The sequence below is a fragment of the Bufo gargarizans genome, chromosome 2 (genome assembly GCF_014858855.1).
Source record: "Bufo gargarizans isolate SCDJY-AF-19 chromosome 2, ASM1485885v1, whole genome shotgun sequence".
In the NCBI taxonomy this organism is placed as follows: Eukaryota; Metazoa; Chordata; class Amphibia; order Anura; family Bufonidae; genus Bufo; species Bufo gargarizans.
Window position 1 is genome coordinate 316,644,800 of NC_058081.1, and position 576,716 is coordinate 317,221,515.

At 43.8% G+C, this 576,716-nt stretch overlaps 1 protein-coding gene across 3 annotated transcripts; it reads right to left on the bottom strand.

The window, feature by feature from the left end:
* Positions 1-104,751: 104,751 nt before the first annotated feature.
* On the bottom strand, positions 104,752-472,797 carry LOC122928036 (solute carrier family 23 member 2-like). Of its 3 annotated transcripts, XM_044280499.1 has the most exons (12): positions 472,713-472,797; positions 418,039-418,185; positions 392,042-392,199; positions 374,625-374,787; positions 361,641-361,822; positions 356,278-356,395; positions 341,992-342,148; positions 219,659-219,912; positions 203,549-203,713; positions 194,572-194,680; positions 137,206-137,301; positions 104,752-105,328 (listed from the first exon to the last, which is right to left on the bottom strand). In XM_044280499.1, exons 1-12 carry the CDS (start codon positions 472,734-472,736, stop codon positions 105,153-105,155), a joined length of 1,749 nt encoding a protein of 582 aa, XP_044136434.1. In that variant the 5' UTR covers positions 472,737-472,797; the 3' UTR covers positions 104,752-105,152. The 3 variants fall into 3 exon arrangements, with proteins under 3 accessions (XP_044136434.1, XP_044136436.1, XP_044136435.1); XM_044280500.1 differs by lacking the exons at positions 104,752-105,328; positions 137,206-137,301 and adding an exon at positions 167,719-168,166; XM_044280501.1 differs by lacking the exons at positions 392,042-392,199; positions 472,713-472,797 and having other exon boundaries at positions 418,039-418,164.
* Between the last annotated feature and the right edge of the window lie 103,919 nt (positions 472,798-576,716).

Genomic DNA, 576,716 nt, shown 5'->3' on the forward strand with positions numbered 1-576,716 from the left:
TCCTTGCTAGTCTGGTATATGTGAGGGTGGGGGTTCACGGTCCCGCTACACGGGGTGTCCCATCCCCTTTTACCTTGTGCCTTCATGTTATTGTATACTTATTATTTTTTGTCCTAATAAGCTACATATATTTTATATGAGTGTTCTCTTATTTTTAAATTGGGTTATTGGTCTTTCTTCTCTAGTTGGGTTCTGATTTCTGAAGTGCAACAGTGTTGAATAAATGCTTGACACAGAACAATATGCCAGTATATGCAGAACAATGAGAGGCTTGAAACTGCCACTTGGACATAGACGGAAGTATAATGGCACTATGTTAATGCTTGCTTCAGAACAATACACCATTTTTTTTGTGCCAGTATACACTATTGGATACTATGCAAAACAATGAGTAATTTGAAAAACAAATATTCAGTTGGACACAAACTGAAGTAAAATGGCACTGTATAAATGCGTGATGCAGAACAGATGCACTAGTTTTGGTGGCACTATACAAATACACTATTAGATAATATGCAAAACAATTAGTTACTTGGAAAAAAATTGTTACAGTATAAATGTGATGTAGAACAATGTGTCTAGCACACTATGAGCAACAGGAGCATTTATTTAATTAAAGTTAACTGAAAAATCTTTGGAAAAAAAAATTTGCATTGGGACACAGAGTATAATGACACAGTATACATGTGACGGAACAATATGTCAATTTTTGGTGACACTATATATATGCAAAACAATCAGTGACATCATGTGTGTATCAGCAAGCAGTGGCAAACCATTAGCACTAGGGTTGATCTAGCATTGTAGAACTGGAAAACTAGAACTAGAAAAAGCACAGTGTTGTGGCCATAATTGAAGTGATTGGAGGCAGCAGGTGCTGAGTTGATGAAAGCAGACATGATATTGATTTAACAGCAAGATTGAAATCTACTGCCAACATCCATGTTACACAATCCAACATAACCTAATAGTGTCATTTCAAAATACCAAATGTTTTCAGTCTTTTCAGTAGAATTTGCTACAAACTATGAATGGACTTTGGCAAGAAATGTAATTTATTAAAAGTTTCGCTGTTAGGATGTTTTAGTCCAAACTTTCACAACCAGCAGGATATCAAATGAGCAATAATAGTCACTACTACTACAAAATTACATAAGTCTCTAATGAAAGGGAGCAGCGAAATATTGATAGCAGATTTGGTTACTAAATAAATCGATTCTACACAAATCAAATTTGCTTCGAATTTCCCAATAGCTTTAGTTGACAGCGAATTCAAATTTTGTGGGATTCATCCCATACAAATTGCTGAAAATGACAGCTGCCATTTTATTGATCAGGAGGCAGAGACGATGAAGAAGGATTACATGGCCTTGGGCAGTGTCACGAGGGTGTCAAGAGCCACGTCTGACTCCGTTATACCCGGGGTCAGGAAGTCGCAGCGGGTGTCTGCGCGCTCTATGTCTAAAGATCATGCTGCTTCTTAATGATAGCTTTCTGTGTTTGCCTTGCAATCCTTTTTGTCTCACTCAGGGATCCATAGCTTCTCCTCCTCAGCTGTTTCTTGTCTGACACTCCCAACCTCCTTATATTCTCCTCTCCCACTTCTCTGGTTGCCAGATATAGAGCTTCCTGCCTGGACTTCTATACTGACCCACTGGAGCTGTGAATCCTGGTTGTTGTTCCAGAGTGTTACCCTCCGGATCCCTGTTGGGCTTTTTGTTGTCTTCTGTTGTCGCCCACCTGGGATTATATGTTGTCTGTATTGCCTGTCCTCCCCTTGGTGTTTTCCTTTAGAGTTAGTGGTCCGGACTAGTGTTCCCACCGCCCTAGTCACTATCTAGGGCTCATCTTAGGGAAAGCCAAGGTTTTCGGCACGCAATCGGCGTACGGGTGAGGAACCCGTCTAGGGACGTCAGGGCAGTCAGGTGCCAGCCTCAAGGTGAGATAGGGGTCACCACCTTTCCCTCTCCCTCGGACAGAGCCTCCCCTTTTCCCTCCCTTTGTGTCACGTATGTGATAGGCACGCCGGTCGTGATAGGCAGTGGCTGAGACTGCTGGTTTGCCCATAATGCATTGCAGATATAAGCCAATCATGAGGGTCTATAAGTGATGACTAGTGGATTAATCATATCCACTATAAAACATCCCAACTAAGCATAGGAAAACCAGTTTGGACCTAACAGAGTTCAGTACGAACTTTGATATGTTTAAGATGGCAGACAAAACCAAATCTTTCCGGGTTAATTTTGGATGAATCCACTAAAACAGCATGTAGCGCCATATTAGTGCACATCGGCAGAAAAAAACACTAGTAAGGAAGAAGAAGGGTTCTCACATGACCCTGAGAGGAATTGGGGAGAGGACTTGTCCTGATTGGCTCCCAGGCTGACAGATAGCCTGAATGAGGCAATGAGTGCTGAAGCAGGCAGGGAGGTGCCCTAGCAGAACGAGCATAATGCCTATCTGTGCTGGTCTGTGAGAGAGGGTGATTAGGTGTTATAGTGTTTGACTAGTGATGCCCTGAACTATTCGCTGGCAAACAGTTCCCGGCGAACATCGCTTGTTCGCGTTCGCCGCGGTGGGCGAACATATGCAATGTTCGGTCCGCCCCCTAAACATCATCATTGAGCAAACTTTGACCCTGTACCTCACAGCCAGCAGATACATTCCAGCCAATCAGCAGCAGACCCTCCCTCACAGACCCTCCCACCTCCTGGACAGCATCCATTTTAGATTCATTCGGAAGCTGCATTCTTAGTGAGAGGAGGGAGAGTGTAGCTGCTGATGATTCAATAGGGAAAGCTAGGGCAGTGTTCTGTGTCCACAGACTCATCTGCTGTAAGGACAGCATCCTGACAGCACCCCAAAGAGCCCTTTTTAGGGCTGGTACATCAGTCTGCTTTATATATATATATATATTTGTGGGAGGAGCTAAGCGAGGAACAGAATAGGCATGCCTATGGACTGTCCTAACCCAACTGGCTGGAGTGTTCCCGGCACCAGTGACGAGGTAAGGCCTGAATAAGTGGGCCACCTAGGAGGAGAGTATAAGAAAATGGGACGGGAGGGAGGGGCAACAAACGGGCGCCCTCCTGCTTGTAGGAGGGGGTCTAAATAGGGTGAGTACGCTCCTCCCACAATCACAGGCTGCAAGCAGCCTTCAACATATATATTTATATACACACATTTCAGTTGCCTGCCCGTGTGTAAGAGGCTGCAGGCTCGGTCACAGATAGTACTGTGTGCACACCATTCATACAGGGTGTCACAGACAATACCTTGCAGAAAAAAAAATGCAATTTATATTATTTCTCTGTGATATAATCGCATTTGCAAGCCAGTGAGTGACTGTGTGGCCCACAGACAGTACTCTGTGCACACCATTTATACAGGGTGTCACAGACAATACCTTGCAAATAAAAATAATTCAATTTATATTATTTCTCTGTGATATAATCGCATTTGCAAGCCACTGAGTGACTGTGTGGCCCACAGGCAGTACTGTGTGCACACCATCCATACAGGGTGTCACAGACAATACCTTACAGATAAAAATAATTAAATTTATATTATTTATCTGTGATATAATCGCATTTGCAAGCCAGTGAGTGACTGTGTGGCCCACAGACAGTACTGTCTGCACACCATCCATACATGGTGTCACAGACAATACCTTGCAGATAAAAAAAAAACAATTTATATAATATAAATTGTTTTTTTTTTATCTGCAAGGTATTGTCTGTGACACCATGTATGGATGGTGTGCACACAGTACTGTCTGTGGGCCACACAGTCACTCACTGGCTTGCAAATGCGATTATATCACAGAGAAATAATATAAATTGAATTATTTTTATCTGCAAGGTATTGTCTGTCACACCCTGTATGGATGGTGTGCACACAGTACTGTCTGTGGGCCACACAGTCACTTACTGGCTTGTAATTGCAATTATATCACAGAGAAATAATATTATTATATATTTTTTTTATCTGCAAGGTATTGTCTTTGACACCATGTATGGATGGTGTGCACAGAGTACTGTCTGCGGGCCACACAGTCACTCACTGGCTAGCAACTGTGATTATATCACAGATAAAAATTATTCAATTTCTATTATTTATCTGCAAGGTATTGTCTGTGACAACCTGTATGAATGGTGTGCACACAGTATTGTCTGTGGGCCACACAGTCACTCACTGGCTTGAAACAGCGATTATATCACAGAGAAATAATATAAATTATGGGGTGTCACAGACAATACCTTGCAGATAAAAATAATTCAATTTATATTATTTCTCTGTGATATAATCGCAGTTGCAAGCCACTGTGTTTCAGGCCCACACAGACTGTACTGTGCCCATTGCCCTTTACTTATATAGGGTGGCACAGTACCTTGCACACAAAGTACCACTTATCTAAAAAAAAATGACAGGCAGAGGCAGGCAACCCGCATGGGCCGTCGTGGTCGTGGTGCTGTGAATTCCACTGGCCCTGGAATAATGTTCACCCAACCCAAAAAATTCTTAGAAAATAGTTGACTGGCTTACATAGGACGCCCAATCTTCAACAGCTTCCGCTAAGAACCTTGACGCACCATCCTCCTCCAGCTCAGCTTTGGTCACCTGCTCTCAAGTTACCACTCTCCCGCCCGCCACCACCACTACCACTACAGCCACCACAGCCGCTTCATTTGATCCCTCAGAAGAGTTATTTACACATCAGTTGGATGAAATTAGTGATGCGCAACCATTATTGCCATAGGATGTAGATAACAGGGATATGTCTCAGTCAGGCAGCATTACACACATGGACGTACAGTGTGATGATGATGATGTTGTACCTGCTGCTTCCTTTGCTGAGGTGTCAGATACAAATGAAGTGGTTGATGATGACGATGTGTCCGTGGATGCCACGTGGGTGCCTGCTCGAAAGAAGAAGAAGAGGGGGAAAGTTATGAAGGGGAGACAGAGAGAAGGAGGAGACAAGTTGGAAGAAGGGGGAGGTCGTCACACGGAGCTAGTGGCACAGTCAGACAGCATGTTTTGGCACCCGTGGTCAGCCAGACAGCACGCCAATCAATGCATGCTGTTGCCACCACCAGAATGCCGTCATTGCAAAGCTTAGCAGTGTGGCATTTATTTGTGTGTCTGCCTCTGATAACAGCAATGCCATTTGCAACCTGTGCCAAAAGAAACTGAGTCGTGGGAAGTCCAACACCCACCTCGGTACAACTGCTTTGCGAAGGCACATGATCTCACATCACAAACGCCAATGGGATCAACACATGAGTACAAGCAGCACACAAACTCAAAGCCACCATCCTCTTCCTGGTCCAGCCAATGTCACAGAGTCACCCCCTTGCCCGGCGTCTGACAGCTGGCTTGACGGAACTCTTAGCCCGCCAACTTTTACCATACCAGCTGGTGGAGTCTGAGGCTTTCCAAAAATTTGTCGCTATTGGGACACCACAGTGGAAGGTACCCGGCCGAATTTTTTTTTCAAAAAAGCCAATCCCAAACCTCTACTCGGTGATTGAAAAGGAAGTCATGGCATCTCTGGCATACAGTGTTGGGGCAATGGTCCCTCTGACCACTGATACCTGGTCTGCAAAGCGCGGTCAGGGCAGGTATATCACGTACACTGCGCATTGGGTCAACCTGCTGATGGCTGCCAAGCATGGAATGTGTGGCTCTGCAGCAGAGTTGGTGACACCGCCACGACATGCAGGCAGGCCTACTGCCACCTCCTCTACTCCTCCTACTCCATCCTCTTCGATAACCTCCTCGGCTGAGTCCTCTTCTGCTGTGGCGTCTGGCTGCACATCATCTGAATCCGCCCCGCTCCCCAGGGGCTATTCTACATCCCAGATACGACAGTGTCACGCTGTCTTGGGGTTGACTTGCCTGAAAGCAGAGAGCCACACTGGACCAGCACTCCTGTCCACCCTGAACGCACAGGTGGATCAATGGCTGACCCCGCACCAACTGGAGATCGGCAAAGTGGTGTGTGACAATGGAAGCAATTTGTTGGCGGCATTGAATTTGGGCAAGTTGTCACATGTGCCGTGCATGGCACATGTGTTGAATCTCATCGTACAACGCTTTGTGTCTAAGTACCCATGCTTACAGGATGTCCTCAAGCAGACCAGGAAGGTGTATGGCCATTTCAGGCATTCCTAAACTGGCCATGGCACACTTTTCAGACATTCAGCGGCGAAACAACATGCCAATGAGGCGCTTGATTTGCGACAGCCTGAAACATTGGAATTCAACACTCCTAATGTTCGACCGCCTGCTCCAACAATAAAAAGCCATCAATGAGTATTTGTATGACCGGGGTGCTAGGACAGCCTCTGCGTAGCTGGGAATTTTTTTGCCACGTTACTGGACGCTCATGCGCAATGCCTGTAAGCTTATGCGTCCTTTTGAGGAGGTGACAAACCTAGTCAGTCGCACCGAAGGCACCATCAGTGACTTCGTCCCATTTGTTTTCTTCCTGGAGCGTGCCCTGCAAAGAGTGCTGGATCAGGCTGTAGATGAGCGTGAAGACGAAGAGGAAGAGTTGTGGTTACCATTACCACCAGAAACAGCCTTATCATCACTTGCCGGACCTGCGGCAACGCTGCAAAAGGAGTATGAAAAAGAGGAGTCAGAGGAGGAATGTGGCATTGAGGAGGAGGAAGACCAACCACAGCAGGCATCCCAGGGTGCTCGTTGTTGTCACCTATCTGGGACCCGTGGTGTTGTACGTGGCTGGGGGGAAGAACAGACCATCAATGACATCAGTGAGGACGAGGAACGGGAAATGAGTAGCTCGGCATCTAACCTTGTGCAAATGGGGTCTTTCATGCTGTCATGTCTGTTGAGAGACCCTCGTATAAAAAGGATGAAGGAGAACGACCTGTACTGGGTGGCCATGCTACTAGACCCCCGGTATAAGCAGAAAGTGGCTGAAATGTTACCAAATTACCAACTGTCAGAAAGGATGCAGCAGTTCAAAACCAAACTAAAAAATATGCTTTGCACAGCTTATAAGGGGGATGTCACAGCACAACGGGAATCTAACTGGGGAAGAGGTGAAAGTAATCCTCCTCCTACCACGACCACGGCGCCAAGGACAGGACGCTTTACAGATGTGTTGTTGATGGAGGACATGCAGAGCTTTTTCAGTCCTACACATCGCCACAGTCCTTCGGGATCCAGCCTTAGAGAACGACTCGACCGACAGGTGGAAGACTACCTTGCCTTAACTGCAGATATCGACACTCTGAGGAGCGATGAACCCCTTGACTACTGGGTGTGTAGGCTTGACCTGTGGCCTGAGCTATCCCAGTTTGCGATAGAACTTCTGGCCTGCCCCGCTTCAAGTGTCCTGTCAGAAAGGACCTTCAGTGCAGCAGGAGGCATTGTCACTGACAAAAGAAGTCGCCTGGGTCAAAAAAGTGTTGATTACCTCACCTTCATTAAGATGAATGAGGCATGGATCCCGAAGGGACTGACAGTGGGGGATACGTTTGACTAACAAAAGGCCTGATGACATGCCTTGGCCTCAAAATGGTCCCCACACTGCTGTATTTAATGTCTGCATACCGTATGACTTTCGTGAATTTTCCGCCACAAACTAGGGTTTAAGCCGCAATGTTTTAGTCACCTTTCTGCCTGGAAAACATCAATACGGCAGCTGCAACAATATCATTATTTTTCAGGCATGTGTACATGCCTAATTTTTCTGGCCTCTGCTGCTGCACTGTGGCTGCAAAAACAAAACAAAAAAAAGGCACATACAAGTGTCAATTCCACTTCGTGATCGTTACCTTGTTGTGGTGAAGGGGCTTGCGTATCACAATAAAGCGATCTTCACCTCTATGAGTGTGTTGGCAATGTTGCCACACCCCAGATGATAAGGTCGTTGCCTCATTATAATCAGACCAAAAGCGATCGGCTGGATAATTTTTCATAGAAAAAACTTTAATTTAAATTGTTTTAAAGTTGTATGGGTTTTTAATACATAAAATGAAAACAATCATAATAAAGTCTCTTAATAGTTTATTAGAAATAATGCAGACAATTTAAAAAATCCCCATCAATTCCAATACAAAGCAAGTACAAAGCTCAGAACTAAATTATTTCAGGATGTCGTAATGGTTCGTTAATTCGACAATGGTTAATCAATTTGACACACGTCCCCGGATAAGGGACGTAACAGGGATTAAACTGATAGGAATAGTACTAGTTAAGACACCACTCATATAGGGTCAGGGTGTCACAGCACATTGCTCCGTGCACGCGCAGTGCCCCAACTTCGGAGTAAAAGGACCGACCAAGCTGCTTTTTCCATCTCCCGGTTCCTAAAATCAATTCAGTTTGGTGTATCAGAGTTTGGTCTGTCACTGTGAAGACAGTCGAAGGTACCCGGCCTAAATTTTTTTTCACAAAAGCCAATCCCTGATATGGGACGTAACAGGGATTAAACTGATGAGAAGAGAACTACAGAAAATACCACTCATATCGGGTGTGACAGTAAATTGCACGGCGCAGACCAAGTGACCGTGGATTCAAACAAAGGGGAGGGAGCCAGCGTTTTTTTTTTTACCATCTCCCCGTTCAAATAATCAATTTAATTCACCTTTCGGGGACCCTTGGTGTTGTACGTGGCCGGGTGGAGGAAGAAACCTTCAATGACATCAATGGGACATGGCTAGCTTGGTATCCAACCTTGTGCAAATGGGGAGTTTGCGGTTGGGCAAATGGACTGTTTGCAGTTGTTTGCGGTGCATTAAAAGGGGAGTTTGGTCTGTCAATGTCTGTGAAGCGAGCGTAACCCTTACACTACCTGATCGATACAACATCATACCTGATCGTATACACACACTGGATGTTTTAAACCACGTTGTTTAAAAAAAAATAGGATTGTTAGGTGATTTATGCCCTTTATGAATTAAAATCCAACTCTGCGTCAACTATGTAATTTTCAATGGGAGTTTTGCCATGGACCCCCTTCCGGCATGCCACAGTCCAGGTGTTAGTCCCCTTGAAACAACTTTTCCATCACTACTGTGGCTAGAAAGAGTCCCTATGGGTTTTAAAATTCACCTGCCTATTGAAGTCAATGGTGGTTTGCCCGTTCGCGAACATTTCCCAAAATTTGCATTCACTCTTCGCGAACGAAAATTTTATGTTCGCGAGATCTCTATGTTTGACACAAAAATCAATCAGAGAGTCAGAAATCAATCGATCAAGCTTATTGCCAGGAAGAGTAAAGGGAAAGGTTAGGATTCCAAAGAAGAATTGTGTGTGTTGTGTACAATACAATAAATAGATGCAGGGCAGTTGACAGACAGGGAAAGAGTAGACAGGACTAGTGTTGGGTGTGAATATTCGAATTGCAAATATTAATCGCGAATATTGACACTTTAAGAATTCGGAAAATTTTTGAATATAGTGATATATATTCGTATTTTCGAATATTCTAGATTTTTTTTCGTCTGAACCCATGATCCCTCCCTGCTTCTTGCTTGTGGGCCAATGAGAAGGCTACAATGTCTTTGTCTGAGCTTATCCCCAGATCCCACATGCACTCTTGGGAAGTTGTTGCTTTTTCCACACATGGGTCCGTTACTATGCCTTATTTTCGGATTCTTATGTCTTGTGGCTTCTATTACCCTATCTGCTTTCCTATGTGTGGCTTTTTCTGCAATTTATATACCCTTATGTGTTTACTCCTCAGCTTTCTCTAGGGTTGTTTTTGTTCCTCACTGAAGATTTCCCCCTTCCTTGCTGCTGTTTTTATATATTTTTTTATACAAGTTATAAGTAATGTACAACTAAATAAGACTCTTTCATGTTTATACATGCATGTGTTTGGTGCTGTTTTTTGGAGTGTTTGTCTGAGCTTAGCAACATCCCTAGCAACCAATAGGAAAGTTGCCTACCCCTTACTATATAAGAACCTCCCCAGCAGCCATTTTCTACAGTTTTTAAAGTTCTGAGAGAGACAGCAGTGTCATTGCTGTGCTCTGTGCTTTCCACTCATTACATTAGATAGATAGATAGATAGTGTGTGTATATATATATATATATATATATATATATATATTACAGGTAGTTAGTGGGAGATAGTCAGTGTAGGTTAGATTGATCTGTAGTGTAGCTGATAGGTTCCAGTGCAGGGTGTTAGGCAGTGTAATAGGTTCTGCTGCCCATACATATGTGCTACAGACATAGTGATGTAATGTCACAACAATACAACAATACTTAGTGCACCAATCAGTAATATGTATTCACACCTGCTAAAATGTGAAATTTCACGTATTGCGCCAATATATTTGCATCATTAGTGCTAATTCGCGCAATCGTGAATATAGTGGAACACTCTAACTGCATATAAAGCCATTTTTATGTTCTGCCATGCCAACCATTTTCTCCAGTCTCAAGAAACTTCTAGCAGCTTGGAAAATGTAGCAAAAGTGACCCACGCCTGTATTGCACGCTCATTGCTGCGAATATTACATTGCCGATTTTCGCAATCAAGAAAATAATCGTGACTTCTCAAATTTGCGAATATATGATGAATATTCTTCAAAATATTTGAGAACTATCATGAATTTGAATATTGCCCCTGCTGCTCATCACTAGACATGACCTGTGGCTCCGCCTGCTATCAGAAGTGCAGATGCAGCTACCTGCAAGCAAATACTTTCCTTTTGTTCAACATTTTTCACAGAAATTATTTTTTTGTGGGGTACAATATAATTAATATATATATGTGTATATATATATATATATATATATATATTTGTGGTCATGGCTACGGCCAAGAGGTATCCGAAGAACCCTAGGGAGAAAACAACGGGAACAACCTAACCCAGCTAGGCGTGTCTTAGCTGACCTGACTAAATGGCTTGTTGTGTGCCCTAAGCCATGATCGTGGGTAGGCCTATAAGTGGGCATACCCTGTGGAAATGAGAAGATAAGGGAGGGAGGGTGGGGCACCTGAAAACACACACCTGTGAGTGAGGGTGTGGCTCGTATATAAAGAGCCTCCGCCCCTCCCACAAATGCAGGCTGACTAATCAGCCTTACCAACTTGTGGTCATGGCTACGGCCAAGAGGTATCCGAAGAACCCTAGGGAGAAAACAACGGGAACAACCTAACCCAGCTATGCGTGTCTTAGCTGACCTGACTAAATGGCTTGTTGTGTGCCCTAAGCCATGATCGTGGGTAGGCCTATAAGTGGGCAAAAACCAAGCCAAGTAGGGTAGAAAAGGAATTTGAATGGCAACTGATCCCCAAGCCAACTGCAAGGCATCCAGGATCTAGAGCGAAAGTTCGGGGTGTGTGAGGCAAGACCAGTAGGAAACCTACAACCCATCTTGTGGATGACAAGGCCAGAGACATGATGCTCAATATTGCGGATACTGCACCAAATCGGAATGGAGGACCGAGAATACATTGTGAAATGGATCATAAAAACCAACTGAAACTTGTAAAGTTTGGTTCTAGTGCGAGTACTGGCAATGCCCTAGCGTCAGGAGATCGTGGGACCAAAGCCTAACTGCCTAGACTATGCAGGAATGAGGGCCAAAAAGAACCATGTAGATAGGAAGAGAATCCTTGAATAGTTACCCAGACAACAGCTATCCGCGCGTTGTTCTACTGTGCGCCCCTGAGAATTGTTTTTACGCTTGAGACGTGAAGACCGACCTACTATCTGAATCTTCTACCGTGAGAAAATGCTGGACCTTGTCCAAAATCCGATTCAACGTGGTTGTAGGGAGTCGGAGGTTAGTGGGGCAAGAAGCTATGAAGCCATAATATACAAGATTCTGTCTATGCCCTCCCATGCGTGAGGGAATGCAATGCAATGAAGCTACTGGCGAAAATGAATTCCTGGTCGTGGTAAAAAGGCAAAGACTTTGCGCGGGGACCTGGTTGACAAGATATGATCGACTACGATCAGAGACTGAAATGCTAGAGCGAATTGCCCTACTTGTTCTTCCTCTGGCAGGACCTGAACGAAAGCATGAACAATTAAAGAAAGACGAAATATCTGCGTAAGACATGACAATAATGCTGTGGGGCGAACCGGACCAGTTTGCGGTCAAAACATAAAATGAGCGATCAACATGGATTATTAGGAAATTAGGGAAGCAGGTATGTATGCGATACATAGGGGCCAAATCAGCTTAGATGCACAGATGGACAACCAACCAGGCAATCAGCCCAGCAGGTTTGAAAACAGTCGTCGGGCCCCCGAAGCCATGGGGCCGAAGCAGGTCGTCGGGCCCCCGAAGCCATGGGGCCGAAGCAGGTCGTCGGGCTCCCGAAGCCATGGGGCCGAAGCAGGTCGTCGGGCCCCCGAAGCCATGGGGCCGAAGCAGGTCGTCGGGCCCCCGAAGCCATGGGGCCGAAGCAGGTCGTCGGGCCCCCGAAGCCATGGGGCCGAAGCAGGTCGTCGGGCCCCCAAAGCCATGGGGCCGAAGCAGTCGTCGGGCCCCCGAAGCCATGGATCAACATGGAGTGATCAACATGGATTATTAGGAAATTAGGGAAGCAGGTATGTGTGTGATACATAGGGGCCAAATCAGCTTAGATGCACAGATGGACAACCAACCAGGCAATCAGCCCAGCAGGTTTGAAAACAGTCGTCGGGCCCCCGAAGCCATGGGGCCAAAGCAGGTCGTCGGGCCCCCGAAGCCATGGGGCCGAAGCAGGTCGTCGGGCCCCCGAAGCCATGGGGCCGAAGCAGGTCGTCGGGCCCCCGAAGCCATGGGGCCGAAGCAGGTCGTCGGGCCCCCGAAGCCATGGGGCCGAAGCAGGTCGTCGGGCCCCCGAAGCCATGGGGCCGAAGCAGTCGTCGGGCCCCCGAAGCCATAGATCAACATGGAGCGATCAACATGGATTATTAGGAAATTAGGGAAGCAGGTATGTGTGTGATACATAGGGGCCAAATCAGCCTAGATGCCCAGATGGACAACCAACCAGGCAATCAGCCCAGCAGGTTTGAAAACAGTCGTCGGGCCCCCGGAGCCATGGGGCCGAAGCAGTCGTCGGGCCCCCGAAGCCATGGGGATTTTTATTTTATTTTTTTAAGAATTATAACTATGAAAAGTGACATGAATAAGGTGCACGTGAATTAAACCATGAGCCTGACCGATGTGGCAGGCGATACCCAAGATAAACTACGTGGCCTGAATAACATGCAAGGCGAAATATCGTTAGGAACGAGACCTGACCGATGTGGAAGGTGACCCCAATAGTTCAACTGCATGACCTGAAAAGACGAAGGGAAACGTGACAGAAAATGGAGATAATAACGGACATTAACTAAAATTAATAACATAAGCTGGCAAGCAGGTAAAGATATGAGTCATTCAAAAGCATAGCTGCACAGGTGGACAGGCAACCATTGGTCAGACCCCTGAAGCCATGGGGCTGAAGCAACCACCAGGGGCCCATGGGGCCGGGCAGCCGCCGGGATTCGAACCTTAGAATTAAGGACGGCTGGGGAAAAGATTGGGCCTTAACCCAACGGGTTTAGTAAGCAACTGGGACTCGATAACCTAGAAAGACAAAGACATGGACTCGCATAACCACCAACAGAAACCTGGGACACTAACCAGCCTACAACCATGTCGTACCCTTAACAAACAAAACATGAAAAGCGGTCAAGGGGCCCCCGGAGCCATGAGGCCGGATCGGTCATAGGGCCCCCGAAGCCAGACGGATGATGTTGCGGTGACGATAAGTAATTAAAACGTAAGCCGGACCTGATGGCATATGAAGCGACTTGAATGATTGGATTGGCTAGAAGGTAGCCTAAGGAACATGACTGCCAACAGGCGTTAAAAATATAGACATTAGTAATCCGAAGCACGTGCATACATAAAACACTAACCACCGCGAACCATAAACGTAAACATGAAATGCCTGGGTCATTGCAAGTTCGCTAAGAGAAGTCTCTTATCGTGACAAACAAATGAACAGCTTGTGAAAACATAGCAGGAAACGTACTCCTATCGGCCCACTGACCTCCGCTGAGGAGCTGTTTGGTGAACTGGGGCAGGAGACCAATCTGAGTGAATACGAACCAGAAGTAAAAGGAGACCAGTCTGAGTGATCATGAACCAGGATTAAACAGAAAGTAGGCCTATGGAATGTAACAGACCACCGAGGAAGGGAACGTAAGCCTGGAAAGAACGCAGTTATGTTTGTCAGGAGAGAGGTACCAGAGCGGTGGGTGCAGACTGCCCCGGTGAGATTGAGCAAAACCATGATGTAGCAATAAACAGGAGAATGCAGCTTTGAGTGGGAGCAGAGTACAACACATGATGTAACAACAAATGGGTGAATGCAGCTTTGGATGTGAGTGGTACCTAAAAACATGGTATAGGCGCAGTTCTGAGTATGGGTAGCGCATGAAAAGCATGGTATAAAGCAGACGTATAAATGCAACCTGAAAGTGAGCAGAGTATTGACGTGATGCGAAAGCAGACATGTGGACGCAGCTCTAGTAGTGAAAGGAGTATAGGACAAGATGTGAAAAGCAGACATGCGGACACAGCTTTGGATGTGAACGGAATATTAACTTGATATGACCGCAGACATGGAAAGCGGCTTTGGTGAGTGGGGTATACAACCTGGTGTAGCAGTAGAAGTGTGAACACAACTTTGGGTATAAGCAGAGCATGAAAATTGGTATAAACGCAGCTCTGGTTGTGAGTGGAGCAAGGTGGGAATACCTGGGTGGTGCTTCCAGAGCATGAAAACGGAGTAACAGTAGCAGCTATGGCTGTAAGCCGAGTATACAACATGTAATAACAGGCATGTAATACGGATCCGGCTGTCGGCTGGGGACGGAATGAGATGTAACAGCCAACAGGTGAGCGCAGCTTGAATGTGAGACCAATCTGAGTGAATACGAACCAAGAGTAGAAAAGTGCAGTACAGTGAAGACGTGCGGATGCAGCATAAGACATGAAATAAAATCCGAAAGTGTAAATGCCGCTCAGGATAACAGCAGAGCATGAAAGTATGAGATTGTGGATAAGCTCTGCCTGTATATTTATGTTTAAATTGTACTGGAGCTGTCATTTGGCATTCCGGCCACTAGAGGCCGCTGTTTTGCAGCACAGTTAGCATGCTTCTGGGTGAACCAGGAAGTAATGATCTGACATGGTGGAAGGATTGTGCTGTGAGGGGCTGAATCCGATTCCATCCTGGCTTGCAGATGTCCGGCAGTGAATGGATACTCAAAGGAACGAGAGTATCTGCTGTTCCCTGTCTGGATCCAGCACTTTGAAAGAGAGGTTGTCCTAGGAAGACCAGTTCCAGTGTATGGACAGAAAACCTTAGCATCAAGCAAGGCCGCACGGTTGCTGAGAGCTTGGTGGCCATCCCGGGTAAGCGGCATCCTAGGGCCCAGAACGGACGCAGGTAAGTACACCTGATTACCAATTGTACTTCACTGTTTGGCGCCTAAAGTAACAGAGACTAGCCTAGGCCTTGTATGCGCTAGTTAGATAGGGTTATAGCTTTGTTAGGCCTTACTGTACTGGACTGCAGCGCAGTAATTGATTTGCAGGCTCTGCTGCGTCTGCCACCCGTTAGGTGTGTCCTCTATAGCGGCACAGTACGACTTGTAGGCTCTGCTGTGTACGCCAGAAGGCTAGGCCTGTCCCTCGGACAGGGACGGTGACTGTGGGCCTGGGGTATTACTTATACTGTTGGTACTTGTGTTAATACTGTTTCCAAAGTAAAGTTTATATTCTTGCATATAAAGCTGGTGTCAGTGTTGCTTCCATGTCTGTGACTTTGCTGTATCCTGGGGAGCCCACCCCGGTACACGGCTTACGAAAGTGAAATACATGAAGTTTAAAGATGGTGGTAGCGGGGGGAGGGGGGGGAGACACATGGCAAGGAACAGCTACAGCAAAAGGCCTAAACAATAAACGCTGCGTCCGATCTCCAAACATGACGTCAGGTGCAGCCCGGGTAACTCTTACTTCAGCCGGATTGCTGTAAAGAAACTTTTCATACGAGACGAACGAAGCAAAGTGAAACTTGTAAGATTTATAGGAACCAACTCTTATACCAACAAACAAAAATGAAAAGCAAATGGAAGTATTTAGGCCCAAACGAGCAAACCTGAGGTAGCAGATTCTGAGGCGAAGCCTCCCGTTCGCTAGCAAAGTCGGATCCGACCGGCCTGGAGAGACGGCCCCGGCCCAACCTACTTGCGTAATATGGCGCGTGCATGCTATGGTAGCAGAGAGCAAAATAACAAGCTCCATGCTGCAAAGAAAGAATCCTACCACCAGAGAAGCTAGTGTGCTAATGGCACCTGAAAACACACACCTGTGAGTGAGGGTGTGGCTCGTATATGAAGAGCCTCCGCCCCTCCCACAAATGCAGGCTGACTAATCAGCCTTACCAACATATATATATATATATATACATATACAGTACAGACCAAATGTTTGGACACACCTTCTCATTCAAAGAGTTTTCTTTATTTTAATGACTATAAAAATTGTAGATTCACACTGAAGGCATCAAAACTATTAATTAACACATGTGGAATTATATACATAACAAAAAAAGTGGTAAACAACTGGGAATATGTCATATTCTAGGTTCTTCAAAGTAGCCACCTTTTGCTTTGATTACTGCTTTGCACACTCTTGGCATTCTCCTGATGAGCTTCAAGAGGTAGTCACCTGAAATGGTTTTCACTTCACAGGTGTCCCCTGTCAGGTTTAATAAGTGGCATTCCTTGCCTTATAAATGGGGTTGGGACCATCAGTTGCGTTGTGGAGAAGTCAGGTGGATACACAGCTGATAGTCCTACTGAATAGACTGTTAGAATTTGTATTATGGCAAGAAAAAAGCAGCTAAGTAAAGAGAAACAAGTGGCCATCATTACTTTAAGAAATGAAGGTCGGTCAGTCCGAAAAATTGGGAAAACTTTGAAAGTGTCCCCAAGTGCAGTCACAAAAACCATCAAGCACTACAAAGAAACTGGCTCACATGCGGACCGCCCCAGGAAAGGAAGACCAAGAGTCACCTCTGCTGTGGAGGATAAGTTCATCCGAGTCACCAGCCTCAGAAATCGCAGGATAACAGTAGCTAAGATTAGAGACCAGGTCAATGCCACACAGAGTTCTAGCAGCAGACACATCTCTAGAACAACTGTTAAAAGGAGACTGTGTGAATCAGGCCTTCATGGTAGAATATCTGCTAGGAATCCACTGCTAAGGACAGGCAACAAGCAGAAGAGACTTGTTTGGGCTAAAGAACACAAGGAATGGACATTAGATCAGTGGAAATCTGTGCTTTGGTCTGATGAGTCCAAATTTGAGATCTTTGGTTCCAACCACCGTGTCTTTGTGCGACGCAGAAAAGGTGAACGGATGGACTCTACATGCCTGGTTCCCACCGTGAAGCATGGAGGAGGAGGTGTGATGGTGTGGGGGTGCTTTGCTGGTGACACTGTTGGGGATTTATTCAAAATTGAAGGCATACTGAACCAGCATGGCTACCACAGCATCTTGCAGCGGCATGCTATTCTATCCGGTTTGCGTTTAGTTTGACCATCATTTATTTTTCAACAGGACAATGACCCCAAACACACCTCCAGGCTGTGTAAGGGCTATTTGACCATGAAGGAGAGTGATGGGGTGCTGCGCCAGATGACTTGGCCTCCACAGTCACTGGACCTGAACCCAATCGAGATGGTTTGGGGTGAGCTGGACCGCAGAGTGAAGGCAAAAGGGCCAACAAGTGCTAAGCATCTCTGGGAACTCCGTCAAGACTGTTGGAAGACCATTTCAGGTGACTACCTCTTGAAGCTCATCAAGAGAATGCCAAGAGTGTGCGAAGCAGTAATCAAAGCAAAAGGTGGCTACTTTGAAGAACCTAGAATATGACATATTTTCAGGTGTTTCACACTTTTTTGTTATGTATATAATTCCACATGTGTTAATTCATAATTTTGATGCCTTTAGTGTGAATCTACAATTTTCATAGTCATGAAAATAAAGAAAACTCTTTGAGAAGGCGTGTCCAAACTTTTGGTCTGTACTGTGTATATATACCGTATATACACTACTAAATATTTGGCTTGTGGGTGAAATTTCAGGATGAACCTAAAATGCACTCTAACCTTTACAGGTGAACTTAATGTGACCCTCTCTAAACTTTTGAATGCACTTGTCCAACTGTTCAGTGTTTCAGTACTTTTTGCACAACTTGCTCTTCTCTAACAAGAAGCTTAACGGCTAAAGTCACAGCAGGCATCTGATCCATGGATCGCCCAATAAATTTCCTGGTTCAATTAGAATCGGTATTTAAACAGTCCTCCTCATCATGCTGTTCACATTTTGGAGTGGCAGTCACTGTTAAAGGGGTGGACTGCTGTGGAGGTCACTATTAAGGGAGAGGGGTATTGTAGATGTCACTGTTATGAAGGACACTGTGGATATATTTTAACCTCACACAAACATTAAATTAAATAGTTATCCTGCTAGTATCTTATATCTCCAGCTAGCCAAAATGGAGCTTGCAGCTTAACCCACATTCTAACTGTCATTCACAATCACATGACTCTTATTATCCAATAGAAGCTAGCAGGTCCTTCAGTCTTGACATACACAGTTACAACAGGTTTCCTACAACTCAACCATTTTTCTTCACTGTCAGAGGTAACTGTTAAGGGGGCGATGTGCTATAGATGTCACATTTTAAGGGGGCTGGGCCATGGAAATCTTATATTAAAGGGAAAAGGTTGCTGTGGAGGTCTTACATTAAGGGGTCATGGAGTAGTGTGGGGGGGTCTCTCTTAAAGGGGAGGAGCTCTTTGCAGTTCAGTGTAAAGCGGGTGGACCACTGAGGGTGGAATGCTGTGGAGATCAATGTTAACCCCTTCACGACCGCAATCTGCATATATACGTGATAGCTGCACATACCCCGTGCAGCTACCACGTATATAAAGGTTCTGGCAGCTCTTTAATCCAAGCGCTGCAAAGCGCTTGAATTAAAGCTTCTGCCCCTGCCCTGTATGCTGTCACGGACAGCATACAGTGCAGTAATGCTGGCAAGGGACCAATCAGAGTGGCCCCTTGCCGGCAATCGATCTGATTGGTTAGTCTGTGCAGACTAACCAATCAGATCGCGGCAGTGTTAAAATGCCGGTTTCAGTCTCTGATCTGCACTCTGCAGATCAGAGCCTGAAATCGGTAGTGTCCTGAAGCCCCCGATCTGTGCCCCCTTGAAGCCCCCGATCTGTGCTCCTTGTTCTTGATCTGCCCCCGATGCGGTCTGCCCCTTCTGCCCCGATCTGTGCCCCCTTCTTGTCAATATTCTTATGCTGACCCCCCCCCCCCGATGCGGTCCGCCCCCTCCTGCCCCCATCTGTAAGTAAAATGCTGTCCCCCTATCCCCGTTTCCAGCGCTGCCCCCTTTCCGCTGTCCCCTGCCCCCGATGCGGTCCCCCTTGTCTGTGAGATGGCGGCGGCTCCATTCCTGAGCCGCCGCCATCAGCAGCATGTGTCAGCTCTATGCTGACACTGCTGTAACCCCATAGATGCCGCAGTAGCGGCATCCATGAGGTTAATAGAGGGAGGGGGCTCCCTCTCTCTCAACCATCAGGGCTGCTGCGATCGCAGCGCCCGATGGTTGCCATGGCAACCGGATGCTTTGCAAAGGCGTCCGGTTGCCATGGTATAGGCATCCAGTGCTGCCACCTACAGGCATCTGATTGTATTATACTTTGCAATACAAGAGCATTGCAAAGTATAGTACAACCATCAGCCCCACTGGATCTTCAAGATCCAAGAGGGAACTGATAAAAAAAAAAGTGAAAATAATAAAAGTTAAAATAAATAAATAAAAATGTAAAAAATAAATTTCTTTCTCCTGTAAAAAAAACACAAAAAAAACACACATATTAGGTTTTACCGCGTCCGTAACGACCATCTCTATAAATATATCACATACTCAACCCCGTTCAATAAACACCATAAAAAATAAAAAATTAAAACGGTGTAAAAAAATAAGCCATTTTTGTCACCTTACATCACAAAAAGTGCAACACCAAGCGATCAAAAAAGGCGAATATACCCCAAAATAGTACCAATCAAACCGTTACCTCATCCCGCCAAAAATAAGCCCATATTTAAGACAATTGCCCAAAAAATAAAAAAGCTATGGCTCTCAGACTATGGAGACACTAAAACATAATTTTTTTGGTTTAATGCTATTATTGTGTAAAACTTACATTATTGTGTAAAACTTAAATAAATAAGAAAAAGTATACATATTAGGTATTGCCACGTCCGTAACGATCTGCTCTATAAAACTGTCACATGACCTAACCCCTCAGATGAACGCTGTAAAAAAAAAAAAAAAAAAACTGTTCCAAAACAGCCAATTTTTTGGCCACCTTGTCCCATAAAGTGTAATAATGAATGATCAAAAAATCCTATGTACCCAAAAATGGTACCAATAAAAACCTCAACTCTTTCTGCAAAAAATTAGCCCCTGCACAAGACGATCGGTAGAAAAATAAAAAACATATGGCGTTCAGAAAACCAATCCAGCAAAATCTGCCTTCCAAAAACAATACCGTGTTCCTTTCCTTCTGCGCCCTGCCGTGCGCCCGTACATCAGTTTACGACCACATGTGGGGTGTGTCTGTAAACCGCAGAATCAGAGTAATAAATATTGAGTTTTGTTTGGCTGTTAACCCTTAATGTGTTAAAGAAAAAAATGTAATAAAATAGAAAATCTGCTAAAAAAGTGACATTTAGAAATTTCATCTCCATTTTCCTTTAATTCTTGTGGAACACCTAAAGGGTTAATAACGTTTGTAAAATTGGTTTTAAGTAACTTGAGGGGTGTAGTTTCTACAATGGGGTCATTTATGGGGGGTTTCCACTATGTAAGCCCCACAAAGTGACTTCAGACCTGAACTGGTCCCTAAAAAGTGGGTTTTGGAAATTTTCTTAAAAATTTTAAGAATTGCTTCTAAACTTCTAAGCCTTGTAATGTCCTAAAAATTTAAAATAACATTTCCAAAATGATGCCAACATAAAGTAGACATGTGAGGAATGTTATGTAATACATTTTTTATGAGGTATCACTTTCTGTTTTAGAAGCAGAGAAATTGAAATTTAGAAAATTTGATTTTTTCCAAAAAAAGGAGATATATATTGACTCAAATTTATGACTGTCATGAAGTACAATGTGTCACGAGAAAACAATCTCAGAATGGCGTGGATAAGTAAAAGTGTTCCAAAGCTATTACCACTTAAAGTGACACATGTCAGATTTGTAAATTTTGACCTGGACACTGGGGCATCAATGACCTTTGGTCATGAAAGGATTAAGGGGGCGGTCTACTGTGCAGGTCAATGTTAAGGTGTCAGAGCCCTGTGGAGGTCACTGTTAAGGGGTAGATCTCTGTGGAGGGTCACTGTAAAGGGTCCAGGCCACTGTGAAGGTCAGTGTTAAGGTTGTGGGGTGCTGCAGAGGTCATTGTTCAGGGGATGGGTGCTGTGGAGGTCACAGGTAAGGTGGTGGGGTACTGTGGAGGTCAATGCTAAGGGGCGTGGTGCTGTAGAGGTCACTGTTAAGGAAGCATAGGGGATAATGAGATCCGCACACCCTATTGGGTAATGGGTGCCCACGGAGGACGAAGGATCGTCACGTAGTACAATGAAGAAATTCGTGGCACACCACAGTAGTTTTGATGCAATTTAATTATAGGTTGATGTTTTACATCATTTCATATATTCATATATTCACATATATAATTGATACATCCGGATAGAAGCAAATCAAACTTGCATAGCATGTCCCAACGTTTCGGCCATATGTCTGGCCTTTGTCAAGGGATCTGAAGTTGTTAGCTGTGGAGAATCATCCGGTCGATGATTCTCCATTATATATGTGAATATATGAATATATGAAATGATGTAAAACATCAACCTATAATTAAATTGCATCAAAACTACTGTGGTGTGCCACGAATTTCTTCATTGTACTGTTAAGGAAGCAGACTCTGTGAAGGTCACTGTTAAGGGGATGGATCACTGTGCAGGTCACCGTTTGGGGACTGGGAACTGTAGAGGTTACTTTTAAGGGGGCAACTCATTTTGGGGTAACTGCTAAGAGGGCAGGCCACTCTGTAAGTCAGTGTAAAGGGGGCAGGGCACTGTGGAGATCACAATTAAGTGGGCAGGGTTCTGTGAAGTGGGCAGGCCACTGTTAAGGGGTGGTGTACTTTTGAGGTCACTGTTAAGTGGCTGAGGTGCTGTGGATTTCATTATTATGGCGGTAAGCTACTATGTAGGTCAATGTTAAAGGAAATCTCATAAAAAATAGAGGAAAAAAGCGGCAATCACCGAATCTTCACAAGTCGTAGCTTTATTTCAGGTTAAGACACCCGTGGATGTTCGGGTTCGCCGGGTTCGACCGAACTTCGGGTCAAAGTTTGGGTCCCAAACTTGACCTGAACTCGAACACAAACCCAAACCCCATAGAAGTCAATGGGGACCCGAACTTTGGCGCACTAAAATGGCTGTAAAATAGTCATAGTAAGGGCTAGAGGGCTGCAAAAGGAAGCAAAATGGGTAAGAGAAGGACAATTGCCAAAAAAAATGACTTAGAATATAAAAATATAAAAAAATTATAATCTTGAACTAGAAGGTAGTGGTCGAAGTGGAGTAGGGGGTTGAGGAGGCGGTAGACGTGGTCGTGTAAGTGTAAGGCCCCAAAACTTTGGGAAATGAAACAAAGAACGCAAAGAGAAAGTGCACTGGAGTATAACATTGGCTGGGTGCGGCTGGTATATTTGTCTATTTAGCAAAAGGTACGGACAAGTCATGTGGAATCCATGCTGTGGAATCCGGCTGCGCTTGTCTGTGATCACCCCAGCTCGCCGTGCTAAACGCACGTTCGGACAATACACTAGCCGCAGGGCAGGCCAGCACCTCCAAGGCGTAAAAGGCAAACTCAGGCCATGTGCCCAATCTGAAGACCCATCTGTTGAATGGGGCAGACCCATCAGTCAGCTCGTGTAGGTGTGTGCACACGTACTGTTCCACCATGTTGATGAAATGCTGCATTCTGCTAAGACGTTCCGTATTAGCTGGTGGTGCTGTTTGTCATGACGTGCTTACAAAGCTTTTCCAAATTTCGACCATGCTAACCCTCCCTTCTGAGGTGCTGGTGGTGCCCCAGGTGCGGTGGAGACTTCTTCTTCCTCCTCTGTCTTTGTCTTGTGCTTCCACTGAGCCCCCACTGTCAGGTAGGAATGTCATCAGCAGCGCGTCTACCAGCATGCACTTGTACTCGCGCATCTTCCAATCACGCTCCAGTGATGGAATTAAGGACGGCATGTTCTCCCTGTAGCGGAGATCCAGCAGGGTGGCCACCCAGTAAACAGCACTGGTTAGAACGTGGGCAACTTGGCATTCGTTGCGCAGGCACTGCAGCATGTAGTCTCTCATGTGTGCCAGGCTGCCCAGAGGAAAGGAAATGCTGTCCTCTGTGGGAAGTGTATCGTCTGTGTCCTCTGTATCCCCACAGCCATGCTCAAGTGATGCCCATGAGCTGCTTTGGGTGTCACCCTGCTGTGAATACGGTTCCTCCTCCTCATTATCCTCCCACTCCTCATCCTCTAGTACTGTGTCCTGGCTGGAACTCACTGTCTGAGCCACTTGTGAATGACTTGGCTGATAACCATGGAAATGATCCCTCTTCCTCCTGTGCCACATCCTCTTCCATCATCGTCCAAAGCGTTTTTTCAAAGAGACATAGAAGTGGGTTAGTAAGGCGGACACACTCATTCATGGTGAAGTGCTGCTGTTCCACAGTGCGTGTTGCAGCTGAAATTCCACTACTGTCGCATGCTGCTGCTCGCACATTCCCTCCAGCATATGCAAGGTGGAGTTCCACCTTGTGGATACGTCACATATGAGGCGGTGAGCGGGAAGGCTGAAGTTAAACTGCAGCGCAGACAGGTGAGCAGCAGCAGGGTGAGAACACCGAAGGCGCGCACAGATGGACCGCACTTTCTGCAGCAGCTCTTACATATCGGGGCAATTTTTCAGGAACCTCTACACCACCAAATTCAGCTCATGAACCAGGCAAGGGATGCATCAAACCAGCTAGGCCCAGAGCTGCTACGAGATTTCTTCCATTATCGCACACCACCAGGCCGAGCTTGAGGCTCAGTGGCACACACCACTTATCGGTCTGTTGTTCCATTATTCTCCACAGCCTGCTGTCCTTTCCCCTGGCTTTGCTGAAGTTGGTGGTGAAGGTGTTACGCTGACCGGATGAGGAGGTGGTAGAGGAGGAAGCGGAGTAGGAGGAGGAAGCAACAGGTCCTGCAATCCTCGATGGCGGAAGGACATGAACCAAACAGCTATCTGCCTCAGGCCCAGCCATCACTGCATTTACCCAGTGTGCTGTTAGGGAGATATAATGTCCCTGTTTGTTCTTACTGGTCCACGTATTAGTTGTTATGTGAACCTTGCCACAGATGGCGTTGCACAGTGCACACCTGATTTTGTCCGCTACTCGGTTGTGCAGGGCAGAGATGGCTCGCCTGGAAAATTAGTGGCGGTTGGGAACTGTGGAACAGCCACCGCCATAAGGTTTTTAAAAGTCTCTGTCTCCACCAGATGGAATTACAGTATTTCAAAGGCCAGGAATTTTGAAAAGCTGGCATTCAGGGCCAGTGATCGCTGGTGGGTAAGGAGGTACTTCCTTTTTCTTTCCAGTGTTTGAGAGATGGACAGCTGAACGCTTCCATGGGACAGTAAGGAGATGCTTAGTGATGATGGTGGTGTTACTGCCACATCCTGTGTTTGCGGGGTGGCAGGTGCCACTGTCACTCCAAAGGGGGAGGAAGAGACCGATACTGCAGCAGAAGAGGCAGCAGGAGGAGCCTGAGATCTTTTGTGGTTTCTGAGGTGTGTACTCCACTACAGCTCAGTGGCTGATCATGTAGGTGGTGCTCAGGTTTAGAACATTTATGCCTCGCTTCAGGCTCAGATTACACAGCGTGCAAACCACTTACGTTTTGTCATCAACATATTGTCCGAAGAACTGCCATTTCAGTTAACTTTTTGGAGCTGGCTTTGTTGTTCTCAATCCCTGGGCAGTAGCAAGCGTACTGGCTGGGAAACAGCTACTCTGCTTTTGCACCCTGCTCTCTCTTTTGCTGTGTGGCTGGCGCTATGCGACCACCACCTCTTCCTCCAAATCTTATCAAACTCCACATGATCTTCCACCCACACTTCACCCCTGCCTCCTTGCCAGTCTGCACACTGCAGAAAGCCACAGCAGTTGGCACCTATGTTTCGTCATGATCAAAGACGTGCTGCAGTGGTCCTCCCAAGTCCACATCCTGAAACATAAGTGGTTGGGTACCAGTGCACCTATTCTCTACCACTTCTGGGGCAGGGCTAGGTGGATGGCCCACGGAAAACCTGCCAGCAGAGTCATCAAAAAGCATATAAGACTGCTGAGTGACTTGGGACTTAGACTGCTTGGCTGATTTGCAAGGGTGTGAGGTCAAAGACAGATGCCCATGGGCTGCAGGTGCAAACAAGCTTTCAGCAGGGGATCGGGTGGGAGACAATGTGAAGGAACTGGAGGTACTGTCAGCCACCCAATCTACTACCGCCTCTACTTGTTCTGGCCTCACCATTCGTACACCGGTATTTGGGCCTACAAAATAATAATGAACATTCTGTCACCTACTTGCACCTAAGAAAGTGTTTCATTTGGGTGTGTAGCTGGCACAAATCAACCATGTGCTCTCCCTGCAACAGGTGCTCCACCAACACCAGCAGCACCATGACCAGAGCCACATCCCTTATTTGATGCTCTCCTCATTCTTTGAGGCCACCCTCTGATCTAATAGACGGATTAACTGTATTAATTTCCCTGTCACGGATGCAATGCAGGTGTACCTCACTCAAAAAATGGGTATATGTGACCCACCAAACTGACAGATTAAGTGTATTAATTTCCCTGTCACGTATGCAGTGCAGGTGTACCTCACATCAAAAATGGGTATATGTCACCCACCGAACTAGCAGACATATTAACTATTATATTTTTGCGTCAGGGGTACAGAGATGGTGTACTGCACCCACAAATAAATCGTGTAGGTCCCCCACAGAAATAACAGCCAGATTAATCATATTTCTGTGTGAGGGGTGTAAAGATGGTGCATTGCACCCACAAAAGATCGCTATAGGTCACCCACAGAATTAACAGCCAGATTCATTATTATATGTGTGTGTCAGTGGCGCAAAGCTGGTATATTGCACCCACAAAAAAAATCACTATAGGTCACCCACAGAACAAATAGCCAGATGAGATCCCTAACACTCTCCCTCACTTCAGCTGCCTGCTTCCTGTCCCTGCACTACTCAGAGCGGATGAGCAGCGCTACACATGATCCAGCTTGTACAGAGGCTGCGTCACATGATGCACCGGCCAATCACAGCCATGTCATTACTAGGCATGGCTGTGATGGCTTGCAAGTGCCCACAGCTTAAAAGAAGAGTTGAGCGAACACCTGGATGTTCGGGTTCGAGAAGTTCGGCCGAACTTCCAGAAAATGTTCGGGTTCGGGATCCGAACCCGATCCGAACTTCGTCCCGAACCCGAACCCCATTGAAGTCAATGGGGACCTGAACTTTTTGGCACTAAAAAGGCTGTAAAACAGCCCAGGAAAGGGCTAGAGGGCTGCAAAAGGCAGCAACATGTAGGTAAATCCCATGCAAACAAATGTGGATAGGGAAATTAATAAAATAAAAATAAAATAAATAAAAATTAACCAATATCAATTGGAGAGAGGTCCCACAGCAGAGAATCTGGCTTCACGTCACCCACCACTGGAACAGTCAATTCTCAGATATTTAGGCCCCGGCACCCAGGCAGAGGAGAGAGGTCCCGTAACAGAGAATCTGGCTTCATGTCAGCAGAGAATCAGTCTGCATGTCATAGCAGAGAATCAGGCTTCACGTCAGCCACCACTGCAACAGTCCATTGTCATAAATTTAGGCCCAGCACCCAGGCAGAGGAGAGAGGTCCCGTAACAGAGAATCTGGCTTCATGTCAGCAGAGAATCAGTCTTCATATCATAGCAGAGAATCAGGCTTCACGTCACCCAACATTGGAACAGTCCATTGGCATATATTTAGGCCCCGGCACCCAGACAGAGGAGAGGTTCATTCAAATTTGGGTAGCCTCGCAATATAATGGTAAAATGAAAATAAAAATAGGATTGAATGAGGAAGTGCCCTGGAGTACAATAATATATGGTTAAGGGGAGGTAGTTAATGTCTAATCTGGACAAGGGAGGGACAGGTCCTGTGGGATCCATGCCTGGTTCATTTTTATGAACGTCAGCTTGTCCACATTGGCTGTAGACAGGCGGCTGCGTTTGTCTGTAATGACACCCCCTGCCGTGCTGAATACACGTTCAGACAAAACGCTGGCCGCCGGGCAGGCCAGCACCTCCAAGGCATAAAAGGCTAGCTCTGGCCACGTGGACAATTTAGAGACCCAGAAGTTGAATGGGGCCGAACCATCAGTCAGTACGTGGAGGGGTGTGCACACGTACTGTTCCACCATGTTAGTGAAATGTTGCCTCCTGCTAACACGTTGCGTATCAGGTGGTGGTGCAGTTAGCTGTGGCGTGTTGACAAAACTTTTCCACATCTCTGCCATGCTAACCCTGCCCTCAGAGGAGCTGGCCGTGACACAGCTGCCTTGGCGACCTCTTGCTCCTCCTCTACCTTGGCCTTGGGCTTCCACTTGTTCCCCTGTGACATTTGGGAATTCTCTCAGTAGCGCGTCTACCAACGTGCGCTTGTACTCGCGCATCTTCCTATCACGCTCCAGTGCAGGAAGTAAGGTGGGCACATTGTCTTTGTAGCGTGGATCCAGCAGGGTGGCAACCCAGTAGTCCGCACACGTTAAAATGTGGGCAACTCAGCTGTCGTTGCGCAGGCACTGCAGCATGTAGTCGCTCATGTGTGCCAGGCTGCCCAGGGGTAAGGACAAGCTGTCCTCTGTGGGAGGCGTATCGTCATCGTCCTGCCTTTCCCCCCAGCCACGCACCAGTGATGGACCCGAGCTGCGTTGGGTGCCACCCCGCTGTGACCATGCTTCATCCTCATCCTCCTCCACCTCCTCCTCATCCTCGTCCTCCTCGTCCTCCAGTAGTGGGCCCTGGCTGGCCACATTTGTACCTGGCCTCTGCTGTTGCCAAAAACCTCCCTCTGAGTCACTTCGAAGAGACTGGCCTGAAAGTGCTAAAAATGACCCCTCTTCCTCCTCCTCCTCCTCCTCCTCCTGGGCCACCTCCTCTTCCATCATCGCCCTAAGTGTTTTCTCAAGGAGACATAGAAGTGGTATTGTAACGCTGATAACGGCGTCATCGCCACTGGCCATGTTGGTGGAGTTACTCGAAACAGCGCAACAGGGCACACAGGTCTCGCATGGAGGCCCAGTCATTGGTGGTGAAGTGGTGCTGTTCTGTAGTGCGACTGACCCGTGCGTGCTGCAGCTGAAACTCCACTATGGCCTGCTGCTGCTCGCACAGTCTGTCCAGCATGTGCAAGGTGGAGTTCCACCTGGTGGGCACGTCGCATATGAGGCGGTGAGCGGGAAGGCCGAAGTTACGCTGTAGCGCAGACAGGCGAGCAGCAGCAGGATGTGAACGCCGGAAGCGCGAACAGACGGCCCGCACTTTATGCAGCAGCTGACATGTCGGGGTAGTTGTGAATGAACTTCTGCACCACCAAATTCAGCACATGCGCCAAGCAAGGGATGTGCGTCAAACTGGCTAGTCCCAGAGCTGCAACGAGATTTCGCCCATTATCACACACCACCAGGCCGGGCTTGAGGCTCACCGGCAGCAACCACTCGTCGGTCTGTTGTTCTATACCCTGCCACAACTCCTGTGCGGTGTGGGGCCTGTCCCCCAAACATATGAGTTTCAGAATGGCCTGCTGACGTTTACCCCGGGCTGTGCTGAAGTTGGTGGTAAAGGTGTGTGGCTGACTAGATGAGCAGGTGGAAGAAGAGGAGGAGGAAGTCAAGTAGGAGGAGGTGGCAACAGGAGGCAAAGAATGTTGCCCTGCGATCCTTGGCGGCGGAAGGACGTGCGCCAAACAGCTCTCCGCCTGGGGCCCAGCTGCCACTACATTTACCCAGTGTGCAGTTAGGGAGATATAGCGTCCCTGGCCGTGCTTACTGGTCCACGTATCTGTGGTTAGGTGGACCTTGCCACAGATGGCGTTGCGCAGTGCACACTTGATTTTATCGGATACTTGGTTGTGCAGGGAAGGCACGGCTCTCTTGGAGAAGTAGTGCCGGCTGGGAACAACATACTGTGGGACAGCAAGCGACATGAGCTGTTTGAAGCTGTCTGTGTCCACCAGCCTAAATGACAGCATTTCATAGGCCAGTAGTTTAGAAATGCTGGCATTCAGGGCCAGGGATCGAGGGTGGCTAGGTGGGAATTTACGCTTTCTCTCAAATGTTTGTGAGATGGAGAGCTGAACGCTGCCGTGTGACATGGTTGAGATGCTTGGTGACGGAGGTGGTGGTGGTGTTGGTGGTACATCCCCTATTTGCTGGGCGGCAGGTGCCAACGTTCCTCCAGAGGCAGAGGAAGAGGCCGAGGCGGCAGCAGCAGAAGAGGCCGAGGCGGCAGCAGCAGAAGAGGTAGCAGGGGGAGCCTGAGTGACTTCCTTGGTTTTAAGGTGTTTACTCCACTGCAGTTCATGCTTTGCATGCAGGTGCCTGGTCATGCAGGTTGTGCTCAGGTTCAGAACATTAATGCCTCGCTTCAGGCTCTGATGGCACAGCGTGCAAACCACTCGGGTCTTGTCGTCAGCACATTGTTTGAAGAAGAGCCATGCCACGGAACTCCTTGAAGCTGCCTTTGGGGTGCTCGGTCCCAGATGGCGGCGGTCAGTAGCAGGCGGAGTCTCTTGGCGGCGGGTGTTCTGCTTTTGCCCACTGCTCCCTCTTTTGCTACGCTGTTGGCTCGGTCTCACCACTGCCTCTTCCTCCAAACTGTGAAAGTCAGTGGCACGACCTTCATTCCATGTGGGGTCTAGGACCTCATCGTCCCCTGCATCGTCTTCAACCCAGTCTTGATCCCTGACCTCCTGTTCAGTCTGCACACTGCAGAAAGACGCAGCAGTTGGCACCTGTGTTTCGTCATCATCAGAGACATGTTGAGGTGGTATTCCCATGTCCTCATCATCAGGAAACATAAGTGGTTGTGCGTCAGTGCATTCTATGTCTTTCACCGCTGGTGAAGGGCTAGGTGGATGCCCTTGGGAAACCCTGCCAGCAGAGTCTTCAAACAGCATAAGAGACTGCTGCATAACTTGAGGCTGAGACAGTTTCCCTGGTATGCATGGGGGTGATGTGACAGACTGATGGGCTTGGTTTTCAGGCGCCATCTGTGCGCTTTCTGCAGAAGACTGGGTGGGAGATAATGTGAACGTGCTGGATCCACTGTCGGCCACCCAATTGACTAATGCCTGTACCTGCTCAGGCCTTACCATCCTTAGAACGGCATTGGGCCCCACCATATATCGCTGTAAATTCTGGCGGCTACTGGGACCTGAGGTAGTTGGTACACTAGGACGTGTGGATGTGGCAGAACGGCCACGTCCTCTCCCAGCACCAGAGGGTCCACTAACACCACCACGACCATGTCCACGTCCGCGTCCCTTACTAGATGTTTTCCTCATTGTTATCGTTCACCACAACAACAAAAATATTATTTGGCCCAATGTATTGTATTCAAATTCAGCTGAATATAAATTTGAGGCCTAGTATTTAGGCGCTGGGTGACCGGTATAGATTTACTGACAGAATTAGACTTGGAAATGCACAGTAGCGTGTGTGTGAAGTTATTCTGAATGACCCTATGTGCACCTTGAATATTATATACCCTTTTAGGGATAGATTTCAAATAGCTCTGATATAGCAGAAACCACTAAATTATGAAATTGCTAAATTGGGAATTGTTTTTCAACCCAGAACAAAAAATGTGCTTTGACGGACACTAAATAACTTGCCCAGCCAGAACAGTACAGCGGTAACGACAGATTTAGCGGGATATAAATTTGAGGCCTAGTATTTAGGCGCTGGGTGACCGGTATGGATTTACTGACAGAATTAGACTTGGAAATGCACAGTAGCGTGTGTGTGAAGTTATTCTGAATGACCCTATGTGCACCTTGAATATTATATTCCCTTTTAGGGATAGATTTCAAATAGCTCTGATACAGCAGAAACCACTAAATTATGAAATTGCTAAATTGGGAATTGTATTTCAACCCAGAACAAAAAATGTGCTTTGACGGACACTAAATAACTTGCCCAGCCAGAACAGTACAGCGGTAAAGACAGATTTAGCGGGATATAAATTTGAGGCCTAGTATTTAGGCGCTGGGTGACCGGTATGGATTTACTGACAGAATTAGACAGGGATATGGCCAAAAAATAACCACACTATTGCTGGTTAAATGCACTTGGTGTGACAGCTTGACCAACCACACTACTGAGGGTTAAATGCACTTGGTGACAGGCGCAGCTTGCCCCTGATGTAGTATATGCCCAAAAAATGAACAGACTATTGCTGGTTAAATGCACTTGGTGTGACAGCTGGATGGGCCCGTGGCTGGATTGGTAAAGGGCAGAGAGCTCCAGTCCGACTCAGACGCCAGCAAGGTGGAGGTGGAGTACTGGTTTGGGCTGGTATCAAAGATGAGCTTGTGGGGCCTTTTCGGGTTGAGGATGGAGTCAAGCTCAACTCCCAGTCCTACTGCCAGTTTCTGGAAGACACCTTCTTCAAGCAGTGGTACAGAAAGAAGTCTGCATCCTTCAAGAAAAACATGATTTTCATGCAGGACAATGCTCCATCACACGCGTCCAAGTACTCTACAGCGTGGCTGGCAAGAAAGGGTATAAAAGAAGAAAATCTAATGACATGGCCTTCTTGTTCACCTGATCTGAACCCCATTGAGAACCTGTGGTCCATCATCAAATGTGAGATTTACAAGGAGGGAAAACAGTACACCTCTCTGAACAGTGTCTGGGAGGCTGTGGTTGCTGCTGCACGCAATGTTGATGGTGAACAGATCAAAACACTGACAGAATCCATGGATGGCAGGCTTTTGAGTGTCCTTGCAAAGAAAGGTGGCTATATTGGTCACTGATTTGTTTTTTGTTTTGTTTTTGAATGTCAGAAATGTATATTTGTGAATGTTGAGATGTTATATTGGTTTCACTGGTAAAAATAAAAAATTGAAATGGGTATATATTTGTTTTTTGTTAAGTTGCCTAATAATTATGCACAGTAATAGTCACCTGCACACACAGATATCCCCCTAAAATAGCTAAAACTAAAAACAAACTAAAAACTACTTCCAAAAATATTCAGCTTTGATATTGAGTTTTTTGGGTTCATTGAGAACATGGTTGTTGTTCAATAATAAAATGAATCCTCAAAAATACAACTTGCCTAATAATTCTGCACTCCCTGTATGTCTTCACAGCCCACTGGGTAACTATGGTTCTCGCCCAGGCACACCAGCAACTTGGCCAGATAATGGCAATGCCACCTCTGCATTTTAATGCTGATATTTCTGCACCAATGTCCTCCTCTGCCTCCTCATCCTCCACCTTGCCCTCCCCCTCCCCTGTAGGCACAGTTCACAGTGGTCCTCCAGCATATCACCTACGCAAAGCTAGGCATTGTCATACGGTTCTGCAACTGTTTAGCCTTGGTTAACAGTGCCACACTGGGGAGGAACAGCTCCATGTCATCATCCCACTGCTGCTACTGCTGCTGCCACTTTTCCCACTCTGTCATGGGGCCACTACTTGAAGCTTGGGACACCGCACTGTTAAGTTCATGGAGATAAATAAGACCTGACAGTAACAGTGTAAAATGGTATCCAGTTTATTAGACAGAAATACAAATACACATGATTAAAAGCATAAATGAAGTAAAAAAACACAAAAAAAACACATCAGAAATGGGTAACCATAACCACAATTACTTCACCAAATGACTGGCCACTGGCCTAAGTACCCCAGATAAGGATGTATAACATATCAAAAAATAACACTGGGGAATATGTGGTAGGATAGAATAACAATGTACTATATGAGGGAAATCCAATATAATCCTCAAACAATGCTATAGAGTCAGGCTACATAGAAAAATAATTAAATTTAAGGTCCCACCCACAGAACTCACCAGTATGTATGGTCAGAAGAAATGAACTCAAAATAGTCAGAGAATGAGTCAGCCTTGGATTGTGGTTATTGTTACCCATTTCTGATGTTCTTTACCTAATTTATGCTTTTAATCATGTGTCTTTGATTTTCTGACTAATTAACTTGATGCTGTTTTGATATATTGTACTGGGCATTGTTTTTTCTTGTTCCCTTTGGAAGCATTTTGTAGGTTTTAGTATGTGTATAGACATGCCCTTGTCATTATCTGTTTGAGGCTATATGTTGTTCTTTGATAATTGATTATAGAGGCTCACCCACATACAGGTAGGGATAGGTGCCCTAGTCGGATTTGACACACCCAGTCAAAAATGAATTATGTAGAACAGTAGATAAAGAGCGACAGGCACTCATTGTATTAAATGTATTGTGCATTGTAAATGTATTAAAAACTTTCAATAGTAAAAACATTCAATAGTAATTACAGTACACCTATGTTGTTCATGCAGCGGAAATCAGTCAAGGTGTTCTTACACCATAGGTTGGAATCATGGACTTGGTTTCTATTGTTCAAACCAACAGCAATGTAGTCCACATAAAAATAATCCCGTATGTAAGATATACACAATTGATTCCTGTTTGCAAGAGGTAGCTTAGTGTCAGCCAGAGGATAAGCTTTCAACCAGATAGATATGGAATAATTAGGGCTATGATACACTTGCAGTCAACCATGTGCCGATGCTCCTTAAAATGGGTCAATATATACAGTTGCAAGAAAAAGTATGTGAACCCTTTGGAATTATATGGATTTCTGCACAAATTGGTCATACAATGTGATCTGATCTTCATCTAAGTCACAACAATAGACAATCAAAGTCTGCTTAACCTAATAACACACAAATAATTAAATGTTTCCATGTTTTTATTGAACACACCATGTAAACATTCACAGTGCAGGTGTAAAAAGTATGTGAACCCTTTGATTTAATAACTGGTTGAACCTCCTTTGGCAGCAATAACTTCAACCAAGCGTTTTTCTGTAGTTGCAGATCAGACGTGCACAGCGGTCAGGAGTAATTCTTGACCATTCCTCTTTACAGAACTGTTTCAGTTCAGCAATATTCTTGGGATGTCTGGTGTGAATCCCTTTCTTGAGGTCATGCCACAGCATCTCAATCTGGTTGAGGTCAGAACTCTGACTGCGTATTTTCTTCTGTTTAAGCTATTCTGTTGTTGATTTACTTCTATGCTTTGGGTCGTTGTCCTGTTGCAACATCCACCTTCAGTTGAGCTTCAGCTGGTGGACAGATGGCCTTAAAGGGAACCTGTCACCGGGATTTTGTGTATAGAGCTGAGGACATAGGTTGCTGGATGGCCACTAGCATAACCACAATACCCAGTCCCCATAGCTCTGTGTGCTTTTATTGCTGGGATGAGTCCTGTATGTGAGATGAGTCAGGGACAGGACTCATCTCAGAGTAATTTGCATATGTATCAAATCGTTTTTTTTCCACAATAAAAGCACACAGAGCTATAGGGATTGGGTATTGTGGATGTGCTAGCGGCCATCTAGCAACCCCTGTCCTCGGCTCTATACACAAAATCCCGGTGACAGGTTCCCTTTAAGTTCTCCTGCAAAATGTCTTGATAAGGGGGGGGCGGAGCTAGCGCCTGAACTGAATGGAAGCGTCCGGTTAGAGCTCCTGCTTTCAACCTGCTGAGGGAACGGCTATCTTTGGCACAGAGATCTTAAAATGGTCAAGTACGGTGGCCAGAAACAAGGTGACCTAGCTGCACAAGCTAAACCTTCGTCTGCAGTTTCGGACATGACGAAATACCTGAAAAAGCAGCAAGCAGCCAGCCCGGCCAAAGAAACCAAGATGGCCGCGGCTCCCGGCAGCGCTCCACGAGGCCGCACTTCAAGCCTTTCTGAAGGTGAGGAAGACACGGGAGAAGAGGGTGAGTCCCGCAACCTCCCGGTCTCACGGCGCTTTATTAAGCAGGCTTTAGAGGAGGCAATGCACCCTATAATCTCGAAATTACAGGAGGTGGCTCAGGACATTCAACAGATAGGCCACAGAGTGGATGCGCTAGAAACTGCGCATGCAGCGACGCTCGATCACAGCGCTGCGGTCACTAACTGGCTATCTACCTGTCAGTTTCACATTAACCAGCTGTATTCCTCCCTGGAAGACCAGGAGAACAGAGGAAGGCGTAATAACCTCCGGTTTAGAGGGATCCCGGAGACGGTCTCCACCTCAGACATCCCAAACGCCATTACAAAAATAGTCACTTCCTTACTAGGAGAATTTGATCCAGCCATGCTAGTAATCGAAAGGGCACACAGAGCTTTACGCCCTCGTCCAAAGGACACTGATCCCCCTAGAGACGTAATATGTTGTTTCCTGAACTACCAGGATAAAGAAGCAATACTAAAAGCTGCCAGAATTGCACCATCGATTCTCCTGGAGGAGTCACAGATACAGATATACCAGGACTTATCACCTTCTACCCTGCAAAAAAGGCGATTTTTAAGACCTCTTACGACTTTGCTTAAAGAGAGAAAGATCCTCTTTAACCCCCTCTTGGATACGTCTTCGAAAAAGTCAGCACTTCCCTCTAGGGCAATCAAGGCTACTCTGGCTAGAATGTTCAAACTTGGTTTAATTGATGTGTGGAGATGCCTTAATCCTAACAGTATTGACTATTCCTTTTTTTCTGCAGCCAACAACTCATATAGCAGAATTGATTATGTATTAATCTCTAAAGAACATCTGCAACTTTGCTCTTCGGCGAAGATAGGGTCCATGACGCTGTCAGACCATTCACCAGTCTTCTGCTCCATCCGCCCTTCACAAGGTTTGGGTAAGAAATCTGGTTGGAGGTTCAACGAGTCCATCTTGGATAATGCCACACATAAAAATAAAATATTGTCTCTTTTAAAAGAATACTTCCAAATTAACCATACTTCTGACACTTCCCCGAATACCCTATGGGATGCCCACAAAGCTTATATAAGAGGACAATTGATAAGTCTTTGCTCTTATCTGAAGAAAGAGTCCGACAAAAAAATAGACTCCCTTCTCTCCAAGATTAATAATCTAGAGAAGACTCACAGAATTTCTTTACTGCAACTCCACTTATCTGAACTTCTTTTACTTAAAACAGAGCTAAAAAAGTAACTAAATGAGCGTTCTGCGAAGTTCTTCTTAAGCTCACAGCAAAAGTTTTTTTGCTCATGGCGACAAAGCAACAAAGTTTCAAATGCAAAGAATTAAACGTAGAAAATTGAACAGCTTTATACATAAAATTACCTCTCCAACAGGTTCAATGTTGCTCAAAACGGAAGAAATAGCAGAACAGTTTAAGCTGTACTACGAATCCCTGTATAACCTTCCCCCTTCCCACCTTCCTAATCCAGGACTGGATAGGGAACAAAATATCTCTTCCTTCCTTAGCTCACTTCATCTTCCTACTCTTACGGAAAACCAGCATGACCAGTTGGCTGCTCCGTTTACAGTAGCGGACATTCAGGAAGCACTTAATACCTCTCCAGTCGGGAAAAGCCCCGGCCCAGATGGTTTACCTCTGTCCTATTATAAAGCTTATTCCGATATTTTGTTTCCCTACTTACTCCCAATATGCAATAATGCTCTACATAACTCCCCTGTGTCATCCGATATGTCCAGAGCTACAATAACAATTATTCCCAAACCAGGCAAGGATCACTCAATTTGCTCAAACTATCGTCCTATATCTTTGCTTAACACTGACCTTAAACTACTGGCTAAAATGTTGGCTACCAGACTACAAAAATTACTCCCCTCCCTAATTCATCCAGACCAAGTCGGATTTGTTAAGGGAAGAGAAGGTAAGGATAATGTTATGAAAGTTCTAAATGCCTTGTACTTCTCCTCTTTCAAAAAAATACCTATAGTCCTCCTAGGTACCGATGCCGAGAAGGCGTTTGACAGAATAGACTGGTTATATATTAGTCTTACACTGTCAGAACTATTGGGTATGAATAAAGTCCCTAATTATAAGGCCTATATAAGAGTATGGACATGAGCCTAAGGGACAACCATTTTGTCTTATTTTAAGGCAGAGTGAATTCAGGATTTTTTTTTTACTCTGAAATTGCTAACCTAAGGTTTACAATATATACCAAAGTGTTTACCTAGGTCTGTTTTGTGAGAAGAAGATGTCCCAAGGCCTAGATAAGACAATGTATTTGAGTTCTGATGATTTTAGTGAATAGAAAGACTCTAATCTTTCTTTGTGGTTTTTATATTAATCAATATAGGAGTAGATTGATTTTATATTATCAATTTTAATAGGTGTGCTGAATATATAGTATATATATAAGAGTATAGTCCTTATAGATATATTCAGTTTTAAGATTAGAAACGAGGTATAAACTCCTCTGTCATGTTTAGAATCTGTCTCAGTGTAACACACAAATTAATTATTTCTTTCCTTGAATGGAGAAATGTGGACACAGGTGATCATGAACAAACCCTGTCTCCTCCAAGAACAATGAATTGAGATAGCCCTATTTATCTTGATTTAATTAAGTCTGGTCAAAAGACTTAAGGATACACAAGGTAGTTGACCAAGTATAAAACTCATTGTCTCTTCAAGATCTTCTCAAGGTTTTGTCTGAAACCTTAGATAACATTTATTGCTATTATATAAATAAGAGAAATAAGTGAGTGCTTCGATTTTTGTATGGAATACTAGTGCCATCTAGTGTTAGGGTAACAAAGATCTAGGGTATATTTTTCCCTAGAGGGAGGTTCTATTAATTATAAAGTGAGGTCACTAGTTAATGATAAAACTTGGCCAAGCCCTTTCTAAGATAGGATAAAAAGATGGTATGGGCTGACAGAAGGGATGGCTCTCTCTCTCTGAACATCATCAAAAGACCAGATCCAACCCTGACCACCTTGCCAGTCATTGGAGGCAGCCATCTTAGAACCATTGAAACTGATTTCTGCTAGCTGACATTTTGGTATAGTATAACCTTACCTATATTTTATAGGATAATTAATTAATATAATACATATCTATAGATATATTCAATTAACCATACTTTGTGTATAGTATCTGTTTTGGAATAAGATTGGGGTGTACCTGCAGCATCATCCTGAAAATTAATCCAATACAGGGAGATTGAAAATATACTAGTGAAAACACGGTATTATCTCCAAGGAACTGAATTCAGTTCTAGACCAGTATGGTTGATAATATATATATATATATATATTTATATAGATAAAAGATAAACCAGATTTGGGTTTAATCGAACATTTGTCGGCTGAGAGAAATCAAGTATTAAATTGATTTTAAATATAAGTGAGGGGTATTATTATAAGAAGGCATAATTGTGTATATATATATATATATATATATATATATATATATATATATATATATATGTTCTCAATTATTTTTGTCTTTACCACTATTTTGCATATCACTGATTGAATTTTATTACTGCCAATTTTATTATATATATTATTTTGCACTATAAATTGTATTAATAAATTACATATATATTTTGTCTGTAACTGGGTTTTGTCTTCAATTCAACGCAGATCACGAGCTTGTTTTAGCTTGATATTTATGATAATAAGTTAGAATCTCCTTTATTACCGATTTTAATTTATTCACATAAATCATATAGACTGTCAATCGGAGACAGCATAAATATTCCGACATTAATCTGGAGGTCCCTACCGAGATCTGCTTGTAATAGAAACAAAATTTTGGGGTGCAAAATATATATTTGATAAAGTTATTGTGGTACTTGTAGTGCAACAAGTAAAAATATGTCTGATAACAATGGCGAGGCTAGCCAAGGCATGCAGGCTGCTGCTACAGTGGTAAAGACTGATATGCATGATAGAAAGACTCAATAATTAATTGAATATATTGTGTTGGGTCATATGCATGACAGGTTGGATATTAACCACTTCAGCCCCGCTAGGTGAAACCCCCTTCATGACCAGGCCACTTTTTACACTTCGGCACTACACTCCTTTCACCGTTTATCGCTCGGTCATGCAACTTACCACCCAAATGAATTTTACCTCCTTTTCTTCTCACTAATAGAGCTTTCATTTGGTGGTATTTTATTGCTGCTGACATTTTTACTTTTTTTGTTATTAATCAAAATGTAACGATGTTTTTGCAAAAAAATGACATTTTTCACTTTCAGCTGTGAAATTTTGCAAAAAAAACGACATCCATATATAAATTTTTCTCTAAATTTATAGTTCTACATGTCTTTGATAAAAAAAAAATGTTTGGGCAAAAAAAAAAAATGGTTTGGGTAAAAGTTATAGCATTTACAAACTATGGTACAAAAATGTGAATTTCCGCTTTTTGAAACGGCTCTGATTTTCTGAGCACCTGTCATGTTTCCTGAGGTTCTACAATGCCCAGACAGTAGAAAACCCCACAAATGACCCCATTTCGGAAAGTAGACACCCTAAGGTATTCGCTGATGGGCATAGTGAGTTCATAGAACTTTTTATTTTTTGTCACAAGTTAGCGGAAAATGATGATGATTTTTATTTTTTATTTTTTTCTTACAAAGTCTCATATTGCACTAACTTGCGACAAAAAATAAAAAATTCTAGGAACTCACCATGCCCCTCACAGAATACGTTGGGGTGTCTTCTTTCCAAAATGGGGTCACTTGTGGGGTAGTTATACTGCCCTGGCAATTTAGGGGCCCAAATGTGTGAGAAGAACTTTGCAATCAAAATGTGTAAGAAATGACCGGTGAAATCCGAAAGGTGCACTTTGGAATATGCGCCCCTTTGCCCACCTTGGCAGCAAAAAAGTGTCACACATGTGGTATCGCCGTACTCAGGAGAAGTTGGGGAATGTGTTTTGGGGTGTCATTTTACATATACCCATGCTGGGTGAGAGAAATATCTTGGCAAAAGACAACTTTTCCCATTTTTTTATACAAAGTTGGCATTTGACCAAGATATTTTTCTCACCCAGCATGGGTATATGTAAAATGACACCCCAAAACACATTCCCCAACTTCTCCTGAGTACGGCGATACCACATGTGTGACACTTTATTGCAGCCTAGGTGGGCAAAGGGGCTCATATTCCAAAGTGCACCTTTCGGATTTCACCGGTCATTTTTTACAGATTTTGATTGCAAAGTACTTCTCACACATATGGGCCCCTAAATTGCCAGGGCAGTATAACTACGCCACAAGTGACCCCATTTTGGAAAGAAGACACCCCAAGGTATTCCGTGAGGGGCACTGCGAGTTCCTAGAATTTTTTATTTTTTGTCACAAGTTAGCGGAAAATGTTGATTTTTTTTTTTTCTCTTTTTTCCTTACAAAGTCTCATATTCCACTAACTTGCGACAAAAAATAAAAAATTCTAGGAACTCGCCATGCCCCTCACGGAATACCTTGGGGTGTCTTCTTTCCAAAATGGGGTCACTTGTGGCGTAGTTATACTGCCCTGGCAATTTAGGGGCCCATATGTGTGAGAAGTACTTTGCAATCAAAATCTGTAAAAAATGACCGGTGAAATCCGAAAGGTGCACTTTGGAATATGCGCCCCTTTGCCCACCTTGGCATCAAAAAAGTGTCACACATCTGGTATCGCCGTACTCAGGAGAAGTTGGGGAATGTGTTTTGGGGTGTCATTTTACATATACCCATGCTGGGTGAGAGAAATATCTTGGCAAACGACAACTTTTCCCATTTTTTTATACAAAGTTGGCATTTGACCAAGATATTTTTCTCACCCAGCATGGGTATATGTAAAATGACACCCCAAAACACATTCCCCAACTTCTCCTGAGTACGGCGATACCAGATGTGTCACACTTTTTTGCTGCCAAGGTGGGCAAAGGGGCACATATTCCAAAGTGCACCTTTCGGATTTTGCAGGCCATTTTTTACACATTTTGATTGCAAAGTTCTTCTCACACATATGGGCCCCTAAATTGCCAGGGCAGTATAACTACGCCACAAGTGACCCCATTTTGGAAAGAAGACACCCTAAGGTATTCCGTGAGGGCACTGCGAGTTCCTAGAATTTTTTTTTTTTGTCACAAGTTAGCGGAAAATGATGATGTTTTTTTTTTTTTTTTTTCCTTACAAAGTCTCATATTCCACTAACTTGCGACAAAAAATAAAAAATTCGAGGAACTCACCATGCCCCTCACAGAATACCTTGGGGTGTCTTCTTTCCAAAATGGGGTCACTTGTGGGGTAGTTATACTGCCCTGGCAATTTAGGGGCACATATGTGTGAGAAGTACTTTGCAATCAAAATGTGTAAAAAATGGCCTGCAAAATCCGAAAGGTGCACTTTGGAATATGTGCCCCTTTGCCCACCTTGGCATAAAAAAAGTGTCACACATCTGGTATCGCCGTACTCAGGAGAAGTTGGGGAATGTGTTTTGGGGTGCCATTTTACATATACCCATGCTGGGTGAGAGAAATATGTTGGCAAAAGACAACTTTTCCCATTTTTTTTATACAAAGTTGGCATTTGACCAAGATATTTATCTCACCCAGCATGGGTATATGTAAAATGACACCCCAAAACACATTCCCCAACTTCTTCTGAGTACGGCGATACCAGATGTGTCACACTTTTTTGCAGCCTAGATGCGCAAAGGTGCCCACATTCCTTTTAGGAGGGCATTTTTAGACATTTGGATCCCAGACTTCTTCTCACGCTTTAGGGCCCCTAAAAAGCCAGGGCAGTATAAATACCCCACATTTGACCCCACTTTGGAAAGAAGACATCCCAAGGTATCCAATGAGGGGCCTGGCAAGTTCATAGAAATTTTATTTTTTTCGCATAAGTTAGCGGAAATTGATTTTTTTTTTGTTTTTTCTCACAAAGTCTCACTTTCCGCTAACTTAGGACAAAAATTTCAATCTTTCATGGACTCAATATGCCCCTCAGCAAATACCTTGGGGTGTCTTCTTTCCAAAATGGGGTCAGTTGTGGGGTGTTTGTACTGCCCTGGCATTTGAGGGTCTCCGCAATCATTACATGTATGGCCAGCATTAGGAGTTTCTGCTATCCTTCTTATATTGAGCATACAGGTAATGAGATTTTTTTTTTCCGTTCAGCCTCTGGGCTGAAAGAAAAAAATGAACGGCACAGATTTCTTCATTCGCATCGATCAATGTGGATGAAAAAAGCTCTGCCAAAAAAAAAAAATGGAGGGGAAAGGCGTCTGCCAGGACATAGGAGCTCCGCCCTACATCCATACCCACTTAGCTCGTATGCCCTGCAAACCAGATTTCTCCATTCGCATCAATCGATGTGGATGAATAAATCATTGCCGGGATTTTTTTTTTATATATATATATATATATATATATATATACAAAGTGCTTGCCAAAGCATAGGAACGCCGCCTCCTCCTCAGCTCGTATGCCTCGGCAAACGTATCTGTCACTGCAGAGGAGAAAATCCCGTCTTGCAGCGCCGCATACACCGACTTGCGTGTAATCTGACAGCAGCGCAATGCTTCTGTCAGAATGCACATCGGTGCTGCAGCTAGTAGATCGGTTGGTCCACCTGGAAGGTAAAAAAAAAAAAAAAAAAAAAAAAAGAAAAAACCAGGCCACAACGCAATAATTTTATTAACTTTGGAACAGAACATGTAACTTTAACTTTTGGAACTAAACATTAACCTGTTTGCTTACCTGTTTTTTTTTTTTTTTTTTTTTTTGTTTTTTTTTACCTTTATAGAACAAACCTCTCCTTCCCCATGGGTCAATGTTCAAAGCGCAAATCGCCCAAAGATGTGGCAAAGTGCGTTATGCACTTTGTCCCATGTGAAAGGAGACGTTTGCAGCAGCTGTGAGTGAATGGGCCCTAATAGCCCTGTGTGCCTATCCTGGTGAGATGATCCCTATGCTAGGTGTACCTGTGTGTGGTACTTTCGGAAACACTCCGCTAAGCATAGGGCAGGGTGGTCGGGACAGTCAGGACAGAAATAGCGGGTGTCACGCCTTATTCCACTCCTGCTACAGACACGACATTTTTTTCGGGGTGGCGGTCGGTTTGAGGTACCAGCAACGACACTGGGGAAGTGTCGCTCGTGTAGACGGCTAACTACACTGGTGGATGGGGCCACGGAACCTCCTGGATACAGGAGGTTCGCGATGATCTCTTCCTGAAATTTGAGGAAGGATCCAGTTCTCCCAGCCTTACTGTAGAGAACAAAACTATTGTACAGAGCCAATTGAATTAAATATACAGACACCTTCTTATACCAGCGTCTGGTGCGTCGGGAAACTAAATACGGAGCCAACATCTGGTCATTGAAGTCGACCCCTCCCATGTGGAGGTTATAGTCGTGGACTGAGAGGGGCTTTTCAATGACACGGGTTGCTCGCTCAATTTGTATTGTCGTGTCTGCGTGAATGGAGGAGAGCATGTAAACGTCACGCTTGTCTCTCCATTTCACCGCGAGCAGTTCTTCGTTACACAGTGCGGCCCTCTGCCCCCTTGCAAGACGGGTGCTAACGAGCCGTTGGGGGAAGCCCGCGCGACTAGTTCGCGCGGTACCACAGGCGCCAATCCGTTCTAGAAACAAATGCCTAAAGAGGGCCACACTTGTGTAGAAATTGTCCACATAAAGATGGTACCCCTTGCCGAATAAGGGTGACACCAAGTCCCAAACTGTCTTCCCACTGCTCCCCAGGTAGTCAGGGCAACCGACCGGCTCCAGGGTCTGATCTTTTCCCTCATAGACCCGAAATTTGTGGGTATAGCCTGTGGCCCTTTCACAGAGCTTATACAATTTGACCCCATACCGGGCGCGCTTGCTTGGGATGTATTGTTTGAAGCCAAGGCGCCCGGTAAAATGTATCAGGGAATCGTCTATGCAGATGTTTTGCTCAGGGGTATACAAATCTGCAAATTTCAGGTTGAAATGGTCTATGAGGGGCCGAATTTTGTGGAGCCGGTCAAAAGCAGGGTGGCCCCTGGGACGGGAGGCGGAGTTGTCACTAAAGTGCAGGAAACGCAGGATGACCTCAAATCGTGTCCTGGACATAGCAGCAGAGAACATGGGCATGTGATGAATCGGGTTCGTGGACCAATATGACCGCAATTCATGCTTTTTTGTCAGGCCCATGTTGAGGAGGAGGCCCAGAAAAGTTTTAAATTCGGAAACTTGGACTGGTTTCCACCGGAAAGGCTGGGCATAAAAGCTTCCCGGGTTAGCGGTGATAAATTGTGTGGCATACCTGTTTGTCTCTGCCACGACTAAGTCTAAAAGCTCCGCAGTCAAGAACAGCTCAAAAAATCCCAGGGCCGAATCGATCTGAGCTGTCTCAACCCGAACTCCAGACTGGGCGGTGAAAGGGAAAACTACGGGTGCGGCTGAAGTTGGGGACTGCCAATCAGGGTTTGCCAGCACCTCTGGGATTCTAGGGGCTCTACGGGCACGTCTTTGCGGTGGCTGCGACGGGGTCACTACTGCACGTGCCACCGTACCAGCTTCAACTGCCCTTCTGGTGCTCGCTACTTCACCAGGTTGTACGGCAGTGCTGGTACTAGGTCCAGGAAGGGCTGGGCTGCTGGTGTATGCCTCACCACGTAATCCGACAGCACCAGCCCCACTCTGCTGCTCTTGAAGCGGATCCTGCGCAACCTGCGGTCTAGCGACACGGGGCCGGGTACGCCTGGTGCTATCAGAGACCTCAGCCTCCTCGTCCGAACTTTGGGTCAGAGAGCCACTGCTTTCTACAGGTTCGTATTCTGACCCGCTGGATTCATCAGATGAGGGTTCCCACTCCTCATCCGACTGGGTCAGAAGCCTGTAGGCCTCTTCAGAAGAATACCCCCTGTTAGACATGTGGGCAACTAAATTTCGGGGTATTCCCTGAGACTACCCAAGAAAAAAAAAGCAAGCCTGTCTTACAAATGGGAGGCTAGCGAAGTACCGGAGGCTGCTGCGGTTGATAAAAAATATCAAAACTGATTTTTTTATCGCCGCAGTGCGTGTAAAGTGAATGTGCAGCGATCAAAAAAAAAATTTTTTTTTGTCACTGCGGTGGGGCGGGCGTGGGTGTACGCACGTGTGGGCGACCGATCAGGCCTGATCGGGCAAACACTGCGTTTTGGGTGGAGGGAGAACTAAAGTGACACTAGTACAATTATAGATCTGACCGTGATCAGTTTTGATCACTTCCAGATACTATAAAAGTACAAATGCTGATTAGCGATACGCTAATCAGCGAATAACGGACTGCGGTGCGGTGGGCTGGGCGCTAACCGATCCCTAAACTACCTAACCAAGGGGCCTAAACTATACTGAAACCTAACGGTCAATACCAGTGAAAAAAAAAAGTGACAGTTTGCACTGATCACTTTTTTCCTTTCACTAGTGATTGACAGGGGCGATCAAAGGGGTGATCAAAGGGTTAATTGGGGTGATCTGGGGGCTAAGTGTGGTGTAGTGGGTACTCACAGTGATGTGTGCTCCTCTGCTCCTCTGCTGGAACCAACCGACCAAAAGAAGGAGCAGAGGAGCACAGCAGCCATATAACCCCATCATATTTACTAATATGTGGGGTTAAATGGCTGCTGATTGGATTTTTTAAAAATCAGCAGCCTGCCAGCCAATGATCGTGGCCGGCAGGCTGCTGACGAAATACTTTGCTTCGAAATGCCGGCCCGCGATGCGCATGCGCGGGCCGGCTGTGACGTAATCTCGCGTCTCGTGAGAAGACGCGCCGATGCGTCCAGGAGGAACAAATCAACCACCTCCCGGACGCATCAGTGCGTACAGCGGTCGGGAGGTGGTTAAGAGAGAGTTAAAGGATTGGAGGGTTGAATTGGAAAAGAGAGCTGTAGAATATGCAGATGATGTCTGGTCTGATAAATCCCGGTTTGCTGATTATCTCTGTCACATTTCCCAAGCTAAACATAAGAAAGATAAGGATTCATTAATCCTTCAATCTTGGCCTGAATTTGTATATTTAGTTATTGAAATAGCAAAGCAATTAGAAAAAGCAAAATATAAAAATGTTGAACAGGCATATAAAATTGATAAATTTCAAAAAGATTTATCTGAAATGGAAAATAAGGCGGCCATGGTTTCTGGTGAATTAGCACAATGGTCTGCTAAATTATCAGAATATAATGACAGCGACAGTCAACAGCAAGAGGTTATTAGGACTCTGGAATGGAAATTAAGTCAGGCTACTAATGAATTGTCTAAATGTCAATTGTCTATGGTGGATCTAGATGAAGAATGTAAAAAATTGTATGAGGACAATAGAAATTTACAAACAGAGTTAGATAACCAGGATCTTGACCCTCTTCAATTCAGACAGCCTAAGGATTCTAATAGAGTGAAGGTAAAATATTCCAGGGGGGAATCAGATGCAGAAAGTAGATATGACAACCCCTTTAATGGAGAAGAGTTAATGGCTCTGAGAGAACATTCTCTTCCTAAATTAAGACCGATTTCACCTCCTAGGTCCTCTAAAAGTTCAGTACAGAGATCGTAGCAACCCATGATAGACACTACTAAAGTGATCAAGTTTCTCAAGGAAACTGTGGGTCAATTTGCAAAAAAGGGATCACCCTCCATAATAAGTCATTTGGAAATATATGAGGAGGCCATGAAAACTTTACATTTAGAAAAGGACATACAGAAACTTGAATTTATTACCTGGTTATTCGAACCAAAACACCGGTATTTCTTTAATTCCCTTAGAGATATGGGTAGGGATTCTTGGTCAGATGTGGTCGCAGAAATAAAAACTGAATTTGGTCCCTATAAGTCCGCTACTGCTGCAAGGAGGGCCTTATTTACCCTGAATCAAAGTCCCAGGGAATTTTTTGTCAGTCCTCAAAAATGCCTATAGTTTACCCGAAAAAGATCCCAATTTTGAAGGTAGTGAATTTATCCAGTTATTTTATGACGCTTTGCCCAATAAAATAAAATTTATTTTGGCCAGGGATTACCATGCCAGAAAGACTCTGGATTGGTTACTCACTGAGAGTACAACTCTGTACGCTGCAATACAAAATTGTGATGAGTCTCCTGATAGAAAATTTAAAAGAGCGAGTGAGGAAATAGCAGAAACTCACATAAAAAGAGATCAGGGAAAATTTGAAAGCCCTAAAAGAAGTTATGCTGATGTGTTAAAAACTCCTAGACCTTCCCAGCCAAATAAGATTCAGCCTAGGCCAGATGGGAATAAGGGTCCAAATGTTGCTGAAAATAACCCAAACCACCAGAAGGAGTTTAGAAATAGACGGTTCCCTCCTTTTCAAAGATATCAAAATAATTATTATAGGGGATATCAACGTAGGCCAGAAAGGGCTCAAAGTGGTTCTGAGTCAGATGGTTCTGGGAGATCACAATCATATCGGTACCAAAATCAATCTCCCAAAGATTATGGGAGAAAGAGAAGTAACCTATATGATCGAATGGATCAAATCCAAGATCAGTTTGGTATGTTAATGCAACGGATGGAGGAATTGTCTAAAACAATCACTGCTAACCCTAAAAATCCTTTTTTAGGGGTAACCCCTCCTGTAGAGAATCCTCCCCAAATATAAAGGGGGAGAAGCAGGTGAGTATGTCAAATGTTGCAGAGGTTGATGACTTAAATGTATGTAAAGTGGAGCAATCTAACATAATTGTCCTTCCCTTTAAAAGGAATTTAACCCTTACAAAGCCACATGGCAAGGGGGAGGGGAAACCTGTTTGTTCTGTCTTACAGCACACAAAGTCTTCAGCTGCACAGAAGAAGACATGCGATCCTGCTCATAAAAGGAAGGAGGAGGAGTTGAGGACAAGTCTAACTGCTGAGCAGGAAAACCATTTCAATAATCATGCCAAATATCTTTGTCCCATACAGGAAATAGAAAATAGATATTATATGAAAGTTGAATTATTTGATAATTTCTCGCCAATAATAGCCTTGATAGATACAGGTAGCCAAGCAACTTTATTATCTTTAAAGTACTTCTAACAATTGCAGGATGTATCTTCTAACAGGTATAAGTTAAAAAGTTTTAATGCTAACCTGGTAAGTGTCTCAGGCAATGCCCTCAAGGTTTTAGGTAAAGCTTGGCTGGATTTTAAAGTAGGAAACAAAGTAATTAGCCATCCTACATTGATCGTGGATATGCCCATTGATAGATTAATTAGTGGCATTGATTTCCTGAAAAGATTAAGTCCAGTTATTGATTTTGTTAATAAGGTGATATGGTCTCAAGTGAGGATGCCCATTAATTATGAACAATCACAATCCTATCACAATAGGCGTAACTGCCATGTGATAGAGGAAAGGCCGGATTCCATTGAGGTACATTTCCGAAATAGCCAAGTCCCTGATGTCTCTTTCCTGCAAACTACTCCAAATTCCACTATAGGTGAACAGGAAGATAACACCATATGTGTGTCTCCTGAACGAGTAAAAGATGTTTGTTTGGAAGGGGATGTTCTTACAATCCACGTACACCCAGAAACTACTGACCCTATTGGGTTTAATGGTCACGAACAATTCCTAGTGGGAATGGAAAAGGTGGATGATGAGATGTTCTTCCCAGTACAGGTGAATGACTTAGGAAGAACTAAGAGGGCTAAATTGGATTTGCGCCATGAAAACAGTTATATTAGTAGGGATCTACTAAATCAAGTGGCCAATTCTAAAGTGATTCGATATCCAAATCCACAAGATAATTGGATACATGACTTAGATAATGATTCTGATGATCATAATATAATTGCAAAATGTATATTAACCATTTCTATTGCAGGAAAATCGGCTACTCATTTATTCCTGGTGCTTGATGAACCCAGATATCCTATGTACATTGGCAACGATATTTTACATAGTTTTGCTATCCATGTGGATATAGTAAATTCCACATTGTGGACAAGATTAAAAGGGAATCCTGATGGTTTTATGGATGAATATGAAGCACTCAAGTCATCCCAGATACTGCCTTATGCAGTCAGTGTATTAGTGCCACGAGATATAATCATCCCTCCAGGTACTAATAATTTCCTGTTACCCATTCAGGTGTCAAAAGGCCAAAAATTAAAGAATGGTGATGTATTGATATGCCTATCAAACAGAATGCAACAATTAGGTATTTCAGTAAATCATACCCCTATGGTGAATTTACAAACCTTTAAAACCCAAATAATTGTGAATAATGGTATGCCAAATGAAGTTCATTTGTCTAAAGACACTATCATTGGTATGGCATTAGATTCAGATTATTATACTTTTGGGTTTCAGAATATAATTATTGGCCTAATACCTGAATCGTATCTAACAGAAGAACAATTGGTTGAACAAACATTTTATTCTTCTCCTGAAGGATTGTTCACCATTAGTTCAGTATATCCTTTTAATCTTGAAGAAGGTACCTGTAAGGTAGAGGAATCCTCTCTTACCTTTGATCATACAATCAATGAGCAGGAAGCCCAGGAATATCATGAGTTTGCTGAAAAAGCAGGTAAGTCAAATCATGACCTCACTGACAGGTTGGAGGAAACCTATGAAATAGGTCAACCAGAAGTTTTTCCAGGGTTTATGGAAATGGTCCAGCAACAAATCTCATTAGCTGATGGATGCTCCAATGACCCAGAGCGACAACAACTAAAGGAAGTTCTCTTAGAATTCAAGGATATCTTTGCTAAAGATTCCTTTGATTGTGGTCTGACTGACATACACATTGCCAGGATCCAGACTGATCCTGAGGCACCTCCCGTTTATATCAAGCAATATCGTCTTCCACTAGCTTGTTACGACTCGCTAGCGGAAATAATCCAAAATCTCAAGGAGAGAGGTATTATAAGACCAGTGCACAGTTCTTATAACAACCCTATTCTTGGAATTCTTAAACCGAATGGTCAATGGCGTTTATGTGCTGATCTTCGTCAGCTAAATAAACGTGTATATATGTCCGGCTGGCCCGTGCCATATATAGACCAATGCTTGGTACAAATGCAAGGCGCTAGGATCTTTACTACCTTAGATTGCGCTCAGGGATATTGGACCATCAAAGTGAGCCCTGAAGATCAATACAAATTAGCCTTTACTTTTGGTAAAGAACAGTTTGCCTGGACTAGACTACCGTTTGGGTACATAAATTCAGGTCATGAATTTGCTGTATTTTTACATAAGGCTATGCCTGATGCCACAGAAAGAGGAAATTTAACTTATGTAGATGACATTTTGATGAAAAGTACTTCATTTGACCAGCATATTCAAGAAATTAGGCATGTACTGAATCAGTTGAAAGAGGCAGGTGTGAAAATTTATTTACAGAAAGCCCAGTGGTGTCGAACTAAGGTAAATTTCCTTGGACATGAGGTTACCTGTGAAGGCCTGAATCCCCAGAAGAAAAAGGTGGAGGCTGTTATGAAATCTAAAACGCCTACCAACATTAGTGAATTAAGATCATTTCTGGGTATGATGAATTACTCCCGTAAATTCATTGATAACTATGCGGAGATTAGTAAACCATTGCTGACATTGTTAAAGAAAGGTGTACCCTGGACATGGGGGGAGGATCAGGAACAAGCTATGTCTGAGCTTAAAAAGAGACTCACCCAAGCCCCATGTCTAGCTTATCCAGAGGGGGGTAAACCCTTTTATCTGGAAACTGGTTTTACAAATCTTAGTATTAGTGCTGTCCTATGCCAAAAACAGGATAAATTGCATAAAGTTATAGCTTATGCAAGTAAATCACTGTCACCAGTAGAAATAAAGTTTAGCAACTGTGAAAAAGCTTTACTAGCCACAGTCTGGGCGCTTCAAAACTTTAGAAGTTTTGTACAGGGTGAGAAAATCATTGTTGAAACGGCCCATCAACCCCTACAATATCTACAGAGTGATAAAATTAGGGATGGTAACTTGTCTAACAGCAGGATCACTGCTTGGACCTTGTCTTTACAAGGATGGCCGTTGGAAGTTCAGTATAAGCAAAATAAAAAGTGTCCAGTAGCCCAAGGACTTGCTGAACTGCATAATTGCGCTGCTAATTCTCAAACGGAAGAACTGATAGATGATTTTCTAGAGGAACAAAAATCTTCCCCTTACAAAGTGTATGAAGACGACTATTGCTCTCTACTCCCCTGTGCGTACATAGATGGTTGTGCTTACCATACCATTGTAGGGGATGAAAGAAAACTAGTGGCAGGAATTGGTATTACGTGGATAGATGGGTGCCCGAGTATTTCAATAGGTTATAGTATTGGTGCTAAGAGTAGCCAGGTAGCCGAATTAGCAGCTGTCTACCAAACCGTTAAAATTGCTATAGAGCACAATATAAAGGAATTCGTCATAGTTACCGATTCAAATTATGTGCGGAACAGTTTTGTAGAATATATGCCCACATGGAAGAGGAGTCATATGTTACGGTCCAATAACAAACCAGTGAAACACGCCAAGTTGTTTTGTGCCATAGATGAGCTAGTCCGACATAATGATCTAACCATTTATTGGAAAAAGACTAAAGGTCATTCCAAAACCCAAAATAAAGATAAAGAGGGTAATGACCTAGCTGACAAACTAGCCAAACAAGGAGCCATAAATGGTGATCATGTGAATATAGATCATCTACTAGAGATGATTCCCATTGACGCTATCACTAGACAACAGGCTAAGGCCCAAACTGAAAATAGTATAGTTCAATGGAGCCAAGAATCTTCTAGTGAGGATCTGATCAAAAGCCAGAAGGAAGATGTTATATTGAGAATCTTCTATAAACATATTGAGGATCCTAATAATAATCCCATATCAGAGGATAATTTTACCCAAAAAGAAGACCTCCGATTACTTATGAAATCCAAATCCCAATTTAGTATTCAGGATGGGTTATTAATGAGAACCTCTAAAAATGGTATTCAGCAGTGGGTAGTTCCTACTACATTTAGAGGTTTAATGTTACAGCATGCCCATGATGCACCTACAGCTGGTCATCGTGGAGAAAAGATTACATATGAGTCACTACGTGATTATGCCTACTGGCCTCATATGTTAAAGGATGTCCAGAGTTATTGTCAAGGTTGTTTGGTATGTGCGCAATTTCAACCACAAGGTCCTAAACATCGTGCTCCACTTCAGAAGAAAGTTTTTTCATTACCATGGTCTGACATCCAAATCGATTTTATTGGTCCTGTTACCCGGTCATCCCGAGGAAATAAATACATGTTAACCGTCACTTGTGTGTTTACAAAATGGGTAGAGTGTCTACCGGCCCGCAATAACACAGCCGAGACCTGTGCATTTTTATTGATTAACCATGTATTTTCCAGATTTGGGTTACCGTTAAGGATTGATTCAGATCGTGGATCACACTTTGTAAGTGAGGTAATGGCGAAGATGTGGAAGATGTTGGGTGTGAAGAGAAAATTACACATTGCTTATCGTCCAACATCTAGTGGATCCGTTGAGCGCTATAACCAGTCTATTGTCAACATCCTTAAGAAATATGTTAAGGAGTCGGGTAAAGACTGGGATATAAGGTTACCATTAGTACTCATGGCCATTAGAGCTACTCCAAGTACGGCTACCCAGATGTCACCTTTTGAGCTGATGACAGGAAGAAGAATGGTACTTCCTCAACATCTGTTGTATCGCACATCGGATCATAACCTGATCAATGCAGCCACGACACATCAGTATGCGGAGGACCTTCGTAAGTATCTTCAACACGCGTTTGCTTTCGCGCAGAAGAATATTGAGAAAGCCGCCGTAAGTAACAAAACTTATTATGACTTGAAAACGACCAAAAAGGAATATGAGGTAGGAGATAGAGTGTATCTCTATAACTTTGCCCGGGATCGGGTAAAAGAAAGAAAATGTCTCCCATCATGGAAAGGTCCGTATGATGTAATTGATAAAATATCACCTGTAGTTTATAAGGTGAAAATTAATACCAAAGATGGTTTCATCGAGAAATGGGTCCATGTAAATCAATTGCGAGTATGTCATCCAAGATCAGAACTAAGAATCATAGAAGATGACGCTGAATAAGAGAATGAATAAGGATGCGTTAATCTAATTTCTCTCAGTTCACAGATGTTCCAATTCTGGGGTTTCCATATAAAGCATTTTACGTAGCAACGCTAGGGAAACTGTATATCTCAAAAGAAAAAAAAAAAATAATATATATATATATATATATATATATATATATATATACTGTATTCATACTTTCATTTTCCTTTATAGAAAAAGGATGGGCGGAACCAGACGTGATTCCTGGCGATGATGATGACAACAAAGATACAGATATCGTGCAGATGGTGTTGATTCAAGAGGTCCAATTAAAGACGGAACTAATCATCAACCCGAATCTACAGTCGTGTTTCAGATGTCCCAGGATTGTGAATGATGGCTAAGAAGATTATATTTCAAGAATCTTTGCGAAACTGGATCCAAGGACATTCATTGGATGAAGATACCGGATATCACCATTTTAGCTTGGGAAAGGAACCAAATTGGTACATTATGCATGAGAACAAAGTCACAGCAATAATGGCATGATTGGTGCCAAGTTTTGCATTTTTCTCACATGCTAAAACCATTGGACACAGGATCTCTGTGATAATATACTTTTCCAGGATTGACGTTATGATGCGATAAAAGACTCAGATACAATATTGATGAACATGAAAATTCTTCCGACATTATCCCAGTTAGGTCTTAAGGGGATCCTTGACTAACGTGGGAAGAAGGGGGGGGATTTGTCAGAACTATTGGGTATGAATAAAGTCCCTAATTATAAGGCCTATATAAGAGTATGGACATGAGCCTAAGGGACAACCATTTTGTCTTATTTTAAGGCAGAGTGAATTCAGGATTTTTTTTTTACTCTGAAATTGCTAACCTAAGGTTTACAATATATACCAAAGTGTTTACCTAGGTCTGTTTTGTGAGAAGAAGATGTCCCAAGGCCTAGATAAGACAATGTATTTGAGTTCTGATGATTTTAGTGAATAGAAAGACTCTAATCTTTCTTTGTGGTTTTTATATTAATCAATATAGGAGTAGATTGATTTTATATTATCAATTTTAATAGGTGTGCTGAATATATAGTATATATATAAGAGTATAGTCCTTATAGATATATTCAGTTTTAAGATTAGAAACGAGGTATAAACTCCTCTGTCATGTTTAGAATCTGTCTCAGTGTAACACACAAATTAATTATTTCTTTCCTTGAATGGAGAAATGTGGACACAGGTGATCATGAACAAACCCTGTCTCCTCCAAGAACAATGAATTGAGATAGCCCTATTTATCTTGATTTAATTAAGTCTGGTCAAAAGACTTAAGGATACACAAGGTAGTAGACCAAGTATAAAACTCATTGTCTCTTCAAGATCTTCTCAAGGTTTTGTCTGAAACCTTAGATAACATTTATTGCTATTATATAAATAAGAGAAATAAGTGAGTGCTTCGATTTTTGTATGGAATACTAGTGCCATCTAGTGTTAGGGTAACAAAGATCTAGGGTATATTTTTCCCTAGAGGGAGGTTCTATTAATTATAAAGTGAGGTCACTAGTTAATGATAAAACTTGGCCAAGCCCTTTCTAAGAGAGGATAAAAAGATGGTATGGGCTGACAGAAAGGATCGCTCTCTCTCTCTGAACATCATCAAAAGACCAGATCCAACCCTGACCACCTTGCCAGTCATTGGAGGCAGCCATCTTAGAACCATTGAAACTGATTTCTGCTAGCTGACATTTTGGTATAGTATAACCTTACCTATATTTTATAGGATAATTAATTAATATAATACATATCTATAGATATATTCAATTAACCATACTTTGTGTATAGTATCTGTTTTGGAATAAGATTGGGGTGTACCTGCAGCATCATCCTGAAAATTAATCCAATACAGGGAGATTGAAAATATACTAGTGAAAACACGGTATTATCTCCAAGGAACTGAATTCAGTTCTAGACCAGTATGGTTGATAATATATATTTATATAGATAAAAGATAAACCAGATTTGGGTTTAATCGGACATTTGTCGGCTGAGAGAAATCAAGTATTAAATTGATTTTAAATATAAGTGAGGGGTATTATTATAAGAAGGCATAATTGTTGTATATATATATATATATATATATATATATATATATATATGTTCTCAATTATTTTTGTCTTTACCACTATTTTGCATATCATTGATTGAATTTTATTACTGCCAATTTTATTATATATATTATTTTGCACTATAAATTGTATTAATAAATTACATATATATTTTGTCTGTAACTGGGTTTTGTCTTCAATTCAACGCAGATCACGAGCTTGTTTTAGCTTGATATTTATGATAATAAGTTTGAATCTCCTTTATTACCGATTTTAATTTATTCACATAAATCATATAGACTGTCAATCGGAGACAGCATAAATATTCCGACAACACTTGCCAAATTCAATATTCCTGTTCAATTCTCGAATGCAATCAGGGCTATGTATCACTCCTCCTCGGCATCGGTACTAGTCAATGATACCCTATCTTCCTGCTTCAGTATAAGGAATGGCACGAGACAGGGCTGCCCCCTTTCCCCGCTCATTTTCGTATTGGTTATGGAGACGCTTTTACAATCCCTGAGGCAGCAAACGGATATTATAGGACTCAGAGTGGGAGAGCAAGAAATCAAGTTGGCTGCATTCGCTGATGATCTCTTGATCTGCACAACCAATCCGAAAAAGTCTCTTCCTGCTATTCTATCATTGTTGGATTTATTTGGGTCACTCTCCAATTTTAAAGTAAACCCTGCCAAATCACAACTTATTCACAGTGGCTTCCCTCCCTCAACAATTAGGACTCTCAAGATCCAATCTCCCTTTGACTGGTCCACACAATTGTTGACGTATCTAGGAGTGAAAATCTCCCCTAACACTAAAGACCTATACAAACTGAATTTTATTCCACTTTTACGGTCGGTTATTGACCAGATGGACTCGTTGGACCTCCCTTTCCTGTCTTGGTTTGGCAGGAAAAACATGGTATCAGCCTTGATTCTACCCAAATTGACCTATGTCATGCAGGCTTTGCCTATCAAAATTCCGAAATCCTTCTTTAACAGATTTAACAAAGCAGTACGCAATTTTATTTGGAAGGGGCGTCGGCCTAGAATTGCATTGGACACTCTCACCAAACCAAAGAAGCTAGAAGGGATCAATCTCCCAGATCCTGAAATATACATGAAGGCCATACATCTAGCCAGAGTGGTTGATTGGATTAGAGCTCCCCCCCCATAAATTTTGGGTTCAGATGGAAAGTAGTTTTCTCCCCTCCACTCCCAGAGCTGTTTTGCTTGCCGGAAAACCCTTTCCCCTTTCTCATCAAATCCAAAATCCCATGATAAGATGTTCATTAAGCAGTTTGGGAATGGTTCTCCTCTCATAGCAGAATGCTTACTACGCCTTCTTCACTTCTGACTTTGGGAGATGTCATCGAATTAGCACCCTTAGATTTAAAGGAGACTTGTAACCCGGTGATTAGGCAGTCTAACTTACTCATCTCGGATATCATAAAAGAGAACGTTAATTTTCCTCCTCTTCCACTCCTTTTCAGCAGCCTGAAAGAGTCTATGTCTCTTTCATTTATACACAAATTTATTGTGTCTGAAGTGTCTTCGACTAAGAACCTTCCTCAGGTGCCACCTCTGTCCCCTTGGTTTGATGAGCTAATCGGATCTAAACAAGCGCCTACTAGACTAATTTCATTCCTATATAAAAAGATTAAGTCCCCGGTGTCTGATGTTAAACCAGCAATAGTGAGAGTCTGGGAAAAAGATCTCAATCGCTCCCTGACCCCCACTGAAATTAAGGTTATGTTTTCTGTTCCTCATAAAATTTCGAGGTGCGTCCGTGTCCAGGAAAATGGGTATAAAATTATGATGCGGTGGTACAAAACTCCAGAAAATATTGTGCAATATTTCTCTAACGTTTCCGACTCCTGCTGGAGATGCAAATTCCTCCAAAGGCACTTTTTACCACATATGGTGGGATTACCCAATTATTCAAACATGGTGGAATTCTATAATAATTAAATGTAATAAAATTTGTGGCACTTCTTTAGTATGCTCTCCAGAACTGACCCTTCTTGGTTTGGGGCTGGATGGGATCCACAAGAAAGTCAGGTCCTTATTACTTATCCTTTTAGCCGCAGCTAGAATTTTAGTTGCTGCCGCTTGGCTTTCCACGGAGGCCCCGGAAGAAGCTAGATGGACACATAAAATAGACCAATTGTATAGACTGGAGGAACTCTCCCATTGGGAAACCCGCACTAGAAGTACTTTCCTGGACATGTGGGCTCCTTGGAAGGTATTTAGGGCCCTCCCTTGATACTTATTTTCCTAGCTTCCTTTTCCCCCTACTACCTTCTCACCCTCTCTCTTATGTATAGGACATAGAATTGACTTATTACCATAATCTGTTGCTGCATCATGTGAGCTATAATTTATACCTAGCCTGATTTATACCATTTGTTTTACTGTTTACTCAATTTCCCTTTCCCTTTTATGTAAATTTATGGCACTGTTACTTGAATGGAAATGTTATGCTGTGCTGGTATGACTTAATACCGTGTATTTTCATTTTTGTACTTTTATATTGGCACTGTCTTACTACCATTGTAGTATGTTTATTATTATTTGAAAAACAATAAAAATTGTTAATACAAAAGAAAAAAAATGTCTTGATAAACTTGGGAATTCATAGTAATTCTTAGCATATGCCAGAGTATTTTGTAAGTCTTTAGCTGACACTTTAGGATTCTTCTTCACCTCATTGAGCAGTCTGCTGTGCTCTTGCAGTCATCTTTACAGGACCGCCACTCCTAGGGAGAGTAGCAGCAGTGCTGCACTTTCTCCATTTATAGACAATTTGTCTTACCGTGGACTGATGAACAGCAAGGCTTTTAGAGATACTTTCATAACCCTTTCCAGCTTTATGCAAGTCAACAATTCTTAATCGTATGTCTTCTGAGAGCTCTTTTGTGCGAGGCATCATTCACATCAGGCAATGCTTCTTGTGAAAAGCTGGTGAGTGTGTTTTTATAGGGCAGGGCATCTGTAACCAACACCTCCAATCTTATCTCATTGATTGGACTCCAGTTGGCTGACAGCTCACTCCAATTAGTTCTTGGAGATGTCATTAGTCTAGGGGTTCACATACTTTTTCCACCTGCACTGTGAATGTTTACATGGTGTGTTCAATAAAAACATGGTAACATTTAATTCTGTGTGTGTTACTAGTTTAAGCAGAATGTGATTGTCTATTGTGACTTAGATGGAGATGAGATCACAAGAGTACACCTTGACTATTGACTAGGGTTGAGCGAACCCGAACTGTAAAGTTTGGGTTTGTACCGAATTTTTGGATTTTTGGACCCTGAACTCAAACATTTCAGTAAAAGTTCGGTGTTCGGCGCTTTCTTGGAGCTTTTTGAAAGGCTGCAGAGCAGCCAATCAACAAGCGTTTAACTGTCTGACCTTAGAAGCCATCACAGCCATGCATAATGGCATGGCTGTGATTGGCCAGTGTAGCATGTGACCCAGCCTCTATATAAGTTGGAGTCATGTAGCGCTGCACGTCATTCTGCTGTGCTTCGTGTAGGGAGAGGATGCTGCTGGTGATTTCAGGGAGATAATAGGACTGAATCTTTTCTCAAAACCTGAATCTAACTCAGCGATCTACATACATTGTGTTTTGTGGGTGCAGGGCACAATTTTGTTATCCTGCCCTGAGCCCAGTGACCGAAAAAATAAAATAAACTTTTATAAGTCAGTTAGGTGGGCGGCGGCGGGGGCCATTTTATGCAAGCTCAGTGCACTAGCACTGCATCTGAGCTTTGGCAATTTACAACATCTGGTGCATTTGTAGGCTTAGTCAGTGTGCAATTTAAGCTAGAAATACAGTAATAATTTTCTCGGTTTTTAAAAACACACTTTTTTTGCCAAAAAGCACTATTTTCCTGGTCTTGATCTGCAAGTGTTAAATTCAAGTTTAATATATACAGCTTTCATATTCTGCTACCAAAAAACAAACACTTTTTTGGCAATATACAACATCTGGATTAGTCAGTGTGAAATTTAAGCTAGAAATACAGCCATAATTTTCTAGATTTTTAAAACACATTATTTTGCCAGATTCCACTACTTTTCCGGCCTTGCAGCATCAGCACGTGTTAAATTACAGTGTTATATACTGCTGTCAAATTCAGTTATTAAACAAACACCCGTTTGGGCAAAAAAAAAATAGTTGGCAGCCTTTGCTGCAGATGTCATTGTGAGATACCCCCTTTACATACTGTCTTTCTATTCAGTTATTTGAAATAAAACCATTTTGGGCGCAATTCTTTGATAGCGTACTATTGTGGATCAGGGCGTGTAAGATACACCCTTTAAATACAGGGGTTCTATTCAGGTATTTGAAATACAGCCATTTTGGGCCAACAAATTTAATTGCGGCCTAGTGTGGATCAGGGCGTGTGAGATACACCCTGTATATACAGGGGTTATATTCAGATATTTGAAATGCAGCCATTTGGTGTACGAATCTTTAATTGCAGCCTAGTGTGGGTCAGGCCGTGTGAGATACAACCTGTATATGCAGGGCTTATATTCTTCTATTAATAAAACACCCTTTTTGGGGCAAAATACACAATATTTCAGGCCTTGCAGCACCTTGACGTTTGAAATTCTAGGGTTATATACTGCTGTAATTTCTAAATTATTAAACAAACACCCATTTGGGCAAAAAAAGTTTATTTGGCAGCCTTTGCTGCATATGTCATTGTGAGATACACCCCTTATATATTTGGGTTATATTCCTATATTTGAAATACCGCCATTTGGTGCACAAATCTTTAATTGAGGCCTAGTCTGGTTCAGGCCGTGTGAGATACACCCTTTAAATACAGGGATTTGATTCAGGTATTTGAAATACAGCCATTTTGGGCAAACACATTTTATTGAGGCCTAGTCTGTTTCAGGACGTGTCTGGCGCATGTGCTAAATTGTGTGGTGCAGAGATTCCTTAAAAATTACCCTGATATGTCAGAGCTGCTGCATAAAGTGTGGGCCATCTGTGCACGCTTTCGGTGTTCTCACCCTGCTGCTGCTCGCCTATCAGCGCTGCAGCGTAACTTCGGCCTTCCCGCTCACAGCCTCATATGTGACGTGCCCACAAGGTAGAACTCCACCTTGCACATGCTGGCCAGACTGTGTGAGCAGCAGCAGGCGATAGTGGAGTTTCAGCTGCAGCACGCACGGGTGAGTCACTCGGCGGAACAGTACCACTTCACCACCAATGACTGGGCCTCCATGCGAGACCTGTGTTCCTTGTTGCGCTGTTTTAAGTACTCCACCAACATGGCCAGTGCCAATAACACCGTTCTCAGCGTTACTATCCCACTTCTATGACTTTGTGAAAAAACGCTGCTGGCGATGATGGAAGAGGATGTGGCACAGGAGGAGGAGGAGGAAGAGGGATCATTTCATAGGGTTTCCGGCCAGTCATTCCCAAGTGGCTCTGAGGGTGGGTTCCTGCACCCACAAACGCCAGGTACAAAATTGTCCAGTAAGGGCACAGTTATGGAGGATGACAAGGTGGAGGAAGAAGAGATGGAGGAGGAGGAACCATATTCACAGCAGGGTGGCACCCAGACCAGCTCATGGCCATCACTGGTGCATGGCTGGGGGGATACAGAGGACACAGACAATACACCTTCCACAGAGGACAGCTTTTCGTTGCCTCTGGGTAGCCTGGCACACATGAGCGATTACATGCTGCAGTGTCTCTGCAATGATCACCGAGTTGCCCACATTCTAACTTGTGCTGATTACTGGGTGGCCACGCTGCTGGATCCCCGTTACAAGGACAACCTGCCGTCCTTAATTCCGTCACTGGAGCATGATCGTAAGATGCGCGAGTACAAGCGCACGCTGGTAGACGCGCTGCTTGTGCAATTCAAACCTGACAGCGGGGGCACAGTGGAAGCACAAAGCAGAGGACGAGAAAAGGTCGCCAATGCAGCTTGGGCACCGCCAGCACCTCAGAAGGCAGGGTTAACATGGCCGAAAAATGGAAAAGCTTTGTCGGCACGCCGCAACAAACAGCACCACCAGCTGATATGGAACGTCTGAGCAGGATGCAGCTTTTCACCAACATGGTGGAGCAGTATGTGTGCACACGCCTACCCGTACTGAATGACGGGTCTGCCCCATTCAACTTCTGGGTTTCCAAATTGGGCACATGGCCTGAGCTTGCCCTTTACGCCTTGTTGGTGCTGGCCTGCCCTGCAGCCAGTGTATTATCTGAATGTGTGTTTAGCATGGCAGCGGGCGTCATCACAGACAAGCGTAGCCGCCTGTCCACAGCCAATGTGGACAAGCTCACGTTTATAAAAATGAACCAGGCATGGATCTCACAGGACTTGTGCAGAATAGACGTGTATACCGGCACTAACCAGCCATTGTTATACTGCAGCGCAACTGCTTATTCTTGTATTTTGGATATTTCACACTCTTTTTGGAGCGTACCCTAATTTAAAAAATAAAATTAAAACCAAAAACCCTTGTTGGCTACCTCGTTCTCCTCCACCGCCGCTTCCACCTACACCGCTACGTCCACCGCCTCCTCAAACTCCTACTCCATATGAAACTCCACCTCATGAATCAATTTTTTTTTTATTTGTACGTATTTTATTTTATGTCATTACACTACTTTGTCAGTTACATTTTCAGGTGAAATTCACCAATTTTTGGGTGTATAGTACCACTGCTATACCTAGTAGACAGTTTAAAAAAAAATATTTACATTTTTGGGTGAAATTCACCAATTTTTGTGTATATAGTACCACTGCTATACCTAGTAGACCCGTAAAAATAAAAAATCTAATTGTCAGATACATTTTCTGGTGAAATTCACCAATTTAGTGCATGATATACTATTGCTATACCTAGTAGACAGGTTAAATAATAAAAAAAAATTGTCATTTACATTTTCTGTTGAAATTCACCAATTTTTGGGTGTGAAGTACCACTGCTCTACCTAGTAGACAGGTAAAAAAAAAATCAATAATTTGTTTGTTACATTTTTGGGTGAAATTCACCAATTCTTGGGTGTGATGTACCACTGCTAAACCTAGTAGACCGATAAAAGATAAAATAAAAAAATTGGCAGTTACATTTTCAGGTGAAATTCAGCAATTTTTTGGTGTGATTTAAAACTGCTATACCTATTAGACAAGTAAAAAAATAATATAACATTTGTCAGTTACATTTTAGGGTTAAATTCACCAAATTTTGGGTGTAAAATACCCCTCCTCCTCCTAGTTGACAGTTTAATCAATTTCAATAATTTTTATTTTACATTTTCGAGTGACAATAAACAATATTTTTCCGTCACAGACCCCTGCTCTACAAAGTAGACAGGTTAATAAATTTCTGTAATTTTTCTGTTACATTCTTGGGTTGACATTATTTAATTTTAGATGTGAATAAACCCCTGCTGTGCATAGGTGACAGGGAATACAATTTCTGAAATGCTTCTTTAATTGATGCACGCCACCTCTTTTGATTCAATGCTTAAACTTAAACAAGTTGTCCCACATTTCCGCTATACTCTTTTGGCCAAAATTTGCACCTCAATAGCTTTTCCCACATTTCCACTTGACTCTTTTGGCCCACATTTGGGCTTCTGTAATTTGTCCCACATTTGCGCCTCAATAGCTATCACGATCCGCGTAACCGTCACATACGTGACACGGAGGGAGGAAAAGAGGGAGGCCCTGCCCTAGTGAGAGGGAAGGTGGTGACCCCTGACTCACCTTGCGGCTGGCGCCTGGCTGCCCTGTCGTCCCTAGACGGGTTCCTCACCCGTACGCCGATCACGTGCCTAAAACCCTGGCTTTCCCTAGAATGAGCCCTAGATAGTGAACAGGGCGGTGGGAACACTAGTCCGCACCACTAGCTCTAAAGGAAAACACCAAGGGGAGGACAGACAATACAAACTAAACATATTATCCCAGGTGGGCAACAACAGGAGACAACAAAAGCCCAACAGGGATCCGGAGGGTAGCACTCTGGAACAACAACCAGATTCTCAGCTCCAGTGGGTCAGCATAGATGTCCAGGCAGGAAGCTCTATAACTGGCAACAAGAGAAGTGTGAGAGGAGAATATAAGGAGTTTGGGAGTGGCAGACAAGAAACAGCTGAGGAGGAGAAGCTACGGATCCCTGAGTGAGACAAAAAGGATAGCAAGGCAAACACAGAAAACAAACATTAAGAAACACCGTGATATTTAGACATAGAGCGCGCAGCCACCCGCTGCGACTTCCTGACCCCGGGTATAACGGAGTCAGACGTGGCTCTTGACACCCTCGTGACAATAGCTTTTCCCACATTTCTGCTCGATCCCAATTTTTTAAAATAAATTTATCTCCTTTAAATTTGGTCTCATTCTCTCACGCTCCCTCTCCGGCGTGGAACCCTGATTCGCTGATAACCGTGATCAACATGGTAGGCTCAGAAAAGAACATTGAAATTTGATAGAGAAGATATCCAAATGGATGGTGGATGTCACTGAGGCACCTCTACATAGGTGACAGGACATAAATAAAAAAAATCATCAATTACATTATCAGGTGAAATTTTTTTAAATTTTGCCGGATTGAAACCTCTGCTCTGCATAGTTGACAGGGAATAAAATTTCCGGCGTGGAACCCCGATTCCCCGCCACCCGTGATCACCATGGTAAGCACAGAAAAGAACATTGAAAGTTGATAGAGCAAATATCAAATTGGATCGTGAACATTACAGGGACGTACGACATGGTGGGGCAGTAAGTTTGCACACTCCTACCCAAACTAACTGCCCTTTAGCTCTTGGAGGTGCTGGCCTGCCCTGCAGCCAGTGTATTGTCTGAACGTGTGTTTAGCACAACTGGAGGGTTATATTTCCCAATGTTTTGGGGTGTACCCTAATTTTAAAAATACATTTTGAACCAAAAAGCAGTGTAGGCTACCTCCTCTTCCTCCGCCGCCGCTTCCACCTACACTGCCACATTCACCGCCTTCTCAACCGTCTACTCCATATGGACCTCGTCCTCCTAGATCAAGATTATTAATTTTTATTTGTATGTATTTTATGTTATTTAAAGTCATTTCCCTATCCACATGTCCCTATTCCCTATCCAGATGTCCCGAACTATTCGCCGGCGAACATCGCTTGCTCGCGTTCGCCGCGGCGGGCGAACATATGCGATGTTCTGTCCGCCCCCTATACGTCATTATTGAGCAAACTTTGACCCTGTACCCTAGTCAGCAGACACATTCCAGCCAATCGGCAGCATACCCACCCTCCCAGACCCTCCCAACTCCTATCAAAAAGCAAGGACATCATCCATCTTAGATTCATTCGGAAGCTGCAGCGTTAGTGAGAGCAGGGACAGTGCAGCTGCTGCTGATTTAATAGGGAAATCGATAGCTAGGCCAGTGTATTCAGTGTCCACTCCAGTCCTGAAAAACTCATCTGATCTGCTGTAAGGACAGCGTCCTGACAGCACCCCAAAAATCCCTTTTAGTACATCAGTCTGCTTTTTTTTCTCTGTAATCTAATTGCAGTTGCCTGCCAGCGTGTGTGTGAGGCCCACAGAGTGTACTGTGCCCACTACTGCCAGTGCCCAGTGCCACCACTCATATCTGGTGTCACAGTAGCTTGCACGCATAGTACAACTAATCGAAAAAAATAATGACAGGCAGAGGCAGGCCACCCCGCAGGGGCAGTCGTAGTCGTGGGGCTGTGATTTCCTTTGGCCCTAGAATAATGCCCAGTGTTCAGAGGCCACGTACCCTGAACTCGAAAAGTTCTGAGGACATAGTTGACTAGCTAACACAGGACACCCAATCTTCTACAGCTTCCGCTCTGAACCTTGACGCACCATCCTCCTCCAGCTCAGCTTCAGGCACCTCTCAAGTTACCACTTGCCCGCCTGCCACCACTACCAACACTAGCACCACAGCTGCTTCACTTGATCGGTCTGAGGAGTTATTTACACATCAGTTGGAAGAAATGAGTGATGCACAACCATTATTGCCAGAGGATGTAGATAACAGGGATATGTCTCAGTTAGGCAGCATTACACACATGGACGTACGGTGTGATGATGATGATGTTGTACCCGCTGCTGTTTCCTTTGCTGAGTTGTCAGATACAAGTGAAGCGGTTGATGATGACCATGTGTCCGTGGATGTCACGTGGGTGCCCACTTGAAGAGAAAAAGAACAGGGGAAAAGTTCAGATGGGGAGACAGAGAGGAGGAGGAGGAGGAGGAGACGAGTTGGAAGCAGGGGAAGGTCGTCGCAAGGAGCTAGTGGCACAGTCAGACAGCATGTATCGGCACCCGTGGTCAGCCAGACAGCACACCAATCAACGCATGCTGTTGCCACCACCAGAATGCCGTCATTGCAAAGCTCAGCAGTGTGGCATTTTTTGTGTGTGTCTGCCTCTGATAACAGCAATGCCATTTGCAACCTGTGCCAAAAGAAACTGAGTCGTGGGAAGTCCAACACCCACCTCGGTACAACTGCTTTGCAAAGGCACATGATCTCACATCACAAACGCCAATGGGATCAACACATGAGTACAAGCAGCACACAAACTCAAAGCCACCATCCTCCTCCTGGTCCAGCAATTTCAGCCACGTAAACCACTGCTGTCCTCCTTGCCCCCTCTCAATCACCCGCCACTCCGCCTCTCACCTTCAGCAGTTTCATTTCATCTGCCCACAGTCAGGTGACTGTCAAGGAAATGTTTGAGCGTAAGAAGCCAATGTCACAGAGTCACCCCCTTGCCTGGCGTCTGACAGCTGGCTTGACGGAACTCTTAGCCCGCCAGCTTTTACCATACCAGCTGGTGGAGTCTGAGGCCTTCAAAAAATTTGTCGCTATTGGGACACCACAGTGGAAGGTACCCGGACACATTTTTTTTTCAAAAAAGGCAATCCCAAACCTCTACTCAGTTATTGAAAAGGAAGTCATGGCATCTCTGGCATACAGTGTTGGGGCAAGGGTCCATCTGACCACTGATACCTGGTCTGCAAAGCACGGTCAGGACAGGTATATCACGTACACTGCGCACTGGGTAAACCTGCTGACAGCTGCCAAGCATGGAATGCTTGGCTCTGCAGAGGAGTTGGTGACACCGCCACGACTTGCAGGCAGACCTGCTGCCACCTCCTCTACTCCTCCCACTCCATCCTCTTCGCAAACCTCCTCGGCTGAGTCCTTTTCTGATGCTGTGTCTTGCTCCACATCAACTGCACCCTTGCTCCCCAGGGGCTATTCCACATCCCGGATAGGACAGTGTCACGTTGTCTTGGGGTTGACTTGCCTAAAAAGCAGAGAGTCACACCGGACCAGCACTCCTGTCCGCCCTGAACGCACAGGTGGATCAGTGGCTGACTCCGCACCAACTGGAGATCGGCAAAGTGGTGTGTGACAATGGAAGCAATTTGTTGGCGGCATTGAATTTGGGCAAGTTGACACATGTGCCGTGTATGGCACATGTGTTAAATCTGATCGTACAACGCTTTGTGCATAAGTACCCAGGCTTACAGGACGTCCTCAAGCAGGCCAGGAAGGTGTGTGGCCATTTCAGGTGTTCCTACACGGCCATGACGCACTTTTCAGATATTCAGCGGTGAAACAACATGCCAGTGAGGCGCTTGATTTGCGACAGCCCGACACGTTTGAATTCAACACTCCTAACGTTTGACCGCCTGCTCCAACAATAAAAAGCAGTCAACGAGTATTTGTATGACTGGGGTGCTAGGACAGGCACTGCGGAGCTGTGTATTTTTTTGCCACATTACTGGACGCTCATGCGCAATGCCTGTAGGCTCATGCCTCCTTTTGAGGAGGTGACAAATCTAGTCAGTCTCACTGAAGGCACCATCAGTGACATCATCCCATTTGTTTTCTGCCCTGAGAAGAGTGCTGGATAAGGCCGTAGATGAGCGTGAAGAGGAAGAGTTGTGGTCACCATCACCACCAGAAACAGCCTTATCAGCATCGCTTGCTGGACCTACGGCAACGCTGGAAGAGGAGTCTGAGGAAGAGGAGTCAGAGGAGGAATGTGGCTTTGAGGAGGAGGAGGAGGAGGAGGAGGAGGAAGACCAATCACAGCAGGCATCCCAGGGTGCTCATTGTCACCTATCTGGTACCCGTGGTGTTGTACGTGGCTGGGGGGGAAGAACAGACCTTCAATGAGATCAGTGAGGAGGAGGAAGGGGACATGAGTAGCTCGGCATCCAACCTTGTGGAAATGGGGTCTTTCATGCTGTCATGCCTGTTGAGGGACCCTCGTATAAAAAGGCTGAAGGAGAGCGACCTGTACTGGGTGGCCACACTACTAGACCCCCAGTATAAGCAGAAAGTGCCTGAAATGTTACCGAATTACCGGAAGTCGGAAAGGATGCAGAAGTTCCAAAACAAGTTAAAAAGTATGCTTTACACAGCGTATAAAGGTGATGTCACAGCACAACGGGAATCTAACAGGGGAAGAGGTGAAAGTAATCCTCCTCCTACCACGACCACGCCAGCAAGGACAGGGCGCTTTACAGACGCGTTGTTGATGGAGGACATGCAGAGCTTTAAGTCCTACGCATCGCCACAGCCCTTCGGGGTCCACCCTCAGAGAACGACTCGACCGACAGGTAGCAGACTACCTTGCCTTAACTGCAGATATCAACACTCTGAGGAGCGATGAACCCCTTGACTACTGGGTGTGCAGGCTTGACCTGTGGCCTGAGCTATCCCAATTTGCGATAGAACTTCTGACCTGCCCCGCTTCAAGTGTCCTGTCAGAAAGGACCTTCAGCGCAGCAGGAGGTATTGTCACTGAGAAGAGAAGTCGTCTAGGTCAAAAAAGTCTAGATTACCTCACCTTTATCAAGATGAATGAGGCATGTATCCCGAAGGGACTGACAGTGGGGGATGCATTTGACTAAAAAAGCCTGATGAGATGCCTTGGGCTATAAAATGGTCCACACGCTGCTGTATTTAATCTCTGCATGCCGGATGACTTGCGTGACTTCTCCGCCACCAACTAGGGTTCAAGCTGCAATGTTTTAGTGCACTTTCTGCCTGGAAAACAAATTTTTCTGGCCGCTGCTACAGTACCAAATTTTTCAGGCATGTGTACATGCCACATTTTTTCTGTCCTCTGGTGCTGCACTGTGGCTGTAAAAACAAAACAAAAAAAAGGCACATACATGTGTCAATTCCCCTTCGTGATCGTTACCTTGTTGTGATGAAGAGGCTTGCGTATCACAATGAAGCGATCACCTCTATGAGTGTGTTGGCAATGGCAATGTTGGCACACCCCAGATGAGATAAGGTCGTTGCTTCATTGTGAACAGACCAAAAGCTGGATAATTTTGCATAGAAAAAACATTAATTTTCTTTGTGATCATCTAAGGTGATCATTAAAGCCTAATAGGCCAACAATGGGCCCACACTGCAGAATCATTGTTGTCTGGGTCACTTAACTGTCACTGAACTACCTCAGCACGACCATAGGCTTTGTAAAACCGCCATCGACTGCAATCTCCCAAACGTGCGCACGAGCACAGTCATCACTACACCAAGATTGACGCATAGAGGAATAACATTTATGTCATGAGTGTGTCAACTATTGACAGCTTTTTGCGGTAGTTTAAACTCTATTCCATATACATCCCCTGATAGGAATAGTACTACTTAACATACCACTCATATCGGGTAGCACAGTACATTGCATGGCGCACGCGCAGTGCCCCAAATTGGAAGTAAGAGGACCAACCAAGCATCTTTTTCTATCTCCCGGTTCTTAAAATCTATTCCATTCACCGTCCCCTGATAGGGGACGTAACAGGGATTAAACTGATATGTTAAGTAGTACTATTCCTATCACTCATATCGGTTAGCACAGTACATTGCTCGGCGCACGCACAGTGCCCCAAATTGGAAGTAAGAGGACCGACCAAGCATCTTTTTCCATCTCCCGGTTCCTAAAATCTATTCCATACACCACACCGGCCCCTGATAGGGTACAAAATAGAGATTAAACTGGTAAGAACAGATTGTTTTAATAAAAAATAAAAAAAGAGGACAGCCTCTGCGGAGCTGGTTTTTTTTTGGGCCGCGTTACTGAACGCTCATGCACAATGGCTATAGGCTCATGCGTCCTTTTTCGGAGGTAACAAATCTGGTCAGTCATACCCAAGGCAACATCATCAACCTCATCCCATATGCGTTTTTGTCTGGAGCGTGCCCTGCGAAGAGTGCTGGATCAGGCCGTAGATAAGCATGAAGAGGAAGAGTTGTGGTCACCATCACCACCAGAAGCAGCCGTCGATTGCTGGACCTGCGGCAACGCAGAGAGAGGAGTCTGAAGAAGAGGAGTCAGAGGAGAAAGGTGGCTTTGAGGAGGTGGAAGACCAACCACAGCAGGCGTCCCAGGGGGCTTGTTGTCACCTTTCAGGGACCCTTGGTGTTGTACGTGGCTGGATGGAGGAAGAGACCTTCAATGACGTCAGTGAGGACAAGGAATGGGACATGGCTAGCTTGGTATCCAACCTTGTGCAAATGGGGAGTTTGTGGTTGTGCAAATGGACTGTTTGCGGTGCGTTAAACTGAGAGTTTGGTCTGTCATAGTTTGGTCTGTCACTGTGAAGCGGGCATAACCCTTACACTACCTGATCGATGTAACATCATACCTGATGTTTTAAAGCACGTTATTCCAAACAATTTAGGAATGTTAAGTGACTTATGCTCTTTATGGATTAAAACCCGACTCTGCCTCAACTACGTAATTTTCCATGGGAGTTTTGCCATGGATCCCCCTCCGGCATGCCACAGTCCAGGTGTTAGTCCCCTTGAAACAACTTTTCATTCACTATTGTGGCCAGAAAGAGTCTTTGTGGGTTTTAAAATTCGCCTGCCTATTGAAGTCTATGGCGGTTCGCCCGTTCGCGAACATTTGCCATGCTCTTAACTACATTTTGATGCCATTTGCAGCCCTCTAGCTCTTTCCATGACATTTTTACAGCCATTTTAGTGCTCAAAAGTTCGGGGCCCCATTGACTTCAATAGGTTTCGGGGTCGAGTTCGGGTTCGAACTTGAACTTTTCTCAAGTTCAGCTGAACCCGTCGAACCCGAACATCCAGGTGTCTGCTCAACTCTACTATTGACAAGTCAAAATGTTCAATCTGGTGGTTGGGGACTAATGTGCCTGTTCAGTTGTGGCACAGTCCCCTTCAATAGATTGCTCTGTGTGCATATAACACATGTACCTTTATGTCTTCATAAAAAATGTCATTCGGTGCCGCTGCTGTATTGCGTCCCGTGCAGCAGTAGGTACCTGGTTGTGTGTTACTGCCTTCCTGGAGACCGCTCCTGCTGAATTGGTTTACCTCCCGGCTGCGCTGAATACACTTGTCCAGTAGTAGTGACTGGCATCCCACGTGATCAGGGTTGGCGTCCCACATGTTTGAGCTGGTCTCCGGTGCGGTCTGATCCTCAATGGGAGGGGGAGGTTCGTTTGTTTCTTATCCCTCAGGGTAAAGGTTCTACTTTCCGTAGGGCCCTCTTCTATTTCATATCTATGGATATCAGGTCATGGGTTTTGGAGTGTATAGGTATCAGTCTTTTTTAACCATACGCGTTTCGGATTGTCAACTCACTCCTTCCTCAGTGGTTTTGACCTGTCAATAGTCAAGGTGTAATATATATATATATATATATATATATATATATATATATATATATATATATATAGTGACCCATTCTAAGGAGCATCGGCACATGGTTGACTGGAAGTGTATCATAGCCCTTATTATTCCATATCTATCTGGTTGAAAGCTTATCCTCTGGCTGACACTAAGCTACCTCTTACAAAGGGGAATCAATTGTGAATATCTTACATACAGGATTATTTCTATGTGCACTACATTGCTGTTTGAACAATAGAAACCACATCCATGATTACAACCTATGGTGTAAGAACACCTTGACTGAATTGCGCTGCAGGAACAACATACAGTAGGTGTACTGTAAATACTATTGAATGTTTTTACTATTGAATATTTTTAATACATCACTATTAATTGAATTTTAATTTAATTGATTGTGATTGTGCCATTGATGTGCTTTTTTCTGTATTTTTTCATTTATAGTTATATCTAGTCCTAGTGTAATGGTCACGTCCACACACACACAGGGGGAAGGATAGTGACCACTGCGCTCCACCCTCACCCCTGGCCCTGCCTACTTGCCTCACGAGTCCTGAGGACAGGGGACAACCGGACGACAGTCCCTTACTTAGGATATGTGCAAAGATGGCAGACAAGACAAAATACAGAACATGAACGGATAGGTTCAGAACCAAGAGAGCTACGCAGTACAAAGGGTTAAGCAAAGAATGGTCAGGAGATGCCGGGGTCAAATACCAGGAGAGTAGAGAAGTACCAGAGGAGTCCGCAAAGAGTAGTCAGGTGGGAGCCGAGGTCACAATACCAGGAGGGATGCGCAGTACAGGAGGAGCAGGCAAAGGATCGTCAGGGAACAGGATCAGGTGAATATTTAGTAGTCCAACAAATAGCCAGGAACCTAGAATTAACAGGCAACCTGTGGCCAGCAGGCTGCCTGTATTTATAGTGAGGTCTGAGGGTCATGTGATCCTCAGACCTCACATGACCGACAGACAGACTAGTCAAGCGCCGAGTGATCAGCTCTGCACTCAAGGCACTCCTAGGAGCAGGGAGCCTCCCAGCTAGCAAAGCCGCCCTGGGAACGAGGCCAAACACAGATCCTTGCTCCCGAAGCTAAGCAGCAGGTCTGCGGCTGATGGGAGACCGAGTGCACCTTTGGCGCCCCGTGACACCTAGGAGATTTTTAGATGATCCCACATAATAAATGTACAATTGTTTATATCCAAACCTCTCAGTGTGGTTTCAGAAGTTGAGTGCCTATCGCTCTTTATCTACTGTTCTATATATGTTGTTCTTGTTGACGGTAACGGTGACCTGTAATACTGACTCACAGTAAACCTACAGCTAACAGATGGGATTAAAAACCATGTTTTTGGAATTGGTGACCCTCTACCCATCTTGGCTTCTGAGAGACACTGCCACTCTGAGAAGCTTTTTTTATACCCAATCATGTTGCCAATTGACCTAATTACTCTTAATTGGTCTTCCAGCTCTTCGTTATGCTCAAATTTATTTTTTCCATCCTCTTATTGCTACTTGTCACAACTTTTTTGGGATTTGTTGACACCGTGAAAATTTGAATCAACGTATTTTTCCTTTAAAATGATACATTTACTCGGATTAAATGTTTGATCTGTCATCTACGTTCTATTGCAAATAAAATATTGACATTTGCCATCTCTACATCATTGCATTCAGTTTTTATTTACAATTTGTTTAGTGTCCCAACTTTTTTGGAATCCGGTTTGTATAAATGGTAGAAAGTATAAATCTGAAGGTGTCGGCCCTTTAAAAAGTAATGAGGGGGGAGTTGCAGAGAGCGACGAGGAGAATTATTAAATGTTTTTTTCTCCACTGTATTTACTAAGGAAAATAACTGTGAGATGAAATGCAGAATGTAAAAGTAAATTCCCTATTAAAAGTGCCCTGTCTGACCCAGGAAGAAGTACAACAGCGACTTAAAAAGATTATAATAGACAAATCGCCAGGACCGGATGGCATACACCCCCGTATCCTAAAAGATTTAAGTAATGTCATAGCCAGACACTTATTTATGATATTTAAGGACTCTATACTGACAGTTACTGTTCCACAGGATTGGCTCATAGCGAATGTGGTGAAAATATTTAAAAAGGGTCCAAAAACAGAGCCTGGAAACTATAGGCCGGTAAGTTTAACATCTGCTGTGGGTAAACTGAAGGATTTCTAAGAGATGCTATCTTGGAGAGCCTCAATGAAAATAAGCAAATAACGTCATATCAGCATGGCTTCGTGAGGGATCGGTCATGCCAAACTAATTTAACCAGTTTCTATGAGGAGGTAAGTTCTAGAATTGACAGCGGCGAATCAATGGATGTCGTATATATCTGGACTACTCCAAAGCATTTGACACTGTACCGCATAAAAGGTTAGTATATAAAATCAGAATGTTTGAACTGGGGGAAAATATCTGTATTTGGGTAAGTAACTGGTTCAGTGATAGAAAACAGAGGGTGGTTACTAATGGTACACACTCAGCTTGGGTAACTGTCACTAGTGGGGTACCTCAGGGGTCAGTATTGGGCCCTATTCTCTTCAATATATTTATTAATGATCTTTTAGAAGGCTTGCATAGTAAAATATAAATTTTTGAAGATGACCCTAAACTGTGTAAAGTAATTGACACAGAAGAGGACAGTATACTACTACAGATGGATCTGGATAGATTGGAGGCTTAGGCAGATAAGTGGCAGATGCAGTTTAACACTGGCAAATGCAAGGTTATGCACATGGGAAGGAATAATGCAAGTCACCCGTACATACTAAATGGTAAAACACTCAGTAACACTGACATGGAAAAGGATATAGGAATTTTAGTGAACAGCAAACTAAGCTGTAGAAACCAGTGTCGGGCAGCTTCTGCCAAGGCCAATAAGATAATGGGTTGCATCAAAAGGGACATAGATGCCCGTGATGAGAACATAGTCCTACCACTTTACAAATCGCTAGTCAGACCACACATGGAGTACTGTGTACAGTTCTGGGCTCCAGTGAACAAGGCAGACATAGCAGAGCTGGAGAGGGTCCAGAGGAGGGCAACTAAAGTAATAACTGGAATGGGGGGGACTACAGTACCCTGAAAGATTATCAACATTAGGGTTATTCACTTTAGAAAAAAGACGACTGAGGGGAGATCTAATACGATGTATAAATATATTAGGGGTCAGTACAGAGATGAAATTTGGGTAAAATTTGCTTCTACCTCACAGTTTTTTTTAAGTTTTTTTTGCCTTCCTCTGGATCATCTTGCAGAATGTATAGGCCATACTGGATAGACAGATGTTTTTTTTTGGCCTTATAAACTATGCTACTATGTTATTAGTGCTGCCTCCATTTCTTTATTTTGTTCCACTATTGAGCCATTTGGACACATCTACTGCAGAAGCATGCAACGTTTTTTATTTTATTTACTGAAGTGTTCTGTATGATTTTTTATTTGTTTAACAGAAGGGATTAGCTACAAATCTTATAATAAATTACATCTGTAATATTCAAGGCACAGTACCTACGGAACAGATTGCCTATAAATGTGGGTGCACTAGAACATAATGCACACAGCGATACACTCTCCATGCAGTTTAAGTTTCAAGCCTTCACACTGAGATTGGGCCACCAAGCGGAATGAATATGATTAGGCAGAGTGGCCTGAGTATACCTTATTTATCACAGCTTGTGACAAATTAATTTATAACTAAACATATTTCTTGCTGAAGTTTAGCAAATCAGCCCAAACTTCTCTCGTTTCTAATCCTCAGGTCATTGTGTTGTTCACCTTGAGATCGTACCATACACTAATGTATTTACATTCTCCTGTAAAATGTTTTGATATGACATGGTGTCATGCCCAAAAGAAGAAAATCTGTTTCATACTATTATTCTACCTCCAAGCTGGGATCAGCTTTTTTTGTGTTTGTGTTCCTCATTATGTTCCCCCAAACATAATGTTAATTTGCACTAAAAAATAACACTTTTTTTTACTCATGCATAGAACATTTTTCCAGAAGTACCAAGGGGTTTAAAAAAAAAAAAAATTACATGGTTGGCTGCTTTTGGAAAGTAGCTTTCTTCCTGGTATCCTTCCAATCAAGAACAGAGGACATGAAGGATGGATGAGACTGGGAGAACAGGGAAGGAAAGGACTGCCGCTACACATGCCTCAGTGCTTGTGATAATAGGTTCCTATAATTAGGCTATGTGATAGAAGGTCATCAGAAGTGTAGATATGGGGTTAATAGGGAAATGGAACAATTCTAGTGAGCAAAATACATTTGTCAATAATGTCTTACTGCATTATTGATCATACATACATAGAAATCAACGAGAGGAGAACCAGCAATAATTACATCTGGACTCACAAGGTTACATCCTGCAAAACTGGGTTTCCGGTAAGTAAAGGGCGCACACACTGAAGGCACATGGGAAGAGAGCGAGATGGGCGCAAAGCCAATACTTCAATATTGTTAAGTACTCATGTATCATTACATAACACTTGTTTGAACTGAGATTGAGCCAGAATTGTGATAAAAAAAGAGTGACCTACCGAGAATTTGTCCATAACCTATCAGGAATTTGTCCATTAGGGTATGTTGTCCATTTGCCTCTGGTGGGCCACAGCTTGTAAGGGGGCCTGTCGGGCATGATCCCCTGCTCTAGCACCTCAGTTGGTATGCATTTATGATAACTCCTTACAAAATATTTACTGTCTCCTCTAAATTATAGTAAGTAAATTATTAGTATTCTCTTTTTCTGGTACGTTATGCAGTAACATTACTTTTTGTGTTCTCTTCGCACCAATATGGTTGTAGGTCATTAGAATTTTCTGACGTATATCTTCTTCATGTACATGTACTAATGGATAGCCATTTTATATCATACGTCAGCTATTGGCCATTCTAGCTCCTTTTTATACAGTAAAAAGCTTTTTTGGCACACCTGCTGAACATTTTCCCAAAATGATATAAATGCGACCTTGCAGCTAGTAGATCACATTTAGTTTCCGGTGGAAGGGGAGGTTGTGTACATGATAATCAATTTGATTTCATAATATATGTCAGGTAGATAGATTTATGATGAAGTTAAAAAAACTCTTCAAAAATAATTTTTCTATGAAATAGGTTAATGTAAATTGGAATGTTCACAGATGAAAGTGTCTTTTATATCAAATTTCCGATGTCCGCTTGCTGTTATGTTGTTTTATGGTTCCCTCTGGCAAAAAAGTATATTAATCTGAATGCTGAAGGATTTATAGTGTGAGATGAAGTAACTTATTCTGAGATGCACTGATATGGAAATACTATACTTCATCAAACATTTATCTTATTTTCTCTGAAGCTACAGGAGTAAAAAAAAATAAAACTCCATGCACACAACACTCAACAGTTGTCAATAAACAATATATCTCTAAGTCGTACTCCACTGTCAAGTTATTAACAATCTATTTTGGCTATGCCTTTGTTATATCTCAGTCAGAAAAAGTAAGGGCACAACAAATGATGGAAGCCATTACAGCTTCCATAGGGTGTGCTATATGGCATTTCTGGACTCTAGAATTTAAAATTTGCATATAAATAGGCATTTTCCCGTGTTCACAAAGAGATGTGTCTAACCCCTGGAAATTACAGATTTTATTGCTGGAGGTAAGTTGCATCTGGCTATTCATTTCTCATGCATCCAGTTGCTCCAAAACACTGCTGACAATTGAAATTTATGGATGATCTTGTAGAATCTGGATGAGCCAGAGTAAGAAAAAGGGGGTCAGCCAGCACATCCCAATGCGCAGGTGTGCGCTGCCATGACTAGAAACACAAAGAAAAAACCACAATGCAGTATCACTCTGCAAACCAAATAAAGTACAATAATGCCATAGTTCTATAAAATGTTCTGGTGCTAATGCTACGCTTATTTTGTAAATTTGAGATTCTTGGCAAATACATTTTGTACTAAATTATTTGGGCCCGTCTGCCACACGTCAAGGCGATCTCTGTAAGGCAGGAACTAACACTAAATGCTACCTGTTATGTGCCATAACAGCCACCATAAAATTCCACATGCATGCTGGGTATACTCTGCGTTTTATAATTGTTGGCTGTTGCATTGTGTTTTTTTCTTTGAGCCAGAGTAAGAGTCACTTTTTGTCGCCAGTTCTTCTCTTTGGCACATGGACTGGAGTTTTAAATAAGGATAGAAAAGAATAAATGAATCGCACATCCACTACTAATGCTATGATCTCATCCCTGCGTTCCTGCAGGAGACAGCACTGAATAGCGCATGTGTACTACCTCCATGCTACATTCTAAATGAGGCATTTGTGTACATTTTGATCAAAAGGCAATAAGCCCACTCACCACGCCAAGGTTGCCTCTATGAGTAGGTCCTAACCTAAAATTGGCGTGGCGCTGCACGGCGACCACCAACGCTGTGGCGCCATCCCGGCCGGCGGCGGGACCCAGTGGCCAAACAGCACCCTGGACTGAACTGGAGTCCTGTGTTGGGGATCCAGTGACCCACTATTTGATGTTTCTGTTCTCTAATAGACTTCTTAGAGCAACAATAGATAATCTGCTCCATTATTGTATAATTATGCAATTTTTTATAGAAGCATAACAGGTATACAGAGGGAGAAAATTGCTATTTAAAAAAAATGGAATTTAGATTGCTTTGGGGAAGTATTGGAAGTAATGGAGACTAGTTGTACAATTAGAAATTTAGCTACAATTGTGAAAATAATATGCAAAGAGTCAGTGCCCACTTCCAATAGGTGGCATTAGCAAGATGGTTCTCTTTCTTTAGGAGATAACTCTTTGCAGATTTAGATAATAGAATTTTGTAGCAGTTTGTATTTTCATTTCACCCATCTAAATTGGTGACAGTACAATGTATACATTGGCCTCTTTCCTCTACTCCAACAGATAATGTCGGGGAAGAGCTGGATTTATTCAATTGCTTTAAATTTTATCGGCAAATCCTTTTGTTCTTTATGAAAGTAGAGTCTATTGACAATGTAATATTTTAGTATTCATTTTGACTTGCATATGCCATTACTATCAGTAATTTATGCTTCTATTAAACATTAACAAAACAACTTTATGTAATTAGACTTTTTCATCAGCAGAAAAACTTTTTGTTCATACTGATGTTATGGTATATGTTTTTAATGATCTGTGATGCATAGGCTGAGGATTTATGATCCCTAATTCATAAAGATTTATAACTATAACTTAGCTGAATGTTTGTTCGGCGAACAGGTATCTTCCCCTCAGCCAAGCATATGTAGTGAATGGGAAGAGAGAAGAAAACCATTGTCAGACACTCCTGGCTACAACTTATTTCCTTAAGAACAAAAGGATCAGGCAACATGCTTCATCCGTATCTCCTCTGACATAAGCATTCAGGAGATTCAGAAGGACTTTGTACACATTAGATGGTTGACTGTACCCACCGTAATAAGCAGGATTGGATAACATAGCTCAAATATGAACAGTTTTAAACTATATTTTAACAGATCTGTTAGGATTCATTGTAACCTATTAATTTCCTGTTGCTTTTATAGAACCCAAATCATGTATAGTGCTGTACAGTTCTTCTTCCCACTGGGGCTCCAATTTCTCTGTCTCACAGAAACAAAAACTGGGCTAATTTCAAGCCAACTGACCTATCTTTTTTTTTCTTCTAGAAATACTATACAAATGGTATGTAGTGGAGTTTTGGAATAATCAGGTCCAATTGCTGGCATCAGTAGTATCATTGTTAGTTGACAGTAGTATTACAGCCCCAATATACCTTAGGCTATTGTTGGTCGAACCTGCCATTTTTAGGCGACAGTGCAATGTGTATGGTGGCCTCTTCACTCTTTCCCAACGGATCATGTTGAAAGAGAAAAGGATCCACCATCTATACTTTAACACCCAATCCTTTTCTTCTTCCAGAGGTTTCTTTTCTCACAACACTGAAAACAGGGTATTCATGATTAGGACCTAGCCTGGGTAAGGTTATTTAACAAATTTATTTACAAATGCCTAAACAGATGATGAAAGCTATCTTGACCCAGGTTAAAATTAATACTTCACTTTTATTATTGCATAAGCTAAAATCTAAATGTGAGCAAGTGCAGTTTTTAATTTTTATTAACAAACCAAAAATATTAACCCCTTAAGGACACAGGACGTACCGGTACGCCCTATTTCCTGAGTCCTTAAGGACACAGGACGTACCTGTACGTCCTGACTTAAAATCGTGATTCCGGTGCCGCGGGGGTTAATCGGAACGGGATGCCGGCTGAAATCATTCAGCCGGCATCCCGTAACAACGCAGGGGGGGGGGGTCATTTGACCCCCCCGTATCGGCGATCGCAGAAAATCGCAGGTCAATTCAGACCTGCGGTTTTCTGAGTTTCCGGTCCATTCGGGTGTCCTGTGACCCGATGAACCGGAAAAAGACTGCGATCGGTGGCATAATTATACACCACCAATCGCAGTCCGAAGATTTGGAGAGACGGTGCTGGCCCTGGTGCTGAACACTGCTGTCCAGGGTGCTGATTGGTGCAGGGGAGAGAGGCGCGAGATTCAAACTTCCTGCGCTCCTCTCTCCCCTCCTCTTCCTGTCCAGCACCCTGACCGTGCAGCATCGTCCAGCACCAGCTCCTGTATCCCCCTAATCGGCATCCATCACCCTCCTGCACCCATCGCCACCCAGGTAGGTTAGGGTTAGTGAGGGAGAGGCACCGTTAGGCAGGGAAAGAAGGGAAAAGTAAGCTAGGAAAAAAAAAAAGTACTTTTATTCCAAACTTCCATCTATCCATCTATCAGACCCCAGAAGGCAGGGAAAGAAGGGAAAAGTAAGTTAGGGGGAAAAAAAAAGTAGTTTTATTCCAAACTTCCATCTATCCATCTATCAGACCCCAGACCCCCCACTGCCACTTGCCCCCCCCCCCACCAGCCTGTGGCCCACCCTAGTACAAGCCGCCCTGGGGTTCGTACTGGTTTCCCGGCCCACCAAATAAGTCCACCGGAGCCCCCTGCCGATGAACTTAGTTGGTATCCCCCAGTGGACTTTGAGCCTGAGAGTCTGGATTTTGCTGGCAATCCTGGAATCTAGATTCCCACAGTGGGGTTTACTGAAATAGACTATTTTTATTTTTTTCAGTAACCCACTGGTGAATTTGATGGTGGAGCAGACGAATCTGTATGCCCAACAGTTCGTCGCTCAAAACCCAGGCTCATTTTTGGCTAGACCCGGTGGCTGGACGCCGGTCAGTGCAGCCGAAATGAGGACATTTTGGGGCCTCGTGCTGCATATGGGTCTAGTCCAAAAATGCAGTGTCAGGCAATACTGGAGTGGGGACATCCTGTACCAGACCCCACTGTACAGTATGGTCATGACACGCCCCCGGTTTGAGGCCATCCGGAAATGTCTGCATTATTCAGATAATGCAGCATGTCCACCCCGAGGTGATCCTGCCTATGACCGGCTGTATAAGATACGGCCGGTCATCGATCACTTTGGGGCCAAATTCATGGAGGCCTACGTACCTGGAAGGGAGGTCGCGGTTGATGAGTCTCTCGTTGCGTTCAAGGGGAGACTCAGTTTCCGCCAATATATTCCCACAAAGCGGGCGAGGTATGGCGTGAAGCTATACAAAATTTGTGAGAGTACCTCAGGGTACACTTACAAATTTCGTGTGTACGAGGGGCGAGATTCCCGTATTCAACCCCCAGAATGTCCCCCCACTCTGGGTGTTAGCGGGAAACTCGTGTGGGACCTTATGTACCCACTGCTGGATAATGGTTACCACTTGTACGTGGATAACTTTTATACCAGCATTCCCTTGTTCAGGTCCCTTGCCGCCAGATCCACGTTCGCTTGTGGGACCGTGCGGAAAAATCAACGCGGCCTCCCTGCCTACCCCCTCCAGGTACCTATCCCCAGGGGTGAGACCCGTGCACCAGTGGAAACCTGTTGCTGGTCAGGTATAAGGACAAGAGGGATGTCCTTATGCTGTCCACAATCCACGGTAACAGCACCACCCCAGTCTCTGTGCGAGGTACCGCGGCAACGGTCCTCAAGCCCGATTGTATCGTCGACTACAATCGGTATATGGGAGGAGTTGATCTCTCTGATCAAGTTCTCACGCCATATAACGCCATGCGCAAAACCCAGGCATGGTACAAAAAAGTTGCGGTCTTCTTGGTGCAGGTTGCCATGTACAACTCTTTTGTACTATCCCGAAGCGCTGGCAGCACAGGGACATTCCTCCAATTCTATGAGACAGTCCTCAAGGCCCTGATCTTTTCGGACCGGGAAAGAGCAGGCCGGAGTACCTCGGGAACTGGAGGCGCCCGGATCGTCCCTGGCCAACACTTTCCAGGTGTGGTCCCCCATACTGGAAAAAGGGACGAACCCCAAAAAAGTGCAGAGTGTGTCGCAAGAGGGGGATACGGAAGGACACCACCACTCAATGTGACACGTGCCCCTCTGCGTTATGGATTGCTTCAGGGAGTATCACACGTCCATGGAGTACTAAATTTTTATAATCCCCAACAGTCCACTAGAGAACATAAAACACTATGGCTCTCAGACTTTGGAGACACGGAAACAATTTTTCTTTCACCAAAAATTTTTAGTTTTAGTGCAGGCATCCTCAAACTGCGGCCCTCCAGATGTTGTAAAACTATAACTCCCAGCATGCCCAGACAACCTACAGTCATCAGCAGGGCATGGTGGGAATTGTAGTTTTACAACATCTGGAGGGCCGCAGTTTTAGGATGCCTGCTTAGTGTCTCCAAAGTCTGAGAGCCATACATATTGGGCATCGTCGCGTGCGTAAAAGTCGTCGCTATAAAAATAACTTTTGACCAAATGCCTCAGATGAACGGTGTTAAAAATATAAAATAAAAATTTCCATTTGAATCCATTTTGCCGGTAATAAAGCAAGGGTTAACAGCCAAACAAAACTAAATATTTATTGCCCCGATTCTGTAGTTTGCAGAAACACCCCATATGTGGTCGTAAATGGCTATATAGCCGCACGGCAGGGCATAGAACGAAGGGAACTCCATACGGTTTCTGGAAGGCAGATTTTGATGGACAATTTTTTTTTTTACACCATGTCCCATTAGAAGCCCCCCCTGATGTAGCCTAGACTAGAAACTCCAAAAAAGTGACCCCATCTAAGAAACTACACCCCTCAAGGTATTCAAAAGTTACTTTACAAACTATGTTAACCCTTTAGGTGTTCCACAAAACTAAATAGCGAATGTAGAAACAATTTTAGAATTTAATTTTTTGTTACATTGCCTCAAAAAAGAGTAATATAGAGCAACCAAAAATCTAATTTACCCCAAAAATAGTCCCAAAACAACAACCACCTTATCCCGTATTTTCCTAGATGGGGTCACTTTTATGGAGTTTCTACTCTAGGGGTGCATCAGAGGGCTTGAAAGGGTACATGGTGTAAATAAACCAGTCCAGCAAAATCTGCCTTCCGAAAACCATATGACGTTCCCCTTCTTCTATGTCCTGCTGTTTAGCCAAATAGTAGTTTACGACCACGTATGGGGTGTTTCTGCAAACTACAGAATCAGGGCAACCCATTTTGAGTTTTGTTTGGCTGTTAACCCATTTTTTCCAGTAATAAAGTAAGGGTTAAAATGGAAAACTTTCCAAAAAATAGAAATTTCAAAATTGTTTCTCCATCTGCCATTAACTTTTGTGGAACACCTAAAGGGTTAACAAAGTTTGTAAACCCAGTTTTGAATACCTAGGGGTGTACTTTCTTAGATGGAGTCACTTTTTTGAAATTTCTATTCTAGGGGTGCAACAGGGGGCTTCAAATGGGACATGGTATAAACAAAACCAGTCCTACAAAATCTGCCTTCCAAAACCCATATGGTTTTCCCCTCCTTCTATGTGCTACCGTTCGGCCAAACAGTAGTTTACGACCACATATGGGGTGTTTTTGCAAACTACAGAATCAGGGCAATCCATATTGAGTTTTGTTTGGCAGTTAACCCCTGTTTTACTCCTGGAAATAATTGATTATATTGGAAAATTTTCCAAAAAATAGAAATTTCTAAATTGTTTCTCCATCTGCCATTAACTCTTGTGGAACACCTAAAGGGTTAACAAAGTTTGTAAACCCAGTTTTGAATACCTTGAGGGATGTACTTTCTTAGATAGAGTCACTTTTTAAAAATTTTTATTCTAGGGGTGCAACAGGGGGTTTCAAATGGGACATGGTATAAACAAAACCAGTCCTGCAAAATCTGCCTTCCAAAACCCATATGGTGTTCCCCTCCTTCTATGTGCTACCGTTTGGCCAAACAGTAGTTTACGACCACATATGGGGTGTTTCTGCAAACTACAGAATCAGGGCAACCCATTTTGAGTGTTGTTTGGCAGTTAACCCTTGTTTTACTCCTGGAAAAAATTGATTATATTGGAAAATTTTCCAAAAAATAGAAATTTAAAAATTGTTTCTCCATCTGCCATTAACTCTTGTGGAAGACCTAAAGGGTTAATAAAGTTTGAAAAAACTGTTTTGAATACCTTGAGGGGTGTAGTTTCTAGAATGGCGTCATTTTTGGGAGGTTTCTTTTTTTTTTTCCTTTATTATTTTTTAATTATCATACAAAAAATACATACCAATATTCCATTTACAATACTGTAAGATCCAAAAGTCCGTCAGTTCTAGTTTTTTTAACCGTGGTTAAATATAATTTCATACAAGTACCGATAATTATATACATATTGGCTAAATCAAATAGAGGTCTCACTACCTAGGAAGAAAGCAGGGCCCATCCGGCATCAAGAGCTCCACCAATGCAGATAGAGAAAGACATCTTATTTAATATTGTTATCTCTGTACGGGGAGGGAACAGAGGCCCGCAGCCCGGGCGGCCCGCCAAGCAGCGAAGACACACCCCATACGGCCTCCCTCAAACATAAGTAAGTACCACCGACAGGATCAGCACTCGTGTGGCGAATCATCTGGTGCTCACGTACACCGTACGGGGCAAGCTCACAGCGATCTTTAATCGCACACTTCCATAAAGCCGAAGGAAAACAGGCGGGGGTCCAGCAGTCTTCTATCACAGTGGAATAAAACCCACTCACGTGTTTTACTGCCTCATCCCCATATAGTTAAGTTAAATATTGATGCCCTGTTTAAGCATAACTCGCATGAGTTTACCACGATGTCTCATAGAGGGAGAGCTCGAGTCAAATGTCGCTCAGCAATCTCCAACAATTGAGGAGAAGAGCAAAACCAGCAAGCACTGTCTTATTAAGAGAGCAGAGCCCAACACCGACTCCAGTTCATTAAAAGAAGACAGATGGTAGGACCCAGCCCACACATGTGTCGGATCACTGCCCGTAGTTAAAACTCATGTCAAAACAGAAAAAGCCGCATCCCGGGTCGCCCCCGATGCCCGGGCCCCCCAAGATCCCGAGCCCTGAACCCTCATCCATGTATTACTCAGCATTTTAGATAGGTCAAAGATTAACCGATATCTGATGCCGGTGGGTCCTGCCAACCTCCAACGTTTCTAGAGATACTCAATGCTCCATTATGACTTCACATTCTACACTAATACATTGCAAAAAGAAGCCGTACTAATTGGATCTTCCCCGGAACCCCCCCCCACCATCCCCCCACCCGCCCCCACCTTGCAGACCAAAAAATAAATAAAAAATAAAATTCCTAATTAGTTAATCGTATCCCAATCTTTCCACAGTTTATTCCACTTTAAGTAGGATCCTCTTTGTTTGTACAAGATCTTCTCGTAGCTTTTCACCTTCTCAACCAAGCCCAACCAATTATTACAGTCTGGGGCGGAGGAGCAAAACCATGCTCTAGAGATGAGAAGCCTAGCCAGAAACATCACCTTAATCAACAATCGACCATTTGTGGGTTGGTAATTGACCTCCGATAGGTCTCCCAGAACCCATATCCTGGGAGTAAAGGGAACAGCAATGTTGAGTTTACGAGCCAGATTGGTTTGAACCGATCTCCAGTACCTGCTCACCATTGGGCAGTCCCAAAACAGATGTAAATGATCTGCCTCGGATTCACCACAGCGTGGGCAGTCAGAAGAGGTTCTAAGTCCTCTCCTATATAGGTGTCACATATATTTTGTGCAAAATATTAAATTGTACCACAATGTGGTTAAAATTATGCGAAACCAATTTTAAACTTTCCCCTATATTGTCCCAGTTTGGAGAGCCCGTCTCTGAAAGCAAAGATGACCAGGCTCTCTGTCCTGGTGAAAAAACCTCCGAAAAAAACTTTTTCATAAAGTGTCTATAACAGTGAGATACTTTAATTCTCGTGACAATTTTCTTACAAATTAAATCATGTAAAAATTCAGGAATATCTATAGTAAGAAGATAGCGATTCGCAGTGCTAGAAAGTGCTGACCTTAATTGAAAGTATGCATACCAAGCCACTTCACCTAAATTTGCCCCTTGCTTTAATTCCGCAAGGGGCAAAATGTGTCCACCACTGACCACTTGATGCAGGTACTGAACATTCTTGGTCCTCCAATACTGGCTGCAACTCAAATCATTTAAATTCAAAAGCTTTGGATTATGCCATAATGGAGTGCAAATAAGTGATGCCCCAGCTCCACACCAGTTCCTTATATTTCGCCAAGACTTTATAGCCATTCTGCAGAAAAGTGTGTAGCCATTTAGTACATTTGATAAATAGTCAGACTCAAGTACTTTAAAAAAATCCGCGAAGCCTGAATCTTTCACCACCCTACTGCAGAACTGGCTATTTTCCCACTCATTAAACAAGCAGAGTTGAGAGGCCACAAAATAACCCCTAAAATAGGGGAGGTTAAGACCTCCCCGATTGTAGGGCATAGAAAAATAAAGTACCTTCAATCTCACACGCTTCCTCCCCCATATTAGATCATTAAGCATTCGCTCTATCAATCTGAAATACTTATCTACAATCCATACAGGCGAATTGCGCAAAATATAAAGAACCTGGGGCAGCACTACCATTTTTATTAATGAGATTCTGTCCGCTCTCGCTGGCAGGATTTTTTGCCATATCTTAATTTTAGTCCTCAGCTTTATCAACAGAGGAAGCAGATTAAGTTGTAGATATTCCTGGGGTTTGGCAGAAACTGTTATCCCCAGGTACTTTATTGAATCTGAGATCGTTAACTGGTTATCCCGTTCGCCCCGCAGTTCGTCTATAGGGAGAAGGACGGTCTTCTCCCAGTTGATCTCCAGACCGGAAGGACCGGAAAAGAGACCAACCAGGTCCATTATACGAGGAAGAGTAGTGTCTGTTTGATGCATAAAAATCTAAATATCGTCTGCATAAAGTGATACTCGATCATTATTCCCCATTGTGCCAAAACCAGCCACCCTCGGATCCTGCCTAATACAGGCCGCTAAGGGTTCAATGTAGATATTGAATAGCAGGGGAGAGAGAGGACAGCCTTGACGGGTACCTCTTCCTAATATAAAGCTCTCTGTTGTCATATCATTAATCCTTATCCTAGCAGCTGGGGAATTATATAGGAGCTGTACCATCGCCAAGAATCTTGGGCCGAAGCCCATTTTTTTCATCACCTCCCAGAGAAAGGTCCACTCCACCCTGTCGAAGGCTTTAACGGCATCCAACGACAGGATGGAGCGGGCACCACTCCCCGGGGACTGAATATTCATAAATAGCCTATGTAGGTTGTGATGGGTGCCCCTCTTTGGCATAAAACCATTTTGATCTGAGTGGATAATAGTGGATATAACCCGCGAGAGCCTCCTAGCCAAAATTTTTGATAATAACTTAACATCAGTATTTAATAAAGAAATTGGTCTATAGGAGCTCATTTCTGCCGGGTCTTTATCCTTTTTCGGAATTAAAACAATAAGAGCCTCCATCATGGAGCATGGTAAACCCCCTCCCTGTATTGCTTGGGAAAACACCTCTAGCAGCTGGGGGAGAATTGTCTCACCATACTTACGATAAACTTCATATGGAAGACCATCCGGTCCTGGCGATGAGCTCCCCGAGATAGACCCCAGAGCCTCCTTCAGCTCAGAGAGAGACAACTCCTCTTCCAAAAATTCTATTTGGGCTTCATTCAAGGTAGAAAGTGGAGTCCTCTCCAGGAACCGCATCGCCAGCTCGGATGACATACCGGGAGGGGATCTATATATCTGAGCAAAATATTGTAAGATGGTATCCCTGATCCCCTCTGGATTTGTTATGGTTTCCCCCTCTAAGTTACGGATTAAAGTGATAGATTGATTTTTCCTATCTTGTTGTGAAATTATTCTTGCTAGGAGCTTACCAGGGCGTCCGGACTCCGAAAAATATTTAAGCCCCTTAAAAAATACTCTATGATTTGCTTTCTCTACCAAGTACTTCTCCAAGCTACAGCTAGCCTTCTGCATCTCTTCCCTGTTGTATTCCGTGGTTTGGCTGGTAAAACGCTCAGTTGTAGATACAGCGATCTTAACCAGTTCCTCCTCTTTTTCCCTAAATGTTCTCCTTGCTGCAGCAATCTCACTTATAAAGACCCCTCTTATATATGCTTTCAGGGCATCCCATACTATGTTGATGTTAGCAGAGGGAAAATTCACCTCCCAAAAGGAGGATATCAGTAGTTTAATAGACTGAGGATTCTCCAAAATGGTAAGCCAATATGGGTTTAACTTGAATCCTAGCCCCCTTCTATCCTTATTCTCCCCCGTGCGAACCTCAACCAGTACGGGTGAGTGGTCCGAAACGGTTCTTACTCCGTATCGAATCTTACTAATATTGCTCAAGTTACTCTCATTGGTGAGTGCTAGATCAATCCGAGACATTGCTCTCCCCCCCTACTGACGCAAGAGTATACTCTCTTTCCTCCGCCAAGGTGTTCCCATATATCTACCACTCCTACTTCTAAGCAAAACTGGGGCAGCAAAGAATTACAAGGGTTCCTCCCCCGATCTGCATCTAAGGTGAGTCTATCCCTGTTGGGGTCCATAACCGCATTAAAGTCCCCCATCAAGTTTAACCGACATTCTGATCTATTTTCAGCAAAGAGCAGTAGCTGAGTCAATGGGTACATTGAAAATGGAGGGGGTATATAGAAGAAAGCCAAAATATAACTGTGGCCGTACAGCTTACCGTGTAGGAAGATAAATCTACCCTGATCATCTATATGGGATTTTATAAGGATGAAGTCTACAGAATTATGAATCAGGACTGAAACGCCCCTGGAGGATCCGCTAAAGGTGGAGTGATAAGATTGAGAATGCCATCCCGTTGCCAGACGGCGCAGGGTTTCTTTGGTAAGATGAGTTTCTACTATACAAACAATTGCTGGAAGGTATCTTTTTACTGCATCCATAATGGCTTGCCTTTTAACCCTTTCCCCGAGCCCTCTAACATTCCAAGATACAATTCTAATAGACATCAATCAGGAAGAAAAAAAAAGAAAAAAAAAGAAAAAAAAAAAAAAACCCCGACCTGCAAGGTGGGTTCCCTACCCCTCCCGCCCCCCCTCTCCATTGATCCGCCCGATCTAGTCAGCGAACCTCTAACCCCCGGCCGTTCTCCCCCGACCTAGCCCCATCTCCCAACCATCCCTTCGAACATAATAATACACAATTTCAAATGCCCATTTCGTCAATCCAGTCTGACGCTTGTTGTGGTGTCTCAAAAAACAGGGAAGTCCCGTTATAGATCACTCTTAATTTCGCTGGATACTGTAGAGAGTATTTGATATCTTTTAGCGCCAGACGCTTCTTTATCTCTATGAAATTGCGTCTCCTTTCCTGAGTCTGCCGCGCAAAGTCAGGAAAAAAGAGCAACCTAGAACCCTGATATTCAATGGGTGTACATTCTCTGGCTCTTCTTAATATCATATCTCTATCAGCGGACAGTAATAGTTTCATTAAGATTGTTCGCGGCGGCCTCCCTGGAGTAGGTTTTCCTCCTGGTATTCGGTGGGCTCTTTCTATTTGGAATATAGAAGAAAAATTATCGCTGCCTAGATTGTGCATGACCACATCTTTAAGTTGTTCCTCTATCTGCCGGCCTTCAGCCCCTTCTGGGAAACCAATTATGCGGACATTGTTCCGCCTTGACTTATTCTCAAGATCCTCTAACTTGTGTTGTAGCACTTGATTTTCTGAGGCGAGAAGCAGGGTTTTAGATTTTAAAGTGGCTATATCGGTTTGCAGGGAAACGACAGTTTTTTCCACATTGAGGACTCGGTCACGAATCTTTACTAAGTCTTCTCTAATTAAAGACATCCCCTGCACCAGAGAGCCGTTGTTTTCCACGGCAGAAAGGATCTTATCCAAAACAAGTGGATCATATTCTATTCGCATTTGTACAGGGAGACCCTCCTCTACCGCTTCCTGATCTGCCTCCATTGATCCGTCCTCAGAGGGTTCCTCAAACTGGGGTGTTTTAGCATTTTTCTTCACGTTAGCAGAGAGTTTAGTTTTAGCTGGATTTTTATCATTAAGGAAGGGTGATTTCAAAAACTTATCGATCTTGTTTTCTGGTGTTTTAGACCCCAATTTAATTGCCGAGGAGTCCACTGATCGTCGCTTTGGGGCCATTCTCTTCCCTTTTTTCCCCCTCGTTTTCTCCCTTTTTTATTGATTTTAATTTCTTTATGTTCCCCCTTTTTTTTTTTTTCCCCTTTTTTTTCTCTCTCTTTTCTTTGCCCCCCTTCCCGCCACCCCCGATTCTCTGCACCTCACCCTTTCTTTCTTTTTGGGAGGTTTCTATTATCTAAGCCTCACAATATGACTTCAAACCTGAACTGGTCCATAAAAAGTGGGATTTTGAAGATTTCTGAAAAATTTCAAAATTTGCTTCTAAACTTCTAAGCCTTGTAACATCCCCAAAAAATAAAATATAATTCCCAAAATGCTACAAAAGTAGAGAAACTGAAACTTAGAAATTTGCTAATTTTTCAAAAATTTTTGTAAAAATTGTATTTATTTATGCAAAAAAATTATCGTTTTTGACCCAATTTTAGCAGTGTCATGAAGTACAATATGTGACGAAAAAACAATCTCAGAACGGCCTGGGTAAGTCAAAGCGTTTTAAAGTTATGAGCACTTAAAGGGACACTGGTCAGATTTGCAAAAAATGGCCTGGTCCTTAAGGTGAAATAGGGCCGTGTCCTTAAGGGGTTAAAAATACAGTCGCCACTCCACTGATGAATATAAATGTTAATCAGTGAGGGGGGCGAGGAAATGTGCACAATCTCCCACCCTGTCACTTTAAATGTAAAATGCTGCCGTGTGACTGTTGGCAGAGCTATTGCTAACTGAATGAGGTTGTACATCCAACCATATTATGCAATGGGAACCATGGTGCATGAACCCACTAGAAAATAGCACACTTGTTAATCACAAGTGCTCTCAGACTGACATAGAGCCTGATGGCAGTTAGCCCTGCAAACAGGAGATAGCAACAATTCTGATGCCGTATCTCTCTAAAGCTCATTGGTGAACCTAGCATTGGAGTGAAGTCCAACCGGACTATCATTAACTATTTAGCAGTGGAGTGGAGAACAGCGTTTAAAAACTAAGACTGCCCCCCGACATGTTTCACTAGAATTCTGGAGTAAATGGGCAGCATCCCTTGGCCAAACCAAGTGTGTATGTGTATGGGGCAATTTGTATAGATAGCTGTCAGCTGAACAAGCATTTGACCAGTACATATTAAATGTGTATCTTTACCTATCTGCGGCAGCGCTATCTTTTGTAGAATACTGTACACTAAATCTTTGCAACCCTAATTTAGTCTACCTTCTTAATGTTTTAACACATTATTCTTGGTGTTTGTTTATTTATTTTTTGCAAAATACACTATAGTTAAATATTTGTTATAAGTCAATAGCTAATTATTTATTTATTTTACTCACTTATATAGCACTACTATATTCTGCAGCGCTTCACACACATTAGCATCATGCTGTCCCCAATGGGGCTCACAATCTAAGTTCCCTATCAGTATGTCTTTGGAGTGTGGGAGGAAATCGGAGTTCCCAGATGAAAACCACACAAACACAGGGAGAACATACAAACTCCATGCAGATGTTGTTTTTGGTCAGATTCGAACCTAGGACCCCAGCGCAGTGCTAACCACTGAGCCACAAGGAATTATGAACTTATGATCATTATATCTTTTGTCATTTTTGTTGCATTTGTGTGTTTTTACAGTTTTGGGATTTTTTTTCTGAAACTGCAGCATGCTCTAGGTATGGCATATTTTCATATATGCCTCTATTTTTTCCATAGACTTTCAGCATGTTAAAACACTTTTAACAAGAATAACTTCAGTAGTTTTTAACTGAGCTTTTTAGCGACTTTTTATTTGGTAACATTTTGTTATTGAACGTTTTTGGCATTTTTGAAAAAACATGTCACTGCAATTTAGGACAAGTCCCAAACTAGGGAACTACACTTGCTTGCCTGTGGGATTTTAAATTAGTTAATAAGTTTTCCCCATATGCCAGGGGATGCGGTCGACCTAAAGAACCAAACAGCCAGATAGGTTTGCTGGTTAAACAATTCTCTGCCAGGCGAGCCAATTTTATTAGATGTACATCGTGGATCTAGCCACCCCTTCAGCTATTAATTTTAATATGTCCAATCACAAGTATTCATTAAAGCAACCAATCAGAAGCATGATGGTATGAAAAATGACACCTAGACACACATGGACATGAGTCATCTATCTGCAAAAATATGTCTGTATATATCACATTCTGCCAAGCAGTTCCCCATTTGCAGTGTCCGTCTAACTTCCTTTAATTAATCAAGTGACTATATGGTGGCTATATTTATCAATCATATATTTTTAGGCATAAAACAAAAAAAATGGAGATTTGACAATGTAAGTACAATTAGCACCATTCATGTTCATTAACCACTTAATATCTTTCACAAACATTATCATTTGCAAACACCTTTGCTAATCAGCTTCTGCTATAACACTGTGCTGCTGACCACATTTTCTTGCCTAATCAGTCAGGTACCTACTGTACTTTGATGGTTCTTTGCTAAGGTGTTTGTTCTCGGTTGTCTGCTTGTGTATCAACCTCTGCCTGTTTTTCTGCATTGCGACCCGACCTTTGCCTGTTTACCGCTGAGATCCTATGCTGCTAGCCCTGACATCTGACCATCTGACCAATTTTGTTTTCATGAGCTCTTTCTGCCCTGACCTGGGCCTGTTACTGATTAGAAGTTTTGCCTGATCCCTCAGTGCTTTGCACTGGTATCTATGATCCTTGTGTTGTGGATCAGCTGTCAACCATATCGGGACTACTCCAAGAGGCAGGATCCTGGTGGCTCCCCTGCGACGAAGGTCAGATCCCTGTATAGAGGTTAAAGGGCGAATACCAGAGGACTGCCAAGATAACACCCATAGGTTTCGCCCAAAGTCAAACTGGTTGGTTGACACAGTGGTTACATAACCATTGCTGTAGCAGCAATATTTACAAAGCAAACTGTTAAGATCCTGATCAATATTCTATACTTTTATAGATGATTTAAGGAGATTTATCAAAACTGGTAAAAAGGAAAACTGGCTTAGTTGCCCACAGAAACCAATCAGATTCCATCGCTCATCTTCCAAAGGAGCTATAAAAAATTTAAGATGGAATTTGAATGGTTGCTATGGGCAACTAAGACAGTTTTCCATTGCACGAGTTTTGATAAATCTCTCAATAGGTCTATCCACTCAATTTATCTTAAAAAGAAATTGAATGAATGTTTGTATTAGATATAATGGAAGAAATATATCAGTCACTGTGCCTGGAAACTGTATTGATTTGTACCAGAATGTGTGGTGCACAATTGCTGCAGCAAATATATGAAGCATACATATGTGCCTCAGTGTTCTTCAATTTACAACATGCTGCGTTTTTATAGGCTTTACATTTTTCATCCAAATTTGTCTCTACTCTTATTTTGTGCCTTCTGTATGCCTTCAACTGCCTTAGTTTTTTGCACGTTTCTGGAGCCAAAACTATACCAGCTCCAGTATAAAAGGTGGTGTAACATTCTGACAGTATAAAGCAATATGACATAGTTACATAGTTAATACGGTTGACAAAAGACATAAGTCTATCTTCCTTTCACCACTTTCTAAAATAACATCGGCTACTTTCACACTAGCAATTTCAATTCCAGTATTGAGATCCGTTATAGGGATCTCAATAGCGGAAGAAAACGCTTCAGTTTTGTCCCGATTCATTGTCAATGGAGACAAGACTGAACTGAACGAAACGGAATGCACCGAAATGCTTTCCGTTCTGTTTGGTTGCGTCCCAATCGTAGACAGAAAAACACTGCAAGCAGCGTTTTTCTGTCCGCGATGTGGTGCGGCGGAAGATGGATTCGTCCTGACACACAATGTAAGTCGATGGGGACGGATCCGTTTTCTCTGATACAATAGAAAACGGATTCGTCCCTCATTCACTTTCAATAGTGTTCATGGCTATATAGGACCCTTCATGAAAGATGCATGCGGTTGTATTATTGTAACGGAAGCGTTTTTGCAGATGCATGATGGATCCGCCAAAAAAAGCTAGTGTGAAAGTAGCCTTAGCTTATGCCCCAATGTCTCCAGGGGGATTGAACAAACGGGATTGAAGGCATACACGCAAGTTGCGCAATTTCCCCACAGGACACACTCATCTGAAACAGGTCTAATAGACACAATGGACAGGAGGGGACCTCATTGAATTCCATGGGAGCGTTTTCTACTTATCCTTCATGACCTGTACAGAGGGCAGGAGTGAATAGATAAGCTTTGACAATCACCTATTGTGAATGAGGAATCCTGTGTTATCTGTACATAGAGGTGCTAACTATCATTCTAACCCTGCCTGTAATGATAAGCAGATAACTGCAGTAAAGTGATCTGTACAGACCAAGTAGTAACGTTTATTATTAGACGTAGTGGCAAGCATGAAAAATGCAGCATTTTATGTTTTTTTGTTTAAATATAGATAATGACATGAAAGATTAAAAATAACATCATCAAAAATTGTGTAAAATATAGTTAAAAGGGTTGCCTCACTTCAGCAAATGGCATTTATGATGTAGACAAATTTAATACAAGGCACTCAAATCTACAGTATTGTCCATTATTCCTATAGTGTGCAAGCATGTCCACCACTGCTGGATTTTAGGAAGGTCTTTACCACTGAAAACAAGCAGAGTATAATGTGAATCAAGCCAAGGAAGCAATATGGACAATCACAATACATTAGTAAGTGCCTTGTATTAACTTTCTCTACATGATAAATGCCACGTGCTGAAGGGAGACAACCCCTTTAACACAAAAATGTTATTTAAACAATAGGTAATTTTTCTTGTAATTTAACATTTTTGCTTTTTTATTTTTATCTCCCTGCCTTCCTGAAGCTATAACGTTTTTTGATTTACATTTTTCTGTTCATATACCCATATGAGGGCTTGTTTTTTGCGGGACAAGTTGCACTTTTTATTGGCATCATTTTATATTGCATAAAATGTAGTGAGAAGCTGATAAAAAAAATTGAGGTGGAACTGGAAAAAAAAATGCCCTAGTTTTATGAGTTTTGCAAAAAAGTAAAGTAAGGAGGCACAGCAAATAAGATTTCAGAGTGCAAACAACGGCATTAGCAGGAAACCATATAACAATGGTTTTTCAAACATGATCATAACACCTATTGTCACGGTTTCAGAAGAGGGGATACGGGGCTGTGCACTTACCCCACCTCCTTCCACTTGCAACAGTGGCTGCAATGCGCGGCTGTTCGCCTGCTTACCACCACGGTCCCGGGAGCCATGCTCAGTGGAGATCTGTGGCCAGAGCTTCCCATTCAACGCTGCAGCTTTGGGCTCTGTTTGTGTAGGTGCTGTGGTCTGAGGATCTGCTCCACAGTTTCATCTCAGCCCTGGCCACAGCATGCTTGCTGCTGTTTTTTTGCAGCACTTCCTTAAGGGACAGAGCGTGTCACTTCCTGGGTTTTATCGTTTAGGTCACGTGACCTCGCTGACCAATCATAGCCCTCATGCGCATATATAAATGGCTCAGCCCCCTTCCCAGATGCCTCAGTGTCAAGGTTCTTGTGTCCTGTTAAGTTCCTGATAACCACTTGTGTTCCTGACTCGTATTTATTTTATTGGATTCTGCTACCTGTCTGATCCCTGCCTGCTTGCCTTGACTCTCCTGTTGCCGATCCGGAATGCCTGACCTGTACCTGTGCCGCTTTCCCTGACCTTTCGCCTGTTTGACTATGCCTCTGCCTCATCCTTTGGTCCTGCACTGTTGCTCCTGGTAACAACTCTGCCTGCCTGACTACGCCTGTACTTACCATTCCATGATACCTCCTGGTCCGTCTAGACTAGCTGCCTCGTGTTCCTATTGTCCTCAAGAGGTAGAGACCTGGTGTTTCCCTCGGGAAAGTCTATCGCCACCATCAGGGGTACTGTGAAGAATGAAGAGGTTTACTTATGCAACGCCCTTAGAGGAAGTAGGACATGTGGCACAGTGGGTTTATACCCGCTGGTTCATGACACCATTTGGACGCAAAGCAGCTTCCTCTTCCCGGGGGCAATTACTTTACCAGGCTTAACATTATTTTCTCTTTCTCTTATCACTTTGCACGTTTGTATCCCATTAAATAGGAGCGGGTTTTGCTCTAAAATACAGCTTCCATGGATTTGTTAGGTCCAGACCAAATATATTTTTGCATGTCTAAAAAAGATTGATAATAAATGAAATATGGCAGATGCATTTCAGAGCACTAGCTCCTTCTTCAGTGGCCGAGTGGTAAGTGCACAGCCCTGTATGCCTCCGCATTGATAGCTAATCACTTGAGACAAGGTAAGTAAAATACACATGGCAATACGCCGAGACTAACTACTTACTGCACGTGGCAAGCTGCCAGTGCAAACTATTCATTAGACATAATTGATACTTATTTACCAAATATAGGGATCGCTTCATTGGAAAATATTAGGCTGTGTATATATACATTTGTTTTTAATTATTTTTAGCACTTTGGACTAGATATCAATTACGGCAAACATTGCGACACTATGAATATCAAGTGAGAATTATGGACATAATCTGATAATGAAATAGGGAAATATTTATCCGTTGTACCAGTCAAACATACTTGCGCAATATTGGAAGTATATGGATTGATGGATCACTCATTTATTTATCTCATTTTTTATCTTGTTTTTATGAAATATTGATTTGGGTGAGAATATTAAGTAGTGAGATAGGAATTTGGGGACCTCATGTTTTTTGTTTTGTTTTTAAGAGAATTATGCTAATTTCTATGTATTTTGTATGTTTATTTGTGATTTTTATTTATACATTTTTTTAATTAATAAATATATTTATCCTATATACAAACCAGAAGGAGGAGTACCTATCATACTTCTTTAAATTGGTTATGAGCAATGAATTGGCCCAGGCATAAAAGCAGGGTGAGGGGGGGGGGGGGGGTGACAAAAAATGGCTGCATAATTGAGTAATGGGGGGGCCTATTTTGTTTTTTTGCCAGAAGGTCCAGTATTTTCTATATCCTCTACTGGGAAAAGAAAATAAGTTAAAGGGGTTTTCTGGAAGTTTAATATTGATGGTCTATCCTCAGGATTGGTCGTCAATAAAAGATTGGTGGGTTTCTGACACCCGGCATCCCCGGAAATCAGCTGTTTGTTAAAATTTTACTCTATCATTTTAGCACTTGCTGAATGACAGGCTTAATTAAAATATAAATAGTTGGATGACATGAAAGGCCAAATAGCACTGAAGGTGTTAGAATCAGCACCTTACTTCAGTTTAAGAGCTGATTCTTTGCCAAATATGTGTGTCTTATTATATATTATATGTCACATTGACATGACTTTAGGCTATTGCTTGTTTAGTCAGGAGACAAAACTAAGATGCAACAAGTTTTATCAATCATCTCAAAACCATAGGATGACAAGGCACTGCTGACAGGCTGTGTAATAATTTTTAATAATCATAAATATAGGTGTGTGGTACTCTTTCTTTCTTAAGAAAGAAACTCGGCTATGATACATATATTAGAAGTCTTCCTGCAAAACATCAAAGCCTTTGAGAACAATTTTGCAGTTTAAATATGGAAGGAATATAAATGCACTATAATACATACTACTGTGCTGAAGTGCAGGTAGGCTGAGGACAAGATGCATTAGAAATGAACTAATTTCCTGAAATTAGTTTAGGTTCTAAATTCTAATTTTATCAATTTGGCCCTCGGATTAGAACTGGTCTGAAGTGAAAGGGCCCCAGTTGGCTTGAAAAGTTCACGTATGCAGGGCTGGACTGAGAACTTAACCCCTTAATTACTACCAATATGCCCTCTTACGATGGACACTAAGGGACCGTAGGCTGGGCAGCAACCTTTTCATGAGAGCTGCGCTCCTGCTCTAACAGCCCGGACTTGAAAGAATGACGATCCGGGATGTCTAACCTCTTCCATGCCTCCAGCAATGGTGCCAGTCACATGTAAGCCGTGACAGAGAAAACAGATTCCCTCTGTCTCCCATCGGCACCCATAAATGCGATTGTAGGGTGCTGACATCTGTAAAGTCTGGCTGGGGTATCATATAGGCCCCAAACCAGCTTTGAGTGTTTTCCAGCAGGCTGTGCCTCTCTGGTGCAGACTGCTGGTCAATGTCAGTATAGCACTCACATTGAAATTCAATGCACTATAGAGATGGTGCATTGTATTTTAAAAGCAATACAAAGATTGCCTGTTATAGTACCCTTGTAGGACTATTAAGTGTTAAAGAAAAGTAAAAAAAAAAAAAACATTTATTAAATAAAAAATTTCATTAACCTCCTTGGCGGTATTCCCGAGTGTGACTTGGGGTTAATTTTCGCTGCCAGGAGCAGTAACCCCGAGTCACGCTCGGAGTCCCCTCACCTTCTACCGGCGATCCGGCGATGTCCTCCGTTGTGATCGTCGGCGAAAGAGCATTTGACTTCCTGGTTCCGTTCCCTGCGAGCAGCAGCTGTGCATGGGAGCGGAGACTTGGAAATGCACGGTAGCGTGTGAAGTTATTGAGAAGGACCCTATCCGCACCTTCAATCTAATATACCCTTTTATGGATAGATTTAAAGTAGGCCTGATACAGCAGAAACCACTGATTTAGGGAATTGCTAAGTTGGGAATTGTATTTCAACCCAGAACAAAAACTGTGCTTTGACGGACACTAAATAACTTGAGCAGCTACAGCAATAACCACAGATTTAGCTGAATATAAATTTGAGGCCTATTATTTAGGCGCTGGGTGACAGGTATAGGTTTATGGACAGAATTAGACTTGGAAATGCACGGTAGCGTGTGAAGTAATTGAGAATGACCCTATCCGCACCCTCAATCTAATATCTCATTTTATGGATAGATTTAAAGTAGGCCTGATACAGCAGAAACCACTGATTTAGAGAATTGCTAAGTTGGGAATTGTATTTCAACCCAGAACAAAAACTGTGCTTTGGCGGACACTAAATGAATTGACCAGCCACAGCAATAACCACAGATTTAACTGAATATAAATTTTAGGCCTATTATTTAGGCGCTGGGTGACAGGTATACGTTTACGGACAGAATTAAACTTGGAAATGCACAGTAGCGTGTGAAGTTATTGAGGATGACACTATCCGCACCTTCAATCTAAAATACCCTTACATGGATAGATTTAAAGTAGGCCTGATACAGCAGAAACCACTGATTTAGAGAATTGCTAAGTTGGGAATTGTATTTCAACCCAGAACAAAAATATATCCTTTGCCAGACAGCAGACAGTATTATAATTGTCTAGCCACAGCTGAAACATCAGATTTAGGGTACTGCTATTTTGGCAATTGTATTTCACCCCTCAATAAAATAGCAAGCACAGCCAAGCCCCTGATGTAGGATATAGCAAAAAAAAAAAAACACTATTGATGGTTAAATGGACTTGGTGGCAGCTTGTGCTGGCGCACCACAAGACACAAAATGGCCGCCGATCACCCCCAGAAAAAAGTGACCGAAAAACGCTCTGGGCAGCCTAAAAACAGTGAGCAATTGAATAGCAGAAGATTAATGATTCACAGCTGTAGATCGATCACTTCATTAAGTGTTTTTGCTGAGTAAATCCCTGTCTAGTGCCTAATCTCGCCCTAACAGCAGCAGCTGCATGCTCTCCCTACACTGATCAGAGCAGAGTGATGTGCGGCGCTACGTGACTCCAGCTTAAATAGAGGCTGGGTCACATGCTGCACTGGCCAATCACAGCCATGCCAATAGTAGGCATGGCTGTGATGGGCTCTTGGGGCAACTAGTATGACGCTTGTTGATTGGCTGCTTCGCAGCCTTTCAAAAAGCACCAAGAAAGCGCCGAACCCAAACCCAGACTTTTACGAAAATGTTCGGGTTCGGGTCCGTGCCACGGACACCCTAAAATTCGGTACGAACCCGAACTACACAGTTCGGGTTCTCTCATCCCTATGTACCACTGGTAAAAATAATATTGAATTGAATCTATATGCCATCCTTGGTGTGCTGTCTCCAAACCACTGATACAAGTTATTTACTGACACCTCGGGTGGAAGGGGTCGGAAAGGGGACATGCACCCACAAAAGCTGCTGATAAGACGTGTGCTGAGGTCTTGCTTTAACTAGAAGCCAAAATTGGCACCCTGGCCATGCTGCACCTTCTGCCCACAAATTTGGCAAATGGCCATGTTCACCTCCCCTGGCGCCCTAACAAAAAATTGCCACACTGCAGAGTATGTAATTTCCCCCCAACACTCCGTACTGACTGCCTGCTACCGCTGCCTTAGTGAACCCCTGCACTGCTACATTCCGGGCCAGTAAGTTTCTTTGAAGCAGGTGGTTTAACCTGAGCACATTTGGTTCCCAACCTCCCACTGCTGCCACCCTGCTGGCTCATCCGCTGCCTCACGCGCAAGCTGCCACCCTCTTCTCCTGATGATGATGATAAAGCCCCTTCTTCACCTGGCTCCCAAGTGCAATTGGCTACATCATCATCTGCTACTGTATGCACATCACTGATGTTCCCCTCAAAGGTCTCAGGGCCAAGAGCCTGACCGCTCGCAACACCTGCTCCCACGCAACTCTCATCATCACTACTTGCCCGTCTACTGGAGGAAGCGGCGGATGTCTCCTCCAGATCTTGGCTGTGCTGTAGCTGCTCATTGTCCTCTAGTAGCTTGTCCTCACTGAAAAGTGGAGCCGAGCCTACGGCATATAATACTTTTTGCGCTGAGTGAATGGAAAATTACAGAGCAAGGTTCAGGACAGGTAAGGGCACAGGACCTGCTCCCGGGCCATGCCAACTAAGTGTTGTGTCAGTTGAACCCACCGACTTTTGGCTGGGGGTGTCTGATGTCACTTGCAACGAACTCCAAGAACGAGTCAACCATTCAGGCACTGCTGGGTTGCTGGTCAAAACACGACAGTTATATGACACCGGGAGCTCAGGCCTCCTTCTACAACTCCTGCTGAAACCCCCCTTCTTCTACTGCCTGTGACAAAAACATTTTGCCCACTGCCCGTTTCCTTTGAAGGGCCTGTCTGTCTGACATACTGTATTATAAAAGAATCAAATAAAAATAAAAATAAAGTACGGCTAATAGGACGTATGTATCTTCCTATTAATACACCCCATAAATGGCTGTATCACACAAAATTTGCACCCAAATCACAAGCAAGGTTTGCTGGAAATATTTATGTATCATATAGTGCAAACAGCCTAAAAGCAGCAGTATATCACCAATTTGGATCCCCAATTAGTGCAGCAGGGTGTAATAGAATCGCTCCTATTACCCAGGCTGTACGCTCTCCTATTGCACCTGATTCTCCTTTTATAGCGTGGATGATGCCTCCCTATCTTTTCCCTACACCTGGAATAATCTTTCCTGAAACTTCTAAATAGTTTTTTCAGCACAATAAAGTTTTTCCTAGCACTGTCCCTAGTGCCAGCTGACGTCTCTCCCTGCACTAAGCACACTGGAAAATGGCAGAATCCAAAATGGCTGAGGCTATTTATAGGGTTTTGACATCACAGGGGCTGGCTGGCTGCTGATTGGCTGCATGCATGGCATCGTGGGTGATCCCTGGTTCCCAGAGTTCCCGGATCGAATTCCACTTCGTCAACTTTGATTCAGTCATCTCTATATAGGGTGGGCCATTTATATGGCTACACCTTAATAAAATGGGAATGGTTGGTGATATTAACTTCCTGTTTGTGGCACATTAGTATATGTGAGGGGGGGGAAACTTTTCAAGATGGGTGGTGACCATGGCGGCCATTTTGAAGTTGGCCATTTTGAATCCAACTTTTGTTTTTTCAATAGGAAGAGGGTAATGTCACATATCAAACTTATTGGGAATTTCACAAGAAAAACAATGGTGTACTTGGCTTTAACGTAACTTTATTCTTTCATGAGTTATTTACAAGTTTCTCTTTGTTTACAGCCATTGACATGTTGCCGAGGTTAACACGTGCAGAGCGGATAGAAATTGTGTTGATGTATGGTGAACGCAGTAACCGGGTCATTGCAGCAGATTTCAATGCAAGACAGCCTACGAGACCACCCATCTTCCATGCTACAGTTAGCAAACTGCTTGCTAAGTTTCGTGAAACTGGTTCAGTGTTGGATTTGTCAAAATGTGGACGCATGAAATCTGTCACTAATAAAGAAACATCAGTGGCTGTCCTAGCTTCATTCAGCAAGAGCCCACAGCGTAGCACTCGCCGCATGTCACTGGAGAGTGGCATTAGTCAAACATCCCTTCGGCGGATATTAGCTACTCACAAATGGCCCCCTTACAAACTCCAGCTACTCCAGCATCTCAACGAGGATGACCCAGATCGGCGCATTGAATTTGCAGAATGGGCAAAAATTAGAACAGGACCCTCAATTTACGCAGAAGATTTTGTTCAGTGATGAGCTAAACTTTTATGTGAATGGTGAAGTTAACAAACAAAACCACCGCTATTGGTCTGACACTAACCCACATTGGATAGATCCCTCCAAGACTGTTGGAACCAAAAAATTGATGGTATGGTGTGGTATATGGGGTACAAAGATAGTGGGGCTATTCTTCATCAATGAAAACCTCAAGGCCACTGGATATGCAAAATTGCTACACGATGATGTGTTTCCCTCTTTATGCACTGAAGCTGGCACGTTCCCTGAGTTTTTCCAGCAAGATGGTGCACCACCACATTATGGGTGTCAGGTCCGAGCATTCCTAGATGAACAGTTTACTGGAAAGTTGATTGGTCATTGTGGGCCAGTTGAATGGCCCCCAAGGTCTCCCGATCTGACCCCCTTAGACTTTTATCTTTGGGGTCATCTGAAGGCAATTGTCTATGCTTTGAAGATATTAGATGTGCAGCACCTGAAACTGCGGATACTGGAAGCCTGTGCTAGCATTTCTCCTGCGGTGTTGCTATCAGTGTGTGAAGAGTGGGAGAAGAGGGTTGCATTGACAATCCAACACAATGGGCAGCACATTGAACACATTTTATAAGTGGTCAGAAACTTGTAAATAACTCATGAAATAATAAAGTTACGTTAAAACCAAGCAAACCATTGTTTTTCTTGTGAAATTCTTAATAAGTTTGTGTCACATGACCCTCTTCCTATTGAAAAAACTAAAGTTGGATTCAAAATGGCTGACTTCAAAATGGCCGCCATGGTCACCACCCATCTTGACAAGTTTCCCCCCTCACATATACTAATGTGCCACAAACAGGAAGTTAATATCGCTAACCATTCCTATTTTATTAAGGTGTATCCATATAAATGGCCCACCCTGTATAATATATAATATAAAATCTAAATATGCTGGTTTAACTAAATTGAACAAGTCCCCAAAAATATATTATTCCAACTGTGTGGAATATATGGAAATGGCTGATTTAGGCCTGACCCTTAATATCATGTTAACACTCCCAGTTAAATTGTTACCATAGCCTGTGTACTGATGTACTGATCACTTACATGCTGCTTTAAATAAATTGAACAATAAAGTCCCAAAAAATTAAATTGCAAACTGAATAAGCGTAAGCAGATGTTTGAGCCTTGACACTCAGTTTAACATTAACACTCACAGGTAGATAGCTGCTATTCCATGTGTTTTGCTGCAGTATTCATGTATATATGATGGTTAATTAAATTGAACCTCTCCCCCCCCCAAAAAAAAAAAGATTATTATTGTAATCATGAGGAAATGGAATTCACAGAAACACTCAATTTCACGTTAACATTCACAGATTGCTGCTATTCCATGTGTTTTTCTACAGTAATCATGCTGGTTGATTAAATTGAACCCCCCAAAAAAAAGAATATTGGAACCATGTGCAAAAGAAACTCATGGAAACAGATCATTGAGGTTTGACGCTCAATTTTAAGTTAACACTCTTCGGTAGATTGTTGCTATACCATATGTTTTTCTGCCGTATATATGCTGGCTTTATTAAACTGAACAATCCCCCCCAAAAATTAATTACATTTCTCTTTATCACTGCCCTACCCTGTATCTTTTAATAATCACATATATGTGCTAGTTTAATTACATTGAACAGATAAAAAAATTAAAATAAAATTCCAACTGTGTGGAAATGGAATTCACTTTACAAAAACAGACAACTGAGGCTTGACGCTTAATTTTACCTTAACACTCACAGGTAGATTTCTGCTATACCATGTTTTTTGCTGCAGCAATCACGTAGGATGGTTAATGATATTGAAATCCCCCCCCACCCATTTTTTTTTTTATAAATAAAAACATAAATAAATAAATTGCAACTGTGTGTAAATGGAATTCATGGAAATAGTTAGAGACTTAATGTGCAATTTCATGTTAGCACTCATAGGGAGATTGCTGTTATACCATGTGTTTTGCTGCAGTAATCATGTATATATACTGGTTAATTAAATTGAACCACACAAAAAATGGATTTCTTGTAGGTAGCTGCCTTTGATATATGCATGCAGCAGCTGCAGTTCTGCTAGGAGGCACAATAGCCACAGCTCCTGTCTTCTCTCTTCCTGGCTGTCTACTTGTCCCTATTCTACATACACATTTCTTCTTTGTAATCCTAACCTTTCCCTTCACTGTCCCTGACAATAGAATACAAGTTAATTTCACATCGACGGCACTATGATGAGGCCACATGTTCCGGCAACTGAATCACCTGGACACAAACTGTAGCATGCAGTGGCTGTTCCATATTTTGGTAGATATGAGACAGTCTTTTTTCTTCTGGGAGGTAGCTAATTTGCATAAGTCTCGCTCAGCATTGCATGTTGCGGATTTAATCCTAGGATAGATTCATTGAAATGTTGAATAAAGAATTATGTATAACACTGTGGAAGACATACTGTATATGAATGAATGGTATGTGTATTAACAGATGCACATGACTACTTTCAGGATCTATGTAATATGGCACCCCTTCGGCTATACCTTGGAATATGTTCAAATTTATTCAGACACATAGAAGTTACATGCAGCACTGCATGCTACTGCATATTATGTAGTGGCATAAAACAGTGGAATCAGATCTTTTGAGGTATTTATTGAATTAAAACCATATAAATGGTCCCTCCTATGTCAAAATAATAAACACTTCTCAGAAAATAGTACTTAAGTAATTTTCAGCTTACAGATCATTACAGATACAATATTATTTAGATTTATTTTGCTTTAGTTTAGCAATCAAATAATAATTATGCTAGATAATAAAATAATATTTGTGCATGGCATTGAATGGAAAAAAAAATGAACCTAAACAATTGTTCTGTTTGATAAGAGAAATAATGTAAACCTACTTAATCACCTACTAAATCACTAGTAAAGAGAACACAAATCTGTGTTAATGTAGATGCAGCACTTATGACATTCTTCTTGCTTCTAGTAAAAGGGACATCTGAAACACGTGGCCTGTAGATGTGGCTTAGGAAACACAGTGTGTTGGAGGAGGGCAGTTAATTCCTATCCATCTGAAATGCTGGCAAGAATGGAATGTATCGAGTCCATGAAAGCCTTCTTAGGTATTTTGTGAGAAAAGGCAGATCATAACAAGATTGTCCTACACTGCCATTAGTTTTCCCTGCATGCATTTGTTTATGCCAAGCAGAAGTTCCCCTTTCTTCATCTGAACCTAAGCGGAAATAAGAAAACAAGATCTTAATTTCTTTGCTGAGCAAATGATTTATTGCACTTATGCTGGTTGCTAGCCAAAACATGCAAGAAGGTTGGAGAGCAACATCCTATGATCAGATGCTTAGGTAGATGTCATACTCACTGCACGGTAATGAAGGTCATTCAGTGTTGATTCAGGGGAAGAAGGCTCAGCATCTGATGTTTTAATGGCATATTCTAAATGAAAGCTATACCAACAGCATTGCGCTACCAACATTTGCTCATACATTGATGATATTTTCAACATATTCAGGTGAATGCCTTTCAAAAGTACTGTATGTATGCACCAAAATATTCTAAACAACATTTACACATCACCTACAGGTGAAACTCGATAAATTAGAATATCGTGCAAAAGTCCATTTATTTCAGTAATGCAAATGAAAAGTAATTGCATTAACAGCTTACAATAATTTTTTTGTGAAAAGGTTTAATATTCTAGGCTCAAAGTGTCACAGTCTAGTCAGCTAATTAATCCATACCCCCCTGAGCAAAGGGTACCTAAAAATGGTGACTTTGGGGTTTCATAAGCTGTAAGTAGAGTTGAGCGAACACCTGGATGTTCGGGTTCGAGAAGTTCGGCCGAACATCCCGGAAATGTTCGGGTTCGGGATCCGAACCCGATCCGAACTTCGTCCCGAACCCGAACCCCATTGAAGTCAATGGGGACCCGAACTTTTCGGCACTAAAAAGGCTGTAAAACAGCCCAGGAAAGAGCTAGAGGGCTGCAAAAGGCAGCAACATGTAGGTAAATCCCCTGCAAACAAATGTGGATAGGGAAATGAATTAAAATAAAAATTAAATAAATAAAAATTAACCAAAATCAATTGGAGAGAGGTTCCATAGCAGAGAATCTGGCTTCCCGTCACCCACCACTGGAACAGTCCATTCTCAGATATTTAGGCCCCGGCACCCAGGCAGAGGAGAGAGGTCCCGTAACAGAGAATCTGTCTTCATGTCAGCAGAGAATTAGTCTGCATGTCATAGCAGAGAATGAGGCTTCACGTCAGCCACCACTGCAACAGTCCATTGGCATATATTTAGGCCCAGCACACACACAGGCAGAGGAGAGAGGTCCCGTAACAGAGAATCTGGCTTCATGTCAGCAGAGAATCAGTCTGCATGTCATAGCAGAGAATCAGGCTTCACGTCAGCCACCACTGCAACAGTCCATTGTCATAAATTTAGGCCCAGCACCCAGGCAGAGGAGAGAGGTCCCGTAACAGAGAATCTGGCTTCATGTCAGCAGAGAATCAGTCTTCATATCATAGCAGAGAATCAGGCTTCACGTCACCCACCACTGTAAGAGTCAATTTTCATAAATTTAGGCCCAGAACCCAGGCAGAGGAGAAAGGTCCCGTAACAGACAATCTGGCTTCATGTCAGCAGAGAATCAGTCTTCATATCATAGCAGAGAATCAGGCTTCACGTCACCCACCACTGTAAGAGTCAATTTTCATAAATTTAGGCCCAGAACCCAGGCAGAGGAGAAAGGTCCCGTAACAGACAATCTGGCTTCATGTCAGCAGAGAATCAGTCTTCATATCATAGCAGAGAATCAGGCTTCACGTCACCCACCACTGTAAGAGTCAATTTTCATAAATTTAGGCCCAGAACCCAGGCAGAGGAGAAAGGTCCCGTAACAGACAATCTGGCTTCATGTCAGCAGAGAATCAGTCTTCATATCATAGCAGAGAATCAGGCTTCACGTCACCCACCACTGTAAGAGTCAATTTTCATAAATTTAGGCCCAGAACCCAGGCAGAGGAGAAAGGTCCCGTAACAGACAATCTGGCTTCATGTCAGCAGAGAATCAGTCTTCATATCATAGCAGAGAATCAGGCTTCACGTCACCCACCACTGTAAGAGTCAATTTTCATAAATTTAGGCCCAGAACCCAGGCAGAGGAGAAAGGTCCCGTAACAGACAATCTGGCTTCATGTCAGCAGAGAATCAGTCTTCATATCATAGCAGAGAATCAGGCTTCACGTCACCCACCACTGTAAGAGTCAATTTTCATAAATTTAGGCCCAGAACCCAGGTAGAGGAGAAAGGTCCCGTAACAGACAATCTGGCTTCATGACAGCAGAGAATCAGTCTGCATGTCATAGCAGAGAATCAGGCTTCACGTCAGCCACCACTGCAACAGTCCATTGTCATAAATTTAGGCCCAGCACCCAGGCAGAGGAGAGAGGTCCCGTAACAGACAATCTGGCTTCATGTCAGCAGAGAATTAGTCTGCATGTCATAGCAGAGAATCAGGCTTCATGTCAGCCACCACTGCAACAGTCCATTGGCATATATTTAGGCCTAGCACACAGGCAGAGGAGAGGTTCATTCACCTTTGGGTAGCATCGCAATATAATGGTAAAATGAAAATAAAAATAGGATTGAATGAGGAAGTGCCCTGGAGTCCAATAATATATGGTTATGGGGAGGTAGTTAATGTCTAATCTGGACAAGGGACGGACAGGTCCTGTGGGATCCATGCCTGGTTCATTTTTATGAACGTCAGCTTGTCCACATTGGCTGTAGACAGGCGGCTGCGTTTGTCTGTAATGACGCCCCCTGCCGTGCTGAATACACGTTCAGACAAAACGCTGGCTGCCGGGCAGGCCAGCACCTCCAAGGCATAAAAGGCTAGCTCTGGCCACGTGGACAATTTAGAGACCCAGAAGTTGAATGGGGCCGAACCATCAGTCAGTACGTGGAGGGGTGTGCACACGTACTGTTCCACCATGTTAGTGAAATGTTGCCTCCTGCTAACACGTTGCGTATCAGGTGGTGGTGCAGTTAGCTGTGGCGTGTTGACAAAAGTTTTCCACATCTCTGCCATGCTAACCCTGCCCTCAGAGGAGCTGGCCGTGACACAGCTGCCTTGGCGACCTCTTGCTCCTCCTCTGCCTTGGCCTTGGGCTTCCACTTGTTCCCCTGTGACATTTGGGAATGCTCTCAGTAGCGCGTCTACCAACGTGCGCTTGTACTCGCGCATCTTCCTATCACGCTCCAGTGCAGGAAGTAAGGTGGGCACATTGTCTTTGTAGCGTGGATCCAGCAGGGTGGCAACCCAGTAGTCCGCACAGGTTAAAATGTGGGCAACTCTGCTGTCGTTGCGCAGGCACTGCAGCATGTAGTCGCTCATGTGTGCCAGGCTGCCCAGGGGTAAGGACAAGCTGTCCTCTGTGGGAGGCGTATCGTCATCGTCCTGCCTTTCCCCCCAGCCACGCACCAGTGATGGACCCGAGCTGCGTTGGGTGCCACCCCGCTGTGACCATGCTTCATCCTCATCCTCCTCCACCTCCTCCTCATCCTCGTCCTCCTCGTCCTCCAGTAGTGGGCCCTGGCTGGCCACATTTGTACCTGGCCTCTGCTGTTGCAAAAAACCTCCCTCTGAGTCACTTCGAAGAGACTGGCCTGAAAGTGCTAAAAATGACCCCTCTTCCTCATCCTCCTCCTCCTCCTCCTGGGCCACCTCCTGTTCCATCATCGCCCTAAGTGTTTTCTCAAGGAGACATAGAAGTGGTATTGTAACGCTGATAACGGTGTCATCGCCACTGGCCATGTTGGTGGAGTACTCGAAACAGCGCAACAGGGCACACAGGTCTCGCATGGAGGCCCAGTCATTGGTGGTGAAGTGGTGCTGTTCTGTAGTGCGACTGACCCGTGCGTGCTGCAGCTGAAACTCCACTATGGCCTGCTGCTGCTCGCACAGTCTGTCCAGCATGTGCAAGGTGGAGTTCCACCTGGTGGGCACGTCGCATATGAGGCGGTGAGCGGGAAGGCCGAAGTTACGCTGTAGCGCAGACAGGCGAGCAGCGGCAGGATGTGAACGCCGGAAGCGCGAACAGACGGCCCGCACTTTATGCAGCAGCTCTGACATGTCGGGGTAGTTGTGAATGAACTTCTGCACCACCAAATTCAGCACATGCGCCAAGCAAGGGATGTGCGTCAAATTGGCTAGTCCCAGAGCTGCAACGAGATTTCGCCCATTATCACACACCACCAGGCCGGGCTTGAGGCTCACCGGCAGCAACCACTCGTCGGTCTGTTGTTCAATACCCCGCCACAACTCCTGTGCGGTGTGGGGCCTGTCCCCCAAACATATGAGTTTCAGAATGGCCTGCTGACGTTTACCCCGGGCTGTGCTGAAGTTGGTGGTGAAGGTGTGTGGCTGACTGGATGAGCAGGTGGAAGAAGAGGAGGAGGAAGCCGAGAAGGAGGAGGTGGCAACAGGAGGCAAAGAATGTTGCCCTGCGATCCTTGGCGGCGGCAGGACGTGCGCCAAACAGCTCTCCGCCTGGGGCCCAGCTGCCACTACATTTACCCAGTGTGCAGTTAGGGAGATATAGCGTCCCTGGCCGTGCTTACTGGTCCACGTATCTGTGGTTAGGTGGACCTTGCTACAGATGGCGTTGCGCAGTGCACACTTGATTTTATCGGATACTTGGTTGTGCAGGGAAGGCACGGCTCTCTTGGAGAAGTAGTGCCGGCTGGGAACAACATACTGTGGGACAGCAAGCGACATGAGCTGTTTGAAGCTGTCTGTGTCCACCAGCCTAAATGACAGCATTTCATAGGCCAGTAGTTTAGAAATGCTGGCATTCAGGGCCAGGGATCGAGGGTGGCTAGGTGGGAATTTACGCTTTCTATCAAATGTTTGTGAGATGGAGAGCTGAACGCTGGCGTGTGACATGGTTGAGACGCTTGGTGACGGAGGTGGTGGTGGTGGTGTTGGTGGTACATCCCCTGTTTGCTGGGCGGCAGGTGCCAACGTTCCTCCAGAGGCGGAGGAAGAGGCCGAGGCGGCAGCAGCAGAATAGGCCGAGGCGGCAGCAGCAGAAGAGGTAGCAGGGGGAGCCTGAGTGACTTCCTTGGTTTTAAGGTGTTTACTCCACTGCAGTTCATGCTTTGCATGCAGGTGCCTGGTCATGCAGGTTGTGCTCAGGTTCAGAACGTTAATGCCTCGCTTCAGGCTCTGATGGCACAGCGTGCAAACCACTCGGGTCTTGTCGTCAGCACATTGTTTGAAGAAGTGCCATGCCAGGGAACTCCTTGAAGCTGCCTTTGGGGTGCTCGGTCCCAGATGGCGGCGGTCAGTAGCAGGCGGAGTCTCTTGGCGGCGGGTGTTCTGCTTTTGCCCACTGCTCCCTCTTTTGCTACGCTGTTGGCTCGGTCTCACCACTGCCTCTTCCTCCGAACTGTGAAAGTCAGTGGCACGACCTTCATTCCATGTGGGGTCTAGGACCTCATCGTCCCCTGCATCGTCTTCCACCCAGTCTTGATCCCTGACCTCCTGTTCAGTCTGCACACTGCAGAAAGACGCAGCAGTTGGCACCTGTGTTTCGTCATCATCAGAGACATGCTGAGGTGGTATTCCCATGTCCTCATCATCAGGAAACATAAGTGGTTGTGCGTCAGTGCATTCTATGTCTTTCACCGCTGGGGAAGGGCTAGGTGGATGCCCTTGGGAAACCCTGCCAGCGGAGTCTTCAAACAGCATAAGAGACTGCTGCATAACTTGAGGCTGAGACAGTTTCCCTGGTATGCATGGGGGTGATGTGACAGACTGATGGGGTTGGTTTTCAGGCGCCATCTGTGCGCTTTCTGCAGAAGACTGGGTGGGAGATAATGTGAACGTGCTGGATCCACTGTCGGCCACCCAATTGACTAATGCCTGTACCTGCTCAGGCCTTACCATCCTTAGAACGGCATTGGGCCCCACCATATATCGCTGTAAATTCTGGCGGCTACTGGGACCTGAGGTAGTTGGTACACTAGGACGTGTGGATGTGGCAGAACGGCCACGTCCTCTCCCAGCACCAGAGGGTCCACTAACACCACCACGACCATGTCCACGTCCGCGTCCCTTACTAGATGTTTTTCTCATTGTTATGGTTCACCACAACAACAAATATATTATTTGGCCCAATGTATTGTATTCAAATTCAGCGGGATATAAATTTGAGGCCTAGTATTTAGGCGCTGGGTGACCGGTATGGATTTAGTGACAGAATTAGACTTGGAAATGCACAGAAGCGTGTGTGTGAAGTTATTCTGAATGACCCTATGTGCACCTTCAATATTATATACCCTTTTAGGGATAGATTTCAAATAGCTCTGATATAGCAGAAACCACTAAATTATGAAATTGCTAAATTGGGAATTGTACTTCAACCCAGAACAAAAAATGTGCTTTGACGGACACTAAATATCTTGCCCAGCAACAACAGTACAGCGGTGGGTAACGAGAGATTTAGAGGGATTTAAATTTGAGGCCTAGTATTTAGGCGCTGGGTCACCGGTATGGATTTAGTGACAGAATTAGACTTGGAAATGCACAGAAGCGTGTGTGTGAAGTTATTCTGAATGACCCTATGTGCACCTTCAATATTATATACCCTTTTAGGGATAGATTTCAAATAGCTCTGATATAGCAGAAACCACTAAATTATGAAATTGCTAAATTGGGAATTGTACTTCAACCCAGAACAAAAAATGTGCTTTGACGGACACTAAATATCTTGCCCAGCAACAACAGTACAGCGGTGGGTAACGAGAGATTTAGAGGGATTTAAATTTGAGGCCTAGTATTTAGGCGCTGGGTGACAGGTATGGGTTTAGTGACAGAATTAGACTTGAAAATACACAGTAGCGGGTGTGTGTGAAGTTATTCTGAATGACCCAATGTGCACCTTCAATATTATATACCCTTTTTGGGATAGATTTCAAATAGCTCTGATATAGCAGGAACCACTAAATTATGAAATTGCTAAATTGGGAATTGTACTTCAACCCAGAACAAAAAATGTGCTTTGACGGACACTAAATATCTTGCCCAGCAACAACAGTACAGCGGTGGGTAACGAGAGATTTAGAGGGATTTAAATTTGAGGCCTAGTATTTAGGCGCTGGGTCACCGGTATGGATTTAGTGACAGAATTAGACTTGGAAATGCACAGAAGCGTGTGTGTGAAGTTATTCTGAATGACCCTATGTGCACCTTCAATATTATATACCCTTTTAGGGATAGATTTCAAATAGCTCTGATATAGCAGAAACCACTAAATTATGAAATTGCTAAATTGGGAATTGTACTTCAACCCAGAACAAAAAATGTGCTTTGACGGACACTAAATATCTTGCCCAGCAACAACAGTACAGCGGTGGGTAACGAGAGATTTAGAGGGAATTAAATTTGAGGCCTAGTATTTAGGCGCTGGGTCACCGGTATGGATTTAGTGACAGAATTAGACTTGGAAATACACAGTAGCGGGTGTGTGTGAAGTTACTCTGAATGACCCTATGTGCACCTTCAATATTATATACCCTTTTTGGGATAGATTTCAAAGAGCTCTGATATAGCAGGAACCACTAAATTATGAAATTGCTAAATTGAGAATTGTATTTCAACCCAGAACAAGAAATGTGCTTGAACGGACACTAAATAACTCGCCCAGCTACAGCACTAGGGACAGATTTAGCTGGATATAAATTTGAGGCCTAGTATTTAGGCGCTGGGTGACCGGTATGGATTTAGTGACAGAATTAGACTGGGATATGGCCAAAAAATGAACAGACTATTGCTGGTTAAATGCACTTGGTGTGACAGCTTCACCCTGATGTAGGCTTTAGCCAAAAAACAACCACACCATTGAGGGTTAAATGCACTTGGTGACAGGCGCAGCTTGCCCCTGATTTTGTATATGGCCAAAAAATGAACAGACTATTGCTGGTTAAATGCACTTGGTGTGACAGCTTCACCCTGATGTAGGCTTTAGCCAAAAAACAACCACACCATTGAGGGTTAAATGCACTTGGTGACAGGCGCAGCTTGCCCCTGATTTTGTATATGGCCAAAAAATGAACAGACTATTGCTGGTTAAATGCACTTGGTGTGACAGCTTCACCCTGATGTAGGCTTTAGCCAAAAAACAACCACACCATTGAGGGTTAAATGCACTTGGTGACAGGCGCAGCTTGCCCCTGATTTTGTATATGGCCAAAAAATGAACAGACTATTGCTGGTTAAATGCACTTGGTGTGACAGCTTCACCCTGATGTAGGCTTTAGCCAAAAAACAACCACACCATTGAGGGTTAAATGCACTTGGTCGCAGCTTGTGCTGGCGCACCACAAGACACAAAATGGCCGCCGATCACCCCAGAAAAATGAGACTGACAAACGGTCTGTGCAGCCTAAAAACAGTGAGCAATTGAGGATCAGCAGCTCAATGATCCACAGCTGCAGATCGATCAGTTAATCAAGTCCTTTGGAGGAGTTAATCTGCCTAATCTCGCCCTACTGTCGCAGCCGCAACCTCTCCCTACGCTAATCAGAGCAGAGTGACGGGCGGCGCTATGTGACTCCAGCTTAAATAGAGGCTGGGTCACATGGTGCTCTGGCCAATCACAGCCATGCCAATAGTAGGCATGGCTGTGATGGCCTCTTGGGGCAAGTAGTATGACGCTTGTTGATTGGCTGCTTTGCAGCCTTTCAAAAAGCGCCAAGAAAGCGTCACAAAAGCGCGAAGAAAGCGACGAACACCGAACCCGAACCCGGACTTTTACGAAAATGTCCGGGTTCGGGTCCGTGTCACGGACACCCCAAAATTCGGTACGAACCCGAACTATACAGTTCGAGTTCGCTCATCCCTAGCTGTAAGCCATAATCATCTAAATTATAACAAATAAAGTCTTGAAATATCTTGCTTTGCATGTAATGAGTATCTCATACCGTATATATTAGTTTCACATTTTAATTTGCATTACTGAAATAAATTTTCTAATTTTTCGAGTTTCACCTGTAGATGATCCTTTAAAATCTATTCCCCTTCAAGGTATAGAGGCCCTTACAGGATAGGTGATAAAAATTTCATTAGTGCAGGTCTCATCATTGTGACCTCTATGATCATGAGACTAGAGGTCCATGTCCCCTGTGTCAGTCCAATGACATTAGTGCATGTGCATTGCCATTCCATTTAAAGTCTATGGGACTGCCAAAGACAGCTAAGAGCAGTACGTGGTTACTGTACGTGGTCTCCAACATTTCATAGATTTCTTACAAATTCATTGGACAAGAACTATTTACAACTTTTGATTGTGATTATACTGTATGTATCTGATTTTTTTTTACGTATGCCATTGCTGCAACAAGTTTGTTCAAATTCCATTACCCCTGATGAACTCTGTAGTAAGTATTTTAACTGTTATTAAACACATTTTGCTAACATTACTATTAGAACATACTAGAGTCCCTGTCTGGTCCACAGCCAGTATTCCCTACGGTATGTATGGTAGTAAGAAAGTAAGGCTACTAGTAAGGCTCTTCACTAGGTCCACTTCAAGGCAGGATGGATTTGGCTGCTAGTGACCCATGGTACACCTGCAGAGATGATAACAGAACCCTGGTGTGGGCACGCGAGTAGCAAACCCTCCAGAATGATCAGGGAGGAAAAATGAAGAGTCAGCAAGCAGGGTCAGAAACGAAGAGGGACAAAGCACAATGAATGCAGTACACAAAAGGTTAAATCCAAGACAAGCCAGAGTTGATAACTAAGAAGAAAGAAAATTAATGAGGTCTGCACTTCAGTTAATGTTGGTGCTGGTGAAAAACTTGTCAGCCATCCTATATAATTTGAATATTTACGGCACTCCAATTGATTGATTGTAGACAGTTCATAACTTTATTGTGAAGAAACAAAGATCTAAATAAACATCCATATGTAAATGGTATAATAAATTCTGGAAATGCCACTAAATATATTAAAGGGGTTGTCTCACTTCACCAAATGGCATTTATCATATAGATGAAGTTAATACCAGGCATTTGCTAATGTATTGTGATTGTCCATAGTGCCTCCTTTGCTGGATTGATACATTTTTCCCTCTCATTATAAACTGCTCATTTCCAGGGGTTATGGCTGCAGCACAGATATGAGGTGGCTGGGACAGGAGCTGGTATGCATGCATGCTTATGTGCACTCCTGCAGTCCTGGCCGCTAGAGAAACTGGCCCCTTTTCCTATAGTGTGCAAGCAGGGCCACCACTGCTGGACTGCAGGGTGGTCATAACCCCTGGATACGAGCAGTGTATAAGGTAATGGAATAATGAATTACGCCAGCAAAGGAGGCAATATATACAAACCCAATACATTATTAAGAATCTTGTATTAAATTTGTCTACATGATAAATGCCAGTGAGGGAACCCATTTTCAAACCTGGCGTTTCAGTTCACCCGGACCTTCTTCTGCAGATTATTCTATGGCCCAGATGTGAGTCCGTGTAGTATCCTGGATTGTGTATCACACAAAGTCAGACAGAGTCAGCAAACTGATTGGCTGGATTTTTTGTTATCATTGTGACAAGTCCAGTAGTCAGGGGTTTCTGGTAGGCATACTAACCCTCATAGCACACCAATTCACAGGGATAGACATGAACTCCTGACAATCACTCTGATATAATATCTTAAAGGATTTGCCCAATCTGGACATTTATAGCAAGTTTATGTAAAAAAAACGTTCAATAGGTGTGGGTTTAACCTCTTGAACCTGCTGCTATCTCAAGTAGGGGGCCTCATCTCATACCTAACTGAATGGAGAGGAGGCTATGCATGTAATTCTATCTTAATTTACTTGTATGAGACTTCCAAAAATAGCCAAGTAAGTCCTTCAAAAGTGAATGGAGAGAGGCAATCTATGACTTTTTTCCACTCACGCCAGGTCTAAAAAAGTGGACGTGACGTGGACGGGGTAGGGGATGTGCCGGCAGGCCTGTCTCATTCATCTTTTTTTACACCTATTTTAGGCGTAGAAAAGAGTCTAAATGTAAGCCAGTGTAGAACTGGCACTGGATGTGCAGAAGTAATGTAGAGGTGTGCCTCTTCATAACTTCGGCAAATCCACCTCCAGATATAGGGGTTATTAAGACCGGTGTCTAAAACAACAGTCTTAATAAATGACTAGTGATGAGCGGCAGGGGCTATATTCAAATTTGTGATATTTCACTAATATTTGGGTGAATATTCATCATATAATCATGAATTTGAGATTATTTTCTTGATTGCGAAAAATTGGCAATGTAATATTCGCATAATGCGCGCAAAATACAGGCGTGGGTCACTTTTGCTACATTTTCCAAGCTGCTAGAAGTTTCCTGAGACTAAAGAAAATGGTTGGCACGGCTCCAATATATTTGCAATTGCGCTTATCGGCACTAATGATGCAAATACGTCACACTGCAGCAAATGTTTTTACCATGAAAGGGGTTGTGCACTTTTGTAATATTAATAAGCTATCCTCAGGATAGGTAATCAATATCAGATTGGCGGGGGCCTAACTGCTGGCACCTACGCCAATCAGCTGTCTAAAGAGAATGCAGCGCTCGTATGAGCGCTGTTGTCTTTTCTGTTTAACTTCCCAGCGTCAACATCACAGTGACGAGTAGTGTTGATCACGAATATTCGAATTGCGAATTTTAATCGCGAATATCGGCATTTTGAGAATTTGCAAATATTTAGAATATCGCAAAATATATTTGTAATCGCAAATATTCATTTTTTTTCAATACTAGTTTATGCAAATTTTATTTTTATCACAATCAAGAAAATAATGCCTGGAGAAATATCGCAAATTCGAATATTGCCCCTGTGGCTCATCACTAGTGACGAGCAGGTGTAATTACAGCTCATGAATATTGCAAAAGCTGGATAACCCCTTTAAGCCACAGCTTTATGTTCATCCAATGCATATTTATACAGGCCCAGTCCTCTTTGTGCCCCCACACAGAAGTTGTGTCCCCTTAGTGCCCCTCACACAATAGAATGCACCCCTAATGCACCTACACAATAGTAATCGCCACATGTTTGGATGGACATTATATTCAGTGCTACCAAACATACATGACAATGAAGCACCACATGCCTATTACATCCAGTGATGTCTCCTCTGATTCTACATGTTCTCCTTCCTCATCTTCTCCATTTCGACCAGACCATCAGGCATTTCTTATCTTTGCAGAGTTTGCCACAAAGACATCTTAGTTTCTTGACTTTTTCATCATCTCTCCCCTCCTCTATGACCCTATTTTCCTTCTATCTCCAATATGATGCCTGCTGTTCTCACTAATACCCTCAAACACAATACTACATAAATAATAGTGCTATACAGATAATCTCCTTCAGTAGAAGAGGACATAATCCCAACTAAGACTGGACCCCTCTTGCTCTGGGCCCCATAGCAATCCACTATGGTAGTTATGCCCCTGGCTGCCAAAATGTCCCCCAGTACTTATAATTTCCCAAATAGTGTCCCTTTACTTATACTTACCCATAGCGCCACCAGTACTTTTAATATCCCCTTTAGTGGCCCAGTGCTTATAATATCCCCTATAGTGGTTTACTGCTTAAATCCCCCCATAGTGCTCCAGTAAAGTTATTAATGCCTCAATATTCCCCCAGTACTTATATAATGTCTCCTGTAGTGGCTCAGTGCTCATAATATCCCTCACAGTTCTCCTAATAGTGTTAAGTGCCCCCAGCACTTATAATTAGGGTTGGGCGAATCCAAACTGTAAAGTTCGGGTTCGTACCAAACTTTAGGATTTTTGGACCCCGGACCCACACCCAAACATTTCTGTAAAAGTTCAGGTTCGGGTTTGGTGTTTGGCAAGTTCTTAGAGCTTTTTGAAAGGCAGCAGAGCAGCCAATCAACAAGCGTTTAACTGCGTGACCTTAGAAGTCATCACAGCCATGCCTTCTAATGGCATGGCTGTGATTGGCCAGTGCAGCATGTGACCCAGCCTCTATATAAGCTTGAGTCACGTAGTGCTGCACGTCACTCTGCTGTGCCTAGTGTAGGGTGAGGATGCTTCTGCTGTGAGGGAGAGAATAGGACAGAATCTTTAATCAGAACTCCAATTGAGCCCAGTGACAGAGAAAGATAACTTTTATCCGTCTGTTAGTTAGGTGAGCGGCGGCTGCCATTTTATGCAAGCTCAGTGCACCAGCACTCCATATGTGCTTTTGTGAAATTCAAATCAAAGCTTGAAATACTGCACTAATAATCTGGTTTAAAAAAAAAAAAACTTTTTTGGGCAATATCCTACATCTGGTACCTACATCTCTCTTTCCTCATCCTCTGCTATTGAGGTGCATGCCTCTGTGGTTGTGCCCTCTGGAGGCCACATCTGTAACTGTAAATACTGTTCCTGGCCAGCTAAGACCTGTCCTAGGTTGGTAATATAGCCTATATGTTTATACAGCTAGACCTGCCAATAACCTTAATACAGTTCCTATGTTTGTGTGTTAAAGACAAAAGCATAGTTATTTACAGTAACTTCATGTTTGGATGTCATTAAACTGTTATATATTGTGTTCACATAAGCAGAAAAGATAATATGACTTTAAGATTCATTATATAATGTAAAGTAAGCTCAATGACACAGCAGAAACAACAGAGAGCATAGAGTTAAACTGTTGTTGCTGGGCAGGAGTCTTGACCAACCACAGCCAGCCTCACACACAGCAAGAGTTTTGACCAATCACAGCCAGCCTCACACACAATGTGAGAAATTCCCCTAGCAGGAGGTGCTAGAATCATTACACCAGAGGAGAGAAGCTGAACAGACATTCACTTCACTAAGAGGTGTGTTTTATGGAAGCAGGGAGGCCAAAATAGGCATTTAAAACAGTTATATAATGTTCTTAATGTTAATGTAGTGTTTAGAACTGTATACTCAAACAGTTATATGTGTGTTTACTTACAGTTCCACCAATTGCAAACCAAAAATTCAATTGCATACAAATGAACTACAAAGTTCACAATCCAAATTAAAATTCCATATTGCAATCCAAATTGCATACAACCATACCAGATCATACTCAACCAATCTGCAAATAGTTACTGCTAACTGCATATTGCAAATTGCAACCAAATTCAGCAAGTGAACTATTATTTAAACCTCAAAATATATCTCTCAGAGAGTTCATAAAGTGCTTAAATAACTTAAAGTGATAGTACAGATACTGAAGAGAGAAATATATCCACCATTTTATGTTGTATGACAAGATTGAACAGTTGAACCACCATCTTATGCATACCGCCATTTTATGATACTTTATTCAACACGTGTTTTGTACATGGACTATCTGCTGCGGAGGCGGCAGTGTTATATATGAAGAAAAGTTGAAGTTAATAAAGAAGTTATTTCAAGAATTTGGTGTGCTCTTTAAACCTACTGTTTCCATATAACGGCTCTAGAGGAATTACAGAGTAACAGACAGTCTGGTTAGACTAAAAGTCAGAGATATCAGAATTCTTCTAATGACCCTGCTGGCAATATCAAAAGGTGCGCCTTTTAAATGCCAGACAAATAGGCCATTAACTGTGTAGTATTACAGAGTTGACCAGTGATTCAGTGGGGTACAGTATAAACAGGCTTCCGAACTCCTTGTTAATATCTCAACTGGAATGCAGAAGTGTATGCCAGCTAAATCCTGATCCAGTGCTCTGTACCGCTTTCAGCAGGTGTTCCCAAAGTGATTACTTTGTTGCCACTGCCTGTGCTGGGTCTCAAGTGCTTGTGATGACGTATTTGTGACCACTTGCACCAGGACGCAAGCAGCATGATTATGTCATCCAGCGCCACCTGCACTGAGATGCAGGCAATAAGGGTGGACGCCAGAAGAGGCTTGCGGCAGGAGTCAGGTGAGTATTCGATTTTTTTTTCTTTTTTAATCGTTGCATTGGAATATTATGAGGTGGGGGAACTACAGGGACTTAGCCACTATAGGACACATTATAAGTAGAGTTGAGCGGACATCTGGATGTTCGGGTTCGACGGGTTCGGCCAAACTTCACAAAAAAGTTTGAGTTCGGGATCTGAACTTGACCCGAACTTGACGTGGAACCCGAACCCCATTGAAGTCAATGGGGATCCAAACTTTTAAGCACTAAAATGGCTGTAAAAATGTAATGGAAAGGGCTAAAGGGCTGCAAATGGCATCAGAATGTGATTAAGAGCATGGTAAGTGCTCTGCAAATAAATGTGGATAGGGAAATGACTTTAAATAAAATATGTAAAAATAAAAAATCTAGGAGGACAAGGTCCATATGGAGTAGGAGGTTGAGGAGGCGGTGGATGTGGCGGTGTAGGTGGAAGAGGCAGTGGAGGAAAAGGAGGTAGCCTACACTGCTTTTTGTTTTTAAATTTATTTTTTATTTTTTAAATTAGGGTACACCCCAAAACATTGGGAAATATAACCTATAATAACCCTCTCCAGTCTTGCTAAACACACGTTTAGACAATACACTGGTCGCCTTTGCAGGCCAGCACCTGTAAGGCGTAAAGGGCAAGCTCAGGCCATGTGGATAAACATAATCATGCTGCCTGCGTCCTGGTGCAAGTGGTCACAAATACGTCATCATAAACACCTGAGACCCAGCACAGGCAGTGGCAACTAAGTAATACCTTTGGGAACACCTGCTGACAGCGGTACAGAGCACTGGATCAGGATTTAGCTGGAACACACTTCTGCATTCCAATTGAGATATTAACAAGGAGTTCGGAAGCCTGTTTATACTTGTGGAACACCTAAAGAGTTAACAAAGTTTGTAAAATCAGTTTTGAATAACTTGAGGGGTGTAGTTTCTACAATGAGGTCATTTATGGGGGGTTTCCACTAGGTAAGCCCTGCAAAGTGACTTCATACTTGAACTGGTCCTTAAAAAGGGGGTTTTGGAAATTTTCTTAAAAAATGTTAGAATTGCTTCTAAACTTCTAAGCCTTCCAACGTCCTAAACATTGTTACAAAATGATGCCAACATAAAGTAGACATATGGGGAATGTTAAGTAATAAATATTTTATGATGTGTCACTTTCTGTTTTAAAAGCAGAGAAATTTTGGATTTTTTCATAAATAAAGGTAAAAAATATTGATTCAAATTTATGAGTGTCATGAAGTACAATGTGTCACGAGAAAACAATCTCAGAATGGCTTGGATAAATACAAGTGTTCCAAAGCTTTTACCACATAAAGTGACACATGTCAGGTTTGTAAATTTTGACCTGGACACTGGGGCATCATGAAAGGGTTAAAAACATCAATAAATATGAATAAAAACTTAAAAACAATATCTTTTTGGAAGGAGCGCCAAGGAGAGGAATAGAAACTAGAAAAGGGGTGCAGTCACTAAATAAAACGTAACTTTTAATAGTATAGAGAGGTAAAATTGAGCCCTTGCAGACGAACAAACAAATAATTATGGATTCAGAGCTCAACTGATCATTGGTGAAGGACCGTCAGGAGCACTGGGTATAACCGTCAAAAGGCTGGGTGAGTGCCCAAACCGTCTAGTAGACACAGAGAAACAAAAACAATTGTCTCACCATTGTAGAAAGTATGTTTCCATAGATGGTGTAGAGCAAAGTGTCATGGGTAGCACCTAACACAGACTAGCGAGTGGCTAGTAAGGCCCAAGGGGGAGTGGGGTAGTGGGTGTCGACTAACCCTATCAAACCCTACTTGGCCTAGTCCACCCTATAGACTCCTAGGTACGGGGTCCAAAAAACTTTGCATGGGGTGGCCCCGGCTGCAACCTGGTCCTACTCTAGAGACCCTAAAAGGCCCTGTCCAGAGTGTAGAACGTAAATGGAAAAGGTGCCAGAACTGGGGTCTGAAAAAGCTTACAAAAGTATACAGACGAAAAAAGAAAAAAAGGGTGTCCTGATGGGTTTAATCAATATGAGCCCCTAGAATCTTCAGGGGACACAGGGCAAATAAATCAAATGGTTATTACCAGAGATGGCGTACGGCACAGCAATGTAGTGTAACCTAGAACAAAACACATAACAGAAAAAAACAAGTAAGAATAGTGATAAAAGCACCTCAGCCCCATCAGTAAGTAATGAGAGAGGAGGTGACACTTACTATTAGGTGACCGTAGTCAGCGTATGGCTGTATACCAGGAAGAAGGGATCACCAAGGTAATGGTGTCCCCTTTAGGTGGATAGTCCGGCAGCATCTATCGCTGCACAGCTGGAATATAAAGAGGGTTCCCCATCACGTGACTGGGTGACGGGCGATGACCTCAGAGGGAGCGCCGGTGCTCCCGTCACCACATGATTGGGCGTCAGGCGGTGACGTATTCACGCATGCGCTCGCTTGTATCGGCGGATCAATAGGACTGGCACCCAGAGGGATGTCCAGGCGTAATGTAGCCTCAAAAAGTCATCAAAAGGTAACGTATACAGAGGATGCGGTGACCGCCGGTAACATATAGCCAATAAAGAGCATAGTAAGTGCTCAGTATGGCACAGAGTTTAGAGAACGCCTCCTGGTGGCCACTAACGGTATGGATGGCCAGACAGGAGGACATTACTTCTACGGTAAAACACAAAAAGGGGAGGGGGAGCGCCTCGAACAGTTATTCGAGAAACGTGCTACAACTCCAATCTTTAAGATGCAAATGTGCTGAGGGAATAGTAAAAAAAAAACTCAAATCAGACCATAGAATGGGATATTAATTGGCAGGAGAAAAAAAAACATTGCCTAAACAGGGGTACTGGGGTACTGGTACATCACTACCCGTCCTAGCTGATTTACTAATTTATTTGCATGTTTTGATTCTATTGGGGTATGGCAGGTTTTTTGACCACTGGTTTAGACAGAAATATCTGGTTGACCGAGGCCAACGTGGTCTTCTCTGAGTAGTCATTTGTCCAGAAAAAATACACCCCTACCCTTAATGGGGCTTTTTCTGAACTCACCAGAGTGTATAAAGAGCATACCAGCACTACATTAGACAAGGTATTGTGCCTTGGGCCTCCGCATCGCCCTCACTCCAGCCAATCGGATTAGGAGTCCCGACCTCCTTAAAAAGTGTGAAAGGGATGCTACGTCCAGTTCACTACGATTTATGCAGCTGCTACTGGACTAAGAAAGGGTTGTCTTAGAGTGAGCAGAACGTAGTCTAATAGAACAAATTGAGACCACAAAAATATTCCATCTAGAACCCGAATATACCAATAAAGAGATTCAACTACAAAATACCATTGAACCTTACCAATACCACTTGAAAGACTGTAAGCATAAACAAGTCACCCGGTCCTTTAAGGACTTTAAAGAGAATAAAGTGTATCTGTTTCTAACAAACCCTGACTCGGCTCAGAACACCCACCTCTCCTCTACTGAGACTGGGGCCTCTGATACTGAGAGGGACAGACATCCTAAAACTAGAGGCCGTGGACGAGGAGGCTTCAGATACAAGGGACGTTGGGGTCGCTTTAGGAATAACCAACAGGCTAACCAGTCCCCCAACCCTCACCCCCGTACCCTCAACATCCCCTTTTTTAGACCAAGGAGCGCATTACCCACTGAGGAGCCGGAATACCCAATTATCAACAACGCATTTATAACAACCACTGATAAATTAGTTATTAATTTATCTTCTTTCCCCCTGACCGAAACCGAAATTAAATTACTCAGACGAGGCCTCTCTTTTGTTCAGACTACTAGATTTGACTTATTTTTTTGTACGCGTGACCTCCACCTTTTTGCACGTAAGCTTAGATGGCATAAGTATGACAAACTGAGGGACAAGAAAGAAAGCCGAGAATTAGGCATCCCGGTAGAGATTTTGAGTGACGTCCGTTTGCTCTATAACCTTGATAGCACACCTACTAATGCTGAAGGGGTGGGTCTATTCACCTCTTTGAAAAATAAAAGCACTAAGATGTCCCCTGTAGGAGACATCTCATGTGTTGATATCTTCCTTAAACACACCACCTCTGAACTCTCCACCCTCAGCTTTGTTCCCTCTAGGTACAATTGTAGTAAGGAAGAGAGATTTAAAGCCCTAGAGATAGTTAAAAACCTCACGATCAATCCCTCAGATAAGGGAGGTAATATAGTCATCATGGACACCTCAGCTTATAAAGAAATGTGTATGACTATTCTCGAGGATAACACTGATTATGAAATCCTCCCTGGTGATCCCATCGGCAGACTACAGGGGACACTACGGCAGATTTTACAGCAAGCCAAATCTGATAGTTTGATCAGCAATAAGGAATATGATTTCCTTTACCCCCCGCCATCCAGTTACAGCTACCTTCTATTGTCTACCGAAGGTCCACAAGGGGACCTCCCCCATTAAGGGACGACCCATCATCTCAAAATTGTGGTATTTACGTGGACCAATTCCTATGCCATTTTGTGCAGTCCCTACCATCCTACATGAGGGATACAGGAGACCTTCTCGGTAAACTTAAAGATATCTGTGTTGAACCCAAACCCATTTTTTGAAGACCAGGGGCCAACAGTTATCGATGCATTACAACTTTATCTAGAACTGTTGGATTTTGTCCTATCCAGTAACTTATTTTTGTTTGATGGCCGGATGTACCACCAGCTCAGGGGCACCGCTATGGGCAGTTCCTGTGCACCGTCCTATGGGAATTTGCTCTTGGCTGGTGGGAAGAGTCTGTTGTATTTGGGGAACCATCACAGTGGCATCTGGACTACATTACCCTCTGGTCCCGCTACTTTGATGATATCTTTGTACTATGGAGCGGGCCAGAGAGGGAATTCAACAGATTTGTTTCTGAGCATAACCACAATGTCTTTAACCTCAGGTTTACCTCTGTAATTGTGAGGGACTGCCTCCCCTTCCTGGATGTCTCTATATTGAGGGATGGTGAGGGGGGCTTACAAACTTCCATTTACCGCAAACCTGTCATGCCCTGCTCAGGTTATGTGCGGAGGTCTGCCAGGCTATCAGCATGTGTGTAGTTATTTGTTTTTGTTTTGGAGTTGAGCTGCATCCGCCTCCCTTCAGGTGCTCTGGGTGGGGTCGTTTGTAGGAGTTTAAATCACGCCTCTTCCCAGTGTCCTGTGCAGGTTATAGCTTCTTTCTTGCTCTGTGGAAGGAAGGAAGGATTTTCCATTTCTGCTCTGTGACAAGATAAGTTGGTTTTGGTTTTCTTTTGTGTGTCCTGTCTAGGCTGTTAGGGAGACGCCTGCCTCCTCCAGGTCCTGAGGAAGCAGGCTGTCTCTTTTCCCCTGTTACCATCTTATGGATTTTAGGGTATCTTCAGCCTTAGGCACGGGGGCACGTTTATTCCCATCTTCAGGGTCTGAATGTGGGCACAGTAGTCTAGGGAGAGCTGGTAGGGATTTGTAAGGAGGCGACCTTTATCCCCAGCTTCTGGCCTAGACACTTGTTTGTGGTTTTCTGTGGTATCTTGTATCCTGTCCAGTGTGACAAAACCAACAGCGACAAATTCTCTCCTCAGATGGGACAACTGTCACCCTGTCCCCCTTAAGAGGGGCATACCCACTGGACAATACCTGAGATTAAAAAGGTACTTCTCAGAAAAGGGCGAGTTCCAACGCCAGCTGTGGGACCTAAGATCTAGGTTCGAGGAAAGGGGGTATCCTGACAAGACTTTAAGATCTGCCTACCAACGTGCACAGGAGCTTACAAGCACTGCACTTCTCCATCCCACCACACATGCAGCACAAAGATCCCAGGAAACTGTACGAATTATAGGGTCCTTTGATACTGCTGCATCTCAGGTAAAAAGCGTTCTAGAACACCATTGGGACAGCTTACTGATGGACCCAGATCTGGCCGAGGTCCTCAGACCCCACGTATCGGTGACCTTCAGGAGAGGCAGCAATCTGAGGGACAAACTAGTACATAGCCACTATTCCGCAAGCACATTTACAACTTAAGGATTGGAGTTGTAGCACGTCGCTCGAATAAATGTTCGAGGCACTCCTCCTCCCCCTTTTGGTGTTTTACCGTTGAAGTAATGTCCTCCTGTCTGGCCATCCATACCATAAGTGACCACTAGGAGGCGTTCTCTACACTCTGTGCCATACTGACTATGCTCTTTATTGGCTACATGTTACGCCGCCTCTGGTAATAACCATTTGATTTGTTTGCCCCGTGTCCCCTAAAGATTCTAGGGGCTCATATTGATAAAAAGCATCGGGACACCCTTTTCTTCGCCTGTATACCTTTGTAAGCTTTTTCAGCCCCCGGTTCTGGCACCTTTACCATTTACGTTCTTCACTCTGGACAGGGCCTTTTAGGATCTCTAGAGTAGGACCAGGTTCCAGCCAGGGCCACCCCTTGCAGGGTTTTTTGGACCCAGTACCTAGGAGTCTATAGGGTGGACTAGGCCAAGTAGGGTTAGTCGACACTCACTACCCCCCTCCCTCTTGGGCCTTACTAGCCACCCGCTAGTCCGTGTTAGGAGCTACCCATGACACTTTGCTCTACACCATCTATGGAAACATACTTTCTACAATGGTGAGACAACTGTTTTTGTCTCTCTGTGTCTACTAGACGGTTTGGGCACCCACCCAGCTATTTGACAGTTATACCCAGTTCTCCTGATGGTCCTTCACCAATGACCAGTTGAGCCCCAAATCCGTAATTATTTGTTTGTTCGTCTGTAGGGGCTTAGTTTTACCTCTCTATGCTATTAAAAGTTAAGTTTTATTTAGTGACTGCCCCCCTTTCTAGTTTCTATTCCTTAGAGTTGGAGCAGTATTCAGGGTTGGTACATCACTACACGCCCTCCCTGATTGACCAATTTATTTTCAGAGCCAAGGAGAGGGATGGACAAGGTACTCTACAGCGCCCTGAACAGACATTGGGGGCCATGAAGTCACTGCCGATTCTGGACTTATTCATTTTTATGAATGTCAGTCTGTCCACGGAGTCAGTAAACAGAAGGGTCCGCTTGTCGGTGACCATCATACCTGCCGCGCTGAATGTCAGACAGTACCCTGGAAGGGGGGGGGGGGCAAGACAGTAACTCCAGTGCATACTAAGCGAGCTCACGACAGGTGTCCAGCCTGGCAACCCAGTACTCCATGGGGTCGTCGGTGCTCATGCTCTCGGAAGCACTATTGGACCCCATGTAGTCTGCCACCATGCAGGCCAGCCGCTGGTGATGACTGATGCGGCTGCTGCTGGTACTGGGTCGCGCAGACTGGTAGAACAGCCTCATTTCACCCATAAAGTCACCTGCTCGGCTGGTGCTGCTGGGTGCTGTTGGGGCCAGCCACCTTTGGACAGAGACGTGGAGGCAGTTGGGGAGCGTCAGAAGTGGCTGGCAATCCTCCGTACCCTTTGCACAATGTCACTCAACCTTGGGTATGTGCGGAGGAACTTCTGTACTGCAAGGTTGAGGACATGTGCCATGCAGGGCACATGGGTAAGACTGCCAGCATGGAGAGTGGCGAGTAGGTTTCTGCTGTTGTCACAGACAATCATACCTTCCTCTAACCTGCGGGGTGTCAGCCATTTCTGGACCTGAGCCTGTTAGTGCAGCCAGAACATCAGGTCCAGTGTGTCTCCGTTCCCCTAAGCTCACAAGCTGGAGCACAGCCTGGCAGCGGATGTGCCCCACACTTGTGTAGAAACGGGGATGCTTGCTGGGGGGGCTAAGCTTCCTTGGAGACAGTGGTTTGCGGGAGAGCAGCAGTTCTCCCCTGGACACCCCGGGGTGGCACCACAAACTCTGATGCCGCTGATCCCTCCCCGGTGCCTCAGAGGGACACCAAATGGGCAGTAAAGCTGATGTATTGTCCCTGCCCATGTTTTCTGGTCTAAGCATCCATTGTCAGATGCACACTGTTGCTGACAGCATGATCCAGCAACAGGGATACATTCTGCACAAGAAGCTGGCGTGTCGCCAGCCGCCATTACTTTGCCAGCTGGCGACCCGCCATCTGGGTTGGGCCTGCTTCAACATCTGCCTGAATGGATTGCTATCCACAAGATTGAATGGCAGCAGTTGCTGGGCGATAACCCTTGCCAGAAGCCCATTGAGTGAACACACGCGTTGGTCCCCGGGGGCATAGGACGAGGTGCGTTCAAATGCAGATGAAGAGGAGCTAAAGGAGGGTGCAGTGGAGGCAGAGGTCTGGCTGCCGGTACCAATACCTCTAGGAGAGGGAGCGGGGGAGTGGGAATGAATCGGTGGAAAGGGTTGGGGTGGCTGCAGTCCAGTGATAGGAGCTGCTGTCCCCTGCACACTGCTGGTGGAGCTGCTGCTACGACCACCCTGCATCTGTTCCCACTCCCGCCAGTGGTTGACTCGCATGTGCTGGGTGAGGGCAGTGGTACCCAGCTGAGCCACATAAATCACTCTCCTCACCCTGGCATGGCACAGCTTACAAATGCCCATTGTTACATCATCTGTTGCCAGGATGAAGTAAGCCCAAACAGGTGACTTCTGCATCAACCTCCTGTCAGATGGGTTGGTGCTGACTTGCGCCTGTTCGGGCTCAGTGCACACAGGTTGAGCTGGATGCTGCTACTACTGCTGCCTACTCCTGCTGCCATTACCAGTGAAGCCCCTGATACTGGGCTCCCTGGTGACCTGCCGCACCATTTGCCTCGGGTGCCTACATTCATCGGTGCTGCTGTCACCTGACAAAGGAGGTTGCACCCATTCTGCGTCACCCTCCTCTTCATCCCCTATAATGTCAGACCCAGGGCCAACCAGTGGTGGAATGAGGGGAACAGCAGACATGGAGCCCCTGACCAGGCTCCGATGTCCCCTCGTTGACGCCTGGGTCTGACTAGGTGCAGGGGTTGTCTGGCTGACACCACCCGCACCAGTTGGAAGGGATTTCACTGGGAATTTACAGGTGTTACCCCCTCCTCCTTCTCCTCCTTATCCCCCATCCCTTCCAAAAGGTTCTGCCCATCAGGAGGACTAAACTGCAATTCTGCCTCCTGCATTGCCTCCCACAAGATGACCCTCTGACTGTCGCTGTCTTCGAACAGGAGCAGAGAAGATTCTTGGGGGCTGGAGGTTTGTCCTACCTACAGGAGGCGGAGGGCTGCTGCTGATGGGATGTGGGGCAGAGGACTCCGAGGCACTGGAATCTGCCAAGAGAGCCACCACAGCCTCGGCATCTTAAGAACTAATGGGGCGGCTGCCACGCCTGAAAAATTCACGGATCAGGCGGAGGCCACTGACACCTGCGCCCCCCTGCCCATGGCTAGAGGAACCAACTCCCCTAGTATCCCTACCACGACCAGCACCTTCCCGATACACCCATGCTGCTTATTATGATATTTGTTCCAACAAAAAAAACAATATATAAATAAAAAGTGATTTTGGCCAAACTTTATTGGGGTGGGGACGATGGGGAAAAATTAAATGAAATATACAAAAAAAAATGTATGTGGAACTAAATTACATTTTATTACACAAACTAAACAGACACAGACCCTAACTAAAATACAAAAAAAATAAAATAATAGACTATATATAGACAGTATATATATATATATATATATATTTTTTTTTTACAGAGGATGCAAGAAACTACCCAAAACTCAGAAAACCTAAGACTATAAAACTTTTTTGTTTTTTTGTTTCTTTATTACACCAAAGACACAGACACTAACTAAATACTAAAACACAGAGACTAAAAGACTTTTCTAAATTAACAAAAGCGAAAAAAACAAAACAAAAAAACAATAATACACTAACTGGACGGACACTAAGAATAAGAGACTTTTTTTTAACCCCTTAACGCAGAATGCCGTGCATGTATGGTGGGGGATGCATTGCCAGAATGCATTATGCCATACATGCACGGCTGGATGATCGGGCAGGCACCTGAGCAGTGCGTGCCCGATCGCTGCAGGGGTCCGGCAGTCCCTGGTAGCCGGGCCCCTGCTGTATCCGCTGGCATCACTGTTTACAGCAATGCCGGTTGATTAACCCCTTCTATGACGCGGTCCGCGCTGACCGCGACATACAAGTGGTTTTCGGCGGGTGAGTGATCACATCGAGTCCTCGCGCTGCTGTGGCGGGGACTTGATGCGTGACAAGGCAGCCCAATGCCATGCAGAGGCTGCCCAATACCCTGCACGGCATCGGGACCTGCCTTCTACGGGGGCCGAGGAGATCAAGCCTCGGGCTGGGTCTCCTAGGCAACCTGTTTGTGTACTACTCACTGTAGTACACGAACAAGCAGTGCATTACAATACAGATGTAATACAGACCCAAAAGTTGAAGTCCCAGAGTGGGACATAAATAACGTTTTAAAAAAAAAGATAAAAAAAGTGTTTTGAAAAAATAAAAATAAAGTTTCAAGTAAAAAAAAAAAAAAATCTCCTTTCCCCTGATTTTATATTCAAAAATTGAAAAAAAAAGAACAAGCGCACATATTAGGTATCGCCGAGTCCGTAACGACCGTCTCTATAAATATGTCGTATGATCCACCCCGTCCGAAAGACACCATAAAAAAATGTAAATTGTGTAAAAAAAATACATTTTTGTCACCTGAAATCACTAAAAGTGCAACACCAAGCGATTAAAAAGGGGTATGCCCCCCAAAAAAGTACTAATCTAACCGTCACCTCTTCCCGCAAAAAATGAGCCCCTACATAATACAATCGCCCAAAAAAAAACTATATATGGCTCTACTCTATAAAAATATCACATGACCTAATTCCTCAGTTGAACACCATAAAAAAAACGGTGTCAAAAACGGTGCCTTTTTTTTGTCACCTTACATCACAAAAAGTGTAATAGCAAGCGATCAAAATGTCATACACACCCCAAAATTCTACCAATCAAACCGTCATCTCGTCCCGCAAAAATGATACCCTAACTAAGATAATCGCCCAAAAATATAAAAACTCTGGCTGTCAGACTATGGTGACACTAAAACATGATTTTTTATTTTTTTTTCAAAAATGATATCAGTGTATAAAACTTAAATAAATAAAAAAGTATACATATTAGGTATTGCCGCGTCCTTATCAACCTTCTATATAAAAATATCACATGATTTAACCCCGAAGGTGAACACAGTAAAAAAAAAAAAACTGTGTAAAAAATACATTTTGTCACCTTACATCACAAAAAGTGTAATAGCAAGCGATCAAAAAGTCATATTTGGTATTGTCGCGTCCGTAACAACAGGCTCTATAAAAATAGCTCATGATCTAACCTGTCAGATAAATGTAAAAAACAAAAAATAAAAACAGTGGCAAAACAGCTATAATTTTTTTGTTACCTTGCCTCACAAAAAGTGTAATATAGAGCAACCAAAAATCATCTGTACTCTAAAATAGTACCAACAAAACAGCCACCTTATCCCATAGTTTCCAAAATGGGATCACTTTTTTGTAGTTTCTACTCTCGGGGTGCATCAGGGGGTCTTCAAATGTGACATGGCAAGTTAAAATTTTCCCAGTGAAATCTGCCCTCCAAAAACCATATGGCTTTCCTTTTCTTTTGCGCACTGCCGTGTGGCCATACAGCAGTTTTTGACCACATATGAGGTGTTTATGTAAACTACAGAATCAGGGCAATAAATATTAACTTTGGTTTGGCTGTTAATCCTTGCTTTACTAGCGTTAAAAAATGATTAAAATGGAAAATCTGCCAAAAATTTGAAATTCTGAAACTTCATCTCCATTTCCCATTAATTCTTGTGGAACACCTAAAGGGTTAACAAAGTTAGTAAAATTAGTTTTGAATACATTGAGGGGTGTAGTTTCTAAAATGGGGTCACTTTTTGGGAGTTTCTACTCTAGGGGTGCATCAGGGTGTATTCAAATGGGACATGGTGTCAAAAAAACAGTCCATCAAAATATGCCTTTTAAAAACCATATGGTGTTTCTTTCCTTCTGCGCCCTGCTGTGTGGTCACACAGCAGTTTTTGACTAGGGTTGAGCGAACCCGAACTGTAAAGTTCGGGTTCATACTGAACTTTAGGATTTTTGGACCCCAGACCTGAACCCGAACATTTCAGTAAAAGTTTGGGTTCGGGTTCAGTGTTCAGCGATTTCTTATAACTTTTTGAAAGGCTGCCATAATTTTCTGGGTTTTTAAAAACACCCTTTTTTGGCAAAATACACAATTTAACAGCCCTTGCTGCATCAGCACGTCTGAAATTCAAGCGTTATATACTGCTGTCATATTCTGTTTTGCAGCCTTTGATGCATATGTCATTGTGAGATACACCCTTTAGATAATGTGGTTCTATTCTGCTATTAATAAAACACCAATTTTGGGCAAAAATCTTTAATTGCATCCTAGTTTGCATCTGTACGTGTGACATACACTCTTTAGATGCTGTGATCCTATTCGGTTATTTGAAAAACACCCATTTTGGGGGAAAAACTTAAATTGCGTCCTAGTCTGGATCTGTACGTGTGAGATACACCATTTACATACTGTCGTTCTATTCTGCTATTAGAAAAACACACATTTTGGGCAAAAATCTTTAATTACGGCCTAGTCTGGATCTGTACGTGAAATACACACTTTAGATACTGTGGTTCTATTCTGCTATTAATAAAATACCCTTTTTGGGCAAAATACACAATTTTACAGCCCTTGCTGCATCTGCACGTGTTAAATTCAAGCAATATAAACAGCTTTTATATTCTGTTAGTAAAAACAAAAACTTTTTGGGCAAAATACTTAAAGGGAACCTGTCACCAGTTTTATGTTGCCCTAACTAAGGGCAACATAAATAAGTGACTTATTCTCTTAACAAAATGCTGGGTCACTTTTTTTAATTGACCCAGTCAATCTGCCAACATCTTGTATTGAAAAGCTCCAGCTGATAATGATGAGTCATGAATATTTATGAGCCCCTGACTCTCCCTGCCCACCTGCTGCTGAATGACAGTTTGTTTCCATATGAACCAGCAGCAGGTGGGCAGAGGAGTGGCTGTAGCTCTGAATTAAATATACGCTGGACTTAATGACATCACGCCGGACTCGAATCAGCTCATTAGCATGCGGCATGCGGCATCTTTGTGTGTATATTATGAGGTAACCATCTGTCACACCAGTAAGTGAATACGTCTAAGGCACTTTTTAGTAGTTAATGATTGTAGATGATTAGTTATATTATAATTAAATATCCACATAACAGGTTCCCTTTAATATTGCAGCCCTTGCTGCATCTGTGATTGTTAAAAACAAGTTTTAAAAACTTCAATACTTTTCGGGCTTTGAAAAAACACCCATTTTTGGCAATAACCTTCATTTTGGGCCTCTGCCACATTAGTCAATGTGCAATTTAAGCTAGAAGTACAGCTATAATTTTCTGGGTTTTTAAAAGTGTCCTATCTGACCCAGGAAGAAGTTCAACAGCGACTTAAAAAGATTAAAATAGACAAATCGCCAGGACCGGATGGCATACACCCCCGTATCCTAATGGAATTAAGTAATGTCATAGCCAGACCCTTATTTCTGATATTTACGGACTCTATACTGACAAGGAATGTCCCACAGGATTGGCGCATGGCAAACGTGGTGCCAATATTCAAAAAAGTTCCAAAAACAGAGCCTGGAAAATATAGGCCGGTAACTTTAACATCTGTTGTGGGTAAACTGTTTATAGGTTTTCTAAGAGATGCTATCGTAGAGCATCTCAACGGAAATAAACAAATAACGCCATATCAGCATGGCTTCGTGAGGGATCGGTCATGCCAAACAATTTAATCAGTTTCTATGAGGAGGTAAGTTCTAGACTTGACAGCGGCAAATCAATAGATGTTGTATATCTGGACTTCTCCAAAGCATTTGACACTGTACCACATAAAAGGTTTGTATTTAAAATGAGAATGCTCGGACTGGGAGAAAACGTCTGTAAGTGGGTAAGTAACTGGCTCAATGATAGAAAACAGAGGGTGGTTATTAATAGTACATACTCAGATTGGGTCACTGTCACTAGTGGGGTACCTCAGGGGTCAGTATTGGGCCCTATTCTCTTCAATATATTTATTAATGATCTTGTAGAAGGCTTGCATAGTAAAATATCAATTTTCGCAGATGACACTAAACTGTGTAAAGTAATTTACACTGAAGAGGACAGTATACTACTACAGAGGGATCTGGATAGATTGGAGGCTTGGGCAGATAAGTGGCAGATGAGATTTAACACTGACAAATGTAAAGTTATGTACATGGGAAGGAATAGTGCAAGTCACCCGTACATACTAAATGGTAAAACACTCAGTAACTCTGACATGGAAAAAGATCTAGGAATTTAAAAAAAAAGCAAACTAAGCTGCAAAAACCAATGTCAGGCAGCTGCTGCCAAGGCCAATAAGATCACGCCGGTTGAAAGGGGGCATAGATGCCCTTAATAAGAACATGTTTCTACCACTTTACAAATCGCTAGTCAGACCACACATGGAGTACTGTGTACAGTTCTGGGCTCCTGTAAACAAGGCAGACATAGCAGAGCTGCAGAGGGCCCAGAGGAGGGCAACTAAATTAATAACTGGAATGGGGCAACTACAGTACCCTGAAAGATTATCAAAATTAGGGTTATTCACTTTAGAAAAAAGACGACTGAAGGGAAATCAAATTAATATGTATAAATATAGCAGGGGTCAGTACAGAGATCTATCCCATCATCTATTTATCTCCAGGACTGTGACGAGGGGACATCCTCTGCGTTTGGAGGAAAGAAGGTAAGAGCAGTGAGACTATGGAACTCTCTGCCTGAGGGGGTGGTGATGGTGAGTACAATAAAGGAATTCAAGGGGGGCCTGGAAGCGATTCTGGAGCGTAATAATATTACATGCTATAGCTACTAGAGAGCAGTCGTTGATCCAGGGAGTTATTCTGATTGCCTGATTGGAGTTGGGAAGGAATTTTTTATTCCCCTAAAGTGGGGAAAATTAGCTTCTACCTCACAGTTTTTTTTTTGCCTTCCTCCCGATCAACTTGCAGGATAACAGGCCGAACTGGATGGACAAATGTCTTTTTTTGGCCTCTTGTACTATGTTACTATGTTATCTTATGTGAAAAATCTGCAATTAAATATGTGCATTAATCGAATCGCATAAGGGCGTTAAGCAACTTTCCTATTGGGTTGGCTTGGTAGAATTGTCAAATATGTAGAATTGTCAAATATATAGAATATAGCGCTATATTTGAAATACAAATATTCTTATATTATTTTTCATCTGAACCCATTACATTTACTATCACTAATGGGTTCAGATGGAAAAAAAAAATCAATGAATATTCGTTTTAACAAAATATATATCAATATATTCTAAATATTCACAAATTATCGAAGTGCCGATATTCGAGAGAAAATTTTTCTATTCGAATATTTGCGCTCAAAACTACTGCCACTACCCTTACTTCTACCTAGCCTTCACTTCTACTATTACCCATACACATCCACAGAAAGATTTATTCTACAGCCTGTAGAACATCTGTTCCATGTTGTGCTACTACTGCTGCTGCTACTAGTGCTGTAACATGCTACTGTAACATACCCTTTTCACATTCACACTGTACTGCTGCTGGTCTCAAAAAGGGAGACTTTTTTTTACACATGTTCAGAACAAGCAACTGTTTCTTTTAATATTAGCATGTGTGCGTAGTGACATGGGCAAGCATCTGTCCCTATTAAGGCATTATATTTGAACATTTTGAACAACTGTGCAGAACAAGCTACTTTTTCATCCCACACTACCATTTGTGTGTGTAAATGCAGATAGGCATCTACCCTCGTTAATGCATGACTTTTGGACCGTTTTTTTAATTGTAAAAAGTAGTGTTCACTGAAGAAAAGCATTCTAAGTGAAATTCGGTCAGAAATTTAGGAAAAATTCGAATTTGCAATGAATCAAATTTTCTTGGTTTTCGTGGTAACTAATCAGTTTTTCCTAAAATGGCAGCTGCACAGGTTACAAAGTGAAAGTAAGAAGCTTGGTAATGTGAGAACACACATAATGCCTTGCAGCCAGCCAATCCACAACATCATCATTGAGTAAACTTTGACCCTCTACCTCACAGTCAGCAGACACATTCCAGCCAATCAGCAGCAGACCCTCCCTCCCAGACCCTCCCACCTCCTGGACAGCATCCATTTTAGATTCGGAATCTGCTTTCACAGTGAGAGGAGGGAGAGTGTAGCTGCTGCTGATTCAATAGGGAAAGTGTTAGCAAGAGCATTGTTCTGTGTCCACAGACTCATCTGCTGTAAGGACAGCATCCAGACAGCACTCCAAAAAGCCCTTTTCAGGGCTGGTACATCAGTGTGCTTTTTTTTTTTTCAGGCCCCCACACATACTCTATTGTGTCCACTGGCTAGTGGCTGGTTAGGCCTGCACTCATACCGTTACAGGGTGTCATTTACCCAAATACCTTTCAGAAAAAAAAATTATATTTTAAATTTAACTGTGATCTAATCACATTTGCAAGCCAGTGTGTGTCAGGCCCACACAGACTGTACTGTGCCCACTGGCTAGTGGCTGGTTAGGCCTGAACTCATACCGTTACAGGGTGTCATTCACCCAAATACCTTTCAGAAGAAAAAAAAATCTATTTTAAATTTAACTGTGATCTAATCACATTTGAAGATGTTGCCTAGGAACATCTGCCTAGGAAACCCCAGAGTGTCCTATGCCAATATTTGGGCCTATTAGAGCACTTCTAATTTTGGTAAAATCAATTCGGCCACAAATGGATTTTTTTTATTTTTTTTAAGAAATTTGCTTACCTCTAGCGAGGATTAGTGTTTTTTCTAGTTTGCATTGGCTTAGAAGGATATTAGAAAGTTCAACCCTAAATCATATCCATTTTTGTATACATATTTATTAGATTCTGATTTGAAGTGTATGGCTGCACTGCACAAGGTGTCGGAGCTGTACTAGTTTGCCAAAAAGTAGACATGTGCAACCATTTCTAAAAATTATATTCATTAAAGTTTCCTCTCCGATGCACATATGGTTTACATAAGTAACATGATTATGGAAACAGCGTCACAACAGAAAGCAATTCTTTCACAGATACATTCATAGCTTACCTGGAATAGTGTTATCGAGAAGACATCCTAAGAATCCTCCAACAAACATTTTTGTTGTGAGAAGCACAGTAATGGTTTGGTCAAGTTCCTTTACTCCTTAAATAAGAAAGACAAAGAGATACCATTTATTTTATTATAATTCTCTGATAGTTTTGGCAACAGATGTCTAGTGTGCATATCTGTTTTGTAATTAAAATTCAGTCTCCAAACAACAAAGGGTACAGACAGGTGAGACATGTTATGTATGATCTCCCTTTGACACTTGTAGTATTTCGCTGGGTTTCCGAGCTAAGATGTTCAGATACATTTTTTTAAAGCCAAAGCCAAGAATTGATTAAAAAATGAGTGAAATAGTATCTGTCATTTATACTTACTATAATTTCATGATCCACATCTGGAGTTGGCTTACAAAACTGCATGAAAAACCTAAAGATAAAAATCCAACCTCACAATAATGCTACAATTAATAAAAATCTAAACTAAATGAATGACAGGCAAGTCACATATATGGATGTGGGCATCATTGTGCAGGCCAACAACATTCCTAGCTAACACCTAGCTAAAAAAAATAATTAAAAATGCACGCCCCTGCACATGTTCCAGTGAATCTTTAGTGGAATAAGAACATGGAGGCAGCCCCAATAAAGTAGTGGAGAAAAAAAGGCTCTATTTATCCATGTTGTGGCAGTACAAACATTTGCATTTGAATCCCTTCTGCGTCACTATTAGGCTTAGTTCACACTTCACTTATTTGGGTAGTTATTCTTATCAGTTATTGTCAGCCCAAAGCAGGTGTGGATCAAAACCGCAGAACAGATGCAGATCTATTAATGATGCATAATCAGAGAGTAGGCTTGGTTCCTGAATTTGGCTCACAATAAGTGATCGAAATAACTGACCAAATAATTAATCATCGTGGACTCAATCGTGCAGTGGTCCAAGATTCAAGTAGTGGCCCCATGACAGTGGGGGTCAGCAGTAAGACTGTGTTCACATCACTGCTTGTTTTTCTGTTTTTCTGATCTGTCAGAAGAACAGCCCAAAAAAAGTGGATACTCTAGTTTGAGCATCTGGCTTCAAACTGTCAGTATTTGGTTAACGTTTGACCAGTATTGGTAAGGCAAAAACAGGAGTGGGTCCAAAACAGAGATAACAAGTTATTTGAATGTCTTTTCTGTTTTGGCTTTTGGCTCCCAAATCATGATCAAATCCTGATGCAAAATACTGACAGTGTGATAGAGGCCTGATGCTAAGTTTGCATGAGTTTTGTCCATTTGACTCTGTAATCAGCTTTATTCAGATGCAAAATGGCCTCTATCATATGGTCAATTTTTGCTTAAGTATTTAATCAGTACTAGTAAGGCAAAAAAAGGAGTGGGTTCAAAACAGAGATAACATGTGATGGAAATATGTGTATGTCTTCTGTGTTTTGGACTTTTCTGTACTTCTGATGGATCAGAAGAACAGAAGAATAAACGGTTATGTCAACTCAACCAAACAGGGACACTAGTGGCCCTTTAACAGACTGGTGAGGGTGGAAAAATCATGAAGAGCCACAATAGTGTCCTCGGAACAGAGTGGTATGGGCAGCAACAGAAAGAAGGGCCCCAATAGTGGCCCCGGAGCAGAGTGGGAAGGGGGGAAATAGCAGTGGCAGTAACAGTAGGGGCAGATGTCAGTAGAGGCAGCAGGCATGTGGAATCAGACAGGTGACAACATCAAAATATTGGCAGCAGCACATGGGCAGAAGTAAGGGGGCCATTTGTCGCAATGTTCCGGTGTGGCAGCACACTACAGTCCGATCATTACTGGCAGAATGATTAAGACTGTTGCATCAGGCACCTGTGTCTGGAAATTCTGGTTGATCCAGGCCTGATTCATCTTTATAAAGGTTAATCTCTAAACATTTTGTGTTGAAAGGCGAATTTTCTTTGGGGTAATTGTGCCATCAGCCACACAAAACACTCTCTATGATGTCACACTAATGGCTGGACATGAGTTGCGGCCACAATTCATGTTTGGCTTCCCAGTAGTCCAGGGGATCTTGGATCTGAGGTGACAGGGTGCACTTCAAGTATGCCACCACCTGCTAGTTCAGGTTCTGCTCTGTATCTTGCTGCTGCTGGGTGGTTTCTTTAGTAGGCAGGTGAAGAAAAGTGCTCAATAGACACTCAAGAATTAATTTGCTGCTGATTGGCCTGGTTCTGTTCTTGCCTCCCATCCCCCTTCCTGCAGTCACCGCAGTGGTGCATAAGCTCAGAGGGTCCCACCTGTTAGACCTTTGTGAGGATAGGCAATAGCATGTGTAGGAAGTGACCAATCCAACTTCAAAGGATGTCTCGATTGTAGTTTACTTTTTTTTATCTCTCTCAAAAGGTATAAAAAAGGCCCCATTTTTGAACCAGTGGCAAGGGTCTAACATTGTGGAGAGCCAGTAGTCATCCTATCCTTCTGCCGAATGGTGATAATGTGATGTACTATGCAAGCAACTCAGCATGCATCTAGCCATTTTCACAGGGACTGAAAGGGAATCCATGCCTACATCTCCACTGCATACTGCCACGGTCTTTGTCATCACCCTCTAGCTCCTCGTGCTCCTGCTCCTCCTGTCACTTAGACAGATAAGCCACCAATTTCTGTATAGAATTCCTGATCGCTTATGTACTCCTCCTTCTGTGCCAGTTCGGCCTCTACAGGGCTCAGGTGGCCATGAGATATAGGCACCACATCTTCTGTCCGCTCTCCAGTCAGATTTATTAGCATTGCCTCCCGGACATAAAGGCGTGGAATGACATCATTCATTTCACAGTCCTGGCAACTGAAAGTGGCCACCTCAAAGGGCCTGAGCAAATGGCAGGTGTCTCGCAAAGGCTGCCACTGTATACAGGTCCTTCTAAAAAAATTAGCATATTGTGATAAAGTTCATTATTTTCTGTAATGTACTGATAAACATTAGACTTTCATATATTTTAGATTCATTACACACCAACTGAAGTAGTTCAAGCCTTTTATTGTTTTAATATTGATGATTTTGGCATACAGCTCATGAAAACCCAAATTTCCTATCTCAAAAAATTTGCATATTTCATCCGACCAATAAAAGAAAAGTGTTTTTAATACAAATAAAAATCAACCTTCAAATAATTATGTTCAGTTATGCACTCAATACTTGGTCGGGAATCCTTTTGCAGAAATGACTGCTTCAATGCGGCGTGGCATGGAGGCAATCAGCCTGTGGCACTGCTGAGGTGTTATGGAGGCCCAGGATGCTTCGATAGCGGCCTTAAGCTCATCCAGAGTGTTGGGTCCTGCGTCTCTCAACTTTCTCTTCCCAATATCCCACATATTCTCTATGGGGTTCAGGTCAGGAGAGTTGGCAGGCCAATTGAGCACAGTAATACCATGGTCAGTAAACCATTTACCAGTGGTTTTGGCACTGTGAGCAGGTGCCAGGTCGTGCTGAAAAATGAAATCTTCATCTCCATAAAGCTTTTCAGCAGATGGAAGCATGAAGTGCTCCAAAATCTCCTGATAGCTAGCTGCATTGACCCTGCCGTTGATAAAAAACAGTGGACCAACACCAGCAGCTGACATGGCACCCCAGACCATCACTGACTGTGGCTACTTGACATTCGACTTCAGGCATTTTGGCATTTCCCTCTCCCCTGGCACCTTGATTTCCGAATGACATGCAAAATTTGCTTTCATCCGAAAAAAGTACTTTGGACCACTGAGCAACAGTCCAGTGCTGCTTCTCTGTAGCCCAGGTCAGGCGCTTCTGCCGCTGTTTCTGGTTCAAAAGTGGCTTGACCTGGGGAATTCGGCACCTGTAGCCCATTTCCTGCACACGCCTGTACACGGTGGCTCTGGATGTTTCTACTCCAGACTCCAGGCTTCCGCAGGTCCCCTAAGGTCTGGAATCGGTCCTTTTCCACAATCTTCCTCAGGGTCCGGTCACCTCTTCTCGTTGTGCAGCGTTTTCTGCCACACTTTTTCCTTCCCACAGACTTCCCACTGAGGTGCCTTGATACAGCACTGTGGGAACAGCCTATTCGTTCAGAAATTTCTTTCTGTGTCTTACCCTCTTGCTTGAGGGTGTCAATGATGGCCTTCTGGACAGCAGTCAGGTCGGCAGTCTTACCCATGATTGCGGTTTTGAGTAATGAACCAGGCTGGGAGTTTTTAAAAGCCTCAGGAATCTTTTGCAGGTGTTTAGAGTTAATTAGTTGATTCAGATGATTAGGTTAATAGCTCGTTTAGAGAACCTTTTCATGATATGCTAATTTTTTGAGATAGGAATTTTGGGTTTTCATGAGCTGTATGCCAAAATCATCAATATTAAAACAATAAAAGGCTTGAACTACTTCAGTTGTGTGTAATGAATCTAAAATATATGAAAGTCTAATGTTTATCAGTACATTACAGAAAATAATGAACTTTATCACAATATGCTAATTTTTTTAGAAGGACCTGTAATTTCAAAGTTACACCAGGGAGTAGTCAACTTTGCCTACATCATCAAGCAATTGGTTACAGATTTTCTCTGCTCATACAGTAGATCCAACATGTGGAGTGCGGAGTTCCAACTTGTGGAAATGTCACATTGTAGGGGAACACCATTCTGGTGTTGAAGCTCAAGGAGGGTGTATTGTTCATGGTGAGACTAAATTAAGTGCATACACTGTTTTCTTAACATTTTCAAGACGTCTTGCAGTTGGGTGAAAGACTTCAGGAAGCAGGTGACAACCATGTTGAAGATATGCACCATGCAGGGTGCATTGCTCAGCCCTCCCGAGACAGAATGTTCTTCCTGTTATCGGTGACCATTGTTCCTATCTGCAGTTGGTGAGGAGACAGCCAGTATTCAATTTCATTGTTGGTGACATGGAGCAATTCCTCCCCAGTTTTACTTTGTTCGCCCAGGTTGACCAGGTGCAGATAGGAGGTATGCTGGTGGTCCACTCTGAACTGTGCCTACAGTGGAAGCTGAAGACAAGGTGGAGGATGAGGAGGCAGGGGAGGGCATTGACTCAGAAAACCCATGATTACAACATGGAGGTGGCATTGCCATCACCTGGTCAAGTTGTAGGTGTGCTTGGGCCGGAACCACATTTACCTAGTGGGATGTTAAGGAGATATACTGTCCTTTCGATCATAGTTACAGCTCCACACATTAGTGATGGCATGCACTGTACCATACACTGATAGGCTTAAGGGCTGGCTTACTTTCTTCTTAACATACGTGTGCATGGCTGGTACAGCTTTTTTTTAGAGAAGTAATGACGGCTTGGGACACTACACCTTAGATGGGCATGAGCCATAAGTTCTCAAAAATCTTCAGAGTCCGCAATATATAAAGGGAGGGACTGTGGTACCAGCAAATTGTCTAGGCGCACATTCAGCTTTTTTACCGTTGGATAAGTGCACCAATATTGTTTTATCTTTTCAATCGTCTTGGTGATCGATTGCTGGCAAAGCATTTAATAATGAGGAGGAGGAGCATCAGGAGCAGTCGACGAAATGGAGGAATGGCAGATTCCTTCTGCTGAGGTTGAGGAGCCCTGACTGCTGGACAAGGTGTGCGGGACACTGGGAGATGCAGCGGTTGAAGTGTCAGGCTGTACCACTACAATAGTGCCACAGTTTTCCATGGCCAATTTATGGTGACTCTCTATGTGTTGACACCCTGACCGCAGTTCACCTCTCCTTCAGCCTGTGCTGGCCTGTAGTTGCTGACTGCCCTCACTAAGCTCATCCTCACTGAAAAACGAGACTGGCAGGATGCATTACTTCCCAAGCAGAAGGAGCAGCAAAAGAAAGAGGCAGTTTCAGGACAGATGAGGGCACAGAGGTTGTAACTTGACCATGTCAACTAAGTGTTGTGTCAGAGGAACACATCGATTCCTGGCTATGTGTATCTGTTGTCACCTGAGATGATGTTGAAGACACAGTACAGCTGGATTGTTGGTTAAAACACAACCAGAGGATGACAGTGGCAGCTGTGGCCTGTTGCTGTGGCTGCTACTACCCCTTCTTCTGCTGCTATTTGGCTACAGCAACATTTTTGCCACTGCACTTTCCTTTTAAAGGCCCAGGCAACTGTCTTGTTGGACATAGTCAACAGTAACCGAATCAGTATTGTAGCAGATTAAGTATGAATGGCTCAGCAGATGTATTAGAAAAACACACCTTTATATTAGACCGCCTTTTCACAATGAGTCTGATGCACAGTAAGTCTATGTATATCAGAATTGACTAACTGAGATAAGAATTGACTGCTGAGCTTTGCAATGACTGCATTCTGGTGGTGGTAACAGCATGCGTTGATTGGCGTGCTGTCTGGCTGACCCCGGGTGCTGATACATGCTGTCTGACTGTGCCACTAGCTCCTTGTGAAGACCTCCCCCTGCTTCCAACTCGTCTCCTCCTTCTCGGTGTCTCCCCTTCTGAACTTTCCCCCTCTTCTTCTTCTCTTCGAGCAGGCACTCACGTGGCATCCACGGACACATCGTCATCATCAACCGCTTCACTTGTATCTGACACCTTAGCAAAGGAAGCAGCAGCGGGTACATCATCATCATCATCACACTGTATGTCCATGTGTGTAATGCTGCCTGACTGAGACATATCCCTGTTATCTACATCCCCTGGCAATAATGGTTGCGCATCACTAATTTCATCCAACTGATGTGTAAATAACTCCTCTGAGGGATCAAGTGAAGCGGCTGTGGTGGCTGTGGTGGTAGTGGTGGTGGTGGCGGCGGGCAGGAGAGTGGTGACCAAAGCTGAGCTGGAGGAGGTTGGTGCGTCAAGGTTCTTAGTAGTGTTGAGCGCGAATATTCGAATATCGAATTTTTTTCGCGAATATCGGCACTTCGCTAATTCGCGAATATTTCGAATATAGTGATATAAATTCGATATTTCGAATATTCTTTTTTTTTTTTTTTTTTTTATTGTTATATTTTTTTCTTTCCCACTTCCCTAAAGTTGTTCTTACCTGTCCTTTGGATTCCTGGCTTCCTGGCTGCTCCAGTCAGTGCCCGTTGCCGCTTCTGCCGACTTCCATGCTCATGGAGCGTCCCCATCACCATGGGAACATCTCCATATACTAGAATGTACTGTCGGATTTGAGAATTACGTTGAAATCGCAATTCGATTTTTTCAAGTTATAATAATCGAATTTCGATTTTAACTTAGCACTGCTATATGCCATATTAGGCTAACTAATATGGCATATAGCAGTGCTAAGTTAAAATCGAAATTCGATTATTATAACTTGAAAAAATCGAATTGCGATTTCAACGTAATTCTCAAATCCGACAGTACATTCTAGTATATGGAGTCGTTCCCATGGTGATGGGGACGCTCCATAAGCATGGAATATGGCTTCAATGGCTTGGTAGAATTAGCGAATTGACGAATATATTCGTTATATTCCACAAAACGAATATAACGAATGTATTCGTCATATTCCACAAAACGAATATAACGAATGTATTCGTCATATTCCACAAAACGAAGATAACGAAGTATTCTGCATCTTCATTTTAGCTACCTATTCATCAATTTCGCTAATTCTAGCAATGATATAGGAAAGTTGACTATAGAGACAGCTAAGTATAATTCGCTATGCGATTATATGACTGCTTTTTTTTATAAATAGTATAATTATAATAATTATCAGGTATTATAATTATTCTATTTATTTAAAAAAAAGCAGTAATATAATCGCATAGTGAATTAAACTTAGCTGTCTCTATAGTCAACTTTCCTATATCATTGCTAGAATTAGCGAAATTGATCAATAGGTAGCTAAAACGAAGATGCAGAATACTTCGTTATCTTCATTTTGTGGAATATGACGAATACTTCGTTATCTTCGTTTTGTGGAATATGACGAATACATTCGTTATATTCGTTTTGTGGAATATAACGAATATATTCGTCAATTCGCTAATTCTACCAAGCCATTGAAGCCATATTCCATGCTTATGGAGCGTCCCCATCACCATGGGAACGACTCCATATACTAGAATGTACTGTCGGATTTGAGAATTACGTTGAAATCGCAATTCAATTTTTTCAAGTTATAATAATCGAATTTCGATTTTAACTTAGCACTGCTATATGCCATATTAGTTAGCCTAATATGGCATATAGCAGTGCTAAGTTAAAATCGAAATTCGATTATTATAACTTGAAAAAATCGAATTGCGATTTCAATAGGAGAGTAGCCTTTAAGTTAAAATCGAAATTCGATTATTTAAATCGCATATTAATCGCGATAACAAGAATAATGACGAATATTCGATTTCGACGAATATAAAACGAATATTCTATCGAATATTCGCGAATTTCGTCGAAATCGAATATGGCACCTGCCGCTCATCACTAGTTCTTAGCGGAAGCTGTTGAAGATTGGGTGTCCTGTGTAAGCCAGTCAACTATTTTCGCAGAATTTTTTTGGCTCACGGTACGTGGCCTCTGAACACTGGGCATTATTCCAGGGCCAGTGGAAATCACAGCACCACGAACACGACGGCCCCTGCGGCGTGGCCTGCCTCTGCCTGTTATTTTTTATTAGATAAGTGTTACTATGCATGCAAGGTACTGTGCCACTCTATATAAGTGGTGGGCAGTGGGCACAGTACAGTCTGTGTGGGCCTGGCTGACACACACGGGCTTGCAAATGTGATTAGATCACAGTTAAATGTAAAATAGATTTTTTTTTTTCTGAAAGGTATTTGGGTGAATGACACCCTGTAACAGTATGAGTGCAGGCCTAGCCACTAGCCAGTGGACACAATACAGTATGTGTGGGCGCCAGACACACACAGGCTTGCTAATGTCATTAGATCACAGTTAAATTTTAAATATAATTTTTTTTTCTGAAAGGTATTTGGGCGATCGACACCTTGTAACGGTATGAGTGCAGGCCGAACCAGCCACTAGCCAGTGGACACAATACAGTATGTGTGGGTGCCTGACACACACGGGCTTGCTAATGTGATTAGACCACAGTTAAATTTTAAATAGATTTTTTTTTCCTGCAAGGTATTTGACTGAATGACACCCTGTAACGGTAGCCAGCCACTAGCCAGTGGCCACAATACAGTATGTGTGGGCGCCTGACACACACGGGCTTGCAAATGTGATTAGATCACAGAAAAATATTAAATATATATATATTTTTTATCTGCAAGGTATTTTCTATCACACCCTGTATGAATGATGTGCACCGTGCACACAGTGCTGTCTATGACTGAGCCTGCAGCCTCTCACACATGGGCAGCCAGGCAACTGCAATATATATATATATATATATTTATGGTCAGGGCTAGGAAGACGTCGGCGTACGCAGAGACTCCCGCCCTGAGCTAGGTGGCTGAATTATGCCGGGAGCCACGGCGAGGGTACACCAAGAAAGGGGGCATACCCAGTGGAACCTGAAGAAAGGGGCGGGAGGGAGGGGCGTGATGCTCGGGCGCCTGGCTGGAAGGTAACGAGGGGTATAAATAACCAGACGCCCCTCCCACAAATGCAGGCTGGTAACAGCCTTACCTATTTATGGTCAGGGCTAGGAAGACGTTGGCGTACGCAGAGACTCCCGCCCTGAGCTAGGTGGCTGAATTATGCCGGGAGTCACGGCGAGGGTACACCAAGAAAGGGGGCAAAAACAACAATTAGGTACAATTCTTTATTATGTGGATTACAAAGCCAAGGAACAAAAGGCACGGGATATCTCTACTTGAGGATCAGGGATGTATCTAGTGAAACAAGAGGACCGCCACCGCCCCATGCTCCGAATGACGTGAACCGGCACCTGATGCCGTGATGCAGCTGAAGCCGCCCCTATGCGGAAAGAATGCCCTGATATTACTTTGGGGTCGTAACCTAGGCCTTGGGCGAGAGCACGGATATAAGATATGAACCGCGTGGCATTAAGAGGTTTGCCTGCGTGTGGCCTTAATGGCCTGAACAGAGAAAAAGGACCCGCGGTGAGGAGCATCCAGCATGAAGTGGTGTTGTAGTCCGGCTAAATAAAGTTTGATGGTATTGTGTGACAGAGATAGTTGGTAGTGACAATGAGCTAAGAAGGCCATAATGTGGGAAGTTTCGGAATGATGACCCCTTGGATGAATCCTGGAGAAATTATCAAACGCTCTCAAGCCGGCCTGATAATTCCTCGCCGTATTACGCGACAGAGACTTTCTGACCAGACCCTTGGCTTCGTCTATAAGGGAATCTAGTCCAGAGTGAGGGTGCTGAAATGGGGCACGGGCGCTCCTGACCGATCCGCGTCGGGCATTTCCTGAAAAAATAAAACGGAAAATTAAAGCGGGAAAGAGCGTCCGCGGCCCTATTCTGTTCGCCTGATATGTGAACACACCGAAAATGAAAATGTGGCGGAGGGACAGCCAGACTAGTTTGCGCAACAAGGCCATAATCTTGAATGACTGGGCCCTGCCTTTGTTGACAATGTCCACCAAGGTCTGACTATCCGTGACAAAAGACACAGAAGAATTAGACCAATGGTGGCCCCAAACCTGAGCTGCCGCCACGACGGGATACAGTTCCAGGAGGGGAGAGGATTTGAGAGCAGCTGAATCTGAGGCCAACTCTGGCGGCCATCCGGCGGCCAGCCAATGGGACCTAAAAATGGCAGCGAACCCGAAGGAACCCCGGCATCAGAGAAAACAAGGGGAGAAGAGGAGTCCCACTGTGGAACGAACAGCGAAATGCCATTCCAATTGGATAGAAAACTGTTCCACATGAACAGGTCCACGATGGCCTGACCGTCGAGATGGACGACAGAATCCTGCTCTGGAGCGGAGGGCAAAAGACATAACAATCTGGAAAGAAAGGCCCTGCCTTGAGGCATGATTCTGGTGGTGAAATTAAGCATCCCCAGCAAGGATTGCAACTCGACCTTGGTCAAAGAGTGGGACCGGACCGCTTGAGCGATAGCTGAGCGAATCCTAAGCAATTTCTCGCTGGGGAGGCTAGCCTCCATCTTGATTGTATCTAAAATGATGCCCAAGAAGGTGACCTTGGTGGCCGGACCCTCAGTCTTGGCGGCAGCGACAGGGACCTGAAGACGGGAAAAAATATCCAATAGAGTGTGTGGAATGGATGGGACCTGTCTAGGTCTTTCTACCATAAGGAAGTCATCCAGGTAGTGGACGACCATGGATAACCCGCCATGATGGATGAGGATCCAGTGTAGGGCTTTGGCCAGTTGTTCGAAAAGCCACGGGCTACTTTTAGACCCGAAGGTGAGCCGGTTGGCGAAGTAGAAATTATCCGCCCACTTGAAGCCATAATACTTCCAAAGCTGTGGATGGATTGGAAGCTGTTTGAAAGCATCAGCTATATCTACCTTAGCCAACCAAGCCCCGGCCCCTGCTTGCAGAATGTACTGAATGGCCTCATCGACCGAAGAATATTGCATTGAATATTCCTCGGAGGGAATGAGTGAATTGAGACTGGGAATGGGCGACATATGAGGCGCAGAGAGATCGTAAATGAGACGCTTTTTATTGAACGAATGCTTTGTAACAAGTCCAATGGGACTGATGCGCCATGATTGGAATGGAATTTCCAAAAAAGGACCAATGACAAACCCTTTGTCGACTTCCAATTGGATGAGAGAGGTGACTGCCTCAGGATCGCTGGCAGCGGATAACAGATTAAGGCCCGTCAAGCAGCCCTGGGGGAGTGTAATGAGGCCAGTATGAAAACCTTCTCTGAACCCATCCAACAAGAAGGAGACAAAAGGCCGATCGGGGTGGTCCCGCAGAAGAGCAGCCAATAACCCCAAATTAATGTCGGCCAGTCAGGAATCCTTGGCTGTCCTCCTGGGACAGGAGGGACGGGGATGGGCCCGAAAACAAAGAGAACAAATGTAGAGCGCACGGCAGGAATTAAAGGCGCAGCCCTTGGCATTAAAATTATTGCATACCTGGCTGCTACCGAGATACACAATCGGTCTGCCCAGCTTATCTAATGAAGAGGAAGACCTGGAGGACCCAGAAGGACCTGCCGAGGGAGCTGACTGTGGGGCTTGCACCGGATTAGGACACCACTCAGTGGAATGAAAAATGGACTGGCAGATAGCACAGAGAGGGGCCTTGAGACCCGCAAAATGCCGGCAAAACAATTCCATGTCCAAGTCAGCCCAGTTGGACACGAACTGGAACTGATTCAGAGCAGCCGCGGCTTTAGCCGAAAAAGAACGATGGTAAACGTAGAAAGCCGTGCCGCCGTATTTGTGCCCTAAGTCCGTAATCCGGTACAAGTAAGTGTCCAGCTCTTCCCTGCGATCTGGCTGAGCGGAATACACCACGTCCCTGTAGAGGCTGAAGGCCAGAACAAACTCGGAAATAGATAACTTCCTATTAAGCCGAGCATCCTTAGCCTTCAACACTACGGAAACCTCTCCGCAGTTGATGACCCGATTCTCCGAAATATCCTGGGAGGCAATAAGAATGGACGCCAGATTCACGTCCTTGCCCGCCAGGATATCCTTTTTAATATGCTCCGGGACAAAGTGGGAAGGGGCGATCTGAGGAGTGGCAGAAGGCCTACCTGCAACGTCCAGAGGAATGGCAGGGGTGACTGCCGAACCTGGATATTGCGGTGAGACTGCGGGCCTGGTTTCCAAAACTGCTATCCTAGCCTGAATGTCCGAAATCGAGCCAGCCAGACCACTGATGGACGACTGGATCTGAGCTACGGCCAGCTGTATGGAATCGAAGTTGGAATGGTCCGCCATCAGCAGGCGATACAACTCAGCCTTGCGGGCAGTCGTCGGATGCCGTATCCCCCTGCGATTAAGTTCGGCAACCAATCTCGGCACCGTCCAACTTCTCAAGGATGTGCCACTGTTGTGCCCTGAGACGGGAGTTCCTGGCATGGAGATGTTATCATCCATATCGGAGGAGACGTGAGACATACTTGACCTGAGAAAAAAAGATGAATAATGTACACCTAGAAAACGAAAAGTACAGACGGATGCGGAGAGAGCGGACGGAAGAATTTGTGAAAAAGAATGAAGGTGAGTAAAAATGCCCATCGGACGAAAAGACCTATCTGGCAGGACACGAATGGATTTGGAAGCACGGCTCCAAAACCCCAATTGCTTAAGTTGGAGCTAATGAAAGGAAAATGACCCTGAGTATGAACCGATGTTTGACCCTGCCCCAATAACCATCTTTAACTGACTTACCAGAGAGCGCCTCAGAATTGCCTGGCCGAAACGTAGGAAAACGCAAAACTAATAGCCAATCTAAAGGGAGGAACAACACAACGTCAGAATTAAAAGAAAATATACGAGCCCCCTGGGTGAACCAGGCACATTGAGACCCTGGGCGATCCAGGAGACACAGACACCCTGGGCGATCCAGGCACGTTGAGACCCTGGGCGATCTAGGCACGTTGAGACCCTGGGCGATCATGGAGGCACAGATACCCTGGACGATCCAGGCCCATTGAGACCCTGGGCGATCCTGGAGGCACAGATACCCTGGACGATCCAGGCCCATTGAGACCCTGGGCGATCCAGGCACACTGAGACCCCGGGCGATCCAGGAGACACAGACACCCTGGGCGATCCAGGAGACACAGACAACCTGGGCGATCCAGGAGACACAGACACCCTGGGCGATCCAGGAGACACAGACACCCTGGGCGATCCAGGAGACACAGACACCCTGGGCGATCCAGGAGACACAGACACCCTGGGCGATCCAGGAGACACAGACACCCTGGGCGATCCAGGAGACACAGACACCCTGGGCGATCCAGGAGACACAGACACCCTGGGCGATCCAGGAGACACAGACACCCTGGGCGATCCAGGAGACACAGACACCCTGGGTGATCCAGGAGACACAGACACCCTGGGCGATCCAGGAGACACAGACACCCTGGTCGATCCAGGAGACACAGACACCCTGGTCGATCCAGGAGACACAGACACCCTGGGCGATCCAGGAGACACAGACACCCTGGGCGATCCAGGAGACACAGACACCCTGGGCGATCCAGGAGACACAGACACCTTGGGCGATCCGGGCACGTTGAGACCCTGGACGATCCAGGCACATTGAGACCCTGGGCGATCCAGGAGACACAGACACCCTGGGCGATCCAGGCACATTGAGACCCTGGGCGATCCAGGAGACACAGACACCCTGGGCGATCCAGGCACATTGAGACCCTGGGCGATCCAGGAGACACAGACACCCTGGGCGATCCAGGAGACACAGACACCTTGGGCGATCCGGGCACGTTGAGACCCTGGACGATCCAGGCACATTGAGACCCTGGGCGATCCAGGAGACACAGACACCCTGGGCGATCCAGGCACATTGAGACCCTGGGCGATCCAGGAGACACAGACACCCTGGGCGATCCAGGCACATTGAGACCCTGGGCGATCCAGGAGACACAGACACCCTGGGCGATCCAGGAGACACAGACACCTTGGGCGATCCGGGCACGTTGAGACCCTGGACGATCCAGGCACATTGAGACCCTGGGCGATCCAGGAGACACAGACACCCTGGGCGATCCAGGCACATTGAGACCCTGGGCGATCCAGGAGACACAGACACCCTGGGCGATCCAGGAGACACAGACACCCTGGGCGAACCCAGGATAGCGTAAACCACATGGAAGGACCGGAAAAACCGCAAAACTAAAAATGGTGATAAAGCAGAGGAACGGGCCAGACGACATGCGAATGTTGCTCTGTGTTACCAATACCTAAATGGAGCCAGACCAACCGCTGAAATAGCTCGCAGGACAACTGCTGAACGCTGGAAATGTGACTCATGCTACCATTTTCCTAGAAAAACTACCTATGCTGCTAACTCTCCATAAGGACCTATGTTGCCATGGTGATTAACCCTACTCCAGAGTCATATATATATTGGATCCGAACTTGATTGAATGCATAATATCACCTAATTGTCCTATGCTACATGTGCTGTACCGATGCTGCTATATTCATTGTTAGCGTAGTATCGTATTGCATGTATTTGTCTACTTGAATATTATCAATTGAACTCTTTTTCCAGAGTGTGAATGAGTAACCTAAAAGAGCGCCTGGTCTAAGCCTTTATATAATATAAAACTTGCTGGTGTGTCACCGTTTAACGTCCGTGCCAGCCTGCCTAAGCAGCCCACACATCCCAGAGTGGAGAGGCAAAACATAGTACTGTGACGCCGCTCCCCGCCCCCGTCGCCTGAACCAGCGAGGGGGATCCGTGCTGGGGGAGAGCGGCGTCTAAAACCAGCCCCCGGGTGCTGGAATCCGGCTGGGAGAGGAGCTGAGCTAGACCGAAGCTAGCCGAGCCCTGATTACCTGGGAGCCAGACGATCGGCGATCCAGAATTCGGTGGCGCATGCGCAGAAGCCCGGAAGCCACTTCGGACGGACGAAATGAGGAAGCGCGATACGCAGCAGATGCGTGATGCTCGGGCGCCTGGCTGGAAGGTAACGAGGGGTATAAATAACCAGACGCCCCTCCCACAAATGCAGGCTGGTAACAGCCTTACCTATACATATATATGAAAAAAAAGCAGACTGATGTACCAGCCCTGAAAAGGGCTTTTTGGGGTGCTGTTTGGATGCTGTCCTTACAGCAGATGAGTCTGTGGACACAGAACAATGCCCTAGCTAACGCTTTCTCTATTGAATCAGCAGCAGCTACACTCTCCCTCCTCTCTGTGAATGCAGATTCCGAATGAATCTAAAATGGATGCTGTCCTGGAGGTCGGAGGGTCTGGGAGGGAGGGTCTGCTGCTGATTGGCTGGAATGTGTCTGCTGACTGTGAGGTAGAGGGTCAAAGTTTACTCAATGATGATGTATAGGGGGCGGACCGAACATCGCATATGTTCGCCCGCAGCAGCGAACGCAAACAAGGTATGTTCGCCGGGAACTATTCGCCGGTGAATAGTTCGGGACATCACTAGTTAGCAGACAACAACATTAACGTTTTGGAGTGGCCCAGCCAAAGTCCAGACTTGAATCCAATTGAGAATCTGTGGAGGGAGCTAAAGATCAGGGTGATGGCAAGAAGACCCTCCAACCTGAAGGATTTGGAGCTCATTGCTAGAGATGAATGGGCAAAAATACCTGTGGAGACATGCAAAAAACTTGTCTGCAATTATAGGAAGCGTTTGATTGCTGTAATAGCCAATATAGGCTTTTCTATTGATTATTGAGAAAGGTATGAATAATTTTGGACTGGACACTTTTTGTTCAAATGTAAATAAAAGCTGAGAAATGTTTTTTTTTTTTTTCCTACAACAATGCCTCTTGTACATCGTCTTATTATCTTATGGGAGACACCTATGTAATTTACCGTCAAAGAATTACTTGCTGGTTGAATAAGGCCCCTTTCACACGGGCGTTGCGGGGAAATGTGCGGGTGCATTGCGGGAACACCCGCAATTTTTCCGCGCGAGTGCAAAATATTGTAATGCGTTTTGCTCTCGTGTGAGAAAAATCGCGCGTGTTTGGTACCCAAACCCGAACTTCTTCACAGAAGTTCGGGCTTGGGATCGGTGTTGTGTAGATTGTATTATTTTCCCTTATAACATGGTTATAAGGGAAAATAATAGCATTCTGAATACAGAATGCATAGTAAAATAGCGCTGGAGGGGTTAAAAATAAATACTTTAACTCACCTTAGTCCACTTGCTCGCGTAGCCGGCATCTCCTTCTGTCTTCATCTTAGCTTTGTGTAGCAACAAGGATCCATCACCATGGTAAAAGATCATGTGATGGATCATGTGATGGATCATGTGATGGCTGTGACGTCACCAAAGGTCCTTGTTGCTACACAAAGCTAAGATGAAGACAGAAGGAGATGCCGGACAGCGCGAACAAGTGGGCTAAGGCGAGTTAAATTTTATTTTATTTTTTTAACCCCTCCAGCGCTATTTTACTATGCATTCTGTATTCAGAATGCTATTATTTTCCCTTATAACCATGTTATAAGGGAAAATAATAATGATCGGGTCTCCATCCCGATCGTCTCCTAGCAACCGTGTGTGAAAATCGCACCTCATCCGCACTTGTTTGCGGGTGCTTGCGATTTTCACGCAACCCCATTCACTTCTATGGGGCATGCGTTGCGTGGATTATCGCACCGCAACGCATAAAGAGGAGCATGCTGCGATTTTCACGCAATGCATAAGTGATGCGTGAAAATCACCGCTCATGTGAACAGCCCCATAGAAATTAATGGGTCGGTATTCAGTGCAGGTGGAATGCGTTCAACTCACGCATCGCATCCGCGCGGAATACTCGCCCGTGTGAAAGGGGCCTAAAAGTAACTTTAAGTCAAAATTTGCCAGGGGTATGAATAATTATGGGCAGCACTGTATATATATATATATATATATACAGACGTGGACAAAATTGTTGGTACCCTTTGGTCAATGAAAGAAAAAGTCACAATGGTCACAGAAATAACTTTAATCTGACAAAAGTAATAATAAATTAAAATTCTATAAATGTTAACCAATGAAAGTCAGACATTGTTTTTCAACCATGCTTCAACAGAATTATGTAAAAAAATAAACTCATGAAACAGGCATGGACAAAAATGATGGTACCCCTAACTTAATATTTTGTTGCGCAACCTTTTGAGGCAATCACTGCAATCAAACGCTTCCTGTAACTGTCAATGAGACATCTGCACCTCTCAGCAGGTATTTTGGCCCACTCCTCATGAGCAAACTGCTCCAGTTGTGTCCGGTTTGAAGGGTGCCTTTTCCAGACTGCATGTTTCAGCTCCTTCCAAAGATGCTCAATAGGATTGAGGTCAGGGCTCATAGAAGGCCACTTTAGAATAGTCCAATTTTTTCCTCTTAGCCATTCTTGGGTGTTTTTAGCGGTGTGTTTTGGGTCATTGTCCTGTTGCAAGACCCATGACCTGCGACTGAGACCAAGCTTTCTGACACTGGCTAGTACATTTCTCTCTAGAATTCCTTGATAGTCTTGAGATTTCATTGTACCCTGCACAGATTCAAGACACCCTGTGCCAGACGCAGCAAAGCAGCCCCAGAACATAACAGAGCCTCCTCCATGTTTCACAGTAGGGACAGTGTTCTTTTCTTGATATGCTTCATTTTTTCGTCTGTGAACATACAGCTGATGTGCCTTGGCAAAAACTTCGATTTTTGTCTCATCTGTCCACAGGACATTCTCCCAGAAGCTTTGTGGCTTGTCAACATGTAGTTTGGCATATTCCAGTCTTGCTTTTTTATGATTCGTTTTCAACAATGGTGTCCTCCTTGGTCGTCTCCCATGTAGTCCACTTTGGCTCAAACAACGACGGATGGTGCGATCTGACACTGATGTTCCTTGAGCATGAAGTTCACCTTGAATCTCTTTAGAAGTCTTTCTAGGCTCTTTTGTTACCATTCGGATTATCCGTCTCTTAGATTTGTCATCAATTTTCCTCCTGCGGCCACGTCCAGGGAGGTTGGCTACAGTCCCATGGATCTTAAACTTATGAATAATATGTGCAACTGTACTCACAGGAACATCTAGTTGCTTGGAGATGGTCTTATAGCCTTTACCTTTAACATGCTTGTCTATAATTTTCTTTCTGATCTCTTGAGACAGCTCTTTCCTTTGCTTCCTCTGGTCCATGTCGAGTGTGGTACACACCATATCACCAAACAACACAGTGATTACCTGGAGCCATATATATAGGCCCAATGGCTGATTACAAGGTTGTAGACACCTGTGATGCTAATTAGTGGACACACCTTGAATTAACATGTCCCTTTGGTCACATTATGTTCTGTGTTTTCTAGGGGTACCATAATTTTTGTCCATGCCTGTTTCATGAGTTTATTTTTTTACATAATTCTGTTGAAGCATGGTTGAAAAACAATGTCTGACTTTCATTGGTTAACATTTATAGAATTTTAATTTATTATTACTTTTGTCAGATTAAAGTTATTTCTGTGACCATTGTGACTTTTTCTTTCATTGACCAAAGGGTACCAACAATTTTGTCCACGTCTGTATATATATATATACATCCCATATGAGGTGTGCACAACCAACTTACATTCTTTATTCATTTTTTAATTTATAGACAGGGTGGGTCTATACCGGTTGGAGCACCCACTCCATATATAACAAGCAGGTGAGCCGTCACAACCCAATATATTTTATTTCTCCAAAAAAGCCACTCCTTATAATTCTCGCTGCAGGGGGTATGCTACAGTGGACACCTGAAGCAGCTGTTAGGTGCAGGGACGGTAAATGTGTTTCACAGCCCACTGGGTCAATGTTATGTGCGGCAGCATTGAGGCAGCATCGCAGCAAGAAGGCCAGGTCCTATTGACACCTCCATGTTTATGTTGATCTGGTACCCACACATGGTGCTTATTCGCCTTCTCCATGTCCTGCTCCATGGACAAACTCCCATCCCCAACAGCAGCAGGGCAGACTGTCACTCCCACTCCCCTTGCCTCTTATCATATGTTTCAAGTGAAGCGTTTCCATGCCTTGTTAGAGCTAATTGGCCTTGGCGACAGTAGCCACAGTATCACAGTATCAAGCAGCAAACATTCCACTGGCTATTTCCCTACCAACTCCAACTGGGAAAGATGGCCATAAGCAATAGCGTGAACATTGTGGCTGCTCTGCATTTGTGGAAAATAACACACGCTTCCTGCACATGATCGATTTACACTTTTTGAAAAAGTGGCTTGTAGAGGGTGCTGGCAAAATCCAGGAGACTGTCCTGTTGTGCAATAGGTGCCTCCCCCCAGGGCCCTCCATATCAGGTCCCAGATGTAGGAATGCCAAGTGGTGTAGTGCGGCTTAAAAGTCTCTTTATGTGTCACGGTGCTCCTTCCTGAATACCGCTGGACCCCAGGCTTTGGCTCCGAAGCAATAAAAATGGGGAATAATTGAGGGATTGGAAAAAATTACTTGAGTCCAGACCTTGAGATGAAGTTCAACAGCAGCTTTACTTTGAATAAACGTTTCTTCCAACAGCTTATAGACTTTGTCTTGGTTCCAGCAGGCTTTAGCATTAAACTGGCAGGAAAACTCAACTCTGCTCTATCCTTCTTTCACTCTTCTGTACTGAAAAGCTGATTTATTAACTTGGCTTCTTCTTTATGCTGGACTTCACACTTTAGTTGGACTTATCCTCAGCCGAGGAACTAATCTCCTGGCTCCTGAGGCTTTAGGCTTCTGCCTCCATTGCCAGCAGAGCTGGCATGGGCACGTCCAGCACAGAAGTACCCCTGCACACTCTTCCCCGGTCTAGGGAAGACTAGACCTAACTGATCCAATTCCCCACCCTTCTTGCAGGAAGTAGGGCTGGCCCACTTCTCTCCAAAGGGGGTTAAAATAGTAAGTTCTATTCTATCTAAATACAGCTCTGCCATGTTTGCTGCCACCTGCTGGTGAACCAGGCACATGACATATGAACAATTGCATAACAAGATTAGGAATGCACATTGTGGAGGACCTGGACAAAAATGCATAAAATGACACTGTTAGCCCATTAAAGACAGTAGTAGGGTGCAGGAGTGGTAACACCCCTCCGGGGTGTTAAAATTGTATTTCAGACATTCTTGTGTAGCAATGAATGTCCTATTGTACTTGCAGCAAATGAACAGTCAGCGATTGCGCTCCTTGATTTGTAATGTTCCAACTTGCTGGAATTCCACCTTGCACATGCTAGAGCACCTGTACAAGCAGTGTGCATGATCGATTTTGACATGCATCAGACAACTTCACCAGAGAGCATGTATTTTTTCGAGGTCAGAAAGTGGCAGCTCATGAGAGATGGATGTTGCATACTACTTTTTTTGTAAGTAGCGGGTGCAATGACAGGGAGCTGCGATAGTGCCGTCCCCTGTCATTGTACCCCTCAGAAGCCGCAATCATACATGATCGCGACATCTGATTGTGAAAACAATCTGATTGAGGGGTGTGAAATTCCTATAATATACCTTCTAACATAGAAAGCATATTATAGTGCATTTGTATTGTGCAGCAGTTGTATGTGGTTCTGCTGAGATAGCGCAGCTATATATAGAGGGACAAACGATATTCGAATAACTAATTGCAATTTGTGTGAAATACCTGTTGCCCCCCCCCCCCCCAAAGAACTGATTAAGGGGTGCGATATACCAGCCTCCACAAAATACTGATTGAGAGGTGTGATACACCGGCTTTCACAAAATACTGATTGAGGGGTGTGATACACCAGCTTCCACCACATATAGATTGAGGCCAGCTTCCACTAAATATTGATTAAGGGGTTTGATATACCAGCATCCAGCAAATACATATTATTGGGTTCTATATACCTGTTTCCACAAATTATTGATTGAGGGTATTGATATACCGGCTTCCAGCAAATATTGATTGAGGCTTGCAATACACCGGCTTCCACCAAATATTTATTAAGGGGTTTGATATACCAGCTTCCAGCAAATACTCATTATTAGGTTCCATATACCTGTTTTCACAAAATACTGATACAGGGTATTGATATACTGACTTCCACCAAATATTGATTGAGGCTTGTGATACACCAGCTTCCACCAAATATTGATTAAGGGGTTTGCGTTACTGGCTTCCATCAAATACTTATTATTTGGTTCTATATTCCTGTTTCCACAAAATACTGATAGAGGGGATTGATAAACTGGCTTCCACAAAATATTGATTAAGGCCTGCGATATACCTGCTTTTAGAAATACTGCCCTTCTATAGGGACTTTGTCACAGGGTTATTTAGAAAATGACATGTAGAGGAAGAGGCAGGCCATTCTGCAGGGGTGGTAGGGGTTGGGCAGGTGCACCAGGCCAGAGCCTAAGTGGTAAGTTGGAGAAGGTGCGTGCGATTTTGTCAAAGGACACACCAGAGTTGGTATAGTTGCTCACTCAGCCTTCCGCTTCTGCAAACTCTGCATCCTCTGTATCTGCACCCTCCTCACTCTTAGCTGTGTGCACCCCCAAAGACACAACCACCACCACCATAGCCCCTCCACTAGAGTCAGAGGAATTATATTCCCATCCATTCCCAGACCTTACCAATGTGCAGCCATTCTTGGCAACGGATGAGGAAGAGGAGGTAGTAACGGCTTTTCTGCTGCTACCATCTCTTCCGCTGCGCTCCCCGAGCTCCCCAAAGCCTTTTCGACATGCAAGTTGAGACGTTGCCATGCTGTGCTGTGGCTGTTGTGCCTGGAAGCCAAGAGCCACACTGGTCCTGCACTCCTTTCAGCTTTGCGGTCACGGGCTGATCAACGGCTATCCCCGCTCAATTTGACAGTTTGTAAAGTGGTGTGCGACAAAGGTGTCAATCTGCTGAGCGCGCTGTAACATTGCGAAATGACACATGTGCCATGCATGAAATTAGCCATGCAACGATTCGTTGCCAAATACCCTGAGGTCCAGGACGTCTTGCGGCAGGCCAGGAAAATCTCTGGCCATTTTAGAAGATTAGAAGATCTTACACGGCCATGGCTCGCCAAGCTGACGTTCATTGGCGACACCACTTGCCCGTCAGATGTTTGGTTTGTGACTGCCTGACGCGATGGAACTCCACCTTGTATATGCTTGATAGGCTGCTCCAGCAGAAACGTGCAATTATTGACTAACTGTACGAACTTGTCACGAGGGTGTCAAGAGCCACGTCTGACTCCGTTATACCCGGGGTCAGGAAGTCGCAGCGGGTGGCTGCGCGCTCTATGTCTAAAGATCACGTTGTTTCTTAGTGATTGTTTTCTGTGTTTGCCTTGCAATCCTTTTTGTCTCACTCAGGGATCCGTAGCTTCTCCTCCTCAGCTGTTTCTTGTCTGCCACTCCCAACCTCCTTATATTCTCCTCTCTCACTTCTCTAGTTGCCAGTTATAGAGCTTCCTGCCTGGACTTCTATACTGACCCACTGGAGCTGTGAATCCTGGTTGTTGTTCCAGAGTGCTACCCTCCGGATCCCTGTTGGGCTTTTTGTTGTCTCCTGTTGTCGCCCACCTGGGATTATATGTTTAGTCTGTATTGTCTGTCCTCCCCTTGGTGTTTTCCTTTAGAGCTAGTGGTGCGGACTAGTGTTCCCACCGCCCTGTTCACTATCTAGGGCTCATCTTAGGGAAAGCCAGGGTTTTAGGCACGTGATCGGCGTACGGGTGAGGAACCCATCTAGGGACGTCAGGGCAGCCAGGTGCCAGCCGCAAGGTGAGTCAGGGGTCACCACCTTCCCTCTCACTTGGGCAGGGCCTTCCTCTTTCCCTCCCTCTGTGTCACGTATGTGATAGTCACGCCGATCGTGATAAAACTCTGCAGCAGGACAGGTTCTGGGAGCTTGTTTTTTTTCACCATGCCAGTGGCTGCTCATGCACGATGCATGCAGACTTATGTGGCCTTTTGATGAGATCAACCAGCTGGTCAGTCACAGCCAGGGCGCCATCAGTGACATCGTACCTTATGCCTTCTTTCTAGAGTGTGAATTGCCTTGTGTCATTGATCAAAGCGTCGAGGAGCAGGAAGATGAGGAAGTCGCAATGCTGGATGAATTTCCAGAGGAGGCTACTTCATCTGAGACAAGTCAACAGGAGTCTGAAGAGGAGTCATAGGAGGATAGTGACAGGGCGGAGGAGGAGAAAGAAGAGCATGATTTAAAGTTTTCTGGGATCCCTGGTGTTGTCCGTGTGGTCTACCTCACATTTCTAAAAATGAATGAAGCATGGATCTCGGAGGAATTCAACACATGTGACGAGTCGCCCACGTTTAATTGAATTTCCTCATTAAAGCCCACAAATATATGCCACCACCCAGGACAAATAATGGTCACTGTCTTAGGTAAATACAGCTGCATATTGTCCATTGAATACCTAATGTTTTGGGCCTCTGAGGAATTCAACACCTGTGACGACCAGGTGTTTCAACTATTATCATTATGGGTCTTTTTCAACAGGGGGGATTTTGTTAGTGATGTTTTTAATCCAATTTTATATTTTTAGTTCTTTTAAACATATGCATTTGACCTGTATTTGTACTGGCCTTCAGTAAAATTGATATCCATTGACCGTGTAATCTACTTCCAGCCACATACATACTTGTTCTTTTATGTACGCTGAATGCATAACTTTTGGGGCCTGTAGCACACTGGCCTGATGTAAAATTGATATCCATTGACCGTCTATTATACCTCCTGCCACATAATCACTTGATCTTTTATGTACGGTGAATGCATAATTTTTGTGGCCTGTAATCTAACTGACCAACAGTAAAATTGTTATACAGTGACCGCCAAATGTATCTCCAGCCATATTATCAATAGTTTTTTTTCTGTACGGTGAACAAATAATTTTTGGGGCCTGTAGTCCACTGGCCTGCTGTAAAATTCATATCCAATGACCGTGTAATCTACCTTCAGCCACATACTTACTTGTTCTTTTATGTACGCTGAATGCATAATGTTTGGGGCCTGTCCAGTGGCCTACAGTAAAATTTTCATCTATTGACCGCATAATGTATCTCGAGCCACATAATCAGAATTTCTTTTATGTCAGATGAATGCCTAATTTTTAGGGCCCATACTCCCGTGGCCTAAAATAAATTTTTTCTAGGCTCCAACAGGGCACATTTAAGAGATTTTCACTTTAAGACGCATAAAAATGTCCCCTGAATAAGACACATATTTTATGTTGGAATTTTTGTCATTGATCCCCCTCTAGTATGTCACTGTCCATGTTGTGGGACTATTCGTGCACTTCTACTAAGTATTTGGTGGCTGCAAATATGAGATTAAGGTTTTTCAGGTTGACCTGACATTAAAGTGAATGGGGCCCGCCGCGACCATGCGGCTCGTGAACCATCCCGGCCGATGTTTGTCCATCAATAATCACAAGTTCTTTTCTGTTAGGTGAATGCCTAATTTTTGGAGCCTGTACTTCAGTGGCGTACAGTAAAATTTTTACCCAGTGACAGCCTAATGTACCTCCAGCCGCATCATCACAAGTTCTTTTTCTGTCAGGTGAATGCCTAATTTTTGGGTTCTGTACTCCCGTGGCCTAAAATAAAAAATTTCTAGGCTCCAGCAGTGTGCATTTTTGAGAGTTTCCCTTTAACCACCTCCGGACCGCCTAACGCAGATCTGTGGTTCGGAGGTGGCAGCCCTGCGCTCAGCGACGCATATATGCGTCATCTCGCGAGACGCGAGATTTCCTGTGAACGCGCGCACACAGGCGCGCGCGCTCACAGGAACGGAAGGTAAGAGAGTGGATCTCCAGCCTGCCAGCGGCGATCGCTCGCTGGCAGGCTGGAGATGTGATTTTTTTAACCCCTAACAGGTATATTAGATGCTGTTTTGATAACAGCGTCTAATATACCTGCTACTTGGTCCTCTGGTGGTCCCTTTTGTTTGGATCGACCACCAGAGGACTCAGGCAGCTCACTAAAGTAGCACCAAACACCACTACACTACACTACACCCCCCCCTGTCACTTATTAACCCTTTATGAACCACTGATCACCCCTGATCACCCCATACAGACTCCCTGATCACCCCCCTGTCATTGATCACCCCCCTGTCATTGATCACCCCCCTGTAAGGCTCCATTCAGAGGTCCGTATGATTTTTACGGATCCACAGATACATGGATCGGATCCGCAAAACACATGCGGACGTCTGAATGGAGCCTTACAGGGGGGTGATCAATGACAGAGGAGTGATCACCCATATAGACTTCCTGATCACTTCCCTGTCATTGATCACCCCCCTGTCATTGATCACCTCCCTGTAAGGCTCCATTCGGACGTCCGTATGCGTTTTGCGGATCCGATCCATGTATCCGTGGATCCGTAAAAAATCATACGGACGTCTGAATGGAGCCTTACAGGGGGGTGATCAATGACAGAGGGCTGATCACCCATATACACTCCCTGATCACCCCCTGTCATTGATCACCCCCCTGTAAGGCTCTATTCAGACGTCCGCATGTGTTTTGCGGATCCGATCCATGTATCCATGGATCCGTAAAAATCATACGGACGTCTGAATGGAGCCTTACAGGGGGGTGATCAATGACAGGGGGGTGATCACCCATATACACTCCCTGATCACCCCCTGTCATTGATCACCCCCCTGTAAGGCTCCATTCAGACGTCCGTATGTGTTTTGCGGATCCGATCCATGTATCCGTGGATCCGTAAAAATCATACGGACGTCTGAATGGAGCCTTACCAGGGGGGTGATCAATGACAGGGGGGTGATCAGGGAGTCTATATGGGTGATCACCCCCCTGTCATTGATCACCCCCCTGGAAGGCTCCATTCAGACATTTTTTGTCCCAAGTTAGCGGAAAGTGAGACTTTGTGAGAAAAAAACAAAAAAAATCAATTTCCTCTAACTTATGCAAAAAAATAAAAATTTATATGAACTCGCCATGCCCCTCATTGAATACCTTGGGGTGTCTTCTTTCCGAAATGGGGTCACATGTGGGGTATTTATACTGCCCTGGCTTTTTAGGGGCCCTAAAGCGTGAGAAGAAGTCTGGGATCCAAATGTCTAAAAATGCCCTCCTAAAAGGAATTTGGGCACCTTTGCGCATCTAGGCTGCAAAAAAGTGTCACACATCTGGTATCGCCGTACTCAGGAGAAGTTGGGCAATGTGTTTTGGGGTGTCATTTTACATATACCCATGCTGGGTGAGAAAAATATCTTGGTCAAATGCCAACTTTGTATAAAAAAATGGGAAAAGTTGTCTTTTGCCAAGATATTTCTCTCACCCAGCATGGGTATATGTAAAATGACACCCCAAAACACATTCCCCAACTTCTCCTGAGTACGGCGATACCACATGTGTGACACTTTATTGCAGCAAAATTTATATATGGATGTCGTTTTTTTTACAAACTTTTACAGCTGTAAGTGAAAAATGTCATTTTTTTGCAAAAAAAACTGTTAAATTTCGATTAATAACAAAAAAAGTAAAAATGTCAGCAGCAATGAGATACCACCAAATGAAAGCTCTATTAGTGAGAAGAAAAGGAGGTAAAATTCATTTGGGTGGTAAGTTGCATGACCGAGCAATAAACGGTGAAAGTAGTGTAGTGCAGAATTGTAATAAGTGCTCTGGTCATTAAGGGGGTTTCAGCTAGCGGGGTTAAAGTGGTTAAGACGCATAAAAATGGCTCCTGATTAAAATACATATTTTTTGTAGGTATGTCACTGTCCATGTTGTGGGACTAGTTGTGAACTTCTAGTAAGTATTGGGTGGCTACAAATATGACCTGAAGTTTTTTCAGGTTTGCCTTCCATTAAAGTCATTGGGGCCCGCCGCGAACGAGCGGTTCGCGAACATTTGATCACGAACGCGAACCGCCCCAGCCAATGTTCGTCCATCACTAACATATGGGTATTTGGTATGTGACTGCTATAGCCAATCTCTTTCCTCAGCAGTCTCAAGCTGTGTACCACTGAGTAAGTGATTGGCTGCAGCGATCACATGCTGTATACTTGTCATAAAGTGCTGAGACCTCCGACTAACCCTAGAACTAGAAGAGAAAAACTTTAAGATGTCACACTCTCTCTCCCTGCTGTATGAGATGGGCTCAATAGAATGTCTATGTACCTGTCTCTATTCCGTCTATTGCAAGGAGGAGAGAGTGCGATGTGTGCATACTTCTCTTTTCTTCATTCGAGCAATCAGTGGTAGTCTCAGTGCTCAGACCCCCACAAATCAAAATGACATATCAAAGGTTTTACTAAAACTCAGGGACCCTTTAACTGTTTCTAGGAGAATCTGTCACCAAATTTCTAAATACAAAATGCATACTATATAAAATTAACCTGGTGAGGCTGATGTATTTACTTTGAAAATCCACATCATGGCGGCATATCCTTTTAGAAAATGTTGCTAGATGTATAAAATGCTTATCTAAATATCATGTAGGAAAACATAAAAAAATGAAACTACATCAGCTACTTCAGTTTAAAATAAAATCTGGTATAGGGAAGCATTAAAACAGGAGCATTGGTGGATAAAAGAGTATTGATTTATTTTATTATTTTATACCATAGGGAGCCTTTAAAAAAAATAAATAAACATAGACAACCCCTTTAGTATGGAAGGATTCTGTACAGTATATTAAATGGAATCTGTCACCATTATTCCGGACTATTATCAGCAGTGATACATAAGTTGTATTGCACATAAGGTATCTAGATCTCCATTTTATATTTTCCTACTGCCCCGTGTGCCCCCGCTGTCAGTGCTCAAAGTTGTACTGAACTACACAGTCTGGACTGCCGTGCCATGCTAATGTAATGAAGAGGACTCCTGTGTGCATTCACAGCATTCCTTACAATATATTTCAGTGAAGCTTTAAACACTGATCATTGGGAAACAGAGGGCAGTAGGAAAATAAAAAGTATTGAACTGGACTTGTCTGCAGTGTTACTCATGTATTACTGCAGATAATAGTTCAAGATCATTATGACAGATTCCCTTTAAATGGAGTCTTTGGATTCTTGTCAATGTATTACAACAAAGATTTGTGGCAGTACAGCAGGGTAGTATCAAGATTTTAATTAGCGATCCCGAAATCAGTGTCAGCAGTACTACTTATGTAGTACTGCAATTAAATGTGTTGTCCACTCCTTTACAAGAGTTGGCCTATCGCCAAGACAGGAAATCACTGTCTGATCAGAATAGCTGATGATCGGCAACAATGAGCTGTTCTGTAGTTGCTCTATCACTGGAAGTTGGGACTAGGACTACATAGCTAAGGCTACTTTCACACCTGCGTCTGGTATCTGCACAGATGAATCGGCACCTATAATGCAAATGCTTGTATCCGTTCGGTACGGATCCGTCTGCAAAACTCTGTAAAAAAAAGTCTAAGTCTAATTGTATGTCAAATGGATCCGTCCTGACTTACATTGAAAGTCAATGGGGGATGGATCTGTTTACAATTGTACCATATTGTGTCAATGTAAACGGATCCGTCCCCATTAACTTACATTGTAGGTCAGGACGGATCCGTTTGGCTCCGCATGGCCAGGAGGACACCAAAACGCTGCAAGCAGCATTTTGGTGTCCACCTCGAGAACGGAATGGAGGCGGAACGGAGCCAAACTGATGCATTCTGAATGGATCCTTATCCATTCAGAATGCATTGGGGCTGAACTGATCCGTTTTGGGCCGCTTGTGAGAGCCTTGAAACGGATCTCACAGGCGGACCCAGAAACGGGAGTGTGAAAGTAGCCTAAGCTAAGTCCATTTGTTCAGTGGATGGAGTTGGTTAACTCAACATGCTCCTATTCACTTCAATGGGAATAACACTGCAGTAACCAGCTCCATCCAGCGCACACCAGACAGAGTTGGGCCAGAGCTACTGCAGAACAGCTGATTGGCAGGTGTACAGGGTGTTGCCGATGAGCTGTTCTGGTCAGGTAGTGATGGCCTATCCTGAGGATAGGCCATCACTTGTAAAGGCGTGGACAACCTTTTTAATAAGATAGTGACCATGTTTGCACAACATAGGAAAAGATGCCAGCCTGTTTGGTGGCTGGGACCGAGGTAGTGCGCATAGGCTGACATTTTTTCCTGGATTGCACGGTGGGCATAACCTCTGGATCTGAGCAGTGTATAATGTGATGGAAAAATTAATGAATTCAGCAAAGGAGGAAATATGGAAAATCACAATACATTAGTAAGTGCCTTGTATTAACTTTGTCTACATGATAAATGCCATTTGCTCAAATGAGGAAAGCCCCTTTATTTCCTCATCTCAGTCAAAAACATAGACATACTGTGGCTAATTTCCCACTTAACCTACCCATATTTTTTTTATAGCGTAGGAGGAACCAGAATACCTGGAAGACATCAAAACAACCTTGGGGAGAACATATAATTAAACTCAGATGTTGGTTTTAATCGAATTTGAACCTAAAAGCAAAGTGCTAAAAGGCAACAATGCTAGCCACAGAGACACTGTGCTGTCTATATACATAATAATGGTATCTTCCTTCAATGTGTTACCCATAATATCAACATAAATGCTAAAAATAAAACTTGATGACTAAATAAACTATTCTAATTCACATTAGTAAAATAAGAAGGAAGCTGTTCTGTTAAATGTCTATTTTCACAAGGTGTTCCCCCGACAATTCAATAACACTGGTTGGCAAGCTTGCTTTGTTTGATTCAATGTATTTACAGAACAAAAAGGTGGAATACAAAAGAAAGTGGTTTCATAGCTGCTAAATGGATTGGTAGTGAATTGAGGCAGAGCCAAAGCAAAGAATTATCTATTCATAAACAGTATTCCATAAATATTAGTGAAAGGAACATTTATGCAATGTAGGTAATTATTCAAGGACTACTTGCAAGACTAGGTAAGACCAACCCAAGTTAAACCACATTTTGTGTTTGGGATGCCATCCAAGCAAAAATATAGCTCCAGTCCAGAGCTTGAAATTGTGCAGTTATCCCCTCGCCCTGACAACTGAGAATGTTACTCCATCTGTTTCTTTTAGAACATTAACAATGTGGCCAAACTAAATTGCTCAATGGCATTTTTCTCAGCTTTTTTTCTGGGGAAAATTCTTTAATGATGGTGACAACAAACACCAAAAAATGAAGATATAACCTATGTAACGCATAGAAAAAAAATTACAAATCAATAATCACAGGCTGGATTTAATTTTTTAATGGTTAGTTGTAACATTCAATTAAAAATCACGGCTAGTCTGAGAGTGATCTTGGCCCTTGGAAATAAATCATGGGCCACATACTGTAGCAATCAATATCACCAGAATACAGTTAATTAAATTAATAACTTCCTAACTTCCTCCTTTGTTTGGCTGGTTCTGAATTTCTCAGTCAGACCTTTCACAGCGGTAAATGGGAGCCCCCATGTTGTGACTCAATTAGGGCATCTTTACTTAGGTCTGTCAAGAGAAAAATAGAGCTATCACACATTCAAATTCTACTAATCAACTATTTTACTCATTTATAACCTTTCTCTTACAGCAACAGTAAACTAACATCAGATATACAGTACAGACCAAAAGTTTGGACACACCTCATTCAAAGAGTTTTCTTTATTTTCATGACTATGAAAATTGTAGATTCACACTGAAGGCATCAAAACTATGAATTAACACATGTGGAATTAAATACATAACAAAAAAAGTGTGAAACAACTGAAAATATGTCATATTCTAGGTTCTTCAAAGTAGCCGCCTTTTGCTTTGATTACTGCTTTGCACACTCTTGGCATTCTCTTAATGAGCTTCACCTGAAATGGTCTTCCAACAGTCTTGAAGGAGTTCCCAGAGATGCTTAGCACTTGTTGGCCCTTTTGCCTTCACTCTGCGGTCCAGCTCACCCCAAACCATCTCGATTGGGTTCAGGTCCGGTGACTGTGGAGGCCAGGTCATCTGGCACAGCACCCCATCACTCTCCTTCATGGTAAAATAGCCCTTACACAGCCTGGAGGTGTGTTTGGGGTCATTGTCTTGTTGAAAAATAAATGATGGTCCAACTAATCGCAAACCGGATGGAATAGCATGCCGCTGCAAGATGCTGTGGTAGCCATGCTGGTTCAGTATGCCTTCAATTTTGAAAAAATCCCCAACAGTGTCACCAGCAAAGCACCCCCCACACCATCACACCTCCTCCTCCATGCTTCACGGTGGGAACCAGGCATGTAGAGTCCATCCGTTCACCTTTTCTGTGTGGCACAAAGACACAGTGGTTGGAACCAAAGATCTCAAATTTCCACTGGTCTAATGTCCATTCCTTGTGTTCTTTAGCCCAAACAAGTCTCTTCTGCTTGTTGCCTGTCCTTAGCAGTGGTTTCCTAGCAGATATTCTACCATGTAGGCCTGATTGACACAGTCTCCTCTTAACAGTAGTTCTAGAGATGTGTCTGCTGCTAGAACTCTGTGTGGCATTGACCTGGTCTCTAATCTGAGCTGCTGTTAACCTGCGATTTCTGAGGCTGGTTGTCATGGAACCATGAACCAGACGTACAACAAGAGATGACTGGAAATAAGAAGGCTTTATTGAAAATAAAGCTGTAAGGCAAAAGTCCAAACGGATGGCTAAACCGAAGCAGGGTCTTGCGAAACCAGAGATCAGGAACCAGAAGGGTAGTCAGATGAAGCCAGGATCAGGAACCAACAGGGTAGTCAGACGAAGCCAGGATCAGGAATCAGCAGGGTAGTCAGACGAAGCCAGGATCAGGAACCAGAAGCAGCAGCAGTCTTAGAAGCATGTGAGCACAGGTGGACCAAGCAGGGAACTGAAGCCACAGACCTCCTATATATATGAGCTAGGCATCCAGCTCCTCCCAGTGGGAAGGAGGAGCCGCAGGGTGGGAGGCTACAAGAAACCCAGAAACCAAGATGGCCGCCAGCACATGTCAAACGAAGGAGAACAGCAAGGAGGTAAGACCATGACAGTACCTCCCCCTCAAGGGCCCCTCCTCCGCGGAGTAAGGAACGGTTTCTGAGGGAAGCGTGCGTGGAAGGCTCGGAGCAAGGCAGGAGCATGGACATCTGCGGAGGGAACCCAGGAACGCTCCTCTGGACCATAACCACGCCAATGGACCAAAAACTGCACCCGGCCGCGGACCAGGCGTGAGTCCAGGATATTGCTCACCTCATACTCCTCACGATTGCCCACTTGGACCGGACGAGGCCGAGGAATCGAGGAAGTGAAACGATTACACACCAGTGGCTTCAACAGGGAGACATGAAACACGTTGGAGATCCGCATGCCAGGAGGAAGCGCAAGGGCATAGGCTACCGGGTTTACCCTGCGAAGCACTCGGAAGGGACCAACAAAGCGAGGCGCCAGCTTGGGAGTGGGCACTCGAAGGTTGAGGTTGCGGGTGGACAACCATACGCGGTCTCCGACCTGGTAGGAAGGAGCGGGCGCTCGTCTGCGATCAGCCTGGAGTCTCTGGCGCTGCGCAGAGACCTCAAGGGACCTCTGGATCTGTACCCAAGAAGCACGTAGGACGGAAAGGTGATCCTCCACAGCCGGAATATCCTGGGGAGAGAATACCTCCGGTAACACGGCAGGTTGGAACCCATAATTGGCCATGAAGGGAGATGTCCCAGAGGAAGAGTTCACCGCCGTGTTCCTGGCAAACTCAGCCCAAGGCAGGAGGTCAACCCAATTGTCTTGGTGATCGGAGACATAGCAACGAAGGAATTGCTCCAAGGCCTGATTGGATCGTTCTGCGGCCCCATTGGACTGAGGGTGGTAGGCCGATGAGAAAGAGAGATGAATCCCCAACTGGGAGCAAAAGGCGCGCCAGAACCTGGACACAAACTGACTCCCCCGATCCGACACAATCTCCTTGGGCAAACCGTGCAACCGGAAGACCTCCCTGGCAAAAATCGAGGCCAACTCTTGTGCAGAGGGTAACTTCTTGAGAGGTACACAGTGGCACATTTTGGAAAACCGATCCACTATCATGAGAATGACCGTATGGCCTCGGGATGCAGGGAGGTCCACAATGAAATCCATCCCCAGGTGTGACCATGGACGCTCCCCGGTGGCTATGGGTTGCAAAAGGCCCAACGGAAGGTGCCGAGGGGACTTACTCTGGGCACAAACGGAGCATGCCGCTACATATGCGGCGATGTCGGAACGTAGAGAAGGCCACCAGAACAGACGTGAAACAGCCCAGGACAGCTGATTCTTTCCAGGATGCCCCGCGGCCTTGGAGTTATGGTAGGTTCGCAACAACCGAGTGCACAACTCCTCAGGCACAAAACACCTGCCGTTGGGTCTCCCAGAGGGAGCACCAGATTGAGCCGCCAAAATCTGCTCACCCAGGGGAGAGGTCAGGCTGGTGCGAATGGCGGCCAGGATCTGATTCGGAGGTATGACCGAAGTCGGAATCGACTCCTCCCCGGACAGCTCGGAGTACTGCCGTGATAAGGCATCCGCTCTGATGTTCTTGGAACCGGGTAGGTAGGAGACCACGTAATTAAAACGTGACAAGAACAGAGCCCATCTGGCCTGACGTGGTGTCAATCTCTTGGCCTCAGAGAGGTAGGTCAGATTCTTGTGGTCCGTCAGGATGAGAACCGGAACCACCGAGCCCTCGAGCAAGTGCCTCCATTCTTTAAGGGCCTGCACGATGGCCAATAACTCCCTGTCACCAATCTGATAGTTGCACTCCGCGGAAGACAGTTTCCGGGAGTAAAACCCACAAGGAAGCAGAGGACCCTCTGGTGTTCTACGCTGAGACAGGAGGGCGCCTACTCCCGTCTCAGACGCGTCCACCTCGAGGACAAACGGCAACCCAGGGTTGGGATGCGACAGAATCGGAGCCGACACAAAGGCGGACTTTAGAGCCTCAAAAGCTCGGATGGCCTCGGGCGGCCAGACCTGGGGATTACTGCCCTTCCTGGTCAGATCCGTGAGAGGCTTGGCTAGCATGGAAAAGTCCCTGATGAACTTCCGATAATAATTGGCGAAGCCCAAAAAGCGCTGCAGGGCACGAAGACCACTGGGCTGGGGCCACTGTAAGACAGCCGAAACCTTCTCAGGATCCATGGAGAACCCCTCAGCGGAAATGATGTAACCTAAGAAGGTTACCTGGGATCGGTGAAATTCGCATTTCTCAAGCTTACCGAACAGCTTGTTCTCTCGTAACCGTTGCAACACTCGTCTGACATCCAGAATGTGGGCCTCCATGGATTCAGAATATACCAAGATGTCATCCAAATAGACCACCACACACTGCTGCAACAGGTCACGGAAAACATCGTTGATGAATTCCTGGAAGACTGCGGGCGCATTGCACAACCCAAAGGGCATAACCAAGGATTCATAATGACCGGTCCTGGTGTTAAACGCGGTCTTCCACTCATCGCCCGCCTTGATCCTTACCAGGTTATATGCCGCCCTCAGGTCGAGTTTGGTAAAGACCGTGGCCCCTTTGAGGCGATCGAACAGCTCGGAAATCAAGGGTATCGGGTAAGCGTTCTTGATCGTGATGCGATTGAGACCCCTGTAATCGATGCAAGGCCTCAACTCACCGCCCTTCTTTTTCACAAAGAAAAATCCAGCCCCTGCCGGGGACGAGGATTTGCGAATGTGTCCGCGTGAAAGCGCCTCCCTCACGTACTCCTCCATGGCCTCATTCTCCGCTACCGACAGTGGATAGACTTTGCCACGAGGAGGAACGGCACCAGATTGTAACTCTATGGCACAATCGTATGGGCGGTGCGGAGGTAGGGCAACCGCACGCACCTTATCGAATACATCCCGGTACTCCTCGTATTCAGGAGGCAACAGAGAGTCCGAGGAAGTACACAGCAACTTGACAGGCCCATGGATGCAACTAGCCCCACACTGCGGTGACCACGAGAGGATCTCGGCCGATTTCCAATCGAAAGTCGGATTATGCTTCTGGAGCCAGGGGTACCCCAAGACCACCGAGTAGTGTGGAGACGAAATAACCTGGAGACAGACCGACTCACTGTGAACGGCACCAATGGCCATCCCCACTGGAAGGGTCTCATGAGTCACGTGTGGCGGCAGAAGGGGTCTGCCGTCTATCGCCTCAAGAGCCAGTGGGGAACCTCGAGGCTGCAGAGGAATGGAATTGGCGGCAGCGAACACACTATCAATGAACAAACCACCAGCACCAGAGTCCACCAACGCCTGGGTCGTCACCGAGCCCCCGACCCAGGAGAGGACAACAGTAATCAGTGGTTTGTCAACACGGGAAACCGGGGACGAGGAGACTCCACCCAAGATCTGCCCCCGACAGGATCTCAGGTGCGAGCGTTTCCCGGACAGTTCGGGCATGCCAACCGAAAATGCCCACTGAGACCACAGTACATGCATCGGCCCTCGCGTCTCCGGAGTACCCTCTCCCCCTCGGACAGGCGAGCAAACCCCAGCTGCATGGGTTCCCCCCCAGACAAGTCATCCCCAGGAGGCGTGGGAGGAGAGGGAGGCACGGGTGGGACAGCAAACGTAGGCGCCAATCTGTTAGAAGGCCTCCGCAGGCTCTCCTGAAAGGAAGGTCTCTCCCTGAGTCTGGTGTCAATCAAAATCAGGAAAGAAATAAGAGACTCGAGCTCCACAGGTAGGTCCTTAGCTGCAACCTCATCCTTCAAGGCATCCGAGAGACCATGAGAGAAAGCAGCGACCAGAGCCTCATTATTCCAGCCCACCTCTGCTGCCAGGGTACGAAACTCAATGGCGTATTCAGCTACGGATCGTGAACCCTGTCTGATGGACATAAGGAGCTTCGCAGCAGAGGCAGCACGAGCCGGCACATCGAATACCTTCCGAAGAGAAGCAACAAAACCGGAAAACTCGGCAACCACCGGATTGTTGTTCTCCCATAAAGGGCTGGCCCAGGCCAAGGCCTTGTCCGAGAGCAGCGAGATCAAGAAGCCCACCTTTGATCTCTCAGTAGGAAAGGCATGTGGCAGCAACTCGAAGTAAATGCCCACCTGGTTAAGGAAACCTCGGCACTGAGTTGGCTCTCCCCCAAAGCGCTGTGGAAGGGGGGCAGAACCGGTCATACCCCGAAACACCGCAGGCGCAGCAACAGGTGTCGGGGTAGACTCTGGCGCAACAACCGGAGCGGCAGTAGGAGCGGGCCCAGGAGCGACAACCGACCCATCGGCAACGGAAGCTAAATGAGCCGTGCGTTCAAGCAGGGTTTGCAACGCCACAGCGAACCGACCCAACAGGTGATCCTGCTGATCAAGTCTGGCAACCAGTGTAGGTAGCGAGGATGGCCCTGTACTGTCAGAATTCATGGCTTGGTCCTAATGTCATGGAACCATGAACCAGACGTACAATAAGAGATGAGTGGAAATAAGAAGGCTTTATTGAAAATAAAGCTGTAAGGCAAAAGTCCAAACGGATGGCTAAACCGAAGCAGGGTCTTGCGAAACCAGAGATCAGGAACCAGAAGGGTAGTCAGATGAAGCCAGGATCAGGAACCAACAGGGTAGTCAGACGAAGCCAGGATCAGGAATCAGCAGGGTAGTCAGACGAAGCCAGGATCAGGAACCAGAAGCAGCAGCAGTCTTAGAAGCATGTGAGCACAGGTGGACCAAGCAGGGAACTGAAGCCACAGACCTCCTATATATATGAGCTAGGCATCCAGCTCCTCCCAGTGGGAAGGAGGAGCCGCAGGGTGGGAGGCTACAAGAAACCCAGAAACCAAGATGGCCGCCAGCACATGTCAAACGAAGGAGAACAGCAAGGAGGTAAGACCATGACACTGGTGACTCGAATGAACTTATCCTCCGCAGCAGAGATGACTCTTGGTCTTCCTTTCCTGGGGTGGTCTGCATGTGAGCCAGTTTCTTTGTAGCGCTCGATGGTTTTTGTGACTGCACTTGGGGACACTTTCAACGTTTTCCCAATTTTTCGGACTGACTGACCTTCATTTCTTAAAGTAATGATGACCACTCGTTTTTCTTTACTTAGCTGCTTTTTTCTTGCCATAATACAAATTCTAACAGTCTATTCAGTAGGACTATCAGCTGTGTATCCACCTGACTTTATCATAACGCAACTGATGGTCCCAACCCCATTTAGGCTACTTTCACACTTGCGTTCAGAGCGGATCCGTCTGGTGTCTGCACAGACGGATCCGCTCCTATAATGCAGACGATGGGATCTGTTCAGAACAGAGCCGTCTACATTATAGTTCAGAAAAAATTCTAAGTGTGAAAGTTGCTCAGACGGATCCGTCCAGACTTTACATTGAAAGTCAATGGCGGACGGATCAGTTTGAAATTGAGCCATAGTGTGTCAACTTCAAACGGATCCGTCCCCATTGACTTACATTGTAAGTCTGGACGGATCCGTTTGCCTCCGCACGGCCAGACGGACACCCGAACTCTGCAAGCAGCGTTCGGGTGTCCGCCTGCTGAGCAGAGCGGAGGACAAACGGTGCCAGACTGATGCATTCTGAGCGGATCCACATCCACTCAGAATGCATTAGGGCAGTACGGATGCTTTCGGGGCCGCTTGTGAGAGCCTTCAAACGGAACTCACAAGCGGAGCCCCGAACGCTAGTGTGAAAGTAGCCTTATAAGGCAAGAAATCCCACTTATTAAACCTGACAGGGCACACATGTGAAGTGAAAACCATTTCAGGTGACTACCTCTTGAAGCTCATCAAGAGAATGCCAAGAGTGTGCAAAGCAGTAATCAAAGCAAAAGGTGGCTACTTTGAAGAACGTAGATTATGACATATTTTCAGTTGTTTTACACTTTTTTGTTATGTATATAATTCCACATGTGTTAATTCATAGTTTTGATGCCTTCAGTGTGAATCTACAATTTTCATAGTCATGAAAATAAAGAAAACTCTTTGAATGAGAAGGTGTGTCCAAACTTTTGGTCTGTACTGTATATATATATATATATATATATATATATATATATATATGTGTGTGTGTGCTGGCAGTTCTAGGAAGACAGTAGTTTGTATTTAATTTTCAAAGCATAGTGTATAGTGGAAAAATTAAAACAAATATTCTTAAAATGTATTGGCTATAAATAGGGATGAGCGAACCAGAAAACCCAAATCCCATAGAAGTCAATGGGGACCTAAACTTTAGTGCTGTAAAATGGCTGTAAAATAGTCATAGAAAGGGCTAGAGGGCTGCAAAAGAAAGCAAACTTGGGGTAAGAGTGCTATAATTGCCCTGCAAACAATTGTGGTTAGGGAAATGACTTAAAATAACATAGAATGGAAAAAATGAAATTAATCATCCTGAACCAGGAGGTCCAAGTGGAGTAGGAGGTTGAGTAGGCAGTGAATGTCTCATTGTAGATGGAAGAGGGGGAGGAGATAGCCAACACTGTTTTTGTGGGGTATTTAGCATTTTTTTTTATTTATTTGTCTTTTAGTTCTGTGTGTGACCTATAGCTATTTTTTGGGGTGCGGCCGGTATATTTCTCTACTCTGCCAATATAGCTAATAGTCTTGAGTCAGAAGGAGGAGGTACGAGTTGAAGAGGAAGTAGACATGGCAATATAGGTGGAAGAGGTGGAGGAGGTAGCCAACACTGTTTTTGTGTTGTTGTTTATTTATTTATTTTAATTCTATCTATATTTCTTATTTGGGCAGGGCACAAAATATTGGAAATGACAAATCGAACAAACTGTGTTTGAGTATAACAATGACTGCGTGTGGCCGGTATATTTCTCTACTCTGCCCAAGGTATGGACAAGTACTGTGATCACAATCCCTGCTGTGCTAAACACACATTTGGATAATACACTTGCCGCAGGGCAGGCCAGCACCTCCAAGGCGTAAAGGACAAGCTCAGGTTATGTGTCTAATTTGGAGACCCTGAAGTTAAATGGGGCAGACCCATCAGTCAGTACATGCAGACGTGTGCACATGTACTGTTTCACTATGTTGCTGAAATGCTGCTCCCTGCTGGATGTGGTGGCGTGCTGACAAAGCTTTTCCAGATTTTGGACTTGCTAACCCTCCCTTCCTCCCTTCTGAGGTGGTGCCGGAGCCCCAGCTGTGTTGGCGACTTCCTCCTCCTCCACCTGGTGCTTTCACTAAGCCCTCACTGTCAGATGGGAATGCATTCAGTAAAGCATCTACCAGCATGTGTTTATATCAGACGCATCTTCCGTCATGCTCCAGTGACAAAAGTAAGGATGATACATTGTCCTTGTAGCAGGGATTAAGCTGGGTGGCCACCCAGTAATCAGAACTGGTAACAATCAGGGTAACTTGATAGTCGTTGTGCAGGCAACATGTACTCTCTCATGTATGCCAGGCTGCCCAGAGGCAACAACAAGCTGTCCTCAGTAGGAGGTGTATTGTCTGTGTCCTCTGTTTCCCTCCAGCCATGCTCCACTGATGCCCAAGAGCTGATATGGGTGCCACCCTGCTGTGAACATGGTTCCTCCTCCTCACCATCATCATCATCATCCTCATCTTCCAAAAATGTGCCCTGGCTGGACAGTTCTATAGCTGGCCACTGTTGTTGCAGGAACCTACCCTCCGAGCCAACTGTTGTCAACTGGCCTGATAACTGTGGGAATGATCCCTGTTCCTCCTCCTCTTCCTCCAGTGCCACATCTTCAATCACCACCAGAAGCGTTTTTTCAAGGAGGCATAGAAGTAGGATAGTAATGCTGATGACGGCATCATCAGTGCTAGCCATGTTGGTGGAGTGCTCGAAACAGCGCAACCTGGCACATACGTTTCGCATGGAGGCCCACTCATTGGTGGTGTTGTTCCGCAGAGTGACTCACCCATGCATGCTGCAGCTGAAACTCCACTATTGTCTGCTACTGCTCACACAGTTTCTTCAGCATGTGCAAGGTGGAGTTCCACCTTGTGGGTATGTCGCATATTAGGCGGTGAATGAAGGCTTAAGTTACGCTGCAGTGCAGACAGGCAAGCAGCAGGGTGAAAAGCGCGCACAGATGGTACACACTTTCTGCAGCAGCTCTGACATCTTGGGGGAATTTTTCAGGAACCTCTGCACCACCAAATTCAGCACATGCATCAGGCAAAGGATGTGCATTAAACCAGCTAGGCCCAGAGCTGCTACGAGATTTTGCCTGTTGATGCATACCACTAGGTCAGACTTGAGGCTCAGTGGCACCAACAGCCCATCGGTCTGTTCTGCCATGTAAGCCTAAAAATATGAGTTTAAGAAAAGCCTGCTGTCATGTCACTCTGTCTGTTCTGAAGTTAGTGGTGCAGTTTAGGTCACATTTGCAGCCACCAAATACTTACTAGAAGTGGGCAAATAGTCCGACAACATGGACAGTGACATACCAGAGGGGGATCATTGGCAAAAATTCCCACAAATGTTCTTTAATCAGGGGCCATTTTTATGTGTCTTAAAGGGAAACAAAAATGTGCCCTGCTGGAGCCTAGAAATGTTTTATTTTAGGCCACGAAAGTACAGGCCTAAAGAACAAGTGATTATGTGGCTGGAGGTATATTAGACGGTCAGTGCATAACAATTTTGCTGTAGGCCAGTGGAGTACAGATCACTATAATTAGGCATTCACCTGACAGAAAAGATCAAGTGATTATGTGGCTGAAAGTATATTAGGCGCTCAGTGGATAACAATTTTACTGCAGGCCAGTGGAGTACGGGCCCTAAAAAATTGGCATTCACCTGACAGAAGAGAACAAGTGATTTTGTGGCTCGAGGTATATTAGGCAGTCAGTGCATAACAATTTTACTGTAGGCATAGGCCCCAAAAATTATGCATTCACCTGACAGAACAGAACAAGTGATTATGAGTCTGGAAGTGTATTAGGAGGTCAGTGGATAACAATTTTATTGCAGGCCAGTGGAGTACAGGCCCCAAACATTAGGCATTGAACGGACAGAAAAGATCAAGTGATTATGTGGCCGGAAGTATATTAGGTGTATTTTGGTGTACCTAGTAGACCTGCTATACCTAGTAGATCATTTAAAAAATAAAATAAATTGTCAGTTATATATTCTGGTCAAATTCACCAATTTTTGGGTGTGATGTACCACTTCTATACCTAGTAGACCGAAAAAAAAAAAATTGTCAGTTTCATTTTTTGGTGAAATTCACAAATTTTTAGGTGTGATGTATCACTGCTATACCTAGTAGACAGGTTAAAAAAAAAAATAGTCAGTTACATTTTCCGGTGAAATTCACCAATTTTTGGGTGTAATATACCCCTCCTCTACCTAGTTGACAGCTTAATAAATTTCAATAATTTTTCTGTTACATTCTTGGGTTGACATTATACACGTGAATAAACACCTGCTATGCATAGGTGACAAGGAATAAAATTTAATAAATTATTCAGTAATTTATACGCGTCACATCCTTTCATTCAATGCTTAAACTTTGAAAAGTTGTCACACTTTTATGCTTTAATAATTTCTCCCATATTTCAACTCTATCATTTGAAATTTGAAAAATGAATCCTCCCTTGGATGTGGTCTCTATTTCTCACGCTCCCTCTCTGACCTGGAACCCTGATTCCCCGCCACCCGTGATCACCATGGTAGGCGAATAAAAAAACATCGAAAGTTTTTAGAGCAGATATCAAATTGGATTGTGAACATCACAGGGACGTGCGACATTGTGGGGCAGTAAGTGTGCACACGCCTACACGAACTGACTGACAGGGGTCAGCCCATGCAACTTCTGGGTCTCCAAATTGGGCACATGGCCTGAGCTTGCCCTTTACCCCTTGGAGGTGCTGGCCTGCCCTGCAGCCAGTGTATTGTCTGAACGTGTGTTTAGCATGACTGGAGAGGGTTATCACAGGTTATATTTTCCAATGTTTTGGAGTGTACCCTAATTTTAAAAATAAAATTTAAGACCAAACAGCAGTGTAGGCTACCTCCTCCTCCACCGCAGCTTCCACCTACACCGCCACATCCAACGCCTCATGAACCACCTACTCCAAATTGACCTCGTCCTCCTAGATCGAGATAAAATTTTTTATTCTTACCTATTTTATGTTATTTAAAGTCATTTCCCTATCCAATTTGCAGCCCTCTAGCCCTTTCCATGACATTTTAGTGCTCAAAAGTTCGGGTCCCCATTGACTTCAATGAGGTTCAGGGTCAAGTTCGGGTCCCGTACTCGAACTTTATTCTCAAGTTCGGCCAAACCCGTCGAACCCGAACATCCAGGTGTCCGCTCAACTCTACTGTAGACCAGTAGAGTACAGGCCCCAAACATTAGGCATTCACCGGACAGAAAAGAAAAAGTTATTATGCGGCCCGATATATATTCGACGGTCAGTGCATAACAATTTTACTGTAGGCCAGTGGAGTACAGGCCCCAAAAATTATGCATTCACCAGACAGCAAATAACAAGTCATTATAAGGCTAGAGGTATAACAGGCAGTCAGTGGATAACAATTTTACTGGAAGCCAGTGGAGTATGGGCCCCAAAAATTAGGCATTCACCTGACAGAAAAGAACAAGTGATTATGCGGCTCGAGGTATATTAGATGGTCAGTGCATAACAATTTTACTGTAGGCAAGTGGAGTACAGGCCCCAATAATTATGCATTCAGTGGACAGAAAACAACAAGTGATTATGTGGCTGGAGGTATATTAGGCGGTCAGTGGATAACAATTTTAATGCAGGCCAGTGGAGTACAGGCCCCAAAAATTATGCATTCATTGGACAAAAAAAAACAAGTGATTATGTGGCTGGAGGTATATTTAATGGTCAGTGGATAACAATTGTACTGCAGGCCAGTAGAGTACAGGCCCCAAACATTATGCATTCGCCTTACAGAAAAGAACAAGTGATTATGTGGCTGAAGGTATATTAGGCGGTCAGTGGATAACAATTTTACTGTAGGCTAGTGGAGTACAGGCCCCCAAAATTATGCATTCACTGGACAGAAAAGAACAAGTGATTATGTGGCTGGAGGTTTATTAGGCAGTCAATGGATACAATTTTTACTGTAGGCCAGTGGAGTACAGGCCCCAAAAATTATGCATTCACTGGACAGAAAAGAACAAGTCACATAGTGGCTGGAGGTATATTAGATGGTCAGTGGATAACAATTTTACTGCAGGCCAGTAGAGTACAGGCCCCAAACATTATGCATTCACCTTACAGAAAAGAACAAGTGATTATGTGGCTTAAGGTATATTAGGCGGTCAGTGGATAACAATTTTACTGTAGGCCAGTGGAGTACAGGCCCCAAAAATTATTAATTAACCTAAGAGAAAAGAACAAGTGATTATGTGGCTGGAGGTATATTGAGCGGTCAATGGATAACAATTTTACTGTAGGCCAGAGGAATACAGGCCCCAAAAATTATGCATTCCCTGGACAGAAAAGAACAATTGATTATGTGGCTGGAGGTATATTAAACGGTTAGTGGATAACAATTTCACTGCAGGCCAATGGAGTACAGGCCTCAAACATTAGGCATTCACCAGACAGAAAAGAACAAGTGATAATGTGGCTGGAGGTATATTAGGCGGTCAATGGATAACAATTTTACTATAGGGCAGTGGAGTACAGGCCCCAAAAATTATGCATTCAGTGGACAGAAAAGATCAAGTGATTATGTGGCTGGACGTATATTAGGCGGTCAGTGGATAACAATTTTACTGCAGGCCAGTAGCGTACAGGTCCCAAACATTAGGCATTCACTGGACAGAAAATAATAATTGATTATGTGGCTGGAGGTATAATAGGAGGTCAGTGGATAACAATTTTACTGCAGGCCAGTAGAGTACAGGCCCCAAACATTAGTCATTCACTGGACAGATAAGAACAAGTGATTATGTGGCTGGAGGTATATTAGACGGTCAGTGGATAACAATTTTACTGCAGGCCAATAAAGTATTGGTCCCAAACATTAGGCATTCACCGGACAGAAAAGAACAAGTGATTATGTGGCTGAAGTTATATTATTCGGTCAGTGGATAGCAATTTTACTGTAGGCAAGTGGAGTAAAGGCCACAAAAATTATACATTAACCTGAGAGAAAAGAACAAGTGATTAATTGGCTGGAGGTATATTAGGCGGTCAGTGGATAACAATTTTACTGCAGGCCAGTAGAGTACAGGCCCTAAACATTAGGCATTCACCGGACAGAAAAGAACAAGTGATTATGTGGCTGGAGGTATATTAGACGGTCAGTGGATAACAATTTTACTGTAGGCCAATAAAGTATTGATCCCAAACATTAGGCATTCACCGGACAGAAAAGAACGAGTGATTATGTGGCTGGAGTTATGTTAGGCGGTCAGTGGATAACAATTTTACTACAGGCCAGTGGAGTACAGGCCCCAAAAATGTGTCATTTACGTGACAAAAAAGAACAAGTGATTATGTGACTGGAGGTACATTAGGAGGTCGCTGAATAACAATTTTACCGTAGGCCAAAGGAGTACAGGCCCCAAAAATTATGCATTCACCTGATAGAAAAGAACATGTGATTATGTGGCTGGAGGTATATTAGGCGGTCAGTGGATAACAATTTTATTGCAGGCCAGTGGAGTACAGGCCCCAAACATTAATCATTTACCGGTGTGAGACAATGACAGGTCTCACACAGGGTGAGACAAGGAAGGGGTGGATAGTGCGGTCCACACCCCTATTCCACCATAGGTGAGACCAGCTGAAAGTTATCAGACTGGCATAAAGCACCTCCCAAGGTGTCAGCAAGGGGGGAGTGTGTTGCCTGTGGACAGAGGCCTAGAGTCTTTGTGTGTTCCAATCCAGGAGGTCTGAGAGACCACTATTCCCCAAGAGACACTGGACTGGAGACAGTGGGCTTACTGTGCTCTGTACAGCCAGGAGGCTGTGGGACATTGGCTGAGAAATCCGTATGTGTTAACAGGATGTGAACAGGGTCTTAGGTGAGTCAGAAATATTATGTTTAGTTAGAGCCTGGACGGGCGAGTGTTTATTATTTTTGTCATTTTTGCTTCTGCTGGTGTATAATTTAAAAAAATGAATTGTTTGGACCTGAAATCTGGTGTCCTGAAGCCATACTTGTGAGGATGATCCACTGAAAGAAAGCTACCCCTCACACCGGACAGAAAAGATCAAGTGATTATGTGGCTTAAGCTATATTAGACGGTCAGTGGACAACAATTTTACTGTAGGCCAGAACAGGCCCCAAAAATTATGCATTCACCTGACAGAAAAGAACAAGTGATTATGTGGCTGGAGGTATATTTGGCGGTCAGTGAATAACAATTTTACTGTAGGCCAGAGGAGTACAGGCCCTAAATATTAGGCATTCACAGGACAGAAAAGAACAAGTGATTATGTGGCTGGAGGTACATTAGGCATTCACTGAATAACAATTTTACTGCACGCCAGTGGAGTACAGGCCCCAAACATTAGGCATTCACCGGACAGAAAAGAACAAGTAATTATGTGGCTGGAGGTATATTAGACGATCAGTGGATACAAATTTTACTGTAGGCCAGTAAAGGCCCAAAAATTAGGCATTCACCTGGCAGACAAAAACTAGTGATTATGTGTCTGGAGGTACATACATACATAGGCGGTCACTGGATAAACATTTTTATGTAGGTCACTGGAGTAGAGGCCCCAAAAATTAGGCCTTCACCTGACAGAAAAGGCCTTGTATGCCACTGTATATACATAAGACAAGGACCATTCTTTGTTCTGTGTGCTGGCGGATATATGTATACTGGCATGAGGAAATTCCATTACACGTGGTGGTCACAGGAGTTGAATTCCTCCGAGATCCTCATTAATTTTTTCCGAAATGTGAGATAGTCCACACTGTTGTGAGCTGGGCGAGTGTGCTTATCGGTCACGATTCCCCCTGCTGCGCTGAATGTCTTTTCAGACAGGAACACTTTTCGGACACTCGACGAGGGGCAAGCCAAGAGTTCCATGGCAAATTGTGCCAGCTCTGGCCACAGGTCAAGCCTGCACACTAAGTAGTTCAAGGGGTTCCTCACTCCTCAGAGCATCCACATCGGCCGTTAACCCAATGTAGTCGGACACCTGTCGGTCTAGGCATTTCCTGAGGCTGTATCCGGAGGGCGGCTGTCGATGGGTTGGCTGCAAGAATGATCTCCCATCCAAAGTGACCAAAACATCTTCAAACCTCCCTCTTCTTGCAGGCATGGTAGGATTGGTAATCGCACCTGTTTTTCTGTGGGTGGATATTCCTCTGCCAGCGCCCACAACAGCAGAATGCAGTATCTATCGCAGCAAGGCCTGGAAATGCTGCATTATGACAGCCCTCTGTGATGCTGGTAACACACCATTTTGTGTTTGTTCAGGGGGTATAAGTACTGGGGGTCTAAGTACGTTGCCACCAAGCAGCCTACCAAGCATATACAAGGTGAAGTTCCAGCGCGTCGGACTGTAACAAATCAGTTTGTCTGATGGGCAAGTGGTGTCGCCGCTGAACGTCAGCAAGGTGAGCCATGGCCTTGTATGCTCTTCTAAAATGGCCAGAGATTATCCTGGCCTGCAGCCAGACATCCTGGAATTCGAGGTATTTGGCAATGAATCGTCGCACGACAAAGTTTAGGACGTGTGCCATGCACGGCACCTGTTTCATTTTGCCCTGTTTCAGTGCGCTCAGCAGATTGGCACCGTTATCGCACACCACTTTACCAACTGTCAAATTGAGCGGGGTTAGCCATTGATCGGCCTGTGACCAAGCTAAATAGAGTGCAGGACCGGTGTGACTCTTGGCTTCCAGGGACAACAGCTGCAGCACAGCATGGCAACGTCTCACCTGGCATGTCGAATAGGTTCTTGGGAGCTTGGGGGTGCAGCGGAAGAGGCGTTAGCAGTGGAAAAGGAGGAGTCAACCAAGGAGAAGACAGAAAAGAACAAGTGATTATGTGGCTGGAGGAGGAGGAATCCGTGGCGGTAACACCAAAACCACACGGGTGCCACAGGTTACGTTGTTGACGGCTGTCAGAAGGTTCACCCAGTGGGCAGTAAAAGTTATGTACCGCTTAACTTGGCCATATAGCTCTGGGATGCCCTTCTGGAAGAAATATTTCCTTCCGGGGACCTTTCAGTGCGTTGTGCCAATGGCCACAATTATTTAAAGGCCTTCGAGTCCACCAGTTTATATGGCAGTAGTTGGCGGTCTAGCATTTCCGACAAGCCAGCGATCAGCCATTGGGCAATTGGGTTATCCGGCATCATCAACTTTTTATGTTCAAACATTTGGGCCATGGAAGCCTGCCTTCTACCAGATGAACATGACGACGGCACAGTGGAAGGTGCAGTGTAGGACAAATGGGAGGAGAGAGGAGAAGGAGAATAGGCAGGACGTGGAGCGCCGGGAGTGTGGCTTTGTGAGTTCTGACAGCGTTGCTCACACTAGACTCGTGATGGGAGGCCAGGTGCCTTCTTAAGACGATCGTCCCTAGGTGAGTGTTGGGCTTACCACTACTTATGCATTGAGAGCACAGGCTGCAGATGGCAACACTATATCACACCAGTTGCAATTAATTATTCCAATAGCATTTGTCTGTCTATATAGCTGCGGTATCGCAGCAGAACCGCACACAACTAGTGCACAATACAAATGCACTATAATATACTTTCTATGTTAGTATATCACACCCTCAGTATATCACAACTATCAATAGCACACATATACCAGTCCTTAAAAGGACTTTTGTGGCCCTATTAGCAAGTGTTTGGTGTCCCAAACAGTTTGTCCCAGCTCCACAAAGCAACCTCTCCCTACACTGGCAAAACACAGAATGTAAAATGGCTGACAGATCGGGTTCTGTTACAGGGTGGGGGTGTGTCCATGTGTTGAAACGTCTCAATTGGCTGTCCTGTCCCACTTGATGGATGTGTCATGGGTCAATGTTCGGAGCAATGCAAAAGAATATGGCGCATGAGAACATCGCCATATGTTCGCATGTTTCGGCAAATCGCGAACAAGCAAAGTTCGCTGTGAAACGACCTCCGGGCAAACAGCAAGGCCATCACTAGTGCAGGTGTTGCATTGACATGATGAGAAAGCGGTAAAGAAGAAACAGGAGAAGGAATTGGAGTAGGGGGCAACAGGAGACACAGAGAAACATCCAGCAATCATCGGTGGCGGTAGGATATGTGCCAAACCGCATTCCGCCTCAGGCCCAGCTGCCACTACATTCAAATTACATTAATCCACTTGGCAGTTAGTCCCTGCCCATGCTGACTGTGGTAATGTGGACCTTACTACTGATGGCGTTGCACAGCGCACACCTGATTTTGTCTGCCACTTGTGCAGGACAGGGATGGCCTGTCTGGAAAAGTAGTGGCAGCTTGGAACCACATCTTGTGAGACAGCCATCATCATTTCTGTATTGACTAGACACACTTTCCCACATTGTAACACCACCACCACCAAAGGCTCATCTGGTGACAATAGTGGCTGATGTATAGTGCTCTCCTTGACATCTCCAACATCGTTGGCGGCCATCATTTCTGCTTAGTGTGAATTGACAGTCATAAATAAACAGCACTGAGGCCCAATGGTCCTTCATCCAGCGTAGATGCTCCCTGGCCCATGCAAGGCAATAACACCGGTGGTCAGGTACCTTTGCAGGTTATCTAGCATGCAGACCACACTGATGTAAACAGTTTAGAATGGTCTGACATGACACTTGGGTGCCTTTCACCTCCCTTAAATGTGCCTGGAGTTGTGTGGCATTCATCATCCTGTTTTGCAGGGCATTGTTCACAATGAAGTGGTCATTAATGTGGGATGTGGCCAAACAATGTCCACTTCTATGCCTGTCTGTGACTTTTCCAGTCTCTCTGTTGCAACCTGCTGATGGGACTCTGTGACACTCTAAGCTCAGTGGCCACTTCCCTCTAAGAATATCAATTCTAATTGAACCAGGATATTTATTGTGCGATTCAAGGATCAAACAACTGTTGTGAATTTTGCTGTTAAGTTCCTTGTTCAGCAAGTTGTGCAAAAAGTATTGAAACATTGAACATTTGGACATGTGGATTCAAAAGTTTAGAGAAGATCACATTAAGTTCACTTGTAATGGTTAGAGTGCATAAAGGAAATGTTTCCTTCAACATGTAGATGATGCATTACCATTTGCATTTCTCAATTCTTAAGTCTTGACTTTTTTTTGAAAATGTGGATTAACGGCAGTCCTGCAGTAACTAAGGTATAGTGGCTAGAGGCCAACACATAATAGAAAATTAAACATGTGCGCCAAGGCTGTCCACCTACTCAATGATAGATAAGACATATTAAATGTACAACATGAAGGACGTAGCTTGATATTGAGCTAGAACATTCATTTTCATAAATGGGAACATTTTATCCAAGAGAAAAAATTCTTGTTAAACATAGACCAATAGCAGAGCCAATTTATTAAAAGCTGAATCTCTGCAGGAATATATGTGAAACTACCTTCAGTTATTTTCTCTAATTGTTAATTAGTAGATTGAATGGCCATGGTACTAACAGAATATACTTCTTTAAGACACTGATACCACATATTGAAATTATGCTCTTATTACATATGTCTGTGAAGGTTCTCATTTATCCAGGTCATGGTATATCTGTAAAGAATAAATCAAGGCAACTGGACTTACTGTAGATTTCTTGAAAACGTTTCACTCGTTCTTCCAACAAGCTTTCTCAATTCTGAGTGACTGTACAAGAATTCTGGGTATAATTACCAGATGTTGATTCAGTTACATATTTATTCCCAGAGAATTATTGTACAGTCACTCAGAATTGAGAAGAATGAGTGAAACGTTTTCAAGAAATCTACAGTAAGTCCAGTTGCCTTGATTTATTCTTTACAGATATCTTATTACATATGCAAAAATCAGCGGAATTGCCAATATGTAAGGTGATGAGGATACTCCCTGGGTGTTGTTTGCGACTGTTCTGATATTATTGTTTTATAATGTGTCTTGTGTAAATGATGGGAGCTGCACTTCACATGGGCTAGTGGCTACATCATGAAAAGGGTAGTCTTTCCCAACTTAGGGTGGTTGGGAATGTGAGCATTTCATAATTATACCCTGTTTGACAAGCTGCGTTCTGCTAAATACCAGAGCCTAGGAGGGCAGTAGTGGCTGCTACTACTTGTACTCAATTTGTCTGACTCTATGGAAGTCTATATAGCAACATTAGCCAGCAATGACTAAATCAGCAAGCAGAGGTAGTAGCGTGAGCCTAATCCAAATGGGGAATTCTGCATGATACTGCATGACAACCTCAAGCAACTCTTAAGGATACTGCAATGTATAGCCATCATACAGTTACAGACCCTGTACAGGAAGAAATCACAAGCATTGCACAAATTGCACCTGCACCATTTTTTACCACTAGTGCTATACTTGTAAGTTGTACTATTATAACATTCAAAAACTATAAATCACTTATACGTCAACTTGTTATAAGTAGCCAGAGCATTGTTCCTGATTTGGTCACTTTGATGAGCTGCAAATTTACAGTAAATGTAATTGTAGTTGTCTTACCTACTGCCTTAGTATCAATTTACAACTCAATTATACCCACCCTGCAATGGGACATCCATGTTCCATTACACACCAGGCCACAACTATACAGCAGCAGTGTTATATGTCACAAGTAGAGCAGACCACTGTCTCTTGAACCATCACCTTCTGATGCTGATTACTTTTCAATCCACTGACAAAGATGAATGTTCAAGAAATCATAGTTCCTGATAAGTCTGTCCAAGTGCTATGAGGATTATAGTGGTGCCTGGCTAATGAAAATGTGGACACCTCTGATGGCTCCACCATCACATCAATATTCATTATGAAGATTAGCACATTTCCTAAATATACAAAGAAAACTTTCTCTATAGTGTCATCTAATGGAGGTAGCTACCCTATATTCAATGTCCATTTTTTTGCAGGCTGTGGTGGCATAGATAGCAAAATAATTTAGAGATATTGGAGTAAGAGAAACCCCCTCCCCCTCACATTCTTGTAGCTGGCCATAAAATCATTGATGTCTTATTCCCCAAATCAGAACACAAGGTTTGTGTGAACAAAACCAGGAGAGCAAAAAAACTTCACTCAGAAAATATATTACCCCGTCATAAACCCTATTGTAGCATTTGATATGTCAACAGAGCCACTAGACCTGGTCTAGCCATTCTGAAGGTCAGGTAGAGGATGCCTAACCCACAGTAGGAGTCATGTATCAAAAACCATACAGATGGCGATTCATCAAAGAAGTACTGTATCTAATTTATACTTTGGCTGTGTGCTGCTCAGGGTTGGAATAAGTCCATCTACTGGCATCACCTGTGTGAACGTCACCTCAATCAGGGCTCTGCAAGAGAGGGTAATTAAAGAACACACATAGTACTGTCTCCAAATCCTCCATGTTTGATAAACACCTGTGCAGAACATAATTATGGGTTGGATGAAGTCGCTTTAATGCCCACAGGAAAATGTATCTTAGTGGACAGATTTTGAGCCAAGCACTGGCCTCATAAAAATTGGTTGTAAAAGGCAAATAACATACACAATAACCTCAGTCTGTCATTACAGGCAGGGGGGCTAGTGGCGGCAGCTGGAAACCTTCTTAAAGTGTATGTGTCACTGTAGCAAGTTGTCATTTCTTTGGGGGACTGGACAACTTTCCTGCTACCCCAGGCAACCAAACTTCTACATTCTTGTAATGTATTAAAGGGGTTGCCTCACTTCATCAAGTGGAATTTATTACGTAGAGAAAGTTAATAGAAGCCACTTACTAATGTATTGTTATTATCCATATTGCTTCCTTTTCTGGCTATTCATTTTCCCATCACATTATGCACTGCTTGTTTGCATGGCTATGACCTCCCTGCAATCCATCATTGGAGGCCCTGCTTGCACACTATAGGAAAAAGTGCAGGCCTTTCAAGTGGTCGGGATCATGGGAGTGTGCATAGGATGGCGCTTTTTCCTATAATATGCAAGCACGGCCACCACTGATTTTAAGGTGATCCTAACCATTGAAACAAGCAGTGCATAATGTGAATTGAAAAAAAATGAAAGGAAGCAATATGGATAATAACAATATATTAATAAGTGCCTTGTATTAACTTTCTCTACATAATAAATGCTATCTGGTAAAGTGAGACAACCCCTTTAAATTCTGTTTCTTTTATCCCTTTTACTTTCAAACTGTTACTTTTTGCATTTGTAAGGCCTCTTTCACACGGGCGTGAGTTTTTTTGCCCGGATAAGAGCCGGGTGCGTTGCGGGAAAATGCGCGATTTTTTCTGCGCAGGTGCAAAACATTGTCATGCGTTGCACTCGCGTGAGAAAAATCGCGCATGTTTGGTACCCAAACCCGAACTTCTTCATAGAAGTTCGGGCTTGGGATTGATGTTCTGAAGACTGTATTATTTTCCCTTATAACATGGTTATAAGGGAAAATAATAGCATTCTGAATACAGAATGCATAGTAAACCAGCGCTAGAGGGGTTAAAAAAAATAAAAAAATAATTTAACTCACCTTAGTCCACTTGCTCGCGAAGCCCGGCATCTCCTTGTGTCTCCGCTGCTGATGAACAGGACCTGGGGTGAGCTGCTCCATTAAATACAGGTTACGGACCTTCGATGACGTCAAATATAGAGCATGCTGCGATTTCAACTGAACGCACAAGTGATGCGTTAAAAACATCGCTCATGTGCACAGCCCCATAGAAATGAATGGGTCAGGATTTAGTGCGGGTGCCATACGTTCGCCGCACGGATCGCACCCGCACGGAAAACTCGCCCGTGTGAAAGGGGCCTAAGGGATTGCTCTCTCACAGGGGGTCGGCAATGACAAATTCCTCCTCAGACAATGGTGCTTTATTTTGGCACTTCAGCACCAGCACAAACATAGCAAATAAACACCTGCCCGTCTAGGCTCCACCTAATACATAGGTCTTCTCCCTAACTCAACTCTAAAACGCCGTTCACACAAGGGGTGAGATCTGGCTTTTCTCAGCCATATGGTCCAACAGCCTCCTGGCTGTGACCACACCAGTACCTTGGGGGTATATGGTCCAAGAATCCTCCCAACTCTGACTGTGCGACACTTCTTTCCTCAGGTGTTGCTGGGCCCCCCAAAACTCAGGTTTTCACACAGCCTAGTGGCCCCCCAGCCCTCCTGGCTGGAACCACACAGAGCCTCTGCAGGCTTCCTTTTCCAAGTCCTCTCTCTCAGTCATACACAGAGGGTTGTTTTATCCCTCCATTATTATCTCAGTAGGCCTCACCTGTGTTTCATCATCATCCTAGACGTGCTGTTGTGGTCCTTCCATATAGTCATCTTGAAACATAAGTGGTTGGGCATCGGTGCACTCAATCTCTTCCACTTCTGGGGCAGGGCTAGGTAGATGGCCCTGGGAAACCCTGCTAGCAGAGTCATCAAAAAGCAGAAGAGACTGCTGCATGACTTGGGGCTCAGACTGCTTGGCCGATTTGCAAGGGGGTGAGATGAAAGACTGATAGACATTGGCTGCAGGTGCTAACTCTGATCTTTCAGCAGGAGACTGGGGGGGGGGGAGACAATGTAAAGGAACTAGAGGCACTGTCAGCAACCCAATCTACTCTCGCCTGTACTTATTCTGGTCTCACCATTCATAGAGCCGCATTAGCCCCGACCAAATAACGCTGAAGGTTCTGTCGCCTACTCGCACCTGAGGAATGTTTTTCACTTGTGCGTGTAGCTGGCACAGATCGACCCCTTCCTCTCCCTTCAACAGGAGCTCCACCAGCAGCACCACAACCGGGGCCACGTCCCTTATTTGACGCTTTACTCATATTTCTCAAATTTAGGATCTTGCCCTAAATGGGTGTTTTTTTTTTTAATAACAGAATAGATCGCCAGTATCTAATGCTTGTATTTCACACTGACAGATGCAGCAAAGGCCGCAGATTTATTATTTTACAAAAAATCTGTGTTTTTTTTTAAATAACAGAATAGAACACCAGTATCTAACGTGTGTATGTCACAGTGACAAATGCAGCAAAGGCTGCAAATTTAGTTTTTTGCCCAAATTTGGTGGTTTTGTAAACCCAGAATATTGTTGCAGTATTTCTAGCTTGTATATCACACTGACAGATGCAGCAAAGGCTGCAAAATTAAGTATTTTGCCCAAAATGGGTGTTTTTTTTATAAATAACAGAATAGAACACCAGTACCTAATGCGTGTATCTCACACTGACAGATGCAGCAAAGGCCGCAGATTTATTATTTTGCCAAAAATGGGTGTTTTTAATAACAGAATAGAACACCAGTATCTAATGCATGTATTTCACACTGACAGATGCAGCAAAGGCCGCAAATTTAGTTTTCTGTCCAAAATTGGTGTTTTTTTAAACCTAGAAAATTATTGAAGTATTTCAAGCTTGTCTTACACACTGACAAATGCTGCGAAGGCACCAGATGTAGGGTATTGCCAACAATTGGCGTTTTTTTAAACCTAGATTAATATTGCAGTATTTCTAGCTTGTATGTCACACCAAAAAATGCAGCATAGGGCTAGATGTAGGGTATTGCCAAAAAATAGGTGTTTTCTAAACCCAGAGAATTATTGCAGTATTTCAAGATCGGATTTCACACTGACAAATGCTGCAAAGGCCCCAGATGTAGGGTCTAGCAAAAAATGGGTGATTTTTTTTAAACCCGTATTATTATTGCAGTATTTTAAGCTTGGATTTGAATGTCACAAAAGCACATATGCTGTGCTGGTCCACTGAGCTTGCATAAAAAGGCTGCCGTCGCCCACCTAAATAACAGACGGATAAAAGTTATATGTGTCACTGGGCTCAGGGCAGGGTAAAAAGATTCTGCACTGCACCCACAAAACAAAATCTGTAGATCGCTGAGTTAACAAGCAGTTCTGATTAAAGATTCTTTCCTATTCTCTCCCTCACAGCAGCAGCCTCCTATCCCTACACTAAACACAGCAGAGTGACGTGCAGCGCTATGTGACTCCAGCTTATATAGAGGCTGGGTCACATGCTGCACTGGCCGATCACAGCCATGCCATTAGTAGGCATGGCTGTGATGGCTTCTAAGGGCACACAGTTAAATGCTTGTTGATTGGCTGCTCTTCAGCCTTTCAAAAAGTGCCATATAATAGCCGAACAACGAACCCGAACCAAAACTTTTACTGAAAAGTTCAGGTCCGGGTCCAAAAATCCTAAAGCTCGGTACGGACCTGAACTTTACAGTTCGGGTTCGCTCAACCCTAGTTCTAAACTATTTCACGACCTCAGAAGACATATTGTATATAATAGTAACTCTGTGAATAATAGAGAGAGTAGTGGGTTGGAGTGGGTAATTGTGAGTTACCTAGTTTAAGATGTCATGTCTACTGAGGCTACATGCACACGACCGTTGTGTGTTTTGCGGTCCGCAAATTGCGGATCCGCGAAACACGGATGGCGTCCGTGTGTGCGTTCCACAATTTGCGTAACGGCACGGACAGCCATTGATATAACTGCCAATTCTTGTCCGCAAAGGACAAGAATAGGATAGGTTATATTTTTTTTGCTGGGCCACGGAACGGAGCAAAGGATGCGGACAGCACAAGGAGTGCTGTCCGCATCTTATGAGGCCCCATTGAAGTGAATGCCGCAAAAACTCGTATTCGGACAAAAACAACGGTCATGTGCATGAGGCCTTAATATGGCAAGTGGTGGCAGCTATTATTCCTTATATTTAGATGTCAGATAGCTAAAAGGGGAAGGTTTTGCATAAATATGTGACTCAAAGTAGCAGAGTGGGAGATTGCTGTTAAAATCTGGGCGACCCTTTAAGCTCACTTCCGGAAGTTAAGTAGTAACCCTGACACAGGCCTTGCAATATAACTAAGGATATCGGCCAAACCATAAGCTTTCTCCAAAAGTAAAGGAAGAAAGCCCCTGGTTTGGCTGATATCCTCAGAGACAGCTTTTTTGTTTTCTGGGAAGTGAGCTAATCTGCACATCTTTTTTCCTAGCCATCTCTGGAATTCCATACTGCATGTTCATTAAGATTTTATAAATTAAATTTCATGCAGCTGTGGCCTAACTAGCCACGTGGTTCTTGACTGCAGATGGCTGCAACACGAATGGATCACGATCGCGCTGTGTGGTCATACCCTAAGAGTAAACAGATACTAAACCTCAGGCAAGGAGCATTCAGCGCATAAGCTACCTAAGTAGCAGCAACTTGCTGTTGTAATGTGTCATAAGCATCCAGCGGAATGTATTGAGATGTATATTTGGAAAGCAAAGAAAATCTAAGGAAGATGACTGAAAGGCACCATCAGAAAGTTCTTCTACACACAGCAAAACAAGAGTAAAGTTACACCAACAGTATAAGGCCTCATGCACACGATCGTTGTGTGCATCCGTGGCCGTTGTCCCGTTTTCCGTTTTTTTTCGCGGACCCATTGACTTTCAATGGGTCCGTGGAAAAATCTGAAAATGCACCCTTTGGCAGCCGCATCCGTGATCCGTGTTTCCTGGCCGTGAAAAAAATATGACCTGTCCTATTTTTATCACGGCCAACGGTTCACGGACCCATTCAAGTCAATGGGTCCGTGAAAAAACACGGATGCACACAAGATGGTCATCCGTGTCCGTGATCCGTGTCCGTGATCCATGTCCGTTTTTTCCTATCATTTCAATGGCAAACTTGACTTTTTTTTTCATTTTTCATGTCCGTGGATCCTCCAAAAATCAAGGAAGACCCACGGACGAAAAAACGGTCACGGATCACGGACCTACGGACCCCGTTTTTGCGGACCTTAAAAAAAAAAACGGTCGTGTGCATGAGGCCTAACAATGTGAAAGGTGTTTGTTTTATGTCATAAGAATAAATGCAGCATACCTGTCCTTATAACACCTGGGTTACCTTCCAGCCATGTTGGGATAACAAGTCCACTAAACATGGAAAATCCCAACACAAAAAGATTTCTTGAGGAGTTTAAATCTACATACTAAAAGAAAAAAAAAGATACATTTGTACTTTTGATGACTATACTTTTGTAGATTCATTTTCTTTTTAACCACTTCAGCCCGCTAGGTGAAACCCCCTTCATGACCAGAGCACTTTTTACACTTCGGCACTACACTCCTTTCACCGTTTATCGCTCGGTCATGCAACTTACCACCCAAATGAATTTTACCTCCTTTTCTTCTCACTAATAGAGCTTTCATTTGGTGGTATTTTATTGCTGCTGACATTTTTACATTTTTTGTTATTAATCAAAATGTAACGATTTTTTTGCAAAAAAATGACATTTTTCACTTTCAGCTGTAAAATTTTGCAAAAAAAACGACATCCATATATACATTTTTCGCCAAATTTTACGGATCCATGGATACATGGATCGGATCCACAGAACGCATGCGGACGTCTGAATGGAGCCTTACAGGGGGGTTATCAATGACAGGGGGTGATCAGGGTAATCAGGGTGATCACCCCCCTGTCACTGATCACCCCCCTGTAAGGCTCCATTCAGACATCCGCATGATTTTTTACGGATCCATGGATACATGGATCGGATCCACAGATCGCATGCGGACGTCTGAATGGAGCCTTACAGGGGGGTTATCAATGACAGGGGGTGATCAGGGTAATCAGGGTGATCACCCCCCTGTCACTGATCACCCCCCCTGTAAGGCTCCATTCAGACATCCGCATGATTTTTTACGGATCCATGGATACATGGATCGGATCCACAGAACGCATGCGGACGTCTGAATGGAGCCTTACAGGGGGGTTATCAATGACAGGGGGTGATCAGGGTAATCAGGGTGATCACCCCCCTGTCACTGATCACCCCCCCTGTAAGGCTCCATTCAGACATCCGCATGATTTTTTACGGATCCATGGATACATGGATCGGATCCACAAAACGCATGCGGACGTCTGAATGGAGCCTTACAGGGGGGTTATCAATGACAGGGGGGTGATCAGGGAGTGTATATGGGTGATCACCCGCCTGTCATTGATCACCCCCTGTAAGGCTCCATTCAGACGTCCGCATGTGTTTTGCGGATCCGATCCATGTATCCATGGATCCGTAAAAATCATGCGGACGTCTGAATGGAGCCTGACAGGGGGGTGATCAATGACAGGGCAGTGATCAATGACAGGGGGGTGATCAGGGAGTTTATATGGGGTGATCATGGGTGATCATGGGTGATCAGGGGTTTATAAGGGGTTAATAAGTGACGGGGGGGGGGTGTAGTGTAGTGTAGTGTGGTGTTTGGTGCGACTGTACTGACCTACCTGTGTCCTCTGGTGGTCGATCCTAACAAAAGGGACCACCAGAGGACCAGGTAGGAGGTATATTAGACGCTGTTATGAAAACAGCGTCTAATATACCTGTTAGGGGTTAAAAAATTCGGATCTCCAGCCTGCCAGCGAGCGATCGCCGCTGGCAGGCTGGAGATCCACTCGCTTACCTTCCGTTCCTGTGAGCGCGCGCGCCTGTGTGCGCGCGTTCACAGGAAATCCCGGCCCTCGCGAGATGACGCGTATATGCGTCGTTGAGCGCAGGGCTGCCACCTCCGGACCGCACATCTGCGTTAGGCGGTCCGGAGGTGGTTAAAAGGAACCTTTTTAATAAAGATGGAGTAGCTGAGCAGATTTATATAGTCTTGTTACAAAAGATTCAGTATGACTTGTATTAAGGATGAGCGAATCAATTCTACTGGTTCGGAATTCGTCCCGAATTCTAACAAACCCGATGCTGATTCCATCTGCTTTGCTCTGATAAAGGTCTTTTGTTTGGGAAGAGCTATTATCCTAGTTATGCTAGAAAGCTTGTTTAAAAGGCTGACAAATGATTGGAAGGCTACACTGTAGTTCTGAAACACTCAGCTTTTTGATTTGTTTGGAAAGAAAACTGAATTGCACATGTTTTTCACATGTGAATCTTTGAAATGTATTGTAAAATATTTGGATTTGTTAAAATAGCACTATATTCTATAGTGCTATATATTTGTTTTTTAAAATATTCGTCAATAACGAATATTCAAAAAAATGAATATATAGCACTATTTTCGATATAGTGCTATATATTAGTTTTTTAGAATATTCATCATTTTTTTCCATCTGAAGTCATGATTCCTCCCTGCTAAAGTCATGTTTGGAAAGAAAACTGAATTGCACATATTTTTCACATGTGAATCTTTGAAATGTATTGTAAAATATTTGGGTTTGTTAAAATAGCGCTATATTCTATAGTGCTATATATTAGTTTTTTAGAATATTCGTCAATTATGAATATTCTAAAAAAATAATATATAGCACTATTTTTGATATAGTGCTATTTATAATTTTTTTAGAATATTCATATTTTTTTTCCATCTGAAGTCATGATTCCTCCCTTCTCTACTGTGTTTAAGAGAAATTATGCCTCAGTAACGATACTAATACAAAATGAGAACATGTCTGTATTCAACACATAACACATATACTGCAGCTAAGACTGTTGTCATTTTCCCTATGCATAAAGTCACCATTGCTGAAACTATAATCAAAGGGCATAACCTATTATAGTGACAGTCCAGGTCATTACCTTCAGGAGAAGGGGCCCTGCCCAGGATGATCCTCTGATTTACTTTCATTAGGGGTGACTAACTATGTATGGATTCCCTCTACATAGAACCCATATTAGCAAACATCTGATTAATAGGTCATCTTAAAGGGAATGTACTATCAGAAAACTACGTATTGTTTAAATCAAGTTTTTATGTTAAACATATATATTTTTTACATTTGGCAATTTTTTTTTTTTTACATTTTCCATCTCACCATCTAGATATGTTTTTTAAAACTTCTAAAACCATAAAGTTTTCACACTGGCCACTAAGTCTAAGGGTCCATTCACACGTCAGTATTTCTGTACTTCCAGAATGGCAGTCTGTTTTTTTTTGCAGATCCGTTTCTCCGCAAATCTTTCCATTTTTATTCCATAGTACATCTGCATCCATTCCGTTTTTCCGCAAAAAATGGAACTTATGTATTATATGTCATTAGTTTTTTGTGGATCCGCAAAAAAACGGAAGGAGGAATACATTTTTGTTGCTAGGATAGCTAATAAAAGGAAACAATATAGCAATAAGACAGCACTACTCACTTTTCTGTTACTTCAGAGATTCCAGTTCGTGGTGGTGCCTGCAGCATTGGATCCTGGTCCAGAGGTTCCCGTAGTAGTCAGCGATAAATAGGGAAGCCACGGCACTCCAATGGATACATTTTCAGTTTCTTTATTACACCTTAGTTGAGAGACAGTATGTCTATACCTCCAGAAGTGCTCTGGTACCGGTAACTCTGCCTCATCCCCATCTTCTTGGTTTTGTTGCCTCTCTTTTTTAGCTAGTAACTTACTTTACTAGCTTCCTGGGGTACTTCCTATCACTGAACCTTTGTCCCATTTTTTGCAATCTGTCTTCTATCAAGTTTTCATCTGACACTATCCTTCTAGCCCGTAGAAATTTGCTAAAAGGTAAGGATTCCAAAGTCCTCCTAGGGTGTGCATTATCGAAACATAGCATGCTGTTCCTGTCTGTAGGCTTAATAAATAGGTCGGTTTCCAATTTACCTTCCCTAACATAAACCATTGTATCCAAGAATTGTAGGGATTCTGCTGAGTACTCTTTGTAAACTTCAACTGATCGTCATCTTGAAAAAGCTAGAAACAGTGAATGACAACAACTACTAACTACAACAGCAAAAATAGAGGAACAGAAGGTTAGCAGAATCCCATTTGTGTCAACGTACACAAAAATAAGCAATAGGATCTCTGACATATTAAGACACAATTGGCACATACTGCCACAGTCCTTCCCAAAGGTAATAGAGTTCCAATACCCCCCCCCCCCCCAAAGACCAAAAAACCTTAGGGATAGTTTGACGTCAGCTGATGTTAAAATCAAGAAGAAAGAGGATGGAAGAAGGGGATGTTATCCTTGCTTGGGCTGCTGCAATTGCGGCAGCCTAATCAAGGGTGACTCCTTCTGCCATCCAAGAACGGGGAAAAAATATGACATAAGAGGCCACTACACGTGCAATATGGATTTTGTTATCTATAGTTTGCAGTGCCCGTGTGGCCTTCTCTATATAGGAGAGACGACACAGCCCTGCAAAAACAGAATAAACAAACATAGGTATACAATACGTAAGTTACTAGCTAAAAAAAGAGAGGCAACAAAACCAAGAAGATGGGGATGAGGCAGAGTTACCGGTACCAGAGCACATCTGGAGGTATAGACATAATGTCTCTCAACTAAGATATAGAATCATAGATGGTGTCCCTACACTGAGGAGGAGACAGGGAAAAACTGTTAAAAAGGAAAGAACTGCGATGGATCTATGAATTAGAGACCATGGAGCCAAAAGGTCTTAATAGGGAATTTAAGGTGGACTCCCTCTTCTGAACCCAGTTCTAGATCAGGATGTGCGTTAATCAAGCACCAGGCTAATAGCCGTGTGTGCTTTTTTTTTATAAATAGCCTAATCCCCTTGTGAATGTACCCCTTTTTGCTTATACACCCTCATTTTTTATGTATCTTGACTGTTTTATCTTTATTTTTAATTTCTAGATGCAAGCTGTGTACATGCTGTGGGAGAACCGTACCTGGACTATAAAATAAAACTTCAAACGAGAGACTTGTAGGGAACTAGCAGAGTGAGAGAATTTACCTTGGGAATCTCTGGAAAGGGATGCGAGGCTACCCCGGTATGTACCAAAAGGATGGATATACAAGCTGGAAATTAAGGAGGGATCTACAATTATGGGGATACACTGCTGGCATCTAAGGCATCTAAGGACAAAGCATGCTTTAATGGAGTGATATGGTGATTAAGCTGAATATAAAAGAAGCGGGTCTATCCACAGATAACTAAGAGGGACAAAGGGAGAGGGGAGGACCTGTCCAGAATGAATGGTAAATAGGGACTGGATGACCCGGTGGACTTGGGGCTGACCGCCCCCCCCCCCCCCCACCCCCGGAACATGGGATCTATACACCAGCCGCTTGATGAATGGTGGAGGACCTTGCTAAGCAGCTATTTAAGTTACAACATGCAATTCACTCTTGAAATAATATAAATAATATAAATGAAGTTGAGAAGAATTCATCCTTAAAGAAGCCACCAGTGAACTCAGAAAGTAGCCCGTCACATAAAACACTAAATGGATAGATTCCCCTTTTTGGTATGCACCGGGCTGTCTGCATCACACTGTAGAGAGATCCCAGCAAGAGACCGCTTTAGAACTTAATGAAAATCAGACCATCAGCCTCCAGCGTCATGTAACCTAGCAACAGCTAGTTAGGAGATAGCATGTGATGTATAACGTCACTAGAAGGCCTAGTCATGTGATCGGAAAGACCGAGGCATGGCACTGGGATCGGACCTGACGGAAGTACAGATTGAAGGGCGGAAGTGACAACATGGCGCATGTACAGAGCTAATAGAGGGATGCCGGAGATGAAATTATTAATGTGCAAGTATATAGATATACTCTGAAAATGTGAGTCCGACGGAGGCATGGAGACACGGTATGCAAGGACTTGTATGTCCATATATGATAGGAAGGCATATGGGGATGTCAGTAACACGGCTTGAGATTTTTTAGGCGGTACACAGAGGGGTTAATGGAATGGGCTAAGCTGTAACCAATGCGAGGCCTTAGGGAGGTATTTAAATGTTCACTGTGTCATTGTAATAATGTGAGCTTGATAAAGACTGTCTGGTAGAAACATCGCTGTTTACTAAGGTGTAATAAAGAAACTGAAAATGGAGTGCCGTGGCTTCACTATTTATCGCTAATAAAAGGAAAGTCATGTGACAGCTCAGGTGCCATTTTATTTTGTGTCGTTCAGAGCTCTGTGTGAAACTTTTGCTTGACATAGGCATTGTTTGCTAGCATTCTCTAATAATAATCATGCCGAAAGATATCAATGTTGTTCTCTTCCGCTGGCTCCTATCTCTGCTATTTGGACAGCAAGCAGCGATGCTGGATGAAGAAACAGAGAGGAGGGGGCGATAGTGGGTTCATCCTATTCTCACTCAGCGTCATCGGAAGGGACAGTTCCACACATTATACAATGACCTGCGACAGGACTCCTTCATGTTCCAGAGTTACTGCTGTATGTCCTTTTTATCATCTGCTGGTTTCTCTACATCCGGACCTGACCTTAATGGACATGAGTATGAGGCGTAACATCTCTGCAGAGCAAAAGCTTAGAGTCACGTTGAGGTAAGAACTATTACAAATGTATATTTTGTATTGTGTATAAAAAAAATATATATTTTTTTTCTTCCCACAGATTCCTTGCAACTGGAAACTCCTTTGCATCGCTGCACTTTGAGTTTCTGCTTGGGATCTCAACTATCTCTGGGATCATCTGTCATACCTGTAAAGTCATCTGGCAGCGACTCAGAGATGCGGTGATGCCCACCCCCAAGGCGAAATATTGGCTTTGTATTGCCAAGGGATTTTACCAATCAGTGCAGTATCCAAACTGCATTGGGGCACTGGGCAGCAAACATATTCGTGTAAAGAAGCCGCCTCACTCAGGGTCCCGGTTCCTCAATTACAAGCAGTATTTTTCTGTAGTGCTGATGGCCTTGGCTGACAGTAATTACAGGTTTGTAATTGTGGATATTGAGGCCTACGGAAGCACTTCAGATGCCCGCATGCTTAGTGCTTCCAGAATGGATGAATAGCTTCACGCAAACCAGCTTGCCCTGATAGAGCCAATAAGACTTCCCGGATCTTTAGGTACGCCTGCTCCATTTATGATCGTGGCAGATGAAGGATTTGCATTGTCACCCCACCTGATGCGGCCGTTCCCTAGTCGCGATCTGGATGACCGGAAGCGCATCTTCAACTATCGATATACTCTCACCAGTCGGTATGTGGAGTGCGCTTTCGGAATACTGTCCACAAAGTGGAGACTGTTCATGTCAGCCATACAGATGAATCCGGACAATGCCACCCTGGTGATACAGGCTTGTGTACTGCTACACAACTTCACCAGGATTCATGATGCCTCCGCTGATGCAGATATTGGTCAAGATATGACATCTTCTGTCATTTTTGGACTAGCTGGAACGGCTGGACTAGCTCTTCGGGAACTCTATGTCGACTCTGCAGTCTAGAGGGGCATTACCGTGGCAGTTGGAAGCTATTCATGGAAGTCGTTGATTTCAGCTTGATTCTGGATTCTAAATTACTATAAATTTAAATTTTCTGAGTTAGTTAGATCCCCTGTTGTTAGTTTAGATTAGGGACTCGCAAGAGAATGAGGACCCTTGATGTGGGCTTGCGGGCTAATGTATTTTGTAATTTCCAAATTCCACTATCATTTTACACTTATTATATTGATAGTGATATATATTTATTAGCTGCAAGGGGTTAATTACATATTTAATTAAAAAAACTAGCATTCATATGTAACTATAGAGAGGTGAATTGCTATGCAAACGTTTGCAAAGTACATTTATTAGATGCAAGGGGTTAAAACGTTTGCAATGCAAAAAAAAGAGCATACATATGCAGCTGTACAGAGGTGCCTTGCTATGCAAAAGTTTGCAAAGTACAGTTATTAGCTGCAAGGATGTTATAACTGGATTTTACACTTTACAATCCTAAAAGTAAAATGCTGCAAAATGGTGTTAAAAATATTAAACCTGGAGTTGTTATAGATGCTATATGTCAGGCATGGCCAACCTGCAGCTCTCCAGCTTTTGCAAAACTACAACTTTCTACAGCATGGCATGGTGGGAGTTGTAGTTTTAAAACAGTTGGAGAGTCACAGGTTGGCCAGCCCTGTTATATGGTGTTCATTTATACCAGAAAGGTGGCCATACATATACACAAAAGAGAATGTCTTTACTCACTGATGCTTTGCCTCTTTTTTGAGTTTGCCTTCTCCCATTCCGAAGCAGCCAGCTCCTTGCCGATCTCCTCCCATGACCTGTCCTTGCGTAAACGGTCATGGTAGGAATCAGATCTGGTATCCCATAGGTTGGGACGTTCTTGAATGAGAATAATGAACTTTTCCACATCCAACGATGTCATCTTGATTGGCAGCACTTTCAAACTTCACACAGAAGATTCACAATCCAGCTCTGCCAGGCAGGGCCTAGCACATGGATCTCTGAGGGCAGGACTTAATTTCCAGGGATGGAATCCGCAATTGTGGATGACATACGGATGTCTTTTGCATGTCTTCTGCATTTTTGCAGATCCATTGACTTTCATTGTACTACGGACGGCAATTTGAGGATAATAATAGGACAAGCTATATATTTTTTATTTTCGGAGCTGCGTCCGGAAAAACATTAGATTTTTAAACAATAGATTATTTTCTGATGACACATTCCCTTTAATAATCATAGAATGGATAGCAAAGCAAATAAAGTGTCCTCCTGTCTCAAGTGGTTAGCTGCATGGTGATATCAGCCAACACCAGAAGAGGGTCCCATGTTTATCTTTGCTATGGTGCCTTCTATACTCATTGTAAACTCCTGTTCCACTATAACCCCATGGAACATACAATACAATTTAAATAAATAAATCCAGAAATAGTTTTCTGAATTTAACATTTAGGATAAACTGTATCTGTTTCATTCCAATATCACGTAATCAGCATCATACCATAACAGTATCATTAGACACAATGCATGTAAGTGGTGTAAGTTCAAGCCATTAAATATTCTGATGTATGTGTTACATTTTACTGGAAAGCACAAAATCATACACAAGCCCTATTACTGTATAATGCAAAAATAATACAAATTTAACAATAAATATTCTTAAGTAATGTACAAACAAGATTACCTGAAGGTTTGACATGCCTACTGCTGCAATCATGCCAAACATTACCATGAACATTCCTCCAATGACTGGCTCTGGAATTGTTATAAAGATAGCTCCAAACTTTCCAAAGAGACCTAATATAATTAAAAGGATACCTGCTGTCTGCAATACTAAACGACTTCCAACCTAGAAAAAAATAAAACATCTCAGGCTTTCTTCAGCAAAAAGCACATACAACTGTATCAAAAACATAAAGATGAAGAAAGCATTTACAAAAACATTCTATGAATTCCTCCTTAATCCAATCCGCACAAGTCAGTTTCATGTAGGTTCCCTAATAAGACATAAAGAAAAGGAGTATCAGTGCTAGACAATCCTTTTGAAAGGGTTGTCCAAACTTTTGCTATTCATGGCCTATCCTCAAGATAGGCCATCAATGCAAATATGGGTGCTGCCCAACTCCTGACCCCCTTCCAGTAAGCTGTCTGAATAGGCCCCAACACTCCAGTGAGCACTTGCGACCATTGCAAGGCATAGCGCTCTAGATGATATAGCAGCTGTGCTTGATATTGCAGCTCAAGCCCATTTGTTTGAATGGGACTGAGCTGCACCAAGGCCATGTGACCAATGAACATAACATCACATGACCTAGTAAGAGGCTGCAGCACTCGCTGGAGCATCGGGGCCTCTTCAAACAGCTGATCTGCAGGGACCCTGGGAATCAGACCTCCACAATCGAATGGAGATAGGCAATCAATTTCTAAGTCTCACACAACCCCTTCAAATATGGTTGTGATCATGTTATTTTAAGGTGACTATCACAACTTTTGTGCCGCTGAAATATACAGAAATTGCTTTGAAGCAGTAGAATTAGCACAAATGTAGTTATAAAAGTAGTCATAACATGTAGTTATAAAAAGCAATCTGTTACAGAAATTTTCTTTTCTGCCAGTTAAAACTAGATAGCAACACATATCCTTTTTTCTAACCTGTTTTTATTTTCTATTTGGAGATTTTTATTCTAAGTTTTTGGCATAATAATTTGGAGGCTTCCAACGTGCTTGAGCATTTAGAGCACGGGTGTCAAACACAAGGCCCGCAGGCCGAATCCGGCCCGCCAGACCTCGTCATGTGGCCCGCGTAGCCGTCGCCGGCCGCCAGCCTTCACCTTTTATTATCACTTCCTGCAGGCGGCCCCTGCAGGAAGTGATAATAAATCGCATAAGGAGCGCTGTGTATTACCGGTACTTACAACTACAAGCGCTCGCCGAGAGGAGGGAGGAGGCAGGCTGGGAGGATGGGCGCTGGCAATGTGAGTCATACGTCACGCGCCTGCGCTGCCCACTTTATGAATAAAGCAGGCGGCATGGGCGCATGACGTATGACTCACGCTGCCAGCGCCTGTCCTCCAGGCCTGCCTCCTCCCTCCTCTCCCCTCTCGGCGAGCGCTTGTAGTTGTAAGTACTGGTAATACACAGCGCTCCTTATGCGATTATATACATACGGTAACCATTAACTATTAGAGATACGATTATACAGTGAGCGTGGCCCGTGTAGTAGAATACAGTCACTGCACGGGCCCCGCTGTCATTATAAAAGCAGATGCCAGCCCCCGGCCCTTTGAGGGTGACCAAACTGCTGATGCGGCCCCCGATGAATTTGAGTTTGACACCCCTGATTTAGAGATATGCTTTCCAGCCACATGGGCCATAGACAAAATGATCAGGATGGGACTTCACTGTCTTCTATGGGAGAGTTTTCTAGGCATGCTCTGTGACCAGTGCAGATGTCATTATGCAAGGAAAGAATAGATGAGCTGTAACAATTACATATTGTGAATGGTGGATCCTGTGTATATATATATTATATATATATATATATATATATATATATAGGCTTTATCTGTCACTTTAATCCTGCCTGTAATCATAAGCAGATAACTGCACTAAAGTGATCTGTACAGACCAAGAAAAGTTGTCTATTATTAGTCTTAAAAATGAATATGAGATAAGCAGGCACACTCTTATTTGGGTACAGGTATTATTTATTGATAATTAAATATATGTGTGATCTGGTAAAAAACTGTTGGTAGTTCCTTTTTAATAGAGGTATGTTGGAGTGGTGGTAAGTTTTTTTAGCACATTTTCCCTAAAAATATGGATATAAAAATGGTGAATAGATGTTTTGAATATATATATAAAAAATTTGTGGAAAATTGGGAAAAAAAAGCGGTTAACAGTTTTTCAGATGCAGATAAAAATCTTTCAGATGTAGATAAAAATGTGGATAAAAGATGTCTAAAAAAGGTAAATGTCCATAAAGTCTTTCATATAAAAATCACTGATCAGGATATAAATAACTGAAGATCCACAGGATGATCATCCACTGTTAGACAGGGTTGTTGTCCAGTGATGCCCCTTAGTGAAAATTAGATTGTCATTCTGTATAGGATCCCTGGTGTGCCTTTTAGAGAATAACAGTTTATAACTGGTGGTAATTCTGTGGAAGAAAGTGGTGCTCTGTGCCTAGGTGCGGCGTCCCGCACTGTCCCTGGCTACAGAGATCACTTACCCTTCCCGGCGCTTGATCTCCTGGGTTCTCTGGTGATGGTCTGCTGTTCCTGGGAGGCTCCTGCGATCCAGTCCGGTTCTCCAGAGACAGCGGCGTGCCTCGTGTTACCAGGGACGCCGGGGGGCGTGGTTCGCGCGTCTGGAGGATGACGTAGATGGTCACGTGATCACGGACTCTCTCTCAAGCGCCTTCACAGTGTTCTCCCAACTCTATGTGAGTGGTGAGTGTTCCGGTAATCCTCAGCTTCCTTAAACGCGTTTCGGGACTCTATCCCTTCATCAGTAAGTGGAGGATTATTGCGGATGCTGTGATTTTTATAGGGCCGTGATTAACCTGTTTGTTAACCAATTATTGTCACCAATAAAGTTACTATCTTATCTTGGTTGATGTATTCAATTGGTTAATTTATTTCAATGGGTGCATAAATATGTGGCTGGAGTAAAAGATGTATAGAGAAATCTTCTGGTTCTCAAAAAATTATGATAAAGTGTTTGAATATAAAAATAAGGGTTAATTGTTTTATTACAATTTCATCCATTAGGTATTATTGTGTGAGTAGTTCATTGAGAAGTGGGTAATGAAAATTATATAAGATAATATATATGAAAAAGTTGAAAAATATAATAAAAATAAGTGGAAAAATATGAGAAAATATATATTCAAGTACATATAGAAATATATATAATTGATGGTGATACTTCCCATAGTAAAATGATTGATCTAGTTATTAAGGGCAATGTCATGATTATTCCCTATACTTCAGGAGGGACTTTCATATGTTCTATATGATGTGAGAGAATACCTCGCCCAGTGTCGTTAGGTATAGGAGTGCACCACTACATATAATATAGCATCACAAATCAATTTCTATGTGGATCTTTTTAGTGGTGTATAGAACTTATAGATGGGGGTATATTATAGTTTATGTATTTTTCTAGTTATAAGTGATATCCCATGATGGGGGTTTACTGATTGTGAGCACGTACCAGGGATGAACCCATTATATCACTGGTCCGTAGCATAAAAGACCCAGTTATTTTTGGGATTAACATTCCTGTCTGTGTCAAAAAGAGGAGGATTCATTGTGTGAATATTGAAATCCCAGGTTGTGGATACATCTTCGGGATAGACCCATTGTATCACTGGTCCGAGGTATAAAAGACCCAGTGATTTTTGGGGTTAACATTCCCATCTGTGTCAGAAAGCAGTGGTGAAAATATGGCTTAGAGGCAAGATTTGGTAGATCTAGAGGTATTTGTACATCTTTAGTTGTCAGCACAATCCCTTTTTTTTAAACGCACAGTCGGAGGTATCCATTACATCACTGGTCCGTAATAAAGACCCAGTGAATATCCGGATTTGTTCTCTCTGTGTGTTTCCAAGGAAGGAGGACAGGGTACAAGGAGGCCTGAGTGAGTTCATAGTGTGAGATACCTTAGATACGGTAATGATGTCAGTATCATTAAGGCCCATAATTTGCGACATATGTGTTTATTGAGTCTTTGTTGATGGAGTGGTAGGTATCTACACATATGGGTAGTCTAGTAGTTAAATGAGGGGCTGCCATTTTTATATCCATATTTTTAGGGAAAATGTGCTAAAAAAACTTACCACCACTCCAACATACCTCTATTAAAAAGGAACTACCAACAATTTTTTACCAGATCACACATATATTAAATTATCAATAAATAATACCTGTACCCAAATAAGAGTGTGCCTGCTTATCTCATATTCATTTTTAATTTCATATTTCTGACTGGGTGAGTCAGACCAAGCAGCTCTGCACCTCTACCATTTATCTGAGCAGTAGAGCCGTCTATTCCACTTCTCTATCTTGATATTATATCACCTATTAGACGCCAGCTCACTACTCAGACAGAATGAATATTTGGGAACATGCTGAAAACAAACGTTTAAAAGCTGAAACATACAACTTTGAAACACTACATATAGAAGAAGACCAAGAACCAGACATGTTAGATACGTTTAAAAAAACAGAATACCTATTAATAAAACAACTCAAACAAAGATGGGAGGTAAAATCATTAAAACAATACATTGAACATAAAAAAGTACCAAAGGGACTACAACTAACTAAAACACCTGCCCAAGACTTATGGGAAAGGGAATTTAATGAAGAATGGGACTCATTATTACACGAACACTCTCTGTCACTTATGCAACTAATTATAAAAAGGAGAACCAATATATTAAAAGAAACCACAACACAAATAGAAGATATTAAAATTAAAATGGAAAAATTCACAAAAAATGATAATTATAATACTTGGCAACAAAAACTCTGCAATAATCTAGACAAAGCAGAGCAAGAAATCATGAACAAAAAAGTTAGAAAACTGAGAAATAACATTTCCCAAAAAAAGGAACAGAGGGAAAAACAAAATACCAACCTGACAGATATGGAGGTAGGAGATTGCAGAGAAATAAACGATAATATTCAACCAATTGCACCCCAAAAATTAAATAGATATCCAATATCCACGAATAATAGATTTGAAGTGTTAGAAGAACAAAATCATTTTTTAGACCGAACCCCCCCACATCACAGACCTCACACCAGACAGAGACCACCTCGCTCCCCATCACCTACCCGAACCCCTCAAAATCACAAATACAATCTACGATACAGACAACCATCACAAGAACAAGAATACAGAACACATCACCAACACAATTCACAACACCAAAAAAGAATACCACAACAAACAGGAGAAAAACACCAAGCGCCACAAAGGAGAGACAATCACCAAAGTTACCAGACAAGACAGCACGATGCAAGAAAAAGATACGGAGAGGAAGGGGACACAAGACCAAAATACAACAGATAAATCACCATGAGGACACAATTAAAAATTTAAGTAACATCACTTTAAATAATGCTCAAATTAGCTTATTAAACAAAGGTTTAAAATTTGCACCCACCAATACACTAAATAAATTTGACACCTTTATAGGCATAGAAAAATTTGTACGTAAACTTTGTTTGAAGAAATACCACATGAAAAATCCCATAATGAAAGAAAGCACAATTAACAAAACATATGAACATACCCCACTAAAAAGTACTTCCAAAAAATACCCCCGACAGGAAATAGGACAGGAATTGGCAGCATTTAAACAATGTGTAGAGAGAGACATACAAAAAATGAAAGAACAACCAAGAAAGTTGAATAACTTATCTAGAAAAGAAACAGAGGCTATAAAACAACTACAAAAAGAAAAAGACATAGTAATACATCCAGCAGATAAGGGAGGAGCTATTGTAATCCAAAATGTCTCCGATTACAACAAAGAGTGCATGAGACAACTAGCAGATAGCAATACATATAAAAAATTAAAAAGTAACCCAACGGAACAATACTACCAGGAATTAGTACAATACTGCGAAAGAGGGAAAGAAAAAGGAATTATATCGGAAACAGAATATACCTTTATAGTTAACACGCCCCAAAGACTACCAGCACTATACTGCCTCCCGAAAATACATAAAAACAAAGACAATCCCCCTGGCCGCCCCATCATCTCAGGCATACAATCATTAACAAGTAATTTATCACAATACATAGACACACTCTTACAACCAAGAGTCAAAAATATTAATTCATACATCAAAGACACTACACAAATCATTAAGATTATTGAAAATTTAAAATTCGAAACACATTGGCATTTAGGAACACTGGATGTCCAATCGCTTTACACCAGTATTAATCATCAACAAGGAACTGAGGCAGTCAAAAAACAATTAATCAAAGAAGCTACATTACCGCCAGAACAAATAGACTATATAGTAGGAGGCATAGAGTTTATACTCAATCATAATTATTTCTATTGGAATTCAGATTTCTATCTACAGATTCAAGGGACGGCCATGGGCACCAGATTCGCCCCCAGTTACGCTAATCTATTCATGGCGCAGTGGGAAGATGAGACCATAGCGCCCAAACTGGGGACGGATCTGGTGCTCTGGCTACGATATATCGATGACATCATATTTATATGGCAAGACAGCAGGGACAATTTGGATATTTTCTTATCAACAATCGATACAAATCCATATGGTTTAAAATTCACCTCATCAATCACTACATCTAAAATAGAATTCCTGACAGAAAAGGACAAACTTATATGTACAACTTACCACAAACCAACGTCTAAAAACAGTTTCATTCAATATGATAGCTGCCATTTACCAACTTGGCTCACAAATATTCCACAAGGACAGTTCCGTAGGGTTAAGAGAAACTGTACAACTGAATCCCACTTCAATGAAGAATCAGAAAAAATGAAAATACAATATTTGGACAAAAAATATCCCATCGAACTGTTAGATTCATCACTAAATAAAGTTAGAAAAATGGAAAGGAAAACATTCTTTAACAAATCAACAACAAAAAAACAGAAGAGGGAAATACAACACCCAGAATCATACTACCGTACAATCCACAATACAAAAAAATCAAAAAGATTATAAATGATCACTGGTACCATATAAAACAGGACAAAATAATAGGGACCATCATTACAGATATCCCACTAATAACATTCACCAAAGCCCCAAATCTCGGCCTAAAAATTGCCCCAACAATTAAACACAACAGAGAACAGACAACAACAATTCAAGAATGGGCAAACATTACAGGTTTTTTCAGATGTGGAAAGTGTAAGAACTGTCAAACAACATCATTCCCCAAAAAAACCACCTGCGTCATATCTAAAACAAACCTCCATAAACAAGAAATCAAAGAATTCCTAACATGTAGTTCAACAGAGGTCATATACGCCCTAGAATGTCCATGCGAAAAACTGTACATTGGCCGCACGAAAAGAACACTGCAAAAACGTATATCAGAGCATATCTCAAATATAAGAAAAGGTTATGATAAACATACAGTATCCAATCATTTTCGAATCATGCATAATAAAGACCCAACTGGATTAAAATATACAGCACTAGAAAAGGTAAAGAAAGATTGGAGAGGGGGCAATTTTATACATAAAATGTCCAGGGTAGAATCCAGAAGAATCTTCGAGTTCAATTCTATTTTGCCCAACGGATTGAACGCGGAGATGGAGATCTTCGGATTCCTCTGATAGAGGGGTTGCCGCTCCTCGATGAGTAACCGGCAGGGTCATTATATCCCCTCCGGTTGCCCCTTGGTGAACGGCTGCCCCTCATTTAACTACTAGACTACCCATATGTGTAGATACCTACCACTCCATCAACAAAGACTCAATAAACACATATGTCGCAAATTATGGGCCTTAATGATACTGACATCATTACCGTATCTAAGGTATCTCACATTATGAACTCACTCAGGCCTCCTTGTACCCTGTCCTCCTTCCTTGGAAACACACAGAGAGAACAAATCCGGATATTCACTGGGTCTTTATTACGGACCAGTGATGTAATGGATACCTCCGACTGTGCGTTTAAAAAAAAGGGATTGTGCTGACAACTAAAGATGTACAAATACCTCTAGATCTACCAAATCTTGCCTCTAAGCCATATTTTCACCACTGCTTTCTGACACAGATGGGAATGTTAACCCCAAAAATCACTGGGTCTTTTATACCTCGGACCAGTGATACAATGGGTCTATCCCGAAGATGTATCCACAACCTGGGATTTCAATATTCACACAATGAATCCTCCTCTTTTTGACACAGACAGGAATGTTAATCCCAAAAATCACTGGGTCTTTTATGCTACGGACCAGTGATATAATGGGTTCATCCCTGGTACGTGCTCACAATCAGTAAACCCCCATCATGGGATATCACTTATAACTAGAAAAATACATAAACTATAATATACCCCCATCTATAAGTTCTATACACCACTAAAAAGATCCACATAGAAATTGATTTGTGATGCTATATTATATGTAGTGGTGCACTCCTATACCTAACGACACTGGGCGAGGTATTCTCTCACATCATATAGAACATATGAAAGTCCCTCCTGAAGTATAGGGAATAATCATGACATTGCCCTTAATAACTAGATCAATCATTTTACTATGGGAAGTATCACCATCAATTATATATATTTCTATATGTACTTGAATATATATTTTCTCATATTTTTCCACTTATTTTTATTATATTTTTCAACTTTTTCATATATATTATCTTATATAATTTTCATTACCCACTTCTCAATGAACTACTCACACAATAATACCTAATGGATGAAATTGTAATAAAACAATTAACCCTTATTTTTATATTCAAACACTTTATCATTATTTTTTGAGAACCAGAAGATTTCTCTATACATCTTTTACTCCAGCCACATATTTATGCACCTATTGAAATAAATTAACCAATTGAATACATCAACCAAGATAAGATAGTAACTTTATTGGTGACAATAATTGGTTAACAAACAGGTTAATCACGGCCCTATAAAAATCACAGCATCCGCAATAATCCTCCACTTACTGATGAAGGGATAGAGTCCCGAAACGCGTTTAAGGAAGCTGAGGATTACCGGAACACTCACCACTCACATAGAGTTGGGAGAACACTGTGAAGGCGCTTGAGAGAGAGTCCGTGATCACGTGACCATCTACGTCATCCTCCAGACGCGCGAACCACGCCCCCCGGCGTCCCTGGTAACACGAGGCACGCCGCTGTCTCTGGAGAACCGGACTGGATCGCAGGAGCCTCCCAGGAACAGCAGACCATCACCAGAGAACCCAGGAGATCAAGCGCCGGGAAGGGTAAGTGATCTCTGTAGCCAGGGACAGTGCGGGACGCCGCACCTAGGCACAGAGCACCACTTCCTTCCACAGAATTACCACCAGTTATAAACTGTTATTCTCTAAAAGGCACATCAGGGATCCTATACAGAATGACAATCTAATTTTCACTAAGGGGCATCACTGGACAACAACCCTGTCTAACAGTGGATGATCATCCTGTGGATCTTCAGTTATTTATATCCTGATCAGTGATTTTTATATGAAAGACTTTATGGACATTTACCTTTTTTAGACATCTTTTATCCACATTTTTATCTACATCTGAAAGATTTTTATCTGCATCTGAAAAACTGTTAACCGCTTTTTTTCCCAATTTTCCACAAATTTTTTATATATATATTCAAAACATCTATTCACCATTTTTATATCCATATTTTTAGGGAAAATGTGCTAAAAAAAACTTACCACCACTCCAACATACCTCTATTAAAAAGGAACTACCAACAATTTTTTACCAGATCACACATATATTAAATTAGCAATAAATAATACCTGTACCCAAATAAGAGTGTGCCTGCTTATCTCATATTCATTTTTAATTTCATTTCATATTTCTGACTGGGTGAGTCAGACCAAGCAGCTCTGCACCTCTACCATTTATCTGAGCAGTAGAGCCGTCTATTCCACTTCTCTATCTTATTATTAGTCTTATTTATTTTTTATTGACATATGGCATTAAAAATAACATCACCAAAATTCTTTAAAAATATGTTTACCATGAAAACATGATTTAAACAATAGGTCATTATCTGATGACACATTCCGTCAAAATTCCGTCAAAAGGAGTGACCCAAAATTCAGAATTACATTTCACAGAAAAATAACATGTAACATATCAACTTTTTAGGATAAATCAAAATTTTTCATTAGAGATAATATTTAACCCAATTTTGTAAAAATGTGAGTTGCTTTTGAATCTGAATCTGAATCTGAAGATTCGATTTGGGTGAATTTTTGCAGAGAGAAAGAGAGAGAGTGTCACGGCCTATGGTGTGTTTTGTGACACTTTCCTTGTTGTGTGCATGTGGTGGCAGTGTCTCAGCCCTATGGCTGATCCCCAGGACATGATTGCCACGCATGCCGTTGCCCGCGGCAACAGGTGAAGTGTGTATGTTTGTGTGTACTTCCTCTTTAAGTGGCCGTCTTCCCTTGCTTGGTGTTGGAAGGGTTAAATCCCTTCTGTGTGTGTGAACACTGGGTGTGTCTGTGTGGGTGTGGCTACTTGGGCCTATAAAGCCTCAGTGTATGTCACCAGTCTGAGGGGTACTTCAGCCATGGTTAGCTGGAGCAGCCGCCTGTGTAATTCCATCTGCCAGTGGGGGCCACCCTTGTAGTCATAAGTTCATGTATGGTGTTTAGAAGATGTTTGTTTGGTCTATTTGTTATTGCAGCATATGGTTTCCTGGGTTCCCGTGTGATGTCTGTTGTGTGCTGTGTCCTTTGTGTTTGTTGTGGACAGCAGCACTTGCATGTGGGATCCAGGTTGTGTGACTGTGGCAGGTAAGTGTGGTACTAGTCTCACTTACCTGTCATTGCCTTATGTCTGTTCATGTTCCCCTTGCTATGTAGCTTGGCCAGTGAGACTCCTGTTCGTCCGTTTCTAGGAGGAACAGGTCATCTTACCCTGCTCCTAGTCCAGGGCCACCCTGAGGGCTAGCAGGAATATCAGGTTCCGGAGTATGAGCCCTCCTACCTTCAGGGTTGGCTCATACGGATAGGAGACAGGGTCAGAATTAGGGATGTGTAGGATGTGACCTGCTCCCTGATTCCTGTCCTGGCCTGGCATTGACCATCCGCCTTCTGATACCGCACGGCTGAGGGTTTTTCCCATCCTCAGCCAAGACAGAGAGGGAGAGAAACAGAAATGTGAAGAATGTAAGAGACAAAAAATATGAGCCCTAGGAGATCTCAAAACATTTAAGGTAAAAAGGATTTGGACTAGAGTTGGAAATGTTAGATTAGAGTAGGACATGTTGACTAATCTCTCAATTTAAAAATCAGTTTGAGGGTTTAGTGAGACTGCAGAGTGCACCTGTCTTTGCTATTGTTTTCTTATATTGTTATATTGATTATGACATCCGCACTTGTTGCCTTGTGTGAGATGTCTATTGTGGTACTTGTGGTTCGCCGCGGGCATCCTCCACCGTATGCATTTTGCTGGGGATCGCCATTAGCAACGGGCCACAAGTGCAGGATTTACTCCCCTGTATATATGCATGACTGCATGTGGGTTTGAGCACCTCCTGCTAATGCCACCCTGTCTTTTTAGTTTGTATATATAGATTCCTGGAGGTGTATAAACTCCAATTTAAATGTGCCTGTTTTCCATCTACAGGCCACATTTAGGTGCACCTGTGAGGCATGGGCCATATCAGCCAGTCTTGAGTGGGACTCGCAGACTCCTCCCTCCTCCCATTGCAAGCATGGCTACATGCTGGAGGTAACTGGTGAGCTGTTTGTGAGTCGGCCTCATGCTCCTGTAATTTGCCCACTGGCTCCTGGTATTGCCCATACGGCTCAGGTAGGAGAGTGTTAGGTCCCGGGCTACTTGAGAAACCTTGGCGTGGTGCCCGGGCTTAGACATGTTCTACACCATAGGACATGTTGACTAATCTCTCAATTTTAAAATCAGTTTGAGGGTTTAGTGAGACTGCAGAGTGCACCTGTCTTTGCTATTGTTTTGTTATATTGGACTAGAGTTGGTCAACCAGTTTGGCCAAATCTAATCCAAATAAAATTTTGGTCAATTAGCTGTATATATTTGTAAAACCCCATAATGTTCTTTCGACAACCTCTCAAATAGAAATATGTATTTTCTGTACATGTTTTGCTTCCTATGATTACACCCAAGACATTTAAAAAACAAAATAAAGATTGCACATCAAGACTGCATAAAACTTCACTATGATCTAAAAAGAAGATATTTGAAACCCTCAAAATAAGTATGTAAGTGCAAATAGTCAAAAAGTGCAGTTTAGATACAGTTTTAGAGACTTTGTTCGCTGGAGAATCCATACTTGTTATGAGTGTCCCTTGACAATAACCTTGTTACAAATTATCTCAAAGTATGAAAACAAACTATTATTTGCAATTTGTGAGGAAAACCTGGCAGTAAGTGTTCAATTTCCCCTAAACGGCACCACAGGGCAAATGAAACATAACACAGTGCTCCATAGACCCAAAAAAAATCACAGAAAAAACAAAGATAAAAACATCCTGCACGGTATAATATATAAATGTGCGGATGTCGCTAGCCATATTATTAAAGAAAATCACAGAAATAAGATAATAATGCACTTAGTAATATAAATGCAAGCATTATATATGGACATTTGCACTTTTGCCCTTCCTATCTAATAGAGCACCTTGATTAGGTGGTACATATAGGTGTGCTTGCTCCTCCTCCCATTGGTTTTTTGATACACATGGACAGAGGCGGCTCTAGACTTTGTGAGGCCTTAGGCCAAACTCGAACATGAAGCCCCCAAGAACACAAGATATTCAAGCGATAATAAAGATCAACTGCAAACAAAAACACTTGGTATAGTATCTTTAGCCTGTCTATTAAATGTGTAATACATTTGTCAGCATTGTTTTAAGGGAAAATAAATCCAGAGCCTGTCAGCCGCCACAAAACAAGAAAATAATGTGGTGCTTATAGAACAGACTACATAGTATAAAGGTATACTGTATATTGTGTGGCACAGTGTAAGCTATATGTGTATAACAAACATATTTCACATGAAAACTTAAAATTGGATTGGCCCTTGAGGGTTTCGGACACGACTTCAACACTTTGGCTAGGGGGCTCGGTGGAGCTGATGTTGTGTTTTATACTAATGAGAAAGATTTTATAATAAGGATTTGGAGAAGGGGCAGTTGAGTCGCAGAACAAGGAGAGGCTGCTGCTGCTACTAGGGGGCTCATACCATGGGGGAGTAATAAAGCCCACCATAATGCTCCCTCCCTCCCAGTAGTAATAATTCGCCTTGCAGCGTCCCAATCAGGACACGTGGGAACTGCAAAATTACTGTAAAACTGCATTACTGTGTTGCATGCCATTTTGCATTACATCACCTGTTGTATCCCTGTTCATAGGCTGGTTAAGAGTATTTTATACATCCCACCACTAGAGGGGGGATGGCACTTAGTCTATATAAATACTTTAGTCAGGCCTAGTGTGGTGGAGAGAAGAGAGGAGAATGGAGTTAGTTGTTAAGCTAAGACTACACATCACAGAGTAGTGGGTGAAGTCAGAAGCAGCAATGTGGTAGTGCCAAGGTATGAGGGGCAGTTCCTTTCATCCTACAACCAGAGGATAGAGTTGCATCCCTGGAAGAAATCCAAGCAGAGAGTCATCGGTGATAACAGCCACTACCTAAGGCTTAATGGGCACCTTTGCACATGGTGGAGGACAATCTAGCTACAGGCAGCCTCACCATAAATTATAGAAGACAGATTAGCTACCTGTTCAAGGGCTTGGAAGATACAGAAATTATAGAACTAAGCATACCCGAAAAGAGTACTACAGAACCACAGCCTGAGTCAGAACCTAGCCAAACCTATTAACAGTGGATCAACAGAATTCCTCTAGATATCAAGAGTTGTATCCTACCACTGTCTACTTCATTCTTCAATATTACTACAACTGGTTGTACCACCATAAACGGTACTGGCATCAGACAAATACCACCAAGGGACCCAGCCGCCACAAGCACCCTAAACACCGCCGTCATCAAGGGCACCTCAACCTCCATCTAGGCAGGTGCCTCTCTACCATAGAGTGTGCCCCAGAGGATTTTGCGCTGTCTTCCTCATTACTGTGCTGCCGGCCAATGGAGGCTCTCTGCTAACCGTGAGTATTATTACTGGCCCCTCCTCGGCCCACCGTGCACCTCACATATCGCCCCTGCGGTTCTGGCACACCACATCCTTATAATAGACAGTGCAAAACATACCCCTTGTAATGCCCCCAGTTGAGCTAATGTTCCCATAGTGCCCTCCATAATGTGCCAGTTTAAATACCCTATATAGTGCCCCCAGTAACTGCCCCCATAGTGCTCCTCTCCCCCCTTCCTTCTAGTGCCCCATAATGTTCCAGTATAAAATGCCCCTATATAGTGCCCCAGTAGATGCCCTCAGTGTCCCCCATAATTTTCAAGCATAAAATACCCCTTCTTAGTGCCCCTTGAAGATTACCCCATAGTACTACTCTACCCCCTTCCCCATAGTACCCACCATAATGTGTCCCAGTATAAAATGCCACTGTACAGAGCCCCCCATATAACATACCCTTTCTTTGTGGCCTCAGTAGATGCCCCCAATAATGTGCCAGTAATAAGTGCCCCCATAGATGCCCCCCAATAATGTGCCAGTAAAATTTGCCCCATAGATGCCCCTCAATCATGTGCCAGTAAGAAGTGCCCCCAATCATGCTCCCCAGCCTCAATGTCACATTTCTCCCATCCATGGCAGCACATCTACCCCCTCCCCATGGCACAATGACATTTCTCCCCCTCCATGGTAGCACATCTCCCCCTATGGCACATTTCTCCCCTTCATGGCAGCACATCTACCCCCTCTCCATGGCACAATGACATTTCTCCCCCTCCATGGCAGCACATCTCCCCCTAGCATGGCACATTTATCCCCTCCATGGCAGCACATCTACCCCCTCCCCATGGCACAATTTAATTTCTCCCCCTCCATGGCAGCACATCCCCCCATGGCACATTTCTCCCCTCCATGGCAGCACATCTCCCCCCAATGGGACATTTTTCCCCTCCATGGCAACACATCTACCCCCCCATGGAATATTTCTCCCCTCTATGGCAGCACATCTTCACCCCCCCAGCTCCAATGGCACATTTCTCCCCTCCATGGCACAGACAGAGCTCACTCATGGTTACGGTACTCACCATTCAACAGCTCCAGTCAGACTCCCTACTTCGCGCCGCCACTCCTTGGCCATTCACCCCACCTGTCCCCCCACGTGACTGACTGATAGTGACTGACTTGCTGCCGTGCAGTGCTGAACTGCTGTATTGCCTGTGTGATGAGGGCCACTGCACGGGCCCGGCACATGCAGGCTGGGCAGATGCCCAGCGGCGCCTCAGCGCAACTTGCACAGCGCAAGTTCAGTAAGTTTGGATGGGACGACGGGTGCGAAATAATTTTCTTTACTGGGAGGCAGCCAGCGGGCCCGCGAGGCCCCCACCAACGCAAGGCCTTAGGCGACGGCCTAAGTGGTCTAATGGAAGAGTCGCCTCTGCACATGGAGGTGACTAGGAGCAGCACACCATATATGCAGGGTCTGCGCTCCTGAACATAGAAGCCCAATGGCTTAGGTAGGTTTAGCGTAAAACCCGCCTGACCTGAGACCACCTTGGCACTTGGTAGGCGGGCACAGACGTGTTTTGATCAAAATATATTGGCTAAGTGTCTCAGATTTTATCATATCAGAGTGAGGACTTTGTCCATATATAATGCTTGCATCTACTTTACTAAGCGCATTATTATCTTATTTCTGTGATTTTCTTAATTACACAGTGCTCGTTAAAATGAATGGATTATTTGTGTAATGCAGATCCTCCGCAGTGTAAGCATTCCCCATGGCCGCTATCAATGAACTTTTTTAAGGAGTAAATTGCCCAAACATGCACAACCATGTGGTTTGCCTCCACATTGTGGTTACTAAGTGGGAAGGTACTCTGAGGTGCATTTGTGGTCACATAATAATCTGAAAAACAAATGATATATTTACCTTTGTAATCCCCAATGCTGCAATATTCTGGCTGTATGAAGTAGTTCCATTTCCTGTTCCCCAAATGCCAGCTAAAATACATCCTATGCCTTCCATTCCAATTCCACGATTTAAAGCATGTGTTGGAGGATTTGGAGCTCCTGATAATTTTGCACAAGTGTAGTAATCACCAATCGACTCAACAGTAGAAGAAAGTATCCCTGATAACATCCCCAACACAGAGGAGAGGCTTACTGTGGGCCAACCCCATTGACCTGAAAGACATTAAATGTGATACAAAATGAAATTAATTGCCTCAATTAAATATTTTGGTGTCTGTCTCCATCGATCAAAATGCAGATGAATGGCCATGTTACTGAAATGCTATTGCTACAATTAAAGACAAGCAAATATTATCCTCTTATTCCAGTAAATTTTGTGAACAGTGACCTTCAAAATTTTAGTCAGAACTGTTTTTGATCAAAGAGTGAAATAGCCATTTATCAGCATTTTGATCAATGAACTGCAGACAGCAAAATAAATAAATAAATAAAAACATACAAATTGCATAAAAAATCCACATAAGGTCTTCTTTCATTTTCCAAAATGCATTTTTGACCAAACGCTTGCAGTGTTTTTCTGTCCGTGATGGGGACGCAACCAAACGGAACAGAGTGTATTTTGGTGGATTCCGTTTCATTCAGTTCAGTTTTGCCCCCATTGACAATGAATGTGGGCAAAACTGAAGCGTTTAATTCTGCTATTGAGATCCTATGACGGATCTCAATAGCGGAATTAAAATTGCAGATGTCAAAGTAGCCTTAAAAGTATTTTTGCCTTCAGACCCTCAATAAGAGAAAATGTTGATGTCATCTATAAAATGTACTGTAGCATTTTGAAATTATGCAGTACACTGATAGTAGAGTCTGATTTATGTATCAGCCTCTTGGCATCATTTTCTGCTTGATCAAGAATAATGAATGGTTATGTAAAGTCTAATTAACAGCATGCTAAATCAAAGTTGCACATACTGTATAATTTTGTTGGGTGTGATTAGGGGTGCACCTAGCTTTTCTACTGCCTGGGACAAAAATTGAAATGGTGCCATGCCAAATTCTTAAGCTAACTTTTTCCCTCCTAACTTTACATACAGCACTACAAAACATACAGGGTAATACAGTGCCACATACATCTTCAATCCAATGTGACATTCCCCTTTAATGTAGAAGTTCTCTGTCCTCATCGTCTCCTTTTAGACCAGCACACCATGATTATTTCTTCCAGCCGCGTCTCTGCAGAGTTTGACAAACAGACATCTTTGTTTCCTACTTTCCCATCATCCTCGCGCCTTCTAAACACCCCATCCTGCCACCCCCATACTGTGCCAGCTCTGCTCCCCAATACTATACTGCAGAAACAATCCACATGTTAACAGTGATGGCCAGTTCGCAGTGTTCGCCAGTGAACACATGCGATCTGCCATCTTAACTGACAAGTCCGGCGAGGCACAGGTAAGTCCTTACCTGTGCCTGTGCGCAAGCCGGTCTGAAATGAAATGTGGTCTCCGGGAACAGGCAGTTCCGAGAACAGCTTCCGGGGGAACTGCCTGCTCCCGGAGACCGCATTTAATTTCAGACCTGCTCGCGCACAGGCACAGGTAAGGACTTACCTGTGCCTCGCCGGACTTGTCAGTTAAGATGGCAGATCGCATGTGTTCGCTGGCGAACACTGCGAACTGGCCATCACTGCATGTTAATACCAATACCACACAGATAGTGCCCCCTTAACAATTATTGGCACGTAGTGCCCTAAAAAATTACTGCGCCAAGCAAATAGTGTTCCTAAGACTAAAAGTGTTGCAAACATAATGTCTCCCAAAAATAATTGCGCTAAGCTGTCCCAGGGTGCTCCCCACAGTAATATTGCTCTCAAAAGTCCCACCAAAATTATCTGACAGGGTGTACTTAGTACTAATAGTGCCCCTACAGTGCCCCCAACAGTGCTAATGTCCCCACTCTGCCCCAGAAGTAATAATTTTCCTGTAGTGCACATACTAGTTCTCATGTTCCCCATAGTCCTCCAGTAGTAATAAAGGTCACAATAATTTCCCCCAGTAGTAATAATTCTCCTTATAATATGTGAATACAAAAAATGCCCTCACAATGTTTGCCACTACAAAGAATGTGCCGTAGTACAAAACATACATCCTCTTAGGGCCAACTGTAGAACTAATGTCCCCATAGTGCCCCCATAATGTGTGCCAATACCAAAAATATGTTCTATTAGTGTCCCCAGTAGAGCTAATGTCTCCATTGTGCCCCCATAATGTGTGCCAGTATAAAATACATCTATATAGTGACACAGTTAATGCCCCTATAGTGCTTCTCTACTACCTTCCCCATAGTGCCCCCCATAATGTGTGGCAGTAAGAAATGTCCCTATATAGTATCCTCAGTAGATGTTCCCATAGTGCTCCTCTCCTCCTTCCCCATATTGGGCAAACAGCATGGTTTCAAATAAAAAAAAAAAAGCAAAACACTAATATTTACCTCCATGTGGCTCCCAGCGATGCGATGCAGGCCTCTTCTGGCCTGTGTCTCTGCCCAGCTCAGGCAGCGCATTGATGATAATATAATTGCATCACCAGCGCCAGCCTCTGATAGGCTAAAGGCACTAGGGTTGAACCCAGTCAGAAGGAACAGAACAGGGAGACATCCCTCCTTTGCCCTGCTGCAGTATCTAACTGTATCACCATCCTTAGGATGGCAATGCCGTTGAATATAGAGAGATGAACGCTTCCACAATGGAAACGCTCATTTCTCTTGGCCCAGCCGCCATGTCTCACTTATATCCTAATTGGCAGTGTGTCCCTGAGTGTGATAGACTGACATACAAAACCCCCCATTTATTTCATGAAGGTTCTAAAACAGTTGGGTGTACTTTTCTAAGTTGTCATAATGGTATGTGTAGGACTGAGAGATTGACAATAGAGATGAGCGAATCGAATCTGATGAAGTCTAATTTGTTCCGAATTTCAGGAAAAATTTGATTCTGAACTAATGCGAATTTCCTCTCGCTTCATGGTAACAAATCACAATTTTTCCTAACATGGCTACAATGTCGGCTAAAACGGTGGCAACATGTGTGAGGACATGGGGCAAGTAACTCTGGGAAGGCGGGATGACCCATAATGCCATGCATGCAGCCAATCAGCATCCAGCCCGTTGATGTCACAGCCCTATAAATACGGTGGTCGTCTTAGATTCTGCCATTCCCCATCGTACTTGGTTCAGGGGCAGACGTTTATGCAGGAGCTAGGGAGAGTGAAAGAATACCTCATTGTGGAAAAAACTTCAGGATTTTTGTAACCCGGACCCAAACCTAAATATTTCCATAAAAGTTCGGGTTCGGTGTTCAGCGCTTTCATGGCACTTTATGAAAGGTTGCTGAGCAGCCAATCAACAAGCGTTTAACTGTGTGACCTTAGAAGCCATCACAGCCATGCCTACTAATAGCCGTGATTGGCCGGTGCAGCATGTGGACCAGCCTCTATATAAGCTGTGGTCACGTAGTGCTGCACGTCACTCTGCTCTTACTAGTGTAGGGAGAGGATGATGTTGCTGCTGTGAGGGAGAGAATAGGACAGAATCTGTTATCAGATCTCCAATTGAACTCAGCGATCTACATAGATTTTGTTGTGTGGGTGCAGTGCACAATCTTTTTACCCTGCCCTAAGCCCAGGGACAGAGAAAAATAACTTGTATCCATCTGTTAGTTAGGTGGGCGGCGGAGGCCATTTTATGCAAGCTTAGTGCACCAGCACTGCATATGTATTTTTGTGACATTCAAATCAAAGCTTGAAATACTGCACTAATAATCTGGTTTAAAAAACAAACATCCTACATCTGGTGCCTTTGCAGCATTAGTCAGTGTGCAATTTAGGCTAGAAATACAGCCATCATTTTCTGGGCTTTAAAAAAACTAGTGATGAGCGGCAGGGGCAATATATTCGAATTCGCGATATTTCGCGAATATTTGGGCGAATATTCACCATAATTCTCGAATTCATGATCTCCAGGCATTATTTTCTTGATTGCGAAAATTCGCATACAATTCGCATACAAATTTTCGCATAAAAATTTGCATGAACTGGTATTTTCACAAAAATCGGATATTCGCAATTACGAACATATTTTGCGATATTCAAAATATTCGCGAATTCTCGAAGTGCCGATATTCGTGATTAAAATTCGCAATTCGAATATTCGTGATCAACACAAAAAAAACACCCTTTTTTGACAAAATACAACATTTTACAGCCCTTGCTGGATCTGCACGTGTGAAATTCAAGCGTTATATACAGCTTTCATATTCTTTTAGTAAAAAAAAAACCTTTTTTTGCAAAATACTTAATATTGCAGCCCTTGCTGCATCTGTTATTGTTAAAAACAAGTTTTAATAACTTCAATAATTTTCTAGCTTTGAAAAAACACCCATTTTTTGCAATAACATTCATTTTGGGCCTTTGCCTCATTAGTCAGTGTGCAATTTAAGCTAGAAATAAAGCTATAATTTTCTGGGTTTTTAAAAACACCCTTTTTGTGCGAAATACACAATTTTACAGCCCTTGCTGCATCTGCACGTGTGAAATTCAAGAGTTATATACTGCTGTCATATTCTGCTATAAAAAAAAAACATTTTGGACCAAAAACTTTGCTTAGTTTTGCAGCCTTTGCTGAAAAAGTCATTGTGAGATACACCATTTAGATACTGTGGTTCTATTCTGCTATTAATAAAACACCCATTTTGGCCAAAAATCTTTCATTGCGGCCTAGTCTGGATCTGTACGTGTGCGATACACCCTTTACATACTGTCGTTCCATTCTGCTATTAGAAAAACACTAATTTTGGTCAAAAATCTTTAATTGCAGCCTAGTTTGCACCTGTGCATGTGAGATACATACTTTAGATACTGTGGTTCTATTGTGTTATTTGAAAAACAACAATTATGTGCAAAAATCTAGCTTTGAAAAAACACCCATTTTTTGCAATAACATTCATTTTGGGCCTTTGCCTCATTAGTCAGTGTGCAATTTAAGCTAGAAATAAAGCTATAATTTTCTGGGTTTTTAAAAACACCCTTTTTGTGCGAAATACACAATTTTACAGCCCTTGCTGCATCTGCACGTGTGAAATTCAAGAGTTATATACTGCTGTCATATTCTGCTATAAAAAAAAAAACATTTTGGACCAAAAACTTTGCTTAGTTTTGCAGCCTTTGCTGAAAAAGTCATTGTGAGATACACCATTTAGATACTGTGGTTCTATTCTGCTATTAATAAAACACCCATTTTGGCCAAAAAATCTTTAATTGCGGCCTAGTCTGGATCTGTACGTGTGAGATACACCCTTTACATACTGTCGTTCCATTCTGCTATTAGAAAAACACTAATTTTGGTCAAAAATCTTTAATTGCGGCCTAGTTTGCACCTGTGCATGTGAGATACATACTTTAGATACTGTGGTTCTATTGTGTTATTTGAAAAACAACAATTATGTGCAAAAATCTTTAATTGCGGCCTAGTCTGGATCTGTCTGTGTGAGATACACCCTTCACATACTGTGGTTCTATTCTGCTATTAATAAAACAACTAATTTGGGCAAAAATATTTAATTGCGACCTAGTCTGCATCTGTAGGTGTGAGATACAGACTTTAAATCCTGTGGTTCTATTCTGCTATTAGAAAAACAAAAATTTTGGGCAAAAATCTTTAATTGTGGCCTAGACTACATCTGTACGTATGAAATACACACTTTAGATACTGTGGTTCTATTCTGTTATTTGAAAAACAGCCCTTTTGGGTAAAAATCTTTAATTGCGGCCTAGTCTGTATCTGTACCTGTGAGATACACCCTTTACATACTGTGGTTCTAATAAGCTATTAATAAAAACACCCATTTTGGGCAAAAATCTTTAATTGCGGCCTAGTCTGCATCTGTACGTGTGAGATACACCCTTTGCATACTGTTGTTCTATTCTGCTATTAATAAAACACCCATTTAAAGGGAACCTGTCACCGGGATTTTGTGCATAGAGCTGAGGACATGGGTTGCTAGATGGCCGCTAGCACATCCGCAATACCCAGTCCCCATAGCTCTGTGTGCTTTTATTGTGTATAAAAACCGATTTGATACATATGCAAATTAACCTGAGAGGAGTCCTGTCCCTGACTCATCTCACGTACAGGACTCATCTCAGGTTAATTTGCACATGTATCAAATAGGTTTTTTTTACACAATAAAAGCACACAGAGCTATGGGGACTGGGTACTGCGGATGTGCTAGCAGCCATCTAGCAACCCATGTCCTCAGCTCTATACACAAAATCCCGGTGACAGGTTCCCTTTAAGGCAAGATCCTTAAGTTGAGAAATATGAGGAGAGCGTCAAATAAGGGACATGGCCCAGGTTGTGGTGCTGCTGGCGGAGCTCCTGTTGCAGGGAGAGGACGTGGTCGATCTGTGCCAGCTACACGCACAAGTGAAACCCCTTTCTCAGGTGCGAGTAGGGGTCAGAACCAGCAGCGGTATTTGGTCGGGCCTAATGCAGCTCTACGAATGGTGAGGCCAGAACAAGTACAGGCAATAGTAGATTGCCGTCCCCTAGACAGTACGCCTGCTACTTCCCACCACAGCAAAGGACCGAGCACACCAAAGCCAGCTCCAAGGAGTTCCCTGGCGTGGCAGCTCTTCAGACAATGTGCTGACGACAATACACAGGCATAAACGTTCTCAACCCAAGCACAACCTGCATGACCAGGCATCTAAGTGCAAAGCACGAGCTGCAGTGGAGTAGACACCTCAAAAACCAAGAAAGGTCTCTAGTTCCTCCTGTTTCCTCTCCTCTGGAATGATAGTGCCACCTGCCACCCCGCAAACAGAGGCTCTTCCAGCAACACCACCACCTGGGTCACAAAGCATCTCTACAATGTCCCATGGAAGCTTTGAGCTCTCCATCTCCCAAACACTGGAGCGGAAGAGAAAGTGCCCCCCTACCCACCCGCAATCCCTGGCCTTCAATGCCAGCATTTCAAAATTACTGGCCTTTGAAATGCTGTCATTCCGTCTGGTGGAGACGGAGAGCTTTAAAAGCCTTATAGCGGTGGCTGTCCCACAGTAGGTCGTGCCCATCTGCCACTACTTTTCCAGGCATGCCATCCCTTCCCTGCACAACCAAGTGGGGGACAAAATCAGGTGTACACTGCGCAACGCCATCTGTGGCACGGTGCACCTCACTACAGATACGTGGACGAGTAAGCACGGTCAGGGTCGTTATATCTCCATAACAGCACAATGGGTAAATGCAGTGGCGGCTAGGCCTGAGGTAAATAACAGTTTGGTGCATGTCCTGTCACCACCGAGGATTGCAGGGCGCTTCAGTTTGCCTCCTGTTGCTTCCTCCTCCTACTCCATTTCCTCATCCTCTACCGCCTCCTCATCCGATCAGTGTAACACCTTCACCACCAACTTCAGCACAGCTGAACAGGGGGATACAGAGGACTCAAACGATAAACCTCCAACAGAGGACAGCTTTTCATTGACTCTGGGCAGCCTGGTACACATGAGTGATTACATGCCGCTGTGTCTCCGCAACGACCGCCGAGTTGCCCACATTCTAACTTATGCTGATTACTGGGTGGCCACGCTGCTGTATCCCTGTTACAAGGACAATGTACCGCCCTTAATTCCATCACCGGAGGGCGAGTACAAGCGCACTCTGGTAGACGCGCTGCTGGTGGCATTCCCAACTGACAGCGGGGGCACAGTGGAAGCACAAGGTGAAGGCAGAGCAAGAGGAACACAGCTGGGGCGCCGCCAGCACCTCAGAAGGCAGGGTTAGCATGGCCGAAATGTAGAGAAGCTTTGTCAGCACGCCACAACAACCAGCACCACCAGCTTATGTGGAGAGCCTTAGCAGGAGGCAGCATTTCACCAACATGGTCTGCCGCCCTCAACTTCTGGGTCTCCAAATTGGGCACATGGCCTGAGCTTGCCCTTTACGACTTGAAGGAGCTGACCTGCCCTGCAGCCAGTGTATTATCTGAACGTGTGTTTAGCACGGTAGGGGGCGTTATCACAGACAAGCGTAGCCGCAAGTCCAAAGCCAATGTGGACAAGCTCATGTTCATTAAAATGAACCAGCCATGGATCCCACAGGACTTGTCTGTACCTTGTGCAGAATAGATATGTATACCGGCCTTTACCAGCAATTGTTATACTACATCGCAATTGCTTATTCTTGTATTTTGGATATTTCACACTCTTTTGGAGTGTACCCTAATAAAAAATAAAAAAATAAAAAACAAAAATCAGTGTTGGCTACTTCGTCCTCCTCCACCGCTGCTTCCACCTACACTGCTATGTCCAAAGTCTCCTCAAACTCCTACTCCATATGGCTCTCCACCTCATAAATCAATTTTGTTTTTTATCTGTACGTATTTTAATTTGTCTGTTACATTTTCGTGTGAAATTCACAAATTTTTGGCTGTGATATATCACTACTATACCTATTAGACAGGTTAAAAAAATTCACAAATTTTTCTCTTACATTTTCGGTTGAAATTCAGCAATTTTTGGCTGTGATATACCACTGCTCTACCTAGTAGACAGTAAAAAAAAAAAATCACTAATTTGTCTGTTACATTTTCGGGTGAAATTCACCAATTTTTGGATGTAATATACCACTGCTCTACCTAGTAGACAGTTTAAAAAAATTCACAAATTTGTCTGTTACATTTTTGGGTGAAATTTACCAATTTTTGGTTGTGATATACCATTGCTCTACCTAGTAGACAGGTTAAAAAAAAATCACTAATTTGTCTGTTACATTTTTAGGGGGAAATTCACAAATTTTTGGCTGTGATATACCACTGATCTACCTATTTAAACCAAAGACAGATGTGGTAATGTGAACAGGGCTGGAAGGTGTGTTGTCCCATTTCAGGTACCTCAGATGGGTGAGACAAATAAAATAAAATCCAGAGAGTGGTGGCATAGTTTGCTGACACATTTCTGTATACATTTTCTGGGCTGGATTTTACTTGGACTGGTGGCTAGGCTTGGTGGAGGGAGTTCCCAGTACACACCCTTCCAGTATGGGTTTTCCTTTATACCTGAGGTGATCGCAAGTGAGGCCTGCTGTAATCAGGCTTGCATAAAGCGCCTCAGAGTAAGTCAGTCTGAGGAGGGAGAGTGAGACTGTTTTGTGAAGCAGAAGCTCTGTGTGTGGTCTCAGTAAAGAGGACTGAGGGGCCACAAGGCTTTGAATAGCCTGAGTTTTGAAGGACCTAGCACCACCTAGAGAATGAGGGTTCCATGCCCAGCCTCTGGAGGACTACTGGGCCACACTCCCCCCAAAAGGTACTGGAGTTGCCACAGCCTGGAGGCTGCTGTATTGATGTTGGCTGAGGAAGGCCGCATATAATGTCCATGTGTGAACTGTGCTCTATGAGTGAGGTAGGGACGTATGGTGTTTAGGTAGCGCCTAGACAGGCAGGAGTTTTAAGTGTTGGCGGTGCGGGAACATCACCCCACCCAGTGATGTATAACTGGACTATCCTTTAAAAGAAGACTGTCAAAATAAATGCACAGTTTGGACATGAAAGTCCGTTGTCTGGTGAGATATCTGGGAAGACCAATAAACGAACACTGAGACTAGCTATAAAAGTATGAATTTTATTGGAATACATATTAAAAAAACATATAATTTGAGATGATAAACGTATCTACATCACAAGTGCTTTACAACCCTGGGAGATACAAGTAAATAGTATGACATCAAAAGGAATGTAGGAAGAGGATGCAAAGGTAAATCTACTGGATGGGCATCTAATCCAATAAAGTGGAAAGTGCCATATAAATAAAGTGCATAAGCAGACCCTATTAAGCAACAGAGATCGCATCCCTACCCTACCAAATGACTCACAGATGGTGCATAATATAAGATGTATATAAGTAAGTAATCACATACCGTTTGTAAGAATAATATCTCCAGAGAAAGACCGCACACCCCGACGCGCGTTTTGGTGGAAACCTTCCTCTGGGGGCACGGTAACCGCGTTGGGGGTTGCGGTCTTCCTGTGGAGATATTACCTGCTTCCACAAAATACTGATTAAGGAGTTTGATGCACCTGTTTCCACTAAATATTGATTAAGGCCTATGAGATACCTGCTTCCACAAAATATAGATATGGGGTTCAATATACCTGTTTACACCAAATATTGATTGAGGCCTGTGAAATACCTGCTTCCACAAAATACTGATTAACGGGTTCGATACACCTGTTTCCACCAAATATTGATTGAGGCGTGTGAGAGTTAGTTGAGTGGTTCACTCAGCCTTCCGCTTCTGTACTCTCCTCATCCTTTGTATCTGCACCCTCCTCGCTCTCTGCTGTGTGCACCCCCAAAAACACCTCCACAATAGCCCCTCCACTCAAGCCATTTTTGGCATCGGATGAGGAAGAGGAGGTAGCAACGGCCGCCACCCAGCAGTCTGATGACAGTACCCAGATCAGCCCAAAGAGGGTGGTCCCCGCTGTTGCTGCCTACTCTGAGATCTCTAATATCAGTGGTGGTGAAGGTGACGAGGATGACATGTCGATGGACGTCACGTGGGTGCTTACAAGAGAGGAAGAGGAAGGGAGTTCAGAGGAAGAGACAAAGCAGCAGAGAGGGAGGAGAAGGAGGAAAAGCAGGCAGAACTCGCAGTGCACAGAGGGCCAATAGCAGACTACAAATGTATCTGGACCGAGCCATCCACCATGCACGGTTACATCTGGCGCTCTCAGGATGCCGGCAGGTGGCTCCGGCGTGTGGGCTTTTCTTAACGTGTCCGCTGCTGATAACAGTGTTGCCATCTGCAGCCTGTGCTGTCAATGCATAAGTTGCAGTAGGCCCAAAACTCACCTAGGGATGACCGCCTTAAGAAGGCGCCTGACCTCCCATCACTGAGCCTAGTGGGAGCAATGCTGTCAGAACCCACAATGCCACACTCCCGGCACTCCACATCCTGCCTCTTCTACTTCTCCTTCTCCTTCTCCTCCCATTTGTCCTCCACTCCACCTTCCACCATGCCATCGTCATGTTCATAAGGCAGGCTTCCATTGCCCAAATGCTCAATCGTAAAAAAATTATGACGCCGGATAAACGGCTGACAGCTGGCTTGCTAGCCTGCCAACTACTACTATATAAATTGATGGACTCGGAGGCCTTTAGAAAATTTGTGACCATTGGCACACTGTAATGGAAGGATGCCGGATGGAAATATTTATTCAAGAAGGGCATCCCTGAACTATATGGCCACGTTCAGCGGCAAGTTATTATATCTGTGGCACAAAGTGTCGGTGCCAAGATACATCTGTTCACAAACACATGGTCTAGCAAACACGGGCAGGGAAGGTACATAACTTTTACTGCCCACTGGATGAAACTTCTGACGGCCGACAAGCATATAACCCGTGGCACCCGTGTGGATTTGGTGTTACTGCCACGAATTTCATGCAGGCTGTCTTCTTCTCCTCCATCTTCTGTCTCCTCCTCGGCTGACTCCTACTTTCCCACTGCTACCACCTCTTCCGATGCACTCCCCAGTAGTGATGGACGAATATCTACCAGGACGGTTTGCGAACGTGATCGCGCCAACACGATTAAATGTTTGCGAACCGCAAATTTGCGACGGTTGTCAAGAAATATTTACTAGAAGTACACAAATAGTCCAACAACATAGACAGTGACATATCAGATGTATTTTTCGAATTTGCGATGTCCATTCATCCTTTTTTTCAATGCGAAATATCAGCAATATAATTTTCTTGCACACACATGTGCAAATGCACCATACAGTACCCAAATGCACTATAAAGAAAGTATATTGGTATATAACACCCCACTTCAATCAGTTTTTTTGTGGGGTGACTGGTATATCACACCAATAGAAATTATTTGTTCCTTTTTTTTTTCTTTTTCAAATTCTTTTTATTAATTTTCAAAGAGAAGGGAAATTACAGAAAACAAGTCACAGGACATATCAGCAATACACAAATAAAAACATCAGCAAAGAATATCAGCGCGGTAGTGCACAAATGTAAAAAAAAACACAGTTAATTATGTCTGAGGTACAATCAATGACATTTACCAGGGACTTGTATGCCCATGAAGATAGTATCAGCAAAGAAAACGGGAACTACCGCAACACAAGGGGATACTTGTCTCCCAGACTTATCACAGTGCTTGGAACCGAATAATGAAGTCCTCATGTTTGTGTTCATATTGTGTCTAAATGAGTAAAATTCCTTTGCCCCCTGCACTGTGCCGCTCTGTTTCCAGACACGTGTCCCCATCTCTCACATGGGTTCACCGTTTTGAGGCTCATAAAAAGGCGCCGCGCATTGGGCCCGGGAAAGCCACTTCGCTGGATGTTACTCAAGGGGTTGTGCCTGCTGTAGGAGAAACTTTGAATAAAACTAGATCAACGTAAAAACAAGACAGAAAGGTTGGGAGGGGAAATAAGATGCAGGGTGGTGGAAGAAGGTGGTGGAGGGAAAGTATGGAAGCGGAGGGAGGGGAAAAGAGGAGGAGGTACCATTAAGCACTAGTATGGAAGTGCTAGTTACTTAATATGTTGAGGAGGAGTAACCCACAACTCCATGTTAGGTGACTCTGTGATTGAAGTTTACCGTTTCTGTGTTAACCAGTGGTAACCGACTGTGTGATGTTTCTAGAAGATATCCATTTTACCCAGGGGGACCAGATTTTTGTGTATTTGTTGTGAGTCCTCAGTTCCCAATGTGATAATTCTTCTAATCTGGAAATCGAGGTTACTTTTCCTAACCATTGAGTGCTGGGTAAATTCCCTTGTGTTTTCCAGTTGGCTGCTATAAGCAGTCTGGCTGCCGCAAGAAGGATTCTTAGTAGACTTTTTTCATAGGAGGTTAGGTCATTTGGAGGTAAGTTTAAGAGTGCTATTTCTGGTTTGATGGGAATTCCTAGCTGTTTTTTCTCTAGTATACAAGTGATATAGTCGAAGATCTGTGACCAGAACGATTTTATTATAGGGCAGGTCCACCAAATATGTAGAAAGGTGCCTCTATCTTTTAGGCATCTCCAGCATTTATCTGTCGTGTTGCTATACATCTGACTCAGTCTGACCGGGGTAAGATACCATCTGGAGATTACCTTGTAGGTGTTTTCTTGAATGTTTACACATCTCGAGGACCATTTTGGTGACGCTAGTATCAATCTAATGTTATCTCCGGTGAACTTAACGTTTAAGTCCCTTTCCCTCAAAAAGTATATTGAGCTCGGGGTTTCTTCCAAAAGGAGATTCTGATTAATGTTATGTATAAGTTTTTTAGGGGTCTGGGTTAAGGTAATTAGTTTCTCAAACCAGGAAGGTTCTCTTGTTTGACCATCTAATGACATTACCTTCTTGAGCGCTTTAACAATAAGGTTATGATGTAGCCCATTGAGTTGTGGGGTCCCCAGCTTCTCTCCTAAGGTCTTTAGATCTGGGATGCTACCATCTGGGTCCAGCAGATCTGCAGGTGGAGTATTATTGTTTCTTACTTGTGATGGTAAAGATTTAAAGCCTTCTCCCAATGTCAGGAGATAGTCTCCAATACTTAACAGATGTGAGGGGTATTTCGAGCAAAGGTCTCTTATGGGTTTTAGTTTCCAAATAGACATTGATGTGTGAACTAACAAATTATCCTTATTGATGGTAGGTGCTGTGAGTGGGTCAGTGAATACAATGCTTTTTAAAGGGTATCCAGTTATTTCTTCCTCTAACTGGATCCAGAGTTTATGTTTCGGGCGTCTCACCCAGTCAATGACACGGGTGAGGTGAACGGTTGATACATATCTATCTAATGATGGTAGGCCTATACCTCCTTTAGTGGGGGGTAACTGGAGGATTTTGTGTGAGATTCTTGGTTTCACTTTATCCCAGATGTATTTCGAGTAGGTTTTCCGAAAGGACTCAATAAAGTGCTTTGGGAGTTTAATTGGTATGCCTGAATGAGATAAGTGAGTTTGGGTAGAATTAAGGAGTTGAACATATTTTTCCGGCCTAACCATGAAAGAAAAGTGGGAGACCAAGAGGCCAACAAACTTGGAATGGAGTTTAGTAGAGGTAAGTAGTTTAATTTGTAAAGTTTATTAAGATCTGGGGGAATATTGACTCCCAAAAATTTCAGGGAACTTCTGGTCCATTGGAAGGCTGAAGAAATTATTTGTTCCAATGAAGCTTGTTCCTCTATATACCTGCAGCAGACTCACACACAACTGCCGCACAATACAAATGCACTATAATATACTTTATAACATAGAAAGTATATTATAGCATTGTACAAGGAAGGCAATCCATTAGAATACTGTATACTTAAAGATAAAATGTAACCTTTAATAATGTTACTATGAGGGTCCATCCACACATCCGTAAGTGTTTTGCAGATCCACAAAACACAGACAACGGAAATGTGCATTCCGCAATTTGCCGGCACTATAATAGAAAATGCCTAATCTTGTCTGTATTTTCATGTTCTATTTTTTGGCGGAAATGAAAGCACGGATGGGAATGCATTTCGTCAGGAGTAGAGTTGAGCGAACACCTGGATGTTCGGGTTCGAGAAGTTCGGCCGAACATCCCGGAAATGTTCGGGTTCGGGATCCGAACCCGATCCGAACTTCGTCCCGAACCCGAACCCCATTGAAGTCAATGGGGACCCGAACTTTTCGGCACTAAAAAGGCTGTAAAACAGCCCAGGAAAGAGCTAGAGGGCTGCAAAAGGCAGCAACATGTAGGTAAATCCCCTGCAAACAAATGTGGATAGGGAAATGAATTAAAATAAAAATTAAATAAATAAAAATTAACCAAAATCAATTGGAGAGAGGTTCCATAGCAGAGAATCTGGCTTCCCGTCACCCACCACTGGAACAGTCCATTCTCAGATATTTAGGCCCCGGCACCCAGGCAGAGGAGAGAGGTCCCGTAACAGAGAATCTGTCTTCATGTCAGCAGAGAATTAGTCTGCATGTCATAGCAGAGAATGAGGCTTCACGTCAGCCACCACTGCAACAGTCCATTGGCATATATTTAGGCCCAGCACCCAGGCAGAGGAGGGAGGTCCCGTAACAGAGAATCTGTCTTCATGTCAGCAGAGAATTAGTCTGCATGTCATAGCAGAGAATGAGGCTTCACGTCAGCCACCACTGCAACAGTCCATTGGCATATATTTAGGCCCAGCACACACACAGGCAGAGGAGAGAGGTCCCGTAACAGAGAATCTGGCTTCATGTCAGCAGAGAATCAGTCTGCATGTCATAGCAGAGAATGAGGCTTCACGTCAGCCACCACTGCAACAGTCCATTGGCATATATTTAGGCCCAGCACACACACAGGCAGAGGAGAGAGGTCCCGTAACAGAGAATCTGGCTTCATGTCAGCAGAGAATCAGTCTGCATGTCATAGCAGAGAATGAGGCTTCACGTCAGCCACCACTGCAACAGTCCATTGGCATATATTTAGGCCCAGCACCCAGGCAGAGGAGGGAGGTCCCGTAACAGAGAATCTGTCTTCATGTCAGCAGAGAATTAGTCTGCATGTCATAGCAGAGAATGAGGCTTCACGTCAGCCACCACTGCAACAGTCCATTGGCATATATTTAGGCCCAGCACACACACAGGCAGAGGAGAGAGGTCCCGTAACAGAGAATCTGGCTTCATGTCAGCAGAGAATCAGTCTGCATGTCATAGCAGAGAATGAGGCTTCACGTCACCCACCACTGCAACAGTCCATTGGCATATATTTAGGCCTAGCACACAGGCAGAGCAGAGAGGTCCCGTAACAGACAATCTGGCTTCATGTCAGCAGAGAATCAGTCTGCATGTCATAGCAGAGAATCAGGCTTCACGTCACCCACCACTGCAACAGTCCATTGGCATATATTTAGGCCTAGCACACAGGCAGAGCAGAGAGGTCCCGTAACAGACAATCTGGCTTCATGACAGCAGAGAATTAGTCTGCATGTCATAGCAGAGAATGAGGCTTCACGTCAGCCACCACTGCAACAGTCCATTGGCATATATTTAGGCCCAGCACCCAGGCAGAGGAGAGAGGTCCCGTAACAGACAATCTGGCTTCATGTCAGCAGAGAATTAGTCTGCATGTCATAGCAGAGAATCAGGCTTCACGTCAGCCACCACTGCAACAGTCCATTGTCATAAATTTAGGCCAAGCACCCAGGCAGAGGAGAGAGGTCCCGTAACAGACAATCTGGCTTCATGTCAGCAGAGAATTAGTCTGCATGTCATAGCAGAGAATGAGGCTTCACGTCAGCCACCACTGCAACAGTCCATTGGCATATATTTAGGCCTAGCACACAGGCAGAGCAGAGAGGTCCCGTAACAGACAATCTGGCTTCATGACAGCAGAGAATCAGTCTGCATGTCATAGCAGAGAATGAGGCTTCACGTCACCCACCACTGCAACAGTCCATTGGCATATATTTAGGCCTAGCACACAGGCAGAGCAGAGAGGTCCCGTAACAGACAATCTGGCTTCATGACAGCAGAGAATCAGTCTGCATGTCATAGCAGAGAATGAGGCTTCACGTCACCCACCACTGCAACAGTCCATTGGCATATATTTAGGCCTAGCACACAGGCAGAGCAGAGAGGTCCCGTAACAGACAATCTGGCTTCATGTCAGCAGAGAATCAGTCTGCATGTCATAGCAGAGAATGAGGCTTCACGTCACCCACCACTGCAACAGTCCATTGGCATATATTTAGGCCTAGCACACAGGCAGAGCAGAGAGGTCCCGTAACAGACGATCTGGCTTCATGTCAGCAGAGAATCAGTCTGCATGTCATAGCAGAGAATCAGGCTTCACGTCAGCCACCACTGCAACAGTCCATGGTCATAAATTTAGGCCCAGCACCCAGGCAGAGGAGAGAGGTCCCGTAACAGACAATCTGGCTTCATGTCAGCAGAGAATTAGTCTGCATGTCATAGCAGAGAATCAGGCTTCATGTCAGCCACCACTGCAACAGTCCATTGGCATATATTTAGGCCTAGCACACAGGCAGAGGAGAGGTTCATTCAACTTTGGGTAGCATCGCAATATAATGGTAAAATGAAAATAAAAATAGGATTGAATGAGGAAGTGCCCTGGAGTCCAATAATATATGGTTATGGGGAGGTAGTTAATGTCTAATCTGGACAAGGGACGGACAGGTCCTGTGGGATCCATGCCTGGTTCATTTTTATGAACGTCAGCTTGTCCACATTGGCTGTAGACAGGCGGCTGCGTTTGTCTGTAATGACGCCCCCTGCCGTGCTGAATACACGTTCAGACAAAACGCTGGCTGCCGGGCAGGCCAGCACCTCCAAGGCATAAAAGGCTAGCTCTGGCCACGTGGACAATTTAGAGACCCAGAAGTTGAATGGGGCCGAACCATCAGTCAGTACGTGGAGGGGTGTGCACACGTACTGTTCCACCATGTTAGTGAAATGTTGCCTCCTGCTAACACGTTGCGTATCAGGTGGTGGTGCAGTTAGCTGTGGCGTGTTGACAAAAGTTTTCCACATCTCTGCCATGCTAACCCTGCCCTCAGAGGAGCTGGCCGTGACACAGCTGCCTTGGCGACCTCTTGCTCCTCCTCTGCCTTGGCCTTGGGCTTCCACTTGTTCCCCTGTGACATTTGGGAATGCTCTCAGTAGCGCGTCTACCAACGTGCGCTTGTACTCGCGCATCTTCCTATCACGCTCCAGTGCAGGAAGTAAGGTGGGCACATTGTCTTTGTAGCGTGGATCCAGCAGGGTGGCAACCCAGTAGTCCGCACAGGTTAAAATGTGGGCAACTCTGCTGTCGTTGCGCAGGCACTGCAGCATGTAGTCGCTCATGTGTGCCAGGCTGCCCAGGGGTAAGGACAAGCTGTCCTCTGTGGGAGGCGTATCGTCATCGTCCTGCCTTTCCCCCCAGCCACGCACCAGTGATGGACCCGAGCTGCGTTGGGTGCCACCCCGCTGTGACCATGCTTCATCCTCATCCTCCTCCACCTCCTCCTCATCCTCGTCCTCCTCGTCCTCCAGTAGTGGGCCCTGGCTGGCCACATTTGTACCTGGCCTCTGCTGTTGCAAAAAACCTCCCTCTGAGTCACTTCGAAGAGACTGGCCTGAAAGTGCTAAAAATGACCCCTCTTCCTCATCCTCCTCCTCCTCCTCCTGGGCCACCTCCTGTTCCATCATCGCCCTAAGTGTTTTCTCAAGGAGACATAGAAGTGGTATTGTAACGCTGATAACGGTGTCATCGCCACTGGCCATGTTGGTGGAGTACTCGAAACAGCGCAACAGGGCACACAGGTCTCGCATGGAGGCCCAGTCATTGGTGGTGAAGTGGTGCTGTTCTGTAGTGCGACTGACCCGTGCGTGCTGCAGCTGAAACTCCACTATGGCCTGCTGCTGCTCGCACAGTCTGTCCAGCATGTGCAAGGTGGAGTTCCACCTGGTGGGCACGTCGCATATGAGGCGGTGAGCGGGAAGGCCGAAGTTACGCTGTAGCGCAGACAGGCGAGCAGCAGCAGGATGTGAACGCCGGAAGCGCGAACAGACGGCCCGCACTTTATGCAGCAGCTCTGACATGTCGGGGTAGTTGTGAATGAACTTCTGCACCACCAAATTCAGCACATGCGCCAAGCAAGGGATGTGCGTCAAATTGGCTAGTCCCAGAGCTGCAACGAGATTTCGCCCATTATCACACACCACCAGGCCGGGCTTGAGGCTCACCGGCAGCAACCACTCGTCGGTCTGTTGTTCAATACCCCGCCACAACTCCTGTGCGGTGTGGGGCCTGTCCCCCAAACATATGAGTTTCAGAATGGCCTGCTGACGTTTACCCCGGGCTGTGCTGAAGTTGGTGGTGAAGGTGTGTGGCTGACTGGATGAGCAGGTGGAAGAAGAGGAGGAGGAAGCCGAGAAGGAGGAGGTGGCAACAGGAGGCAAAGAATGTTGCCCTGCGATCCTTGGCGGCGGCAGGACGTGCGCCAAACAGCTCTCCGCCTGGGGCCCAGCTGCCACTACATTTACCCAGTGTGCAGTTAGGGAGATATAGCGTCCCTGGCCGTGCTTACTGGTCCACGTATCTGTGGTTAGGTGGACCTTGCTACAGATGGCGTTGCGCAGTGCACACTTGATTTTATCGGATACTTGGTTGTGCAGGGAAGGCACGGCTCTCTTGGAGAAGTAGTGCCGGCTGGGAACAACATACTGTGGGACAGCAAGCGACATGAGCTGTTTGAAGCTGTCTGTGTCCACCAGCCTAAATGACAGCATTTCATAGGCCAGTAGTTTAGAAATGCTGGCATTCAGGGCCAGGGATCGAGGGTGGCTAGGTGGGAATTTACGCTTTCTATCAAATGTTTGTGAGATGGAGAGCTGAACGCTGGCGTGTGACATGGTTGAGACGCTTGGTGACGGAGGTGGTGGTGGTGGTGTTGGTGGTACATCCCCTGTTTGCTGGGCGGCAGGTGCCAACGTTCCTCCAGAGGCGGAGGAAGAGGCCGAGGCGGCAGCAGCAGAATAGGCCGAGGCGGCAGCAGCAGAAGAGGTAGCAGGGGGAGCCTGAGTGACTTCCTTGGTTTTAAGGTGTTTACTCCACTGCAGTTCATGCTTTGCATGCAGGTGCCTGGTCATGCAGGTTGTGCTCAGGTTCAGAACGTTAATGCCTCGCTTCAGGCTCTGATGGCACAGCGTGCAAACCACTCGGGTCTTGTCGTCAGCACATTGTTTGAAGAAGTGCCATGCCAGGGAACTCCTTGAAGCTGCCTTTGGGGTGCTCGGTCCCAGATGGCGGCGGTCAGTAGCAGGCGGAGTCTCTTGGCGGCGGGTGTTCTGCTTTTGCCCACTGCTCCCTCTTTTGCTACGCTGTTGGCTCGGTCTCACCACTGCCTCTTCCTCCGAACTGTGAAAGTCAGTGGCACGACCTTCATTCCATGTGGGGTCTAGGACCTCATCGTCCCCTGCATCGTCTTCCACCCAGTCTTGATCCCTGACCTCCTGTTCAGTCTGCACACTGCAGAAAGACGCAGCAGTTGGCACCTGTGTTTCGTCATCATCAGAGACATGCTGAGGTGGTATTCCCATGTCCTCATCATCAGGAAACATAAGTGGTTGTGCGTCAGTGCATTCTATGTCTTTCACCGCTGGGGAAGGGCTAGGTGGATGCCCTTGGGAAACCCTGCCAGCGGAGTCTTCAAACAGCATAAGAGACTGCTGCATAACTTGAGGCTGAGACAGTTTCCCTGGTATGCATGGGGGTGATGTGACAGACTGATGGGGTTGGTTTTCAGGCGCCATCTGTGCGCTTTCTGCAGAAGACTGGGTGGGAGATAATGTGAACGTGCTGGATCCACTGTCGGCCACCCAATTGACTAATGCCTGTACCTGCTCAGGCCTTACCATCCTTAGAACGGCATTGGGCCCCACCATATATCGCTGTAAATTCTGGCGGCTACTGGGACCTGAGGTAGTTGGTACACTAGGACGTGTGGATGTGGCAGAACGGCCACGTCCTCTCCCAGCACCAGAGGGTCCACTAACACCACCACGACCATGTCCACGTCCGCGTCCCTTACTAGATGTTTTTCTCATTGTTATGGTTCACCACAACAACAAATATATTATTTGGCCCAATGTATTGTATTCAAATTCAGCGGGATATAAATTTGAGGCCTAGTATTTAGGCGCTGGGTGACCGGTATGGATTTAGTGACAGAATTAGACTTGGAAATGCACAGAAGCGTGTGTGTGAAGTTATTCTGAATGACCCTATGTGCACCTTCAATATTATATACCCTTTTAGGGATAGATTTCAAATAGCTCTGATATAGCAGAAACCACTAAATTATGAAATTGCTAAATTGGGAATTGTACTTCAACCCAGAACAAAAAATGTGCTTTGACGGACACTAAATATCTTGCCCAGCAACAACAGTACACCGGTGGGTAACGAGAGATTTAGAGGGAATTAAATTTGAGGCCTAGTATTTAGGCGCTGGGTCACCGGTATGGATTTAGTGACAGAATTAGACTTGGAAATACACAGTAGCGGGTGTGTGTGAAGTTATTCTGAATGACCCTATGTGCACCTTCAATATTATATACCCTTTTAGGGATAGATTTCAAATAGCTCTGATATAGCAGAAACCACTAAATTATGAAATTGCTAAATTGGGAATTGTACTTCAACCCAGAACAAAAAATGTGCTTTGACGGACACTAAATATCTTGCCCAGCAACAACAGTACAGCGGTGGGTAACGAGAGATTTAGAGGGAATTAAATTTGAGGCCTAGTATTTAGGCGCTGGGTCACCGGTATGGATTTAGTGACAGAATTAGACTTGGAAATACACAGTAGCGGGTGTGTGTGAAGTTATTCTGAATGACCCTATGTGCACCTTCAATATTATATACCCTTTTTGGGATAGATTTCAAATAGCTCTGATATAGCAGGAACCACTAAATTATGAAATTGCTAAATTGGGAATTGTACTTCAACCCAGAACAAAAAATGTGCTTTGACGGGCACTAAATAACTTTCCCAGCTACAACAGGACAACGGTAACGAGAGATTTAGAGGGATTTAAATTTGAGGCCTAGTATTTAGGCGCTGGGTGACAGGTATGGGTTTAGTGACAGAATTAGACTTGGAAATACACAGTAGCGGGTGTGTGTGAAGTTATTCTGAATGACCCTATGTGCACCTTCAATATTATATACCCTTTTTGGGATAGATTTCAAATAGCTCTGATATAGCAGAAACCACTAAATTATGAAATTGCTAAATTGGGAATTGTACTTCAACCCAGAACAAAAAATGTGCTTTGACGGACACTAAATATCTTGCCCAGCAACAACAGTACAGCGGTGGGTAACGAGAGATTTAGAGGGAATTAAATTTGAGGCCTAGTATTTAGGCGCTGGGTCACCGGTATGGATTTAGTGACAGAATTAGACTTGGAAATACACAGTAGCGGGTGTGTGTGAAGTTACTCTGAATGACCCTATGTGCACCTTCAATATTATATACCCTTTTTGGGATAGATTTCAAAGAGCTCTGATATAGCAGGAACCACTAAATTATGAAATTGCTAAATTGAGAATTGTATTTCAACCCAGAACAAGAAATGTGCTTGAACGGACACTAAATAACTCGCCCAGCTACAGCACTAGGGACAGATTTAGCTGGATATAAATTTGAGGCCTAGTATTTAGGCGCTGGGTGACCGGTATGGATTTAGTGACAGAATTAGACTGGGATATGGCCAAAAAATGAACAGACTATTGCTGGTTAAATGCACTTGGTGTGACAGCTTCACCCTGATGTAGGCTTTAGCCAAAAAACAACCACACCATTGAGGGTTAAATGCACTTGGTGACAGGCGCAGCTTGCCCCTGATTTTGTATATGGCCAAAAAATGAACAGACTATTGCTGGTTAAATGCACTTGGTGTGACAGCTTCACCCTGATGTAGGCTTTAGCCAAAAAACAACCACACCATTGAGGGTTAAATGCACTTGGTGACAGGCGCAGCTTGCCCCTGATTTTGTATATGGCCAAAAAATGAACAGACTATTGCTGGTTAAATGCACTTGGTGTGACAGCTTCACCCTGATGTAGGCTTTAGCCAAAAAACAACCACACCATTGAGGGTTAAATGCACTTGGTGACAGGCGCAGCTTGCCCCTGATTTTGTATATGGCCAAAAAATGAACAGACTATTGCTGGTTAAATGCACTTGGTGTGACAGCTTCACCCTGATGTAGGCTTTAGCCAAAAAACAACCACACCATTGAGGGTTAAATGCACTTGGTCGCAGCTTGTGCTGGCGCACCACAAGACACAAAATGGCCGCCGATCACCCCAGAAAAATGAGACTGACAAACGGTCTGTGCAGCCTAAAAACAGTGAGCAATTGAGGATCAGCAGCTCAATGATCCACAGCTGCAGATCGATCAGTTAATCAAGTCCTTTGGAGGAGTTAATCTGCCTAATCTCGCCCTACTGTCGCAGCCGCAACCTCTCCCTACGCTAATCAGAGCAGAGTGACGGGCGGCGCTATGTGACTCCAGCTTAAATAGAGGCTGGGTCACATGGTGCTCTGGCCAATCACAGCCATGCCAATAGTAGGCATGGCTGTGATGGCCTCTTGGGGCAAGTAGTATGACGCTTGTTGATTGGCTGCTTTGCAGCCTTTCAAAAAGCGCCAAGAAAGCGTCACAAAAGCGCCAAGAAAGCGACGAACACCGAACCCGAACCCGGACTTTTACGAAAATGTCCGGGTTCGGGTCCGTGTCACGGACACCCCAAAATTCGGTACGAACCCGAACTATACAGTTCGAGTTCGCTCATCCCTAGTCAGGAGCTATGTGCACCATATGTGAACGGAGCCCAAAGCCTCTGCTGTGATATTAGACCGAGGCAGTGGACGGACAAGTGCCAGTAGATTAACCTGCCTATCACCGGATTCCTCTAGTGTGAGGTACGGTGTTACAACTAACAGACTACTGTCCTGCCTGAGCTAGCAACCTCTAGGTTGAGGCGTAGCGTGCTAGTGTGCATACAGATCTCGCCTATCTCACGACAGTGTGTACAGTGTTTTGAGCTAAGCAACTTCGGATCTATGATTCGAAGCTTGCTTCGCGCATCACTAGCCACCAATAGAGATGTCACCAACATAAAATTTTCCGTTCGCGAATGGCGCATGTGAATTTCCGCAAATGTTCACGAACCAGGGGAACCACCATAGACTTCAATAGGCAGGCGGATTTTAGAAACCCACAGGGACCCTTTCTGGCCACAAAAGTGATGGAAAAGTTGTTTCAAGGGGACTAACACCTGGACTGTGGCATGCCGGGTGGCAAAACGCCCATGGGAAATTACGTAGTTGACGCACAGTCGGGTTTAAATCAATAAAGGGCATAAATCGCCTAACATTCCTAAATTGTTTGGAATAACGTGCTTTAAAACATCAGGTATGATGTTGTATCGATCAGGTAGTGTAAGGGTTACACCCGCTTCACAGTGACAGACCAAACTCTGACAGACCAAACTTCCCGTTTAACGCACCGCAAACAGTCCATTTGCACAACCGCAAATTCCCCATTTGCACAAGGTTGGATACCAAGCTAGCCATGTCCTGTTCCTTGTCCTCACTGACGTCATTGAAGGTCTCCTCCTCCACCCAGCCACGTACAACACCAAGGGTCCCCGAAAGGTGACAACAAGCCCCCTGGGATGCCTGCTGTGGTTGGTCTTCCACCTCCTCAAAGCCACCTTCCTCCTCTGACTCCTCTTCTTCAGACTCCTCTCTCTGCGTTGCCGCAGATCCAGCAATCGACGATGACAAGGCTGCTTCTGGTGGTGATGGTGACCACAACTCTTCCTTTTTGTGCTCCTCTACGGCCTGATCCAGCACTCTTCGCAGGGCACGCTCCAGAAAAAACGCATATGGGATGAGGTCAATGATGTTGCCTTCGGTGCGACTGACTAGGTTTGTCACCTCCTCAAAAGGACGCATGAGCATACAGGCATTGCGATTGAGAGTCCAGTAACGAGGCGAAAAAATACCCAGCTCTGCAGAGGCTGTCCTCGCACACCGGTCATACAAATACTCGTTGACGGCTTTTTCTTGTTGGAGCAAGCGGTCGAACATTAGGAGTGTTGAATTCCAATGTGTCGGGCTGTCGCAAATCAAGCGCCTCACTGGCTTTTTGTTTCGCTGCTGAATATCGGAAAAGTGCGCCATGGCCACGTAGGAACACCTGAAATGGCCACACACCTTCCTGGCCTGCTTGAGGACGTCCTGTAAGCCTAAGTACTTATGCACAAAGCGTTGTATGATTAGAGTCAACATATGTGCCATGCACGGCACATGTGTCAACTTGCCCAAATTCAATGCCGCCAACAAATTGCTTCCGTTGTCACACACCACTTTGCCGATCTCCAGTTGGTGCGGAGTCAGCCACTGATTCACCTGTGCGTTCAGGGCGGACAGGAGTGCTGGTCCGGTGTGACTCTCTGCTTTCAGGCAAGTCAACCCCAAGACAGCGTGACACTGTCGTATCCGGGATGTGGAATAGCCCCTGGGGAGCTGGCGGGGTGCAGTTGATGTGGAGCAAGACGCAGCAGTAGAAGAGGACTCACCTGAGGAGGTTATGGAAGAAGATGGAGTAGGAGGAGTAGAGGAGGTGGCAGCAGGCCTGCCTGCAAGTCGTGGCGATGTCACCAACTCCTCTGCAGAGCCACGCATTCCATGCTTGGCAGCCGTCAGCAGGTTTACCCAATGCGCAGTATACGTGATATACCTGCCCTGACCGTGTTTTGCAGACCAAGTATCAGTGGTCAGATGGACCCTTGCCCCAGCACTGTGTGCCAGACATGCCATGACTTCCTTTTCCACAATAGAGTACAGGTTGTGGATTGCCTTTTGTGAAAAAAAAAATTTGTCCGGGTACCTTCCACTGCGGTGTCCCAATAGCTACAAATTATTTGAAGGCCTCAGACTCCACCAGCTTGTATGGTAAAATCTGGCGGGCTAAGAGTTCTGACAAGCCAGCTGTGAGACGCTGGGCAAGGGGGTGACTCTGTGACATTGGCTTCTTACGCTCAAACATTTCCTTAACAGACACCTGACTGTGGGCAGATGAGCAGGAACTGCTAAACGTGAGTGGCGGAGTGGCGAATGGTTGAGAGGGGGCAAGGAGGACAGCAGTGGTTGACGTGGCTGAAGATGCTGGACCAGGAGGAGAATGGTGGCTTTGAGTTTGTGTGCTGCTTGTACTCATTATGCGTTGATCACATAGGCGTTTGTGATGTGACATCATGTGCCTTCGCAAAGCAGTTGTACCTAGGTGGGTGTTGGACTTCCCACGACTCCGTTTCTTTTGGCACAGGTTGCAAATGGCATCGCTGTTATCAGAGGCAGACACACAAAAAAAATGCCACACTGCTGAGCTTTGCAATGACGGCATTCTGGGGGTGGCAACAGCATGCGTTGATTGGCGTGTTGTCCGGCTGACCACGGGTGCCGATACATGCTGTCTGACTGTGCCACTAGCTCCTTGCGACGACCTCCCCCTGCTTCCAACTCGTCTCATCAAGGTTCCGAGCGGAAGCTGTAGAAGATTGGTTGTCCTGTCAACTATGTCCTCAGAACTTTTCGAGTTCAGGGTACGTGGCCTCTGAACACTTGGCATTATACTAGGACCAAAGGAAATCACAGCACGACGACCATGACGGTCCCTGCGGGGTGGCCTGCCTTTGCCTGTCATTTTTTTTTAGATTAGTGGTACTATGCGTGCAAGGTACTGTGCCACCCGATATGAGTGGTGGGCAGTGGGCACAGTGCAGTCTGTGGGCCTGACACTCACTGGCAGGCAACTGCAATTATATTACAGAGAAAAAATGGTATTACTTTTTTATCTGCCAGGTACTGTGCCACCAGATATGAGTGGTGGGCACTGGCAGTGGGCACAGTACAGTCTGTGGGCCTGACACACACTGGCAGGCAACTGCAATTATATTACAGAGAAAAAATTGTATTACTTTTTTATCTGCAAGGTACTGTGCCACCAGATATGAGTGGTGAGCAGTGGGCACAGTACAGTCTGTGGGCCTGACACACACTGGCAGGCAACTGCAATTATATTACAGAGAAAAAATTGGACACAGAACACTGGCCTAGCTAACGATTTCCCTATTTATTCAGCAGCAGCACTCTCCCTGCTCTCACTAACACTGCAGCTTCAGAATGAATCTAAGATGGATGCTGTCCTTGCATTTTGATAGGAGGTGGAAGGGTCTGGGAGGGATGGTATGCTGATTGGCTGGAATGTGTCTGCTGACTGTGAGGTACAGGGTCAAAGTTTGCTCAATGATGACGTATAGGGGGCGGACCGAACATCGCATATGTTCGCCCACCGCGGCGAATGCGAACAAGCGATGTTCGCCGGGAACTGTTCGCAGGCAAATAGTTCGGGACATCTCTAGCCACCAACATTAACGCAAAGTATCTGCCACCACCATTACTACCACTACCGCAGTTACTACTACTACTACTATTACAACTACTACCCATAGGTAGCATTGTATGTTTTATCTTATGCTGCTTCTGCTGCCCCTACTATTATGGCCGCATGCTACAATATCTGTACCATACCCTTTCCACATCCACATTGCACTGATGCTGCTCCCAATTAAAAGAGAGAATTTTTTTAGGCTCGTTCACAGCAAGCCTTTATTACTGACAATCGACAATTGTACGTTTCATATGGACAGGTATTCTGACCGTGTCAAGGCATCAATTTTGGATGCTTGGTCCCCCAAACCACTTTTTATAGCCCATAACACTGTGTGTGTTTAAACATCATCTACCCCGATAAGGGACAATTTTTGGAAGCTTTGGAATATGAAAAAGAATGTGACGTATCCGTGTGGTGTGTTTTTAAACACCCTGTATATTAATGCCATCAAACCTGCGTTTACCCATCTCTATTTATGTCAATGTCACTCAGACATCATTGACTATTGCTGTTATTGCATTCCAGAACTTGGGGAGGGAGCAGGGAGAAAAATAAATTCCTTAATTATTTTTTTTAAAGAAACAATGTTTTCATCTAGAAGGTAGAGGGTGTTATATACCAACTTTTAGGAAAATTGGATCAACTTTGGTGTGGTCCAAATCGATTTAAGTCTGAACCAAACTTTTTCCAAAAGTAGGCGAACTGGCCTCAAAATGAATCATGAGTGGTTTGCTCATCTCTAATCAGTTTAATAAAAAATGCTCAATTAAGTATTCTTCAAATCAATTGAGTAACCCTCAAATCAATTAACCGTGACTGTTTCTAATTTATTTGTGTAGTATAAATAGGTCCACATTTAAAGCCTCTTATTTTTATCCTTTTATTTTGTCTTTTAGTTGTGGTAGTGATTTTATTATGCTATTAGCTTTCCAGCTGTGAATTTGAAGTAACCACAAAAAAGATGTTATATCCTCTTTTAGTTCCATTCCTGAACATCATTTCTGGGACAGCAGGTGGCATTTTGCAGTTACTGGGTTGTAAAATTATAAAAATATGTACCTCCTTTCATTAACGCTCATCCAATTATACTTTTGGCATGCATTTAGTTTTTGCAAATCATGAAGGTTAAATGGGGGTTTATGTAAATAAAGTTTAATTGGCTTCAGAACAAAAAGTTCTGCAAATTTTATTTATACTTTTTCACAAGATAATAATAGGCTTCATGAATGCATTCCTGCCTTCTGACCACTATTAGAAATTGCAGCTTGACACCTTTTGTCTATTTTTTGCTGGCTACATAAAGAGGTTTTCCCATAAGAACATGTATCACTTATCCACATGATATGAGATAAATATATGATCACTGGAAATCTCACTGCTGATGCCCCTTTGCAACATGTGAAAAATTGTGTTGCTTAAACTGAATGTGTCAAATTGCATAAAAAAGTAACAGAGTGAGTCAATTTGCTGAAAATTGTTGTGCACTTTGCAAAAATGTTTAGGAGCCCTGCCCTTAGTAGATGTGGGCAACTGTAGTTAGGATACCCTTCACAGAATACAAGCTGCCATAAACTTTATTCTGTAGTCTGTAGGTGGATTATAGGAGTGTTTGGTCACATGTAAATGGTATTCTTTGTAATGATATTATTATTATTATTATTATTATTATTATTATTATTATTATTATTATTATGTTACTGTTTGTTTATTCCCCTAATCTAATTTGAAGACCATTTACAATCTGTCTACGGAGACACTTTTTTAAAGAGAAATGTTTAATACATTGCAGCTGGTGAATAGCTTAGTCTAATATTTAATGATAACCACAAATGCAGAAATAAAGGCATCTAACTTTGTATACACTGATTTATTGCTAAGGAAAATTTATAATGAGGTTCTTTGTATACATTTAATCAACTGTATAAGCTAAATTACCACTTGTTCTGAAACCTTAAGTGATTCCCTTCTTTATTAGGTGCACCACAGTAATAATGGCCACCATACAGCAACAACAAAAAAGTGTAAGGATTATAAGGATCACCTTTCCATGAGGTGTGCTTGTGATCTGTGCTACACTTTAATGAGCTGGGATCTACTTAACTGAGGTTGCCTTGAAGAGGCAAGTGGGATTGCAGTTTCATAAAAAAGTGTACTAAGAAACTCATGTTCATTCTTCAAAAATGTTTGCTTATCCATAATAGATCCTTGATCTACTAGCCATAAAAATTACTTAAAAGTCTAGACCTTTGAATTATGTGTACCGTATTAACAAAAGCTATGACATATTCACATCACATGAATAGTGTTATTTTTTTGATACATTTTAGTGTCACTGACCTATTAAACAACTTTTCAAGAGTACGCCCTGAGGAATAACATACCGCTATGAGGATGATACTTTATTATTTTGCAACCAGTACTGGATAGCGATATGAGGAGCACCCTTGATTATCTTAATTCAGAGCTAGCTTCATATCAGATTATGCAACCTTGATGTAGGAACCAATAGATTAAAAAGAATCCTAACTTGCATTAAATCAAGAACCTTAATTAAAGCATTATATAACAATGACTAGTGTTGAGTGAATCGTAGTCTAACAAATTGACTTCAATCTGAATTTCAGGAAAAATTTGATTTGCCACGAAGTTGAATTTCCTTGCTATTTCGGGAACTAATCAATTTTCCTGGAAATGGCGGTAAAAAAAACACATACTCACTTTATTCATTTGCATCAAAGAGGCCATCTTGATTGCAAAAACCGCGCAAAATGTTGCGTGCAGTGACGTGATGATCTGATAATGTCATCATGCTGGCTGGGTGTGGTGAAGTCATCACATAATCACCTCACCGCACATGTTTTTGCTTTGTGTCTTCAATCAAGGTGGCCTTGACGTCCTCTATGCGAGCAAATGGATAAGTTGAGTTTTTTTTTTTTTACCATAATTAACCCCTGAAATGGCTAAATTGTAGCCTTAGATGGCACGATCAGTGATGAATCGCTGTTCCTCGTCATTGTGCTTGCTAAATACAAAAGAAGTACACTTTGTTACAATGTAATTCATCATGAATCAAATATCTGTGTCAGATTTCTCTAACATTGACGATTAGGGTTGAGCGAATCGAAGTATCCAAAGTGGACTTCGATCCAAATTTTATTTGCTGTGAAACTCAATTTCCTTGTGCTTCGTGGTAACAAATACATTTTCCCTGAAATGACGGTAAAAAAAATACATGCTCACCTCATTCATTTGAATGTGAAGAAGCCACAGTCATCATGATTGAAGATCCCACACAAAATCTAATGCGCAGTGAGGTATGATTTCTTTGCAAGATTTCTTGTAGTGTCTTCAATCAAGATGGTGGCCTCTACATGCTCAAATGGATAAGGTGAGTATTATTTTTTTTTACCACATTAACCCCTGATAATTTTGCAGCATTTACTGCATTTGTCATTGTGAGATACACCCTTTAGATACAGTTTTTCTATTCTGCTAATAAAAGAACAGCCATTTTGGGCAAGATCCTAAATTTGAGAAATATGAGTAGAGCGTCAAATAAGGGACGTGGCCCAGGTTGTGGTACTGCTGGTGGAGCTCCTGTTGCAGGGAGAGGACGTGGTCGATATGTGCCAGCTACACGCACAAGTGAAACACCTTTCTCAGGTGCGAGTAGGCCACAGAACCTTCAGCGGTATTTGGTCGGACCTAATGCGGCTCTACGAATGGTGAGGAACAAGTACAGGCGATAGTAGATTAGGTTGCTGACAGTGCCTCCAGTTCCTTTACATTGTCTCCCACCCAGTCTCCGGCTGAAAGATCAAAGTTGGCACCTGCAGCAGATGTCCATCCATCTTTCACCTAACCCCCTTGCAAATCAGCCAAGCAGTCTGAGCCCCAAGTCATGCAGCAGTCTCTTCTGCTTTTTGATGACTCTGTTAGCAGGGTTTCCCAGGGCCATCCACCTAGCCCTGCCCCAGAAGTGGAAGAGATGCCCAACCACTTATGTTTCAAGATGAGTACATGGGAGGGCCACAGAAGCACGTCTCGGATGATGATGAAACACAGGTGTCAACTGCTGTGGCTTTCGAAAGTGTGCAGACCGACAAGGAGGGCAGAGGAGAAGACTGGGTGGAAGATGATGTGGAGAACGATTAGGTCCTCGACCCCACATGGAATCAAGGTCATGCGAGTGACCTGTGTAGCTCGGAGGAAAAGGCAGTGGTTGCACAGAGCCAGCAGCACAGCAGAAGAGAGAGCAGGGTGCAAAAGTGGAGCCGCCGTCCCCTAGACAGTATGCCTGCTACTGCCCACTGCAGCAAGGAACCAAGCACACCAAAGCAGGTTCCAAGGAGTTCCCTGGTGTGGCAGTTCTTCAGAAAATGTGCTGACGACAAGACACGAGTGGTTTGCACGCTGTGCAATCAGAGCCTGAAGTGAGGCATATACGTTCTCAACCTGAGCACAACCTGCATGACCAGGCATCTAAGTGCAAAGCACGAGCTGCAGTGGAGTAGACACCTCAAAAACCAAGAAAGGTCTCTGGCTCCTCCTGCTTCCTCTTCTGCTGAAGACTCGGCCTCTTCTTCCATTTCTGGAGTGACAGTGCCACCTGCCAGCCTGCAAACAGAGGATCTGCCAGCAACACCACCACCTGGGTCACCAAGCATCTCTACAATTTCCCACAAAATCGTTCAGCTCTCCATCTCCCAAACACTGGAGCGGAAGAGGAAGTATCCCCCCCATGATCCCTGGCCCTGAATGCCAGCATTTCAAAATTACTGTCCTTTGAAATGCTGGCATTCCATCTGGTGGAGACGGAGAGTTTTAAAAGCCTTATGGTGGTGACTGTCCCACAGTACGTTGTGCACAGCCACCACTACTTTTCCAGGCATGCCATCTCTTCCCTGCACAAACAAGTGGGGGACAAAATCAGGTGTGCACTGCACAACGTCATCTGTGGCAAGGTCCACCTAACTACCGATGTGTGGACCAGTAAGCATGGACAGGGACAATATATCTCCATAACAGCACACAGGGTAAATGCAGTGGAGGCTGAACCTGAGGTGGATAGCAGTTTGGTGCATGTCCTTCCACCACCAAGGATTGCAGGGTGCTTCAGTTTGCCTCCTGTTGCTTCCTCCTCCTACTCTGCTTCCTCATCCTCTACCAGCTCCTCATCAGGTCAGCGGAACACCTTCACCATCAACTTTAGCACAGCCAGGGGTAAACGACAACAGGCAGTTGTAAAACTTATCTCACAGCACAGCACAGGAGCTTTGGACGGGCCTTGAACAACAGACCGATGAGTGGTTGGTGCCAGTGAGCCTCAAGCCCGGCCTGGTGGTGTGCGAAAATGGACAAAATCTCGTAGCAGCTCTGGGACTAGCCGGTTTGACGCACATCCCTTGCCTGGCGTCTGTGCTGAATTTGGCGGTGCAGAGATTCCTTAAAAATTACCCCGATATGTCAGAACTGCTGCATAAAGTGCAGGCCATCTGTGCGCGCTTTCGGCGTTCTCACCCTGCTGCTTCTCGACTGTCAGCGCTGCAGCGTAAGTTCGGCCTTCCCACTCACCGTCTTATATGTGATGTGCCCACAAGGTGGAACTCCACCTTGCACATGCTCGCCAGACTGTGCGAGCATCAGCAGGCGATAGTGGAGTTTTAGCTGCAGCATGCACGGGTGAGTCGCTCTGCTGAACAGCACCACTTCAACACCAATGACTGGGCCTCCATGCGAGACCTGTGTTCTTTGTTGAGCTGTTTCGAGTACGCCACAAACATGGCCAGTGCCGATAACGCTGTTCTCAGCGTTACTATCCCACTTCTATGCCTCCTTTAAAAATGATGCTGCCGATGATGGAAGAGGATGTGGCACAGGAGGAGGAGGAAGAAGAGGGATCATTTCATAAAGTTTCCGGCCAGTCTTTCCCAAGTGGCTCCGAGGGTGGGTTCCTGCACCCACAAACGCCAGGTACACAATTTTCCAGCCAGGGCACAGTTCTGGAGGATGACTAGGTGGAGGATGAGGGGAAGGAGATGGAGGAGGAGGAACCGTGTTCACAGCATAGTGGCCCCAAACCAGTGTCCGCATTCTAACTTGTGCTGATTACTGGGTGGCCACGCTGCTGGATCCCCGTTACAAGGACAACGTACCATCCTTAATTCCCTCACTGGAGCATGATCGAAAGATGCGCGAGTACAAGCGCACACTGGTAGACGTGCTGCTGGTGGCATTTCCACCTGACAGCGGGGGCACGGTGGAAGCACAAGGTAAAGGCAGAGGAGGAGGAAGAGGTCGCCAACGCAGCTGGGGCACCACCAGCCCCTCAGAAGGCAGGGTTATCATGGCCGAAATGTGGAAAAGCTTTGTCAGCACGCCACAACAACCAGCACCACCAGCTGATATGGAACGTCTTAGCAGGAGGCAGCAACATGGTGGAGCAGTATGTGTGCACACGCCTACACGTACTGAATGACGGGTCTGCCCCCTTCAACTTCTGGGTGTCCAAATTGGGTACGTGGCCTGAGCTTGCCCTTTACGCCTTAGAGATGCTGGCATGCCCTGCAGTCAGTGTATTGTCTGAACGTTTATTTAGCACTGCAGGGGGCATTATCACAGACAAGCCCTCCTCCTGTCCACAGCCAATGTGGACAAGCTCAAGTTCATTAAAGTGAACCAGGCATGGATCCCACAGGACTTGTCCGTACCTTGTGCAGAATAGACATGTATACCGGCCTTAACCAGCCATTGTTATACTACAGCGCAATTGCTCATTGTTGTATTTTGGATATTTCACACTCTTTTGGAGTATACCCTAATTTCCTCCTCCACCGCCAGTACCACCTACACCGCTACGTCCACCGCCTCATAAATCAAGTTTATTTTATTTTTTTATTTGTACGTGTTTTATTTTTATGTAATTTCATTAATTTGTCTGTTACATTTTCTGGTGAAATTCACCAATTTTTGGGTGTGATATACCCCTGCTCTACCTAGTAGACAGGTAACATTTCACTAATTTGTCTGTTACATATTACGATAAAATTCACCACTTTTTGGGTGTGATATACCCCTGCTTTACCTAGTAGACAGGTAACATTTCACTAATTTGTCTGTTACATTTTCAGGTGAAATTCACCAATTTTTGGCTGTGATATACCACTGCTATACCTAGTAGACAGGTAAAAGAATTTCATTAATTTGTCTGTTACATATTTGGATGAAATTCACCAATTTTTGGCTGTGATATACCACTGCTATTCCTAGTAGACAGGTAAAAAAAAATCTGTAATTTGTCTGTTACATATTCGGGTGAAATTCACCAATTTTTGGGTGTGATATACCACTGCTATACCTAGTAGACACGTAAAAAAATGTCGTTAATTTTTCTGTTACATTCTTGGGTGACATTTTACCATTTTTTCAGTGAATAAAACAATGCTCTGCTTAGGTGACAGGGACCAAAATGTTAAAAAATCATCTGTTCCATTGGTGGGTGACATTAACCCATTTCTGGTGATGAAAAACCGCTGCTCTGCATAGGTGACAGGGAATAAAATTTCTAAAATTTGTATTTTTTTGGCCCTTTCATTCGATCCTTCTGCTATAATAATTTGTCCCACATTTCAGCTCGATCACATTGCAGCCATTGACCTCCCTTGGAAGTGGTCTCCCTTTCTCATGCTCCCTCTACAGCGTGGAAGCCTGATTCGCCGATAACCGTGATCAATATGGTAGGCGCAGAAAAGAACATCGAAAGTTGATAGAGCAGATATCCAATTGGATCGTGAACATCACGGGGACATGCGACATGGTGGGGTAGTATGTTTGCACATGCCTACACGAACTGACTGATGGGTCTGCCCCTGCAACCTTTGGGTCTCCAAATTGGGCACATGGTCTGAGCTTGCCCTTTACGCCTTGGAGGTGCTCGCCTGCCCTGCAACCAGTGTATTGTCTGAATGTGTGTTTAGCACAGCTGGAGGGGGTTATCAAAGGTTATATTTCCCAATGTTTTGGGGTGTACCCTAAAATTTTTTTTTTATAAATTTAAAACCAAAAAGCAGTGTAGGCTGCCTCCTCCTCCTCCACGCCGCTTCCACCTACACCGCCACATCCACCGCCTCCTCAACCTCTTACTCCATATGGACCTCGTCCTCCTAGATCAAGATTATTATTTTTTATTTTTACGTATTTTATGTTATGTTAAAGTCATTTCCCTATCCACTTGCCATGCTCTTAACTACATTTTGATGCCATTTGCAGCCCTCTAGCCCTTTCCATTACATTTTTACAGCCATTTTAGTGCTCAAAAGTTCGGGTCCCCATTGACTTCAATAGGGTTCGGGGTCAAGTTCAGGTCCCGAACTCAAGCTTTTTTGTGAACATCCAGGTGTCCGCTCAACTCTATTAGGCTACTTTCACACTAGCGTTTTTTGCGGACCCGTCTTGCATCTGAAAAAAAAAACGCTTTAGTTACAATAATACAAACGCATGCATCAGTTATGAACGGATACGGTTGTATTATCTTTAACATTGCCAAGACACATCTGTCATGAACTCCACTGAAAGTCAATGGGGGACAGATCCGTTTTTTATTGTGACAGAGAAATTGGATCCGTCCCTATTGACTTACATTGTGTGACAGGACGGATCTGTCTCACTCCGCATCCCAGGATGGACAGAAAAATGCTGCAGGCAGTGTTTTGGTGTCCGTCTCCAGAGTGGAATGGTGACTGAACGGAGGCAAACTGATGCATTCTGAGCGGATCCTTTTCCATCCAGAATGCATTCTGGCAAAACTGATCCGTTTTGGACCACTTGTGACTCACAAGTTGTGAGAACCCATGATGGAAAGCCAAAACGCTAGTGTGAAAGTATCCTAAAACAGCTTAAAAAAGGTTGGATGCAGTACTAAAGGAGTGTCATACATGACATTTTTAGGTAATTGGGGGACCTTCGATTTGGATGAAATTTATTTGGACCAAGTCTAATGACCATGAATATCTCTAGAGAAACCTGAAAATAGATGTCCCCTTCCAACCTGACAGAGCTTGAGAGGATGTGCAGAGAGAAATGGCCAAAAATCCCCAAATCCAATTGTGCAAATCTCATGGGAATATATCCAAAAAGACTGGAGGCTTTAATTATTTGTAATCGCTGCCAAAGGTGTTTTAACTAAGTACTGAGTAAAGAGTCTGAACACATACCAATGCAATATTTTAGTTTTTCTTTTCAATAACTTAGCAAAGATTTGTAAAATTCTGTTTTCACTTTTTCATTGTGAAACAATGAGTGCAGAATGATGGGGAAAAATAAACCTTCCTTTTATTTTAGCACATGGCTGCAACATAACAAAATGGGAAAAATGTGATGTCCTTCTTTTTCTTGTGATCACTTAACAACATCCACATGGTTTAGCTTATGAAGTACTGTATATGTGCCTTTATACAATTATGAGTCAATCACTTTGAAATACATGAAAGAATCATTTTCATAACCCCCTGGAAGGAAAGTGGTTAATATATTCACCATAATTTCATTTGGTCACAATGAATGAAAGACTTTAGATACATAGTAGCATAGTAACATAGTTTATAAGGCTGAAAAGACATTTGTCCATCCAGTTCAGCCTGTTATCCTGAGAGTTGATCCAAAGCAAGGCAAAAAAACCCTGTGAGGTAGAAGCCAATTTTCCTCACTTTAGGGGAAAAAAAAATCCTTCCCGATGAACAATGAAACATCGAGCAATTATAAAGTTTATGAATTATCCACATTTTTCTAAATATATTTTTAGTAGAAGTTACTGGAAAGCATTTTTTTGTATGCCTTAAAAGGGTTGTCCGGGTTCAGAGCTGAACCCGGACATACCTTTATTTTCACCCAGGCAGCCTCCCTGAGGCTAGCATCGTAGCATTTCATGCTCTGATGCGCTCCCTTGCCGCACAAGCTTTTTTGTTTATCATAACACACTGCCGGGCGGAAACTTCCACCCGGCAGTGTGTTCGGTGACGTCACAGTCTCTGATGGGCGGGCTTTAGTGCTGCCCGAGCCATTTTACTTGCTAGGGCAGCGCTAAATCCCGCCCATCAGTGCCGGTGACGTCACCGGGCTTCCTAGCAGCCCCATGGAGAGTCCCAGTACGTCACTGGATCTCCAAAAAATGCCTTGCCTATTTAGCGCAGGGCAAAGGAGAGCATCAGCGCATGAACTGCTCCGATGCTTAAGTCAGGGGGGCTGCCAGGGTGAAAATAGAGGTATGACCGGGTTCATCTCTGATCATTATTAGGGATTAGCGAATTTCTAAAAAATTTGATTTGGCCAGTTCGCTGGATTTTTCGAAAAAAATTAGTTTGATCCAAAATAATTCATGGCAAATCTTTCTTGGAAATTATTTCTTGGCTGCAGAGAGCCTTTATAGTGGTGTACAACACTGTGCCTTGCAGTAACACGCATAGGGAGTCTTCTGTGGTAGTGAAACAATACTGTGAGTCTAGAGAACCTGTTTTATTAAACACTTATACAAGTAGAGCCCCCCGTGGAGATGGTGTCAGCGGTAAGTTTGTGTTGATGTCACTGATTATTTTGCCGTTCCTCTGATACATGGTACAATAACCCCCTAAAAACGGATCCTGTCTTAGGAGCATCCGACTCTTTCAGCATTTGGTCAGTAATCCATCAGTATTTGTAATGCAAAAAAAAACAGGAGTGGCTCCAAAACAGAGATGACACGTGAATGGAATATTTGCATGTCTTCTGTGCTTTGTACCCACTACTGCTTTTGGCTACCAAATCACAAGCCAATGCTGATGCAAAATAGAGACCATGACATGCAGGCCCTACAGCATTTAGAAAGACAGGATCCATTGTGCATGTCATTTTTCTTTCCTTCTGACGGATCAGAAGAAGGGTCAAATAAATGATGATGTCAGCCAAGCCGAAAGGCAAAATGGTTGCCCAGTCATGAAGTGGGGAGGGTAGAAACAGCATGAGAAGTCCACAGAGTCGGACTATGACATAGTGGTGATGTGGAAGCAGCATGAGGAGACCACAGAGTGGCCCAATGACAGAGTCTGAAGGTGGTAGCAGCATCAGGAGGAGGCCACAAAGTGGCACAATGACAGTGTGGAGGTGGAAGCAGAAGCATCAGGAGGACACAGAGTAGCACATTGACAGAGTGTGGAGGTGACGGCAGCAGCAGCATCAGGAGGAGGCATCACGTCTCCAGTCCCTTGACCAGCTAGATTTACCAGCATCTGTTCCAGGACGTGAAGCAGTGGAATGATGTTGTTAATGCTGTAGTAATAGCGACTGACAAATAACGTGGCCTCCTCAAAAGGCCTGAGCAAACTACAGGTGTCACGCATGAGCTGCCACTGGCTGACATCGAAGTTACACAGAGGAGTACTCCTGTCCGCTTGGATCATCAAGAAATCGTTTATGGCCTTTCTCTGTTCGTATAGTCGATCCAAGATGTAGAAGGTGGAATTCCAACGGATTGAAACATTGCATATCAGTCTATGTTGGGGGATGCCGATCTGCCGCTGCAGCTCAAGCAGGATGTGCTTTGCAGTGTAGGAGTGGCTGAAGTGCATGCTAAGTTTCTTGGCCATATTTAGGATGTCTTGCAGATGGGTGGAAGACTTCAGGAACCGCTTGACAACCAGATTGAACATGTGTGCCATACAGGGCCAATGGCTTAGCCCTTATTGACGCAGCACCAACACCATGTTCTTCCCAATGTTGGTCACCATGGTTCTGATTTTGAGATGTCACGGAGAAAGCCAGAATTTGATTTCTTGATGAAGGGCACGGAGCAGTGACTCCCCTATTTTTCTCCGTTCGCCCAGGCAAACAAGGTGCAGAACAGCGTGACACCTCCGTGCCCTACACATGTGGTATGCTGGTGGGGCACTGTGAGTTGTCCCTGCAGTGGAGGCTGAGGACACGGTGGAGGATGAGGAGGCAGAGGCAGACCAACGGCGTGAAAACGTGGAGGCGGAAACAGTGTCACCTGGCCAAGTTGCTGGTGTGGCTGTACCAGTAACCACATTCAACCAGTGCGCCGTAAAGGACATGTATTGTTCCTGACTGTAATTACAGCTCCACACGTCGGCACTGCCGTGCACTTTGGCAGACACCGACAGGCTCAAGGACTGGACCACGTTCTGTTCTACATACGTTTTCAGGGCTGGTACTGCATTTTTGGCAAAGAAATGATGGCTTGGGACTCTCCACTTTGACTTGGCACAAGCCATCAGTTCTCTGAAAGGTGAAGAGTCCACCACTTGGAAAGGGAATGGACTGCATTCCCCAGCAACTTAGACAGGATCATGTTCAGCTTCTGCACCTTTGCATGAGTGCACGCATACGGTTGTCTCTATTCAATTGCTTCGGTGATCGATTGCTGACAAAATGACTGATGAGGAGTAGGAAGAAAAGCAGGAGCATCAAGACCAGCAGATAATGGGAAGGACAGACAGCTCCCTTCAGCTGAGGTGGTGGAGTCTTGACTGCCTGAAATCGGGTGTGGGCCTCTGGGTGATGCAGCCATTGCTGCAGCAGGCTGGGCCACTACATCGGAGCCATGGTTCTCCAAGGCCACTTTATGGTGAGGATGCATATGTTGACGCAGGGCCGCAGTGCCAACATTGGCACCCTGGACATGCTTTACCTTCTGCCTACAGATTCTACACATGGCCATGTTCACCTCCTACAGCGGCCTAACAAAAAACTGCCACATCGCCGAGTAGGTGATTTTACCCCCAACACTCCACACTGACTGACTGCTGCCACTACTGCTTCTGTGAACCCCTGCACAACAACTTTCCGGGCAGGTAGGACCCTCCGAAGCGGGTGGTGTACCCAAGGCACGTTTGGCTCCTGACCTCCCACTGTTGTCACCCTGCTGACACACAGCCACGCTAACGACTTGATGAATTCCGCCGCTGCCTCAAGGGCAAGCTGCCACCCTCTTCTCCCGATGATGATGATGCCCTTAATTCACTCTGTGTGTCAGGCTGCACATAGGCAATGAAAAGCTGTCCTCTGTGGGAGGTATATCGTCTGTGTCCTCTGTATCCCCCCAGCCATGCACCAGTGATGGCCATGGGCTGGTCTGCGTTGCTGTGAACAAGGTTCCTCCTCCTCCATCTCCTCCTCATTCTCTACCTCGTCATCCTCCAGAACTGTGCCCTGGCTGGACAATTGTGTACCTGGCGTTTGTGGGTACAGGAACCCACACTCGGAGCCACTTGTGAATGTTTGGCCGGAAACCCTACAAAATGATCCCTCTTCCTCCTCCTCCTGTAACACATCCTCTTCCAAACAGATACGTTTCACAATTGCCTGCTGTCGTTTACCTCTGGCGGTTCTAAAGTTGGTGGTGAAGGTATTTCGCTGACCAGATGAGGAGACGGTAGAGGATGAGGAAGCAGAGTAGGAGGAGGAAGCAACAGGAGGCAAACTGAAGCGCCCTGCAATCCTCAGTGGTGGAAGGACTTGCGACAAACTGCTATCCGCCTCAGGCCCAGCCGCCACTGCATTTATCCAGTGTGCTGTTATGGAGATATAACGTCCCTAACCGTGCTTACTTGTTCACGTATCCGTAGTGAGGTGCGCCTTGCCACAGATGGCATTGCGCAGTGCACACCTGATTTTGTCCCCCACTTGGTTGTGCAGGGAAGGGATGGCTTGCCTGGAAAAGTAGTGGCAGCTGGGCACAACGTATTGTGGGACAGCCACCGCCATAAGACCTTTAAAACTGTCCATCTCCACCAAACGGAATGCCAGCATTTCAAAGGCCAGTAAATTAGAAATGCTGGCATTCACGGACAAGGATCGCGGGTGGGTAGGGGGGTACTTCCTCTTCTGCTACAGTGTTTGGGAGATAGAGAGCTGAATGCTTCCATGGGACATTGTGGAGATGCTTGTTGACCCAGGTGGTGGTGTTGCTGGCAGATCCTCTGTTTGCGGGGTGACAGATGGCACTGTCACTCCAGAGGTGGATGAAGAGGCCGAGACTGAAGCAGAGGAGGAAGCAGGAGGAGCCAGTGACCTTTCTTGGTTTTTAGGTGTCTACTCCACTGCAGCTCGTGCTTTGCACTTAAATGCCTGGTCATGCAGGTTGTGCTCAGGTTGACAATGTTTATGCCTCGCTTCAGGCTCTAAATGCATAGCGTGCAAACCACTTGTGTCTTGTCGTCAGTACATTGTCTGAAGAACTGCCACGCCAGGGAACTCCTTGGAGCTGGCTTTGGTGTGCTAGGTCCCTTGCTGTGCTAGGCAGTAGCAGGCGTACTGTCTAGAGGACGGCCGCTCCGCTTTTGCACCCTGCTCCCTCTTCTGCTGTGCGACCACCGCCTATTACTCCAAACTACATAGGTCACTCGCATGACCTTGTGTCACGGCCATGGTCATGGTCGTGACTCCTGAACTGCATGCGGTTGTCAGTGGTTTGGTCTGGTTGTCAATCACAAGTGAGGGCTGTGGTATTTGCCTCACCTGTGGTTGCCGCTGGCAACAGTATTTAGGTGGCAGCATAGCAGCCTGAGCTGTATCGTGGCAGCTGGCTATGTTGTGCATGCGGTTGCACTTGGTGTGTGTGTGTGTGTATGTTATGCACTTCTGAATGTCTGGTGTGCACTCTGTTTTATGTTTGGTGTGCACTGTGACATTTTCCCTTCACTGTAGCTGCCCGTGGCAACGTTTGATTTGATGTACATGTGGTGGCAGTGTCTCGGCCTTTTGGCCGGCTTCCAGGACACGTTTGCCACACGTGTCGTTGTCATCGGTAACAGCTGCAGTGAATATTTGTGTGTATTTCCCTTTATGTGGTCTCACTACGCTTCCTGGTGTTGGAAGGGTTAATTCCCTTCTGTGTGTGTGAACATTGGGTGTGTCTGTGTGGGTGTGACTACTTAGGCCTATAAAGCCTCTGTGTTATCTCCAGTCTGAGGGGTACTTCAGCCATGAATAGCTGGAGTAGCCTCCTGTGTTATTTCACCTACCAGTGGGGGCCACCCTTGTGGTCATAAGTTTAGGTTTTATACTGATGTTCACCTGATGTTTTCCTTTCTTATCTGTTATTGCAACTATGGATGTCCTGGTTACCTGTGTGATATGTGTGCTGTGTCCCTGAGTGTTTTGTGGACATTAGTAGTCATGCATGGGTTCCAGTCAGTGTGGCCATGACAGGTACGTTTGGAACTACTGTAGTTCGCCTGTCATATCTGTAGGTTGTATTTGTTCCCCATTCCTTGCAGCTTGGCCAGTGAGACTCCTGTTCCTCCGTGTCCAGAAGGAACAGGTCGTCTTACCCTCACTCCTAGTTCAGGGACTGGTCGGAGGGTGAGTAGGGATCCGAGGTTCCTGAGCATGGGCCCTCCTACCTTCAAGGTCAGCCCATGCAGCTAGGAGTGAGGGACGGATTAGGGATGCATTAGGAGGTGACCTGCTCCCTAATTCTCTCATCCTGGCCGAGCTTCGGTTAACATCTTCTGGCATCGTACGGCTGAGGGTTTTCCCCATCCTCAGCCGTGACACCTTGATTCCATGTGGGGTCGAGGACCTCATCGTGCTCCACATCATCTTCCACCCAGTCTTCACCCCTGCCCTTCTTGTCGGTCTGCATACTTTTGAAAGCCCCAGCAGTTGGCACCTGTGTTTCGTCATCATCCGAGACATGCTGCGATGGTCCTCCCATGTAGTCATCTTGAAACGTAAGTGGTTGGGAATCTCTTCCACTTCTGGGGCAAGGATAGGTGGATCTCCCTGGGAAACCCTGCTAACAGAGTCATCAAAAATCAGAAGAGACTGCTGCATGACTTGGGGCTCCGACTGCTTGGCTGATTTGCAAGGGGGTGAGGTGAAAGACTGATGGACATCGGCTGCAGGTGCCAACTCTGATCTTTCAGCAGCAGACTGGGTTGCTGACCATGCCTCCAGTTCCTTCACATTGTCTCCCACCCAATCTACTATTGACTGTATTTGTTCAGGCCTCACCATCCGTAGAGCCGCTTTAGGCCCGACCAAATACCGCTGCAGATTCTGTCGCCTACTCGCACCTGAGGAGGGGGTTTAACTTGTGCGTGTAGCTGGCACAGATGGACCACGTCCTCTCCCTGCAGCAGGAGCTCCACCAGCAACACCTTATATGACGCTCTCCTCATATTTATCAAATTTAGGATCTTGCCCTAAATGGGTGTTTAATTAATAGCAGAATAGAACGACGCAAGCCATCATTAGGCTGAAAAAGCAAAACAAACCCATCAGAGAGACAGCAAAAACATTAGGCGTGGCCAAAACAACTCTTTGGATCATTCTTAAAAAGAAGGAACGCAACGGTGAGCTCAGCAACACCAAATGACCCGGAAGACCATGGAAAACAACTGTGGTGGATGACCGAAGAATCATTTCCCTGGGGAAGAAAACACCCTTCACAACAGTTGGCCAGATCAAGAACACTCTCCAGGAAGTAGGTGTATGTGTGTCAAAGTGACCAATCAACAGAAGATTTCACCAAAGTAAATACAGAGGGTTCACCACAAGATGTAAACCATATAAACTGAGCCTCAGAAACATGAAGGCCAGAATAGAGTTTGCCAAACGACATCTAAAAAACCTTCACAGTTCTGGAACAACATCCTATGGACGATTGAGACCAAGATCAACTTGTACCAGAGTGATGGGAAGAGAAGAGTATGGAGAAGGAAAGGCACTGCTCATGACCCAAAGCATACCACCTCATCAGTGACACATGGTGGTGGTAGTGTCATGGCGTGGGCATGTATGGCTGTCAATGGAACTGGTTCTCTTATATTTATTGATGATGTGACTCCTGACAAAAGCAGCAGGATGAATTCTGAAGTGTTTTGGGCAATATTATCTGGTCATATTCAGCCAAATGCTTCAGAACCCATTGGATGGCACTTCACAGTGCAGATGGACAATGACCCAAAGCATACTGCAAAAAGCAACCAAAGAGTTTTTTAAGGGAAATAAGTGGAATGTTATGCAATGGACAAGTCAATCACCTGACCTGAATCCAATTGAGCATGCATTTCACTTGCTGAAGACAAAACTGAAGGGAAAATGCCTCAAGAACAAGCAGGAACAGAAGACAGTTGCAGTAGAGCCCTGGCAGAGCATTACCAGGAATGAAACCCAGCGTCTGGTGATGTCTTTGCAACCAAGTATTAAAAAATGAAAGTTTAATTTATAAGTATTATTCTGTCCCATTACTTTTGGTTCCTTAACAAGTCAGAGGCACATATGCAAACTGTTGTAATTCCTACATCGTTCACCTGATTTGGACGCAAATACCCTCATATTAAAGCTGACAGTATGCAGTTAAAGCACATCTTGTTTCAATCATTGTGGTGGTGTATAGAGCCAAAAATGTGTTGCTGGCCCAATATTTATGGACCTGACTGTATATAACTGCACCACTGAGCGGCAAAGAGGTCCATATTTTTTTCCACTTATAAACACCACAGAAGGCTTTAGAACACATAACTGCACTTCTGAACTGCAAATATTTTTTACTATTGCAACTAATACACGACAAAAAGGCTTTAGAACATATAACTGCACCGCTAAACGGCAAATATATTTTACTTTTGCCACTAATAAACGCCACAAAAGGCCTTAGAACATTTAACTGCACCGCTAAACGGCAAATATATTTTACTTTTGCCACTAATAAACGCCACAAAAGGCTTTAGAACATACAGGGAGTGCAGAATTATTAGGCAAATGAGTATTTTGACCACATCATCCTCTTTATGCATGTTGTCTTACTCCAAGCTGTATAGGCTCGAAAGCCTACTACCAATTATGCATATTAGGTGATGTGCATCTCTGTAATGAGAAGGGGTGTGGTCTAATGACATCAACACCCTATATAAGGTGTGCATAATTATTAGGCAACTTCCTTTCCTTTGGCAAAATGGGTCAAGAGAAGGACTAGAAAATGGAAGGAGGGACTAGAACAGTTCAGAAGGAAAGGTGTAGGGTAAAAAATATACATAAACCTCTCAAATGTATGTATACTAATGCCAGAAGCCTGACTAATAAAACTGGTGAACTGGAATTAGTGATGTGTGAGGAGAACTATGACATAGTGGGAATAACTGAGACATGGCTGGATGATAGCTATGACTGGGCGGTTAATGTACAAGGTTACAGTCTGTTTAGAAAGGATCGTCAAAACCGGAGAGGAGGAGGGGTCTGCCTCTATGTAAAGTCCGGTCTAAAGCCCACACTCCGCGAAGATATAAATGAGGGACATGAACATGTGGAGTCACTGTGGGTAGAGATACATGGAGCTAAAAACAACAATAAATTACTAATAGGAGTTTACTATAAACCACCTAATATACCAGAGTCCACAGAAAATCTATTACTAAACGAGATAGACGAGGCGGCAAATCATAATGAGGTGGTTATTATGGGGGACTTCAACTACCCAGATATAGACTGGGAAACTGAAACTTGTATAGCTCATAAAGGAAACAGGTTCTTGGCAATAACCAAAGACAATTACCTCATCCAACTGGTTCAGGACCCGACTAGAGGGACAGCCATACTGGACTTAGTATTGACCAATAGGCCGGACAGAACAACAGACGTGCAGGTTGGGGGACACCTGGGAAATAGTGACCACAAAGTAATAACCTTCCAATTATCATTCAAAATAGCGTTTCTACAGGGAGGAACAAAAATAGCAAACTTCAAAAAAGCTAAATTTAGCCAACTAAGAGAGGCCATAGGCCAAACTAACTGGGACAAAGTCCTCAAAAATAAAAATACAGCCACAAAATGGGATATCTTTAAAAACATCCTAAAATCTCATTGTGAGAGGTACATACCGTATGGTAATAAAAGGTTAAGGAATAAAAAGAAACCAATGTGGATAAATAGAACTGTAACGAAAGCAATAAATGACAAAAAGAAAGCATATCATTCACTGAAACAGGAGGGGAGCACAGAAGCACTGAAAAACTATAAGGAAAAAAATAGAACATGTAAAAAACAAATAAAAGCGGCCAAACTAGAGACCGAGAGATTAATTGCCAAAGAGAGTAAAACTAACCCTAAAATATTCTTCAATTATATAAATGTTAAAAAGTATAAATCTGAAGGTGTCGGCCCTTTAAAGAGTAATGAGGGGGAAGTCGCAGAGAGCGATGAGGAGAAAGCAAAGCTGTTAAATATTTTTTTCTCCAATGTATTCACTGAGGAAAATAAATTGTCAGATGACATGCAGAATGTAAAAATAAATTCCCCATTAAAAGTGTCCTGTCTGACCCAGGAAGAAGTACATCAGCGACTTAAAAAGATTAAAATAGACAAATCGCCAGGACCAGATGACATACACCCCCGTATCCTAAAGGAATTAAGTAATGTCATAGCCAGACCCTTATTTCTGATATTTGCAGACTCTATACCGACAGGGAATGTCCCACAGGATTGGCGCATGGCATATGTGGTGCCAATATTCAAAAAGGGGCCAAAAACAGACCCTGGAAACTATAGGCCGGTAAGTTTAACATCTGTTGTGGGTAAACTGTTTGAAGGTTTTCTGAGAGATGCTATATTAGAGCATCTCAACAGAAATAAGCAAATAACGCCATATCAGCATGGCTTCGTGAGGGATCGGTCATGTCAGACTAATTTAATTAGTTTCTATGAGGAGGTAAGTTCTAGACTTGACAGCGGCGAATCAATGGATGTCGTATATCTGGACTTCTCCAAAGCATTTGACACTGTACCACATAAAAGGTTAGTATATAAAATGAGAATGCTCGGACTGGGAGAAAACATCTGTATGTGGGTAAGTAACTGGCTCAGTGATAGAAAACAGAGGGTGGTTATTAACGGTACACACTCAGATTGGGTCACTGTCACTAGTGGGGTACCTCAGGGGTCAGTATTGGGCCCTATTCTCTTCAATATATTTATTTATTTATTTATTTATTTTTTAATTTCCAAAAAAAATTTATTGGGAAAACTACAAAACATTTACAATAAAAAAGTTTTTACAATCTCTCAATTCTTAGTGGCCCAACCAATTATATATAAATATAAATATATTCAGCTCGTCTTTTCATAGCATTTAGAAAACCCTCCCCTCCCTCCCCCCCGATTTGTGGTGCGTCAAAGTAGGACCCCTATATATAAAACAACTTGACCTCAGCTAATCGGACCTCCAACCACTCCATATCCTGCTCCACTGGTATTCAATTTCCCTCCGTCTATATATAATTTTCTCGTAGTTCTTTACCTTATCAATTAAATTTGTCCATGTATTTATGTCTGGAATGGATCGGGCAAACCAGGTCCGACTGATCAAAACTCTAGCCAACATCAGTATTCTACTCAGGAAGATCTTTTGATACTTATGATTTTTTAGTTTGGAAAGGTCATTAAGAACAAATACTTGTGGTTCAAAAGGAATTCGAATTTTTAGTTTACACATAATATAATTATTGATACCATTCCAGTAATTTATAAGTTCTGGACAGGTCCATATCATATGGAGAAAGTCCGCTCCTACAGTGTCACATTTGGGACAGTTGGACGTGTCTCTTAACCCGCATTTATTCATCCATAGGGGAGTAATATATAATCTATGGCAAATATAGAATTGTATTAGAACATGGTTAAAGTTCTGGGATAATAAAGATAAATTCCCAAAAATATTCTCCCACCCTTCTATTTGTAAATTCGGACAATCCACCTCCCACGATTTTTGTCCTGGTGAGTGTATATCATTAAACCGTACCTTAAGTAATAACTTATATATATTTGAAATTTTTATTCTAGAAAGTGTACCCCCTACCCAATCATTCAGAAAGGATAAATTATCTATATCCAACAGCCGCTTATCATCCAAACTAGATAATACAGATCGCAATTGAAAATACCTAAACCATGAAAGATTTTTTATATTATGTGTCATTTCTATAAAGGGTTTAATTTCTCTATCTTTAACTACCTGTGAAATATATAAAATTTTATTCTTCTGCCAAAATGTGTCAGCTGCAATTTCATCCAGCCTTTGTAAATACAAATTATGCCAAAGAGGCGTAAATGTAAGTGAACCCTTAACCTTCAACCATGTCCTAGTTGTAGCCCACACTTTAAGGAGTAGTTTTATAGTCTCTCTATAGCCTTGCTCATAACTCTTCAATAGGCCAGATTCCAACAAGGTGAAAATATTATTGTGAGCGTGACTAGTTACCAACTTCCCCAGCATTGCGCTGTTCTCTGATTCATAGCACATCAATAACTGGGCTGCAATAAAATACCCCTTAAAGTAGGGGAGATTTAAACCCCCGCACTCCACTGATTTATACAAATATTCCAACTTAATTCGAACTCACTTTCTTCCCCATATTAAATCATTTATTATTCTTTCCATAAGTTTAAAATGTTTGTCTTGTATCCAAATAGGTGTATTCCTGAGCACATAAAGAAATTGTGGTAATATCACCATTTTAACTAGTGAAACTCGATCAGCTCTAGATAGGGGAAGTTTCAGCCAGATCCCTATTTTAGCTCTAATCTTTACCATTATGGGGATCAGATTAAGTTCTACAAAGTTTTCGACCCGAGGCGATATAGTCAAACCCAAATATTGAAAAGTATCAACAATATCCAACTGTGTAACAGGAACCTCTTTCTGTGGCAGGGGGTCTATTGGGAGCAGACTGGTCTTGGCCCAGTTTATAAGAAGACCAGACACCTCACCAAATACTTTAACCATTTGAATAATCCTAGGGAGAGTAGTTTCCGTGTGATCTATAAAAAACAGAACATCATCTGCATATAATGAGATACGGTCTTGTATTCCTAGCGTACCAAATCCTTTAACCTGATCGTCCTGCCTGATGGCCATCGCAAGGGGTTCGATATACATATCGAATAATAAGGGAGATAATGGGCAACCCTGACGGGTGCCTCTGTTTAACTCGATACTGCTACTCAGAATTCCATTAAGACTCAATTTAGCCCTTGGGGATCTATACAATAACTTAAGAGTGCGTATAAACCTCTCTCCAAAGCCCATCCTTGCCAGAACCTTCCAGAGGAAACGCCACTCCACCCTGTCAAAGGCCTTAGAGGCATCCAATGACAGGATGGAGCGAGCGGTCTCCCCAGGGGCCTGGATATTAGAAAAGAGCCGATGTAGATTATGATGTGTACCCTTATTTTGAATAAAACCGCTCTGGTCCGGATGGACTATGGAAGAGATGACCCCAGAAAGCCTTGTAGCAAGGACCCTTGCCAAAAGCTTTACATCTGCATTAAGCAGTGAAATTGGTCTATAAGATTCTAAATCTAGAGGGTCCTTGCCTTTTTTTGGAATTATTATTATTGTAGCCTCCATCATTGAATCTGGTAGCATCCCATCCTCCAATGATTCAGCAAAGACCTCCAATAATCTAGGAAAAATACAGTCCCCATATTTGCTATAAAATTCATATGGAAGCCCGTCTGAACCAGGAGTAGAATTAGCTGAACATACTTTAATAGCTCCCTCAAGTTCCTGAATTGAGACCTCCAATTCTAATGCTTTCTTTTGCATCTCAGTGATAGTTGAAAAGTTGATCCTATCTAGATAGAAATCTATCTTATCATCTGTAATGTTAGAATCAGCCTTATACAGATCAAGAAAATAATCAAGAAAGGCCTTCTCCACCGGGCCCTGTCTAGTGACTATCCTACCATCCCTCACTCGAACCTTGTCTATATGTTTTTTGGGTTGTTGATTGGAGATTACTCTGGAGAGATGTTTACCAGGTCGCCCAGACTCAGTAAAATATTTTTGCCCTTTAAAGAAAAGATTCTGTTGGGCCTTATCCAATAAAAAATTAGCATATATTTGTGTGGCTTTTTGCATATTTTCCCTATTCTTCTCCGTCTTATTTATATGGAAGGATTCTGTCGCCGACACTACATGTTTTTCTAAATTTTTCTGTTTTTTTCCATATTCCCTTCTAAGGTTCGTGATATTACTAACCATCAATCCCCTCATGTACGCCTTAAAGGTATCCCATACCACTTGAATTTTTGCTGAGCCGTAGTTAATATCCCAGAATCGTCCTATTTCATTTCGAATTATTTCATGTGTCTTTATAACTGATAGCCAGTAAGGGTTTAGTCTAAAGGAAAGTTTTGGTTTATATCTTTCCTGAGACAAGGATAATTCAAGTAATAGCGGAGAATGATCAGATATTGACCTTGTTTCATATTTCATTCGTTTTATCAGTTTCACATATTTGCTATTTATCAATACAAGATCTATTCTGGACAACGATTTACCTGCTTTACTAAAACATGAAAAAACCCTTTTCCCCTGTCCCAGATGTTCCCAAGCGTCCTCAAATCCAGCCTCCAGGCAAAACCGTGCCAGGGGAGACCCCTGGACCGGGCTGTCACTCCTGGCACTCATAGAGACCCTGTCACGTAGAGGATCGATAACACAGTTAAAATCGCCAATAATCAATGTTGGACACTCTGGCCATTTATCCATAAATAATAGAAGAGAATTAAGAACCAAAAAAGAAAATGGCGGAGGGATATAGACAAAGGCCAAAATACATAATTCTCCCCCTAACCTACAATATAAAAAAATAAATCTCCCCTGTTGGTCAACAGAGGATGCCTCACAAACGAAGTCAATAAGTCTATGTATCAACACCGTAACACCTCTCGAGTAATTGGAAAGGGTAGAATGATACGTATGCGCAGCCCATCCCCTGTCGACCACTCTAGTGGTCTCCTCAGTAAGATGGGTCTCTAACAGGCATACTATTGCTGGTAGATGGGCCTGAGTCAGGTCAAAAACCGCTTGTCTCTTAGCTCTTTCCCCCAAACCACGTACATTCCAAGCAAAAATTCTGATCATCGTCATCAACAATGGTTAAATGGAGGATCAGGAGAGAGGGAGAAAAGAAAAAAAATGAAAAAAAAATAATAATAAACTGAAAAAAGGGAAACCACACCCACTTTGACGCACCACAACCCAACCCCCCCCCCCCTCACCCCCCTCCCACAGGCAATCCACCACATATTGTAGTAGATTTCTTTCCTATGACCAACCCTCGACACTCCCCCCGCTCAGCCACCCCCACACCGCCATTAAGAAGCAAAGAAAACTACATTTAGGGGTATAAGCCCCTTATAATACTAATTATTCCCGCCAGATCATAACCCAATTGAGTTATCGATTGTTTCGATCAAGCCAGTCCGCAGCTTCTTCTGAGGTGTCAAAAAAAAGGGTTTTATCTTCAAAAACAATCCGCAATTTGGCCGGGAATATAAGAGAATATATAATATCCCTTTCTCTTAGCCTCTTTTTAACAGTCATAAATGTGCGTCTCTTTTCTTGTATTTCTTTCGAAAAATCAGGGAAAAAGGCAAGTCTAATCCCGTTGTACAAAACCGGTGAGGATTCCCTCGCCCTTCTCAGGAGGACATCTCTGTCCCCTGTAGTCAATAACTTAGCAAGGATTGTCCGAGGTTGTCTCCCTGGAATTGGTTTTCCTCCTGGGACCCGATGAGCTCTTTCAATCATAAAAAGAGGAGAAAATGACTCTTTCCCAAAGTTCTCAAGAATTAATTTCTGTACAAATTGGGTTGGATTTTTCTCTTCCGCACCCTCTGGAATCCCTATTATTCTCACATTATATCTATCCTCAAGGTCCACTACCTTTTTCTTCAAGATATTATATTCCGCTTTAAATGTGGAAACTTCCGTATTTATTTTTTTGGATTCATTCTGTATAAGGGTGACGGAACTTTCAAGGATGTTGACTCTGTCTCGCATTTTGGACAAATCATCTTTTATTAGTCCCACATCAACTTGAATAAACCCAAGTTGGGTTGTGACCGCCTGTATTAAATCCCCGTTCTGTTTAACCGCTAGGAGTATTTCTTCCAGCGGAGAAGAGTTATCATTAGGGATAACTTCCCCCATTATGCCGTCTTCTTCTTCAGGGTATCTAGCGCCTTTTTGTGTTTCTAGCTCAGTTACCTCTGAGTCATCATTTTTTTTTGCAAAGAATTATTTTTGTCCGCCCCTCGTATTGACCCTAGGAGACCTCAGAAACTGGTCCAGTTTTGTTGGTTCAGCAGTTTTGGACCCGTGTTTCTGACCTGATAGATCAGTCGAGCGCCTAAAGGCTTTTGGGCCCATATCTTATTCCTCTTTTTTTTATTATTTTTTTTTAAATATATTTATTTTATTTTATTTTTCTCTCTTTTTTTTTTTCTTTTTCCCCCTTATTCCGCCTCTTTCTCTCCTTTTAAGTATATATCTTTTCTTCTTTGCTCTCCTCCTTTCTCTTTTTTTTTTTTTTTTTTTTTCTTCTAGTGCCTTCTTGTTAGTTCTTGTTTTCTTTTCTTCTTTTTTTTTTTTCCTCTTTTTTTTTTTTTTCCTCCCCCTTTATTATTTTTTTGTCCACTCTACTTTATACTCTTTCACCTCTTTTTTTTTTCCTTTTTTTTTTTTTTTTTCCCCTTCTCCACCTTATGTTTTAAACTCTATAGTTCACTTTCTTATAATCATAGGTAACTTTATCAATCTCCAGTCAAGGTTAGTTGGGATCATACACCCCCGTATCCTAATGGAATTAAGTAATGTCATAGCCAGACCCTTATTTCTGATATTTACGGACTCTATACTGACAAGGAATGTCCCACAGGATTGGCGCATGGCAAATGTGGTGCCAATATTCAAAAAAGTTCCAAAAACAGAGCCTGGAAACTATAGGCCGGTAACTTTAATATCTGTTGTGGGTAAACTGTTTATAGGTTTTCTAAGAGATGCTATCGTAGAGCATTTCAACGGAAATAAACAAATAACGCCATATCAGCATGGCATCGTGAGGGATCGGTCATGCCAAACAATTTAATCAGTTTCTATGAGGAGGTAAGTTCTAAACTTGACAGCGGCAAATCAATGGATGTTGTATATCTGGACTTCTCCAAAGCATTTGACACTGTACCACATAAAAGGTTTGTATTTAAAATGAGAATGCTCGGATTGGGAGAAAATGTCTGTATGTGGGTAAGTAACTGGCTCAATGATAGAAAACAGAGGGTGGTTATTAATAGTACATACTCAGATTGGGTCACTGTCACTAGTGGGGTACCTCAGGGGTCAGTATTGGGCCCTATTCTCTTCAATATATTTATTAATGATCTTGTAGAAGGCTTGCATAGTAAAGTATCAATTTTCGCAGATGACACTAAACTGTGTAAAGTAATTTACACTGATGAGGACAGTATACTACTACAGAGGGATCTGGATAGACTGGAGGCTTGGGCAGATAAGTGGCAGATGGGGTTTAACACTGATAAATGTAAAGTTATGCACATGGGAAGGAAAAATGCAAGTCAACCGTACATACTAAATGGTAAAACACTCGGTAACACTGACATGGAAAAGGATCTAGGAATTTTAATAAACAGCAAACTAAGCTGCAAAAACCAGTGTCAGGCAGCTGCTGCCAAGGCCAACAAGATAATGGGTTGCATCAGAAGGGGCATAGATTCCCGTGATAAGAACATAGTCCTACCACTTTACAAATCGCTAGTCAGACCACACATGGAGTACTGTGTACAGTTCTGGGCTCCTGTAAACAAGGCAGACATAGCAGAGCTGGAGAAGGTCCAGAGGAGGGCAACTAAAGTAATAACTGGAATGGGGCAACTACAGTACCCTGAAAGATTATCAAAATTAGAGTTATTCACTTTAGAAAAAAGACGACTGAGGGGAGATCTAATTAATATGTATAAATATATCAAGGGTCAGTACAGAGATCTATCCCATCAGCTATTTATCCCCAGGACTGTGACTGTGACGAGGGGACATCCTCTGCGCCTGGAGGAAAGAAGGTTTGTACACAAACATAGAAAAGGATTCTTTACGGTAAGAGCAGTGAGAATATGGAACTCTCTGCCTGAGGAGGTGGTGATGGTGAGTACAATAAAGGAATTCAAGAGGGGCCTGGACGTATTTCTGGAGCTTAATAATATTACAGGCTATAGCTACTAGAGAGGGGTCTTCCTCTGGATCAACTTGCGGGATAACAGGCCGAACTGGATGGACAAATGTCTTTTTTCGGCCTTATGTACTATGTTACTATGTTACTACTATGTTACTATGACTTGACCGGCTCAGAAAAGTCAAAAATAGTGAGATATCTTGCAGAGGGATGCAGCACTCTTAAAATTGCAAAGCTTCTGAAGCGTGATCATCGAACAATCAAGCGTTTCATTCAAAATAGTCAACAGGGTCGCAAGAAGCGTGTGGAAAAACCAAGGCGCAAAATAACTGCCCATGAACTGAGAAAAGTCAAGCGTGCAGCTGCCAAGATGCCACTTGCCACCAGTTTGGCCATATTTCAGAGCTGCAACATCACTGGAGTGCCCAAAAGCACAAGGTGTGCAATACTCAGAGACATGGCCAAGGTAAGAAAGGCTGAAAGACGACCACCACTGAACAAGACACACAAGCTGAAACGTCAAGACTGGGCCAAGAAATATCTCAAGACTGATTTTTCTAAGGTTTTATGGACTGATGAAATGAGAGTGAGTCTTGATGGGCCAGATGGATGGGCCCGTGGCTGGATTGGTAAAGGGCAGAGAGCTCCAGTCCGACTCAGACGCCAGCAAGGTGGAGGTGGAGTACTGGTTTGGGCTGGTATCATCAAAGATGAGCTTGTGGGGCCTTTTCGGGTTGAGGATGGAGTCAAGCTCAACTCCCAGTCCTACTGCCAGTTTCTGGAAGACACCTTCTTCAAGCAGTGGTACAGGAAGAAGTCTGCATCCTTCAAGAAAAACATGATTTTCATGCAGGACAATGCTCCATCACACGCGTCCAAGTACTCCACAGCGTGGCTGGCAAGAAAGGGTATAAAAGAAGAAAAACTAATGACATGGCCTCCTTGTTCACCTGATCTGAACCCCATTGAGAACCTGTGGTCCATCATCAAATGTGAGATTTACAAGGAGGGAAAACAGTACACCTCTCTGAACAGTGTCTGGGAGGCTGTGGTTGCTGCTGCACGCAATGTTGATGGTGAACAGATCAAAACACTGACAGAATCCATGGATGGCAGGCTTTTGAGTGTCCTTGCAAAGAAAGGTGGTCACTGATTTGTTTTTGTTTTGTTTTTGAATGTCAGAAATGTATATTTGTGGATGTTGAGATGTTATATTGGTTTCACTGGTAAAAATAAATAATTGAAATGGGTATATATTTGTTTTTTGTTAAGTTGCCTAATAATTATGCACAGTAATAGTCACCTGCACACACAGATATCCCCCTAAAATAGCTAAAACTAAAAACAAACTAGAAACTACTTCCAAAAATATTCAGCTTTGATATTAATGAGTTTTTTGGGTTCATTGAGAACATGGTTGTTGTTCAATAATAAAATTAATCCTCAAAAATACAACTTGCCTAATAATTCTGCACTCCCTGTATAACTGCACTGCTGAATGCAAATATATATATTTCTTTTGCCACTAATACACAACAAAAAGTGCTATTAATTTAGCACTTCACCAAAAATGCTTTAGAACATACAGTATAACTACACCAAACAAGGGCAAATAAGACATAGAAATATTTACTGATAGTAAACCCTTTTAGGCTACTTTCACACTAGCGTTCGGGGTTCCGCTTGTGAGTTCCGTTTGAAGGCTCTCACAAGCGGCCCCGAGTGGATGTGGATCCGCTCAGAATGCATCAGTATGGCTCCGTCCAGACTTATAATGTAAGTCAATGGGGACGGATCCGTATGACGTTGACACAATATGGTGCAATTTCAAACGGATCCGTCCCCCATTGACTTTCAATGTAAAGTCTGGACGGATCCGTCTGACTACAAATTGGACTTAGACTTTTTTCTGAAATATAATGCAGACGGATACGTTCTGAATGGATACCATCGTTTACATTATAGGAGCGGATCCATCTGTGCAGATACCAGACGGATCAGCTCCGAACGCAAGTGTGAAAGTAGCCTTAATGGCTATAACACCCTAATAACAAGAACGGTTTGCTGGAATTACAGAGCCTTATAATGGCAATTTGGGTCCCCAGTCAGTGCAGCAAAGTGTAATAGGATTGTCCTATTGACCAGGCTGTAACCTCCCCTACTGAATCATGTCCAACATTAATGCTGTGGAATGATTCCTCCCTATCTTTTTCCTACAACTTGAATAATCTTTCCCTGCACTTGTAAATTGTTTTTTTTTAGCACAATTAAGTTTTTCCTAGCACTGTCTTTAGCGCCTGCTGACGTCTTTCCCTGCACTAAGTACACTGGAAAAAGGCAGAATCCAAGATGGCTGAGGCTGTTTATAGGGCTGTGACATCTGTAGTGTCCCACTAGGTAAATGTGGGCACTACACAAGGGTCAATTGGGCCACGTTGTTTCCCACCTCCTGTCGGATGGGGTCATTGTATTTTATATAATGTTTTTATGTGTATTTTTCCTGTTATCTGTGTGGCAGGCCTGTTAGGGGTGTAGTTCCTCCTCCTAGGCAGTAGAGGGAGCTAGGGAACCCCTAGTATATATAGTCAGGTCCAGGTCAGGAGTGTAGTGTGTGGTTAGGAGCCAGTGTGACTTTAGCTAGGCAGCAGCTGAAGTGCAGCTTTTAACATGCAGCTAGACAGCCCAGGGTACTAGCCTGCATCCAGGGGAAGAAGTTGCCTCCTGAGAAACCAAGTTCCTTTACAAGTACAGTGCAGAGCCAAGTTTATTGCAGCCAAACAGAAAGCTGAAGGGCAGAAGGATATTTCTACAGCAAGGAGACATATACCAGAGGAAGGTTTCCCTACCCAAGGATAAAGCCAGCAATAGGGCATACGGGCCTTGGAGAAAGCCAGACAGGACCTGAGGAAAATACAGCCTGATCTGTAAGTGTTATTCCCTCTGAGTATCTTGCAAGGACTTTGCCTGCTGTGTATACAAAGCCTGCCTGTGACAATCTTGTACATGTGGAACTGACTAAAGACTGTAAATAGTTGAACTGTTTCAGTAAAAGGAAGTTCTGGTTCACTGCAACTTGTGTTCCTCAATTATTCCTACAATAAATCGGTGTGCTACCGTTACCGGCCTTGGCGTCACGAACTTAAAGGGATCTTGCCACCGGCACATTAAACCTGCAACACCCAGGGCACCTCACCTACCACCCGGCCTGGTCCCTATACATAGAGAGTGCCCCAGAGGATCCATGTGCCAGCCTCTCCATCACTGCTGTACGCCTGCCCAGGGTATATAAAAACTGTGAGTAACAATAGCAACCCTCGGTCTGTTAACTGCCCCTGTGACCTCACCCTGCAGGGCTGCGTACTGCTCATCACAGGGCTGGCTGGCTGCTGATTTGAGGCATGCATGGTATTATGTGTGATCCCGCCTTCCTAGAGTTCCTTACTCCATGTCCTCACATGTGCAGCAGCCATTTTAGTAAAAAATGCAATTCATTACCACAAAGCGTGAGGAAATTAGGATTCGGTGCAAATTGTTCCTGAAATTTGGATCGAATTCCAATTAGTCAACTTCGATCCGCTCATCTCTAATGAGAACATAGTCCTGCCACTTTACAAATCACTAGTCAGACCATACATGGAGTACTGTGTACAGTTCTGGGCTCCTGTGAACAAGGCAAACATAGCTGAGCTGGAGAGGATTGAGAGGAGGGCAACTAAAGTAATAACTGGAATGGGTGGACTACAGTACCCAGAAAGAGTATAAAAATTAGGGTTAAACACTAGTCAAATGTTTGCGAACCACAAGTTTGTGACGGGTCCCATTCATTTTAATGGCAGGCGAAATTGAAAAACCTTCAGCTGATATTTGCAGCCAAGAAATAATTACTAGAAGTGCACAAATAGTCCCACAATATGGACAGTGACATACTAGATGTATTATTCGAATTTGCGATCTCCATTCATTATTTTTTCAATGCGAAATATCAGCAATATAATTTTGGTGTACGAGCATGCGCACACCAGTTATAATTATTTTTTCAATACCATTTGTCACTCTGTGTAGCAGAGGGAATGCAGCAAAACCGCAAACAAATGTTGCAGTACCCAAATGCACTATAAAGAAAGTATATTATTGGTATATAACACCCCGCTTATATCATTTTTTTCGGGGGGTGACTGGTATGTCACAACAGTTATAATCATTTTTTCTAATTGCGTTTGTCCCTCTGTATAGCTGCAGTATCGCAGCAGAACCGCACACAACTGCTGCACAATACAAATCCACTATAATATGCTTTCTATGTTAGAAAGTATATTATAAGTGTATTACACCCCTCTGTACTGCACACCTATCAATAGTACACCTATACCAGTCCTTAAAAGGACTTTTGTGGACCTATTTGATAGCGTTTTTGTTCCTAACGGTCTGTCCCTGCTCCACACAGCAACCTTTCCCTACACTGACAAAAGACTGAATGTAAAATGGCGGCCAGATCGGGTCTATTTATAAGGTAGGGGGAATGTCCATGTGCTGAAACGTCTCAATTTGCTGTCCTGTACCACCTGATGGATGTGTCATGGGTCAAAGTTCTTCGCAATGTAAAATAATATGGCGGGCTCGAATATCGCCATATGTTCTAAAGAGCAAAGTTCGCTGCGAAACGACCGCCGGGCGAACCGCAAGGCCATCACTATTAAACACTTTAGAAAAAAGATGACTAAGAGGAGGTCTAATAACTATGCATAAATATATCAGGGGTCAGTACAGAGATCTCTCCCATCATCTATTTATTCCCAGGACTGTGACTGTGTCTACTGATTGTTGTGCTACGTTTATTTTAATTATTATAAGTAAAGGTTATGTTTTAGCTCCCTATATATTACTCACCTAAGGAATTTGTGTATGTACCTGTTTCCGCCAAATACTGATTGAGGGGTGCTATATACCTGTTTCCTCCAAATACTGATTGAGTGGTGCTATATACCTTCTTCCACAAAATACAGATTGAGGGGTGCTATTGCTATATAACTTCTTCCACCAAATACTGATTTAGGGCTGTGATACACCTGCTTCCACAAAATACTGATTGAGGGGTGCCATATACCTGTTTTCACCAAATACTGATTGAGGGCTGCTATATAACTTATTCCACAAAATCCTAATTGAGGGGTGCTATATACCTGTTTCCGACAAATACTGATTGAGGGGTGCCATACGCCTGTTTCTGAAAAATACTTATTGAGGGGTGCTATATACCTTCTTCCACCAAATACTGATTGAGGGCTGCGATAAGCCTGCTTTCACAAAATACTGATTCAGGGGTGCCATATACCTGTTTCAGCCAAATACTGATTGAGGGGTGCTATATACCTGTTTCCGTGAAATACTGATTGAGCTGTGCCATATACCTTCTTCCACAAAATACTCATTGGGGGGTGCTATTGCTATATACCTTCTTCCACCAAATACTGATTGAGTGCTGCGGTACACCTGTTTCCACAAAATACTGATTGAGGGGTGCCATATAGAGATAGACTTGCGGTTCGCCCGGCGGTCGTTTTGCGGCGAACTTTGTGTGTTCTCAATTTGCTGAACATGCGAACATATGGAGATATTCACGCCTGCCATATTCTTTTACATTGTGAAGAAGTTTGACCCGTGACGCATCTATTAGGTGGTACAGGACAGCCAATTGAGATGTTTCAGCACATGAACATACCCCCTACCTTATAAATAAACCTGATCTGGCTGCCATTTTTACATTCAATGTTTTGCCAGTGAAGGGAGAAGTTGTGCGATACACTTATAATATACTTTTATAATGATTCAAAAACACATAGCTCTATATAGTGATCACCTGGAAGTCAGGGGCCTAGGGGCTATGGGCTTACTAGGGACATTTTTATATAGGGTAAGGTTCCGGACGGGGTCGCTCTTATCAGGGCTGGTAGTCTGTGGTTAGGCTATCAGGGCCAGAATAGCACCCCCTGTAGGGCAATATCAGGGACAGTTCTTTGCCCACCCTGTCCTTTAATACCACATTTGCCGCATTTGCGGGTCCACACTTCCACTTCCGTGCTTCCATTTCCGCAAAAAAATAGAAAATGTCCTATCCTTCTCCACAATTGCAGACAAGATTAGGCATTTTCTATTATAATGCTGGCGATGTGCGGTCCGCAAATTGCGGAATACACATTGCCGTTGTCCTTGTTTTGTGTATCCGCAAAACACTTACGGACGTGTAAATGGACCCTCATAGTAAGTAACATTATTAAAGGTTATGTTTTATCTTTATGTATATTCTAATGGATTGCCATTCTTGTACAATGCTATAATATACTTTCTATGTTAGAAAGTATAATATAGTACATTTGTATTGTGCGGCAGCTGTGCGTGGTTCTGCTGCAATACTGCAGGTATATAGAGGGACAAGCGTTATTGGAACAAATAATTTCTACTGGTGTGATATACCAGTCACCTCCCAAAAAAACTGATTGAAGTGGGGTGTTAGATACCAATATACTTTCTTTATAGTGCATTTTGGTAGTGTATAGTGCATTTACGCGTACGTGAAAATTATATTGCCGATATTTCGCATTGAAAAAATGATGAATGGAGATCTTAAATTTAAATAATACATCTGGTATGTTACTGTCCATGTTGTGGGACTATTTGTGCACTTCTAGTAATTATTTCTTGGCTGCAAATATGAACTGAAGGTTTTTCAGGTTCGCCTGCCATTAAAATGAATGGGACCCGTCGCAAATTTGCGGTTCGTGAATACCTGTTTTTGCCAAACACTGATTGAGGGGTTCTATATACCGCTTTCTGCCAAATATTAATTGCAGGGTGCCATATACCTTCTTCCACTAAATACTGATTGAGGGGTGCTATTGCTACAGTCATGTGAAAAAATTAGGACACCCTTTGAAAGCATGTGGTTTTTTGTAACATTTTTAATAAAAGGTTATTTCATCTCCGTTTCAACAATACAGAGAGATTAAAGTAATCCAACTAAACAAAGAAAACTGAAGAAAAGTATTTTCAAGATCTTCTGTAAATGTCATTCTACAAAAATGCCTATTCTAACTGAGGAAAAAGATAGGACACCCTTGCCCCTAATAGCGAGTGTTACCTCCTTTGGCTGAAATAACTGCAGTGAGACGGTTCTTGTAGCCATCTACCAATCTTCGACATCGGTCTGAGGAAATTTTACCCCACTCCTCAATGCAGAACTTTTTCAGCTGTGAGATGTTTGAGGGGTTTCTTGCACGTACAGCCCTTTTCAAGTCACCCCACAGCATCTCAATGGGATTCAAATCTGGACTTTGACTTGGCCATTCCAGGACTCTCCATTTCTTCTTTTTCAGCCAATCTTTGGTTGATTTACTAGTATGTTTTGGGTCATTGTCATGTTGCATGGTCCAGTTCCGCTTCAGCTTTAATTTTCTAACTGATGGTCTCACATGTTCTTCAAGCACCTTCTGATACACAGTAGAATTCATCGTGGATTCTATGATGGTGAGCTGACCAGGTCCTGCTGCAGCAAAGCAGCCCCAAACCATGACACTTCCACCTCCATGCTTCACAGTTGGTATGAGGTTCTTTTCTTGGAATGCTGTGTTTGGTTTACGCCAAACATGTCCTCTGCTGTTGTGTCCAAATAATTCAATTTTGGACTCATCTGTCCAAAGAACATTATTCCAGAAGTCCTGGTCTTTGTCAACTTTATCTCTGGCAAATGTCAGTCTGGCCTCGATGTTTCTCTTGGAAAGCAAAGGTTTCCTCCTTGCACACCTCCCATGCAAGTTAAACTTGTACAGTCTCTTTCTGATTGTAGAGGCATGAACTTCTACATCAACAGTAGCCAGAGCCTGCTGTAGTTCTCGAGATGACACTTTAGGGTTTTTGGAGACCTCTTTTAGCATCTTGCGGTCTGCTCTTGGGGTGAACTTGCTGGGGCGACCAGTCCTGGGCATGTTGGCAGTTGTTTTGAAAGCCCTCCACTTGTAGACTATCTTCCAGACAGTGGAATGGCTGATTTCAAAATCTTTTGAGATCTTTTTAAATCCCTTCCCAGACTCATAGGCTGCTACAATCTTTTTTCTGAAGTCCTCTGACAGCTCTTTTGCTCTTACCATGGTGCTCACTCTCACTTCAACAGTCAGGAGCACACCAAACTAAATGTCTGAGGTTTAAATAGGGCAAGCCTCATTCAACATGCAGAGTAACGATCTACTAATTATGTGCACCTGGTGTGATATACCTGTGTGAGATCTGAGCCAATTTAAGAGGGAATACATGTGAGGGTGTCCTATCTTTTTCCTCAGTTAGAATAGGCATTTTTGTAGAATGACATTTACAGAAGATCTTGAAAAGACTTTTCTTCAGTTTTCTTTGTTTAGTTGGATTACTTTAATCTCTCTGTATTGTTGAAACGGAGATGAAATAACCTTTTATTAAAAATGTTACAAAAAACCACATGCTTTCAAAGGGTGTCCTAATTTTTTCACATGACTGTATATACCTTCTTGCACCAAATACTGATTGAGGTCTGTGATACACCAACTTCCACAAACTACTAATTGAGGGGTGCTATATACTTTCTTCCACCAAATACTGATTGAGGGTTGCTATTGCTACATTCCTTCTTCCACCAAATACTGATTGAGGGCTGTGATACACCTGCTTCCACAAAATACTGTTTGAGGGGTATCACATACCTGTTTCCTCCAAAGACTGATTGAGGGGTGCCATATGCCTTCTTCCACAAAATACTCATTGAGGGGTGCTATTGCTATATACCTTCTTTCACCAAAGAAGGACTCTCTACGGACTTAGGAAGAGAGTCATTTAGAAAATGACAGGCAGAGGAATAGGCAGACTGTTCTGCTGGGATGGTAGGGGTCAGGCAGGTTCACCAGGTTGTAGCCTAAGTGGGAAGTTGGAGAAGGTGTGTGCAATAACTTCAAAGGGCGCATCAGAGTTGATTGAGCCTTCTGCGTATGCACCCCCCTCACTCCCTGCTTGCACCTCCAATAACACCACCAGCACCACCACCATAGCCGCTCCACTCAAGTCAGAGTAATTATTTTCCCATTCATTCCAAGACCTTACCGATGCGCAGCCGTTGTTGGCATCGGATCAGGAAGAGGAGGTAGCAACAGTCGCCACCCAGCGGTCTGACAACAGTACCCAGATCAGCCCAAGCAGGGTGGTCCCTGTTGTTGCTGCCTACTCTGAAATCTCTAATGTCAGTGTTGGTAAAGGTGACGATGATGACATCTTGATGGATGTCACGTGGGTGCCCACAAGAGAGGAAGAGAAAGGGAAAGACGGAGCAGCAGAAAGGGAGGAGAAGGAGGAGAAGCAGGCAGAACTCGCAGTCCACAGGAGGCAAAAATCTGACTGCAAATATATCTGGAGTGAGCCATCCACCATGTACGGTCACATCTTGCGCTCCCAGGACGCCGGCACATGGCTCCGCAGTGTGGGCTTTTTTTTAACGTGTCAGCTGCTGATAATAGTTTTGCCATCTTCAGCCTGTGCTGTCAACGCATAAGTTGCGGTAAGCCCAACACTTACCTAGGGATGACCGCATTAAGAAAGCACCTGGCTTCCCATCACCGAGCCCAGTGGGAGCAACGCCGCCAGAACCCACAAAGCCACACTCCCAGCGCTCCACGTCCTGTCTCTTCTTCTTCTCCTCTCTCCTCCCATTTGTCCTCCACTCCACCTTCCACCATTCTGTTGTCGTATTCATCTGGCAAAAGGCAGGTTTCTGGGGCCCAAATGTTCGAGCATAAAAAAATGATGACGCTGGATAATCCTCTTGCCCAACAGCTGACTGCTGGCTTGTCGGAACTGCTAGCAGCCCGCCAACTACTGCCCCCAGACGAAGGTTTCCACCGAAACGCGCGTCAGGGTGTGTGGTCTTCCTGCGGACATATTACATTTGCAAGGGTATGTTGTTACTTGGATACATTATACATTATTTGGTATTTATTGGTAGGGTAGGTATACTGTCTCTGTTGCACAATAGGGCTTGTTTTGTACATTATCTAGATAGCACTTTGCACTTTATATGTATGGATGCCCACTCAGCAGGTTATTTTTAGTGTCCTCTCCCTATTCCTCTTTGTGTCTTACCCGTGATTTACATCTCCCAGGGGTGTACCGCACTTAGCATTTGTACGTTTGCCATCTCTTTTCTGGATGTTTTTTAATATATTTCAATAAAATTCTATTTTTATTAGCTATTCAGCCTCAGTGTTTTGTTGTAGGCTCCTTAATGTTACTGAGCTAGCTTTGCTTAGAGGGGTTTATGCGGCTTGTAATTTTTCCTTCTTTTATGTAACCTATTTTTGGTCTGGTGGACTCGGAGGCCTTCACAAAATGTGTGGCCATTGGCACACCGCAATGGAAGGTCCGCAGAAATATTTCTCACAGAAGGGCATCCCTGAACTATACGGCCACGTTCAGCAGCAAGTTAATATATCTCTGGCACACAGTGTCGGTGCTAATATAAATCTGACCACAGACACGTGGTCTAGCAAATATGGGCATGGAAGTTACATAACTTTTACTGCCCACTGGGTGAACCTTCTGACGGCCGTCAAGCATGTAACCCATGGCGCCCGTGTGGATTTAGTGTTACCGCCACGGATTGCATGCAGTCCTGCCTCTTCTTCTTCTCCTCCTACTCCATCCTCTGTATCCTCCTCAGCTGACTCCTCCTTTTCCCCTGCTACCACCATTTTCGCTGCACCCCCTAAGCCCCCAAGAACCAATTTGACGTGCCAGGTGAGACGTTGCCATGCTGTGCTGTGGCTGTTGTGCCTGGAAGCCAAGAGCCATACTGGTCCTGCATTCCTTTCAGCTCTTAGAAACTTAGTCATGCAGCGATTCGTTGCCAAATACCCCGGGGTCCAGGATGTCTGGCCATTTTAGAAGATCTTACATGGCCATGGTTTGCCTTGCTGACATTCAGCAGCAACACCACTTGACGTCTGATTTGTGACTGCCTGACGCGCTTGAACTCCACCTTGTATATGCCTGATAGGCTGCTCCAGCAGCATCATGCCATTAACGACTATCTGTACGAACTCTGCTGCAGGACAGGTTCTAGGGAGCTTGTTTTTTTTTCACCGCACCAGTGGCTGCTTATGCGCGATGCATGCCGACTTCTGCGGCCATTTGATGAGATCACCAAACTGGTCAGTCGCAGCCAGGATGCCATCAGTGACATCGTACCTTATGCCTTATTTCTGGAGCGTGCATTGCGTTGTGTCATTAATCAAGCCATCGAGGAGCAGGAGCAGGAAGATAAGGAAGACACAATGCTGAATGAAGTCCCAGGGGGGGCTACTCCACCTGAGACAAGTCAGCAGAAGTCTGTAGAGAAGTCAGAGGAGGATGGTGGCTGGGGAGAGGAGGAGGAGGAGCAAGAAGAGCAGGCTGTAAGCTTTTCAGGGATCCCTGGTGTTCTCTGTGGCTGGGGGGAGGAGACTGAGGATGATATTCTCCTGGGCGATGAGCAGGAGCCAGGGTGCTCCACCACTTCCCATTTAGTGCAAATGGGGGCCTTCTTGCTCCAGTGTTTGAAGAGGGATCCCCGTATAAAAAGCATAAAGGTCCAGGACCTGTACTGGATGGCATCGTACTTAGATCCCCGGTACAAACACAAAAAGGCGGACATGTTACCAGCATCACAGAGCACTGTCAGAATGCAGCATTTCCAGGCCTTGCTGCGAGAGATGCTGCATTCTACTGTTGTGTGCAGTGGCAGAAGGAATTTCCACCCACAGTGAAACAGGTGCGGGTACAAATCCTACCGTGAGTGCAAAAAGAGGGAGGTTTTAAGATGTGTTGGTCCCTTCGGATATGAGATTATTCCTGCAGCCAACCCATCGACAGCCGCCCTCTGGATCCAGCCTCAGGGAACGCCTAGACCGACAGTTGTCCAACTACATCGGGTTAACGGCCAATGTGGATGCTCTGAGAATTGAGGAAATCCTTGACTAATAGGTGTCCAGGCTTGACCTGTGGCTAGAGCTGGCATAATTTGCCATGGAACTCTTGGCTTGCCCCTAGTGGAGTGTCTTGTCCGAAAGGACGTTCAGTGAAGCAGGGGGGATCTTGACCGATAAGCGCACTCGCCTAGCTCACGACAGTGTGGACTACCTCACATTTTTTAAAATGAATGAGGCATGGATCTCGGAGGAATTCAACACCTGTGATGACCCCGTGTAATTGAATTTCCTCATGCCGCCCAACACACATCCTCCACCACCTATAACAAAGAATGATCATTGCCTATGTACATACAGCGGCATAAAAGGCTTTTTATGTCAGGTGAATGCCTAATTTTGGGGCCTGTACTGCCTGACAGTTACATTTTTATCCTGAGACCGCCTAATGTACCTCCAGCCACAGAATCCAAAGTTCTTTGCTGTCAGGTGAATTCCTATTGCCTAATAATTGGGGCCTGTACTGGCCGACAGTTACATATTTATCCTTTGACCGCCTAATGTACCTCCAGCCACATAACCGAAAGTTCTTTACTCTCAGGTGAATGCCTATTGCCTCATTTTTTAGGCCTGTATTGGCCGACAGTTACATAATTATCCTGTGACCGCCTAATGTACCTCCAGCCACATAACCTAAAGTTCTTTGCTCTCAGGTGAATGCCTATTGCCTAATTTTTTAGGCCTGTATTGGCCGACAGTTACATTTTTATCCTGTCACTGCCTAATGTACCTCCAACCACAGAATCCAAAAATCTTTGCTGTCAGGTGAATGCCAATTGCCTAATTTATGGGGCCTGTATTGGCCGACAGTTACATATTTATCCTGTGACTGCCTAATATACCTCCAGCCACAGAATCCAAAGTTCTTTGCTGTCAGGTGAATGCCTGTTGCCTAATTTTTGGGGCCTGTATTGGCCGACAGTTACATATTTATCCTTTGACCGCCTAATATACCTCCAGCCACATAACCTAAAGTTCTTTGCTCTCAGGTGAATGCCTATTGCCTAATTTTTTAGGCCTGTATTGGCCGACAGTTACATATTTATCCTGTGACCGCCTAATGTACCTCCAGCCACATAACCTAAAGTTCTTTGCTCTCAGGTGAATGCCTATTGCCTAATTTTTTAGGCCTGTATTGGCCGACAGTTACATTTTTATCCTGTCACTGCCTAATGTACCTCCAACCACAGAATCCAAAAATCTTTGCTGTCAGGTGAATGCCAATTGCCTAATTTATGGGGCCTGTATTGGCCGACAGTTACATATTTATCCTGTGACTGCCTAATATACCTCCAGCCACAGAATCCAAAGTTCTTTGCTGTCAGGTGAATGCCTGTTGCCTAATTTTTGGGGCCTGTATTGGCCGACAGTTACATATTTATCCTTTGACCGCCTAATGTACCTCCAGCCACATAACCTAAAGTTCTTTGCTCTCAGGTGAATGCCTATTGCCTAATTTTTTAGGCCTGTATTGGCCGACAGTTACATATTTATCCTGTGACCGCCTAATGTACCTCCAGCCACATAACCTAAAGTTCTTTGCTCTCAGGTGAATGCCTATTGCCTAATTTTTTAGGCCTGTATTGGCCGACAGTTACATTTTTATCCTGTCACTGCCTAATGTACCTCCAACCACAGAATCCAAAAATCTTTGCTGTCAGGTGAATGCCAATTGCCTAATTTATGGGGCCTGTATTGGCCGACAGTTACATATTTATCCTGTGACTGCCTAATATACCTCCAGCCACAGAATCCAAAGTTCTTTGCTGTCAGGTGAATGCCTGTTGCCTAATTTTTGGGGCCTGTATTGGCCGACAGTTACATATTTATCCTTTGACCGCCTAATATACCTCCAGCCACAGAATCCAAAGTTCTTTGCTGTCAGGTGAATTCCTATTGCCTAATTTTGGGGGCCTGTACATATTCACACCCCTGTCTCACTCCTCTGCCTCTCATTATGGTGGCGTATGAACCGCATTCACCCTAAGGACCTTCTAATGTCACAGGGTCATGTGACTGTGCCCCACTTATACCCTGCATTGTGCCCTCTTACCACACCCTGTGTAGCGCCACTAGTCATTCCCTGTACTGTGCCCTCTTATACCCTTTTATCCGGTCACGGTATGGCGGTGTTATTCGGTCACTGTACAGAGGTGTTATCCGGTCAACGTATGGCAGTGGTATCCAATAACTGGATAGACAAAACTGTATCCCTTTTCTTGCCTACTCCCTCCTTTTTTAGACTTGGCATGAGCAGGAAAAATATGCATATTGCAGTGCTAAGTACCTTTGCACCACAATCTGTGTCAGAAATACACCTAACATTGATGTGATTCTATATAATAAATGACCACCTAATTGTATTATTATTCAGGGGTAGGGCTAATATCTTTATATTATCTAGTGTATTATACTGTGCCCTGTATTTCCCAGTAGAAAATGATCCTTGGGAAACACAGTCGCCATCCCTGACCACCAGGACCAGGTAGGTAGTGGCGGCCTCCCCTCTCCACCACACTGCTCCGCTGTGTACTGCTGCTTATTCTGACATTAGGGCTGGTTTCACATCCTATTTTTGCCATCCATTTAATGCATACCAAAAATGTGTTAACAGATGCCTCAGACTGATGCTGTACATTGCCATCCGTTCACCATACAACATATGCATTTTTTTTATGGTTTTCCCCAGGATACAAAAACGTGGAGTGCTACACATTTGTATACATCAAACCAATAGGAAATAATACTTTTCTAGGCTCCAGCAGGGCACATTTTTGAGAGTTTCCCTTTAAGATGCATAAAAATGACTCATGATTAAAATACATATTTTTTGTGGGAATTTTTGACAACGATCCCCCTCTGGTATATCACTGTCCATGTTGTGGGACTTCTAGTGAATGTTTGCTAGCTGCAAATATGAGCTGAAGGTTTTTCAGGTTCACCTGCCATTAAATAGGGCCCGCCACAAACGCGCGGTTTGCGAACATTTGTTCGCCAACGCACGTTCGTGCTCGCAAATCGTCCTGGCCGATGTTCGTCCATCACTAGAAGAGGATTCTTTCCAGTAATAGCAGTGAGACTATGGAACTCTCTGCCTGAGGAGCTAGTGATGGTGAATTCACTAAAAGAGTTCAAAAGTGGTCTGAATGTATTTCTGGAGTGTAATTATATACAAAAAACACAGCAAAGAAAGTACAAGCATGCGCTCACCTGATTTCACTTGTAATGGAAGCACAGACTGTGCTGGGAACAAAAACGCACAATAGTGAAACTTGAAAATAAATGGAGAATCCAGCCTCGAAAAAGTGACGTTCTTCATTCTAAAAAACAAATATGAATTCAAAATTCAACATAGCAACCAGGTCTACGCATTTCAGATCTCCTAATACTGATCCTTACTCATGTCAGGTTTTATATAGACTAGCTGGGATTTAAATATCTGAAGCCTTGCTGATCACAGGTGATTGCGATCAGCAAAAACACAGACCACATCCCCTAGTCGTATAATAATAAAAAGTTGGACATACCATAAGAATACAAATAATTCTAAAATACACAATAAACAATAATGCATAGAGAAGGATCAATAATGCAGGATCAAATCATGCTTGCGATTCAATCCTTTTGGGACACAGGAGCCCATGCGGATAATCCAGTAGGATTCCCTATTCAAAAGTGTGCGCTTATAGTCTTCACCTCTGATGGGAGGATTAACCCTTTCCAGAGCTTGGACTTGAAAACCTGCTGTATTGCCCTGATGAGCAACCGCAAAATGAAGACTGACGGCTGAAACATTTCTAGTTTTAGTGTGCGGAATGTCCGACAGATGTCTGCAGATTCTAACTTTCAGACTATTGGTGATACAGCCAACATATTGAAATCAATAACTCGAGCAGGTAATACAATAAACCACATAACTAGTTTGCAATTGACATATTGTTTTAAATCAAATGTATTTAGTTTGGCTATGGAATATATAGAGGAACCCATTTGCTTGAAGTTACAGCATGTACAAATGCAATGATCGCATTTGAAGGTACCCTTATGTCTTAACCAAGTGGGTTTTTTGTTTGTATTTTTGTTGCTGTCAGAAAACAAACTGGGACAAATTTTCTGCACTATGGTAGGTGCGCGACGAGCAATGCATCTGACACCACCATCGATGATATTGCTCGTCATAATTGAGACAATGCAACATATTTGTGAAAATTTAGTACTGTAATTAGTTACAAATGAGGGAGTACTCTGAGTATGGTATGTCCAACTTTTTATTATTATGTGAGTAGGGGATGTAGTCTGTGTTTTTGCTGATGTCTATCACCTGTGATCAGCAAGGCTTCAGCTATTTAAATCCCAGCTAGTCTATATGAAACCTATCATGAGTAAGGATCAGTATTATGAGTAAGGATCAGTATTAGAGATCTGAAACGCGTAGACCTGGTTGCTATGTTTTTTTTTTAATTCAGATTTGTTTTTTGGAATAAAGAACGTCACTTTTTGGAAGCTGGACTCTCTGTTTATTTTCAAGCTTAATTATATTACAGGTTATAGTTACTAGAGAGGGGTTGTTGATCCAGGGAGTTATTCTGATTGCCTAATTGGAATTGGAGCCAGGAAGAAATTATTTCCCCAAAAGTAAGGAAAATTGGCTTCTACCTCACAGAGTTTTTTTTTTTTTTGCCTTCCTCAGCAGGATAACAGACTCAACTGGATGGATAGATGTTTTTTTTTCAGCCTTATAAGCTATGTTAGGGATTCAACCTTCAGTATTACAAATCACAAAATACAAAACACTGGAGAAGTAGATTTACGAATTAAGCCCCTCTCCATATTCTCTTTGATATAGGCTTACATGGCTTCAGTCTCAGGTAGTGATAAAAGATACAAGGAGCCTGTTTCAGCTTTTTGTCTAGAAAATACAGCCATCATGATTAGGTGGAAGAATACAACAAATATTTGATACAGAATTAAGTGATAAAGTGGCAGGGCAAAGTATTACTTTAATACATTGCTGAAGCCAAGATGGTACCTATTTGGTAATTTGGACAGTCAACTAATCAATTACTGGTGAATGCTGTCTTAGCCCATGCAGTCCCAGAAGCACCTGGGTGCTAGTAAGGTGAAGAACAAAAAAAAAAAAAAAAAAAAAAAAAAAAGGTTCTGAAAGTGAATAACAGACAGGAGTAACACCTTCTCAATGCAGTAACAAATAAGGCCATGTGGAATTGAGGAGCGATTCGCAGAGGTAAATCTTAAAGGCGCAGGGATAGAAATGCAAGGTTCAGCATACTGGCCAGAAAAGAGTCAATAACTGTTACGGATATTTTACACTCCAGTTGAGTAAATCCGTACAGTGTCTCCCAAAAACCAGGTAAATCCGAAGGTGTTGTGAATATATAGCTCCCAATCCCCCACAAACCGGATCCAGGACTTCAGGCAGGGGGTAAAAACAATCAACTTTATTGATGGCCACAGTTCAGCCTTTTACCAAGTCCTCTAGCAAGGGTTACTCCCACGGAGCCCTTGTGGGGGAACAGGCACACAAAATATGGTGACCAATCAATATACAGTAAGATATAACACACTCCCACATGAACAGTAAAATCTCTCCTCTCTATCCTGGAGATAATTGTATAAAGGGGCGGGATATAGTTCAATGCGGTCGATGACTAAGACCATTGTGTTTGCTAAATGTATCACGGGCAATATCCATTGTGTTCGCTAATGTCCATTGTGTTCGCTAACTGCGTCACAGGCAGATGAGGTGGTTTGTGTATATTTAAAGGGTAACTACATGAACAGCAGATGAAATACAAGAGTCTGGACATTCCTAAAACAGGGGTTTTGTCAGATAGCTCCCCCTTAGTTTCATGGGATGGCATGCCCGCCTAGACCCCAATGGGTTGGCTTGGGGATGCCCGAGAAGCAGTTGGCAAAGGGTCCAGTTCTGTTTGGCGAGACAACCCATCTGCATTGGCATTCTGTTTCCCTGGTCTGTATTGCACAGTGAATAAGGCTGCAGTGCCAGGCTCCATCTCAATAGTCTGGGGTTGTCTCCTGCCACTCGGTTGAGCCAAATCAGGGGTTGTGATCAGTCATAACAGTGGAGGAGCGCCCGTATAAATAAGATTGTAGTTTCTTGAGGGCCCAGACGAGGGTAAAGGCACTCCTTCTCCACAGTGGCATAACTGACTTCCCTGGGTATCAGTTTTCTGCTCAGGTACACCACTGGGTGCTCCATGCCCTCCTCGCCAACCTGACTCAATACGGCTCCAAATCCAAATATTGAGGCATCTGTAGGGACAAGAAATTTTTTAGAATGATCTGGTGCTTCTAATAGAGGTGCCTTGCTGAGGGCCGTTTTTTACCTTTGAAAGGAGTCTGCACACTCTGGGGACCATACAACTTGCTTGGGGAGAGATTTTTTGGTGAGGTCTGTGAGGGGCTTAGCTATAGTGCTGTAATTCTGTACAAACTTGCGGTAATACCCAGCGGTCCCCAAAAATGCCCTACCGTGTTTTGGCGCTGGGCTGGGGCCACTGGGTTATGGCCTCTACTTTGGCGGGTTCGGGCCTTTGTTTCCCAGAGCCCACTCGGAGGCCTAGGTACTGCACCTCTGCCATCCCTACATGACACTTGTCCGGTTTTAAGGTTAGGCCGGCAGTCTGGATTCTCATGAGCACCACAGACACGTGTTCCAGGTGGGCCTCCCATGTGCAACTGAAGATGGCTATATCATCTAGATATGCACATGCAAAGTCCTGAAGTCCCTCTAAGAGCCGATCAGCCATCCTCTGAAAAGTAGCCGGGGCATTCTTCATCCCAAATGGCATGACCTTAAACTGGTACAGGCCAAATGGGGTGACGAAGGCCGACTTGCGGATGGCCTCCGGCTCCAAAGGGATCTGCTAATATCCCTTGCTCAGATCTATAGTGGTCAAGTAACTCCCTTTTGCCATCCGGTCTAACAATTCATCTACCCTGGGCATGGGGCAAGCATAGGTGACTGACCGGTCATTGAGCGTCCTGTAGTTGAAGCAGAAACGGGTTGTCCCATCCCGCTTCGGCACCAACACTATCGGGGAGACCCACGGACTCTGGCAGGGTTCAATAACTCCTAAGGCATGTCTAGTATCTCCTTCTGCATGCTCTCCCTAACGGCCTCAGGAATGCGACATGGCTGCTGCCGGAGGGGTACCTGACTCTGTGGACTGCCAATGTTGTGTCGTGTACCCTGGAATGGCAGAGAACATACTGCTAAATTTCCTTAGCAATTTGGAGGCTTGCCGTCTTTCCTCGGGGTTCAAGTTGTCTCCCAGACTTACTTGTTCTACCCTGACGTGGCTGGCTGCTAGCATATCAGGTAAGGGGATGCCCTCGCTATCTTCGCCAGCTGGGGCGCATACTGCGGATACCTCTTCGGCCCTTTCTAAGTATGGCTTGAGCATGTTCACATGAAAGGATCTTCTGATCTGTTCATTTGAACAGCCCACTACCAAATAGGTGGTATCACTGATCCGGGCTGCTATCTTGTAAAGACCCTGCCAGGCGGCCTGTAATTTGTCTGTTTGGGTGGGTCATTATTTTGGTGATTGTCTCTTGTGATGGGTTGGGCCCCAAAATGCTAAGCCTCCATCTAAGTCCTTTTGAAATTATGTTTCTTCTGGCATCTCCATGGTAGAGTCGCTGGTTCTGTCGCTCTCTAGCAATTTGGCAATTATCGTGGCTTTTGGCTTGTTACTTGCCACTATGCTGCAAGCTTCTAGTAGTTCCTTTAATGTTGTTCGTTTGAGTCGTTCGTATCTGTGGGCCATTCACTCCTTCTTTCAGTTCAATATGTCCATTTGGGAGAAAATCACTAGGATATGCCCCCATAGTCTGATAGGTGCAGGTCCTACCTCTGGGTAGAACGAAGCGTGGAGATCTGTGGCTGGAGGACCCCGGATTTCCTGGGGTCCGTCCACCACCAAGCTCTGCTCCCCGCTGCTCCCACAGAAGTGAATGGTAGTGCACCATGCACGCCCGGCCTCTGCTCCCATTCATTTGTATGGGACAGATGGAAATAGCCAAGCCAGCGCTCGGTTATTTTTGGCAGCCCCATAGAAATGAATGGAGGGGGGCGGAGTTTCGCAGCCAAGCCGCATGCAAGCTGCGCGGTGAGCTCCGCTGCTGGCCAACCTTTATCGGGTGAATTATAAGCAACCACCTCAAATAAAAATGGGCAAAACCACAAGGGATCGGTCCAGGGACCCGCAAGGAACCACCAGACTCAGATCCAACCAAGGAGAAATAGAACGCTTCTTGAAAAAGATGCCGGTGGCCTCCGCATGTGGATATCACAAAATGGCGCAGAGCAACCAGAAAGATCAGACGCTACCTTCGGCAGAGGAATCTGAACGTGAAGGAGAAGATCAAAGAATTTCTAAATCCTTCCTTAAAAAATTTATGGCTCACTCCCTGGAATCGCTGGTACGTGAGTGAAAAGATATAAAACAAGACCTAAGACACAAACATTCCAGACTAGAAACACTGGAAACAACCCAAACATTCCTAATAGATTTCAATACTGATGTAGCTAGCAGCATGGACAACTGCCAAGCCCATGCAAACTACCTATATTCCCTGATTGAAAATCATGAAAACAGAGAAAGGAGGAATAACATTAGACTGAAGGGAATTCCAGAGTCAGTGACACCAGAGCAACTGATAACCTCCCTCACCTCTATATTCTCAAACTTACTGGGCCCAGAATCTGGCAATCTAGAGATAGACTGTGCCCACAGAGCACTACTTCCCCTGCCTAAAATGAATGAGGCCCCAAGAGATGATATCCCGGTCCAAAGCTCCTATAGTCTATGAGGGGTCCACAGTCTTCATTTTTCCGGACCTGTCTCCCATAACCCTTCGCAAGAGGAACCATCTACTAGACATCTTGAAGATCACCTACCGGTGGTTATTCACCTTCGGATTACTTATTAACACACCAGGCCGCAAGCTAGTGGTTCGCTCCATAGCTGATCTGCAAAACCTGTATGAGACATTAGATATAGAGGCCTTTGACATAGAAGATTGGAATCCTCCACTTCCAGCTTCCACCACATGGACCCCGGTACTGTCTTCCAAAGCCAAGAGGGGGAAGGCCTCAGCCAGCAGGCTGACTCTGAAGAAACTTCTCTCTGCACAAGAAAGTCCACTAGATGACATCTGAAAAGCCAGTCCGAATCTCCCCAGCTCTCTACAAAACCAGAGGTTCTGTTTCTTGAACACTATCTCAACGCATTTCCTGATAAAGAGGCTATAGGCCCACACACCCGACCTGTTGGGTCACCTGACAGGTCATACCTTTACCCTAGAAGGTTGAAACACCTGCTTTATGCTTGTTTCACTACAGAATATTGTTTATTGCATGTTCTACTGCTATTTGAATTATGTTACCCACCTTTTTCACCCCTCCGCCACCCTTTTGGATTCCGTTTGCCACTGTACCCAAAATTCAGTGTCTTATTTGCAGTCTTAATTCTGAAGAGATACTTAACCTATAATACTGATGTATTTGTCATAATATTCTTTAGGATGCAGTTGTTCCGTCGTGACCCCTCTTCTATGATTTAGCTATGGCGTCAACTAAAATATGTACTTTCAACGTTAAAGGACTGAATGCGCCTGCAAAGAGAAGCCACATACTGTATGTAGATCCCTGAATAAGCTGAAGGTAGGAGTAGAGTTATTACAAGAAATGCATTTCAGATATAAACATATTCCTAAATTATCCCATCTCCAATATAATCAATGGTACCATCGTACCTCACCAGGCTCTGCCTCTAAGGGAGTCAGCATAGCTATTCACAAGTCGCTCCCCTTTGCAGTGTGCTCCTCCAAAATAGACCCTGACGGGAGATATATCTTTCTCATAGGAGTCATAGGCCCACAAATGTATACTCTGGGATATATATATGCCCCTAATGTCCACCAAGTTAATTGGTTATGTAAAATTTTACTGATGTTTAGTGACTTTGCAGAGGGATGTATAATTCTAGGTGGGGATATGAATATAGCCATACATCCGTCCTGTGGCGTACCTACCATATAGGCAGAGCACACAGCTGCTATGGGGCCTGTGAGGAAGGGGGCCCACAGTGGAGGAGAGGCCCCGCCCCCTAATTGCTTCCATCTATCTTCCTAAAGCTGAAGGACCTTTGATGATGTCATCACAAGTCCTGTAAGGGAACTGCACAGTGTAAAGTGTAGTTCCCAGGTTAGAATAGTGCATCTGTCAGGACCTGTGATGACATCATCTTCAACATCATAGGTCCTGCAGGATCTAGCAAAGGAACTGCACAAAAAATGGTGTAGTTCCCAGGTTTGAAAGTTACATCTGCCAGGACCTGTGATGACATAATGTGAGGTACGTGGTATAATAGATGCAGTGTGTACAGATATATAGTATATACAGCAGTGGGGGCCCAATTTAGGGTCTTGCTATGGGGCCCTGTGATTTCTACGTATGCCCCTGCATCCGTCAATAGATGCCTCTAGCTCCTCCTCCTCAATTTCTGAAACTTCACTAGAGAGGCTTCGGGCATCTCTGGTGACTATTCCTATTTTTCCCATATTCATCAATCATACCACAGGATTGACTACCTATTTGTTCCCCCACAACAATTGCATCTATGTCAGCGGTCAGAAATTGGTAACATTCTTCTGACCGATCACTCCCCAGTCTTCATGACATATAACCTGCAGGGAATACCCAAACCAGCATACAAATGGTGACTGAATTGCACTATCCTAGATAAGGACTCTAATATAATCCGCATAGATCAGGCTATGCAGGAATACTTTAGGCTAAACGACTCCCCAGATATATCCAGGGGCCTCCTTTGGGAAGCTCATAAACCGGTATATCCCTAGGAGCATATCTAAATAAACAGAGGCAAAAGATCATCCTGGAACTACAGGAGAAAATATCTATATTAGAGAAGGCCCATAAACGACAGGTCTCCCCTAATGGTCTACATGCTCTCACTCAAGCACGCACAGAATAAAAAAATCTCCTTAACTCCAAAACTGCTAAACTCTCTTTATCCAATTAGTTTAAATATTATGCGCACAGAAACAAGGCATCCAAAATCTTACTGGCCCAAATCAAAAAGAGGAAAGCAAGTTCCTTTATCCCCGGAATAAAAAGCCCCACATCACAACTTATGCAAACCACTGAAAAGATAGCGCAGCAGTTCAGTAACTATTATAGTGAACTATACAATCTCACTCCGCAGGACACCAAAACAACATCGGTAAGACGCATCAACGCCGTAGATACCTGGCTCTCCTCTCTCTCACTACCCTCCATCTCTGACATGCACTCTACCTTATTAGGAAAACCCTTCACCTTAAACAAACTAGAAAAGGCCCTAAAAGACTCCACAGCTAATAAATCACCTGAACCGGATGGGCTGCCAATCCCTTATTATAAGACTTTCCAGACAACCTTATTACCTAAATTATTAGAAGTCTACAACGTGGCCCTGACGGGGTCTTCTTACCCGGCCCAAATGCTTTCAGCTCATATTACTATTATCCCCAAAGGAGGCAAGGATCTGTCACAGTGTGCAAGCTACAGGCCAATATCTCTCCAAAATAATGACTTAAAGCTCTTCGCTAAACTCCTTGCCAAAAGACTAAAACCCTTCCTTTCTTCCTTAATTAGCCCCAAACAAGTCGGATTCATCCCAGGAAGGGAGGGCAAGATGAACACATCCGGCCTCCTCCACTTAATTTAATACGCTTAAAAATCATTTTTACCCTTGGTCCTTCTCAGTACAGATGCCGAGAAGGCCTTTGATTGAGTGGATTGGCTTTTCATGACTAGAGTCCTCATTAAATTCGGAATCCCAGCGAATATCAGCAGTCATGGCCATGTACGCCTCTCCCACGGCACAAGTTTGGGTTAACTGTATACTATCCCCATCCTTCAACATAAGTAATGGAACTAGGCAAGGATGCCCTCACTCCCTTCTCCTGTTTGTACTAACATTAGAAACAGTCTTCCAGGAGGGGAGGATAGAAGGGATCTCCCTGGGAGGCACCCACCACTAATTAGCTGTGTTTGCAGATGACGTCCTCCTCTTTATCACCAACCCCACAGAAGCTTTCCCACATCTAATGTCAATTCTGAATCAATTTGGTCAATTATCCAACTTCAATTAACCCTAATAAATCCCAAATATTAAATATTTCACTTCCCACTCAAACAGACTTAAATCTCCAACATTCCACCCCATTCATGTGGACTTCACAATCCATCAAATTCTTAAGGATAAACATCACCCCCACAGTCTCCTCCCTATACAAGGCAAACTTCCTTAATCTCCCTAAGCAGATTGAAGACATTTTACAGTCTTGGGACATACCTTATGTCTCTTGGTTTGGAAGAAGAGCCTTAATTAAAACGATTACTTTACACCCTGCAGGTATTGCCTATTCAATTTCCCTTGCACTTCTTCCATAGGCTGGGGAGAATAATTTCTTCCTTCCTGTGGAAGAGACTTAGACCGAGACTAGCTCATAAATAGTTGGTTCAACATGTAAAGAGGGGAGGGATGGGACTCCCGGACTTCAGAACATACTACAAAGCAATACAGGAGACTAGGTGCCTTGACTGGCTCAGACCCGCTAGTGAGAGAGTAGACATCCAAGCTGAGAATGCCATGTGCCCCATTGCCTTAAGATCCGCTTTGATTAGTGGAAATCTTAACCCTTCATTATTAAAACATTTAAGTCAATGGGACCGCAAAAAAACGCGGAGGCACACAAGATTGTCATCCGCGTCCGTGTCCGTTTTTTTCCTATCATTTGCATGGCAAACCTGACTTAGACTTTTTTTTACTTTCCTTTATGTTTGGTGGTCCTCCAAAAATAAAGGAACACACACGGAAACAAAAACGGAAATGGATCACGGAACAACGGAACCCCATTTTGCGGAACGGAACACAACAACGGTCGTTTGCATGAGGCCTAAGGGTACTAGGATTGCCTAACTGTGTCCCTTTCCCAAAGAGGTTTTATCACAGACCAATGCTTCTCCTCAGACTAAAAAAAGTTGTAGGTCACTCTCTTTTCTAGTCAGAGTGGAACTGATACAGACAAAGTTGATATTGTACATTACATTGGTTAGTAAAGCCTCATCAGACCTTAAGGTTCCTGAGCAGGGGTTAGGAGATGGAGTAGATCTAGCTAGGGGACTAGAGAGTGGCACAACAGGGACAAATGCTACTGGAGCCGTTCCCTTAGCGTTCATCCATGCTAAAAGGTCACAAATAGTCTGGACTACATGTCATCTCTTTGGGATCCATGGCCTGATTATTCTGTTAAGTCTCACCTGTTTAGGTGGATAATTTAAGCCACTTGTCTAGATTGGCAGGTCTTGAGCCTCACTGAAAAAAGCAACTGATGACAGAAATCTGGTATAGCAGGATGTATGCCTAATGCAATAGAGTAGTACAGTTGAGGTTGTGGTGTTGGCAAGTTGATGCACTGATATAGTGGCTGGATACAACAATGAGATAGAGTTGATGATGCAGTGTAGTAGAGGAAATAAAGTGATGTAGCCAAGTTCATGCAGTAATGATGTAGCAAAGCCATAGTAGTGGAAACAAACTCATGCAGTAACACAGTATTAGTGAAGCTGATCTTGATGCAGCAGAGTTGGAGCAGTGAAATTGAACTGATGCCACAGAGCTGGAGCAGTGGCATTGGACTTGGCACAGCATAACTGTGAGTGTGGTGCTGAACAGTAAGGAGGAACAGGCAGGCAGAAATGCCAAGAAATCCTGAAAAATCATTGTCCTGCCACCAAAGGTTTAAAAACCCCAGTGACATGATGTCGTCAGTGCATGCTGAGTTGCTACAGCAACCTGATGTGCTGGAGAGTAGGCAGGGACAGCCAGAGAAGAGGAGAAATGCATTGCTATGTGCTGGGTAACAATTTAGGGGGTCATTATTATAAGATATACGCCAGTTTTCTGGCATATATCTGTTGCATATTGGAGCGCAAAGGTTATTTGCTCCACAATCTTGCTCGCACCAGGTCTAAAAAAGGGGGGCATAGCGTAGTCGGTAGGCCCGTCTCATCATCATTTTCTGCACCTATTTTAAGCGTAGAAAATATTCTAACTCTACTCCAGCAAGGAAGCTGGTGGTAGATACGCCGAACTTATGAAGAGGCCGTCGGTGGATCCAGCGCAGGGGTTATTGCGAGTCTGCGACCAGTGTATTAATAAATGACCACCTTAGTTTTTCCTATTTCTCTATAAAACTTGTTTTACAGTTTTGTATGAAACTGCATATTTTATTACATGTCATTTATAACAGAACCTATTAATATATGATAATTAAATGCAATGCTTGTTGGAGTAACAATATCTTCCCAATGAAACAGAATATACTGCATCTTGTATTACATGTGTGGCTCTGCACACTTTGACTAAGGCGACCTTGTGACATAGTGTTCCTGTTAATCTTCTATTTCATGGTACACGATTTTTATCACTTGTAAAATATGTCTTATTCAGAGTAATTTATGGTATTCCTATGCCTTAGATAGTTTATTTTACATCACAGCTAATCTTTGGTTTCAATGACAAATATATCTTCTTTCTTTTCTTCCCTTTGATTTATTTTATTCCTCTTGTGTAAAGTAACTGTAATATCTGAACAGTAAACACTTCATATGAATGAAACTTTTCACTGCATGTGAAAGAAAAGATGTGAGGCACATGTAGAACTCTCAATGTTTTAGGCTGTAAGTCTATTCTGAAATAATGACTGTTCATTCTCCAAGACTACAGGCATCAAAAAGACTTTTTGTCATTTTCACTGGGAAATAGGATATGTGTAAGTAATGAAATTTTCAGTGTTATAAATTAGACATGTTCCTAGTAGTGTTAAGCGAGCATGCTCGGCCAAACTGCTGTTCGGCTCAAGCATCACTATGCTCAGCACATGGCAGTGCTCGACCGAATACTGCGGGTGCTCGAGAATAATTTAATACAATGAAAGTCATTGGCAGACCCGAGCATCAAACCAGACACCCCCTGCTCTGAAGAAGAGAGGGTGTCTGGTTCACAAAAAAAAGGTTAGAAATTGATGGAAACTCCATCAAAATGGTTTGGAAACAGCATTAAGAGGATAGCTGGATGTGTCTTGGGCTCCTATTATCTATGACATTCAATAGACAACCACACAAAGGCTATATGCCAAAAGCCAGGTACGTGGAAGCCAACAATCTATCCATGAGACAGATAACAGCCAGCATACCTTACAATGGCAGCCTTGTGCACTATGAGACATTCCAAACCAGCTTTTTTTTTTTCCCCATCAATTTCTAATCTTTTTTTGTGAACCAGATACCCTCTTCTCTTCCGAGCAGGGGGTGCCTGGGGTTCTCCCATCAATTTCTATTGTACTCGGTAGAGCACACGAGCATACCGATGTGTTCGGCCAAAGCACACAAGCACTTTGGTGCTCGATCAACACTAGTTCCTAGCTGGCCTACAAACAACTGCAGATGTATGCATGCTTGGATGTCATTTATTACTAGGCTTAAAGGGGTTGTCATATCTCACCATTTCCACAGTGAGATGAGACTAAGCACTGATCTCGGGTAGCCAGGCATACAGAAACGTTCCACTGTTTCCGTAGTTCCTATTGCAGTGAATAGGAGCTACACAAATAGCATTGCACAGCAAGCTATGCTGTTTCTATAATTTGGGAGTTACATAAGCAGCTTAGTTTGTTTTTCTATGCTGTTAACATAGCTCGCTTTCACTGTAATGGAAAAATAGGAGAGAGCAAATCACCAGCACGCTTGGCGGTCTCCTTAACGCTGGCTTTCTGAAGTTGGTGCTTATTCCCTTCTTGCTATGGAAATAACCAGATGGGACAACCCATTTAAAGCAACTCTCTAGGCTCTTCCCCTGCTAAGGCTCTTCTTGTTGAAGATGTTGTAATAGAAACATAGAAGACTGACAGCAGAAAAAAACAAAAACACACATGTTATCCTGCAAGTTGATCCAGAGGAAGGCAAAAAAAAATCCTGTGAGGTAAAAGCCAATTTTCCCCAAAAAATTCCTTCCCGACTCCAATCAGAATAACTCCCTGGATCAACAACCCATCTCTAGTAGCTATAGCGTGCAATATTATTACACTCCAGAAATACATCCAGGCCCCTCTTAAACTCTTTTAGCGAACTCACCATCACCACCTCCTTAGGCAGAGAGTTCCATAGTCTCACTGCTCTTACCGTAAAGAATGTTCGTAGAGGATAGCCAACTTTGTCACCAGAAAAGAACTGAGGTTGAGACCTACATCTTTGGTCAGCAAACTTTTCCATCTGCAGCGGTCTTCACATGAGTGGCTTAAGTCTTCTGTCAAACCTGAGAAACGGACACTATGTGCAGAGGGAACCCATGAAGAAGTAATACACGTTCAATAAATAATTTAGCTAACATGTTGGAAAAACGTAGGCCCGGCAGAGGTAGGCAAATCAGTCAATAGCGATATACTGCCATAGAACCTGTGGCACAGGCAAAGAAAGAAGCATCCAGCTGGTTTCTGTTTTGGATTCTTATTCTTGGCACAGATGGTACAGGTAGAGAAATAGTCTTGAATGTCCTCAGTAATAGTAAGACACCAATAATATCTATTAATCAGGTTGCCAGTTTTGAAATGTCCAGGATGGCTGGCGATCTTAGAGCAGTGATTCCAGAAGAGAACTTGAATTCTCTTGGCCACAGGAATGAAAGTTTTACCAGGAGGGATGTCTTTAGATCGGACAGGAGCAACCATTGCTATCTTCTGTGGTAAATCCTCCTGGTCACCTGGATGAAAGGACCAGAACAGATACTCACGTTGACAAAACTGTTGGTACCCTATGTGAGACAGTGACAGGTCTCACGCAGCTTAGAGGAAAGGAAGGGGTGGATAGTGCGGTCCACACCCCTATTCCACCACAGGTGAGGTAAGCTAAAGGTAATAAGGCTGGCATAAAGCACCTCCCAGGGTGTCGGCAAGGGGGAAGTGTTGTCTTGGGACAGAGACTGTGACAGAGGCCTGGAGGCTCTGTGAGTGTGGTCTCAGGCCGGCAAGGCTGAGGGGCCACGAGGCTGGGTGGTAGCCTGGAGTTGGGGGACGTAGCGACGCCTGGGAGGGTCGCACGGCCATAGTCAGGCAGACTACTGAGCCCAAATCCCCCACAAGAAACAGTTAACTGGAGTTTGTCAGGATGGCCGAGTGGTCTAAGGCGCCAGACTCAAGTGGGACATTGGCTGACAAAGCCGCATGAGTTCACAAGGTGTGAACTCTGACCTAGGTAAGTCAGGAAACTTTGTGTTTAGTTAGAGCCTGGACGGGCGAGTGTTTATTATTTTGTCATTTTGTTGTTGCTGGTGTTGCACAATAAATGCAATGTTTGGACATTATATACGTGTCTGGTGAAGTAACCTATGAGAATGACCCCCAGAGAAGAGCTAAACACCCACACCTACCATTAAAGAAAGAAAAACTCCCAATGGTCACTGAAGTTACTTGAAACTGACAAAAGTAAAAATAAATAAAAATGTACTGAAAATCAACTAATGGAAATCAGACAATGCTTTTGAATTATGGTTTAACAGAATAAAAAAATAAAAATAAAACTGGCTTGAACAAAATTAATGGTACAGTACCCCTAGAAAAGACTGAAAATAATTTTTCAGTTTCTAGGTACGGTATTTGAACATTGTGGGTTTTTCTATCTTTAATGAAGGGTACCAACAATTTTGTCCACGTGTGTATGTAGCAAGAAATCAAAACAGGTAAAAAACAAAGACCACTGGACCTACTGAGGATTGGGCCATTAAGCAGATGAGAGATAACTGAATCATTACCACCCTCTAGAAGGTAACGCCACTCTTCATAGGCTAGCTTGTTGGTCAGTAACTCCTTGTCTCTGATGGAGTAATTCCATTCTGCTGCAGAAAATGTTTTCAAAATGTAGTCACATATGACCATGTTGCCGGTAGTCTTCTGAGTGAGAACAGCGCCAGCTCCCACTGAGAAAGCATCCATCTCCAGAAAGAATTACTTGTGACATCAGGATGGTAAAGAGCATGAGCAGAAGCCCATTTAAGAATCTGGAAGGTGAATTTGGCTTCAGATGTCCATTATCTGGTGTTCTTTTCATTGAAGATTAGAGCAGAGATAGGTGTAGTCAAGGTGAAGAGGTGGGGAATGAGCATCCATAGTAGTTTTCAAAGCCTTCAAAATGTTGGATTGCATCTAGACCCTCAGATGATTGCCAGTTTATCACATCAAACAATTTATCATGGTCCAGTTGTAAGCCTTGTTCAGATATTATATAGCCTAATAAAGTAATAAGGGATTAGGTTTTCTCAAAAACAAATTTTTCAAAATTTGTCCCTAAGATGCTGGAGTACGATGCGGACATGCTTTCAATGTAGACGAGGTCTGGTGGAAGACTCAGGATCTCATCAAAGTATATGATAACACATATATAGAGAAAATCCTGGAAGATTTAATTAGCAAATTCTTGGAAGACTGCTGAATAGTGTTGGTTGAGCAGCAAAGTGCTCGAGCATCCGAGCACAATGGAAGTCAATGGGAGAACCCGAGCATTAAACCAGGCACGCCCTGCTCTAAAGAGGGGAGGGTGTCTGGTTCATAGGAAAAGGTCAGAAATTGATGGAAACATCACTGAAATGGTTTAGGAACAGCATGGGGAGGATATCTGGATGCATCTTGGACTCCGAGGTCACTGCTGGGAACGATGTTGTCCGAGTAGTACACCAGTTTTACAGACTGACAATAATACACACCAAACCGGAGATAAAATCGATTTCAGAGGAAAAATTGTTAGGAAACATTCTTTCCTGTATATTTACTTATATATAAAGTGCAAGTGCTGCCAAAAATTGCAAGGAAGAGGCACTCTGATACAACCTGTATATCACATAAAGGAGGGCCTCATTCACATTGTAGTACAATTGTTTAGGTAGTGGGACTCCTACAATCATAAAACCTGTGCACTAAGGGAAAGAGCTGCCAAAAATTACAAGGAACCGACACTCCAATACACCCTTTATTACACATAAAGGAAAGCATCATATACACCCTTGAAAAATTATGATTGATGGCCTTCTGGTGACCCTCAAAGACATTAGGAGCAAGGGCCTGCTGGTAGCTCTCTAAAACATTAGGGGCGAGGGCCTGCTGCTAATCTGACCTTCTAAAACATTAGGGGTGAGGGTCTGCTGCTGAGCTGACCATCTTAAAGATTTTGTGGGCGAGGGCCTGCTGCCTAGCTGACCATCTAAAAAAAATTAGGGGTGAGGGCCTGCTGCCGAGCTTACCATCTAAACAATTTTGTAGGCGAGGGCCTGCTGCCATGCTGACCATCTAAAACATTATGGGCGAGGGCCTGCTGCCAAGCTGACCATCTAAAAAATGTTGTGGGTGAGGGCCTGCTGCCGAGCTGACCATCTACAAATTTAGGGGTGAGGGTCTGTTGCTGAGCTGACCCTCTAAAACATTATGGTTGAGGGGATGCTGGTGACCCTCTAAAACATTATGGGTGAGGGCCGGCAGGGGGGCTGACCCTCTTAAACATTAGGAGCGCGGGCAGCCTAATAAGCATGTTGATATGATGGAGGAGGACTAGGAGGACGAGAAAAGAGAGATTGAACCATATAGCCTTTTTAGTGGTTGGAAGGGGTGCATGGGAATACAGTGTATTTAATACACCATAAAAGCCACGTTTAGAGTGCCTTTATGTTCAGCCGCTTTCCTCTGGTGGAGTAAAGAAGTCAGGGTCAATCATGGCCTTGTTAATTTTTATAAGAATCAACCGGTCAGCACTTTCAGTTGACAGGCGGATACGCTTAATCAGTTATTATGCCCCCAAACTGATGTCTGACTGGTGCTGCAAGATGATAATTCAGAGGTGGAAGTGGAGGAGGAGGCAGAGGAGGAGAAGGGGGGGGGGGGGTTGCAGCCACTAACGTAGTTGGTGGCAGAAAACCTCATGGAAGTAGGGTCCGCAATCCTTGGCATCGGTAGCACCTGTGCCATCCCAGGGGTACGACTCGCTCCTGGCCTCCACAACGTTCACCCAGTGTGACATCAGGGAAATGTAGCGTCCATGGCCAAAATGACTTGTAAATGTGTCAGTCTTTAAGTGGACCTTCCCAATAACTGCGTTGGTCAGTGCACTGGTAATGTTACGGGACACATGCTGGTGTAAGGCAGGAACTGCACACTATAAAAAATATTTGCGGTTGGGGACAGAGTACCGCGGGACAGCCGCCGCCATCAGGCTGCAGAAAGCCTCAGTGTGTCACGGAAGGTGTACAGGAAACAAGACCATGCAAAATGAATATATGACTCACTGGATCCAAAAACTAAGGAACAAAAGGCAGACCCCTGCATCAACCTGGCTCTCTCCCTCTCTGCTCAGCCTATGCGAAAATCCCAATGGTGGATGATCGCATATCCACGTACCTCGACTATATACCACCTGAACACCCTACAATAGTGAGGGGACACGACCACCGGCTCCCTACACTAGACACGGAGGGAGTCAGGGTCACCTGGGATCCAGCAAACAGAAAATCACAAATAAATGTACAGCATTTATCTTGCAGAAGGCTGGAAGATAGGATCAGCATGCACACACACTCCAGGAAGTTGTATAAGCCGCACACTAATGCATTATGGGGAGGAATTTAAAGGGATGCAATCAGTCCTACTACATGACAGCTGAGAGAGGCTAACGAGATGAGGGACTGAAATTCAAAACAAAGAAAACTCAAGGAGGAGGTTCTGAAAGGCTTCTGCCAGAGCTTCTCAGCTGTCTGGTTGTGACACAGTGTCCACTAGCATAAATGGCAACATTTCCAGGGCCAGCAATTTGGAAAGGTGCGCATTTAGTGCTATGGTCTGTGGGTGGGTGGCTGGGTATTTGTGCTTTCGTTCAAAGGCCTGGGGTATAGACATCTGTATGCTGCGCTGCGACACAGAAGTGGATATGCTAGCTGATAGTGCTTTCGAAGGTCCAGGTGCATAGTGGTAGGCACTCGGGCCTGCGTCTTGGATAGGGGATTGGCCAGCACATAACAAAGGGGAAGAGGAGGCAGTGGTGTGACCCTGCAGACACTGGTTGTGGACCCAGGAGTTTGGCCCACCTATTAGGGTGCTTTGATGCCATGTGGCGGATCATGCTGGTGTTTGTGAGGTTGCTAGTGTTAATGCCCCTGCTCATTTTGGTATGGCACAGGTTGCAAATGACAATTCTTTTATTGTCCACACTTTCCTCAAAAAAGTGCCAGACTGTGGAACACCTACCCCTTGGCAAGGGAGATTTCCGCAAGGGGGTGCTCCAGGCAACAGTTGCAGGCCTGTTTGGTGTGGCCCGCTTTCTCCCTTTTGCCACCCTACTGCCTCTTACAGCCTGTTGCGGTGCTGCGGATCCCTCCTCCTCTGTACTGCTGTCCTCGCTCGGCTTGCTACCTTTCCAGGTTGGGTCAGTGACTTCATCGTCCAGCACCTCCTCTTCCACTTCCTCACTCTGGTCATCCTCCTGACTTATTGACCTAACAATAACCTCAGTTATTGACAATTATGTCTCATCCTTATCATGAACTTCTGAAACTCTTGAGACACTAATTGCAGTTGACTTATTGGCAACTGTGTCTCATCATCCTCATCCACCATGTGAGACACTAATTACCGTTCCCCACCGTCATCTTGTGTCTGTGGATACTCCAAAGTTTGGGAATCAGGGCACAATATCTCCTCATGTCCAAGCGGACTTGTCAAGAGGCCCAAATCAAAGAATAGACAAAGGTAATAGTGGCTCACTGTACCTTTAACAAAGGAGTGGTGCTACAAAGCCCCGTTGATCCACCCAACCAACACCATTCTATACAAAGAAAGTAAAAAATTGGGTTGAGCACTCAGATACTGGAACACTGCATATATACGGTCATAAATTAATAATATTTAATCTATGCAAGGCATACACAATAAAAGCAATATAAAACTGACATATATAACAAAGAAGACGGTGGATAAAGGCAAATATAGAGTTGCTCATCCGTAAATATAGCAGGTCCTGATCAAACACGTTTCGGGTTTCCACTATGCCCCTTCCTCAGTGGAAAGAATGACGATGAAAAGAGCTCCTCGGAATATCCGAGTGTGGGATCACTTGTTTGTCAAGACTCTCCATGGTGGGAGGAAGGAGTATCAAGGTGAGTATTCTGTTGACCAGACTCTTGGATACTGAGACTGGACTTTGTGGAAGACAGGGTGGTGCTTAACCAGTGCTTAACCGACTGGAAGCATTATCTGCTACAATCCAACCGACCACCTGGTCGCACTGGTCTGACTTAGAGAGTGGTGTCCTGTGCCACCCTGCAAACTGGGACATGAAGCTAGGTATCGTGGATGAGTGTATTTCTTGTGCTCTGTCAGCAGGCACAGTTTCACGGCGCCTAGGGCCATGGCCTCTGGTTGCACCATCAGCAGCACGGCCACTTTCCAGTCCCTTACCGCTCACCTTGCGCATATTAAATGGTATATTTGCTTGCAAGTATGTCACACGTACAGTAGCGCAGGTTTTGTAAGTGTATGCACAAATAAAGTACACAGAATGTCACAGATATTTCTTGGGATGCGAACACGTTAAACAGGAGGTGTAGCACAGATAATGTCACTGTCCGCAGTGTTTATGAAAAAAGTACACAGAATGTCACAGATATTTCTTGGGATGCGAACACGTTATACAGGAGGTATAGCGCAAGCAATGTTGCTGTCACCACCGCCTAATATAAAATTACACTGAATGAATGTCACTGATATTTAGGATGCACACTTGTTAAACAGGAGGTATAGCGCAAGTAATGTCGCTGTCACCACCGCCTATTACAAAATTACACTGAATTAATGTCACTGATATTTAGGTTGCACAAACGTTATACAGGAGTCATTGCGCAAGTAATGTTGCTGTCACCACCGCCTAATAAAAAAAATTACACTGAATGAATGTCACTGATATTTAGAATGCACAAATGTTATACAGGAGGTATAGCGCAAGTAATGTCGCTGTCACCACAGGCTAATAAAAAAATTACACTGAATGAATGTCACTGATATTTAGAATGCACAAATGTTATACAGGAGGTATAGCGCAAGTAATGTCGCTGTCACCACAGGCTAATAAAAAAATTACACTGAATGAATGTCACTGATATTTAGGATGCACAAACGTTATACAGGAGGTATAGTGCAAGTAATGTCGCTGTCACCACAGGCTAATAAAAAAATTACACTGAATGAATGTCACTGATATTTAGGATGCACACATGTTACACAGGAGGTATAGCCCAAGTAATGTCGCTGTCACCACCGCCTAATTAAAAATGACACTGAATTAATGTTACTGATAATTAGGATGGGCAAACGTTATACAGAAGATGTAGCGCAGGTAATGTCGCTGCCACCAGCAGCAAAAAAATTTGACTGAATGTCACTGATATTTCGGATACACAAACGTTATACAGGAGATGTAGCGCAGGTAATGTAACTGTCCGCAGCGGACACCGTCTAAAGAAAAAGTACACTGGATGTCACAGATATTTTTAGGCTGCGCACACGTTAGACAGGATATGTAGCACAGAGAATGTCGCTATCTGAAGCGGCCAAACAATTGCAAGCTATTTAGCGCAGGTTGCGCTAAAAATATATATTGCTGCCAGATACAAGTATAAAAACGAAATAATTGCTATTTCAATCCATACACTATCTCTCCCTTCTGCTCTCCAGCTCTCCTGAATAATACTGAGCCAAACGCGTGTCATCGGGTGCTATATAGCACCCGATGACCCGTTCCGGCCAGCCAATCACTGTAATGCCAGCAGCCAACATGACTACGGCATTACAGTGAATTGCAGTACTTACCTGCACATTTATTGACTGCGTAGCAGCCAACAAACGTATGGGGAGGAGACTGGAGCACCGCGCTCGAGCAAACATGGTATTCGTCCGAACACCGCGATGTGCCGAGCATCGCGATGCTCGAGCCAAACTAGTATTCGGCCGAGCATGCTCGCCCAACACTATCGCTGAAGCATTGCTAAGGCCAAAGGTCATGACTAAATATTTGTAGTTGCCATCATGTACTTTAAGCTGTTTTAGACGCATCCTCTTCATGGATGCGAATAAGGCTGAATACTCCACACAAATCTCATTTGGTGAACATCCTTGCTACACAATAGCCTGTCAAAAAGTTCTAGGATTAAGGATAGAAGATATATTAATACAAGGATGATGCAACTCATACTTCTTTTTAACAAAAAATAAATAGTCTTGCTTTGGACCGAGAGGATGACATACCTTGTTTCAGGTTGAGACAGATGATAAATATGGCCACATGGAGGTGAAGTACTAGGAATCAAATCTATATGGCTATCAAAGCCTCCAATTTAATGAAAGACATTAGTAAACCTAGTTTTTGCTAACCTATTGCTGCACTGGTGAATGCAATACAACCTGTATAGGAGTGAGGCATTGGGAGTGACAAGAGGAATTCTAACAAATAATCTTCCCGGAGTTCCAGTCCAGGACAGGACTGTGCAGGCAGAGCAGAGGTAGTGAACACAGAGAGTAGAGATGAGCAAATTTTTCAAAAATTAGATTCGGACGGTTTGCCGAACTCTCTGAAAAAATTTGGTTTGATCAATTATTTTTTGCCATGAATCACGTTAAAACGTCTATTTCCTGGCTGCAGAAAGCATTTATAGTGGTGTAGAACACTGTGCCCTGCAGTAACACGCAGTGGTAGTGAAATAGTACTGTAAGTTAGTATGCCATGCAGATGACAGGCGTCGCTCTTAGAATCACTGCACATTTCACTTATTTGGGCAGTTACGTGGCCAAAACGGACCAAATAACTCAAGTATGAACTCAGTCTTACAGGTCCATGTTAGCGCCAAGAAGAAGCACACTCCTTTTACACCGTTGTCAGCTGATTCCACATAGATGTCTACAGAACCTGTTCTTTTAAATGCTTATACAAATAGAGTCCCCCCCCCCCCCCCCGACAAAGTGAAGAGGATGTCAGCAGTAAGTTTGTGTTGTCATCACTGATTATTTTGCCCATCCTCTGATCCTTCAGAACAATAACCGCCAAAAATGGATCCTGTCTGTAGAGCATCCACCTTCACTCGGTCAGCATTTGGTCGGTAATCCATCAGTATTGCGAATGCCCCCCAAAGAAACAGGAGTGGTTTCAAAACAGAGATGACACGTGAATGGAATATTTGCATGTCTTCTGTGTTTTGTACCCACTACTGCTTTTGGCTACCAAATCACAAGCCAATTCTGATTGGATCCTACAGCCCTACAGCTGTTTCACAGACAGGATCCATTGTGCGTCTCATTTTTCCTTTCTTCTGACAGATCAGAAGAAGGGTCAAATAAATGATGATGTCAGCCAGGTCAAAAGGCAAAATAGTAGCCCAGTCATGAAGTGGAGAGGGTGGGAACAGCATGAGAAGTCTGCAGAGTGGCCCTATGACATAGTGGTGAGGTGGAAGAAGCATGAGTAGACCACAGAGTGGCCCAATGACAATGAGTCTGGAGGTGGCGGTAGCAACAGGAGGAAGCCACAGAGTGGCACAATAAAAGTGTGGAGGTGGTGGCAGCATCAGGACGTCACAGAGTGGCACAATGACAGAGTGTGGAGGTGGCAGCAGCAGCATCAGGAGATCACAGAGTGGCAATGCGACATAGTGTGGAGGTGGCAGCAGCATCAGGAGGCCACAGAGTGGCAAGGTGGATCATCAAGAAATTGTTTATGGCCTTTCTATGTTTGCATAGTCGGTCCAACATATGGAGGGTGGAATGCCAACGGGTGGAAACGTTGCATATCAGCCTATGTTGGGGGACGCAGTCCTGCCTCTACAGCTCGAGAAGTGTGTGCTTTGCGGTGTACGAGTGGCTAAAGTGCGTGCCATTTCTAGGTTGTCTTGCAGATGGGTGGAAGACTTCAGGAACGAAACGAGATTAAACATGTGTGCCAGGCAGGGCACATGGCTCAGCCCTCCTTGACGCAGCGCAGACAGTATGTTTTTCCCGTAGTCGGTCACCATGGTTCCAATTTTGAGTTGTTGCGGAGAATGCTAGGATTTGTCGCAGGACCAATGGCGTGAGAACATGGAGGCGGAAGCAGCATCACCTGGCCGAGTTGCTGGTGTGGCTGTTCAGGCACCACATTTACCCAGTGGGCCGTAAAGTACATGTATTGTCCCTGACTGTAGGTAAAGCTCCATGCGTTGGCGCTGCCGTGCACTTTGGCAGACACCGACAGGCTCAAGGACTGGCCCACCTTCTGTTCTACATGTGTATGCAGGGCTGGTACTGCCTTTTTGGCAAAGAAATGATGGCTTGGGACTCTTAACCTTGGCTCGGCACAAGCCATCAGTTTTCTGAAAGGTGCAGAGTCCACAACTTGGAAAGGTAGGGACTGCAGCATCAGCAACTTGGACAGGAGCACGTTCAGCTTCTGCGCCGTTGGATGAGTGTACGCATACTGTTGTCTCTTGGCAATCGCTTCGGTGATCGATTGCTGACGGAATAACGAGGAGTAGGAGGGCGAGGAGCATAAGGACCAACAGATGATGGGAATGACAGACAGCTCCCTTCAGCTGAGGTGGTGGAGCCTTGACTAACTTAAATCGGCTGCGTGTCACTGGGTGATGCAGCGGTTGTTGCAGCATGCTGGACCAACATCGGAGCCACGGTTCTCCCAGGCCACTTTATGGTGATGCTGCATATGTTGCCGCAGGGCGATGGTGCCAACAATGACACCCTGGCCACGCTTCACCTTCTGCCTACAGATTCTACATATGGCCATGTTCAGCTCCTCCAGCGGCTTAACAAAAAACTGCCACACCACCGAATAGATGATTTTGCTCCCAACACTACACACTGATTGCTACCAATGCTGCCTCCGTGAACCCCTGCGCCGCTGCTACTTCCCAGGCAGGTGTCATGGTGGGGAGTGGGGGAAACCCCCCACCATACAACAAAGGGAAAATAAGGTAGCAGCTAGGCCTGAAAACTGAGAAAAGGGAGATGGAGACCAAATAAGCATTCTTAAATCCTATCCCTGACCTCCTGATTGTATGAGCCGCCTTCAATGGTAGGGGGGCTCATACTCTCGAACCTGGGCCCTACTGACCCTAACAGTCCCTGCAATATGGCATCAGAAGGTGGAGACAACCGATTTCTCCAAGACACGGAGGAACCAGAGTCTCCAACAGGCCTAGCAACAAAGGAGAAGAAAGCAGACAGCAGTGGACGACATGACAGGTAAGTGTCCAGTGGCAGAAAATAGTGATGGATGAACATTGGCCGTGACGATTCGCAAACACACCATTCACTTTAATGGCAGGCGAACCTGAAAAACCTTCAGGTCATATTTGCAGCCACCAAATAATTACTAGAAATGAACAAATAGTCCCACAACATGGACAGTGACATACTAGAGGCAGATCAATGACAAAAATTCCCACAAAAAATATGTATTTTAATATGGGCCATTTTTATGCGTCTTAAAAGGAAAGTATCAAAAATGTGCCCTGCTGTAGCCTAGAAAATTTTCATTTTAGGCGTCGGGCCCTAAACATTAGGCATTCACCTGACATTAAAGAAATTGTGATTATGTGGCTCGAGGTACATTATGCAGTCACTGAATAACTATTTTACTGTAGCCCACTGGAGTATAGGCCCCAAACATTAGGCATTCACCGTACAGAAAAGATCAAGTGATTATGTGGCTGGAGGTATATTAGATGGTCATTGCATAACAATTTTACTGCAGGCCAGTGGAGTACAGGGCCCAAATATTATGCATTCACCGTATAGAAAAGAACAAGTGATTATGTGGCTGGAGGTACATTAGGCTGTCACCGTATAACAATTTTACTGCAGGCCAGTGGAGTAAAGGCCCAAAACATTAGGCATTCACCGAACAGAAAAGATCAAGTGATTATTAGTGATGATCGAGCACCTTAGTTCTCGGGTGCTCTGGCCAAACACATCGGGATGCTCGGGTGCTCTACTGAGTATAATGGAGTATAATGGAAGTCAATGGGAGCACCGGAGCATTAAACCAAGCACCCCCTGCTCTGAAGAGGGGAGGGTGCCTGGTTCATATGAAAAGTTCAGAAATTGATGGAAACACCACCGAAATGGTTCAGGAACAGCATGGAGAGGATATCTGCATGCATATTGGACTCCCATGTCGCTGCTGTGAGCGATGTTGTCCGAGTAGTACACCACTTTTACAGACTGACAATAATACGCACAAAACCAAAGATAAAATCGATTGTAGAGTAAAAATTGTTAGGAAACATTCTTTCCTGTATATAAAGTGCAAGTTCAGCCAAAAATGTTGTTGATTTTTCGGAACTGGGGCCACGATTAAGAGGGACAGCCGATAACCAACAATACTCCTCCATGCTAAGTAGTTACGTGACCCCCGGTGGTAAGGATTGTGTTGACCAGACTCTTGAATAGTGAGAATGGGCTTGTAGGTGAGGACCTGCTGGTGAGCTGACCCTGTAAAAGATTGTAGGTGAGGACCTGTTGGTGAGCTGACCTTCTCAAACATTATGTGCAAGGGCCTGCTGACGCTTTGTTGACTCTTGAGAACTTCTGGGTGATCACACGTCCCCGTGATGTCGATGGTCTATTTAGATGTCTGCCCTATCAACTTTCGATGTTCTTTTATGCGCCTACCATGGTGACCACGGGTAACAGGGAATCAGGGTTTGCTTCCGAAGAGGGAGCCTGAGTAACGGTTACCACTTCCAAAAGTAGCAGGCAGAGGTGCGAAAATTAACTACTCCCCACTCAGGGAGGTAGAGAAGATAAATAACAATACAGTTGTCACAACCAGACAGCTGAGAAGCTCTGACAGAAGCCTTTCAGACGGACATTAAGGCCACTCGTCTCATCAGGGCTTTCCATAGGTCCCATCCTGAGAAGGTGGACTCTGAGTGTCCGGAGTCCACTCGTAGAGGGAGGGGTACTGTCACAACCAGACAGCTGAGAAGCTCTTACAGAAGCCTTTCAGAACCTCCTCCTTGAGTTTTCTTTGTTTTGAATTTCAGTCCCTCATCTCGTTAGCCTCTCTCAGCTGTCATGTAGTTGGACTGATTGCATCCCTTTAAATTCCTCCCCATAATGCATTAGTGTGCGGCTTATACAACTTCCTGGAGTGTGTGTGCATGCTGATCCTATTTTTCAGCCTTCTACAAGCTAAGTGCTGTACATTGATTTGTGATTTTCTGTTTGCTGGATCCCAGGTGACCCTGACTCCCTCCGTGTCTAGTGTAGGGAGCCGGTGGTCGTGTCCCCTCACTATTGTAGGGTGTTCAGGTGGTATATAGTCGAGGTACGTGGATATGCGATCATCCACCATTGGGATTTTCGCATAGGCTGAGCAGACAGGGAGAGTGCCAGGTCTTATGCAGGGGTCTCCCTTTTGTTCCTTCGTTTTGGATCCAGTGAGTCATATATTCATTTTGCATTGTCTTGTTTCCTGTACACCTTCCGTGACATTATAAGCCGCCAAAACCGTCTCAAGCATGGATCCGGTTTCACTTTTGACTGAACGCTTCCAGGGTCTTTCATTGGAGGTAGCTGATCTCCGTAAGACTCTTTCTCAGTTTCTAGTGACCGGTTCAGCTTGCGTTCATGGAGTTCGTTCTGAGCCTAAGATCTCGCTCCCGGATACGTTCTCCGGGGGTAGTGAGAATTTTGTGCGTTTCAGAGAGGCTTGCAAACTCCATTTTTGCCTTCTTCCCCATTCCTCTGGTGATGAGGAACGGAGGGTGGGGATCATTATATCGCTGCTCAGGGGTAACGCTCAGTCGTGGGCCTTTTCGCTGCCGGTGGGGGCACGGCCCCTCCGTTCGGTGGATGACTTCTTTTTAGCCCTGGGTCAGATATATGATGATCCGGATCGTGTTGCTTTGGCTGAGTCTAGACTACGTCTGTTATGCCAGGGTAAACAATCCGCAGAGATCAGAATTTCGGAGCTGGGCAGCTGATACTGGTTGGAATGATGCTGCACTCCGAAGTCAATTTTGCCATGGTCTTTCAGAGGGATTGAAAGATGCATTTGCCTTTCATGAGAGGCCTATCTCCTTGGACTGTGCTATGTCTCAGGCCGTTCGTATTGACAGGCGTCTTCCATAGGTCCTTCCATAGGAGAGATCTCTCCTTCCTGTCATACTCAGTCCCAGGACAGTGCAGCGGTCTCATTCTATGCGCAGAGGTCTCAGTCGCTGTCAGCCCCTTCTGAGCAGGAGCCCATGCAGCTGGGGTTGATTGCCTCTGACAATAGAAGATTCAGCCCGCATGGGAAGGTTTGTTTTTGTTGTGGATCATTTGGCAAATGTTTGTCCCTCTAGGAGATTCAGGCAGTTTTCTGGGAGTAATAAAGAAACAAAAAGGAAAAAATCTTTTAAAAATGTTCCATCTGTTACTATTGGCAGGGTTGAGGCGGAAATTGAAGGTTTTCCGTTTGCTTGTAGTTCCCGTTTTGTCCTGCCTGCCAGGGTGGCGCTAGAGAGCAAGAATATTTTCTGTGAGATTTTTGTAGATAGTGGAGCAGCTGTCAATCTCATTGATAATCATTTTGCGATAACTCATGGTTTCCAGGTGTGCACTTTGGGAAAGGATATTCCTGTTTTTTGCTATTGATTCCGCTCCACTTTCTCAGAAATCATTAAAGGGCATAGTTCACAATATTCGTTTAATTGTGAGTGATGCTCATGTTGAGGATGTGTCATGTTTCGTCCTTAGCGGATTACCTACTCCTCTTGTGTTGGGGCTACCCTGGCTCACTAAACATAACCCCACCATTGATTGGCAAGCGAGGCGAATAAATGGTTGGAGTGACTTTTGCAGAGAGAATTGCCTCACGACATCTGTTTCTGAGGTTTCTACTAAGACTGTACCACCTTTTCTCTCTGAATTTTCGGATGTCTTCTCTGAGAGTGGAGTTCAGGATTTCCCCCCGCACAGGGGGCCCTATTAATCTCATCCCAGGCGCCAAGCTCCCTAAATCTCATTTATACAATCTTTCCCAACCTGAAAGGCTCACTATGCGTGCTTATATCTCGGAGAGTCTGAGAAAAGGACACATACGACCCTCGAAGTCACCTGTTGCCGCTGGTTTTTTCTTTGTTAAGAAAAAAAATGGTTCTTTAAGACCTTGTCTGGATTTCAGGGAGCTGAACAGTATCACTATTCGTGACCCTTATCCGCTTCCTCTGAACCCGGACCTGTTTAACCAGATTGTTGGGGCTAAAGTATTTTCCAAATTAGATCTAAGAGGGGCATACAACCTGGTCAGGGTCAGAGAAAGAGACGAATGGAAGACGGCCTTCAATACCCCTGAGGGCCATTTTGAGAATTTGGTTATGCCTTTTGGTTTGATGAATGCCCCAGCCGTTTTTCAGCATTTCGTGAACAGCATTTTTTATCATTTAATGGGTAAATTTGCATTAGTGTATTTGGATGACATTTTGATTTTTTCTCCTGATTTCAAAACTCATAAGGAACACTTACTCAGGTCTTGCTCATCCTGCGGGAGAATAAATTATACGCAAAACTGGAAAAATGTGTGTTTGTGGTTCCAGAAATTCAATTTCTGGGGTTTCTTCTCTCCGCTTCCGGTTTTCCCATGGACCCCGAGAAGGTCCGCGCTGTGCTTGAGTGGGAGCTTCCTGAGAATCAGAAGGCGCTGATGCGTTTTTTGGGCTTTGCCAATTATTACAGGAAGTTTATTTTGAATTATTCCTCTATTGTTAAACCACTCACTGATATGACCAGAAAGGGGGTAGATTTTTCTTCCTGGTCGGTAGAGGCGCGTAAGGCCTTTTCTAATATCAAGGAGAGTTTTGCTTCCGCTCCCATCTTGGTACAACCTGATATTTCTCTACCCTTCATAGTTGAGGTTGATGCTTCTGAGGTGGGTGTGGGTGCGGTCTTGTCTCAGGGTTCCTCTCCTGCCAAATGGCGACCGTGTGCCTTTTTCTCGAAGAAACTCTCCTCCGCAGAGAGAAATTACAATGTGGGAGATAGGGAATTGTTGGCCATCAAGTTGGCTTTTGAGGAATGGCGCCATTGGCTAGAGGGAGCCAGACACCCTATTACCGTGTTTACTGACCATAAAAATCTGGCCTACTTGGAGTCAGGCAAGCGTCTGAACCCGAGACAGGCCAGATGGTCTTTGTTCTTTTCAAGGTTTAATTTTGTGGTCACGTTCCGCCCTGGGGTTAGGAATGTGAAGGCAGATGCCCTGTCACGTTGTTTTCCGGGAGGTGGGAATTTTGAAGACCCGGGTCCCATTTTGGCTGAAGGTGTGGTGGTCTCTGCTCTTTTTCCTGAATTGGAGGCAGAGGTGCAGGCAGCCCAGTCAGAGGCTCCTGATTTTTGTCCTCCTGGGAGGTTGTTTGTGCCTCTCGCTTTAAGACACAAGATTTTTAAGGAACACCACGATACGGTCCTTGCTGGGCACCCGGGGGCAAGAGCCACAGTGGATCTCATCGCTCAGAGATTCTGGTGGCCTGCGCTTTGTAAGTCGGTTGAGGGTTTTGTGGTAGCCTGTGAGACTTGCGCTCGTGCCAAAGTCCCTCATTCACGGCCATCAGGTCCTCTCCTTCCCTTACCCATTCCTTCCCGTCCTTGGACACATCTGTCCATGGACTTCATAACGGACCTGCCTCGTTCCTCGGGGAAGACTGTGATTCTGGTGGTGGTGGACCGTTTTAGCAAAATGGTGCATTTCATCCCTTTTCCTGGTTTGCCCAATGCTAAGACGCTGGCGCAGGCATTTATTGATCACATTGTCAAATTGCATGGTATTCCTTCAGACATAGCCTCTGATAGGGGCACGCAGTTTGTTTCCAGATTCTGGAAGGCTTTCTGTTCTCGCTTGGGGGTTCGGTTGTCATTCTCTTCTGCTTTCCACCCGCAGTCGAATGGCCAGACAGAGCGCGTCAATCAGAATCTGGAGACATATCTGCACTGTTTTGTGGCGGAGAATCAGGAGGATTGGTGTTCTTTTTTGTCCCTTGCTGAGTTTGCTTTAAATAACCGTCGTCAGGAGTCCTCTGATAAGTCACCATTTTTTGGTGCATATGGGTTTCATCCGCAGTTTGGGACTTTCTCGGGAGAGGGGTCTTCTGGTTTACCTGATGAGGACAGATTCTCCTCGTCTTTGTCTTCTATTTGGCAAAAGATTCAGGATAATCTAAAGAGCATGAGTGAGAGATATAAGCGTGTGGCAGATAAGAGACGTGTGCCTGGTCCGGACCTGAATGTTGGTGATCTGGTGTGGTTGTCTACCAAGAATATCAAATTGAAGGTTCCCTCCTGGAAGTTGGGTCCTAGGTTTATTGGGCCTTACAAAATCCTGTCTGTCATCAATCCTGTTGCCTACCGTCTTGATCTTCCTCAGACTTGGAAGATCCATAATGTTTTTCATAAGTCCTTATTGAAACCTTATGTTCAACCCATTGTACCCTCGCCGTTGCCTCCTCCTCCGATTATGGTTGATGGGAATCTTGAATTTCAGGTCTCTAGGATTGTGGATTCTCATCTTGTCCGCGGTTCTCTCCAGTACCTCGTTCATTGGGAGGGTTATGGTCCTGAGGAGAGGATGTGGGTCCCAGTGACGGACATTAAGGCCACTCATCTCATCAGGGCTTTCCATAGGTCCCATCCTGAGAAGGTGGGCTCTGAGTGTCCGGAGTCCACTCGTAGAGGGAGGGGTACTGTCACAACCAGACAGCTGAGAAGCCTTTCAGAACCTCCTCCTTGAGTTTTCTTTGTTTTGAATTTCAGTCCCTCATCTCGTTAGTCTCTCTCAGCTGTCATGTTGTTGGACTGATTGCATCCCTTTAAATTCCTCCCCATAATGCATTAGTGTGCATGCTGATCCTATTTTCCAGCCTTCTACAAGATAAGTGCTGTACATTGATTTGTGATCTTCTGTTTGCTGGATCCCAGGTGACCCTCACTCCCTCCGTGTCTTGTGTAGGGAGCCGGTGGTCGTGCCCCCTCACTATTGTAGGGTGTTCAGGTGGTATATAGTCGAGGTACGTGGATATGCGATCATCCACCATTGGGATTTTCGCGTAGGCTGAGCAGACAAGGAGAGTGCCAGGTCTTTTGCAGGGGTCTCCCTTTTGTTCCTTAGTTTTGGATCCAGTGAGTCATATATTCATTTTGCATTGTCTTGTTTCCTGTACACCTTCCGTGACAACAGTACTCTTAAGAGGCCCTGTCATTGGAATGAGTACTAAAAAATTACAGAGAATGTCATAGGTATTTAGGATGAGGAAACGTTATACAGGAGAGGTACCACAAGTAATAACACTGTTCGCAGCGTCTACAGCAAAGGTACACTGTATCTCACAGATATACAAGGGCCTGCAGGTGAGTTGACCCTCAAAAAGATTTCCACTGAGGGCCTGCTGGTCAGCTGACCCTCTAAAAGAACTAATTTCTTATATATCCGCACCCTTTACATAGTAGATGTGACGTGGATAATTTAACTGTCCGCAGCGGACACCGTCTATGGAAAAAGTATGTTTGATGGCCTGCTAGTGATCCTCAAAAACATTAGGAGTGAGGGTCTGCTGCTGAGCTGACCTTCTAAAACATTATGGGTGAGGGCATGCTGGTGATCTGACCCTCTAAAAGATTTTCGCTGAGGGCCTGCGGGTGAGCTGACCCTGTAAAAAATTACATGAGAGGGCCTGCGGGTGAGCTGACCCTGTAAAACATTATATGAGAGGGCATATATACGAGGGCATTATATGCGATGAATAAGCATGTTGATATGATGGAAGAGGGGGAAGAGGAGGAGGAGAAAAGGAAGATTCAACCATATACCCTTTTTTGTGGTGGAAGGGGTGCATGGGAATACATAATATTCAGTACATTATAAACAACATATTTAAACTACCTTTATGTTCTTCCGCTTCCCTCTGGTGGAGTCGAGAAGTCAGGGGCAATCCAGGCCTTGTTCATTTTTATAAGTGTCAACCTGTCAGCATTTTCAGTTGATATGCGGATACGCTTATCTGTTATAATGCCACCAGCAGCACTAAATACCCACTCAGACAAAATGCTGGTAGCAGGGAAGGCCAGCACCTCCAAGGCATAGAGTGCCAGTTCATGCCACGTGTCCAGCTTGGACACCCAGTAGTTGTAAGGCACTGAGGGATCACTGAGGACGCTGACACGATTTCAGAGGTGTTTCCATCACTTTCAGACCTTTTCCTATGAACCAGGCACCCTCCCCTCATCCGAGCAGGGGATGCCTGGTTGTCTCCCATTGACTTCCATTATACTCGGGTGCTCGGCTGAGTGCTATGTGTTTGGACTGAGTACCCAAACAGCCGAACACTTTGGTGCTCGCTCATCACTAATTGCCATGTCCAAAAGTGTATTCACTATTAAAAAATAAAAATAATTTTTATGCACGGTATATGCCGTGACTGAAAACAATCAAAACACAATTCAAAATGTTTTGGGTTACCCCAAAGAATTGAATATTAGTGATCAACAATTAGACCAATTAAAAAAAAAACTGTTCATCGACCATCTGCTGCGACAGAAACATGCAGACTCCCCTGTGCAGGGCCTGGAACTTCTCTGTCTCACATGCTGTTAGATCAAATAAATAAATAAAAAGAACACCCCAAAAAAGTAATAAGCCCTGTTTTGTCACACTAATACACACACAAAGAGGGCTTTAGAACACATAACTGCACTGCTGAACGGCAAATATATTTTTATTTTGCCACTAATACACTCCACAAAAGGCTTTAGAACATACTGTATAACTGCACTGCTGAACGGCAAATATATCATTATTTTGCCACTATTACATGATAAAAAGGATTTTAGAACATATAACTGCACCGCTGAATGGCAAATATATTTTGTTTTGCCACTATTACACGACAAAAAGGCCTTTAGAACATATAACTGCACCGATGAACAGCAAATATATATTTTTTTTGCCACTAATACACAACAAAAAGTGCTGTTATTTTAGCACTTCACCACACAATGGCTAAAAAGTCCTTTTTTCCAACTAATACAATCCAAAAAATGCTTTAGAACAAGTGCTCCGCATAAAGGCAAATAAGTCGTAGAAATATTTCCTTGTAATAAACCCTGTTAATGGCTGTATCAAACAGCACTTGCACCCCAATAACAAGAACGGTTTGCTGGAATTATAGAGCTGTATAATGGTAATTTGGATGCCCAGTCAGTGCAGCAAGGTGTAATAGGATTGTTTCTATTACCCAGGCTGTAACCTCCCCTACGGAAACCCTGTTCAACATAAATGCTGTGGAATGATTCCTCCCTATACTTTCCCTACACCTTGAATAATCTTTCCCTGCACTTGTAAATATTTTTTTAGCACAATGAAGTTTTTTCTAGCACTGTCCCTAGCACCTGCTGACGTCTCTCCCTGCACTAAGTACACTGGAAAATGGCAGAATCCAAGATGGCTGAGGCTATTTGTAGGGCTGCGACATAACAGGGCTGGCTGGCTGCTGATTCGCTGCATGCATGGCATTACACGTGCAGCAGCCATTTTGGGGGAAAAAAACGCTATTCGTTACCACAAAGTGTGAAGAAATTCAGATTTGGTGCAAAAATGTTTTTTTTTTCCCTGAAATTCGGACCGAGAGGACATACAAATAAATTTTCTCCTTGAGGAACGCACCCAATTGAAGCACAGAGGGCACAGTGACATACTGTATGGTCACCAAGAGAGCCTTCCAGTTGATGGATGTCACCACTAAGGGCTTTTCTAGACGCTGGTCAGGTATACAGTACTGGTTCACCAAGACATGATGTAGGAAGTTTTCTGCTAAGCCAGAGTCTATGAAGAAGACTCTAGTAAATAGTGTATTACCGCAAGACAGCAGTACTAATGGTGTCAGTTTTGGATAGAACTGGTCTTCACCTAAGGCCATCTCTCCTACATATCCAAGGCTCAGGGTTTTCAGACCTAGCGGGAATAAGTGTGGACATAGTGTCTCTTGGCTCCACAGTAAAGACACAAATCATTGGAGCTCCTACATTGAGGTTCCCTTCTGGCAGCCTTACCCTGTCCACTCACATAGGCTCTTGTACAGATGATGCAGAAGGGGAAAACAGTGGTCTCTAGAAAGCTGATGCCAATTGAGGATTCCTCTCATGAATACCTTCCTTGGCATGTTCTCAGAGTGTCATTGTTGGTAGCAACAGAAATCTCTAATGTACCTGGTACACCACAACCTACCAATTTATCCTTAATGCATCCTTACAGACCTTCCCAGAATGCAATGACAAGAGAGTCATTGTTCCATGCCAACTCAGAAGCCAGGGTGTGTAACTGGATGGCGTATTGGCCAACTGTGAGATTACACTGATGTTGCAGTAGAGAGGAGGCGGAAGAGAAAGTATGTCTGGGTACTTCAAAGACATACTACAAAGGTTGAAAGAAACTCACGTAGATTGCTGGTCACAAGATCACCTCTCTCCCACAATAAGTTTACCCAGGCAAGGGTCTTGCAGGATAGGAGTAAAATCAGGAAAGCAACTTAGGTCCAGTCAGTGGGAAACTGGTGGTGCTGCAGTTTGAAGTAGATGGTACACTGATGAACCCAGCTTGGGGTCTACATCATAGCATGGAAGAAGTGACAGTTGTATAGGACCTCCTGTGGGTAACAAGAGGTGTAGAATTTCCAGCTGATGCTGGTGAATGCTGTACCGTTATGGTAGTGGTCAAGGCATTCAGGTAGATGTTATGCATATAGGACAGTCATTTCTCCTGGTGGTCAGGCTGTTTTGCAGTTCTTGCGATACTTACTGTTTGTGAGTTACTGTGGGTGTGGAACAACTGTGCCAACCAACTAGTTTGACTTTGGAACAGACCTAAGAGCGTTTTCCTGGTGCTCCCCTAGTATTGACCCTTTAACCACTATGCAGGGTTCTGGACTTTGCTGCAGGGGAGCAACCAGACCACTACCTCTTGGAATAGTACCGGTCTGGTTGGCTTCTGATCAGGCAATACTTGCAGACAGGAAACAGGCAGAGGCCAAGGCAGACAGCAAATATCTAAATCCATAAAGCTAGTCAGGTCAGCAATGGCAGCAGGTAACAAACAGAAAAGCACACCTACACTAGGTACTAGCAACTAGATAATCTAAAGCTCGGGCACTCTCTAAGAGGGGAAGGTGCCTTAAATAACCTGAAGTGCCTAGCCATTGGCTGGGGCAAACTATGACACTGACATGCAGGCCTTTAAAGAGATGGAGAGTGTTCTCACCCTAAAGTCAGTGTGGGAGGACCTAGTGGGAAATAACAGTTTGCAGCCTGCAGTGAGACAAACAACATGTAATGCCAGTGATTGGGGCTGCTGACTTGCAAAGGCAGACTCCTGGCAATGCAATAGACCGGACAAGGTAAGTGATTGGGTGCCTGTCTGAGGGAGCGGACGAGTGTCGAACCCGTGACTAACATAACAAACACATATTAGGTTATTTAAGTCTTTCTTGATAATTTTTATGCTTAAGACCCTCTACTATATTTGTAGCCTGTCTTTGGACCAGCTCAATTTTACCTATGTCTTTTTTAGAGGTTAGGTCTCTAGAACTGGTATCAAAAGGGTTAAATAGCTAGTATCTTAGAATGTTGAGGTCAATGTGGCTCTCACTATTAGTTTGATTTCAATGGTAAGGGGTGCTGTCATTTTGGGGGCACTGTTAAGATGTAGTTGGAATATTTGAGGGCACAGTCTAGGTATTAAAATTGGCTGCATGATTGTATTTGTGAATACATTTATTTAAAATAGGCATCTATAACCATACAATTTAAAAGGGTATGCGTGCAGTTTCTTCAGATCATTTTAGCTCCACTTTTGTTTAGGCGACTAGTATTAATATATTTAGATTTTTTGTTGTAGAAGTTTCAGGTCACGTACACTAAGAAGATTAATTTGGTTGCAGGCCTTTTATAAATAAGTCATCAAAAGCCTAACTAAATAGTAAAATGTTATTTTCAGTAAAAAGCTCATCTTACCTCATCACCGGTAAGCCGGATTTTCCTGGTATTGTTCTAATTTAGGATTTCCTCAGCATGAAGTGATTTCACACTCTTACCAAATAGTTTCCTCTTCTCAAGACTCTTTCATATTGCACTTATTCAAATAATATAGTACTGTAGATGAAAAGGTTCTAATAAAGAAAAAGCTTCAGAATATTTTCATTGATGTGATGAATAGAGTTGAGCGAACACCTGGATGTTTGGGTTCGAGAAGTTCGGCCGAACTTCCCGGAAATGTTCGGGTTCGGGATCCGAACTTCGCCCCGAACCTGAACCCCATTGAAGTCAAAGGGGACCCAAACTTTTCGGCACTAAAAAGGCTGTAAAATAGCCCAGGAAAGGGCTAGAGGGCTGCAAAAGGCAGCAAAATGTAGGTAAATCCCGTGCAAACAAATGTGGATAGGGAAATGAATTAAAATAAAATAAATTAAAATTAACCAATATCAATTGGAGAGGGGTCTCATGGCAGAGGATCAGGCTTCATGTCACCCACCACTGGAACAGGCCACTGTCAGATATTTTTAGGCCCCGGCACCCAGACAGAGGAGAGAGGTCCCATAGCAGAGATGCAGGCTTCATGTCATAGCAGAGATTCAGGCTTCATGTCATAGCAGAGAATAAGGCTTCATGTCATAGCAGAGAATCAGGCTTCACGTCACCCACCACTGGAACAGGCCATTGTCAGATATTTAGGCCCCGGCACCCAGACAGAGGAGAGAGGCCCCATAGCAGAGAATCAGGCTTCATGTCACCCAACATTGGAACAGGCCACTGTCAGATATTTTTAGGCCCCGGGACCCAGGCAGAGGAGAGAAGTCCCATAGCAGAGAATCAGGCTTCATGTTATAGCAGAGAATCATGCTTCATGTTACCCAACACTGGAACAGGCCACTGTCAGATATTTTTAGGCCCCGGCACCCAGACAGAGGAGAGAGGTCCCAAAGCAGAGATTCAGGCTTCATGTCATAGCAGAGATTCAGGCTTCATGTCATAGCAGAGAATCAGGCTTCATGTCACCGAACACTGGAACAGGCCACTGTCAGATATTTTTAGGCCCCGGCACCCAGAGAGAGGAGAGAGGTCCCATAGCAGAGAATCAGGCTTCATGTCATAGCAGAGAATCATGCTTCATGTCACCCAACAGTGGAACAGGCCACTGTCAGATATTGTTAGGCCCCGGCACCCAGACAGAGGAGAGAGGTCCCATAGCAGAGATTCAGGCTTCATGTCATAGCAGAGAATCATGCTACATGTCACCTAACACTGGAACAGGCCACTGTCAGATATTTTTAGGCCCGGCACCCAGACAGAGGAGAGAGGTCCCATTGCAGAGAACCAGGCTTCATGTCATAGCAGAGAATCATGCTTCATGTCACCCAACACTGGAACAGGCCACTGTCCGATATTTTTAGGCCCCGGCACACAGACAGAGGAGAGGTTCATTAAACTTTGGGTTGCCCCGCAATATAATGGTAAAATGAAAATAAAAATAGGATTGAATGAGGAAGTGCCCTGGAGTACAATAATATATGGCTAAGGGGAGGTAGTTATAAATGTCTAATCTGCACAAGGGATGGACAGGTCCTGTGGGATCCATGCCTGGTTCATTTTTATGAACGTCAGCTTGTCCACATTAGCTGTAGACAGGCGGCTGTGTTTGTCTGTAATGACGCCCCCTGCCATGCTGAATACACGTTCAGACAAAACGCTGGCCGCCGGGCAGGCCAGCACCTCCAAGGCATAAAAGGATAGTTCTGGCCACGTGGACAATTTGGAGACCCAGAAGTTGAATGGGGCCGAACCATCAGTCAGTACGTGGAGGGGTGTGCACACGTACTGTTCCACCATGTTAGTGAAATGTTGCCTCCTGCTAACACGTTCCGTATCAGGTGGTGGTGCAGTTAGCTGTTGCGTGTTGACAAAACTTTTCCACATCTCTGCCATGCTAACCCTGCCGTCAGAGGAGCTGGCCGTGACACAGCTGCGTTGGCGACCTCTTGCTCCTCCTCTGCCTTCCCACTTGTTCCCCTGTGACATTTGGGAATGCTCTCAGTAGCACGTCTACCAATGTGAGCTTGTACTCGCGCATCTTCCTATCACGCTCCAGTGCAGGAAGTAAGGAGGGCACATTGTCTTTGTACCGGGGATCCAGCAGGGTGGCAACCCAGTAGTCCGCACACGTTAAAATGTGGGCAACTCTGCTGTCGTTGCGCAGGCACTGCAGCATGTAGTCGCTTATGTGTGTAAGGCTGCCCAGAGGAAAGGACAAGCTGTCCTCTGTGGGAGGCGTATCGTCATCGTCCTGCGTTTCTCCCCAGCCACGCACCAGTGATGGGCCCGAGCTGCGTTGGGTGCCACGCTGCTGTGAACATGCTTTATCCTCATCCTCCTCCACCCCTTCCTCATCCTTGTCCTCTTCGTCCTCCAGTAGTAGGCCCTGGCTGGCCACATTTGTACCTGGCCTCTGCTGTTGCAAAAAACCTCCCTCTGAATCACTTCGAAGAGACTGGCCTGAAAGTGCTAAAAATATCCCCTCTTCCTCCTCCTCCTGGGCCACCTCCTCTTCCATCATCGCCCTAAGTGTTTTCTCAAGGAGACATAGAAGTGGTATTGTAACGCTGATAACGGCGTCATCGCCACTGGCCATGTTGGTGGAGTACTCGAAACAGCGCAACAGGGCACACAGGTCTTGCATGGAGACCCAGTCATTGGTGGTGAAGTGGTGCTGTTCCTCAGTGCGACTGACCCGTGCGTGCTGCAGCTGAAACTCCACTTTGGCCTGCTGGTGCTCGCACAGTCTGTCCAGCATGTGCAAGGTGGAGTTCCACCTGGTGGGCACGTCGCATATGAGGCGGTGAGCGGGATGGCCGAAGTTACGCTATAGTGCAGACAGGCGAGCAGCGGCAGGATGTGAACGCCGGAAGCGCGAACAGACGGCCCGCACTTTATGCAGCAGCTCTGACATGTCGGGGTAGTTGTGAATGAACTTCTGCACCACCAAATTCAGCACATGTGCCAGGCAAGGGATGTGCAGTCAAACCGGCTAGTCCCAGAGCTGCAACAAGATTTCGCCCATTATCGCACACCACCTGGCCGGGCTTGAGGCTCACCGGCAGCAACCACTCGTCGGTCTGTTGTTCTATACCCCGCCACAACTGTTGTGCGGTGTGGGGCCTGTCCCCCAAACATATGAGTTTCAGAATGGCCTGCTGACGTTTACCCTGGGCTGTGCTGAAGTTGGTGGTGAAGGTGTGTGGCTGACTGGATGAGCAAGTGGAAGAAGAGGAGGAGGAAGCTGAGTAGGAGGAGGAGGCAACAGGAGGCAAAGAATGTTGCCCTGCGATCCTTGGCGGCGGAAGGACGTGCGCCAAACATCTCTCCGCCTGGGGCCCAGCCGCCACAACATTTACCCAGTGTGCAGTTAGGGAGATATAGCGTCCCTGGCCGTGCTTACTGGTCCACGTATCTGTGGTTAGGTGGACCTTGCCACAGATGGCGTTGCGCAGTGAACACTTGATTTTATCGGATACTTGGTTGTGCAGGGAAGGCACGGCTCTCTTGGAGAAGTAGTGGCGGCTGGGAACAACATACTGTGGGACAGCAAGCGACATGAGCTGTTTGAAGCTGTCTGTGTCCACCAGCCTGAATGACAGCATTTCATAGGCCACTAGTTTATAAATGCTGGCATTCAGGGCCAGGGATCGAGGGTGGCTAGGTGGGAATTTACGCTTTCTCTTAAATGTTTGTGAGATGGAGAGCTGATCGCTGCCGTGTGACATGGTTGAGATGCTTGGTCACGGAGGTGGTGGTGTTGGTGGTACTTCCTCTGTTTGCTGGGCGTCAGGTGCCACCGTTCCTCCAGAGGCGAGGAAGAGGCCGAGGCGGCAGCAGCAGAAGAGGCCGAGGCGGCAGCAGCAGAAGAGGTAGCAGGGGGAGCCTGAGTGAGTTCCTTGTTTTTAAGGTGTTTACTCCACTGCAGTTCATGCTTTGCATGCAGGTGCCTGGTCATGCAGGTTGTGCTAAGGTTCAAAACGTTAATGCCTCGCTTCAGGCTCTGATGGCAAAGCGTGCAAACCACTCGGGTCTTGTCATCAGCACATTGTTTGAAGAAGTGCCATGCCAGGGAACTCCTTGAAGCTGCCTTTTGGGTGCTCGTTCCCAGATGGCGGCGGTCAGTAGCAGGCGGTGTCTCTTGGCGGCGGATGTTCTGCTTTTGCCCACTGCTCCCTCTTTTGCTATGCTGTTTGCTCAGTCTCACCACTGCCTCTTCCTCCGAACTGTGAAAGTCAGTGGCACGACCTTCATTCCATGTGGGGTCTAGGACCTCATCGTCCCCTGCATCGTCTTCCACCCAGTCTTCCTCCCTGACCTGCTGTTCAGTCTGCACACTACAGAAAGATTCAGCAGTTGGCACCTGTGTTTCGTCATCATCAGAGACGTGCTGAGGTGGTATTCCCATGTCCTCATCATCAAGTGGTTGTGCGTCAGTGCATTCTATGTCTTCCACCGCTGGGGAAGGGCTAGGTGAATGCCCTTGGGAAACCCTGCCAGCAGAGTCTTCAAACATAAGAGACTGCTGCATAACTTGAGGCTCAGACAGTTTCCCTGATATGCATGGAGGTGATGTGACAGACTGATGGGCTTGGTTTTCAGACGCCATCTTTGCGCTTTCTGCAGAAGACTGGGTGGGAGATAATATGAACGTGCTGGATCCACTGTCGGCCACCCAATTGACTAATGCCTGTACCTGCTCAGGCCTTACCATCCTTAGAACGGCATTGGGCCCCACCAAATATCGCTGTAAATTCTGGCGGCTACTGGGACCTGAGGTAGTTGGTTCACTAGGACGTGTGGCTATGGCAGAACGGCCACGTCCTCTCCCAGCACCAGAGGGTCCACTAACACCACCACGACCATGTCCGCGTCCCTTACTAGATGTTTTCCTCATTGTTACCGTTCACCACAATAAGAAAAATATTATTTGGCCCAATGTATTGAATTCAAATTCAGGCCTTTTTTTAAAGACACCTAACACTATCTGGCTATCTATTTAGGTACCTTATTACACTAATACAGGCACAGCAGTAACGACAGATTTAGCTGAATATAAATTGTAGGCCTAGTATTTAGGCGCTGGATGACAGGTATTCGTTTACGGACAGAATTAGACTTGTAAATGCATGGTAGCTTGTGCAGTTATTGAGGATGACCCTATCCGCACCTTCAATCTAATATACCCTTTTATGGATAGATTTAAAGTTAGCCTGATACAGCAGAAACCACTGATTTAGGGAATTGCTAAGTTGGGAATTGTATTTCAACCCAGAACAAAAACTGTGCTTTGGCGGACACTAAATGAATTGACCAGCCACAGCAATAACCACAGATTTAGCTGAATATACATTTTAGGCCTATTTTTTAGGCGGTGGATGACAGGTATACGTTTACGGACAGAATTAGACTTGGAAATGCACGGTAGCGTGTGAAGTTATTGAGGATGACCCTATCAGCACCTTCAATCTAATATACCCTTTTATGGATTGATTTAAACTTGGCCTGATACAGCAGAAACCACTGATTTAGGGAATTGCTAAGTTGGGAATTGTATTTCAACCCAGAACAAAAATATATCCTTTGCCAGACAGCAGACAGTATTACAATTGGCTAGCCACAGCTGAAACACCAGATTTAGGGTACTGCTATTTTGGCAATTGTATTTCACCCCTCAAATAAAATAGCAAGCACAGCCAAGCCCCTGATGTAGGATATAGCATCAAAAAAAAAACACTATTGATGGTTAAATGGACTTGGTGGCAGCTTGTGCTGGCGCACCACAAGACACAAAATGGCTGCCGATCACCCCAGAAAAAAGTGAATGAAAAATACTCTGGGCAGCCTAACAACAGTGAGCAATTGAATAGCAGAAGTTGAATCATTCACAGCTGTAGATCGATCACTTCATTAAGTGTTTTTGCTGAGTAAATCCCTGCCTAGTGCCTAATCTCGCCCTAACAGCAGCAGCTGCATCCTCTCCCTACACTGATCAGAGCAGAGTGACGTGCGGCGCTACGTGACTCCAGCTTAAATAGAGGCTGGGTCACATGCTGCACTGGCCAATCACAGTCATGCCAATAGTAGGCATGGCTGTGATGGCCTCTTGGGGCAAGTAGTATGACGCTTGTTGATTGGCTGCTTTGCAGCCTTTCAAAAAGCACAAAGAAAGCGCCAAACACCGAACCCGACTTTTGCGAAAATGTTCGGGTTCGGGTCCGTGTCACGGACACCCCAATCTATACAGTTCGGGTTCGCTCATCCCTAGTGATGAGCTATTTTATTTTCAGGGTTGGCTTGGTTAAACATTTTTGATTTGTCAGCAGATCTGAAACAAATCTGAAGATTTTTATTTTATAGAATAAATCAACATGATTTTTTTCAGATTCATTCATATTTACTAGAGTTCACTTAACGCCCTAGTGCATAAGCTGAGCATGTGTGCAATTGGAACGCTCGTGGCCTTCTGTAAATGTATAGTCAATTACCTGACAAACAGGCAAATGCTTGCTTGTCAGGTGATCACATCTTTAATGGCACCAAAATTCCTTGTTAGCTGCCAGCAGATTGCCCAGTGTTAAGAGAGATGACATACAGTGAATCTCTATATAGATTAGCTACCTTAGTAGAAATCCCTCATCCCCTGCCCTCTGCTTAACGATAGGCAATTATTGGGAATGAGTCCTGATAATTGCCTTGTCAGTCAGCCTGTGTAAAAAGGTGTTTGTAAAAAGTGTTGGGGACTCCCTGTATCTTAGGGCTTTCTGCCTGGTATAGATTGGGCTGCCCTTGATAGTGTTAAGTTTGAAGGCGCAAGACAGGGTTTCCTGAGGCTTGAACTAATGATAAGGCTGGGTTTGGTGCAACACTATACTTCACTGCAGCAGTTAACGGATGAGTTACACAAGCACTATACACATCAAATTTAGTCTTCAAAGTTGGCAGCTGCAATTCCCAAGGCTGTGTATAGAAGGCTGTATCTTTACCTTTTAATTTGGTAGCACAATCTTTCCTTTCTTAGCCTAAGAGAGACGCTGTCTCTATTAGTGTTGCGCAAACCCGAACTGTAAAGTTCCGCCCGTACCGAACTGTACGATTTTTGGTACCCGGACCCGAACCCGAACTTTGCAGGGCAGCCAATCAACAAGCTTTTAAGCTTTGTTCCCTTAGAAGCCATCATAGCCATGTCTACTAATGGCATGGCTGTGATTGGTCGGTGCATTATGTGACCCAGCCTCTATATAAGCTAGGTCACGTGTAGCACTGCCCATCAGCTCTCAGTAGTGAAGGGACAGAAAGCAGGCAGCTGAAATGAGGGACAATATTAGTGCAATATTTTTTGTGGGTGCAATACGCCATCTTTGCACCCCTGACACAGAAAGCTAATCATAAATCTGTCTGTTAATTCTGTGGGTGACCTACAGCAATTTTTTTTCATATACCCAATCATATACCCAATTATTGCATGAAGTACACCTGCACTGCATACGTGACAGGGAAAATAATATAGTTAATCTGTCTGTTAGTTCAGTGGGTTACCTCAAAGAATGAGGAGAGCATCAAATAAGAAACATAGCCCTGGTTGTGGTACTGTTGGGGTTGGTGGAGCTCCTGTTGCAGGGAGAGGACGTGGTCGATCTGTGCCAGCTACACTCCCATATGAAACACCTTCCTCAGGTGCACGTAGGCGACAGAACGTTCAGCGTTATTTTGTAGGCCCAAATACCAGTGTACGAATGGTGAGGCCAGAACAAGTACAGGCGGTAGTAGGTTGGGTGGCTGACAGTGCCTCCAGTTACTTCACATTGTCTCCCATCCGGTCCACTGCTAAAAGTGCAAAATTGGCATCTGCAGCCCATGGGCATCTGTCTTTCACCTCACCCCCTTGTAAATTAGCCAAACAGTCTGAGCCCCAAGTCATGCAGCAGTCTCTTATGCTTTTTGATGACTCTGCTGGCAGGGTTTCCAAGGGCCGTACACATAGCCCTGCTCCAGAAGTGGAAGAGATTGAGTGCAATGATGCCCAACCACTTATGTTTCAGGATATGGACATGGGAGGGCCACTGCAGACCGGCAAGGAAGTGTGCAGACCGGCAACGAAGGCAGGGGTGAAGAGTGGGTGGAAGATCATGTGGAGGATTATGAGGTCCTAAACCCCACATGGAATCAAGTGCCATCATCTCATCCTGCAAAAAATAAGGCCCTAAGACAATTGCCCAAAAAAAAAAAAAAAAACTATGGCACTCAGAATATAGAGACACTAAAAAAATTTTTTTTTGTTTCAAAAATGCTGTTATTGTGTAAAACGTAAATAAATAAAAAGAAAAGTTTACATATTAGGCATCACTGTGTCCATAAGAACCCGCTGTATAAAAATATCACATGACATAACCCCTCAGGTGAACACCGTAAAAAATAAAAAATAAAAAGTGTGTCAAAAAAGCTATTTTTTTGTCACCTTACATCACGAAAAGTGTAATAGCAAGCGATCAAATATTCATATGTACCTTAAAGTAGTACCAATCAAACTGTCATCTCATACTAAAAAAAAGAGGCCCTACATAAGACAGTCACCCAAAAAATATAAAAATCTATGGCTTTCAGAATATGGAGACACTAAAAAATAATTTTGTTCAAAAATGCTTTAGTATTGTCGCGTCCGTACCAACCTGCTCTATAAAAATACCAAAAGGTCTAACCTGTCATTTAAACATTGTCAATGACAAAAAATAAAAACAAAAAGTGTAATATAGAGCAACCAAAAATCATATGTACCCTAAAATAGTACCAACAAAACTGCCACCTTATCCCGTAGTTTAAAAAATTGGGTCATTTTTTGGGAGTTTCTACTCTAGGGGTGCATCAGGGGGTCTTCAAATGTGACATGGCAGCTTAAAATTATCCCAGTGAAATCTGCCTTCCAAAAACCAAATGGCCTTCCAAAAACCCTGCCGTGTCCCGTACAGCAGTTTACAACCACATATGGGGTGTTTCTGTAAACTACCGAATCAGGGCAATTAATATTGAGTTTTGTTTGGCTATTAACCCTTGCTTTGTTAGTTGAAAAAAAAATATTAGAATGGAATCTGCCAAAAAAGTGAAATTCTGAAATGTCATCTCTGATTTCTAGTAATTTTTGTGGAATACCTAAAGGGTTAATAAAGTTTGTAAAATCAGTTTTGAATACCTTGAGGAGTGAAGTTTCTAAAATGGGGTAATTTTTGGATGGTTTCTATTATGTAAGCCTCACAAAGTGACTTCAGACCTGAACTGGTTCTTTAAAAAGTGGGTTTTGGAAATTGTGTAAAAAATTTCAATATTTGCTTCTAAACTTCTAAGCCTTCTAAGGTCCCCAAAAAATAAAATGACAGACATTAACAAAATAATCCAAACATGAAGTAGACATATTGGGAATGTAAAGTAATACATATTTGTGGAGTTAGTACTATGTATTATAAAAGTTGAGAAATTGAAACTTGCTAATTGTTCAAAAATTTGGGTAAATTTGGTATTTTTTTATAAATGAAAATGAAATTTTTTGACTCAATTTTACCATTGTCATGAAGTACAATATGTGACAAGAAAACAGTCTCAGAATGGCTTGGATAAGTAAAAGCATTTTAAAGTTATTACCACATAAAATGACACATGTCAGATTTGCTAAAAATGGCCTGGTCCTTTAAGGTGAAAAATGTCTGGGTCCTTAAGGGGTTGAATGAAAGCCAGGTCACATGGGATATGTGAGGATCACAAGACTGACACTATGTTTAGTCCTATCCAGCTCTACTATGGATGTATTTTACAGGACTACAATGGGCTGTACCATTTGTTCTTTAAAAAGAGGGTACTGTGTATAATATAAAACATTTAGATAGATGTATATTACAAAATAGTTCAAAATCCTATTGTCTAAACAAATAAATGTTATCATTAAAGAGGACCTTTCACCGCTCCTGACATGCCTGTTTTAATAGCTTGAAGCATTCCCCATGTAATAACAGTTTTAGAGCATCTATTCTTATGGCTCTATGTTGTGCCATTCCTTTATTTTCTAGCAGTTATGATTTGCTTGCAGTCTGCAGTAAGGGTACAGAGGGGTGGTAACAAGCTGGGGTTGGGTACACACCCCCAACTTGCAGGTACATTCCCCCAACTTGTTACCACCCTTCTGTACCCTTACTGCTGACTGTGGGGAATTCATTTATTATTTATCTAGATGTTCCAGAACTGTTATTAAACGGGGAATGCTTGAATCTATTAAAACAGACATGTCAGGAGTGGGGAAAGGTCCTCTTTAAAGCAGGAATATATATTTAAGTTTGCTGATCAGTCATGGCCAGATACTGGAAATTGCGTATGGGTCCTGGCTCTGTACCTCTGTGCTATGTACCTGAATTTTAAACCTGGTTGTTAATAGTGATGGACAAACATCTGCTGGGACGGTTCGCGAATGCGATCAAATGTTCGCAAACCGCAAGTTCGCGGCGGGTCCCATTCATTTTAATGGCAGGCGAACCTGAAAAACTTTCAGCTCATATTTGCAGCCAAGAAATATTTACTAGAAGTGCGCAAATAGCCCCACAACATGGACAGTGACATACCAGATGTATTATTCGAATTTGCGATCTCGATTCATTTTTTTTTTCCAATGCGAAATATCGGCAATATAATTTTCGCTCATGTGCAAATGCACTATACAGTACCCAAATGCACTATAAAGAAAGTATATTGGTTTATAACACCCCACTTCAATCAGTTTTTTGGGGGGGACGACTGGTACACCACACCAGTAGAAATTATTTGTTCCAATAACGCTTGTCCCTCTATATACCTGCAGTATCGCAGCAGAACCGCACACAGGCGCACAATACAAATGCACTATAATATACTTTCTAACATAGAAAGTATATTATAACATTGTACAAGGAAGGCAATCCATTAGAATATACATAAAGATAAAACGTAACCTTTAATAATTTTACTTATGAGGGTCCATTCACACGTCCGTAAGTGTTTTGCAGATCCGCAAAACACGGACACCAGCAATGTGTATTCCGCAATTTGCGGACCGCACATCGCCGGCACTATAATAGAAAATGCCTAATCTTGTCTGCATTTGCGGACAAGAATAGGACATGTTCTATTTTTTGCAGAAACGGAAGCACAGATACGGAAATGTGGATCCGCAAATGCTGATGCGGACAGCACATTCCGGCCCCATTGAAAATGAATGGGTCTGCACCCGTTCCGTAAAATTGAGGAACGGATGCGGACCCATTTTGCGGATGTGTGAATGGAAAAGATATCCCTCAAAATGAAAATAAATGAAATTATAAAAATTAACCAAAATGCATAGATGTGGTAGGCAATAACAAGTGCTCGGCGGCAACAAATCAGAAACCATATGTCCTACCACAATCGGGGGGGTTCCAGTGCACATCGATGAATCCAGGAGGGAAAGCAAAAAAACATCTATCCCTGGGCTAGATGATGATGTGGTATTGAAGGACAAGGTGGGCAAAGAACTGTCCCTGATATTACCCTACAGGGGGTGCTATAAAGTTGTCATTGTGATTTCATAGTAAAGAGGTCACAGAGAGGCACGGAGCATTATCAGTCATGTTAATGCTCCGTGCCTCTGCAGTCTGCATCCGCTCGTGTGAAACAGCCCTAAGTGTTTAATAGAACATGTTCTGTATACATCTACGTGGAATCAGCTGACAAGGATGTAAAAGGAGTGTGCTTCTTCTTGACGCTAACATCTACCTGTAAGACTGAGTTGATTCTTGAGTTATTTGGTCAGTTTTGGCCCCGTGACCGCCCAAATAAGTGAAATATGCTGTGATTCTAGGGCCCCTTTCACACGGGTGAGTTTTTCAAGCAGGTGCAATGCATGAGGTGAACGCTATGCACCAGCACTGAATCTAAACCCGTTCACTTCAATGGGACTGTGCAGGTGAGCGGTGATTTTCACGCATCACTTGTACGTTATCGCATCATGTTCTATATTCAGCGTTTTTTCACGCAACGCAGGCCCCGTAGAAATTAATGGGGCTGCATGGAAATCTCAAGCATCCGCAAGCAAGTGTGAATGCGGTGCAATTTACACGCATGCTTGGTAGGAGATGATAGGGATGAGCAACCCCGGACCCCATTAAAGTAAATTCACTGTATTAATGTATTATTTTCCCTTATAACATGGTTTTAAGGGAAAATAATAGCATTCTTAATACAGAATGCTTACTAAAATGCTGATCGAGGGGTTGAAAAAAAAAAATATTACTCATCTCATCCATTTGTTCGGACAGCCGGCATAGTCTTCTTTTTTCTTCTTTCAGGACCTTCAAAAGGACCTTTGATGACGTAATCAAGGAACTTCTATCTTCATTCAGCTGGACCTGCACCGATGTCACCTTGCTCACCACGTGGTGAGCGCGATTAGGTCATAATAGGTCCTTTTGCAGGTCCTGAAAGAAGAAGAAAGCCGACGATGCCAGCTGCGCGATCAAGTGAATAAGGTGAGTACATTTTTAAAATCTACAAAACACCTAACCCAAATCCAAACTTCAGGGAAGAAGTCCAGGTTTGGGTCTGGGTACCACATTCTGTTTTTTATCACGCGCTTGCAAAACACATTGCACCTGCGAGATAAAAACTGAACAACGCAATGCAATCGCATTTAAAACTGACTGAAATTGCACGGGTTTCTCACACATGATGCATCCGAAGCAAATCTGGGACGCCCATGTGAAAGAGGCCTAAGAGTGACGCCTGTCATCTGCATGTCATGCTGACTCACAGTATTATTTCACTACCACAGCAGACTCACTATGTGTGTTACTGCAAGGCACAGTGTTCTACACTACTATAAAGGCTCTCAGCAGCCAAGAAATAAGTTTTTTTATGTAATTTGCCACAAATTTATTCGGATGGAACCAAATTCTTCCCAAGAAATTTGGCGAACCGGCGAATCAAATTTTTGAAAACTCTCTAACAATAACAGTTCATTGTCAACTAGGAATAAAAACTGAGCACCCATTTCGATGGAAGCACTAGGTAGTTGCAAACTCACCAAACATACCTTTATGCAAATGTAGTTGATATGCCATAAAACTCTTTTGTTGAAAACACTTTTAATTTACATATGCACTATTTAGTGACCAGTGGAAAAATAAATTAAATGCTATTTTTATATATGATTGACTGATATTTTTGCCTAATGATCTTATTTTATGTTCTTTATATTTATGTTGGTTTCCTATTAGACATATATTTTTTCATTAAAGAACAGCAAATGGACTTTTACAACTTGCTTGCATTCAAAATATATCCAGTTACACAGAACATTAATTGTGAAATATTTTTCGGTGTTTGCTCATTGTAGTGAGCGTTGCTCTTTGCCCTTATAGCATTTACACTACTAATGAATGGCAAATTCTTGATTAGACAAGGGAATGTGGTGCCGACTATAAAAAAAAATTTCAGTCAGGCAGATTTGTGTGATCCACAGAAAATGAACGATCTATTGCTTGTCATTCAATCGTTGTATGTTATTTCATACAACAATTATTTCGCAAATTCAAACTATGATACAAAATGTCATTATTTCATAAATCGCTGTGTCTAATAGGCCACTTACTCTCTTCCATTGTATGATGTAAAGAGATTGCACCAATATCTAGCGGGCCTGTTCGAATTTTAGGGAAATTATTCCCTGCATTATAAAATTTTATTAAAACTGGAGCGACAAACATGATGGTTAATCCTTGTGTTCTCAATAAGCAAACACATCTTTCATACAAAACACATGCTGATTTGGCTTTAAACACATGTAAAAGTCAGCAAATAGGCAATAACAAATGAAATTGAGTTCAGTGAAGAAATTATGACGACGTAACAATATTTAATTTTAGTGATCTGTATTTTAGAGGTGAGCCTTATTTTCATTATATTCTGTGTTATTGCACATGTTGCTAACATCACTGCACTGACCTAAGTGAAAACCCCTCTGATCTCTATTAGCAAGAACCATACATGGAAAGGATTAAAGATATATAATCGGTGGCTGGAATGTTGCTTTCCCTGAAGCAAATCTTAAAAAGTCAGTCTGTTTTATTTTAAAAGCAGCTGCTCAACAAAAGGAACACCAAACTTGTGCACTAAGCAAGCTACTGTCTAGTAACTACAGTATGTCTTCGTGAGCTTCTGCTAATATTTGTGATGTGTATGTGGTGAGTAATAGGTTTAGATAAGAAAACTGACATTTAAGAAACTTAAGAAAATAATCTAAATAATGCAGCAACTTATCAACTAAATACAAGCCATAAGAATTATTATACATTGCTGGATAAAACTTTATTGTGACCAAAATATGCACTTATTATCTGAATGCATTTTAGACATTGTATACTATGCATTTTTTCATGCTTTTATCTTAAGGGTATGTTCATATGGAGCTTTCCTGCTGGTTATTCATCCAAATCCAGAAGTGGATCCAACAGGAATGATAAGTCCTTCTTTTATATTTCCAATTCCTCTTGGTTCCACTTCTGGCTTTGGCTGAAAAAACTACAGGAAAATCCGCCTCAAAACCTCCAACAAACTTAGTATGAACCCACCCTAACTCCTAGGGTCATGCACATGAACTTAAGGGCTCAGTGCCTGTATTGTGGACCATAATAAAGGGCCGGTCCACAATATACAGGCATTGGCACTACGAAGTGCTTCCGCAGGCTTTCGGGTTCATTCCTCTGCACCGCAAAAAGATAGAACATGCTCTATCTTGCATATAGCGGACCCATTCAAGTAAATGGGTCGGTACCGCAATATGGAGTACACACGGCCGATGCCCATGCATTGTGGTCTGCAGCACGGGCACTGAGCCAGTACGGTTGTGTGCATGAGCCCTTAAAGGGAATTTATCACCTTCAACAAGCTTTTAAGGAAAGTAATACATGAACAGAACCTGCCACTGACTCCAGATCAGTAACTTGCATGTCGGTTCTTATACCTGCTACCTTGCTATGTACCCTCAAACTGACCAAGGAATGTGCATTGACAGGACGGCTACTAGAGTCCTCTCCATTGTGTGCGCATGCTCAGGAGTCCTCTCAATGCATTCCATCACTGGTTTGCAGGTGCATCATGATGAGTTGAGCTGAGGATCAACATACAACACCTTACTTATCTGCGGCAGGTGTTTTATACATCTATTACTATACTTAATAGGGCTTTGCAGAGGTGACTCCCTTTTTTCACATTCATTTTCTGCAGCCTGCAAAAGGTAAACTGTTTTATATTTGGCAATTGTTAGTCTAAATTTATTATTGGCTGGCACATGAAAATTAACACTTGTAACTAAAGACATTCTTACGAGCTGAGCAAGGCTGTGCAATCATTTTAATGAGAGGACAAGAAGAATGCCAATCACTAGATCACCAAGGGCAGCAAAAGAGTGCTGTTAAAAAATGTCTGCCTCTTTGTTGTTATTCCCATTGGATTACATCAGGTGATGAATTAACACATAATGAATGACGGATATTCTCTTTACACTGCTGGCTATAATGACTACACAGTAGGTCAATGTCCTACACCGAAAGGAATTTCAAACATAACTAGTAGCTAACCAAAGACAACCATATGTGGATAGATCTCTGTTAAGCTGCTGGCCCAGAGCAGGATATCTGGTTTGCTATGTGAGATGCCATTAAAAGACTTCTCTAAGGACAGTACTTTACCTTCGGGAAACACAGCAAGAATTTGGGAAGACTTAATAGCAATGCTTTCTGGAAATAGATTTCTAATTTCAAACATCTTGACAGTGGTCTTCTCATTATATGTGAAATTAAAATTATTGTATTCACGTGAAATATAACATTTGGTGAGCAGAAAAAATTGGGTAAAAGGAAAATAAGTCACTTACCAATACTGATTATGCCCATGGTAGGTATTTTACAAAACCTAGGGCCATATATTAATGATACAAGCAAAGGTAACGGTAATCTATGTGACATGATGTACATATGATGATATCATTAAAGTATGTTACTGCAGCATGTTAGACAGCAAGTATAACCTGTAAAATATTTATATAAATCTCTGCTTATTCTGAGCTTAAGTCGTGTGGGCAGTCCTAACCAATGATCAATAACTATATTTTCCTCCTCCTAAACTCATAATGAGCAAAGCTGTAAGAGAATAAAATACACGTTATACTGAATCTTTACCCAAAAACTATATATCAATCTGCTCTTTAACATACAGTATACAGATTCTACTGCATTTTCATGGGGACAGGCTCCCGTTAACTCACCGAACACCTGTTTAATTCATTGGTAAAAAACACTCCACAACCCACATTCCAGCTTTATTCTGTTAACATTAACTGAAGTACTAGTATTAACAAAAATATTAATGCTGAAGGAACTTTGCTACAAGTATTTTAGTTGAATTTTGCACTTATTGTAGTGAATAGTAATGCTAATTAACCGATTGACCAGTTTCTCAACAGCTGAGGGTTCTTTGACATATTTGCCCCAATGTTAGATGTAACAGCGATGCCCTCCTGGTTTTCCCATGAAGAGTTTTATGGCTATCTTATATTTATATGGAAAGGAATCAATAAAACTAACTTAGTAGTTTATTTCTAATACTCTGATTAAGTAAAATGATCTACTGCTGGTAGCATGGCATCATAGATCATGAGCAAAGCAGAAATATATTATTTTAAATTGGATCATTGCAAATTCCAAGCTTATAGGCATTTTAATGTTTGTGTTTGCTTCATACATAAGAACTGACAGTGACTGACACAGTACCACCATTCTCATATAATTTCTTTCTCCATAAAGCCTATTTGAACATACCTGGGTATGGAATATGAAACCAGGGAGAATTTTCAATTGCATCAATGTTAATATCAGTCCGAGCAGCAAATCCATAGTCTGCTGGGCTTCTCGGAAATACATCAAAGTGTGTTAGAATAAAGCAGATCAACCAGGATAAACACATTCCAAATAATACCTTTAAAAAAGTAAAAAGACAATGGTTTCAATAGTTTTTATACGTTCAGAATGGTTAATAAATACATGCCACATCTCTGAAGAAATAAGCATTCCATGTTAAGCACCAAATAATTTCATGAGGAGTATCAACAGAAACATACAATATACTTAATTCATATACAGTGGCATACCTCTAATAGAGGCAGACCACAGAAATGCTTTGGGTCGCCCGGGGAAAGAGGCCAGGCCATGGATGCCCCTTAATTGCACACACAAGATCTCCACACTTCCCTCAGCCTTGTCTGTGGCCCAGGACCTGCCTTCCAGCTTCCTGTTCCCCCTCACCACTTCCTTACCCAGTGCATCAATGTCTGGCTGCCAACTCTCAAGTCCAGATGAGGGCTCACTCTGTGAACTTGTTGTCTCTCTGCTGGGCTGACCAATCAGCATGTTCAGTGCTTGTAGAGCCAGCTGCTGATTGGCTTGCATAGCCTGCACCAGCAGAGAAACTTTAATGAAGAGTGCCTCCTGGGAGTCTCTCTGTCAGCAAGTAATGATTGAGGCTAGGCACTGCAGACACTAGTCCAAGTGACAGCCAACCAGCATGCACAGTTCATGGGGAAGGGGCTTATGGTACACTGTATAATAAGGAGCAACAGGCATAATATGTCACATTATATGATAAGTTGCTATATATATATATATATATATATATATATATATATATATATACAGTTGTGTTCAAAATTATTCAACCCCCAATGCTATAAAGGGTTTTAGGGAATTTAGTGTACATTTGTAATTATGTTCAGAATGAAATCTTGGAAGGACTTTTAAAAAAACCAAATGCAACTAAAATGACATCAATTGTTTTTGTAATACAGTATTAAATGTTTTTTTTGTGATTTCTTCATTGACACAATTATTCAACCCCTTAAAGACTACCACTCTTAAGAACAGAGGTTCATTCAAGTGTTTTCGATCAGGTATTGAAAACACCTGTGAATGTCAAGGAGCAGCAATCAAGCATAATAAGCACCATTTAGGCAGATTTAAAAGGACTGTGATACTCAGCTCCTTCTAGACATTTACTGGTGTGTTTACAAACATGGTGAAGTCAAGGGAATGGTCCAGGAAGACAAGAGAAAAGGTGATTTCTCTTCACAGGAAGAGCAATGGCTATAAGAAGATTGCAAAGATGTAAAACATACCAAGAGACACCATAGGAAGCATCATTCGCAAATTCAAGGCAAAGGGCACTGTTGAAACGCTACCTGGTTGTGGCAGAAAGAAGATGCTGACTTCGACTGCTGTGCGCTACCTGAAGCGCAAAGTGGAGAAAAGTCCCCGTGTCACTGCTGAGGAACTGAAAAGAGATTTGTCAGATGTGGGTACTGAAGTTTCAGCTCAGACAATAAGGCGCACACTGCGTAATAAGGCCTCCATGCCAGAACTCCCAGGCGCACCCCCTTGCTGTCTCCAAAGAATAAGAAGAGTCGACTGCAGTATGCCAAAAGTCATGTAGACAAACCACAAAAGTTTTGGGATAGTGTTCTGTGGACTGATGAAACAAAATTAGAACTGTTTGGGCCTATGGATCAACGCTATGTTTGGAGGAGGAAGAACAAGGCCTATGAAGAAAAGAACACCTTGCCTACTGTGAAGCATGGCGGGGGGGTTAATCATGCTTTGGGGCTGTTTTGCTTCTACAGGTACAGGGAAGCTTCAGCGTGTGCAAGGTACCATGAATTCTCTTCAGTACCAGGAGATATTGGATGAAAATGTGATGCAGTCCATTACAAACCTGAGGCTTGGGAGACGTTGGACCTTTCAACAGGACAATGATCCCAAGCATACCTCCAAGTCCACTAGAGCATGGTTGCAGAATAAAGGCTGGAACATTTTGAAGTGGCCATCGCAGTCACCAGACTTAAATCCGATTGAGAACCTCTGGTGGGACTTAAAGAAAGCAGTTGCAGCGCGCAAGCCTAAGAATGTGACTGAACTGGAGGCTTTGGCCCATGAAGAATGGGCGAAGATACCCGTAGATCGCTGCAAGACACTTGTGTCAAGCTATGCTTCACGTTTAAAAGCTGTTATAACTGGAAAAGGATGTTGTACTAAGTACTAAGATTGAATGTCACTTGGGGGTTGAATAAAACTGATAATGATATGAGCACAGAAAAGACATTTGTGGTTATTTCATTATAAATGTTATGTGATATTTGTCTGACTTACAAGTGCCTCTTTGATTTAATTGTAAACAAGATGACTGAAATGATCAAAATCAATGTCAAACTGGCCAAAACACTCAATTTCAGTGGGGGTTGAATATATATATATATATATATATATATATATATATACAGTACAGACCAAAAGTTTGGACACACCTTCTCATTACTCATCAAGAGAATGCCAAGCGTGTGCAAAGCGGTAATCAAAGCAAAAGGTGGCTACTTTGAAGAACCTAGAATATGACATATTTTCAGTTGTTTCACACTTTTTTGTTATGTATATAATTCCACATGTGTTAATTCATAGTTTTGATGCCTTCAGTGTGAATCTACAATTTTCATAGTCATGAAAATAAAGAAAACTCTTTCAATGAGAAGGTGTGTCCAAACTTTTGGTCTGTACTGTATATACATATATACATATATATATAGAGAGAGAGAGAGCGCAACAGGCACAGTTCTTTGTCAGTGTGAACACTATATAAAACCCAACTGCAGAAACAGTTCATCAGGGGGCTATGCTACACTACAGTATACAATATATGCCGTAGGCACCGTTTTTTATTTTTTATATATATATATATATATATATATTATTTTTTTGCAGGGGGGTTATGGCACAGTATACAATAAGCAGGCAGCCAGGTACAGTTCATGATGGTGGGGGGGGGGGGGGGAGTATGGCACACTATATATTATATGCCGCAACAGGTATATTCCGGGGGGTATGGAACACTATATATTATATGTAGCAACAGACATAGTTCATGGGGGGATACGACACACTAAATATTATATACAGCAACAGGCATAGTTCATGGGGGTGTACAACACACTGTATATTAAACGCAGAAACAGGCACAGTTTATAAGGGGTGGGATATGAAAAATTATATAGTAGCAAGCAGGCAACCAGGCACAGTTCATGGGGGTATGGCCCCCTATATATTATAAGCAGCAGGCTCAGTTTATGGAGCAGTAGGAGGGACCAGGAACAGGTAGTAGGAGGGGTTAGGGATGGGGCATGGAAGCCCAATCCAGAGTCTTGCTATGGGGTCCAATGATTTCTATGTACATGCACCCCTGTTCATATAGCATATCATTATATTTTGTATTGAATATAGCATATGACTTGTAGTTCCCTGGAGCAGGAGTACTTTGATGTTTGGACATTTGCCTGTTTCCCCTATGCAAAGTTATAAACTTCTAACTTTATTTCCCTTGTAAGGGTTACTTGCACTGTTTAATACTGTTTAACTGTTTTTTAAATATATGTTGTGATATATATCCTGCTCATTTGCACTGTATTTGCGAGGCTCTGTGGAATAGGTTAATGAATACTGAGAGACTTTGAATGAGAAGCTGGTATTTATTTTTCCACAGCTACAATAATAGGCTAGTTTCAAACTAGCGGCAGGAGAGTCCAGCAGGCTATTCTGGTGGGTGAACAGCCTGTCGGATCTGTCCTGCCGCTAGTCCACGTGTGCCCCCTGACCAGTGGCGTACCGCCCATAGAGGCAGACCACGCCACTGCTATGGGGCCCGCGGCACTGGGGGGCCCGTAGCGCAGATAAGGCCCCGCCCACTCATGACCTGTAGCCGGCTATGCGGCTGCTTTTCTCCCCAGGGCCCCCCCCATGTTTAGCTGAATCGCCTCCCAGAGGCGCGGCTAAGGCCCTAGACACCCGCCCCCCTCCTCAGCGCCGCGGTCTGCAAACACCCGATCCTCCTCTCGTCGGCGTCCCAAATCCCGCGCAGGCGCAGTGCCGGCGATTGCCTGCGCCTGCGCTCTGATAATACGGCTGAGGGCAACAGCTTCAACATCGTCACTGGGCATGCGCCGAGCCCAGTGACGATGTTGAAGCTGTTGCCCTCAGCCGTATTATCAGAGCGCAGGCGCAGGCAATCGCCGGCACTGCGCCTGCGCGGGATTTGGGACGCCGACGAGAGGAGGATCGGGTGTTTGCAGACCGCGGTGTTGAGGACTTAGCCGCGCCTCTGGGAGGCGATTCAGCTAAACATAAAGGCGTTAGAGTTTTCATATTTAGGCGGGCACGGCACTTCAGAGGGGCACCGTGGAGAAAGAAAACCGCCCCTCTGGGCTCCAGTCCTTACAGCGTCATTTGCTTATCCTAAGAATCGATTTTTAGAAGAAAGGACAAGACTGACATGGAAAAGAAGAACACAGATGGAAAAAAGGTACTTTATTAAACATGGATCCATGAGTACCTTTTTTCCATCTGTCTTGTTCTTTTTATTCTGTGTCTTGTCATTTCTTCAAAAAATCGATTCTTATGATATGTAAATGACGCTGTAAGGAGCCCAGAGGGGCATTATTCTTTCTCCACGGTGCCCAGGAACGCCCCTCTGAAGTGCCGTGCCCGGCTAAATTTGAAAACTAATAACGCCTCCAAGTTCATCTAAATCGCCTCCCAAATCCGATCCTCCTCTCGCTGGCATCCCAAATCCCGCGCAGGCGCAGTGCCGGCGATTGCCTGCGCTATGATAAGATGACTGACGGCACTACGCCTGCGCGGGATTTGGGATGCCGGCGAGAGGAGGATCGGGGTGTTTGCCGCAGAGCGGCACTTAGCCGTGCCTCTGGGAGGCGATTTAGATGAACTTGGAGGCGTTATTAGTTTTCAAACTTAGCCGGGCACGGCACTTCAGAGGGGCGTTCCTGGGCACCGTGGAGAAAGAATAACGCCCCTCTGGGCTCCTTACAGCGTCATTTACATATCATAAGAATCGATTTTTTGAAGAAATTACAAGACTCGCAATCAAAAGAACAAGACAGATGGAAAACAGGTACTCTGTTAAACATGGATTCACGAAAAAAAAATTGGGGGTAAATTGCTAGTGACAGATTCCCTTTAAGGCTACTTTCACACTTGCGTTCAGAGCGGATCCGTCTGGTGTCTGCACAGACGGATCCGCACCTATAATGCAAACGCTTAGATCCGTTCAGAACGGATCCGTTTGCATTAACATGAACAAAAAAAAAAAACATATTGTTTTTTTGTTCATGATAGTGCAAACGGATCCGTTTTGACTTTACATTGAAAGTCAATGGGGGACGGATCCGTTTGAAAATTGAGCCATACTGTGTCAACTTCAAACGGATCCGTCCCCATTGACTTACATTGTAACTCTGGACGGATCCGTTTGCCTCCGCACGGCCAGGCAGACACCCGAATGCTGCAAGCAGCGTTCAGGTGTCCGCCTGCTGAGTGGAGCGGAGGACAGATGGAGCCATACTGATGCATTCTGAGCGGATCCGCATCCACTCAGAATGCATTAGGGCTGGACGGATCCGTTCGGTGCCGCTTGTGAGAACCTTCAAACGGAACTCACAAGCGGAGACCCGAACGCAAGTGTGAAAGTAGCCTAACATGGCACCCCAAATAAGGAGATCTGCAGGCTGCAGCAGATATCCCATGTGACAGGTCACCCCCAGGAAACCCCTAACAGTTTCTGTAGGTCATGTATAAATTTATTTAATGGGGGTGTGGCATGGGAGGAGCAAAGTCAGGAAGTGGGAGGGGCCATGGTGGGTAGTGGGCGGGGTTAAGGGGCCCAATTCAGATTTTTGCTATGGGGCCCAGTGATTCCTATGTACGCCTCTGCCCCTGACTGCCACTCCGTCCCAATTGACTATAATGGGGTGGAGTCGAAGTTTCGGCGGAAGCACATGGCAAGAGGCAGCCAGACTAAAACTATGACATGCAGTATTTTTAGTCTGCGCTGCTGCCGGAACAGATCCGACAGGCTGTTCACCGGCGGGATCAGCCTGGCAGACTCCCCTGCCGTTTATGTGAAAGTACCCTGATTATTATCAATTTGAAAGTGACATTAATTTTATGTCACTGTAAATCCAAACGGGGCTACACAAATGTTGGTACTTTTCCACAACTGCCATAGTGTTTAAAGTTAGGGATATTTGGCTTGTGGGTGAAATTTCAAGATGAACCTAAATGGCGCTCTAACCTTTACAGGTGAACTTAATCTAAACTTTTGAATGCACATGTCCAGCTGTTCAATGTTTTAATACTTTTTGCCCAATTTGCTGTTCTCTAACAAGGAGCTTGAAACCAAAATTCACAACAGGTGTTTGAATTATGAATCACCCAATAAATTTCCTGGTTCAATTAGAATTGGTATTTAAATAGTCCTCCTCCTCCTGCTGTTGACATTTTGACATCATGAGACCAAGACGACACCTAACACTTGATCAGTACCTCGCCACTGCAAGGCTTCAAGCAGGATGTTCTCAGACAAAAGTGGCCACTGAGATTAGAGTGTAGCAGATTGCATGTGGTTACTATCCACCCTCCTTAAAGGGCTTCTGTCACCCCACAAAAGTCATTTTTTTTGGGGGGGGGATAGTTACATTACTTATAGCGCGATATAGGAGAATATAATCTTGTCACTTACTTTGATGTGGCCGTTTCTTTAGAAAACAAAGTTTTATAATATGTAAATCCGGTCTCTACCAGCAAGTAGGGCGTCTACTTGCTGGTAGCCGCAGCAGAAAACCGCCCCCTCGCCGTGTTGATTTACAGGGCCAGCCGTGATCTCCTCCTCCGGCCGGCCCTGTCAGTATTTCAAAAATCGCGCGCCTCTGTTCATTCGGCGCAGGCGCTCTGAGATGAGGAGGCTCGTCTCCTCAGAACTCCCTCAGTGCGCCTGCGCCGATGACATCACCGAAAGAGAAGACGTCATCGGCGCAGGCGCACTGAGGGAGTTCTGAGGAGACAAGCCTCCTCATCTCAGAGCGCCTGCGCCGAATGAACAGAGGTGCGCGATTTTTGAAATACTGACAGGGCCGGCCGGAGGAGGAGATCACGGCTGGCCATGTCAATCAACACGGCGAGGGGGCGGTTTTCTGCTGCGGCTACCAGCAAGTAGACGCCCTACTTGCTGGTAGAGACCGGATTTACATATTATAAAACTTTGTTTTCTAAAGAAACGGCCACATCAAAGTAAGTGACAAGATTATATTCTCCTATATCGCGCTATAAGTAATGTAACTATCCAAAAAAAAAAAAAAAGACTTTTGTGGGGTGACAGAAGCCCTTTAATTTTGGCTGTCCATAACGTGTATTGTTGCAGTATTATGTTCAATTCCCTATGGTTCATTGCTTGTAAGACAAAAAGTAATCAGTGACCTGCTAAGCATTCGTCTAGTTGTTAGGTAGAAACACAATGGCTACAATGTATGTTTCAACTGTACTGTTGATTGGATTACTTATCAGGCTGGGCGGAGGGGATGTGTGGTCTGTAACCAAATGTATAATTTTCTGTGTGTCCCTTGCATGGGAGAGTTGATAAAAGCAGGGTATGTGGCATTAAACAGGGTTCTGCTCCTGATACTGTGTATCGTCCAGTTATTGGGAAGAGTGATGGGATATTCGTTGTTTTTTATTTACTACTGATGCTGTTCTTTATGTGCTAAACACAGAAAGCTTATGTCACACTAGCTCTCCACTACATAGAGTGTCATCAGCAGGTTGCAACAGTCTTTTGACCATTCAAAACCACTTAAATCAGCACGGTCTGTGTGCAAGGAAACCTGCAAGTCTACCTGACCACAGGCGTAATTGTTTTGCATGGGCCAGGGAGTATCTATGCTGGGCGAGAGATCAGTGTCCCTCAGTGCTGTTCACTGATGAAAGTCGATTCACTCTGAGCAGAAATGATGGCCGCCAACGATGTTCAGTCATTGTGCCTCTGCATGAATAACACAGGCCTAATTTCACCTTCATGGACGACAATGTGTCAGCTCATCGAGGTTGCATCATTACGGAATGACTGCTGGAGACTGGGGTACCTCAAATGGAGTGTCCTGCACTTTCTCCAGACCTGAATTCCATTTAAATTCTATGGGATCAGCTGAGTCGCCATGTAGCGGCTCGTAACTCTGTACCCCACTACTTCAATGACCTGAGGGCCGCCCTTTAAGAAAAGTGGGATGCCATGCCTCAGCAGACAATAAATTGACTTGTGAAGAGCATGAGACATCAATGCCAAGCTCTAATTGATGCTCAAGGCCACAGGACAAGTTATTGTGAGTTTGACATTTACATTTTTTGTGGGGGATATACCCACCACTGTTGTTGGCTTTTGTTTCAATAAATTGTTTGCGACGAGGAAATCAGCTTTACATGCTTCTACTTAATACCCTACTTTCATTATATAGTATTACTATAGTGTGAACTTTTTACATTTTTCATAAATTTCACCCGAAAGTCAATGATCCCTAACTTTTTGTGTGTAGTGTAAATCTATGGACCAATAATGTAGCACCACCAATTTTACACAAGTTTTTTTTTAGAGTAAATGACACTTGCTGTGTCTCTCCCTATGCTCAGCTACGAGGATAATGGCGGCGACCATGGTGGATGAGGGTTTTATAGGACTATGACATCACAGGGGATGGCTATCTGCAGATTGGCTGGCTGTACGGCATTATGTATGATCTTGCGTTCCCAGGCTTCTTACTTTCACTTTGTAACAGGTGCAGCCGCCATTTTAGAAAAAAAAATATTTGTTACCATGAAGTGCAAGGATATTCGGATTTGTTGGAAATAAAAGTTATCCCAAACTTTGGACTGAATTCCGCTTTGAATGCTTTGCTTCGCTCAACATTAATCATAATAACATAGACTGAGATTGTTTTTTTTGCAATACAGTGTGTGTGACTGCTTCAACAGCAAACTTCTTGCTATGTAAGAATATCTGAGTGAATAAAATTTCTACAGTTAAGTAATTCAAATTTTTGGCATGCAGACCATCCTGACATACATACAGTATATAAGAAGAACAAAATAGAACACCAGTTAGGAAAGTTGACCACTGTTCCCTATTACAAAGTGTATTGTGTTTTTCACACATTTAGTGAGATTTATGAAATTTTTTAGGCCAATGATAATTTGTAATTTTTCACTTCCTCATCACCAGGGTTCAGCAAAGTTATAAAAAATTTGATTTGGCTGCTTCGCTGAATTTCACAAAGAGTTACTTTGTCACGAGGTGCATTTCTATGTAAGTACTGTAGCATGCGCAATGACGGGAAATGGCGATCTCGCCGCCCCTGCCATCATTGAACTCTTCAGATGCCATGTTCATCACTGATCGCAGCACTCGAGAATAATAGTGAGGGCTTCCAGGGGTTAATCCAGTAAAAAAATCGTGAAGAGGCTACTATGGCCATCTTGATTGAAGACACTGTGTGAAATCTCGCACGGTGCCTGATGACATCATCACACTGGCCATCACTGCACACAAGATTTTGCTTGGGATCTTCAATTAAGATAGCTGTGGCGGTCTCTTCATGTGCAAATTAATGCGGTGAGTATGTTTTTTTTAATCGCCATTTCAGGGAAAATTGATTAGTTACCACGACGCACAAGGAAATTCAGCTTCATGGCAAATCAAATTATTCCTGATACTTCGATTCGCTTAACACTACTCATCACTATTCAAAAGTGGCGAGAAAAGTGGATGGGCTTAGCGGGAGAAGGCGTTGTCTCCCGCAGCCGGACAGATTTAAAGTCATTTATGACTGAATGTGTCATATATAATAGTTCATAATTAGGGCAGATAATAGTGGGGGTGTATTTGAATTTCTGGTGCATAGAGTGCCTGGAGATGTGTCCAATTAATTGTCCATAAACTTGGTGCCTTTTGTGCCAACAACATTATACTAAGACTGGTGTTAGTAATTCCAGTCTTAGTGTATATTCCCCACTATATCTCGTTTAACAACATTTCATTCATTATTATTTATTTTTCCTGTTTCTCAGACCTTTTGTTTTTTATTGTGTTTAGAAAATATTAACAATAATGATATTGTATGAGTGAAATTAATATTACTATAAGATGATGGCAATATTATATGCTACCATTACCTCTGTGATCTTTAAAATTTTGACAGCATCTCTGGTTTGCATTATTGTTTTGTTTGACTCAATTTCACCAGCCCTAGCTAGGCTGAATAATTATAAACTATCATAAAAAGTCCTTTGGTATAATTATTGTTCAATTTTAATCCGTGCATTAGCAATTTCTGGAATCCAAGCCACAACTTCCAGAATGCTTAACAATTCTCAAGAGTTATTACTGCTTAGACTGTAGGCACTAATTCTACCTTATGCAATCTGATTAGTGAAAGGATTGTGGTATTCTGTAAAAAAAAAAAAAAAAAGCTAAGAAAAACTGCAATAAAGCAAATGTTGAAAGTTATTGTTTTAAGCAGCTGACTTATACAGTCAATTTATCTGGCACATTCTAATATAACTGACTTACCACAAGTTCAGGTTTCCCGGAGCAGTTTCTGAAGCCAAAACCAGGAGTGAATAAAACAAAAAAGTATATCTGTCCTATATACTTTCTCTCTTTTAATGATCCACTTTGGGCTTCCAAAACTACATCAGGAAACCTGAACGTGTGGACATACCCTATGGGGTTTGATGGAAGAGAGCCAAGATTTGTTACTCCACCTGCTCCACCCACTTTGAATTTTCCCTTTATATAGCAGCACACTTTATTATCACAGCCAAAACACCCCAACCACAAACTTGCCAACAATACAGCAGTGAATTGACAAAGTAAACTAACTAGTTAGAAACTCAAAGGATTACTATTTCTTCCTTGCTATTTTACCACCATCAAAATGCTTTGTCCTAGTACACACCTAGTACTGATACTCTATTTTTCTCTCTCCCTATTCCTCAGTTATTCCAAACCATGTAAACTGTTACAGTCATGTAGTTACATGATATATCTAATGCATTCATTGATAATCAGTATGTAAATATTAAATATGTGGATGTAATACTTGCTCCATAAACATTTGAACACAAATTAACTAGCCATGAAATGTAATCATCAGCATGGCAGGCTTAGTCAGTATGGACTTCCTTTCAGTATGAACAACCTGGCAGACCACAAATGATAAAATGGCAATCTACTAATGGATAATGGAAATAATGGATTTGTCGGACAAATAAGCACAATTACGGTAAGCTTGGTGGAAATCAATCACTGAATGTTAGTCAATCCAGTTCACAATGTTGAACGCTTAGTCATCAAATAGTTCAATCCAGTGTTGACAACCTGGCAGACTATACATTATACGTTCCAACTTCTACAATTAAAATAAACATTTTCTGTCTTCCAAATCAACAGTTAAGTTGATTGAAACTAATTTGTATGGAAAACCAGATGGTGGTGAATACTGACATATGTTATACTGTATGATAGTGTACATGAAAATTATGATTTCCAGACCCCACAACAGCACCACAGAGAGAGGGGATCCGCCCCCAGGGACAGCAAACCTGCATAAATAAAAGGGAGGAGCCCCTCTCCCACCTCAGTGGTTTACAGAGCATGAAAGAGACTCCGACCCAAGTTAGTTTATCCAACACGCATAATATCTACATGTAAAATACTCTTTTTATCTCTCTATCTTTTTTTTTTTTTTTTTACTGCTACACCCAGTGCACAAGAAGAAACTAGGAAAACCCCAAGGGAGGGAATAAGGAAGGGTGCTGTCATGGGGTCTGGAAAATCTGATTACTGGTAAGTAATCATCATTTTTCCCTTCCCCCACGACCGCACCACGGAGAGATTACAGAGAACACCCTTCCTTATGGGTGGGACACCGCCTGAAGAACCCTAGTACCAAACAGGAGATCAGAGGAGGAATTTAGCTGAAGACGATAGTGTCTATAGAAAGTGAAAGGAGAGGACCACGTGGCAGCTCTGCAAATCTGCTTAATTGAGACATTAGATCTTTCTGCCCAGGAGGTAGAGACAGATCTAGTAGAATGTGCCCTGATTGTGATTAGGAGGAGGATTACCAGAAAACGTGTAGGCAAGAGATATAACAGACCGTATCCACCTAGCCAAAGAACTCCTAGAGGCTGTCTTCCCTCTGCACTTTCCTGAAAAAAGGACAAAGAGAAGTGGAATTCCTCCACTCCCTTGTTACTTCAAGCTACGTTAAAAGGGATCTTTTGATATCCAGGCAGTGTAATCTACTCTCCTCCTAATTCTTAGGTTCAGCAAAAAATGGTAGGCAGCACAATTTCCTGAAGCCTATTAACTCTGGATGGGACTTTTGGTAAAAAGGCCGGATCTGGTCTCAGAACTACTCTATCCTCAGCGATGGACATAAAAGCAGGGTTAATCGACAAGGCCTGTATTTCGCTTACTCTTCTGGCCGAAGTAAGGGCTACCAACAGAACCAGCTTGAACGAGAGGTTTTTCTGAACAGGAGGATAATGGCTCAAAGGGTTCACGGGTTAAAGAATTTAACAGCAAATTCAAATCCCATGGAGCAAAACTAGGAGATTTTACTGGTAATATTCTGTCTATTGCTTTAAAAAATCTTATTACCCAAGAGTTGGAAGCAAAATTTTTATGGAAAAGGGCAGAAAGCACAGAAACCTGGACCTTAAGGGTACTCTTTGCTAACCCTCCAGAGAACCCCCTCTGCAAAAACTCCAGAATATGGAGAATAGATGTTTCTGAAGGGACAGACCCTGAACTAATCACTAGGAATTCAAGGTGTTTTCTCCAGACTCTAGCGTAAATGGATCTGGTAACTTCTTTTTTGCTTTTTAGTAAGGTGGACACTACCGACTCGGAAAACCTCTTTGTTGATCAATAGCGCCCTTTCAAATTCCAGGCCATCAGATTTAATCCTCTGACGTCTGCATGGCAAACAGGACCCTGTTTGAGAAGGTCCGGGATTTCCAGAAGGATCCACGGGTCGGAAATCAACATCGATTTTAGGAGAGATAAACCAACCTCTCTTTGGCCCGAATGGGGCTATGAGAATGATTCTCGCTTGCTCGTCCCTGTGGCCCAGTAGTCCTCCAGATGCTGGCCGTGCAACCCTTGTTCTCTAGGCATCGCTAGGTCCCCCAAACTTCAGGCTATTGCATAGCCTTGTTGCCCCTCAGCCTTTCACTAGCTGAGACCACGCTGACAGAACCTCACCAGGCCTCTCTCTGCACACTCTCCAGAGTGAGACACACCCAATTGCATAAACCAGATTAAATGGAATCCCTGGAAGTCCCAGACTGGAGCACGGGGAACAGGCACCCACCCTACACATTGCCTGTTCCCAGTAAAAGCCTGCCATGAAATAGCTGAACCAGCTACACTATCTATATGGTGTCCCCAACTACTTTAGTGGACACCTGGACTAGGGCTTTTACTCCACCAAGTCCAGGACCCTTGGTGACACGCTCCTGGTGCAAACAACACCTCAATGTTCACATTGCCACAATATAAAAATATTTTGTTTATGCAGCCTTTATCTACAGCCAGGAAACAGGTAGAAGAAAGTATGATTGCAGAATCAGATTTACAGAGAGTTTGTTGACTGTTACTATGGAGATACATACACATGCATAAAACTGTAGATGAAAAAATTGCAATGTTACTTCATAAAATAAAAATATAATTAAAAGTGTTGGCATATCTGGTGGGTATGCATTTAACTAATAGACTCATTAAAATATATAATATTCTAGCTATTACAACAGGATTTTCCTTAGTGATTCACCTAAATACATAGGGGTAGATTTATGAAACCTAGTGTAAAATAAAACTGGCTTGGTTGCTTAAAGCAACCAATCCAATTCCACATTTCCTTTATCACAGCCCCTTTGGAAAATGAAAGGTGGAATCTGATGGGTTGCTATAGGCAACTAAGCCAGATTTCTTTTACACTAGGTTTTGGTAAATGCCCTGCATAATATTTGATAAAACAATAGATTGTGGCATTTATGTTGAATGCCCTGAATATGAGACAAGATAATATGAATAATATTGAATTTAGTGTATAACATCTTAAATAAATAATACAAACTTATTTGTATTTATGTATAACTTACTGGAAATAGCTTGAAAACAGGATACTTGCGGATTTTCCATTTTCCTTTGCTACATGATATCAATGGTACCTCTAGATGTCTCAAATACTGTGAGAAAAGTATTATTAGGGCAACGGTTCTGCAAAATAAATGCAAATCAATAGACAAATATCATGAGTTGTTATTTACAATATGTTTTCTATATTTCCCAAAATGTACTAAATATTTGATGCAAAACTTGCTGAGGAGATCATAAAGCATTTGCACATACAGTACTTAAATTCACTTTTCTTATGTTGAGGCCTTGTGCTAAAATAAAAATGAAAAATCTAGTTTCCCCCCGTCATTCTGCTCTCAGTACCCTATAATCACAAAATGAAAACAGAATGTTTTCTTGAAAAGAAAAAAAAATTGAATATTGTATTGACATAAATATTCAGACCCTTTGCTCAGTAGCCTTTTCAGGATTCTCTAGAGATGTTTGATTGGATCCAAGTCAGGGCTCTGGGCCACTCAAGGACATTCACAAAGCAACTCCAGTGTTGACTGTACACTTAGGTTCATTATCTTGTTGGAAGGCAAACCTTCTGTCCAGTGAGGTTTGAGCACTCCAAAGTTAAATTCCAAGTTTCATAGGAGGGATTTATCAAAAGTTGTGCAAAGGCAAAATGAATTAGTTACCCATAACATCCAATCAGCCTCTAACTTTTCTTTTTTTCAATGAAATGATCACTCTGATTGGCTGAAAAGGTTTTCCTAAACACTAGTTTTGATAAAATCGACTCCATATATTTTTTTCCTTTTTAAAAAATTTACAAATATTTCTAAAATGATGTTTCCGCTTTCTCATCGAGTGAAATGTGAAAAAAGTGACAGGGTCTGAAGATTTTTCAAAAGCACTGTATATAAAGACAGGGTGATCATATTTAGCCAGGAAAATGGCTGTCTATCATGAAAAGTTTGAACTGTAGTAGGCAAGTAGCAGTCAAGACAAAAACTGAGTTCATAGCTCAGTTTCTTTACGTTTAAAATTCCAGAGAATTGTACATTCCAACTAGATTAAAATATATTTGACAAATGGTAGACCATCAGAATATTTAAACCATCAAAAAACTTCTAGTAGCTATAGCCTTCTAAACTAAACATGTCAGGTCTGCTTTTAATCCCATGCATTAAGCTTCTTCTTGTCTAACCAAGCTGAAAAAAGGGCAATGTTTTAAGGTTGGGCTTCCACGGTTTTTATGTTGATGAAAAATTGTTTTTTAATCACCTTTTGTTCTACCTCAGAGAGTATTTTTGGTATAAGAGAAGTAAAAACTTATTTTGTGCTAATCGTTTTCTTTATTCGCCTGCTGACTCATGCTAATTTTGTATTCACTTACAATAGCATGGGCCTATGTAGTAGTGTGCTGTTTCAGTGTAGAATTAATATGCACCCAGACTGAATACTGGATCTTTACATAGTTGCCAACAGTCCCAATTTTGCAGGTACTGGCCATAATTTCCAGAGACAGTCCTTGAACATTTGCGCTGTCTCGGCCAAAAATGGGAGAAAACCCCAACCATAAGTGTGTACTCCTGCAGATTTTGGGCCGTTCCCAGGGTGGGGCCTATTTGTTCTGAATTTACCAACTGCAAGGTTGGTAAGTATGATATTATAGTCAATGGGGTGATTCACATGTCCGATTTTTCCGCATGGACCGTTGTGCAGACAACATCACAGCATGCACTACTTTGGTCTAATACTCATGCTAGGCTCACCCATTAAAGTCAATAGTTGCATGAAAAAAATGGACTGTGCACAAGGACAGATTTATGAAAATGTGGGAACATTTACAGCACAGCTTTCGAGCACTATGAGACAGCTGTGTGGTGCTTTGTTGCTATGGGCAATGAAGAAAGTATTCCTTTTAGACAGTTTCATAAATCTTTCCAACGGTCTCTTTTTCACATGGGTTGCTCAGAGATGCTGTAAAAGAGATGAAAGCAGCTTTTTTAATATACATAAATTAAGAATGACATCCTGACACCATACAGACAGAAAAAGACAAAGAGAACGCAGTCAGACAATATTGATTCCAGAAGGCAGGCCTATTGTTCATTTCTGAACTAATTTCATATTAATGTCTTTATTCTAGACGTATTTCCCACACCGAACACTGCTCCTCTGACCGAACTCACAGCATTATAATGGCTTAAGATGCTGTGAATTAATACTATTGTATTGTATTCACATCATGGCATGAGTACAATACAGTAGACCCACGATGAGGCAGGAACTGACAGCAGTCATAGGTCTTATTGATGTTATGTGTTTGTTTCAGAGGAGCAGTGTCCAGTCCGCAAAAAGCAGTCATCACATGGAGCGTTTTAGGCTTAGCAGACACGAGTTTAACATCACTCATCAGAAAAAGCCCTTAAAAATCTAATCTTATGGACTTTGGCAACTCTTTTTATTAAATATTAGGGAATTTTATAGGAATAAGCAGCATTCAGCGACTAACAATTTATTAGAGAGCAGTTTAGGTGGGAATTATTTCATAATATTTAATAAAAGAATCTCTAAACCAAAAGTGCACTTTAATCTTATTCCCATACAACATAATACATTCTTTTCATATTGCATAGCCCCCAAAAATAGACAGCAACATTCATCATTCATTTTATAATAAATTGGAAATGTCAGCATTATAATAACAGAGGAGCAAAAAGAGACCAATAAGACATATACATATATGTCTAATATATGCTGCAGATTTACGTTTCATACTGTGTAATCTTATATGAATAATATGTCCTATTATGGCCTCTTTAACTCCCGTTTATTATTATATCATGATTTTATCACAGTAGTGTTCCTTCCTAAAGATTCCAGCATCTGTAGTATGCGCTGACAGTTCATCCATCTTTGTTCCAGATCTTCTAGTTTTTTTTATAGAGTCTGCTACTGAAATATATCTTTATAATGTTTGAGAAGATTTAGCTTGTTGTGATCTTATCAGAGACATACACAGCTCTCATAGGGCCCCATAGCAAAACATAGTATGGGCCCCCTGCATCTAGTTTCCTAATGTATGCTTGTCAATCACTCCCAGGCTATGCAGAAGAAACTTTAATTCAAAAGTTGCCTTTGGCCTCACCCTCTTTATCTGCATTTTATGTCGGTAAAAGTAGAACAGGTGCTTCAAATATATGGTGCTCATTCTGATGATCATATTTCTCTATGTATTTAAACCAGAAAACTGGTATAAAATACATAGATAAATCTCCTGCTTCTCTTCTATAACAAGAGTAGTTGCTTGCCTGCAGCCACCACTAGGGGGAGCTGAGTAAATAGGAATTAATACAACTGTCATGGAAGCTAGAATAATGTATTTGAGTTAAGCCTTCTCTAGTGGCGGCTGGTTAAAAAAAAAAAAAATTTCACCTGCGGAAGAGAACAAGTTCTGTGCCAGGCCCACCTCCCCCTAGGCCCCATAGCAGTTGCATGGTCTGCCTCTATTGGAGGTATGTGACTGTTTTTTAGACATTAGTTTGCTTACTCTTCTTTTTCCTGTTTTATGTCTAACTATCTATCATCTATCTAAAAAGAAAAAAATAGTGAAGATGCGTGCAATCTCTCCAAGACCGTCAGTTCTTGATCTCACAATATCATTTTTTCAAAAAAAGAGGCAGCACTCCAAATCAGTGGTGGACCTGATTTTTTCACCTAGCTGTGATGTTTCAGCCCAATACAATTAGTTTTTTTTTTTTGAAAAGTTTGAAACGTTGCAGGTGGTTGAATAAGTGGGTCCACTACGCATTGAACCACATTTGGAGTGCTACCTCTTTTTTGCAAAGTCTGTCTATCTATCTATCTTTCTATTTATCACAATTGTTATAAAATTATCTTACCATACAATGTATGCTTCATTTCAGGACAACCGTGTCTATCTAGAACCATGAAATATAATGTATATCCCTATCGGCAATAACAATTAAAAGGTTAATCAAAATTATGATAAAAGGTCCCCTAGGCAAGACTTGCTCACCTATTGAGATCTGTAGAATTTGGAGGCAACATCTTGAAATTACATCAACACACTGAACGTTTTGTCCTGTTTCTCACACCACTCCTAGACAATTTATGCAATGTGGCAGGATACATTATTCTGCTGACAGAGGCCACTTCCACTGCATGCACAGCCCCCCACCGCTATTCCGTTTAGAAAGTAGCTGACTGCTGTCTCGAGTATTTACAGCAGTCCCATAGTGGTGAATGGTGAGGTGTGCCATACATTCACCACTATGGGACTTCTGAAAAAAGCTGAACACTGTCTTAGCTGTGCTCTCCTTCATTTCAGAGGTCCCGTTCTGGAAATAGAAGTGGGTTCTTGTGATATGCCATCAATGTCTAAAATAGGAATACCCTTTCAACAATTTCAGCAATTTGTGCTACAGTAGCTCTTCTGTGGGATCAGACCAGATGAGGTAGCTTTTGCTCCCCTTGTGCATAAGTGAACCTTGTTTTGGCAAAATTTGACCCTAACATATGTAGAGGCTCAAGAAATAATTTTACAATTAGTCAGAGACTACTAAATGCCTCCTTTTAACATATGTTAACTTCCTATCTGCTCCCACTGCAGTGCTTGAGGTTATTTTAGATTCAATAGTGAGCCCTAATGTTAATCTATGATACCAAATAAGTAGTAACTGGATAGAAAGTCTGAGGGGAGAGCCTAGAGCTGGCGCACAGCTACTAGCCTCCCAGTATTTACTAAGTAGCAGTACAGTACCACAGTGCTGTCTAGATACAATGTTACATAGAGGGGACACAACTGAGAGTTTTAATAATAAAGTAATGCTCTAAGAAGACAATATTAGTGACCAATAATAAAAGTTATGTTTTAAATAGGAAGTTAACATATGTTAAAAGGAGGCAATTAGTAGTCTCTGACTAATTTTAAAATTAAGTGAACCTTGGACACACAAGACCCAGTTGCTGGTTTGCCAGTTGGCCTTCCTTAGACCAGTTTGATAGGTACTAACCATTGCCTGCCTGGAACACCCAACAAGATCTGCCATTTTGGAGGTAATCTGACCCAATTGTTTAACCATGACTATTTGCTATTTGTCAAAGTCACTGAGATTCGTATACTTCGATTTTTTGGGGGGCAAAGATAGCCTGCCTGTTCTCTTATGAGTATGCTTCCATGGAGTGGAATTCAGATGGCCAGGGGACAGCCACTTGGTCATTTGGCTCCTCCACATGGGTCCATACACTTAGAAATGAGAAAAGCTCAATTTAATACTAATGAAGATTAAATGACCTGCTAAATTAAATGTCATTAAATAAAAGATTGAATATTAACATCTAATATGATTATTATAATTGCTGAACTTACAGTACAGCTATACCCCAGTGAGTGCCACATTTCTTTCCTGCCTCGCCAAATAAAGACAGCCCTATAAGTGTAATAGTTGGTGTGATAGACAGAGGTCCAATAAATCTCAATATAAGTCCAATTAATCCAGAAAAGCCCAAGAACACTTGAAAACAGGAAGCAACGACAATTGCACCTTGAATCTGAAAAACAAATATGATTAATTACGTTATCAGATTATGTAAAAAATCAATTAATACACACATCACACAATTTAAACAGGTTCCTAATTCTTTAATAGGGAAAACCTTAAGCTATAAATGGGCACCCATAGAACTGCATGGTGCCTTCCTGTTCCTATGCCTCCAATCTCATATGTGGCATGATTCAGTGCATGACATATTATAGAGCTAATCTTCCTTCAACAATTGTAGTCCCCAGCATAATAACCTGATGAAAGTAGAACATTTTATTTAAACAATCTAAAAAGTGCAGGGAAAACAGGAAAACCTTGATGATTGAACATGATAACATAGGATAGCTGACTTACATCTGGTGGCATCAGAGGCAGAGCTTGTTAAGAGCTCATTTGCATCCCTTTCCTCCCAGAATTTAAGAGGAGCATGTATGGCCTATAAGTCTCCTCACGCTGATTAAGGTGCTCTCTTCCTAAGGAGAGATAGTACCCCCCTAACCCTTACAGGCCTCTCACCCAGTCAAGCCAGTACTCTCTCCTCTGATGAGGGGCAATCACCCTGAGAAAAGCTGTCTGCAGATGAGGTGCTGGCTTATTTAATATCCAAGTCATGTCTCAAGGCTTAGTTAAAGAGCTAAACATTGACTTATAGGATAGCTGCCTTACATCTGGTGGCATTAGAGGCAGAGCTTGTTTAGTGCTCATTTGCATCCCTTTCCTCCCTGACATTCGACACTTAAAGGGGTTGTCCAAGTTATATTTATTGATGACCTATCCTCAGGATAGGTCATCAATATCAGCTCGGCGGGGGTCCAACACCCGGCACCCCCTACGATCAGCTGTTTGAAGAGAAGGCGTGCGCGGTGTCAGTGCTGCCTCCTCTTCACTGTTTACCTTCTAGCCGTTGCATCTGTAGTGGTGAGCAGGTGTAATTACACCCAAGCCTTCATATTGAAATGAATGGGACGGCTTGGGTGTAATTACAGCTGCTCACCACTGCAGATGCAACGGCTAGAAGGTAAACAGTGAAGAGGAGGCAGCGCTGACACCGCGCACGCCTTCTCTTCAAACAGCTGATCGGAGGGGGTGCCGGGTGTCGGACCCCCGCCGATCTGATATTGATGACCTATCCTGAGGATAGGTCATCAATAAATATAACTTGGACAACCCCTTTAACTGAGCACCATGGATTGGAGCCACATAAGGCCAAAAGGTAAAAGTACTGTGAAAATAACATAAATGATTATATAATTAAATTGGTGACAATGTTACAATATACCTCAGAGATCTCCCACTTTCAGCAGACTGATGAGAATATATTTATTAGACAGTGTCATCGGTGGGGAGGAGTGCATTTGGGAACCAAACCTTCTACTAGAACACATACTTGATGTGAAATGTGACTTAAAAGAACACTTCTGTCAGAAAGAAAACACAAATGATAAAGCCTTCTAAAAAGAGAGGTAATCCATTGTCTGTTTACTGCTGCTGTAAGGAGAAGATATTATCTAGAAGGTTATCCTCATGATAACAGTACATTGTACACACAGTTATTAGGGAAGTTGAATTTCTGAGTATTAATTTTATTATGGAACAACTGTTAGTCAATCCAAAATGTTAATAAACCTCAAACCTGAATATTTAAGAAAGTAAAAGTGAGGTTTTGCCTTTTTTGAAGAAAATCTATGTGTGCATAGTTATTGGGCTACTAAATTTATGTAGAATTATTATGTAACTAAATTATATATCACTTGTTTATTTTAATCTGCAAATTGCAGATCCGCAAAACATGAACACTGGCCATGTGGTTCCGCATTTTGCGGACCACACATTGTCGGCACTATGTTAGAAATGCCTATTCTTGCCCGTGGCTGTGGACAAGAATATGACATGCTCTACTTTCTGGTGGGGCCTGGAATGGAAGTGCTGTGTGTTGTCTGCATCTTTTGCGGCCCCATTGAAAATGAATGGGTCCGCACCCGTTCCATAAAATTGCGCCATGGGTGCGATCCCATTATGCGGACATGTGAATGGACCCTTGAAATGAGAATAATAAGCAACTTAAAATTTACAAATAAACATTTCTGACATTTCAAAAAATAAAATAAAATCAGTGACCAGTATAGCCACCCTTCTTTTGAATAACAGTCATAAGCCTTGCATCCATGGAGTCTGTCAGTTTCTTACTCTGTTGACGATCAACTTTTTGTGCAGCAGCAACAACAGCCTCCCAGACACTGTTTAGAGATGTGTACTGTTTTCTCTCACAGTAAATCTCTCTTTAAAAGGGGTTGTCTAGGTTCAGAACTGAACCCGGACACAAGCAGATCTGTATTCATTAACAATAAATGAGTGGGGCATTGGAGTTTTTCACGCTCCAGTGCTCCCCCTTGCCCTGCACTGAATTGCACAGGGCACAGACATTTTCTCTACATCCAGTAATGTCAAGAGCTGCCCATGGGTAAGTAGAGCCCACAAGTTCTCATTAGGGTTTAGGTTAGGTGAGGAAGGGGGACATGTCATAATTTTTATTTTTTTATTTTAAGGCCTTCTGGCTAGCAATGCAGTTGAGTACTTCGATGCATGTAAAGGAGCATTGTCCTGCATAAAAAGCATGGCTTTCTTGAAAGATGCAGACTTTTTCCTGTACCACTGCTTGAAGAAAGTGTCTTCTAAAAACTGGGAGTAGATTTAAGAGTTGATTTTGAGTCCATCTTCGACAGAAAAACATCCAGGTAGCTCATCTTTAATATTTCCAGCTCATAACAGTACCCCACCTCCACCTTGCTGGCATCTGAGACAAATTAGAACTCTGTGCCAGTTACTAATCCAGCCACGAGCCCAGGGGCGGCATGTTGTAGACAGGTCCAAATTGATAGAAGACATGCCAACTAAAGTAGGCATGGACAACAGAAGTATGCAGGGCCTGACCAGCAATACCATGTTGCAGCATAAAATACTGCCGCCCTTGCCACAACTGAATTCAACTGTATCACTGAGGAGGAGAATAGTAATAAAATTGAGTTCAGGAGGGCACCTGTGGCCATTGAGCATCAGATCATTATGTACCTTGCCTGCTACCATCAGGAGGGCTTGGGTGGCCTTCCTGGTCATTGGCCCACAGGAAAATTTCCCTGTAGGGTCTATGAACAATCCACCCCTGCACAAGCCCATCTATCTGGTCCTTTAAGAGCCACTCTCGTTTCATCAGTCCATAAAAGTTTTGAAAAATAAGTCTTTAGTTATTTCTTGGCGACATGTTTTATTCAGTGGTTTTGGGTTTTCAGGCTTTCTTACCTTGGCCATGAGCACTGAACACCCCATACTTCTGGACACTCAAGGGAGGTTTCAGTTCTGGAATATGACAATACTGGAGGATAATGGGTTCCTGGTCACTTCACATTTGATTTTACTCAAATCTTTGGCAGTTAATTTGCGTCTTTTGTTCTCAACAGGTGTCTTGCGATCTTGTTGACTATTTTCAACAAAACATTTGATTGTTCTGTGATCACACCCCAACATCTTAGCAATTTCAAGAGTGCTGCATCCCTCTGAAATGTTTCAGTATAAAAAGAAAAAAATGTATTCTCAGTTCACATCGGCGGTTATATGTGTTGAAAGCGTTTAGTGGCTTGTTTCAGTAAAAAAAGATAAATATATTCTCAGTTCAAATCGACGGTTATATGTGTTGAAAGCGTTTAGTGGCCAATTTCAGTATAGAAAGAAAAACATATACACACTTCACTGTTGCAGTTATTTGTGGCGAAAGCATTTAGTGGCGTATTTCAGTACAGAAAGGAAAATATATAAGCACTTTACTGGTCCATTCATTTCTGCTAAAAGCATTTACTGGCCTATTTCAGTACAAATAGAAAAATATATTCTCATAGAAACATAGAATGTGTCTGCAGATAAGAACCATTTGGCACATCTAGTCTGCCCAATATACTGAATACTATGAATAGCCCTTGGCCCTATCTTATATGAAGGATGGTCTTATGCCTATCCCATGCATGCTTAAACTCCTTCACAGTATTTGCAGCTACCACTTCTGCAGGAAGGCTATTCCATGCATCCACTACTCTCTCAGTAAAGTAATACTTCCTGATATTACTTTTAAACCTTTGCTCCTCTTATTTAAAACTATGTCCTCTTGTAGCAGTTTTTCTTCTTTTAAATATTCTCTCCTCTTTTACCTTGTTGATTCCCTTTATGTATTTAAAAGTTTCTATCATATCCCCTCTGTCTCGTCTTTCTTCCAAGCTATACATGTTAAGGTCCTTTAATCTTTCCTGGGAAGTTTTATCCTGCAATCCATGTACCAGTTTAGTAGCTCTTCTCTGAACCCTCTCCAAAGTATCAATATCCTTCTGGAGATATGGTCTCCAGTACTGTGCATAATACTCCAAATGAGGTCTCACTAGTGCTCTGTAGAGCGGAATGAGCACCTCCCTCTCTCTACTGGTAATGCCTCTCCCTATACACCCAAGCATTCTGCTAGCATTTCCTGCTGCTCTATGACATTGTCTGCCTACCTTTAAGTCTTCTGAAATAATGACTCCTAAATCCCTTTCCTCAGATACTGAGGTTAGGACTGTATCACTGATTTTATATTCTGCTCTTCGGTTTTTACGCCCCAGGTGCATTATCTTGCACTTATCAACATTAAATTTTAGTTGCCAGATTTTTGACCATTCCTCTAGTTTTGCTAAATCCTTTTCCATTTGGTGTATCCCTCCAGGAACATCAACCCTGTTACAAATCTTTGTGTCATCAGCAAAAAGACACACCTTACCATCGAGGCCTTCTGCAATTTCGCTGATAAAGATATTAAACAATATGGGTCCCAGAACAGATCCCTGAGGTACCCCACTGGTAACAAGACCTTTGTCTGAATATACTCCATTGACTACAACCCTCTGTTGTCTGTCCCTCAGCCACTGCCTAATCCATTCAACAGTTCTCAGTTCACTTGTGCAGCTATATGTGTTGAAAGCGTTTAGTGGCCTATTTCAGTACAAAAAGAAAAATGTATTCTCAGTTTACGGCGGTTATATGTGTTGAAAGCGTTTAGTGGCCTATTTCAGTACAGAAAGAAAAATATATTCTCAGTTCACGTTGGCGATTATATGTGTTGAAAGCATGGCTGTGAGTTAGCAGGGTGGCAGCAGTTGGAGGTCGGGAGCCAAATGTCACAGCTTATCTGCCCGGGAAGTAGTGGTGCAGGGGTTTAAGAAAGCAGCGGTGGAAGCAGTCAGTCAATGCGGACTGTAGGAGGAAAATCACCTAATCAGTGGTGTGGCAGTTTTTTGTTAAGCCGCCGGAGGAGGTTAACATGGCCATATGTAGAATATGTGGGAAGAAGGTGAAGCGTGGCCAGGGTGCCAATGTTGGCACCACAGCCCTGTGTCAACAAATGCAGTGTCACCATATGTGGTATCCTGATGCTGCTGCTACTGCCATCTCCACACTATGTCACCTTGCCACTCTGTGGTATCCTGATGCTGCTACTGCCATCTCCACACTATGTCACCTTGCCACTCTGTGGTATCCTCCTGATGCTGCTGCCGTCGCCACCTCCAGACTCGGTCATTGTGCCACTCTGTGGCCTCCTCCAGATGCTGCTGCTGCCACCACCTCCACACTCTGTCACTGGGCCACTTTGTGGTCTCCTCATGCTGCTGCCAACTTCAGACTTGTCATTTTGCCACTCGGTGGCCTCCTTCTGATGCTGCTGCTGTCGCCACCTCTACAAACTGTCATTGGGCCACTCTGTGGTCTCCTCATGCTGTTGCCAACTCCAGACTCTGTCATTGTGCCACTCGGTGGCCTCCTCATACTGCTGCTAACTCCATACTCTGTTAATGTGCCACATGCCACAGCCTCTTCATGCTGATTCCACCTCCACAATCTCTCGTCGTCGTGCTACTGTGGCCTCCTCATGCTGCTGACACCTCCACACTTTGTCTTCATGCCACTCTGTGGCCCCCTCATGCTGCTGACACCACCACACTTTGTCTTCATGCCACTCTGTGGCCTCCTCATGCTGCTTCCACCATCACAATCTCTCGTCGTCATGCTACTCTGTGGCCTCCTAATGCTGCTACCAACTCCAGACTTGTCATTGTGCTACTCGGTAGCCTCCTTCTGATGCTGCTGCTGTCGCCACCTCCACAGTCTATCATTGGGCCACTCTGTGGTCTCCTCATGCTGTTGCCAACTTCAGACTCTGTCATTGTGCCACTCTGTGGCCGCCACCTGATGCTGCCAACTCCATACTCTGTTATTGTGCCACTCGGTGGCATCCTCATACTGCTCCCAACTCCAGACTCTGTCATTGTGCCACTTGGTGGCCTCCTCCTGATCCTGCTGCTGCAGCCACCTCCACACTCTGTCATTGGGCCACTCTGTGGTCTCCTCATGCTGCTGCCACCTCCACAATCTCTCGTCGTCATGCTAATCTTCGGCCTCCTCATGCTGCTGCCACCTCCACAATCTTTTATCGTCGTGCCACTCTGTGGCCTCCTGATGCTGCCACCACCTCCAGACTCGGTCATTGTGCCACTCGGCGGCCTCCTCATACTGCTGCCAACTCCAGACTCTGTAATTGTGCCAACTGGTGGCCTCCTCATACTGCTGCTAACTGCATACTCTGTCAATGTGCCAGTCGGTGGCCTCCTCATACTGCTGACCCCTCCATACTTTGTTGTGGTGCCACTCTGTGGCCTCCTCATGCTGCTTCCACCTCCACAATCTCTCATCGCCATGCTACTCTGGCCTCCCCATGCTTCTGACACCTCCAAACTTTGTCTTCATGCCACTCTGTGCCTCCTCGTGCTGCTGCCACCTCCACAATCTCTCGTCGTTGTGCTACTCTGTGGCCTCTTCATGCTGCTGCCACCTCCACAATCTTTCATCGTCATGCCACTCTGTGGGCTCCTCATGCTGCTGCCACCTCCAGACTCAGTCATTGGGTCACTCTATGGTCTCCTCATGCTGCTTCCACCTCACCCCCTATGTCATAAGTCCACTCTGTGGTTTTCTCATGCTGTTCCCACCCTTCCCACTTCATCACTGGGCCACTATTTTGCCTTTCAGCCTGGCTGACATCAACATTTATTTGACCTTTCTTCTGATCTGTAAGAAGGAAGGAAAAATGAGGTGCCAAACGGATCCTGTCTGTAGCAGCTGTAAGGCCTGTATGGTCCCATCAGATTTGGCTTATTATTTGGTAGCCAAAAGCAGGAGAGGGTACAAAACACAGAAGACATGTAAATATTCCATTCACGTGTCATCTCTGTTTTACATCCACTCCTGTTTGTTTTGGCATTAGCAATACTGATATATTTTTAAGGAAATGCTGACCGAGTAAAGTCGGATGCTCCACAGACGAGATCTGTTTTTTGTGGGTTTTTGTTCTGATGTATCAGAGGAAGGGCAAATAGTGACATCAACACAAACTTACTGCTGACACCCTCTCCACTCTGTCCGGGGGGCTCTACTTGTATATGCATTTAATAGAACAGGTTCTGTAGACATCTATGTGGAATCAGCTGGCGACAGTGTAAAAGGAGTGTGCTTTTTCTTGATGCTAACATCGACCTGTAACGCTGATCTCATACTTGAGTTATTTGGTCAGTTTTGGCCCCATGACTGCCCAAATAAATGAAGTGTCCAGAGATTCTCAGAGCGACGCCATTCATCTGCATGTCATACAGATTTACAGCAATTTTTTACTACCAAAGCAGACCCTCTATGCGTGTTACTACAAGGCACAGTGTTCTACACCACTATAAAAGCTCTCAGCAGCCAGGAAATAGCCCTTTTCTAATGTAATTTGCCGCAAATATATTCGGATCTAAACAAATTTTTCCCAAAAAATTTGGCGAACCGGTGAATCGAAGTTTTGAAAAAATCGCTCACCTCTATTATTACCAAATAAAGGGACACATGTCAGATTTAAAAAAAATTGCCTTGTCCTTAAGGTGAAAACTGGCTTGGTCCTAAAGGGGTTAAAGAGCCAGGACAAGAAATAGAATTCATGGAGGAACTTCTAAAATTCTAACCATTTTTTATAATGCGTAAATAAATAAATCTATAAATACATACATACATAAATAAATGAAATAATACATAGAATATTCACATATAGACTGTTAATGTATTGTAAAAAGAAAAATATGGACAATTGCGTTTAAGTCAGGGTGTTCTATTCCCAGATCTGGCTTTGCTATGGGCCCTTCCTTTTTCAGTGCAAACATTGACCACCTCATCTATCTCAGGTGATAAGCTATACTAAATCTGATCCATAAGTACCAAACAATTCTATTGGGAATCTGGTATTTAGAAAAACGTTATACAATAAAAAAAACTTCTTATAACACAGGAGTTGTAGTTTCCACAAATATTACAAAAAACAGGATATTATAACCTCAGGATTTGCCAGCTTGTTCTCCTCAAAGTAAACTGGGTATTTACATGATTTTAAGAGTTGGGTTTTCTATTTGAATGTAGCTAGGGATGGTGTAGAGGTTAAAGCATAACTCAGTTAAAAAATAAAATATCAAAAGTGTGCATAAGAGCTGTGCTTCATTGTATAACCAAAACTGTGAAGGAGTAGGCCAAGTTATTCCCTCCTTTATCTGCACAGCTAGATGCATTTCTCTCAGAAGCAGCAGGTGTCTCCCTTCTATTGAAGTCTGCCAGTACTATACTGGAAGTGACTTTTTTTTCTTTCCCTTACTTCTCACTTTTTTCGCACTAGGGAGCTTACAATAGCAGATAAGGGGAGGGAGAACACACAGACAATCAGAAAGCTCCCTTGTTCTTGAAAAGCTGTGAAGAGGCTGTGCTTCTATAAGGGCTCAGAAGCTTAGCTAACTCTGACAGCCCTCATTTCCAAAGAACCATTCCCTTTCTCTCTGTTTCTAGAGATGGAAGTTGCCTAACAACAGAAAGTGGACTGCAAATTAGGTGGAGATGAGACCCCTAGTAGCCATATCTTTTTTTAAGTGGCTGCAAGCATATTTTTTAAATTAAACTGTATGAAAGTAAAGTGACTCTTTAAAGTCACACAGCAGCCATTGTGTCTGAGGGGGTCCAAAATCCCCTCTGCCAAATAAAAACACCAGCATTCTAAATGGCACATTGTAGGTAAAGAGGCCTTTTATAGATTTTACACTGGAGCCTGTTCCCTGGGTGCCACTGAGAGCCATTTTACCTTGGCCAGGATATTTAGATACAGGGCTAAAGTAGTAGCCTGAACCTTTGCCCAGTAAAGTTTTGATTAGCAGTAAATATAATTTGCAAATAAAAAGGAGTAATTTTCATGTTACTAAATAATCCCACACCACTAAGGACAAGGATCTGAGAAAGCCTTCTGAAGATCTAAACTGAACCCTCTGTGACACAAGCTATGAACTACAGCAATAAACCCTACAGTGATGACATTTATAGTTCCATTTAAAAGTAGTATGGAAGAATGCCAAGGACCTTTTTATGCAAATTGCTGATAGACAAGTTTGGCAAAACAGTCATATATTCCCAAATAGAAGAAATAGGACTTCAATGCATACCAGTCTACATTCTTTAAAACTCTTATGTTTCCTACCATGGTTCTGTTTCCAATACATACCGGTAATAATTAATATATTTACCAATCAGCTAGGCAGATCTGGAAATTGTAAAGCTTACACTATATATGGAATGCAAGAATAATACTGAATTCTCTGTATGTCTACCAGAAGGTCAAACGGGAGAAAAACATGTCTTACATGGCTTGCCTTGTCTCCTTTTTTACTGATTTGTTACTTTTTCTTATCAGGAGAGAAATTATGTCCCATGCTATGTTTGTCTATGAAAGAAATGTTGGTTCATTGCTCTCAACCTTCCCAGACAACACTATGGAGCCAGCTTTAATATTATGGCAAAAATATAAAAGATCTAAGACTTCCAGAACATTATGTGAACTGATTGAGAGAGGGCATTATGAAAACATGACTGAAATGGAATTGGAGGAAGCATTAGTGATGCATTTGAGATGAATGCAGGAAAAGGGTGGGGTGTATTAAATTGCTGGACAAAACATAGGACTAAAGACTGACTCACTTTCCTGACCTTAATAATAGAAAAAAGAGAAATGAACACCACACCATATTCATTAGTTTGTTACACCAAAAATGAAAACATATTAACACCATCCTAAACATTAATCTGCCCAGCACTGTCCCGGCAGGTCAATCCCTAAAGTCCTTATGTGCTGCATTAAAGATAATTTAAAGCAACAATAAACTAAAGAATACCAGAACCAAAAATAATCTGGTTGAGAGTGATTTCAAAGTTAAAGTCTTTGTACTAACAGGAAAAGTATGTTACTTTAATTCTTAGATGGGGACTTGCTAGGAGCAGGAAGTTCTACTGTCTGCTACGATTACCCATGTATGGTATGTTTACTTTTGTTCTTAAAATATTCAACCCCTTTTTGAACTGTCGCAGTATGTTTCCTTCAGTTCTGCATAACACGGAATAGTAATGATAAGCATAATATTGTTAGCATTATGTATACAGCAAAGTTATCCAAAATAATCAGAATTTTTCATCATTTTAGTGATGATCCCTTGTCATTTTTTCTATTACTAAATTATAGAAATTGCATTTACAATTGCTTGGTAATGATAATAATAAAAGCAATAAAAATAAAATAAAAAATAAAATAAAATACATTTTTTGCAAGAATTTGAACCGTTTTGATTCAATAAAAAGGGTTCTTTTGAAATACAAATCTAAACATGAATGAATTGAAGCATCCAAAGAGGAATTCAATCCGAATTTTAGGCAAAATTTGATTTGCCACGAATTTGAATTTCCTCGTACTTCATGGTAACAAATAGTTTTTTTCCTAAAATGGTGGCTACATGTGTTACAAAATGAAAGTAAGAAGCCCGGAATGTGATATGACCCATAATGCCGTGCAGCCATCCAATCCGCAAATAGCCATGCCGTGTAATGTCACAGCCCTATAAAAGCCTCATCCCGCCTGGTCATTTTACTGTGAGCTGAGCATAGGGACAGATGTGCCAAGTGCTAGGGACAGTGGTTAACAAAGCTTTTATTAGTATAATATTGGATAGGGCAGTGCAGGGACAGTGTAAGGAGAGATTGTACACACTGTAGTGAGAGCATAGGGAGACTGCAGGGACAGTACAGGCTGAGTGTAATCGCCCTGTGCATCTTGTTCATCTGCTGCACCATTCATGCGTAATCTATTCTGTTATACATAGACTTACTGTGCGTCCGACTCATTGTCAATAGGTGGTCTAATATATAGGCACATTTATCTAGTTCACTTGCTGCGCCATTAATACTTAATCTGATTTAATCTAATAGATAGACACATTAATTAATAGATAAGCAATTCTATTAGGCCCTGATTCATAAATTGGGGTGATACACCTGCCTCATTCTACTGGGGTGATACACCTGCCTCATTGTGTGTCTGCATTGAGTAATAGATACGCTATTCTCTTAGGCCTTGATTCACAAAGTGGAAACAGCACAAAAGCAGATTTGCCCACAAAGAAAAAATATTATTTTAGTGAAAACATTAGTCTATGACAAACAACGTTGAGCGGGTAACCTGCACCCGTCGGCAAAGGGTAGACAGACGGCGATTCCTTCAGTGAAGAGAGTGTGCAGCCTTGGACATGTAAGGGCATCACAGAACAGATAGTGCTGAATGCCACTTGGCCCTTCAGGAAGATGAATGCGGGTCGCCTGTGGTCAAATAACTGCTTGTATTTGGGTTAAAACCAGATGGGCCAAACTTGGTGAATGGATAAAATATGGCAGCTGGATTATTACCGTAAAGAAGGAGTCTAAACCACACAAATCTCTCCACCAACTCAACCCAAATTCATTGTAGCTAATGCATTCTTTTAGTTAGGGTTTTGCGTTAGTATTTGATCAGAATGTATAAGCCAAAAGCAGGAGTGGGTCCAAAACAAAGATGAGATGCAAATAATTCCATTAGATTTTATCACTGCGAGTTTTACACTCAGGACTTACAGCGTGAGTATTCAGCAGCTCTCGTCCTGACCTCCCAGCACCAACTGGGTCGCATAGCATTATATTGATCTATAATTAGTGATGAGCAGCATAGGCAATAATCAAATTTGTGATATTTCGCAAATTTTGGGCCAAATATTCGCCATAAATTCACAAATTCTAGCATTAGTGATTTCCAGTCATTATTTTCTTGACTGTGAAAACCGGCAATGTAATATATTTGAGATAAAAATTTGTGATTAGAATATTCACGAACAGCACTAAGGGGTAGGCAATTTTCCTATTGGTTGCTAGGGATGTTGATAAGTGCTGATATTCGCAATAAATTTGTGATAAATTTGCAATTAGAATATTCACGATCAACACTATTCACGAATATATAGCCCTATATTCTAAATATTCGTGAATTCTCGAAGTGGCGATATTCGCGATTAAAATTCGCTATTCGAATATTCGCGCTCAGCACTATTTAGAATTCTATGTAACCCTTAGAGGTCTGGAATGTATTGGATAACACTGACAGCATTATGTTAGTGTTATCCAATACTTTCCAGAACTGTAAGGGTTACATAGCATCATGAATCAATATAATGCTATGTGACCCTGTCAGTGCTGGGAGGTCAGGACGGGTGCTGCTGAATACTCGAGCTGTGAGTCCGGAGTGTGAAACTCTCTTGTCTGAAAGGGGCCTTATCATACAAGCTTTTAGAGAAATATGACATTTAAAAAAAACGCTATAGCATTACTTCTCTTATTCGTGGCTGCCAGTGTTCCGTGTTATTAACAGAAAAATTTCCAGTTCCATTAAATGTAAAGGCTTCAGAATTTTTACATTTCCACTGAGGCAAAGATAGTATTGCTAACGTTGGTGTAATTAAACTGAATGTCCCTCCTTGTAGAATAGGCAATCTGGGGATTAAAAAGAAAAAAAATTGTTAATTAAAATGATTTTCATCACCTAGCATAATATATAACATAGTCTATAAGGCCGGGAAAAAAAATGTGTCCATCCAGTTCGTCCTGTTATCCTACAAGTTGATCCAGAGGAAGGCAAAAAAAAATGTGAGGTAGAAGCCAATTTCCCCCACTTAAGGGGAAAAAGATTCCTTCCCGACTCCAATCAGGCAATCAGAATAACTCCCTGGATCAATGACCCCTATCTAGTAGCTATGGCCTATAATATTATTACACTCCAGAAATACGTCCAGGCCCCTCTTGAACTCTTTTAGAGAACTCACCATCAACACCTTCTCAGGCAGAGAGCTCCATAGTCTCACTGCTCTTACCGTAAAGAATCCTCTTCTATGTTTGTGCATAAACCTTCTTTCCTCCAGACGCAGAGGATGTCCCCTCGTCACAGTCCTGGGGATAAATAGATGATGGGAGAGATCTCTGTACTGACCCCTAAAATATTTCTACATAGTAATTAGATCTCCCCTCAGTCGTCTTTTTTCTAATGTGATTAACCCTAATGCAGATCAGGTTACTGTCCTCCATTAAAGTTATTACTTTAGTTGCCCTGCATCTGCAAAAATTGATATTTTACTGTGCAAGTCTTCTACAAGGTCATTACAGGGAGTGCAGAATTATTAGGCAAATGAGTATTTTGACCACATCATCCTCTTTATGCATGTTGTCTTACTCCAAGCTGTATAGGCTCGAAAGCCTACTACCAATTAAGCATATTAGGTGATGTGCATCTCTGTAATGAGAAGGGGTGTGGTCTAAAGACATCAACACCCTATATCAGGTGTGCATAATTATTAGGCAACTTCCTTTCCTTTGGCAAAATGGGTCAAAAGAAGGACTTGACAGGCTCAGAAAAGTCAAAAATAGTGAGATATCTTGCAGAGGGATGCAGCACTCTTAAAATTGCAAAGCTTCTGAAGCGTGATCATCGAACAATCAAGCGTTTCATTCAAAATAGTCAACAGGGTCGCAAGAAGCGTGTGGAAAAACCAAGGCGCAAAATAACTGCCCATGAACTGAGAAAAGTCAAGCGTGCAGCTGCCAAGATGCAACTTGCCACCAGTTTGGCCATATTTCAGAGCTGCAACATCACTGGAGTGCCCAAAAGCACAAGGTGTGCAATACTCAGAGACATGGCCAAGGTAAGAAAGGCTGAAAGACGACCACCACTGAACAAGACACACAAGCTGAAACGACAAGACTGGGCCAAGAAATATCTCAAGACTGATTTTTCTAAGGTTTTATGGACTGATGAAATGAGAGTGAGTCTTGATGGGCCAGATGGATGGGCCCTTGGCTGGATTGGTAAAGGGCAGAGAGCTCCAGTCCGACTCAGACGCCAGCAAGGTGGAGGTGGAGTACTGGTTTGGGCTGGTATCATCAAAGATGAGCTTGTGGGGCCTTTTCGGGTTGAGGATGGAGTCAAGCTCAACTCCCAGTCCTACTGCCAGTTTCTGGAAGACACCTTCTTCAAGCAGTGGTACAGGAATAAGTCTGCTTCCTTCAAGAAAAACATGATTTTCATGCAGGACAATGCTCCATCACACGCGTCCAAGTACTCCACAGCGTGGCTGGCAAGAAAGGGTATAAAAGAAGAAAATCTAATGACATGGCCTCCTTGTTCACCTGATCTGAACCCCATTGAGAACCTGTGGTCCATCATCAAATGTGAGATTTACAAGGAGGGAAAACAGTACACCTCTCTGAACAGTGTCTGGGAGGCTGTGGTTGCTGCTGCACGCAATGTTGATGGTGAACAGATCAAAACACTGACAGAATCCATGGATGGCAGGCTTTTGAGTGTCCTTGCAAAGAAATGTGGCTATATTGGTCACTGATTTGTTTTTGTTTTGTTTTTGAATGTCAGAAATGTATATTTGTGAATGTTGAGATGTTATATTGGTTTCACTGGTAAAAATAAATAATTGAAATGGGTATATATTTGTTTTTTGTTAAGTTGCCTAATAATTATGCACAGTAATAGTCACCTGCACACACAGATATCCCCCTAAAATAGCTAAAACTAAAAACAAACTAAAAACTACTTCCAAAAATATTCAGCTTTGATATGAATGAGTTTTTTGGGTTCATTGAGAACATGGTTGTTGTTCAATAATAAAATTCATCCTCAAAAATACAACTTGCCTAATAATTCTGCACTCCCTGTAATAAATATATTGAAGAGAATAGGGCCCAATACTGACCCCTGAGGTACTCCACTAGTGACAGTGACCCAATCTGAGTGTGTACCATCAATAACCACCCTCTGTTTTCTATCACTGAGACAGTTACTTACCTACATACAGACATTTTCTCCCAGTTCAAGCATTCTCATTTTATATACTAACCTTTTATGCAGTGCCGTGTCAATATCTTTGGAGAAGTCCATTGATTCACCGCTGTCAAGTGTAGAACTTACCTCCTCATAGAAACTGATTAAATTAGATTGACATGACGATCCCTCATGAAGCCATGCTGATATGGCGTTATTTGCTTATTTTCATTGACATACTCCAATATAGCATCTCTTAGAAAACCTTCAAACAGTTTACCCACGGCAGATGTTAAACTTACCGGCCTATCGTTTCCTGGCTCTGTTTTTGTACCCTTTTTGAATATTGCCACCACATTTGCTATGCGCCAATCCTGTGCAACACTCCCTGTCAGTATAGAGTCCATAAATATCAGAAATAAGGGTCTGGCTATGACATTACTTAATTTTCTAAGAATATGGGGGTGTATGCCATCCGATCCTGATGATTTATCTATTTTAATATTTTGAAGTTGCTGTTGTACTTCTTCCTGGGTCAGGCAGGACACTTTTAATGGGGAATTTATTTTTGCATTCTGCATGTCATCTTTTTACATTCTGCATGTCATCTGACAGTTTATTTTCCTCAGTGAATACATTGGAGAAAAAAATATTTAACAGCTTTCTCCTCGTCGCTCTCTGCGACTCCCCCCTCATTACTCTTTAAAGGGCCGACACCTTCAGATTTATACTTTTAACCATTTATATAATTCAAGAGTGGGGTTTTAGGGTTAGTTTTGCTCTCTTTGGCAATTAATCTCTCAGTCTCTAGTTTGGCCGCTTTTGTTTGTTTTTAACATATTCTATTTTTTTCCTTAGTTTTTCAGTTTTTCAATCGTTTCCCTTCTGTTTTAGTGATTTAAATGCTTTATTTTTGTCATTTTTTGTTTTATTTACAGTTCTACTTATCCAAATTGGTTTCTTCTTGTTCCTTAACCTTTTATTCCCATAAGACATGTACCTCTCACAATTAGATTTTAGGACGCTTTTAAAAATATCCCATTTTGTGGCTTTATTTTTATTTTTGAGGACTTTGTCCCATTTAGTTAGGCCTATGGCATCTCTTAGTTGGCTAAATTTTGCTTATTTGAAGTTTGGTATTTTAGTTCCTCCCTGAAGAAACATTTTTTAATGATAGTTGGAAGGTTATTATTTTATTGTCACCATTTCCCAGGTGTCCCCCAACCTAATCATACAATAAATATAGTGTAGAACAAAAAAAATATAGAGAAACAGCTTAACTGGTCTCTCGGTTCTCAGTTTTTTGTCCTTATCATTATGACTTAGGAATATTTGCATATTTGTTATTTGTGCCTGGCATAAGATATGCCCAAACAAATAGCATTATCCTGAAGCTCTAAAGGCTATGGACAGATTTGGGGGCATTTTTTTTATTATTGCATTGTACTCATTTTGCCCAAAAAAATCTATTTCTTTTTTCATTGGTCTTTATTATATAATGTTCACCCCCTTTCTCTGTACAGCCTTCAGATTCTCTTTTACTAGGCTCTGTGTTTATACTGTTAGCCATCAGGCAGCTCAGCTAACAGTTCCTAATATCTGATCACTGCATCCTGTCATTGCACCAACCACTTACAAAGAAATACATTTGTCACAAAGCAAATTTTTTTTGTAAAATTCGCCGAAGCAGCCAAATCTAATTTTTAAATGCTTCACTTATCTCTAGTTGTGATATTCATGATCTCCCTGCATTTCCTGACGTTGACTGCCAGCTTGCTTCCTATACACATTATATGAAGTAAGAGAACTGTCTAGCATCCATAGCTCATGAATATCAGGATTTAAGCACTTGACTAGTGTTGATCACGAATATTCAAATTTTTATCGCGAATATAGGTACTTCGAGAATTCGCGAATATTTTGAATATAGTGATATATATTTGTAATTTCGAATATTCAAATTTTTTTAAAATCAGTACACATGATCCCTCCCTGCTTCTAGCTTGTGGGCCAATGAGAAGGCTGCAGTATATTTGACTTTAGGAGTAGTGTTGTTTGTAAGTTTTCGTAATGCAAATTTTTGTAATGCAAATTTTTCAACTTACAACTATTAGACAAATAAGATTATAGCACTATATTATTATACTATAACTTTGTTTTTTCGAATATTCATAATATTCTAAAACAAGAATATATAGCAATATAGCGAATATTCGGAAAAAAACGAATATAGAGCAATTTAGCTAATATAGTGCTATAATCTTCTTTGTCTAATAGTAATTTTTTTCTCATATAAAGTTCAGTACGAATATTCAAAAAAGCTAAGTTATAGCAATATAGCGAATATTCAAAAAAAACGAATATAAAGCAATTTAGCTATTATAGTGCTATAATCTGAACTTCAGATGAGAAAAATATTACAACTATTAGACAAAGAAGATTATAGCACTATATTAGCTAAATTGCTCTATATTCGATTTTTTTTTTGAATATTCGCTATATTGCTATATATTCTTGTTTTAGAATATTACGAATATTCAAAAAAACTAAGTTATAGCAATATAGCGAATATTTGAAAAAAACGAATATAGAGCAATTTAGCTAATATAGTGCTATAATCTTCTTTGTCTAATAGTTGTAAGTTACTAAAATTCGCATTATGAAAATTTGCATATTACACGATCATTACCTTGCCGATTTTTCGAGTAAAAAAATCGTAGAATATAAAGAATATTTGAATTCTACAAAATATTCGCGAAATATTGTGAATTCGAATATGACCCCTGCCGCTCATCACTACACTTTTTTTTTTTTTAACATCTTTATTTTCCTTTTCATCATATAAATATTCCAAAGACCAGAGAAACATCACTACACTTGACTTGCACTGGAGGTTCTCAATATTGTTTTATTGTTTATTATCATTTATCCCAATTACATATTAGAGATAAAATAAAAATAATGTCACCCAAATTCTCCCTTTAATGTGGGGCCACAATGTAGGAAGGTGCACCCTGCAAGTCAAAATCATGAACATAGGGGCATCAAGCCTGTACTTTCCACAGTTCCTCTGTACTAACTCTAAATAGCAGAATACTAACATAATGTTCATTACAAAGTGAATGTATTTGCTATCATTGCTTAAACTTTCTTGAGGCTTTGATGGAGTGAAGGTTACATATATAAGCTCTATTTACTCTACGAGGCTCAGAGTCTGAGATTGTTTGCCTTTTCCTTAAAGGGATTCTGTCACCTCCCCTAACCCAAAAAACGATTTTAAAGCAGCCATGAAGCACAGCTTACCTTGATTAGGCTGTGCTCTTTTATCTTGTAATCCGTCCAGCAGTTTCAGCAAAAAACGACTTTTATTGATATGCAAATGAGTCCTGAATGTGCCCAGAGGGGCGTTTTGTTCCTCTTAGAGAGCCCAGTACCGCCCCTCTTACAGTGCCCAGCCTGCCTTCCTTGCACTGTCTAACCGCCCCCAGCCTGCCACAGCCTCTCCTCCCTCTCCTCCCCCTCCCTCACGCCGAACGAACTCTCGCACAGGCGCAGTACCCACTGAGGGCTGCGCCTGTGCGATCAGCAGGAGACTGAGGGCAGGAGCTTCATCCTCGTCACTGGGCATGCGCCGAGCCCAGTGACGTCCGATGCTCGCTCTTCCCTGCTGACTGAGGGAAGAGCGAGCATCGGACGTCACTGGGCTCGGCGCATGCCCAGTGACGAGGATGAAGCTCCTGCCCTCAGTCTCCTGCTGATCGCACAGGCGCAGCCCTCAGTGGGTACTGCGCCTGTGCGAGAGTTCGTTCGGCGTGAGGGAGAGGGAGGAGAGGCTGTGGCAGGCTGGGGGCGGTTAGACAGTGCAAGGAAGGCGGGCTGGGCACTGTAAGAGGGGCGGTACTGGGCTCTCTAAGAGGAACAAAACGCCCCTCTGGGCACATTCAGGACTCATTTGCATATCAATAAAAGTTGTTTTTTGCTGAAACTGCTGGACGGATTACAAGATAAAAGAGCACAGCCTAATCAAGGTAAGCTGTGCTTCATGGATGCTTTAAAATCGTTTTTTGGGTTAGGGGAGGTGACAGAATCCCTTTAAGACTATCTATTAGATATAAAATGCACCTAGAATTTAGAGGATGAAAAGACACATTAACAACTAGTGATGAGCGGCAGGGGTCATATTCGAATTCGTGATATTTTGCAAATATTTTGTAGAATATTTGTCATATATTCGCTAATTCGTACATTCGTTATATTCTACATTCTTTTTTTTTACTCGAAAATCTTTTTTTTAACTTGAAAATATGCAAATATTACGCGCTCAATACAGGCGCTGGTCAAAAACGAATATATAGCACTATAGAATTAGTGATGAGCTTCAGGGGTCATATTCCAATTTGTGATATTTCGCCAAAATTTTATAGAATATTAGTTATATAGTCGCGAATTTGTATATTTTTGTTATATTCTACATTCTTTTTTTTCTAAGCAAAGATCGGCAAGGTAATGATCTTGTAATATGTGAATATTATGCGCTCAATACAGGCGTGGGTCAAAAACAAATATATATCTCTATAGAATATAGTGTGTATATTCATTTTTACGAATATTCGTCATTTTTTCCATCTGAACACGCAGGGAGGAATCGTGACTTCAAGATGGAAAAAAATTATGAATATTCTAAAAAACAAATATATAGCACTATATTGAATATAGTGTCATATATTCGTTTTTAGAATATTAGTAATTTTTTTTCCATCTGTAGTCACGATTCATGACTTATGGAAAAAAATGGGGCCCGCAAGATTGCGGAGGGCCCCATTTACTTTAATGGCAGGCGAACCTGAAAAACCTACAAGTCATATTTGCAGCCACCAAATACTTACTAGAAGTGCACAAATCATCCCACAACATGGACAGTGACATACCAGAGGGGGGTCAATGGCAAAAATTCCCACAAAATATTTGTTTTTTAATCAGGGGCCATTTTTATGCGTCTTAAAGGGAAACTGTCAAAAATGTGCCCTGCTGGAGCCTAGAAAATTGTTATTTTAGACCACGCGAGTACAGGCCCCAAACATTAGGCATTCACCGGACAGAAAATATCAAGTGATTATGTGGCTGGAGGTATATTCACGGTCGATGAATATCAATTTTAATGCAGACCAGTGGACTACAGGCCCCAAAAAAATTTTATTCACCGGATAGAAAACATCAAGTGATTATGTGGCTGGAGGTATATTAGACGATCAATGGATATCAATTTTTAATGCAGGCCAGTGAAGTACAGGCCCCAAACATTATGCATTCACCAAACAGAAAACATCAAGTGATTATGTGACTGGAGGTATATTAGACTGTCAATGGATATCAATTTTACTGCAGGCCAGTGGACAACAGGCCACAAAAATTATTCATTTACCGTACAGAAAAAAACAAGTAATTATGAGGCTGGAGGTATATTAGACGGTCATTGGATATCAATTTTACTGCAGGCCAGTACAAATACATGTCAAATACGTATGTTTAACACCTTAACGCCCCAGGACGAGATGGCTCGTCCTCAAACGTCAGCACTTAGCGCTGGAGTCGTTCCTCCCCCCGTGTGCGGTCCCCCCGGTCAGCAGCAGAGATCCGGCAGTTACTGACCGCCGGATCCCTGCTGCATCCACCAGCATCGGCGATAACGCCGATGCCGGTGGATTAACCCCTCATATGCCGCGGTCAGCGCTGACCGCGGCATATGGGAGGTTTGTGCTCCCTCACGCTGTGCTGTGGCGGGGACTCGATCGTTGCCATGGCTGCCTCAAGCCATTCCGAGGCTTGGGGCCTGTTAACTACGGAAGCCTAAGAGGCCGAGCCCCCAGGCTGGGTCTCCTAGGCAACTGTTAGCGTCTTACAGTGTAAGACGCTAACAGTTCAATACAGCACAATACAGATGTATTGCTGTATTTAAACAGGGATCAGACCCTGTAATGTTGAAGTCCCATAGTGGACAAAAAATAAAGTGTAAAAAAGTTAATAAAATTAAAGTTTTACAAAAAAATTAAAAGTTCCTAGTAAAAAAAAAAAAAAAAGGCGTCATTTTCCAAAGATAAAGTAATTATTATTATTTTTTTAAATAGGGAAAAGACATATAGACATATTAGGTATCGTTGCGTCCGTATCGACCAGCTTTATAAACATATCACATGATCTAATCTCTCAGATGAACACTGTAAAAAATAAAAAATTTAAACTGTGCTAAACAAACCATTTTTGGTCACCTTACATCACAAAAAGTGTAATAGCAAGCGATCAAAAATCCATATGCTACCCAAAATAGTGCCAATCAAACCGTCATCTCATCCCGCAAAAATCATATTCTACCCAAGATAATCGCCCAAAAACTGAAAAACTATTGCTCTTAGACTATGGAAACCCTAAAACAAAATTGTTTTTGTTTAAAAAATGATATTATTGTGTAAAACTTACATAAATAAAAAAAGTATACATATTAGGTATCGCTGCATCCGTGACAACATGCTCTATAAAAATACCACATGATGTAACCTGTCAGATGAATGTTGTAAATAACAAAAAGAAAAAAACTGTGCCAAAAAAGCTATTTCTTGTTACCTTGCGACTGACCAGTTTGGTGATCTCATCAAATCACCGCAGAAGTCTGCATGCGTCGTGCATGAGCAGCCGGTGAAAAAAAAAATGCTCCCTAGAACCTGTCCTGCCGCAGAGTTCGTACAGGTAGTCGTTAACGGCACGTTTCTGCTAGAACAGCCTATCAAGCATATGCAAGGTGGAGTTCCAGCGCTTCGGGCAGTCACAAATCAGACATCTGACAGGCAAGTGGTGTTTCCGCTGAACGTCAGCAAGGCGAGCCATGGCCGTGTAAGATCTTCTAAAATGGCCAGAGATTTTCCTGGCCTGCCACAAGACGTCCTGTATCCCGGGCAATGAATCGCTGCACGCTAAGTTCAGGACGTGTTCCATGCACGGCATGTGTGTCATTTTGCCCTGTTTCAGCACGCTTAGCAGATTGGCACCGTTGTCACACACCACTTTACCAACTGTCAAATTGAGTGGAGTTAGCCACTGATCAGCCTGTGACTGCAGAGTTGAAATCAGTGCAGGATCAGTGTGTCTCTTGGCTTCCAGGCACAACAGCCGTAGCACAGCATTTGCAACGTATCACCTGGCACGTCGAATAGATTCTGGGGAGCTGGGGGGGTGCAGCGGAAGAATCGGTAACAGTGGAAAATGAGGAGTCAGCCGAGGAGGAGACGGAGGATGGAGTAGCAGTAGGAGAAGAAGAGGCAGGCCTGCATGCAATCCGTGGTGATAACACCAAATCCACACAGGTGCCATGAGTTGCATGCTTGACAGCCGTCAGAAGGTTCACCCAGTGGGCAGTAAAAGCTATGTACCTTCCCTGCCCATGTTTTGCTATACCATGTGACTTTGGTCAGATGTATCTTGGCACCGACATTGTATGCCAGAGATACATTTAATTGCCGCTGAACATGGCCATATAGCTCTTGGATGCCCTTCTGGGAGTAATATTTCCTTCTGGGGACCTTCCATTGCGATGTGCCAATGGCCAAAAATTTTATAAAGGCCTCCGAGTCCACCAGTTTATATGGCAGTAGTTGGCGGGCTAGCAGTTCCGACAAGCCGGCAGTCAGCCGTTGGGCAAGAGGGTTATCCGGCGTCATCAACTTTTTACGTTCAAACATTTGTGCCACGGAAGCCTGCCTTTTGCCAGATAAACGTGACAACGGCATGGTGGAAGGTGGAGTGGAGGACAAATGGGAGGTTTCTGACGGTGGTGCCGGCGTCCTGGGAGCGCTAGATGTGACCATGCATGGTGGAAGGCTCGCTCCAGATGCATTTGCAGTCTGATTTTTGCCTCCTGTGCGCTGTGAGTTCTGCCTGCTTCTCCTTCTCCTCCCTATCTGCTGCTCTGTCTCTCCCTGTGAACTCTCCTCCTCTTCCTCTCTTGCGGGCACCCATATGACATCCATCGACACGTCATCATCGTCAACTCCACCACCACTGACATTAGAGATCTTGGAGTAGGCAGCAACATTGGTGATCACCCTCCTTGGGCTGATCTGGGGACTGTCGTCAGACCGCTGGGTGGCGGCCTTTGCTACCTCATCTTTCTCTTCCGATGTCAAGAATGGCTGCGCATTGGTAAGGTCTGGGAATGGATGTGAAAATAATTCCTCTGACTCGAGTGAAGGGGCTATGGTGGTGGTGTCTTTGGGGTTGCACACAGCAGAGAGTGAGGAGGGCGCTGATGCAGAGGATGAGGAGGGTGCAGAAGCTGAAGGCTGAGTGAGCCACTCAACCAATTCTGATGCTTCCTTTGACGCAATCACATGCGCCTTCTCCAATTTCCCACTTAGGCTCCGACCTGGTGCACCTACCTGACTCTTACCACCCGTGCGGAATGGCCTGCCTCCTCCTTTGCCTGTCCTTTTCAAAATGACCCTGTGACAAAGACCTTATAAAATGCCAGGATTTGTGGAAGCAGGTATATTGCAGGCCTCAATCAATTTTGTGGAATCCGGTATATTAATCCCCTCTATCAGTATTTTGTGGAAACAGGTATATAGAACCCAATAATGAGTATTTGCTGGAAGCCGGTAAATCAAAATTCTTAATCAATATTTGGTGGAAGCTGGTGTATCACAGGCCTCAATAAATATTTGGTGGAAGCTGGTATATCAATCTCCTGTATCAGAATTTTGTGGAAACAAGTATATAGAACCCAATAATGAGTATTTGCTGGGAGCCGGTTAATCAAACCCCATAATCAATATTTGTGGGAAGCCTGTGTATTGCAGGCCTCAATTAATATTTTGTGAAAGCTGGTATATCAATACCCTGTATCAGTATTTTGTGGAAACAGGTATATAGAACCAAATAATGAGTATTTGCTGGAAACTGGTATATCAAACCCCTTAATCGATATTTGGTTGAAGTTGGTGTATCGCAGGCCTCAATTTATATTTGGTGGAAGCCGGTGAATCACACCCCTCAATCAATATTTTGTGGAACCCGGTGTATCACACCCCTCAATCAGTATTTTGTGGAAGCAGCTATATCGCACCCCTTAATCTGTTTTTTTTGGGGGGGGCAACCGGTATATCACACAGTTGCAATAGCGTCTGACACAGTCCCTCATTATAGCTGCGGTATCTCAGCAGAACCATACATAACTGCTGCACAATACAAATGCACTATAATATACTTTCTATGTTAGAAGGTATATTATAGATATATCGCACCCCTCTATCAGTTTTTAATTTTTGGGTCACTAGGTATATCACACCAGTTGCAATTAGTTATTCCAATAGAGTTTGTCGCTCTATCTAGCTGCGGTATCTCAGCAGAACCGCACATAACTGCTGCACAATATAAATGCACTATAATATACTTTCTTTGTTAGAAGGTATATTATAGGTATATCACATCCCTCAATCATTTTTTTTTTTTTGGGGGGGGGGGGCAACAGGTATATCAGACCAGTTGAAATTAGTTATTCCAATAGCGTTTGTCCCTCTATCTAGCTGCAGTATCGCAGCAGGACTGCACACAACTGCTGAACATTACAAATGCACTATAATATACTTTCTCCACTGAACAAAAAAATAAACACAACACTTTCGGTTTTGCTCCCATTTTGCATGAGCTGAGCTCAAAGATCTGAAACATTTTCTACATACACAAAAGACCCATTACTCTCAAATATTGTTCACAATTCTGTCTAAATCTGTGTTAGTGAGCACTTCTCCTTTGCCGAGATAATGCATCCCACCTCACTATGAATATTGCACAGGTGTGCCTTAGACTTCCCACAATAAAAGTCTACTCTGAAATGTGCAGTTTGATCACATAGCACAATGAAACAGATGCTGCACTATTTAAGGAGCGTGCAATTGGCATGCTGACTGCTGTTATGTCTACCAGAGTTGTTGCTCGTGCAATGAATGTTCATTTATCTACCATAATCCGTCTCCAAAGACGTTTCAGAGAATTTGGCAGTACATCCAACTGGCCTCACAACCGCAGACCACGTGTAACCACACCACCCCAGGACCTCCACATCCAGCATGTTCACCTCCATAATCGTCTGAGACCAGCCACCCGGACAGCTGCAGCAGCAACAATTGGTTTGCATAACCAAAGAATTTCTGCACAAACTGTCGGAAACCATCTCAGGGAAGCTCATCTGCATGCACTTCCTCCTCATCGGGGTCTGGACCTGACTGCAGTTCGTCGCCGTAAATGACTTGAGTGGGCAAATGCTCACATTCGATGGCATCTGGCACGATGGAGAGGCGTTCTGTTCACTGATGAGTTCCGGTTTTCACTCCTCAGGGCAGATGGCAGACAGCATGTGTGGTGTCATGTGGGTAAGCGGTTAGCTGACATCAACGTTGTGGATCGAATAACCCATGGTGTCGGTGGGGTTATGGTATGGTCAAGCGTATGTTATGGACAATGAACACAGGTGCATTTTATTGATGGCATTTTAAATGCACAGATATACAGTGATGAGATCCTAAGGCCCATTGTTGTGCCATTCATCCACGACTATCACCTCATGTTGCAGCATGATAATGCATGGCACCATATTACAAGTATCTGTACACAATTCCTGGAAGCTGAAAACACCTCAGTTCTTGCATGGCCAGCATACTCACTGGACATGTCACCCATTGAGCATGTTTGGGATGCTCTGGATCGGCGTATATGACAGCGTGTTCCAGTTCCTGCTAATATTCTGCAACTTTGCACAACTATTGAAGAGGAGTGGACCAACCTTCCACAGGCCACAATCAACAACCTGATCAACTCTATGCAATGGAGATGTGTTGCACTGCGTGAGGCAAATGGTGGCTACACCAGATACTGACTGGTTTTATGACCCACCATCCCCTGTAAGGCAAAACTGTGCACATTTCAGAGTGGCTTTTTATTGTGGGCAGGCTAAGGCACACCTGTGCTATATTCATGCTGTCTAATCGGCACGTTGATATGCCACACCTGTGAGGTGGGATGGATTATTTCAGCAAAGGAGAAGTGCTCACTAACACAGATTTAGACAGATTTCTAAACAATATTTTAGAGTAATGGGTCTTTTGTGCATGTAGAAAATGTTTCAGATCTTTGAGTTTAGCTCATGCAAAATGGGAGCAAAACCAAAAGTGTTGTGTTTATATTTTTGTTCAGTGTATGTTAGAAAGTATATTATAAGTATATCACACCCCTTAGTATGCCACACCTATCAAAAGCACACCTATACCAGTCCATAAAAGGACTTTTTTGGCGCTATTAGCTAGCGTTTGGTGTCCCTAACAGTCTGTCCCTGCTCCACACACAGCAACCTCTCCCTACACTGGCAAAAAAACTGAATGTAAAATGGCTGCCAGATTGGGTTTATTTATAGGGTAGGGGTGTGTCCATGTGCTGAAACGTCTCAATTGGCGGTTCTGTCCCACCTGATGGATGTGTCATGGGTCAAAGTTCGGCGCTATTCAAAAAAATATGGCACGCGCGAATATCACTATATGTTCGGCGAAATTCGAACAAGCAAAGTTCACCGCAAAACGACCACCAGGCGAACCGCAAGGCCATCTCTAGAAAGCAAGATGCAGAGAGAGGAGAAGCTGGATGTTCCTGATGACATATTCTCATTGATAGTAGATGATGTGGAAAAGGAGGAAAAGCAGATGGCAGAAGAAGGATTCCCACCTGTACGGCAGGAGAGCACTGGGGTTGGAGAATGGTCAGAGCTGATTAATATTCAGTGTTTCCTGTCAAATAACCTGCAGGAGATTGCAGGCCAGAACAGCAATAATATGGATACTGTGACCCCCACCTAACCAGCCAAACCACATACCAGCACCAGTCTCTGTTTAAAGGTGCCGCACGGCCATTAACAATGAAGGACTATGCAGTGCGGTGTTCATTATTACATGAAAGACAGCTCCGGCCAATTGGCCACATGTTTTTTTACCAGAGCATGGCTACAACTCCTCAGCAGCATGGCCACTTCTTGTGCCTGTACCCTAAGGCAGAGTGGACTGGGAATACCTGATTTATAGCGATTTGTGACAAATTAATTGGGAATTTTTGGGCTAACTGCGGCAAAGTTGCCGAATTGAATGAGCGAATCGAATCCCTCAAAGTGGAATTTGATCCAAATTTCAGGATAAATTTGATTTGCCTAGAAGCTGAAATTTCCTTGTGCGAATTGATTTAACCTGAAATAGTATAAAAAACTAAAATTTGGCAAATCAAACTTTTTAGAAATTCACTTATCTCTAGTCATCACCAATAATAGTACATGCTGCGATGGTTATGGGGACATCAACCATGTGATTATATTGCTGTACCTGTTTATTAAATACAATGGGCATCATTTACAAAGCATGTACGCTGTGCAAAAGTCATACATTTTGTGACTTTTTAAATTTTTCTGCTGTTCTCTCAAAAAATTTTGTGGAAAAACACAAGTAAGTTGAACTTAACAGAACGGGGCAGAACAACCAAGGAGCAAGACATATAAAAAAAAAAAATATTAGAAAACTGGTGTAACTGTTAACTGACATCTATGCCAGCTCCTAAATTTTAGGTGATGTTTAATAGTAATATATTGTGTACTATTCTCTGTTTACTCATGGAGGATGTTTTCCCACTATTAGCATTTATACCATACTTATAGGCAATAAATGTTAGGCCAGTGTAGGTCTGACCACTAGAATGAAAGGGATCACTACAGGTTGGGACCCATTTCCAGTCAGTTGCCAGGTCCAGTTAGGGGGTGTGGCATGAAGGGGTAACTAAGTATATGCACAGCTATTCCATAAATCTCCAAAGAAATTATGAAAACATAGTCCCGTAGTGTTACATGTAATGCATAATCAATTATCACTACTCCATTCAATACTGCCTCCTCAATAGGGTCTCAGCTGTATAGCACCCGATTGGTGAGAAATTGTAATTTCACTGTAGGCTGCAAAGCAAACAATAACAAATAATTTAAAGGGGGGGGGGGGGGGCATTTATTAAGACGTTTTACACTTCGGTCTAAATCAAACTCAGACTGGTGTCAGATGCACCACAATTATTACCAGGTGCATGTCCCTTAATAACTGTGGTACATCTGTGCAGGTCCATGTGCCATTATAGAAATATACACCAGCAAGGGAGCTAGTGTATGTTCCTGCTATAATCTATTCAAGTTTCCTGGTATAGATTAAATTAAGGACAATTTGCGGTCCCCAATGCATGGACAACATCCATGCTCTTTCTGCAGACGGATGCAGACTCATTCAACTTGAATGGGTCCGTGATCCATCCGCGCCGCAAAAAAATAGAACACTCAAGTGAATGGGTCCGCATCTGTGATGCGGTACACAAATGGCTGGGGCCTGTGTATTGCGGATCTGCTGTTTGCAGGCCGCAATACGGGCCAGACCAGCACAAGTTCATGTGCATGAGCCCTAAATGTGCTGGGCTGGCTATAATCATGTCTGCACTGCCCTATCCCATTTTGGGAGATGTGGAGAATAGGACACTAAACCCCAAAATGTCACCAAATTTTGTATAAACACTATGGTGTGAATTTATCATGAGGGTGATATTTGAAGTCAGATTTGCTTGAGTCTGGGTTAGCGTACTTTATGCCACATTTATCAAATGTCATATGTTTGATAAATTTGTCTCATCCCTAAACCTAACACATCTGTCTTGAAAAGCTACTCCAGTTTTTTTACTCCACCCTTCTCCTGGAGTGTGTTTGGGACTTTTTTTGCTGCTGTTTAAAGAAGTCTCAATAATAAATCTCACGAGTGTGGCGTGCATTTGATTTCGGCCCCCTTTGAGTCAATACTGTATTTAGCTCTGTCCTCATATTAACTCATAAGCTTTCCTAACCATGCTGAATAAAATCATCCCCACAGCATAATGCTGCCATCACCGTGTTTCATAGTGGTGATAGTGTGTTCAGGGTGATGCAGTATTAGTTTTCCACCACACAAAGCATTTTGCATTTAGGTCAAAAAGTTCAACTTTGGTCTCCTCTGACCAGAGCACTTTCTTCCACATGTCCCCTTCATGGCTTGTGGCAAACTACAATTGGGACGTCTTATGGCTTGTTTTGAAAAATTACTTTACTCTTGCCACTCTTCCATACAGGCCACATTTGTGGACTACGCGACTAATTGTTGTCCTGTCAACAGATTCTCCCACCTGAGCTGTGGATCTTTGCAGATCCTCCTGAGGGACCATGGGTCTCTTGGTTGCTTCTCTAATTAGAGCTCTCCTTGCCTGGGCTGTCAGTTTAGGTGGATGGCCATGTCTTGTTAGGTTTGCAGTTGTGCCTTACTTCTCCCATTTTCAGATGATGGATTGAACAGTGCTCCATGAGATGTTCAGCGCTTGTGATATTTTCTTTATAACCTAACTCTAGAACTTTACACTTCTCCTACTTTATCCCTGACCTGTCTGGTGTGTTTCTTGTTTTTTATTATGCTATTTGATCACCAATGTCTACTAACAAACCTCTGAGGCCTTTACAGAACAGCTGTAGTTAAACTAAGAATACACTTCACACAGGTGGACTCGATTTACTAATTAGGTGACTTCTGAAGGCAATTGGTCACACTGGATTTTTTTTAGAGGTATCAGAATACAGTGAGCTGAATACAAATGCATGCCACACTTTTTTATTAATTAACAATTTTCAAAACCATGTATCATTTTCCTTTCTCTTCACACATACTTGCTACTTTGTGTTGGTCTATCACATAAAATAAAATACACTTAAGATTGTAGGTGTGGGGTATGAATACTTTTTAAAGTCATTTTAGACATTTTGTTCTCTGGATTAAGGTGCAATGTTTTAAGTACCTTGTTCCAATAGTTGTTTGAAGAATTGTACATATTCCAGACACAAAGAATATGGTGCACATCAGCTGGCTTTTCACTGCATTGTCATGCTTCACACATAGAGGTTCTGATAGAATCAAGGGAATGGCAATAATTCCTCCAAAAGCCAAAATATAATGCTGCGAAGATTGAGAAAACAGACATTTTGAAAAGAAGCTACAAAACACAATGAATGGAATTTGTTTTGGACGAGTCTGCATGTGCATACCTTGAACCAAGTTTATGAAATGCTCCATGGTGTATGTTAAATTTGGCTCATCTATAAACCTAACACTTTTGTCTAGAAACGCTACTCCAGTTTTCCTACGGCACTCCCCTACCGGAGTAGTAAAACTGCAGTGGTAAATTAATTAAAGCGAGCCTCCAGTTAAAGACAAAAAAAAACAGAAATTAACTGGGGAACAAACATTTACCAGGTTCCCTCCTTATATTCTTTTTAGCTGCAGATCCGCTAAATTCCCAGGCTGCTCAGTCTTCTCAGGCTCAGTCTTCTGACTGACAGAAATCTGGTCTGCAGTCTCAAACTATTTATTTAGTGATTTCTGATAATACAATTTCTCCCCAGTGGTAGCCTCCAACTGTTCAGTCAGTGCTTTTTCATAAAGGAAAGCTAATTTGTAAACTGCTGTATGGGTACACTTTAGGGCTCAGAAGGGAAGGAATTTTTCTGGAATGGATCTCAGGTTCCATGTCACATTTGCAGTTCCCCTGAGGGTATGACCACATGGAGCAGTCGTGCTGTAGTCAAGAACCGTGGGACCAAGTAGCCTGCAGCTTCTTTTCATTTTAATAATGAAGACCGCATTGTATAGTTGGTTTTCATTGTCAATGGGCGCAAAGCACCTTCAATACTGTGTGGCTATTAACAATGAAGACCAACTATAAAGTGCGGTCTTCGTTAGTTAAATGTAAGGAAGATGCGTTGGCTTATTGGCCATGTGGTTCTTGACTGCAGCACAGTGCAACCTGACAAAATCATGGCTGCTGCGAGTGGCCTTACACTGAGGGCCCCCCATAATTAAAATTTTTAACGTGACTGGGGAAATGAGGCTGTCTGCTGCTTCCACCACACTCCTATAATATTCTTCTCTCTCAGTTGTTATTTGTACAAATTGGTGGCCAGTCCAAAGTCTACTGTAAATGCCGCAGTCAGTCAATTCATAATCTAGTGTAAACAATGCAATGTCAGTCAGTATAGTGTAAATGCTGCAGTCAGTCAGGATTCCGTGTGGGTATGGTGGCACAGTGTGGCAGTTCTTTGTGGGAGAAGTAGGGGCAGGGGAATTGAAAGTTGCATGACTAACGCAGGCAATGCAGAGATATGACATTTGTCAGCCCCTCTGTGTGTGAAGGGGAGACATGATGTGACTGCACTATGTGAGATGTGTAGGGTAACAGTAAGGCCCCTTTCACATAAATGAGTTTTCTGTGTGGTTGCAATGCGTGACGTGAACGCATAGCACTCGCACTGAATCCTGACCCATTCATTTCAATGGGTCTGTGTACATGAGCGTTTTTTTTTTCACGCATCAGTTCTGCGTTGAGTGAAAAACGCAGCATGTTCTATATTCTGCGTTTTTCACGCAGCCCTGGCCCATAGAAGTGAATGGGGCTTCAGTGAAAAACTCATTGCATCCGAAAGCAAGTGCAGGTGCAATGCATGTTTCACTGATGATTGCTAGGAGATGTTGTTTTGTAAACCTTACGTTTTTTATCACGCGCATGAAAAATGCATCAAAACGCATTGCACTCACGTGGAAAAAACTGAACGCAATTGCAGACAAAACTGACTGAACTTGCTAGCAAAATGGTGAGAATTTCACTGAACGCACCCTGAACGGACCTAATCCGTTACGCTGATGTAAAAGGGGCCTAACGAGCATGAGAAAACACATCCTACCAGGAGCCCCTCAGGGGGCAAAGGGAAGGCACCCCTAGGAGTTAAGAGGGGGTGGGGGGGCAGTGGCATTAGAGGCACTTAAAAACAGCATAAGAGATCTTCATGCAGGCTTTTCTGGTTGTTTGGGGGGATGGGCTGCTGCACATTTCCCACCTCTTTCCATTTACTCTTACTTTCCAGCAGCACAATTCCAAAGGGCTCACTTTTTGTGCCACTCCAGTGCCAGCAGGAGACAGCATGGGTTTATAGTGCTGCCACCTACTGGCCACAGTAATTGCAATGAGCTGGACCATGGTACGGTTACACGGACGCCAAATTATGCAGTGGGTCTGGATATGGGTATAGAAGTCTATAGTTTATGTTCGTGACGCCAAATGCAGTGTGCGCAGGGTACTGTCTCAGGGCCCCTCAAGGTGTTGCAACTCCCGTACCAGGTTAGGAATGCCAGAGTGGGGTAATGTCTCTGTGTAGTAGTAGGTATAGTGTCAACGGTGTCTCCTACCTTGGTACGGCTGGACTCCTGCATCCTGGCTCACTTGCAATAAATGAGTGTGTTGCTAGTAGGAGTAATTGAGGAACTTGGCAGCAATGAATGAGATCCAGACTTGGGATATAATTCAAACTTGTATTTACTGGACGCAGCATTAATCCACATGAGATACAGCAATAGTCTTGGGTCCCAGCAGGTATTGGCAATGTATGGCAGGGATCAATATCTCTTCTGCTTCTATCATGTGCCTGGAGCTCTCTTGCAGGATTAGTCATCTGCTTATGGCTTAGTAATATGTGGCAGGAATCTATACCTTCTGCTCTGTCTGTCTTCTGCTGTGTATGGGATTGACTAGCTGAGGAGAAATTTGGCTTATCCTGGTCTCTGGATGTTACTCACAGTTGTGCTCACAGGGAATGGTTCTTCCTGGAGTTCTGGAGATGGCTGCTTGCCTGTCACCAGCCGAGGCTGAAGGCTCATACTGGGAATGAAGATCTTTGGTCTCAGCCGAGACACGATCCTGGGTTGGGATCCCTAGAACTGGGAGTTCCTACCAGCACAGCCTTCCCCTAGCCAAGGTGGCTGGCACAGTAACTTTAACTTCCTTCTCTCCCCATGAGGCAGGACATGGGCAAGCCCACTATGCTCAAAGAGGGGAGGAGTTAACTGGAATAAACTATTCCAGTCTAGATATGCTAAACTGTTAGTAATGCCCTGGTAACGCATTGCTGCCACCTGCTGGTGTACATGGAAATTACAGCAAAGTACATTCAAACAAGGCTTTCAATGCACATTTGTGAGGAATATTAAATAAAATCACATTAAATGACAAGGCACATGTTACCAACAAATAGTAGCGGGGAAAAAGAGTTTAGTAACATAACTCTGGGATGTTACATTATTATCGCTCCTCTAAACAGGGAAGGTAAATACACGTTTTAGGGCCTACGTTGAGCTCCAGGAGAGAGTGGACTGCAGGTACAGCAATGGCTCTCTCCTCATTCAGTATTAGTTCAGCCTCCACTTGCATCTGCATGTTTCGCAGGGGCATCAACTCACAGATCTGGCAGGTGACCCTGCATTCTTCATAGAGATAAAGACCCTGGGGTGCCAGCCACAGGTGGCCCCCCTTTACTCAGGCCCTGACTGTTAGTAACATCCAAGCTCCTGCCCTGATTGAGCAAGCACAGCAACTTTACCACCTCGATCATTGCACCATATATATATACAGCACAGTGCCGCAACTCCTTTCTTGCTGTGCCAAACATGTACAATGAGGGTTATAAAATGTAGAGCTTTTTCAAGGGTACCACCTCACTTCAAACTCTTGTGGCTATTGACTGCCATGGGTGGGTGTGGCTTGGCTGTATGTGGGTCTGTTCGGGTGTACACTAATGTAAGTAGAATTTTCACTGTGGTCTAAAAAAGTGAAATATAATACAGTTGGGTAATGCCTGCTATGTATTTTTCTACTCTGTGCTGGTTTCAGCAAAACAACGATCAGCAACTAAAGCTTTAAAACGTAATCTTATGGGACTCTCACCACCGGCTTAGGCCTTGTTCACATTTCTGTTTTTCACTGACGTGTGCTGTACGCATTTTCCGCAAACAGCACACGTACCCTCTGATTTAAAAGTGTCTGTTCACATTTCAGTATTTTTTTACTGACAGTGGGTCAGTAAAAAAATCATGAGGACATGCACTATCATCTGTGATGCAGACCAAGCATGTCCATTGAAGTCTATGGGTTCGGGAAAATAACTGACACATATCCGTGTCGTGTCCGTGTTGCGTCCGTTTTTCACTGAAGACTAATAGTAAATTCTTTGGAAATTAATTTTCAGCTGATCCATGTCAGTGAATTACGGAAGACACGGATGGTAAAAACGGACACACGGACCACAAAGGATCCTTCACGGACAGCTTCACGGATGAAACACATACTTTTTTTTTATGGACTTTACACTGACCTTAGGCTCTTACTTTGTGCCCCTATGCTTTACCCTGCAGCTAGGCTTGCAACAGCTAATCACAAAAAGAATTAGTCGGTAGATGCTGCAGTGTAAATAAATATGCAGGTGCACATAGTCACAATTAAAGGGGAAACAAAGTAAAGCACAGTAGCACCGGTAAGGTAACATCCTTAAATTTTAGGTGACTACAAACAGCATAGAGATAGGTTTAGAGTTAGGTTCCCGTACTGAGGTCACCTTGCTCTTGGCATATGGGGACATATATTTTATGTTTAAAATATATTTATATATTACCTCATATTTAATTTTTTATTAGATGTGGTATTAGTTAATACATATATCATACACTGTATGGTTATAAAATGCTGCTACACCTTGCCTAATTTCCCCTTTGATCATGACTATGTGCACCTGCGTATTAGTTTTATCCTGCAGGATGTACTGACTCAGCACTAATATTTTCCGCAGCAGAAGAACTGAAATATCAAAAGTGGGGGTTTGGTACATAACAAGCAACAGCACCTAACAAATCCTATTGACTTTAATGGGATCCGTTCAGTTTTCGTTCTGGAGAATATTTCTTTTTAGCAGAGAAAAAAGTCCTGGATGCAGAACCCAACCTTTGTCAGGTCAGTGCTTCGGCTTACATTTCCTGAATTCAGTCAATAAAAGTTATCAGGGGTCATTTATAGTGATGAGTGAGCATGCTCGGCCGAACTGCGGTTCAGCTAGAGCATCACTGTGCTCGGCAGATCCTAGTGCCCGGTCGAATAATTCAGGTGCTCGAATACAATTTAATACAATGGAAGTCAATGGGAAAAACCCCTGGCACCCCCTGCTCGGAAGAGAAGAGGGTGTCTAGTTCATAAAAAAAGGTTAGAAATTGATGGAAACCCCATCAAAATGGTTTGGAAACAACATTAAGAGGATAGCTGGATGCGTCTTAGACTCCTATTATGTACAACATACAGTAGACAACCACACAAAGGCTATATGCCAAAATCCAGGTATGTACAAGCCATCCACCTATCCAGGAGACAGATAACAGCCAGCATACCTTGCAATGGCAGCCTTGTGCACTATGAGATATTCCAAACCAGCTCTCATCTGTTTGAGAACCAGTAAGCCTCAAAGTTATTTTGCATCTGTTGGTTGGCTTGGTGGACCTGCGCACCTAGATCAATATCATTAGGGCGACAAAATGTTTTCTGATTGTCCTAATGTCACAACCAGACAGCTGAGAAGCTCTGACAGAAGCCTTTCAGAACCTCCTCCTTGAGTTTCTTTGTTGTGATGTTCAGTTCCTCATCTCGTTAGCCTCTCTCAGCTGTCATGTGGTTGGACTGATTGCATCCCTTTAAATTCCGCCCCATAATGCATTACTGGGCAGCTTATACTACTTCCTGGAGTGTGTGTGCATGCTGATCTTGTTTTCTTGTTAAGTGCTGAACATTTATCTGTTATTTTCTGTTTGCTGGATCCCAGGTGACCCTGACTCCCTCCGTGTCTGGTGTAGGGAGCCGGTGGTCGTGTCCCCTCACTATTGTAGGGTGTTCAGGGGTTATATAGTCGAGGTACGTGGATATGCAACCATCCACCTCTGGGATCGTTGCATAGGCTGAGCAGCCAGAGAAAGTCTCAGGTCTTGTGCAGGGGTCTCCCTTATGGTTCCTTAGCTTAGGATCCAGTGAGTCATATATGCATGTTGCTTTGTCTTGTTTCCTGTACACCGTCCGTGACACCTAACATAATATTCAATAACTTTTCTATACAGTTTTGTCATGTAAAAACTCATTTGCATAAACATGGGCATATGGGAAAGACATGCAAATGAGCAGAATCTGCCTTGTTTTTCAGGTTGGGGATGCATTTTAATGGAAATTAATGCCGGATCCTGCATTCTGTCAAGTGTTCAGGATTTTTGGCCAAAGAGAAAACTGCAGCATGCTGCGGTATTTTCTCCAGCCAAAAAACATAAGAGGGACTGAACTGATGCATCCTGAACGGAATGCTCTCCATTCAGGATGCATTAGGATAAAACTGATCAGTTTTTTTCTGGTATTGATCCCCTGTGACGGAACTCAATACCGGAAAACAAAAACGCTAGTGCGAAAGTACGGTACCCTTATGTGTGCTTGCAAATAATGCTGATGTCTGCCTAGCAACACAATTGTTTCCCAATGACCCTTTTGACCAATAATCAGTTTTCATTTAGGAGACATTCCCATTCACATTACAGTCTTTCTCCAATGGTTGGGGCCGGTCCTGAAGATCCTTCACTTTTCTTCTTTTTTTTTTTACATTTCCTATAACTAATGTGAGGCAGTGACAGGCCTCATAGCTGCTATGGGAGATTTATGACAGGAGTTTCCATGTCTTCCCCATCAGTTATCAGGTCTGAGGCAGCACCAGGTGCCACAATCAGTCTGGAATAAGAACCCAGCCCAGACTGTCAGTCAAGGGAGAGATTCTTTGTGGAACAGAGTCCTGCTGGAGGCTTTGTAAGAGTGGTCTCAATCCAGCTGTTGTGAAGATAATTGTGAGAATGACCCCTGAAAAAGAGCTAATCTCTCACCATTGGTGGAGGATGCGTGCAGGCGTAACTGCTGAAAAGTAAAATGCAACATGGTTGCTAGAGGCAATGACAACTAAGGAGGCTGTGTAACACCCCAGAGTTGTGTTACTACACGCCTCTACCCCGCTACTATCTCCTAGGAGCCTTTATACTATCATCTGATGTAATTTATATTATGTCTTCTACAAATGTGCATATAAACCTATGTTAAATGTAATTGTTCATGTAATTTCCCTGGTTACTAGTAGGTGGCAGCAACCCATTGGCAAGTATGGTTTAGTGTTTAGTGTATCTGAGCTGGAATGGATTATTCCAGCTTAGCTCCCCCTCTGTCGAGAGGTGGGCTAGTCCCACATCCTGCAGCATGAGTGGAGAAGGAAGTTAGAGTTAGTGTACCAGCCACCCCTGTTCAGGAGAACCCCTGCATGGGGAAGACAGCAGAAGTACTCATTCCTGCCAATAATTGCCAAAACCTGCTAGAAGCAAGAGACCAATGCTGTATGCTGTTTGGATGCAAGTTATTTCAAGTAAAGCAACATTTGAACATCATCTAAAAGTCTGGACATCAATTATTCTGCCAAGTTCCTCTATTACTCCTATTATCACTACACTCAAATTGATTGCAAGTGTGCAAGGAGCCACCGAGACACAATTATCACTATCCTACACAGACATTATAGGCCACTACACCAGTCTGGCATTCCTAATCTGGGATGTGCGTTATAACACCTTGGAAGGGTGGGATAGTACCCTGCACACGCAATTGGCATTACAACAAATACAGGATATATTATCCACCTGACCCTGCCACTGCATTAAAGTGGCGTCAGCGTACCTGTTCCTGGTCAGTACTGGTGCTGGTGATAATCTGGACTTTTTTTTTCTGTGGTGCAAACTAATCGGGGATTTAAAGGGCCAGTAGCCCTAATTTACAGAGACTGACCTATGGAAATTTTTGGGTCAAAATGGCGACCTGGGTGAAAGATGGTCTGATGTAGTGGAAACCGCTCATACCGAAGGTGATGTCATCTATGGGAAGTGGCCCGGTTTGGTGGAAAACCAAAGCAACAGAGGAAGTAATGGAGCAGCTGATGGGGGAAACTAATTACTTGTTAAGGAAGCTGAGTGCTGCACTTGGAGAGGCTGCTTTAAACGTGGCTGAGAGCGGAGTTCTGGTGGAAAAGCAGATATATGGAAGACAAGAAGATGGAGAACAGTGCGGTTTTCCTATATTACCTGCGACTGTGCACAGAGTCCTAAGGGTGCGGCTGGAGTGACTGTCCAGGATAAGTTGGGACTCCAGGCCATGCTATTTCAACCGGTGGCAATGGTTGCAGTAAGGAGTCTGCTGGTGTTCTGGATACCAGGAACCAAGAGAAGTCTGGTGACCTCGGTAGAGACGTCCTGGGAATATCTTTGTCTCCCGAGACTACCGAATTCCCGATGTCAGGCGGTAAGAATGTTCCTGTGTTTATTGGTCTGGCAGACCCTGTGAGAGTGAGCCGGCAACAGTTGCTACCTGCTGGGCCGGTAGGTGATAAAAAGCAGAGATCAGGAACTGTTTCAAGGGGATGTGACTAAACGCAGTGTCTGAACAGGCGGGTAAGCCTGTTGCGGTTTTTCCCTCACAGGAATCTGCAGGGAAGAAGATTATTGTGTGTCCCAATATACCCATGACCAAGGCTAGGCTTGGGGTGGTGAAAATTAGAGACCCTATGCTGGCCCGGGTAAGAGGTAGCACAATATTGAAACCAGAGACTGGTAAAGGGATAAATACGCTGGACAGACATGCGGCTAATGAGGACTGTCAGGTAATGACAGCTGAAACTGATGGATTTGTTGGTAATATAAATACACTCATACATGACTGAATGGTGGTCCGTGATTTGTGGAGAGGTGGAAACACTTCTGCAGTCAGGGACAAACCTCCAGCAGAAGTGGTTTCTAGCCCTTTAAATGAAGTGACCATTAGAAACAATGGTGCTGATAAAGTACAAAATGAAAATGTGACAACTTGTGAAATAAGTGATGATAATAACATGCCTTTTCCGTTGCAGGATGTGGTCGGGGGAATAGTGCCCCCTGGAGGAAAAATTATAAAAAAAGCAGAAGGGTTGATAAATGTTGAGAAGTTACAGCTGGGTGTACCCAAGGTGGTGAACGGACAGCAAACTGTGGTAGTACTAGAGGGGGTACCAAACATACCACAGGGTTCTATTGCTGCTGGGGGGGTGTCCCAGGTGGTGAATAGCTCATCAGTGCCCCTAGAGGTCAGGGTCAATAATGACCCGAGCGGTATAGTTGACATGTGTGCTGTGAGTAGCCAGCAGCCCGCTGGGGAAGGAATACGTGGAGATGGACGACCAATATGTGGATCTTGTCTACTACTGTGGGCTGGTTCTCCTGAATTCTTCCCGAAAGGAGAACAGTGTCCTAAGTGAGCCTCTAGAGAAAACGCCAGAAGTCTGGTGAAGTCCCTGGTACCTCCTACTTCGATGAAAAAAAAAGAAAAGGACTTAAGAGGACAAGTATATGATGCCTGGCCCAAGAAAACCAAGGCTGAAGAAGTTAAGGCCGACGTGTCGGAGAACGTGAAGTCCTCAGTTCCTGCACTGACCAAAAGAGCGGCTACCACAGTGAAAGAAAACACTAAGGAAGCAGAGGTCTCTGAAACTGCCGCCAAAGTGGGAGAAACCACTGCTGGAAAGAAGGAAGAAGTGAATCGGAGGAACATTAAAGAAGCGAGCGGGGATAAGCCTGTTCTGTGGAAGGGACCCCGCAAGGCAAAGAAGAAAGGCTCAGGACACAACCATGACTGGGAACAGTTCAGTCAATGAGAAGCATGTGCAGAAGCCAGAGAATCTAAAAGGAGAGCGATAAAAACAGTCGTATAAAAACATCTTCTGAGAGAATTTCCAGAGACTGAATGCCAAATGTGGAGGGGAACAGAAAAAAGAAAAGAGACAGACCACGGGTGCGAAAGCGAATCATCCTCACTCGTGAAACAGAGTATCTGCTCATAAGATGGGCAAGAAAACCCTGTAGGTCTTATCGGCTTTGTAATAAACTCATGAGGGGGACAAACCAAGCGTTGTTGTCCTGGGTCTGGCAGAATAAGGGGAAGACTGTAGGCCAGGTCGATGCCAGCTCACGAGCATCTGGATTTGATGCTAGTGTTCACCCCTACGGGATTGAATTAAGGGGGGGTAGTATGTGAGACATTGACAGGCCTCATAGCTACTAGGGGAGATTTATGGCAGGAGTTTCTATGTCTTCCCCATGAGTCATCAGGTCTGAGGCAGCCACAGTCACAATCAGTCTGGGATAAGAGCCCAGCCCAGACTGTCAGTCAGGGGAGATATTCTTTGTGCAGCAGAGTCCTGCTGGATGCTCCGTAAGGGTGGTCTCAGCCGAGCTGGCTGAGGGGCCACGGGGCTAGGTGATAGCCTGAACTTTAGGGGAATCTGCGAGGTCTGGGAAACGACAGTCACAAGGTCAGAGTCGGCAGGACTGCTAGACCCCATACCCCCAAAGGTACTGGACTGACTTTGTTACAGCCTGGAAGTGAGCTGGACTATTGGCTGGAAAAGCCGCATGTTATTACCATGTGTACACAGTGCTTTAAGTGAGGTAGGGATATTTCATGTTTAGTTAGAGCCCAGACAGGCAAGGTGTTACTTTATGTTTTGTTGTTCTGAAAATAAACCTCACGTTTGGACCTGCAATCTGGCTGTTGTGAAGATAATTGTGAGACTGACCCCCGAAAAAGAGCTAATCCCTAACACTAGCTACAATCCTAAGGCCAGTTTCACTCAAGCATATTTGTGCCTCGTCTTAGGTTGCTTTCATTTCTGCAATTTTAATTCAGGTTTTGCGATCCAGCAGACAATCTCAGAACCTGAATTAAAAGGATCCGTTATATTTAAGGCTTCATTCACACTGGCATTAGGATTGTCCAGCAGGCTGTTCCGGCAGGGGAACAGCGTGCTGGATCCATACTAACGTTTGCGCACGTGTGCTGACAGTAGTCCGCTCTGGGCCCCATTCACTATAATGGGGGCAGGCTGTAGATGTGGCTGCAGCAAGACAAACATGCCGAGAGGCGTCCAGACAAAAACCACAGGACGTTGAATCGGGCCCGGGGCAGACTTCTGGCAGCATATGTGTGCACATGTTAGTACTAGTGTTGATCAATCACGATAGTGCTTGGGTGCTCGGACCAAACACCTACCGAGCACCCGAGCACAATAGAAGTCAATGGGAGAACCCAAGCATTAAACCAGGCACCCCCTTCTCTGAAGAGGGGAGGGTGTCTGGTTCATACGAAAAGTTCCTAAATTGATGGTAACACCACTGAAATTGTTTGGGAACAGCATGGGGTATATGTATGGATGCATCTTGGACTCCCAGGTCACTGCTGGGAGCGATGTTGTCCGAGAAGTATGCCATTTTTACAGACTGACAATAATACGCACCAAATCGAAGATAAAATTGATTTTAGACGGAGGAAAAATTGCTAGGAAACATTATTTCCTGTATATTTACTTGTATATAAAGTGCAAGTGCTGCCAAAACTTACAAGGTAGTGGCACTCAGATACAACCTGTATATCACATAAAGGAAGGCCTCATTCAGAATTTTTCAGGTAGTGGGACTCCTACACTCATAAAACCTATGCACTAAGTGAAAGGGATGCCAAAAATTACAAGGAACTGGTGCTCCAATACACCCTTTATTACACATAAACAAGGGCATAATACACCCTTGAAAAATTATGATTGATGGCCTGCTGGTGAGCTGACAATCTAAAAAATTATATGCGAAGACCTGCATGTGAGTGGACCCTGTAAAAGATTGTAGGTGAAGGCCTGCTGGTGAGCTGACCCTCTAAATAATTATATGCAAGGGACTGCAGGTGAGTTGACCATACAAAAGTCCCCATTTTAGGTGCGGACTACTGGTGAGCTGAACCTGTAAAAAATTGTAGGTGAGGGCCTTCTGGTGAGCTGAACCTCTAAAAAATTATATGTGAGGGCCTGCAGGTGAGCTGACCCTTAAATAAATTATATGTGAAGGCTTGCAGCTGAGCTAACCCAGTAAAAGATTGTAGGTGAAGGCCTACTGTTGAGCTGACCCTCTAAAAAATTATATGCGAGGGCCTGCAGGTGAGCTGACCCTGTAAAACATTATAAACAACACATTTAAAGTGCCTTTATGTTCATTAGCTTTTCTCTGGTGAAGTTGAGAAGTCATGGTCAATCCAGGCCTTGGGTGCAGGCCTTTTTATAAGAGTCAACCTGTCAGCATTTTTAGTTGAAAGGCGGATATGCTTATCAACTATGCCACCAGCAGCACTAAATACCCGCTCAGACAAAACGCTGGCAGCAGGGCAGGCCAGCACCTCCAAGGCGTAGAGCGCCAGTTCATGCCACGTGTCCAGCTTGGACACCCAGTAGTTGTAAGGCACTGAGAGATCATTAAGGACTTTGACATGATCTTCCATGTACTCCTTCACCATCTTCCAAAATGTTTCCATCCTTGTCACAGTAGGCTTTGGAAAGTGTTGCCCTGCCTCTTTTGGAACTGCTGTGTGTTCCCCTTGTCTCCCCTCCTCGGTTGCCCAAGGAACTACGGACTCTGCTGCCAGTTTTGTCAGATGGAAATTTTTGGAGCAATTTTTCAACAAGGACCTTCTGTTATTGCACTGTTTTCCTCGTCCTCTCCACCAGAGGAATGAGAGATAAAAAGTTCTCTTTGTAGCGGGGGTCGAGAAGGGTGAACAACCAGTAATCCGTGTTGTCTAAAATGCGTATAACGGGTCGCTGGAAAGGTAGCCTAACATGAAGTCAGCCATGTGTGCCAGAGTACCAACAGGAAAGACTTTGCTGTCATCATCCAAAGAATGACTCTCAATCTCCTCATCCTCTCTCTCCTCTTCTGCCCACCCACGCAGAACAGATGGAATTAAACTTCCATGGGTACTATCCTCTGTAGCAGAGGCAGTCTCCTGCTCCTCCTCTTCATCGTCCAAATCGCGCTAAGAAGACGAACTGAGGGTGGTCTGGCTAACACCTTGTGTAATGTCTTCCCCCATTTCCACCTCTTTCACATGCAAAGTGTCATCCTTAATTGTGAGGAGCAAGCGTTTAAGTAGACACAGAAGTGGGATAGTTATGCTGATTATAGCATTATTGCCGCTCACTATCTGTGTCGATTCCTCAGAGTTAATACAAACCTCACAGAGGTCAGACATCCATACCCACGCCTCGCTTGTGAATAGTGGAAGCTGACTGGAAAGGCGACAACCATGTTGCAGCTGGTATTCCACAACTGCCCTCTGCTGCTCACAAAGCCTGGCCAACATGTGGAACGTGGAGTTCCAGCACGTGCTCACGTCGCACAACAGCCGATGAGCTGGCAATTTCCTGCGCTGCTGCAGCTTTGATAGACCGGCTGAAGCTGTCGATGACTTGCGGAAATGTGCACACACGCGGTGCACCTTCACTAGTAGCTCAGGCAAATTGGGGTAGGTTTTGAGAAACCGTTGAACCGCTAAGTTTAAGATGTGGGCTAGGCATGGGAGGTGTGTGAGCTTGCCGAGCTCCAAATCTGCAACCAAGTTACGGCCATTATCAGACACAACCATGCCTGGTTCTAGGTTGATTGGCGAGAGCCACAGCTCAGTCTGGTCTCTTACCTGCTGCCTCAGCTCTGCGGCGGTGTGCTGTTTGTTACCTAAGCAGACCAGCTTCAGCACGGACTATTGACGCTTCCCCACTGCAGTGCTACACTGCTTCCAGCTACCGACTGATGGCTGACTGGTGCTGCAAGAGGATAATTCTGAGGTGAAAGTCGGGATGGAGGAGGAGAAGTGGGGTTTGGAGCCACTAACGTAGGTGGTGGTGGAAACCCTGATGGAATTAGGGCCCGCAATCCTTGGCATCAGAAGCACCTGTGCCATCCCAGGGTACGACTCGCTCCTGGGCTCCTCAAAGTTCACCCAGTGTGCGGTGAGGGAAATATAGCGTCCCTGGCCGAATGCATTTGGCCCTGTGTCTGTGCTTAAGTGGACTTTCCCAGTAACTGCGTTGGTCAGGGCATGTCTGATGTTACCGGACACATGTTGGTGTAAGGCGGGCAGGGCACACCTTGAAAAATGCTGGGGACTGTGTAACATGGCACGGCCGCCAACATCAGGCTGCTGAAGGCCTCAGTGTCCACAAGCCTAAATGGCAAAATTTCCAGAGCTAGTCATTTGGAAAGTTGCTGCGCTGGAACACGGAAGTGGATGTGGTCGCTGATGGTGCTTGCGAAGGTCCAGGTGCAGGGCGGGAGGCATCCGAGCCAGCGCCTTCGACAGCACATGTGGAGTGGAGTACCTCAGGGGTCAGTATTGGGCCCTATTCTCTTCAATATATTTATTAATGATCTTGTAGAAGGCTTGCATAGTAAAATATCAATTTTCGCAGATGACACTAAACTGTGTAAAGTAATTAACACTGAAGAGGACAGTATACTACTACAGAGCGATCTGGATAGATTGGAGGCTTGGGCAGATAAGTGGCAGATGAGGTTTAACACTGACAAATGTAAAGTTATGCACATGGGAAGGAATAATGCAAGTCACCCGTACTTATTAAATGGTAAAACACTCGGTAACACTGACATGGAAAAAGATCTAGGAATTTTAATAAACAGCAAACTAAGCTGCAAAAAAGGCAGGCAGCTGCTGCCAAGGCCAATAAGATAATGGGTTGCATCAAAAGGGGCATAGATGCCCGTGATGAGAACATAGTCCTACCACTTTACAAATCATTAGTCAGACCACACATGGAGTACTGTGTACAGTTCTGGGCTCCAGTGAACAAAGCAGACATAGCAGAGCTAGAGAGGGTCCAGAGGAGGGCAACTAAAGTAATAACTGGAATGGGGCAACTACAGTACCCTGAAAGATTATCAAAATTAGGGTTATTCACTTTAGAAAAAAGACGACTGAGAGGAGATCTAATTAATATGTATAAATATATCAGGGGTCAGTACAGAGATCTATCCCATCATCTATTCATTCCCAGGACGGTGACTGTGACGAGGGGACATCCTCTGCGTCTGGAGGAAAGAAGGTTTGTACACAAACATAGAAGAGGATTCTTTACGGTAAGAGCAGTGAGACTATGGAACTCTCTGCCTGAGGAGGTGGTGATGGTGAGTACAATAAAGGAATTCAAGAGGGGCCTGGATGTATTTCTGGAGCGTAATTATATTACAGGCTATAGCTACTAGAGAGGGGTCGTTGATCCAAGGATTTATTCTGATTGCCTGATTGGAGTCGGGAAGGAATTTTTATTCCCCTAAAGTGAGGAAAATTGGCTTCTACCTCACAGGTTTTTTTTGCCTTCCTCTGGATCAACTTGCAGGATGACAGGCCGAACTGGATGGACAAATGTCTTTTTTCGGCCTTATGTACTATGTTACTATGTTACATAACACAGGGGAAGAGGAGGCAGTGGTGTGATCCGCAGACACAGACTGTGGACCAGGCGTTCGACCCGCTTATTACGGTGCTTGGATGCCATGTGGTAGATCATGCTGGCGGTGGTGAGGTTGCTAGTGTTTATGCCCCGACTCATTTTAGTACGGCACAGTTTGCAAACTATTGTTCTATGTCGTCCGCACTTTCCTCAAAAAAGCGCCATACTGCGGAACACCTACCCCTTGGCAAGGGAGATTTCCGCATGGGGGTGCTCTGTGGAACAGTTGCAGGCCTGTTTGGTGTGGCCCGCCTTCTACCTTTTGCCACTTCACTGCCTCTTCCAGCCTGTTGCAGTGCAGCAGATCACTCCCTCTCTGTACTGCTGTCCTCACTCGGCTTTCCACCTTCCCAGGTTGGGTCATTGACTTCATCGTCCACCACCTCCTCTTCAAATTCCTCACTCTGCTCATCCTCCTGACTTGTTGACCTAACCACAACCTCAGTGATTGACAACTGTGTCTCATCCTCTTCATCAACCTCTTGAGACAGTAATTACTGTTGACTTTTGGCAACTATGTCTCATCATCATCCACCTCATTAAACAGTAATTGCCATTACCCACCGTCATCTTCTTGTGATTCGGGATGCTCAAGAGTTTGTGAATCAGGGCACAAGATCTGTCCCTCTTCAAGTTTGCTTGGCGAGAGGGCCAAATCTAGGAACGGCGCAGAAAATATCTACTTGGAATATCCAAGTGTGGGATCACTTGTTTGCCCAGACTCTCCATGGTGGGAGGAAGGAGGATCAGGGTGAGGATTGTGCTGAGCAGACTCTTGTCTACGGAGACTGGACTTGGTGGAAGATAGGGTGGTGCTTAAGCGACTGGAAGCATTATCTGCTACAATCCAAACGATCACTTGGTCACACTGGTCTGACTTCAAGTGTGGTGTCCTGCCCCGCCCTGCAAACAGGGACATAAACCTTGGTTTTGTGGATGATTTTTTTTCTTGTGCTCTGACAGCAGGCTCAGTTTCAACCCGCCCAGGGCCACGGCCTCTTCGTGCACCACCAGCATCATGGCCACTTCTCCATCCTTTACTGCTCGCCTTCTTCATATTAAATGTTATATATGCTTAAAAGTATGTCACACGTACAGTAGCGTATGATTTGGAAGTGTATGCGAAAAAAAATGTAAAACGGTATTTGGGATGTGGAAACGTCACACAGGAGATATCCTCCAGATAATGTCAATGCTGTCACCAGCGGCTAATAAAAAATTACAGGGAATGTCACAGGTATTTGGGATGAGTTAAGGTTATACAGGAGAAGTACCACCAGTAATGTCACTGTCTATGTAAAAGTACACTGTATGTCACAGATAGATTTTTTAAGCCCACATGTTACACTGGTAATGTCACTGTCAGAAGTGGACACCGTCTATTGAAAAAGTACAATAGATGTCAGAGATATCTTTTGGATGCACACATTTTACACTGATGATGTGGCACAGCTAATGTCACTGTCAGAAGCAGACACCGTCTATTGAAAAAGTACACTGGATGTCACAGATATTTTTTGGATGCGCACACTTTACACTGATGAAGTGGCGCAGCTAATGTCACTGTCTCTCGCGGCCCAACTATTGTACAATATTTAGCGCGGTTTGCGCTAAAAAAAGATATTGCTGCTGCCACACACAATAGTCCTTAAATGGACTTCTGGGTCTCTGAAAAGAGCAGCAGAGACGACTGTCTCTGAGGTCACAGCACCAAGCGATTTCCTACATGTACCACACAGTAAACTTCTCATAAGAGACTGGGAACGTGAGTCAAAGAAACTTCTCTCTACCGAACTTCACTGCACTGAAGCTCTCGCTGAATATTTCAGACACAAGATGATCCCTAGAGGACTACAGGTCCATCTTCGACCAACTGTATTTCCCTCAACACAGAATACTGCAATAAGTTTGAGATCATTCTAAATAAATGCTCATTGGATATAATTGTCCTCAGTATCGAATTTCTCCAAAAAGCAATCCAAGAATCCAAAGAGAAGCTTACTGCTATTGAAACTCAACTTCTTTCAACCACCTCATCTACAAAATGGTCCGAACTAAAGAGAAATACAGAAAAAACATTGGAAGAAAACAGAAAATATTTGGAAAACACCAAAAGCACCAAGTTTACCCGGGACACAGAAGACTATCAATTAAACAAGGGCAAGACACCACCACAAGATACGGACAAACGTCCTACGCAGGATACGCATCATCATACTCAAACAGCGACCGTTCCATCAATTACCGCCCACAATTTTTTTTTCCCAGGCGAGGTCACCGACCACAAAGAAAATACAACGCATACGCCGAGGAAGGGGCACCCACCGACCTGAAACCCACCGGCATCCAGACCCGATCACAGGTAGGAACCTTATAGTTAAAATTTCATCTAGAACCCTGTCACCAGCCGAGCTGAATGTACTATCCAAGGAACTCTCTGTCTGTCCCTATGGCAACCAATTCCCCCTTGAACAAGAATTGAACAGGTTTTATAGATCGCTCAGACTTAAAGCCCATTTGTCAGAAAATATAACCTCACCCCCCCACCTACACATCTCCCTCCTCCATCTCCATACAAAAATTGGGCCTAAAGAATAAAAGCCGTTTCATGCCCCCTAAAATATACCACGGAGTTGAGGCATTTATCAATCTTATTGACCGAGAAATTAAAACCAATGTTTCACTTCTCAAAAATGGCAATCTCCATACCACAAAAAACTTGAGAAGCAAAGAGCATATTGCTCTGAACGCACTACAATCTGAAAAATCTATTACCATCAAACCAGCGGACAAAGGGGGTGCCATAGTTGTAATGGACACCACAGCCTACATCCAAGAAATTAACAGACAGCTGGCAGACACTACTACTTACGAACGAGTACCATACAATCCCAATTTTCAACTCAAAAAAGACATCACCACCTACCTAGATCATCACCTCCAGATATGTACCATAGACAAACCCACCTACACTTTCCTTTTCAATGACAACCCTAGCCTTCCGGTATACTATATCTTACCCAAAATACATAAAAACCTAACTCATCCACCAGGTACGCCCATTGTAGCCTCCATAGACTCCCTACTCTCTTCACTATCCATCCTCCTGGAAAAAGTACTGAATCCACTGATTAATCAAACACGATCCTTTCTCCTTGATACTTCCCATTTTCTCTCTATCATCTCCAATCTTAATAATTTACCTCCAGAAACTCTACTAGTGACACTAGGTGTTAATAGCCTATTCACCTCCATAGCCCATGATAAAGGTATTCAAGCAGTGGCCACACTTCTGATAACCTCCAATCTTACAATACCAGTCCAAAACTTCTGTATACAATTACTAAAGATTGTATTACAACGAAATTTTGGCGACAATTTTTATATCCAGAAGAAAAGGACCGCTATGGGCGCAAATGTAGCGCCACCTTATGCTAATGCCTTTATGGCTGAATTTAAGGAAACACATTTAAGGAAACACATGTCTACCCTAATGCTCTATTTCAGATCCACGCAATGGCATGGCATAGGTACATAGATGATGTGTTCTGCATTTGGAAAGGAGACCAGAAGTCATTCTCAGACTTTTTACTACACATTAGAGATATAGACCCCGAGCTACAATTCACATCACACATCGATCCACAATAGATCAGTTTCCTAGACACCGTAGTTATGAAAACTATAACTGGCACACTAACCACCGACCTCTACTGCAAACCTACAGACCGAAATACTCTACTTCACTATTCAAGTTGCTTTTCACATACCACCAAACAATCTTTACCCTGCTCCCAGTTCTAAAGGGTAGCCAGAATAGTAACGGACCCCACTCTCCGAAATCAATGACAAGAGATGTCACAAAAGTTCCAAGATAGGGGATATCCCACCCCTCTTCTTCAAAACGAACTATCCTTCTCTCCACAGACATCATCTATACCATCCAGTACGCTGCCCCCCCACGTCTCCCTCTGATCGTAACCTACCACCCTATGATACCTAAAATCCAATCAGTAATACAGAAACATTGGCCTATTATTAAACAGTCATATCCAAATATCCAGAACCCCATCCGCATGTGCTACAAGAGACCACAAAATCTTAAGGACAGACTAGTTAGGGCAGACATCAGCCCCCTCAAACCTACCATAAAACAATCCACTTTGGCACCACAGAAAACAGGCACCTACCCATGCCTTAATTGCGCACAATGCAGCTATGTCATTAGGGGCAATCGTTTTATCCACCCACACTCAGGGAAAATCTATTACCCAAAAGCCTTTTACACATGTGCATCCTCCTATGTGGTTTACCTGATACGTTGTCCATGTGGGCTCACATACGTAGGTGAAACCACCCAATGTGTACGAGACCGTATCTCTAAGCACAAGTCGGACATACAGTACAGACCAAAAGTTTGGACACATGTTCTCATTCAAAGAGTTTTCTTTATTTTCATGTCTATGAAAATTGTAGATTCACACTGAAGGCATCAAAACTATGAATTAACACATGTGGAATTGTATACATAACAAAAAAGTGTGAAACAACTGAAAATATGTCATATTCTAGGTTCTTCAAAGTAGCCACCTTTTGCTTTGATTACTGCCTTGCACACTCTTGGCATTCTCTTGATGAGCTTCAAGAGGTAGTCATCTGAAATGGTTTTCACTTCACATGTGTGCCCTGTCAGGTTTAATAAGTGGGATTTCTTGCCTTATAAATGGGGTTGGGACCATCAGTTGGGTTGTGGAGAAGTCAGGTGGATACACAGCTGATAGTTCTACTGAATAGACTGTTAGAATTTGTATTATGGGAAGAAAAAAGCAGCTAAGTAAAGAAAAACAAGTGGCCATCATTACTTTAAGAAATGAAGGTCAGTCAGTCCGAAAAAATGGGAAAACTTTGAAAGTGTCCCCAAGTGCAGCCACAAAAACCATCAAGCTCTACAAAGAAACTGGCTCACATTCATATGAGTCACCAGCCTCAGAAATCGCAGGTTAACAGCAGCTCAGATCAGAGACCAGGTCAATGCCACACAGAGTTCTAGCAGCAGACATAACTCTAGAACAACTGTTAAGAGGAGACTGTGTAAATCAGGCCTTCATGGTAGAATATCTGATAGGAAACCACTGCCAAGGACAGGCAACAAGCAGAAGAGACTTGTTTGGGCTAAATAACACAAGGAATGGACATTAGACCAGTAGAAATCTGTGCTTTGGTCTGATGAGTCCAAATTTGAGACCTTTGGTTCCAACCACCGTGTCTTTGTGCGACGCAGAAAAGGTGAACGGATGGACTCTACATGCCTGGTTCCCACCGTGAAGCAAGGAGGAGGAAGTGTGATGGTGTGGGGGTGCTTTGCTGGTGACACTGTTGGGGATTTATTCAAAATTGAAGGCATACTGAACCAGCATGGCTACCACAGCATCTTGCAGCAGCATGCTATTCCATCCGGTTTGAGTTTAGTTGGACCATCATTTATTTTTCAACAGGACAATGACCCCAAACACACCTCCAGGCTGCGTAAGGGCTATTTGACCATGAAGGAGAGTGATGGGGTGCTGCGCCAGGTGACCTGGCCTCCACAGTCACCGGACCTGAACCCAATCAAGATGGTTTGGGGTGAGCTGGACCGCAGAGTAAAGGCAAAAGAGCCAACAAGTGTTAAGCATCTCTGGGAACTCCTTCAAGACTGTTGGAAGATCATTTCAGGTGACTACCTCTTGAAGCTCATCAAGAGAATGCCAAGAGTGTGCAAAGCAGTAATCAAAGCAAAAGGTGGCTACTTTGAAGAACCTAGAATATGACATATTGTTTCACACCTTTTTGTTATGTATATAATTCCACATGTGTTAATTCATAGTTTTGATACCTTCAGTGTGAATCTACAATTTTCATTGTCATGAAAATAAAGAAAACTCTTTGAATGAGAAGGTGTGTCCAAACTTTTGGTCTGTACTGTACATTGCCAAAAAAAGGAACTACCGGTACCACATCACTTCATCACCACCAAACACCAAATCAACCAACTGAAATTTCAGGTCCTGGAACAGATAACACCAGCCAGACGCGAAGGCAACAGAACGGCACATCTAAAACAATGCGAGGCGTTCAGGATATTTGAACTCAATACCACGTGGTCTAAATAGAGACTTTGACTTTTGTCTATCCAAATTCAGAGCTCATGCTTTATTGAATTGTTTTCATGCCATGTCCATCTTCACATGTATTATGATACCTTGAAATGTACCACACATACATCTAATAATTTTACTCATGCATTACCTTGATCCATACTTGCTTACACTATAATATTACTGTATTATTGTACTATTATATGTCTGCTACTATTATATTATTACTTTTATTCCTGTCACCAAAACTCCAGACACCTTAATATGACATCTAGCTCAACCAATGATCCCCATCTCCATTTTGAGTAAGGCTGTAAACATCTCCACCTAGGCTATACCATCCAGCACCCCCTCCGTCTGATAACCTCCACCGGATCCCATACATGTATCTGCGCATGCTTTAGACTCATTATATTGGAGCGCGGACTAAATATCCTCCAAGTCAACACAACTATACAGCGCATGCGCCCGCCCAGCTCTCGCACCTACTAGCGCAATACTGGACACATCTGCCCTTTCCCTTACTGAACATCTTGTCCCTACTGCGCATGCGCCCTCCCAGCCTTTCGCGCATCACCACGTCCCTCTTAAAAACGAGGCAGATACATGACGTCCCCACGCCATCCGATGCCTCTACTACTACTCTCAATACTCAGGTAAGCACCCACTGACCACCAATGCCTGCTTTTGAAAACCTGATTCCGTACATATGAGATGCCAGAGACCAGCCTAACACCTGAGGCTAAATATACCTCACTTGTCTCTCAAGCCGGCTGCACACATTGCTGTATTATTATACTGTTATATGGATATACACTCACCTAAAGAATTATTATTAACACCATACTAATACGGTGTTGGACCCCCTTTTGCCTTCAGAACGGCCTTAATTCTACGTAGCATTGATTCAACAAGGTGCTTATAGCATTCTTTAGAAATGTTGGCCCATATTGATAGGATAGCATCTTGCAGTTGATGGAGATTTGAGGGATGCACATCCAGGGCACGAAGCTCCCGTTCCACCACATCCCAAAGATGCTCTATTGGGTTGAGATCTGGTGACTGTGGGGGCCCTTTATGTACAGTGAACTCATTGTCATGTTCAAGAAACCAATTTGAAATGATTCGAGCTTTGTGACATGGTGCATTATCCTGCTGGAAGTAGCCATCAGAGGATGGGTACATGGTGGTCATGAAGGGATGGACATGGTCACAAACAATGCTCAGGTAGCCCGTGGCATTTAAATGATGGCCATTTGGCACTAAGGGGCCTAAAGTGTGCCCAGAAAACATCCCCCACACCATTACACCACCACCACCAGCCTGCACAGTGGTAACAAGGCATGATGGATACATGTTCTCATTCTGTTCACGCCAAATTCGGACTCTACCATTTGAATGTCTCAACAGAAATCGAGACTCATCAGACCAGGCAACATTTTTCCAGTCTTCAACAGTCCAATTTGAGCTCGTGCAAATTGTAGCCTCTTTTTCCTATTTGTAGTGGAGATGAGTGGTACCCGGTGGGGTCTTCTGCTGTTGTAGTCCACCTTTCTTTTCCATTCTGACATTCAGTTTGGAGTTCAGGAGATTGTCTTGACCAGGACCACAACCCTACATGCATTGAAGCAACTGCCATGTGATTGGTTGACTAGATCATCGCATTAATGAGAAATAGAACAGGTGTTCCTAATAATTCTTTAGGTGAGTGTATATCTATATCCCAAAGGGGCAATATCAAATCTATATTCCAATGAGGGTATACAGGCACATTGCGAAACACTCACTCAGCCCCTAGATCTAAAACTATTCCACACTCATCTAAACTTTTCTTGTTTTCAGTGGATACAGATCTCTACCACCACCATGAGCCCTCCCCCATCAGAGGTCGCTGAACCAGCCATGACATTATACTTGCCTTATTGCCTATTTGTATATCTACATTATTGTTTGACCGACTTATGTAATACTATCACCTGAACAAGGTCTTGGATAAGACCGAAATGTTGGCCAGTATACTACTATGAATTTATTTTTCCGGATGAATAAATATATATATATATATATATATATATATATATAAAAATATATAAAACAAAATATAAGAAAATAAACAAGATATTTATGCAACATTCTCTCTCGAGTGCCGTGGTCTTCCTATCAACCTTCAGCACAGCTGTCCCTGAATGAGCTGTACATGCGTCAGCGGAGACTCGAGCATTAAGTTTCAACACATGCAGTATTCAGACGAATAACGCCATGTGCCAAGCATCGAGATGCTCGAGCCGAACTAGTGTTCGGCCGAGCATGCTCGATCATCACTAGTTAGTACAGATCCAGATCTAGTAGTACGGTTTTGCCGGATCTCAAAACCTGAATTAAAAACACAGATGGGAAAGTAGCCTTACAGCTACAAACCAATCACACAGTCAGTGTTTTGGTCATGATTTCCATCAGTGATTTTGAGCCCAAACCAGGAGCGGCTCTAAACACAGAACATGTGCAGATCTTTCCCTTATACCTTATGTCTGTGGAGGCTCCAATCCTGGTTTTTGCTCACAATCACTGATGGAAAGCACTGACCAAAACACTGACGTGTGAATGAGGCCTAGCCAAGGGTCTGATTATCCTAACACCATTGAGGACCTATGATACTTGGGTGATCAGGGCCATAGTCGGGATGGGATTTGCACCTATTGTATATTACAATAATGTGGAATTAGCCTAATTAAAATTCTCATACGAGCAGTGTATGTCACAACTTAATGTGCATGCCATCAGTAAAATCTTGTGGTCACTGCCTACCATGGTTGGGTCTGGCTTGGCTGCATGTGGCCTGCCGCCCTGAGTGGTTGCACCTTTAAAGCAGCTCTAGATTTTTAAAATTCTTCTGATGCCCACCCAGCCTTTAGTTAGTTATCACAACTTGTTTTTAATTTCCAGCTGACTTTTTAAGCCAATTCATTTCTGATTGCCGGTCCTAACATTTTAATAGTGTTGGACCTTTTCTCTCAATAGCCTTTCTGGGTACTCTTTCAGGCTGATGCCCAGCATTTTCAAAGTGACGGATAGCTAATACGCTGTGCATAAAACACTCCCAATTAAATGTGTAATGTAAAGTAGAACTCTCTAGATTTATGACTAATTTACTTATTTTGTATTGAGTGGAAGATACTGCGAATAAAAAGAATGTAATTCAAAAAAGTTTCCCTCTGTTTCACCAACTTTATTAGACTTGTCAGAACAAATGGAGTAAGTGCTTCTTAAGTAAGGTGCTGATTATGAACATCATTGGGGTCATTTATCAACCTGGTGTAAAGTAGAACTGGCTTAGTTGCTCATAGCAACCAATCATATTCCACCTTTCATTTTCCAAAGGAGCTGTCAAAAATGAAAGGTGGAATCTGATTGGTTTCTATGAGCAACTAAGCCAGTTCTACTTTACACCAGTTTGATAAATGACCACACATGTTTCTCAATGTATTTACACCAGATGCCAGCATGCCAGCCCTGGTGACCATAGTTCTGTTACACAGGTGCATATATAATTAGGATGAGCGAATCAACTTCGGATGAAACATCCAAAGTCTATTTGCATAATACTTTGCTTGAATATTATACGGAGCGAGTGCCCTATACAGTATTAGAATGTATTGGCTCCTATGAGACGAAGTTATTACTTTGTGAAATATGGCGAGACTTCGCATAATAACTTCATAAATCAATTTCTACTGTAAAATAAACATTTTCTGATTTCTTTTATATACAATTTACTAGGCTACAGGAAGTGGATATATCAACTAAGAAAGCTGGATGAGATATCAGAAATCCAGGAAAGATGGGTTGCCTTAGCAAAGCATTGTTTGCTGAGGACTTTGGTTAATGGTGTTGTCGGGCCTGGATTTTTATGGAATCATGAGCAGGTTGGTAGCGGGGCTCATCATTCCCTTCCTGTCCAGAACAGGTTTCATATAGAGCTCTCAGCCAGGTGATGGAGTTCAGCTCATTTCTGGGCTATAAAGGTCTGCACTATGCTGCTGGAGTCTGCTAAAATTTAAAAAAAAAAAAAAAAAAAAAGGACACTGTAAGTTTACTCTGTGTTGTGTCGTGTGGTTGGTAGTAGGCCGCCTGTATAGAAAGGGTGATCTTGTGTTAGTGCTTAGCTGAACAGGAATTTATTTTAGTGTTTTGCCTAAATCTAAAGGCTCTATACTTTTATGTATGAAAATAACGAAAACAGGCAAATCCCTGTATGCACTGTACCCTGGTGTCACTGTCTCTGACTGCTGTGCCTATCACTATTGGGCTGACCCCCACAAATATATATATGCATTTTTTTTTATGTATATACCAACCTGAAATGCCAGTAGTATACACAAATACCAGGGTGGTCTATCATCAATTGCATAAATTAATTCTGTGGTTGTGCTCTTATAATCTCCCATATAAACTGGATCAGAGATATTCAGATTTCTTCTTTCAACATCATTGTCAAATAATTTCTGTTGAAAATAAGAACATTATTTCATAAGACAGAACATGACATAACGCTCTATATTACATTATCAAAGGAAATGGATACAAACCTTAAGGGGTTGTGTGATTTAGAAAACCTATTTTATACCCTATTAGGGCATTTCAAAATTCCACCAATAAGCCATAGTGGAGAGCAGCTTCAAAAGAGGATCCAGCACATTTTGTATATGACATGAACAGCCTCAAAAAGAGCTGCCACTGACTAGAGCTGATCAGTAGAGATTTCAGGAGCAGCACATCCCAGTTAACTCTTATAACAAGGAAAGGTGTCAAAGTGAACAAGCTATTTAATAGCAATTCAATAGTAACCTAATCTGGAGGAGCAGGCAAATACATGTAGAACAGAGATTGCCAATCCTCAAAGGTGGTGATTTGAGAAGATTTTTTAAAACAAAAATAATGGTAAAAATATTTTAAAAACAGCGAAGAGGTATTATTCACTTCCACTGATTACCCCGTTGATGCTGTTACTATTTAATCCAGTCCTGGCTTGTCATGCCAAAAAAAGGCCAGCTCAGCCAACCAGTGGCTGAGGGAGTCAACAATATGGCCAGTGACTGGCTTAGCAAGACTTTTCTAGCATTTCTGGCATGTTGAACCATGGGAAGAGGTGCAGAATGCTTGGAACTAGAGCAGCATCAGAAGGGCAACAGCAGGGATCGGAAGAGGTGATAAATAAAGCTTCTTATTTTTAAAGGGGTTGTCCAGGTTCAGAGCTGATGTTCATGTTTTTAACACTACTAGGTGGAAGCTTCCACCTAGCAGTGTTACTAGTAACATCACTGGCTCTCATGGGTGGGCTTTAGCACTGCCCTAGTCATTTCACAGGATAGGGCAGTGCTAAAACCTGCCCATTAGCGCCAGTGAAGTCACCAGGCTTCTGCTGGTAGGTCACCGGATCTCCAGAAAAAGCCCTTGCTCTGTGCGATTCTGCGCAGGGCAAAGGAGAGTATCAGAGCATGAAATGTCTGTCTCTGAACCCGGACCACCCCTTTATCAGAAAAGGCAGCTTAATAAAAGCCTTGGATTTTGATAAAGTTAATCCTTACGTGATATAGAAAAAGTCCATAATTTTATTTTGTACATATTACAGAAAAATATGCCTCGTTTAGAGTATAACACCCCCAGCCCCTAAGAGTGTCTGCTATACAACCCTCCACAGTATGCATAAGGCTACTTTCCCACTTGAGTTTACATTTTCCAGTATTGAGATCTGGCAGAGGATCTCAATCCCGGAGAAAAACGCTTCAGTTTTGTCCCCATTCATTGTCAATGGGGACAAAACGTAACTGAACCGAACGGAATGTTCCAGAATGTATTCCATTCTGTTTGGTTGCGTTCTCATACCGGATTGACTTTCAATGGTGTTCATGACGGATCTGTCCAAATTTTCCACGTAAGCTGTCATGTGCCCTCATGACGAGAAAGTATGTGTGACTATTTTATGAAATTTACACTATTTTCAGCTGTTTTTCCTTCTGCAATCTCCATGTCTAATGGTTGGTTTTCCCTGAACTAGTGGGTGGCAACTGGCTTCAATGATGTTTCCTATACACAGCTCGTATCACTATCTCTTACTTATTATTTTTCACATCTGTACTAAATATTTTCATTGTTCTAATTAAATACAGACGTTCTTTCAATATTTCCATTGTTCTGTTCCAATACATCCGTGCTTTCACTATTTCCATTGTTCTGTTTCAATACATCCACATAAGGATGAGCGAACTGGTTATACCGCTTTGAGATTTTGTCAGAACTTCTCAGAAAGAGAGAGAGATTAGTAGACAAATGTGTGTTTCTCAACAATATATGCGATGCACCTGGTACGCAGAGTATGTGTGTGCAGTATTGCATGCCAGACGAAGCACCTCTGGGTTTCTGGGAAAGATCCTAATTTGCTTTCCTAAATCTATCTGATGACGGAAGATGTTAGATATTAAAAATTGCATACATTTTACATAGAAATACAGAGGAGCGTTGTCTAGCCTACAACAGTCGTCACATACACCAAATGGTCTCGATAATAGAAATAGTACCCACCCAGAGGTTCCTCCTAAGATCTTTCAACTAGAAATGTTGATGTCATCTCCTTTTCTCTGATAAAGAGCTTTTTGCCTGGCCTGCAGTACTGCACACACGTACGGAGTGTATTAGGAGCCTTGCCTGGCCAACAATACAGCGGACATGTTCTCGGTGTACTATGGGCTCTCTAATGAGAAAGAGTAATCCTTAGACAACTCATTTATATTGTTGAGAAACACACATGTGTGTACTAGGTTCTCTCGCTCTCTCAACAAATTCAATTTCAAGTCAAATTAATCTTGCCTTATGAACTCATCTCAACATCCACACTTTCACTAGTTCCATTGTTGTGTTCCAATACATACGTGCTTCTGTTATTTCCATAGTTCTGTTCCAATGCATCCATGCTTTCATAGTTTTCTTAAGAGCAGAACAATAACTAAAATGTGGATTCACATTTTTCGTTAAGCAGATCTAGCAGGCTGTTCTGCCCGGGAGAGGCCTGACAGATCCATGAATACCAGGCGCTACCGTGTGCTTCCAAGATACTGTCCAGCCCCATTCACTATAAGGGGGGGCAGGCGGTGATCCATCCGCAACCCGACAAATATGACGAGGAGAGGCTGAACAAATACCACTGCACAGTTTTCATTCTCTTGGCGTATTTGCCAGGTAGCAGCCAAATCTCTGCCAGTTCCCATTATAGTGAATGGAAACAGATGCTATCTTAGCAGTGCATGGAACAGCCTGCCAGATCTGTTTTAACGCAGATCTGAAATGGGCCTAACAGAAACGAATGGTCCACTGGTTCCATCAGCGAGTCCAACATCCTACATAGATAGGAACCAGGACTTATAAAAACTCAGAAACAGCAGCACTGATAACATTATACTGCAGTTCTGAACCGTGTAGCTGTGTTTCCAGCACTAGGTTGAGACGGCAGCTGCAGCAGTGTCTCTGTGTGTCTTTCTCTAGTAGCTACCTCCAACTCAAACCCATCTCCATAAAATTCCATGGGTAATATATAAACTGATTTTACCAGTTAATTGCTATAGCACTTTATGACTCATTGTCTGCTTTTAGTGAGATATAATTATGTACATTTTGATATACATAGTTTTTAACACTGTTTTTGTAGATATTGATGTATAATCATGTAATCTCTTTGTTAATCATGTATGCTATATAAGCACTTGACTTTGCACTATGTATTATGGCTTGACAAAGGCTCCTTTTTTCACGGATATTTGAGTGCTGCCTTGGCCTTTTTTACATATATATTTACACACACACACACACACACACACACACACACAGAGGATATAAAAAGTATACACACCCCTGTTAAAATGTAAGGTTTCTGTGCTGTAAAAAAATGAGACAAAGATAAATAATTTCAGAACTTTTTCCACCTTTAATGTGACCTATAAACTGTACCACTCAATTGAAAAACAAACTGTTATCTTTTAGGTGGAGGTAAGAAAACAAAAAAATAATAATAATGTGGTTGCATAAGTGTGCACACCTTCTTATAACTGGGGATGTAGCTGTGTTCAGAATTAAGCAATCACATTCATCATTTAAAGTGCATCTGATTAACCCCAAATAAAGTTCAGCTGCTTTAGTTGGTCTTTAGTGAATTTTTCTTAGTCGCATCCTACAGCAAAAGCCATGGTCCACAGAGAGCTTCCAAAGCATCAGAGGGATCTCATTGTTAAAAGGTATCAGTCAGGAAAAGGGTACAAAAGAATTTCCAAGGCATTAGATATACCATGGAAGACAGTCATCATCAAGTGGAGAAAATATGACACAACAGTGACATTACCAAGAACTGGACGTCCCTCCGAAATTGATGAAAAGACGAGAACAAAACTGTTCTGGGAGGCTACCAAGAGGCCTATGGCAACATTAAAGGAGCTGCAGGAATATCTGGCAAGTACTGGCTGTGACATGTGCCAACAATCTCCCGTATTCTTCATATGTCTGGGCTATGGGGGTAGAGTGGCAAGACAAAAGCCTTTTCTTACGAAGAAAAACATCTAAGCCAGGCTACATTTTTCAAAAACACATCTGAAGTCTCCCAAAAGCATGTAGGAAAAGGTGTTATGGTCTGATGAAACCAAGGTTGAACTTTTTGGCCATAATTCCAAAAGATATGTTTGGCTCAAAAACAACACTGCACATCTCCAAGAGAACACCATACCCACAGTGAAGCATGGTGGTGGCAGTATCATGTTTTGGGGCTGTTTTTCTTCAGCTGGAACTGGGGCCTTAGTTAAGCTAGAGGGAATTATGAACAGTTCCAAATACCAGTCAATATTGGCACAAAACCTTCAGGCTTCTGCTAGAAAGCTGAACATGAAGAGGAACTTCATCTTTCAGCATGACAATGACCCAAAGCTGTGGGGTGATCTGAAGAGGGCTGTGCACAGGAGATGCCCTCGCAATCTGACAGATTTGGAGTGTTTTTGCCAAGAAGAGTGGGCAAATCTTGCCAAGTCAAAATGTGCCATGCTAATAGACTCATACCCAAAAAGTAGAAAAAAAGGAGGGTGATTGAGCACTCACAACATTTGGACCATAATGGATATGTTTAATGGGAGGGTTACACATACAATAAAATCTTCTACATAAAATGCATGTATCACACAAAATTATAAGAATAGTGCAATTAAAATGCAGTTAGTACCAAAAACTAAAGAAGATTCAATGATAGGGGAGTGGTGTGGCACTGTCACGAGGGTATCGAGAACCACGCCTGACTCCGTTATACCCGGGGTCAGGAAGTCGCAGCGGTTGGCTGCACGCTCTATTTAAGATAGGGTTGTTTTCCTTATGGTAGCTTTCTGGGTTTGCTTTGCAAACCCTTTTGGCTCACTCAGGGATCCGTAGCTCCTTCTCCTTAGCTGTTCCTTGTCCAGCACTCCCAAACCTCCTTATATTCCTCTCTCACACTTCTCTGGTTGCCAGAGATAGAGCTTCCTGCCTGGACATCTATTCTGACCCACTGGAGCTGTGTTGCTGCGTTCTCTGATTGTTGATTCAGAACGCTACCCTCCGGATCCCTGTTGGACCTTTGTGGACTGCTCTGGTCGCCCACCTGGGTGTATGTGTTTGTCTGTATTTGTCTGTCCTCTCCCTGGTGTTTCCCTCTTAGTGCAGTGGTGCGGACTAGCGATCCCACCGGCCCGTTCACTATCTAGGGCTCATTTCAGGGAAAGCCAGGGTTTAGGCACGTGATCGCCGCACAGGTGAGGAACCCGTCTAGGGACGTCAGCGCAGTGAGGTGCCAGCCGCAAGGTGAGTTAGGGGTCACCACCTTTCCCTCTCCCTTGGGCAGGGCCTTCCCTGTTTTCCTCCCTGTGCGTGACGTCGGTCATTACATTATCTCTGGCCATTATTTTGTGTAGGTAAAAAAAAAAAGAAAAAATTGCTGCTCTGTCCAAACAATTTCATGGCCTGTCTTTGGAGGTGGTAGGATTGAAGGCGTTGGTCCTCCAGCAACAGCAGCAATTACAACTGACCGCAAGCCCAGCGGTTGCTACTGGTAACCAGGTTGTTGCGGAACCCAAGTTCCCTCTCCCTGACAGATTTTCTGGGGGAAGGGACAAGTTTTTGACATTCCGTGAGGCCTGTAAGTTATATTTTAAACTGCGCCCTTACTCCTCTGGTAATAAAGATCAGCGGTGGGGGTTGTTATTTCCCTGCTGCAGGGGGACCCGCAGTCCTGGGCGTTCTCTTTACCTACTGATTCCCAGGCTCTTCGGTCAGTGGATGAGTTTTTCGGGGCCTTGGGTCTCATATATGACGACCCTGACCGAGTAGCACTGGCTGAATCAAGATTACGGAGACTCTTACAAGGAGAGCGGCCGGTAGAGGAGTATTGCTCTGAATTCCGTAGGTGGGCTATGGATACCCAATGGAACGACCCGGCTCTCAGGAGTCAGTTCTGCTCTGGGTTATCCGAAAGGGTTAAGGATGCGCTTGCATTATATGAGACCCCCTTTTCCCTTGATGCGGTTATGTCCCTTTCTATCCATATAGAGAGACGCCTTAGGGACAGGTTGAAAGAACCGGAGAAATTGGTAACCCCTCCCAAGCAGCAGTTAGTCTGTACGGACTTAGACGAGCCTATGCAGCTAGGAGGAACTACTCGTCAGGTCCGTCCTCCTGAGGCACGCCGTAGGCGTGGGTTTTTTTTTTTTTGTGGGGAGAGGGGTCATTTCATTAATGTCTGTCCTTCTTTCCTCAGAAACAAAAGACCGTCGGAAAAACTACTAACCCCAGGCTGTGTGGAGGATGTCAGCCGGGGGGTATACGTCTCCTCCATACGTACATCGCAATTTGTGTTGCCAGCGGTTATTATTTTTGGTGATAAGACGGAGACTATTTCTTTCTTTCTAGACAGTGGAGCAGGGGTAAATTTGATAGATGCCCATTTTGCCCGCACTTTGGGTTTGTCTCTCTGTACGTTACAGAGACCCATTCCCATATTCGCTATTGATTCTGCTCCCCTGTCTCAGAGAAACCTCACCCACATTGTTCATAATTTACACCTTCGGGTAGGGGACCACCATAATGAGATGCTTTCATGTTATGTTCTGGAGGGGCTTCCCACTCCGGTAGTGCTGGGTCTTCCCTGGTTGGTAGCGCACAATCCAGTAGTGGATTGGCAGGCCAGGGAGATATTGGAGTGGAGTGAGCAGTGCAGAGAAAATTGCTTAAATAGCAATTGCTTAGTCGCCTCCATAACTACCCTACCTACATTTATTTCGGATTTTGAGGATGTTTTTTCTGAAAAGGGTTGTTAGAAATTACCACCTCATCGTCCTTATGATTACCCGGTTAACCTTATTCCCTGCGCAAAATTACCCAAGACCAGGTTAGGCTACTTTCACACTTGCGCTTGATCGGATCCGTTCTGAACGGATCCGATCATATTAATGCAGACGGAGGCTCCGTTCAGTACGGATCCGTCTGCATTAATAACTTAGAAAATTTTCTAAGTGCGCAAGATGCCTGAGCGGATCCGTTCAGACTTTCAATGTAAAGTCAATGGGGGACGGATCCGCTTGAAGATTGAGCCATATGGTGACCTCTTCAAGCGGATCCGTTCCCATTGACTTACATTGTAAGTCTGAACGGATCCGCTCGCCTCCGCACGGCCAGGCGGACAGCTGAACGCTGCAAGCAGCGTTCAGCTGTCCGCCTGTCCGTGCGGAGGCGAGCGGAGCGGAGGCTGAACGCCGCCAGACTGATGCAGTCTGAGCGGATCCGCTCCATTCAGACTGCATCAGGGCTGGACGGAGGCGTTCGGGTCCGCTCGTGAGCTCCTTCAAACGGAGCTCACGAGCGGACCGACGAACGCTAGTGTGAAACTAGCCTGATATAATCTTTCGGGTCCAGAGAGACAAGCCATGAAAGATTATATCTCCGAGAGCTTGGCTAAGGGACACATCAGACCCTCTTCTTCACCCGTGGCTGCAGGGTTTTTCTTTGTTAAAAAGAAAGATGGGGGCCTGCGTCCTTGCTTAGATTTTTGCGAATTAAATCGGATAACCATCCGAGACCCCTACCCTCTTCCTCTCATTCCTGACCTGTTTAATCAGATTGCGGGTGCTAGGTGGTTCTCCAAACTTGATCTTAGGGGGGCCTACAATCTGATTCGTATTAAGGAGGGGGATGAGTGGAAGACAGCGTTTAACACCCCTGAGGGGCATTATAAAAATCTAGTTATGCCTTTCGGTCTGACCAATGCTCCTGCCGTCTTTCAACATTTCGTTAATGACATTTTTAGTCATCTAATCGGCAGGTTTGTGGTAATATACCTAGATGATATTTTAATTTATTCGTCTGATCTGAAAACACATGAGGTGCATGTCAGACAAGTACTGCAGGTCCTACGGACGAATGAATTATATGCTAAGATTGAAAAATGTGTCTTTGCCGTTCAGGAGATACAATTCCTGGGTTATTTTTTATCTGCTTCAGGTTTCCGTAGGGATCCTAGGAAGGTCCAGGCAATTTTAGATTGGGATCTTCCTGAGAACCTCAAAGCACTACAACGGTTCTTGGGCTTCGCAAATTTCTATAGGAAATTCATTAAAAATTATTCACTTATTGTAAAACCGCTTACTGACATGACTAGGAAGGGGACTGATTTTTCTAAATGGTCTGACGCCGCTAAAGTTGCTTTTTCCTCTCTAAAAGAGAGGTTTACCTCAGCACCTGTACTAGTCCAACCTGATGTCTCTCAGCCTTTTATTGTTGAAGTCGATGCGTCAGAGGTGGGAGTGGGGGCGGTGCTGTCTCAGGGTCCGTCTCCTGGCAAATGGCATCCTTGTGCTTTCTTTTCTAAAAAACTATCTGCAGCAGAAAAGAACTACGATATTGGCAATAGGGAACTATTAGCTATTAAACTTGCGTTTGAGGAGTGGCGCCACTTCTTAGAGGGGGCAGTCCACCCCGTCACTGTGATTACGGACCACAAAAATCTCCTGTACCTCGAATCAGCAAAGCGTCTCACCCCTAGACAGGCTAGGTGGTCGCTATTTTTTACCAGGTTTAACTTTGTGAGTACCTATCGTCCTGGGACAAAGAACACCAAGGCTGATGCACTATCTCGTTGTTTCCCTGGAGGGGGTAATGTGAGTGATCTGATGCCCATTCTACAAAGAGGAGTGGTTGTCTCTGTGGTACACTCTGTTTTGGAGGGGAAGGTGTTAGAGGCCCAGGGGGACGCCCCGGTCTCTTGCCCCTCAGAGAAATTGTTTGTACCGTTGAACCTACGTTTCGAATTATTAAAGGAGCATCATAATTCCGCACTTGCTGGGCACCCGGGTAGTAAAGCAACCTTGGAGCTATTGTCTCGTCGTTTTTGGTGGCCAAGGTTGCGTCAGGATGTATTGGATTTTGTGTCTTCTTGTTCTACCTGTGCGCGCGCAAAAGTTTCACATACACGTCCTGCAGGGTCTCTATTACCACTCGTCATTCCCAATAGACCGTGGACACATCTGTCAATGGATTTTATCACTGACTTACCTTTGTCTGCGGGTAAAACAGTTATTTTGGTAGTAGTGGACAGGTTTAGCAAAATGGTACACTTCATTGCGTTACCCGCACTACCTAATGCTAAGACTCTTGCTCAGGTATTCATCAGTGAAATCGTGAAGCTTCATTGGGTCCCCTCTGATGTTGTTTCGGATCGGGGTACCCAGTTTATTTCTAAATTTTGGAAAGCTTTTTGTTCCTGTTTGGGGGTACACTTGTCCTTTTCCTCAGCCTTCCATCCTCAGTCGAATGGACAGACTGAGCGTACCAACCAAAACCTTGAGACATATCTAAGATGTTTTGTGTCTGAAAACCAAGAGTTGTGGTCATCATATTTACCGTTAGCTGAGTTAGCCATAAATAATCGTCATCAGGAATCCACTGGCAAGTCACCATTTCTTGGTGCATATGGTTTTCATCCCCAATTCTGTACTTTCAAAGAGGGGGGGGGGTCTTCTGGGGTTCCCGAAGAGGAACGTTTTTCGTCATCTCTTTCATTGGTATGGCAGAAGGTGCAAGCTAACTTGAAAAATATGGGAGGTAAATACAAATGCATGGCTGATAAGAGACGGTCGCCAGGTCCGGACCTAGGAGTGAATGACTATTTGTGGTTGTCTACTAGGAATATTAAATTGAAGGTTCCCTCTTGGAAACTGGGTCCTAGGTTTATTGGCCCTTACAAAATTGTAGCCATCTTCAACCCCGTGGCTTTTCGCCTGGAGTTACCTCAGACTTTTTAAAATTCATAATGTTTTTCATAAGTCGTTACTCAAAAAATATGTTCCACCTCTGGAACCATCACCGCTGCCACCCCCTCCTGTTGTCGTGGATGGTAATCTCGAATTTCAGATATCTAAAATTGTTAATTCTCGTCGGGTCTGCCGCTCTCTTCAATATCTGGTGCATTGGAGAGGTTACGGTCCCGAGGAAAGAATGTGGGTTCCTGCGTCTGAGGGAAACGCCGACAGGTTAGTTAGGGCTTTTCATGCCTCTCATCCTGAGAGACCTGGTCCTGAGTGTCCGGAGGCCCCTCGTAGAGAGGGGGGTACTGTCACGAGGGTATCGAGAACCACGCCTGACTCCGTTATACCCGAGGTCAAAAAGTCGCAGCGGTTGGCTGCACGCTCTATTTAAGATAGGGCTGTTTTCCTTATGGTAGCTTTCTGGGTTTGCTTTGCAAACCCTTTTGGCTCACTCAGGGATCCGTAGCTCCTTCTCCTTAGCTGTTCCTTGTTCAGCACTCCCAAACCTCCTTATATTCCTCTCTCACACTTCTCTGGTTGCCAGAGATAGAGCTTCCTGCCTGGACATCTATTCTGACCCACTGGAGCTGTGTTGCTGCGTTCTCTGATTGTTGATTCAGAACGCTACCCTCCAGATCCCTGTTGGACCTTTGTGGACTGCTGTGGTCGCCCACTTGGGTGTATGTGTTTGTCTGTATTTGTCTGTCCTCTCCCTGGTGTTCCCCTCTTAGTGCAGTGGTGCGGACTAGCGATCCCACCGGCCCGTTCACTATCTAGGGCTCATTTCAGGGAAAGCCAGGGTTTAGGCACGTGATCGCCGCACGGGTGAGGAACCCGTCTAGGGACGTCAGGGCAGTGAGGTGCCAGCCGCAAGGTGAGTTAGGGGTCACCACCTTTCCCTCTCCCTTGGGCAGGGCTTTCCCTGTTTTCCTCCCTGTGCGTGACGTCGGTCATTACAGGCACACTCTGTTCCCACAATAAGTAGCAGGGGTTATTTAATATCATTCGAAATGTCACTTTGGGCACCTTTCTTATTAAAGTAGATAACCCTTGTTATAGATAACCCTTGAGTGAATATCTCAGACCGTCAATATAAGAAAGCAGCGCTCTATATGTTTATACGGCAGGTAACTTGTGGAAGTGACTTATCATGGGTAGATGGTAGCAGATGATAGTCAATGCAAAAAGTCTATCCAGAGTACACCACTGTATTTGCTTTTCAGCTGTTGTAGTTGCCGACAAGGCCAATAATATGAGTCACGTTGTAATAGTCTTGTGGCCGCATATATGTCACTTTGTGACTTTTTGTCACTCGATGTTGAAATGATAGGTGAGGTATTATCAGGTTCCTACCTGTCTCCTGTTGTGGCGTTCTGCTGAGATGTCTTGCGCTCTTGTTGCACGGGGGGCGAGCGGTGCAAGGCAGCACTCGGCGTCCTACGTCGCACACCTCGGACTGGCAACATCAGAGTATCGGGGTATTACACAGTCAGGAGTTATACCTTATCAGCGGCGTGTGTTACTTCAGGCTGTACCGATTATTTGACTTGAGTTATTTTCGCATGGCCATGCAATATTTAGTGGAGGTCCAGTGGGTTTAGTGGGCGCTTTTCCTTTTCACAAGACGTGTTTCGGGGCGTCTACACCCCTTCCTCAGTGGTCCACTGAGGAAGGCGACCAATAGTGTCTGGAATTAATTCCATTTCATGCCATATGTCACAGTACATAGACAAATGACTGCAACCATATGTTAAAATGATCCCGTTGTCTATTCATGACACTACCAATGTGGTAAAGATACTTGAGGAAATGGAGTGGGAAGATGGATGGATCTTGGGGACACTGGACGTGGGATCACTGTATACAGTGATTGACCATAGTGCGGGAATTGATACCCTGGGTAAACAACTGTCTAAGAATGGCAATATACACGGAGATCAATTCTCGTATCTATTGAAGGGAGTCCATTATATTCTTTCGCATTACTACTTTTCTTTTGAACGAGAATTTTATCTTCAGCGAACGGGTACCGCTTTGGGCACCTGATTCGCCCCCAGCTATGCAACTTTGTTTTTGGCACAGTGGGAACTGGAAGCCATCCAACCCAGGCTGGGGACAGGTCTGGTGCTATGGCGTTGACTCATCGATGATATTTTATTTATCTGGCAGGACACAAGAGAGGAGCTAGACTGCTTTCTAAAACAAATCAATGAGAACAATTGGAATTTGCAATTCGTCCCTATTGTAAGCCCCAAGGAAGTGGAATTCCTAGATCTGGATAATAAAGTTGATGGGAATAAATTAACCTGCATTACCCACTTTAAACCAGTCTCCAAAAATAGCTTCATTCGATTTTCAAGCTGCCACCTACCACGGTGGCTTATTAACGTACCTACAAGCCAGTTCAGAAGATTAAAGCGAAATTGTACAGTAGAACAAAAATTTGAACAGGAAGCTGAGCTTTTAAAAAATCGACTGGTAGAAAGGGAATATCCACTGAAAGTTATTGATTTGTCCCTCGAAAAAGTGAGGAAGATGGAGAGGAAAGAATTTTTCTTGAAAAAGAAGGCTCCCATAGATGAAGATACCCCCAAACCCATTCTACCGTTCAACTCCCAATATCGCACAGTAGAAAAAAATTTCAAAAGGCATTGGAACCATCTACTAAAGGATAAAATTATAGGGACTTATCTCCGTGACACTCCAAACATTGTATACACTAAAGCAACAAATCTAGCGGGGAAAGTGGCCCCGACAGTTAAGAATCCCACAATGAAGGTAGGAGGGAACTGGCTATCCCCAAAAGGATTTTTTAGATGCAGGAGGTGTGCTAACTGCAAAATTACTAAGTTCCCAAAAAAGATGGAAAAGGTACAGTCCACCACCAACTCATTTACTTTAAGCATTAGGGATTGCCTAACCTGTGACACAATGGATTTGATATACCTGCTAAAATGCGGGTGTAACAAGCAATATATAGGAAGGACGAAGAGAACTCTCAGAAAGAGAGTATTAGAACATATAGCCAATATCAAAAAGGGCTATGAGGCACATTCACTCTCAAAACATTTTAAATTGGTACACGAAAGTAAAGAGACCATGGAGGGGGGGGGGGAATCATGTTGCACACATGTCCAGACAGGAGTCAAGACGCATCTTTGAGTTTGAGACTATGATACCAGGGGGTTTGAATGCAGAGTTGGAGCTATTTGGCTTCCTGTGAGGGGAGGGAGGCGCCTGTTTAGGACGGAACATCGGAGTCTGGTCATGCTATTGACACTCCGATCTCCTCTCCCTACATGTCTCCCTCCGCCTTTTACCATCTTTACCATCATTACCATCATTACCATCTCTATGCCGGAGGCCATCCCACTCGACATTCAAGTACCCTCCCATGTCGAGGCAAACTAAGTCCGTGCTCTAATGTGGGATATATACTGCGTGAATAAAATAGATTAAATTATATTTTTTCCAAGAAGAAAAACCCACCCACCCAAAATAGATTGCTATTTATGTTGCTATAATATAAGGAATTTTTTATAATGAGTTGCCACTAATGGCTTGGGTATGAATAACATGTATATTTTAGGATTATAATATCAATTTTAACTATTTATTAAGTATTTTAGTATGTTATGATAATATATAAAGTGAATTATCAAAAATATAACCAAAGTTCGGGCGAGCACACAACACTTGTACCACAATGTTTGATAGTACATAAAATTTAATTAAATCACAATCAATTGCACGTGTCCAATATAAAAACCACAATTTGCATGCTTTAACCACTTCAGCCCCGCTAGCTAAAACCCCCTTCATGACCAGAGCACTTTTTACACTTCGGCACTACACTACTTTCACCGTTTATCGCTCGGTCATGCAACTTACCACCCAAATGAATTTTACCTCCTTTTCTTCTCACTAATAGAGCTTTCATTTGGTGGTATTTCATTGCTGCTGACATTTTTACTTTTTTTGTTATTAATCGAAATGTAACGATTTTTTTGCAAAAAAAATGACATTTTTCACTTTCAGCTGTAAAATTTTGCAAAAAAAACGACATCCATATATAAATTTTTCGCTAAATTTATTGTTCTACATGTCTTTGATAAAAAAAAAATGTTTGGGCAAAAAAAAAATATGGTTTGGGTAAAAGTTATAGCGTTTACAAACTATGGTACAAAAATGTGAATTTCCGCTTTTTGAAGCAGCTCTGACTTTCTGAGCACATGTCATGTTTCCTGAGGTTCTACAATGCCCAGACAGTTGAAAAACCCCACAAATGACCCCATTTCAGAAAGTAGACACCCTAAGGTATTCGCTGATGGGCATAGTGAGTTCATAGAACTTTTTATTTTTTGTCACAAGTTAGCGGAAAATGAAGATTTTTTTTTTATTTTATTTTTTTTCTTACAAAGTCTCATATTCCACTAACTTGCGACAAAAAATAAAAAATTCTAGGAACTCGCCAGGCCCCTCACGGAATACCTTGGGTGTCTTCTTTCCAAAATGGGGTCACTTGTGGGGTAGTTATACTGCCCTGGCAATTTAGGGGCCCAAATGTGTGAGAAGTACTTTGCAATCAAAATGTGTAAAAAATGGCCTGCAAAATCCGAAAGGTGCACTTTGGAATATGTGCCCCTTTGCCCACCTTGGCTGCAAAAAAGTGTCACACATCTGGTATTGCCGTACTCAGGAGAAGTTGGGGAATGTGTTTTTTGGGGGTGTCATTTTACATATACCCATGCTGGGTGAGAGAAATATCTTGGCAAAAGACAACTTTTCCAATTTTTTTATACAAAGTTGGCATTTGACCAAGATATTTTTCTCACCCAGCATGGGTATATGTAAAATGACACCCCAAAACACATTGCCCAACTTCTCCTGAGTACGGCGATACCAGATGTGTGACACTTTTTTGCAGCCTAGATGCGCAAAGGTGCCCAAATTCCTTTTAGGAGGGCATTTTTAGACATTTGGATCCCAGACTTCTTCTCACACTTTCGGGCCCCTAAAAAGCCAGGGCAGTATAAATACCCCACATGTGACCCCCTTTGGAAAGAAGACACCCCAAGGTATTCAATGAGGGGCATGGCGAGTTCATATAAAAAAATTTATTTTTTTGCATAAGTTAGCGGAAATTGATTTTTTTTTTGTTTTTTTCTCACAAAGTCTCACTTTCCGCTAACTTAGGACAAAAATTTCAATCTTTCATGGACTCAATATGCCCTTCAGCAAATACCTTGGGGTGTCTTCTTTCTGAAATGGGTTCACATGTGGGGTATTTATACTGCCCTGGCTTTTTAGGGGCCCGAAAGTGTGAGAAGAAGTCTGGAATATAAATGTCTAAAAATGTTTACGCATTTGGATTCCGTGAGGGGTATGGCGAGTTCATGTGAGATTTTATTTTTTGACACAAGTTAGTGGAATATGAGACTTTGTAAGAAAAAACAAACAAAAAAATATATATATTTCCGCTAACTTGGGCCAAAAAAATGTCTGAATGGAGCCTTACAGGGGGGGGGGGGTGATCAATGACAGGGGGGTGATCAATAACAGGGGGGGTGATCACCCATATAGACTCCCTGATCACCCCCTGTCATTGATCACCCCCCTGGTAAGGCTCCATTCAGACGTCCGTATGATTTTTACGGATCCACTGATACATGGATCGGATCCGCAAAACACATGCGGACGTCTGAATGGAGCCTTACAGGGGGGTGATCAATGACAGGGGGTGATCAGGGTGATCACCCCCCTGTCATTGATCACCCCCCCTGTAAGGCTCCATTCAGACGTCCGTATGATTTTTACGGATCCATGGATACATGGTTCGGATCCGCAAAACACATGCGGACGTCTGAATGGAGCCTTACCGGGGGGTGATCAATGACAGGGGGGTGATCAATGACAGGGGGTGATCAGGGAGTGTATATGGGTGATCACCCGCCTGTCATTGATCACCCCCCTGTAAGGCTCCATTCAGACGTCCGCATGTGTTTTGCGGATCCGATCCATGTATCCATGGATCCGTAAAAATCATACGGACGTCTGAATGGAGCCTTACAGGGGGGTGATCAATGACAGGGGTTGATCAGGGAGTGTATATGGGTGATCACCCCCCTGTCATTGATCTCCCCCCTGTAAGGCTCCATTCAGACGTCCGTATGATTTTTACGGATCCATGGATACATGGATCGGATCCGCAAAACACATGCGGACGTCTGAATGGAGCCTTACAGGGGGGTGATCAATGACAGGGGGTGATCAAGGAGTGTATATGGGTGATCACCCCCCTGTAAGGCTCCATTCAGACATCCGCATGTGTTTTGCGGATCCGATCCATGTATCCGTGGATCCGTAAAAATCATACGGACGTCTGAACGGAGCCTGACAGGGGGGTGATCAATGACAGGGGGGTGATCAATGACAGGGGGGTGATCAGGGAGTTTATATGGGGTGATCATGGGTGATCAGGGGTTTATAAGGGGTTAATAAGTGACGGGGGGGTGTAGTGTAGTGTGGTGTTTGGTGCGACTGTACTGAGCTGCCTGTGTCCTCTGGTGGTCGATCCTAACAAAAGGGACCACCAGAGGACCAGGTAGCAGGTATATTAGACGCTGTTATCAAAACAGCGTCTAATATACCTGTTAGGGGTTAAAAAATTCAGATCTCCAGCCTGCCAGCGACCGATCGCCACTGGCAGGCTGGAGATCCACTCGCTTACCTTCTTTTCCTGTGAGCGCGCGCGCCTGTGTGCGCGCGTTCACAGGAAATCCCGGCCCTCGCGAGATGACCCGTATATGCGTCGTCGTGCGCAGGGCTGCCGCCTCCGGACCGCACATCTGCGTTAGGCGGTCCGGAGGCGGTTAAAATACAGATAAAATATAATAAGATCAATGATAGCAGAAGAAAAAAGCACCGCGGCACTCACCACTGGTCACAAAGTTTCTGTTTGCAGTTTTATTTTTCAAATACACATCGTGGACGCAGACAGGACACAGGTGAATGGACAGGCTACAGCTGTTTCGCGCTGTGTTGCGCTTTGTCAAGACTTGACAAAGCACAACACAGCGCGAAACAGCGTAGCCTGTCCATTCACCTGTGTCCTGTTTTCGTCCACAATATGTATTTGAAAAATAAAACTGCAAACAGCAACTTTGTGACCAGTGGTGAGTGCCGCGGTGCTTTTTTCTTCTGCTATCATCATAACTACTATATCACCGACAGAGCACCACCGTGAAGGTTCGGGATCCAAGTGTTTTATGTGCTCCAGTGACTGCATGGGTGCATGTAGCAGTGCCGGTTGCGTTCTTTTCTCTCACTCCTTGTATAATAAGATCAATGGTTGAATGTCCACATAAACTGAATTTTTGAATGGGATGAGTCCATGTATCCACACACTGTATGTACGTGTCTGCACTTTTAAGGATTACTGTGCAGTGGCTGAACTTTTGTGTCCAATAATATATATATAACCATGGAGGTTGATGTTCCAACTCCTAGTTCCTGCACACTATTCATGTGCTTGTATTAACTGCAGGTTCCAATCTGTGCAGTTTAGTTTAACCCAGCTACACTCCTGTTCATATGATGTTCACTCCTCAATGGCGTTTAGCAGAGTATGTATGGTAGGGTTATTTATGTTTGATCTTTATCTCCTGCCCCTTACATAAGGTTTTACAGGTTAGGGGTTCTTACCTCCTGTTGGTTTCTGTCTCGTAAGCCTCTATGAGGACGTGCACGTTGAAGGCGATGAAGGGTGAAGGCAAGCGGCGCAGGGCACTGCCGGCGTCTCGCTCCTACTTCCGATAGTCCTCTTACCCGAAGTCTCGCGGGATTTGGAGCATGATCTGTAACCAGTCAGTGAGAAGCCGTAGATGTACAGCAATTTGCTCTGTGTCCTGTTTGTCCAAATGTTCCTCTACTTGGATATTAATCGCATGGCCATGCATAAAGGTGCGGAGGTGCTTCTCTCACAGGTGTGCAGCCCAGACGCGTTTCGGGAACTCTCCTTCCCTTTGTCAGTGGTACAGCATCACCTGTCTGCCTCCGCCTTTTATATCCTTGTTAAGCACCAAACCCTGGAACACTGGATTGACTTCAAAATAAAAATCGCATGCGTTTTACCCATGCGTTTTTTTCTGCGATTTTTTGTATACATGCGTTTTTCACAGTATATATTCTTTGTTGCATTCTATATATCTTGTATGAACCAAATTCTTATCGCAGATTGCCTATATGAGTTATTCCTAGTTTACTAAATCACCAATATAGGATAATGTAATCTATTCTGCGGATACATTCATTCAACAATACTCTTGGTCATTAGACCTCCATATACTCTACTTTATTAAAATATTAAATACATAATCCATAAAAATATAAAAGTGTAAAATATACTTTAATTAAGACAAATGAGAGAGAAATATGTATAAAATGCACTGTCAGGTATATCGAGAAATGCACGATTTTTCATCCAAATTATATCGGACTTGATCGTAGTGCCTTCACCCTTCATCGCCTTCAACGTGCACGTCCTCATAGAGGCTTACGAGACAGAAACCAACAGGAGGTAAGAACCCCTAACCTGTAAAACCTTATGTAAGGGGCAGGAGATAAAGATCAAACATAAATAACCCTACCATACATACTCTGCTAAACGCCATTGAGGAGTGAACATCATATGAACAGGAGTGTAGCTGGGTTAAACTACACTGCACAGATTGGAACCTGCAGTTAATACAAGCACCTGAATAGTGTGCAGGAACTAGGAGTTGGAACATCAACCTCCATGGTTATATATATTATTGGACACAAAAGTTTAGCCACTGCACAGTAATCCTTAAAGGTGCAGACACGTACAAACAGTGTGTGGATACAGGGACTCATCCCATTCAAAAATTCAGTTTATGTGGACATTCAACCATTGATCTTATTATATTTTATCTGTATTTTAAAGCATGCAAATTGTGGTTTTTATATTGGACACGTGTAATTGATTGTGATTTAATTAAATTTTATGTACTATCAAACATTGTGGTACAAGTGTTGTGTGCTCGCCCGAACTTTGGTTATATTTTTGATAATTCACTTTTAGAGGGTGGGTGTCCCTCTATTGGGCTAGTAGCACCTTATCCAGAACTCTGCCTGAAGTGAGCCACCACCTTGAGTATTAATAATATATAAAGTATTTTAAGGGAAGAGAGAGAAAGAGGAAAGATTATCAATAGGATTCCAGTCCAGACTTTGGATATCAACCACCAGCATGATTGATTGATAGGTATCCGCCTATAAAAAATCTGAATCAAAGCTCACTCCTGATATCCACTGAAGAAGTGGTTGTCCCTGAAACGCGTATGGTCCCAGCAAGTGAGCTTAATCTATTGAACGCTTGTATCACCACGTTGGACGCCGCGTGTATAGTGAGGCGCAGGCAGCGGAGGACGCCGTGAATCGGGAGGCCGGTAAGAGACACTGTCTATTGGGAGGCGGGTGAGCGGCATATCGAGAGTCCAGTAAGAGACATTTTCCTTTAGGTCCGGACAATACAGCATATCATACAGCCGCTAGGCTGATATATCCAACGCAGTGAAATAGAGCGGCATACCCCATTAAGGTTGGACTGTTTTATTTAAAGCTGCATGGACTGCATATAAAGGTTGGGCCATCTTATTTAAACTGCATGACTGCGCTACCACACTAAAAAATTAAAGTTGGTACCAACTATAATACTGGACAGCATATCTGGGAACTACATTGCTATATCCAACTTAAAGAATTAGTCATATCCAATCAAAAGGAGAAGATATATACAACGGACATTTTCCTCTTTTTCTTTTTTCTTTTTTCTTCACAGTGGCAGATTTTATTATTATTTTATGAATAATTGATGTATTTTATTAGCTGATAAATTCTGCAACAGGTTGATTTATTTTATTTTGGGATTGTATTTTTAGTGAATATTAATTATTAAATGTACATTTCCCCTATTGGGCATATTCATTCTGTGTGTGATCCCATATGTAGAGAGTGCCCCTCGTATCTCTATATAATCACATTGTTTTCAATTGAGTTGTACAGTTTATAGGTCACATTAAAGGTGGAAAAAGTACTGAAATGATTTATCTTTGTCTCATTTTTTTACATCACAGGAACCTGACATTTTAACAGGGGTGTGTAGACTTTTTATATACACTGTATATATTACCCTAAATAATTAAAATTATTTGTTTCATTATCTAACTGTACCAAATGATTATGGTCAAGTGCTGCCATCTACTGCTTTTTAAACCTACTGCATATATTTGCGTACAAAATTCCAATAAAATACCCAGTTTAACTGTAATCTGGATTTTAGGCATAATATGTAGTCTCATGTTTTTTTTTATTTATTGTAAAATCCTCTAATGTAAAAATTGCAATAAAAAATTAAATACTTATTTTAGTCAAGAACTCAGAGAACTTTTACATTACTTTGGATTTACAAATCAAAATGTACCCGAATTGTGGTATAATTTGTGACTATTTTATTACGTTAATTCTTTTAGACTCTTCCTTCAGATAATTCAAGAAGTGAGGCAGTTTAGAAGAAAAGCAAAATGGCTTACTGGAATGAATATTGGTCTTAAAAAATACATCAAAACTTTAGTGCATGATCCTGAATTAAAGTAGGCCAACCCAACTATTAAATGGCATAATGTCATACTTGACAGTGTAAAGTTAAGCTAGACTTATCATCCAGTTTCAGCCTGGTACATCCAGTGCATTTTTAGATTGCCTAGTAGTGTTGAGCGAGCATGCGTGGCCAAACAGCAGTTCAGCTCGAGCATCGCTATGCTCGGCACATTGCAGCGTTCAGCTGAATACTGTGTGTCCTTGAGCACAATGAAAATTAATGGTAAACCCGAGCAATAAACCAGACACCCCCTGCTCTGAAGAAGAGTGTATGTCTGGTTAACAGAAAAAGGTTAGAAATTGATGGAAACACCAACAAAATGGAAACAGCATGGGAAGAATGTCTGGATGCATCTTGGACTCCCATTACCTATGACATACAATAGACAACCACACAAAGGCTATATGCCACAATCCAGGTATGTGCAAGCCAACAATATTTACATGAGAAAACTCTATAGAAAGGTTATTTAATATTATGTTAGGACAATCAGAAAACTTTTTGTCACCCTAATGATAATGATCTAGGTGTGCAGGTCCACCCAAGCGATCCAACAAATATGAAGCAACTTTGCGGCTTACTGGCTTACAGTCAGATGAGAGTTGGTTTTGGATTCCTCATAGTGCACAAGGCTGCCATAGTAAGGTGCGCTGACTGTAGAGATGTACCATGGTTAGCACTCCCGCTGTTAACTCAAATTTCTTAACTATTTTCATTATCTTGAGACAAAAGCCATTGAAAAGCAATTGAAGGTGTTTGCTTAGATTAGATAACCAAACTCAGAAATCTCAGAAAAAAGGAGTGCTAACCATGTTACATCGGTATCTGTCTCATGGATAGATTGTTGGCTTGCACATACCCAGCTTTTGGCATATAGCCTTTGTGTGGTTGTCTATTGTAGTTCATAGGTAATAGGAGTCCAAGATGCATCCAGAAGTCCTCCCCATGCTGTTTCCAAACCATTTTCGTGGTGTTTCTATCAATTTCTAACCTTTTTTGTAAACCAGAGACCCTCTCTTCTTCAGAGCCTGGTTTAATGCTTGGGTTCTCCCATTGATTTCCATTATACTCGGGTGTTCGGCCAGAGCACCCGGGCACTTTGGTTCTTGATCAACACTACTGCCTAGCCTAATGGGGGAAGTATTAATATGCAACTTTTTGCTCTCAATATTTGTAATGTCTGTCACAGCTTCTGTCAGTTTACACACTACCAGTGGACTGGAGTATGCTTATGACATTTTTGCAACTTTTTGCAAAAAGACACATTGTTTAAATTAGCTAAAAATGTAGCTCAGTCCACATGACATCGGATCACAGTTTAGTAAATGTAAACCCCCGGGGCATGACAAACTACTCCAGAACGGTGCAAATGCTTAATAAATTTGGCACAAATGCCAACTCCACCAACAAAACAGGAAAAATCTTTTCACTTTTTCTGGCGCAGTGCGAAGGGGTCCTAAGAGCTAATTTCTTCACTTGATACAGGTGCTGGTATCTGCCGCAATTAGGCTAAGGGTGCCCATGCACAATGCAGTCCAGCAGCGGGATCTGCATGTGTAACACCCCAGAGTGGTATTACCACTCGTTCTGCAACCCCCCACTATCCTTAAGGGTGTGCCCCGTGTATTTATCCTAGGTCCTGCACACTATGTAAAATTATTTAGACTGGAGCAGGGGAACCTTCCGTGCAATGCATGATTTGAAACCATGACGGCATAGTGTTCTACCGACAGTGACCTTTGAAACTGTGGTCCCAGCTCTCTTCATGTCATTGAACAGCTCCTCCCTTGTAGTTCTGGGCTGATTCCTCACCTTTCTTATGAGTGATACCCCACGAGGTGAGATCTTGCATGGAGCCCCAGTCCGAGGGAGACTGACAGTCGTCTTTAGCCTCTTCCATTTTCTAACAATTGCTCCAACAGTTGATCTATTTTCACCAAGCTGCTTGCCAATTTCCCCATAGCCCTTTCCAGCCTTATGGATATCCACAATTTTGTCTCTTGTGTCTTGTGACAGCTCTTTGTTCTTGCTAATGGCAGTAGTTGCCATCTGACTGACTGTGCGGTGGACAGGTGTTTTTAAAGAGCTCAGATGCTGCTACTAAGTTATAATTAATGAGTGGAGTAGAGGTGGACTTTTTAAAGGCAGAGTAACAGGTCTTTGAGAAGCAGAATTCTTACTGTTTCTCAGGTGTTTACATGCTTATGTTGCATGCATCATCAATTATATTTGAAATGTAGATTATGTGTTCTCACCTCATGTGATATGAAGTAATATTACGTGTGAAACATTAAATTTTCTGTATGTTATATTGAAATTTCTTTGAAAATTCTAATAAAAATTATTTTGTTCTAAATACTTATGTTCAGCAATGCAAGACAAATAAATTCATTAAAAATCATACAATGTGATTTCCTGAATTTTCTTTTTTAATTCTATCTCTCAGAGTGGGAATGCACCTACAATGTGAATTTCAGACCCCTCCATGATTTCTAAGTGGGAGAAATTGCAAAATTGCAATATGTTCCTCACTGTATATACCATTTAATATGATGAAGGCGAGAGGTAAGGGGCGGGGAAGTGGCTGTGCTGCTGATGAAGCACGCAGAGGCCGTGGCCCTGGGCGTGGTGAAAATGTGCCTGCTGGCAGAGCGCAAGAAACACAAACTCAAACTCATCAACGATACCTAGCTCGATGTCCCAGTTTGCAGGGCGGTGCAGGACACTACTCTCGAAGTCAGACCCGTGCGACCAGGTGGTCAGTTGGATTGCAGCAGACAATGCTTCCAGTCGCTTAAGCACCACCGTGTCTTCCAGTCTCAGTAGCCAAGAGTCTGTCCAACAGAATCCTCGCCATGATCCTCCTTCCTCCCAAGTGTCTTTGCAAACAAGTGATCCCACATTCGGATATTTTGAGGTGCTATTTTCATCGCCATTCCTTAATTTGGGCCTCTTGCCAAGCCTGCTTGAAGAGGGACATGAGGAGATCTTGTGCCCTGATTCCCAAACTCTTGAGCATCCGCAGTCAGAAGAAGATGGCGGTGGGGAACGGCAATTAGTTGTCACGGTGGGGAGTGGGAAAAACTCCCCACTATACAATGTCACCAAATACTAGGCCATAGGCAGGGAAAAGGGAGCTGGTCACCTCCTAAAGCTTCCCTCAAGCAGCCCTAGTCTCCTGGCTGTATGAGCCACCTTCAATGGTGGTTCATACCCACTTTTAAGACCTACAGTGGTTATGGTACTGCAGCCTTCTATTCCTTTCCCAACAGCTGAGCATATGTGATTATAGCTACCATAGGAAATAGGGGGATAGGGTCGATGAATGCAGCTTCCAAGATGATTCTCCCCAGCAAATGGAATATTCCCCAATCATGAGCCTAGACTTCATGAAGGGTGTAACAGGCACATTCTTTATTGATAACACACTGGCTTTTATGAGAAATCCTCCTGCAAGAGGATCTCCCACAGTAAACGAAGGACAATAACCAATTAACATGCATAGTTACAGTAACACCTGCCCTCTCTCTGCCTAGGAGCTTTTGAGATAAGTTAAGGGATAAACCAATTATCTCCAGGCAGAGAGCACACAATTCTCCCAAACGTTGGAACACCCTTTTCCCCACAGGGTATCCCCACAATGTACATATCCCCTGATAGCCCCGATCTGGGGGACCAACATATCCAAATTTCACCCAGATTGGTTCAGGGGTTCTTAAAAAACATGGAAGTCACAAGTTACTGACCAAACACGAGGCCCCTGCCCAAAACAGTTCTATCAATTCCACATGTGCGGTCGACCAATTCACAAAAAGGTAAAAACCGAATAAAGTCTATTTTCTTCACACCCACGAACCTAGAAGTCTAGGAATCCCTGCATCACCCTGAACATTGTGACAGGGCAGAGACCTCCTGTTCATCCAACACCACGGATGAAAGGCGTCTCCAGAGGCCCAGTAGCTGACAGGGAGAAAGACAATGCAGCAACTGCACGGCAGGTAAGTACACAGTGTAACAACAGAACACTAGCAACAACCAACACTTACATGCCGCAGCAGAGATGGAGAAACGACACCAAACTTCTACCCGGACCTCCATGCGAACACCAGATGCACTGAAGCTCGAGGCAGCGCTGCATTCGGGCTTATGGTTCACTCCTCTGGAAAACCAGCCCCCTTTCGGAGGTAACACACACATAGGGAAACCTCTTGCACACATGCAGGGACAAACACCAACAACATCCCGGACTTGCAACAACAAACAAGACGTCCAACAAACCTCCAACTCAAGCCCACACCATAAACAACACACCAGGAGGGAAAGTCCGTCAAAGCACAGTTTTTGTTCTGGGTTGAAATACAATTCCCAATTTAGCAATTTCCTAATTTAGTGGTTTCTGCTGTATCAGAGCTATTTTAAATCTATCCCTAAAAGGGTATATCAGATTCAAGGTGCACATAGGGTCATTCTGAATAACTTCACACACACGCTACTGTGCATTTCCAAGTCGAATTCTGTCAGTAAACCTATACCTGTCACCCAGCGCCTAAATACTAGGCCTCAAATTTATATTCAGCTAAATCTGTGGTTACTGCTGTGCCTGTATTAGTGTAATACGGTACCTAAATAGATAGCCAGATAGTGTTAGGTGTCTGTAAAAAAAGGCCTAAATTTAAATTCAATACATTGGGCCAAATAATATTTTTGTTGTTGTGGTGAACGATAACAATGAGGAAAACATCTAGTAAGGGATGCGGACGTGGACATGGTCGTGGTGGTGTTAGTGGACCCTCTGGTGCTGGGAGAGGACGTGGCCGTTCTGCCACATCCACACGTCCTAGTGTACCAACTACCTCAGGTCCCAGTAGCCGCCAGAATTTACAGCGATATATGGTGGGGCCCAATGCCATTCTAAGGATGGTAAGGCCTGAGCAGGTACAGGCATTAGTCAATTGGGTGGCCGACAGTGGATCCAGCACGTTCACATTATCTCCCACCCAGTCTTCTGCAGAAAGCGCACAGATGGCGCCTGAAAACCAAGCCCATCAGTCTGTCACATCACCCCTATGCATACCAGGGAAACTGTCTGAGCCTCAAGTTATGCAGCAGTCTCTTATGCTGTTTGAAGACTCCGCTGGCAGGGTTTCCCAAGGGCATCCACCTAGCCCTTCCCCAGCGGTGGAAGACATAGAATGCACTGACGCACAACCACTTATGTTTCCTGATGATGGGGACATGGGAATACCACCTTAGCACGTCTCTGATGATGACGAAACACAGGTGCCAACTGCTGCGTCTTTCTGCAGTGTGCAGACTGAACAGGAGGTCAGGGATCAAGACTGGGTGGAAGACGATGCAGGGGACGATGAGGTCCTAGACCCCACATGGAATGAAGGTCGTGCCACTGACTTTCACAGTTCGGAGGAAGAGGCAGTGGTGAGACCGAGCCAACAGCATAGCAAAAGAGGGAGCAGTGGGCAAAAGCAGAACACCCGCCGCCAAGAGACTCCGTCTGCTACTGACCGCCGCCATCTGGGACCGAGCACCCCAAAGGCAGCTTCAAGGAGTTCCCTGGCATGGCACTTCTTCAAACAATGTGCTGACGACAAGACCCGAGTGGTTTGCACGCTGTGCCATCAGAGCCTGAAGCGAGGCATTAACGTTCTGAACCTTAGCACAACCTGCATGACCAGGCACCTGCATGCAAAGCATGAACTGCAGTGGAGTAAACACCTTAAAACCAAGGAAGTCACTCAGGCTCCCCCTGCTACCTCTTCTGCTGCTGCCGCCTCGGCCTCTTCTGCTGCTGCCGCCTCGGCCTCTTCTGCTGCTGCCTCCTCGGCCTCTTCCTCCGCCTCTGGAGGAACGTTGGCACCTGCCGCCCAGCAAACAGGGGATGTACCACCAACACCACCACCTCCGTCACCAAGCATCTCAACCATGTCACACGACAGCGTTCAGCTCTCCATCTTACAAACATTTGAGAGAAAGCATAAATTCCCACCTAGCCACCCTCGATCCCTGGCCCTGAATGCCAGCATTTCTAAACTACTGGCCTATGAAATGCTGTCATTTAGGCTGGTGGACACAGACAGCTTCAAACAGCTCATGTCGCTTGCTGTCCCACAGTATGTTGTTCCCAGCCGCCACTACTTCTCCAAGAGAGCCGTGCCTTCCCTGCACAACCAAGTATCCGATAAAATCAAGTGTGCACTGCGCAACGCCATCTGTAGCAAGGTTCACCTAACCACAGATACGTGGACCAGTAAGCACGGCCAGGGACGCTATATCTCCCTAACTGCACACTGGGTAAATGTAGTGGCAGCTGGGCCCCAGGCGGAGAGCTGTTTGGCGCACGTCCTTCCGCCGCCAAGGATCGCAGGGCAACATTCTTTGCCTCCTGTTGCCACCTCCTCCTTCTCGGCTTCCTCCTCCTCTTCTTCCACCTGCTCATCCAGTCAGCCACACACCTTCACCACCAACTTCAGCACAGCCCGGGGTAAACGCCAGCAGGCCATTCTGAAACTCATATGTTTGGGGGACAGGCCCCACACCGCACAGGAGTTGTGCCATGGTATAGAACAACAGACCGACGAGTGGTTGCTGCCGGTGAGCCTCAAGCCCGGCCTGGTGGTGTGCGATAATGGGCGAAATCTCGTTGCAGCTCTGGGACTAGCCGGTTTGACGCACATCCCTTGCCTGGCGCATGTGCTGAATTTGGTGGTGCAGAAGTTCATTCACAACTACCCCGACATGTCAGAGCTGCTGCATAAAGTGCGGGCCGTCTGTTCGCGCTTCCGGCGTTCACATCCTGCCGCTGCTCGCCTGTCTGCGCTACAGCGTAACTTCGGCCTTCCCGCTCACCACCTCATATGCGACGTGCCCACCAGGTGGAACTCCACCTTGCACATGCTGGACAGACTGTGCGAGCAGCAGGCCATAGTGGAGTTTCAGCTGCAGCACGCACGGGTCAGTCGCACTGCGGAACAGCAGCACTTCACCACCAATGACTGGGCCTCCATGCGAGACCTGTGTGCCCTGTTCCGTTATCAGCGTTACAATACCACTTCTATGTCTCCTTGAGAAAACACTTAGGGCGATGATGGAAGAGGAGGTAGCCCAGGAGGAGGAGGAGGAGGAGGAGGAAGAGGGGTCATTTTTAACACTTTCAGGCCAGTCTCTTCGAAGTGACTCAGAGAGAGGTTTTTTGCAACAGCAGAGGCCAGGTACAAATGTGGCCAGCCAGGGCCCACTACTGGAGGACGAGGAGGACGAGGATGAGGAGGAGGTGGAGGAGGATGAGGATGAAGCATGGTCACAGCAGGGTGGCACCCAACGCAGCTCGGGCCCATCACTGGTGCGTGGCTGGGGGGAAAGGCAGGACGATGACGATACTCCTCCCACAGAGGACAGCTTGTCCTTACCCCTGGGCAGCCTGGCACACATGAGCGACTGCATGCTGCAGTGCCTGCGCAACGACAGCAGAGTTGCCCACATTTTAACGTGTGCGGACTACTGGGTTGCCACCCTGCTGGATCCACGGTACAAAGACAATGTGCCCACCTTACGGGGGCGGAGTCTGACTGCTGACCTGAGCAGACGCATGTAGGAGAAGCTCCTCTCCATGTAATCCTGCAAACTGGTATATCTCGCACTATAGCCCACCAAAGTATGGGGAAAGTTGGCAAATTCATCCCTAAAGACAAAACCGACTCTCCAAAGCCGGATCGAGGGGCCTCAGACATGGAGAAGTACCTGAACAAGAAGCCCTCGGGCGCTGTGAGCGGAGCGTCCAAGATGGCGCCGCATGAACCAGACGACTGGTCACAGGACGCTGATGGTGCTATCGGAGGCCTGGAAGATGGGCCACAGCTCACAGGCATAGCGCCCATATCAAGGAGGTTTCTCCAACAAGCCCTCTCATCGGCTATTGCTCCAGTGCTACACGACCTTCAAGAAATCAAATCCGATATTAAACAGATCGGACACCGTGTAGAGGCACTGGAAGGAAATCAAGCGGCCATACTATCCTTTACCCGCTCTCTGGGAGAAAACACCGTGGCCTGCATGGGCTCCTTGGACACAGCCTTCTCCCTCATCGAAGACCAGGAGAACCGCAGCAGGCGGAAAAATATCCGGCTGCGCGGCATACCGGAACTGATCCCACACGAGGACTTACCTGAGGCGGCAGCCGCCATCTTTGCCACCCTCCTGGGTACAGAGAACGCAGCAGATATAGAAATTGAACAAATTCACCGATCGCTCAGACCGAAACCTAAGGATGCTGAGAATCCTAGGGATGTCATCTGTGGTTTGCTGAAATACACAGACACAGCGGCCTTGCTGAAAGCTGCTAGGGAGCATAAAGATCTCACATATGAGGGGGCCACGATCCTGTTGTTCCAGGACTTAGCACCAACGACGCTGAGCAAAAGAAGAGTTCTTCGACCCCTCACAGATTACCTGCGGCACATCAAGACACCAAATAAATGGTTGTTCCCCTTTGGCCTAACGTTTGCGGTCGGGGGCAGGAGGTGCACCATACGGGTCCCAAAAGATCTAGCTGCGGCCTGGGAGCTACTCCAGACCACCCCACTGGACATCCCATCGTGGCTACCCTCGGCGGAGACCGGGATACCGCTACCAGATCTACCAGGAGTCCAGCGGTGGTCCAAAGCCATGCCGAAGAGGAAGATGGGTCCTGGTTCCAGGGACACATGAACTCTGCAGCGGTGGGGCTCTCCCCGGTCGCTTAATAGTTTGTCTCCGTGAGGGATATGAAAAGACAGAAGCGATTCCACACTTCCATTTTCTACCTAGCAAGTATTACTTGGCTTTAGTGTGTGGTACTCGACTGAATCATATTTGATCAATATGTTTTGCATGTCTCTGTTTTGCTCTGGTCCCCTATTCTCCCCATACATTTCCCATGTTATGTTAGGAGTTTCATAATGGGTTATGATATTTAACAACTCCTATGTATTGCACCAGGTTAGCAGGTTTTGCTGGAAACTTAAGAGCTATATAAGACCTTAGATCCCCCCCACATGTCTTACATCAGGGGTACACTAGCGCAGTCCTGGTGTCAGCGCATTAACTGGGTGGACGGCATACTGACTGTATGCTCCTTATCGGGAGTTGTCAGATGTACCCCCCCCCCAAGTTTGGTTACGTGGCCATGTTCCTACGTTCTGCAAGGAATAATGGTTACACTCCAGTTATACAAGGTTTTAGATCTCTTTTGCACAAGAAGATAGACGGCTGTTGGTGGGTTCATATGTACATGCGAGATGTCACAGATTAAATGCACATCTTTTAATGTAAGAGGGTTTAATACTCCACAAAAAAGATCGCAAGTCTTACGTTTATTGAAGAAATCTCGCACGGACATATACTGTTTTTCAAGAGCTGCACTTCCGATCCGAGAATGTACCCACCCTACAGAAGGGATATTACAATAATTGGTTCCTCAGCACCTATGAGAAGGCCAAAAGAGGGGTCGGTATCGCCATTGCCAAAAGCGTACCGTTTACAATGTCAGCCACACAGTCAGACGCAGAGGGCAGATTTGTTTTTGTAAAAGGAACAATAGGCACCCAACCTGTAACCCTAGCGAGCCTCTACAGCCCCAACAGGGGTCAGAAAGCCTGGATCTCACAGACGTTGCAAGCTTTTAAAGCCTTTGCCGAGGGTATCTGTATTGTTGGCGGGGACCTTAATGTGGCCCTTAATCCTAGTATTGATACCTCAGACGGTTCCACTCAGCAAACACAGAAAACCTTGGGTCGTATTAATTCGTGCATTTCAGACGCTAACCTGACTGATGCCTGGCGCTTAGTACATCCCACAGACAGGGACTATACTTTTTTCTCTGCCCCCCATAATGTTTATAAAAGATTGGATTACCTCCTGATTTCGAATTCATGCATTGACATGATAAAGCAGGCAGAGATTGATCCTATTACAGTTTCGGATCATGCTCCGGTGTCGGTAGTTATACATATCTCTAGTCTACCCTCCCATAGTAAACAATGGAGACTTAACGAGACGTTGCTAGATAAGAAGGAGGTAGTGGATGCACTATCACGGAGGCTGTCGTGGTTTTTTGAGGAGAACTTAACTCCAGATGTTCCTTTAACGACTGTGTGGGAAGCACATAAATCTGTTATGAGGGGGGAATTCATAGCTCTGGGTTGCAAAATTAAAAGGGATAGGCAGCAAACAATACAGTCCCTACTTAATCGGATTACCGAGATTGAAAGTCTCCATAAAAGATCTAGAGCCTTACAGGCTCAACAAGAGCTCCTCCTCATGAGAGCGAAACTGAAAGACCACCTAAATATATGCCATGCTAGGGCGTATCAATATGCGCAGTTCCGTTTTTTCTCTCATGGGGACTGAGGCTCGAAGCTGATGTCTGCTCTTGTCAAGCAAAGGAAAGAATCTATGTATATTTCTAGCATAAAATCCACAGATGGTAAATCTCTGCATAGAACGACAGACATAGCTAAAGAGTTCCAGAAATTTTATCAAAACCTGTATGGGCTAGAAGATAGTGCTAACCGCTCAGACTTAACTACAGATTCTGTGCTAGATGATTTTCTGTCTCAACTAAATTTGCCTCACCTTAGCAGGGAAGAGGGATCCTTGCTGACTGTTCCAGTTACTGAAGAGGAAGTAGGGAAAGTCCTGAAATCAATGCCTATGGGGAAATGCCCTGGACCGGACGGTTTTCCAGTGGGGTACTACAGGAAATTTACTAATATTTTATGCCCGAAACTCACGACTTGGTGTGATTCTCTTCTCACAGGTGGACGCCTTCCTACCCAATCTCTAGAAGCTACAGTGACTATCTTGCCTAAACCTGGGAAGGACCACTATCACGATCGGCGTGACTATCACATACGTGACACAGAGGGAGGGAAAGAGGAAGGCCCTGCCCAAGTGAGAGGGAAGGTGGTGACCCCTGACTCACCTTGCGGCTGGCACCTGGCTGCCCTGACGTCCCTAGACGGGTTCCTCACCCGTACGCCGATCACGTGCCTAAAACCCTGGCTTTCCCTAAGATGAGCCCTAGATAGTGAACAGGGCGGTGGGAACACTAGTCCGCGCCACTAGCTCTAAAGGAAAACACCAAGGGGAGGACAGACAATACAGACTAAACATATAATCCCAGGTGGGCTACAACAGGAGACAACAAAAAGCCCAACAGGGATCCGGAGGGTAGCACTCTGGAACAACAACCAGGATTCACAGCTCCAGTGGGTCAGTATAGAAGTCCAGGCAGGAAGCTCTATAACTGGCAACTAGAGAAGTGTGAGAGGAGAATATAAGGAGGTTGGGAGTGGCAGACAAGAAACAGCTGAGGAGGAGAAGCTACGGATCCCTGAGTGAGACAAAAAGGATTGCAAGGCAAACACAGAAAACAATCACTAAGAAACAATGTGATCTTTAGACATAGAGCGCGCAGCCACCCGCTGCGACTTCCTGACCCCGGGTATAACGGAGTCAGACGTGGCTCTTGACACCCTCGTGACAGTACCCCCCCTTTCACGAGGGGCCTCCGGACACTCAGGACCAGGTCTCTCAGGATGAGAGGCATGGAAAGCCTGAATTAACCTGTTGGCGTTTACCTCTGATGCTGGAACCCACATTCTTTCCTCGGGACCGTAACCCCTCCAATGCACCAGATACTGAAGAGAGCGGCGGACCCAACGAGAATCAACAATTCTGGATATTTGAAACTCCAGATTACCATCCACAATAACAGGAGGAGGTGGCAGCGGTGATGGTTCTAGAGGTGGAACATACTTCTTGAGTAACGACTTATGGAAGACGTTATGGATCTTAAAAGTCTGAGGTAGCTCCAGGCGAAACGCCACAGGGTTAATGACGGCTACTATTTTATAAGGACCAATGAACCTAGGGCCCAGTTTCCAAGAGGGAACCTTCAACTTAATATTCCTAGTAGACAACCACACATAGTCATTCACTCCTAGGTCCGGACCTGGCGACCGTTTCTTATCGGCCATGCATTTATATTTACCACTCATATTTTTCAAGTTAGCTTGCACCTTCTGCCATACCGATGAAAGAGATGAAGAAAACCGTTCCTCTTCGGGAACCCCAGAAGACCCCCCCTCTTTGAAAGTACAAAATTGGGGATGAAAACCGTATGCACCAAGAAATGGTGACTTGCCAGTGGATTCCTGACAGCGATTATTTATGGCAAACTCGGCTAACGGTAAATATGATGACCACACCTCTTGGTTTTCAGACACAAAACACCTTAAATATGTTTCTAGGTTTTGGTTGGTACGCTCAGTCTGTCCATTCGACTGAGGATGGAAAGCTGAGGAAAAGGACAAGTGTACCCCCAAACGGGAACAAAAAGCTTTCCAAAACTTAGAAATAAACTGGGTTCCCCGATCCGAAACCACATCGGAAGGGACCCCGTGAAGCTTCACGATTTCACTGATAAACACCTGAGCAAGAGTCTTAGCATTAGGAAGTGCGGGTAGCGCAATAAAGTGTACCATTTTGCTAAACCTGTCTACTACTACCAAGATAACTGTTTTACCCGCAGACAACGGTAAGTCAGTGATGAAATCCATTGACAGATGTGTCCATGGCCTATTGGGGATGAAAAGTGGCAATAAAGACCCTGCTGGACATGTATGAGAGACTTTCGCGCGTGCACAAGTAGAACAAGTAGACACGAAATCCATTACATCCTGACGCAACCTTGGCCACCAAAAACGACGAGACAATAGCTCCAAGGTTGCTTTACTACCCGGGTGCCCAGTAAGTGCCGAATTATGATGTTCCTTTAATAATTCAAGACGCAGGTTTAACGGTACAAACAATTTCTCTGAGGGGCAAGAGGCCGGGGCGTCCCCCTGGGCCTCTAACACCTTTCCCTCTAGAACAGAGTGTACAGCAGAGACAACCACTCCTCTTTGTAAAATAGGTACCGGATCACTAACATTACCCCCTCCAGGGAAACTACGAGATAATGCGTCTGCCTTGGTATTTTTTGCCCCAGGACGATAGGTGATTACAAAGTTAAATCTGGTAAAGAATAGCGACCACCTAGCTTGTCTAGGGGTGAGACGCTTAGCCGATTCTAGGTACAGAAGGTTTTTGTGATCCGTAATCACCGTGACGGGGTGGATTGCTCCCTCTAAGAAGTGACGCCACTCTTCAAACGCCAGTTTAATTGCCAACAGTTCCCTATTTCCAATATCATAGTTCTTTTCTGCTGTAGATAACTTTTTGGAAAAGAAAGCGCAAGGACGCCATTTGCCAGGAGACGGACCCTGAGACAATACAGCCCCCACTCCCACCTCTGACGCATCTACTTCAACAATAAAAGGCTGGGAGACATCAGGTTGAATTAGAACAGGTGCCGAGGTAAATCTCTCTTTTAGAGAGGAAAATGCAATTTTAGCGGCGTCAGACCATTTAGAAAAATCAGTCCCCTTCCTAGTCATGTCAGTAAGGGGTTTAACGATCACTGAATAATTTTTAATGAACTTTCTATAGAAATTTGCGAAACCCAAAAACCGTTGTAGAGCTTTAAGGTTCTCAGGAAGATCCCAATCTAAAATTGCCTGGACCTTCCTAGGATCCATACGGAAACCTGAAGCAGATAATAGATATCCCAGGAACTGTATTTCCTGAACGGCGAAGACACATTTTTCAATTTTCGCATATAATTTATTCGTCCGTAGGACCTGCAGTACTTGCCTGACATGTACTTCATGTGTTTTCAGATCAGCCAAATAAATTAAGATATCATCTAGGTATATGACTACAAACCTGCCGATGAAATGACTAAAAATATCATTAACGAAATGTTGGAAGACAGCAGGGGCATTGGTCAGACCGAAAGGCATGACTAAATTTTCATAATGCCCCTCAGGGGTGTTAAAAACTGTCTTCCACTCATCCCCTTCCTTGATACGAATCAGATTGTAGGCCCCCCTAAGATCAAGTTTGGAGAACCACCTAGCACCCGCAATCTGATTAAAAAGGTCAGGAATGAGAGGAAGAGGGTATGGGTCTCGGATGGTTATCCGGTTTAGCTCACGGAAATCTAGGCAAGGATGCAGGCCCCCATCTTTCTTTTTAACAAAGAAAAACCCTGCAGCCACGGGTGAAAAAGAGGGTCTGATGTGTCCCTTAGCCAGACTCTCGGAGATATAATCTTTCATGGCTTGTCTCTCGGGACCCGAAAGATTATACAACCTGGACTTGGGTAATTTTGCACCGGGAATCAGGTTAACCGGGCAATCATAAGGACGATGAGGTGGTAGCTTCTGACAACCCTTTTCAGAAAAAACGTCCTCAAAGTCCGAAATAAATGTTGGTAGGGAAGCTATGGAGGCGATTAAGCAATTGTTATTTAAGCAATTCTCTCTGAAATGCTCACTCCACTCCAATATCTCCCTGGCCTGCCAATCCACCACTGGATTGTGCGCTACCAACCAGGGAAGACCCAATACCACAGGAGAGGGAAGGCCCTCCAGAACGTAACATGAAAGACACTCATTATGGTGGTCCCCTACCCGAAGGTGTAAGTTATGGACAATGTGAGTGAGGTTTCTCTGAGACAGAGGAGCAGAATCAATAGCGAATATGGGAATAGGTCTCTGCAGCGTACAGAGAGACAAACCCATAGTGTGGGCAAAATGGGCATCTATCAAATTTACCCCTGCTCCACTGTCTAGAAAAAAAGAAATAGACTCCGTCTTAACACCAAAAACAATAACCGCTGGCAACACAAATTGAGATGTTCGTATGGAGGAAACGTATACCCCCCGGCTGACATCCTCCGCACAGCCTGGGTTTAGTAGTTTTCCGACGGTCTTTTGTTTTTGAGAAAGGAGGGACAGACATTAATGAAATGACCCCTCCCCCCACAGAAAAAACAAGCCCCCCACCTACGGCGAACCTCAGGAGGACGGACCTGACGAGAAGTTCCTCCTAGCTGCATAGGCTCATCTAAGTCAGTACAGACTAACTGCTGCTTGGGAGAGGTTACCAATTGCTCAGGAATTTTCGATCTCTCCCTAAGACGTCTATCTATTCTGATAGAGAGGGACATAACAGCATCAAGGGAAAGGGGGGTCTCATACAGCGCCAGCGCATCCTTAACCCTTTCAGATAACCCAGAGCAGAACTGACTCCTGAGAGCCGGGTCGTTCCACTGAGTATCCGTAGCCCACCTACGGAACTCTGAGCAATATTCCTCTGCTGGCCGATCTCCCTGTAGGAGTCTCCGTAACTTCGACTCAGCCAGGGCGACTCGGTCAGGGTCATCATATATGAGACCCAAAGCCCCAAAAAATCCCTCCACTGACCAGAGAGCCTGGGAACCAGGGGGTAACGAGAACGCCCAGGATTGCGGGTCCCCCTGAAGCAGGGAAATAACAATCCCCACCCGCTGTTCTTCATTACCTGAGGAGTAAGGGCGCAGCTTAAAATATAATTTGCAGGCCTCACGGAAAGTCACAAATTTGTCCCTTCCCCCAGAAAATCTGTCAGGAAGAACAACCTTGGGTTCTGTAACAACCTGGTTACCCATAGCAACCGCTGGGCTTGCGGTCTGCTGCATTTGCTGCTGTTGTTGGAGGACAGACGCCTTCAATCCTGCCACCTCCAAAGACAGGCCTTGAAGCTGTTTTGCCAAAGCAGCAATAGGATCCATATTGGATTCTAAGTAGAGAGAAAAAAAAAATATATATATATTTTTTTTTTTTCTCCCAAAAAATAAGGGCCAGTTATAATATCACGATCGGCGTGACTATCACATACGTGACACAGAGGGAGGGAAAGAGGAAGGCCCTGCCCAAGTGAGAGGGAAGGTGGTGACCCCTGACTCACCTTGCGGCTGGCACCTGGCTGCCCTGACGTCCCTAGACGGGTTCCTCACCCGTACGCCGATCACGTGCCTAAAACCCTGGCTTTCCCTAAGATGAGCCCTAGATAGTGAACAGGGCGGTGGGAACACTAGTCCGCACCACTAGCTCTAAAGGAAAACACCAAGGGGAGGACAGACAATACAGAGTAAACATATAATCCCAGGTGGGCGACAACAGGAGACAACAAAAAGCCCAACAGGGATCCGGAGGGTAGCACTCTGGAACAACAACCAGGATTCACAGCTCCAGTGGGTCAGTATAGAAGTCCAGGCAGGAAGCTCTATAACTGGCAACTAGAGAAGTGTGAGAGGAGAATATAAGGAGGTTGGGAGTGGCAGACAAGAAACAGCTGAGGAGGAGAAGCTACGGATCCCTGAGTGAGACAAAAAGGATTGCAAGGCAAACACAGAAAACAATCACTAAGAAACAACGTGATCTTTAGACATAGAGCGCGCAGCCACCCGCTGCGACTTCCTGACCCCGGGTATAACGGAGTCAGACGTGGCTCTTGACACCCTCGTGACAACCACACGCTCTGCGGGAGTTACAGGCCCATATCTCTCCTAAATGTCGATATAAAGATCTGGGCCAAAATCTTGGCCTCCCGTCTTAGCTCCTTTCTCCCTAAATTGATCCACCCAGCCATTCAGTGGGCAAAGAAGCAAGGTACACCTCTGACTTTTCTGAGTGTTGATGCGGAGAAGGCCTTCGACCGGGTGAACTGGAAGTTCATGGGGAAGACATTGCAGAGGTTTGGTATCCCTGAACAATTTCAAAGGGCTGTTATGACCCTTTACACCAATCCGAGTGCTAAAATTAGAGTAAATGGCACTTTATCGCCTTTTTTCCCCATACATAATGGCACCCGACAGGGATGCCCACTATCCCCCGCCCTATATATACTGGTGATGGAGACCCTCCTACAAGCCATTAGAGACCATCCAGGTATAAGGGGTGTTAGGGCCAAGAATGATACAATTGAATATACCAATGTTGCGTATGCTGATGACCTTTTGGTAATGGTCTCCAACCCGGTCGAGGCCTTCCCGCATCTCCTATCTCTATTTGAAGTTTTTGGTAGGGTTTCTAACTACAAAGTGAATTACACCAAGTCGGAGGCCATGAACATTACAGCTCCATGAAAAAGTGTGTCCTCCCTTAAGGCCACGACATCCTTCCTATGGCAGACCTCCCACATTACGTACCTGGGAGTTAAGATCCCGTCGGATCCAAAAAACATTTTCCAACTGAATTATACACCCCTCTTGTCTGAAGTGCAGCGCTTACTAGGCCCTCTCCGCATTCCATACACCTCCTGGATGGGGAGAAAGAACCTGCTGAAGGCCTTTGTACTGCCTAAAATACTTTATGTCATGCAGATGCTGCCTGTCTTCCTTCCCTCCTCATTTTTTACACAGATAAGGAGATTGTTTTCTACTTACCTATGGGGGGGGGGGAGAGGAGCCAGGATAGTGCATAGCAGATTAATCTTGAAGAAGACTCAGGGAGGGTTTGCACTACCAGACGTACAGTTATATTACCAGGCTATCCATCTTAGACGGTGGATGCAACTCCACGTTCCTAATTACTCTACGTTGGGCACTGATTTAGAGATACTCCAACTTTCTCAACTACAGAGAGCCGCATTGTGGGGTCTGACCTCCACTTCCCTACACAGCCATACGCTGCTTAAAGGCACAAGTCTGGTGATTAAGCAACTTAACAAAGATGACAAGTTATTAGGCAATCCCTCGCTAGTCATGCCTGCAGATTTGGCTCCCTATGCTGCAAGACCTAAGTTAGCAAGCACATCACCGGCGTGGAGTACCCTTAGAGATTTCACTGTCAAAACGCTCCTAGATGAGGCCTTAGGTGAATTGTCTGCTGAACACCCCTGCGTCTGGCTGTGCGATCCTGCAATTTCCTAGGCTTAGCCGACTTTAAGCTAGTCAGCAGGATTTTACTAAGGAATCTACCCACAAACAAGAATTGACATGGTTCGAAAAAATCTTGTCCTCCAGCTCACCACACAGAAGAGTGATCTCTTTATTCTATCTAGGACTAAATGTCCCCAGTACTACCGATGTCCCCCTATTCTTGAGAACCTGGGAGTCAGAACTAGATAGGACCTTCTCGGAGACAGACGTTCTCCGCCTTTATGCACACTCGCATGGCTTCTCCAGGTGTGTCAAGATTCAGGAGCATTCCTTCAAGGTACTCACCCAATGGTATATGACACCAAAACAACTGTTCCTTAGAGGCCTTAGTCCTAGTGACTGTTGTTGGAGATGCGAGACCGGGGAGGGCACTGTCTCACATATTTTCTGGTCCTGCCCTAGGATTCAGCCTTTCTGGGCTGCAGTATCCAAAACCATTAACTTGATTACGCACAAGGTGATACCTTTGTCTCCAGAGTTGGTCCTACTGTGGCTGCCCACTACAGAGCTATCCCCTTCCAAACGTAATTTAGCCACACAACTGATCCAGGCTGCGAGGCTAATAATCCCTCAGAGATGGCTCAGTACCGAACCACCTACTCTCTTACAATGGGTGAATAAGGTTGATCACATACAACGTCTCGAGGAACTGGCTAGCTGGGAGTCTAGAACTCATGAGAAACATGTCAAAGTGTGGAACCCTTGGTTACACTATCGTCTATCATCCACAGTGACAGCTCAATAAAGGTCATTTGACTCTATCTTCCTGTACTGCTACGCTCTACCCTAATGCAGTGTTTTCGCATTTTCCCATAAGCTGTGCTTAGAGATCCAGTTTATGGTTTGGTTTGTTAGTAAGGTCGTTTGCCTTGCTGTTCACCATCAAGTTAAAATGTCCCCGCAGACTAAGTGACATGTGCAAACACATTCTTATATGCACAAGGTGTACACCCGCAGGGACACACAAGGAACTATATTTGTATATGACATGTTGTATTGTAATGCATCCTGTTGGGTCTCTGTCTCAACGCAATTTTTGTCCATACTGCTTGTATAGGCTTATGGGATGTGTCTATCCCTTTTGTGGCTTTTATTTGATGTACTTGTGACTTCTTGCTCTGAGTATGTACGGTCACTTTGTATGTGCTGTCTGCTTCTTTTCAATAAAAAGAAAATTGACAAAGACAATGTGCCCACCTTACTTCCTGCACTGGAGCGTGATAGGAAGATGCGCGAGTACAAGCGCACGTTGGTAGATGCGCTACTGAGAGCATTCCCAAATGTCACAGGGGAACAAGTGGAAGCCCAAGGCCAAGGCAGAGGAGGAGCAAGAGGTCGCCAAGGCAGCTGTGTCACGGCCAGCTCCTCTGAGGGCAGGGTTAGCATGGCAGAGATGTGGAAAAGTTTTGTCAACACGCCACAGCTAACTGCACCACCACCTGATACGCAACGTGTTAGCAGGAGGCAACATTTCACTAACATGGTGGAACAGTACGTGTGCACACCCCTCCACGTACTGACTGATGGTTCGGCCCCATTCAACTTCTGGGTCTCTAAATTGTCCACGTGGCCAGAGCTAGCCTTTTATGCCTTGGAGGTGCTGGCCTGCCCGGCGGCCAGCGTTTTGTCTGAACGTGTATTCAGCACAGTAGGGGGCGTCATTACAGACAAACGCAGCCGCCTGTCTACGGCCAATGTGGACAAGCTGACGTTCAAAAAAATGAACCAGGCATGGATCCCACAAGACCTGTCCATCCCTTGTGCAGATTAGACATTAACTACCTCCCCTTAACCATATATTATTGTACTCCAGGGCACTTCCTCATTCAATCCTCTTTTTATTTTCATTTTACCATTATATTGCGGGGCAACCCAAAGTTGAATGAACATCTCCTCTGTCTGGGTGCCGGGGCCTAAATATATGCCAATGGACTGTTCCAATGTTGGCTGACGTGAAGCCTGATTCTCTGCTATGACATGCAGACTGATTCTCTGCTGACATGAAGCCAGATTCTCTGTTACGGGACCTCTCTCCTCTGGCTGGGTGCCTGGGCCTAAATATATGCCAATGGACTGTTGCAGTGGTGGCTGACGTGAAGCCTGATTCTCTGCTATGACATGCAGACTGATTCTCTGCTGACATGAAGCCAGATTCTCTGTTATGGGACCTCTCTCCTCTGGCTGGGTGCCTGGGCCTAAATATATGACAATGGACTGTTACAGTGGTGGCTGACGTGAAGACTGATTCTCTGCTATGACATGCAGACTGATTCTCTGCTGACATGAAGCCAGATTCTCTGTTACGGGACCTCTCTCCTCTGGCTGGGTGCCTGGGCCTAAATATATGACAATGGACTGTTGCAGTGGTGGCTGACGTGAAGCCTGATTCTCTGCTATGACATGCAGACTGATTCTCTGCTGACATGAAGCCCGATTCTCTGTTACGGGACCTCTCTCCTCTGGCTGGGTACCTGGGCCTAAATATATGCCAATGGACTGTTGCAGTGGTGGTAGACGTGAAGCCTGATTCTCTGCTATGACATGCAGACTGATTCTCTGCTGACACGAAGCAAGATTCTCTGTTACTGGACCTCTCTCCTCTGGCTGGGTACCTGGGCCTAAATATATGCCAATGGACTGTTGCAGTGGTGGCTGACGTGAAGCCTGATTCTCTGCTATGACATGCAGACTGATTCTCTGCTGACATGAAGCCAGATTCTCTGTTACGGGACCTCTCTCCTCTACCTGGGTGCCTGGGCCTAAATATATGACAATGGACTGTTACAGTGGTGGCTGACGTGAAGCCTGATTCTCTGCTATGACATGCAGACTGATTCTCTGCTGACATAAAGCCAGATTCTCTGTTACGGGACCTCTCTCTTCTGCCTGGATGCCTGGGCCAAAATATATGACAATGGACTGTTGCAGTGGTGGCTGATGTGAAGCCTGATTCTCTGCTATGACATGCAGACTGATTCTCTGCTGACATGAAGACAGATTCTCTGTTACGGGACCTCTCTCCTCTACCTCGGTGCCTGGGCCTAAATATATGACAATGGACTGTTACAGTGGTGGCTGACGTGAAGCCTGATTCTCTGCTATGACATGCAGACTGATTCTCTGCTGACATGAAGCCAGATTCTCTGTTACGGGACCTCTCTCCTCTACCTGGGTGCCTGGGCCTAAATATATGACAATGGACTGTTACAGTGGTGGCTGACGTGAAGCCTGATTCTCTGCTATGACATGCAGACTGATTCTCTGCTGACATGAAGCCAGATTCTCTGTTACGGGACCTCTCTCCTCTGCCTGGGTGCCTGGGCCTAAATATATGCCAATGGACTGTTGCAGTGGTGGCTGACGTGAAGCCTGATTCTCTGCTATGACATGCAGACTGATTCTCTGCTGACATGAAGCCAGATTCTCTGTTACGGGACCTCTCTCCTCTGCCTGGGTGCTGGGCCTAAATATATGACAATGGACTGTTGCAGTGGTGGCTGACGTGAAGCCTGATTCTCTGCTATGACATGCAGACTGATTCTCTGCTGACATGAAGCCAGATTCTCTGTTACGGGACCTCTCTCCTCTGCCTGGGTGCTGGGCCTAAATATATGCCAATGGACTGCTGCAGTGGTGGCTGACGTGAAGCCTGATTCTCTGCTATGACATGCAGACTAATTCTCTGCTGACATGAAGCCAGATTCTCTGTTACGGGACCTCTCTCCTCTGCCTGGGTGCTGGGCCTAACTATATGACAATGGACTGTTGCAGTGGTGGCTGACGTGAAGCCTGATTCTCTGCTATGACATGCAGACTGATTCTCTGCTGACATGAAGCCAGATTCTCTGTTACGGGACCTCTCTCCTCTGTCTGGGTGCCTGGGCCTAAATATATGCCAATGGACTGTTCCAATGTTGGGTGACGTGAAGCCTGATTCTCTGTTATGACATGCAGACTGATTCTCTGCTGACATGAAGCCAGATTCTCTGTTACAGGACCTCTCTCCTCTGCCTGGGTGCTGGGCCTAAATATATGACAATGGACTGTTGCAGTGGTGGCTGACGTGAAGCCTGATTCTCTGCTATGACATGCAGACTGATTCTCTGCTGACATGAAGCCAGATTCTCTGTTACGGGACCTCTCTCCTCTGTCTGGGTGCCTGGGCCTAAATATATGCCAATGGACTGTTCCAATGTTGGGTGACGTGAAGCCTGATTCTCTGTTATGACATGCAGACTGATTCTCTGCTGACATGAAGCCAGATTCTCTGTTACAGGACCTCTCTCCTCTGCCTGGGTGCTGGGCCTAAATATATGACAATGGACTGTTGCAGTGGTGGCTGACGTGAAGCCTGATTCTCTGCTATGACATGCAGACTGATTCTCTGCTGACATGAAGCCAGATTCTCTGTTACGGGACCTCTCTCCTCTGCCTGGGTGCCGGGGCCTAAATATTTGAGAATGGACTGTTCCAGTGGTGGGTGACGTGAAGCCAGATTCTCTGCTATGGGACCTCTCTCCAATTAATATTGGTTCATTTTTATTTATTTTATTTTTATTTTAATTCATTTCCCTATCCACATTTGTTTGCAGGGGATTTACCTACATGTTGCTGCCTTTTGCAGCCCTCTAGCCCTTTCCTGGGCTGTTTTACAGCCTTTTTAGTGCCGAAAAGTTCGAGTCCCCATTGACTTCAATGGGGTTTGGGTTCGGGACAAAGTTCCGATCGGGTTCGGATCCCGAACCCAAACATTTCCGGGAAGTTCGGCTGAACTTCTCAAACCCGAACATCCAGGTGTCCGCTCAACTCTAGTCGTGACATTAGTGTTTCATGAGGTGGATGATGATGATGAGACACAGTTGCCAATGTCAACGACATTTAGTGTCTCAAGAGGTTGATTATGAGAATGAGACACAGCTGTCAATAAGTGAGGTTGTTGTTAGGTCAACAAGTCAGGAAAATGACCAGAGTGAGGAAGTGGAAGAAGAGGTGGTGGACAATGAAATCACTGACCCAACCTGGGAAGGTGTAAAGCCGAGCGAGGACAGCAGTACAGAGGGGGAGGGATCCACAGCACCACAACAGGCTCGAAGAGGCAATGGGGCGGCAAAAGGGAGAAGGCGGGCCACACCAAACATTCCCTGGAGCACCCCCTTGCGGAAATCTCCCTTGCAAAGGGGTAGGTGTTCCACAGTCTGGCGCTTTTTTGATGAAAGTGTGGATGATAAAATTGTCATTTGTAACCTCAGCCATACCAAAATGAGCAGGGCCATGAACACTAGCAACCTCACCAGCATGATCCGCCACATGGCATCAAAGCACCTTAATATGTGGGCCAAACACCAGTGTGTGCGGGTCACACCACTGCTTCCTCTTTCCCTGTGTTACTTGCTGGCCAATCCCCTGTCCAAGACACAGGCCCGGATGCCTCCCGCCCTGCACCTGGACTTTCGCAAGCACCATCAGCTAGCACATCCACTTCTGTGTACCAGCGCAGCATACAGATGTCCATACCCCAGGCCTTTGAATGAAAGCGCAACTAGCCAGCCACCCACCCACAGGCCATAGTACTAAATGTGCACCTTTCCAAATTGCTGGCCCTGGAAATGTTGCCATTTAGGCTTGTGGATAGTGATGAGCAGCAGGGGCAATATTCGAATTCGCAATATTTTGCTTATATTTTGTAGACTATTCAGCATATATTCGCAATTTTGAGATTATATTCTTGATTGCGAAAATCAGCAATGTATTATTTGCGTAATGTGCACGAAATACCGGCGTGGGATAGGCAACTTTTCTATTGGTTGCTAGAGATGTTGCTAAGCTGTGACAAAGCCTTCTCATTGGCCCGCAAGCTAGAAGAATGGAGGGATGATCACCTGATGTGTACTGTGTTAAAAAAAAACACATATATTCGTCATTAAGAATATATATAGCACTATATTTTAAATATTAGCGAATTCTAAAAGTGCCGATATTCGCGATAAAAATTTGAATATTTGTTCTCAACACTACTTGTGCACACTGAGGCTCCCACAGCCTAATGGCGACGGCCGTCCCTCGTTAATCAGTCCCCAGCCACCACTATTTTTCCCAGTGTGCCGTCCACACCTTACACCAGCATGTGTTCCGTAACATCACCTGTGCCCTGACCAACGCAGTTATTGGGAAGGTCCACTTAACAACTGACACATGGACAAGTGCTTGTGGCCAGGGACACTACATTTCCCTGACGGCACACTGGGTGAACGTTGTGGAGGCCAGGAGCGAGTCGTACCCTGGGATGCCAAAGGTGCTACTGACGCCAAGGATTGCGGGCCTTACTTCCATCAGGATTTCTGACACCAACTACATTAGTCCTCCTCCACTTCCACCCCTGAATTGTCATCTTGCAACTCCAGTCAGCCATCAGTCAGTGGCTGGAAGCAATGTAGCACTGCAGTGGAGAAGCGGCAACAGGCCATGCTGAAACTTATTTGCTTAGGTGACAAAAAGCACACCACCACAGAGCTGTGGCAAGGTATAAGGGACCAGACTGAGCAGTGGCTCTCGTATCTCAACCTACAACCAGGCATGGTTGTGTCTGATAATGGCTGTAAGTTGGTGGCGGCTTTGGAGCTCGTCAAGCTCACACATACCATGCCTAGCCCACATTTTAAACGTAGTGGTTCAACGGTTTCTCAAAACCTACCCCAATTTGCCAGAGCTACTGGTGAAGGTGCGCCGCATGTGTGCCCATTTCTGAAAGTAATCTACAGCTGCCGCTGGTCTGGCAACGCTGCAGCAGCGCTTGCAATTGCCAGCTCACTGGTGTATTGAATATACTGGTATTCCCATGCACCCCTTCCACCACAAAAAAGGGTATATGGTTAAAATTTGCTTTTTATTGTCCTCCTCTTTCTCCATCATATCAATATGCTTATTAGGCTGCCCTTGCTTCTAATGTTTTAGACTAGAGGGTCAGCTCAGCAGCAGGCCTTCAACCATAATTTTTTCAATGTTCAGCTCAGCAGCAGGCCCTCGCCCATAATTTTTTTCATGGTCAGATCAGCAGCAGGCACTCGCCCTCTAATGTTTTAGAGTCAGCTCAGCAGTAGACCCTTAACCATAATTTTTTCGATGGCCAGCTCAGCAGCAGGCCCTCTCCCATATTTTTTTCCATGGTCAGATCAGCAGCAGGCCCTTGCACCTACTCTAAAACAGTAGGTGCAAGGGCCTGCTGCTGATCGGACCATCGAAAAAATTATGGTTGAGAGTCTGCTGGTGAGCTGACTCTCTAAAATTTAGAGAGTCAGCTCACCAGCAGACTCTCAACCATAATTTTTTCGATGGTCAGTTCAGCAGCAAGCCCTCGCCTATAATTTTTTCGATGATCAGATCAGCAGCAGGCACTCGCCCCTAATGTTTTAGATGGTCAGCTCAGCAGCAGGCCCTCGCCCATAATTTCTTCCATGGTCAGATCAGCAGCAGGCCCTTGCCCCTATTGTTTAAGATCAGGCATCCTCAAACTGCGGTCCTCCATCTGTTGCAAAACTACAACTCCCAGCATGCCCGAACAGCCTACAGGTATCAGCCTACAGCAGGGCATTGTGGGAGTTATAGTTTTTACAACAGCTGGAGGGCCACAGTTTGAGAATGCCTGCTTTAGATGGTCAGCTCAGCAGCAGGCCCTTGCCCCTAATGTTTTAGATGGTAAGCTCTGCAGCAGGCCCGCGCCCCTAATGTTTTAGAGGGTCAGCTCAGCAGCAGACACTCACCCTTAATGTTTGAGATGGTCAGCTCAGCAGCAGGCCCTCGCCCATAATGTTTTAGATGGTCAGCTCGGCAGCAGGCCCTCACCCATAATGTTTTAGATGGTCAGCTCAGCAGCAGGCCCTCGCCCATAATGTTTTAGATGGTCAGCTCAGCAGCAGGCCCTCATCCATAATGTTTTAGATGGTCATATCAGCAGCAAGCACTTGCCCCTAATGTTTTAGAGAGTCAGATCAGCAGCAGGCACAGCAGATCAGCTCAGCAGCAGGCCCTTGCCCATAATGTTTTAGATGGTCAGATCAGCAGCAGGTACAGCAGATCAGCAGCAGGCACTCACCCATAATGTTTTAGACTGTCACCAGAAGGACCTTGTTCCTAATGTTTTTGAGGGTCACCAACAGGCCATCAATTATAATTTTTCAAGGGTGTGTATGATGCCCTCCTTTATGTGTAATAAAGGGTGTATTGGAGTGCCGGTTCCTTGTAATTTCACTTAGTGCATAGGCTTTATGAGTGTAGGAGTCCCACTACCTGAGCAATTGTACCACAATGTGAATGAGGCCCTCCTTTATGTGATATACAGGTTGTATCAGAGTGCCTCTTCTTTGTACTTTTTGGCAGCACTTGCATTTTATATACAAGTAAATATACAGGAAAGAATGTTTCCTGACAATTTTTCCTCTAAAATCAATTTTATCTTCGGTTTTGTGCGTATTATTGTCAGTCTGTAAAATTTGGCATAATTCTCAAACAACATCGTTCCCAGCAGTGACCTGGAAGTCCAAGATGCATCCAGACATACTCCCCATGCTGTTCCCGAACCATTTCAGTGGTGTTTCCATCAATTTCTGACCTTTTCATGTGAACCAGACATCCTCCCCTCTTCATAGCAGGGGGTGCCTGGTTTAATGCTCGGGTTCTCCCATTGACTTCTATGGTGCTAGGTATAGCAGTGGTACTATACACCCAAAAATTGGTTAATTTCACCCGAAAAAGTAAATGACAATTTTTTTTGTGTTTAACCTGTCTACTAGGTATAGCAGTGGTACAATACACCCAAAAATTGGTTAATTTCACCCGAAAAAGTAAATGACAATTTTTTTGGTGTTTAACCTGTCTACTAGGTATAGCAGTGGTACAATACACACCCCAAAAAAGATTTCACCATAAAATATAATTGACAATTTTTTCTTTTTTTTTTTCTACCGGTCCACTGGGTATAGCAGTGGTACTATACACACCAAAATTGGTGAATTTAACCCTAAAATGTAAATGACAATTTTAAGGATGGTATGTTGTCCTTGTAATGGGGATCCAGCAGCGTGGCCACCCAGTAATCAGCACAAGTTATAATGTGGGCAACTCGGCGGTCGTTGCGGAGACACTGCAGCATGTAATCGCTCATGTATGCCAGGCTGCCCAGAGGCAACGAAAAGCTGTCCTCTGTGGGAGGTGTATTGTCTGTGTCCTCTGTATCCCCCCATCCACGCACCAGTGATGGCCATGAGCTGGTCTGGGTGCCACCCTGCTGTGAACATGGTTCCTCCTCCTACATATCCTGCTCCTCATCCTCCACCTCCTCATCCTCCAGAACTGTGCCCTGGCTGGACAATTGTGTACCTCGTGTTTGTGGGTGCAGGAACCCACCCTCGGAGCCACTTGGGAAAGACTGGCCGGAAACCCTACGAAATGATCCCTCTTCCTCCTCCTCCTCCTGTGCCACATCCTCTTCCATCATCGCCAGGAGCATTTTTTATGGAGGCATAGAAGTGGGATAGTAACACTGAGAACGGCGTTATCGGCACTGGCCATGTTGGTGGAGTACTCGAAACAGCGCAACAAGGAACACAGGTCTCGCATGGAGGTCCAGTCATTGGTGGTGAAGTGGTGCTGTTCCGCCGAGCGACTCACCCGTGCGTGCTGCAGCTGAAACTCCACTATCGCCTGCTGGCCAGCATGTGCAAGGTGAAGTACCACGTTGTGGGCACATCGCATATGAGGCAGTGAGCGGGAAGGCCGAAGTTACGCTGCATCGCTGACAGGCAAGCAGCAGCAGGGTGAGAATGCCGAAAGCGCGCACAGACGGCCCGCACTTTATGCAGCAGCTCTGACATGTCAGGGTAAATTTTAAGAAATCTCTGCACCCCCAAATTCAGCACATGCGCCAGGCAAGGGATGTGCGTCAAACCGGCTAGTCCCAGAGCTGCTACGAGATTTTGCCCATTATTGCACACCACCAGGCCGGGCTTCAGGCTGACTGGCACAAACCACTCATCGATCTGTTGTTCAAGGCCCGTCCACAGCTCTTGCACGGTGTGGGGTATGTCCCCCAAACAGATAAGTTTTAAAACTGCCTGCTGTCGTTTACCCCTGGCTGTGCTGAAGTTGGTGGTGAAGGTGTTACGCTGACTGGATGAGGAGCTGGTAGAGGATGAGGAAGCAGAGTAGGAGGAGGAAGCAACAGGAGGCAAACTGAAGCGCCCTGCAATCTTCGGTGGTGGAAGGACATGCGCCAAACTACTATCCGCCTCAGGCCCAGCCGGCACTGCATTTACCCCATGTGTTGTTATGGAGATATAACGGCCCTGACCATGCTTACTGGTCCACGTATCCGTAGTCAGGTGCACCTTGCCACAGATGGCATTGCGCAGTGCACACCTCATTTTGACTCCTACTTGGTTGAGAAGGGAAGGGATGGCTCACCTTGAAAAGTTGTGGCGGCTAGGCACGACGTACTGTGGGACAGCCACTGCCATAAGGCCTTTAAAGCTCTCCGTCTCCACCACACGGAATGACAGCATTTCAAAGGCAAGTAATTTAGAAATGCTGGCATTCAGGGCTAGGGATCACATGTGGGTAAAGGGGTACTTCCTCTTCCTCTCCAGCGTTTGGTATAAGGAGAGCTGAACGCTTCTGTGGGACATTGTGGAAAGGCTTGGTGACCCAGGTGTTGGTGTTGCCTGCAGATCCTCTGTTTGTGGGGTGCCAGATAGCACTGTCACTCCAGAGGTGGATGAAGAGGCTGCGACTGCAGCAGAAGAGGAAGCAGGAGGAGCCAAAGACCTTTCTTGATTTTTGAGGTGTCTACTCCACTGCAACTCGTGCTTTGCACTTAAATGCCTGGTCATGCAAGTTGTGCTCAGGTTGAGAACGTTTATGCCTCGCTCCAGGCTCTGATTGCAAAGCGTGCAAACCACTCGTGTCTTGTCATAAGCACATTGTCTGAAGAACTGCCACGCCAGGGAACTCCTTGGAGCTGGCTTTGGTGTGCTCGGTCCCTTGCTGCGGTAGGCAGTAGGAGGCGTACTGTCTAGAGGACCGCCGCTCCGCTTTTGCACCCTGCTCCCTCTTCTGCTGTTCTGGTGGCTCTGTGTGACCACCGCCTCTTCCTCCAAACTACATTGGTCACTAGCATTACCTTAATTCCATGTGGGGTTGAGGACCTCATTGTCGTCCACATCATCTTCCACCCAGTCTTCACCCCTGACTTCCTTTGTCGGTCTGCACACTTTCGAAAAGCCCCAGCAGTTGGCACCTGTGTTTCGTCATCATCCGAGACGTGCTGTGATTGTCCTCTATGTACTCATTTTGAAAAATAAGTGGTTCAGCATCGGTGCACTCAATCTCTTCCACTTCTGGGGCAGGGCTAGGTGGATGGCCCTTGGAAACCCTGCTAACAGAGTCATCAAAAATCAGAAGAGACTGCTGCATGACTTGGGGCTCAGACTGCTTGGCTGATTTGCAAGGGGGTGAGGTGAAAGACTGATGGACATCGGCTGCAGGTGCCAACTGTGGTCTTTCAGCAGGAGACTGGGTGGGAGACAATGTGAAGGAACTGGATACACTGTCAGCAACCCAATCTACTATTGCCTGCACTTGTTCAGGCCTCACCATTCGTAGAGCAGAATTAGGCCCGACCAAATACCGCGGCAGGTTTTGTCGCCTACTCGCACCTGAGGAAGGGGTTTCAATTGTGTGTGTAGCTGGCACAGATCGACCACGTCCTCTCCCTTTCAACATGAGCTCCACTAGCAGCACCACGACCTGAGCCTTGTCCCTTATTTGACGCTCTCCTCATATTTTTTGAATTTAAGATCTTGCCCTAAATCGGTGTTTAATTAATAGTAGAGAAGAACGACAGTATGTAAAGGGTGTATCTCACACGGCCTGAACCAGACTAGGCCTCAATTAAAGATTTGTTTGCACAAAATGGCTGCATTTCAAATGGCTGTATTTCAAATGGCTGACTCAAACCCCTGTATGTAGAGGGGGGATCTTACACGCCCTGAATCAGTGTAGGCCTGAATTAAGATTTATTAGCACAAAATGGCTGTATTTCAAATGGCTGTATTTCAAATGGCTAAATCAAACCCCTGTATGTAGAGGGGGGATCTCACACGCCCTGAATCAGTGTAGACCTGAATTAAAGATTTATTTGCACAAAATGACTGTATTTCAAATGGCTGAATCAAACCCCTGTATGTATAAGGGGGATCTCACACGCCCTGAATCAGTGTAGGCCTGAATTAAAGATTTATTTGCACAAAATGGCTGCATTTAAAATGGCCGAATCAAACCCCTGTATGTATTGGGGGGATCTCACACGCCCTGAATCAGTGTTGGCCTGAACTAAAGATTTATTTGCACAAAATGACTGCATTTAAAAAGGCTGTATTTAAAATGGCTGAATCAAACCCCTGTATGTATAGAGGGGATCTCACACGCCCTGAATCAGTCTAGGCCTGAATTAAAGATTTATTTGCACAAAATGGCTGTATTTCAAATGGCTGTTTTTCAAATGGCTGTATTTCAAATGGCTTAATCAAACCCCTGTATGTATAGGGGGGATCTCACACGACCTGAATCAGTGTTGGCCTGAAGTAAATATATCTTTGCACAAAATGGCTGTATTTTAAATGGCTGTATTTCAAATGGCTGATTTAAACCCCTGTATGTAGAGGGGGTATCTCACAAGGCCTGTACCAGTGTAGGCCTGAAGTAAATATATATTTGCACAAAATGGCTGTATTTCAAATGGCTGAACCAAATCCCTGCATGTATAGGGGGGATCAAACACGCCCTGAATCGGTGTAGGCCTGAAGTAAATATATCTTTGCACAAAATGGCTACATTTCAAATGGCTGTATTTAAAATGGCTGAATCAAACCCCTGTATGTATAGGGGGGATCAAACATGCCCTGAATCAGTGTAGGCCTGAAGTAAATATATCTTTGCACAAAATGGCTGTATTTCAAATGGCTGATTCAAACCCCTGCATGTACAGGGGGTATCTCAAAAGGCCTGAACCACTGTAGGCCTGAAGTAAATATATCTTTGCACAAAATGGCTGTTATTCAAATGGCTGTATTTCAAATGGCTGTACTTCAAATGGCTGAATCAAACCCCTGTATATATATAGGGGGTATCACACATGCCCTGAATCAGTGTAGGCCGAAAATAAATATATCTTTGCACAAAATGGCTGTATTTCATATGGCTGTATTTCAAATGGCTGAATCAAACCCCTGTATGTATAGGGGGGATCTCACACGCCCTGAATCAGTGTAGGCCTGAAATAAATATATCTTTGTACAAAATGGCTGTATTTCAAATGGCTGATTCAAACCCCTGTATGTAGAGGGGGTATCTCACAAGTCCTGAACCATTGTAGGCCTGAAGTAATTATATCTTTGCACAAAATGGCTGTATTTCAAATGGCTGTATTTCAAATGGCTGTATTTCAAATGGCTGAATCAAACCCTTGTATGTATAGGGGGGATCACACACTCCCTGAATCAGTGTAGGCCTGATGTAAATATATCTTTGCACAAAATGGCTGTTTCAAATGGCTGTATTTCAAATGGCTGATTCAAACCCCTGTATGTAGAGGGGGTATCTCACAATGCCTGAACCACTATAGGCCTGAAGTAACTATATCTTTGCACAAAATGGCTGTATTTCAAATGGCTGTACTTCAAATGGCTGAATCAAACCCCTGTATGTATAGGGGGGGATCTCAAACGCCCTGAAACAGTATAAACCTGAAGTAAATATATCTTTGCACAAAATGGCTGTATTTCAAATGTCTGAATCAAATCCCTGTATGTATAGGGGGGATCTCACACGCCCTGAATCAATGTAGGCCTGAAGTAAATATATCTTTGAACAAAATGGCTGTATTTCAAATGGCTGTATTTCAAATGGCTGATTCAAACCCCTGTATGTAGAGGGGGTATCTCAAAAGGCCTGAACCACTAGAGGCCTGAATTATATATATCTTTGCACAAAATGGCTGTATTTCAAATGTCTGTATTTCAAATGGCTGAATCAAACCCCTGTATGTATAGGGGGGATCTTGCATGCCCTGAATCAGTGTAGGCCTGAAGTAAATATATCTTTGCACAAAATGCCTGTATTTCAAATGGCTGAATCAAACCCCTGTAATGTAGAGTTGGTATCTCACAAGGCATGAACCACTATAGGCCTGAAGTATATATATCTTTGCACAAAATGGCTGTATTTCAAATGGCTGTACTTCAAATGGCTGAATCAAACCCCAGGTATGTATAGGGGGGATCTCACACACCCTGAATCAGTGTAGGCCTGAAGTAAATATATCTTTGCACAAAATGGCTGTATTTCAAATGACTGAATTAAACCCTTGTATGTATAGGGGGGATCACACACACCCTGAATCAGTGTAGGCCTGAAGTAAATATATCTTTGCACAAAATGGCTGTATTTCAAATGGCTGTATTTTAAATCCCTGATTCAAACCCCTTTATGTAGAGGGTGTATTTAAAATCTCTGAATGTAACCCAAATGTATTAAGGGTGTATCTAACAATTACATCTGCATCAAAGGCTGGCAACTAAATTTTTGGTGCCCAAACAAGTGTTTGTTTAACAACTGAATTTGACAGCGGTATATAAGCCTGTAGTTTTACACGTGCTGATGCTGCAAGGCCTGAAAATAGTGTTTTTTGTCAAAAAAGTATGTTATTCAAACCCCAGAAAATGATGGGTGTATTTCTACCTTAAATTGCACACTGATTTGCCCAAAAAGATTGCCCAAAAAGTTTTTTTTTTGTAACAAAATATGAAAGCTGTATATATTAAACTTGAATTTAACACTTGCAAATATGGAAAATACTGTTTTCTGGAAAAAAAAGTGTGTTTTTTAAACCCCATAAAATGATGGGTGTATTTCTACCTTAAATTGCACACTGACTAATCCAGATATTGTAATTGACCCCCAAATAATGGTGATTTGCAATGTCCCAAATGCTCAGATGCAGTGCTGGTGCACTGAGCATGCATAACATGGCCGCTGCCGCCACCCACCTAACAGAATTATAAAAGTCCAGCAGCATCCTCTCCCTACACTTGTAACAGCAGAGTGACGTGCAGCGTTATGTGACTCAAGCTTATATAGAGCCTGGGTCACATGCTGTTCTGGCCAATCGCAGCCATGCCATTTAGTAGGCATGGCTGTGATGGCGTCTTGGGGCAGGTAGTATGATGCTTGTTAATTGGCTGCTTGCAGCCTTTCAAAAAGCGTCAAGAAAGCGCCGAACACTGAACCTGAACCCGAACTTTTATAGAAATGTTCGGGTTCGGGTCCGGGGTCCAAAAATACTAACGTTCAGTACGAACCCGAACTTTACAGTTCGGGTTCGCTCAACACTACTCCTGACACTACATTTGGCAACAAACAGAGAGATGATTAGATGTGCTTTAATTTGGTTAACGGATTGTTTGTTATTTTTTTCACTGATTTAGATTATTTTTTTTTAACAAAAAGCCTGCTTTTTTGGCTATGAAAATGAAAAAAAATGTTGAAATATTATATGAACTTTCCCAAATGGCTGACTCATTGCTAAAATGAAATAAACAGTTCTTTTACAGATGAACAAACTATTTGGGTAAATTTGAATATTGCAATTTTTTTTACATTTCAAATCAGTTTTTAATTTCATAAATGAAAACAGTCTCTAGCTCTCTATCATCTATCTATTTATTATCTATCTATCTAATCTATTATTTATCTGTCTGTCTAGCAATCTAGAACTTTTAACATGACAATCCTCAGTGAAATGTATTTTAAATAAGAAGTTTTTGTTAATTTTGTCACTGATTTGGATTTTTTAACAAAAAAAGCTTGGATTCTTTGCTATGAAAATGAATAATGTTGAAATACTATTTGAACATTTCCAAAATGGCTATTTAATTGCTAAGACAAGACTCCTATTTGTAGAACTTCTTATGTATTACAGCAGACTGTGTTGAACGATTCACTTTAAGATAGTCTTTGAATAGAATATACATTACCTGACCATCTAAAATTGCTAAGTTCTGGTAGATATATTCATTGACTTACCTCAGTGTGGTCTCTCATTTCCATTCTTTCAAGTGTATTCTCAGTATAAGAAGTAATTGTCCATAAGTTGACCACAGTATTCCACAAATTATATCCATCTGTCATTCTTAAGAAAGTTATACTACAGCTTGGATGTAGTCTAATATTCTTAATTATTTACAGTGGGTTATTTTTTCTCTTTTTTCCTCCACAAATAATTGTTTTTGTTCTTTCTTCTAGAACTTCTAGTTAATGTTTACCTTTAACTCCATTAGGTCATAGTAAGATATCCAAGATCTTGTGAACTAGAATTAATCATTATGATAAGGAAGAATAAAAAATATATATAGTTGGGCTGCATTCACCATCATCTTACTGTACCTTGTAAAACTTTGTCAGAACATTCTTTTTACCCTAAATATAGATTGGGGCAGATGGGCACTGTACCTGACCAGGAAAATTCCTGGTGGGCCAATTGCCTACATCATGCTCTAGGCCAGCAGCGACCTTCCCTTCACCCATTATGGCATAATGATAAAATTATAGCAGGATCAGTAGCAGCCCAGACCCTCAGTATAATACGCACTCTAGGCCACAGGTGGCTGCTGCAGTCTCATTATCATACCACAATGTGCTCGGCCCTGCTGTCTGCCTCCAGGTCCTTTGACACCAGATGGCAGGATAGAAAACACATCAGACACTATTCTCTCCTCCAAGTGTCAGGCCCATAGGTCAAAAAAAGTTTGAGGCATGTATCAGACTGCGGCGGCGAATAGGATTCAGGTGAGTATTTTTTTTCCCATCCAGTTGATCACAGAGGGCACAGGGGGGACATTACTGTGGGTATTATAGGGATATTACTCATGGCAGTGGTGTGGAGGGCATTACTGTAGGCACTATAGGGACTTTACTGGGGACAGTGTAGGAGGGCATTCATGGGGGTACTGTGGGAGCATTTTTATTACTGGTGCAAAAATACAGGCATTATTATTACTAGGTCATTTTGGGGGTATCATTATTATTGTAGGCACAATATAGGGCATTATTATTACTGGGGTCACAAAAGCAGGCATTATTATTACTGGAGGTGCAATGCAGGACATTATTAATAATGGTGGCACTGTGGGGCATCATTATTACTGGGGGAACAATAAGGGACATTATTATTACTGAGGGCACAATAGCTAGCATTATTAATACTGGGTGACTGTGGGGCATTATTTTTACTGGAGGTACTAAGGGGGCATTATTATTACTGAGGCACTTTTGGGGGGATTATTAATACTGGCAGCACAACAGGGGAATTGTTATTTCTGGGGCAGGGGTATTGATGTTACTGGGGGCACTATAGGGGAATTATTACTGAGGGCACTGTAGGGGGCATTATTATTGAGGGAGTTTTTTTTGCAGTATAGTATTTGGGAACATTGGGGAGCACAGTGGACACAATATTGAAGCAGCAGCAGGATTACACTTTTGAGGCATTAGGGTGGGGAGGATGATGGAAATGTGAGAACTCTAACATGTATGTGTGGTAAAGTCTGCAGAGACCAGACATAGCTAAAAGATGTAATCATGTGTTGTCTGGTCCAAATGGAGAAGATGAGGAAGTAGACCATTTACATCAGAGGAGAAATCTCTAAAAGAAATAATCATGGTGGTCTGGCCCAGATTAAAAAGATGAGAAAAGAGAACATCTACATCAGAGGAGACATTACTGGATGTAAGAGGTATGTAGTGCTTTATTCTCTTGTATATATGGTAGCACTGGGTGCTGGAGGAAAGGCTAGCTCTGTGCTGTTGCTTGAGTTTTACCTCCTCATCCCCCTAATCCATATCTTAATTAGAGACAGGTGGAGATGGAAGAGGGGGACAGAATGTGTGCATCTTTCACTGGCAACCAAGGGGGAGGGACAGCTTCTAAAGGGGTATTTTGTTCTTCTGGGGCAGGATATTGTACTATACTGAGATATTTGTTTCTGCAGAGGCAGTACATTGTACTGCATTGTTGCATTTGGTTTTGTTGCAACACAATATACAGTACAGACCAAAATTTGGACACACCTTTTCATTCAAAGAGTTTTCTTTATTTTCATGACTATGAAAATTGTAGATTCACACTGAAGGCATCAAAACTATGAATTAACACATGTGGAATTATATACATAACAAAAAAGTGTGAAACAATTGAAAATATGTCATATTCTAGGTTCTTCAAAGTAGCCACTTTTTGCTTTGATTACTGCTTTGCACACTCTTGGCATTCTCTTGATGAGCTTCAAGAGGTAGTCACCTTAAATGATCTTCCAACAGTCTTGAAGGAGTTCCCAGAGATGCTTAGCACTTGTTGGCCCTTTTGCTTTCACTCTGCGGTCCAGCTCACCCCAAACCATCTCGATTGGGTTCAGGTCCTGTGACTGTGGAGGCCAGGTCATCTGGCACAGCACCCCATCACTCTCCTTCTTGGTCAAATAGCCCTTACATAGCCTGGAGGTGTGTTTGGGGTCAATGTCCTGTTGAAAAATAAATGATGGTCAAACTAAAAGCAAACCGGATGGAATAGCATGCCGCTGCAAGATGCTGTGGTAGCCATGCTGGTTCAGTATGCCTTCAATTTTGAATAAATCCCCAACAGTGTCACCAGCAAAGCACCCCCACACCATCACACCTCCTCCTCCATGCTTCACGGTGGGAACCAGGCATGTAGAGTCCATCCGTTCACCTTTTCTGCGTCGCACAAAGACACAGTGGTTGGAACCAAAGATCTCAAATTTGGACTCATCAGACCAAAGCACAGATTTACACTGGTTTAATGTCCATTCCTTGTGTTCTTTAGCTCAAACAAGTCTCTTCTGCTTGTTGCCTGTCCTTAGCAGTGGTTTCCTAGCAGAAATTCTACCATGAAGGCCTGATTCACACAGTCTCCTCTTAACAGTTGTTCTAGAGATGTGTCTGCTGCTAGAACTCTGTGTGGCATTGACCTGGTCTCTAATCTGAGCTGCTGTTAACCTGCGATTTCTGAGGCTGGTGACTCGGATGAACTTATCCTCCGCAGCAGAGGTGACTCTTGGTCTTCCTTTCCTGGGCGGTCTGCATGTGAGCCAGTTTCTTTGTAGCGCTTGATGGTTTTTGTGACTGCACTTGGGGACACTTTCAAAGTTTTCCCAATTTTTCGGACTGACTGACCTTCATTTCTTAAAGTAATGCTGGCCACTAGTTTTTCTTTACTTAGCTGCTTTTTTCTTGCCATAATACAAATTCTAACAGTCTATTCAGTAGGACTATCAGCTGTGTATCCACCTGACTTCTCCACAAGGCAACTGATGGTCCCAACCCCATTTATAAGGCAAGAAATCCCACTTATTAAACCTGACAGGGCACACCTGTGAAGTGAAAACCATTTCAGGTGACTACCTTTTGAAGCTCATCAAGAGAATGCCAAGAGTGTGCAAAGCAGTAATCGAAGCAAAAGATGGCTACTTCGAAGAACCTAGAATATGACATATTTTCTGTTGTTTCACACTTTTTTGTTATGTATATAATTCCACATGTGTTAATTCATAGTTTTGATGACTTCAGTGTGAATCTACAATTTTCATAGTCATGAAAATAAAGAAAACTCTTTGAATGAGAAGGAGTGTCCAAACTTTTGGTCTGTACTGTACCTCCCCAGAAGAAATAAATAACACAGTGCAGCACAGCACAATATAGCTCAACAGAAGAACCAAATACCACAGGGCAGCACAATATACCTCCCCATAAAAAACTAATACCACAGCACAGCACAATAAATTGCTCCTGCAGCAATCAAATACCACTCCAGCAGAACCAAATCCTAGAACTTCTTCTGGGACAGTATATTGTGCTGCACTGTGGTATTTTATTGTTTTGCTTGGGCAGTATTGTGCTGTTCTTTGGTATTTGGTTCTTCTGGGGCAGTCTGTTGTGCTGCACTGTGGTATTTGGTTCTGCTGGAGTAGTATATTGTGCTGCACTTTGATATTTAGTTCTCCTGGGGCAGTATATTGTATTGTGCTTTGGTATTTGCTTCTGCTGGGGCACTACATTGTGTTATGCTTTGGTATTTGGTTCTGCTGGGGCAGTACTTTCTGCTGGACTGTGGTATTTATTTCTGCTGCATAGCAAAATACCAAAGTGTGGCACAAAATATACTCCTCCTATATAGTATTGCTTGCCCCAGCTACTTGAGTTGGACTTTCCTACTTGTGTTGGCCCCACCTTCTGTCAATCTGAGCCCATACACAAGATGGGACTACTTATAGTTTTTTTTTTTATTCCAGGACCCCTTTAAATTCCCTGTCCGCCCTGGATATAGATAGAAATGTTGCTGGAAGAAGCCTTTAGGGATCCCAAGAGAATACTTGCACTTAGATAACCTGGGAGAGCTAGGTGAATGCACATTGATACAGAGGGTTCATGCTCTAATATGAACACTGTGTACTCAAATAAGTAATAAAATTAACATTGCTTGTCTATTACTGTGTAGACCCCCATCGTGCCACCAAAATAGGGGTTTCTGCAGAAACAGCCATTTTTTTTTTACAATATGTTTCTTTGTACTCTTCCTAGGCAAATCACATTCTAGTGAGCACTGACAAACTGCTCTTTTTTTCTTTCTAGAAACCAACTTCTATTTACTGTTTGTAATTGGGCATCTTAGTGCATTATAACCAAAATGTATTGTAAATTGCTACAAAATAACAGGTAGTAACATAAATTATAACTGTGTTAATTAAAGTATTTCTGCATCAGATTGTATAGTTCAGGTATGCTCAACCTGCGGCCCTCCAGCTGTTGCAAAACTACAACTCCCACGATGCCCTTCTGTAGGATGATAGCTGTAGGCTGTCAGAGAATGATGGGAGTTGGAGTTTTGAGACAGCTGGAGGGCTGCAGGTTCAGCATGCCTGGTATAGTTCAAAGATGTTTCACTGAAAAATAATTGCATTTTCACACCCCTGTTTTAGTAAATATGTGTTATTAATTGTAAAAAGCATTCAATATTTTACTGCAATAATACGGAAATCCTAATGCCATTAGAGATGAGCACAATTTTAAAAAATTCAATTTGCCGGTTTGCCAAATTTATTTTGAAAAATGTAGTTTGATACAAATAAATTTGTGGCGAATTACATAAAAGAAGTATATTTCCTGGCTGCACAGAGTCTTTATAGTAGTGTAGAACACTGTGCCTTGCAGTAACACGCATAGGGAGTCTGCTTTGGTAGTGAAATAATACTGTGAGTCAGTATGACATGCAGATGACAGGCGTCGCTCTTAGAATCACTGTGCACTTCGCATATTTGGGCAGTCACGGAGCCAAAACTGACCAAATAACTCAAGTATGAACTTAGCCTTATAGGTCGATGTTAGCGCCAAGAAGTGCGTTCCTTTTACACTGTTGTCAGCTGATTCCACATAGATGTCTACAGAATCTGTTCTATTAAACGCTTATACATGTAGAGCCCCGCCGACAGAGTGGAGAGGGTGTCAGCAGTAAGTTTGTGTTGACATCACTGATTATTTTGCCCTTCCTCTGATCTGTCAGAACAATAACTCCCAAAAATACGAATCCTGTCTGTGGAGCATCCGTCTTCACTCGGTCAGCATTTGGTAAGTAATCCATCTGTATTGCTAATGCCCCAAAAAACTGGAGTGGATCCAAAACAGAGATGACACGTGAACTGAATATTTGCATGTCTTCTGTGTTTTGTACCCACTCCTGCTTTTGGCTACCAAATAATAAGCCAATTCTGATGGGACCATACAGTCCTTACAGCTGCTACACAGACAGGATCTGTTGTGCCTCTCATTTTGCCTTCCTTTTGATCTTCCCAGGAGCTACTTTTGGGAGCCGCGGTTCATTTCTGAGACGTCTGTGTGGGAATCCGAAGAACATCTCCATCTCCATCTCCGTGCACCACAGAATGTCCTCCTCCTACTGTGTTAGGAAAAATGTAATTTTTATTATGAAATGTAATAAGCATGCCCTCCTTTCCATTCCATGATGACTAGGATTCCCTGATGAAGAAACTGGGCCCTGGTTGGTTTGAATTGTGATTAAATTCGCAACCCAGGCTCCGAGCAAAATTGAAGCTTTGACTTCTTCTCATTTTCTGTCGCTAGCAGAGGCCTAAGCATGCCAGGCAGGTTGCCCCAGAAGTATCTTGCTGGATGAGCAGCCAATACTGCACTTGCATCAATCTTGACAGGATTCAGCTCCAGGTGGAGAGTAATAATTTTTTTTTTTATACTTTCTCAATCACAACACCACATTGTTGAATAAACAGAAGAGTGGCCGATTCTCTCCTGTCTTATGCAACATTACATTTTTATTATTAAATGTATTAAATATTTTAACATGAATTTTGTTAAACCAAAACTTGATTAAAATTATAAGAAAGCATACTTAAATTTTCCAAAACTTAATTATTTTGCATTTTTGTGCAGGGTTAGTGCATAGTATATTCACCGGTATTGGTGCGCCACTCTTATGGACCTCGTCACGTAAGCGCACAGTGTGTGAAACTTAAATACACAATTTCAACACAACGTAATTCAGTCCATACCGCGAAAAGGACTTTCCCACATATAACTGCAGTGCTGAACGCTGAATATATCTTGATGTTTGTACAGAAATACGACACTAAAGGCTTTACTTCATATAACTGCAACAGTGAACGCTGAATATATTATAATTTTTCCACTGATATACGTCAATAAATGTTTTTCAAGATATAAGTGCAGCAGTGAATGTATATTTCTTCTTATACTGCAATACTGTCACATTGGGGAGTGGGGGAAACCCCCACCATACGATGTAAGAAGGATAAGAGATAGCTGCAAGGCCAAGAAGCCAGGAAAAGAGAAGCAGGTCACCTCCTATAGTGTCCCTAATCCTCTTCCTAACTCCTCACCGTATGAGTGAACCCTGATGGTAGGACGGCTCATACCCTGAAAACCTGATAATCCCTCATATAGGAGCAGGTGGGAGATGTCCTGTTCATCCAAGACACAGAAGAACAAAAGTCTCTAAAGACCTAATAGCAGGGAAAAGGAGAGACCATACACAGCAAGAGGATCGTCAGGTAAGAACACAAGACAACACACTTACTTGACGATGTCTCCACGACTGGAACCCGTGCATACGTACAGGAGCCCTAACACCAAACAGGACGCCATACCAGCAACTCACACAGGTATCCAGCACACCAGACTCCACCAGGACCCCCATGCCGCAAGGTGCATGGCAGCCCCAGGCAGCGCTGCATACAGGCTAGTGCTTCACCCCTCTTGGAAACCAACCCCCTTCTGGAGGACACAACACACAGGGAAAGCATCTTACATACATGCAGGGACAAACAGAAACAACAGCCCAGACATATAACAACAATCGAGACGTACAACACACCCTGAACATAAACCCACACCTAACATACAAGTGAGGTAGGGTATAAGGAGCATACAAAAGGAATACAATTTATGTCCAACAAGGTGGCTCTCAAGGACTGGGGAGAATCACCCAGGAAAGGAGCAGAGCTCCAACACCAAACAAGGCTGGAGTCCCACTGCCCCCAGCCAGGAAGCCACAGATAAAATCAATCTAGTGACCACACCCAGGACACACCTAAATCCCCACTAGCAAGAGGATTAACCACTCAATCACCAAACCGCAGGGAGACACACCTTAATCTCCTTAGGACCGCCGAACATAGGATTGCGTCCTGGCGGCGGCCCTGTTATTCCTCCTGGACGCGCCGATGCGTCCTCTCGCGAGACGCAAGATTTCGAGCAGAGCCGACCCGCACATGCGCAGTGCGGGCCGGGAATCATTGCATCAGAAGTTCGTCACCAGCCTGCCAGCCAATGATCATCTCTGGCAGGCTGGTGACTTTTTAAAAATCGAATCAAAAGCCATATAACACACTATATTTATAAATATAGTGTGTTAAATGGCTTCTGTGCTCTCTGTTGGGTCATTTTCGTCGGTTGGTCCCAGCAGAGGAGCACAGCTAACTGTGAGTACACCAAACACTACACACTTAGCCCCAGATCACCCCCATCACCCCAATTAACCCCTTGATCACCCCTATCAATCACTAGTGAAAGGGAAAAAAGTGATCAGTGTAAACTGTCACTTTTTTTTTCACCAGTATTGACGGTTAGGCTTTAGGTTAGTTTAGGCCCCTTTGGAAGGTAATTAGCATTGGTTGGCGCCCATCCCACCGCACCGCAGTCACTGATTCGCTGATTAGCGTATCGCTAATCAGCATTGGTACTTTTATAGTATCTGTAAGTGATCAGAACTGATCACAGTCAGATCTATAAACAGTATTAGTGTCACCTTAGTTCGCCCTCCACCCAAAACACAGTGTTTGCCCGATCAGGCTTGTGACAACATTTTTATTTTATTTTTATCACTGTGCAATCACTACACAAGCGCTGCGGCGATAAAAAAAATCAGTTTTGATATTTTTTATCAATCGCATCGGCTTCCTGCACTTCGCTAGCCTCCCATTTGTAAGACAGGCTTGCTTTTTTTCTTGGGTAGTCTCAGGGAATACCCCCTAAATTTAGTTGACCAAATGGCAAGTAAAGGGTATCCTTCTGAAGAGGCCTACAGACTTTTGACCCAGTCGGATGAGGAATGGGAACCCTCATCTGATGAATCCAGCGGGTCAGAATACGAACCTGTAAAAAGCAGTGGCAGTATGACCCAAAGTTCGGACGATGAGGTTGAGGCCCTGATACCACCAGGCGTACCCGGCCCCGTGTTGCTATACCACAGGTTGCGCAGGATCCGCTTCAAGGGCAGAAGAGTGGGGCTGACACTGTTAGATTACATGGTGAGGCATACACCAGCAGTGCAGCCCATCCTGGACCTAGTACCAGCACTGCCGTAGAACATGGTGAAGTGGCGAGCACCAGAAGGGCAGTTGAAGCTGGTACGGTTACACATGCATTTGTTCCCCCGTCGCAGCCACCGCACACACAGGCCCGTAGAGCCCCTAGACTCCCTTAGGTGCTGGTAAACCCTGATTGGCAGCCCCCAACTTCAGCCGCACCAGTTCCCCCTTTCACTGCCCAGTCTTGAGTTCGGGTTCAGACAGCTCAGATCGGATCGGCACTGGGGTTTTTTGAGCTGTTCTTGACTGCGGAGCTCTTGGACTTAGTCGTGGCAGAAACAAACCGGTATGCCACTCAATTTATAGCCGCCAACCCGGGAAGCTTTTATGCCCAGTCTTTCCCGTGGAAACCCGTCCAAGTTTCCGAATTTAAAACTTTATTGGGCCTCTCCTCAACATGGGCCTGACAAAAAAGCATGAATTGTGGTCATATTGGTCCACGAACCCAATTCATCACATGCCCATGTTCTCTGCTGCCATGTCCAGGACACGATTTGAGACCATCCTGCGTTTCCTGCACTTTAGTGACAACAGCACCCCTCGTCCCAGAGGCCACCCAGCTTTTGACCAGCACCACAACATTTGGCCCCTCATAGACCACTTTAACACCAAATTTGCTGATTTGTATACCCCTGAGCAAAACCTCTGCATAAACAAGTCCCTTATACATTTTACCGGGCGCCTTGGCTTTAAACAATACATCCCAAGCAAGCGTGCCCGGTATGGGGTCAAATTGTATAAGCTCTGTGAAAGGGCCACAGGCTATACGCACAAATTTCGAGTCTATGAGGGTAAAGATCAGACCCTGGAGCTGGTCGGTTGCCCTGACTACCTGGGGAGCAGTGGGAAGACAGTCTGGGACTTGGTGTCACCCTTATTTGGCAAGGGGTAGCATCTTTATGTGGACAATTTTTATACAAATGTGCCCCTCTTCAAGCATTTGTTTCTAGAACAGTTTGGCTGCTGTGGCACCGCACGACCTAGTCACCGGGGCTTCCCCCAACGGCTCGTTACCACCCGTCTTGCAAGGGGGGAGAGGGCTGCCTTGTGTAATGAAGAACTGCTCGCGGTGAAATGGAGAGACAAGCGTGACGTTTACATGCTCTCCTCCATTCACGCAGACACGACAATCGAAATCGAACGAGCAACTGGAGTCATTGAAAAGCCCCTCTGTGTCTACACTATAATTTGCTCATGGAAGGGGTGGACTTCAATGACCAGATGTTGGCTCCTTATTTACTTTCCCGCAGGACCAGACGCTGGTATAAGAAGGTGTCTGTATATTTAATTCAATTGGCACTGTACAATAGTTTTTGCCTCTTGAAGCTCATCAAGAGAATGCCAAGAGTGTGCAAAGCAGTAATCAAAGCAAAAGTTGTCCACTTTGAAGAACCTAGAATATGACATATTTTCAGTTGTTTCACACTTTTTTGTTATGTATATAATTCCACATGTGTTAATTAATAGTTTTGATGCATTCAGTGTGAATCTACAATTTTCATAGTCATGAAAATAAAGAAAACTCTTTGAATGAGAAGGTGTGTCCAAACTTTTGGTCTGTACTGTATATTTTTTGTTGGACTCAAATAGGCCTCTTTACGCTTTAAACAGAAATAACTGCAGAAGTGAACTGAAAATGTATTTTTCTTGTTGGACTGAAATAGGCTACTATATGCTTTCAACAGAAATAACTGCAACAGTGCAGTGCATATCTATTTTTCTTTGTTTACTGAAATACGTCCCTATACACTTTCAACAGAAATAACTGCAAAAGTGAACTGAGAATCAATTTTTCTTTGTTTACCGAAATATATCCCTAAAAGCTTTCAACAGAAATAACTGCAAAAGTGATATGAAAATATATATTTCTTCTTGGACTGAAATAGGCCACTATACGCTTTCAATAGAAATAACTGCAAAAGTGAACTGAAAATATATATTTCTTCTGGGACTGAAATAGGCCACCATACGCTTTTACCAGAAGTGCGTATGTATTATTATTTTTTTTTTATGAAATAAGCCCCTATAATCTTTCACCAGAAATGAATGCAACCGTGCAGTGCTTTTAAATGTTTTGTGTATTACTGAAATATCGTCCTATGCTCTTTCACAAGAAAGGACTGCAAATGATTTTAGCTTAAAAAACAACAAAAGTGACCTGCGTGTATATTTTTTGTATTGTATTAAAATAGACCACTAAATGATATCAGCGCAGTTAACAGCAAAAGCGACCTGTGTATATATTTATCTTTTTCCACAGATAAAAGCCACTAAAGGCTTTTCAACATAGCACTTCCACCCCAATAACTAATTGCTGGAATGACAGAGAGGTATTTTGAGACTGTCTGGATCCCCATGTAATGTTTCCTTGTAAATCGATTTACAAGTGCAAAAATTGAGGAATTTACTATAACTATCCCTAGCATCTGCACATGTCTCTCCTTGACTGTGAAATGATTCCTCTCACTGTCCTTTCCCTGCACTTGTAAATCGCTGGTTTTCACAGTAAAGAAATTCCGATCACTCTCCCTACTAGCATCTGGACATGTCTCTCCCTGACTGTGAAATGATTCATCTCACTTATCGCGCACAAATGCTGCACAGTACAAATGCACTATATAGAAATTATATTATAGGTATATCACACCCTTGCCTCAATCAGTTTTTTTGGGGGGCAACTAGTATATCACACCAATTAAAATAAGTTGTTCCAGTAGCGTTTGTCCTTCTGTATAGCTGCAGTATCTCAGCAGAACTGCACACAAATTCTGCACATGCACACAAATCAGTTTTTGGGGAGAGCAACTGGTATATCACACCAGTAGAAATTATTAGCTATCTGTAGCTAAGGTAACGCAACAAAACCACAAACCAATGCTGCACAACCCAACTGCACTATATAAAAAGTATATAATTGGTATATAACACCCCTGCTTTAATCAGTTTTTAGGGGGGCAACTGGTATATCACACCAATAGAAATTATTTGTTCGAATTGCGTTTGTCACTATGTGTAGCTGAGGTAACGCAGCTAAACCGCAACAAATGCTGCACTACCCAAATGCACTATATAAAAAGTATATCATTGGTATATAACACCCCTGCTTCGATCAGTTTTTTTAGGGGGCAACTGGTATTTCACTCCAGTAGAAATTTTTTGTTCCATTGTCGTTTGTCACTCTGTGTAGCTGAGGTAACACAGCTAAACCGCAAACAAATGCTGCCCTACCCAAATGCACTATATATAAAAGTATACAGGGAGTGCAGAATTATTAGGCAAGTTGTATTTTTGAGTATTAATTTTATTATTGAACAACAACCATGTTCTCAATGAACCCAAAAAACTCATTAATATCAAAGCTGAATATTTTTGGAAGTAGTTTTTAGTTTGTTTTTAGTTTTAGCTATTTTAGGGGGATATCTGTGTGTGCAGGTGACTATTACTGTACATAATTATTAGGCAACTTAACAAAAAAACAAATATATACCCACTTCAATTATTTATTTTTACCAGTGAAACCAATATAACATCTCAACAGTCACAAATATACATTTCTGACATTCAAAAACAAAACAAAAACAAATCAGTGACCAATATAGCCACCTTTCTTTGCAAGGGCACTCAAAAGCCTGCCATCCATGGATTCTGTCAGTGTTTTGATCTGTTCACCATCAACATTGCGTGCAGCAGCAACCACAGCCTCCCAGACACTGTTCAGAGAGGTGTACTGTTTTCCCTCCTTGTAAATCTCACATTTGATGATGGACCACAGGTTCTCAATGGGGTTCAGATCAGGTGAACAAGGAGGCCATGTCATTAGATTTTCTTCTTTTATACCCTTTCTTGCCAGCCACGTTGTGAAGTACTTGGACGCGTGTGATGGAGCATTGTCCTGCATGAAAATCATGTTTTTCTTACCTTGCAGACTTCTTCCTGTACCACTGCTTGAAGAAGGTGTCTTCCAGAAACTGGCAGTAGGACTGGGAGTTGAGCTTGACTCCATCCTCAACCCAAAAAGGCCCCACAAGCTCATCTTTGATGATACCAGCCCAAACCAGTACTCCACCTCCACCTTGCTGGCGTCTGAGTCGGATTGGAGCTCTCTGCCCTTTACCAATCTAGCCATCTGGCCCATCAAGACTCATTCTCATTTCATCAGTCCATAAAACCTTAGAAAAATCAGTCTTGAGATATTTCTTGGCCCAGTCTTGACGTTTCAGCTTGTGTGTCTTGTTCAGTGGTGGTCGTCTTTCAGCCTTTCTTACCTTTACCATGTCTCTGAGTATTGCACACCGTGTGCTTTTGGGCACTCCAGTGATGTTGCAGCTCTTAAATATGGCCAAACTGGTGGCAAGTGGCATCTTGGCAGCTGCACGCTTGACTTTTCTCAGTTCATGGGCAGTTATTTTGCGCCTTGGTTTTTCCACACGCTTCTTGCGACCCTGTTGACTATTTTGAATGAAACGCTTGATTGTTCGATGATCACGCTTCAGAAGCTTTGCAATTTTAAGAGTGCTGCATCCATCTGCAAGATATCTCACTATTTTTGACTTTTCTGAGCCTGTCAAGTCCTTCTTTTGACCCATTTTGCCAAAGGAAAGGAAGTTGCCTAATAATTATGCACACCTGATATAGGGTGTTGATGTCATTAGACCACACCCCTTCTCATTACAGAGATGCACATCACCTAATATGCTTAATTGGTAGTAGGCTTTCGAGCCTATACAGCTTGGAGTAAGACAACATGCATAAAGAGGATGATGTGGTCAAAATACTCATTTGCCTAATAATTCTGCACGTAGTGTATTATTAGTATATCACACACCTGCTTCAATCATTTTTTTTAGGGGGCAACTGGTATTTCACACCAGTAGAAATTATTTGTTCCAAAAGCGTTTGGTACTCTGTGTAGCGTCAGTATCGCAGCAGAACCGCACACAACTGCTGCACAATACAAATGCACTTTATACTAAATGCACATATACTTTCTATGTTAAAAAGTCTATTATAAGTATATTACACTCCTCAGTAAGTCACACCTATCGATAGCACACCTATACCAGTCCTTAAAATGACTTTTGTGGCCCTATTAGCTAGCTTTTGGTGTCCCTAACAGTCTCTCCCTGCTCCATACAGCAACCTCTCCCTACACTGGCAAAAAACTGAATGTAAAATGGCGGCCAGATCAGGTTTATTTATAAGGTAGGGGGTATGTCCATGTGCTTAAACGTCTCAATTGGCTATCCTGTACCACTTGATGGGTAAAAATGCATGGGTTCATGGGTAAAGTTCTTCACAATGTAAAAGAATATGGTGCCGGTGGACATCGCCATATGTTTGTCCGTTCGTCGAATCGTGAACGAGCAAAGTTCGCTGCGAAACGGCCACCGGGCGAACCGCAAGGCCATCTCTAGTGGCAGCATCAGAATAGTAGCTGAGGCAGGTAGCCAGAAGAAACCAGTCTCTTTTGTCAAATTGTTGATGTGTCACCATGGATGATCTAGTCTGATGCATCAGGAATTGGTGCGTGGAAATCCTGGCTGATCCACACCTGATTCATCAATCTCTACACATTTTTGGTGGACAGACAAGTTCTTCTTGGGGTAACTATGACCCCTGCTGCTCTAAACACCAGCTCTAATGCCACACTAATGGCTGGACAGCTTTTCTTGGGTAAACTCGGCAAGTTGAAGCCACAAATCCAGTTTGGCTCCCCAGTAGTTCAGTGGATCTTCAAGGTCGGCTGGCAGGGTGCACTCCAAGTATGCCACCACCTGTTGGTTCAGGTTCTGCTCTATGTTTAGCTGCTGGTGTGCTCCAATGGTGCAGCACCTGAGGGGTTAATTGTGCGGATCACAGCACCCTGTCAGAGGTCAGGTGCCGCCAGGCAGTAGGATGCCAGTATGTATTGCCCTGTTTGTATACTCTAACTTCAAGCGTCCCCATTACCATGAGAACGCCTTTGTGTTAGACTATACCATCGGATTTGAGTTTTCATGATCTAAGTCAGATAGTATATTCTAACCACCAGGCATTCCCATGGTGACGGGGACGCTTGTGGGGAGGAGTATGCCAAAGGGGTTTAACTGTACTGTTTGGAGAGAAAAAAATAATAATAAGAATATTCTAAAAAATGTGCTATAGTGCTATATATTTGTTTTTTAGAATATTCGTCTTTTTTCAACATCTAAAGTCATGATTCCTCCCTGCTTCTTGCTTGTGGGGCAATGACTCATGGACCACAAGCATTTTAAGCAGTGAGGAATCATTTGTTCAGATGTATAAAATGACGAATATTCTAAAAACAAATATATAGCAGTATATTCTGTAGTGCTATATACTCGTTTTAGACAAACACCTTTATTCGCATAAAAATTTGCATTATGCGATTTTTTTATTACAGATTTTTCGCAATAAAACGAATATCTCAAATACGAATATTCGGGAATATATGATGTATATTTTACCATATATTCGCAAAATATCGCAAATTTGAAATATTCCCCCTGTCTCTCATCACTACTGCCAAGGCCCTTTACTCTGCTCTGCCTGCGCCAGAAATATTTAGGCCTCTGCCACTCCCCTGTGCAGGGCCTGGCACTTCTCTGCCTGACATACTGTTATATCAAATAACCAAATGTTTGATCAAATATTTTTTATTTTGTCACTAATGCACCGGAAACAGGGCTTTAGAATATATCACTGCACTGCTAAACAGCAAATAGGCCCTCATTTTTTTCTACTTTTACACAAAAGGCTATTCAACAGATAAGTACAACTATGAACAGCAAATATATTTGTATTTTGCCAGTAATGCACGGGAAACTGGGCTGTAAAATATCTCACTGCACCGCTGAATGGCAATTAGGCCCAAATTGTTTCTATTTTTACACCAAAGGCTTTTCAACAGATAAGTGCAACAATGAAAGGCGAATATATATTTGTATTTCGCCAGTAATACACGACAAACTGGGCTGTAAAATATCTCACTGCCAGTGGCGTACATACAGGGGTCACAGGGGACGCAGTTGCGACAGGCCCGGCACTCCAGGGGGCCCGGCCGCCTGTGGACCCCCCTGACCTCTGCCCTCAGTGTTCCCTCTAACTAAGCTGCGCAGGTGGGTGGCCACGCAGCAATTATTGTGGCCCCGCTCAAGCTGTTGGCAAAATGCCAGCATCCAGCAGTCAGGGAAATGAGTGTCATAAAAATCTCTGTCATGCGCCTCCTGACGTTTCTTATGGGGAATCTGTGGAGGGCACTTATGGGGGGTCTGTGGATGGCACTGTTATGGAGATATCTGTGGATGACACATATATAGCATAAGATGCCACCTGCACAAAGTGGTACTGTTGGAAGGCATGTTGGGTAAAAGGTAGGGAGGTAGTGGCGGGGTAGAGGCAGATGGGGGGGCGGCAGCGGGTTGGGGGGTGGAGGCAGGTTAGGGGGCGGCGGTGTGTTGGGGGTGTGGAGGCAGGTTGGGGGGGACAGGGAGGGGTGCCCCATGGATCAGTTTTGCACCAGGGCCCCATGGATTGTGTGTATGCCACTGCTTACTGCACTGCTGACCGGAAAATATATTTTTCCTTTTTCCACTAATACATGCAAAAAAGGGCTGTAATTTGTGCCCGTCACCAAACAACGGCTAATAAGCCCTTTTATTCCCGCTAATACAGCCAAAAAATGCTTTAGAACATATAACTGCACCACACAAGGGCAAATAAAACGTAGAAATATTTCCTTGTAATGAACCCTGTTAATGCCTGTATCAAACAGCACTTGCACCCTAATAAGAATGGTTTGCTGGAATTACAGAGCTGTATAATGGCATCTGTATCGCCAGTTACTGCAGCAAAGTGTAATTGGTTCAATAATTACTCCTATCCTTTCCCTACACCTTGAATAATATTTCCCTGCACTTATAAATCTTTTTTTTTATTTTTTAGCACAATGACGATTTTTCTATTACGGTCCCTAGCGCCTGCAGACATGTTTCTCCCTGCACTAAGTACTCTGGTGAATGGCAGAATCTAAGATTTCTGCCATATTTATACGGCTGTGACATCACAGGGCTGGCTGCTAATTGACTGCATGCATGTCAGTATGGGTGATTCGCCTTCCCAGACTTACTTTCTCCATGTCCTCACAGGGGCAGCAGCCATTTTAGGAAAAATTGGATTCTTTACTACAAAGCGCAAGGAAATTCGCATATAGTGCAAATCAAATTTTTCCTGAAATTCGTAGCGAATTCCACTTAGTCATCTTCAATTCGCTCATCTCTAGCCATTATCATAGACATGTTACTGAATGCATTGTATATTACTGCATGATAACGGGTAGATATAGCAAATACATTTTAAATCAATAACACAAATGATAACCATATTACTGAACACCATACTGCATCAGAACGTATCGTTCAAAGACATTTCACAGCTAACAAATTGTATTGCTACACCTGTGCTTTGTTGAAGAGCTAGCATTACTGCATCAAACCGTTTAGTTTAAAGGCATTTCACTTAAAAAAAAATTCATTATCACACGTGTTTTAATGAAGACCCAGTATTACTGCATCAGACTGGAGAGTGAGGACCTTGATGATGATTGTGTGTTGAACAGGACCTGGAAACTGGATCAGGGTGCCGAGGAAGAGGTGACATCAGAGGAGGAGGGTGGTGACCATAGCAGCAATAAAGAGCAGAGGCAGCATATGGCTAAAACCTCTAAAAAATTGGAAGAGCTAGATTTGCTTCTATCATGGTCAGCTCTGGAACTGGTGATGCTGATGATACTGTGGATGCAGGCTCAAAAATTTACAGACCTTGGCCAAGCTCGGCTGCGTCTAGCTCTGTGCCAGCCACTCCTGCATAGAGTTTTTTCTCCAAAAGACTGGAACACAAACCACAGCCGTGTGCAATATCTGCAGGATTAAAATAGGCTGTGGGCATTCAAGCACAATTATAGGTACCAGGGCTCTATTGCAGCACATGAGGCAGCATCACCAGCTCCTGTGGGAAAATAGAACTGGCTAGCATTCTCAATCAGAAGTCTGTCCTCCTTCTCTTGGTCTTTTTGGCAGCGAGTCTGCATCCTCAAGCAATACAATGGTCCTTATCATCATCAGCTGCTTCTTATGCTCAGACTCCTCCATCTCCTTGTCCTCCATTCCAACGTGATACATTGATAATGGAATGTATGGCCATGACAAAACTATTGTCGACCAGCAGTTAGCTTGTGTGCCAGCTGCACCCCCAGCTGTTCAAGTTTCTTGCAGTTCAGTTGCTGCCATGCCACTTAGTTGAGGTTTTGCTAGAGCAGTTCTGTGCCTTCACCAAAATTGTATTCTGCTCTATGATATCCATATGCCCAGCTGTCCATTTTTTTTTATTATTATTATTTTTTTATTGCAATACTTACTGTGCAGAAACATGCACGTCACTGTGGACACCTGGAACAGCTATTAATGGCTGGGGCAGTACATCTATCATAGCCCAAAGGGTCAATGTTTTTTGCAGAAGCAACAAAGCAGCATTGTAGCAACAAGGCCAGGTCCTATTGATACTTTTGTTTGTGTCAATCTGGTTTCCACTCTAGGCAGTTATGTGGGCCCGGCACTGGAGAAGGAGTCAGTGGTGGAGAGACAGGAGGCTGATGATTATGATGATGACAACAGCCACAATGACCAATAATCTCGGTTGGGGGTTGCTAGAAAAAACTGGGTTCTTGGCCAAGCTGGTGAGAATGGAAAGCTATATACTTACTTGGTTACATAGTGACAGGCATATTATCCACATTCAGCAATCTGATGATTACCAGATAGCCTGCTTTTAGACCCTTGCTATCAATGGAAAATGGGGCAATGTTTGCCTCTTGCTTAAAGGGAATTACTTTATTACCAGGAAACACTGTGTACGCAGCTTGCCTCACCAACCTCCTGCCATCTCCGCTACCAAAAGCAGCAGAAGCCACAGCAACAGCATCTGGTTCAGTATCATCAACATGAAGGAGCAATTTCTCAACACCCAGATTAATCCCAAATCATTCCTTTTCTCAGTGCCTTCTGGGCAGTAGATTATAAGAATGGCCCAAACTGTCCCGTTAAGCTTTCTCTGTTCTGTCTTGGCCAGCCTCCAGTGTCATCTCAGAGAGAGAGTTTTCAGTGCAGCAGGGGTTGTTGTGACCCCCAAACAGACAAAGTTGTCCTTTACCAGTGTATAAAACATCTCTTTTGTTAAAATGAAAAAGTTGTGGATCTGTGAGGATTTTCACACTCCTCCGGCTGAGGACGATGAATAAATCTGCCCTTGCTACCGCTGCTGCCACCATTATGACCCTGCCCTCATGTCTGCCTGCCTACCATCATGTTCTGTACCGTATGACTGCTGCTACCAGCATTATGCCACTGCCTGTCTGCTTACCATCATGTTCTGTACTGTATGACTGTTGCAGCTTTCTCATTATGCCACTGCTGCTGTCTATCTGGTTGCCATATGCTATACCATATGGCTGTTGTTGCTGCCATCATGCCACTGCCGCTCTCTGCCTGCCTCTATCATTACTGCTAAGCTGCCACAACTACTACTACTCATAAACAGTCAACACACATTACTGCCTTGTCGGTTCCATTTTATGCTCCCATTGCTCCCGCTATTGCAACCACATGACACTGTTAACCTATCTTTCCCACAACGACACTGTACTACTGTTGATCCCAGTAGTGATGAGCGGGAGGTGCCATATTCGATTTCGCAATATTTCGCGAATATTCGAATGAATATTCGTGTTATATTCGTCGAAATCGAATATTCGCAATTATTCCAATTATCGCGAATAATATGCGATTTATTTTTCGCGTATTGCGATTATTTATCTTGATAGTATAAGGCAACGTTCCTATGCTAATTGACTATGGCTAGGCTAATATGTGTATTTTACAAAATTTCGTAATATTGCTCTAACTTAGTCTCTTAGAATATTACGAATATTCTAAAAGAAGAAGTTAGAGCAATATTACGAAATTTCGTAAAATACACATATAGATTGTAATTTAGCTAATATAGTGCTATAATCCCTTTTTTTTGCCTCTTCTGAACTTAAGTTTTGTAAAATATGTACACTATTAAAAAATATTACTATAGCAGTATATTAGCTTAAATAAAATCTATGTGTATTTTACGAAATTTCGTAATATTGCTCTAACTTCGTCTTTTAGAATATTCTTAATATTGCTCTAACTTCGTCTTTCAGAATATTACGAATATTCTAAAAGACAAAGTTAGAGCAATATTAAGAACATACGCAAAAGTCAAAATTGCGATGCGAGTAATATAACACGAAATAATCGCATGAAGATTTCAACTTAGCACTGCTATATTCCATATTCTAACCTAATATGGAATATAGCTGTGCTAAGTTAGCACAGCTATATACCATATTAGGCTAGAATATGGAATATAGCAGTGCTAAGTTGAAATCTTCATGCGATTATTTCGTGTTATATTACTCGCATCGCAATTTCGACTTTTGCGTATGTTCTTAATATTGCTCTAACTTCGTCTTTTAGAATATTCGTAATATTCTGAAAGACGAAGTTAGAGCAATATTACGAATATTCTAAAAGACGAAGTTAGAGCAATATTGCGAAATTTCGTAAAATACACATATAGATTAGATTGTAATTTAGCTAATATGGAATATAGCAGTAAGTTGAAAACGCCACTGACTGGAGCAGCCAGGAAGCCAGGAATCCAAAGGACAGGTAAGAACAACTTTAGGGAAGCGGGAAAGAAAAAAATATAACAATAAAAAAAAAAAAAAGAATATTCGATTTCGCGAATATATAGAACGATATTCTAAATATTCACGAAATCTCGAAATTGCGATATTCGAGAAAAAAATTCGCAATTCGAATATTCGCGCTAAACACTAGCTCCCAGTTGCAACAGATAATTTTTCCAGGCTCAGTCAGAACAAGCTGCTCTTTCTTCTGACATTAACTTGTATATAAATACAAGCAGACATTCTGCCCTCACTGAGGCAAAATATTTGGGTGCTTGGTCCCAACAAGCTACTGGTCCCCCCCTCCCCCCCATAACACCATGTTTAAACACAATCTGCCCCCAACAAGGGGCAATTTATGAGGGCTTTGTAATATGGAAAAGCATAAAACATGCAACGGTGCAGTGTATTTTTAAACACGCTGTTTAACAACTTCAAACATGCATTTACCCATAGCTATATATGTCACTTTGACATTATTGTCATTGCTGTCATTGCATTCAAGAGCTTAAAATGATGAAGAGGGAGAAACACCAAAAAATCCAAAAAAAATCTGAGCTCTAGGAGACTTGACGGTGTTATATACAAATTTTCAGTGCCAATAGACAACTTTAATTTGTGATTAATCAATTCGGTCCAAACCGTACATTTTGTAAAATTTGCAGAATTGGACTCAAACACAATTACCAAACAAACAACATGGGCATCAGTAATATTATATAACAAGTAGAGATCATCCATCTAACCCAATAGCGCCTATAAATATAACCACACGGTATCTCAATATGATAAGATAATCAAAGTTTATTACACATATAATTAACCACTTCAGCCCCGCTAGGTGAAACCCCCTTCATGACCAGAGCACTTTTTACACTTCTGCACTACACTACTTTCACCGTTTATCGCTCGGTCATGCAACTTACCACCCAAATGAATTTTACCTCCTTTTCTTCTCACTAATAGAGCTTTCATTTGGTGGTATTTTATTGCTGCTGACATTTTTACTTTTTTTGTTATTAATCAAAATGTAACGATTTTTTTGCGAAAAAATGTCATTTTTCACTTTCAGCTGTAAAATTTTGCAAAAAAAACGACATCCATATATAAATTTTTCGCCAAATTTATTGTTCTACATGTCTTTGATAAAAAAAAATGTTTGGGCAAAAAAAAATAATGGTTTGGGTAAAAGTTATAGCATTTACAAACTATGGTACAAAAATGTGAATTTCCGCTTTTTGAAACAGCTCTGACTTTCTGAGCACCTGTCATGATTCCTGAGGTTCTACAATGCCCAAACAGTAGAAAACCCCCACAAATGACCCCATTTCGGAAAGTAGACACCCTAAGGTATTCGCTGATGGGCATAGTGAGTTCATAGAACTTTTTATTTTTTGTCACAAGTTAGCGGAAAATCATGATGATTTATTATTTTTTTTTTTTCTTACAAAGTCTCATATTCCACTAACTTGCGACAAAAAATAAAAAATTCTAGGAACTCACCATGCCCCTCACAGAATACCTTGGTGTGTCTTCTTTCCAAAATGGGGTCACTTGTGGGGTAGTTATACTGCCCTGGCAATTTAGGGGCCCAAATGTGTGAGAAGAACTTTGCAATCAAAATGTGTAAAAAATGACCGGTGAAATCCAAAAGGTGCACTTTGGAATATGTGCCCCTTTGCCCACCTTGGCAGCAAAAAAGTGTGACACATCTGGTATCGCCGTACTCAGGAGAAGTTGGGGAATGTGTTTTGGGGTGTAATTTTACATATACCCATGCTGGGTGAGAAAAATATCTTGGTCAAATGCCAACTTTGTATAAAAAAATGGGAAAAGTTGTCTTTTGCCAAGATATTTCTCTCACCCAGCATGGGTATATGTAAAATGACACCCCAAAACACATTCCCCAACTTCTCCTGAGTATGGCGATACCAGATGTGTCACACTTTTTTGCTGCCAAGGTGGGCAAAGGGGCACATATTCCAAAGTGCACCTTTCGGATTTCGCAGGCCATTTTTTACACATTTTGATTGCAAAGTACTTCTCACACATTTGGGCCCCTAAATTGCCAGGGCAGTATAACTACGCCACAAGTGACCCCATTTTGGAAAGAAGACACCCCAAGGTATTCCGTGAGGGGCATGGCGAGTTCCTAGAATTTTTTATTTTTTGTCACAAGTTAGCGGAAAATGATGATTTTTATTTTTTTCTCTTTTTTCCTTACAAAGTCTCATATTCCACTAACTTGCGACAAAAAATAAAAAATTCTAGGAACTCGCCATGCCCCTCACGGAATACCTTGGGGTGTCTTCTTTCCAAAATGGGGTCACTTGTGGCGTAGTTATACTGCCCTGGCAATTTAGGGGCCCATATGTGTGAGAAGTACTTTGCAATCAAAATCTGTAAAAAATGACCGGTGAAATCCGAAAGGTTCACTTTGGAATATGTGCCCCTTTGCCCACCTTGGCATCAAAAAAGTGTCATACATCTGGTATCGCCGTACTCAGGAGAAGTTAAGGAATGTGTTTTGGGGTGTCATTTTACATATACCCATGCTGGGTGAGAGAAATATCTTGGCAAAAGACAACTTTTCCCATTTTTTTATACAAAGTAGCATTTGACCAAGATATTTTTCTCACCCAGCATGGGTATATGTAAAATGACACCCCAAAACACATTGCCCAACTTCTCCTGAGTACGGCGATACCACATGTGTGACACTTTTTTGCAGCCTAGATGCGCAAAGGGGCCCGAATTCCTTTTAGGAGGGCATTTTTAGACATTTGGATCCCAGACTTCTTCTCACGCTTTAGGGCCCCTAAAAAGCCAGGGCAGTATAAATACCCCACATGTGACCCCACTTTGGAAAGAAGACACCCCAAGGTATTCAATGAGGGGCATGGCGAGTTCCTAGAATTTTTTATTTTTTTTGCATAAGTTAGCGGATATTGATTTTTTTTTGTTTTTTTCTCACAAAGACTCACTTTCCGCTAACTTAGGACAAAAATTTCAATCTTTCATGGACTCAATATGCCCCTCACGGAATACCTTGGGGTGTCTTCTTTCCGAAATTGGGTCACATGTGGGGTATTTATACTGCCCTGGCTTTTTAGGGGCCCTAAAGCGTGAGAAGAAGTCTGGAATATAAATGTCTAAAAATGTTTACGCATTTGGATTCCGTGAGGGGTATGGTGCGTCCATGTGAGATTTTATTTTTTGACACAAGTTAGTGGAATATGAGACTTTGTAAGAAAAAACAAAAACAAAAACAAACAAAAAATTTCCGCTAACTTGTGCCCAAAAAAATGTCTGAATGGAGCCTTACCAGGGGGGGGGTGATCAATGACAGGGGGGTGATCAATGACAGGGGGGTGATCACCCATATAGACTCCCTGATCACCCCCCTGTCATTGATCACCCCCCTGTAAGGCTCCATTCAGACGTCCGTATAATTTTTACAGATCCATGGATACATGGATCGGATCCACAAAACACATGCGGACGTCTGAATGGAGCCTTACAGGGGGGTTATCAATGACAGGGGGTGATCAGGGTGATCACCCCCCTGTCACTGATCACCCCCCCTGTAAGGCTCCATTCAGACATCCGCATGATTTTTTACGGATCCATGGATACATGGATCGGATCCACAAAACTCATGCGGACGTCTGAATGGAGCCTTACAGGGGGGTTATCAATGACAGGGGGTGATCAGGGTGATCACCCCCCTGTCACTGATCACCCCCCCTGTAAGGCTCCATTCAGACATCCGCATGATTTTTTACGGATCCATGGATACATGGATCAGATCCACAAAACACATGCGGACGTCTGAATGGAGCCTTACAGGGGGGTTATCAATGACAGGGGGTGATCAGGGTGATCACCCCCCTGTCACTGATCACCCCCCCTGTAAGGCTCCATTCAGACATCCGCATGATTTTTACGGATCCATGGATAGGATCCACAAAACACATGCGGACGTCTGAATGGAGCCTTACAGGGGGGTGATCAATGACAGGGGGGTGATCAGGGAGTGTATATGGGTGATCACCCGCCTGTCATTGATCACCCCCTGTAAGGCTCCATTCAGACGTCCGCATGTGTTTTGCGGATCCGATCCATGGAGCCGTAAAAATCATGCGGACGTCTGAATGGAGCCTTACAGGGGGGTGATCAATGACAGGGGGGTGATCAATGACAGGGGGTGATCAGGGAGTGTATATGGGTGATCACCCGCCTGTCATTGATCACCCCCCTGTAAGGCTCCATTCAGACGTCCGCATGATTTTTACGGATCCATGGATACATGGATCGGATCCACAAAACACATGCGGACGTCTGAATGGAGCCTTACAGGGGGGTTATCAATGACAGGGGGGTGATCAGGGAGTGTATATGGGTGATCACCCGCCTGTCATTGATCACCCCCTGTAAGGCTCCATTCAGACGTCCGCATGTGTTTTGCGGATCCGATCCATGTATACATGGATCCGTAAAAATCATGCGGACGTCTGAATGGAGCCTTACAGGGGGGTGATCAATGACAGGGGGGTGATCAATGACAGGGGGTGATCAGGGAGTGTATATGGGTGATCACCCGCCTGTCATTGATCACCCCCCTGTAAGGCTCCATTCAGACGTCCGTATGCTTTTTGCGGATCCGATCCATGTATCCGTGGATCCGTAAAAATCATACGGACGTCTGAACGGAGCCTGACAGGGGGGTGATCAATGACAGGGCGGTGATCAATGACAGGGGGGTGATCAGGGAGTTTATATGGGGTGATCATGGGTGATCAGGAGTTTATAAGGGGTTAATAAGTGACGGGGGGGGGGGTGTAGTGTAGTGTGGTGTTTGGTGCGACTGTACTGAGCTACCTGAGTCCTCTGGTGGTCGATCCTAACAAAAGGGACCACCAGAGGACCAGGTAGGAGGTATATTAGACGCTGTTATGAAAACAGCGTCTAATATACCTGTTAGGGGTTAAAAAATTCGGATCTCCAGCCTGCCAGCGAGCGATCGCCGCTGGCAGGCTGGAGATCCACTCGCTTACCTTCCGTTCCTGTGAGCGCGCGCGCCTGTGTGCGCGCGTTCACAGGAAATCCCGGCCCTCGCGAGATGACGCGTATATGCGTCGTCGTGCGCAGGGCTGCCACCTCCGGACCGCACATCTGCGTTAGGCGGTCCGGAGGTGGTTAAAAAAAGTATATTTAAAAGCCAGCAATTCACATAAAAAGGAGGAATCCATGTACATACAAATAACATAAATAACATTAAATGACAAATAATCCATATTTATGGCAGTGTATTGGTACAGATTTTGGGGGGGTTCATATTCTTTTTTACATAAGTAAATCTGTTAATCCTTGATTTTGTAAGGCCCCTTGCAGACGAGTGTGTCTGGATTAGGCCCGGATGCGTACGCAATTTCAGTCAGTTTTCACTGCGATTGCGTTGCATTGCTCCCTTTTTTCCGTGCGAGTGCAATGTGTTTTGCACGCACGTGAGAAAAAACTAATTGTGGTACCCAGACCCGAACCCGGACTTCTTCACTGAAGTTCGGATTTGGGTTAGGTGTTCTGTAGATTTTATTATTTTTCCTTATACAGTCAGGTCCATAAATATTGGGACATCGACACAAAGATTTTTGGCTCTATACACCACCACAATGTATTTGAAATGAAACAAACTAGATGTGCTTTAACTGCAGACTGTCAGCTTTACACAAATTTGAGGGTATTTACATCCAAATCAGGTAAACGGTGTAGGAATTACAACAGTTTGCATAGTTGCCTCCCACTTGTTAAGGGACCAAAAGTAATGGGACAATTGGCTTCTCAGCTATTCCATGGCCAGGTGTGTCTGTTACTCCCTCATTATCCCAATTACAATGAGCATATAAAATGCCCAGAGTTAATTTCAAGTGTGCTATTTGCATTTGGAATCTGTTGCTGTCAACTCTCAAGATGAGATCCAAAGAGCTGTCACTATCAGTGAAGCAAGTCATCATTAGGTTGAAAAAAAAAAAACATCAGAGAGATAGCAAAAACATTAGGCGTGGCCAAAACAACTGTTTGGAACATTCTTAAAAAGAAGGAACGCACTGGTGAGCTCAGCAACATCAAAAGACCTGGAATACCACGGAAAACAACTGTGGTGGATGACTGAAGAATTATTTCCCTGGTGAAGAAAACACCCTTCACAACAGTTGGCCAGATCAAGAACACTCTCCAGGAGGTAAGTGTATGTGTGTCAAAGTCAACAATCAAGAGAAGACTTCACCAGAGTGAATACAGAGGGTTCACCACAAGATGTAAACCATTGGTGAGCCTCAAAATCAGGAAGGCCAGATTAGAGTTTGCCAAACGACATCTAAAAAAGCATTCACAGTTCTGGAACAACATCTATGGACAGATGAGACCAAGATCAACTTGTACCAGAGTGATAGGAAGAGAAGAGTATGGAGAAGGAAAGGAACTGATCATGATCTTAAGCATACCACCTCATCAGTGAAGCATGGTGGTGGTAGTGTCATGGCGTGGGCATGTATGGCTGCCAATGGAACTGGTTCTCTTGTATTTATTGATGATGTGACTGCTGACAAAAGCAGCAGGGTGAATTCTGAAGTGTTTCGGGCAATATGATCTGCTCATATTCAGCCAAATGCTTCAGAACTTATTGGACGGCGCTTCACAGTGCAGATGGACAATGACCCAGAAGCAAACTGCAAAAGCAACCAAGGAATCTTTTAAGGGGAAGAAGTGAAATGTTATGCAATGGCCAATTCAATCACCTGACCTGAATCCGATTGAGCATGCATTTCACTTGCTGAAGACAAAACTGAAGGGAAAATGCCCCAAGAACAAGCAGGAACTGAAGACAGTTGCAGTAGAGGCCTGGTAGAGCATCACCAGGGATGAAACCCAGTGTCTGGTGATGTCTATGCGTTCCGGACTTCAGGCTATTCTGTCCCATTACTTTTGGCCCCCTAACTAGTGGGAGGCACATATGCAAACTGTTGTAATTTCTATACCGTTCACCTGATTTGAATGTACATACCCTAAAAATAAAGCTGACAGTCTGCAGTTAAAGCACATCTAGTTTGTTTCATTTCAAATCCATTGTGGTGGTGTATAGAGACAAAAATGTTAGAATTGTGTCAAATGTCCCAATATTTATGGACCTGAATGTAACATGGTTGTAAGGGAAAATAATAGCATTCTTAATACAGAATGCTTACTAAAATGTGGCTTGAGGGGTTAAAAAATAAAAAAAATTAACTCACCTTATCCACTTGTTCGCGCAGCTGGCATCTTCTTCTTTTCTTCTTCTTTCTGGACCTGCCAAAGGACCTTTGATGACGGAATTGCCCCCCCCCCCTCCCCCCGAGAATGTAGTGAAACATTCTGGCAGCGGAAGGGAGAGATGAGCGCTTCCATTCTGGAATCGCTCATCTCCATATTCATCTGTATCACCGTCCTCAGGACTGTCATGGAGGTAAGTATAAGTTTTATTGTTTTAATTATTTTTAGTACAGTATGGCAAGAAGGGGGGTGGACCCTATATACTGGCACATTATAGGGGGAGCACTATGGAGGGGGGGAGCACTATGGGGGCATCTAATGGGGGCCCTATATATTGGCACATTATGTGGGAGCACTATGGAGAAGGAGGAAGGAACACTATGGGGGCCCTATATACTGGCTCATTATGGGGGGGCACTACGGAGAAGGGGGGAAAAGAGCACTATGGGGGCATTATATAGGGGCATTTAATACTGGCACCCATTTTGGTGCCACTATGGGGAAGGGGGGAGAGAAGCATTATGGGGGCATCTATCTGGGGAAGTCTATAGGGGCATTTTATACTGCCACATTATGAAGGGCACTATGGGGACGGGGGAGGAGCACTATGGGGGCATCTTCTGGGGGCACTATATAGGAGTATTTTATACTGGCACAAATTATAGGGGCACTATTGGCGCCTTAGCTCAATTAGGGGCACTAAGTGTTTTTCGTAGTGGCACACATTGGATCACATGAGGGCATTCTGGGGGGCACTAAGAGGAGATTTTTTTTAAGCCACACAACGGAGCATTTTTTTATACTGGCGCACATTATAAGGCTGCTCTATTACAACTGGGGGGCTATGGAAGCATTATTACTTCTGGGACACAATTACTGTTGGGGGCACTGTAGGAGCACTATTACTACTAAGTGCACTCTGGCACAGACTAATTACTATTGTTGGGATTTTGGGGAGCACTATTACTGTAGGGGCACCCTGGCACAATGTCAGCTTAGCACAGTTATTTTTGGGAGACATTATAGTTAAACTATTAGTGTCAGGGGCACTATTTGCTGGGTGCACTTATTTTTTAGGGCATTGTGTTTCAATAATTATTGAAGGGGGCGCTATCTGTGTGTAACTAGTATTTTCAGGGGGTTTATCTGTTTCTACATTATACTTTTTGGGGCACAGCGTCTCAGTATTGGGGGTGCATAATGGAATGTTGAGAAGGTGGGAGGAAAAGTAGGAAACTAAGATGTCTGTCAAATTCTACAGAGATGGCTGAAAGAAATCATGATGTTGGTCTGGTCTGAATGGAGAATATGAAGAAAGAGAACAACTACATCAAAAAAGACGTCACTGGATATAAGAGGTATAGGCGTCATATATGGGTGGGGCTGTGTGTGGGTGTGGCTTGAGGGTGGGCGGGGGCCCCATAATCTCCTCTTTCCCGGGGAAGTGCCCCTCCCGATACCAGGCTCTGGATCCGCTACTGGTTAGAGGAAAGTGAAATATCACCATGTGATCTCCAGGAGATCTACAGGAGATCACATGGTGATATTTAACCTTCTTCTAACCACCATTCTCTCTTTTCTTCTTCCCATGGCAACTAGTGTTTGAAAAAGGTCTAAATAGGACCAAAACGTCACATGTACACGACAAGTTGCCTTGCATATGGAAACCAAATAAAAACCCAATAAAAATCAACACAATTATTTAAAGAAAACAAAAGGAGTGCCTAAGTTTATTTGATTTGATTGTTATATGGGGTTGGGACCCCACAACTAGAGCACCATAACATTAGGACACGAGTGCCACATTCTACCTTACCAGACCGTAGTGGATGATGATATAGCCGATCGCACATTGGAGCCAGGTGAAGAGGGGGCTTCATCACCATCATCATCATCAGGAGATGAGAGTGGCAGCTTGTACATGAGGCAGCGGCTGAGAAAGCAGGGTGCTAGCGTGGCCGTGAATCAGCAGGATGGCAACTGTGTGAAAGCGCCAATAGTCGAACCAACCAATAGCCCCATACAAATACACATGAGACATAATATATAAAATATAGTACAAAAGTTTATTAAACATATATTAATACATATTAAGGTGAAAACAACGTTGGGGAAGATGACAATACCCACCCAAACCCCTGTCTACAGAGACAAGCCTGTCACTGAGGCAATTGCAAAAAGTCAACAGTACACGTGCTCTCATCCAATGTCGCAAAAGCTGAACATGCTCCTGGCCAAGTTGCTGGTACTACAGTCCCTCCCTTTTCATGTGGTGGACTCTGCACCTTTCAGAGAACTGATGGCTTGTGCCAAGCCAAGGTGGAGACACCCAAACTGTCATTACTTCTCCAAAAAGGCTGTACCAGCCCCGCACACGTATGTGCAACAGATGGTGGACCAGTCTTTTTGCCTGTCGGCGTCTGCTTAAGTTCACGGCAGCACCGACGTGTGGAGCTGTAACTACGGTCAAGGACAATTTATGTCCCACTGTGTAAATGTGATTTCTGTCCAGCCACACCAGCAACTTGGCCAGGTGACGGCGCTGCCGCCTCCACATTCTCAAGCTGTGAGTTCTGTGCCAATGTCCGCCTCTGCCTCCTAATCCTAAACCTTGTCCTCGGCCTCCACGTCAGCCACTCTTACACTGCAAAACACGCCTCCTTGAGCTGCAAAGGCAGAATACCGTTCCCCAACATTGCTTGATATGCAACATTTCCACCTGCTGGAACTCCACCCTCCACATGTCGGACCGACTACATGAGCAGATGAAGGCCGTGAACAATTTATTGATGAGGCAGGTGGATAGGAGAGCTCCCCTGTGTAACTTCGACGTTAGCCAGTGGCAGCACATGCGTGACACCTGCCATTTGCTAAGGCCCTTTGAGGCTACTTTCACACCTGCGCTAGGTGCGGATCCATCAAGTATCTGCACAGACGGATCCGCACCTATAAATGCAAACGATGGTATCTGTTCAGGACGGATCCGTCAAAAAAAGTCTCAGTCTAAGTAAAGTCTAACGGATCCGTCCGGACTTTACATTGAAAGTCAATGGGGGACGGATCAGTTTACAATTGCACCATATTTGTGTCAATGTAAAAGGATCCGTCCCCATTGACTTTCATTATAGGTCAGGGCGGATCCGTTTGGCTCCGCACCGCCAGGCGGACACCGAAATGCTGCAATCTGTGTTTTGGTGTCTGCCTCCAGAGCGGAATGGAGGTGGAGCGGAGCCAAACTGATGCATTCTGAATGGATCCGCATCCATTCAGAATGCATTGGGGCCAAACTGATCCGTTTGGGGCCGCCTGTGAGAGCCTTGAAACGGATCTCACAGGTGGACCCTGAAACGGCAGTGTGAAAGTAGCCTGAGGAGGCCACTTTATTTGTCAGTTGCCAGGACTACAAGATGAAAGACATCATTCCACTCCTTCATGTTCTGGAGCAGATGCTGATAAATCTGGCTGGTCAGGGGACAGGGGATGTGGTGCCTACACCTGACAGCCACCTGAGCCCTGTGAGGGCTGTATTAGAGGAGGACATTCACACAAGCAATGTATACAGAAAAGGGTGTTTTTTTTTTCACAAGTGACAGAAGAGGAGCAGGAGGAGCCAGAGGGTGATGAGGAAGGCGAGGCAGATGACCCCGACACACCATGGAAGTATGCAGTGGAGATGGAGGCAGGGAGTCCTTCCGAGTTCCATGGCCAAATGGCCAGATGCTTGCTGAGTTGCTTGAGTAGTGACAGCTGTAATTTTACCATTCGGCAGAGGGATCACTACTGGCTCTCCACCATGTTAGACCCTTGCTAGCTGTCCAAAATGGGGGCCTCTTTTTTCCCTGCTGAGAGGGAGGATAAACTCAACTACTATTGAGACATCTTATGTAGTTACAATAAAATGCAATAAAATGAGTCACTAGGTTTCAATGGTACTTGCACTGCTGGTCTCCCAAGGTGAAGTGGGTTCTTCACAATTGGAAAATGTCAGGATAGTGGGACCGCGCTGCTCCTCATTTACACAGAGCATTTTCCTCAAATGCAGGTATTCCCTTTATCTGGCTCAAGACAGACACCTTTATGTTGAATCGCAGTGTGCTTCCACGCAGGTTGAAAGGCTCAGCATATCACCTTTATCTGGCTCGAAAACGCCAACACCTCTATGCTGGATTGCCGTAAGCCCCTCTGCAAGATGTCATAAATTGCTAAATAGTGAGAGTACCTCAGGCACAATTAAAACTCACTGGTTTTATTATACTCACAGACACAATATGGATTTTCAGCATATCATTCAAACAGTGGTCTTTCACACAGCCCGACCCGGGTTTCGCATATAGCTTCGTCAGGGGCGAGAATCTAACACATCTAGGGCAGGAGGTTATTTAACCTCCTCCCCCCATGCTACACACCTGATGGTTACAAATTGCATTACTTCTCCAGTTGCATACAAAGTAAATTCTATACAATATCTCATATTACAAATACAATCACATTTCCATTTCTATTTCAGAGACTAGATAAAATATTTATCAACTTTTAAAATTCCTTTTCATAATGACTTCCCTCACTGGGACTTGGACTAAAACACATATTAATATCAACCAATGACATACAAACACTTTTCATTCATAAAAAGTCACATATCCATGTCAGTCTCCTTTCCATACTAAACAGTTAATTCATCCACACTTTCTTTTTCAGACGCACTACAATGCCAATGATTCAATATATTTACACTAAACAGGGCTTGAGATCGAATTCAATGTTCTAGGTTGAAGGGTGTTCAGTTTATATATCCATTCAATCTCTCTTTTATTTATCTGCATAACCGGATCCCCACCTCGCCAATGAGACTTTAAAGATTTTTTTCATGGCGCTCTTTAAAGTGCATTGAAACACTAAGGCCTCTTTCAGACGGGCGTTGCGGGAAAATGTGCGGGGGCGTTGCGGGAACACCCGCGATTTTTCAGCGTGAATGCAAAACATTATAATGAGTTTAGCACTCGCGTGAGAAAAATCTCGCATGTTTGGTACCCAAACCCGAACTTCTTCACAGAAGTTCGGGTCTGGGATCGGTGTTCTGTAGATTGTATAATTTTCCCTTATAACATGGTTATAAGGGAAAATAATAGCATTCTGAATACAGAAAGCATAGTAAAATAGCGCTGGAGGGGTTAAAAAAAATAATAATAATAATTTAACTCACCTTAGTCCACTTGATCGTGTAGCCCGGCATCTCTTCTGTCTCCTTTGCTGAACAGGACCTGTGGTGAGCATTCATTTCAGGAACAGGACCTGTGGTGACGTCACTCCGGTCATCACATGATCCATCACCATGGCAAAAGATCATGTGATGACCGGAGTGACGTCACCACAGGTCCTGTTCAGCAAAGGAGACAGACGAGATGCCAGGCAGCGCGATCAAGTGGACTAAGGTGAGTAAAAAAAAATATATTTCTTTTTTTAACCCCTCCAGCGCTATTTTACTATGCATTCTATATTCAGAATGCTATTATTTTCCCTTATAACCATGTTATAAGGGAAAATAATAATGATCGGGTCTCCATCCCGATCGTCTCCTTGCAACCGTGCGTGAAAATCGCACCGCATCCGCACTTGCTTGCGGATGCTTGGGATTTTCACGCAACCCCATTCATTTCTATGGGGCCTGCGTTATGTGAAAAACGCACAAAATAGAGCATGCTGCGATTTTCATGCAACGCATAAGTGATGCGTCAAAATCACCGCTCACGTGAACAGCCCATAGAAATGAATGGGTTGGTATTCAGTGCAGGTGCAATGCGTTCAACTCACGCATCGCGTCCTCGCGGAATACTCGCCCGTGTGAAAGGGGCCTAAGTGTAGTCAAACCTTTTTTAACATTCTATATATGCTCCTGTATCCTATAAGCAGACCGTGCTGAAAACACTGATGTGTGAATACACACATTAAAATGAATAGGGACGTGTGATGTCCGTGGAGAACATGTACATTACACGTCCGTGAAATACTGACGTCTGCATGAGGCTTATGTCTGTGGAGGCTCCAATCCTGATTTTGGCTCACAATTACTGATGTAAATCACTAACCAAAACACTGATGTGTGAATGGGGCTTTAGGCTACTTTCACACTAGCGTTATCAATTTCGGTATTGAGATCTGTCATAGGTTCTTAATAGCGGAAGAAAACGCTTCATTGTCAATGGGGACAAAACTGAATTGAACAAAAAGGAATGTACCAAGATGCATTCCGTTCCATTTGGTTGGCAGCATTTTGCTGTCCGCGATGTGGTGCAGAGCAAGACGGATCCATCCTGACACACAATGTAAGTCAATGGGGACGACTTAAAAACTGATCCATCCCCCATTGACTTTCAATGGTGCTCATGACGGATCCATCATGGCTACAGTGGGATGCGAAAGTTTGGGCAACCTTTTTAATCGTCATGATTTTCCTGTATAAATCGTTGGTTGTTACGATAAAAAATGTCAGTTAAATATATCATATAGGAGACACACACAGTGATATTTGAGAAGTGAAATGAAGTTTATTGGATTTACAGAAAGTGTGCTATAATTGTTTAAACCAAATTAGGCAGGGGTATAAATTTGGGCACCACAAAAAAGAAATGAAATCAATATTTAGTAGATCCTCCATTTGCAGAAATTACAGCCTCTAAAGGCTTCCTGTAGGTTCCAATGAGAGTCTGGATTCTGGTTGAAGGTATTTTGGACCATTCCTCTTTACAAAACATCTTTACTTCATTCAGGTTTGATGGCTTCCGAGCATGGACAGCTCTCTTTAAGTCACACCACAGATTTTCAATTATATTCAGGTCTGGGGACTGAGATGGCCATTCCAGAATGTTGTACTTGTTCCTCTGCATAAATGGCTTAGTGGATTTTGAGCAGTGTTTAGGGTCGTTGTCTTGTTGAAAGATCCAGCCCCGGCGCAGCTTCAGCTTTGTCACTGATTCCTGAACATTGGTCTCCAGAATCTGCTGATACTAAGTGGAATCCATGCGTCCCTCAACTTTGACAAGATTCCCAGTCCCTGCAATGGCCGCACAGCCCCACAGCATGATTGAACTACCACCATATTTTACTGTAGGTAGCAGGTGTTTTTCTTGGAATGCTGTGTTCTTTTTCCTTCATACATAACGCCCTGTGTTATGGCCAAATAACTCAATTTTAGTTTGATCAGTCCACAGCACCTTATTACAAAATGAATCTGGCTTGTCCAAATGTGCTTTAGCCCACCTCAAGCGGCACTTTTTGTGCTGTGGGCGGAGAAAAGGCTTCCTCTGCATCACACTCGCATACAGCATCTCCTTGTGTAAAGTGCGCCAAATGGTTGAACGATGCACAGTGACTCCATCTGCAGCAAGATGATGTTGTAGGTCTTTGGTGCTGGTCTGAGGGTTGACTCTGACTGTTCATACCATTCGATGCTTTCTGTTCCTAACTGTGGAAACAGACAGCTGAAATCTCAGATACAGCTTTCTGTATCCTTCCCCTAAACCATGATGGTCAACAATCTTTGTCTTCAGGTCATTTGAGAGTTGTTTTGAGACCCCCATGTTGCTACTCTTCAGAGAAAATTAAAAGAGGAGGAAAACTTACAATTGACCCCCTTAAATACTCTTTCTCATAATTGGATTCACCTGTGTATGTAGGTCAGGGGTCACTGAGCTTACCAAGCCAATTTGAGTTCCAATAATTAGTTCTAAAGGTTCTAAAGGTTTTGGAATCAATAAAATGACAACAGTGCCCAAATTTATACCCCTGCTAATTTTGTTTAAACAATTATAGCACAATTTCTGTAAATCCAATAAACTTCATTTCACTTCTCAAATATCACTGTGTGTGTCTCCTATATGATATATTTAACTGACATTTTTCTATCGTAACAACCAACGATTTATACAGGAAAATCCTGACGATTAACAAGGTTGCCGAAACTTTTGCATCCCACTGTACAGTCGTGGCCAAAAGTTTTGAGAATGACACAAATATTCGTTTTCACAAAGTTTGCTGCTAAACTGCTTTTAGATCTTTGTTTCAGTTGTTTCTGTGATGTAGTGAAATATAATTACACGCACTTCATACGTTTCAAAGGCTTTTATCGACAATTACATGACATTTATGTCAGGACCTCTGCAATTCGACTGGGCATGCTCTCAATCAACTTCTGGGCCAATTCCTGACTGATTCTTTCATAATCACTTCTTGGAGTTTGTCAGAATTAGTGTTTTTTGTTTGTCCACCCGCCTCTTGAGGATTGACCACAAGTTCTCAATGGGATTAAGATCTAGGGAGTTTCCAGGCCATGGACCCAAAATGTCAACGTTTTGGTCCCCGAGCCACTTAGTTATCACGTTTGCCTTATGGCATGGTGCTCCATCGTGCTGGAAAATGCATTGTTCTTCACCAAACTGTTGTTGGATTGTTGGAAGAAGTTGCTGTTGGAGGGTGTTTTGGTACCATTCTTTATTCATGGCTATGTTTTTGGCCAAAATTGTGAGTGAGCCCACTCCTTTGGATGAGAAGCAACCCCACAAATGAATGGTCTAAGGATGCTTTACTGTTGGCATGACACAGGACTGACGGTAGCGCACACCTTTTCTTTTCCGGACAAGCCTTTTTCCTGATGCCCCAAACAATCGGAAAGAGGCTTCATCGGAGAATATGACTTTTCCCCAGTCCTCAGCAGTCCATTCACCATATTTTCTGCAGAAGATCAATCTGTCCCTGGTGTTTTTTTTGGAGAGAAGTGGCTTCTTTGCTGCCCTTCTTGACACCAGGCCATCTTCCAAAAGTCTTCGCCTCACTGTGCGTGCAGATGCACTCACACCTGCCTGCTGCCATTCCCGAGCAAGCTCTGAACTGGTGGTACTCCGATCCTGCAGCTGAATCCTCTTTAGGAGACGCCCTGAAGCCTTCTTAACAAGAATTGAACCTCTTTCCTTGAAGTTCTTGATGATCCTATAAATTGTTAAATTGTTAATTGAGGTGCAATCTTAGTAGCCACAATATCCTTGCCTGTGAAGCCATTTTTATGCAACGCAATGATGGCTGCACATGTTTCTTTGCAGGTCACCATGGTTAACAATGGAAGAACAATGATTTCAAGCATCACCCTCTTTTTAACAGGTCAAGTCTGCCATTTTAACCCAATCAGCCTGACATAATGATCTCCAGCCTTGTGCTTGTGAACATTCTCACCTGAGTTAACAAGACGATTACTGAAATGATCTCAGCAGGTCCTTTAATGACAGCAATGAAATGCAGTGGAAAGGTTTTTTTGGGATTAAGTTAATTTTCATGGCAAAGAAGGACTATGCAATTCATCTGATCACTCTTCATAACATTCTGGAGTATATGCAAATTGCTATTATAAAAACTTAAGCAGCAACTTTTCCAATTTCCAATATTTATGTAATTCTCAAAACTTTTGGCCACGACTGTATATAAGACATAATACAACCAGATATGTTCATGATGGATGCATGCGGTTGTATTATTGTAACGGATCCGCAAAAACTCTAGTGTGAAAGTAGCCTAAGATATATGAAAACCTTATTTCAATTGACTATCTATCTCACTTCTGATCACTGGAAGAAATGTGCCATGCATTTCTATAAATTTCAAGTGACTTAAAATTATTCATTAAACTGCACTTCAGCACACTTCAGCACTATTGCTGGGTAATGTATAACAACTCAGGAACAGCATTAAATTAATATTACCATGTGTGTACTAATGGCTCACTCAGACTGTACAACATACTCATATGGAGGGTAACTGCAAAAAGCTAATGCTTCTGTTAATTATTCCTGAAGAACAAAATGATTAAATTACACAGAAAATGCAAACAGGAAATAACTGCCAAATCAGTATAATAATTAACACAGAGTTCATGATAGGTAAAAGCACACCAAGCCACAGTCAGTGCTAGAAATGCATGTGCTTTTACCTTGTGCTATGACATAGTTTATTGTTATTGCCGTACTGTACCTTTGATCTAAATTCATACTCTGATTTTAAGGATTCCTAAAAATCAACTGTAATATGTGCTGGCAATCTGATTAAAAGTTTAATTCTCCTGCAGCTCTATCACAAGAGATGAGAATAAGTACATACTTGAACTGAAGTCAATATAAACCATGGACAAGTTGGTCACTCCAGAGTAAGAAATGTTTTGAAAATGTATTTGTGCCTGCTCATAGATTCTTATGGATAACTTCCTGGTAAATAGATATGGTAAACTGGCACTTCCATATTTATTGTTTTACCTTTGAACATCGGTTTATAATTTATATATAAACCTTGCAGCCGTTGCTAAGAGGAAAACTGACCATAGACTCTATGAGAAGATTCCGAATGGGCCGATGCCCAGGATGCCACCAAGTCCCTCTGCTGAGTATATAATGATTTGACACTCCGAGAATTTATTATGCCCCAACCGTTATTATCAGGTACTTATGTATCGTCTCTAGAACCGAAGTTGCGCTGATCACTTCAAGTGCAATTGAATACTGCAGTGGGGTACCAATGGCTCCCTGTCTCACCATTAAGTCTCATAGGCCACAGACTGCTAGGCTGGAAGACTCTGAGGCAATAAAATGGTGCTGTCACGGACACTCCCGTGACAGGTGCCAGGAGATCAGAGAGACTGGCAAAACGTGGGTTAATCTGACTGGTTCCTTGTGGATTATTTGTGTCTGTGTTGTTTTGGGTGATGACCACAATTCTTGCAGGTGTTGATGGTTTGGTCATTTAACTTCCCCTATTTACCCCTTCTGGGGGTGCGGTTTATAGCTTCAGTTTCTGGACTCTGGGCTAGCTGGTTGTTGGATCTCGGTTGAGCTCCTGGCACTGCCTTTGCTCTACGTGAAGTTAAGTGTTGTCTTCCATATTTGTATATATTTTTTTGCTGTATTTCCCTGTATTTTGGATCTAGACCTGAGGGAGACTCCTGTTCATCCTTCTGGTGGAGGAATAGGTTGTCTCAAGTCCTGTCACTATTCCCGTGCCCTACAGGGTGTGTTAGGGCTCTATGTTCCTGTGTATGAACTTTCCTACCATCGAGGTCAGTTCATACTGATAGTTAGTCAGGACTTGGATTAGGGTTGTTTTAGGAGGTGACCTTCTCCTCTACCCTAGTTTCCAGGCCTAGTTCCTGCCCCCTTTCCTCCTGTGGAGTTCCTGCCCCATTTCCCACCCACACCGCATCCATGACAGGCACAGGCAGTCGTGAAGCTAATGTTAAAACACTGGGGCATTTGTTATTACTGACGGCAATTTAGGCAGTATTCTTTTACTGGGGTACTATCTGGGGGCATTTTTATTGCTGGAGGCATTATAAGGGTCATTATTACTACTGGGTAATTTTAGGAGGCATTATTATTACTGAGGTTAAAATAGGGGCCTTATTACTGCTGGAGGCACTATAGGGGGCATTATTAATTCTGAGGGAACAATTTTTTTCTACAGTATACTATTTGGGGCATTAGGTAGCATAACGGGCACAATATTGTGGTGGCAACCGGATGGAAAGATTGTTTTGAGAAAGTGGGGCGGATGACATTAAAATTTAAGAACCTACTGTAAGATGTCTGTGTGGCAAACTTTGCAGAGACTTGGCTGAAAAAAGTTTCCATGGCGCCTGGTTTGAATAAAGAAGATTGCGAAAACGAATGTCTTAATGAGAGGAGAGATCACTGGATGTAGGAGGTATTTCGAACTGCATTTTCCTGTATGTGTGGTAGTACTGAAAGACCAAGCCGGATGCTGATGATAGAACTGGCTTGGTACTTTGGCCTGCAGCTTACCTCTTCAGCCCCCTTCTCCATAACTTAGAAATACATGAAAGAGGGGAGCAGAAGGATTACCAAAGGGTCAAAAAGACAAATATAGAAATTTATTATGCTCTGTACTCTAGAATTCTGGCATCAAAATGTCTAAACTGGACTATGAGACTTTTTGGACTTATTTAATAAAATATTTTGCAATATTTAGCATTTTCACAGCATCACAGTTTTGAAGAGTGATTAGGAAAAATGGTGTGGTTAGGTATGTTAATGAGTTTCACTCTAGCTATATCATAGCAACTGAAAAAAAAGAAAAAAAGAGGCACAAAAAACGCACACAGTGCTAACGCTATCCCACCGAGCAGCTGGAAGTCCGCTCCGGCCCCATTCACTATAATGGGGGCAAGTCGGAGGTCCGGCCGCAGTAAGGAAAACATGCCTCTCAGCTTGTTTGCCTAGTTGCGGTCGGACCTCCGGCCCGCTCCCATTACAGTGAATGGGGCCGGTGCGGATTTCTGAAGACATGGTGGGCTAGTGTTAGCACTGATACGGAACAGCCTGCCGGACCCTGCTACCACAAGTGTGAAAGTAGTCTTAGGGTTTGTTCACATGACCGTGCCTTGCTTTGCAGTCCACAAATTGCGGATCCGCAAAACACGGATGCTGCCCGTGTGCCCTCCGCAATTTGCGAATGGAACAGTCGGCCCTTTATAGTAATACCTATTCTTGTCTGCAAATGGACATGAATAGGACATGACTCATAATCTTTGCGAGGCCACTGAACGGAGCAACGGATGCAGACAGCACACGGAGTGCTATCCGCATCTTTTGCGGCTCCATTGAAGTGAAGTGAATGGGTCCGGACCCGAGCCTCAAAAAATCTCGGATGCAGAACAAAACCACTGCCGTGTGAACAAGCCCTTACACTCACTTAAAAAGTACTGAAGAAACAGATGTGTAATCTCTACTCACTGCCACTGACTTTTCCTGGAAAGCCCTGGGTATGCAAATGTTCATAACATGATAAATGTTGGACACTTGACATTATTAGTAAGTGACTGATTAGTTGTCTCCTGTTTCTGGCAATGTCTATTGCCATGACATGGGTGCAATTTGTTTCCAAACAAACTGAGCACATTAAGAAAAACTTTTTGGGGAAGTTTGAAGGATTCCATAATGAATATGAAGAATTATAGCTCCATGGCCCGGATTTACTGATCCTAAACATGGTTTAAGCTTAGACATGCTGTCTAGACCTTCACCAGATTTATCATAGAGGCTCAGGCTGGTTGATAAATCTGGTGCATGGACACACACTTTTCTCTGACTCTTACCAACTATTGGTTGGCTTACTTTTAGGCCTCATGTACATGACCGTTGTTGTGTTCCGTTCCGCAAAATGGGGTTCCGTTTTTGGAGGACCACCAGACATAAAGAAAAGTAAAAAAAATGTCTAAATCAGGTTTGCCATGCAAATGATAGGAAAAAAACGGACGCGGATGAGAATCTTGTGTGCCTCCGCATTTTTTTGCGGTCCCATTGACTTGAATGGGACCGCAAACCGTGTTCCTCACCCTTCGTGGTAACGAATCGCATTTTTCCCTAAAATGGCTGCTGCACGTGTTAGGACATGGAGAAAAGAACTAAGGGAATGAGGGATCATCCACAATGCCATGCATGCAGCCAATCAGCAGCCAGCCAGCCCCTGTGATGTCACAGCCCTATAAATAGCCTCAGCCATTTTGGATTCTGCAATTTTCCAGTGTGCTTACTGCAGGGATAGACATCAGCAGGCGCTAGGGACAGTGCTAGGAAAGACTTCATTGTGCTGAAAAAACAATTTACACTTTCAGGGAAAGATTAGTCAATATGTAAGGAAAGGATAGGGAGGCATTATCTATGCTATAAAAGGAGAACAGGGTGCAATAGGAGCGATTTTATTACACCTTGCTGCTCTTATTGGGAATCCAAATAGCTTTTAGGTTGTTTGCTGTAAGATCCTCACCTGTCTGGCACTTCGGTGTGACCAAAAAGGGTCCTCGTTGAGCTGCAGGACAGGTTACGCGTATCTCCATTGATACACCAGCTCCGACCCCTCTGTGAACCGATGCGGGGGATGTGTTCGCATGTGCACCGGAGGGGAAGACCGCATGGCTTTCGAGGACAGCTTGGCTGGGCTAGTGGCAGTACACTGTGGCAGAGCTTGTCTCCAGTGCCTATTGCGGATTCCATTCCGGTGTCCATGTCGACGTGCTTGCGCACTCTCGCTTAGCCTGTCGTGCATCCGCGTTTATGTTCGAAAACGGGTTCGCAAGGGGATATGCGGTCGCGTGTACGCGCCTCTTATGCGCTTGCCGACCAGCGAAGGGAATAACACCTGGCCGCAAGTTCAAAGTAGATTAGGGGGCTGGCATTGGTCTAATTGACTAATGACCGACCAAAGCCTTGTACACAGGTGTAGGGCAGGATCATGACCTATAGGGAGTGGACACTTGGCGCCCCCTTGGGATTTTTTAGCAGGCACATAAAAGGTGGCTTCCCAGGTCAGTCAGTGCCCACTGTTATCCTTCCTTATCCAGGTGCAGGTCAGTACTGCTAGCTTCTGACTGAAAAAATGCTGGGTCTCCGTCTGTTCCAGTGGGAACCAGGACCAGGGACTTTCCGTGACGCATCCATTTATCTGGCAAGTTACACAGAGACTTATGCACGGATCGGGACTACTCCTGGCTTTCCTTCGTTTTTTGTTTGCCTGATACTTGCGCAGTGAAGTTTACCTGGACTTTGTTTATTTTGTTAATAAACCCCTTTGACTTCATCCTCACTAGTCTGTTTCATTGGTGCCTTGCATTACAGAACAGTGGGCCGAACAAACAGTTGCCATGGAAAGAATCCTGCAGCAGCTAACTGAGTTAACAGGAGCAGTTAATCTGTTAACCCAATGACGCCCGAATGTGCCGTCAGTCGCTGCAGCTCAAATCCAGGAGCAACTGTCTAATGTGATGGGGAAGGTTCAGCAGCTGCTCCAAGGAGTTTCCACGTTACCCATCATGATCGCAAGACAAGTGGAGCCGAAGATTCCTCTGCCTGACTCCTTCACAGGAGATAGACAGGAATTCCTAAACTTCAGGGACTCCTGTCTTTTATATTTCCAGTTGAGGCCGATAGCTTCTGGCAATATCAGACAGAAGATTAGGATCATAATGTCCTTGCTGCGTGGAGATCCCCAATGTAGGGCATTTAATTTGCCCCAGGACCATGCCGCCTATTTGTCAGTCAAAGCTTTCTTTGAGGCCATGACCATTATCTACGATGATCCAGATCGCACCCGTACTGCCGAGAACCATCTCGAGCATATTCAGCAAGGTCGCCACCCTGCCGAAGAATACTCTGCGGAATTCAGGCGATGGGCAGCTTTCACCACCTGGGGCGACGCAGCCCTCTGCCATTGTTTTCAGCTGTGTTTTTCTGATGCAGTCCGGGATCTTCTTCTAGCCTTACCCACTCCCGTCTCATTGGAGATGGCCATCTCCCAGGAAATCAATGCTAACAGACAGATCCGGAAGAGGCGGGTAGAATGGTCGACTCGCTTTACACCTTCATGGACACATCCAGGGGCCACCAAGCCGGCAGAAAAGCCAATAGAGGTTGGTTCCTCCCATCTTACTTAAGCGGAATGAGCTCATCGCCAACAGAAAGGTCTGTGACTGTTTTGTGATAAAGCAGGACATCTCGTTAAGACCTGTCCCCTCCTGTCGGTGGGAAACAAATGTACCTAGGGGGCATAGAGGAGAACCCCCTAGGTGCAATTATCCCTCCTCCAACTCGAGTGATGGTACCTATTTCACTACAGTGGCAAGAGAAAGTCCATGTGTTTTCAGCCCTGATTGAATCTGGAGCAGCAGGGAATTTTATGGACTCAGCTTGGTGCATCAACTTGGCATCCCACTTATCCAACCAAAGACTACCCTGTTGGTGACCGCTATTGATGAATCTCCTCTCCAGGATGGTCGTGCCATGTGGATAACGCCTGGAATGCAGTTAACAGTAGAGGCTGATCATCGGGAGACCTTAAGCCTTTTTGTCCTGGACATGGCACCCACTCCTGTGATTTTGGGTCTCTATTGGTTGAGACTACATAATCCGATAGTGGACTGGCGCTCAGGTTAGATTTGCCAGTGGAGTACTGAATGCCTAACTCGGTGCATATGTCCTGAGTTGCCAATAGCCTCTACGGAAGTATTAAGTACATTACCCCAGCATTACCATCACTTTCAGGACGTGTTCAGTCCACAGGGGGCTGATGTGTTACCTCCCTCCGCGATTATATTAAAGAGAATCTCGAGAAGGGTTTCGTTCGTCCATCCACTTCCCCCGCTGGAGCCGGGTTCTTATTCGTGGAGAAGGATGGAGGCTTGAGACCCTGCATCGATTTTCGCCCCCTTAATTGGATCACGGTGAAGAACCTCTGCCTCTGATTGACGATTTGTTTTCTTAGGAGACGGGGCCCGGATCTTCAACAAACTCGATTTGAGGGGTGCATATAACTTGGTACGCGTCAGAGAAGGTGATGAATGGAAGACCGCATTCAACACCAGGGATGGGCATTATGAGTATCTCGTTATGCCTTTTGGTCTCTGTAATGCTCCTGCAGTCTTCCAGGAGTTCATCAATGATGTCCTCAGGGATTTCTTAGGTAGATTTGTTGTTGACTATTTAGATGACATACTAATCTACTCGTCAGATCTGGTGTCTCATCGGAGACACATGTGTCAGGTTTTCCAGAAACTGAGGGAGAACCGCCTCTTTGCCAAACTTGAGAAGTGTCTGTTTAAGGTAACGAAATTGCCTTTTCTGGGATACATTATCTCAGAAAGGGGACTGGGATTTGTTAGCAGGCACATAAAAGGTGGCCTCCCAGGTCGGTCAGTGCCCACTGTTATCCTTCCTTATCCAGGTTCAGGTCAGTACTGCTAGCTAATGTTGGGACGTCCGTTCCAGTGGGACCCAGGAACAGGAACTTTCCATGACGCATCCGTTTACCTGGCAAGTTAAACAGAGACTTATGCACGGATCGGGACTACTCCTGGCTTTCCTTCATTTTTTGTTTGCCTGATACTTGCCCAGTGAAGTTTACCTGGACTTTGTTTATTTTGTTAATAAACCCCTTTGACTTCACCCTCACTGGTCTGTTTCGTTGGTGCCTTGCATTACATTTGCACTATATGATACATTGCTAATTTGGAGGACACCTGACCATATAGGGAGGGTGTACAGGGACGTGGGGGTCCCCCTTCCACCTTTCCCAGGTTCCCTATCCTTGTTCTAGGGCCCCATTCGATTTTGGTCAGGATTTGGTGCTTTGGGGGTTAATGATGTCATCCTGCCGTGCAGGAAGGGGTGTGCTGCATGGTGCCCTTTATAAGGCCCTGTGTCCCCTCCTTCTTCCTCTTTGGCAGAAGCGCTGTGTCCCTCCCTCCCTGTTGTATGGGTACGAAGGTTAATTTTGGTGTGTTTTTTTGGTTCTGGAGGGTTTTTTTGTGCATTCTGGGCTGATGGCTCATGTTTTCATTGTGGCATCCTATTAAGTCACAGCTGGTGGCAGGTAAAGAGAAATAGGATACTGAGCAGGTGAACTGGCGTAATCTGCCCGCTGGGAGTCCAGCGGCTGGCGGATCGCACGGGCTCGGTTATGTGTTATGCCGTTAAAAGAATTAGCTGTGGCCGACTACCACCCAACAAAATCGTTAAATAAAGGTTATAAACTTGACTTGGTTGTCAGTGTCATTTGTGGCGGTTTGACATGGCGGGGCCAAGGTGTAGATGGTTCCCCTTCCCCTTCTCTTTTCCTGAGGGTGACTACCAACAGTCCCAGAAAACCTTGCTTGTGATGGGGGAGAAAAGTTCTGTGATACAGCCATTTACGGGGTGTATTAACAGGAAAGATACGTACGTCCTATTAGAACTTCTGTATTGATTTTACATTGTTTTGCTTTTTTGGGGGGCAGTTTATTATTAGAAGAAAAAAAATGGAAACGTATATGTCATAATTGCTGTTCAGCGGTAAAGTTATTTTGTACTAAAGACAGTTACGGGGTTTAATAATAGGATAGATACGTACATCCTATAAGCCATTCTGCTTTGATTTGACATTGTTTTTTTTTTTTTTTTGGGGGGGGGGGGGGGGGTGTATTAATAGGGAAAATAAATAAATAAATATATATATATATATACATATATACACATACAGTATATTTCATAAGTGCCATTCGGTGATTAAGTTACATTGTGCTACAGCTATTTACCTGGTGTAGAAAAAGAAGATATACTGTACATACGTCCCATCAACCGTTCTGAGGTGAATTGTGATTGTTATATTTTTTTTTTGTGGTGTAGAAAAAGAAAAAAAGAGAAAAAACATGTCATAATTGGCATTCAGCAGTGAAGTTACATTGTACTACAGCCATTTACGTGGTGTATTAATAAGAAATATACGTACGCCCCATTAGCTGTTCTGCAGTGAATTATGATTGTTATGTTTCTTTTTCTGGGGTGTGGAAATAGGAAAAAAAATACGTCTTAATTGCCGTTCTGTTGTAAATTGTGTTTTGTAATTGGCATTCAACAGTGTAGTAACATTGTACTACAGCCTTTTTTGGGGGGTATTTTAATTTAATTCTTTTATCATACAGTATGTCAGACAGACAGGTGACATGCCCTTCAAAGGGAATTGGCAGTGGCCAAAATGTTTCTGTCACAGGCAGCAATAAAAAGGGGGGTGGCAGCAGGAGTCTCAGCGAGACCAGTGTCACCTAGCGGTCGTGTCTTGACCAGCAACCCAGCGGTGCTTAAATGGTTGACTCGGTCATCGAGTTTGTCGCAAGTGACATCAGACACCCCCAGTCAAGAGGCGGTGGGTTTCTCTGGCATGGCGCTTAGTTGGCATGGCCCTGGAGCAGGTCATGTGCCCCCACCTGTCCTGAACCTGCCTCTGTTATTTTCATTTCCCTCAGCGCGAGAAGTATTATATGCCATAGGCTTGGCTCCACTATTCAGCAAGAACAAACTACTAGAGGACAGTCAGCAGCTACTGCCCAGCCAAGATCTGGAGGAAACATCCACAACTTCCTCCGGTAAGCGGGTAAGCAGTGATGAAGAGAGTCACGTAGGAGCAGGTGTTGCGAGCGGTCAGGCTCCTGGCCCTGAGACCATTGAGGGGGACATCAGTGACTTGCAGACAGTAGCGGATGATAATGATGATGTAGCCGATCGCACTTGGGAGCCGGGTGAAGAAGGGGCTTCATCATCATCATCAGGAAAAGATGGTGGCAGCTTGATCGTGAGGCAGCAGCTGAGCCAGCAGGGTGACAGTGTGGCTGCAAGTCAGCAGGGTGGCAGCAGTGGGAGGTGGGGAGCCAAACGTGCCCAGGGTAGACCACCCACTTTGCAGAACCCTACCAGTCCAGGAAGTAGTGGTGCAGGTGTTCACTGATGCAGTAATAGTAGGCAGTCAGTGCAGAGTGTTGGTGGGAACATACTATAGTCGGCGGTGTGGCCGCTGGAGAAGGTGAACATCGCCATTTGTGGGCAGAAGGTGAAGCGTGGCCACGGTGCCAATGTTGGCACCACGGCCCTGTGTCAAAACATGCAGCATCACCATAAAGTGGTCTGGAGAACCGTGATGTGGTGGTCCAGCCTGCATCACCCAGTGGCACGCCTCCAATTTCATGCAGTCAAGGCTCCACCACCTAGGCCGAAGGAAGCTGTCTGTCCATCCCATCATCTGCTGGTCCTGATGCTCCTGCTCCTTCTCCTCCTACTCCTCATCAGTCATTCTGTCAGCAATCGATCACCGAAGCGATTGCCAAGAGACAACAGTATGCGTGCACTCATCCAACGTCGCAGAAGCTGAAGTTGCTCCTGGCCAAGTTGCTGTTTCAGGCACCACGTTCTCACGCCATTGGTCCTGCGACAATGTCCGCCTCTACCTCCTCATCCTCCACCGTGTCCTCATCCTCCACTGCAGGAACAATTCACAGTGCCCCACCAGCATACCACATTTGCAGGGCACGGCGTTGTCAAGCTGTTCTGCACCTCATTTGCCTGGGCGAACTGAGTTACACAGGGGAGGACTGCTCCCCCTCCTTCATCAAGAAATCGAATCCTGGCTTTCTCCTTGAAAACTCAAAAATCAAAACCATGGTGACCAACAACAGGAAAAACATTGTGTCGGTGCTGCTCCAAGGAGGGCTGAGCCATGTGCCCTGCATGGCGCACGTGTTCAGTCTGGTTGTAAAGTGGTTCCTGAAGTCTTCTGCCCATCTGCAAGACATCCTGAAAATGGCCAGGAAACTTTTTATGCACTTTAGCCACTCGTACATCACAAAGCACACCCTCCTTGAGCTGCAGCGGACAGAACAGCATCCCCCAACATAGGCTGATATGCGACGTTTCCACCCGTTGGAATTTCAACCTCCATATGTTGGACCGACTATATGAATTGTGTCGGTGCTGCTCCAAGGAGGGCTGAGCCATGTGCCATAAACGAAAGGCCATAAATGATTTGTTGATGATACAGGCGGACAGAGGTACTCCGCTGTGTAACTTTGATGTTAGCCAGTGGCAGCTCATGTGTGACACCTGCCTTTTCCTCGGGCCTTTTGAGTAGGCCACTTTATTTGTCAATCACCAGGACTAAGGGATGAACAACGTCATTCCACTGATTCATGTACTGAAACACATGCTGCTAAATCTGGCTGGCCAGGGGACAGGAGATATGGCGACTACATCTCACGGCCACATGAGCCCTGTAGGGGCTAAACTAGAGGAGGAGGAGGACATTTGAGCACAAGCAATGTGTAGAGAAATGGGTGGTTTTTCTACAGGAGAGGAGGAGCAGGAGAAACCAGAGGAGCTACAGGTCAATGATGAAGATGAGGCAGAGGACCCAGACACACCGTGGCAGTATGCAGTGAAGATGGAGGCATGGAGTCTCTCAGAGTCACTTGCACAAATGGTCCAATGCATGCTCACTTGCTTGCATAGTGACAGCCGAATTGTCGCTTTTCGCCAGAGGAATGACTACTGGCTCTCCACCATGTTAGAACCTTCGCTACCAGTACGGAATGGAGGCCTTTTTCACACCTGCTAAGAGGGAGGACAAACTAAACTACTATTTAGACATTCACTGTAGTTGGCCGCTGCCTATGGGCACCATCACCCATCCTCACGCAGGTCTGACCAGGGGGCCCTCTGCGCTCATGTTACACTGCTATGGCTGCCTGGGGTGGGGGGGCAGGAGCAGTACCAGCTTCATCAGCAGCAACTTAAGTCTAGAGTCACTTATGAGCAGTTTTCTTCACCCGCCTACTGAAGAAACTACTCACCAGCAGCAGCAGCTAGACAAAGAGCAGAACCTGAACAGCTAGCCAAACTCAATTTGTGGCCGCAACTGGCCGAGTTTGCTCTGGACAAGCTTTCCTGCCCGGCCAGTGGTATGGCATCAGAGCAAGTGTTTAGTGCAGTGGGGCCATAGTTACCCCATGGAAAATTTGCCTGTCCACCCAAAATGTAGAGAAACTAACATTTGTGAAAATGAATCAGGCATGGATCAGCCATGATTTTCAAACATCAATGTCTGATGCATCAGACTAAATCATCCATGATGCCACACCAACACTGTGACAAAAGAGACCTTTTTCTTCTGGCTACCTGCTTCAGCTAATATTCTGACGCTGCCACCCGCCTGATGCCACACCTGATGCCAGGTGCTCCTACTGTCAGCCACCATCTTCAGCTGGTACTGTTATTGTCCCCCACCTAACCACTCTGTCACTGGGCCACTCTTTGGTCTCCTAATGCTGCTGCCACCTCACCACTCTGTGGTCTTCTCATGCTTCTGTCACATCACCACTATGTCATGGGCCACTCTGTGGTCTCCTCATGCTGCTGCCACCTCACCACTATGTCACTGGGCCACTCTGTGGTCTCTTCATGCTGCTGCCACATCACCACTCTGTGGTCCCCTCATGCTGCTTCCACATAACCAGTGTCACTGGGCCACTCTGTGGTCTCCTCGTTCTGCTGCCACTTCACCACTCTGTGGCATCCTCATGCTGCTGCAACCTCAACACTATATGTCTGAGCCACTCTGTGGTCTTCTTATGCTGCTGCCACTTCACAATTCTGTGGTCTCCTCATGCTGCTGCCACATAACCACTCTGTGGTCTCCTCATGCTGCTGCCACATCACCACTATGTCACTGGGCCACTCTGTGGCTGCCACCTCACGACTATTTTATTGGGCCACTCTGTGGACTTATCATGCTGTTCCTACCCTCCCCACTTCATAACTGGGCCACTATTTTGCCTTTTTGGCCTGGTTAACATCATCATTTATTTGACTCTTCTTCTGATCTGTCAGAAGGAAGGAAAAATTAGGCGCACAATGGATCCTCTCTATGTAGCAGCTGTAAGGCCTGTATGGTTCCATCAGAATTGGCTTATGATTTGGTAGTCAAAAGCAGGAGTGGGTACAAAACACAGAAGACATGCAAATATTCTATTCACGTGTCATCTCTGTTTTGAATCCACTGGTGTTTTTTTGGCTTTAGCAATACTGATGGATTACTGACAAAATGCTGACCGAGTGAAGGTGGATGCTCAACAGGCAGGATCCGTTTTTTGGGGGTTATTGTTCTGACGGATAATAGGAAGGGCAAAATAATCAGTGATGTCCACACAAACTTACTGCTGACACCCTTTCTACTCTGTCGCGGGGCTCTACTTATATAAGCATTCAATAGAACAGGTTCTGTAGACCTCTATGTGAAATCAGCTGACGATGGTGTAAAAGGAGTGCGTTTCTTCTTGACGCTAACATCGACCTGTAGGGCTGAGTTCATACTTCAGTTATTTGGTCAGTTTTGGCACCGTAACTGCCCGAATAAGTGAAGTTTACATTGATTCTAAGAGCAACTCCTGTCATGTGCATGTCATAGTGACTCACAGTATTGCTTCACTACCACAGCAAACTCCCTATGCGTGTGACTGAAAGGCACAGTGTTCTACACCACTATAAAGGCTCTCTGCAGCCAGGAAATAGCTTTTTTTAAACACGATTCGCCACAAATAACTTCAAATCAAATCTTTTTGGAAAATTCGGCGAACCGACCAAATCTAATTTTTGAGAAATTGGAAGGATTGATTAGTAGGATAAGCAGTTTTTGCTCATCTCTAGCCACAACCCTTTTTACTAAGATATTGTTGTCATATGTACAGTATGTCAAGCTTATATACCAGCATCAAACATGAAAAAGGCATTCTTTTCACAAAATCACTTTTGGAACAGTCCACTCATGATTACAATACAACCGAACTTACATTTGAACTCCTTGACATTGTCTTTAGAGACAACTTTTTCCTCTATGGAGACACGTTCTATCTACAGACCTGAGGAACCGCCATGAGCACGAAAGTCGTGCCACTCTATGCCAATGGATATATGGCCCACTTTGAGGAGACCTATATATACCCACTATACTTTTTCAAACAATATGCCATCTGTTGGTTCAGATTCATAGATGAGATCTTCTGTATATGGAAAGGTTCCCAAACCTCCCTTCTTTTTTTTTTTTCCGCAGAGCCACCGTCATCACACCTAGGGTTATCATTTCCAATTACCCCATATCCGCGGCCAGGCTACTTTCTTTCCCGCTGTTTGGGCAAGACTCCCTTCTTGAATTCACACACCTACTCGACCTCCCAAGTCCTGAACTGCAATTCACCCTAAATTATGACACTAATTGTATCAGCTTTCTTGACACGAATGTCCTGAAAGACAACATAGGCAACATCAGCACAAACCTTTATACCAAACAGACTGACTGCAATGAACTCCTACACTACTCCAGCTGTCATCCCAAAAATTCTCTCACTCTATCACAATTCCACCATGTTAACCACATGACCTACACACTACCTTTGACTAAAACTACCAGAGAAACTCCTGAACGGGTTCCCTTCATGCACACTTGACACCCTCTGATGCCAAAAATTGAACATACAATTAAAAAACATTGACCATTACTCAAAACTGCTTATCCTACTATCCAATCCTTCCAAACCCCACCTCTAATGTGTTTAGAGAAGAGAACCTCCAATCTCAGGGACAAACTCATCAAAGCTGACATAGGCAGCCAGACACCACATCCAAGACAAACATTCCTCAAAGCCCAGCGCCATGGCATGTTCCCCTGCCTCCATTGCAGTTGCTGCACCAACATCATAAAAGGAGACCACACCACACATCTGCACACGGGTAAATCTTACCCTGTCAGGGATTTCTTTACCCGTGACTCAACATTTGTTGTGTACTTGATCAAATGTCCATGTGGACTCTTCTACGTGGGAGAAACCACACAACCAATACGTGACTGCATCATCAGTCAAAAATCGACCATTAGATGCAAGAAGATCTGGCTACCACTCCCCGACCACTTTATCCAAACCCATCATAACATTGCACAGTTAGAGTTTCAAGTTGTTAAAAAAGTACAACGTCCACGACGTGGCGGAAACCGCATACGTTTATTAAAGGAAAGAGAAGCATACTGGATCCACATGCCTCAAAGCCTTTTGCCGAAAGGCCTGGGTTGAGACTTTAACCCTTACATCTAAACATTTAAATATCTATTTCTACGTTTATTCACAATATCCGTATACTGTTTTATTCACCCTTATTAACCTATGATACTTTATTTTGCAGACTCAATGACTTCTCGTGGACTCCCCAAGGTAGTATGCACCCCAGACCGGCAACCTTCCATCCAAATCCGCCTTCACCTTCCCCTTTCTCCTTTTTCCTACCTCCTCTTTTCTCCTTTCGCTTCTCTTTCCTTCCCATTCCTCACTCCTACTCTCTCCCCCTCTCAGACATGACACCTTGCCACACATTAATACACATCCCATACCCTTCCCCCCCTCACACATGATAGACACACACACATACATACACATCATCACACCATTGTCACATTACTCTACACCTACCCTCTTGTTCCCACACATCAAAGCCACACACACACACGCATCCATCCCACATTATACATACACATCATCATTATACTACATATACACACACATATATATGTCTAGAGATGGCCTTGCGGTTTTCCCGGCGGTCCTTTCGCGGCGAACTTTGCTCGATGTCTGCCGGCACCATATTCTTTGCATTGTGCAGAACTTTGACCCATGACACATCCATCAGGTAGGACAGGACAGCTAATTGAGACATTTCAGCACATGGACACACCCCCTACCTTATAAATAAACCTGATCTGGCCGCCATTTTACATTCAGTTTTTTGCCATTGTAGGGAGAGTTTGCTGTGTGGAGCAGGGACAGACTGTTAGAGAGTATAGAGACACCAAACGCTAGCTAATCGGGCCACAAAAGTCCTTTTAAGGACTGGCATAGGTGTGCTATTGATAGGTGTGACATACTGAGGAGTGTAATATACTCATAATATACTTTCTAACTTAGAAAGTATATTATAATGCATTTGTATTGTGCAGCAGTTGTGTGCGGTTCTGTTGGAATACTGCATCTATACAGTGGGACAAATGCTATTGGAACAACTACTTTCAACTGGTGTGCTATACTAGTTGCCCCCAAAAATCTGATTGAGGTAGGGGTGTGATATACCTATAATATAATTTCTATATAGTGCGTTTGTATTGTGCTGAATTTGTGTGAGGTTCTGCTGTGATAAAGTAGCTATACAGAGGAACAAACGCCATTGGAACAACTAATTGCAACTGGTGTAATATACCAGTTTCCCCCCCCAAAAATCAGATTGAGGCAGGGGTGTGATATACCTATAATATAATTTATATATAGTGCATTTGTATTGTGCAGCATTTGTGTGCTGTTCTGCTGAGATACCGTAGCTATACAGAGGGACAAACGCCATTGGAACAACTAATTGCAATTGGTGTGATATACCAGTTGCCCCCCAAAAAATCTGATTGAGGCAGGGGTGCGATATACCTAGAATATCATTTCTATATGGTGCATTTGTATTGAGCAGCATTTGTGTGAAGTTCTGCTGAGATACCGCAGCTATACAGAGGGACAAACGCCATTTGAACAACTGATTGCAACTGGTGTGATATAACAGTTGCCCCCCAAAAAATCTGATTGAGGCAGGGGTGTGATATACCTATAATATAATTTTTTATATAGTGCATTTGTATTGTGCAGGATTTGTGTGCGGTTCTGCTGAGATATTGCAGCTATACAGAGGGAAAAACGCCATTAGAACAACTGATTGCAACTGGTGTGATATACGAGTTGCCCCCCAAAAAAACTGATTAAGGGGTTCTATATACCTGCTTCAACAAATACTGCTCTTCTCTACAGACTTTGGCACAGAGTCATTTTGAAAATAACAGGCAGAGGAAGAGGCAGGCCATTCCACAGGGGTGGTAAGGTTTGGGCAGGTGCACCAGTCCAGAGCCTAAGTGGGAAGTTGGAGAAGGTGCATGCGATTATGTCAAAGGATACACCAGAGTTGGTTGATTGGCTCACTCAGCCTTCCGCTTCTGCACCCTCCTCATCCTCTGTATCAGCACCCTCCTCACTCTCTGCTGTGTGCACCCCCAAAGACACCACCACCATAGCCCCTCCACTCGAGTCAGAGGAATTATTTTCTCATCAATTTCCAGACCTTATCGATGCGCAGCCATTCTTGGCATCGGATGAGGAAGAGGAGGTAGCAACGGCCGCCAGCCAGCGGTCTGACGACAGTACCCAGATCATCCCAAGGAGGGTGGTCCCCGATGTTGCTGCCTACTCCGAGATCTCAAATGTCAGTGGTGGTGAAGGTGACAATGATGACGTGTCGATGGACGTCACATGGGTGCCCACAAGAGAGGAATAGGAGGGAGAGACGGAGCAGCAGATGGGGAGGAGAAGCAGGCAGAACTTGCAGTGCACAGGAGGAAAAAAGCAGACTGCAAATGAGCCATCCACCATGCACGGTCACATTTTGCGATCCCAGGATGCCAACACATGGCTCTGCAATGTGCGCTTTTTTTAGCGTGTCAGCTGCTGATAAAAGTGTTGCCATCTGCAGCCTGTGCTGTCAATGCATAAGTCGCGGTAAGCTCAACACTCACCTAGGGAAGACCGCCTTAAGAAGGCACCTGGCCTCCCATCACCGAGCCCAGTGGGAGCAACGCCGTCAGAATTCACAAAGCCACACTCCTTGCACTCCAGGTCCTGCCTCTTCTCCTTCTCCTCTCTCCACCCATTTGTCCTCCACTCCACCTTCCACCGTGCCATTGTCATGTTCATCTGGCACAAGACAAGCTTCCGTGGCCAAAATGTTGGAGCGTAAAAAAATGCCGGATAATCCTCTTGCCCAACGGCTGACCGCTGGCTTGTCGGAACTCCTAGCCCACCAACTACTGCCATATAAATTTGTGGCCTTTAGAAAATTGATGGCCATTGGCACACCGCAATGGAAGGTCCCCGGAAGGAAATATTTCTCCCAGAAGGGCATCCCTGAACTATATGGCTAGGTTCAGCGGCAAGTTAATATATTTCTGGCACACAGTGTCTGTGCCAAGATACATCTGACCACAGACACAGTTCTAGCAAACACGGGCAGGGAAGGTACATAACTTTTACTGCCCACTGGGTGAACCTTCTCAAGCATGTAACCCGTGGCACCCGTGTGGATTTGGTGTTACCGTCATGGATTGCATGCAGGCCTGCCTTTTCTTTTCCTTCTCCTACTCAATCCTCCGTCTCCTCCTCGGCTGACTCCTCCTTTTCCACTGCTAGCGCCTCTTCCAGTGCACCCCCCAAGCTCCCAAGAACCTATTCGATGTGCCAAGTGAGACGTTGCCATGCTGTGCTGCGGCTGTTGTGCCTGGAAGCCAAGAGCCACACCGATCCTGCACTATTTTCAGCTCTGCTGTCCCAGGCCGATCAGTGGCTAACTCCGCTCAATTTGACAGTTGGTAAAGTCGTGTGTGACAACGGTGCCAATCCTCTGAGCGTGCTAAAACAGGGCAAAATGACACATGTCGTGAACTTGGTCATGCAGCTATTCGTTGCCAAATACCCCGGGATCCAGGACGTCTTGCGGCAAGGCAGGAAAATTTCTGCCCATTTTAGAAGATCTTACATGGCCATGGCTCGCCTTGCTGACGTTCAGCGGCGACACCACTTTCCCATCAGATGTCTTATTTGTGACTGCCCGACACACTGGAACTCCACCTTGTATATGCTTGATAGGCTGTTCCAGAAGAAACGTGCAGTTAATGACTACCTGTACAAACTCTGCAGCAGGACAGGTTCTGGGAGCTTATTTTTTTTTCACCGCACCAGTGGCTGTTCATTATGCCTTCTTTCTGTAGCGAGCATTGTGTCATGTCATTGATCAAGCCATCGAGGAGCAGGAGCAGGAAGATGAGGAACTCGCAATGCTGAATGAATACCCAGGGGTAGCTACTCCATCTGAGACAAGTCAGCAGGCGTCTGAAGAGGAGTCAGAGGAGGATGGTGCCTGGGGAAAGGGGTAGTAGGAGGAGCAAGAAGAGCAGGCTTTAAACTTTTCTGGGATCCCTGGTGTTGTCTGTGGATGGGGGGAGGAGACCGAGGACGAAATTCTCTTGGGTGATGAGCAGAAGCCAGGCCGCTCCACCGCTTCCAATTTAGTGCAAATGGGAACTTTTATGCTCCAATGTTTGAAGAGGGACCCCCATATAAAAAGCATAAAGGGAAAGGACCAGTACTGGGTGTCAATGTACTTAGACCCCCGGTACAAACACAAAATAGCGGACATGTTGCAAGCATCACAGTGGGCTGTCGGAATGCAGCATTTCCAGGCCTTGCTAGGAGAGATGCTGCATTCTGCTGTTGCGGGCGCCGGTAAAGGAATTTCCACACACAGAGAAACAGTTGCTAGTACCAATCCTAAAGCGCATGCAAGAAGAGGGTGATTTTAAGATGTGTTGGTCACTTTGGATATGAGATCATTCTTGCAGCCAACCCATCGAAAGGCATCCTCCGGATCCAGCCTCAGGGATTGCCTAGACTGACAGACGGGTGTCTGACTATATCAGGTTAACGACCGATGTGGATGCTCTGAGAAGCGAGGAACCCCTGGACTACTGGGTGTGCAGGCTTGACCTGTGGCCAGAGCTGGCACAATTTGCCATGGAACTCTTGGCTCATCCCTCGTTGAGTGTCCTGTCCGAAAGGATGTTCAGCACAGCAGGGATATCGTGACCAATAACCGCACTCGCCTATATGTGGACTACCTCATATTTCTAAAAATGAATGAGGCATGGATCTCGGAGGAATTCAACACCTGTGACGACCACATTAAATTGAATTTTCTCAAGACAGCCCACAAATTTCCGCCACCACCCAGAACAAATAATGGTCCCTGTCTTAGGTAAATACAGCGGCATAAAAGGCCTTTTCTGTCCAGTGAATGCCTAATGTTTGGGACCTCGGAGGAATTCAACATCTGTGACGACCACGTGTTATTGAATTTCAACTATTATCATTTGGGGTTTTTTCAAGAGGGGAGATTTCGTTAGCCATGTTTTTAATCCAATTTTATATTTTTTGTTCTTTTAAATATATGTATTTGACATCTATTTGTACTGGCCTGCAGTAATTTACTTCCAGCCACATTATCAATTGTGCTTTTCTGTATGGTGATTGAATAATTTTTGGAGATTGTAGTCCACTGGCCTGCAGTAAAATTGATATCCATTGACCATCTAATATACCTCCGGCCACATAATCACTTGATCATTTATGTACGTTGAATGCATAATGTTTGGGGCCTGTACTACACTGGTCTGCAGTAAAATTGATATTTAATGGCTGTCTAATATACCTCCAGCCACATAATCACTTGATAATTTATGTAAGGTGAATGCATAATTTTTGGGGCCTGTAATCTAACTGGCCAACAGTAAAGTTGTTATACGGTGACCTCCTAATGTACCCCCAGCCACATTATCAATTATTCTCTTCTGTCCGGTGAATGAATAATTTTTGGTTCCTGTAGTCCACTGGCCTGCAGTAAAATTGGTCTAATATACCTCCGGCCACATAATCACTTGATCTTTTATGTATGGTGAATGCATAATTTTTTGGGCCTGTAATCTAACTGGCCAACAATAAAATTGTGACCGCCTAATTTACTTCCAGCCACATTATCAATTGTGCTTTTCTGTATGGTGATTGAATAATTTTTGGAGATTGTAGTCCACTGGCCTGCAGTAAAATTGATATCCATTGACCATCTAATATACCTCCGGCCACATAATCACTTGATCATTTATGTACGTTGAATGCATACTTTTTGGGGCCTGTAATCTAACTTGCCAACAGTAAAATTGTTAGATGGTGACCGCCTAATGTACCTCTAGCCACATTATCAATTGTTCTTTTCTGTCCGGTGAATGCCTGTACTACACTAGCATGTTTGGGGCCTGTACTACACTAGCCTGCAGTAAAATTGATATTGAATGATAAGAAATTTGATTTGTTATGAATTAATTTGTCACAAATCGTAATCAGATATACTCGTACATCACAGTGGATGAGGGAATGTATGGAGCGGGCTGCTGCATTGAGCCTGCTCAATACACGGCGGGTGCCTGCTGCATCATACATCAGAGACCCGATGCAATGATGAGGAATGGCGATTATGATGAATAGGACAAGGGATTAAAAAAATCCCAGGTTCTATCCCATTAAGGGTTTTAAAAGTTACCACTGTAAAAGTTAAGAAAAAAAATATTATCACCCCCCCTTTCCAATTTTACATATGACCAAAACAAAAAAGAAAACATAGTAAGTGTTGTCCCATTTGAAAATGTCTGAACTATTAAAATATTAATAAAAATGTCATGTGCTCTGATCGCCATAATAGAAAATAAAATAAAAACAGGAATTAAAGTTTTTTGTCCCCCCCAAAAAAAAATTTGAATGACAGTGATCAATAAGTCGTACATACAGCAAAAATGGTATAAAAAATCTACATTTTATCATTCAAAAAACAAGCCCTGTAGGCTGAAATATAAAACAAAATGATGGTGATAGTAGTAGATAAAAAAATTCAAGTTTGGTATCTCTGTATTTGTATTGAGCCGCAGAATAAAGATGTTGTGTCATTTTCAGTGCACAGTGAACCGTGATGTCAAAAGCCCGAAAACCATGGAGGAGTTGTAGTTTTTTATATTTTTTTCAATTTAACCCCACAAGCAATTTTTTCCCATTTTCCAATAACATATTTGAATATAATTCAATGGTGCCCTTAAATAGTACAACTTATCTCCCTAAATATAAGCCCTCATATGACTATATGATTAGAACATTTTAAAAAGTTATGGCTGTTGGAACGTGGGGAGGAAAAAATGAAAATGCAAAACCAAAATGGGCCTGTACTATATGCTCTGAAAACAATACAATGAAGAACTTTAACCCTTTAAGGACACAGCCATTTTTCACATTAAGAACCCGGCAATTTTTAGCAAATCTGACATGTGTCACTTTATATGGTAATAACTTTAAAACGCTTTTACCTATTCAGGCAATTCTGAGACTGTTTTCTTGTCACATATTGTACTTCATGACAGTGGTAAAATGGAGTCAAAACATTTCATTTTTATTTATAAAAAAAAGTACCCAAATTTTTTAAATATTTCCAAATTTCAATTTCTCTACTCTTATAATAGATATATCTATGTTTGAATCGTTTTGAAAATGACTTTTTTTTTGGGGACGTTAGAAGGCTTAGAAGATTAGAAGCAAATCTTCCAAACCTCAATGAAGTCAGTTATGAAGTCACTTTCTGGGTCTCACATATTAGAAACCACCCACCATAAATCACCCCATTTTAGAAACTGCACCCCTCAAGCTATTCAAAACTGATTTTACAAACTTTGTTAACCCTTTAAGTGCCCTATGAGAATTAAATGAAAATGGGAATGACATTTTAAAATTTCACTTTTTTAGCAGATTTTACATTTTAATCTATTTGTTCTGCAACACATCAAGGGTTAACAGCCAAATAAAACTCAAAATCTATTACGGAGTGCTTCTGTGGTGTTCCGTACCGTGCTTCCGTTCCGCAAAAAGATAGAACCTGCTCTATCTTCTTGCGGAATGGATGGGTCACAGACCCATTCAAGTGAATGGGTCTACGATCCGCAAGTGGATGCCCCACAGTCGGTGCCTGTGCAATGAGGTCCGCAATTTGCGGTCGACAGCATGGGCAGCACACGGTCGTGTGAATAAGCCCTGACTGAAATTTATATATATCTCTAACTAACTACAGTTCTTTTTTCACACCAAAAAATAAATAAAATAAAATAAGAAATCTAAAATGTGCAGATGCTACTGAGCACACTACTGATTGGTGCTCTGCAGCACGCATACAATCGTGCGTGTGTGTAAAAAATGTAGTATAAAAATTCACTACAGTGCTCAGGAAAATGCATGCACGCAGATGGTGCGTTCGTGCAAAAACCTAAACTCACACTAACTGAAATTTATATGTATATCTTACTACCACTAACTTCAGCTCTTTTTTCACACCAAAAAAATTAAGAAAAAAAACCTCAAAAATGTGCAGATCCTACTGAGCATGCACGCATGTACACAGATTGTGCATGTCTGCAAAAACTGAAGTATAAAAATTCACTTCCGTGCTCAGAAAAATGCATGCACGCAGATGGTGCGTTCGTGCAAAAACCTAAACTCACACCAAAAAAATGAAAAAATAAATGTGCAGCTCCTACTGAGCGCACTACTGATCAGTGCTCTGCAGCACGCACGCACACAGATTGTGCGTGCAAAAACTATAGTATAAAATTCACTACAGTGTTAAAAAAGTGAATACTGACTAAAAATTTTACTTATATCTATATGTAGAAATATAGAACACTCTATATATTTATATAAAGCCCTAACTACTTTTTTCTTTTTGAACCCAAAAAAATGCCAGAAAAATCAGCACAAATAATCCCCAGGTGGTGATCAGGCAGGTCTGAACAGCAGTTGGCGGTCACAGGTAGTAAGAGCCGACATGGTGCGCGATTCGCCCCCAATCCTGCTTTAGAGCCCTGCGGATCTTGTGCCATACATGGTCCTTAAGTCACGTCCGGCTGCGCCGGACTGTACGACGGAGGTCCTTAACCCTTTAGGTGTTCCACAAGAATTAAAGGAAAATGGAGATTCAATTTCTAAATTTCACTTTTTTTGGGCAGATTTTCCATTTTATTACATTTTTTTCTTTAACACATTGAGGGTTAGCAGCTAAACAAAACTCAATATTTATTACCCTGATTCTGCGTTTTTTTTTAAAACTTTAAACATGAATGATTTCCACATTACAAGTGTAAAATTGAAAACTATACAAATATATAATATAATATGAACCGGATGGCATTTCACTTTAGAGGAAAACTGTCATCAACTTTATGCTGCCCATACTAACGGCAGAATAAAGTAGAGACAGGTGAGTTGATTTCAGCGGTCTGTCATTTATAAGTTAAAAGTAAGTGGTTGGCGAGAACCAACATCACAATCATTGCAGACTGGGCCTGGAAAAGAGTCACGGCCACCTGAGAAGAGTCCTGGCCACCTGCTAATGACTGACAGTCTTCTACCTAGTTTTCTCCCTTTCTCTCTAGGAGAGAACTGCCAATCATCAGCAGATGGGAGAGAGTGCAGTAGATTATGAATAACCAGGACTCTTCTCAGGTAGATTTGACTCTTTTCAAGGTCTGTGCTGCAATGATTATGACGCTGGTTCTCGGCAACCACTTACTTTTAGCTCATAAGTGACACACTGCTGACATCAGCATTTTTGTCACTAATTTATGCCTCTCTCAGTGAGGTCAGCATAGAGTTGATGACAGGTTCCCTTTAAACATGTATTACAGATAATATAAGATGGGCCGAACTTGGTGGATGGATAAACATGACCGATGTATTTTTGTAATAAGACACAGGAGCCTGAAAACTAGTAGCTGCCATATAATGTGTTGGCCACACAGGGGCTGTTGCTACTATGGTATTTGGCTGGTTAGGTGCATAGCACAATATGCCAGTTATTGCTGTTGTGGCCTACAATCTTCTGAAAATTCCCCTTTGTATGAGTTACATAAAGGGGCAACATGGGGCTAATAGTTGACCACTATATACATGTTTACCTAATAATTAAAGTTATACAAACTTTTAAACTTTACATCCTGAAACTACACTACGTGCAGAATTATTAGGCAAATGAGTATTTTGACCACATCATCCTCTTTATGCATGTTGTCTTACTCCAAGCTGTATAGGCTCGAAAGCCTACTACCAATTAAGCATATTAGGTGATGTGCATCTCTGTAATGAGAAGGGGTGTGGTCTAATGACATCAACACCCTATATCAGGTGTGCATAATTATTAGGCAACTTCCTTTCCTTTGGCAAAATGGGTCAAAAGAAGGACTTGACAGGCTCAGAAAAGTCAAAAATAGTGAGATATCTTGCAGAGGGATGCAGCACTCTTAAAATTGCAAAGCTTCTGAAGCGTGATCATCGAACAATCAAGCGTTTCATTCAAAATAGTCAACAGGGTCGCAAGAAGCGTGTGGAAAAACCAAGGCGCAAAATAACTGCCCATGAACTGAGAAAAGTCAAGCGTGCAGCTGCCAAGATGCCACTTGCTACCAGTTTAGCCATATTTCAGAGCTGCAACATCACTGGAGTGCCCAAAAGCACAAGGTGTGCAATACTCAGAGACATGGCCAAGGTAAGAAAGGCTGAAAGACGACCACCACTGAACAAGACACACAAGCTGAAACGTCAAGACTGGGCCAAGAAATATCTCAAGACTGATTTTTCTAAGGTTTTATGGACTGATGAAATGAGAGTGAGTCTTGATGGGCCAGATGGCTGGATTGGTAAAGGGCAGAGAGCTCCAGTCCGACTCAGACGGCAGCAAGGTGGAGGTGGAGTACTGGTTTGGGCTGGTATCATCAAAGATGAGCTTGTGGGGCCTTTTTGGGTTGAGGATGGAGTCAAGCTCAACTCCCAGTCCTACTGCCAGTTTCTGGAAGACACCTTCTTCAAGCAGTGGTACAGGAAGAAGTCTGCAAGGTAAGAAAAACATGATTTTCATGCAGGACAATGCTCCATCACACGCGTCCAAGTACTCCACAGCGTGGCTGGCAAGAAAGGGTATAAAATAAGAAAATCTAATGACTTGGCCTCCTTGTTCACCTGATCTGAACCCCATTGAGAACCTGTGGTCCATCATCAAACGTGAGATTTACAAGGAGGGAAAACAGTACACCTCTCTGAACAGTGTCTGGGAGGCTGTGGTTGCTGCTGCACGCAATGTTGATGGTGAACAGATCAAAACACTGACAGAATCCATGGATGGCAGGCTTTTGAGTGTCCTTGCAAAGAAAGGTGGCTATATTGGTCACTGATTTGTTTTTGTTTTGTTTTTGAATGTCAGAAATGTATATTTGTGAATGTTGAGATGTTATATTGGTTTCACTGGTAAAAATAAATAATTGAAATGGGTATATATTTGTTTTTTGTTAAGTTGCCTAATAATTATGTACAGTAATAGTCACCTGCACACACAGATATCCCCCTAAAATAGCTAAAACTAAAAACAAACTAAAAACTACTTCCAAAAATATTCAGCTTTGATATTAATGAGTTTTTTGGGTTCATTGAGAACATGGTTGTTGTTCAATAATAAAATTAATCCTCAAAAATACAACTTGCCTAATAATTCTGCACTCCCTGTACATATGAAGAGTGCTTGGTGGTGCAGCAGGTGATCGGCAGTTGGATCCAACAAATGGTTAAAAGAGAAGAAAAAACTGCCCCATTCCCAGAGTGATATAAAAAGAAAGTCCCGCTTCGTAACCCACTAGTTGAAAACCCACTTCTCCAACCCCAACCACTCTCCTGCCCCACAAGTGGAAGACCCTTCTTTCTTTATCTGCTTTTCTACTTTTTACTTTTTCCTTTGGAGGGCCCAGGCAACTGTCTGTTGGCCATAGTGAACAGTAACTGTACCAGTAATGTAACAGATTAACTATTAATGTTGCAGTAGTTGAACTAGATCAGGCATGGCCAACCTGCGGCTCTCCAGCTGTTGTAAAACTACAACTCCCACCATGCCCTGCTGTAGGCTGATAGCTAACGACTGTATGGGCATGATGGGAGTTGTAGTTTTGCAACAGCTAGAGAGCCTCAGGTTGGCCATCCCTGAACTAGATGCACTGCTCATGGCAATTACACTCAAACTGCAATCTCCCTTCAGTCTTCCTATACTCTACCTTTGCTCTCCATATAGTGTCTAAAAACCATCCCTATGATCTCCCTACACTGTCCCTTCATTGTCCCAGCACTCTCCCTATCCAACATTCTACAATCCTTCTGCAACACTGTCCCTAGCACATAAGCACTTATCATGTTTCTACCTAAGCTCAGCTAAAATGAGCAGGATGAGTTTTTTTTTTAAAGGGCTGTGACTTCACAGGGGATGCTTATCTGCTGATTGGCTTAGCTGCATGGCATTATGGGTCATATTGCGTTCCTGGGCTTCTTACTTTCACCTTATAACATGTGTAGCTACCATTTTAGAAAAAATCAGATTCATTACCAAGAAGCGCAAGGAATAGCTGCATCTGAAAATACCAGTAATATTAAAATATAAAAATATTTATCCCATACAGCGAATGGCATAACAGAATTAAAAATCTAAATGGCCGATTTGCAATTGTTTCATCACATCACCTACCAAAAAGTCACACATACTTCCAAATGGTATCAATAAAACCTACAGATCATTCTACAAAAAATAAGCCCCTACATACTTCGGTAGACATAACTATTAAAAGTTCTGGGGGTCAGAATGTGGCAATGTAAAAAAAATATATATTTTTGTTCAAAGTTTAGATATTTCTATCCAATATTTGTTTGTTAAATATCTTTATTGATTTGTGGGAATAATTGTGGAGTTTGGAGCGCCAAATTCTATCATTTGAATCTGTTCTGCAAGTGACCTCGGCGTATAAGTCTGACATGTGCAATCAACCTCACAATTTCTTGTCTAAATAAGTGACTGAGCCTACCATTAGTAAGCATTAGTAGTTTTTTTAGGATGAGCAAAAAAATATAAAACAAACACACTTCATGACAAAGCAGTAAAAGTTTGTACCTGAAGTAAGATGTATTAACCTCCAGAGGGCATCATTGTACTTGTATTATTCTCAATGATCTAAAACAACCTTTTTTTACACATGTGTGAATAGAGATGAGCGAATTTCATACTTTGATATTCGTTTGCACTTTGGTGGTAAAAGCAGAATTGCTCTATGGATTCCGTTACTATGGACCATAACACAGTTCTGTGACAGAATGCATAATGGAATGCCTTTAGAGGCATTCCGTTATTCATTCCGTCATAATAGAAGTCTATGGCCTGCATAACGGATCCGTCCCATTTCCGTTATGCAGGGCAGTCCCGAAAAAAAGGGACGGATCTATTATGCAGGCCATAGACTCCTATTATGATGGAATGAATAATGGAATGCCTCTAAAGGCATTCCGTTATGCATTCTGTCATAGAATTGCATTATGTCCCGTTGTAAGGAAATCCATAATGCTATTCAGCTTTTACCACCAAACGAAGCGCAAACGAATTTCATAACTTGCAATTCACTAATCCTTAGTTGTGAATATACAACTTATCATTATCTTTCTTTTTTAAAGCTATTTTTATTGCAAACAAATTAAACTGTTAAATTAACTGTGTAATCATAGCTGTGCTGTATCAACATGCACCAATGGTCACCAAATCCTATATTTTGTGGGACAAGCTGTCTTGGGGTGCTGTTTCTAAAAGTAGGTATACTGTGGCTGAATCTGGGGTTATTATTGAGGTCATTGTCACTGGCAGTGCAGCTACTGTGGTTGGTGTCCCTGGGGACACTTTGGGACTGCAGCATGTATACCTTTTTGAAAAAGCTGCACAAACAGATTAAAAAATAAAACTTTTAGATAAATTATACAGTTTAATATTAAACATATAATAAAACAGGAGAAAAAATGTCAAAGAGAGCAATCACCTACTGAGGACATAATATATGTGGGAAAGGTCACACTTGATATAATATAAAGTCTATAATATAATGTCTGTAATATAAATTATTTGTCACACAAACAACAAAGTAAAAAACATACAAAAGTTCCCCAAGTCCCAAGTGGTGCTAAAAGTCAGATGCAGACAGACCAGAATGGTGATAGTGAACCAAATTTGCATTTTGCCATTGCTTCTTCTCAAAGTATAGATCTAAAAAAATTAAAAAAATAAACATATGTTTAACCCTTTCATGACCAAGGGTCATTGATGCCCCAGTGTCCAGGTCAAATTTTACAAATCTGACATGCGTCACTTTATGTGGTAATAGCTTTGGAGCACTTTTATTTATCCAAGCCATTCTGAGATTGTTTTCTCGTGACACATTTTACTTCATGACAGTCATAAATTTGAGTCAATATATTTCACCTTTATTTATGAAAAAATTCCAAATTTACCAAAAGGTTTGAAAAATTTGTAATTTTCTAAATTTCAATTTCTCTGCTTTAAAACAGAAAGTGATTCCTCATAAAACATTTATTACTTAACATTCCCCATATGTCTACTTTATGTTGGCATCATTTTGGAAATGTCATTTTATTTTTTTAGGACATTAGAAGGCTTAGAAGTTTAGAAGCAATTCTCAATATTTATTACCCTGATTCTGTGGTTTACAGAAACACCCCACATGTGGTCGTAAACTGATGTAAGGGCGCACGGCAGGGCGCAGAAGAAAAGGAGCGCCGCATGGTTTTTGGAAGGCAGATTTTGCTGGACTGGTTTTTAGATGCCATGTCTCATTTAAAGCCCCCCTGATGCACCCCTACAGTGGAAACTCCCAAAAAGTGACCCTATTTTGGAAACTGGGGGATAAGGTGCCGGATTTATTAGTACTATTTTGGGGTACATATTATTTTTAATTGCTCTGTATTCAGTTTTTTATGAGGCAAGGTAACCAAAAAATGTCTGTTTTGGCACCATTTTGTTATTTTTTATATTTTACAAGATTCATCTGACAGGGTAGATCATGTGCTATTTTTATAGATCAGGTTGTTACGGACGCAATGATATCAAATATGTTTACTTTCTTTGTTTGTTTGTTTCAGTTTTAAATAAGTCTTAAATAGGGTATGATTTTTTGCGGGATGAGGTGATGGTTTGATTTGTACTATTTTTGGGGGCATATGCATTTTTGATTGCTTGGTGTTGCACTTTTTGTGATGTAAGGTGAAAAAATAGCTTTTTGGCACAGTTTTTATTTTTTATTTTTTACGGTGTTCAGCTTAGGGGTTAGGTCATGCAATATTTTTATCGAGCATGTTGTGACGGATGTGCTAATACCTAATATGTACACTTTTTTTAAAATTTCACTTTAACACAATAATGGCATATTTAAAATTAAAAAATGATGTTTTAGTGTCTCCATGTTATGAGAGCTATAGTTTTTTTTATTTTTTTAGCGATTTTCTTATGTAGGGTCTAATTTTTTGCGGGATGAGGTGACGGTTTTATTGGTACCATTTTGTGGGACATACGCCTTTTTGATCGCTCGGTGTTGCACTTTTTGTGGTGTAAGTTTTTATTTTTTATGGTGTTTATCGGACGGGGTCGATCATGTGATATATTTATAAAGACTGTCGTTACGGACACAGTGATATCTAATATGTGTAGTTTTGTTTTTTCTTTTTCATTTTTTATAGGAAAAGGCAATTTATTTTTTTAAATTACATTTTTATTTATTTATTTATTTTTATTTTTATTATTTTCACTTAAAAAAAAAATCTAGATCCAGTGGGGCTGATGGCTGTACTATACTTTGCAATGCTTTTGCATTGCAAAGTACAATACTATCAAATGTCCTGTAGATGGCAACACCAGGCGATTTTGCAAAGCGTCCGGTTGCCATGGCAACCATCGGACGCTGCAATCACAGCGCGGCAGCCCCGATGGTTGAGAGAGGGAGCCCCCTCCCTCTATTAACCCCATGGATGCTGCTACTGCGGCATCTTACGGGTTACAGCAGAGTGTCAGCATACAGCTGACACTCGCTCCGGATGTTGGCGGCTCAGGAATGGAGCCGCCTACATCAAATAAAGCAGGGGGACCGCATCGGGGGCAGGAGGCACAGATAGGGGCAGCGCTGTAAAGGGGGGAATGGCCAGCAGGAGGGGGCACATTTGGGTGCAGGATGTATGCATGGGGGGACGGCATCAGGGGTACAATACATGGATGGGAGCGGGGATCGCATCGGAGGCAGGGCTCACAGGAGGGGTTGGAGGCGCACAGGAAGGGGGCAAAGATTGGGGGGCTTCATTACACATTACCTGATTTCAGGCTCTGATCTGCAGAGCGCAGATCAGAGTCTGGAACAGACACTTTTTCACTGCCGCGATCCGATTGGTTAGTCTGCACAGACTAACCAATCGGATCGATTGCCGGCAAGGGACCACTCTGATTGGTCCCTTGCCAGCATTACTGAACTATGTGCTGTCCGTGACAGCAGCAGGGCAGGGGAAGAAGCTTTAATCCAAGCGCTTTGCAGTGCTTGGATTAAAGAACTACCATGACGTCTATACACGTGGTAGCTGCACGGGGCATGTGCAACTATCACGTATTTAGACGGATTGCAGTCGGGAAGGGGTTAACATAAAAACTAAAATAAATCATAGACCTTTTTTTTTATCACACACTCCTTGATGTTTAAGAGGTTGCTGTCACACTTGGGCTTCAGCACCTGAAGCCATTGGCCATTCTCCATAAAGAGACATCACTGTGTGCATTATCCAACTAAAGTGATAGTACTCTTTATAAACCCTATACAGTGACAAAAAAGCATTATCTTTTGCTGTAATACAGTGTTTGTGTTGTGAAATAACCACATTGATTATGTCGGTGCTGTGAAATCACTGTCTTCTTTACATCACTATATGCAGTATCATTGTATTATGCTGCTGAATTTATTATCCTTGTGCTGTGACATCACTGCATTGAACATACTTGCACTTGTTATCACTATTGGTCACTATTGGTCACTATCACTACCTTTGAATGCCATCACTGTTTGCCGTATCTTTGCATTCTGCTGCTCCATTTGCTATCACTGTGCTGTGGCTTCACTATATTCCTTATTAGCCATGAGCTAATAGATTTGGCATAAATTTGAATAGTATTATACAAATCATTCAAAATTGCAGCTGCCATTTTGCAGATCATAAAGCAGAGAAGGATCACATGACCTTGGGTGACAGCCTGGCAGCCTTCTCCATAATGTCTTGAAGGCTACCCTCCCTCTACCAAAGCCAATCATAGGGTACTATAGATGTAAGTCAGGAAATGCTGCTGCTTTGTGAGGATATGTAATACCCCAGAGCAGGCACCACCATTACTACACCCTGCTACTGTCTCTAATGGCTAACAATTAATGTAATCTGTGTATTTGATTCCAGCTCCTTTGATATTGTGCCTTAATAACATTGCTTTGTAACGTATGTATTGTATTACATGCCCTGTGCCTGGTTGTCCAGCAGGTGTCAGTGTATCTGAGAGAGAGAGATCTTTAGATAGAATGTAACCTACCATTCAATTCTCCACCCTTTTGGGCCGAAGTGGGCTTTTCCTGCTTCCTACCAGGGGAGAAGTTGCAGGAAGTTATTGAGTAGTTGAGAGTTGGAAGGAGAGGTGACAACATGGTGCAGTGAGGAGAGCGTTCAAACCCCCCACCCCCCTCCTCCCAGGAGCCATGGGAAGCAGCTTGGAAAGCACTCTGACTCCTTGCAGTTAACCAACTGAGTTTTGGCAAGGGGCTCAAGAGCAAAAGGCACCCTACTCAAAGGTCCCAAAACATAATGTCCCGTAACCAGACTGAAGCCAGAGATTAGCCCAGCAGAGAGATAAAGCCAATTTTTATTAAAGTTCACCCGCCAGTCTACCCTAAAACCTGCAGGAGCTAAAAGAAAGAGAAAGTATTGTCTGGATGCAGATTTATTCAAGTAAAACTGTTGACCTTTACCAAGTCTGGACTCGACTTATTCTCCACCAACTACGACTCTCTTTGAGAATAAAAACGCTTACCTTATCCCTGGCTGTGATGCTCTCCGCTGCGAATGGGCAGCTCACATCCAGGGAGAAGGAGATGCTCCTTAACCTCTTAAGGACACAGGGTGTACAGGTATGCCCTGATGTCCTGCGCGGCGGGCGGTAATCGGAACAAAGTGCCTGCTCAAATCATTGAGCAGGCAACTTGGTACAATGCCCAGGGGGGTCCTGTGCTGCCCCCTTGTCGGCAATCGCAGCAAACCGCAGGTCAATTCAGACTTGCGGTTTGCTGCATTTCCGGAAATTAAGGAAATTACAAAATAGATTATTACAGAGAGGATACCCAAAGTCCACTCTAGGGGAGGCGTTTCAGACAGCGGAGATCAGGGATAGGGATGATCTATTGATACCCAGAACAAAAGAAAAAAAGGACACCACCCTGATTCGCTTAATCTCCACATATGACGTGGCAAATAGGGTCACCGCTATCCTAAAAACCCATTGGCCAATTCTAACGATGGACAAAGACTTGTCCAAGGCCATTTCCACCTTCTCGCAAATAACATACCGCAAGGGGAGGAGTCTCAGAGACAGGCTTGTGCACAGCCATTACACAGGCGTGAGAAAGGAGGGAACATGGCTTGATAGACAACCAAAAGGTATGTTCAGATGCGGGAATTGTAAGGCTTGTAAATTTGTATGTACCTCAAAAACAATCATCTGCTCCATGACCGACTTTGTGCAAACTATAGGTACTTTTGCCAACTGTAAAACACGGGGGGTTGTCTATATATGTCAGTGTTCCTGCCCCAAAGATTATATCGGCAAGACCTTTAGGGAACTTAGATGAAGAATCTACGAACATGTCAATGACATAACAAAAAAGAAGGACACTTCTGTTGCTCACCATGTTAATGATCTACATGGAGGGGATCCAGGTTCCCTCAGGTTCTCAGTACTTGAAGTCGTCCCCAAGCCGCCCAAGGGGGGGCAACTGGGACCGGAGGATACTCCAAAAGGAGTCCGAATGTATTTATCGCTTCCGGTCTCAGTCGCCGGGTGGTCTAAATGAACGACTTACATATACATGTTTCATCTGACGTAGCCTTTACCCTTAAAAACCCTTTATTTCCTTTTATCAGAGATGGCTCCTCCATGTATATTTATTTGTATATCTCCAAACTCAGTCCAATTTTCTGTCCATGCTGGTGCGAGAAGCACCGTTTCTATAAGCAGTGACATATATCATTGTCACTCTATCCTTCCACGTACATATAATTTTCATTCTCCAATTGTATGTATGAGATGGCCTTTATCCTGTAGTTATATCATTGTGTTTATTCCTCTGATTTAGATTTTCACTCAAATACAGCTAAAATCCCTTTGCCCCCAATTCACTGAGAGAAGGGGGTCACATCCTGCATCAACTGTGTAGACCTAATTGTTTGTCACCAGCAAAGATACACAGTTAGATAACTCACAGCCCTTCCGGCCGCATATGCGTTCCAATATGCGTTCCAGAGGACCAGAAGTGACGCATCGCGTCACCGCGATGCGGTTCACTTACCAGAAGTCCTCTTTCCCGGCGTCCGGAAGCATGAGCCTTTACCAGCGCTTAAACAGTGAGCGCCGGCACATCCACTTGAGCCCTCCAGTCTCCAGCATATCCGCCTCAGGGGGCCCCCCCCCTCTGATCGCTAAGTGCCTGCGATATTCATGCTACAGGCTTTCTTGGTACCTCTTTGTGAACATCTTACATCCATTGTCTCTATATTAATTTGTAGATTCCATCACTCAATTGACAGAGGTCTGCATCTGTGTATACAGCCTAACTGGGTATACCTAGGAGCTAAGTACTATTTTTATTTAAGCATTATCTATATTTGCTTTTTCCCTACGTCTATTATAACTTTGTATCACCTCCTGATGAGCTGCTGTATGCAGCTGAAACGCGTCCAGAATGTCCCACGGAAGCGTTCAGCTCTCCATCTCCCAAACACTAGAACAGAAGAGGAAGTACCCCCCTACCCACCCGCGATGCCTGGCCCTGAATACAAGCATTTCAAAATTACTGTCCATTGAAATGCTGTCATTCCGTCTGGTGGAGATGGAGAGTTTTAAAAGCCTTATGGCGGTGGCTGTCCCACAGTATGTCGTGCCCAGCCGTCACTACTTTTCAAGGTGAGCCATCCCTTCCCTTCACAACCAAGTAGGGGACAAAATCAGGTGTGCACTGCGCAATGCCATCTGTGGCAAGGTGCACCTGACTACGGATACGGGGACCAGTAAGCACAGTCAGGGCCATTATATCTCCATAACAGCACACTGGGTAAATGCAGTAGCAGCTGGGCCTGAGACGGATAGCAGTTTGGCGCATGTCCTTCCACCAACGAGGATTGCAGGGTGCTTCATTTTGCCTCCTGTTGCTTCCTCCTCCTACTCTGCTTCCTCATCCTCTACCGCCTCCTCATCCGGTCAGCATAACACCTTCACAACCAACTTCAGCACAGCCAGGGGGAAGCGACAGCAGGCAGTTTTAAAACTTATCTGTTTGGGGCTGTTTGGGGCGCAGGGGCTGTGTACGGGCCTTGAACAACAGACCGATGAGTGGTTGGTGTTAGTGAGCCTCAAGCCCGGCCTGGTGGTGTGTGATAATGGGCAAAATCTCGTAGCAGCTCTGGGACTAGCCGGTTTGACACACATCCATTAACTGGCGCATATGCTAAATTTGGTGGTGCAGAGATTCCTTAAAAATTACCCTGATATGTCAGAGCTGCTGCATAAAGTGTGGGCCGTCTGTGCGCGCTTTTGGCGTTCTCACCCTGTTGCTGCTCGCCTGTCAGCGCTGTAGCGGAACTTCGGCCTTTCCGCTCACCACCTCATATGTGGCGTGCCCACAAGATGGAACTGCACCTTGCACATGCTGGCCAGACTGTGCGAGCAGTAGCAGGTGATAGTGTAGTTTCAGCTGCAGCATGCACGGGTGAGTCGCTCTGCGGAACAGCACCACTTTACCACCAATGACTGGGCCTCCATGCGAGACCTGTGTTCCTTGTTGCGCTGTTTCGAGTACTCCACCAACATGGGCAGTGCCGACAAAGCCATTCTCAGCGTCACTATCCCACTTCTGTGCCTCCTTGAAAAAACGCTGCTGGCGATGATGGAAGAGGATGTGGCATAGGAGGAGGAGGAAGAGAGATAATTTCATAGGGTTTCCGGCCAGTCATTACAAGTGGCTCCGAGGGTGGGTTCCTGCACCCACAAACGCCAGGTACACAATTGTCCAGCCAGGGCACAGTTCTGGAGGATGACGAGATGGAGAATGAGGAGCTGGAGTTGGAGGAAGAGGAACCGTGTTCACAGCAGGGTGGCACCCAGACAAGCTCATGGCCATCACTGGTGCGTGGCTGGGGGGATACAGAGGACAAAGACGATACACCTCCCACAGATGACAGCTTTTTGTTGCCTTTGGGCAGCCTGGCACACATGAGCGATTACATGCTGCAGTGTCTCCGCAACGACCGCCGAGTTGCCCACATTCTAACTTGTGCTGATTACTGGGTGGCCACGCTGCTGGATCTCCATTACAAGGACAACGTACCGTCCTTAATTCCCTCACTGGAGCATGATCGTAAGATGCGCGAGTACAAGCGCGCACTGGTAGACGCACTGCTGGTGGCATTCCCACCTGACAGCAGGGGCACAGTGGTAGCACAAGGTGAAGGCAGAGGGGGAGGAAGAGGTCGCCAACGCAGCTGGGGCACCGCCAGCACCTCAGAAGGCAGGGTTATCATGGCCGAAATGTGAAAAAGCTTTGTCAGCACGCCACAACAACCAGCACCACCAGCTGATATGGAACGTCTTAGCAGGAGGCAGCATTTCAGCAACATGGTGGAGCAGTATGTGTGCACACGCCAACACGTACTGGATGACGGGTCTTCCCCCTTCAACTTTTGGGTATCCAAATTGGGCACATGGCCTGAGTTTGCCCTTTATGCCTTGGAGGTGCTGGGCTGCCCGAGTGTATTGTCTGAAAGTGTGTTTAGCACGGCAGAGGGTGTTATCACAGACAAGTGCAGCTGCCTGTCTACAGCCAATGTGGACAAGCTTACGTTCATTAAAATGAACCAGGCATGGATCCCACAGGACTTGTCCATACCGTGTCCAGAATAGATATGCATACCGGCCTTAACCAGCCATTGTTATACTATAGCACATTTTGGATATTTTACACTCTTTTGGATTGTACCCTAATAAAAAATAAATAAAAAATATTAAAACCAAAACTAGTGTTGGCTACCTCGTCCTCCCCCACCGCCACTTCCACCTACACAACTACGTCCATCGCCTCCTCAAACTCCTAATCCATATGGAACTCCAACTCATAAATCAAATTTAAAAAAATATTAATTGTACGTATTTTATTTTCACTAGTTTCACTTCATTTCCGGGTGAAATTTACCAATTTTGAGTGTGATATATCACTGCTATACCTAGTAGACAGGAAAAAAAAATCACTAATTTGTCTGTTACATTTTCAGTTGAAATTAAACAATTTTTGGGTGTGATATACCACTGCTATACCTAGTAGACAGGTAAAAAGAATTCACTAATTTGTCTGTTACATATTCGGGTGAAATTCACCAATTTTTAGGTGTGATATACCACTGCTATACCTAGTAGACAGGTAAAATAAAAATCACTAATTTGTCTGTTACATTTTTGGGTGAAAATCAAAAATTTTTGGGTGAGATATACCCCTGCTATACCTAGTAGACAGGTAAAAAAAATCACTAATTTGTCTGTTACATTTACTTGTGAAATTCACTAATTTTTGGGTGTGATATACCCCTGCTGTACCTAGTAGACAGGTAAACAAATTTCACTAATTTGTCTGTTACATTCTTGGGTGACATTTGACCATTTTTGCAGTGATTAAACCCCTGCTCTGCATAGGTGATAGGGACATAAATTTCAAAAAATAGTCTGTTACATTGTCAGGTGACATTTTACCAATTTTGCCGTATACAAACCCCTGCTCTGCATAGGTGACTGGGAATTAAATTTCAAAAATTCTTCTTTAATTGATGCGCGCCCCCTCCTTTCGTTCAATGCATAAAGTTTAACAACTTGTTCCACATTTGCGCTTCAATAATTTGTCCCACTCGATCATATTTACTTTAAAAAAATTAACCTCCCTTGGATGGGGTCTCTCTTTCTCATGCTCCCTCTCCGGCGTGGAACCCTGATTCACTGATAACCGGGATCAACATGGTAGGCTCAGAAAAGAATATCGAAAGTTGATAGAGAAGATATCCAAATGGATCGTGGACGTCACGATGACTGAAGTTATCTAGTGCCAACAAAGCGGCAGCAGGGCCTCTCCTGTCTAACGTTTCCAAATTCTAAATACCCCAGTGACATTCCCTATAATTTTTTATTAATCATTCCAATAACAGGGCATCTTAGGAGTCCTGTATTGTTATTTATCGTCACTACCTACCCAAGTCGGGAGGGGGTAATTGCTGCGCACCTCCCCCTTTCCTTCGATTCTTCTGTTTTAATAACTTCTCCCCCATTTCCGCTCGATCACAATTACATTTCATCCATTGATCTCCCTTGGATGTGCTATCCGCACGCTCCCTCTCTGGCGTGGAACCCTGATTCATCACTAACCGTGATCAACATGGTAGGCTCAGAAAAGAACATCGAAAGTTGATAGAGGAGATATCCAAATGGATCGTGGACGTCACGGTGACCTTCAACATGGTGGGGAAGTATGTGTGCACACGCCTACACGAACTGACTGATGAGTCTCCAAATTGGGCACATGGCCTTATCTTGCCTTTATGCCTTGGAGGTGCTGGCCTGCCCTGCAGCTAGTGTATTGTCTGAACGTGTGTTTAGCACGACTGGAGGGGGTTATCACAGGTTATATTTCCCAATTTTTTGGGGTGTACCCTAATTTGGAAAAATTAAAATACATTTTAAACCAAAAAGCAGTTTAGGCTACCTCCTTCCACCTACACTGCCACATCCACCGCCTCCTCAACCTCCTACTCCATATGGAGCTCGTCCTCCTAGATCAAGATGATTATTTTTTATTTTTACGTATTTTATGTTATTTGTTATTTAAAGTCATTTCCCTATCCACATTTGTTTTCAGAGCACTTGCCATGCTCTTAACCACATTTTGATGCCATTTGCAGCCCTCTAGCCCTTTTCATGACATTTTACAGCCATTTTAGTGCTCAAAAGTTCGGGTCCCCATTGACTTAAATTGGGGTTCGGGGTCAAGTTCGGGTCCCGAAGTGTGAAGTTCGGCCAAACATCCAGGTGTCTACTCAACTCTAGACACATCCCATGCCTAGCCCACGTCTTAAACCTATTTATTCAGTGGTTTCTCAAAACCTACCTCAATTTGCCTGAGCTTCTGGTGAAGGTGCACCGCATGTGTGCACATTTCCGCAAGTCATCGACAGCTTCAGCCGGTCTGTCAACGCTGCAGCAGCGCTTGAAATTGCCAGCTCACCGGCTGTTGTGCGATGTGAGCATGCTCTTAACTCGACATTCCACATGTTGGACAGGCTTTGTGAGCAGCAGAGGGCAGTAGTGGAATTCCAGCTGCAACATCATCGTCGCTTTTGCAGTCAGCTTCCGCTATTCACAAGCAAGGAGTGGCCATTGATGTCTGACCTCTGTGAGGTTTTAAGAAACTTTGAGGAATCCACACAGAAGGTGAGCGGCGATAACACTATTATCAGCATAACTATCCCACTTCTGTGTCTACTCAAACTCTCGAATTAAGGACAACGCTTTGCATGTGGAAGAGGTGGAAATGGGGAAAGACATTACACAGGGTGATAGCTAGACCACCCTCAGTTTGTCTTCTCAGCGCAAATTGAACGATGAAGAGGAGGAGAAGGAGGAGCAGGAGACGGTTGCCTCCGCTACAGAGGGTAGTACCCATGGAAGTTTAATTCCATCTGTTCAGCGTGGGTGGGTAGAAGAGGAGGAACAGGATGAGGAGATTGAGAGTGATGATCCTGATGATGACAGCGGAGTCTTGCCTGTTGGTACTCTGGCACACATGGCTGACTTCATGTTAGGCTGCCTTTCCAGCGACTGGTGCATTATACACATTTTTAGACAACGTAGATTACTGGTTGTTCACCCTTATCGACCCCCCACTACAAAGAGAACTTCTCCTCTCTCTTTCCTCTGGTGGAGAGGACGAGCAAAACAGTGCAATACCAGAAGATCCTTGTTGAAAAATTGCTCCAAAAATTTCCATCTGACAACGCTGGTGGCAGAGTCCGTACTTCCTTGGCCAACAGAGGAGGGGAGACAAAGGGAACACACAACAGTTCTAACAGAGGCAGGGAAACACTCTCCAAAGCCTGGGACAGTTTCATGACACCCCGCCAGCACCCTCACCCTGATGCGCGGCCTAGTGTCACAAGGAGGAAAATATTTTGGAAGATGGTGAAGGAGTATATAGCAGACCGTGTCAGCATTCTCAATGATCCCCCAGTGCCTTACAACTACTGGGTGTCCAAGCTGGACAAGTGGCACGAACTGGCGCTCTACGCCTTGGAGGCGCTGTCCTGCCCTGCGGCCAGCGGTTTTTTTTTTTGCGGGTTTTTAGTGCTGCTGGTGGCATTATAACAGATAAGCGTATCCGCCTGTCAACTGAAAATGCTGACAGATTGACTGGATTGACCATGACTTCTCAACTCCACCAGAGGAAAGCTGATGAACATAAAGGCACTTTAAAAGTGTTGTTTATATTGTACTGAATAAACTGTATTCCCATGCACCCCTTCCACTACAAACAAGGGTATATGGTTGAATCTTCCTTTTCTCATCCTCCTCCTCCTCTTCCATCATATCAACATGCTTATTCATCGGATATAATGCCCTCACATATATGCCCTTTGCATATAATGTTTTACAGGGTCAGCTCAGCTGCAGGCCATCGCTTATAATTTTTTAGAGGGTCAGCTCACCAGCAGGCCCTCATGTACAATGTTTTACAGGGTCATAGTAAATACGGTTGAAAAAAGACATACGTCCATCAAGTTCAACCAAGGGATAGGCGGGGATGCGAATCCCAAAAGGAATAGAGACTCAGATTTCTATACGTTTTTATAAGCATTAATGTTTTTTACTTTTGAAGAATTCATCTAAACCCAGGGCCGGCGCTACCATAAGGCAGACCAAGCGGTCGCCTTAGGGCGCGCCCTGCGCAGGGCGGAAGAATGGATGAGTTTTTTTTTTTCATGACTTGACTGACTTGTTACTTGAACCTGCCGCGCCCACCCTGCGTGTGCCGGCCGGCGGCCGCGGCGCTCGTCTAGTCTTCTAGAGACAGTAGTCAGGGACTCACTCAGGGCAACAGATATCACTTGCCCGTCCCCCCCCTGTGTGTGCGCGAGTGCGGCTGTGTGCTGGTTGGGCCGCCCGGCCGGACTCGTAGAGTCAGGGCAACATAGCAGCAGCTAGGCACTGGCAGGCAGAGATAGAAGAGCACAGATGAATGATAGATATTCATTCATTGGCTCAGCAGCGCCTGGCTGCCACTACTAGTGACTGACAACTCAAGTCACCTGACCTGCACAGGGGGGCGTGAGTAGACACAGGCAGCTGCGGCCCGCGCCCGCCAAGAAATTGAAAGATGTTGCAGGCTTAGAGATGAACAGTGAGTACAGCTAACAGCATTAGCCAAGCCAAGTGAAAGGAACTATGTATGTGCTGTTAATACACAAGGCGCATAGATATGTACTGTATTATACTGAAAGGCTGCTCTGTACCATACAGTATATTGAAATGAGCAAAATTCTAGGTCAGATAATAGTAGCTACAATGAAAGTGTTGTATTTCATAATCTGATTAGATCATCTAATCAGATTAATCTGATAATTCTGATTCAATTTCTTGGCGGGCACGGGCCACGGCTGCCGTCTGAGGTCTGACTCTGCTGAATATATTATGTCTGAGTGACTGAATGAATTCTGATCTAATTTAGATCAGAATTCATTCAGTCACTCAGACATAATATATTCAGCAGAGTCAGACGTGGCCTGCGCCCGCCAAGAAATTGAATCAGAATCATCATCAGATTATGGTACTTTCACACTTGCGTTTTTCTTTTCCGGCATAGAGTTCCGTTCAGTTTGCATCAGGATGTCTTTAGTTCAGTCGTTTTGACTGATCAGGCAAAAGAGAAAACCGTAGCATGCTACGGTTTTATCTCTGGCGAAAAAAACTGAAGACTTGCCTGAATGCATTTTTTCCCATAGGAATGTATTAGTGCCGGATCCGGCATTCAAAATACCGGAATGCCGGATCCGTCCTTCCGGTCTGCGCATGCGCAGACCTTTAAAAATGAAAAAAAAAACTGATCCGTTTTGCCTGATGACACCGGAAAAACGGATCTGGTATTGCAATGCATTTTTCTGACTGATCAGGCATTTTTCTGACTTACATCTGTTTGCATACAGTTTGCCTGATCAGGCAGTCAGTTCAGGCAATGGAACTGCCTGCCGGAATCAAACAACGCAAGTGTGAAAGTACCCTTAGATCAGATCATGATTCTTCAGTCAGTCATATATATTCAGGCTTCAGCAGAGTCAGTCAGACCTTCAGACAGAAGACGCACACTGGCACTCTGGCAGGCGGCTGCCAGCAGCAGCACAGGAGACGGCACTCGGCAGGCTTTCAGGACTAAACAGGGGTCAGGACTTGTTAGGGTAGGTCCCAATTGAATTTTGAATGTTATTTTATAATAATTAATATGATTTGATTTAAAATTAATTCAAAATGATGAGATGAGCGTGGGGGAATGATGTGCCATGGGGGGGGGGTAAAATGTGACACATTAGGGGGTAATGATGTGATCATGGATGGGGCCAGGGCCGTCCGGGCGGGGGGGGGGGGTAATGATGTGATCATGGATGGGGGGGGGGGCGCCAAAATGTAGCTTCGCTTGTGTTGGCAAAAATCCTTGCACCAGCCCTGTCTAAACCCTTTTTGAAACTAGCAAGAATACAGCGGCTCACCCCCTCACCGTATGGATAAGGTGCTCACCCTCAGGTCCCACCCTCAGGACCTCAGAAAACAAGAGGAGGTGTAAGCAATATGAAGGGGCACACTCAGAAGGGAAACACAAGATAGTAACGAATAGTGGACTTTATTAGTCTAAAAGCAAACCCCTAAAAAATATATAAAAACATACATGTAGACACACATATACCTATGCAAATGATGTGAAACTACAATAGGGAGGAATTCTCATGGGTGTATTGAAGTCCCAAAATTCTGTGTATACAACAGCGTGCCAGCAATGTCCTATAAATATACGTGGATAAACGTGAATGCTGCTTGTATACCGAAACCACAGTGCACAATGTTTATACTGCGCTGGATTCCGTAGTGTGTAAGAGACACAACTGGTACCAAGTGTCAGCTAAATCCAAAGTGTTCACTCCACAGTGCAACTGATTAGATATAACTTATGCTTGCTTCATAGATTCTGTAATGCTCGCAAACGAGCGCGGTCTTACCCCTCTTCACTGCTCTCCGCAGCGTTGTATCCAGGTGGCCGTGCACTCACAGCGTGCTACGTGATGTGCTGGCCGTACGTGGCGTCCCACGTAACCTGGTTGTCTGGGGGACCGAGTAGACGCTTTAATGACGTCACTGTTTGGCAACTGCTCTTCCAGCTTTTGGATTACTCTTCCAGCTTTTGGATTCAAGCAGGGTTTCTTACTTTATTTCTTATTTCTTTTGGTTCCAGGCTTCCTTTTTCTTTGTCCACGCTCACTCTGTACGCCAGACGCGTTTCAGGGTCTAACACCCCTTCCTCAGTGGCCAACTGAGTGAGCGGATCCTCACTCCTTATAAATGGGATATCATTACCCACAATCCCACATTATTTTGTGCATTGGATAATCTCTGGACTGGATTTCAGTACTAATACATGAGTCTTATAGGATAAAACCATAAATAACCCCATACATTTGAATACTCATGTTAAGAACACTTAAAAGTTGTAAAAACTAGATATAGGAGAAGACTGCAAGGTCTAGCAATCGTTTTCAGAAAAACGCATCAAAAACGCATAAGTGTGAATTAGGTCATACAATTTTTATTTATTTATTTTCTGCCTAAAAATGTCCAATTTGTCCTCAGAAGTAGATGCTATAAAAGGCTATATTTTTGCTTTTCAAAGCAGAGGTAAAGTGTAATATAATGTTTCAAAGAAGAGGTGAAATGTAGTATTGCAGCCTAGGGGAGCCGTCCGTCAGGGAGGGGAGATCACGGTGCCGATAATCGGCCACACCGCGATGTCCCATCTCCAACGGACAGCGCCCCCTTACAGGAACCCAAAGACCTCCATCTCAGTGTTCAGGCCTCTAGGGATAATTGTGTCGTATTCAAAAATTCTACGGGACTCCTGCCTTGACATATGTGCGATGTGGTTTCCCCCGCTCCACACCATTTTTACCCTCTCAATGGCTACAAATTTCAGACCAGTTGGGTCACAATTATGTTTGATTTTAAAGTGTTTAGATAATGAATGGGTTTCTAGACCTTTCTTAATGTTTGCCACATGTTCCGCTACTCTTTTTTTCAGCGTTCTTTTCGTCCTGCCTATATATTGTTTTCTGCAGTCGCACTGTAGCAAATATATGACATCTGTAGAGTCGCAGGTCAAGCACTCTTGTATCTCTACAGTAAAGGAATTCACTGTAGACACTACTTTTGTATTTTTTTGGGGGAAAATTTGTAATTCTACAGTTGGCACATCTGCCACATTTGAAAAATCCATTCACTGTCAACCAATTATCTTTCTTCTGGCTCTCTTTTCTCACTTTAACTGTTGGGGCTATTTTTCCAGCTAAATTATTTGCCCGTGTATACGTGATCTTAGGGGCTTCACTTAACAGTGGACCTATCACTTTATCATTCAATAGGAGTCCCCAGTGCTTCCAAATACTCTTTTCCATCATCCTGTATTGGGAATTAAAGGGAAGGATGATCCTCAACGCCTCATCTCGTGGTTGGGGATGACTCGCCAAGAAAAAGTCTCCCCTCTCCATTTACTTTACCTTCTCCAATGATTTGTCAATTACATGGGCTGGGTAGTCCCTTTCCAATAGCTGTTGTTTCAGGCCAGTGGCTTCCTCATCAAATTTGCCCTCGTCTGTACAGTTTTGCCTTAATCTACGGAACTGACTCGTTGGCACATTTAGCAGCCACCGTGGAAGATGGCAACTCGCAAACCTGATGAAGCTATTTTTAGCCACTGGCTTGAAAAACGTACTACAATACAATTGGTTCCCTTTCACCTGTATTTCTAGGTCTAAAAACTCAACCCTCTCTCTGCTGACATTCGGGCTAAAAATCAGGTTCTTGTCATTGATGTTAATGCTGTTCAAAAATAAATCCAGGGATTCACTAGTATCTTGCCAAATGAACAGGATATCGTCTATGTAGCGCCGCCATAGGACCAGATCCACCCCCAGCCTGGGTAGTATGACTTCCTTTTCCCATTGGGCCAAAAACAAATTGGCGTAGCTGGGGGCGAATCTGGTACCCATGGCGGTGCCAGTGCGCTGCACATAGAACTCCTGCTCAAATGAAAAATAATTGTGGGTTAATATATATTCCACTCCCTCCAGTAGGAATTCTAACTGTTCAGTAGAGAATCCAGCATCCCCTGACAATTGTTCCTGTAATGCTCGTATACCCTGGATGTGATCAATCACTGTATACAGGGATCCGACATCCAGCGTCCCCAAGATCCACCCGTCTGCCCATTCAATAATTTCCAGTGTTTTAATAATGTCCGTAGTGTCACGAATATATGATGGCACTTTCTTTACATAGGGTTGAAGCCACTGGTCAATATACTTAGATAAATTGCATGAAATGGATTCAATCCCGGACACTATTGGGCGACCTGGGGGTGTTTGTAAATTTTTGTGGATCTTGGGGATGCAATAGAACATCGGGATCCTCTTCTCAGTATCCAAAATAAATCTAGCCTCCTGGTTGGAGAGAAAGCCCACTTTTAATCCCTTCTTGCAATAGTTCTTTAAAATTTTATAATATTGCTCTGTGGGATCTCCCTTTAATTTTTGATAGGTCTCTTGTGACCCAAATTGTCTATAGCACTCTTGCAAGTAGTCTACCGTATTAAGTACTACTACCGCACCACCCTTATCTGCCGTCCTTATTGTAATATCATTCGCCTCTTGCAGAGATTTGATTGCCCTTATTTCCCCTTTATTTAAATTTTTATTTATTCTCCGACTTTTAATTCTTCTCAAGTCCCGCTCTACATTATTCTTGAACGCGGCCATTTCATTGCTAATCTCCTGTCTAGGGAATCTTTTAGACCTGGCCTTTAGATCAGTATGTTGATATTTACTGCTATTCCCTTCCATATCCATCTCTCTAGTAATGTTTTTTTTTAGAAAATATTTCTTGAGACATAAACGTCTTATAAATTTTTCCACCCCAATATATGTGGCGAACTTATCCAGGGAATTAGTAGGGGCAAACTTTAAACCTTTATTTAATAGCTGAATCTGGGTGTCTGTAAGTACAGTATCACTGATATTTATTACGTTGGTCGTCGGTTGTGTGGGTATCTGTGATTCCTTTTTATGTGCGTGTCGTCCTCTCCGAATTTTCCGTTGTGCTCGTGTTGTTTCAACCTGGTTGATATTGGTGTATAGTGATATTCTGTGTTTTGGTGATATCTGTGTCCCTGTCTCTGTGCCTGGTGAATCCCTCTGTCCTGTACATACTCCCTTGGACGCTCCCTCAAATTGTAATCGTGACCCTGTCCCTGTGTTCTGTGATTGTGCTTCCTTACATCCTGTCGTGGTGGGGTTGGGGTACGTGTGCTCCTCGTTCGTGCTTTGTGATGTGGTGGGGTAAAATCTAAAAAATGCGGTGTCATTAGTGTTTCAAATCTATTAGAGATACTGACATTGTCATATTGTATCCCCTGTGTATTAACGTGCTCGACTTCCCTCTGATTATAAACTTCAGTGACTTCTTTTCTCTCCATGTAATGTAACTTCCTGGATTTTTTTCCTATTATTTCTCTCTCTAATGAGTCCAGATTTTTGCAAATCCTCTCATGCCATTTGCGGACTGCATCAGTATCTGGGAATTTTTCCACCTCTCTTTTGAGAGCATCTATCTGCCCCGCCATCTCCTCTGTCATTTGTGTCCTTCTTCTAATGATCATTTGTACAAGGGTTCCTGATTGAATTTTCAGGAACTCATCCCATTCTTTTCTGAATTTGTCATCCACCAAGTCCGATGCCGGTGCCTTGGTGAGTGTCAAACCCTTAGGGATGAGGCCCTTATCTAGATATTGCGTAAGTGACCTAATTTCCCACTTATAACGTAGCTGACGTTGCAAAGTCTTCTCTAAAACCTTAAAAACATCATCCATAGATTTTTCCATTCCTGCCAATGCTTCACCTTCCACATTGAAGGTGAACGCCTCTATCTTTTTGTATTTATTGTCTAAGTGCTCCCAAATGTCCATCTCGGGGGAGGGGGAGCTCAGCTGTTAAGGCTGAATTAATGAAAGACTTGCAAGAATACAGCGGCTCACCCCCTCACCGTATCAATCAGGTGCTCACCCTCAGGTCCCACCCTCAGGACCTCAGAAAACAAGAGGAGGTGTAAGCAATATGAAGGGGCACACTCAGAAGGGAAACACAAGATAGTAACGAATAATGGACTTTATTAGTCTAAAAGCAAACCCCTAAAAAATATATAAAAACATACATGTAGACACACATATACCTATGCAAATGATGTGAAACTACAATAGGGAGGAATTCTCATGGGTGTATTGAAGTCCCAAAATTCTGTGTATACAACAGCGTGCCAGCTTTTTGAAACTAGATACTACTCTTGCTGTGACCACGTCCTGAGGAACTCTATTCCACAGCTTCACAGTTCTTACAGTAAAGAAGCTTTGACGCTTCCGGAAACTGAACTTTTTCCTCTCCAATAGGAGGCAGTGCCCTCTTGTCTTTTGAGCGCATTTTACATGGAACAGCTTTTCACCGTATTTTTTCTATGACCCATTTATATATTTGTATAGGTTAATCATGTTCCCCCTTAGACGTCTTTTCTCAAGACTAAATAAATTCAATTCTTTTAATATTTTTTCATAACTAAGACCCTCCATTCCTATTTTCAGTTTAGTCGCTCTACTCAGTACTTTTTCCAGCTCCAGCCTTTCTATGTACTGGTGCCCATAACTAAACTGCATATTCCAGATGTGGCCGCTCCAACACTTTGTAAAGTGGTAATATTATATCACTGCCCCGCGAATCCATGCCTTGTTTAATGCATGAAAATATCCTGGTGGCCTTAGAAGCAGCTGATTGACATTGTGTGCTGTAATTTAATCTACCATCCACAAGGACACTCAAATCCTTCTCTATAAGTGACTCTCCCAGTACTTCATCACCTAGGACATATGAAGCACAGAGATTATTACTACCAAGATGCATAACTTTACATTTGTCCACATTGAACATCATTTGCCAAGTTGATGCCCAATCATTCAGAGTGTTCAAGTCAGCTTGTAGTTTATGGACATCTTCCATAGACTGTGCAGCTCTACACAGCTTAGTGTCATCTGCAAAAATAGATATGGTGCTATTAATCCCCTCCTCAATATCATTAATAAATAAATTAAATAATAAAGGGCCCAGCAATGAACCCTGGGGAACAACACTTATAACCTGGGACCATTCTGAATAAGAAACATTGACCACAACCTTCTGGACACGGTCCTTCAGCCAGTTTTCAATCTAATTACAAACTATACTTTCCAAGCCTATAGACCTTATTTTACCTTTTTAGTGTCTATGAGGGACAGTATCAAAATCCTTTGCAAAATCCAGAAACACTACATCCACAGCCGCCTCTCTGTCCAGGCTACTACTCACCTCCTCATAAAAACAAATCAGTTTAGTCTGACAACTTCTGTCCTTAATAACCCATGCTGGTTATCACTTATAATATTATTTAGTCACATACTCCTGTTTATAGTCCCTTAAGAGTCCTTCAAACATTTTTCCCACAACAGAAGTTAAACTAACTGGCCTATAATTACCTGTGGAGGACCTTGATCCTTTTTTTAATATGGGCACCACATTTGCCTTGCACCAATCACTTGAGAATGTTAGAAAATTATAAACAGAGTCACAGCAATGATTCAGTCATTGCTGTGACTCTGTTTATAATTTTCTAACATTCTCAAGTGATTGGTGCAAGGCAAACGTGCTCTTTAAGCACTCTTGGGTATAATCCATCTGGACCCGGAGCCTTGTTCACATTTACCCTATTTAACTTCTTTTGGACCATATCTACAGTTAGCCAATTGAGATGGGACCTACCTGCTCAGATCTAGTTTTTTAGCATTTATATATTTAAAAAACTTTTTGGGATTTGTTTTGCTTTCTTTTGCTACCTGCTGTTCGTTTTGTATCTTTGCTAATTTTATCTCCTTTTTGCAGATTTTATTAAACCCTTTGTAATATTCAAACGCTACAGATGAGCCCTCAGATTTGTATTTTTTTTTTTTTAGGGTAAGCTCAGCTGCAGGCCCTCGCATATCATTTTTTTTAGAGTGTCAGCTCAGCTGCAGACCCTTGCATATAATTTTTTAGAGGTTCAGCTCACCAGCAGGCCCTCACCTACAATGTTTTACAGGGTCAGCTCACAAGCAGGCCCTCGCATATAATTTTTTTTAGAGTGTCAGCTCACCAGAAGGCCCTCGCATATAATGTTTTACAGGGTCAGCTCACCAGCAGGCCAACACCTAAAATCTTTTACAGGGTCAGCTCACCAGCAGGCCCACACCTAAAATCTTTTACAGGGTCAGCTCACCAGCAGGCCCACACCTAAAATCTTTTACAGGGTCAGCTCACCAGAAGGCCCACACCTAAAATCTTTTACAGGGTCAGCTCACCTGCAGACCCTTGCATGAAAAAAAAAATTTGGGTCAGCTCAGCTGCAGCCCCTCGCATATAATTTTTTAGAGGGTCAGCTCACCAGCAGGCACTCACCTACAATCTTTTACAGGGTTAGCTCATCTGCAGGCCCTCACATATAAGGTTTACAGGGTCAGCTCGCCAGCAGGCCCGCACCTAAAATCTTTTTTAGGGTCAGCTCACCTTCAGGCCCTCATATATTTTTATTTTGAGGGTCAGCTCACCAGCAGCCCCTCACCTACAATGTTTTACAGGGTCAGCTCACCAGCAGGCCCTCACATATAATGTTTTACAGGGTCAGCTCACAAGCCGGCCCTCGTATACAATTTTTTTTGAGTGTCAGCTCACCAGCACGCCCTCACCTACAATATTTTACAGGGTCAGCTCACCTGCAGACCCTCACATATAATGCTTTACAGTGTCAGCTCACCAGCAGGCCCTCACCTTAAATCTTTTACAGGGTCAGCTCACCTTCAGGCCCTCACATATAAGTTTTTAGAGGGTCAGCTCACCAGCAGGCCCTCACCTACAATGTTTTACAGGGTCAGATCACCAACAGGCTCTCGCATATAATGTTTTACAGGGTCAGCTCACAAGCAAGCAGCTCCTCACATATAATTTTTTTTGAATGTCAGCTCACCAGCAGGCCCTCACCTACAATCTTTTACAGGGTCAGCTCACCTGCAGGCCCTCACTTACAATCTTTTACAGGATCAGCTCACCAGCAGGCCCTAAACTACAATGTTTTACAGGGTCAGCTCACAAGCATGCCCGCACATAAAATCTTTTACAGGGTCAGCTCACCAGCAGGACCACACATATAATGCTTTACAGGGTCAGCTCACGAGTAGGGCTGCACCTAAAGTCTTTTACAGGGCAGCTCACAAGCAGGCCCGCACCTAAAATCTTTTTACAGGGTCAGCTCACCAGCAGGCCGGCACCTAAAATCTTTTACAGGTTCAGCTCACCTACAAGCCCTCGCATATAATGTTTTACAGGATCAGCTCACCAGCAGGCCCTCACCTACAATCTTTTACAGGGTCAGCTAACCTGTAGGCCTACCCATATAATGTTTTACAGGGTCAGCTCACTTGCAAGCCCTTGCATATAATTTTATATATGGTCAGCTCACCATCTGGCCCTTACCTACAAGTTCAGTCTCACTATCCAAGAGTCTGATCAACACAATCCTTACAGCTGGGGGTCACGTAACTAGTTATCATGGAGGATTCTCGTTCGTTATTGGAATTAACCAGACAAATCGCTCCACCAACTAAGAACGTCCATGCACCACCACCCACATAATCGAGAAAGAGCTATCAATCTGTCAATCCTTTCCATGTCTGGGCCGTGTGAGGTTTCCTGTGTTGAGTCAAATTAAGCCACAGGCTCCACTCCTGATGGTGCCCTTCCGTCAATTCCTTTAAGTTTTAGCTTTGCAATCATACTCCGCACAGAACCAAAGACTTTGGTTTCCTGGAAGCTGCTCAGCGGGTCATGGGAATAATTCTGCCGGATCACCAGTCGTCATAGTTTATGGTAAGAAATACGACGGTATCTGATCGTCTTCAAACCTCAGACTTTCGTTTTTTATGAATAAAAACATTCTTGGCAAATACTTTCGCTTTTGTTTGTCTTGCAACGGTCCAAGAATTTCACCTCTAGCGGCGCAATACGGATGCCGCAGGCCATCCCTCTTAATCATGGCTCCAGTTCCGAAAACCAACAAAATAAAACCGGAGTCCTATTCCATTATTCCTAACTGAAGTATTTAGGCGACCCGGCCTGCTTTGAACACTGTAAATTTTTTCAATGGTCAGCTAAGCAGCAGGCACTCTCTCATAATTTTTTAAATGGTCAGCTCAGCAGCAAGGCCCTCAACCACAATGTTTCAGAGGGTCAGCTCAACAGTAGGCCCTCGCATATCATTTTTTAGAGGGTCAAATCACCTGAAGGCCCTTGCATATAATCTTTTAGAGGATCAGCTCACCAGCAGGCGCTCACCTACAATCTTTTACAGGGTCAGCTCACCAGCAGGCCCTCACCTACAATCTTTTACAGGGTCAGCTCAACTGCAGGCCCTCACATATAATATTTTAGAGGGTCAGCTCACCTGCAGGCCCTCACCTACAATCTTTTAAAGGGTCAGCTCACCAGCAGGCCCTCACCTACAATCTTTTAGAGGGCCTGCTCACCTGCAGGTCTTCACCTACAGTCGTGGCCAAAAGTTTTGAGAATGACACAAATATTAGTTTTCACAAAGTTTGCTGCTAAATTGCTTTTAGATCTTTGTTTCAGTTGTTTCTGTGATGTAGTGAAATATAATTACACGCACTTCATACGTTTCAAAGGCTTTTATCGACAATTACATGACATTTATGCAAAGAGTCAGTATTTGCAGTGTTGGCCCTTCTTTTTCAGGACCTCTGCAATTCGAATGGGCATGCTCTCAATCAACTTCTGGGCCAATTCCTAACTGATAGCAACCCAGTCTTTCATAATCACTTCTTGGAGTTTGTCAGAATTAGTGGGTTTTTGTTTGTCCACCCGCCTCTTGAGGATTGACCACAAGTTCTCAATGGGATTAAGATCTAGGGAGTTTCCAGGCCATGGACCTAAAATGTCAACGTTTTGGTCCCCGAGCCACTTAGTTACCACTTTTGCCTTATGGCTTGGTGCTCCATCGTGCTGGAAAATTAATTGTTCTTCACCAAACTGTTGTTGGATTGTTGAAAGAAGTTGCTGTTGGATGGTGTTTTGGTACCATTCTTTATTCATGGCTGTGTTTTGGGGCAAAATTTTGAGTGAGCCCACTCCCTTGGATGAGAAGCAACCCCACAAGTGAATGGTCTTAGGATGCTTTACTGTTGACATGACACAGGACTGATGGTAGCGCTCACCTTTTCTTTTCCGGACAAGCCTTTTTCCTGATGCCCCAAACAATCGGAAAGAGGCTTTATTGGAGAATATGACTTTTCCCCAGTCCTCAGCAGTCCATTCACCATATTTTCAGCAGAAGATCAATTTGTCCCTGATGCTGTTTTTTGGAGAGAAGTGCCTTCTTTGCTGCCCTTCTTGACACCAGGCCATCTTCCAAAAGTCTTCGCCTCACTGTGCGTGCAGATGCACTCACACCTGCCTGCTGCCATTCCTGAGCAAGCTCTAAACTGGTGGTACTCCGATCCCGCAGCTGAATCCTCTTTAGGAGACGCCCTGAAGCCTTCTTAACAAGAATTGAACCTCTTTCCTTGAAGTTCTTGATGATCCTATAAATTGTTGATTGAGGTGCAATCTTAGTAGCCACAATATCCTTGCCTGTGAAGCCATTTTTATGCAACGCAATGATGGCTGCACGTGTTTCTTTGCAGGTCACCATGGTTAACAATGGAAGAACAATGATTTTAAGCATCACCCTCTTTTGCACAGGTCAAGTCTGCCATTTTAACCCAATCAGCCTGACATAATGATCTCCAGCCTTGTGCTCATCAACATTCTCACCTGAGTTAACAAGAGGATTACTGAAATGATCTCAGCAGGTCCTTTAATGACAGCAATGAAATGCAGTGGAAAGTTTTTTTTGGGGATTAAGTTAATTTTCATGGCAAAGAAGGACTATGCAATTCATCTGATCACCCTTCATAACATTCGGGAGTATATGCAAATTGCTATTATAAAAACTTAAGCAGCAACTTTTCCAATTTCCAATATTTATGTAATTCTCAAAACTTTTGGCCACGACTGTATATATACCTAATAGGCAATTTCTGCACATGCTGCCTTGCTGGGAAGTGGTAGCCTTAGCTTTTTCTCAGGCTCCCTCTCCGGAATCAAACCCTGATTCCCCGGTACCCATGGTCACCATGGTTGTCGCTGAAAATAACATTGAAAATTGATAGGGCAGACATCCGAATGGATCGTCGCTGTCACGGGATGTGCGATCAGGCCTAGGTTATCTAGAGTCGCCAAAGCGGCAGCCGGCCCTCGCCCATGATGTTTTAGATGATCAGATCAGCAGGCCCTTGCTCCAAATGCTTTTGAGGGTCACCAGCAGGCCATCAATCATAATTTTTCAAGGCTGTGTATGATGCCCTCCTTTATGTGTAGCAAAGGGTGTATTGTAGTGCCGGTTCCTTGTAATTTTTGGCAGCCTTTTCCCTTAGTGCATAGGCTTTATGAGTTTAAGAGCCCCACTACCTGAACAATTGTACCACTCTTTTATGTGATATACAGGTTGTATCGGAGTGCCTCTTCCTTGTAATTTTTGGAAGCACTTGCCCTTTATATACAAGTAAATATACAGGAAAGTATGTTTCCTAACAATTTTTCCTCTAAAATCGATTTTATCTTTGGTTTTGTGCGTATTATTGTCGGTCTGTAAAAGTGGTGTACTACTCGGACAACATCGTTCCCAGCAGCAACCTGGGAGTCCAAGCTGCATCCAGACATCCTCCCAATGCTGTTTCTGAACCATGTTGGTGGTGTTTCCATCAATTTCTGACCTTTTCCTATGAACCATGCACCCTCCCCTCTTCAGAGCAAGAGGTACCTGGTTTAATGCTCGGGTTCTCTCATTGACTTCCATTATACTCGGATGCTCGGTAGAGCACCCGAGCATCCCGATGTGTTTGGCCCGAGCTCCCGAGCATGCAACACTACCGTTTATATATAATTGAAGAACATTTTAGGGTTAGTTTTACTCTGTTTGGCAATGAGTCTATGTCTCCAGCTTGGCTGCTTTTATCCATCTTTGACATATTCTATGTTTTTCCTGATAGTTTTTCACTGCTTCCTCGCTACCTTCCTATTTTAGTGATTTAAATGCTTGCTTTTGTCATTTATTGCTTCCTTTACATTTCTATTTATCCACATGGTGTTTTTCTTGTTCCTCATCACTTGGTTCCCATAATTTACATTCACCATTGCATTATTTTATTATTCGTGTGTGTCTTGCGATTGGAAGATAACCCTTATATGACTAAATATAGTAGACAGTCCTACAAATACAAAAGCTACAGTAATGTTCTCCCTATATGTTTGTAGGTACTGAAAAAATCTTCTGTCTTTTTCGCAAATGCTTGCTATTTTTAACTCATGTCTTTGATGCTTCCCTGTGTGGGTGTTTCAGTCGGAACTACAGGAAACAGTTTTCAACTGCAAATGTATTCTAGAATATTGATCTCTCATTTTCCTATTTTGGAGGTGAGTTGAAAGACAAATTACAAACATCCACATAAAAAAAATTATCTGCTGTGCTAACAACATAAACCACATAAAATCCTAAAGATATAATAACTGTTCTGATCATATTCCTGTTGACATTACATTTATTCTGTTGACATTACATGGGTGAAAAAGCAAGCAGAATGAATGTGTTTTCTCGAGTTATGGTTTAAAATATAGTACTTTCTCCATATCCATGTCAGTGTATTATAGCAGGAAACATCGTGACGATGACTCATCTCTTGACATTGAATGTGATTATTTCAGGTTACTGCATTTATAGCTTTCATGCTGCTAGGTAATTGCAGTATACATGAAATCGAGAGGAAAGGGTGACACACTGTTTCACAGGATGAGCATCTTATACATCAAGATTCACTGAATATATTAGCAGGTTACTATGGTTAAAACATCCTATAGTATATATGTGTTACACTGTTGAAGAGAAAAATATCAGGGGGTTTTAATTTTTTTTATATAATTATTATTATTAAATACAGCACTACTCTTGGCCATAGTCTGTGTTTGGTATGGCAGCTCAAGGGAAGGGACTGAACTTCAATTCCAGGCACAGCAAAAGTCATAACAACTACTAAATCTTTATAAAACATTTTAATATATAAACGTGTCAAAAGGAAGAAATCAAGCAAGAGACATAAGGCTCTCTGATATATTGATATACTGTACTGAGACTCCATTTCTTGATAATGATGAAACGGCACACATAGCATTTGTGGTCCAATTATTTAAAATTTTTGGGTACTTCTGTTGAATGTCCATAGAGCCAGCAGATAAAATGGAGTCTGTCACCAGGAAATTCACTGTTAAACCAGGCGTAATGTCCTTTAAAGCAATATCAGCTGAAGATTATTAAACTTTACCTTACACTTGGTGATGTGTTGTTTCATTCTGGGGAAAATTTACTTTTAATCCATATGCAAATTAGTAGATACATTCACAGAGGGTGGTCCTAAGGCACTCGGTGCACCCATGCACCTCCTGCTTCCTCTGGCAGCCCCTCCATCTCCTTCTCAATGTCATCTCTTCTGACCTTGTAAATTAAAAAAGGAGAGGGAGCGGCTGGCAGAGGAAGCAGGAGGAGCAAGGATGTGTAGAGTGTCTGGCAGTCACTCTCAGTGCACTCAATTGCTCATTTATATATGGATTAAAAGTACCTCACATGAGCTAGCCCTAAAAGACACTGTGCCTAGTTTAACAGTGAATTTTCTGGTGACACTCTTTGTAAGCTCCCTTCACATAATAAGTGGTAAAAAAAAAGTATGACCTATTAATGTGGTCCTATGCATACATTCAGCATATCTGCTGTGAGCTTTCCTGATGCACACACTTAGTGTACACTGCAAATGCAAAAATCAATTATTGATAGCAGTGCAGATAAGCGCTATGAAAGATACTACCCCTCCTGGCCCCTAGGACTGCATTAATTCATGATTCTCACTTTAATCTGTACATAACAATACTTCATCAACAGGTGTGAATATACTCCTCACTACGATACGTGCTATACCTCCTATAGGATCCCTGTTATGATATAATGAAATAAAGAATGCATTTATTTTACGTGTGGTTTTGTTGGTTTGGTGAGGTGTATAGTGATCCCACACATGACTACTTTTCTTACTTTGTTCTTTGTTGGGTTTTCTTATCTGAGAGTAGTATTGGCTTCTTATTTTGGTTAATGATACAGTAACTGCTGGAATTAACTGACCAAATAAGGGAAGTGTGAACTCAGCCTTACTGGTCAATGTTAGCGTCAGGTATAAAGTACTGAATCATGCAGAGTGAAAAAGCTGCCTCATTTTATATCGTCTGCTGTTTCTGCCTGTTCTGTCAGCCATAGATTCTACTAAAGTGGGAAAGAGCTCTCTAATTTTATTGTTTTTGATTGATTTCTAGATAAGCTGTTCTGTTAGCCACTGATTCTACTAAAGTGGGAAAGTGCTGTCTCATTTTACACTGGCTTCTGTTTCTGCATAGATTGATAGATAACCTATTTTGTTAGCCACTGATACAAATAGTGGCCCAGTCACAGAGTGGGGAAGGTGTCAGCAGTAAATTTGTGTTGACATCACTGTTTATATTTCCCTTCTTCTGATCTGTCAGAAAAACAACCCCAAAAAAATGAATCTTGTCCTTTTGAGCATCCACCTTCACACGGTCAGTATTTAGTCAATAATTGATCAGTATTTGTAAGGCAAAAACAGGAGTGGGTCCAAAACAGAGATGAAATGTGAAGGAAATATTTTGGACCCACTTTCGACTTCCAAATCATAATGAAATCCCGATGCAAACTATTGACCATGTAATCAAGACCTTACCTTACCACGGACATTAGTGACCCCAGAACAGACTGGGGAGGGTGGCAAAAGAATGAGGAGTCAATATAGTGTACCAGTATCAGAATGGGGAGCGTGGGAACAGCATGAAGAGTCAACATAGTGTCCAGTCACAGAGTGGGGAGAGTGGCAACAGTATGAGGAGTCAACATAGTGGCCAAGTTACAGAGTCGGGGGATTGGCAACAGCATGAGCAGTCAACATAGAGGCCAAGATACAGAGTGGGGAGGATGGCAACAGCATGAGGAGGAGTCAAAATAGTGGCCCAGTATCACAGTGGGAAGGATGGCTGAAGCATGAGGAGTCAACGTAGTGGCCCAGTCATAAAGTGGTGAGGGGGGGAATCAACAGTAGTCACAGTAACAGCACAATGCACAATATAAAGGTAGCGCCAAAGGCAGTTGGTGTGTGGCATTATGCAGGTGGCAGCATCAGAATAGTGGCTGAAGCACGTGACTATAAGTAACGGGGCATATTTCACTATGTTCTGGTGTGGCAGCACCCTGGAGTTAGAACATTACTGCCAGATTCATCTAGTCTGATGAATGGAAATCCTGGCTGATCCATGCCTGATTCATCATCATTATTAGAGATGAGCGAATCAATACTGACGAAGTGGAATTCATGGTAACAAATTGCATTTCTTCCTAAAATAGCTGCTGCACGTGTGAGGACATGGCGCAAGTAACTCTGGGAAGGTGGGGTCACCCATAATGCCATGCATGCAGCCAATTAGCAGCCAGCCAGCCAGCCCTGTGATGCCACAGCCCTAAAAATAGCCTCAGCCATTTTAGATTCTGCCATTTTCCAGTGTACTTAGTGCAGGGGGAGACCTCAGCAAGTGCTAAGGGCAGTGCTGGAAAAAATGTCATTGTGCCCAAAAAAAAAACGATTTACAAGTGCAGGGAGAGATTATTCAAGGTGTAGGGAAAGGATAGGGAGGAATCATTCCACAGCATATATTGAACATGGTACAGTAGGGGAGGTTACAGCCTGGATAATAAGAACAATCCTATTACACCTTGCTGCACTGACTGGGGATTCAAATTGCCATTATACAGCTCTGTAATTCCAGCAAACCGTTCTTATTAGGGTGGAAGTGTTGTTTGATACAGGCATTAACAGGATTTATGACAAGAAAATATTTATACGCCTTATTTGCCCTTGTGCGGTGCAGTTATATGTTCTAAAGCATTTTCTGGCTTCTATTAGTGGGGGAAAAAAGGGCTTATTAGCCGTTGTGTGGTGAAGTGCTAAAATTACAGCCCTTTTTGTTGTGTATTAGTGGCAAAAGTAAAATATATTTGCCATTTAGTGGTGCAGTTATATGTTCTAATGCCTTTTGTGGCGTGTAATAGTGGCAAAATAAAAATATATTTGACGTTCAGCAGTGCAGTTATATGTTTTAAAGCCTTTTGTGGCATGTATTAGTGGGAAAAATATATATATTTGCTGTTCAGCGTTGCCATGATATGTTCTAAAGCCATTTTTGGCGTGCATTAGTGGGGAAAAAGAAAAAGGTCTTGTTAGCCGGTGTGTTAGCCGAAGTGAGAAAATGAAAGCCCTTTTTGGTGTGTATTAGTGGCAAAAAAAACATTTGCTGTTCAGCTGTGAAGTTCCATTGTACTACAGCCATTTACGCCATCTGCGTGTATTATTAGGATAGATACGTACGTCCTATTAGCCGTTATGCGGTGAATTGTGATTGTTATATTATTTTTTGGGGTGTATCAATAGGAAAAAAAATACGTCTTATTAGCCGGTCTGCAGTGAACCAACATTGTTATACTGCCATTGTTGGGGTTGTGACACAGTGAGAGGTTTGGTCTGGGAAAACAGGTATTTTCCTCCCAGCATGTGCTGCTGGGCTGATTTACAGGTCAGATACTGGACCGGATTTTAACCCTGGTCTGGGTTTTGGCAGCACCTGGCTGTCCTTAAATAGGCAGCTGGGCTCAGAAGCGAGGTCTCTGCTTTGGGATCTGGGAGCCTTGTGTCTGGATGAAGGCTTGCTACCTGTTTTGTGAAAACAGGTTGGTGCTGCTATGTTCGAGGACTCTTTGAGGTAGAGTTGCCGCATGTTGTGAATTACCACCAACACTGCAAGGTGACTTTTTGCTTGTTTATGATTGCTTGTATTGTGCCCACTGGCTAGTGGCTAGCCCTGCACTTATACCATTACAGGGAGTCATTAACTCAAATACCTTGCAGGAAAAAAAAATATATTTAAAATTTTTCTGTGATCTAATCACATTTGCAAGCCCGTGTGTCAGGCCAACACATACTGTATTGTGCCTACTGGCTAGTGGCTAGGCCTGCACTTATACCGTTACAGGGTGTCATTCACTCAAATACCTTGCAGGAAAAAAAATTCTATTGAAAAATTTTCTGTGATCTAATCACATTTGCAAGCCTGTGTGCGTCAGGCCCACACATACTATATTGTGTCCACTGGCTAGTGGCTAGGCCTGCACTCATACCGTTACAGGGTGTCATTCACCCAAATACCTTGCAGAAAAAAAAAATTCTATGGAAACATTTTCTGTGATCTAAACACATTTGCAAGCCCGTGTGTGTCAGGCCAACACATACTGTATTGTGCCCACTGGCTAGTGGCTAGGCCTGCACTTATACCATTACAGGGTGTCATTCACTCAAATACCTTGCAGGAAAAAAAAAATCTAACTTTTTTCTGTGATCTAATCACATTTGCAAGCCTGTGTGCGTCAGGCCCACACATACTGTATTGTGCCCACTGGCTAGTGGCTAGGCCTGCACTCATACCGTTACAGGGTGTCATTCGCCCAAATACCTTGCAGAGAAATAATATTCTATTGAAAATTTTTCTGTGATCTAATCACATTTGCAAGCCCGCGTGTGTCAGGCCCACACAGACTGTACTGTGCCCACTGCCCACCACTTATATAGGGTGGCACAGTACCTTGCACGCATAGTAACACTTATCTAATAAAAAATGACAGGCAGAGGCAGGCCACGCCGCAGGGGCCATCATGTTCGTGGTGCTGTGATTTCCACTGGCCCTGGCATAATGCCCAGTGTTCAGAGGCCACGTACCCTGAACCCCAAAAATTCAGAGAAAATAGTTGACTGGCTTACACAGGACACCCAATCTTCAACAGCTTCCGCTAAGAACCTCGACGCACCATACTCCTCCAGCTCAGCTTTGGTCACCTGCTCTCAAGTTACCACTCTCCCCCCCGCCGCCACCACCACCACTACCACCACAGCCGCTTCACTTGAACCCTCAGAGGAGTTATTTTCACATCAGTTGGATGAAATAAGTGATGCGCAACCGTTATTGCCAGAGGATGTAGATAACAGGAATATGTCTCAGTCGGGCAGCATTACACACATGGACGTACAGTGTGATGATGATGATGATGTTGTACCCGCTGCTGCTTCCTTTGCTGAGGTGTCAGATACAAGTGAAGTGGTTGATGATGACGATGTGTCCGTGGATGCCACGTGGGTGCCTGCTCGAAGAGAAGAAGAAGAGGGGGAAAGTTCAGAAGGGGAGACAGAGATAAGGAGGAGACGAGTTGGAAGCAGGGAGAGGTTGTCGCAAGGAGCTAGTGGCACAGTCAGACAGCATGTATCGGCACCCGGGGTCAGCCAGACAGCACGCCAATCAACGCATGCTGTTGCCACCAACAGAATGCCGTCATTGCAAAGCTCAGCAGTGTGGCATTTTTTTTGTGTGTCTGCCTCTGACAACAGCGATGCAATTTGCAACCTGTGCCAAAAGAAACTGAGTCATGGGAAATCCAACACCCACCTAGGTACAACAGCTTTGCGAAGGCACATGATCGCACATCACAAACGCCTATGGGATCAACACATGATGACGAGTAGAAGCAGTACACAAGCTCAAAGCCACCATCCTCCTCCTGGTCCAGCATCTTCAGCCACGTCAACCATTGCTGTCCTCCTTGCCCCCTCTCAACCACCCGCCACTCCGCCTCTCACCTTGAGCAGTTCCATCTCATCTGCCCACAGTCAGGTGTCTGTAAAGGAAATGTTTGAGCGTAAGAAGCCAATGTCACAGAGTCACCCCCTTGTCCGGTGTCTGACAGCTGGCTTGACGGAACTCTTAGGCCCCTTTCACACGAGTGAGTTTTCCGCGCGGGTGCAATGCGTGACATGAATGCATTGCACCCGCACTGAATCCTGACCCATTTATTTCAATGGGTCGTGTACATGAGCGTTGTTTTTCACGCATCAGTTCTGCGTTGCGTGAAAATCGCAGCATGTTCTATATTCTGCGTTTTTCACGCAGCCCTGGCCCCATAGAAGTGAATGGGGCTGCGTGAAAAAAACTGAACGCAGACAAAACTGAATGAACTTGCTTGCAAAATAGTGTGAGTTTCACTGAACGCACCCTGAACGCATCCGGACCTAATCCGTCACGCTCGTGTGAAAGGGGCCTTAGCCCGCCAACTTTTACCATACCAGCTGGTGGAGTCTGAGGCCTTAAAAAAATTTGTCGCTATTGGGACACCACAGTGGAAGGTACCCGGACAATTTTTTTTTTCTAATAAGGCAATCCCAAACCTCTACTCAGTGATTGAAAAGGAAGTCATGGCATCTCTGGCATACAGTGTTGGGGCAAGGGTCCATCTGACCACTGATACCTGGTCTGCAAAGCACGGTCAGGGCAGGTATATCACCTACACTGCGCATTGGGTCAACCTGCTGACGGCTGCCAAGCATGGAATGCGTGGCTCTGCAGCGGAGTTGGTGACACCGCCACGACTTGCAGGCAGGCCTACTGCCACCTCCTCTACTCTTCCTACTCCATCCTCTTCCATAACCTGCTGCGGCGTCTGGCTGCACATCAACTGAATCCCCCCAGCTCCCCAGGGGCTATTCCACATCCCGGATATGACAGTGTCACGCTGTCTTGGGGTTGACTTGCCTGAAAGCAGAGAGCCACACCGGACCAGCACTCCTGTCTGCCCTGAACGCACAGGTGGATCAGTGGCTGACCCCGCACCAACTGGAGATCAGGAAAGTGGTGTGTGACAATGGAAGCAATTTGTTGGCGGCATTGAATTTGGGCAAGTTGTCACATGTGCCGTGCATGGCACATGTATTGAATCTCATCGTACAACGCTTTGTGTCTAAGTACCCAGGCTTACAGGACGTCCTCAAGCAGGCCAGGAAGGTGTGTGGTCATTTCAGGCGTTCCTACATGGCCATGGCGCACTTTTCAGACATTCCGCACTGAAACCACATGCCAGTGAGGCGCTTGATTTGCGACAGCCCGACACGTTGGAATTCAACACTCCTAATGTTAAACTGCCTGCTCCAACAAGAAAAAGCCATCAACGAGTATTTGTATGACCGGGGTGCTAGGACAGCCTCTGCGGAGCTGGGAATTTTTTTGCCACGTTACTGGACGCTCATGCGCAATGCCTGTAGGCTCATGCGTCCTTTTCAGGAGGTGACAAACCTAGTCAGTCGCACTGAAGGCACCATCAGCGACCTCATCCCATTTGTTTTCTTCCTGGAGTGGTCACCATCACCACCAGAAACAGCCTTGTCATCATCGCTTGCCGGACCTGCGGCAACGCTTCGAGAGGAGTGTGAGGAAGAGGAGTCAGAGGAGGAATGTGGCTTTGAGGAGGAGGAAGTCCAAACACAGCAGGCATCCCAGGGTGCTCGTTGTTGTCACCTATCTGGGACCCGTGGTGTTGTACGTGGCTGGGGGGAAGAACAGACCGTCAATGACATCAGTGAGGAGGAGGAACGGGAAATGAGTAGCTCAGCATCCAACCATGTGCAAATAGGGTCTTTCATGCTGTCATGTCTGTTGAGGGACCCTCGTATAAAAAGGATGAAGGAGAACGACCTGTACTGGGTGGCCTCACTACTAGACCCCTGGTATAAGCAGAAAGTGGCGGAAATGTTACCAAATTACCGGAAGTCAGAAAGGATGCAGCAGTTCAAAACCAAACTAAAAAATATGCTTTACACAGCTTATAAGGGGGGTGTCACAGCACAACGGGAATCTAACTGGGGAAGAGGTGAAAGTAATCCTCCTCCTACCACAACCACGGCGGCAAGGACAGGGCGCTTTACAGATGTGTTGTTGATGGAGGACATGCAGAGCTTTTTCAGTCCTACACATCGCCACAGCCCTTCGGGATCCAGCCTTAGAGAACGACAGGTGGCAGACTACCTCGCCTTAACTGCAGATATCGACACTCTGACGAGCGATGAACCCCTTGACTACTGGGTGTGCAGGCTTGACCTGTGGCCTGAGCTATCCCAGTTTGCGATAGAACTTCTGGCCTGCCCCGCTTCAAGTGTCCTGTCTGTCACGAGGGTGTCAAGAGCCACGCCTGACTCCGTTATACCCGGGGTCAGGAAGTCGCAGCGGGTGGCTGCGCGCTCTATGTCTAAAGATCATGGTGTTTCTTAGTGTTTGTTTTCTGTGTTTGCCTTGCTATCCTTTTTGTCTCACTCAGGGATCCGTAGCTTCTCCTCCTCAGCTGTTTCTTGTCTGCCACTCCCAAACTCCTTATATTCTCCTCTCACACTTCTCTTGTTGCCAGTTATAGAGCTTCCTGCCTGGACATCTATGCTGACCCACTGGAGCTGAGAATCTGGTTGTTGTTCCAGAGTGCTACCCTCCGGATCCCTGTTGGGCTTTTGTTGTCTCCTGTTGTTGCCCACCTGGGATTATATGTTTAGTTTGTATTGTCTGTCCTCCCCTTGGTGTTTTCCTCTAGAGCTAGTGGTGCGGACTAGTGTTCCCACCGCCCTGTTCACTATCTAGGGCTCATCCTAGGGAAAGCCAGGGTTTTAGGCACGTGATCGGCGTACGGGTGAGGAACCCGTCTAGGGACGACAGGGCAGCCAGGTGCCAGACGCAAGGTGAGTCAGGGGTCACCACCTTCCCTCTCACTAGGGCAGGGCCTCCCTCTTTTCCTCCCTCCGTGTCACGTATGTGACAGTTACGCCGATCGTGATACTGTCAGAAAGGACCTTCAGTGCAGCAGGAGGAATTGTCACTGACAATAGAAGTCGCCTCGGTCAAAAAAGTGTTGATTACCTCACCTTCATTAAGATGAATGAGGCATGGATCCCAAAGGGACTGACAATAGGGGATATGTTTAACTAACAAAAGGCCTGATGACATGCCTTGGCCTCAAAATGGTCCCCACGCTGCTGTATTTAATGTCTGCCTACCGGATGACTTTCGTGAATTCTCTGCCACCAACTAGGGTTCAAGCCGCAATGTTTTAGTCACCTTTCTGCCTTGAAAACATCAATTTTTTCCATCCGCTGCTACAACAGCGGCTGCAACAATAACATTGTTTTTCAGGCATGTGTACATGCCTAATTTTTCTGGCCTCTGGTGCTGCACTGTGGCTGCAAAAACAAAACAAACAAAAAAAGGCACATACAAGTGTCAATTCCCCTTTTCGTGATCGTTACCTTGTTGTGGTGAAGGGGCTTGCGTATCACAATGAAGCGATCATCACCTCTATGAGTGTGTTGGCAATGTTGCCACACCCCAGATGATAAGGCCGTTGCTTCATTATGATCAGACCAAAAGCGATCGGGACGGCTGGATGTTTTTTCATAGAAAAAACTTACATTTTTTTATTTTATTTTTTTTAAGTTGTATGGGTGGGTTTTTAATACATAAAATAATTTCCCCATCAATTCCAATACAAATCAAGTACAAAGCTCAAAACTAAATTATTCCAGGATGTCGTAATGGTTTGTTAATTCGACAATGGTTAATCAATTCGACACACGTCCCCGGATAGGGGACGTAACAGGGATTAAACTGATAGGAATAGTACTAGTTAAGACACCACTCATATAGGGTGTCAAAGCACATTGCTCCGTGCACACGCAGTGCCCCAATTTGGGAGTAAGAGGACCGACCAAGCTGCTTTTTCCATCTTCCGTTTCCTAAAATCAATTCAGTTTGGTGTATCAGAGTTTGGTCTGTCACTGTGAAGGCAGTCGAAGGAACTCGGCCTAAATATTTTTTCACAAAAGACAATCCCACCCTGATATGGGACATAACAGGGATTAAACTGATGAGAATAGTACTACAGAAAATAGCACTCATATCAGGTGTGACAGTAAATTGCACGGCGCAGATGCAGTGACCGTGGCGTGGATTCAAACAAAGGGGAGGGAGCTAGCGTTTTTTTAACCATCTCCCCGTTCGAAAAATCAATTTAATAAATGGACCCCAGATTGGGGATGTCACGTAACAGGGATTAAACTGATGAGAATAGTACTACAGAAAATAGCACATATATCGGGTGTGACAGTAAATTGCACGGCGCAGACGCAGTGATTGTGGCGTTGATTCAAACAAAGGGGAGGGAGCCAGCAATTTTTTAACCATCTCCCCGTTCGAAAAATCCATTTAATAAATGGACCCCAGATTGGGGACGTTACAGGGATTAAACTGATGAGAAGAGAGAACTATAGAAAATAGCACTCATATCGGGTGGGACAGTAAATTGCACGACACAGGCGCAGTGACCATGGATTCAAACAAAGGGGAGGGAGCCAGCGTTTTTTTAACCATCTCCCCATTCAAAAAATCAATTCAATTCACCTTTCCGGGACCCTTGGTGTTGTACGTGGCTGGGTGGACATCAACGGGACATGGCTAGCTTGGTATCCAACCTTGTGCAAATGGGAAGTTTGCGGTTGGGCAAATGGACTGTTTGCGGTGCATTAAAAGGGGAGTTTGGTCTGTCAATGTCTGTGAAGCGGGCGTAACCCTTACACTACCTGATCGATACAACATCATATCTGATCGTATACACACACTGGATGTTTTAAACCACGTTGTTCAAAACAAAATTGGATTGTTAGGTGATTTATGCCCTTTATGGATTAAAATCCAACTCTGCGTCAACTATGTAATTTTCCATGGGAGTTTTACCATGGATCCCCCTCCGGCATGCCACAGTCCAGGTGTTAGTCCCCTTGAAACAATTTTTCCATCACTATTGTGGCCAGAAAGAGTCCCTCTGGGTTTTAAAATTCGCCTGCCTATAGAAGTCAATGGCGGTTTGCCCGGTTCGCACGTTCGCGAACATTTGTAGAAATTCGCGTTCGCCGTTCGCGAATGGAAAATTTTATGTTTGCGACATCTCTACTAAACACCCCTGAATCTTGAGCCGGCCAAAACCTCTGGTCAAGATTCAGCCATGTACTTACATCTAAAAGGAACAGGTCACACCTTTGAAGACAGTCAAGTATGTGTTTTGGATAAGGAGGCCGATTGGTACAAACGAGGCGTGAAGGAGGCCATTAACGTAAAAATGGAGAAGCCAAGCTTGAATAGAGGTG

What these genes read in the sequence shown, in the direction of transcription:
- LOC122928036 (XM_044280499.1), bottom strand. Translation starts at nt 472,736, where the DNA reads ATGGAAATGAGAGACCACACTGAG. An exon ending in GGCAGCCACGAATAAGAGAA is followed by an intron (nt 361,823 to 374,624) that starts GTAATGCTATAG and finishes TTTGTTTTTCAG; the next exon opens with ATTCAAGGTGCAATTGTCGT. An exon ending in CAGCATTGGGGATTACAAAG is followed by an intron (nt 203,714 to 219,658) that starts GTAAATATATCA and finishes ATTTTTTTCTAG; the next exon opens with GTTGGAAGTCGTTTAGTATT.